Consider the following 482,020-nt stretch of genomic DNA (forward strand, 5'->3'; position numbering starts at 1 on the left):
TACAGAATTCATTCCTCTGTGAGGGAATGAGGTGAATCTGTAAAAAGGAATTTCCAAAGATTTCACACAAAGTGCTGGAATTAGTTCTTCCATTTTTAGTAGCAGTAGTTTGGGGACCTATATGGTGATTTCTCTTAATAAGTCTGTTTCTGCCTATAAGGCAATGTCAAATGTCTTGTAAGATTTGAAATGGCTTTGAAAGGTCTTACTACTTTTTAGTTCTAAGCTCCTTTTTGCTTTAGAAGTATGAATAGATTAGTAAGACCGGAGTTGCTGTTCTCTTGCATGAACAAAAGAATAAAGAACACCAAGGTTTTTGTATTATTAATTCTTTAAATTTTAAAGGCCTCTACATCATAAAACAGGTTAGGATTCTCATGACATTGGGTTTTTTTCCACCTCACAATGGGATTCAGTTGAAGTGGAACAGTTTAAGTGAACTTAAAGAAGTGTTCTGCCCAAGGTGGAATTTCTGGTAATGCAGGGATTGAGATTTCTCCTACATATTCTGGAGAGCTTTTTCTTGTACAATTCTTGTCAGTAGAATCTTTTCTGTAGAATTGTCAGATATGATTTATTTCAGAATCTCAGCCATATTTTTTCCCCCTCCTCCTGTACTTTTCAACTGCTTGTGATCTTTGTCGTGGCCAGCTCTCAAGAGTTTGGGAGTGACTTGTACAGTCTGAAATAAAAGGACAGGTGAGGTCAGTCTACCATGACTTGCAACAATTTCCTTTTATGAAATGATGGTTGCTGGATACACTGTTCTGCTTCTTAATTGGGGGGACCCACACCACAAACCCATAGTTACAAAAAAGAAAACAACTGATAGCCACAAATAACACCTTTCTGGAGGCCCTGTGGCTTTGGGATGGACAGTGCCCTGCACATAAGCTAAAGACCTGCAGAATAAATTCAGACTTTAGTTCTTGAGAGCAACTCATTGTGGTTAAAATTATCACCACAGAATTAGAATTTCTAGGTTTATCAATGTAGTATGAAAACTTTGGTTGTCTTTCTTTTTCTCTTCCCTTTCCAAACAGAATCTTGCTAAAGACACTTCCTTTGCAGATCCAAACATTGGGATTCCATGCTCAAAATACATAGGTGAGAGTGCTCACTAACAACTGCTGCAAAAATTCAGCTTCTTCCTGCATTGGTTACTCTTTGTTGCTTCCTGACCAGAAAAGAATCACCCATGTAATTATTTACTTCTTATGTCCTGAAATATTTCTGTACTTCAGGGTCTGAAATCCTTCCTGTCACTTTTCTGTCTCTACTCAATATATTGTTGTTCGGTTCAAGAGCTCCTTAAATCTGATTTTGTGACTTGAGTCCTTGGTTCTGTCGGATTTATTCCTGTGCAGCTCCAGCCAGGTCTGGAAAGGCAGCTCCACTGTGTGTTCCCTCCTGGTGGGTTCTCTGCTGAGTCAGTTGGACCCAGGCTGTTACACTCCAATTACAAAATGAATGCACAAGATCAGGCACTCATTTTGCTTCCCTCAAATGTAACAGCAGAGTCTGAGACAAGCCCTCCTGCCTGGCATGTTTGTTCCCATCCTGGTGCTGGAGAGAGGGTGTCTGTTTGTCTGTGCCACTTTAATGAAGGCAGTGTTCAGGTGGTTATTGCAAGCCTTGTGCAAAAGGAGCGTTCTGTGGTGGTGGAGCTGGTGAGGAGATGTTTTCTCTGCACTGTTATGTAAAGGTGACCTAGAAATGGTTTCCATGGCAGTAGGATGTGCTCCATGGTGCTGGTCCAGGGCTCAGAGGAGGCCCCAGAACACCAGCACATTGAAAATTTCAGCCCATTCAGGAGCGACTTTCAAATGACTCTCAAAGCCTGGTGACATTTTTGGGTGACTATCAATCCTTTGGTGGATGAGTCATTGGTGTCTGAGCCCTGGGCATGGCAGATGTTTGTTCAGGAGTAATTAGCAGCCAAGCTGCCTCCTCCTGTTGTCCCCAGAGCTGCTCTGTGCTGGTGGGAGCTGCAGTGCCTGACAGGAGATCAAGTTGTGCTGCTGCCTGTGCTGGGCTGGCACTGCCTGTGCAATGGCTTTGATTTCCACAATTCATGTAAAAACAGAACAAAGATCCTCCCATGGGCATTGCATATTCTTTATTTAAAAATAACATTTTTTATCTAAATGGTTTTTTATGATGAATCATCTCACCCTCCATATATTCTCCCTTTTTTTTCCCTAATTTTTGGCAACCTTCAGAGGTAGAAAATCCCTCACAAAAAGCTAGATCTCACCTTTGTCAGACTTTTTTCCACTTGTAATTGTGAAAAAAATCAATGAGAAATAATCAGCAAACACCAAACTATCAAACAATAAAACCTTGAAGTACAGAAATTATGTCAAATTGTAACACAAAGACTCTAATGACCTTTTTGCTCTGCAGTGAGGAAGTGAGTGAAACCACTTGAATACTGATAATTTTTCAATGTCATCCTATAGTCCTTGTTTACTCCTTGACAAAGATAAGTTATAGTTCTTTGAGGCAAGAGTCACAAACCAGTAGTTTATAATGTAATTTGTTTCGTGCTTGCAACAGCACTATTCCTCCAAACCATCCCAGGGAACATGGGAACTCTGAGGGGTCAAAGCCCATCGATTGTCATGCAGGGAAAGCTGCCTGGGGGCAGAGCCTGTGCTGTGACCCCCTGAGATGAGGCTGCAGTAAAGTTACACCCTGAGTAGGAACAGTGCTCAGAGGCTGCAGTGACTGAGCAGGACAGGACTAGTCATTATATTCATAGAATCAGGGAACCACAGGACGGTTTGGTGGGAAGGGACCCTAATGCTCATCCCATTCCACTCCCTGCCATGGGCAGGGAAACCTTCCACTAGCCCAGGTTGCTCCAAGCCCCATCCAACCTGTGGTACTTCCAGGGATGGGGCAGCCACTACTTCCCTGGGCAACCTGTGCCAGAGCCTCCCCACCCTCACAGCCAAGAATCCCTTCCCAATATCCAATCTGATCCTACTCTCTTTCATCTTAAAGCCACGCCTGCTTGTCCTGTCACTCCAGGTCCATGTGCAAAGTCCCTCTCCAGCTCCACTGCAGCAAACCCTAACCCTAATCCTAACCCTAACCCTAACGCTAATCCTAACCCTAACCTTAACCCTAATCCTAACCCTAATGCTAATCCTAATCCTAACTCTAACCCTAATCCTAATTCTAACCCTAATCCTAATCCTAACCCTAACCCTAACCTTAACCCTAACTCTAATCCTAACCCTAACCCTAACCCTTACCCAAACCCTAATCCTAACCCTAACCCTAACCCTAACCCTAACTCTAATCCTAACCCTAACCCTAATCCTAACTCTAGCCCTAATCCTCATTCTAACCATTATCCTAATACTAACCCTAACTCTATTCCTAACCCTAACCCTAACCCTAACCCTAACTCTAACCCTAATCCTAATTCTAATCCTAATCCTCACCATAATGCTAATCCTAACCCTAATCTTAACCCTAACTCTAATCCTACCCCTAACCGTAATCCTAATTCTAACCTTAATCCTAATCCTAACCCTAATGTTAATCCTAACCCTGACCTTTAGGTACTGGAAGGGGCTCCAAGGTCTCCCCAGAGTTTTCTTTTCATGCTGAGTTCACTCTTCTTTATTTCCTAGGCTATTATTTAACTCAAGCAGCTGTCTGTATTCTGTGCTCCAGGTTTTGGCAGATGTGCAAATTTAACCAGACCTTTGCCTACTTTGCTCCCCTTTTGTGAGTTCCATCAGACAAAAATATGGTTGTACTGGCAGGAGGAAAACTGGTCATGAATTTGCTGTCTGGCTGGTGACTAGGTCTGAAATGCCAGACAGGAATTCTAGAGTTTCCTCTGAGGCTTTTCATTCTCTTCTTTTGTTCTACTGTTAATACGGTCTGGAAATAGATGGGGGATTAAGTCTAGGAGCAGGCAGTTCTTCAGACAGGGTCTGAAATAGCTACAGTTTAGAAAAATACAAGCAATTTAGGAAAAAATGCCATTTAAGAAGTGAGTCTCACTTAGGGAAGTTTGTTTCTCAGTGAAGAAGTGAGTGAGCTGCGTAGAACAAGGAGGTTTGGCCTTGCTAAGATGAGCTCTTCTAAGAATCTGAGCTCCTCAGTCCAGCTGTGGTGTCTGATGCTTTCAAGCCTCAAGGAAAAATGGTAATTTGAAAAAGTGGAGGGGACAAAATAAAGGTGAGCTGTTTTGGCATCCTGAGGCAAAAAGAAGAGACAGAAAAGTAAAATAGAATCCAAACAGGAACTCTACAAATCCTGGTATCTTGAAAGTAAGGTATAATTAAGGAAATAAGGATGTTTTAAATTGAATTTCAGACTAAGAAACACACTATCATAGTTTGAAATTGGCCCCCTTGAGAGTTCAGGGGCTCAGAGGTGTTTGGGTGCCAGGGCAGTGTTCCCTGGAGAGCCAGTCACTGTCCATGTCGTTCGCTTCTGCTCAAAATCACATATCACAGCACGGGAAGCTGTTGGCAGGGCAGTCTCGGTTGTTTTGCTGTTCGTGTCTGCTGCCTGTAGGTGGACAAGGCCAGGGGGTGGCTGGGCTCCCTCTCTTCCCCTCCGGGGGGGAGAGGGGAGCCCTGCGACCCCCCAGCTCAGCCTTTGGCTAGAGTTAGAGTCAGCATTTGGAGTGTGTGCTGTGAAGGAAGGGATTCACAGCACCTGAGGTAAGAGGGAGGAGGCCAGGCCTTCTTCCCCCCCCCTGCAGCTGCGGGACACTTGGGACAGTGCAGAACTGAACCGAGCTGCCTGTGGCCAAGGCTAGGGGGCTTTTCCCCCCACTGCATTTAGGTTGGTGGGGGGTGGATTTTGAGGCTCAGCACTTGAGCAGAGCCAAGTGGACGGGCTGATAAATCAGCTCTGTGCTTGGGAGAAGAATCCCAGGAGAAATTGGAGACGGGCCAAGAGAGGCTCGAGAGTTGCTGCTGAAGCTGAGCGGGGGCAGCCAAAAACTGACTCAGAGGAAGGAAGATTCCAGGCCGTGGGCGCTTGATAAGCTGCACTGCAGCAGCCTACGGACCGAGGTGGGACACCGAGAGGGAGATCACCAGCAGCAGGAGAGCAAGGACTCAAAGCTATCTTCTTGGACTTCATGAGGAGGAGAGACTACAACAAACAACTGCTGGACTTGGTGAGGAGGGGAGTGTTCAGGAGCCCAGAACACTCCCACAGCAAAAGACTGTGTTACATGTCAGCCTTAAAGGCTGCTCCTGGACTAAAGTTAAAGGAGGGGCTTGAAAGGACTGACTGATAGCAATGTAATATATATATATATATATATATAGTTGCCTTCAGTTTGTATAGTATTTATTTGTGTAAATAAATGTATATACTTCCCTCTTCCCCTACAGAAGCCTCTGGCCTGAAAGTTTCTCTCCGGTGTTAGGATAAATTGTTGGGAAGGGGTGGGGGAAGCTTGGAAGTTGGATTTTAGATTTTTAATGTGGCTCAAACTGTCACACACACTCTATTGGTTTTATAGTTTGTGGAATCATACATAAAATTCTTAAGAAAATAAGATAATGCAAATACTAAAGGATTCAATTCCTTAAACTCCATGAAATTATAAATCTGAGAGAGACCCTTAGGCTGGTAATGCAAAGTGTCACACACAAGCTGGGAAAGTTTATTGTCACTCGCTCATAGCAAGCAATTCTGTTTTATGGAGCACTGTTTAAGTGTTCCCTTCTTAACCCAAACTGCCTTCCATCACTGCAGTGGGACTCCTGATATATGAAGTTATTCAGTGACTGTCCCATTTATTTCCATTTAATCTGTGCTGAGTGGTCACTGCCAAACACTCCAGAGAGAGCCCCAAAGGAAATATATGGGGTAACTATTGAATAACTTTATAGAACAGGTGGGCTTCAATGTAATAATAGTTAATAGCTCATATAAGGTAAAAAATAATGGGAGGAGGAAACTCCTCTTGAAAAATGTAAAAGGTGTGCAGAGCCTGAGGTTATCCCAGTGGGAAACAGTCAAAGGGGAAATGAGGAGGGCACTGGGAGGGGAGGGAGATGGAGAGTGAAGTCACATCAGAGAGCTTTTGTGGAAACATAGTGGAGACAGTGGAGGAAATGTCCCAGCTTCCTTTTAGGGCCAGTTTGCAGTTTTGATAGAAAACTAATAAATGAAGATGGTAGGAAAGCAAGTTTGACCCCAATTTGTGGGGACCTAGAGCTGAACTGTTAAGGAAATGTAAATTCTGTGAGAATAGACTGCCAGGTTTAGGGGACCTGTATGCAGTCACATCCCCTGAGACCTGGAGGAGTGAAGGTGCTGAAAATACCCCGGGCAGCTCATCGAGGGGAGGACTGGACACCAGCCTTTCAAAACTGGGCAGCCTGAGGGATTTATTGCTCTGGAGGAGAGGACATATAGAAGAGGTGATGAGGAATGACTTTTTGCTGGGGTAAATTCCATTACAGAATCTCCAGCAGACACAACTGGGATGAAACAAACTGTCCTTTCTGTAAGCTGGAATTTTTCTTGAGGAAAAAATCTACTGAAATGAGGAATGAGCATGATGGGGAGGGATAAAATCTCAGTTGTGGTATCATGCCAGAGTTCAGCCGGAGAGGCTCAAAGCCAACATCATTAGGTTGCTTTTGCCCTTTTATAGATGCCCCTTGGCTTTTTAACTGCAAAAGCAGTACAGGACCATTCCAGAGGCAAACCCTGAGGAACCCTTCCAAGCTGCAGCTAGAAAGCAGGTTTACAGCACATGCACTCTCCTTGGGATGGTTTTTTCCTTACTGAGAAGCCAAGATGCAAGAAAGTGGCCGTTTGTTACCATTTGTAAACACACAGTAAACCAAAGTGTTTGCAGAGATTTCAAGCACTGAATTTGTGCTTGTAATTTTTAAAAGGAAGGTTTGCGATTGTGCTTTATCTTTTCAGGTTTTGCCATATAGGGATTTTTTTTTTTTAGCAAATCTGTTCGAACTGGGTAGATGTTCCCTGTACACACAGTACATCACCCTGTGGAAGCCCACCTGCTTTTGAGGTAGGGCTGGAAATTTCTCAGTCCCACTGATTTCAAATCACATATTTATAGAGAGTTGTATGAAATATTTAGCAGCCTCAGCAACACTACTGACAGGCTCAGGGCAAAACATGAAGGTAAGAGATATAAGAAAAAAATCAATTGTAAGGTCTTTCAAGTGCTTTGCATTGCCTCTGACTTACAGCAAGAATTTGGCTGAGGGCTGTTTTTTGATCCATCCTGAAGAAGTGTAAGTCTGATTTGGTCCATATGAATTACTTTTTGGAGTTAAAATAATCAGCTTTTATCACTGAAAAGTTAATCGGCTTATGCTGATGTATCACAAATTATTCTGACACAGGCATTTCTTAAAGAAATAATAGTGTTTACAGGATTTGAAGCTAACTTAGCAAGATAGGATTTTGCTGCTTCTTGCATCAGTGAAATGCTGTTTATTTATTCACAAAAACTTCCTTTTATCTCAACTGCATCTCCCTCAACACCAGCTCAGGTTTGCAGTGACATGTTCTGGTTTCCAGTTCCAGTTTGGGTGCTTGGATAAGTTGGGCAGCACTAACTCAGCCCATCTTGCTGCCCCCCCAGTTTGGCATCAGGGCATTACTTTATTAATTGTCTGGGTTTATAGAAATGCTTTAGAGAGTGAAGTGGGAACTCAGTGGTGAAATGATGCTAAAAAGTGTGCTAAAAGTGTACAGTGAGCACAGCAATCTCAAGGTGTGCATAAGTGTATCTCACACAAATGCTCATGTGTGGAGAGTGGATCCAGGAAATACTGCAAATTCCAGGGTGGAAGGGTCCTGCAGCACAGGAGTATCCACAGCCACTATAATCCTGCTCCTGAGGTGTCTCATCTGTGCACACAGATCCTGCTGATTTCATGATCTCCTGGCATTTTCTCTCTTTGGACTCATATAATATTCCTGGGAAAGCCTGAGACCTGCACAAAACATAAACTGACACTTCTGGTTTTTTAGAAAATGAACCCAAGCAGGGAGTTAACTTCTGCTCATCTCAGTTGTTATCTGCTGCACATTCAGGGGTGGGTTTTGTAGTGTATAATATGAGCATATTCTTTAGTATATACTAAGTAATAGTATATGATGCTCTGGTATTATGTTAGTAATATATTTAGTATTAGTAGACAGTTTCTTACAGGGTGAATATTGCTCTATGTATGTATGTCCTCTCTAATTTATCTTTATGAAAAATGTACATTAACAATATACATCTATTCTTAAATTCTTCCTCTGTTAAACTACAAAAAACCCAAACCACAAACACCCAACCAGGTAAAACCCCAGTGAATAGAGTTTGTTTCATTGTTTGCAAAGCATCTTTTTTTCTCCTGTAAAATGAAAATAATGCAAATTTTTGTTGCCAACAGGGCTCTGATGTATCACAATTTTTAATGGAGTTGTGTGTGAGCTACACAGTGTATTCTGAAGGGAAAGAATAGAAGTCTTCTTATTCCCCAGACTGCATTGTGGACCTTATTCCTGTATAAAACCATTTTCATGGGAGAAAATCATACAGGCACAGTTGAATGGTTTTATTTCCTGGCTGGCATTCTCTCAGGCAAATCATTCTACATTCTTAAATGATCTACAGTGTATCCTTTAATGACATAAATTCAGTGGGATCATTTAGGAACTCTGCTGCTTTAATTTCTGTGTTTGACAGCTGAACGAAACAGCAAAAGCATCTTGAAATCAACCTATTTTTGTACTTTTGTCCCCAGGAATTATTTTATTGCTGGTTAAAACGTTGTGTGGCACTGTGATTAGGCCCAGCTTTTGACACTAATTTTCCTGCATGTGGGGTCTGGCTTTGTGTCTGTTCAGTTGCACTGAGAGAAATTACACTTGAGAAGCAAGTTGTGCCCCGCACATGTCTTTGCCAACACGACAACAACAGCTGTTGCACAGGGAATTTCCCAACCCTTCCTTTCCCTGAGAGCCTGGGAAGAAGATTGCTTTGGACGTTTTTCAAGCAGTTAAATTTGACTTTTTATGTAAAGTCTGACTATTGTCAGGAGAGACTGTTGCAGATTTCTAAGGCACCTCTGCAATTGCAAATACAAAATTCAGCAGAGCAATAACAAATCTGACTTCAGAGTTAAATAATGTGAATAATTGAATCAGAAATACAAAGCCCTTAAAACTTGTGCTACTGGCCCCCACTGCTGTGTGTGTTTGTAACACAGTCACTGTCACTGGTACATTCAGGAAGCTGTTTCCTTGCCAGGGATAACACAGGCTGTCACAGAAGCTAAAAACTGTGCCCAGCTCACAGGGCTGGAAATCTCAGTGGTCAGGTGAGTGTGTCTGGAACAGTTTTATTTGGTGAATCAGGACAGTCCCAGAGCCACCTCCAGGGATGGGGAGGTTCCATGGAGACGGGCACTGAACCCTTACCAAGACAGGGCTGGGAATCAGCCGAGGAACTGCTGCTCTTCCCAGGGGAAGTGCTGCCCTTCCCAGGGCACCACAGCTTGGATGGCAGGGCCAGGTCCCTCAGGTGCTCTTGGGCAGTGTGGGGTGGCTGTGCTGGCCAATGTCCCCCCTCTGTGTGGTGCCCAGGGGGTGCTGGGTTGGGCAGTGTTGCTGGTGCTGCGGCTCAGCACGAGATCACCAGGGTGTTGGACAGGGACTGGGGGCTCTGCCCCTGCTCCACAGGCTCCTGGTGCAGGAGTTCACAGGCTGCCAGCTCCTGCTGAAGGGTATCCAGGACTTCAAATAGGTGAGCTTTGCCTTTCAAGAGAAAATTGCAAACATTACCATTTGAACAAAGACATTTCAAGTCACCTGTGAAGTCATAAAATGTCTAAATTTTGCTACCAAATAATGAATTCCTGTCCATTAAAAAATGAGAGCAAAACTGTGCTTGACTCTTTTCTCTACTAGTTCTCTTGCTTCATACTCTGCCCACTGAGGTCTCATATATGGTGTGAACAAAGACTATTTCATGTCACAATTGAGAGCTGCCATTCCAACTGTCCATTTGGATGGTCAAAGAAAGATGTTTGATTACAAAGACTTAGGAGAGCTGCTTAACTCCTGTCAAGTGCAGAGCCAGACAAGGGAAGCAGAGAGGGTGAGCTGTTCGTGGCAGTGGTGGTGCAGAGTGGGCAGAGAGCCACGCTTGGAGGTTTAGGAGCTGAGCTGTGCTGCTGTTCCAGAGGGGGGAGCTTTGTTTCAGCAGCATCACTTGGAGTCCATGTTCCTGTGCAGGGTAAGGAGCAGGATCTTCTGGACATTGTGTGCTGTGGATACAAACAGTCTCCTCTTCTGTTCTCACCAGGAGAGCATCAGACCTATAGCTCAGTTCCCCTCTGTGTTGGTATCCTGGAGTCCTTTGCCTTCTTTTCTTTGCTTTCTCTGTGCTGGAACAGCCCAACCTGTGCCCTGGATTTCTGGGCAGGAGTAACAACATGGCTTTGAAACTGAAAAACCCAGGAGGGTTTGCTAATCCCTGTAAATAAAATTCTCCAAATCTAACCCCCCAGGCCTTATCTGGTCTTTTATAATCTTGTCTTCAACTCCTGCCTGCCTATTAAAAGCACCTCCAAGCCATGTTCTTGGTACAGGATGTTAATTTCTTGAAGGTAAGTAAAAATGTTCTGCTAACAGGAACAAAGTAATCAAGCCTCCGCCTCGGGGCTGTGATCCCTGTGTGGCTCCTGCAAAGGCAGCTCTGGCACAACAGAGCTCTGTCAAGGGAGAGAGTCTGCAAGTTTAATCTTCATAAGAGGAACACAAAAGGTTATTATTAGAGGAGTGCAGGTTTGATCTGGTTTCTGTACAGAACTGTTCTGATTTGTGTATCTGGTTTGTGTGGCAGCAGAGGAATTCAACACAGTGGGACAGCAAACCCCATAAATAGCTGCCTTACATACTTGGTTATGTTTTCCACTTGCTCATATCAGTGAAGCTCTACAAACATTAGTGGGGTACTGCGTTGCTCTCCTAAGGCAAAATTCTGCCTAAAATTTGTCTAAAAAAGTGCCCTGGATGTTTTTAATGTGTCACAGACTAGAAAGCATCACTTTCTACAGGTACTCTCCTTGCATAGTGCTTCATTCTCCCCAGCCTGTAGCTCAGTATTTGAAATATCTTTTTCTTCTTCATCAGTGTATTATCTGGTATTTTTCCCAAAAGGACCCTTTTGGTCCTCACACATGATTTATTTGCTTACCAGGTTGAGGGGCATGGCAGGATTCCAAAGTGCTCAGCAACATTTTCCCCAGGGCTCTCTTGGAGATGTTCTATAAAAAACCAAAACAATGTTATGGCACAAATATGTCCTACACCAGTTTACATGTATGCAACAAAACCTCTGTGCAGGACATTTGCATCGGAAAAGTGAATCAAAATGAAACTGAGTCCTGAGTAACACAAGACTTGATATTTGCTTTATTTTCAAGCATTTTTATCTTAGACACTGCTCAAATAATAGCAGTTTGTGGAGGGCTGCACTTCATTCATATGGCTGTACAAAAAGAGAAATAACAACTGTTCAGTGGAAAATACAGAATTTTCCAGAGCTGTGTCTAAAGAAATCTAGAAGGCAAGAAATGTAAGCAGGCCTGGGGTGGGATGAGAACGGATGGACCCGGTGGTGTCATTGCAGAAAGGGGCTGCTCAGACCTTGGGAGCCAGGCTGTGTATGTCAGGGGCAGTGCCACCCTGGGATTCAATAAATATTAGCCAAAGTGAGAGCATTGTAAAGACTACTTAGGATTTGGATGGTCTTTTCCAGTGGTAGTTTTACACAAGAAATCTGTTGGGACATTACATCATGTGCCTGGGAAAGCAGACTCTCCTCAGGTGCTGTGGAGACACTGCTGTGTGCTTTCTGGGAGATGGGTTGGCAATCAGCTTCATTAGAGCCTGGATCTGCAGGGACAGGGCGTTCCCGTTCAAACTCCAGGCAGTGGAGATGGATGGGAGCAGTTCTGGGAGAAAGCTGCTGCATGCCCTGCAGCACAGGCAGCGCTGGCCCTGCTCACTGCCACCCGTGCTGTGCCCTCTGCTCGGCTGCCCGGGGAGCTGGGCACACTGCAGGGCACTCTGCGTCGGGCTGGGCTCATACGTGGGCTCTGCAGCACAGGGGGAGCTTCAACAGTCCCACCAGGGCTGTGTGTCCCTCGGGACAGTCAGTGCTTGTGGCACCTCCTGCTCCAAGGGAGGGGCTTGGGATATTCAAAACATGAAGGTGAATGTGGTGGGGAAGTGACACCTAAGCTTTCTTTTGTCTGAAGTACATCCCATCAGGGGCAGGGGATTCTTGTTAACTCCCCTGGGGATGCTGTGAGTGACCATGGTGGCTGCCAGCACCACCCTGTGGGGTGCTGTGGGAGCTGGCAGCACACAGCACCTTGCCAGCAGGGGTGAGCAGTGGGTGCTGCTATCATTGAGATAGGGCACGTTGTGTGATGGGCTGTCCCCTGAGCAGAGATGATTTGTAATATTACAACTGACCAGTGAATGACAAGTTGAAGGCCTGACACAAAAGGTTATTATGCTTGTTGCCAGTCATAGTCTTCACTAGTTTAATCCTTCACTGGATTCTTAGTGACACACGTGTCAGACTTGCAGTATGAAAGTAGAATTTCCATGTCAAGTGCTAAAGAAGTGACAAAATGATGAGGGATTGCACTTGGTCCTTGGATTCATCGGTGGAATATTAATGTACCTCAAAGTAAAGTGATGGTCTGAGGAACCATTCTCACCTCACACAGACTGGGCAGAGCTCTGCTCAAAATTGATTATCCAAGGAATCAGTTTGTGCCAGTGCAGTGCAGCTCCCAACATACTCAGTGTCCTGCAGATTATCCAATTTTCCTCTCTTTGGGTGAGCCTTAGCCATTATCAGTCTCATGCAGGAGATTTAAACTTCTCTTCTAAAGGGCTGAACTGCTGTACTGGCCATGTACTTCTGAGGTGTTATTGCATCAGTTTTGGTAAGTTCATGTTTGGATTATTAATTGGATAAGAAACTTTGTTCAAAAAATACCTTATTGATATATAAAAGGCAGTTTTATCCCTTTAACACTGACTCAGTCTTACATTAGGATGCAGTTAAACAAAGGCCCTGTTCTAGAAGGAAAAATAAATCTGTTAGAATTTGATTCCTCACTTTTTTGTTTTCCTCATTTCCTCTAAATATTTGTATAGAGGGTAACAAGCCTTGAGATTCAGCTTCAAGGAGATATTGGGGCTTCTCTTAGAAAGTCAGCCCTAGCTTTCTGCAATCACCAGGCACTTTCCAGGGCAAACACATGTAAGAACATGTCCTGGCGTAAAGGATTTTGCTCTTAATAGAAGGGATGAACATGCTTTTTAGTTTGGGAAGGACATTATAAAAAGCAGTTCTAAGGACACTATAAATCCCAGTTTTAAGTCTCAGAACTGCTTTCTTGTCATACCAAGTCTCGGAGCTGTTGAAGAAGCTGTAAAACATCCATGAGCTTTTCTTCCACCAGCGACAGCCTCACTCTCTCCGTCTCCAGCATCTGCAGCTCCATCTTCAGCAGCTCGGCCTCCTCCACCTTCTGCTGCAGCTCCCCCAGCAGTGGCCCTGTCACCTGGACAAGGACACAGGCAATTGAAAGCACTGGAGCTTTTCCCTTCTTGCCCAAGAATTGCAAAGCTGAGTTTACCCCTCTGTGTGGTAAGTGCCAGTTCACTCCAGAAGAGTGTCTTGAAAGGAAGGACATTTCTTTAACATCCCCCAGAAATCAGCAGTTGCTGGGAAATGGATACTTTGCTCTTGTGCACAGTGGCAGTTCACTCAACATTGGGTATAGGCAGATCATTCAGGAGTTTTAAATACTACCACTGGTATTTCAGCTTCCTAATCGTTTTCATTCCCCTTGTCCTCCTGTGATGGTTTCAGTCTAGGCCTTCCTGGTCTTGGTCACCTTCCTAGTTCCTTCCTGGTTACAAGCTGGTTTCTAGGAAGGCCTAGACTGAAACCATCACACCTCCATAAAGCACAACCAACTTGTGTGCCACATGGCAGTCACATTCAGTGAAACAAGAAGGTAATTAATTAGCGAATGTCTTTAAAGTATTTTGGTAAAAGAAGAAAAAAAAGTGTCTTAAGGAAAAAAAAAAGATTTTGGCTCTGCTAAACACTGGCAACTCGTGCTTGGCCCAGTGGTAATTTGCAGCTGAGCACAGAGAAGTCCAAATTCGACAAGACTTGGACACTTCAGAAATTCTGGGCAAGAAGAGTCTCCTCAGACCTGGACCTTCCAAAGCTGAACTGACCTGTCAGTTATCTCAGACCTCTCTGTGAAAAAATGTTCAGGTTTGCTTTTTCTTTCAGTGTAAAACCTAAGTGACATATTTTGAACTACAAAGCTGCCACACCACTTGCAACAGTAAATACTTTTGTCTGTCACAGACCCAGGCCTGTTGCAGACACATGGCCAAATTGCTAAAAAGAGCCTGAAAAGCATTACTTGAAAAATATAGCACTTAAATTATTAATTTTAAATCATTGAGAGCACTGAGAGATTTCAGGTTTGTTAATAAAAGTAAACCTACCAATCATTATTGTGCCCAATTCTAAAATCACACCTTTTTTTGTAGTTTCTTGTTGCAAACACAATCTACATATATTTATTAATTTTACACTGAGAAAAAAAATCATGTAGGGTAAATGCCAAGTGTGCCGGCTTTGATAATCCCTTTTTGATGTCATCTTTTATCTTCCTTGTAGGTTTAGAAATAAGGAGAGAGTAGGTTTGTGTGTGTGTACGTTGTATCCTAATGAATTTTAAGAGATGAGAAGGAACTTCAGTTCCCTAAAACACAAGTGTCATCCGAGTGAAAAAGAAAATAATCCCTCATCCACACCAAGCCTTCTAGAAGGTCATTTTAGTCTCTGACAGTGCTGATGGTGTGTGTTAATTGGCACTTATTCCCCCATCAGATGGAGATCAGCCTGTTCCATTAGCTCCCCTGCCCTCTCCATGCCCTGGGAGCACTGGAGCTCCTTGGAGCGATCCAGAGGTTTGGATCCCTTCCTCTGGCCCATCTGCCAAGGGGTGATTTCAGCAGCCCTGTCTGAGCACCCCCTTCAGAGGAGTGAATTAAATGTGTGCTTTCCCTTGTCACAGTGCAGATTGTCTGTGCTCCATAAACACCACCCGGGAAGGGGCTGGAGCACAAACCTCAGGAGGAGCAGCCCAGGGACCTGGGCTGGAGCAAAGGAGGCTCAGGGGAGACCTTACTGCTCTTGACAGATACCTTCTGGAGGTTTTAGTAGGTGGGGGTCAGTCTCTTCTCCCAGGTAACATGGAAATGGCCTCAAGTTGCACCAGGGGAGGTTTAGCTTGGATATTGGGAAAATTTCTTCAAGGAAAGGGCTGTCCAGCCCTGGCACAGCTGTCCAGGGCAGTGTGGAGTCCCCATCCCTGCAGGGATTTAAAAGGTGTGTGGATGTGGCACCTGGGGACACGGGTTACTGGTGGCCTTGGCAGTGCTGGGGGGCGGTTGGACTCGATGGTTTTACAGGGGTTTTCCAACCTAAATGATTCTCTGGTTCTATTCTGTGATTCTACAGCCACAGGAAGCTGTTATGGTCCCCTGTGCAGGCAAGGCAGTGTCATATCAAATAGCAGAGAGGGAAAAAGGACAGCATTTGTTCTTGCTGCTGCTGCCTCTTCTTCCTCTTCGTTTTCACTGCTCCTACAGACCCGTTGTACCTGTGCTTCCTGGGCTGTAGTTCATAAACTGCTTTTCCCAGCAATTACACCTTGGCAGCCACCTGGCCATCTATAAGGCTGCTGATTTCCTGATGCCTGTGTTTCATTAACACACATGGGTATGCAATGTTGGTCTTTAAATGCTTGGAGGAAGTAGCTCAGTGCACTATTAAAACATTCTCCCAACATGTTCTCCCCAGCCAGGTTACATCTAGCACCTGATGTCACCTCAACACTTGTATTAAGATAATGAAAATAATTAAGCAAAACCTGCTTTTAAAACCTGGATCCTGAGGGGATCAGTAGTTAAGACACAGGGCTTAGAGGAATAGGTTTGTTCTTAGCTCTGTCCACGTCCCTCAGCAAAGCCTGGATTGGGATCTGAGCCTTGTTTGTGAAATGCAAATATTGTTTTGCCAAACCCCAGCTTTGAGGAGAAGTCAGCTGCTGGTATCCAACCCTCTTCTAAAAGGGGGGAATGCCACAGGGCAAATCTGAGCTCTGGAGTAGTGTGTACAAAGACGTTTAGGAAAATTAATAGTTAATATGCAAAAATCCCCTAAGGAATGTAAGATAAAATCTTTCTATTGTGCTTTGCACAGAAGTTGAGGAGGCTCTCAATCAGAGCCATTTTTACAAGCAATGAACCTGAGAAACATTTTCAAAATGGGCAGAAAACAGTGGCAGAAGGACAGAATGAAGCACTGAACTGTGCTGTGCAATTTATCTTCTAAATCCTGTCCCCTTCAGAGGACTGGAGAGTAGCAAATGGAGCACCAGTTCTTGGGAGGGTGCAGAGATGGTCTGAGGAACAGCAAATCCCCTCAAATCAGTAAATCTGTCAGGCAAATTAATAGGAATGGAGGAGGCACTTGGTGAATCCACAGAAGGACATAGTGAAGAATCTATTAGATTTCTTTGGAAGGGTTTATGAATATATTTGAATAATGTTAACTCAGTTGATAGGGTGTGTTTCAAACCTGCAAAAAGCTTTGGATAAGATTCATCACCAAATACTAAGAAAAAAGAAATAAAGTATTAATTGTCACAGGGCAGTAGCACAGATCCTGCTAGACTTAGGGCTGGTTAAACAATGGGCAGAGCACAGAGACCAGGACTGAGGGTTCCATGATAATTCTCAGGGTCTCACAAGGAGCTGGGCTAAGACCTGAGCTGTTCAGCATATTCATAAATTAAAAAGGTGAATGTCAAAGTGGTTAAGTTTGCTGTCAATACAATTTTTTGGGGGGCAATCAAAACCAAAGCTGCCTGTAAAGAATTAGAGAAGGAGTTCATGAATATGGAATAGCTCTGGGCAATAAAAGATCAGATGAAATTCAGTGTCAATACTGCAAAGTGAGGCAGGTAGAAAAGGCACACCATGTTATAGGAATGCAGTGATGTTGGGAAGGAGATCCAGAGGGGCTGCAACCTCCTGAACACAGCTCAGCAGCCAGTGCATTGGAATACTAAACACAACTTCTGTTCTCACTCAAAAAAGAGTAATAGAGCTTGGAAAGTACATGGGAGAATCAAATAGAATAACAGAAGTAGGTAAAGGTTTCTCTGCCAAGGCAGACTAGGAATGGGGATAACTGAGGGAGTAGTTCTGGTAGGAGGAGTCTGCAAAACCATGAGGGAAAGACTATTTGCTGGTTCCCAAGTAGAAAACCAAGGTGATGGTGGATGCTCAGACAGCAGATTTAAAGCCAACAAAAACAAATCCTCAAAACCTTGCCCTGAGATACCAAAAGCATAGCCAGCTTTAAGGCAAGGGAGGGTAAATCCATGGTAAAGAGCTCCAACCCTGGCCATTAAACATGGTGCTCCATCCAACACCCAGCTCAGGATGTGTCTGTCCCCAGACCACTCTTGGGAGCATCCTCTGCACTGCTTCTCTTTGCTTTTCTCTGAGCAACTGCAGGTGCATGATGTTGGGATGAACTTTTCATTTGACCCTGTATGGCAGGTCATAAACTAATTGTCTTTTTAATTAAGCTGGAAGTTTGTGTGCAAGCATTTATAGAAATTAATTGGCATTTCTCTGCAACACTATCCTTGGCAGCATATCACTTTATTTTCAGAACTCACTCATGTTTTCTCCATCCATTATCCCCAGGTCAACACCCTGTCTTCAGCAGAAGCTATTTTTAAATGTTGCGTTGTTGGGAAGTAGAACTTTCTAGACAAGACAAATTTCAGAGCTCTTTCATCCTCTGGTTTTACAAGCCTTAGATTGAAGCAATTATTAATCAGCATTTGAGAGTGCTGCCCTTCACTTGCCTGCTGAGCTTATTACTTGTTAGCCTTGTTGTTATTTGTCTAATTCTGAGCCCTGAGCAGGTACAAACAGAAGTATACAGAACAATGTATAAGGTTCGTCAGGTTCAGAGAAAAGTGTTGGTGATCTATTTATTAAGTCAAGATATTTATTTGCAAGGTACTCGATATAGAGCATTTATCAGTCTTCCAATTTGCTTTCTGTTGATTACAGGAACAGTCACCTTTTTGAAAGGAATTATTTATCATTTGTGTGTCTGTTTTGTAGTAACAAACCCCTCCCCTATAACTGTACACAAGTATAAATACTGACTAAATAAAAGTAGAAGGGCTTAAGAATAAATTCCTAACAGGCTCAAAGTGATTAATCCTGCTGATATTTAATTCCTGTTGCAGTGAGTTGGTGCCTCCCTGCTTGTCTTTAAACCAAGAGCAGTAGATTCCCTTTTCCTTCTGGAATTTTGTACCAAAGCACCAATAATGGTGCTTTTTCCAAACAAGGTGCACAGAACTAATATCCATCAGCAGAGATGAAAAAGAGGGCAGTGTGGTACTGCAGAAGAAGATGACTAACTCTGGAAAAACAGATTAAAAATGGCACTACCTACAGGAAGGTTTTTCTATGGGCTGGTGTTAAGAAGCACAGAAGGAAGCTTTGTGTTGCTCTAAGGAATATTGCAGGGGTAAATTGTCACTGACTACTGAAAATTGGGTAGGACACAAGTAGGATTTTATTCTGGTTTTAATTTTTTCCCCTCACAAATAAACTCATTTAGTCAAGGGAGAAAATTATATGAAATACTGATAAAACACAAAGCATGGTGAGATGTAAAGAAGTCGGATATTTTACCCTTACTTTAAATATTTTACTGATTCATAGAATCCTTTCAGAACTACTGAAATCCTTATGCTTTGTTTAAAGATGGAGCATAAAATACTGAACAAGCACTAACTGAACCTTAGGAGAAAGCAGATCAAAGCAATGCATCTGCACTGGTTTTGTTTCACAGAAAGGTTGCTGGTGCGAAATCTGTGTCCATCAGTGGCTGAAGTTTGCAGTATTTAAAGAGTAAGATCACATTGGACTGCTGGGATATGGCACTGAGACTTTTGACTACATGGTTATAAGCTCTGCCGAAGGAAAGCTGGACATGCTGCTAAACCTGAGAACTAATTTTATTTATATTTATAAATATATTGCTCTAGGCCCAAGAAACAGCCAGAGTAAACTGGCTGATTTACTCCAAACGATTCCAAAACACTGAGACCCCGAGTCTCAGTCAGCTGGAGGGATGTATTGCAGAGTTGCTGTGCTCCCAGGGAAGCTGGAGGCCTTAGGATGTGAGGAATTCCATGCACAGCTGAGGAATCCCTGGACGCTGCCTGCAGGGACTTCTTTACGTGTCACCATGCTTTGTGTTTTATCAGTATTTCATATAATTTTCTCCCTTGACTAAATGAGTTTATTTGTGAGGGGAAAAAATTAAAACCAGAATAAAATCCTACTTGTGTCCTACCCAATTTTCAGTAGTCAGTGACAATTTACCCCTGCAATATTCCTTAGAGCAACACAAAGCTTCCTTCTGTGCTGGGGTGCAGCTCTTCTGTCTGCAGGGGAGCAGTCCCAGCCCTCAGGGAACACATCAAAGCAGGTACATCACTGACAGGGTTTGCAGAGCCTGTGTCTGACTGTGCCTGGGGCACATCTTATCCTCCAAAGGCAGCTTCAGGTAGGAACCAAACCACAAATGCAGTGCGAGAGGGAAGTGTGAGAGGTTTGAGCTGATGAACCAGTGGCAAAGTGAGAAACACCAGCAAGAGAGAACAGAATGACCATAATAAATATAGATACACAAAAATTCAGCTACTTAAAGAGACATAAATAACTTTCACACGCATTACCTCTTCCATGTCTGGTTCCAGTTTTTCCCCTCCATGGCCCCTGAGCTCCAGCTGCCCTGGGAGCTGTGGGAGCCTCTCGGGGGGCTCTGCAGGGGCTGTGTCAGTCTCACAGCCAGCAGTTCTGCTGCTCTCCAAGTAAGACATCAGCTTTTTCCAGGTCTTTTCATCACACCTATATATGCATTAAAAATAGAAGGTTAGTGACACCAATGAAGACGGGGAAGGGCCTTGATTTGAAGCCATGTGAGGACACTGAGGGCACTTGGTGTGTTCAGCTGGAGCAGAGGAGACTGAGGGGAGACCTCAGTGCAGTTCCAACTGCCTGGGCAGGGGCAGAGGAGGGGCAGGGACTGAGCTCTGCTCTGGGGGGACCAGGGACAGCAGCCAGGGAATGGCTGGAGCTGTGTCAGGGCAGGCTCAGGTTGGATCTCAGCCAAAGGTTCTTCCCCCTGAGGCTGGTTGGGCACTGCCCAGGCTCCCCAGGGCAGTGGGCACAGCCCCAAGGCTGCCAGAGCTCCAGGAGGGTTTGGCTGATCCTCTGGGGCACAGGGGGTGACTCTTGGGGATGGGCCTGGGCAGGGCCAGGGGTTGGACTGGATGATCCTTGTGGGTCCCTTCCAGCTCAGCATATTCTGGGATACTGTTAAACCTCTCAGTGAAGCTTCATGGCTGTAAAAGCCAGTTTTCCTGCAGAATTTTTGGCAGAACAGATCCCAAATGAGTGTCCAGCTGACACTGGGGAGGGCTCAGTAGGAGCATCCAGGATTGTTGTTCCCCATGAACAACAAAGGAGGGGCAAAAGGCTCTGCTTCACTTTGCCACATAGCAGTGCTGCTTCTGCCTGAAGCCACAGGACTTTCAGGTCACAACATTGTCTTTGCAACGGGTTCAAATAGCACCAATTAATGAATTACACTTACCCACTGCTGCAGCAAGGGAGCTTGGCCAGTGGTTTCTTCCCGTGGCCCAGCTGGGGGGCCTGGTCCCCTGCCCACTTCTCCTCCTCCTCATCAGAGGCAGCCTGGCCCTCCACGGAGCGGAACAGCTGATCCTCTGTGGGACACAACAACCCTGATCCTCTGTGGGACACAACAACCCTGATCCTCTGTGGGACACAACAACCCTCATCCTCTGTGGGACACAACAACCCTCATCCTCTGTGGGACACAACAACCCTGATCCTCTGCGGGACACAACAACCCTCATCCTCTGTGGGACACAACAACCCTGATCCTCTGTGGGACACAACAACCCTCATCCTCTGTGGGACACAACAACCCTCATCCTCTGTGGGACACAACAACCCTCATCCTCTGTGGGACACAACAACGCCTCAGCAACACACCAACCACCCCAACGTGCTGTAGCTGCTTAAACCTGAGACTGAGCCAGAGAGAGGGGAGTTTAAAAACCCCACTGAAACCCCAGGCAGGGCCTTCCAGCATCCATGGAAAGGGGCTTTAAAGGAGTGGCAGGGCAGCTGCAGCAAAGATCCTTATTTTAAGTCTTGAACAATTCAGTGTCCTTTTGCAGGTAATTTGTAGCTATTTCACTTCAACTCTCTTCTTTCTCCATGTAAGTCTAATTTAAGGATAAATGTGAAGGGTTAGTGTGGTGTTGGGGGTAAATTACTGCTCAAGCATACAACTGAATATAGACTTTTGGAGAGGAAAGAGAAAGGATCATGCTAGGTAAGACTGTTCTTGCACAGTCACTGTACCAGCTGAACACATATTCAGAGAGCAGAAATTGGACATCAATGTTCTCTAATTCATTTACTCATTGTGTTTTCTAGGGACAGGAGTTTTATTATATAAATGTAATATTAGACCCATAGCTATCTCACATTTAGTTATACCTTTTTACCCAAAACTAATGTCTCCTCACATGCCAAAAATATTGTAAATGGACTGTCTACACTGTACTTAAAGATACCTGTATTATTATAGTAATATGTCAATGCTTTTTTAGCTGTATCTTATAAAAGCCATTGCATTTAACTCCTTTTTGTTGGAAGATGACATTTACTGGGATTATTATGAGGATTAGGGGATTATTATGATGCCTGTAACTTACTGGGTATTTTTTGGTACATTTAGCACATGAAAAACACTGGTCACATCTTTCTTCTGAACATGTATTTTGAGCTGACATCAGGTTAAACCAATGTCAACGTGATTTTGAATTTTATAATTATTTACCTTAATCACTGTCAAGTTAATTAGAGAGTTTTAATGAATTCTAACGGAGTGATCAAGTCAAATGCTGTTATTTCTTCAAATATTGAAACACATTTGACCTTGGGTAGCATTACAAGTGTTGTGCACATGGAATTTGTTCAGCAGAGGCAGGGGGGGCTCCAGGGGATGGGGGCCCCAGCAGAGACTCTCAGGTGAAGGATGTTCTGCCTCACTCCAAGGACACAGCACCTGCAGCTCCAGCTGGAATATCATGAGAGGGACTGCTGTGTGTCTGCAGGGGCAGGGAACCCTTGGGAGGGCAGTGCAGCTCCACCTGTGCAGGATCCCAAGATCCTGCACAGCTCTGTTCACAGCAACAATGAAAAAATGGCCTGTTTTTTCCCTTATTTTTTAGTTCTGGTTTACACTCAGCATAAGTTAATGCAATTTTCCTTCCAGTGGCATTCAGAGTGCCTTATTTATAGGTTATGGTGTTCAATAATTTATTGCCTGAGCAGGAACAAAGCTTGGTTCCTGCAGTGTTGCTCTTTAATTAGAGGAGGAACGTCTGTGTGTTCCTGGCAATCCTTACACTACATGAACCCAGGGATCAGCAGCACTTGCTCTCTGTGAGGCACAGCCAAAACAAAGGCAGACTTTATTTGCAACCTGTGATACCTTAGGAGGGAACCTTTTTTATCCCTATTTCTTTTCCTGCCATGGGAGTTCCAAGGGGTAACAATCAGAGCTCCCGGCCCGTGTGGCAGCTGTGAGAACTGACCCCACACCGCTGCGGGTTCCTCGGAGCTCCACAAGGTCTAATCCAGTAAATGAACTGCAGCATCTGGCACAGCAGACACTCAGATGAGGCTTTTGAACGTGGAGGAAGAGGCATGTGAATCCCAGCTGGGCTTCAGGCCAAAATAGCCAAGGTCCTTGTAATGCTTTTTGGTTTTCTTCCCCCCACGCAAGGGAATGTCCTCCCCTCCCACTGAACGCAGGCACAAAAGAGAGGAGCTTTGACATCCCCCTTGGAGATTGAGATGGCAGGGCTGGTACCCAGAGAGGAAATGGAAAACTTCTCATGCACCTCTTTTACCAGAAAGCCAGGATTTTACGAAAATTCTTTTACTAAGCTGATATTTAAAAAAAATATTCTGCCAGTAAAATCATAGAGCACTTTATTTTTTGTGATATTTAGGCATTTATCTGTAAACTGCCTAATGCAGAATATCTTAATTCCATTGATGCAAGTGCTCTTCTGCTCTAAGAAATTTATGTTTATTAAAGTGTGTGTATAGAGATATAAAAAATAGAATTCATTCTGCATCTAGATTAATTAATTATTTTATTTATCTAGTATACCTAGGTCTAATTCTGGACGTTCACACAATTGTTTTTTCTTTGTTCAGCTCCCTGAGTTAGTTTTCTTTTCAGCCTAACTAGTCCTTTTTTATTTGATGGAACAGTTTTCTCTGTTTTTAAATCTATAACCCCACAATTTATTTGTATGAAAAGTTTTTGCTAGAAAGCTCTTTGCACTTGAAATATGGGTAGCTTAGTTTAACGTGGAAACTGTCTTTGAGTCGGCAAAGTGCGTGATTTGATAAGAATACTTGTGGAAGCAGGTTTACTTTCTAAGTCTAACCAGATGAAGAACGTGCTGCAACTTTAATTGTATTTACGTCACTATTTTTCATGTTCCCAAGCAGCTGCTTGCCAGCTCTATTCAATCCACACCTAAAGTCCGACTTTTTTATCACTAAAAACAGCTCCAGTCTGCAGGAAAGATGCCTTGTAACTTAGAGTTATTGCTGGGTAAGTACTTTTGTGGTCCTTGAACTTGATGTGTCCAAAACCATAAATAAATAACTGAAGGGAAGCCAAACTGGGCAATGTTATGCCAGTAGTTAGTGCTAAACAGGTTGGGGCTTTCCAGAGTTACTGGAGCAGCCAGGATGTTTCCAAGGAGTGTGGCTGCACAGAATATTAACTGCAAATAGTTTCCTTGGAAATTATTTTAACTGAGGTTGTGAGTTTTTATTTACAAAGAAATGAAAACTTTGTACTTTTAAGCCCGGAAAAAAAGTTTGGGTGAGATGACTCATATGGAAAAAAAGCAGTTTTAAATCATAGCTCTAAGTAATAAGTTCAGCCTTTTATTAAATATAAAATTATGTGGGAGTGAGATATAGAAATCTGGGATACAACCTTTTATCTAGGTCTAAGATTTCAAGATTCACTAGGACCGGTTTGTGGTTTGGGGGTTTAATATATTAGTTTTTCTGCTGCTGTTTTTCCCAGTGGCTGAGGAGGGGCAGCGGTGTGTGCTGGGTGTGCCCAGTGGCTGAGGAGGGGCAGCGGTGTGTGCTGGGTGTGTACCGTGCTCAGCAGTCCCGGCTCCTCCGGCGGGGGATCCGCGGCTCTGCCGCCCCACGGAGGGACAGCGGGTCCCTGCACCCTCCTGCTGCTCCGGGAGGCTCCTCTCCACCCCCGACCTGCAAAAACAGGGCAGAGCAAGGTGGACTGGGAGGAAATCTGGAAAACCAAACAACCAAAGGATTTCAGCTGTTCTTCTGATACTAAGAACGAAAGAGTACTCACAACTTTTAGTTCAATTTACAGAATCCCAGAATATGCTGAGCTGGAAGGGACTCACAAGGATCATCCAGTCCAACCCTCAGCCCTGCACAGAACCATCCCCAAGAGTCCCCCCCTGTGCCCCAGAGGATCATCCAAACCCTCCTGGAGCTCTGGCAGCCTTGGGGCTGTGCCCACTGCCCTGGGGAGCCTGGGCAGTGCCCAACCAGCCTCAGGGGGAAGAACCTTTGGCTGAGATCCAACCTGAGCCTGCCCTGACACAGCTCCAGCCATTCCCTGGCTGCTGTCCCTGGTCCCCCCAGAGCAGAGCTCAGTCCCTGCCCCTCCTCTGCCCCTGCCCAGGCAGTTGGAACTGCAGTGAGGTCTCCCCTCAGTCTCCTCTGCTCCAGCTGAACACACCAAGTGCCCTCAGTGTTCTCAAACGGCTTCAAATCAAGGCCCTTCCTCATCTTCATTGCCTCCTTTGGACGCTCTCCAGTGGCTTCAGATCCCCCTCATATTATTTAAAGACATCTAGAACCTCTGTATGGAACATCTGCCCTGGCCATCACCCCTCCCTACCCCCTGGCAGTGCCGTGGCAGCGGGTGCTCTGTGTTCACCGTGGGCACTCAGCACCCACAAGGGCTGGGGCAGAAATCCTGCACCTGCTCCCTTGGGCTCAGAAATGCCAGGCAGTTTTGACCCAAGTCATCTGAGTACTGGAGGTGAATCAGTGTCAGACTGAGAAGTCAAAAAGAATGATCCAGAAGCAGTGACACACCTGGAGACCAGCGAGGTACAGGTAAGAACCTCTGGGCAGAGCTGGCACCTCCCTGGAAATGGTGTCTGTTACCGAGCGCAATCAGAGGATGTCACATCCAGGTGGTTTACAGGAAATGGCTTTCAAGGGGTGACACACAGATCAAGTAATGGAACTGATGAATTTGAGCCCTTAAACGTGCCAACAAAACCTATTTTGAAAATAGTGATTGAATTCAGAGAAGGACAATGGTTGACCTGACTGAGGAACTTCAGGTTACCCAGCTGGACACCACTGGGGCAGTGCCTTCCAGGAGGTTCAGGGTAACTCCTGTCAGAGGAAAGACTCACAATATATTTACGTGTAGTTGAGTTGACAATGTTCTACCCCAATCCAGAAAAGACCTAAGCATGTAAGAGAGTACAAATCACTGAGTGTAGTGCAATGGAAACTTACTGTGCATGAACCAAAATCTAATAACATAGAAATTTTTTAACAATTTAATAAACTATTTCTTTTGGTGTGAAATGCAAGTCATGGTGAGCCCATTGGAGCTAATACTCTCTTTTTATGAGAGTACATTTGGCTTGGTTCAGTTTGGCTCCCCTACCTAGGGATATACTGAGGGGCAGTACTGATATTTTAGAGGGAATGCAATGGAAGCAAACAATATAGCTGACAAAGAAAATTAATTCTATGACTCCTATTTACATGCTAAATAGTAAATAAAGTCTATGAAATTGAAAGGCAACACATAGTGCTGAATTTATTCTAAAGATTTTGGGTTTTTTTCACACAATATACATAATATGCTCCTTATTTCCATAAAATCTTACTGAAATAAGATCTATGGAGAATTTAAGAAATTAGACTTTTATAATATGGTAAGAACCTAATATTGCCGGTAGGGGCTGTTGTGTAGTTCACAAAGAATCTACTTGCAGAAGAAAACAAATCAAATTCAAGAGCTCTGTATTGAATTAGCTTCCTCCAAATTCTTCCTAAGATTAGTTTTGGTCTGGCAAAATATTGAATATTCCTTCTACTTAACACACTAAGTAGTCATCAAAAATGAGGGTTCAAACATTTAGCAAATTGGTCCTGCTGAAACACGTTGTACAACATGACCTTTTGTACAAATCTTGTAAATCCTTCCTTTAGGTGTTGTAATTTGTAAATTCAGCTGCAGCCAGAAACAGGCCTGAGCTGTGCAACAGAGCAGCTGATGCTGAGCTAGAGATCAGTATTGCAGAGCTTTGGTTTAATCCCACACAGCTGCTCCTGCAGAGCCACACCAATGCTGGTTCCCTTGTTGCCTGTGAAAGTACATGAAGTAAATAAGATCATGAATTTAGCAAAAGAGTCAGTACTTGAAAACATCAGCAGGGACAGAAGCTGAGCTAAGCCCTGCTTAGAAACCAGCACTCACTTGACACCCCCCCCCAGTAGAACTGACTGCATGAAAAACCAGTGACTTACTGCATTTGCAATTTATGGCATTATTCAGCTTAGCAACAACTGGATTTCCTGTAAAGCCAAGGGAAATAGCAATCCCCAGAATGGAGCCTGGACAGTCATTCCAGCTCCATTAGTTCTGGAAAAAGTCATTGTGGAACAGTGCCCAAATGAAATGCACTGTTAAGCTTGGGCATTCACAATGGGGGCTCTGGGAAGCATCAGAGCTCTGGACAGCTACTGGGGGACATTCCTGCCACAAGAATATTACATTTCATTGTTTTGAAATGTGCTGATTTCCTTCATTGTGGAGACAAACATATTTTTGGGTCCGGTACTCAATAAGAATCCTTTATTATTTCTTGAGCACCCTAGCTGGTATTTAGCAGATTGCTCTCTTAGCTTTGAGCTGCAGCATAATTTAGATCTGTTTGGGTTTCAGAGATTCCCAGAGATGACATTTCAGTGAATATTCATTGTAGTTATGGAGCTGGTTAAGATTTCAACCTATAAAATATTAGAATATTCAAGTATCATGAAAATCTTCTCTAGCAAGTGTGGGTAAAGGCTGTGATGTTTAACAGGAGACGTGCTGGTGGTATTGACTTCTGACATCTGGCAGCCTGGTGTCGACTGATGTGCAGTCTGAGGGAAGAAGTTTGGTGGGACAAAAAACCCCCTCCCATATAATTCAGGACTTAGAACAGCAAACTCCCTCTACTTAGATGACATTCAAGGCAAACCTAAATATTAACTGTCACTTCTCTGTTGTCCTTATAAGGGAAGTTGATGAAATACAAAGTAAAAACTTACTATTCTGTAGTAATTCTCTTGAGAGGACTCGTCAGCTCTCTCCTAATGTGGAGAAACTAAGGGAGCCACACAGATGGTGTGTTTTGTTGAGTCTCTGCCCAATATATGGATTAAAGACAGCCTTGTCTGTCTACTCTGGAGATATTCATCTGGGAAACTGGAAAGAAATGTAAGTTTTCAGCCAAGGTTTTCAGCCCCAGGTGGCACAGGCTCTATCCTTCGCATCAAATCACATTGTGCTTTAGTTTCCCAAGAAGAAATACAACAAAGTCAGTGTCCCTTACACCTAACTAAAAAGAGAGATGAAGATACAGCCTTCTTTTCTTGCCCCACACATGGAAATTTTTTCAAGCTGTTCAGGAAAGGGGCAGACTTTAAATGTGTGTGAAGGAACACGTGGCCAGGCAAGCTGGAATTTCAGAGCCAGATAAAAATGAAGGGAAACAAAGCAGCAGCAGCATGAGTAGATGTGGAAACTTCTAAAACCCAAGGGATTTTGTATTTGATCAGCTAAAATACCATGTCAAGGACCCGTTGGAAGCAATAAAACTGGAAATTTGTTGGTTTGGTATGTCTTGCCAGGAGTCCAACATTTATTCACGGCAGTGCCCAGGGAAGGTGGCAGGAAGGGACAGCCCCAACAGCCTGGTGACAGAGGTAAAGGGAGGGGCAGTGTCTGTGCAATAGAGTTCCAAAAGAGGGATCTATAAACACAGGTAATTCTCATTTGCATCACCCAAATCCAGTTTAAGGCATTAATCTGCCAAGTTTGGTGCCAAAGATCAAGAGGCAGAGCTGGAGGTGGTTTTGTCTGTACAGAAATTGAGAGGGGCGAAGGGGCTGCTAATGCTGCTCATGTAGCAAAGGCAAAACTTGGCATTTCTTTAAACTAGAGCTAAAAATTAGATGGATTGAAGAAGATTCTAATCAGAAATATCACACAGTACAAGAACAGCATTAAGGATATTAATGGATCTTTGCTGTCTATTGGAAGAAAGGGGCTGTTTCCATCTTTTAGTTTTGCCATGACATAGGATCCTACATCCACTTTGGAGGATATTTCAAATTTCTGACTGGATTTCCTCTGTTTTTTGGTCTTTAAAGCAGATGAAACCACACAGTACAGAAGGTTTAATTTCTAAGGGCTACTTAGGTGCTGTTGTTGGAGCACACAGGATTTCATCCTCCTTCTCAGGGGAGGTGATGGAGGCGTGGGTGGAGTCATGGTGGTGCTCTTTGGTAGCAGAACAATGAAACATCCCATTTCCCCATTTCTCATCATGTGATTTAACCACTAGGCCATCTTTTTCTATCTGGGAGCTCTTTACTTTCTTTAGTGCCAAATCTGCACTCTTAATTTTCAAGTGACAGAGATTTGGGGATTCAGAGAAGAGCATAACAAGAGGGGCCAAGGCTTTGGCTGTCATGGTAAATGCTGAAGGGAGGAATCCTCACTCAAACACAGGTTTAATTCTTTTCTCATTAGTATTCATACAGCATCCAATGGTTCTTCATAAATGAGGAGAAGAGTGAATAAACAGCACATTTGTTTAGGGCAAAGATCAGAGGGGGGAGCAGGGCTGGAGGTGCCTGGGAAGGGTTTGTGTCAGCGTGGGGAGGCTTCTATGGAGACAGGCAAAGAGCCCCCATTCATCTGAAGCCTTTGTGCTGAGCATAAAGGGCAGCCCAGGGAAGGAACAGTGAAGGGGGGAGAGTTTGCAAAGTACTGGACCTTAAAGTAATGTCCATGACTAATTGGCTTTTAATTGGCTCTCCTGTATTGTTATGGAAACATCCAACTGCAGCAAACCCCACCTGCCTCTGGTGCCAAGCAAATCTTGAACTTAAATAATTCCTGACTAATCATAAAGTAGCTCTAAGGAATTATTAACTTCACCTTCACAGGCCTTTAACTCATCTCTTTTAGAGACTGACTTGCAGCAGACCAAACAGCTGTGTAATAACATTGCCTCGAGTACAGTCATACAAACTAAGCCATGCTTTATTTTCAAAGTGTATGACTTGTGGTTCTTAACCAAAATGAGGTGTGATTTTTATTTTTGTACTATTTTACCCAAACTGTCAGAGTTCAGGGAACTCAAAATGGTTCCATTCTGGTTTATCCCCTCCAGGGAATTACAGAGCTGAGAAGGTGTGCATATTTTCGATTTATTTATGACTTTTCATTTACTGTTGAGATCAAATATGTTTTCACACTGGCGCTAAATGTCTGTGTGGGTTTTCTGAATCCATCTGTCTCTGGTTGGTGCTGTGGGTTGTGAACTCCTCTCCAACAGAAATCACATGAATGAGCTTTCTGTGATCAATCCAGATGCTGAATCTCAGATTTTGAATAACTTGATCTGTAAGCCATTATATATAAATTTGTAAAAGTATGAAGTTATAGTGGCAATAGTAAAGATGGCTCAGTATCCTGGGTTTATATGGGTAGTTATAAAGTGTAGTTATTATTGCAACTATGGCTGTACAATGGTTACAGTTATGGGAGGTTTCCTGTTGTCGGCTGTTGATTTTCATTTTCTTGCCAAAATCACCATCCTCCAGAAAAAAGTCATTTAACTGAGGGCCATGTGTTTTCTTGCAGAACCTTTCCATCTTCCTGCACGTTGGATACAAGCAGGCAAACCCTGGAATGGTGCTGTCACACACAGAGCTGTAGCTTGCTGTCCTTCCTATGATGATTGCAAGCATTTTTGAGGCAGCACAAACCTTTGTGCAGATACAATTAAATTACAGAATGGACAGTGCCTTTCATTGTCCCCACTGTCCCATTCCACGGAGCAACTGCTGTGAACTTGGACTGTTTGGAGGCAACTGTTTTTCAGAAATTGGCTGCTCTTAGCACAGGTCTTTATTGTTCATTTGTCAACTGCCTTCTTGTTACTCTGTTTCTTAAAATCAGAGGTCAGATTAGAAAAATGTATTTCCTGCTGTTCCTGACATTTTTGATCCTCAAAGGTTTAGATGCAAAGATCTTTCATTGCATATTGCTTTTCCATGCCATTTGGGTTGAATGTCTCACAATCCAATATTCCTTGGGATGATCTTTTAGTTTTCAGGTAAGCAAAAACAACAGAAGTAAATGGATTTCTAAAGGTCCTTGTAGGTCCTTAGTCTGTGTTTAAAATATCTCATTCCTCTCTTATTTCTGGAGGGAAGTTTAAAATGTGAGTCAAAGCACAGCCCTAAGAGCCGCATCCTTTGGGGATGCAGAATGCAGAGCTGTGACAGGAGTGAGCAGTTTTCCTGCTGATGGAAACATGGGATTGAGTTACACCCTGGACAGGTACAGTGGTTAGAGTGGGATTGGGAATTGCAGCAACAGCAGATTTCAACACAGAGGAGTAAAAGGACAGAAGATGAAATATGCAGAAAAAAGTGCTTGAGGCCCAAACAAACTCCCTGATAAAACCTGGGATGCTATTCAAGTTCTGGAAGTCTTGCCATCACTCTCCTGTCAGTAAATATTTGGGAAAACCACACACAAATGAGTTTTTGCTCCCTCTCCCAATGCAGGGCCACATGCAGGATGATAATTTACTGGGCTGTCACCTCAGAGCAGGAATCTATGCGGAGAATGTGGGGGATCTGACCCTCTTGGTGGAAAACACAGATGTGATGATGCTGCCTGATACAAATTCTTGTGTTTTATGTGTATTTGGTTGTTTTTTTCTTTTTACGGTTCTTAATTCCCACGATGTCCCTGGAGCACATGCACGACAGTACAGTTGTTATCTGGAACATCCCAGTCTGTTTGTCCTATGTGACCTTTGCCTCAGGTAGGAGATTAATGATTTCTGTGGATGGACAACAGCTGGAGAGAGAAGGAAACTTGTGCCAGGAGGTTCCTTTGTTCCTTTTTCACCTACAAGCAGCAAGTCAGGCGAGACACACGGGAACAGAATGGAGTGTCCCTGCCAAAGCTGCTCAAAGCTCCTTTGGGGAAGGAGATTCCACTCCTGTCTCTGCCAGAGACCATCCACAGTGTCAGGCAAACTACTTCAGTTAGGCTTTCTTGACATAATTACCTTGTTGCACACGTGCAGATAACAATCGAGTCCTGATCATTCTTTTTTTCACGGAATTTGAGACTACAGGGCATGAGAACTGCAGGGAAGGGTGGGATCATGGCAGTTCTCACTTGAGTGCTTTGCTCTGAAATATCAGGTACTGGGAACATTTAGATCAGTCAGAGGGGGAGCCTAAAACTGGCAGAATATTTTGAATGTCCTTTTTCTAGTGTGGTCTATTATACGGGGGTGCAGAGTGTACTAAACCCCTACTCCTTCCTTTGCAATGTGTCAGGTGAGGCCACGCTTACAGTCAAGATAAATATCAGTGCATTAGCAAGGCCATCCGAGTACAAAACAGGAGCCCTTATGCACAGACACACGCATGCATACATACACATTTCTTACAAATAAATGATTAAGGAAGCTGAATTACAGCTGCATGGGCAAGTTTCATCCTGTGACTTACAGAATACTTTCCTTTCAGCTCTGAAAAGCAGCTCAGGATCTCCGAGTCTTGCTGTTTGGTGTTTTCCTTAACCTTTTTTGGCCTTGAAACTTCAGTTTACCATTCTTAATAAGCTATTAGTCACTTGGGCTGCTCCATGGAAGATAACATTTGACAATTAGGCTAAACAGAGGAAGTAATTATAGGGCTTCTGTAAGTCCTGCACCTCACGAGGGATTATATTGCATGGCAATAGTTCTTGAGTGTATCTATGCTGAACCAGGCTGCTCTTTGCTGTGTGGGGTATTTTGTGGTTAATAGTCACTGCACTATCCAGGACAAATGTGCATCACTCTGGAATTATGTCACTCAGATATTCCTGCCCCTTAATGAATTCTTCTCTGACAAAATAAAGGAAATGTTTTGCAGCTGTTGTTCCATGGGAATAAAGAACTCTTTTACCACACCCTGCTAGCCAGAAATTCAGATATTTACACTGGAAGCTTGGATGTACACAACATAGACCTAAATAAAGCTAGACAAATTCAAGTATCACCTGTTCTTGATTAACTATTAGCACAAAAGACATTTGCTAAACCTTGCACAAGATTGAAGTCTGAGCTAAAAACCTGGATTCAATTTTCCTCCTCATCCTGGAATTGAAGGTCATGGATCTGTTGCTTCTCCTTTTCTGTTACACAACTCTACTCTCAAGTTTGCCTTCATTCCATAGTGGAACAATTAATTTAGTTTACCTGAAGTGTGTGTTAAGCTGGCAGTGTCAGAAATACTCCATGAGCTCACGAGATTCTATATGTGGACTTGGGGCTGGTTGTTGAGGTACCTGGGACAGCTGAGGGACCAGAAAGGTTTTATTCACTATTGTACCACCCCTCTGACTAACTGCTGGCTAAACACCACTTCCCTGTCACACCAACACGGGGAAACCCTCTCAGCCGAGAGAGCAAATACCCCTTTTAGGAAGCTGGACCTCCCTAATAGGCCATGTGTGTGTTCGGGGTCCCTGGCTGTGTGCAGGTGAGTTCAGAAGACTTGTGCTGATGTTCCTCCCACTGTGCCATGCCAGCCATCTCAGCTGTATTCCCAAGGGAGGGCTGATCCAGCCTGGATCCGTCCTGCTGGCTGCACTCAGCACTGGGGGCTGTGCCAGGCTGCTTCCCCCAGGATACTTTACACCTCATGGGTGCCCTCCCTCAGGTCAACATCCTCCACTCCACCCTAGGACAGGACAGAGGTCCTTTTGCCTGGAGCTGGCTGAAAATTCTGCACAGGCACTACGTTACAAGTCACTTCAGACAAGCAGTGTGAGCAATCTGCCTCTCCAGGCTTTCAGGAAGCACAGGGTTTGAGTGAGGCTGAAGCTCATGGGAGAATAAATTCTCACCCAAGACCACACTTTTGCCAAGAAAGGGAGGACCAGGTGATCCTTTAGGTTCTTCCAACCTGGTATTCTGTGATTTCCAACCCTCTTTGCTTCTAGTCAGGTGGACAGTCCCCCTGGGAAACCTCTCTCTGACACTCTGAGATCTCCATTTAGCCCAGCCCATAAGGAATAGCAACTGAGGCCTGTGAAAACAAATACAGACACACCCCTGTGAAAGAACTGTCTGGATACATTCTAAATCTATTTGTATAGGAGTTATAGACTTTTGTCTAAACACAAGTCCTGACTTGTGTTTCACAGAAAGATGCTCGAAAGCCTATAATCAAAAATTAATAACTAAATCCTACAGCATTCAAAAGCACTGATAGCTCTGACCAGGACACAGGACATCAAGCATGTAAGCCAGAGAAAGAAGAGCAGCAGAGCTGTGCTTCTGCAGATAATTTCCTTCTGCCACTGCTGTGTAACAGCCACCACCCCCGTGTGTTCCTTCACGTAGCCGTGAGGTGTTTAATCCCCAGGGATCCTCCCGTTATCTCCTGTGTGCTGGAGTGTGTCAGTGAAGATAAAATGTCCAGGGAGCCTTTTCATGTCTCCTAGATCAAGAAAACTGTTCTTCCTAACAGAGTCAGGGAGTAGAGCCTGTGAATTCAACTCTGAAAGCTTAAAACCTGTGACAAAGCTGTTTCTCAGTTCTGTCCTGTGTATGCAAAACTGCCGACAGCAGTGGTGCAAACTCCCAAAGGACCTGTTTACTGACATGTAAATTCCTTCAGGATTTATTTCAGAACTTCCTAGACTTAGAGCCTCATGGATGTGGAGTGACAGAAAAGGCAGATGGCTCATCTAACAGCATCAGTGTGCCTTAAGCTGGCTGCAAGTTGTTCCTGACGGGGTCTTATTCAGGATTTGGGAAAATTTGACATTAATGTGTGAGGGGAGGGGCTTTGCATCTAAGTTGGATATTTTGTAAGCTCTCTGAGGACAGTTGTGCCCTGAGAGAGGCCCTTTGTCCAGCTGCAGGTCCCGGTGCTGCCCAGGTGGTTGTGCTGAGCCCGGGGCAGGAGCTCCGTGGCTGGTGTGTCAGTGCCAGCACTGCCACTGGGAACGTGGGCAAGTCACGGCCCCACGGCCTCAGATCCTGTGGCAGGAAACAAGGACGACAATTCCCTCAGCCTGTCGTGTTTGCTGTTTGTAAAAACATCCTCAGAGCTTCCGAGGGCAGTTTCTCTGTCAGACACTGTCCTGCTGCGTGTTCCTCCACACCTCAGCTCTGGGCCTGCTCTTCTGATGCCTCTCTGAAACAGTTCTGAGTTTCCTGAAAGCAGCCTGTCCTGTCCTTTGCCGTCTTGAAGCCTCTGTTGTCCCGTTTGGTGAAAAATAACTCTGCCTTTGGAGTAATCCCAAAGTTGTCATTTTCCTCTGCAAATATTTATAAGTTATTTGCCAGTTCATGGAGACTACAAAATATCACCTGGTGCTTCTGCATTTATTGGGGTCCTGGATATATTTTGACAGCAAATATAGCAGCTTCTATTTTGACTTTTATTGGTGAGAAGGTTAAATAGGAAACACTATTTGGAGGTCAAAAAGCCAGTGACAGAAGTGTAACCATATGTAGCTACTCCCTGAACGTATGGAACCGATTTCTAACATGATGTTTATCTCGTCTCCCTTCTCCATGGGTGACAAGACTCTGCTTGTCTTATTTCTTCATTTTTATTATTATTTATTATTATTTAATTTATTTATTTTCTTATCCCATTTCCTTATCTTACGAACCTCAGTCCAAGCAGGTTTGTGTTGTATTTATCTCCAAATTCACTTAAACTTCATCTAAGATTAAACTTTGTACAGTACCTTTCCTACTGCAGCAAATATCTAACTAGGTGCATAATTTTAGCCAAGTATGTACTCTCATTGACATAAACCAATTTAATTACAGTTTGGTTTCATTCTATCAGTTGCAATCCTTACATAAATACAGTTCCACACCTCCTTAAACACTTTCCTAAGTAAAGATTTCAGTATTACTATTTTCAAATAATTGACTCAATCCAAGTTCAGGTTATGGTTTATACATGTTCATTTACAGCTTTCCTCAAGCTTTTGCTTTATAGGCCATTTTTCAGTTCCTGTAATATGATTACACTGTATTCATTTCCATGATGATTTAGTAGCACAAAATCATGATTCATGTGGGACTTAGCCAATCTTTATACTCCCCTGGGAAAGACTCTCCTCTCCTCTACCACTTAGAATCCCCTGGAATCTGCGGGGTGGCCCCAGGCAACTGCACTGAACATGTGTAGAAAGTCAAAATAAATTAATACAGATACTTAGTGGAGTTAAAAAAGAGATGCCATAAATATAGGTTACTGTAGGGGTGTACATAAAACCTCCAGGTTTACGGATGATTTCCAGTGGATCAAATATGGTATTTTAAGCTAAAATGATTAAGCAACTAGACTGTGGGAATAAACAGCTATTCAAATACATTTAAGAAATGCAACTTGAGCACACAGAAGGCCGGCAAAGAGAGCCTAAGAATGCAATGGTGGTCATATATAACCAGCATAATGGTTTATTGGCCAGATTTTGATGGTTTCTCATTTGTTGAAATGTTGTTGCACTGTTAAGGCCAGTTTTTGATACCCCTTCACATGCAGGTCTGCTTATGAAATGTGCTTGGAGCACAGGACTGTTGGTGTAGGACATCAGTGATGGAACACCATAAATGTGTCTTGTGTCAGCACAAGGGACTCGTGACAGGTTTGACATCAGAAGTATTACCAGGATGAAAACAAGATCAATAATCTATTAGAGTAAAACCTGGTGGTGGTGTAATCTATTCAGCACTGACGTGGTTCAGCTGGGATAATGTTCTAAAATGGCTTTACAGAGACCCTTCAGAGCCAGCCAGGGGTGTTCTCTGTGAGTCAGCACAAGGTACAATGAAATCCTGACAGGAGCCCTTGGAAAGAACTATGATATAAATGATAATAGGACTTCTTTCTGCAGGACAAAGGAGCAGGTAGATTTTATTAATAACTTAAAATAACTCTCACTCCTGCCCCCTGCCCCACACTCACCCCTGGGTTTTCAGATCAAGCAAAACACTTGATTGCCCTGGAAATTGCATACAGATCTTTTAACAAGGGTATGGAAAACTGAAACAAAGCCACCTTCCATCCTTTAACACTGCCTGGGGCTCAGTTTCTCTTTGGAATGCTCAGCCATGCAGCAGACCTGCAGTCCTGGGGGGGAAATGTCCAGGTTCTGTTGAGCCTGGCACTGTCAAGAAACAGAATGGGACATTTAATTATGCTGAAATATGTTAAGTGACCTTTCTACTTTTGCATTGCATTTTCTACCTCCACAGTCTAGAAAATCCCAGGTCTACAGCAAATCAGAGCAGCCTTAAAGGTGATGCAAACCCCAGTTGTGAGGGTGATTCTGTTTCAGCTGTTGTGTATTTAAGGTATTACAGAATGTACTAACATTGGGTTATTAAAAAGGAACATCAGGTAGGTAAGATCTCTAACCCTACATGGCTCAGTGCTTCTGTTTTACTCCCTCATGTTATGTGGCCATCACAGGCTGCAGTGGTTCCTCTTCAGTAAAAGAGCTAATAAATGAGGAGAAGAAGAGGAATGGACCTTGTTACTAGGAAAATTCCTCATAGGAACGTTGGTAACCAGGATTCATGTTTTCCTAATCAACATGACCTGAAATTATTCTGACAAAAGGCTTTGGCTCTTTGCTTATGTATTTCCCACCCCCCCTCCTTTTTCCCTCTTTTTTTTTTTTTTTTTTTTTTTTTTTTTTTTTGCCAATGCTTCATTGCAGTTTTTTCCCTGTTTATTGGAGTCCCCCCCCCAGCACAGTCTGGCTGTGTGTGAGTGAGTGCAGCTGGTTTGGGGGCTCCCTGTGCCCTCTGTGGGACACAGCCCATCTCACACAGCCCTGCCCTCCACAGGAGCCCCACGGTGGGCAAGGACGGTTCCTCTGCACACTCCACAGGTATTTAGGAACAGATACTTCCTCTTGTTTCCATAGAGTTTCCTCAATAGATTTCCACAGGAAAAGAGTGAAATCTGTATGAAAAACAGGAAGCAGTTCTCAGAAGTTTTCTGTAATGCAGCACTGAGAGGAAGACTTAAAATAAATGTGGGTGTTTGAAGCAGTAGGGGATACCAGTTGTGTTATCTTAATGTCCACACAATGATTCAATTTAACATCATAGGGCTTTAGCAGAGTTAAAAACCTCAGGTATTCATAAAATATATCTAGCTTTTCATTTTAGTTGACAGTAGGTGACTAATATTGAAACTTCTACAATCAGGTATTTTCTATTTATACTTTACTGCCCTGGGCAACTCTTTTGGAAAATTTCCCCTCTGCCTCAGTCTTGGAAGAGATCCCAAACTTTCTAATGCTGATCCATTCCTCTTGCCCCAAATATAGGACTTAATCTTTTCCCTTGGCTTTTTGACATTCTGCAATTCGGTTTCAAATGCTGAGATTTATGCATTAGAAGGAAGACAGGCCAGGATAAAACCTGACAAAATATGACACACAGAAATATTTGTTAATTAAAACCTTCTAGAAATTTTGCACTGACCCTTTGTGATCCAGCTATAAACTTTTCCAGCTTTTACTGCAAGCACTGAAAAGGGAGGGGAAATGTGTAGCTCTCCACCTCAAAAGGAGAGTTGATTTCTGGAACAGCAGTTCCAGTTGATTTCTGGTTGCACTGGGAAGCTCCTTAGCCCATGGAGTCTTAGGTGGGTGAAGGTGGCCCATTAGAAAACAGGGATATAGCATGTGGGATGAGAATTTTTGAGGAAGAAACCCTTAAATTTGTAAATCTTTCAAAGGAAATTTGACCTTAATTTTGCTGTCACTTTCTACATTTCATAAAGCCAAACGGTAGGAAGAAGATTGATTTGGCCTTCATAGTATGTTGTTTGTATTTGAGAACTTGGGGATAATACAGTCTGTGCTCATTTCTAATACAGAAAATGGTAAAAAATGAAAGCAGAGTATGTTCCTGTGTTTTACCACCAGGCTTTAGTAATTAGACACATTATGTTTCAAGAGATATATGAAATAAAAGTTCAAAATCCCTTTTATCCATACTCAGCTGTTTCAATCTAATGCTGCTGTTTCAATTTTTAAAGCTATCCTATCTGCACACCAGAATTTCATGGAAACCTTTCAGACATGGCATATTCTGCTTTTTGAAGTTTCCATCAGAGCAAGTATAGAAGGCTTTGGAGATCTGAAGGAGCCCCTTTGAGGTGAGAGCAGAGACAGGAGTGATGTTCTGCAGAGTTCCTGGGCTTCTTTCAGCCCAGTCCCACAATAAAGCCTCATGTTTTGGTCTGTTGTTTGAGTTATAACTATTGAACAGACTGTTTGTCAAGAGGCTGTTTCATCTGAGATAGACTAAAATCAACCAGAAGCAGGGCTTTGTAGTGAATGCAGATATTTCTTGGTTTTGTTTTCTGTAGATACTTTAAACAACTAAATGGGGAAAAAATCAATACAGTGTGTGCCAAGTGCAACACTTGCAGTGTTAAGCCTGAGATTTATCAGCAGAGTGCCCTTCTCCCTCCAAACATCATTTCTGTTCTTTAAAGTGATCTTGATTGTTGTGAGTCTAAGTGATCAGTACGTCTTTCATTGCCTGAGTGTTTGCTGCTCTGCCTGTGCCACGTTGTTCAGTGACTGAGAGAGGCTCTGGGGGTGAATTTTCACCCTCTGCAGTGATCAGGCTGGCAATAACAGCTAAAGGTAGGATTTCACATGCTCTGCCTGCCTTTTGGATTGTAAATTCCTCTGAACAAGGCATGAGTACACTAAACATCACGTATCTGGAGGGTCATTAAAAAAAGCTGCGGGCAGTGAACTACAGCAGCTGTAGGTTTATGCCCTCAAAGGATTAATGACAGCACCCCCTGAGCTTGCACACCTGGTTTGCATTAGCAAAGGCTCACTGAATTTCATTGATTCTTCCCAGAACTGGGATATTTAGGATAAACACTGTTATTTTCAGGTCCACATCCCACTGGGAACAGAAAGGACCTTAGTGTCAGATGTGAGGGCCACTATTACTGCTGGTTTGGGAAGTGACAGATTTCAGGTTTGATGGAAGGCCTAAGCCAGTAAAAAAACTCCAACCAGTGCATACATTTGATTTTCTAGCAGAAGCATTTGTTTAAAATGCCAGATTGTTCCCAGATCTCCAGTTAAGACCCAAACACTTCATTAGCAGCAGACAGACAGGATATGCCATAGGCAGATGTGCTTCAGATGACTGTTACACCTCCTCATGCCCCACTGCCTCGAGAGCCTCCAGCTCCACACCAGTGATGACAGAGAGCATCTTGTGTGAGATGGCACCTGCTTTAAACACTGTTATTTAAATACACTTACAGAATCACGGGAATTTAGGAATTAGACATAATGCCATGCATACAATTCCCAGTATCCCTTAAGCCCACTGTTTGCTCCAGTTCTCAGAAAGGCCATGAAGGATCAAAGGTTATTTCAGTGTGTATCACTGTTGTTTGGGAAAGGGCTTAGCAAGATCCCAGCCCAGAGCACAACTTCCAGGCCTGCCTTTATTCCAAAGGCAGCCTTTTAATGGGGTCCAGGCAATGGGATTCTGTGGACATGTTTCAGTTGCTGGATTTTCCTACCTACACTGAGCAAGGTTCTAGGAAATACTTTCTTCTGGCCACGTGTGATTTGGCATTGCCAGTCTGCTGCTGTTCAGTGAATGTATATTCTACCTTTCCCTATGGAATTGATGCCTACATGTGGGTCTGAGAGCTGGGCTGGAGCACAAGAGCAGCTTCTTCACTGTGAGTGCTGCTGACTGGGACTAACCTGTTTTTACAGACGGGGACAGTGCAGGATTGTTCCCTGGATCTGCCCTTCCCTGGGAACTCAGCACAGCCCTACTCATCACATTTGAAATTCTGGTGTCTGTAACTCCTGCAGTGAACTGGATTTGTTTTCCAAAGCCAGGGAGGAGAGTCCCCAGTGCCACAGTTGCTCATGAAATGCTGAGGTTGTACTGCTGCTGTGACAGGGTCTCTGTGACTCAGTGGTGCTAAAATCCCTGTGATTCCCTGGATAACTCAGAGGGGGCAACACCACCTCTGGCCTTGGGAAACTGGAATTGAGTTCTGCTGCTGTCTCATTCTTTTGGCTCAAAAGCTGGCAGATCCAGTAGGGTTTTATCTCCATTCTGCTCATGCTACTGCTTCAAAGAAATGGATTGTTCTCCCATCTTTCAGCAGCCTATGTAAAAAGCCAAAACATTTAGACCAAGTTGCAGAAAGAATGAGGATTCCCTGTACAGTGCTAAACCTAGAGACGTGACTGTAGTGTGATGTAACCACTCCCTAAACATTTGAGCATTTGTGAACACACTGACAGCAAATATGTCCCTGTTTACCCACCATCCTGTCCTGTGACAGTTAAATTGGGGATCAAATGTTTACAGAGAACCCCAAACTGATGTGACATTTATCTTGGGCCAGTTTTTAATGCATTGTAAAATAGCAAATACATTTTCCTGAAGGTCTGGGTTGAATTTCAGAAGTGACCTGAAGCAGAGGTTGCTTATAAAGCTGAATGAGGAGCCAATTATTATTGGAATTTTCAGTTGCTCCTGTAATAAAAGTGGCAATCAAATTTCTGTATCTTCTTAAATGGAGATAAGCCCACAAGTTGGAACTTCATCATGTAGAACTCAAATTTGATATCATGAAAGTGATATCAGTGGATTGATTTAAGCTGCTCAGAGCCTGGTTTGAGTATGACTCATGATGTTACATCACCAGTCCATACAAGCTACAGAAATCCAAACAAAATGTAAGGCTTACAAAAATATATTGACCTTTAAATGGATGTAAGAAGAAATTAGGAACAATATGCTTAGAGTTTCATCTTGCCCACTGTCCTGTCTCTGACAGGGAGCTATAGTGGGTGCTTCACAAAAAGAAAGACAGACACAAAACAAGTCTTGAGCAATCTTTTGCCAGGTTCCAATAATCAGTATTTTGATGTTTTCACACACAGACTATAGATAAGGACTTCTGTAGTGTTTTAATTGACATATAAAATCTTATCCTTATAGATATGTAAAAGCTTTTCTGAGTATTTAAACATTTTCCCCATTTCACAAGGCTGTATTATTAATTTTGACAGCATTATTCCTCCCCATGAAGAATGATGTTGCTGTGGTTAAGTTGTGGGGAGTGCCCATTCTTACTCACTGTTGGCTCTCTCTGCACACTGCAGGTCCAGCCTGGGACATTCTGGGGGTCCCCAGCTGTAATTCCTGCTGAGTTCCTGTTGGACAGGCCACCTCCACTCCTGGCTCTGGAATATAACTACACTATACTGAAGTCCAGTGCATCAAAGGGTCCCAGAGGTCTCACAGAAGATTAAAGAAGGAATTGTCTTTACTACTTCCAAGCTCTCATAGTCTCTCGCTATGGTCCACTGAATTGGAAATACTGTATCTAGGCAGACAAAGTTTTACTAATACTGCATCTAGGCAGGCAAAGTTTTACTAATACTGCATCTAGGCAGGCAAAGTTTTGCTTCCAGAACAGCCTTTGTTCTGGGGGTTTTGGTTTCTGTGAAGAAAACTGGATTTTGAATGAGTTCTGCTGGTGCTGCCCTGTTCAGTGCTGCTCTCATGGACTGCTCATGGCACTACATTATTACAGGAGAAAATCTAAGCTGAAAAGTCTTAACACACTCATGAGATGCCAGCTTGAAAGATACTCACTTTCTAGACATTAGAAGCTTTCCAAGGATTCAGTACCTGCAACTTTTTACCATTTATAGATTTATGTTTTTATACTTATTTGCCAGCATAGCACCTATAACAATGGGAGAAAAGTCTCTTAAGTCAAAAGCACAAAGCAGTCCTTACAGGAAAACTTCCCCTGTCCCCTGGTGGGGATTAGACCTGAAACTTCAAAATCTGATTAAGCAGGGTTTATTTTTAAAAACTAAATTTCCTGAAAGGGGAAACTACAGTGCTTAAAATGCTTAAAAAACTGACAAATTCTCCTTGTAGAATAGGATAGTTCTGTTGGAATACACCTACAGCCATCATCTAGTCCAAGTGTAACTCTTCTAAATCATCGTTTCCTTTTTAAATTGTCTGTATTTGATATTCATGATGGAGTTCTCTAGAATTCATAGCACACAGTCTTCTCCAAGACACATACATTGATGTGAATAGATTTTTCAATGAGATTTTTCTTAATAATCTAAACAGGTAATTTCATCATGCTCCTTTATCACATATACATTTATCTAGGACTAAAATATTTAGGATATAGCCTGTATTTTATATCTTTGGTTCTGGCAAGGACAGAGTAACCCCTATAATAACAGACTTCTGAAAACAGATATGAATGTCAGAGTTCAAAACATACATAAGTCCTGGGCCACAGTTGCACAGAACAAAGTAATAAGATCTATTTCACGAAGTTACTTTCTCATCTGACCATTTAAACCATTTAAATTGTTCTGGGGACATGAGTTATTCCAATGGTTGAGATAAGTCTAATGGTGCAGCTGGAGGGTTGTAGGATATGTACTAACAAAAGCCCACTCTGTGGGAGCAGCAGCACTGTTGGAAATCCAGCTCTTTGTATCCCAAAGCAATGCTGCTGGTGTAAGTTTGGGAGGAGGGCTTTGCTCATGTTTGAAGTGAATAATGCAATGCCATGCAGTTAATAACTCGTGCCATGTAATCTGCTTAAGCTTTGTGTTTTACAGCCCAGCTTCCCTGCCTGGTTCTCTTCCACTGGTACAGTCAGGCTGTTCTTATATCCTTGCAGGGCTTTGAAGGGAAAAGAGGATTCCCCACTAATACTTCTTCCCTTTTTTTCAAGGAGATATAATGTTGTGTTTCTATCTCAGGACTACCTGGACTAGAAATGAGAAAAATCCCTCTTTCCAGGGTTCCAGAACACAATTTTCTCTCCCTGACAGGCCCAACAGAGCGTGAGAAACCAAGTTTAACATGCCTTTATGGGCAGATATAGGTGAGGCACTTGCCTCACACATGGGGAATGGTATCACACAGGTATCACACAGCCCTCTGCATTATTGAACAGAATCCTTAATATTCCATATATATGCACATATCAAGCAACTTGAAGTGAGAAAATGTGAACAGACAAATACCAACTGACCTCAACCAGCACGAAGGGCAAATGAATGGAAATATTAAAGTCCATACTTTCTTTCTGATAAACACACAGTATTTTGGAAATGCTCTGCTTGCCCCCAGATCTCAGCTGTGTTGGTAACCACTGGGCCAGCACTCTGACAAATGATCTTTAACAATTATGTGGGGAAATATTTGCTGTGCCAGCATGTCAGAAACACTAAGCCTGCCTTTTCAGATTAAATTTTGCTGTGGGCACAAAGGGATAAAAAGACTCCTTGCAATATTGGCCTGGCTGTCTGTTACACAAAACCTGACATCTCCATTGAATGGCTGTGCTGGTTCCCAGCCCAGCAGGAAAGCCCAGGGGGCTGAATGGGAATGAATGAAGTGGTTGGAGGCTGGACAATGGGATCCCTGGGCAGCGTCTGGGATGGCAAAGCCTGACCTAAAGGCAGGGACTTGTGCAGGCTTTTGTCAGACTAGATTTTGGTTGGACTCTTCAGCTATCTAATCCTGAGGGGTGGGCAAGAAATCCTGAGTGAGGCTGCTGAGAGGGGGGAGTTTTGTCTGGAGCTGAGTTCAGAGTTTGGCTCTCACGCTGGACTGGAGGGTTCAGAGGTTTTCCCAAACTCTGGCTGATGTTTATCTCTGTAGCTCAGAGGTTCTTCTTAGCAGAGTCACAGTTAATCCATTTTAAACCCCTCTAATCTCCAGGTATCAGTGATATTTGTGCATCTAAACGAGGTGGTTGCTGCAAAAGAATTCAACAGCATCTCTAAGCTTGTAAGTCATGTTTTTCTATCTGAAGGGAATTGTAGAATCAGTAAGTAATGTGGGCAACAGCTGCCTACTGCTGTGGTCATGATAATAGTGTTTTAGAAGGGGAAACTGGTGTGAAGGACAAGCATCCTAAGATCTGGTCTGAAGTCTGAGTTAGAGCTGAGCTCAGATCATGGGTCCTCTGCAGTGGCAGATGTGACACAAGCCTGCTTCTCAGAGCAGCAGCCTGGGATTCCTGCAGAGGAAACCACTTCTACAGTCAAACCCTTATTTTGTCATTTTTTGTACATGGAAAGCTCAAAGCCAACACACAGAAGCATTTCCCCTGCTGTTCATGTACCTGGGCATCCCTGGCACTCTGCAGGACTGCAGTCATTCCCATGGGGACTCAGGTGGAGATTCCACCTTTGTATTTCTCACCTGCTAAGAGGTGTTTTTAACTGGTATTTGAGCTGCTCCCTTAAAGCTGTAACCTTTCCTGGAGCCAAGCACCTTGCAGGAAGCTGCTCCATGGCTTGGGGGATCCACTGGGTAAGAGTCACTTTTTTGTCTGCTTTGAACCTGCCTCCTGCTCTCATGTGCTGAGTCAGAGTTCCTACACGAGAGACTGAACAGTTCTTCCCCATCCATCTTCTTCAGGAAAATTCTGCAGATCCGTTTCACCTCTCTCCTCAACTCCCTCTCTTTCACACGTGCACATGCCTTTTTTCACACTTGTTGCCTTTTCTATGCCTCTTCCAGTTTCATTGTTTTAGGTGAAAGGCTCATGATCTCCTTTTTCTGATATAGGTGTTCTGTGAATGTGTGTAATTATTTTCTTTGTATTGTTCTCTGTTCATTTTGTAATAAATGTTAATATTTTATATTTCCTTTCCTCCCTGCAACTTAACTGAACAGATGATACATTCCTAGAGTTACACAGCTCAAAGGTATAATTCTTCAGCAGTTATAAGCTCTGAGTTCATCACTGTGTCTGTTCCACTGAAGCTGGAAGTGCTGTTTGAGATTGGGTTTGGTTTCATTTCCTGCCCTGACCCTAAAATGCATCAGTTCTCATTTATGTGGTCACTCACTGTCCTAAGATTATTCTGCAATTCTTCACAGCTGATCTTGGTTTTTTCACACCTTGACTAATTGAGTAATTTTAAAATTTTTATTTTCAGTTGTATTTTACCTAAAAATCAAATTATAATCGCATTATTGTAGCTTTCCTTACCATGTGATATAAAGCCTATTTCCCCAAATAAAATACAGCCCCAAGAAAATATGTTTCCAGACTACCAGTCATGGTTGGAATTAGGATAAAATCAAAGTTACATATCCAGCTCCTCCTCAGTGGATATTCTGATCTGAATCCAAGCTTTGTGATTCAAATGCATTTTTAGTGGAGACATGAATCAAATTAGTGAGCTGGAACTTTCCTGCTTTTAATTCCAGAGATTAATTCAAACTCACCTCTGAATGATGGTCTCTTCTGCAGTGTGTTTAATGAGACACAAACATCCTGATATATCATGGATTTAAACCGTTTTTTTAAGCACAAATTAATATTTTAAATATAAAATCCATAATACATATATGATGCACATCATCCACCAAGTTCTTTTTCCATTTGTTTAATCAAGGAGGGAGAGAAGGCCCTTTAAATTTAAGGATACACAATCTAAGCCACATAAACTTCTTTACACCTGTTTTATAGCACTGACTTGGCACTTTATAAGTTATATTCTGGGACAGATCATGGGTTTACAGTTTCACTTATAAAGTAATGGAAAAAACGGAAAAAAATTATGCATTTTTGCAAAGCATGGCAAAGCAGCACATGTTCCCAGGGTCCTGGGAGGACTTGTGTTACTGAAGAATTGCTTCATTTTAAGCTTGGTTAAAACACAAACCAAAATTCAAAAGCCTTGGTCTGCTTAACTTCATCAAAAATAAATGCATCAGATCTTAAAGATTTGTGTTGTGAGATAATCCCAAACTGGAAATTCAAACACAGACTGAGATTCTGGGGGGAAGAGGCAAAGAAGGAGAGCAGGAGGATCAGCTGAAAGTGAACTGGGGCCTCTGCAGGTTGAACTCGTGGATGCTCCATAACCCTGCCTTTGGAAGAGCACAGTCCCTGGTGTCTGTCTGTCCTTGGATGCTCCATAACCCTGCCTTTGGAAGAGCACAGTCCCTGGTGTCTGTCTGTCCTTCAGCCCTCCCGGCTCAGCCCGTCCTGCCTTTGGAGATGCCACTCCGCTCCCTCCAGCCCGGAGCCGAGTTCAAACAGCCCCTCCTGGGGCAGCACCGCCGCTGGGTGTGAGCCAGGGCTCTGACCCCGATGAGGACAGCTCGGATCCTCATCCCGAGGGTCCTGTTCCCTGGAGCACCGATGGACATCCAGGCGCTGCCATTGCCTGTTCCAGGCAGGCCCCCCGGGCAGGTCAGAGCTGCCAGAGGAGGGGTCTCTGTGTGCCCGGGGCCCAGGGACGGGCAGGATCCCCAGAGCCGCCCCCTCCCCTCCGCACAGCCCGCTTTGTTCCGCACAGCCTGGGCAGCTCCAGCACTCACCCCTGCTCCACTGAAAGCTCTCCTGCCCGGCCCGCTCAGGGCTGCGAGGCAGGGAGGAGGAAGGAAGGTGATGCTTTGACAGCTCCTTTTTTAGGGTAATGAGCAGAACTGCTCTTTCTTCCCCCTCCTGCTCCCCACGGCCTTTCCTTTCTTCCCCGAGCCCCGGGAAGGGAAGGATGGAGGTTCAGCTCTGCCCTGCAGGCACTCACAGATAAACTGGGGTGTCTTTGTGGGCTCTGCAATGGAGCCACTGCTTTGTTTAGAGCTTGTTTGCTGTTTGCTTCCTATATATAATGACAGGTGAATGCAGATCAATAGAATTAAAGTTTTGACTTGAGCACATGAGGCAGCAAAGCATCAATTACCTGCTGGTGACTTCTGCACTCGTTCACAAAGCAGAGCTCCATGAATTTATCTAGTCCATGGGAGCCTGCCATGGAAAAGCTCACTCTGCTTGGAAGAGGAAGAAATAATTGTTGCCTTTCCAGCATTAATAATTTTCTGTTCTAAAAAGAATATAATTTAATAAAGAGATAATTTAGATTATAAACAACCTATACCCTAACTAGAAGAAAAGCCTTGTTTGATGCAAGACATTGCTGTTTGCAGAAGCAGAGCATTAACTGATAAGGTTGGAGAGCTGCAATTTAAATATAAGTGACTTTTAATACTTCACAGGAAGTGCCAATCCTTAGAGATTGACAGTTCCTCTGAATTATGTGAAGTACAGGTCTAAACACCTCAGAACTCTCAGGATCTTAGATCCTTAATGATGATTTTTCTGATATGAATTCTGAGCTTAGATCATTCATATACTGCATAGTATTTACCTAAAAAGCCTTAAACTTATTTCCTTTTTAAAGATTCCTATTTTTAAATGCATTTGAGGCATCATTTGGAAACTGTAAATCATGATGACTGAAAAAACCCAAACCAAAGAGAGCAAAGCAGGCAGGGAACAATGGGACAGAGGGAAAAGTAGCAAGAGTAAGACAGACAGCACAAGAATAAACCTGGTACGTAGTTCTGAGATTAATCATAACTTTTCTGAAAAATACCAAGCCCTGGCTGCACTGGAAGGTCTTTTGTAGTGCATTTACCCAGGAATATCCTGCCAGGGCTGGGAATATTTCACAGCTGGAAGACTTCTCCTGAAAAACCCATCACATCCCAGCCAGGCCCCAGCACAGCCACATTCTTGCTGACAGTATAAGCTAAGAGCATTCTTACTTTTGGTTTTCTTATTCTTTTTCCTCTGCTGAGGGAATTGTCTCTTGGAAATGTGGATAGTTTTGGAAATTAGGCAAACCCATGTAGATTCATTAATGGAAACACAGATCTTTCAGAATAAGGACCAGCTTCTCTTCTAACTTTCGCTTATAATAGTTCAAATTTTTGTTTAGTTGGTTTTGGGTTTTTGGTTGGTTGGTTGGTTGGGTTTGTTTGGTTGACTTAGAAATCTGAGGAAAAAGTATTTTTCATCTAAGGAAACTGTCTCCTCAACATGGAACCAAAATGAAATATTTCATTGTATTGATTCTGTGTGTCTTAAAGTGATATTTTGAAATCTGATTTATTAATGTCATTCAGATAGAAAAAATCAAAACAATTCATCAAGAAAGCATCGAAATAAAATGCCACCATTTTTCTGCTTTTCCTTTTATTTTTGTCTATGTGAAATCTTGCCTGATGTAACCTAAATAACTATGCAACTAGTTTAAACAGTTCCCAAACTACACTTCTGGAGGATGACCTGAGTACTTTGCCTGGGTCTACATGAAACCAGAGCAGAGCTATAGGTGTGAGCAGCCCCTCTGTTTACCTCATTTATTATCTGTCAGGTCACTGAACCAGAGCACTACAAACAGCCCCTGGATGCACTCTGTCCTGCAGCACAGACTGTTCAGAGCTCTGTGCCTCCCAGGGTGTGCCCGTGCTGTGCAGGGTGAGTTCACCCCAGGGAGGTGTTTGTGCTGTGCCCTCTGGGTGCTCAGAGTGCTGTGCTGGTGCAGGGCCAGACTGGGCTCCCTGGGTGACCCCCCACTGATGCACCCAAAATACAGGGGTACCCCCACCTGCAGGAGTCCTGCTGGAAATGCCACCTTCTCCCGTTTGCTGCCACAAAAGTGGGGACATAACCTCTTTTCCTGCAGTTTTCATAAGCATGGCTCCTATTTCTGTTGTGTAATTTTCTGCTAAGCAGTGCCCCTTAGACCTACCAGCTTCAGGACTGTGACAATACTGTACCTGGAGCTCAGCTTAAACCTGCCAGTGCAGTGCTTTAAACCTGGCTGATCTCCCCATACTTTCATGTTACATAAATGAATGCCAAGGACATGTGATGGGGTCGAGTACAGAGAGCAGAAGCAGAGCAGACGTGCTGTGAATAGCAGAAATTTTAGTGTTATATATCATGAACCTTCCCTGAAACACTCTGCTGTGAACAGAGACTCTTCACCAAACAAAGCACAGGGCCTGATTTTCATTCTGGACATTCACTGAAAGGTTTGGGCGCTTCCCACTGAAATCTGATCCCTAAAACCCTCGGCACCTCTGCTCCTGGAATGGACGATGTGTGCTGTGATGGCAATTAGCACTGGAAGCTCAGACACCCTTCAGAGAATATTTTTCTCCCCAAACAAGGAGGGACTGCAACACCCAGTCAATCACAGCCTCTACACCTCATTTTTCACGTGGTTTTAAGAACGATGCTGTGAAGGCTGAGGTTACTTGTTACGCAGAAGTGAATTTCTAAAGATGTCTTGTGCTCAGAGCTGATATCTGGCACTTATTGACCAACCATTTCTGTTTTATAGAGTACTTTCCAATGTAAAATGGTGAACAGAACACAGGCAGCACCCTGGGATACAGATACCTGCAATAATTGTCAAGCTTCAGCCCATGCTGTTTTCTCTAAAGCTGAGCTGCACCTTTGTGGTCCTTGAAGGGATATTTATTCACTTTTATCAGAATTTGCCAGATTTTCAGATGGGCATTATGAAAAGCTATAAAAATGTATACAGAATTCCTTTTTTCAAAGATAAAAGATGGTCTCTGAACTAAAGCCAGTCTCTTGATGTAATTCACAACTTTCAGGTTGCTTGACTGGAGCACACAGATAGTTTCACATCCGGAACTGTGAAAATATCATAGAATTACAGAGTGGTTTGGGTTGGAAGGGACCTTAAAGACCATGTACTTCCAACCCTGCTGCCAGCTGGATATCTCTTCTCTATAATGGATCTAAGCAAATACTTTGACCAGCTCCTCCCCCTGCCCTCCTTCCCCTCTTCCCCCCAAATCTCAGTCTGTGTTTGAATTTCCAATTGCAAATCCAATTTGGGATTATCTCAGAATGCGAATCTTTAGGATCACATGCATTTAATCAGGTTTACTCATGGTTCAGGGCATTATTTTCCAGCTGTTTCTCTGGTCTGAGGGCAGCATTATCCTTAGGTTGTGACTACAGTTTTCCTTGGGCTGCTTCAGTGGCTGCAGCTCTGGACAGCTGAGATACAGAGTGCCAGGGAAATGCCAGGTATCACAAAGAGAATACCATAAAGCACTCATGAGAGAGGCAAAGACCAATCTGGATTTTAATCAGTCTGCTCAGCAGGGAGATGAGATGCTGATAAAGTTGAAAAAATACACTGGAGAATGAAGGGAAGAGAAAGTACAGTAAACATGGGCAGTGATTGAACAGGAATCCAGACTCTGGGGAGCAGTAAAATGAACAAATATTTGCAGGACTGCTAAATAACCATGTCACTGAAAGTACAGAAATTGCCTTTACTGTATTTCTTCACCCCAGTGACATTTATCAGCTCACCCCCCAACCTGCTCAGAGTCCAGGCAGTTTTAAATACTGCCTGTCTCCCTCAGTTCCTGGCAGTTCCTAAGGAACATGATGGTATTTAAAGTCTTTTGATCTTGGCTGTGCTATCCTGGGGATGGGGTTTAAGAACTTTGCTTGGCTATGGGTTTGTATTATGGCAAGTTCCCAGCAAAGTCATGGAGTCAATTAATTTACTTTCTAAATATTTTCCCAGGTCTCCAGATGATTTAGTGTTTATATTACATAGAGCTGCTCTTTGAGAACAGAAGTTATGATGAAGTAGAATAGTTGCCTGTACATCTGGTATTCCCTTCTCTGGGTGGCCAACTCTATCAGACACCTGTTTGGAGCAAGCTGCTGAGACAGAACATATTACCTGCAAATCAAAGGACAGGTTTGAGTGCACTGGTCCAGATTTCATGATTCCATCCTTTTTTTTCCCCCAGTAAATAAATTTAAAAGGCTTTTTGTTGAATTTGGGTTTTGTTTTGCTTAACATCCACTAATTTTTCTCAAACAAAGGGTGACTTCGCTCATCTTGTTACATCATTGTCTGTTTTGGGATGTATTCAAGAGATAAGGCCTCCTCTCCTGCAGATCATTAATCCTTCCATGTTCTGAGAGCAGACTATTTTAGCAAGACAAATTAGCTTAATCTGTTTGAAAACTTGGGTCGTCAGCATATATCTTACAAACTACCTTGTCTGGTTTGTATTCTGAAGGAAAGTGAGATGAAGAGCAAAAAGTGAATAATCGCTTCCTATTTCTTTAGTAGAACTTCTCATTTTCATGAAGTGATTTTCAAGTTTTATGAAGAAAATAAAAAACTGAATTTCTTCCCTTTTATTCCTCCAGCAGAAAAAAAAGTTTAAAAGAATGCAGAATTCTCTGCCTGTGCCTGAGTGATGATCAGCAGTGCTTGGTTTGCAGAGTCACTTATGTGAAAGGACACAAAAATGACGTGTGCTAAACCCACATGAGATACGAGTGGTTGAGTTGTTTTAATTTTCTCTCTGGAGGAGCTCAGTGGAGTCCTTAACTACTTTATACACTGTGTGTGTTTAAGTGCCTGATTGAAGCACTTGTCACTACTCTGGTCCTCTCAGGATCCTGCCCTGGTGGTTTTACTTTGGATTTTTGTCAATATCTGTGACATCCAGGGAGATAAAACATAAATACCCCACGTTTAAACCACAGGTTACACTTTGAGGTTACATATTACTACTTGGTCTTACATAAAACTGACCTGAAGAAAAAATAAATTTAAAAATGCACCTGGCCCTTCAAAGCCTCTGTTAGGGAGGTCTGGCCAACTTCCATGCAGTAGATTTATTGCCCAGTATGTTCCTGTTACTCCTAGAAGCAAAGGAATGCTGATGGATCCAGCAGCTCTGATCTCAGAGTGTATGAGCAGAGCACAGCTTGGTCACATGGAGTGGGAAAACTGGAGTGCTCTGGGCAAGGCCCCTTCCTGCAGGTGCTCTTGAGCACAGAAGGGGCTACATATGTGTCAGGTTTGCTTAAGAACCAAGGAGAGGACCAGTGTGTGGCTGTGCAGCCAACAGGGAACTGTCCCCAGGGAGGTTTATCCTGAGCTGTGACACTTCGTGTGACAGGAGGCTACAGACTCTTGGCCTAGTGGTGTGTTTTTCTTGGTGATAAATAATTGCTTTAAGCAGCTCTCCTGTACTGCTGGGAGCTGGCTCTGGGTCCAGAGGGATGCATACCCTGGTCTTGTCCAAGCTGGTACCTCCACTGCCACTCTGCTGTGCCTGTATCTCGGTGCAGGGGGCTCTGGAGTGCCAGGGTCTGTCCCAGGGTGGCACGGAGGTTAATGCAGCTCTGAGCTCTCTGCCCTGCTCCAGCAGCAGCACGGGGCACTGGTGGCCTGTCCCCAGCCATGGGACCACCAGGCACAAGGGCCTGGGCAGCAAGTGCCACCCTGCTGGGGCTGGAGGGGAGAGGTGCTGCAAGGCAGAGGGGTGCAGTGAGGGCTGGGGATGGCCCAGACCGTGCCTGCTGCTGGGTCTTGCAGGGACAGGGAGGCAGTGACTGCTGGGGGGGATGTGCTTTCCAAGGGGCCCAGCCTTTGATGGGCAGTCCAGTCCTTGGGTTTGAAAGGGGTGTGGGAGTAACTTTTTTCTTTAAAGTTATGTTTGTGTACGAAATTAATCCTTCTATTTGGCTGGCTAAGTCGAGATAGATAATATGTTGATCACCTAGAAAGTCTGTGCGTATTTTCTTGGGGAAAGACTATCTAAAGCCAGGGCAGCCAGAGCAAGGAGGGAGGTGCACAGCTGTCACTGCGGGGCCATCAAGCTGCTGGCTGAACGTCCAGGCACTAATCCAAGGCTGCAGAAACACTGAATACACACCCTCTGGGGAGAAAATAACCTCTCTGGTACAGGAGGGGTCAGAATGATGCAAATTCTGCACAGAAGGGGGGAGGAGACAGCTTTAACAGGCAGCTGTGCAGGAGAGCACAGAACAACTCCCTGGCTGGGACTGTGCTCTGTCCCTGCAGGGCTGCTCTGAACCTTCACCTCTCCCTCCCCAGGAAGGGTGTGCCAGGGCTGCTGAGGAACAGGGCTGTGGGAGCAGCCTGGACACCGGGAACGGGCAGTGCCCCGCGTGTGGCACTGCCATTGTGCTCCAGTGATTTACTCCCCACACAGCAAATAAGGCCAGGCAGATAAAAGGAGGATTTAGGGAGAAGGCAGGGAAAGCCTCCCAATAATAAACACTGTGTAACTGGCTACACTTCCAACGGCACAGCACACAAGTACAGGCTTCCTTGGGGATAAATGCATTCATTCGAATGGATTTGAAGTAAAGGGTTTGCTGTTATTATGGGAAGCATTGAGAGACTTGCATTTAAAATAAAACTACCCCTTCCATAGAAAGAGATGCTACACATTTTCTTCAATGCCAAGGTAATGTATTTAAATTGCTCTGTACCGTTCTCTCTATCATATGTAACAATATCCTCCGTTATCCCTTTTTGGGAAATCAAACTTTAAAGTGTTTAAAGTTCCTTTAAAGTGTTCCCAATGAGAGTAATCTGATTTGCTTGCTTAGCTTACAATTCTACTATGAGACATGCCAGTAGTCTAAGCTTCAGATGATGATAACATATTCACCTGTTACTATTAACTTCTTTAAAAACTTGAAGTTCTGTGGTTTTTTGGCAGACTTCTATGCAATACATAACTTCTCACAGTCCTAAGTAGAAAACAATAACCTGTACAAGCATAAAATGAGATGACATGAGTTCATCCCAAACAATCTGAGCACTTTTACAGATGAGGTTCTGCAAAGCAACATTTCATTTTACTCTGCATGAGCTCAGTTCCCTGACTGTCCTCATTCCTACTGCCATCAGTCCCTGCTCCCTGCCTGTCACTGCTCTTGGCCAAAGACATATTTATCATCTGCAGGTCTGTCCAGTCTTTTGTGTGATCCAGCACATGAACACCCACTGCCTCCGTTCAAGTTTTGTGCCACCCAAAACAACTTGCCACGTTTCACCTCACAACCAGCAAATAATTGGTATTGATGACAATAGTCAAGCAGAAATAGTCCAGATTTTTTTTATTTACTGTCTAATTTTTAAAATAGAATAGTTCTAGAATGCCTAAGTATAAAGCATGCATTATCATTCCAACTGGAAATAACCTGCTATAGACACCTTCTTTTATGCATTAGTGTTTCCTTCCTAGGGCTTTTCTTTCTTCATTTAATGGAGCTGATTCTGTACCAGTTAGGAATATTTCCATATTCCTCTCCTGTTCTTGGATTATTGATTTGGTCCATCCTGTTATATTTTACAGAATAAATGACAACCTGAGAAACTATTGAAAAGATCAGGGCACTGTCTCCTGAAAGAAAAGTAGAACTATTTCCAAAGTAAGATAACCTAAAGCATAAGTTTCTAAAAAAATTTAACACTGATGAAATAAATAAATGGAGAAAATTATGCCAGAAGCCTCAATCTTGATATTTATAGGAGAATATGAGGGGAGGAAACAAGCCTCTGCATTCCATGCATAAAGGATTCCTACTCATTAACACATATAAATGCTGATGGATAATTAAGTAATTCGGGAGACAGACCATGCATATGGGAAGCATTTCTGGTATTTTATGACCCTTTCCACTGACCTATGTAATTACTCCGCTGTGATTAATGCAGCAACATAAGCCCTCTGTGAACGTCTCTATTATGAAGTGTATTTCAATTCTAAATGACCTTTCTTTTTATTTATTACACTGAGATCAAAAAAAAAAAAGGTTGTTAAATTCTTTTATTCTCTCCAATGCTATTAAAGAGAAAAAGAATCCATAAACTTTATTAAGTGATCAATTTTTAAGCCACCTACAATGTAGTATAGAAAACAGAGCCAACTTATATTTGGGAAGAACAATTCATGTCAAACCAATCTAATTTCCTTTTCTGACAGGGGAAATGGCTGAATGGATAAAAAGAAGGAGTAGATGTGACATTTTAATTGTAGTAACATTGTTATATGTGGCATTCCTATAAACAATACTTATAAGTCATAAGACTACATTAGAATACATGGATGGTGTCCCCTTGAGCTGGAGCAAAACTTAGTGGGAAAAAAAGGGAATTTAGGGAATAGCTGGTAATGATTTGTCCTCAGATAGAGTCTATCAAGGGAAGGCCACCAGAATCTGTCCTGGGACCTCACCAGTGTGTTCATTTGGGCTCCCAGCTTTTGAAGGAGAAATTACAAGTGTGCAATGGACTCCAAACTGGGGGGGAATGAGCAGTTTGGAGGTTAGTCCCAATAGCATCCTGAGACACTGGAGAAATAATCCATAAATGGAACTGCTGAGCTTCAGTAAGAACAATTGAAAAGAACTATACCTGGGAAAATGAAATCAAGTGCCTCAGTACAAAATGAGAATAACTCCCTGGGCATCACTGCATAAGAATGGGACTTGCCTGACTTTCTAAACCCTTCTGTATTCAGACACTGAATTTCCTTTAATAATATGGAACTATAAATAGGAGCAGCATGTAAAGTTCATAGACTGGACTCAAACATGATCCTCTCTATAAGGAATGAGCCTTTAGCTGGAGCAAACCTGTGGCAGAACAAGCCAGTTAAGGTGAATTCTCAGGAGACACCCCTGCAATCTTAAATGCTCTCTACAGGATACTCAAATCCCCATCCCCTTCTCTCCACTGCTACCTCGCAGCACTAGTTCTTGCCAAGCCTAGATCCTGGTCCAGACTCTGTGTGGCACCTGGCAATGGAGAAAGCTCAATGGAGTACCAACTTCAGCACACACTGACTTGGATAACACTGCCATAACACCAGGGACAGTCGGGGGACACAGCAGCTCTCCCTCCATCTCCACACCTCGGCCAACTCAGCAGCTTCCCCTCAGCAGCACTCCCAGCACCTCACCCGGGCTGCACCGCGGGTCTGGATCTCTGCAGACAGGAGGGGACTCCCTGGGAGCAGGAGGAGTTTGTGGGGTGAGCAGCACGAGTGTGAGCAGGGCAAGGGAGTGGGACAAGCCTTGGTGCCAGAGGCTGTGTGGGGCAGGGACAGCTGGTGTCCTTCCCCACAGCAACCCTGAGCTCTGCCCCACCAAAATGAAACACCTCTGTGCCACCCGTGCAATGTGAGGAATGATGGCACTCCAGTTACTGTGGAATATGACCACAGGCATGCAAGCCACAGTCCTCATGAAGTGCCTCTGAAAGTGCTGGATCCAAGAGCTGTATTACATGGATGGGGAGATGGAAGTGCTTTGTGGCCAAAAGGGAATCTGAAAGGGTGGGAACTGGCCTGGTCAATGTACCCCGGGATTAAAAAGGGGTGTAGTTCCCCAGTGGTCAGTCCAGCACCATTCCTGAGCTTTACACTCCCTTTAAATTAGCATGCAATTTAAAAATAAATATTACAAATTAAGGTTATCTGACAAGGAACATGTAATTTACATTTTTAAACTCACAGTGTATGTTTTGATGTAACCCATAAAGTTCCTGCTCTGCAAGTCCCAGCTGACATTCCTTTTTGCCTTCAACTCATTCATCTCTACCTGTCAAAGGGGATTCTTTTATCCTTCATCATACTTGGGAAAAGCAATTCTGCAGGACAAGAAGTCTTTGGTGCTCATGCCAGGGAGAACATGAGACTAGACAAGTAGTGTGATCCTCCCTAACATGAAGAGTTTTCTCATTTATCTAGATATCCCTGACAGTCACCTTGGACATTACGTGCCCTCATAGTGTTTTTTAAATCCTACAGATGTTTAAATAAATGCTTTTATCTTCTACAACCACACAGGTATTAACATGCACAATGCTTAAAGAAAGACACTGGATAAAACGGTTATTTTTAGAATTTCCTCACTTCATAAAACAGTACAATAGCTACGATGCCACAAATAACTCACTATGAACTCTTCTTATAAGCAAACAGAGGAAGTGTAAGTTTAAGAAGAGACAAGGAGTTCAGAATAGACAATGTATTAAAATACTAGCTTTAGTACAGTTAGTAAAAATATATATAAATATTGCCTTTGCTTTGGGTCAGTGAAAATTTAAATTAGATGTTAATCCATAGGTCAATTTGAAACTTGGGCAGAAAAGCCTAACACACTTAATAACCATCAATGAGTCCAAGTTTCGTCTGAGACAAAAAGCAACAAAACCAGTGAACTATTAAATTCATGACCAACTTTCTGACTTTTGGAAACATTTATTTATGTTATTACAAAAGTGGAGTTTAGTTGGATAATGTATTTTTGTTTGAGATTCCCTCTATATTATTTTGTGGATTCAGGAAAGTTTCAGCTTCTCTCTTCTGGAGTATTACCTATTCTGTCAGAGAAGCAGCAGTGAAGACAGCAGAGTTTAAAACCACTGGCCAAAAGTTGGCCCTGTGTGCTTTCCCCCAATTCCTATGACAAGTTGAAGAGCTTTCCCAAGACATGGAGTGTCAGCCATCTGCTTACAGCTGGCTTTGGATGTGACCTAATGAGCAGGAAATAGGGTGAAAGAAAGAAGTGTGTTGGAAATGGTTTCTGAAGGGGTGTCAGCAATTTGTTTTAGGCTTTCTTGAAGCATTATGATGTCCTTTTGAGACACCACTGAGTCCTGTTGCTGTGTGTTTGAGGAGTAACTTCAGCTCTCTGCAGATCAGCACCCTTACTTTGGCCTACCTCCCCCTGAACGCTGCCAGCTCTCTTATGGATGCCTACCAAGAAAATGGACAAGCAGCTTCTAATTTCCCTCTGGCTAGATTTTACAAGATGTACCTGGAGACATTTAATAAGCCCCAACCAGTGATTTTCAAACTAACTTTGTGATTTTATAGGCCCTTTTGATGGACTCGGACTTACCTGTAGTGCTGCAGTTCCGATTCCAGCTGCTGGATGTGTGTTTGCAGACGTGGCACCTCGTTGGCTTTCACTTCCAGCTCCCTCACTTTGCCAAGGCTGTTCAGGACGGCGTGTCTCGCCTCTTCCACCTTCCTCCTCATCTCTGCCTGTTCCCTCTTCAGGTTACGGTTGCAGTCCTCCAGACTGACCAGGGCTTCCTGGGAGCTCCTCAGCTCCCTTTCCAGCTCCTGGTTGAACCTGATCGCTTCTTCGATTTGCCCATCCCTGGAGCTCCGGATGAGCTCCATTTCCTTCAGGACACTTTGGAGGCACTTGCTCTGGGAGTGGTTCTGTGGTAATGGTCTCTTACTCCCCATGGAACAGGTCCCCTCTTCCCTGTGGTTCGCATGGCTCTTCCGCAGTCCCACCTACAACGACCAGGAGCAGAAAGCAGGAGAAATCATTGTGTCCAAAGCAGCTGACATTTTATCAAGACTGAAATCTCTGGATTGTAGTTTCTTAGGTTTTTTTCAATCACATATAGCTGATCAGTAACTAATAAGCTACTTACCTTTGTGAAATAGAGAGACAAGGAAACATTCTCTGGAAAGTAGTTTTTAATATGTATCTGTAAATTTAATTTTCAAACTATTTGTTATTAGGTTATTGCACAAGTGTCTGTATAGCTTTAAAGTCATTACTATCATCTGTCCTCAGAAGGCAAGTAGTGTTCTGAAAGAAATATTTCCAGTTAAGTCAAAGTGTTTGTTGTAGAACTGAGTTCAGTAGAAGCGAGCTGGGGGAGTTCTTGAGCTCTCATCTATGGCCTTCTGATTCTTTCTGGGTTCTCTGACTGATGACTTCGTGTTTGCTTCTAATTTCCTTTCTCTTTTCAGATGAAAATGTAGAAGTGGCTTTGACCTGCCATGCTGGACATTGTGAGGAGGCACAGCCAGCTCAAGGAAATGGCAGTGTCACACGTGGAGCAGAGTTCTGTGAGTGCTGTGTTAGTGGGAAATCTGACGTGATCAGAACAACCAGGGAACTCTGCCCTTCACTGCTTTGCCTGTTCCATGCTATTTCATGCCAGAGTAATTTAACTGCTGCTAAGTATGTATGGCCAGTACAGCAGAACCACCAGGAACCAGCCCCAGAATTAATGGGGCTCTGCAGAGGAGCCAGAGACTATTCATCAGCCTGTCTGCAGAACTGGCTCCAGCTCTGAACTCTCGTGACCACACTCTGAACAAAACACACTTCTAATGTCTCCAAGGCACTTATAACTGAGACACTGCATGTGCTTGTACAGGTAAGAACCCAAAAGTTCTTTCTGACTTTAGGAAAAAGCCCTGTAATGATGCATAACCAGTATATAACTGCCCGTGCATGTGCACTTGAGGAGTGGTATTACACACCTGAAGTCCCCTACACTTTTAGCAGGGTGCTTTTCAGCCTATCCCTTAACCATATACAATGTCACACTGGTGAAAATGCAACATTTGTCCTTAAAACCTCCACATAACCAAACTTTGCTAAAAATTAATGCCGAGGATGAAAGACCAACCTCGGTCTATGCCATACTTCTTTTATCCATTACACTGGGGGCACAGGGCTTATTAGCACTGCATTTCAGAGAGCAGCATCTTTCTTAATAGACTGAACCAGTCACTTGTTCACAAGCGGTACTTGTCAGACTGGATTCTGCGGTGCTGTCGTTTCGCTCGCGTTAAAGAGGAACCAGAGATAAGTTAGTTATGAAGTCAGAAACACACTTGGAGCTCAGGCTCGGCTGGGATCCTTTTCCTGACGGGCAAACGGAGTTGTGCCTGACGCCCCTCCGCGAGGGGAGCGGGAGCGGCCGCACTCACCTGCAGCGCCAGGCAGCGCGCATCGCTGCTCTGCAGGGCGGCCCGCATGTCCTCCACCAGCTCCCGCAGGCTGCCGTTCTCCTCCTCCAGCTTGGCGATGCGGTCCTCGGCCTGCTCCAGCGCCACGATCTCCTCGTAGCACTCCGGGGAGCAGGGCCCCGCCGGCCGCCGCTCCGGGCCCGCCCGCCCGGCCGGGGGGTGCCCGCGGCGGCGGCGGCGGGGGCTGCGCAGCCGGATCTGGGTCTCGATGTGCTCGCTGTCCCGGCCCAGCGGCAGGCGCGGCTCGGCCCCGCCCGCCCGGGTGCTGAAGAGCCCGCAGAGCCGCGCGTGGAACTGCCGGAAGGTGAGCCCGGCCGCCAGCCCGTCCCACAGCCCCGCGCACTCCTCGGGCTCCGCCGCCTCCTCCAGCCCCAGCACCTGGCACAGCGTGCGGAAATCCTCGCCGGGGATGCGGCCGGCCCCGGCGCAGTCCAGGTGGTGGAAGATCTCCTGCAGGTACTGGTCCAGCCCGGTGGCCAGCACCACGATCTCGTTCTCCACGCCGCGGTCCAGCCCGTAGTGGTAGGCGAGGGCGCTCACCAGCCACTGCGTGCGCCGGGCCGGCCGCCCGTAAGGGTCCCAGCCCTCAGCCGGCTCCATCGCACTCCCCGAGCATCCCGAGCCCGGCCGAGCCCGCCCCGCAAAGCCCCGCTCGGCCCCGCCCGGCACCGCACAGCTCCGCCCGGCCCCGCTCAGCCCCGCCCGGCCCCCTCGGCCCCGCTCAGCATCGCTCAGCCCCGCCCGGCCCCGCACAGCTCCGCCCGGCCCCGCTCAGCCCCACCCGGCTCCGCTCAGCCCCGCTCAGCCCCGCACAGCTCCGCGACGGGGCGGGACGGGAGAGGGGCCGGGCTGTTCCCACGCGGAGCTCCGGGCTCGCCCCTCTGCGGGAGCCGCGTTCGGCTTTGTCTGTCAGGAAAAGGGCTTCAGGCGGAGCGGGCAGGTGCGACCCTGCTCCGTTTGTCTGTCGGGAAAAGGATTCCAGCCGAGCCTGAGTTCCAAGTTTGTTTCTAACTTGATAACTAATGTACCTCTGGTTCCTCTTTAACGCGAGCAAAAGCAATAGGATAGCAGAATCCAGTCTGACAAGTAACGGAGTGGTTCCACTAAATTAACAAAACTAACGTGCTTAAAAGACAATCATCTTTCTGTTCACTCAGGCTTCCTCATCTCTGTAGATGTGGTGACTTTATGATATTGGTATGTGTTTTTTAAGTCTTCTGTGATAGAGATGAGTAAGTGTTAGACTGGTTCAGATGGCCGAGCTTTCCAAAGCAGTGATTTCAGTCTCTTCTTGGCTGTGGAGTAGGACCTGTGTTGTTGAGTCCAGCTACGAGCAGGGCTCCTCCACCAGAGTGCCACAGGTGACAGCGGCACCAGCTGTGCCCAAGGTTTGAATACGGTGGCACAGTCGGGGTGGTGCAAACAGACCCCATCAACAGCCCAGACAGGGCACAGTGGTGAACGAGGTCTGGGTCCCATTTTCCTCCTGTTTGAAGAGATGCATAACTTGTAATGTATTTTTTATCAACTTGAGGAGTGATCGGATGCATATATTCCTTATTCACTCTCATAGCCATGTTTACCTATAGAACTTGAGTTTTTCATAGTCTGGTATTGTTGTTAATGCAAGAAATTGCCTTTGGGTCAAAATGTTCCGGTAATGTGGCACCAGAGAGAGGCAGGAAAGACAAAGCTATAAACCTTGAATGTTTCTAGCAGATACTGTGGAAACCCACTCACATCAAACCACTGACCCCAAACACCAGCTAAAGCATCAAGGGCCCAGAGTTTAGGTAATGCAACGATCTAAACTTATTTTGGCCTGACTAGTTTCATTGTAAAAATGTTTACCAAATGGACCTAATTGATTTAAAAGCTGCCAGAATCTTTACAGGCTATAAACCTGTCAGTGTAAATTGTGCTTAGCACCTATGGCTTCCAGTTGGGTGTCTTGGTGGTGTTCCTGGATGGAAGAGCAGCATCACTGGGAATAGTGGGGAACATTTGGGGCTCTGTTGAATTCCTTGTTGTTCATCTGAGGGCTTCTGGTTTGAACAAGCAAAGGGCATAATGGCACGGCAAATCTTTGGCTTTCTGTGTTATCACTGCCACAGGGACATGAGAATGACAGAATGAGATCAGTTCACCTTCACCAAAGTTTCATCTCTGAGAAAAGGCAGATTCTTGATACCAGCAAAATACCCCAAACCTTTGGCCCTTGGATTTTGTTTGATTTTTCAGGAAAAGCTCTGACTGTTATTGGGTCATGCATCATGTTTACTTAAAAAACAACCACCTGCCCCAAGACTTTTAAACACGAGACAAGTGTGAAAGCAGTTGGACCAGAGAAAACTCTGTCACTTCAGCCCCTCTGTGACAAGGGGACTGTGTTTGGTAAAAGAAAACTTTCCTTTCCCTTGGCCTGCTTTTGTTTAAAATTAAGCTGTGAATTGCCCCACACTTTACCTTTTTGTCCATGATTCTGATATCAGAAGTACACAAAAGCCTGTCTGTCACAGTGTAATTGCAATGACTCTTATGTTACTCACAGCTATAGCAAGACAAAGATTTTACTCCTGACCCAGACAAGATTTGCCTGTTCCTTGACTTACTCTCTAAAGCTGCTTAGAGAGACAGGAGCATTTTATCAAGGAATCAAGGACTTTTTCTTTATTAAGTTGTTCCCAGTTCTGAAAGTGCACTTGAGCATGAAACTGTCTTGAAGGAGTCCCAGTTTTAGAAAGAGCTGATGGGAAAGCAGGATCTGAGTGAAATGACTTTCTACAGTGCTGTGGGAATAGGTGGAAATTAGAAGTATATTAAAATGCTGCTTTTTAATATCCACTTAACTGGATATTTTTATTATAAGAGGCTAAAAGGTGCCATGCTCACACTTTAGCTTGTTTGGCAACTTGTTGATGGAATAATGTTTTAAATTGTATTAGGTAGTCATGGGGTTAGTTAAGAGATATAAACTACATTTATAGACTTGAGATTAAGTTAACCGTACTTATATTTTATTCCATGGTTCATAGGTGTCTCATAGGACTGAGGATCAGCACAGTTTGCATTTCTGTCTGGCATTCCAGGGTATCAATAATCTGGTCTCATTTGTGTGGCAAGTTGTTGGTCAGTGCAGAGAGGCAGCCAGAACTGTGGGGCTGTGGAAGATACTCATCTTGCCAGAAAGATCACTTTATTGCAGTAAAAAATATATTTTATTCCTTCCAGACTCTGTCCTACTGTTAAGGAGAAAAGTGAAAATGTAGTGCTAAGTACCTAAAATTTGTTTTCCAAACCCTTTCCAACAAAGCCATACTGTGATGTTATCGATCCTTTAAAAACTGTTGGCTCTGAAATGGTTGCTTTCACGAGGACCTTCAGTGCAGAGTCACAATAACATTAGTGAGCAGTGATGTTCCTGGCGTGTTCTTGAAGTTACTCACAACTCCAGAAATGTTGGGTGTTTTTTGTTTGCTGGGTCTGGTGTACTGCGAGTGCTCTGTGTGTGCGGTGAGACAAAGAAGGGAAAATGAACATCCCAGTGTGCCCTGGAGTCCTGCTCCTGCCTCCAGCATGGCTTCATTTAGTGCTTGCACAGGCAGGATTTCAGGTGTGCATCCAGGAGTGTGGAGGTACTGCTGAGAAACTGTGCCAAAGGCTGGAAAGGTGTTCTATAGCTTAGGGACATGAAGAGCATATTGAGTGGCTACAGGAAAGAGTTTCAGGTGCTTCTAAAGTAAGGAAAATATCTTTGTTAAAACCAGACAAGAACTAGTCTCTGGAACCCTTCTTGCTGTGGAGATGATGGGAAACCAGAGGGGTAAACAAAAGGCCTGACCTAATTGCAACTCGGTTTTTATTCTGAGTGATATTACCTTAGACTGTGGTCTTTGTCTTGGCATAAACTATTTAAAGGGAAGAAATGATGTGTTATGTAGTCTGCAAAGGCAACAGCTGCAGTTCTCAGTAACCAGGTGTTGTATTTGACATTTCTTAGTCATTCAGCATCTGGAACAGTTTAAAGGCTCTCCTACAGTAATTGGAAAAGAAAAATCTACTGCTTTCAAGTTTATTTATTGGTGTCCATAGGGTAAATATTTCTTTTTTATGAACAAATTTTGAAGTAAATGGAGGGGGAAAATTGGAAATTCACAATAGGATAAGTGGGACCAGAATTTGGCTTGTAGTGCTTCAGTCAGTTTTACTCCTGGCATTCTGTTTCTCTAGCTGATGATTTTGGCAGAAGTTCCTGTGCAGGCTGTAAGGAGCAGATGTGATCTGAGCCTCTGCTACAAGGTGTTGACTACTCTTAAGAGTGTGTATCTACATTACTTCAGAAAAGTGTTTTCTTTCTGCAACATTGATGCCACCTTAATTCCTGCTGTAAATTAGATTATAGGTTCTCAGGATAAACACGTATGATATAGGTTTTTCCTTTTTAGAGCACTTTTTCTCCTGGATATCCCTAAATACCAGAGATTAGTAAGTTTGTGTGTACAGGTGAAGGAATGGAGGTGCAGTGACTGTAAAGAGCAGATGCAAGGAAGGTGGTGAAGGCTTCAGTCTTGGTTTTGAGATGCATTTTGTGTTAGTTCCCATGACATCTAAAACCTGAAAACCCTGGATAATCAGAATCAGTTTCCTTGGCAAGTTGGACACCTTAGTGCACAGTCCCCCAAAATGCCATGCTGGGCAGGGCGCTGTGCGGGGTAAGGTGACACCAAGAGTGTGGGTGTCCCCTACTCCTTGTTATTCTGAGGATTGACAGCCCCCAGCCTTTGCCTCAGAGGAGCTGTGAGTGAGGAGCTGATGGTTTCAGTTCTGCCATCGAGCGGGGACTGTGTGTCCTGTTCACTGCTTGCTGAGACTCTTCATGCACTTTTAATAAACCACGGCAGATTTTAAGACTCTTTTTTCCTCTTTAGCTCAGCAAGTCTCAAACTCCTTTCACAGTGGTGGAGGTTCAACAGAAAGAGCAGAAGATGTCCCTGTGCTCTGCCTCATGTCCAGCCCTGGTGGTTCGCCCAGTCTCGCTCCTGGGGTCAGAAGATGCAGGTCCAGCAAGGCCTTGGGGAAGACATAGACACAGGTCTCCTGCCTGCAGGGTGAGCGTGCAGGAAGGTGTGACACACTGCCCACAACCTTTTATTTCCTCACAGCTGTGTTTAAAACAGAAGTGTTGCAGTTTGGATGCAGCCCAGCCTGGTAGGTGTCCAACAGGTATATCTACAACTCCTGTGATCTGAGGGCTGAAGTGGAAGACTGGCTGTTGGGATTTGGGTCCTGAGCTGGTGTAGGTGTGAAAGGAGCACCAAGCTGAATCGTTTCAAGATTTGGATCCTCCTCTGCTTTTATGTGCTTTTCAGATTCCTGTGCAAAATTCAGGAGCTCTCATTGTGTTTGTCTGAAGGAGATTTACCAACCCCATGCCTGAAGGCAACGGTGGATGTGGGCATGGCACACAGGGATCCATGTGTTCTCTTGTTCATGGAATACACCTTGGAATGTTGAAGCTTTTATCCATCAGCAAAGTGTTTCATGACAGTCATATTTTTATTCCACTGGCATTTTAATTTCTGCTGAGCTGTTTTTTTGCAGACAGAGGGGAGACTGTTGTTCTTTTCCTCCTGTTCTTCAGCTATTGCAAATAAAGTTCTTTGAGGAGACTCCGCCAGCACCCAGCTGTACAAAAATGAAAGTAGCAAAGGAATCCAGGGCACGGGAGGAGTCTTCAGCCCTTCCTGTTGAAGGTCTTCAATATGGAAACTGAACCTGGCTTATGGGTAACACATACTATTTGTACAGAAGAACAGATGCCCAAAGCTGTTGGTGGGCCCAAGTCCCTTTCAGTCCTGGCTGGAGGACTAGGTCAGCAGGCTTGGGGGGGGTGGAGGAGGAGGAGGAGGAGGAGGCAGGGGGATGTCAGGCAGGTCCTGCCTCCGTGGCTGGGGAACTGGGGGAGGGCGTGGGGGAGGCACGGAGGGCTGGGGCTCCAGTTTTCTGTGGGGCTGCTGGTGTTGAGCCCCTCTCCGAGACGTGTCCAAATGGACGTTCCTGGGGCTCTCTGGAGGTGAAGGGGAGCGGCGCAGTCCTGGCTGGTGTTTGGGGTGCCTGTGGAGAGAGGAGGTGGCTGAGGCCCAGCTGCAGGGGGCACACAGGGACTCTGCTGCCCAGCAGGGCCCAGAGCTGGCAAGGCTCAGCACCACGGGGGAGCTGCTGGCACACCTTGGCCCCGGTGGACACCTGCCCCTCAAGGCCCCAGAGAGCAGGGGGATGGCTCTGGGCAGGGTCCCTGGGCAGGAGCGGGCGCCAGGGCACGTCTGCCTTCCAAGGACAATCTCCTTCTCCTCCCCACCTTGCTTTGCCTCTGCCCGTCCTGCTGGGGCTGCTCTTGGCCAGGCAGGCTCACTTGGAGCCAGCACTGGCTCCAGTCCCAGCGGGCTCCCCAGGAGGGGCCCAGCAGCTGAGAGGCCAGGACAGCACTGGACAGCAGCAGCACCCTCAGCAGAGTTCTTTGGCCAAGGACTAACTGGCCGCTCCACAGCAGCCAGGCTGGGAATGTTCCGTGGATACGAGGAGATACTATAGGAAGCTGTGAGGGGGAAAATCAACTTACCCTTTGCTGTCAATCCACCACCGGATCCCAACATAGCACAAGATCATGGCCAGAGGCACAGTGAACAGTACCACCACTGTGCCCACCATGCAGTGCTTGCGCACGTCCTGGGGGCACAGAACTCTCCTGACACTCTGGGGATTTTGGTCCTTTGTTCCTGCCTTGCCGACCACATCTGCGGGAGCAATTTGGAGCGTTAGCCCGTCCTGGGCACCCCTGCTAAGCCGACAGCACGTTGGACACAGCCAGGACATTCTCTGTTTCCCTCAGTGCGGGTGCCTGGAGGCTCCAGGCCCTGGGGACAGGCTGTCCCACCAAAGCAAACCCAGAAGGCCGGGAGGAGAGCCCGGGGGGAGCGGAGCTGCTTGAGCAGTCACTCCTTTGAGGAGCCTGTGGAGAGAGGAGGTGGCTGAGGCCCAGCTGCAGGGGGCACACAGGGACTCTACTGCCCAGCAGGGCCCAGAGCTGGCAAGGCTCAGCACCACAGGGGAGCTGCTGGCACACCTTGGCCCCGGTGGACACCTGCCAACCCATCCCTGCAGCAGGCAGTGCCAGCCTCATCCTTCCCTGCCCTGGGACAGCTCCCACAGCCCAAGGGGACGGAGTCAGGCCCTCTCAGGAGACACGTGAGCCCCTGCCCAGGGTGGGAGCCAGGGAGCGCTCCGGCCCTCGCCTCGCCATAGGGATCCCGCTCTGGGCTGCTCTGGTGCCTTGGGCCTCTCGAGACTCAGGGCCAGCTCTGGGAGCAGCTGCAGCGGGAGGGACCTTGGGGCCAGAGTCCTGTTTCCCAGGCACTGCAGAACATGCTCCAGGTGCCTCCAACCCGTCATGCTTTCAGCTTACCCGGCTTGCTAGTGCCTGGCATCGCCTTCCTTCCTTCAGGAGACTCTGGCAAAGAGTCGTTTATTTCTTTTGGAACCACTGCTTTCAGCACAGCCTCTCGGTCCATCTCTGGAGAAAGCAAGAGGGACATCTGGATCAGATGGAGCTGTTCTCCATAAGGGAAGTGGCATCTTCAGGAGGCAATGCTTATAAAAGACATGGGAAAGGTTCAGGAAAACAGCCAGGCTTTTGGGGCTGGGTCAGGGCACTCCCTCCTCCAAACAGCCGCCACACCGCAGCTGCCAGGAGACCAGACCAGGCAATTGCAGGGGATCTCCTGGTCTGCAGGGCCCGTGGTGCATTTGGGGCACAGGGTCAGGGGATGCTCAAGGCCTTCCTGCAGAGGCCGGAGAGAAGCTGCAGCCAGGCCAGGCGGGGAAACAGCCCCTGAAGGCGGGAAAGCAGCAGCGGGGCAGCGAGGCTGCGATGGATCCCTTCCTGCTGTGCAGCCACTGCCTGTCCACACGTGGATCTAAAGCCCCCGGCTGATGGGTCTCACGGCTCAGGCTGAGGGAAAGGACCCACCTCGCCGTTTCTCCAGTTCGCTCAGCATCTTGTCCAGAAGTTCCATTGCCTCCTGGGATTTCTTTTCTCCTGGAGGTTGGTTCTTGCCTGTTGGAGGACCTGAATGGCAAGCAGTTCCATTTGACATGAAAAGATTAGAGAAAACTGGAGCTCAGCCTGTGAGGTCAGCAGGGACAGACTACTCACTCATGCCATATGAGCTGGACCAGCGCGGAGCAACCAGCACAGGAGCTGGAAAAGTCCTCCCTTCAGACACCCCTGTAACTCAACAGGCAGAGACACTTGTGTCATCCCTGGGGCTCTGCACGGGCAGCCCTGAGGCACAGGGGGGGTGAGGGGATCCCGCAGGGACAGGGCACACACGGGCAGCTCTCTGTCCTGGCCCCTGCAGAGGCGCCCGGCTGGCCCAGCTTTGGGCTCTGAGCTGGCAGCTCTCCCAGGGGAAAAAGCCACAACGTACCCACACGACCTTCCGGAGGCTCAACCCTGGGCCCCACTCCGGGTTCCTGATCACCGTCACCCCCAGGCTTGGCCGCAAAAAGGGCAGGACAGAAGAGCTCCCGTGACCCAGTTCCAGACTCTCCCTCAGGCCGGAGGGGCAGGGAGTGCAACTGGGCAACGGGATCCCTGCAGGGCCCTCATCTCTGCCCTCCCCTCAGGAGCAGGGGCAGAGCTCCCACAGGCCAGCAGTGGCCCCTCGCTGGGACCAAAGGAGCCCCACGCAGAGCTGTCAGGGCACCAGGGACTCCCTGGAGCTGCCCCAGCTCCAAACTCAGCCCCAGCGAGGGCCATGGCTTGGCAGCCGCAGCGGGAGCACCTCCGGCTCCGAGGGGCCGGCAAAGGAGCCGCGCCAGGCACAGCCCCCCGGGCACAGCCCTGGGCCCGGCCCCTTCCCTCTCTGCCCTTCTCCGTGTCGACACAGAGGGAGCAACTGGCATTTCCAGGGAAAGAAGATTAAAAGCTCCCCCTGACAGGGATCCTGTGGGATCCCTCTTGGGCCTGAGAACAGAGCAGGCCAAGATTGCCACAATCCAGCAACCTTGAGAGGGTCTTCAGGAAAATGGCACATGAATGAGCTCTTGCCACATTGGCAGGGATTACTTTTTCAAGGAAAGAGTTGTTGAGAACTTACCTCCAGTAGGTCCCAAGATATCCAAACCATAATCCGTCCAAGCTGCGGGGGAATCTTCCTCAGCACCCTCATCTAGAAGCAAACAGAGATGGGAACCGTTTCCATGGCATGCTGGGATCCCCTCCTGCCTCAGAGAACTGTGGCACTGCAGTGGCTCGGGGAGGCCCGTGGGGGCCAGATGTCAATGGACATGGCCAGAGCTGCAGAGGGGCCTGGGCAGCTCTGGGCTGGCTCCTGGCCGCTCTGCACACTCGTTCCAGGCCCTGTGCAACATCCCTGGGGGAGCGGCTGGAACAGCCACGGGCCCCTCGGGGCTCTCTCCGCACCCAGGAAACCCTGGCTAAAGCCCTGGGGAAAACCATCCCAGACGCTTCCCGGGGAGAAGAGCCCGCTGGCCGGGAAAGGTGCCCCAGGCCGCCGGCTGACCTGCTCCCCGCGCTGGCACCGGAGCAGCCTGGGCAGCCCTGGCGTGCAGGGCCACTGCCAGGAGGAGGAGGAGGAAGAGGCGGAGAGCAAGGGCCATGGCCCCTCGCCCTCACACCGGCCGGCAGCTACTGCTGCCGCCGCTGTCCTGACACCCCTGTCCTGACACCCCTGTCCTGACACCGCTGCTGCAACCGCAATCAAGGTCAGGGCCTGAGTTATGTTGTCCTGGCTGGTGTGGAACCACAGGGCCCTGCTGTGACCTCATGGCCAGGGGGTGGTTGTGTGGGGATGGAGCTCAGGGTGAGGATCTACCTTCCTGGGGAGGGAGCACGTCCCAGCAGGCAGCTCTGTCCGAGGACTGCCACACAGTCCCACCCAGGGCTGAGCTCACGGCAGGCTGGGGGATGAAGGGATCAAGTGGTGAGAAGGTGGATCTTCCTGGTGAGAAGGACTCAGGGGTGCTGGTGGATGAGAGGCTGGACGTGCCGTGGCCATATGCCCTCAGTGCCCAGAAAGCCAACCTTACCCTGGATTGAGTCCAAAGGAGTGTGCCCAGCACCCCGAGGGTGGTGATCCTGCCCCGCTGTTCCTCCCTGGTGAGACCCCCCCTGGAGCTCATCCAGCTCTGGGGTCCTCAGCACAGCGAGGACATGGGCCTGCTGGAGCAGGTCCGGAGCAGGTCCAGAGCAGGCACAAAAATGCTCTGAGGGATGGAGCCCCTCTGCTCTGGAGCCAGGCTGGGAGGGCTGGAGGTGTTCACCTGGAGAAGAGAAGGATCTGGGGAGACCTGATTGCGGCTTTTCAGTTCTTAAAGGGGGCTTGTGAGAAAGATGGGGACAGAATTTTTTAGTGGGGCCTGTTGTGACAGGACCAAATGATAATGCTTTTACCTAAAAGAGGGTAGATTCAAATTAAATATAAAAACCTTTTTTTATGCTGTGGGTGGTGAAACCCTGGCATTCCTGGAGACATTCAAGCTCAGGCTCTGAGCAACCTGGTCTAGCTGAAGATGTCCCTGCTCACTTCAGGGTGTTGGACTAGATGGCCTTCAAATGTCCCTTCCAACCCAAACCATTCTATGTTCCTGTGCACCATCAAAGTAGGGCTGAGTTAATTCCTGGGGTAGTGATGCTGACACCTGTATTTCGGTAGTTGTGCCATTAGTGATGGGCTGAGAGAGGCTTGACAGACCAAACAGTGAGGTCTGCAAACCACAGACAGTGTGTTCAAGGAGAAAAAGGAGAGGAACACATTTCAGATGAATGGGAAAATGCCAGCATTTTGCTGTCCATTCTGTGTTAAGACAGAAAGGAATGTCCTGAAGATCCCTTCACGGGTGTGCACTATTGGCTGTCCCAGCACTTGTGTCCTGTAAAAGAGGGAAGTTGTTACAGCTTCTCAATATCCTGTTTATAGCTGGGTAAAACCCAAATACTGCACTTCTCCATCTCTACTTTCTTCCCAATAAAGGCAAATTTTGTCCATTATTGTGTGGAACATATTCAGCTATTCATGTGCAAATTCTTGCCATTCACACAGTGTTGATTTGCTCTAATCTCACTGCAATTAAGGCTGATACATTGTGAGGCAAAGCGTTGAGTGATTACTCCTGGTGTCTGTGACTGTAGAGAGATATTCTGTAATTAAATGACATTTGAAGACAGGTGTAGTATACAATACTTCTGGCACATATATAACTTTACTAAATATCCAGACATTTCTGTACGTTGTGTAAGAGACCTGGAGGTTGGTACATCACTTCTTCTGTGAGTAGTCACTAGAATAGTAATTGGATCAGTTTGTTCAAATAAATAAGCAAAAGTAATGCATTATTTCTTATGTATGCAGTCTTTCATATTTAGGATATGTTATTGACACAGTACCTAGTTAAGTACAGGTAGGATGGGCATTCAGTGCTAGCAAGATATTATTTGTTCATTCCTAGTTTTGTTTTAAATTGCAGCATGATAATCACTACAAAACTTATTTTACTTGGAAACAATATTTTAATTTCTCTGCATGATCTCTCAAAATCCCTCAAAATATTTTATTTTATTTTATTTTATTTTATTTTATTTTAGGCTTATTCAAGCTTGTCCTTGACACAGAGCAACGATTAAGTCTACCTTTTCAAATCAAGGCCATAGTTCCAAGCAGAATTTACCATTTGTGGTGGCAGTTTTGTCTGCTCCGTATGTCAGAATTCCCACTTCACCATCTGTTTTCTCAGTTTCTTTTGAAGTTGAATTATCTGGAGGACAAGCAACTGCTTTCTGCTTCAGAAGTTGGGCCAAATCCAACTGGTTTTGGAATCTGTTTTTTGGAACTATTACAGTTCAGAAAACATTAAAAATATCTGAATCTATTTAAGAAGTATGGAAAACAAAAATATAAAGCCCTGCCATGTTCATGATTGCACAAAACCAATTTCTTTTTTCGAAAGAAAATCAAGTCTGAAGGAGTTCAACTGCCGGAATATGAATGTAAAGGAGGTCAGAATATCAACAGGATGTCAACAGGATACATGATCCTTCTCTTTTGAGTGAGACACCTGAAGAGGTGTGTAAAATAAAACATCTTGTACCACAAAACTTGCTTTGCTTTTTGAGAATTTGACATATTGTTGCAACTTAAAAATGAGTATTTATCAAAAACAGTGAAAAAGGCTGATGAACAGAGATGAGTCTCACTGTGTTTTAAATCTCCTGAATTAAACTGTTTCGTTGTCCCTGTCTTGAGATCGTGCCTGGAGGGTGGGAGCACAGGCCATGACATTCTTTTTCCTGTGAAGAGCCCTAAAGGTTCCTCACAAGGGGGTGACAGAATTGGTGGTAGAGTTTTACAGGCAGCTCGAAGAAACACAATGTATGCCCAAGAAATCTTTACATCAGTCGTCACCAAAACTGGTCTCTGTTTTTTTATAGCTGTGATTTATAATAACAGCAGTTTGAAAATCAAGGCATTTGATGATGTTTTGAGATGTTTTATTCATTTAATAATGAAATAACTCTAATTCAATACATGTAGACAGATGTGTGATGACTATTTTGCACAAATACGATGACATTTATTTTTTTAGGGCTTTAATCTAATGTTGTTACTCATATTGACTACAAGAACTCCACATCATCCAGTCATCTCTGAGTGTCAGCTTCTCACAAGGGTGACTTTGAGGCTTTCTGCTGCTGAATATTGTCTGCAGACGATCATATTCAACCTACAGCATTTCCTCCCAGATTTATTGATATGTGCAACATCTTCCCTTTATTCTTGGCATTAAATCTTTTCTTCTCCTCCTCCTTCTCCTCCTCCTCCTCCTCCTCCTTCTCCTCCTCCTCCTGTTCCCTCCCCCCCAGGAATTTCAGTCTCCAAGGTCTAAACTCTTCAGCTGCTTCACAAACATTGTTTTAATTCACATGGGCATCCATGCAGTGAACAACAAATCAAGGTTGTACCTGTGAAGCTTGAAGCAATGTACATTTATAGCACTAAAAATAATAATCCATTACCCAGGTGAAGCCAAGCATTTCCCAAATAACTCTACCTGTCCTCAGGGATGTTTGCCAAAGGACTGGGAGAGAGAAGGTTGTTTGTGTAGCTTTGCAGCACTAAAGTGATGAACATTAAAAAGTACAGCTTTCTGAGATCTTTGTATTCCTATAAAACAGAGTCAAAATGTTTTATATATGGGACATTAATGAAGAAGTGAATGACAGATTGTGAAAATAGCTGCTTTGGGAACAGAAAGCTAAATAAGAAAAAGTTTACACACTCTGCATCCCCCCTCCCTTTCTATGCAAACATACACAGGCAAGTGCATCCATACCTATCTGTCTGTCTCTTTATCTATTTTTCTAATCTGTGGAAAACTTTCCATGTGTGGTATTTTTTTTGTTCATTTATAAGTTAAGACACATCTGTTCAGAGCTGGAAAAAGATACCACCCCTCTTTGATACAACCAGCTTGGCTTTAGAAGCAGAGATGAACTGTGATTTCTTGCTTTCTTGCTAGAAATATGCTGGCTTGTTTGAATTAACTTTATTTTCATTTTAATATTTTTCTTCTATGATGGTTGGCAAAAACATTTCTTCCTTAAGCTATGTGCTGGCAATATTTGAGATAGAAAATAACATCATACTACACATTTTAGATACTTCATAGTTTTCTTGTGAAATTTTATTGTTGTACCACCTACCTGAAAACCCCTCAAAACTAAATCAGCAGGTCAACTACTGTGCACAACTTGCTAGAAAGCTGCAGTTCCTGCAGCAAAAGAGAAGGTTTGGGGATGGCTGGGGTAATTTTAAGTGCAGGGGGTTAGTTTTCCACTAGAGGGAAGGGAAGCTGCAGGAAGGACTGCTGCACTTCCTAGTATTCCTGGCTATAAAGTCAGAGACAACCTCAGTAACAGCATCTTTAGTGGCTGAGACACTAAATGTGGCCTCAACACAAACTGCTGCTTCTTGGTACATTTCCTTCTGCTAGAACTAGCCAGAAAAGGGATTTTAAATCTAGGAAAACTAATGCATATGATCCGTATGCACAATGTCCCATTTAATTTTTACCATACCAATAAAAAGGGAGTTTGCTTTATTGCCTTTTCAGCCAGAGGTTGGAGAAATTCAGCAACTAATCACTAACTCACAGCTAAATCTGATGCCAGCAACATTCCTACAATATTCTTGTTAGTTTTTTTAAACTGTTAAACTTCTTTATTGCTGCTGACTGCCAGCATATATGAACTGACCTGAACCTCTTCTTAAATAGATGCTTGTACAGTTTTCCCATAATAACATTAACTGCCATAATTTGATTGCAGTAAAGGTTTTGTAAGCTAATAAAACGTTGATGTCTATCTGTAGGCTCCACAAGAGGATGAGGGATATAATTCCTGGGGATCTGCTGCCCTCAGCAGAGATACCACAGTCTTGAGTCATGGATGTGGAGTTCCCTTAGCTGATTTTCTGAGTTTCTCCTCACTCAGAAACCTCCTTTGCTCTCGTTTTCTTTGATCATTATTCAGTACCAGGAAAAGTTAGTGGAGTGAAATGAGGTGTCCTCAGAGCCTCCTCTTCTCCAGGTGAACCCTCCCAGCTCTCCCAGCCTGGCTCCAGAGCAGAGGGCCTCCAGCCCTGGGAGCATCCCTGTGGCCTCCTCTGGATTCGTTCCAACAGCTCCACATCTTCCTTGTGTTGGGAGCTCCAGAGCTGGACAGAGAGCTGCAGGTGGGGTCTCACAGGGCAGAACAGAGGGACTGAATCCCCTCCCTCGCCCTGCTGGTCACATTTCTTTTGATGAAGCCTGGGAGAAGCAAAAGGACTTGTAATTATACAAAAGACTTTTAATTTCTTTTTGGGTTCAGCTCTCATTTTCCTTTTTCTCTTTCTTCTCCATAGCCCCCTCATTGTGCTTTGGTTTGTCATCCAGGCTTGGGATGCTTGTGGGGGGCCACACCAACCGAGCTTGCACGAAAATTGCGTTTTTTTTCTCTTGCTGTGCCAAAGCCTTTGGGCAACCAGAGTGGCACTTATTTCTAACCAAATAAAGTCAGCCCTTGCAGACAGAACTGAGCTGAGCTGAGCTTAAAGGAAATGGTGAAGAATTTTAGAACCTCTTCGCACTAGTTACCGGTGTCCATCCACCTCTTCTGTTTCCTCAGGGAAAACTCATTGCAACTAAACCCTCTCCTGTTAATACAGACATCAAAGAAGGGGTATCCTGCATATTTCCTGGGAGTCTGAATTGGGGTTTTGGAGTGGGTGGCTCAGCTGAGGACTCTAGCCTTCCTGTGCTTTGTGAACAATTTTGAAATCTTTTCTCCTGTATATGTTTTAATACCAAGAGATTTTACCCAACATGTGGAAATCTGTGTTCCTGTCTTGGAGACACTGAAAGAAATTGAATTCCAAAGTATTTCCTTGGTCTGTGGATAAAAGGAGGATTACATGAAGTTAGAAAGGAGACAATCTAATGTAATTATTCCTAGTACTTGTGTTTATAAGATCACAGGGCAGAGAAGAAGGGACATAAAAGAGGAGGGGAATGAGGCAGCACAGGATCAAACACTGACAAGCTGAAAAAGGGGCAGCAGCTGATGTCTGACATCAGAGAACTGAATGGGAATAAATGGGGGACAGTGATGTTCCATGTGGGAGTAGCAGCTGATGAGTACATTGTATTGACTGTGGAATGAGAGAGGGGGAGAGACTGACCTGTGACCCTGAGTGACACCAGGTGTAACCTGGCAAGACCAGGAGCTGTGTGGCATCAGTGCAAGACATGGAGCTGAAACAAGGGAGGAAGGAGCTCCTTCTGCCCAGGCAGGGACCTCACAGGCGTGCCCAGTGTGATACTGGATAATGAGGAGTGATTCTGCACCTGCTGTTCCTGTCACCTGGAAGGTGGGACAGAAGCAGAGAGCTGTTAGGATCTCACTGTGGAGCAGGCTAGCTTTGGGCCACTGCCTCTTGAGCCAGTCTGCTTTTCTTCTCAAGCACAGAGTTTGGCCATCTTCTGTAACACCATCCCTCGGGAAAAAAAGGTTCTTCTTCCAGTTTCCCAAAACACCTCCATACAGTTTCTGCACCTACTCACTCATCCTTTAACTGCACACTTTTAGGTAAATCAGTGAAAGCAAAGGGCTAACAACAGACACTGGGAGTTTATTTGTAGCTTAGGATGGATAATTTTCCCTGAAAAAATCCAACTGGTATTTCGGCAGTGGCTGGTCAGAGGACCAAAAGAAGCTGAGCTCTATTTTGCAGTTGTGATGGTCAGTATTCCTGCCATGCTGCTTCTCTCACCTGCTTCCTCAGTTCACCTGGGCTCTTGGCCCCAAGAGCTTAATACTAATGATGGTATTTTTAGAAGCACCAGGACAGGTCCTGCTTTCTGAAGGCACTGTGCTTTGAGATGACCCTGGAGATGATGTGCAGTTCTCACTGTTCTGGCAGTTCAGAGAGCACTGGGGACAGATAAATAACTGGTTGGGGTTTGGTGGGTCTTTGCTCTCAGCCTCACCTTGCAGAGGAGGGTGTTGACAGGGGATCACATGGACAAGAGGGATGGTCCCAGGTCCCCTGCAAGTTTAGCAGCTCTGTATGAAATACAGGGAAGTGAATTGGACCCTCTACATAAGTGCAGGGAAAGGGGATGGAGAGACGAACGTGAATCCCCTGGAAGGTGTTTCCCAAATGTACTGTGCATGTTGGATTACAGCTCTGCCTGGACGTCAGCAGCTTGCTCACCAAGAGGCTTTTTGTTTTTCTTCATGTGTATCAAACTCAGCAAATTAAAAGGCTGCTTACAGAGAGAGAGTCTTGTGTAGTGTAATCTGGACTTTGGGAAGATGGCAGTTGTTAGATCAATACCCAGCAATCTGGCTAACTTGTTTTCTCTTTTTTTTTTTTTTTTTTTTTTTTTTTTTTGGTGACTGCTCCCTGGTGATTTTGGTCTGGCTTCTTAAAGGGATTCAATTTTAATTTCAAAATGGAGGTAATGCTGTCACAGGACAGATGGAGCTGGGACAAATGGCATATTGATTCTGATCTTAACAAGAAGCCACCTGAGCTCCTCATGACAACAGCCCCACAGACTGGTAATGGATCTGTAAAAATCAACTCATCACAAAGCTTTTAACTTGAAGCTCTGACATATGGAGCCTGTGCAGTTCTGCCACAGAGGGAGAGGGTTTGAATGCAAAGAGGTTTAGCAAGGAGACCTGTGCACAGCACAACTGTCTGTACTCCAGCAAGTGAAGTGTCTTAGGATGTAAGACCTTGGCCATACTTCAGTTTTACCCCTCCATTTACCCAGCTTCTTGGCCTTCCTTTGTCAGTGGTGAAATATGACAGGGAGAGGCAGATCCTTCTTGGCTGCTGCTTCTCTAAAGTTGGCCTTGTTTGCTGACTGTCCTCTGAACAGGTTGGTGACAACCAGCTCCAGTTACCGAGGTCAGACAAAGCTGTCTCACACCAGTGCCGGGGCCAGAGGGGGCTGGATTAAGTCTGCACTGTCCCAGCAGCCTGGAACCTCGTGTTCTCCCAAAAACAGGAACAGGCAAATTGGTATCTCATTATGAAGCAGCACTTTGAGAAGTTTGCCATGTGTTTGATTCTGCCCTGAAGCAACTGAGATTCACTGGAGTATTCACAAGCCCTAAATAATGGATTTATTGTGGTTGCTAGAATCTTTCATATTTTACAGCTTTGCTGTACAAACTCTGGCACTTGCAGAACCCTTGGCTGGTACAGTTCTTCAGTGCTTCTTACAGAGAAGTGCTTTGGGAAGCAAGTCAGGGCTCACATTCACAGGTGGTTTGTGGGGCCCACAGGACAGGGCACTGTCTGTTATTCCAACACCTGTGCCATTTATTCTGGTGGAATCCTTGTGAGAAAGATTTTTAGTCTACTTTTTTAGCTCGAACAGCCCAAACTTGTCCATCTAACTGGTTTCTGTTGCAGGTTTTTCCTTTGCTGTCTGTTGTTGGCCCTGAGAAGATGCTGCTCAGATTCTGCAGACCATAATTGCTGATACCAAGCTGAAACCTCACTGTGCTCCACAGCAGCTGAGTTATCCACAGGTGAGCCAAGAGCCAGGGTTCAGCTCCAGAAACTCCAAGACCTGACAGATGAACCTCTGGCCCTGAGGAAGGCAGGAGCATTCTGAAGGTAAAGGGTAACTGCTTTGGGTCTGACCCTGCACGTCCCTTTGCACGGCAACAGCTGCCCCACGCTGTGTGGGGGGCAGATAACATGTGACACTTAATTTAGCACAACACTTTGGGAAGTGAAAATATTTGTTAAAATTGGTGTTGATAGCACTGGTTGAGTAAACTTACAAAGCTCTTAAAAAAAATCAGTCTGGGCACAAAATGATTTTTTAATGATTATTTTTAGTTCTTTGATGCTCAGAGATAATGGAGGAAGGGGGAGATTTTCTGTTCAGCTCGCCTGTTAGGGTGCAGTGGGTGAGAAAAGAGCAGTTTTTGGCCAGCTGGTTTAGGAGCTCTAAAAGCAGCTGTGGTGTCCCTAATGAAACGTGGGGGTGGGGGCACAGTTACAGACTGGATTGTCCCCCATGTGTTCCCCTCTTCACCACAGAGCTGTGGAGACTCAGCCTGCTGGTGGCAAAATCCCCACACCCCCCAGTTTGCAGCACTAAAGGCTTTGTGCTCATCACTATGGAAAGCTGCATGGGTGGCCTGCACCTAATGTTCTTTTGTTGGCTGGACCCCAGTCAGTGCTGCATCTCAAAGACTGACCCCAGCCCTGAGCTGCTTTTAAGACTGACTTGATCAAAGGGACTGAAGCTCTGTTGACTACAAATTCTCTAGAAAAATAAACACAGGAACTATGAGAATGTTGGTGACAAAAGCAGAGTTAAACCTTTGAGGCCACCTCCCCCCTTTTATTTTTAATTTATTTAATATTCTGAGTGCCAGTCCTTGTATGAAACGGGCCCTCAGCAGCAAGCTAGGCCTCCTTGGTGTGGCCCTTTGTGCTCACTGTTTCTGGTTTGATGTGGCTGTTCACACTATGAAACTTGTCCATCGTGCACTCTTTGCCTGTAATTCCAATTTCCTGTAACTCCAACGCACAGCCCTTTTTGCTGGATGGTGTGTAAATAATCTGATTACTTTATTAGATAACTTACATCTTGCACTCCATGACATTCCAGTTGTGGTAATCAGACTCTGTCACATCCCATTTCTTGAATTTTCAAGCCTTCCAGCTGCAGCCCAGGGGAAGATGTTTCTGTCTTGCCTCAAAATTGGCTACTCTTTTGCAAAGACAGCCTTTTACAAAGGAGTTGTTACGTGCATTGATGTCCAAGGGTCTGCTTTAAAAGACAAAAAAACCTCCACCAAACAAACAGCAAACTAAACAAACAGCATATTAAAAAAAACTTCTGTATTTTCCGTTCTTGCTTTTAATGTTTTTCAAGCTGGCCTCCTTTTCCACTGCAGTGACAGGAAAAGAAAGCAAACATCCTTCCCAGATGATGTGCCTTGACGAAGGAACACAGACCTTAAACACAGGGGATATATTAAACGTGCAGATGATCATGATCATCACGATCATTTGTTTCCTGCCTGTTTTTATGTAAGATTATTTGCAGAGGGCTGAGCACAGTGTCTCAGCCCCCCTGGCTGGTGCCACAGCCCCCCGTTATCTGCTCTTCCTCGTGCTCTTGTGTCTCTGCCCATTTGTCTCTCTTGGGTCGCCGCCTCCTTCACCTCAGTTTTGTTTCTTTAAATCATCTTTGCTGTAGCAGCTCAGAGCTGGTGCCTGAGGGTTTTCCTCCACAAGCAGTGTAATTTTCCTCCCTGTCTTCCTGACTCAGACTCCCAGCTCTCTGATGAAAGGTCCCATCATCCAAGCAGGTCTGGGCACTGCTGGGACTGTTCCTCAGGGGATCCAAGCCCCTTCCCATGGCCCCACTGTCCATCCCAGTACCCTGGGGTCCAACTGTGCATCTCCTTCTGCCCAGCTGATAACTGAGACAATGTCTGCCAAATATTTGTACTGTGGGCAGCCTTGAGGGCTGTATGACATTCCTGTGGACACGTCCAAGCTGGAGCTTTATCTCTGCTGACTGACCTGGCAGTTGGGGTTTTTGGTTGGGTTGGAGTTTGGGTTTGGGGGTTTTTTACACTTAACAGTCAGATCAGTGTGATTTGTATCCTAAAGGTTCTAAAGCACAGACGTTGCACATGAAGGTTGTTTTGGGGTTTGCATTGGTCTCAGATGCTGCAAACCCCTGTGGGTCTGAGCAATGGGGCTTTAGCTGTGTGTGCTTCCAGCCCTGCAGTTCCCTGTGTGGTGAGTGCTCTGGGGCACCTGTGTGTAACAGCACATGAGGGTGCCACAGCTCCCATTGTCTTGTGGTGTTTTGGAGAATCCCTGCATTCAGAAATTAACTCTCCTTGAAGCTCAAGGGTGCCTAAAACTTCCCATATAGACACATGTTCCTCATTTCTGATTTTTTTTAAAGCCTGGCTGGCTGAGCACCTGCCCTTTCCTTGTCCTGCTTTGCCCCAGCCCCACAGTGTTGGACAACCAGCCTGATGACACCAGTTCAGGTGCCCTCCTATGAAGGAGAAAGGGCATCACAGGGGCTTTGCACCAGGTCCTGATGGCGAGCACAGCTTGAGCTGCAGCAAGAAGGTCCCCCCTGGCACCACAGAGAGCATTAAGGAGCCTGGAAACTCCCAAGGTGCAGGTTTCAGATAAGACAACCCAGCTGTCACAGCAAAAGTGACCCCACCTCAGTCCAAGAGGTGCAGTGTGCGCACAGTATAATCATGGAGCACTCGGTTGGGAAATCAAATTCTTAGGGTGTATCTCAAACAAACAAACAGATTCTATCAGACAAGTTGACATTCATGGGAAGTCTCCCTTTCAAGTCCAAACTCCAGCATTAAGGAATTAGTTTTGCCACTGGTAAACGTGGCCCCTGGATTCACTATGTAGCTACATGTCCACAGTGCCAGACTCTGGCAGCCATTTGCCTGGCTGGAGAATGGATGCTACAGCATTCCTAGTCTAAAACAACAGAAATCCAAACACTTGCCTTTCCAGTTTGCCTGCTAGAAATGTGAAGAAGTTTCATGATGTTTGAACTGTCTAAATTAAGCTATCTCAGAGAGATAGTTCACGAACAGGAAACTTGTGGTTACTATCTCCATTACACACAGAACAATGTAAAGTGGTTTAATTGCTTTTTGTACTCTATTGTGGGAGATGAATTCTGGCCTTTATTTTGCTGCTGTGTCATTAAGTTGTCTCAGATACTCCTTTGTGTCATTTAACCACTGGGTTCTTGCAGAAGTACAATCCTTCAGCATCTCACACTGGAGATAAATCATGCAGGACGAGGTCAGACTTTAGCCTTTGGAGTGTCAACATGTGCCAGGATGATCCATTAGCCCACATGTGAACCAGGTGTTTTACCAGGCCAGACACATGACTGTTGTCCATAGCTGGTCTCTGTCTGCAAAATAATGTGGAGCTGCAGCTCTAAGGAACTCAGAGGTTAGGGAGCAAATAGACCAAATCCCTAATTTCTATCAGTTACTTTACAGGAGTATTTGCTACTGATAGATTTTATATTCCTTCCCAGAGCTGGAATAAAAGAATCCCAGCAGTTTGCTATGAAAGCAAGAGAAAGAGACTCTTCTCAACAGGTTCCAGCTCTGTTCCTCATTTGAATTAAAAGCAGAGCAAAACTATTCTGTTGGTCATGTCAAACCCACCTATTTTTGATTACAGTCTGTGAAAGACAAAACAGTATAAAAAATATTTCATTTTGTAATACTTACATTTTTCTATTGAGCCATGGTATAACTATGCCGCCATGAGCTTGATGATGACCCTGGGAAAAGAGTAAAACTGAGCTAAAAACTAGTCAATGGATTTCATTAACAAAGCGAGGCATTTGGTACTGGAGCCCTGCAGGACAGTCCTGACCACGAGACTGGCCACAAATGCTCAGACCAACCTCTGAAGGGAGCAGGGGGGAGGGAGATCAGTGACTTACTCCTTGTTCTCGTACACCTTGCGCGCCACAAAACTGCAGCAGAACAGAAGCAGAGGCACAGTGAGCAGCGTGGCCAGCATGCCAATCATGCAGTGCTTGCGATAGTCCGGGGGGCACAGAACTCTCCTGACGCTCTGGGGATTTTGGTCCTTTGTTCCTGCCTTGCCGACCACATCTGCGGGAGCAATTTGGAGCATTAGCCCGTCCTGGGCTCCCCTGCTAAGCCGACAGCGCGTTGGACACAGCCAGGACATTCTCTGTTTCCCTCAGTGCGGGTGCCTGGAGGCTCCAGGCCCTGGGGACAGGCTGTCCCACCAAAGCAAACCCAGAAGTCCGGGAGGAGAGCCCGGGGGGAGCGGAGCTGCTTGAGCAGTCGCTCCTTTGAGGGACACGCACACAACCCATCCCTGCAGCAGGCAGTGCCAGCCTCATCCTTCCCTGCCCTGGGACAGCTCCCACAGCCCAAGGGGACGGAGTCAGGCCCTCTCAGGAGACACGTGAGCCCCTGCCCAGGGTGGGAGCCAGGGAGCGCTCCGGCCCTCGGCTCGCGGGAGGGATCGTGCTCTGGGCTGCTCTGGTGCCTTGGGCCTCTCGAGACTCAGGGCCAGCTCTGGGAGCAGCTGCAGCGGGAGGGACCTTGGGGCCAGAGTCCCGTTTCCCAGGGGCTGCAGGAAAGGTGCTCCAGATGCCTCAAACCTCTCACACATTCAGCTTACCCTGCTTGCCAGTGCCTGGCATTGCCTTCCTTCCTTCAGGAGACTCTGGCAAAGAGTCACTGCCTCCTTCAGGAGCTGCCGCCTTCCACAGAGCCATCTCTTGGTCCATCTCTGGAGAAAGCAAGAGGCAATCAGATGGAACCATTCTCCATAAGGGAAGTGGCATCTTCAGGAGGCAATGCTTATAAAAGACATGGGAAAGGTCCAGGGAAACAGCCAGGCTTTTGGGGCTGGGTCAGGGCACTCCCTCCTCCAAACAGCCGCCACACCGGAGCTGCTGGGAGACCAGACCAGGCAATTGCAGGGGATCTCCTGGTCTGCAGGGCCCGTGGTGCATTTGGGGCATGGGGTCAGGGGATGCTCAAGGCCTTCCTGCAGAGGCCGGGGAGAAGCTGCAGCCAGGCCAGGTGGGGAAACAGCCCCTGAAGGCGGGAAAGCAGCAGCGGGGCAGCGAGGCTGCGATGGATCCCTTCCCGCTGTGCAGCCACTGCCTGTCCACACGTGGATCTAAGGCTGATGAGTCTCATGGCTCAGGCTGAGGGAAAGAAACCCACTGTGCCCTCCCTGCAGTTCACTCAGCATTTTTCTCATGCCTTCAGATGGGTCCTGAGATTTCTTTTCACTTGGAGGTTGGTTCTTGCCTCTTGGAGGACCTTAAGGAAAAGCAGTTTGATTTCACTTGAAGTGAATACAGAAAACCAGAGCTCAGCCTGTGAGGTCAGCAGGGAGAGACTACTCACCCCTTTGATGTGAGCCAGCTTTGCTTGGAGGAACCAGCCCAGAAGCTGGAAAAGTCTTCCCTGTGGACACCCCTGTAACTAAACATCCAGAGAAGATTCTGTCACCTGGCTCTTGCTACATTTTCATTCATTATTCTTTGAGAGGACATTGAGAACTTACCTGCAGGAATCCCTGAAGGCTCTAAAGAATTTTCTGTCGATGGTGTTGGAGAAGTATTCCCAGTACCCTCACCTAGAAGCAAACACAGATGGGAACCGTTTTCAAGGGGACAAAGTCAGGATCTCTCAGAAGACACTGGAGCCTTGCTCCCCATCTGCCTTTTTTCCAGCATGGGCACCCCTTGCAGCTGCTCCCAGATTTCGGGATATGTCCCTCCCTTAGGGCCACCAGCAGGACTGCTCAGTACCCAAGTCCCCTAAGCCTGCTCAGGATAATTCATTTGTGCTGTGACGGTCTGCTCCGGGCTGGGCCAGCACTGCCAACAGCAGACACGGCAGCTGAAGCCTCAGCACAGCTCAGCCCAGAGGATGCCTGGCATCGCCTCCCTGCCCTCAGCAGAGCCTGGCACGGAGCCACTGCTTCCTTTGGGGAACACTGCCTGCCACAGAGCCCCTTGGTCCTGCTCTGGGGAAAGCAAGAGGGACAACTGGATCAGAGGGAGCTGTTCTCCATAAAGGAAGTGGCATCTTCAGGAAGCAATGCTTATAAAAGACATGGGAAAGGTCCAGGGAAACAGCCAGGCTTTTGGGGCTGGGTCAGGGCACTCCCTCCTCCAAACAGCCGCCACACCGCAGCTGCCGGGAGAGCAGACCAGGCAATTGCAGGGGATCTCCTGGTCTGCAGGGCCCGTGGTGCATTTGGGGCACAGGGTCAGGGGATGCTCAAGGCCTTCCTGCAGAGGCCGGGGAGAAGCTGCAGCCAGGCCAGGCGGGGAAACAGCCCCTGAAGGCGGGAAAGCAGCAGCGGGGCAGCGAGGCTGCGATGGATCCCTTCCCGCTGTGCAGCCACTGCCTGTCCACACGTGGATCTAAAGCCCCCGGCTGATGGGTCTCACGGCTGAGGCTGAGGAAACAGACTGACCTCGCTGTCTCTCCAGTTCGCTCAGCATTTGGTCCAGAAGTTCAAATGGCTCTGGGGAGTTTTTTTCTCCTAGAGGTTGGTTCTTGCCTGTTGGAGGACCTGAATGGGAAGTAGTTGCATTTGACATGAAAAGATTAGAGAAAACCAGAGCTCAGCCTGTGAGGTCAGCAGGGACAGACTATTCACTCATGCCATATGAGCCGGGCTCAGGTGCAGCATCCAGCTCGGGAGCTGGAAAAGTCCTGCCTGCAGACACCCCTGTAACTCAACAGGCAGAGACACTTCACTGCAGGGCCCTCATCTCTGCCCTCCCCTCAGGAGCAGAGGCAGAGCTCCCACAGGCCAGCAGTGGCCCCTCGCTGGGACCAAAGGAGCCCCACGCAGAGCTGTCAGGGCACCAGGGACTCCCTGGAGCTGCCCCAGCTCCAAACTCAGCCCCAGCGAGGGCCATGGCTTGGCAGCCGCAGCGGGAGCACCTCCGGCTCCGAGGGGCCGGCAAAGGAGCCGCGCCAGGCACAGCCCCCCAGGCACAGCCCTGGGCCCGGCCCCTTCCCTCTCTGCCCTTCTCCGTGTCGACACGGATGGAGCAACTGGCATTTCCAGGGAAAGAAGATTAAAAGCTCCCCCTGACAGGGATCCTGTGGGATCCCTCTTGGGCCTGAGAACAGAGCAGGCCAAGATTGCCACAATCCAGCAACCTTGAGAGGGTCTTCAGGAAAATGGCACATGAATGAGCTCTTGCCACGTTGAAAGGGATTATTTTTTCAAGTTGAGAACTTGCCTCCAGGAGGCCAGAAGTACTTCAAAACATCATCGTCCAGATAATCAAAGTCATGATCCCCATCTAGAAGCAAACAGAGAAGGGAACCGTTTCCATGGCATGCTGGGATCCCCTCCTGCCTCAGAGAACTGTGGCACTGCAGGGGCTCAGGGAGCCCCATGGGGGCCAGATGTCAATGGACATGGCCAGAGCTGCAGAGGGGCCTGGGCAGCTCTGGGCTGGCTCCTGGCCGCTCTGCACACTCGTTCCAGGCCCTGTGCAACATCCCTGGGGGAGCGGCTGGAACAGCCAAAGGCCCCTCGGGGCTCTCTCCGCACCCAGGAAACCCTGGCTAAAGCCCTGGGGAAAACCATCCCAGACGCTTCCCGGGGAGAAGAGCCCGCTGGCCGGGAAAGGTGCCCCAGGCCGCCGGCTGACCTGCTCCCCGCGCTGGCACCGGAGCAGCCTGGGCAGCCCTGGCGTGCAGGGCCACTGCCAGGAGGAGGAGGAGGAAGAGGCGGAGAGCAAGGGCCATGGCCCCTCGCCCTCACACCGGCCGGCAGCTACTGCTGCCGCCGCTGTCCTGACACCCCTGTCCTCACACCCCTGTCCTGACACCGCTGCTCTACAATCTCTGTCCAGTAATCACTGTCCAGTAATCACTGTCCAGTAATCACTGTCCAAACGCCACCAAATCTGACACTGCCGCCGCCGCCGCTGCTGCCGCAACAGTTGCAGTCAGGGACTGAGTGGTCGGTCCTTGTGGTGCTGTGGGACCACAGGGCTCTGTGACCTCACAGCCCTGTTGTGACCTCATGGCCGGGATGTGTTCGTGGGGATGGACCCACCCCTGGGAGGGAGCAGGTCCTGCTGGCAGCTCTGTCCCGGGGCTGGGACAGTCCCACCCACGCTGAGCTCACGGCTCTGCCCTGTGTTCCCAGCACCGGCTCACGGGCAGCGAGAGCTCAGCCTCCCTCGGAGCAACAGGCAGCCACAGCCCAGGGGTTCTGCCCTCCTCGGGCACTGTCAGCCACAGCTCCTGAGGCTGAGGAGTGAGGGATTTCTGGCTCCAGGCAGATGCCCTCCTGTAGGCAGCTTCCAGCCTGGAGCCCAGTTTAGCACCGTGGGGGTTCCCAGGGCTAACGAGGCACTTTTGTTTTATGGGAAAGATGGAGCCTTTACCATTTCCTCTTCATGTGAAATTTAAGGGACTGTATCAAGTAACCTGATGGCGTCTCACTGTTAAAAACTCAGGCAAAGAAGGCACGAAGGACCTCAGCCTTTTCCTCCTCTTTGGTGACTGTATGCCCCCTCCCTGTCATGTCCAATAACCAATGAAGGCTTTCCTTGGCTCTCCTTTTGTTATTAATGTATTTATAAAACTACTTTTTATTATCTTTTACACTGGCCTAATTTTCTTTCTAAATGACCTAATGACATCCTCACACACTCCTGAGTTGCCTGCCTCCTTTTCCAAAGCTCATACACCCCTTTTCCCCAGCACGGCGCTGCAGCTCTAAGGAACCCAGAACTGACAGAACACTCTCCTTTGCCAGCTGATTCAGAACTACTGAGGGTGGTACTGAGTTTGCCAGAGCACACATCTGTTGTTCGGTGCAAGAGCACTTTGTGACCTAAATTCCTTATTCCAACCACACTGCTCCCAAGTGGCCTGAGCACCAGGAACGAAGGGACACGGTCACAGGCAGCGATTAAAGGGGTGACCCCACTGACGAGCGCAGCCAGTGATTTTACAGATTGTGGAGTTCAATAAACATCTTTACTTGAAAAATTGCAACTCTGTTTATTAGGGATCTGTAGGTAAAGAGAAACAGCTTAGTCCAGGAGGCCTTTGCCACTCCAGGTTACTCTGCAAGAAACATCTATTTGTCTAAAACAGGGCAATCTGCAAGAGCAGGACACAGCCCCAACCTCACCCAGCAGGGACACCCTCCAGGGTGATGCTGGGCAGTGGCAGCAGTCTGGACAAGCAACTCAGGGAGTACAAACCCAGGGAACAACAGGCAATGTGCACCTGTCACCCCAAATATAATGGCCTTCTGAGGGAAATGTGGCCAGCAAGTACTGGCAAATACTGTTGAAATGTGTCACTGGATAAAACCAACTCTGCAGCGACAGTTCAGAGGTGGCTGAATTCTGTCTGGAGTTAGCAAGAGGGGGCAGGTAGGGGAAAAACTGTGTCTCATAATATTAAAATTAAACCTTTTATATTTCTCATTAAAATCTACTCTCTCATGAGGCTTTTCTGACAACAATGACAGCTTGTATTTAAATAAACCCCCTATTTATTGTTTTCAAAAGCCAAAGCACAGCAAAGGAGTCAGTGTAAGGTGTATGACCAAGGTCAAGAACAGAACACGGAGAAGTTCTGATAAAATTCAAGGTAAAACACAATGAAACCACCCTCAGAGACAAGGGAAAGAGACATATACACACCTAATAAGGCAACCTGAGCTTTAAGCAAAATCTCTTTATTTATCCTCTTGATATGAAGTTGTGTTTATAAGTCTTATTTCATACAGTTACATCTGGTAAACTCATGAAATAACAGTTATTAAGGTACTAAATACTTGAGCTGCAGAAAATTCCCCCCTGATTTACATTCCTCTGTATTTGCTGGCAGGGAGGTGGTCAGAAGGTCCTGTCCAGGGGATGGGAGCAGATGTAGGATCTCTTCTCCAGGATTTGCTTTGCAGCTTTTTTAATGGAATCATCCAGGTTCTCATCTGCATCTGCAGAGAAACAGAAGGAAAGTCAACTAAAGTACCATAAATAGCTGTTCTACGTTTCTTTCAAAAAAGCATTGGAATACAAATGCAATGTATCTGCACCTGAGTGCCAGGAAGGAATTTAACACTCTCCTCTGAAAAAGACTGATTATTGCAGACTGAGTTTCACAGAGCCAGTGCCTGACTGGGTGGGAATTCCCAAACAGACCAAATCCCTAATTTCTATCAGTTCCTTTACAGGAGTATTTGCTAGTGATAGACTTTTTATTCCTCAATAAAAGAATCCCAGCCGTTTGCTTTAGCTGTGGAATGAAGAGACTCTTCTCAACAGGTTCCAGCTCTGTTCCTCGTCTGAACGAAAGGCAGAGCAAAATATTCTGTTGGTCACATCAAACCCACGTTCTTTTGACCACAGCCTGTGAAAGACATAAGAATGTAAAAATTATTTTATAGAACTTACATTTTTCTAATTGAGCCATAGCATAATTATTCTTGAAATACGCTTCTGTGCAGAAGATATTTGTGAGAAGCACCTGGGAAAAGAGGAAAACTGCGTTGAAAACTAGGGAAGGAATTTCACAAACAAAACAATGTAGTAAAAATACAGTACTTTAAACTTCTAAAAGTCATTTTTTCCTTGATAATGGAGCCCTGCAAACCAGTCATGTACAGTCCCTTGGACCCTAGAGCTGCTGAGGGTCAAGGGCAACTCAGAATTGGCTAAAGAGTGATTGGGAATCAAAACACAACAGGGCTCACACACACACAGAGTCTCAAGGTCAAAACCAAATGTTAGTTTGTCCTGTAGCATAACTGTTACCATGAAACTTGAAATGAGCTCCTGTATCATCACTTTACTGTCATTAGATGTATTGACACAAGTGTTGTGATTATGTTTGTATTCGGGATTATATGGAAAGAGTTTGGGAGAACTGCAGGGCATGAGCAGGTTTAAGAGAACGTGCAAATCTGTAGTTAGTTTATAAATGTCTGTGTGTGTGTTAAAGAAGTATTTTAAACACATTGACAGTGTGGAACTCAACATTCAGGGCCCTGAGAGGCAACTGGTTACTGCACCCTGGAACCAACGGGTTTGGCAACACCCTGGGGCACCGTTGGCTTTATGGCAGAGCTTGCAGTGAATCCTTTACAAAAGCAGTGTGTGGTGCTCCAAGGAGCACAGCCAGGGAACGGGAATGGGAATGGCTGCCCCAGGACTCACCTCGTGGTCGTGGTTGCGCAGCCCGATGCTGATGGAGCGGCTGGCCCTGGAGATGGCAGCTGTCATGGCATACAGGTTAATCACGATGTCTGCCACCCTCTTCAGCACCAGCTGCTCCTCCACGATTGTCTAGAAGAGTAAAAATTATTATTAGCTTCACTTAAAGCTTTAACCAAGCGTTATATTGTTCATACTTTGTGTTTAGGTCCATAATTATTTAGCATAAGCAGGTTCTACCCTCAGTTAGAAAGTTTTCGATTAACTATTACCCTTCCTGGCTGCAGCCAAGAGCAGAACTGCTGCGTCCCAGACCACTCTGCTAAATGCCAAAAATCACTGAAATTTAGGTATTAAAGATACTGTTAAAAATATGTGCTGAGTGAAGTGCAGTGTGGCAGAAGCTGGTCAGAATTCCCAGAACACATCAGATTAACTGCCACAACATGGAAAATCCAGGGTATTCCGCATGCAGGCTCTCCTGATGGAACTCCAGCACTGTGCATGGGATTGATTGGTTTGCTGCACAACGAGGATGAACAGCACAAAGTCACAACCTGCTGGGGCAGCTCCTCATTTGGGAATGGGAATTGGGTTCCAGTGTCTGCTCACAGCAAAGGACTTCAAACAGTTGCTGCAGCGGGATTTGGCTTACAGAAGTAGAAGAAAGCAACTAATTCACTGAGATTGCCTGTGCTTTGGTTTTGAAAACATAAATTGTCCATTACACTGAGTACAGAATTTCAGCGTGTTTTCTCACATTCAGTGACAATGTGTGGTGTGAAGGAAGTCCTGGCTCTGGCCACACACTCCAGATGCCAGTGAGGCCTTGAGGATAAACTATTCAGTAACAAACAGACAAAATAATAGTTACCTTGCCAAACCTAGTTAGCAGGCCCCTGACTGTAGTTCCAAAATAATAAATGTTTTCTTCAAGTTTCTTGCCACTCTCCTATAAAATAAAACAGAAAATACAAGCATTTGAGTAGTTCTGTAAGGGAAAAAAGCAGTACACCCTCACCCCCTTTAAGCAGGACAATAGATTTTCTCTTGGTCTTTTTTTAGCAGTCATCCAATTTGCTTCTGAAAGCCAGACAAGGCACTATTCCTCCTCTATAAAACATGCATTAAAATTTGCTAGATTTTACTTCTGGTAACTTTTCAGTTTAGGCTTATACTTACAAAAACAACTAACAGAACATCCCAGGAAAAAAGATACCTTATCTTTTTGCTATTAACAGAATGATCATTTTGGGTCATAAAAATGATTTACTAAGTGATTAAGCAAGTATGTGTATATATAGTTCACAGGAATTCTTACCTGAAACTGTTAAACAGGAAGAAACCCTTGTTTTGTGTCAGACCTTACTATGAAGGGCATACAAACAAACTTCAGTTTATACAAATTACTAAAATGAATATCAGCCTGGGTTTTGTCTAAATCCAGACTGAGAGCAGCCTTCATTCTCCCTGTATCCTATAATAAAACAGCTATAACTGACTTCTCTAGCCTGCAATATTTTACATTGTAAATCCACTGTTCCTGAGCACACAGTTTGTTTTGCCAGGCCAGGAGATGAGGCCGAGAGGAGCAGCAAAGGAAAGCAAAGCTGAGGAGGAGGAGCCCTGGCCCTGCCTCACCTGCAGGCTGGGATGCACCACCCCGGCGTCCCCCACCAGCCCCAGATCCACCTTCCGGCCCATCGAGTCCCGCATCTTGTTCACAAACTCCCCCAGGGCCACGCCCACGTTGCCTTTCTTGATTTCTCTGGAATGTTGGGGAGAACACAGCTGATAAGCAAATTCCAGGAGGTTCAGTCATAACCAGCTGAAACTCTAAATGCTTTAGCAGAACACCTGCAGTTTGTCTGGGAATCACCAAGTGATCCATTTTACTTGGAAGTCTGGAGAGCAATTATGGAGCCTTAAAAGTCACCAGCTCCTCCCCAACGCCCTCACAAGGAATTCCAGGGACCAGCTACTCAATATGCACAATACAGCTGTTGTACAGCTGTTGTACAACACAACTGTGTTCAGATTTAACATTTGCATTACTGGTCTTGGAAGAAAGACTTTTACACCAGCTGTAATTCCAAGATAAGATGCATTAAAGGCCAAGATTCCTAAATCTATGAACCATCCAATTAAAAAGACAAAAAGAGACCCCTGTTAACTACCTTTTACAGGCAATACATTGAAAATACTGAGTTTTTCCTACAGTTTCCCCCTCTTATCTATAAAGTTATCAGATTCTGATTAAAATAATAAAAACTATGAACAATAAATAAGAACATACTTAATTTTGTCAGTTAAGATTTTGCCTGCATGTTGCATACCCGTCAGTGCAATATACAGTCGCAGGATCTCATTTGTTCCCTGTAAAAAACAGGATAGAAAGGGAAGTCAGTACCAAACACAAAGTATTTTTAGTATTTTAAAAACCCCAGATATGCTGTGATCATATTTTCTATACTTTTTCTTCTCCTAAAACTGCTTTCAGTATCTAAATAACTTGTAGTTTGCCATGGAATGTTCTAAAATGCATTTGGGCTTGTAAGATGGAAGATGATCAGCACCTGTAAGGAAAACACACCTGTGCCAGAGGCTGCCCCCCGGTGAGGTTGCCTGGAGCAGAAACAGGAGCTGGGGAGGCAGAACAACAAGCAACAAAGGCTAAACAGTCCATCAATTATTTTTATTAAAGTCTTTGCAGACAGGTTCTGCAGGCAACTATAAAGTTGCTGATATTGAGTGCTTTCCAAGCACCTTTCCACTGTTCCAGTTTTACAAGATGACTCTTCCTCCACCCCTAAGTGTTTGCTGTCTTTTGCTTTACCTCGGTTTTAATTCTGATTTCATGTAGCTGTGCAGAAGTTGAGCCCCTCATTATTAAACATACAAATGCATCATAATGAAAAAGAAACCAGACTAAATGCATTTTGAGTGAAAAAAAGTTGGGCATTGTTCCAGTGAAGGAACATTTAAAAAGTTGTAGAAGAGCTCCAAATGAGCTTGACTGAAGGAATTCCAGTGGTGGAATGGTTTGTTTTTTAAACAAGACTGCCTATAACTATCCAAAAGGTCTTCTCTGCTTCAACCAGTCCAGGACATGCTCCTTATGTGTGGTTTTAGATGTTCCTGTCTGGAATGTCTGCCAGACTCATGGACAGCCAGCCCTGCAGGGAGCAGGACAATGACCTGACAGGCTGGTTGGGTTTGTCCTTCCATCCCCAAACACAGGTATTTATCTGCAGGACCACCTGCCCCTCAGGTGACTGAGGTGACTGCCATGCACTGAGCTCACATGGAGAACGTGCAGGACTTGGCAGTTGAGATCTTTGCTGTCCTGGCACCAGGAGGTAAATGATCATTCCCACACGGCCCACCAAGAGAAATCAGCCTGGCAGTCTGACTCAGATGTGCAGCTGATGATCACGGACAATCCAGCCTGGAAACAGAATAAACTTCACAGCCTTTTTTGTTTTTTAAATAAGTGCCCATCAATAAGTTAATGAAACTTCTAAACTATCTTTTATGAGTTTCCCTGCTTCACTTGTGAGAAGCACACAAGAGGAAAGGTTACTCCAGCCTAGGCACCAACAGAGCAGCTCAGCCACAAAATCCCAAAAAATCCTATTAGAGACACCTTGTACCAAATCCTATTGCTTACACTAGAACAGATGAAGCAGCAAAAAAGCTCCAAAATATGCTTGAGACAAAGCACCCTCCTGAGGCTCCTGCTCAGGCAGTTGCCTGATTTCACTGTGAGTTCCTGTGCAGTTACAGCTATTTACTGACCAGAGACTGAGGAGTTACTCTGGTCAACCAGAAGAGTTTTAGGCTTTTATGTTAATTTAGAATCCTTTAGTGTGTTCAAAGAAACAACCACCCAAGCTGTGAATTGGGATGTTTTCTTCTGATGACAGTGTCTTTAAAGCAGCTGTGTATTTTATTAAATCATCCAGCAAAACTCCAAATATTTAAGAAACTTTAAATACCCTACCAATGTGTTCATATCACTGTATATAAATATACACATACACACACATATATATATATATATATATATAAAAATCACCAGTTTGTTGTTTCCAGGGGCAAAGCTGGTGCCAGTTCCTGCTGTAACTCATACTTGGGGGTTAGTATATAAAAGCCATCATAGCTTATTGTACTAGAGGAAACTACTCTCCATATCTCCAAGAAGAGCAAGGTTAGTTCTGCAGTCTTACTCTACTGCAGATTCTGCAGCTAAAGGAATGATGCCTGGCCAGCCAAGCCCTGGGTTTCTGCTCAGGCTGACAGCTGTGAGTGTGAACTGCAGTTCACAGCAGCACTGGCACTGGGTACTCGCCTCAAAGATGAGCAGTATCCTGGTGTCCCTGAGGTAACGTTCGTAGGGATAATCTTTCATATAGCCAAGGCCTCCCAGGATCTGCAGAGCTTCACTCACACAGGCCCAGGCACCTTCAGAGCTGAACACCTGCCAGGGAACAGGACTTGAACCATCAGGAAATACCGAAATCAGCAGCAATACAGGACACGCTTCTCTGGGGGTGTATTTACATGACACTGCTGTAATATTTTCTACTGCTGTTCCACCAGTCCCGTTAACCTGCCTGAAATAGCAGCCCTGTGGGGTGTAAACTTTGGTTAAACTCAGTGCCCTTGCAATCCACAAGGAAGTCTCTACGAGGACATATTCTGGGGAGAGGGGCAGCCATACACCAGCAGAAGAGCTCCAGGTGGTTGGCTGGAGCCTTTCATGCTGCCCAGGTTCACCAGAACACAGATTTCTGCACTGACCACACTGCAAGGGACCATTGGCAGGGTTGGAAATGAGGGAGGGAGCCCTGGGCAGGGACACACCAGCACACAGGGCCTGGCTCTCCCTCAGGATTGATGCTGCAACCATGGGACAGGAGCACTTGGCCAGGCTGGCAGTGGAACTGTGACCAAGTGTCTCTGTGCTCTTGTGAGGCCTCACCAGAGGCTCAGGAGGGCCATGACATTCCCAACACGTGTCTGCAGCTTGTATTTTGTGTGGTGACAAAAGCCCGAGTCTGAGGTAATTAATGGTATGTGGGCTACAGAGAGAACAGGAAAGTTTATTTGTTCATCTGGCTGAGGTTTTTCTATCACTTGTCTAAATGCAACCCCTGAGCCTCTGAGCACTTTGAGCACATAGACCGAAACCCAGGAGTCCTTCACTGAATCTACCTGATCCTCACCTTGACCATGGCTGCCTCCACGGAGCAGTCTGGGAAGCCTGGCCTGTCCATCATCCCTGCAGTGAGGTAAGCCATACTCTCCATTACATATGCTTTCACAGCCATAAAACAAAACTTCTCCTGTCAAACAGCAATGTGAGGAATCACACAGAAATTCAGGGGCAAAATCCCACAGTCAAGCCTCCAACTTAAAAACACAACTGCAGTTTCCACACGTTTATTATCAAACACTAATCAATAAAAAGTTCTACTGCAAAACAATCATGAACAATAAAAAAATAAATATCTTTATTCATTTATCATTCTAGACATTTAAAAGATCATCTGTGCTACATTTCCATAAATCTAAGACTTCTAGCAAATTCTTTAAACCACTCTGCCAAGATACCCCCAACATAATCTGTGTCCTTACACTCAGTCAATACAAGCAGAGAGGTTTAGGGGTTTCATTTTTTATTACCTGAATTAATCCAAATTGGCTGAGTCTCTTATTGAACTGTTTCCTGGTACAAGCATATTCTGATGTCATTTCTTTAAAAAAAAAAAAAGAAAAAATCCATCTCAGAACAGCAGAACTAGAACTGTGACAGACCATGGTGCCTTTCCCCATCGTGACACCTCAGTCTACACCAGTAACCCCCACTTTGGGAAAAACACCCTCAGTGATGGTGTTGATCCAGTCTGGGACCAGCCTGTCAAAGGCTTCTGAACCTGAGCCTGAGGTGTGAGCCTGTGCTCTTAGAGAAGTAATCAATTTTGGTGCAAATCTGTTGCTATTTTGGCTAATTATTGGCAGTATTATTCCTTATTACTGTGCCTAGCTTTGAGCCAGTTATTCAAGTGGAGGTTCTGTGTGAGATTACACCTTGTGAAAGCAGTAGCATAGAGGCTTTTCTCTTAGGAAGAACATTTTACCTCAGAAAAATTCAACAGAGGCAATAACCTTCCATTGCGTGAACTGACAAAAATCTTCAGTGTAAAGCCTCTGTAAACAGGCTTTTAATAACCACTTAAGATACATATTTTAGTGCTTTAAAGATGTCATGGCTGACAGTGCAGCAGTGCTGTGATCCAGCCTCATGCTCCCACCCTGCATTCTCTCCCTCAGGCAGATGAGTTCCTGCACTGCAGAGCACCCAGCTCACCCACCTATCAACTTTTTAATCATTCCAGCAGATGCACTGCCCATGCTGAATCTTCCACTGTTTAGGATATTCATGGCAACCTGGGAGGAAAATGAACAGGGTTTAGGCAACATTCTCCTTAGATCACAATGGTTCCCTCTATCTTGCTTCATGCTTTAATGCTTCCCTGCATTTCATTCCTCACTGGAACACACTTCCTGGCCTGGGACACCTGCCCTCAGTGAGCCAGCACAGCATTCCAGGGGAAACACTTCAAAACCGGGCTTTTACTGTCACTCACTACATCAAATTTTATATTTGAAATAGTTTTCAGAGACTGATGATCCAGTGACCTGGAAATAATCTCTATTCAAAGTACATGAAGGTAAAATGTAGATAAAAATGTCTTTATCTGCAGCTAGATAAACAACATTCCAACTAGACAGCACTGCTCTGGTTTATAAAAAAATGAAGAAAACCACAATATTGTTTGATTATATTATTTATATTTATAAAATCCCCTGCAGCTGACCTGCAATGGATGATCTCTGCTTCAGACTCCTTCCAGCAACATACCACAGAAGGGAAGAAGAATGAAAGGTGTAGAAATGAAATACAGATCAATAATGGACAAAACCAGATTTTGGAATATAGTGTTAATGTTTCTGAGCAAGAGACACATGGGTGACAGGTCAAAAGACCTAACAAAGAAGTTATTGTTCCTACATTTTAACTTGTGATAACTAGATCTCAAGAGGAAAACAAAAACCTTCTTTTAATCTTTGCTACATTTAAGAAAATTATTTCATTTAACATTTAGGACTGGACTTGGCTGCTAGAGGAAGAGTAAGACACTGAGAAGGACCAGTAAGAGCAAAGGGACTGGTGGTGTCTTTACTGCTGTCCCATTTCCATGATGGCAGGAAGAGCAGCCAGTGCTCGGGCAGCTGGTCAGGCAACTCCTGTTCTTGTTTCCTTGTGCAATAATCCAACCCTGGAAAACCACCTGACAGCCAAGGGACCTTGGACAGGACCTGGGCTTTCCTGGAACCATTGCCTGTTCCACTCATTTCTCACTCTCCCTTTCCACACAGTTCACAGTTGTGGCTGTAGGAAACAGTAGGTGACACTCTCTGACTGAGCTCAGGCTGAAGAAGTCTCTCCCTTTTCTGAAGGGAACATCACACCCCAAAAAGCAATCAAAACCCCACAAAGAGCAGCACCAGCCTCTCTGACTGCACTGGGATACAGAGAGACCTGACATTCCAGGGAAACCGATTTACACAAGCACAGCAGGGAGGAGCAGTCTCTCCTCAGGACCCTTCAGTGTGGCAGTGCTCAAACTGCCCGCAGGGAAACTGCAGTACAGGGGACAAAAACAGTCTCCTTCAGGCTTTTAAAAATCATCAGTAGTTACTGTCCACTGCTTACCTTAAATCCTCCTCCAACTTCTCCAATTACATTTTCTACAGGCACTTTGGTGTTTTCAAAATGTACTTCGCAGGCTGAAACACAAAATTAGCAGCTGTTCAAGTATGACACAAAAATATTTAAAAAACATTCAGGAACATAAGTCAGTATTTGTCACAAGAAATGAAGGTTTCCTAATGCATTGTTTATGACAGAATTATACATGCTTTGCCAGAGAAGTGAGAATTTGGGAAAAGGCTGTTGACATCAATGACTGATGTAAAACATTAAAAATGTAATTACTGTACATTGTGTAAACAGAGAACTACAGTTGTGTCTTTATTTTGTCTCAGTTCTAAGGAACTGATTCAGGAGTCAAGTCCAGGAGACAGATGGTGAAAAGCTGTAATCATTAATAAGCTTAAGAAGAACTGATGAAGTCTTCTAGATTAAAGCTTTTGGCTACTGAATCTCCTGAGTGGTTTCTGTGACTGCCCAGTGAGGAAACCTGCACAATATGGATTTCTTATTTCAGATCCTGCATTAGGAAGGGCTCATAGGAAAAGCCAGGTAAAGAAACATGAAACTTACACTGTTATATGGAATAGATACTGATCTGCCTCTGAATTCAGGTGAACTAAACTAAATAAGCCATTAAAATATTAAACTCATTTCTGTTAGCAACTGTAAGTGATTCTTACTATTGGAGCCTCGAATGCCCAACTTATCCTCAGGCTTCCCATGGGTGACTCCCCCAAAATCCCGCTCCACGATGAAAGCAGTGATTTTGTCTTTCTTCTGCCCATCTTTATCCACAACCTCTGTCCTGGCAAACACTGTGAAAATACTTGCAAGGCCACCGTTGGATATCCAAACCTGTTTTAAGAGAGGAAAGAAGTGTAAGAAATACATTTGTTCTGGTTTTGTGAGCACTGTTCTGAAGGGTTTCATAACAGACCGGGCAGAGAACAGAGTGGTGAAAAATTGCTGCTTCTTCCCTTAAATTCTAATGAGTGTCTGCTACTAGTTTTGCCTCTTGTGCACATGTTTCCAAGGAGAGCTGACCACAGGTGGTAAGTTTAGAGCAGCTATAAACCCAGGTTTAATATCAGTATGAACTGAATTAAAATCCACGGTGCATTTCCCCAAAGCTTGGATGCCCTGCTGCTTGCAGCATGTGAGGGAGACGAGGGAAGGCAGACTGCAGAAATCCTGTGCCCAAAAATTTAACTCTGATGAGAAATTCTCTGATCAGGCCACATTTCTGTACAGCCTCTCCTACAGGGTGGGTCTCTTCACATCACAAACACATCAACAACTACAGGTCAAGTCTGCAATGTATCCCATACTGCTGAAGCCAGTACATCTCTACATTTCTTATTTTCTTATGCTGTATTGCACCATTTTTTCTTTTAGCAGAACTGTTCCAAGCAGCCCCATTTCCAATTAAATGTCAAGTTTTCTTTTACGAACACCTACAAAATCTGGCCTGAAGAATGAAGAGAGAGGAAAACATGAGTTTAGGTTTGTTTGTGCCTATGCTGTCACAGAGGGGGCTAATTAACTAACTACTAACCAACAACTCTGAAGCTGAACCCACAAGCTTGTGATAGAGAAGGAACTTAGGAGTGGGTTTCTACTTTCCTACCAAGAATTTAGTGCAGTTATTCCCTAACAGTGCTTTTCTAGTCTCTTTGGCCCTAAACCAACCCCGGGTGTCTTTTTGACACGGTCAGTCTTCACCAGCTTGGACACCTCCCAGTTCAAGGCAGCTGCCACACCAGCTTCTTCCTCAGCCAGACTGATGGCAAAGCTGCACTGACATTTGCTGTGCACTTGGAACAAAAGCACTGGGTACCTTGGAGCCATTTAACAGGAAGTATTTCCCATCTTCACTGAGGGTTGCTCTGGTCTGGATGGATGCAGCATCACTCCCACTGAAAAACAAACAAGTTATTAATGTTTAAAGAAATAAACACATTTTTAAAAACAAAACTCCCCTCTTCACATCCTTCAACAAGGAGAGTTTACAGGTCTGCTAAATAGCAGTATATAAATATTAGTTTTTAACTAACAATGAAGCTTACCGATTCAACAGCTCCAAAAGTTACCTGAGGGGACATTCCTGCTCGTTACCATGTATGTTATCACACTTAGGACCTGACCAGAGTGTTCACAATGCCACATAAGCAGCTTTTTTTGAGCTGCATGTCGAGCTGTGTGAACACACAGTGAAACTGTCATCCTAAAACACACCAAGTTTAACAAGTCTAAGTCATTCCTCAAAAATTCACACCCTGGTTTTATATCTCATGTGAAAAAAGGCTCAACAGAAATGAAAAATAAATGTGTGACAGTCTCTATCAAAGAGCACTTGGGCACACCAAATACCTTCTACAGGAGCAAAATCAGCAAGCAAATTACAACAATGCAATCAGAAGTTTACACTCTGTGATTAAGTTCACCCTCCCTCTTGCATCACCACCTTACTCCATAACTTAACAAGCAGCTCAGTCTCCCCCTTGAAAGAAGTTTCCTCCTCCACAAATCACAATGTCACAAGGCTCACTTGGGGTGTTCAGCTGCGGACAAGGGTGAAGTTCCCAGAACAGCCAGAGCTCAGCTGGTATTTTAATAGGATTAGATGGCTAAAGTTCAGTTCTAAAGATGATTGGTCTGTGCACTAGAACTGAGATCTCTAAGAAGACTGAAGCTAAAGACCAGAAATCTTTTTAAAGAACACTGGGGAAGGAAAGATGTCAGAAGAATTCCAGAACATGGCTGGCCCTTGTTTTTCTCCTGTGTGTTACTTATGAGTCCCTTCAGTGGATTGCTTGGTTAAAATATCTGTGCTAGTTTAACTTTCACCTACAAGTGGGACAGCTTTTAGAGGGTCACAGCCCAGCTCAGGACCCTTGAATAAAACCATCCCTGAGGTCTGGGAGCAACAAGAAAATCAGCAATTAATCAAACACTGACTGGAGGTCACTTGAGCAGACAGCAGCTCAGGAAAGTTTCAGGCTGCAGTTTGCATGGACAGGCAAGATTCAACTTCAGACACTCAGCTGGTCTCAGTCCTTCCACCAGTTTCCTTTACAGGCTCCCTGTGTGCTTTCCACAAAACTGTCCCTCTTCTGCACTAATACATTTGCAACATTAGTGACAGTCAGTGAGTAACTGTAACAAATACCTTATCACTGAAAAGCTGCTGCTACAAAGATCCCTCTTCTGAACTCTAAGTAACACCCAAAATTCTTCCCATTATTTTTTGTATCTCCTTGAATACAGGTTTTTGTAACTTTGAACAAGAACTGAAAGCATCCTAGAACAGTCACAGCACATTACTTCTGACATAGCATGAAGTATCCTTTCAATTCATATTTAGCAATGCCAGAAATGAAGGAAATGAAATCCTGGGATGGGAACAACAACAGTTAGGGGTTTCATGGAAACTGCCACGAGTAGCACATTGGGGAAGGAGTAATTAAATGGTCTGAAGTGTACCTTTAAAAACTAAAAATAAAAACCTGATTTGCACACTGAAGCCACAGGCCCCCAGTAATAAAGACTTAATGTATTAATGAAGATGACAACCATAACCCCCCCCGGGTGCTGTGTGCAGGTCGGTGGACCCCAGCAGTACCTGCCGGGCTCGGTGAGGCAGAAGGCTGCGATGTGCTCCCCTGAGGCCAGCCTGGGCAGGTACTTGGCCTTCTGCTCCTCAGTGCCAGCAATGAGGATTCCCTGCACAAAGAATCAGCACAAAACTGCTCAGCATCAGCCTGTGGAAAAAGACACGAAGCTGACCAGCTTCACCAAGTTCAGAAAGCTTTACTTGCACATTTTATGGATAACAAGGGACAGTTTAAGAAACAACAGACTTCATTACTTATCAGACAGTAAAGTATTTTAAATTAGCGTTGTCTGCTCAATTCCATGAGGAATTTTTTCATGAACTTACTTCTCTTTCTTCAGACACCATCCACCCACCAGTAAAAGGCTGTATTATACAGCAAACAAAAATTCACATGCTTGCTCTTGGGTGAGTTTTCTCCCCTAAGCTCCCCAGCCTGCAGTCTCATCCAGCTAGACAAAGTTTCACCCTTCTGAACTCTCTGCATGGCTGATACTGGTCTCCATAATGTTACCCTCTGTGATACTTTATTTACTTCAATATTTATTCTAGCTACATTCATCCAGTTTGCTCAATTAAAAAAACCTTGGATATTTAGAGCATTTTTTCTAAGAATTCTTAGCTCTGTGTTTCCTGAACTCGTCATTTTCTTGTGTACTTCTTGTTCAGTCTTTCTGCTGCATGAGAGCCACTGGCAGAGGGTGCTGGGGACACCAACAACCAATGCTCCACCTGATTGATGCTTCACTGGTGATTCTGATTTGTTGTACCCACACTGCACATTTTCCTTGACAGTTGTGCAGAACTCCTGGACCTAAAAGAGCAGCATTACCTTCAGCCCAATAGCCTGATGTGCTGCCAGAGTGACTGCAATGGATCCATCCAGGGAAGTGATCTCTCCCAGCCGGGCGTACATGGTGTTTGACAGGCCCAGGCCACCTGCAACAAGAACAGTTTATTTGAAGGAGATATAACTTGCCCCTTCCCCCCAAAAAATCCCTTCCAAGTACAGAAACATTAGGAATGTAACACTGTTAACTGCAGAGAAACAAAACTGGATAGTTTGTTCCCAAGCAGACTTCTAAACTGGTACTAGACAAGGGTAAAATCTAACACTTCAAAAATGTCTTTAATAAAAAAATGTGAATATACCAAGAAACAAACCTGACACCAACACATGCTTCCTGGAGGAAGCAGGATAAATCAAAGCTGTACGTTTATGAGTCCAATGTTCAGCAATTTTACACTGTCAGGACCAGAAGTCCTGCTCGCTGTCACTTAAGATAATTTTATATATTACTGGTGAATAAAATATTTAATCTAATCAAGATAATAATCTTTTGTCCAGGGTAACAATTTTCTACGTGGGACAGTGGTGTAAGTCAGGGTAACACGTTCCTTACTCCTGCAGATGTCTCGACAGCCCTGCTGGTGTGTGCACGCTGCATAAACGCAGCAACAGTCCCTGATACCATTAACTCACATCACTGCCTCATACACCCTTCCCCTCACACAGACTAAGAACACCCATATATGGATTAACTCTCACACCCCCCCTGTACTCTGTACTCTGACTTCTTTTCCTCTTTCCAAGCAGTGCTGGGCTCAGGATTCAGCCTGGAGAATCCTGATGATGTGCACAGCAGTAACTCCAGTGATGCCCTTGTTAGAGCTGATATTCCATGATCCACATGAGTTTCGTTTTCCCCATTAAATTTCTGTACTTCAGTGCTTCTAGCAAAGAGGCCACTTTTACAAACCATGATGAAAAACACTGTGCAGTGCTTTGACTGAAAGGTTTTAAAATATGACAACGCCAGCACCAAAAATAAATCATGTTTAACCTACAAAAAATGGGGAACAACCTCATCAGAAGTATATCATTTATGGTGCAGACTAGAGGAGCTTGTTTAAGCTGCTTTCCACGTTCTGGTTTGATCCAGCATCTAAGTTTACAACACCACAAGCCTTTGATTTTCCACAAGTGTACTGAGTGGGTTGCAAATTAGCAAACTGGAAGCTGAGAGAATATTATTTCATAAGCATCAAAACAACAAGAACATGTTATTAAATTAAAGTATGACTTCAAAGTTAAATACATTGCCTTTGAGAGTCTTTAAAAAAATAGACTGGGAAACGTATTTTTAGTTAATCAATAGTAAGTTACACTTCCAGTGTCATGGTGGTTCCTAATGCTCTGCTTTGAGCTCCGTCCTTTGTTCCCTGCCTCCAACACCTCCTTTCTATGGACAGGAACCTCCTGCCTTCTTCCAACATATTTCTTAACTCCTAAACACCTCTCTCTTCCCACCTGGGTTAAGGTGCTCTGTCCAGATCCTTCTCCTCCCAAGACACCATCCTGAAGAGCAAACCTTGAAAGAGCTGGCAAGCCTCTTCTCTACCTCACCCTCACACCACCCTGCCTAGTTCTGAACACACATGAAAAACAGTTAATAACATTTTTTATGCATTTCAAAAGCATTAATTAACAATCAGTTAACCAGAGACCACACCATGTTACAGCATATGCCACTTGTCTGATATACTTTAATGAATTTGTATATAGACTTAAATTGAAACCAGTGCAGCACAGCAACACTAGTTATACTGCCTAACATGATAACAAAATGCTACAAAAAATAACAGTATTACTTTAGCAAGAAGTAAATGCTGAAGAATGTCTCCAGCTTTACACAGAATTATTGTAAACACTGAAAAAAATATTTTGTTTCATGCCATTCTGTTCAAAAATGAGGTATTTTCCCCAGTGAAACTGTCTTTCTCTGAGCTTTCTCCTCAACATCCCTTTGCAATATTCTCATTTCTTTATAAATTTCAATGCCAATTTTTAACTTATGAGTAAAAATAGGATCAAAATTTTCTTGAAAACTCCTTTGCAAGTGTAAGGGTTAGTCCAGTGAGGAATTAATGTCTATGATGCCAATTGGCACCACAATGCCCTTTAGGACATGAACTGTTCAGTATTGCACAGGAAGGATTTTATCCAAAAGCCATCCTTTCAGTAAACAGACATTATACTTTTACACTCCCAAGTGCTCCAGCACATTCCTACCTGCCAGTGACAGCTTTGATAGGTCACTTCCATGAGACACTGCACTTTGGACCCAGCACAAGTTTAAGAACCATCAGCAAGAACAAGTCTCCCAGAATGTCAAGTTTCTCTACTGCATCCAAAAAAACAATCAAAAAGGGAAATGCTATGCCAAGAGGAATTTACACCAGCTAAAATTAGTCATGGCACCCAAGGGAAGGGCACACAGAGCTCCTCACACAGCCACCAGGCATTCCTGTATTAACCAGAGAGAAAGCCCCAGCTCCTAATTCAGCCAAGACCACACATGGAACAGCACAGACACATTTTGCAATGCACCACTAAATACAGACTAACTCCTGGGTTATTCCTTTTGTGACCATGGACTCACCATATTCCTCTGGGATCTGCATGCCAAAGAGACCCAAGTCCTTCAGCCCTTTCAAAGTTTCAGGTGGGATTTTTGCATCTTGATCGATCTTCTTTGAGTCCACTGCAAATACAGAAGGTTTTACCATTTCAAACTGTGCTTCTTGGTGACACAAACCTGTGAGACTGCCCAGGTCTGTCAGGGCATGCCCTGAGCCAGCAGCACAGGGATCTCAGACCTGTCATCAGCCTGAGAGCCCACACTTGAAGAACTGAGCCAACTCCCCACATCCTCCCTGCTGGAATTCTTCTCCAATCTTCTGAAGGAACTTCAGAGAAGACACAGTGCTCATGACAGATGGAGACAGACTTCTCATCCCCGGCTCCACCAGAATTCCTCCTTCTAGCTTCAACCTGATCTTACCAACTGTCCTCTTTGCCCTCATAACATATGCAGGAAAAGGACTTGGAAGTGGGAAAAATCTGGGGTTTATTTCATTTTCTCAAACATTTCTATACGTACAGGTTGTATGTGTGCATGTCAGCATATTCCAAGACTGGAATAAGCAAAAGATTCCCAGGGTTTTCTACCTGAACAATGGCTAAGTCATGAGGGAAAAAAAATGAGTTAACTACAAAATCTTGTTCTTAGAAGTTTTTCCAGTTCCTGGGGAATTAAAAGAGCTGTTCTGTACTGTTGCAGTGAAAATAAACAGGAATCATGTTAAGCAGCTCAGGAAGGCTGTAAGCTGCAGAAGAGGGAACACAGCCACCTTTCCAAAAATTACACAAGAAGTAACTCTGCAAAAGCAATGGAGCTTCCTAAAGAAACCTCACATTCACCCCAGTGAAAGGGTGCTGGAACTTCTGTGTGAACATAGCAGGGGGAGGCAACCAGACATTCTGATCTTCTTCTGACAGAAGTTATTCAGAAAGAAAACTCTTCAAACAACATTTTTTGCTCCCCACGCTAATTTTTTAGCTCCATTGCACCAGATCCTTATCTGTGGAGTGTCCTCAGCTGTCCCAGGGAGAGAGTGAGTTGTGGTGTCAGGACATTGTCAGGTTTCCAGTGACTCTGCTGAGATGAGTTTCCTTTCCCAGTGCCAGTCCCACCAAGTTTCTGTTTAGGGCTGCCCTACTGACCTATTTTAACCACACCCCTAAGTTACCCTGAATAACTAAACAGAAGTAGTTGGGAATTCAAAGATGAGCAATTTCTACCTGCAGTTAAGACTCCATAGTTTGGCATTTTTATTCCTCCCTTAAACAGCAGGTTTTTTACTCCATAAATTAATTTCCCCAACAGAGCAAAGAAATAAAAAGTGTAATTTGAATAAATTCTTTATTTACTGTCAGTAAGCAGCAATACAATTTTACAGTTAAAATGACCTGTCCCTCACAAATTGTCATCTGTGACAATCACTAGCTTCTCCAAACTCCTGCAGTGTTTGGAAACCCAGACCTGGCATCTTTGTCAGTGGGAAGTCTGAGACAATAGTGTTTAACTGCCTCAGTATTTGCTGTCTGTAAAAACCAATTCTGTACAGTTGTTCTGGAATTGGCTTATCCATTGCAGCACTAATGGAAGGAACACCCTGCAGCCCTATCTGGAATGCACACGGCTAATAAGACTTTTCCTAAATAGAATCATTAGTCTAATGCTGAAAAAACACAAATACCTTTGATTTTTCCCAATGAGTCATCATTTATTATTATCTCTTCTGAATTTTGCTACAACCAGTCTTAGCAGAGTAAGACATTTAAAAGTTTCAGGACAAAAAAAATCACAATATATGAAGCGGCAAAAAGTACAGTTCTACTGAGCTAAAACCAATTTCAAATCCTACCTCTATCCCAGAATTCTTTTACTTCCTGGGGATTTTTTCTGGTTTGGAGATTTATGTCTTCTAGTCAGCATCCCAATACTCCACAAAAAAAAAAAATCAATGGACATGCTGTAGAACCAGCAGCACTACATGACTAGTAATAAATGCATAAAATGACTTAAGTATTTACAGTGTAATAATAATTATTCAACTGCTCCAGTTAAATTATTTTGAACTCAGTAAATCACTTGCATGAATAAAAAACTAATAATATACCTTCTTCATTGAAAAATTTTTCGACAGGTCCAACAAACTGGTTGATCTCTGCCAGTTCTTCATTGGTGATTTCTGGATAAGGGAAAACTTCTTTCTAAAATAAGAGACAAATATTTTAGATTTTTTTAATACATGAATCACACAATTGATATAAAAATTCAAGAACATATGCCTCTCAAATTCTAGATGAAAAGCTGTGAAAATTAAGAATTGTGGAAAATATTCTGAGCCAGGAACAGCCTTATCTGATAAGGCCCAGAGGGCTCAACTTTAATACATACAAAACCACCTGAAAAACAGGAACATTAGGGAGAAATAAAGAGATTTTTAAGAACTATGAGAACAGCAAACCGTAAACCCTGGATTAACAAATTCTGGTTGATACAGTGTTGTCTGAAATTTGTCTGGTGGCATCTCAAGACACAACAAGAATTCCAACCCTTCCTATAAAAAATGTAGGCAGAAGTTTACATGAAGTCTTGATCCTTCAAGTAAAAAGAGAGCATAAACTGCCATAGTTTTGTGGAATGCCCAGGGTACACACACCTATGTTTCCAAAGGGAATTTCCTAAGCTTGCAAGAACAGGCAACTGTGGTTTAAGGCAGCTCTTCAGGTGCTGGTTGTTGGGAACATTTAGAACTCCACGGTGCATTTTGTGTGCACAGGTGCCAACAGGTCACTGCAGTTAACCCAGCTCCAGTGGGGGGGGCAAGGGAAACCCTGAGAGCAAACAGGCCTGGGCTGCACTGGGGAGCAGTGCAGGAAAGGCAGGTCCTGCCTGACCGACCTGATCTCCCTCTACAACAAGATGAGCAGCTCAGGGGGTGAGGGAAAGGCTTTGGATGTGAACCTGGATGCAGGAAAGCCTTTGACACCCCCAGCATTCTCCTGCAGACACTGGCTGCTCATGGCCTGGATGGGACACTGCTCACTGGGCTCACAACTGGCTGCTGGCCCAGGGAGAGGTGGGCAATGGAGCTCCATCCAGCTGGGAATGGGCACCAGTGGTGGGCAATGGAGCTCCATCCAGCTGGGAATGGGCACCAGTGGTGGGCAATGGAGCTCCATCCCGCTGGGAATGGGCACCAGTGGTGGGCAATGGAGCTCCATCCAGCTGGGAATGGGCACCAGGGGGTTACACAGGGGTCAGTGCTGGGGCCAGTTTTGTTTAATGTCTTTATCAATAACCCTGACAAGGGGATCGAGGGCACCCTTGGTCAGTCTGCAGGTGACACCAAGGTGGTGGAGGGCAGGAAGGTTCTGCAGAGGGATCTGGACAGGCTGAGGTTCATGGACCTCGTCTGAGGTTCAACAAGGCCAAGAGCCAGGTCCTTTCCCTGGATCACAACAAGTCCTGCAGTGCTACAGACTGGGGGTAGAGAGGCTGGGAAGCTGGAGAAGGCCCTGGGGGTGCTGGTGACAGCGGCTGGACGTGATCCCAGGTGAGCCCAGGGGGGCAAGAGGCCAATGGCCCCTGGGCTGTGGCAGCAGGGCCGGGGCACTGCCCGTCCCCAGCGCTGCCGGTCGGTGAAGGGGCACCGCCACCCCGAGCCCCGCCCGGCGGTCCCACCTTGCTGAGGGTGCCCAGGAAGAGCTCCTTGGCGAAGGCGGCCCTGGGCGCGGCCGTGCGCAGGTGGCGGGCGGCGGGACCGGCCCGGGCGGCGCGAAGGGTCCGCAGCAGCAGCGCGGCCATGGCGGGCTCGGCGCTCCCTCACGGCGCGGCCGTGACGGCACCGCTGCGCGCCGGGGCCGCCCTCAGCCCTCCTTCCCTCAGCCCGCCCTCAGCCCTCCTTCCCTCAGCCCTCTTTCCCTCAGCCCGCCCGCGGCCTGGCCGGGCCGCCGCCGCTTTGGGCAGAATTGCCGCAGGAACGGGAACGGAGCCGCCCAGGGGTCCGCCCGCCCCACCTGCCACGGCCCTGCCCGGTCACCCAGCAGCAGCTACAGACGATGAACCGGATAATGTAATAATAATGATAAAATAATAATGAATAATATTTTTTGACACGCATAGGATGTCTTAGAATCGCCTTCCTGAACCCGAAGCATCGGTGTAGGGCGGGGTGGGAACACGCTGACCTGCTGCAGGCGGGGGAGCACCGGGTGGATGTGCTGAACACACTGAGCTGATGGAACGGCCACAAAAGCTCCATCAAAGCCTAATTCCTCCTAATGCGAGTGTCTGGCTCGGGAGGAGGAGGATGGCAGCACCGACAGCCCTCACCCGAGCGGCCCCGCTCGCTCAGTGTCCCACAGCGGCCGAGACACACCCCCAGGACGGTGCCTTGCGGCGAACGCTGCCCTGCACCGAGGATACTTGGATTTGTACTTCTTTGCTCCCCCCTGCCGTGCCTTTGGCAGCAGGTTTTGTCTTTTTTACAAACCCAAGTGCCAAAGCCATGTGAAATTACTGAGCTTGTCACCCGACACTGAAATCTGCTTCAGAAACACTCACCGCTCCCCTCCTGACAGAGGGCACCGCTCAGCTCTGCTGCATCACCACCCACCGTGCTGCTCTCACCTGCTCACCCACACAGAAGGGCCTTCTGAATCATTTGTTTGAAATATTTAAGTGTTTTAAAGGCTGCCTTTACTCTCTTGAAGCTGCCCTCAGTTTGCTTTGGTCTGTGAGGAACTGCACAATGCTCGGGATGTAACAAAATGGCATTTACCAGAAGGGCAAGTACTAAAGGTAAACACAGGCCTAATGAGGTCATTTATCTTGCTTAGTTTACTTGTGACTTGTAAAATGTAAATCCTTTAATCCTGTAATCCAAATCAGTTGCCTTTTTGGTTGCCTCTCAGGGCCTGTATTGCAACTGGGGAACAGGAAGGACTGAGGGTGAGGCAGCTTTGCTCCCTGCTGGGTTTTTGTGTCTGTGTATCTGTCTTCCCACCGCGGGACCCCCAGTCCTGAGCACTGCAGGCATGTCAGGGTGTGCCAGAGCCCTGCACACGCTGGGCAGGTGCTGAGCCAGAGGGGTCACACAGGTGTGTGACACGGAGCCAGAGGGGTCACACAGGTGTGTGACACGGAGCCAGAGGGGTCACACAGGTGTGTGACACGGAGCCAGAGGGGTCACACAGGTGTGTGACACGGAGCCAGAGGGGTCACACAGGTGTGTGACACGGAGCCAGAGGGGTCACACAGGTGTGTGACACGGAGCCAGAGCCGTCACACACGTGTGTAACACTGAGCCAGAGGGGTCACACAGAGTAATCACACACGTGTGTAACACCGAGCCAGAGGTGACACACACGTGTGTAACACCGAGCCAAAGGTGTCACACATGTGTGTAACACCAAGCCAGAGGGATCATACAGGTATGTAAAACCAAGCTAGAGGTACCACACATGTGTGTCACACTGAACCAGAGGGGTCACACACGTGTGTAACACCGAGCCAGAGGGATCATACAGGTGTTTAAAACCGAGCCAGAGGTACCACACACGTGTGTCACACTGCACCTCTGGGAGCAGGTGAGACATGGTACTGGTTTGATGGGAGTCAGCCAGTGTTGAGTCCAAACCTCTGTGGAACTGTGAGGGCACAAAGCATCTCAGCCAGAAGGGTTTTTCTTTTCACAGACTCCTTGATCCCATGAATTGTAACTATTAACTGGGGACAAGATGAAACTGCTGAGTGCTTGTTTTGTGACAGCCTCTTGAAGGGTAATTTTTGACAATCTGTGCCAACTCCCTGTCTCTGTACGAAACATGAGTGCCTTATTTGTGAGAGAAGAGCCAGCCCCCTTGGCCTGCCCTTTGATGAGGGCAATAGATGGGAAAGGCTCCCTGCAGGACCCTGCTTCTCCGTAAGATTCCAATATTGGCACAGTTGTGTGGTTACAGGAATACAGGCATAATGGATCCCGAGCTTTTCATCTCCACATGTTCACTGCTGGTTAAGTAATGTTGTCCTACTTCTAGTTTTGAAGGGTGGAAAAGCAGAAGGTGATATCTAGTCCTATCAGAAAAGAAAGGAATGGGGAGCACTGAGCTGACTCCAGCATTGTGCAATCTGTGGGGTGCACTGATAACATGCCACTGCCTCTTGAGGTGCTGGTATCTGTAGTTGGTTGATGGCATGGACAGTAAGGGCAAAAGCCTGCTCAGGCTCATGACACACGGGGTTAACTGAGCAGAGGCCTCCCCATAGGATGTCACTGAGGGGACCCTGTCTGGCACTGTGGTGAAATGGTGGAGTGCTGAAGACAAGGGATGCCCCACCAGTGCCACATCTCAGTTCTGGACAGACAACACTGTCCGGGGGGTCAGGAGAAGGTGTGAGTTCCACAACTCCTCCCAGACTGAATATGCTAAGGATGAAAGGGCCAAAGCTGAGGCCACCTTTACTGAGACAAGTCTAACTGGTTCTGGTTTGTACAAAGGGGGTGATCTGGCAACTTTGAAAGAAAGGATAAACAGTGCACAGTAAAAGGCTGCTTGAAGAAAATCATCCAGTGAAAACAAGGCTAGGCAGTTGGGAAACAGGGAAAAGATGCCTCATCAGGAAGTTCAAAAGAACTGAAGCAGCAGCCAGCACACTCCACCCCGTGTGAATGGGATTCTGAGCATATCCTAAACAAACACCTGGGTGTTTTTCAATCCCAGTGGATGATATCATACCCATATATGAAACCACAAGCAGACCATCACTTGCACAGAGAGAATACTTTATGTTCCTGCACTGACACAAATGGTGCCACACCACACATTTTGTCCCATCCATGCAGCAATTCCCAGTGTTGTGTGTGAGCAGAGTTGGAAGCACACTCCTGGCAGCTGCAGCTCTCTGCAAGTGTCTGTAACACCGAATCCCACCACCGTGACCTGTAATGTCTTCAAGCTGCACTGCACAGAACCGCACAGTCTGCTAAAATTAAAAAAAGTACTTTTTCCCTTCTGCTTCAGCAACATGTCCAGTCTTTTTCTTTCCCCGCTTTTATTTACAGCTCATCTCTGCTGTCTCTGACACTCAGCTATTCATCCACATGTTCACATCACTCCAGCTTCCCTTCCTGGGCCAGTGAATCTCTCAGCCATTACAGCTCTTCAGAACTCACATTTTGTGATCAACACGACTCCCACAGTGTTTATTTCAGTTTATTCCACACAAAGTGCTTTCTTGAGAAGGAATTAATACAAGGGAGACAGAGATCAGTAAATGAGGATCATACAATCACCCTTCAGTTTTCCTTTTTACTCTTCCATATTTTTCCAGCAGCTGCTTAAAAACTGGTATTCAATAATATAATCACCTGATAACATTTAGCTCCTTGAAACACGGATGCTTTACTTACTGAAAAAGTGCCACTGTAGGTCTAAATTACTTTATAAAAATATTCACCAGTCTTGGCTGCAATTGCAGGAAAACACACACAGCTCCTCCTCTGTCTATGCAATCGTTCGCTCCTTTTCAACAGACAGATGGTATGAAAGTTTTGCACTTGACATTCATAGTTGCCTTTCCCACAGGCATGTGATGATGTGCTCATTGCATCACCCCCCTGTCTCTGAATATTTAAAAAAACCCCTGCCTCACAAATGAAATCCTGGGAAAGGTGAGAGCAGGAACTGGTATTTCCACTCTTGCTCCTGGTTACATGCTGTGGAAGCAAAGTGATGTGTTTGAAACACACATATTAACACTGTCACTGTAGGAATACATCTGTCCAAGCTGTTGTGCATCCAGAATGACTGTACTGTGGCTGTCTTAAAAACCACCTGAAAAAGAAACAAATACAGATTGTCAGTGAAAGAAGTTCCTCACAACATGAGGTGGCACTTCTAGGCAAATTGTCCATTAGCTCTGTCATGTTAGATTAAAGGAAGCATTAAATTATCTCATATTTTACGCATTTTAAAGTAATTTCAAATTATAAATTTATAAATGTGAATTTTTTTTCTTCGCAGCCAAATAAGCTTTAATTTTTCAAGCAAGAAAAAACAGGACAAGCATTGTATTAAAATCAAGTACAATTTTTGCTCTGTGAAGGCAGAGAACCTAAACTCTCAGTCCAGGAAAGCAGCTGTTGCTGTGGGATTCCACAGGGGCACATTTGCAGATAAAGAGCAGCAGAGCAGCCTGGGCAGTGCTGGGTTTATGTCACACAGGTGACAGTGATAAGTGAGAGAACAAGGGGGGCTATAAAAAGACCTTGCAGTAACTGCATAAAGCACCTCTTGGCATTATTAATGAATGCAGAAGGGAGATGGGTCGAGAACCTCTTGGCCAAAATAAATTTTATTACACTCTAATACTGGGCAGAAGGAAGAAGCTCAGTGAGCTAAGGAACATTTTATTAATAATGCTTTAGTTCAATAATTTGCTTCACCCCAGATGAGGCATCTGTTTTCCCCCTTTTCATATATGGGAAGAGAAACAGATGACTCAAAATGCAAGTGTTTTTCTTCCAACTTTTTCTTTAAATTATTTCAAATCCACACAGTTAGGGGAATTGTTTAAGATAAGTCCCCTGTGATTCACTGCTAATATACAGATCTTTTTTGCATGAAGCTATGCTGGCAGTTTGCAAGTATGTTAGCAGGGTCATGAAATACTGCAATAGCTCAGAAAGCTCATAGTAATAGAAAAAATAGAAAGAGTAGAAACAAAGTTTCCTCCACCTTTAGGTATAAAATACACATGCAAACTATTCTGAAAATTTACAGATTGGTATAGCAGAGGGGTTATCACACGATCAAAGACATCTTTAAAAACTGCTGAAACGCTGTGGAAATTCAGGGCTATAAACACTGGGGATGCTTAAAAGCCTAATTAGGACACTCAGCACGTACTTCTCATTGGGCTGAAAAATTGCTGCTCTTCCAAACTCACGTGTGGAAGGACAACAGAGGTACCTCAAACTTGGCAGGGCTGTGTTCAAAGGCACTTCTGCAGCCTGGTGTAAGGGCTGAGGCAGCAGCAGAGACATGGGACTACCAGAAAGATGGCAAGAACAATATATAGGATGAGTCACTAAATAAAAATGTTCTTCTCTGCTGCTGGAGTGGATATAAAGGAATATTAGCCAGTAAAAGGAAAAAATCATCATCCAAGAGCATATGGTGAGCTGATGGAGGAGGAAGATGCTCATGGGGGATCCCGGGATCCTGCACAAAGGGAAGGCTGCCCGTGCTCAGTCCAGCTGGATCCAAAGGTGAGGAAGCTCCTGTCAGATTGTTTCCTCACTAGGAAAAATCCTAATGTCAGTGATTAAATGAATTGATTCCAGCCTTGGATACCACTGCTGAATCACAGACCACCTGAGCCATCCTTGCCTTTGCCATTTCCCTGGACATTTCCCAAAGCCCATTCCCTTGTCAAACCCTCAGGAATGTATTGTTTCGTAGCAGAAATGAGCAGCTGTAGAGAAAAAGCATTTTCCACTTTGCAGGCACAACATTTCAATAGTGTTCGAATGAATTTCCCCCATTCATCTTATTAAAGGCAGAGTAGTTTTTTCTTTGCTCATTACAAAGACCTGTGCCTAAATCTGAAGAAATAAATGAAAGCTCAAGTTGTGTGTGTCATTTCCCAGCAGAGCTGATAAATTGTGTGCTTGGTTTGAGCTGGCTGTGTCTCATGAACCATGATGCTCATTTCACATCTCAGCAACTGCAAAAACACTAAAGAAAGAGGATTTTTTTTATTATTCCTAAAATTATGCTTTTATATACATGGTAAAAATAATTAATAATTTGAAAAAAGTGATGGCTTCAAGTTAACATCACCCACACAACTTTCATTTAAATTTTGTTTAGCTGAGGAAGTACTCCAAGCAGAGATCTTGATTTAGGCATCTCCTGACTTTCATGATCAGCCTCATCCTGCAGTAGATGTAGTTTTGTAGAGTAATACAGGATTTGGCTTTGATTCTTCAAATAAGAGGAAACAAAAAGAAATTCTACTAAAAAATACACCTAAAATAAAGCATTTGTGTGTTTTAGGTATTTCTGTCAGGTTAGCTGTGCTATGTTCTCTTCCAGGAATTTTATGTCAACAAAATATAGCAGCAAAAATCAGTAAGAGGGTCGTAAGTAGGGTAAAAATCCAGGAAGATTCCTTTGGGAAAAGGTGTATTTAATGCAGCTGTAATACCAGTCGAGATTTATTGAGGCATGTTACTCTAAGTACATTGTTCATCTTATGCAAACACATCTGTCAGTACATAAATATGCTGAAATATGATTTAACCACCCAATCCTAACAGCACCATAATTCTGATACCTTTTGACAGTTGTTTCAATGACTGCAGGAAAAAACCCAGAAGTTGGATCAATGTTTCAAGCTCCATCTAAAATGCTGCAGTACCCTACAAAATATTCAAAAGTAATTGGGGCTCCCATATCTCACCTCTGCACAGGGTGTAGCTGATGAATAAGACATTGCACAAGTAATATGTATAGTTCAAAGAAATATATGGTAAAATGTTACTACACCTGTTTTGGTGAAACTTTGAATGAAAATCAACCATTAAGGCCAACTGGAAAAAACAAAGTTTGGTGTCAACAAAAACCTGAAGAGAGATGCAGATAAAACATAGGAAGTTTTTTAGTTGTTTTTCCTGCCATTTTAATGTTGCGTTTCTTTATCCCAACCAAAATAATACAGAAAATACCTGGCAAGGAACCTCCTCTTAAAAAGTTGCTATTTAGAAGAGCTTGAAGTTGTTTATGGCATGACAACTCATCCATGCAATCAGTGTTCTGATACTGCTGCATGCACACAAACACCTAAAATGCACAAACACAGAGTTTAGGAGAACTTCTCAAACATTAGACTTCTGACCTGTAAAAGGTGTGATTTTCAGTTACAACTTATGACAGAGAACCCTGACCTTACCTTGATCAGGGTAAGATACTGAAGGCAATAAAACTTCTTAAATGAAGGCATGTTTCACTAGATACAGACACACAAGCTTCATCAGAGACTTAAAGATATTATAATAAAAAATATCAACAACCATGAGCTATTAACCTGTTACATGTTTAACCTACGCTGAATTTTTTTAAGTTACTTGGCTTACTGCAGCTGGTGCAAATCCACCACACAAACCACATTGTTGATGAGGTTCCTTTGGCTCTTTATTTTATTTCAGTATCACAAGATGGTTTGGGTTGGAAGGGACCTTAATGATCATCTCGTTTCAACCCCTTGCCATGGGCAGGGACATGTCGTGCCAGATCATAAATGCTTTCAACCTAGTCTTAGTTTAGGTAGAAAGCAGCAGAATTTAAATGTATTGTTTAGGTCCTACTTTTTAAATGGATGGGAAATAAACCCCTGGATTTATAACAGCATTTACAGACTCCGAGCTAAATTAGAGACAAAAGACTCTTTGTCTCCTCAAAACGTACTGTACCAAAATTCTTAAAATTGTATTTTCTGAACCACGAATAGAAGTGGTTCACACAGCTCAGAGGGGTGGCACAGTAATGTAGATAGATACATGGATACTTACCTATCCAAGATGTACCTCCTGAAATTACCGCATTCACAAATAGGTGACAGTTGACTATTTCCACAAAATAATTCAAGAATCCCCTAAAATTCATAGAAAACACAAGCAAACACAGTATTTAGTTTAAACTGATAGCTAAGCATTAGCTTTTTTACAGACACACTATAACCCCCTGGAAATGTAGGAAATGCATAAAAGTAAGAACAGTGGAGCATCTCCCAGGTTGTTCTCCACAGTCACTGCAGGGGGTCATGGCAAATCCTGGGATGGCCACGTGGCAAATATGTCCCAGTGACCCTTCCGTGCTGTAAGGTGAGATACAGCACAGCCAGCCAGGACAGGTAGGAAGGGGGTAGCACTTACTCAGTCCCAGCACTGTGAGGGTTCCCTGCCAGTGGGCACAGAGGAGAAGGCACTCCAGGAACTCCAGCCAAGGGGTGTTGATCACACACGGGATCCAAGGAATGTCCCCCTGGGAAGGACAAACTGACACCTCTCCAAGGGCAGACAGTCCCCTGGCCAGGAGCTCCTGAGGCCCTGTGACAGCCAGAGGATTAACGGGCTCAGCTGCAGCTCACGTGTCACAAGGTTCACAATCTCATTCTTGTTCTCCAGCCTCAGAGTGTCCTGGTCAATGGGTGTGTTTTGCTCTTTACTCTCCTTTGAAACTAAATATATTTCCAGCACCACCAAACAAATCAAAGCCTATGGAGAAGGGGTCAGTCTCCATGGGACTGAGCACCATTTCCACCACCTGGTCTTTAATTTTGGATGAAGACTGAACTCTTGGCCCCTCTGGAGCGAGCAGCAGAAATCCCATTGCCTCAGCAGGGCCAGGATACCGTCGGGAGGAATTCCCTCCAGTTCAAATCTGAACAGCTGTAAGTTCTTGGGTTACATGAAATGAGAAACGAGGAGTTTTAAATGATTTATTTGATTTCTCCACATGATCACAGTTATAGTTTTACATCAATAGGGTCTGTTACTACTTACAAACAGAATGCATATTAAAATGAAAGCACTCCTTTCTTCCCCAGAGTTACAAAAGGGGTCTCAAGCCTCCCCAGAACAGAAGCTTCTTGTAAGCGTAATGTTTTTGAAGTCTTTAACAGTCTGCATTCAAGACCTAATTCTAACAGTTTAATACAACTCAAAGCTGATTTAAGTTCCTAGCAGGAGATAGGCAACCTCAAAGTGACTGCAGACTTAGAGTAATGCTAATTTACACACTATGTACAATTTAGAGAATTCTCTATTCCCCCTACTGGTCCCGTTTTCAGCACACCCCCTTCTCTCTTTTCCAAATTGAATCTTGTTATTGGTTCCACTTTTAAATATATACACAAGAATCCATTTTGCAGGCAAGAAGTGTGATGGTATTTTACAAGGGAACAGCAAAATGCATGCTTAACTGCAGAAAACACACAGCTTCATGTGGAACAGCAAGTCAACATCTAGAGATTCAGTGTTTAAATATCTGCTGACTGTCTCTCAGCTCATTTTATCAAGAAACAAGAGGCTTCTGCTGCATGCAGTACATGATGGGAAATCATTCTACACTGTATGTTAGGCTCTTTTTTTTTTTTTAGCAATACAAGACGCACATTATATTAGGATGAACTTTGTTTTTTGTTTTTACATTGTTTTACATTTCATTCTTAACTTAAAAAAATAAAACCCCCAAATATATATTTGATTGTTGTCCCAGAAAAGATTTTTGCTGCCACACCTTCACTCTTAACGTTTCCCTTTCATTTTTTCAAATCAGCATTACTACTTTGCCACATGGTTTATGGGAAGAGACAGCCATGGTCACCCTATGCAGTTCTGTACCAGTTTTTAATTGGCAATGGCATCTGAGAAAAAACCCTCTCAATTCTACTCCTGCCTGCAGGCTGAAAAATTAATTTTCTTAACCCCATGCAGTGTTAAGTAAGATAACTTTCCTATGCTAGGCATGACCCACACTGCTCTAATCAAGGACGGATCAGAGAGGTTTCACTGCAACCCTAAACAAGCAGCAAAGTTCTTAAGACTTATGCTGACACCAAGACACTTTGTTTGGTAAAGTACATACAAACATATAGTCTAAAAACCAAAACAGAACAAAACTAGAAACAAATAAGTCAAGTCCACTGTTTCTCCTCATTGGCTCAAAAGAACAGAGGGTACAAACACAGTACTCCTGTAGGCCCAGCTTTGGTTTTTAAGCCGGGCTCAGAGGATGGGATCTCACCCGTGCAACTGAGCCCCAGGGCAGGCTCAGGCTCCTTCCCCACGTGGACACAAAACCACGGGTCAGTGTTCCTTTGCTTGCACAGTGACATCTCCTCAATATTCTGATTCACAAATACATTGACTGCACATGGAAAATCAGTGGTCAAAGCATTAAAATGTGGCTTGCTGTTTAAGTACAGGATATTTCTATGTAACTCTAATTTAAATGAATGAAAGGGGTCTTTAAACATAAAGCAAATGCAGATCTGGGTGATTTAACATCTGCAGCGTTAATCAACACAGCTGGAGTCAAATTTTCCTCTCCACTGCTACTGCATATTGTGCCTTTATTCCATACACAGACTATCTTACATTATGCCTCTGCATCTGCAACACGTACAGACTCCATCACTCAGTGAAGAGGAGCATTCTTACCTCTATTTTAATTAAAAGATGCAGTTTCTGAAAGATGTTTGTACTTGAATGGTTCTTTATCTTTTCTGGAACAACCTATAAATTACAGTTAGACTCTACTATTGGTACAGATGTATGAAGAAAAGTCTACATATTGAAATATGTTATCACTTTACTTCAACTAATATCAACAGTAACACTGATATATTTTTCAAATATACAATATGTAGAGTGTAGCCTCACACTAATAACATTAGATGACATGCAGACAGGTCTACTTTCCCTTATAAGAACAGTATATATTTTTTAAACTGCAAGGAACAGAGCCTCGGGGGACCCCGAAGTCGCAGAATTTAGAACAGAATGAGTGATACAGAAAAATAATACTTGTTTTCTTTTCATGAAGGTATTTCAGAGGAGAAGGTGCAGAAGGGGAAAACATATTGCACATGTGCAAAACAAACGTGGACAGCTCAAAACAAAAGGCTCAACTCTAGATTGCTGTATTTGCTCTCTGTGGAGTTAACAAAGTGCTCAGTTTGCAGTTTTGCTGGTATTGTGATATCAATGGTATGAAAGGGAAAAAAATACTGAACCTCTCCCCCCTCCCCACACGCCAGAGATGCCATGAGCCAGCCAGCATGGAAAGTCACTCTGTTGTTCTCACGTCCTCAGCACTGCTGACAATCCCGTTACTGTTCAACAGAAACCCCACTGGTTGTTATTAGGATTATTTTACCCATCTCTTACTGGAACTTTTTGCTCATCCTCTTCAAGGTTTGCTTTTAGGCTGGTACAGTTTTGCAGTTGTGATTCTCTGTCTCTACTGTTTAGGTGTAAAGTCCTTGCAGTGGCTCAAAGTGCTGAAACTACAAAGTAGGCGCCATGTATAACTTTGTACAGGATTTCGGGATAAAAACTGTATATAAATTTGCAAATGGTTTGGTTACAACACATAAGCAACAACAGCACAGCCTATTTTTATGTGATGTCTTGCAACTAACTGGACTATGGAAGTGAGGGTTTGAGCATAAACTCAGCCTGCTGAGTGCTGGGTGCTTCAAACTAACAAATGTGATGAGTAAAAATGGTAAAGCCACTTTGTTGCTAGCACATGGCTACATGGAATTACAGATTTTTTAATATATATATATATATATATATAAAAACCCTATACTAAATTCTAAAACAAACCTTCAAGTTTTTAGAGCACTTCCACCTGGAAACACTCTTGACTAGAATTCAGCTTCACTGGGGGTAAAAATGAGAAATTATGGTAAACGGGAAACAAAGTAGCTGAGGAGGATGGAAGTTGGCCATTTTCATGTCTGAGATGAATGTTTTTGCAGTGTGTACATGCACCTGTCGTAACTCTTCCCGGGTGTTCCTTAAATCCATATGCATACAAAAGAAATGTGGATCATGTAAATTCACAGTTATCACAGCCTTTAAAGTGTCTAAGAACTTGTGTGACCAATGCTTGAGGGTGACCACTGGGAAGTGGCCCCCCTACATTGCTACGGTATAATTACTGCATCTTAACGAGCTTGCTTACCTGAAATAGCAGAGCAGTTATAATACTGATTACATATGATATCATCGTGTTAATAAAATAAGGATTTATACAAAGCAGTATTGACTACGACAGTTAAATGCTATGTTACTTGGCACATTTAGTAATGATTGCTTAGAAATCCCAGTGAGTCCGGAGGACTCGCAATGAAAACACTGAAATGTCTGAAATTTGTTTCTAACGTTTAATGTTTTGGTCTACTCTTTCATATGCTATTCATCTACTATACTGTCCTATCAAGTAAGTGGAATTCCTTGTAAAGTCTATATTGCTAGTTTTGTGGACTGAAAAAATTTCTTTCCAAGCACAAATGTTAACTATACAGTATATATATATATATATTTATATGTATATATTTATATTATATAAAGTTTACTTACGTACTTTCATCAACCATATCAGGTCTACTTATTTTTTTTGCCCATTGAGAATAAAAGAGCAAGAATGCAACACTTGATTCTGTCTCACTTTTTTTTTTCCTTTTTTTTTCATAGACTAACGTTTCGTTACACGTGTAAAATTGTCAAGGGATTTGGTGTAAAAGGTAGCTTCAGTCAGATTCAGCAAGCAGCATGTTTTCAAGGCAGTTTGGAAATAAGAACTAACCAGATGGTGGACATCTATCCAGTAGATAAGTAAAACCACTAACTGGCATTATTTTATTTAGTAACAGCAAGCCTTTAAGCTCACCCAGCTCAATTAAACTGTCTAGGTAAAAACTGGCAATATGATGATTTGTTGCTTCCTGTCAGTGCCTTTGTGACTCAGTTTAAAACTCTAGTGAGCGGAGGGTCTCTGTCCTAGACTATTGTGCTGATGCCACTGTGTTTGGGCTTGGTGCTGGCGGAGGTGGAGGGGGGCGGTGGCGGCCCGTGGTGGTGCTGGGGGTGCTGGGGGTGCTGGGGGTGCTGGGCGTGGGTGGCATGGCCGGGGTGTGGTGGGGGGTGTGGCGGGTGGGGGTGCGGGGCGTGGGGGTGCTGCAGGTACGGGGGGTGCTGCCCGTGGGCGTGGGGCACGTGCTGGTGGTACTGGTGGGGGTGCGGGAGGTGCTGGGGAGGGTGGTAGTGGTGGTGGTGGTGGTAGGGCGGCGGGTTCTGCGTCAGGTGGCAGTACTGGGAGTGGTGGGGGTGCACCGGGGGCTGCCCCTCGGGGTGCGGGGCGTGGTGCTGGTGCGGGGCCGCGGCGGGGTGCGCGGGCTGCTGTGATGAGCCGGATGGTGGATGGCCTTGGGAAGGTGGCTTCCCCCTTTTACTACCAAATAAGGACCCTAGGAGTGAGGAGGAGTTGGGCATAGTCTGGTGAGGGCGAGATGGACACTCTCGGGTTGATGTAGCTCTTCGGCGCATGTGAGGACTGCTAATGATGGACCCCTAAAAAGAAATTAATAGAAATAAAAATTAAAAAAATCTTAAAATGTTTAAAAGAAAAAAGTTCACACTGACCCACAAACTCCTCCTTCAGTGTTCACCTGGGTGACTATGTTAAAGAGTTCTAGGAAAAATCTTATTTCCACCTTCTCTAAGTTGCCAATGAGGCACTCGTGCCTTTCTTGGGGTATGTTAAGCATTGAATGTTTTTGTCTCGGTACTTTTGATATTGAAAGATATGACTTTAAATTAAAAAAAATGTCATGGAAGAGTAACATGACATAAGACCTAGAGGTGTCTTTTTAAAGGAAAAATACATTTTAAAATACTGTAAAAAATACCATACTTGCTTTTTAACGACAACAAAAAAAATAAAGCTACATTAAATTCAGCCTAAACAGTTAAATATACAGCAGCAAATATTACAGTTGCAGTTTAGATTTCAAAATAGTATTTAAAACTTTTTTGATAGTTTTCCACTAGGGTATGTCACAGTGCTGCTTCTCTGGCCTACCCCTGCATTATGTGTTAAATGGAACCATTTTTGCCACTAAGATTTCTATGTGATTGTGTTATTGTGACCTGTGGTCCAACATTATTATATAGCCTGGAATTTAGTTTCTGGAAGCTTGGGGTTTGTATTTTAAAGAGTTATGGGACACAACAGTACTTAGGCAAAGTGTGCTAGATTTAAACTGCAATCTACCTAAAGCAAACACAAAAAAAAAACCAAAAAGAGAAAAAAAAAAAAAAAAACAAAAAGAAAAAAATCTGCAAGCTGAATTCAGAGACATGAACAGTATATATAAATGGTTTGAAGATGAATGAAATCTCATGAAATCCACATTGAATTCACCTATCTTAATAATTTTTTTCCTCCCATGCCCTATCTGTGCAATTCCATGGTGTCATGACTGCATACATTTAGCAATTGAACTCGAAAATAAGCAATGGGAATGGTTGAGCATGACAGTCAATAGTTGTAGCTAAATACCAAACAGCAAGAACAGTGTACTTGGTAACAAAGAGCAAGTGGGCTTTTAAGCTGGGACCAGACTGAAATGGTGGCAAAAGGACACATCATATCCATTTAACCATGCTTGCAGGAACAAAGGGAACAAGGTTAGCTCAAACCAAAAATGCCATTGGTCTAAAACAAGCTGTCAGTGCTTTTTAAGCTGGAAGAATACGGAGTGAGTAGCCTAGGCATGCATTTTATTCGTGGCAGGCAGGTTATGTGTTAGAAGAAAAAAGAGCAAAAAAATATGTATATATAAAAGAAAGGTTTGAAATGCACATCATCACATCCAGCTAGACATCAGGAACTTCCTACTTACTTCCATATTGCTGTCTAGCGATCCTGCACTGCTGCGGCGCCCACGCTTGCCTGCCCAGGACATGCAACACCAGAGATTAGAGACCGACACGACACCCGGGGAGAAGAGCTGCTGCCCTGCGTCCTACGGGAGCTCTACACACAGCCAGGGACACACCACGGGCACACACGGGCACAGGGCTGCTGGCAGGGCCCTCTGCACTGACTCACTGCTTGGCTGGCACTCCACTAACACGAGCGGGGGGGTTTAAAGATTTTTTTTTTAGTTTGTACGAGTCTTAAAATACGTGGGTTTAACGTCGGTGTTTAGTGCTGTGGTTGGGACATTGACCAGCAGTGATGCTAAATGGTTTGATTTCCTGGAGTCCAATTGGCTGTGAAGTTTCTTTCTTTAAGCACATTGATATATACTTGTGGGGTGATATTAATTTAAGTGCAAAATTTAATATTGACATAGTCTGAACTTCCCCCAGAGGCTGGTTGGGCACTGCCCAGGCTCCCCACTGGGCACAGCCCCAAGGCTGCCAGAGCTCCAGGAGGGTTTGGATGATCCTCTGGGCACAGGGTGTGAATCTTGGGGATGGGCCTGTGCAGGGCCAGGGGTTGGACTGGATGATCCTTGTGGGTCCCTTCCAACTCAGCACATCCTGTGAGTCTGTGATTCAGTGTGGGGGACTGGTGAGGGGCATTGGTTTCATCATTTCAATTTCAGCTCTGAACCTCAGTGGATTTCATATAATCTTCTTTCATGAGGTTTTAAAAAAACTAAACTTAATTTTTGATCAATAAATCTGGAATCTGTCTTGACATTATGGCTAGGTTTTGTTTGTTTAGCTGTGCAGTGCTTTATCTTTAAGTATGCTGGATTTGTTCTCCAAGAGTCTCAAACTGCAGAGACATTTGCCTAAAACCACACGTGAAACACCAGACTAAAGAGCCAAAAGACCTCGGTGGCTATAAATAGGACACAGGATCCCAGATTTTATTTCTCATTTCACAGGAGAGAAAATAGCATATGGCTGCAGTGGAAATAGAGATTTTTTTAGAAGACAGGTTGCTGAGCATTGCTTTGTGCAGTTTCAGAACACTGTACTGGCAGGGTGCATAAACAAAGCTAACCTTTGAGTGATCAGGTGCTTAAAGCTTCCCTAAAATCTACATGCTTTTAGAAACCAAAGTCTTCTCAGTGTTCTCTCCTTGCTTTCCTACAAGGCCAGATATCAAAGACAATCTCTACCCTGCATTGGTACATTGCTGCCTTCAGAATCTTCTACTCTAAGAGGTGGTTTTGGGGGAGAATGTGAGTATTTCAGCATCACCAAACCAATGAGTGGCATACCCTCATCAGGGACACCTCAAAGCCACTTGGGATCAGAACTAGAGAATTGGGACAAAACAGTGATTCCTGGGAGGTTCACCCTTCTTGACAGACCCTTCCATAGACCAATTTAGATTTGTAATGTGATCAAAAAATACCAGCTGTTGAATTCATAAGCATAACTTTGACCTGGCTGCTCCCAGGATGCTGCCCTGAAACACAAGCTTCTCTAAGAGCTACAGTTCTCTTTAGGCTACTGGAACAATTCCCCCTCTCTCATTATCACAGAGTTGCTCCCCAGGACAAATTCCTCTCCAGTGACATTAAATCGAGGGGATTTGTGGTCAAGGTATTTTGTTCAAATTGGTGGAATTTGGAACAATTCCCCAGACAGGATCTTTGTCAAAAGCTCATTGTTTCCACCTGCTGCAGTTTTAGCCTCAGCCAAACCATAACTGAACTATCTTAGGAACCCCCCAAGAAAAACTGGTTTTGGTAATCCCTTATTTTCACTTCTAGTCAGGCTTTGATATTTTTCTGCTCTGACAATGGGATTAGTACTGATTAACACTCAAATCACTCTTGCTTGCTGATGCAAACACACTGAGAAAGACAGTCACCTCTTAGCAGTCAGTATTGCAAATAAGACTGAGAGCTGACATGGGTCATTCAATGTGGCCAAAAACGAAGGAAAACAGGAAAATCTGATGCCTTTTGCGTGTGGCAGGAGTCACATCTACTGAAATAACCACAGACACAGCATATACGGACAGAGACAGATGGATTTGTGCTCAGAATAACTCCAGGGCAAAGCCAAGAACACACAGAAAAATCCTTTTTAAAGCCTGCAGTTCCCCTCAGATGGGCACTATCACTGTACAGAGCCTTTGTTTGTGTTCCTAAAACCAAACTGAGCCCAATTCTGTCCTGACATACAGTGTGACATGAGAGCTATTAAGTGAATCCCCAGGAGCGTTCCCCCTGCCAAGGTGTGTTTATTCCAGACAGTTCCCTGGTCCTTGGGATGGCATCCCATCTCAAAAATGTTTCCCCAGAACTTCAGCCTTCACATGCATTTCAAGAAAATGGTGACCCTTGACTAGAATTGCATCTCAGCATGTATTGGCAGAATAATTAGCAGCTGTGCTAAAAAGCAGGGTGGTATTTATTAAATCTGAAGACCGGTTTTGCTTAATAAGCAAATACTTCACTCAACATTTTTCAGGCTGCTACTTAGAGTGGTTTATAATTTATTTTCATAAAATTAAATTTCAATTAATTTAACCTTTTCTAATTCATCTCAGTAATTCATTGATGTTAAGATATGAATATTCTTTATGAGAAATATCTTTAACTTATGTAAGTATGATATGTCCTGTATATGCATAGGTATTATCATTATAGTAAGTGGAAGTATTTCTCACTGCTACCCCTGTATTTCTTGAAATTATCTTCTGTGCCAGTGAGATACACTAGCTAAAAAATATATTATCATCTAGCTTTGTATGTCTTGAGAAAAAAAGTGTGGAAAAAAGTTTTAAATTAAAATATGCTCTAGTCATTAATTTAGAGACACCACTTTCCAGAGGGAAAAGATTCTTTGTAACCTCCTCATTTTCACCTTGTTTTCTATGTGAAACAGTGTCTCTTCCATAAGACAGAAAAGTTGGTGATAACAAGGTGTTTAGGGACAGTGTGGGGTGTCTGTAAAATGGTTTGGTATTATCATAAACGTGTCACCAAAGATTTAATTCCTACAAACCAGCTTTATTTAAAACACCCAGTGAATTCTATCATACCCCTTTACTGTTGTTATTCCTTGGAAAAATAGGAAATGTTACAACAGTGACCAGGGAAGAGACAGAAAAAATCTCTCCCTACTTGGAAAGCTCTTCTAGCAAGGGAGTCAAAGATTCCTGGTATCCTCTGCAGCAAAATCCAAGGGAGAGGAAGGGAAAAATGAACCCTGCCTGCATGGGATGAGGAAGGAGCCAAGGACTGCACCATCCCAGCACAGACTGATCCAAGAGATTAAGGGATTCTGTAATTCCATCAACTCAGAGTCTTTTTAAGGGGATTACAATGCTGAGAAGTTCCACAGTCTTTTCCATTACATTTTGGAATACAAGAAATTTTTAAAAAATGCATCATAAAACTGCTAAACGTAAAAAATAAGAGGTTTTTTTTAAGCTAGAAACAAACATTTTAAAAGTTAAAGGTTGACTTTTAAAGAGTTTATAGGCAATATGCAAATAGACCTTTAATTCTGGAACTACTTTATGGTTTTGCTTTGGTTTTTGAGGAGTCTTTAATGCTCTGTGACTGTTTTGAGACAAGCCCAACTTATATGAATAGGAACCATTATCTCACCCTGCATGTGTGCAGATTGCAGCACTACAGGGCTATGCCACCTGTGTATCACTGGGGATAACCATAACATTGGAATTTTTACACCAGTGCAGTGTGTAAATATTATTTCCACTTACAGGTGAGGGAAGCACAAGGTCTGCTTTCCACATTTCCCCACTGTGAACTCAAGGTGAAAGCACTGGGGCCTCCAGCCACTCAAAGTGGCTGGAACTGGGACTGACTTGCCTAAAATCAGTCCAGAAATTTAGGAGAGACACAGAAATGGAAACATAACCATTCTAATCCTCCCTGCTCTGCTTTGGTGACCAAAGCATTCTTCTCGTGGCCTAATGGCCCTGATGGGCCATCACACCTTTCACATCTGTCTGTAAACCTCTCACCACGTAACTGTACAGGGAGTAAGAGGTGAAGTGCCCAGAACACTATCAGAACCGACAAACCCCAGCTTTAGCTGCATTAATATTTGTCTGCCTTCTAATGTTTTTCTGTAAATTAAGAATTTCCAAGTCTGGGACAAATAAATTCAGTTCCTCCCTGACTACAGCTCAAGAATGTGCAATAAAAATGATACATTTCTCTTTTGAGAAAAAAATAAAGCACTAAATACTTTTGGACACAGTCACATCTTGGAGCAGTTGGTTGCCACATTCTGCTCTTTATTCCACAGAAAGAACTGACAATCCCCAGTGAACAATATTGTCTTTCAAACTGAGACCCTCACACAGATCCTTTGCGCAGTTCTGAGCTCAGTTATCACACTGAAGAACAACCATCAGGAAACGACTCCTGACAGAGAAATCCTGCCTTTCTGTCTGATTTCCAGCTTAGGAGTCAGAATCATTCAGGACATCAGCATTTGTTGGATCTAAGCAGCTTAGGAATCACAATCTTTTCCAAGAGGGACATTTCAAGGGACTTTCCACAGCCACCATTTACTGCCGGGATGTCTGGGGGACTATTTCTTAAACAGTTCAGTCACGTACCCTTGCAGTCAAAATGCTGGTCAGTCACATTTCCCCTTCGTTGAATAAATAGTTAAAAATTTGTTTTTTGCAATGTTCACTGGACAATTATCTGCCTTACTGCATAAATATGCAACCAGGCCATTTTCTCATGTTTATTAGATTTATTTTTGATTAAATGTAGAAAGGACCTCTCAAAAAATCCACTTGCATTGTGTCTTTTCCAACAGACGGACACAAGTCCACACACAGCCCCACTACGCTTGTTCCTGCTCCTTGCTGACCCTGTGTTTCATCCAGAAAAAGAATTGAGGCACCTGACTCCATACTGTTTTATAGAAGCAATTTAATATCAAACCATCACTGGGGTGCAGTATCTTCCTAACTGAGGTATCTCTGTTTTGTTATGGATTGACCCTCTCGTATTAAAACATAAAATTAGCCTCTCATGCAAGCTATTCCCTGAGAAAAGGCAGAAAGGACCTGTCCCATGTCACCGAAGTTACTCCACTGACTACCAAAGCAATAACAGGCGTGTCATTTCTCAAGCCAGTTGCACTGCACAAGACCAAACAGAAACTCTCCATAATTCTCAGCTATTGCAAGTTAAAATTAAGTTTAGTTGGGTTTAACAAACTCATTGATAAACCCTGCAGTCTGTGAGTGATTTCTACTTTTTGTTATGGAAAAAAGTTATTTTCAGAAATGAGCATGCCAGTCGTAGGCATGCCCTGTGGAAATGTGGAATGGGTTCATGATTACAAATGCTTGAATAAATGTTGAATAAAACCCATAAAATGAATTTAAATACATGGCAATGTTTGAAAGAGAGGGATGAATAATTCTGATGGAATGAAAAAGTCAATCAGAAATCACATTTAGGGGCACAGATACCCACCGAACTCACATATTGACAATATGGTAGTTCTCATTTCAATGAAATAAAACCAAAATAACAAAAAGGATGATGAAGTATCCTCAAATCTGAGATTTAAGAGTGGTGAAGACCAGGGGCTTGATCTAAAATCTACTGGGGTCAATGAAGCACCAATATTCAGCTTCAGCCTGATTTTGGATCAAGGTCCTATGTCTTTTTTAATGAAGCAAATGGACATATGAGTATGAAAGCCTAAACAGAGAAGAAAAGAATTGAAAGAGCTCACTCTCTACATATTTGTATGCACACACATATACCCACAAAACACAGGCTATAATTTCAGTTTACAATAATTTTATTTATTGCAGCAGAGCTAAAATCTCTTCTTTAGTGAAAAAAAGGGAAAAGGTAAGTGCTGTCTACTACCAAAGATATACAGAATATTGAAATTATGACTATACTGTACATCATCACTACAATTAAAAGAACAAAGCAGAGTATGTAACACAGACTATGAACTAAAACCAGATAATTAAAAAAAATATACAGTTGCTACTATCCCCAGAAGTACTTTCTGAATAGTGGACATGGTGTTCAGATATGAGCTCTTGTAAATGACAAGAATCATTTTTAAAACTGAAAGATTACATGGGTTTGCCAGGTGTGAGGCAAACCATCAAATAAAAACATGCTAAACTTCCCCTGGCTTTCTTTGCCTAAAAAAATCCCACCATCCCTGCTTTGCAGCCTTTAGCTGCATTACTCAGTTAATAAAACTGATCACACGGCAGAGGCTTTGTGGGATATCAGAATTCTCGTCCACTGGGGCTTCTTGTGTTATATTGTTAAGAGAACTTCACAACAACCCCTCCTGCAAGAATTAGGAGCTGTATCTGAGTTACAAACCAATAAAAGAGCATCAGGGACACAGTGTGTTTGAATTACAGAGCTCTGGACAGAATTTAGTAAGGCTTCACTCCATTTCATTCATCAAGGTGGCAGCACAGAACGTTTGAGCACAGAATACACAGAAAGCGGTCATTGCACAGAGACCAGTCTCCTTCCTTTTCTTTCTAAGCCTACTGTATGAAGGGGAAGAAGCAAAGGGGGTAAAAAAAAGAAAGGAAAACTGAGTTACTCCTAGCCCAAGTCACTATTTTTTTTTTAATCAAAAACTTACAATTTTTCCTGTCTTCACTCTCCTTTAAAAGTATCTATAGCAACTGACAGCGGTTTAAATGCTTTCAAACCCTTAACAGAACAAGGGCGAAAAACAAACAGAAATGAAACAGGAACTGGGACAGAGGAGCTATTTAAAATGGTTGAGATTTCAGCACTACTGTTTGTGGAGGTTTTCACTGAGGCATCTTTGCATGCAGAGAGCAAGGGAGGAAATGCAGCGCTTACCTGCTTCGGACAGGTCTCTGAGCGAGCTGCTCAGCGCGCTCCGCTTCAGCCCCTCCCCGCTGGCGTAGCTGTCATCCAGGCAGGCCCTGCTCAGGGTCCCATTCCCAGAGTCCTTCTTCAGGCTGGAGCACTGGGACATGCTGGGACGCACCACCCCCTTCTGCTTCTCCAGCTCAGCTGAAACAGAGACGGTGACTTTGCAATTCGCGTTTATCGATTAAACGCGGGATCGGACAATAGATCATGGAACACCCCGAGCTGGGAGGGACCCTCAGGCATCATCAGTCCATCTCCTGGCCCTGCACAGACATCCCAACAATCCCACCCTGTGCCCCAGAGGATCATCCAAACCTTCCTGGAGCTCTGGCAGCCTTGGGGCTGTGCCCACTGCCCTGGGGAGCCTGGGCAGTGCCCAACCAGCCTCTGGGGGAATTGTTACTTCTGCTCACAAAGGCTGTCATGAGCAACCAGTACACTAAATCCACTGTCATATTTTAAACCAACAGATTATTCAGGATGTTTGAACATCTCCTGTTACTCCTTGATTTATCTTTCATTTTTATATTCGCACCTTCTTTTTCCTTCAAATCTTGCCAAACTCTTAGCAAAATGAAAAATAAGCACAATAAAGACAAAAGTTAGACAAACAAGGAAACTTCATCATTTGAGCTTAAAATGGAAACTGGAAAGAGTCCTCAAGATCTAAATTCCAGTAAGGAGCTTTTCCATGAGTACAGACTTATCATAGAACATGGAAACATCCCAATTTCTGTGTGTGAGCAGGTATTACTGTGAATAAGAGACAGGAGCTTCACTTCTGTACTAACAGATTTATGTTGCAACACACACAGCCTCCTGGAAAAACAGGAGACAAAATTTCGTGTTTAGACACTCATGGAACTTTCAGCAAAATATATCAACTTGTACCACGGCTACCTCATTGAGAAAACAAAAAAATAACAACATGGAAATCAAGAAAAATCCTGTGAAACTTATTTGAAGGGCCATCATTGAGAATTTCAGTGTGATGTAAATTATACCTCAAATTCTTGCTGTAATTTATACTACAATTCACAAATCCACCTCCACCCTGTCCATTGGTATTTACAGTTTGTCCAGGCTAAAATTCCACTCCAGCTACACTGCAGTAAATAGGAGTCAGTGAACTCAGCTGGGCCTTAACATATCATTGGGTTTTTCCTTTCTAGAGTCAGACTTGTGGAAAAAACCCTATTATTTGGAACTTTTAAAGTGTTCTAATGGGTTATACACATACTCAGAATTGCCTTCCTAGGATTAGCCTGACAATGCCCTATTTTATGTACCTTTGTACTTACACTCTATTCTGTGCTTTTCCATTTCCTGAACTTCCGCAATCGACTCCCTCAAATCATCTGTGAACTTCTTCCTGTCCTGAGGGTTCGGGGCATTGAAGTTGATGAGCACTTTGATATCTGCTCCGGGCACGGCTGACGTGAGCCGGATACCGTTGGGATAATCTGGAAGGAAAAGGCAGGGAAAACTAAGCTCTGATTATTCCAATTCCTTTTCTTCTAATAAAAAAAACCTCACCAAAACTCAAGGCTTTTTACTAATATTACCACAGAGGGTACAAAGTCAGAAAAATGAAAGTTTGAAGGCACAGCATCAGAATGAAAATCCCTAAGATACATTGGAACAGCTCAACTGTCAAGATGCTGACTAAATCCTGGAAGATAGTCTTTATCTGTTACCCTTAAGGTACAATGTACAATATAAAAGAAAAATACCAGAAAAGGCAAAAAAATAAGGGGATAATTTTTGTTTCATGGAACAGATCCCATTACCTATCTTACTAAATTGTGGCCGAAGTTTTGCTGAGTAAAAACTACCTGAAGACATCTCAAGTACATCAAACTTGTTCTACTTGTAACATTTGCAGGAAGACAAACACACTAGCAGGGACAGCTTTCAATCTTTCCTATTGAGTTGTGTTCCCTGACAATCCTAGTTTTCTCTTTTTTTAAAGAAAGTTAAAATTCTCTGTGAGATTACATACTGAAGAAGTAAAAGGGTTCGTTTGTTGTTTTTTTCACCCCTCTTTTGACCCATACTATGGGCAACTTCAAAACAAAAGGTAGAGATTTTTTAGCAGACTGTCTTTGCTTCTTTTCTAGCTGCACATCTGAGAATGCAAATTTTAACAGCTGGTCAAAAATATCTCCTGGCTGAGACAGAAGGTTCATTTACAGGAGGATATTTATAAAGAAGATAAATTCTGCTCTGGAAAACAGAACCAGTCTTTGCTTGAAGCACAGACCTGTAGAAATGGGGTGTCAGAAAACCTCAAAATGAGAATTTTAACTCACAGTGTTTTCTTTTCCTCAGCTGCTTTACCTTCTTGGTTTGCTACAGCTCTCAAATATTTACTTAAGTATTGAAGCCGAAGTTCAAGGGCTCCCAGGCACTAAAACTCATTCCCTCAAGAGCCAGCAGATGATGTAAGGCAGCTTCCCTCCCCTCAAAGCCATCAGGTTTCAACAAGATTCAGCTATTGGGAGACAAGTGCAAATGCTGCCCTTTTTTAGAAGAATACTTCCAAATTTTTATTCCAGATTTAATTTTAGAAGAATATCTTCCAAATCAGAGCTGCAACTGAAAGTGAAGCAAGTCCATTCACCATTCTAAGAGGAAAACAGTGCAAGTACCACAAGGCTCAAAGGGTCCAGAGGGAAGGAGGAGTCTGGGGTTCTGTGGGGTCTGCTCTCAGTACCGTGCACAGAAGAAGAGACAAAGGAGGCTGGTGCTGGGCGGGCTCACAGGAGGGGAGCATGGAATCCCTCAGGCAGTGCTGGGAATACTGACATGGATATGCAGCAAACAGCTCTACAGAAATGCACCACTTAAGGGGAAAAACCAAAAATGCTTACGAAACCAAACAAGGAAACGTGAAGTCACGTGGGCTGCCCCACATATGAACCAAGAAGGATTTTCCACATACTAAAGAAACACGTATATTTTATTCCCACAGATACTTCTCCACACTGTATTGATTAAGCATCAGGAGACACATCAGTATTCACTGGTTTCAGACACACTCTCTCTGCAGTGACCTGCTCCCCCTTTATATTTTGTTACTGACTGACCGAAAATGTAAAAGTTTTTCTAGAGATACATGACATTATTCTCCCTTTTGGAGCTCAGGATCCTGACTTCTATCATTAAAAGTCAATTCTTCTATTACCAAAGCCAATCATGTTGTTCAACCTCACCAGCAGCCAAAGCAATATTTTTGTTGCTTCTGCTTTAGCAACACTAATTTTGTTCACTTGAGAGCAGCTGATTCTGACAGCTGCTACACAGGGATTTACTGACTGGTGGCCAAAAGAGCCCAAAGCTTGCTGGGGACAGGGGTAACCAAGAATATGAATTTTACAAAGCAAATGAGAAAAATACTTCTCTTTCCAAACTGGAAAATACTGCATTCCACCTGACAGACACCCATACTAGAAGTACAATCTGTTCACTGAGTCATTGTACTGAGCTCAACTTAGAAGCCCAACTATGTCTATTAAAGTGTCTCAGTTAAAATGCCTCCAGTTCCCCGGGGGAAATCCAACCCTTTGCTTCTTGTTTCACTGTATATGTTTTTAAGTTTATTTGAATAGTGTTTCTACTTAGTATGCTTATGAGATATATCTTTTTCAATATTTTATTTAATTTGACATCAGAGGAGATATATATTCTTCTATTTTCAGTAAATCTAGGATAGATATATTTGCCCTTCCTCCCCAAACTGAATTTTATATTATATAATGTGTGCACAAAAGAGAGAATGAATGTGTAAGCATACTCTGCTCTGCTGTTGGTACTGATGCTGCCTTTTGGCTTAAAAGCAGGACTTTAGCAAACTATTTGGGGTTTTTTGTTGGGTTTTTGTCTGCTAAGACTAAGTTTGAGAAGCATGAAACATAAAAGGAATACTGGATTGATGCAGATTGCAACAGACATAAACAAAAGGTGTCACAAAATACAAGCTTGAATCCAAACTCTCTGCTTTGTATTTATATCTGAGTGAGCATATATTACTTGGGCACAGTTAAAACATAAATCAGGAAAATAAATTAAACAGTGTTTTGAATTGCACACATCACTATAGGAGTAATTATTTATTATCATTCACTTGCAGCTGCCTCAGCAAGAGACGGGTTTGTTTTTTGACAAACATTTTATTCTTTACCAGTATTCACAAACAACACATTTGGGAAGATTTGGCTTCTGACTACAACCAAAAACCAGCAGTCTTGTTGTTTCATATGCTGAGAGCATCTTCTTTTAAACTTTAGGGCTAAGTTAAATTCAAAGCAATTTTATTCCAAAATCCAGAGCCAAGTCCTGTCCACCTCTTTTGCTCAAACATTATTTTATTTTATTTTATTAATTTTTATTTTATTTTTAAGCAAAAGGCTCATTTAAAAAGCCAGGAAATACTTACACTGGTTCTCAAAGAGAAGGACTTGCATTCCATAGAGAGAAAACGACTGTCGAAAACTGTATGTAACCGAGTTCTTCTTCTTCTGAAAAATCTTGGTCACCTGAAAGTTACCAAAGAAACAAAATTAAATACCCCTTTTACCATGTATGCTTGTGGAAAATTATTGTTCTTAGGAATTAGAATAAGAGAAAACACTTCATTCAAAAGAAAGCTATAACCTGTCAGAGAATATGTTAATTGTAATTCTTTTTTTTTTAAATGCAACTGCCGTATTTAAGCTAACTCTGCAGCACCATATCTCTTAAGCAGAAGAGTTAATATTTTATCCAGAAACAAAGCCTTTGTGTCCTCCATTCTCCAGAAATCTGACTTTTTGAAATTCCAAAAAGACAAAACCCTCTACATCCTTACTGTGCACTGCACATGCTATCAAAAAGAAGTTTAAATTATCCTTCAAAAAGCAGCTGCTACCACACTTTCCTTCACCCTTTGTTCTTACATCTGACTCCAGGCAGGACCTCCCCACACCAGGTTAATTCTCAGCCCTCCTCAGCCAGTGATGTCCTGCTTTCCCTCTGCCTTTTACAGCCCCTGACACAGGAAAAGTCCCACCAAGTCTGTGGAAACCTTGACTTTTTGCTACAACAGAAGTAACATTCTACTGCTGACCATCAGTGCTGGGGTTCTCCTAAAGGGTGAGTGCAACTGCTCTTTCTCTTTACAAAGAGGTTTATTTTTACTAGTTCTTTCTAATTTTAACTTTTGGTGATGGCATTTTACTGGAACTGACAAATTTGGTTTGTATTACTCCCCAAACAGTTTGATAAAACAATTGACATCTGAGTAAGTAATAAAAAAAGACAGAAAACTTGCAGCCCAAAGACAGCAATGTTCCATCAGTTCCCACTCAAGCTCACATTTACAACCAGGAGGATCTACTCATAACCAAAAGGATTCATTTCTGTATTTATTTCCTGGATTTAAGGTCTGAAGGTTTGTAAAAATGACACACAATAAAACCATGAGGGTGAAGCCTGTCTTTTTTGTAACAAAATATTAAACACTTAGTTTAGCTCTCAGTTCTCAGGTACGTTCCAAAGAGAGGGCAACAAATTTTCCTATTTTTAAGAGTAAATCAACCAAATAATTTCAAGCTGTCACTAGTTTTGTATGTCTGTTTTTCAGAAGACTAGGTCAAGTTAAAGTCTGCGAGGATAAGTGCACGCTAAAAAGTAAAGTCAACTGTAAAATCTATTTCAGCATTTCCTCTTCCTATTTCAAGGCATAAACAGATCTGTTGACAGAACATCTGGGGAATACAAAGTAGTATGTAATTTTGTTGTTCCACAAACACCTTGAATTCTTAATTCACAGAATAAAGACTGTCTCTGTTTATCCATCAGGGAAATGGGTAACCTGGAGGTGATTTTTTTTTCTCTGTAGTAAAAGCTATTGCATCCAATCCCTCCTTACAAAAGAGCACAGCAATCAGTAAAAGGCTTCAGTTTAAAAGCAAATTATACAGAATTAAGAAAATGAAGATATAAATCTGTTAATCATCCCAAGATTTCTGGAGTGCAGAGTAACAGATAATAGATACTTATTTTTAGGAATGCTCCTGTATTTAACTGGAGATAGGATTTCCAAATACCTCACTCTAAGTCTGCCTGCCTGGAAATACATACCACAAGAAGATCATTAAATAAAAATATTTCTCGCTGGTGCAATCCAAGCTTCTGAGGCTTATTGGGATCTGGAACTTCAAAGAGCCTACAGTAGCAAACAAGCCTCCTGTGGGGTAGGGAGAGCACCTGGGATAACACAAAAGTCCATGGTTAATATAACAACATTTAGCTCTTTCATACACAGAATTTTTTTTTTTTAATACTTCAAATATTTCTACCTCTAAGCCCATTAGATTTTTCCATCAAAGGACCAACAACAGGAACATAAAGATTTATACACATGGCATCCAAACTTCATCAAACTTCTATCAAATACTCTCTATCAGCTTTTATTCCTGCATGTGGATGCCAATGGAAGTTCTATGGGAGAGAGTTTTACTTTGTGAAATGATAAAATCTTAATAATCTTAATACTTTGAGATTAAGTGGGAGCTCAGAGCAAAGGGTTTTGCTTCCACAAGCAGTTTTACACATCTTTGTCGGAAGAAAGGATGCAAAGCAAATTTAGCTTTTGGGAGCTACTTTTTGTCAGCCACTGAGTTAATTCAATTTGGTCGTTCCCCAGTACCAAGGAAATGGTGACCTCAGGACAAAGTAAATGCAGTTTCAGGCTGTTTGATTTTCTCATGCCAGTAAGCAAATCAAGACTGATTTTCCATTTCCTTACTGGAAATATCTGCTGAGGTATCTCCAAAGCTGCTGCTGTCAACCTAGTCAGACTTTATTTCCTTCAAGTGTACATGACGAGATGTCACTAACAATACCAAAAGAAATCCATAAAATGGTGCATTATAAGAGTAGTTTTAGGTTTATTACTGAATATACCTGTAACTTTAATCTGGAATCAGTATTTTCTACATTCAGAAGCAAACCTTAAAATCAACTGGCAGTATCTTTCCAGAGCATCATTCAATTCTCAAATGGACCAGGAAGAATAAACACACCAGGGCCCAGGTGCAAAGGTGAGGTGCAACTGTGATTGTTACCTATTGGTTTATTCTTCACTGTGTGTCTAATTTCTACAGTGATAACAGCATTTGAAATCAATAAAAAGTGTACTAAAAAGGTCTAGAAAACTCTTGGTAATAAATTAAGCAGCCTTTGGGAAATATCTTTGTACTTTGGAGAGTTATTACTACAACACCAGGAAAATTCTGCTTGAAAGAACACTATTGATTTCAAATTTTAAAATGCAAAAGAATGCTTTACTGTCAGTTTAAGAAAATGCTGCCAGTTACAATGATTATAAATTTTGAAGAAGTATGAGAGAAATACCTACACAACCAAGTCCATGGTGCAGAGATCCAATCTACAGTAGAAAGACATATACAAGTTCATTACACTTCAGAGAAACACAGAACTGTATCATAGCAATAAATACATCACGGTCTGACTATGACTAAATGCCTATAAAGTAAAAACAAATGTATCTATCAATAAAGATTGTTGCCTGTTTCCCAAATTTTCTTGCACACAGTTAAAAAGTTTCCCAACAGAAGAATCCTTGAACACAGGACTCCATCCAGGGCATTGTTTTCTTAATCCCATTTAATTTACAAGGTCGGGATCAGTTTTAGGATTTGAATTGCCACATGTCTGAATAAAAAAGGAACCATGGAAAAAAACATCTCCCAAAGAAGCCTATATATAAACCCAAATCCCCAAACAATTACAGAAGAGAAGTTTCATATGAAAGCATAAGTGACTGTCAAATACTGACTTCAGAATATTTATTTCCCTTCTTCTCAAAATCAGTTAAAAGCTTTTATTAAGGAAATTTTGCTTTCTTTTCTCTGCTTCTTCAGAGATCTCCTTAGTATGTCCTTCACTGGGATACAGACCTAAATTAGTTTTTTTGGTGGTCCCTCATTCCCTTCCCCCAACCCTTCTGTTGAGGTTTGTCTGAGAAGAGATTACAATTCAAAGCTCTTTAAAAGTAATAGGGAGACTCTTGAGATCCACGTTCTTTCTCTTAATCACAAATGCCCCAACCCATCAGACCGTGCTGCAGTGAAGTTACCCAGAGCTGATAAAAACGGATGTAGGACTTCAAAAACAGGCAGGTCTGGTCTTCTGGGTTTTTTTTGTTTTGTTTTGTTTGTTTGTTTTTGGTTTTTTGTTTTGTTTTGGTTTTGATTTGTTTGTTTATTTTTGTGTGGTTTTGTTTTGTTTTTTTTGGTTTTTTGCTTTGTTCTGGGCTGCCTTTGTGACTGCTAACATGGGATTTGAACTCAGGAGGGCTGATCATCCACTGGCCCTCTCCACATTAGATACTGGTAAAATATGGGTAAAATATTGGTTTTAATACCTCTGTGTTCACTCAGCTCCTAAACTGAAGGTAAAATGCTGTGGCCTTTCTTTTCTCTCCCTTTTTCCAACAGATGCTTTGAAGATTTTTTTATATAGCAAAGTATTTCAGGATTTTTTTCACAACAAAGAAAGAGGTATCTCTGGATGCTCAAACCCAGCATTAGAATCCCTGGGACCTGATTTCCAGATATGTTCTGAGACAAAATGATTCCATCTCCCCTTACAAATCCCAGGTCATGGGAGCTGTTGAGCTGAGGAAGAGGCTGATGTGAACAGAAGTTCTCTGTTACTCTTGTAAATTATGGAGGCATAAATGACAGTGTAAATTTTGAGATATGATTCTCTACAGCATCACATTAACAAAACACTTCAATTCTCTTGCAATAAACAAGAGAACTGCCTAAAATGCAGATATGTCAGTGTAATTTCAGACTTGTAAAGCTCCACATAAAGAATTTAAGACTCCTTACATCATCACCCATGAATACCAGACTGCGACAAGAAAATCCATGTGCACTGTGAACGCCCCAGAATTTAAGTCAACCTTAGAGCAAATCATTATTTGGACAGTTTGCCACTTAGCAACCAATTTATCTTCTAAGCAACCCCCTCCTGTGCTGTTCTATGCTGTGCACTGCCCTCCATGCCCTTGGATTTGAACTGCCACATGTTGGAATAAGAACAGAACCAGGCTTCCCCCAGAAGCCCAGATATAAACCTAAACCCCCAAAGCAGCTGACCTGCCAGGCACAGGGAACTCACCGGTTTCTTCCCCACGATGAGTTTCTCCACCTTCTGCACCTGGGACACGTGATCCTCGTTGGTTTTCAGCTCCCGCTTGCGGATGCGCTCGTAGATCCCGATGAGCATCTCCCGAGGGATGTCCTCCCCGTCATCCACACCTGCAGGGCCAACACCCCGTCACAGCCCGGCCCTCAGGGCTCACAGACACCGCTCCCAGCAAGGAGAGGCTAAAAACGGGAGCACTTGGCTGTTCCCTGCTCAGTGATGCCACTGCTGCCTGACTGCCCGGGTGTTTTACAGCTCCCAGTGCCTGTTAGCCAACACCTCCTCCGTGTCCTCGTCCTCCCCCACCGAGGCAGCAGAAGTGATGCTACTCATTCTTCAAACACTGATTTTTGTCCAAAAGCATCGAGACATTGATGGAAATTACACAGGCTGGAATTTTTGTTTTAAAATTCAAAGCTAAAACTAAACCATTAAGAGGTTAATTTCTATGCTTTTTTTTTTTCTTTCAAGTTTCCTCTGCTTGGTATCAAAGCTCCAATGAATTAAATTACTCTACAGACGCTAAAACCTCCATATGACCTCCTCCTAGGAATATACCCCACTGGGAGGAAGCAGAAGAACTGTTCCATTTTGCCTCTGTCTCAATATTACTCGGCGCTGTTCAGAAAATAATTTCCTATGTGAGAACCTTATGAACAACCAGTAAAATTAATTTAACCAATATTTCTTGTAAGATTTCCAAAAGAACTAATTTACTCTGGAAAAACAGATCAAGCAAATAGCCCAGATACCAGGTTATTGTTTAGCACTGTGTGGTTATCGCTGGCATGTCATCCTAACAAACGCCACGCAGCCCTGAATGCTCCATCCTGAATTTTTAATAGCAGTGCAAGGAGTCCAATTTCACTAAGTGACTTAAAGCTGCATTTCCCGGGGACAGGGAGATGCATGTCTATTTTGTAAACAGGTTTTAAAGCAATAAACTCTTATCTCCCATTCAGAATATTTTGTCACCCAGCGGAACAACTGCTCACATAAAAAACACTGCGATAAAATACAGTTTCTTTGCAGAAAGAAGGAAGCAAAACCACCTCTGTTTTGTTCCACACCACCAGGCCTCCCACAGACCACCTTTGTGGTGCAGTGATTTAAAGTTACAGGCAGGGGAACCTGTCACAAAAACACCTGCAAGAATAAAAAATTGCTGGTATTCATGCTGGGGATCAGAGAGAATGTACTGAATAAAACACAACTCATGTAACTGCACTGTTATGCCAAGAGATGAATATCAGGCCTTTCTGAATATCTGTGGACTTCATGATAAAATCTCAGCACTGACTTCAACTTTGCTAAGCTGAAACATCTGCTGAGCACAGGCTATTCATTGCTGCCTTGTATAAATCTCAGGGAATAAAAGCACCAAACACGACTTGCATTCTCAAGATCTGAAATTCCAGAACACCACAAGTATTTTGTTTTCACTTGTGCTAAAATGAAAGTGCCACATGCACACATGAATACAAACTGCCCTGCACCTGAGGTGTGCCTATACAGAGATATTCATCTTTATATATGAAGCAACTTGGTTCTTTTTTTCTGCCATTCAGCCCACTTTCAGCTCTACTCAGTGACTCCTTCCTGTTAGAAAGAGCTGAGCTGATACTTCACAAAAAATTCTTTCACCACAAAGAACCAGGATAGAAAGATCTGAGATACAGATTTGAAAAAATACCTGTATTTTTCTGGCAATCTAACTGCAAGCTTAGGTGGGCCATAGCCTGGCAGATGATGTCTTGATCAGAAAATACACCAATGAAGAAATCAAAATGAAATTTCTGGGCTATTTACACCTTTCAGGAAGATCTTGAAGGTGGGATTTTGTTTTTACTTGGTGAGAATTTAAATATCTGATTTATTTCCAAAAGTTCTCATCAGGGCAGAGTGATTTCTGTTCCTCAATACATATATATATATATAAAAAATATATATACATATCTGTATAGACATATGCATACATACACACACACACACACATATATATATATGTATGTGGGAATAAAAGGACCCGACAATACATCCACTCAAAAAAGACATGATAAAAATGACAAAATACTACATAATTAATTCTGTTTTCACTATTCCAGAAATAATTAAAGCCTGTAAAAATGGCAGCAGTTTCAAGTCAGGTCAAATCAGCATCAAGTGCCCTGTATTTTGCCTTTTCCCCAGACAACAGTGGTGTCCCTCCAATGACAGTTACAGGGAAAAGCTTTTCAGACCTTCCCTGTCAGAGTTTTCTCACCCCTCAGGTTCTTGACAAAGTCCTCCAGCTTCATTTTGCGCTCTGGTTTCACGTTTGGGCTGTACATGTCTGTGTTGAGCAGGATGATGGCAAAGGCCAGGATGAAGATGGTGTCGGGATTGCGGAACTGTCTCACCACCCCTGGGTTGCAGATACAGTATCTCTGGCTGGAAAAAAGCACGGAGTGGAAGCTGTCAGAGCCAGGAATTACTTCTCTAATTCCACCAAATAAACCAACTGCTGCATTCCAGAGGCTGAGCAAGCTATTACTGGTGTTCCATACATATATTTAGCTTTCCATCCACAAACTTTCATGAGCCAATTCTTGAATGTGGAAGGCTTTTGTTTTCTACTACCACTGTCATTTCACCTCTTAGTACACATTCTGAGCTACAGTAACTTCAGGATTTCATTTTTCTCAGTGACTAATGCCCTGACAGCAGGTAAGAACACAGCATTGATTCTGGCTTACTGCCACAGGGTGATTTCCATCTTATCCTGCCTGGGATAAAGTACACCTGTGTTAAACACTGACAAGTTACCGCTCTGTTTTCCACTGTTGTTGAAGTGCTTAATGAAAAGTTGGGAGCATATATACTCTAAAATGTAAATGGGCTCATAATTCCACTCATATAAAGTACTATATCCAAACAGATTGTTAGAGACATTCAAAAATCCCTGGATATCTTTTCAACTGGTGCCAGAAAGAACTTCTAATAGAGGAACCTTGTTCTGTTAATAGAGATGCCATTTATGAAGAGCACCAGTAAAGGAAAGCTCCTATTTCACACTTAGCAAAAGCCCCGCAAACAACATTTATTTGAAACTGTTGGTAGCTCAAGAGGACACTGCAAATAAGCAGGGAAATAACTTGGATCTGCTCAACCTGCCCAGTTCTCCAGCTGGCCTGTCAGACAGCAGCAGTTTCTGGTGGCTGAGGGACTGACTCTTACTGACTCTTTCAGTCTCTTACCTGAAAGCTTCAATGAGCCGTTCCACCTTCTGGGCTTCTCCCTGGACACGGATATGAGCCTGAAATTTCCTGAGTGCTTCATCCAGTTCCATGGTTGAGAAGTCCATCTCATCCACCACACAGCTAGGAGAGAAACACATTCCATTGTGCCTCTTCGTTTCTAACAGCACAGACCAAAGGGAAGAGTTCAAAACAAAAAACCTTTCGATTTTCCATCTCACAGAGATTCATGGAATTGCCCTTTAAACTGTCAGCAGCAACGGCAGTAATTGTAGGTAACTGTGAAGGAAGGCTGCAAATAAGGGATCAATGAGAATGTGTGAGCAGAACCTTCTTCTTTTTTAACAGAAGAGCTGCTGGAATGACAAATGTCTGACCAATTTAAGGGATGTACCACTGCCAACAATAATTATTAGTTTCGTACTTCCAGGCCAATCAACCATCACAATGCCTACAACAATAATAAATAGTTTATATCATATCTCAAACAGCCTGCAGCAGGCACAACACTCTGCACCAAATGGCACTGTGTCTGGGAACGTTCTTACATGCAGAGAAAAAAAATAACCCTGTTTGGATACTCTCTTATTATCACTGTAATTCTCATGTCTCCATCATTTGCCATGTCTTTCAGTTAACACTCATGGAGAAATAATTACTTTCTTGCTCAGAAAATACAGTGCTGACAAAAAATAAAAAAAGGAAGTATTTTAATTTAATCAACAATGTGAATTATGTCATTCTAATACTTTGTTTAAAGACTGCTTTAAAATCAGAAGGTTATAAATTTCCTTTCTTTAAACTTACCTTTTAGTCTTTAAATAACCAGACATGAATTACTGTACTGCAGAAACCAGTGAAAGCACAATCCACTTTTAAAAGCTTTTTCTTAAATGTATAGGTTTACAATGACAAATGAGAATAGATCATACTTTTCTTCCAGTAAAACTGTAGCTAACATAAATTAATAACCAAATAATTTATTCCCCTTGCCTGGAATATTTCTCCCTTTATGCAGAAGACTTTAGGCTTTCCAATCCACACCTAACCCCCCTCATCAGTTCTGCAATAATGCCCTCAGTCTTCCCACCTCTTCCAAGTTCTGTAACACCAAAACCCTTTTCTCCTTCAAAGGTGTAAAGCACATGTGCAGCCCAACTGGAGTCAAAATGAACTAATTAATGCAATTAAGGACCTCCAGAAACATGCTGGCCAACAACAGAATGGGAGGGGTCTCAAAAGGTTTTACATGAACTATGGAGACAGCAGATAAATCACTCTTCTGCACCACTAGCAGGCAGCAGCTCCAGCAGGCCCAGAATTCAGCTCTTGGTCAAAAATTTAGGCTGTTCTCATGAATATTTTCTAAGCTCAAGGTATCTAATAGCTAAAATACCCAAATTTGCTGGATCTGGGAAACTTGAACACAAATCAAAGCAAGTGATCTGAAAATAAATTGTGTAACAGAAAAAGGATCATCTTTTAAAGTATCTTTCCTATGTACCCACAGGGAGCTGTATCAGTTTGACAAAATCTACCTTCAATCTGTAAATATGATTTTTAGGATGAAACGCTATTTTATTGTCTTTTTTTAAAGAGAAAATACCCTGTTCCCATTTGCAGGCAAGCTTCAGAGCACTATGCAGAGAACTGCTTACAGGGAGCTCCTCACCCCAAAGCCTGGCTGGAACAGCTCAGAACACATTCATTCCAATAAAAGGATTGCTGGGGGGTTGGAGGCAGGTGATCCTGACCTTGTTCTTAACAATTCACCTCCTCACAGACAGACACACACCTCTGCTTAGGTCTGCCTGAGGTGCTGAGGGCAGGGGATTTGTTCAGGACCACAAAATGCATCGTGGAATCACAGAGCGCTTTGGCTTGGAAGGGACCTTAAAGATCAGCCAAGATTAGAATCCGTCTCGTCCTGAACCTGTACTGTTCCCTTTAACAAAAAATTAAAAATACACACTTCCTGGAGAGTCTTCCCCCTAGTCTGACTCGTAATTGCAAAATGCAGAAGATCACTGTGAGTGGCCAGCAGTGACTCATGCTGAACAGGGACTGCATCCGAGCCAGCCACATTCCATGACTCTGCAGCCTCAGCCTGGCTCCAGGCTTTGCTCTGGAGGTGCTTCCCTTGCTTTCTGCTGGGGCTTGGACTGTAAGAAGGCAGTTTTTAATAAGGCACAGGAAAGAGAGAGAGAAGACCTCTAGAAAAAGTCTCTGCATCTGTAGCCCAAGGCAGATTTCACTACAGCTTTCATTACACTGTCAAATAAAACAGTTATTTAAAAAATGGTGGTGAGCATTTTCTCTAGGCTTCCTTAATGGGAAAGATGTGATTTTTGCTTTAATTCTCAGCAGTTTTGTTAGGCATCTAGCTAAAATTTTATACAATATCTTGAAATAAAAATGGACTAAGATGTATTCATATTTACAGGCCAGTATGTCAGATACAAAAAAAAAAAGCCCCAAAGAACACGTTTTAAATTTATACCCTCCTAAAATAAAGCAACTTTGGTCTACTCTCTATATAAGGTTTAGATATTTATGACCAAGCTGCTAAAAGTCTGATTTTCTGCTTTGCATTTCTTTTGGTTTTTAAAACAGTTTTTGTTAATCTAATCTTTTGGAAAATAACAGTTTGTATAGATCTTGTCAGCACGTGCCTGCACAGGCAGAAATCCCTCCTTATCTAACATCTGAGCCATTTGGCCATAATAACCATTTTCAAGTTCTGCTACTGATTAAGCCTTATGTTGCCTACAATATTATTGTGTTTCATTCACTAAATTATCAGAGTCTGAGGAAGAAAAAAACCTTTGAAATTACACACTCTAAGGCCTATGAAATTAAAACATAAATTTAGAGTAAATGCACGTGGCCTTGTGAGTATCTTGCTGGATCAATAACAAAACCAGTGCCTTAACTGGAAAGCAAAGAAATAAATATTGGCTCACATGCATCTTTTCTTACCCTTTGGAGTGTGGTTTCCCCTCCTTCAGAACAAGACCCAGAGAGAAGCACAAGACACCCCGAGACCATTGCCTGGAGCTTGGTGAAGGCCTGTGCTGACTGCTGAGCACCAGGACACTGCCCCCTCCTCCCCACAAATACTCACTCCAGCACATCCCAGCTGAACATTCCCACCTCCTCCCCACACAAATACTCACTCCAGCACATCCCTGTTGAACATTCCCACCTCCTCCCCACACAAATACTCACTCCAGCACATCCCTGTTGAACATTCCCACCTCCTCCCCACACAAATACTCACTCCAGCACATCCCAGCTGAACATTCCCACCTCCTCCCCACACAAATACTCACTCCAGCTCATCCCAATTGAACATTCCCACCTCCTCTCCACACACATACTCACTCCAGCTCATCCCAATTGAACATTCCCACCTCCTCCCCACACAAATACTCACTCCAGCTCATCCCAATTGAACATTCCCACCTCCTCTCCACACAAATACTCACTCCAGCTCATCCCAATTGAACATTCCCACCTTCTCCCCACACAAATACTCACTCCAGCTCATCCCAATTGAACATTCCCACCTTCTCCCCACACACATACTCACTCCAGCACATCCCAGCTGAACATTCCCACCTTCTCCCCACACAAATACTCACTCCAGCACATCCCAGCTGAACATTCCCACCTTCTCCCCACACACATACTCACTCCAGCACATCCCTGTTGAACATTCCCACCTTCTCCCCACACACATACTCACTCCAGCTCATCCCTGTTGAACATTCCCACCTCCTCCCCACACAAATACTCACTCCAGCTCATCCCAATTGAACATTCCCACCTTCTCCCAACACAAATACTCACTCCAGCACATCCCAGCTGAACATTCCCACCTTCTCCCCACACACATACTCACTCCAGCACATCTCTGTTGAACATTCCCACCTCCTCCCCACACAAATACTCACTCCAGCACATCCCTGTTGAACATTCCCACCTCCTCCCCACACAAATACTCACTCCAGCACATCCCTGTTGAACATTCCCACCTTCTCCCCACAAATACTCACTCCAGCACATCCCTGTTGAACATTCCCACCTTCTCCCCACACACATACTCACTCCAGCACATCCCTGTTGAACATTCCCACCTCCTCCCCACACAAATACTCACTCCAGCACATCCCTGTTGAACATTCCCACCTCCTCCCCACACAAATACTCACTCCAGCACATCCCTGTTGAACATTCCCACCTTCTCCCCACACAAATACTCACTCCAGCACATCCCTGTTGAACATTCCCACCTCCTCCCCACACAAATACTCACTCCAGCACATCCCTGTTGAACTGCTTCTGCCGATTTCCCAGGAATTCCCCGATCATCTGCCTGCTGAGCCCTTTCCTCTGCAGCAGAAAGTGGGCAACACCAACTGGGGTATCTGGCACGAATCCTCGCTCTATGAGGTACTGGACTCCTTTTTCAGGTTTTCTGAGGAGAAAAGGCAACACAAAATTATTAATTTTCTTCCACTGGACCTGAACTCATCTGATTAAAGTTTCAGAATTCTGGCAATCACTTTTAACCAATGTAATGCTATTGCTGGGATAGCTTCAGGATGAATGTAGCCCTCCTGTTGAACACACTGCTCACTGTTAATAGCTGAAAGTATCTTAGAAAGCATCAAATAGCTTTGAAAGCATCCTTGCATGTTATTTCACATTTCCCTGCTCCATAACCCTTCCAAAGAGACGCTTTGTGTTCAAGCAGCTTCACTTGCCAATGCCAAAGACGAGCCCAACACCAGCTACTCAGTGCTCCTGTTGCTGGGAGAGATGGACCTTCCAGAAACTGAACTGAAAAGCTGCTGCTGAAAAACAAGAAACAAAGAACACCCCTGACCTCCCACCTCATTGCTGTCAAAAGTTAAACTGACTGAACAAAACAAGTGGTGTAACTTGCAAGCTGAGAGGACAAAAAATAAAAGGGAAAACTAAAGGCAGTCAAGCAAAAAGAAGCAATTAAAAATGGTGCAGCTCCCATGTAATTTAGATTTTTTTTCTTCCTTCTCCTTTAACACACCCATTGCTCCAGATTTCCCTCCCTCAGACAAACACCTTAGTTGCTGCAGCATTTTAAATCTCTTTACACACCTCCAGATTTAGCTGTAGCCATTTTCCCCCCTCAAAACAAAGCGAGCTGAAGCTACTCATTGTGACTTGTTAAGAAGGGTGTTCTGGGGAGGAGGGTTGGGATGGAGCTGGTTTCTGGCAATAAAACATACAGGTTACAAAGGCAAATGCTGCTTAGATTTTAAAGTGATGCAAAACTGCCCTTCCAGCACAGACTGCACTGTCATCCAGCAGTGCCACACAACAACCAACCATCACTCCTTTTAGAGACATTAAAGAGGAATCTTTACAGAACCAGCAATTCCATCATCAGCTTTATTTTGTTAAAGAATTATAATATAACGTCCACCTGTCTGACCTGAAAGATACTTCCTTTAAGGCAAGTAAAATCAATTTCTAAGGACAAGGTGACCGTACTATTCTCAGACAAAGTTGATCACGCGACCATAACCCTTCCCCAGGGCTTTTAATTGCAAGCAGCATTACTAAATACATCATCATTCAGTTCTCCTACTCTTTTACATTACATTATTATACACTTAAGACCCTACTAAGAATTAGACAGATGAGAGAAATATATATAATTCAATCAAAAGGGAGTTCTCAAATCTCAATTTCTTGCCTCAGCTTTGTGGCTCTTTTCATCCGAAATAAGATTACACACACAGTCATCTTCTGAAATTAATCTCCTTCGTACTAAAGAAGTACCTTTTTTGGTAAATAATGGAATTGCTATGTTCATATGGTTTTGAGCTGTATTTCAGAATTCTTAAGCCTAATTTAAATTCACAGCATCCAACAAAAGCAGGAGTAGTTTTATCCATGCCCCTTGTTAGTGAGCTACATTTGTCCATAACATCCAAAGTGACACAAATCCAGGAGAGTTCCTCTCCAGCAACTGCCAAAACAACACAAAGAACACTCAGGAAACACAGCTTGATCCAAAGATCACCTTTACTTGACGTATAGAAAATGCTGGATCATTACTTACTGTATTAAAAACCAACTGGAATTCCTCCCACCTGCATAAGCCTGAACACTTAAAATCATCACAAAGGTGACACATAATTTACTTTTTTATTTGATTTTATTGCTGTTGTAAGCTCCTTCCCACTCTACCCCACGTGTGACATTATCTTATTCAGGAGGAAAAGTATTTAACAGAAAACAATGACTGTCAGAGTGCCCTGAAGTGCTGTGCAAAAAACCCCAGGTAGCAACAAGGGTTTGGGGAGGGCAGGTTTAAAAAGACACCACAAGCAAACAGAGATCCTCCTGCTGGCAAACCCAGCTGTTTAAAACTGGACAAACTTTCTTTTTTCACCAAGCCCTAATTTTTCCTGAAGTGTATGACTGGATGCAGAAGGGAGTGGGACATGAAAGGGTCATGGATTTAACACGGGATAGGACACCTGGTGTAAGTTTATCCTCATTTCTGTCTGCTCAGAATTGAGCACAGACCGTTTTGTACTTACAACTAAGTCTTTTGTGATTAGGAAAATTCCCAGTGATGCTTCTTAATTACACCTACCAATAACAGGGAAGATGAGAAGTCTATATATAGCAATCGAGGAAGCAGCATAAGCAGAGCAGTTATTTCCAGATTTGAATACATTAACTAATATCAAAATAAACCCTCTAAAGCTACCACCTCACACAGACATATTCAGAGAACTTTTGATATTTACAGGATTGCTTCCAAAATAAAGCTTGAAACTGTCTTCTGTCTCAAAAAACCAAGAAAACAATCAAAACAAAAAAAATGAAAGGAATCTACTATGGAAGAAAAGAAAATCAACTAACATGTGCAAAACCATATTTACACAAAATTCCCACGTGTTACTTGAAGGGATAAGGACCTTGCCAGAAACTGAGTAATAAAAAGACCTTTAGGGTGATTTAATGTGACTTTTAGAGGAAAAACACTGATGGAGGAAATAACGCAAACTTCAAAATAACAGAAGTGCTCAAGACCTGCCCGAGCTTGAGAAAGCAAAAAGTCAGTCAGAAACCCCTCCTGCTTTGAAGAGGGGAAGGATAATCTGGTGACTGACTTCCCAAAGCTTTCAGGACCTGTGCTCACACAGCCCCACAGGCAGTGCAGGATCAGGGGCAAACACACCGATGGCTTTGGGGCCACAAAAAGAAACACAGTCACCAACACACCACCTTCTGCTGCTCCTGGACAATGAAGCACCACCAGTTTCCAAAGGAACTGGTACTTGGGAAATAAGGCTTTGCATTACCTAGACATTCAAAATGTTTTCTTTAAAATGACAGGAAATACTACTTTTTGAAAAACACTGCAGTGATTTTGAAAAGTGAATTTGGTAGAGGGAAAGCTGGATTCTGGATGGTAAGAGAGAGCAGCACAGGCTTAGCTGTGCTGTGACCTACTGGACTCAGAGCCCATCTCACTGCCAGACCAACACTAACCCCGAGTGCTGCAGCTGGGTGAGCACTGGCACCATCCTCTTCCCTCACTCCTACTGCTGCTTTGGGACTTCCTCACAAGCTGAACTAGGACAAAAAGTTGGTTGGGATTTTTTTTTTGGTGGGGTTTTGGTTTGGTTTTTTGATTTCGGTTTGGTTTGGTTTTCATTATTACTTCATTATTATTTTTTTTAATCCAGCCAAGCTCCCCCACAGCTGCACCATCAGTTGTGCCATCCAAGCCACAGTGTGGATAAAGTGCCCATGTCCACAGCAGCCAAGAGAAGAGAATGAATAACAAGCACTACCTCAAAAAGAAACCTTCCACAAAACCACAGTGCACAGGTGGGTAAAACCTTCTCTTATCCCCCACTTGAAAAACGTGGAAAGCTTACAAACACCCAAACCACATGAAATCTTTGTGTTCCCTTTTGGAGCTCAGACAATAATAGAGCTGTAAAACGGAAGCATTCATTAACAAACAAGCACAGAAAGCTGCTTGCCCAGGCCTAGATTTCCAATAGCCAGCAATGCCAAAAGATCATTTCAAGTAAACCAGGGATTTATTAACAGTGTAAATAACCAAAAACATACTGTTCTCCCAGCTGCCTGAGACAGGGGGGATAAAGCCAGCCTGGCTGAAAATGAGAAGCGTGGTGGAACTTCTAGAAATTCAGTATTTCAGTAGGCACATCTCTGCTTTGTGGTTCCTTGCCTATGTTCAGACACACACACAAGACACTGAAAGGACCATAAGCTGAGAGAATCTAAAAAACAAGCAAACCAGAAGTACAAACATTTCTTAGAGGCTGTTAACACTGCAAACAGAAACAGCTGCCAAAGAAATCTTTTCATGTCAGGGGTGGAGAATTTAAAGCAACTATGATGCCAGCCCTCTGTTAAAAAAAAATAATCTCCCTTGCCTTTGATACCAGAGACCTCATTTTGAAAATATATACAATTGTCACAAAACTAAGCATTACCTGAACATTAAAAACTAGGGATGCTTTCTTAAAGCAAGAATCTAAGACTTTTCTTAGAACCATTTAAGCAGTTAAATGTTTTTAAACAACCGAGTTGGCAATAACAAGCTAGTTGAACATTTTCCTTAGTCTGGCAGACAGCTAAATTCTGTTTCTGTATGGCTGTGCTTCTTCCTTCACTTCTGCTGAATAGCCTATTGCTGCTGCAGTGAAGCCAAGAGAATCCCTATGACTATTTTAAACCTTCTGGCTAAAAAGAAAAAAACAAATATCCTTAAAATACTACCAAAAACTAGCAGCAAAACAACTTGTCAGAGTTCACTCAACTGCACAGCAAAGGCAAAAGGGGACTGAAAGGAAGAAAATCAGAGAAACTGAGAGGGAAGCCAGAGCTGTGTGTCTTTCTCAGTTGCACAACTGTGTAATGCAGAGAAAGGAAAACTAGGTGTAAATTGCCTCTTCTGGTAATTACAAGAAAAAGCCCTGGGTCAGGAAAATAAGCCAAGGAACAGCACATTTCTCCCAGTTCCTCTGCATCTCATGGAAACAGGGAGATGGTTATTCCCATGGCTTGGGCAGGAGCCCTCCAGTTTGCCCCAGAGTGGGGATGATTTCTCCTCACATTATGACATGCTAATTTTCCAAAGTTCATTCAAGGCCAACCCAAATACCCACCACCATGGATGTGAAGGTTGCAGCTTACTTTAAATCACACCAAATCACCTGGAGTAACCTCTGTTCAGGGAAAGTCAATTCATACTCACATCACCAATGAAAGAATTCACTAGGAAGTGATCTCAGAGCCCAGTTCTATTTGGTGGGGGAGCAGAATAAAGAGAGGAAACTGCAGATTTCTGTTTTCATAAAACTGGGTAAGTGACCTAAACAGTTCTACCACTCCTTTCTGCCTGACCACCCCATTTCTTTATGCCAGTATCTCCTAGTGAAGTGCTAGGAAATTATACATTAAACATTACTACTGCTACTGAGTGTTTAGGCTGCTCTGAAAACTATTGCCTGAATCAGAGCTGATTATAAAAGGGTAACAAGTGTCTAAAAGGCACGTAAAGAGTCAAAGCAGAAAGTCTGGGTTATTCTAATAAAGGAAGGAAAGTACAGTTCAAAGCAATTTCAGAAGGGATTTTTCTGTGCAAGAAGCAACATCCTTGAGGAACAAAAGCACAGTGAAGACAATCAGAAGGCACACCCCAAGCAGTTGCAGTGCAGTAGCTGGACATGTCCTTGCTGGTAAAAACAATCCTGAGTCATCATGCTATAGCACAATTCCTAGCTCCTCGTTATTCCCTCTCTTGGCAGTGGACAACCTGTTTTTTCTTTTTTTCCCCCCACTCCCTCCTTCCTCACGAGAAAAAAGGAAATATTTTAGTGAGAAAAAAGGAAATATTTTAGTTAAATAAATGTCCCAAAACACTCCACGTGGAGTTTCTCATCTTCAACCCCGCTGCATCTCTGCATTTCTCAAACAGTAGGGAAAGGAGTTTGTAGCTGCCAGCACAGCAAAACACACTCCACTTTGGGACAAACATATGGAAAACCTGCCATTTCTCTGAGCACGGTTTGCCAGGGCTGAGTACTGCTCTCATGTTTATGCAACTGTTGGCAGGAATGAGGCACTAGGATGACTGTGTCCTTTAAATTGAGGAACTCTCCCTGTCTTTATGTCTTGTGCTGTCCCTGCCCTAAATTCTCCTTCCACATCCTCACCCCAGTTCATAACAGAAGCACTTCAGCTTCAATTTCTGTACCTCTGCTGACTGCAAATGGGAAACACTGCCAGCCACACCCCCTTTGAAAGGGACACCTTTGAGATGGGCAATATCAAAATACTGTTTAAAGATCTCTAGATTTACCATTTACAGATCCAGCAACCCCCAATTCAGTACATAGATGTGAACTGTTACACAAGAAGAGGGAGTTGCCATGCCCTTCTCTTCTTAACTCTGGTGTGGCTCTTGGGGATCATCCTGTGCAGGGCCAGGAGCTGGACTCAATGACCCTCATGGGCCTCTTCCAACTGAGCATATTCTGTGATTATTCCAAGGGTTCCTACACAGCCTTCCCAACTCCCTATCAAACTGTCCCCTCTATACCTGCAAAGGCAGCTGCTCACATTTTTCACTCTCCAAATTTGACCACTTGAGATTTTGGGAACGGGGGGAAAGGCATTAAAATTGAGATTTTGGGAACGGGGGGAAAGGCATTAAAACTCTGGCCCCCGGAGTCACATCAGCCGCTTGTCTGGGAGCTGCTCCCACGGCCAAATTCCTCCATCCACGGTGTCATTCCCTAATCCCACTGCATCCTGAGCACTGTGAGGGCCCAGCAGCTCCCATTGCTGGCCCCCAGGCACTGTGAGGGCCCAGCAGCTCCCATTGCTGGCCCAAGCAGGGAGGGAGCCGTGTGCCCGGAATGCTGAAGGGCAGGGATGAGGTAATGGCTCTTGCAGGGATCCAGGGACACTCACTCACAGTCACTGCCGTCCTCCTGCAGCCTTTCCAAACCTACCTCTGCCTTCACAGAGTTTATACCCGCTTTGAATGGCAGTAAAAGGAATCCCTGTGCCCATATTTGAAACCAGCACTTAAACCACTATTACATACACCCTATATATACTATTGGTTGAATCCACAGTTCTACATTTCAGCTGGTTTTCATGGGCAGGACATAATATATGCTAATTAAGGCTCTTATTTTGGAAAAAAAAGGAGGAAAAATGGGTCCTCAGGGAGAAAAGATAAAACACAACAGAACAAAGCAACACACACAGAGCCTTTTTTTTTTCCTTTGGGTGTTCTCACTTAGGGCTAAATGTTTTTAGAAATAATGAGAGTCATACTAAGAACATTCTTCTCTTCTTACTAACTCCTCGGCATGTTAGAGGACAAGTTACATGGAGTGCTTTGATTTTAATTTTTGTTGGAACTGTCTGTGGCTGAATAATCTGCAGTCCAGATGTTGCAATGACAATAAAGTCCCTCTCAGCATACACACGAGGATGGCAAATGGCCCTGTTGTGAAATCCTGAACAGACCTCTTCCCTCCCCTTTCCTCTTTCTACTGAATCTTTCAAAAAATCATGGAAGACATACAATTTGCAAAGACATTAGAGATCAGCTGACAAAATAAAAGAATCGGTTCAAAGGTAAAGAGAACCAACTTAGTTTGATTTACACCTTCTCCCTCCTACTCAATCTGCACTTACAAAGTCTAAAATCATTAGAAATGTTTCCAATTAAGCTTTCAACTTAAATTCTAAGGGGATCAGTAAGAAAGTACATGTTTGCAGACCAGATAGTAGAATGCTCAATGGGTGCCATGGGATCTGACTATAAGCAATTCAGAGAGTATGTTCAGCATCTAAAGTGGAATTCATTAGGAATGTGATCGGTATAAACTGACAACATCAGATCAGGGCACTTCTGACAATAGTTAAAATATGGACTACTTACAAAACTCCTTTTTAAAAACAAAATTAATAACAATTGGCAAGTTTTAAGGATTTCGAATAGAGAAAAATTTGCAGTGCTTTCTGAATCTAAATTACCTTCAATCTCTGCCTACATGTAAATGATGGAAACCTTATACCTCTGTTGAACTACTAAAGCTGCTTTCATGGAAAACGAAAAATGTCCCTTCTCACAAATGTTATTATTGTGTGGCTCAGATTTCCAATTAGAATTTCTCTAGAAATTGTAATTTCCAATTTTGTGTTTGGTGTAATCCCACCAGCACTCAGCAAATTCCTCTCATATCTGCTAAATAAAATAAATAACATCTTAAATTAACATTCCAAGGAATCTAGAAATCTTAAAAAAAGCCTGCTCCTGGAATTAGTATCCAATTCATATCAAGAGTGGTTTTTAAATTTTGAATAAAATCCTCCCCATTGTGCAATAAACGAAGGCAGTGGGGCTTCCAGGGCAAAAGATGATCCATCATTGTATATTCCAAACAGATCCTAGTGCCTTTTTATCTCTGTCAATAAATCCTTTGAGAGAACTTTGGAATAGCAGGAACCTCGATAATGGCCTGTTATAAAGGAAGCTCCAGCAAACCCTTCAGAACAGTATGTTGCAATGCACTGAGGACACTTGGGAACAGTTCTCCATCTGTCACTACTCTTTCCAGAAAGCAAAAGAGGACAAAAAAAGGGAGGTGAGGGGTAAAAGGCATCTGGGGAAAATGACTGTGAAGTTCTTGCTGGCCCAGCCTCTGTTCTAGCACTGGAAAGTGGTGTCGTGTCCAGGACGTACACGGAACATCAGGATGTACGAAAGGAGCCCTCCCCAGAACTCTGCCCCAGCACAGGGCTTGGAGCAGTGTGGTGGAGATGGTCCACAAGCTGCACTTCCCTCTCTTCACCAGCAGTGCCAGAAACTGGCACCAGCACCAGCAGGACTGGCTCCCACGGCAAGAAATGCCATAGGAACACTGCCAGATGAGAGAGCAACTTGGTGCCTTCAATAGCTGATATCCCAAAGGAGCTCCTAAATGGGACTCCAGGCTCTGCCAGTTCAAAAACGAGACTGAGCAATGCAAACTTTCTCTCCCATATTTTATAACATGAGGCACAGGCACATCAAATTTTCAAAACACTCGAATGCTGTCCAAGTGTTGTTGAAAACAGTTTATTAAGACAGCAAGTGCTTGTGCCCCCTGCCCAGAGTGCTGAACACTGACCCCCTGTCCCTGCCGTGGCTCAGCCGGGTGTGGCACTGCAGGAACTGAAGGCACTGCTATCACCAAACACCCCTGGCAGCCACAGACACCTGGGGAGCAGCCAGAGTTGCTGTCACCCTCCTGGTGGCACAAGAGAAGGCTTTAAGGCAATGTATTTCTCCCTCCACATGCACAGCTATGCACAGAATTCCAGCCTGTTCCTGCTGACTGCACAGCTGAGCCAAGGGCAGGACGTGCCTCCTCAGACTGCTGAGGTTAAACCATTCAGTCCTATTTTATCTGTCAGAATCATCAGTGCAGCAGCAGCAGAATGGAACCTGAAAATCCTACCAGATTGGGGTGCAATAACTGGTAAACCTGGTATTTCCAGCCTGCAGTCAAAACAAACAGCAGAATGAAATCACGGCCCTTTTAAATTTTTCTTCTTATTTTTCGTTTTAAAGCAGCAGTCAAAAGGCCTCTTGAAGCCTTGTTTATAAGCAAACCAGTCTCAAAGGCTGGATTTGCATTGGCAGGGTTTGGAGCCTGCAAAATAAACCTTTCTAGGTAGTGTTTTCCTTCTGCCTATAAGGGAGGAATGGTTTCTAGTGTTAATTCTCCCAGACTACATCCCTTTCCAGCTACAGTGAGGAAACTGCCTAATTCAACACAGCTGGGCTGCCCGAGCCTCGCTGGGAGCTGCTGCTCTCCGGGCATGCACCTGCAGCCCTTCCTTTGGGCAGGCAATGAATGGGAGCACACACTGACAGCCCATTGACAGGGGAAATCACCGCGGCCATTCAGCGCCGGCCAGGGCACAGAAGCTGCTCCTCAGCTGCAGCTTCTTTGGCAGAGATCATTCCATTTGGGGAATACTTTATGTTCTGGTATAGTGGCTATTACAAAACATCTTTGGAAAAGTACACTTCTTTACTCAACACCACGGTTCCAAACTGACTGCCAAGTTATAGTCAGAAACAAATTCTATGATCAGGTGATGATCACAGAATCACAGAATGGTTTGGGTTGGAAGGAACCCTAAAGATCATCTAGTTCCAATCCCCCTGCCATGGGCAGGGACACCTTCCACTAGAACTTCAAAAACTCCTAGGAAAATGATTTTCAATCACCTATAGTTTTTTTCTCCAATGTCCTGTGCTCTCCATTCTCCGGGGACCTCTGTGCTACTAATGCTTTGCATATATTAGTGATTAAGCTAACTGGATCACCAGTTGTGCTCAACTTTTACCCCACCCATAACTGCCTATTGCAACAAAGGGTCTCTGGCAAGAAAACTGCACTTTGGCTTCTGAATATTGTTATTGTAACAGGAAAACCAGAAAAAACATAGAAATCATAAACTGAAATTTCGACTGTGAAAATATTGACTTTTCATGCTTTTAAAAACTTCATTCTTTTGGCACTCCTAGTGAACAAAGCAGAAGTATTTACTACAATTCATGCAAGGTTTTGAATTCTTTGCATTTCAGCCAAGCTTCGCGTACCACGAAGGAATGACACGACTATTTATTAATTAAGGTTTGGGATCTTAATTTGCAAGGAAGATTTCAAAGATGCAGTGAAATGAACACAAAATTCTTGTAAAAGACATCCCTAATATTTTCTCTGGTAGGTGCAGGTATTTGGAAAAGCACTTGCCTTCTTGTACTAGGTGAGTTCAAAGCCACTTCTTTCAGCATAATGCTCAGGAAGTTAATTGAAACTAAAGCACCTGTACAGCACAGATCTAAAAAGGATTTTTAATCTTGAAGAAATCATCCCTTGCAAATCCTAGCAAGTGCCTGACCACGATGTCTACCCTTCATTCACCTCCCAAGGTGCAATGTGCAATCCCACCTGACACACTCTGAAGAGACTTTCAAAAGTTATTCCCAGCTCTTTCAAAGAGTTTACAGACTCAGCACCATCACACTCCGTGGTGGTTCAATACCTGACATTGCACATTATTGAAAATGTCACCATCTGCAGGCTTGAAGAGCCACAATCAAACCCAAGATCCATGGGCTGCTCGGGGACTGTCTGAGCTGTCAATAGATCAGAGGGACACAGCACCAGCAATGAGTCTTCACTTCTCTATCCATCCTGGAGATTGATGCAGTGGGGGAATGAAACAATCCCACAGCCCAAGATCACACACAGAGGTGTTGTCTGTGCAGTCCTGCCTCGCAGCACTCACTGCTAAGGAACTGCACATCATTTACAACTAGCCAGCATATAAAATAGGTTTATCCCTGTTCAACTCCATGCAGCAAGATCACTTAGATGTGTTTCAAATAACAGTCTCTATTCTTCTGTACTTCTCTGTTTATTTTTCCCTTTCAGCCTCCTACTGATGTGTCACTGGAAGCATCTGACAACTTACAAAGCTCTCATTCATCGCTGCTTGAGCACTTTTTCCATTCACCTTTTTCCTCACATTGACTCAAAAGACACTGTTATGAAGCCTGTAGCTCACTGATCACTGACTGCTTAAGGTTTAATTGCTGTGCAAAAAACCCAGCAAACACCACCCAAAAGTCTTTTAAATGTCAGCCAACAGCAGCACCACCTTCCTCCTCCTCAACCCTGCCAAGGATGTCATTGTTTTCAAATCTCCTTAAAAAAGCTAATCGGTGTGTCTTCCTACCCAGGCAAGTTCCCGAGCAGAGCTCCCATGACTTGTGTAATTCCAATTGGTTAAAAGCTTCCATAAAGGCCTTTTCTCAAAGATATAAACTCAAAGCTCAGAGTGTTTACAGCCCAGCCTGGCCAGTCCATGTTAGGGCTGTAATGCACAGCTTTGTAGGTTTAGGTACATTACACCCACCCTAGGGCAGGAAACGGGCACACTAAGCAGTGAGGAAAGAGTAGGAATTCTAATGCCAACCCCCCAGCTGTTCTTATCTTCAGGTTATGATAGTTCTAACGACTGTGTAACTCCAATAAGGGGAGTACAGAGTTTAGGGTAGTAATTATTTGCTACCCTCTCCCAAAATATTCCTCCTGCTGCCACATGGGAGCGTCCAAAGGAGAAAGTATTTCAATAAAACAAAGAAATGTGAGAAAGTTATTTATAGAAATTTTAAACAACTCCATACATGGGAAAACTATCAGTCATAGGCAGAAATACAAATTTTGCGATACTTTTATGATAAATAATAAATATTTATTTAGTATAAAAAATATTCAGTGCACTGGGTTTCAGTATCAAAGTTTTGAGGAAATCTACTGAACAAATTCTAGGCCCTGCCAGTGTAATTCAGGAAATTCATCTTACACTGCTTGTTTTTTCGAATTCCCACACGACAACTTTTACACCATCTACATGATTAGGGCAGGAAGAAATCTGAATTTGTTATAACACCAAAAAATGGATCAGGATCAGGCCACCATGTTTCTCCACAAGAAAGGAATCAGGTTAAACTTAAATAGTTCACTACCATTTATGTACACATAATTATATTTTTTCTTTTCCCCCGAAGCTGTTTAACTATGGAGACGTCAACTTGTAAGTACTTGAACACGAAGAGTCACCACAAACAGCTTGTTTATTCACTGAAAGGTCAATATCAGACACCAGGCTTACCTTATCCAATACAAGAAAAATATTGCTGGTTCATTCTCAGAGGAAAAGGGAGGAAAGGCTGTACTCACTTGTTAAAGAGGTTCAGCCCGATCCTATAGTGGCGTTTCCTGATAACATCGTTACTGAAGGCAGGGGAATCCCAGCTGTTGCGAGTCTCTTTGTGGTAGGTTTGTTTGCTCAAGGTTTGCTCCCTTAGGCTGTCTCTAGAAGAAGATTCTGAGCTGCAATTTATTGTGTCATTCGAGTTGGAAGTGCTGTTGATGCTGTCATTGTCTCCGTCGGAATAATCCGACTCGGATTTGCTCTGCCTGTTTGCTGTGCCATTGATGGCTAAATGACTGTCTATAGGCCTGGCCCTGTGTCTTGCCTCCTGCTCCTCCCGGGTGATGATCTTGGCAGGAATACTGTGAGGGATATGTTTTGGGCTTCCCTGTTGACTGGTGATGCCCCGGTCATAGGCATTTTGTCTCTTTAATGAGCCTCTCTCCGAGCGATCGCTCAAGTCCACGGAGCTGTCACTGGGTGGCTCTATAGTTAGCAATGGTAGGTGATCCATCCTCATCCTCTGCTCCTGACATTCCAGGGACGGGGTACTCCTGCAGCTCGTATCAGTGTCTATCTTATCATCTTTGTGGGTCATGGACCAGTATTCTTGGGAAGAGTTCACGGAGCGGAGCCTCAGATCCGACTCCGTGCTGGACGGCCTGTCCACGGACTGGGATAGGGGAAGGGGTGGGGACAACTCCTCCTCGTCGATGTACAACGTGACATCGCTGTATGACGCTGTCATCTCATCCAGCTTCCTGTGATCCACATTGTGGATTGCTGGTTTGGCTGGAGCACAACTGTCCCTCTCCATTTCACGACTTCTGACCTGATCTGCAGCCTGGATTTCGTCAGAGTGCAGGCTACGGCAGTTCAGTGCATCATCGATGGATTCCGCAAGGGATTTCACCTGCCTGGAAAAGGCATCCTCCAGTTCCGTTATAGCATCAGTGAAATCAGTAGATGCTGCTGGAGACTTCATCGTAGCTGTTTCTCCAAGGTCATCGCATTCAGACGGTACCAGGGATCCCAGCTTTGACCCATCGTTTGTAACAGAAACTTGTTTCCCTTCAAAGTAAGAGCTGTGGACTTTCTCAGGTCCTTCAAAGGAAAACTGCATTCTCATATTGGACAGGACAATGCGCCTTGACATGCGATTTTCAGACATAGAACTTCGGAGACGCTCAAAGTTCTTGTTCATCTGATACTGGCGAAAGGCGGTTTGGATGGTGCGAGCAGCATGTCTGGTTATGAGACGGCCCCCATACTTCCGTTCTAGCATCTCCACCTGGGGGGTGAACACAGGGAATCTGTAGCTTAATGCAGGTTAGAACGAGGCTAAAGTGTGAAAAAAGAGAATTCTTAGAACAACTGCAATTTTTCAGACATTTTTCCAAAGAGCATACACCGGTTTTGAAAGTAAAAACTCAAAGCTCAAACAGTGAACTGAATAGTCGTTTGCAAATTCCACCCTAAAATACAAAAATATGACTGTGAACACTGTCATATAAAATTACGGTGTTGGCAATTTGTGTGTTCATTTAAAAGTTGGTTTCCACACATTATCAGTGGTGTGGCCATGTCAAAGCAGAGGGGACAGAGCTCTGCTGCAGCACAATGCTGTCACACTCTCTGTAGGGACAACTGCAGAGAAGTGAATTCCAAGCACAATGCAAATGTCATATTTTGGGAGTAAATTCTCAAAGTGGTCCCCACCTTCCCAGACAGGCACCTGCATGAATAAAACCCCTGGAGCACCGTTTCACCCAGGCCTGATATCAAAGCAAAACTGAGCTTCCCAGAACACACACACTTCCAGAGAGGTGTCTCTTGATACAATATCCACAAACACATTTTTCCTCAAACCAAGAACATATTTCAGAGTTTCTAAATAAAAATTCAAATTTATTTTCAACCTGGTAACTACTCTCAAAATTGCCAGTGTTTCCAATTAACTGAATGAATATGCAAAATAAATATATATAAATGCTATCAATTTAACCCATTGAAAACGATGTGCCAATACTTCTGAAATAGTTATTATATATTTTCAAAGCTTTTCTTCCAAAACGAGAAAAGCATCATAGTGTCCTAGAATGGTTTGGGTTGGAAGGGACCTTAAAGCCCATCCAGTGCCACCCCCTGCCATGGGCAGGGACACCTTCCACCAGCCCAGGTTGCTCCAAGCCCTGTCCAACCTGGCCTTGGACACTTCCAGGGCTGGGGCAGCCACAGCTTCTCTGGGTAACCCTCAGTGCCTCACCCTTTTACTTATTTAAAAAACACTGAACAAGATGAATAACTACATTTCTTTATCCCCCCCTAATATTTAATTTCTGCTCTGATGAGTCTTTTCCAGATTGATACAATTCCCAAACACAAACCAGCTATGACAAATCAATATGTTCAGTGCTTCAGCTTCAAACCCACCATTTTTCTGGTAGTGTTTTTGTGTGAGTCCATGCAATTTTCATAATGCTGTAATGATTCAAAAGTCATTTCTTCTTGCCTGTAAATTCAGGTACCCTTTTTCATGAGACACCATGTTTTTTTTAATCTCATACCCTGGAGATCTCTCCAAGTAATCTCCCACTAACTGTTAAGTTCAGACACTGATGTGCAGAGGGACTTCATCCTCCTTCTATGAAAGGAACTAAATGCTACTAAAAATTATTTTCTAGTCTATTATGTCTATCATTTGGGAGTAGCTGATGTATTTCTTTCAGTGCCATTGCCAGGTTCAGCAGCTCCCATTCCCCTTCCACATTAAAGATGATCTCCCTTTTTGCTCACTAAATCACTGTTTTTTATTTTTTTTTATTAATTATAGAGGCAAAACATATTCTGCACAGTTATTGGCATAGACTGAGGAGGCCAACTTCTCAGGTGGACTCAGATCAGGATTACTGGCAGGAAATTGTTCTTTTGACTGTATCTTTAAACTTGCTTTAACAAAGCTCAAAAAGCTGTTACTGATCTCTGAGCAGCTCCAAATTCCATCTGGATTTACATTTCCAGATGTAAATTTCTGCATAATTTTCTATAGTGTCTCTTTAAGCAATTGTTCAGCCTTTCACTACCAAATGGGGGGGTTTGCCCCCAAATTTGCACGTGCCAAAGAGACTATGAGGTTACTTGTAAAGCATTCTGAAGATTCAAAAAATTATTAAGAACTTAAAAATCTATCACAGCCTTGCCACTGCTGCCACACATTTGCTACTATTTCTATTTGTAGTATACATACATATATATATGTATATATATGTGTGTGTATATCTATATATATCTATCTCACATGTATTTTTATAAATCACAAGAGGTTATTTTGCTGGACTAATCTCAAAACAACCAACCTGTCAATTCAGTTCTCCTCTCAAAATTAAATGTCAAACCTAACGAAAAGTAAACTAGCACAGCTAGAGAGAGAGAATGAAACAAAACCTAATATTCCATAAAATAAATTACCTGGACTTTATTCTTGCAACAAGCTGTTGTCCTTCAGCTTTACACAGAAAATAACATTATCACTGATCATCATAAATTAGGGGAGTTTGGTGGGAATTTAAATTGAGATTATTTTCCAACTTGCCTAGATGAGTTAGACTTGTGATTAGTATTTCTAATAGATTTTAATGCCTATTTCATGCACCTTTTCAATGCATATTTAATGCAGGTTAACTTTAGGTAAAGTCTGGGACATTTTCCTACATCGTTTTTAGTATCTTCAGCTATTTCAAGGAGAGCTTTTCAAGAGCAGTAACCAACTCTGCAGTATCAAGCTTCCTTCATGTATCATTGTCACTTTTATTGTGCAAGACTCCCTGAACAAATACAAAATAACATCTGCGGTCCTCCTCATTCTCCATCAAAGTGGCACAGAAGGCCAGATGGAATTGGGCTCTGTGGAATATCTGCAGTACAGGAGATCTCCTCAGAAAGCCTCACACTCTACATCAATCCCTGGTGAGACATCCAGCAAAAACCACTGCCAAAGGTGGAACAGGAAGGAACAGTTTTGATCTCACAAGCAGGTCCAATTTAGCAGCAGAGCTGGCATCAGGAACCTGGTGTCCTCACAATTTGGTGAGCGTGGAGGCTAAACCAAACTCACATTTGCTATCCCAAATATTGGCTTCAACTTTGAGGCAGAGCTCAAGGTCTGTTCTTCCAGGTCCTTCTGGAACAACATCTGATGATCCCCCAACCTGAAAATGAGATTTAGCCCCTATAAATTTCACTAACTATCAATGTTTGGTCCAAAACCAGGAATAGTTTGCTTCCTGTCTGTGGAATTTTGCCACTTTCACCATATTAACATAGAAGTTGGAGTGACTATGGAATGTACCTCGATGATTCCCAGACTCTTGGGGATGGGCCTGTGCAGGGCCAGGAGTGGGACCTGATGATACTTGTGGGTCCCTTCCAACTCAGCAGGTTCTGTGATTCTGTGATAAGATCTCTAACCAAAAAACCCCCTCCAAACCAGAAAACATTGATCTATTGGCTGTTGTTCATCTACCACTGACATCGGTGCATCCTGCACATTTGCCTACCTTAAACTCTTAGGGCACCATTTTCAAATCATAAATATGAACTTATATGGTGATAAACATCTTTCAAATAGGAATACATTTGAAACAAACCCTAAAAGGAAAGACTGACTGTCTTACAAAAGTGCCTTTTTACGGACAAAGGCTTCGAATATCTACATCCACTTCTTTGTAAAGGATGTGGGAGTTTTGCCTAGTTGAGTAAAGCCAAGAAAAGCCTTGAATTCACCCCACAGATACAAGAAAATATCAGCTGCAATACGTTGTTCCTTTCTTTCAGAAGCAACAAAAATATCCAGGTTTCAAAAACGACTCATTTGCTTAGGAAAATATTTTGCATTATTGTCCCCAGAATAAGTTCCTGGTAGAACCGTCTTTATTATTAAAACTATCAACATATCTTTTACACCTTTCTTCAGGAAGTGGGAAAGGTGTAAGGGACACAGGGGTGACACAATACAGGATAAAAGAGTCAAAAACCTCAGAAATGCTGGCATATGACTATTTGAACTAAGCTGGGCACAGAAAAAAGGCATTTTCAGCATCACAACTGATGTGATGCTAAAAAAGACTCCCCCCAGTTTACAGACACGTTGCCATTGTCTTAAATTAAGTAACAAAGCCCAAATACCTGCTTATCTTGTAGGTCTGAGGAGAGTTCATAGCTCTCGGAAAGCGATCTTGACCTTTTGATAGCTTCTTCCTCGGCCTGTTTGCGCAGGATGGACGTGGAGTGCTGGAGTTTGGGCCTCCGTGCCCGCTGTCCCGGGGAGATGGAGTAGAGCCCGTAGGGAGAGGGGTCGTAGTGGTCTGGGCTGATGGCTGAGCTGTGGGTTATCGGCCCTTGGTGGTACCCAGAGGGGCTGTCCAGGGACGTGCCAGTCTCACTGCTCGGAGCCTCGCCCTCCACACTGCAGGGACGAGAGAGGACACGCTCGGTGAGTGCTGCACCCAACCCTCCTCAGCCACCAGCACGGCCCTGCTGAGCAACACTGCAGGCACCCAGCACGTCTGGCTGAAGTTCAGGTGCAATTGTTACAGGCAGTGTGGCTTTCATGTCAAACACCACAGTTTTTGCTGTACTCTAAACAAGTCTCAGTTTGTCCTGCAGGCATCACCTTTAGATCGTGAGTGGAGCAGGACAATGCAAGTTTCAAGCATTATTTCACTTTATACAGTAATTGTTAATAACATCCTCAGTTCCTTAGGCAACTATAGTGTAAAATGAACGAAAACTTCTAATTTCTTATAATACTGCTCATTTCCAAGTCATTCTACTCAAAGTGACAGATGCTTGTTTGCGTCTTTCCTTGCTTTGACAAATTAAAGCAATATTTTCTTACCCTCATATTACAGTTTGACATAAAAGGATTACTTTCCTGGAGACTACTCAACGAGAGCTGGGATTTAATGGATCTTGAGAGCTACTATATTTCTAAAGACTAAAGTTGGGAAAAAGTAACTACAGGACCTACAGGAGAAATCTCATTTATTTCTCTCTTAGTGAAAGACTGCTCCCATGGGATGCTTTTGGCATCCTTTGGAGTAAAGCATCCCATGGGATGTTGTTTACAGCTAATGAAAGCAACGTGCTTTCAGGTGAAGAAAACACATTAGAAACTATCTAGCAAATAAAACACTTTGTTTTCACATGAATGCTGTTATTGCTAAGGAATAAAGAAAAGGAAAAAACATTTTTGTATTAAAAGGGTGGTACATAATAGGAAACATTTTAAAGCTGAGCCTCAGGCATATCCTGGAGTCCTGATGACACAGCAGTTTGTGTTTGGGTTGTATTTTACAGCAGGGCACTCTCACACTGCAGTAGGATTTACACTTTCACTCTTCCACCTTATCCTATGTTTCACATCAGTATTTCCTGTCTGCCTCACCCTGTGTACACAGAGCATTGACAGCAGAATGAAACTGGACTTTTTTTTAATCCCTCAAATGACTTAGGAAGCACTCCACACATGACCAAATATAAGCATCTGCAGCACTTGCCCTACCTTTTATTTTAGGAAAGGCACAGCCCAACTCCAAAGCAGTAAAATTCCAGGTCCTGTATTTCTTATTTTGCCTTCATTCACATGAAGGGGAACATAAAAAACCAAAGTCCTCCTGTTGTCTCTCAGCAGTCCCTTCAGAAAGTACAGACCAATTTCTGACTGAACCTTCTCCACCAGGAGAGAAGAGGGTTAACACTGGCCAAACCCTCCCAGCTTGAACAGTGGGTACTTTTTAAAGGGAAGGAGAAAAAAAGCCCCTTAGATTTCTTAAAATGCTTCTATAAACACGGAAAACTGAAAGCAAGCACTCTTTCTTTGCCCATCAAAATATGACTCTACCCGAAAGGTATTTTCAAACATACTTAACCCAAGCTGGAAATATTTTCAGTGTGCACATATTACTTTTTCCAAAAAGGAAGCTGACAGGAAACTAATCCCTTTCCCTCGGTGATCCAGCTGGCTTTCAACTTCAAAACGATAAATTAGCCCCAGTTTTGCTAGTGACACTGAAACTGTGTAACCACCCACTGAACACAAATAAATCGGCCTCCCTAAAGCAGCCATTAAAGAAACAGTATCACATTCTCTCTTATAACACTAAAATAGGTTTCTCTGTCCTGCCAACTCTGAGGCCACACTATTCTGTACATCACAGGTTCCTAGAGCAAGTTTTTAAGTACTTTTCATACAAGTATGGAAAATTTGTTTCTAACAGAAAGGCAGGAATTATCACTATTTCCCCCTTCTTAGGCTTGTGACTTTTTTTTGCCAACTTCACCGTTGTGAACTATATAACAACCCTTCCATGTTGACTATAACCTTCTGTTGGCAGTTTAATAATGATACCTTCAATGGATCACTTAACCTGTTCAGCAACAAAAAGTTTCTACCCTAGCAGAAAAAGGTGGAAGGAGGTCTGCCCAGGGCTCTGATTAAAGTTAAGGGCTGCTTCTTAATTTTAGTTTGCCCCTTGTACTTTTTCCAGATACCAATGTGATGCTTGACTGACTACAATGCTTGCTCTCCTTTTGCTCACAGGCCTATTCCCTGCCACCTGACCTGTGAAGTAGGGAATTAATTACCTTTTTACAACAGGCAGCCTCCTGCAAACAACAGCCCTTCAAAGCAAACCCACATACACAGCCACTACTACCTATTTTAGGGCTTTCTCCCATCCAGCTCTTCTGCCTCTTACGAGCAGCTCGAACTCCGTATGAGCTCTTAATTCCAATGAACTCCACTGACAGGGAAAAGCAGCTCGCTTTCTACTTCCTACTACTGGACATATGTTTGGAAAAGAAAAACATTTCAATAAATATGACTTGTGTGAAGCTGTAAGGGTGACAGGTTGGATTGCTCCACTGAGGGGGAACAGCACCCAGAGCTGGTGGAAGTGCTCTCCAGGCCACCTTCCATCTTTTATCACCAGTCCTGGTTAACTGGAGAGGTCCCAGGGGACTGGAGGTCACCAAATGTGATGCCCACCTACAAGAAGGGACAGAAGGATGATCCAGGGAACTCCAGGCCTGTTAGCCTGACCTCAGTGCTGGGGAAGGTCATGGAGCAGATCATCCTGAGTGCCACCACATGGCATGTGCGGGACAACTGGGGGATCAGGCCCAGCCAGTGTGAGTTTGGGAAAGGCAGGTCCTGCCTGACCAACCTGATCTCCCTCTACAACAAGATGAGCAGCTCAGGGGGTGAGGGAAAGGCTTTGGATGTGAACCTGGATGTAGGAAAGCCTTTGACACCCCCAGCATTCTCCTGCAGACACTGGCTGCTCATGGCCTGGATGGGACACTGCTCACTGGGCTCACAACTGGCTGCTGGCCCAGGGAGAGGTGGGCAATGGAGCTCCATCCAGCTGGGAATGGGCACCAGTGGTGGGCAATGGAGCTCCATCCAGCTGGGAATGGGCACCAGTGGTGGGCAATGGAGCTCCATCCAGCTGGGAATGGGCACCAGTGGTGGGCAATGGAGCTCCATCCAGCTGGGAATGGGCACCAGTGGTGGGCAATGGAGCTCCATCCAGCTGGGAATGGGCACCAGTGGTGGGCAATGGAGCTCCATCCAGCTGGGAATGGGCACCAGTGGTGGGCAATGGAGCTCCATCCAGCTGGGAATGGGCACCAGTGGTGGGCAATGGAGCTCCATCCAGCTGGGAATGGGCACCAGTGGTGGGCAATGGAGCTCCATCCAGCTGGGAATGGGCACCAGTGGTGGGCAATGGAGCTCCATCCAGCTGGGAATGGGCACCAGTGGTGGGCAATGGAGCTCCATCCAGCTGGGAATGGGCACCAGTGGTGGGCAATGGAGCTCCATCCAGCTGGGAATGGGCACCAGTGGTGGGCAATGGAGCTCCATCCAGCTGGGAATGGGCACCAGGGGGTTACACAGGGGTCAGTGTTGGGGCCAGTTTTGTTTAATGTCTTTATCAATAACCCTGACAAGGGGATCGAGGGCACCCTTGGTCAGTCTGCAGGTGACACCAAGGTGGGCAGGAGTGTTGATGTGCTGGAGGGCAGGAAGGCTCTGCAGAGGGATCTGGACAGGCTGGATCCATGGATCAAGGCCAATTGTGTGAGGTTCAATAATGTCAAGTGCCAGTTCCTGCCCTTGGATCACAACAAGTCTACAGACTGGGGGCAGAGGGGCTGGGAAGCAGGAAAAGGCCCTGGGGGTGCTGGTGACAATGGCTGGACGTGATCCCAGGTGAGCCCAGGGGGGCAAGAGGCCAATGGCCCCTGGGCTGTGGCAGCAGGGCCGGGGCAGGGATTGTCTCCCTGTGCTGGCCCTGCTGAGGCCACACCTTGAATTCTGGGGGCAGTTCTGGGCCCCTCATGACAAGAAAGACACTGAGGGGCTGGAGCATGTCCAGAGAAGGGAAGGGAGCTGGGGAAGGGTCTGGAGCACCAGGAGGGGCTGAGGGAGCTGGGGGGGCTCAGCCTGGAACAAAGGAGGCTCAGGGAAGACCTGATCAGTCCCTCCAACTCCCTGACAGGAGGAGGGAGCGGGTGGGGGTCTGGCTCTGCTCCCAGGGAACAAGTGATAGAAGAGGACATGAGCCTCAAGTTGCACCAGGGGAGATTTAGGTTGGGTTTTCTTCCTGGAAAGAGTTGTCCAGCCCTGACAGAGCTGCCCAGGGCAGCAGTGGAGTCCCCATTCCTGGAGGGATTTAAAGCCACGTGGATGTGGCACTTGGGGACATGGGTTAGTGGTGGCCTTGGCAGTGCTGGGGGATGGTTGGACTTGATGATCTTAAAGGTCTTCTCCGACCTAACAATTCTATGACTAAAACAGGCTCAGAACACTTATCTATCCACTTATTAGAAATGCCTACACACAAAAATGTCAAGGATTCTGCTCCAGGCTGGCAGCAAGAACTAGAACCCTGTGACTGAGGGAGTAGCTGAGACACCTCTCCAGCACTGCTTCACTTCCAGCAGCCACCCTTCACACACTACTTTTCTCACATGGGTGAGAAATTAAGTACATGAAGCACACCGTAAAAATGGACAATGCAACACTGTTAGTTTATTATTATTTATCCTTATATACTATATATTATAATAAATAAATGTTAATTAAAAGTCCCAACTGGAATTAAAAAAAACCTTCTTAATAAAGGTCTCCAATTTGAGGCATCTGCCACCTATCCTACATGTCCAGTAGAATCAACGTTAAAAAAAAAAAAATCTAGTGGATTAATTTGGTTCATGTCCCTGCAATGTGCAACTGCATATTACTAGTGAGCCCAGCAATCTGTTGAATTAAGTAATATTAGGAGAAAGCAAACCAGTTGAAATTAACTTTTCATTCTTAGAATTCTAATTGTTTTATCACACTCTTGTTTCAGCAGAAAATAGACATTCATTATCTGCCTAGCCAGAAAAAGGGAAAGGTTGTTTAGTAGTATTTTAGAAAGAAGAGGAGAATGGAACAGCTAAAGAATGAAAATGAAATATTTAAAAATAATTAGTACTACTAATATGACTTTTCATGAATAAAAATTTAAACCAGAGCCATTGAAAAACTTTGGACATCTCAATTACTTTTTTTTGAAAGAGTGGCCAGCACTGGCTGAATCAGGATTTAACAGTAATTGACACTGGAAGTTACTTCTTGCATAAAGCTCAACTTAAAATACTGCTAAAAAATCCCAAACCACCACTGTATCAAGGAACAACAGGGAAGAAGAAAGGCTTAGAGAAAGACAGAAACAGGCCACATTTTAATACATTACAATGGATAGGTAAAACTCTGGGTGAAAATCAGATTACTTTCAATGGTTATAAGCCAGTATTCACCAGCTGGATTCAGGCATTTTCTGCCGTTTTTCCTGTGTATGGCTCTGCACTTCCTGCAGGAGCTGAGCCCCATGCTCTGCAAACACTTTTAAATTAAACTACACCACTGAAGTGGCCTGTGCATGGCAGCAGGGCCTGCTGGCTGCTCCAGCCGGGTGGTGGGGAAGGGCCACCCCGTGGTACAGCCCCCTGTCACCCACCCCACAGCACAGCTCCCTGTCACCCACCCCACAGCACAGCTCCTGTCACCCACCCCACAGCACAGCTCCTGTCACCCACCCCACAGCACAGCCCCTGTCACCCACCCCACAGCACAGCTCCCTGTCACCCACCCCACAGCACAGCTCCTGTCACCCACCCCACAGCACAGCTCCTGTCACCCACCCCACAGCACAGCCCCTGTCACCCACCCCACAGCACAGCCCCTGTCACCCACCCCACAGCACAGCCCCTGTCACCCACCCCACAGCACAGACCCTGTCACCCACCCCACAGCACAGACCCTGTCACCCACCCCACAGCACAACTCCCTGTCACCCACCCCACAGAGCAGCTCCTGTCACCCACCCCATAGCACAGCTCCTGTCACCCACCCCACAGAGCAGCCCCCTGTCACCCACCCCACAGCACAGCCCCTGTCACCCACCCCACAGAGCAGCCCCTGTCACCCACCCCACAGAGCAGCCCCTGTCACCCACCCCACAGAGCAGCCCCTGTCACCCACCCCACAGGGCAGCTCCTGTCACCCACCCCACAGCACAGCTCCCTGTCACCCACCCCACAGCACAGCCCCTCTCACCCACCCCACAGCACAGCTCCCTGTCACCCACCCCACAGGGCAGCTCCCTGTCACCCACCCCACAGAGCAGCCCCTGTCACCCACCCCACAGAGCAGCCCCTGTCACCCACCCCACAGCACAGCTCCCTGTCACCCACCCCACAGAGCAGCCCCTGTCACCCACCCCATAGCACAGCCCCTGTCACCCACCCCACAGCACAGACCCTGTCACCCACCCCACAGCACACCTCCCTGTCACCCACCCCACAGAGCAGCCCCTGTCACCCACCCCACAGAGCAGCCCCTGTCACCCACCCCACAGAGCAGCCCCTGTCCCCCACCCCTCCCGCTGTGCCCTCCCTGCACAGCCCCAGAGCTCCTGCCAGCTCCGATGCAGGGCTGACTCCAGGGCACACCCAGGGGCTGCCAGGAGCTGCTCCTGTGCCTCCTTTGCCCAGATGCCAAAGCTGAGGGATGGTGCCTGGCTGGAGCTCTGCACTCAAGCAGCACCAACAAAGCAGGCTGACAAAATGGGAAGGAGATGTTGCTGCTTGGAAAAAGGCTGTGGTTTTCACAGTTATTTCCCACTGCTCAGGGGATGAGTTCATGTCAAGAATTACCTAATAAGAAAAAGCTCTGTCTCCTCTCTCCCTCTGTAGCTGTGTGGTTAGCCATGACCAAAGCACATTATTTCTTCTCCAGGCATTTTAGCAGCAGAAACCTGACAGGTCTTTTCTTCCCTTACTCTCATTTTACACCTTCAATTCAGAGAATCATAGAACATCTTGAGTTGGAAGGGACCCACCAAGACCATCAAGTCCAACTCCTGGCCCTGCACAGACATCCCAACAATCCCACCCTGTCCCTGAGAGTGTTGTCCAAACCCTCCTGGAGCTCTGGCAGCCTTGGGGCTGTGCCCCCTGCCCTGGGGAGCCTGGGCAGTGCCCAACCAGCCTCTGGGGGAATTGTTACTTCTGCTCACAAAGGCTGTCATGAGCAACCAGTACACTAAATCCACTGTCATATTTTAAACCAACACATTATTCAGGATGTTTGAATATCTACTGTTATTCCTTTCATTTTTATATTCACACCTTCCTTTTCCTTCAAATCTTGTCAGACTCTTATCAAAACTAAAAATAAGCACAACAGAGACAAAATTTAGAAAAACTAGAAAACCTCAACATTTGAGCTTAAAATGGAAACTGGAAAGAGTCCTTAAGATCTAAATTCCAGTAAGGAGCAAACTCTAAGCTTTTCCATGAGTACAGACTTATTTGTTCCACTGACTAATGGCAAAATGACCAGAGGAACTACAGTTTTGTATCCAGAGGCACAAGAATTTATCTGTCAGAGAAACTGTACTACGAAAGACAGACATTCGACCAGAAGACCAGAAAGTTCCTTTTTTTCTGAGGTCCAGTACCTTATCTTTAAAAGGACATGCACGTATAAAGGAAGTATATAACAATAATATCAGATGCAAGGAGTGATTCAGTATTGCCACTCACCCCAGAAGCCCCACAGTTTACAAGCAGTCAAGTGTCCCTGTGCATTTTTAGGACTAAAATACAAAGATAGTGGGAACATATGCTCACAGAAATCATCCAAATGTTCAAGCCAGTATGTTGCAGATTTAGTTTGCAACAAAGAAATTCAACATGCTTCTAAATAATGCAAATGCCAAACCAAAACTGCATGCAACATTTTAAAATAGAACCAAAGAGACCCTCCCAGCAAAACAGAGTAAACACTTGAGAAACTGTTTTACCAATGAGCTGTCTCTGAAATCACTGTTGTTTTCATCATTCATTTAGAATGGACTTTCAACAGTGTAATATAAAGACATGTAATTGAAAACAGGCCCAAACAACTGGATGGTACACACATGAGAACCAATCAGCATTATATTAATCCTGTAAAAAATCTGCTTTGGACATAAAGAGAAGTATGACAATATAATAAGTTTGTGCTGTTACATCGTAAAGATTTTCCGTAGCATTTTAGATCCTTACAAGTTCAAAGGTATACAGAATAAATGTCTCTTCTTCTACATTGTGTAAAGAAAGCCCAAGTATTATGAACACAGCAACTAAACCACAGTCAACTTAAAATTCTAGTCAGCACAAGATGATAAAACACTCGGCTTGGCCGTGACAATGCACATGCTCTGTTCTTTAGGAGGCAGTTCCTAAAGCAGGACTGTGGCAGAGCAGCACTTGCCAGGGACAGCAGTCAAAACTGCAGGTAGTCTGCACAGCCTGAATTCAAATGGAACTTAATGAAGGATTGATATGTTTATTTTATTTGTTGCAACAGTGAAACGTCTGCATGAGTAGTTCTTAAAAAAATTGCTCAGTCAAATCCACACCTTCTCTAACTTGCCTGCTTTTCCCTGAATCCATATAATTGATTCCCCTCTTCAGGAAAAACGCATGTAAACCTGGTTCCTTTTAAGTCATATCTACTGATAGGACAATTCAGGAAGCTGATTTTCTTCCTTTGTCCCCAAAACTTTTCTGTCCATAAACATGAACACGATATCCACAGCTGAAGTATCTGGATACCTTATGATTTATGAGATGGATTTAAATGCAAACCAAAGAGTGAAGCTTTTTGTATCAAAATCTCTTTTCATAAACATGATTCCCAGTAAAACTTCAGCCTCACTCAAAAATAAATATTCTGTGTAAACAGGGAGGAAGAATTGCTGTGCATCTGTTCTACACCAACTATCTCCTTTTAAAATCTGCAGCTTCAAACCAGCCAAAGTCTGATCTTAGCTCCTAATTATAGATTCCCACTTGAAATAGATCCAAATTCTCTACCTAGCTCAAGGAATGCAGACCAGAAGTCGCCCATGGAACTAAGTCAGTAACAGAGAGAAGCCCAGGGCAGCTGCTGGAGCAGCTGGGGTGGTCAGACACTTCCACCAGGAAGGCTGGAACACCCCACTGGAATGGCAATAATGCCTGGGTCCAGGGCAGCATTCCACAGAGGAACAAACCTCTCCAAAAGCTCGTTTCTTGCACGTAACTTTGCCTTTACAAGTGCAAGGCAGCCCTGCTTTGCCTGTGACACTGGAAGCGACAGTTCCAGGCAGAGCACTGCTAACCAGGACTGTGCTCCCCACACACAGCACTCCTTTGGCACCAGGGGCCACCCCCCTGCTTCAAAAGCTGGCTTGCACTTCAGTACCTGGGGGGCTTTCTGCTCTCAACTACAAGGTGTGTTTAATTAAAGCTCTCATGTATGCATTGGATTATCTCAAATTACTCTCCACAAAATGTTCTTAGTGTGACTTCTCAAGATGCAAAACCAGCCAGATGTACCTCATTCATTTTTCTCCATGCCTCCCCCCCCCCCCCAATATTCCCCCGTGGAGTGAGAACATTTGAGCAGAAGTATATTATTAGTATGGTTTGCAACAGATTAGAATCCAGTTCTTATTGCCAGGCCTGTTCTGTGCTGTCTAGTAAACAAAAGTCAATTATATTAAGAACTCCTACAAATCCCCAAATTCAATGAATGCAATAACATTAACAAACCAATCTACCTTCAAATATACACTGTCAAGAGTTCAAAGCCATTATGATGGACAACAGCACTCACAAAGGCTTTGATCCAGGAAAGAAATATTGACCGATATGTTTGACTTAGAATGCACTCTCAGTTCAGCTGTTTCTGTTAAAAACAAATGAGACCTTTGAATGCACATCAAAGTAACGTCCCAGGTAATTCATCTTACTGAAGTTAAATATCACTGCGAGAAAAATCCAGACAAAATTTGCATGTGTCTCAGAAGCAAACACTAACAAAGCAGTCACTTCATTCAGGAATATTCTGTGTGGTGAGACTGCCAATAACAACCAGGCTGAGTCAAAACAGTCTGACAGCCGTGGACAGGGAGCAGAGTTCCTCACACAGTACCCTGAGTGCCCTGCAAACCTGCATTTGTTCTCTGGGCCAAGTCCTGGATTTGAAACTACAGAAAAGCCCCAACATGCACTCCTTTGGACACTACCAAGTTTAATTCTCACTAAACAACCCCATAAAAGGCATTAACAAAAATGCTTTTTAAAACAGGCCATTTTGACCCCCAGTCTTAGATGCCATTAATGGTAGCAGAGAGCAGGGAAAAAAAGATGAGAGGTTATTTTCTCCACCCCAAAGCAGAATGTAGGAATGAATGCACTGTCACTACTGAAATGGAGATACATCAGCTAGATGAAAATAGAGTGGAACAAAATCATACCCAAATCCTCTATTTTAGGGAACAACATTTACAACAGAGTTCAGAGCTAAGGCTATGGAAAGCACTCACTTGAGATTATCTTCAGCTTCCAAGGTTAAACACCTCCCAGATCACCTTTGTCCAAGAGTGGCAGCATATCTGCTATCAGACACAATATGTACTGCAAAGGGTCAAACCAACCAACCCTCACCAGTAGCCACTTACTGCCTTATGAGCCTGATCTGCTAAAGGCAAAGCTGCATTTTATTTTCATTATTTAGCAGCTGGAAAGTAACAAAGGAGACTCACAGCACCCATAGAACTTGAGTACAGTTTACAAATGTCAGCTTCTATCTCAGGTCATCCAATTTGTGTTAATTATCACCCAGCATCAATCATATTCCATCCTTCAAACTCTTTAAAAAATGGATATTATTAAAAGATTACTATGGTAGCAATTAGAGGCCTGTGGCTCAAATCAGCCCAGGTTTTAGAATTTTTAGAGAGGTTTTTTTATGGTCAGTTCTTCCTCTTGATGTGTCAGCATAGAACATACTAACATCAGAAAATGTCATGTATGCTTCAAAAAGATGCTTTAGCTTCTTACAGGGACTAAAGCTAACCATTTTTAGGTGTAACTGTGGTACCTGGTATGGATCATGTAACAAAATCAGTGAAGGTCTGCCCCCCACTGCAGACTCTGTCCTGTCCCCCCTCTGCAAACTCTTACACAATGGGATAAGCTTCACAAATCTGGGCAGTTTCTCAATGCAGCTGTGGTAGAATTTGACTTCAACTATCTATCATTTATTCAGATACACCATTCAGCTGGAATCCTCTTATTTAGCATATATGCACTGCCTATGAACCATACTGGAGAGAGCAGGATATTAATACACATTCTCCTGTTTATCCCATGACGTGACCTTTATACAACGCTGATTTTAAAAAGGAAGATCTGGTTTCTGCAGCTGAGAAAAGCCTGGTTTGCCTGCACAGCTGAGGCACCATTTGATAGAACACAGGAATCCTTGGTGTCCCATACCAGCCATCCTATTTCACATCTCCTGGGGCTTCAGCTGTTGTGTCAAGCCCTCCAGAGGAAGGGGTGACACAGAAGGCACTGCTGAGAAATCAGCTTGCTGCCAACCACGTTCTGGAAGAGACTAAATCCTAGTTTCCTCTCCCTGGTCAGGTCTTGGTGGATAATACCCTTCTTTCCCCTCTTAAACCCCATATATCATATGAGCATGAATCAGTTTAAAGATGCTCAATGAAATCCTGCTCACTTTCAGGATTGAAATCTCCTACATAGAAACTATGTTCTCATCTTAGATCAAATATAATTGATAAAACCTATCATTTGACTAATTTTAAGGTTTTGCCCCTTTACTATTTGAAAATATAAGAAGGAGAACAGAGAGCTAGGAACAAACTCTTGAGCAGGCCACCCTTAGAGTATGTCTGAGGGCCTGGGCAGAGCAAAATTAAGAATAATCATTAATCAAAGAGCATGCAGAGGGCCCATGCAGCAGAAATGGCAACAAAATCATCTTTCTGTACTGGACACTGTACCAGGGAAAGTCACAGATCACTACACAGTTGTACTCACTTAGGCCATATTTTAAGTTAAGTAGCAAATGAATGCTGTACAAAAAGACCTACTTTAAATGACCAAGGGATCTCATTTCAAGTGGTTAATAATACATTGTTATTATCTAATGAGCTGTGCTTTCAAACACTGTCACTGATGAACACGAGATACTTTGCTGTCTCTCTAAGATTTAAGAAACAGTTGGCTAAAATTCTCCCACTTTTAAAGTCAGAAAGGAAAGGATTATTCAACTTCTCATGGTTGGTGGACTTCCCTCTGAAGTTACAGACAAACCTCATAAATTTACAGAGCAATTTAACATACTTTAAAAGGCCAATCCAAAGGATGGACTGTTAAAAGTCTGATCAGAAAGCACCCTTAGTGATCTAACTGAACCTGGAAGTGCACAGAATATAAAAATAAACTGAGCAAACCCTGCATTTCGACTGCCAACTTCGTTGTGCCAAGGCTAAAAAAAACAAACCCCAAGGAAATGAAACCCTACCAGTTTTCTCTCTGGGAAAACAATGGCATTTCGAAACGGGCATGGGAAACTCTCAGCAGGTAGGAAAGAAATGGATGAGAACATGGCATTTATTCCTGCTTCCAGCGAAGGGCAGGGGGCTGTACCCATCCCGGGAGAACGGGAGCTGGCCTTGAGCACCGTGCACACACGGAGAGGTGGTGCAACTCACTGGAACAGAACCACTGCTCACCTCATAAAAGGGAGATTTTATCCTCTGCAACACACCCAAGCGTACAGAACATGGTGTTTAAGGAAACAAAATGGAAAGAGACCTTTTGTTTGAAGTAGGAAGTTTAGTGGAGAAGACAATGTTGTAGATGTTGTGAGATTCAAGGCAATGTGCTCAAATACAGAAGATATTTGCAGACAAAGAAAGATATTCTGTGTATTACTACACGGAAATCTTCACTCTTGCAGAAATGAGACCTCAAAAGATTGCTTATAACCTCTAAATCAACTAAAGAGCTGACAGATGCTTTTTCTCATTCACAAACTTCCTTCCTTCTACATTTCCTCTCCATTATGCTGAGTCCATGTTTTTCACAGTTCTTTCTCTGCTAGAGAGGAATTAAGTGTAGGCTTTAAGTAGGATGTCTGACTCACTTCACTGATGACAATAAAAGAGTAACACAGGTAGCAACACCTGTCTTGGCAATGTTTTAGTGCACACACAGGGAAGGAGAGCAGTTGCTGGGCTGTGCTGGAGCTTGGAGAGCTCCCCTTGGATGCAGCACACACTGCCCAGCATGGCCCTGTATCCCTGCCCCAGCACCAGGGACACTGCAGCCCTATCCCAGCACCAGGGACACTCCATCCCTGCCCCAGCACCAGGGACACTGCAGCCCTATCCCAGCACCAGGGACACTGCAGCCCTATCCCAGCACCAGGGACACTCCATCCCTGCCCCAGCACCAGGGACACTGCAGCCCTATCCCAGCACCAGGGACACTGCAGCCCTGCCCCAGCACCAGGGACACTGCAGCCCTGCCCCAGCACCAGGGACACTCCATCCCTGCCCCAGCACCAGGGACACTGCAGCCCTATCCCAGCACCAGGGACACTCCATCCCTGCCCCAGCACCAGGGACACTCTGCATCCCAGCACCAGGGACACTCCATCCCTGCCCCAGAACCAGGGACACTCTGCACTGGCTCCTGCTGGTGCAGCTTGTCTTAGCTGGGGCTGCACGGGAGGCTCAGCAACCACAAAAGAACAGGAGGTCTAAAATACAGAACTCAGATAATCCTTAGTATTTATGGGCTCTTTACCAAGACATAGTTCACAGATCTTTCTGCAGTGGAAAATGGTTTTTTAGGACAAGGGTAGAAGTGTAGTTCCCAAAAACAAGGCTCACCATTTTGTGAACTGAAAGTGAAATACAGGGCAAAGCCAGATTTTGAAAGTCTCAACCAAAGACAGTCAGAAATACTCTTGTGCAATATGCTACACTGTGGTAGGAAAACCTGAAATACTTTTCTTCTGGGCTAACCTAATCAAAAACATCTTAATCATATTTTAATAACAAAGTTTGCCACATGTCACCATTTGGGACAATTTCCATTAAGTCCAGGTAATCCTCTGTTCTCTCCCAATTCACAAGGCATTAATGACTGGTATTAATAGGAAACCATTAGCTGGAAAGGATCATTCTTCCAAATCTAGAAGCATTAAAATCAGCCCCTTCTTGAAACCAGTTTCTACTAAATGCTCCACACCACTGGTATTTTCTAAACTAGATTCACAGAGTAAAATATAAGAAAAGAATATCTAAACAAAAATAATGAACTGTCTCTCTTCCAAGAACCTAAGAGCAGCTGATAATATTATCTAACATTCAACACCCTGTGAAATGTTAACTTTGAAGCACAAGCATCACCCCAGACACCTCTAGAATGGAAATCCCACAGCTGTTCCACAGCATATTACAATAATGCAGAATCAAGTAAGAAATAAAAATAAAGATCATTTTTATTCCCTATTGAGAATGCAGAGTGATTGAGAGAAAAACTATTATTAGGCTGCAGCACAATCAATCAGAAAGTCAGGGTTTTATAGAGGCCTAAGAACCGATAGAGCCCAAGGAACTGCAGCTGGATCGGGAACACTGCTGTCCCTGTCATTTGAAGGATGACTTCCTCAGCACAACCCCCCAGGCAATGAGGGAAACCCTGGCTCTGGTATTATCTTTAAAGGCAGGAGGATTTCCAACTAAATCATCCATTCCTTCCTGCAGATTTACCCCTGGAGTTCTGTGAAGCACTGCCATGGCCTATCCCAACCTGAGCCACGAGAACTGAAAGGATCTCCCCTGGAATCATCACAGCTGTAGCTCCTCTCCAACACTGAACCCAAGTGAAATCCAGCGCAGGGTACAGCTGGCTGAGCTCCAGTGCCCACAGCCACTGCTGGATCTCTCTCCCCGTGGGATCTGAGACTGACATTGGTCCATTCTGCCATAAAGGTGGAGAGTGAACATTAAATTAAAGACAAATTGTGAACTCTCCTGCAGTGCAGAGCCAGGACTGGCTGTAAATGCGCCCTGCAACAGAAAATCCACCAGGTTTGCATCGTTGTTTTCTTTACCCTGTGTAAAGATGGCTGCAAAGGTCATGTATGGATCACCAAACAGAAGGAAGTCAGTTTTCTTTCTCTCTATTCTTACCAAAACATTTAAACTCACGACACATCCATCCTTGTTAATGTGACGAATTTTAGGGGCGACTTAACAATGCAAGTACCCCTCAAAACAAGCTTGGGAATCTTTTTCCATTGCCCTGCCCTGTATTGTAGCCACCAATGTAAAAAAAAGCCAAATCATAACTGCTGCATTTTGTTTGTGCTTGCACAGCATAAGGCAACGGGGAATTGGGTCCTTTGTTTCTAAGCACAAGTTTAACTTGGATGACACTGAACTACTGGAAGAATCTGATTAACAGATATAATACATCAATTTCCTGTATTAAAGGCTATCAAAGCCATCATTCTAATTTTCTGCTTCTCTCACAGAGACAAAAGGGTTTGATTTTTTTTTTTATCATACCAAAGCTTGGCTTTTTTCCTTTATTTTTATTAAAGACATCTCTGCAATAATTTCATGAAAATGATTCTGGCCTTTTGTCTATTGTAAGGAAGCAAAAGGATTTATTTAGCTAAATTTGCAGTCCCCTTTAATGTAATACTAGGGCTTTGTGCTACAGTGGATTAAAGCAGCATCTGTTCTTCTCTGGAAACCTGGAGTGGAATCACAGCAGTGCAGTGAAGTTGCCATCTCTGTCTGTACCCTAAGTAGAATTGTCCCTCCTCTAAATAAAATTCAAATGGATTCCTGAAGGACACAAGAAGGACTGTGTAAGTAAAATATTTTTGATTAATAAGTCTTGCTAAAAAAGCCCATGATCAGTTACTGGTTTTGCATGACAAAAATGTGTGACTTTAGCAAAATCTATATTTACATAATTTTTGACATAAAATTACAATATACAGGATGCTAAAAGTGAACTTCCAAACACAGAGCCTGATCCTGCTCTTGTAACTACACAGTCCCCCAAGGCAACAGAAATAAAGCAGCAAACTCAGGAATATGACTTTGGCTCATACTCTGTTTAAGCACAAATGACACCGAAACAAAGCATGGCTAACAAAAAGTGCACTAATACACTTTCTCCCCTAACTCATCATCCAGCTCTTCGTAATTCCAGCTGCTCTGTGGATCAGGCAATGCCTGAGTTAAGGGCACATCCTCATATATTTAATGTCACAAACAGAGCAATCAGGGCTCCGTCTTGATTACAGTTTCTGAGGTCTCCTGCAGTTCTGTTATTAAATAAACATACAAAGAAATAACTGATTGACAGCTGGTGTGATTAAAATATGCCTGGCTCTGAAATTAATGATAAAATTACCATCAGGTCTGACAGAGAAAGAATGAAGGAAATGCTGAAAGAGCAAAAAAATTGCATCCTGAAAGTCCTTTATGAATTATCCGTGCAGACCCCTGCACTGAAAAGGTACAACAACCCAGCTAGTCTACATCCATGTCTCATACTGCTCAAAGGAACACAGTGGGGTTTCTTCTCCTCAGGCTTTGGTCTATTTTTTTATTTTTTTAAAAAAATACAATGTTCAAAAATACAGTCCCTTGAACCCTCCTTTGCACCTGTCAGAATCACACAGAAACTGGGAGCCTCATGGATTTACAACCAAGAGGGGGCATCAGTTGGGATGCTGAAATTCTGTGAAGGCCTAGTGGATAATTTCCGAGCCATCTTTATGGCATTAATGTTTCCAGAATGCCCTGACAGCAGGCTAAACCCCATTTTACCCACTGAGAGTCACACAGCTGAGCCTACAAAGTTAAGGCAATGCACTGTCTTGAATTTCAATTGGAATATCACACAGTAGGGAAAAGAACACTTGGAAAGCAATACCTCACTCTTGTTTCCCAATGTTCTGCTAGAGACCCCTGAAATCTGAGTGTCAGTGGTGTTAAACACCAAGAAACACAACTGAACCATGGGAGCTGTTAAACACCCACAGGTAACAGGGTGACCCTGCATCACCACCAGAGCAGTGACTGCTTTCAGGCCAGTTTATAACTCACAGCTGAGCCTTATCGGTGTTCAGGGCAAGTACAGTCTGAGGCATCACTCCAGTAATCACCTAAGTGCTCTAATCAGCTACACCATTAGGAGACCTTCCTCTTCAGAGGGTCTGATCCTCCAATTGCCATCTTTATACTTCACAGAAAACATGATCAGCATAAAGATGAACTGTTGTTCCACAGCAGTTGTTCCACCCGAAGTCCTTGCACCTACTCTCGAGACCCTCATGGGCACGAAACAATCCCAGCCTCCAAGTGCTGGCAGAGCATTTTCATGAAGACCCAACACTTGGAGGAATACTTTCTATATCCATACAAATAGAAACACAATTCTCTTGAAAGAGTTTTCATTTTGCAAACATGGTGGTCACAGGGTGAGAAAAAAACCCTGGAAGGCCACGAGGCTGTCTATCCTAGGAAATCACTTCCCAGTTCTCCAGAGGAGCACCCTGAGAACCGCTGGTGAAGACACCTTCTCCAGCAGAGAAGGTCTGCTTGCCCTGCAAGGATCAGGAACCTTCCAATACAAGTCTGTAACAGGAACAACAAATCAGAGTTACTGTTCAACTTGGCATTTGCCCTTTCCAGTGAAAAACTGAATCCCTGGGTTTTCTTACCCGAAAGTTGCCAATTATTCAATGAATCTGAACTGCAAGTTGTTTATTAACTGCCCCAGTCTTCCTAAGGGGAAAAGAAATAACTGAATGCTGTTCATACACTGAGCATGATTGGCACTGCTTAGCTCCAGATCTTGTATTACAGGTAGGGTATTTGATGATAAGGAATCATTTCAGATTAGTACAAATAGGAAAAAAATTGGATGATGGCTGACTTCACACATGAACCCCCAACACTGAGCCTCTCTTTAACCAAAAGAAAAAAACACAGCTGACTCCCATAAACTACTCTCAATATCTGCAATTTAAGGAACTAGAACAGGACACCACAACAAAAGCAAATGTGGTACAAAACCAGAAGGAAAAGGGAAAATGGGTCATTTTACTCAGCACAGCTGAAGTTCCCCCAAAGCACTAGATAGATGTAATGAATTCTGTGTTTATATGAAGGGTATCTGCCACAAGAATAGACATGGTTAAATACAACATCCAAACTAAGTACTCAGCAATTCCTCTTTTAGCACGTCAGGCAGAATAATCAAGTTTAACTGAAAGGAAGTGCACAGCAATGTGTGAATAGAGGAAAAAAGTCTGAAACAATGATGAATAGCAGAATGTAACCGTGTAACAGGCAAATCTGTCACTACAGTAACAGTTATGAATTATGTTTTGTAGCAAGCCATGCAAAGGTAACATCACTTATGCAAACATTGCCAACTCCACACAGGAAACCTACACTAATCTTTTCCTTAAGGGTAAAAATGGGCTTAGGGATCATTAAATGTGTGAATAAACTGTACTATGAAACGCTTTTCTTTATCAAAAAACGTTTTTCCTTTCTTCTCTAGGAAAGAAACTGCTGCATTCATATGTAGTTACACTGAATCCAGTCACTTCCTCCTTTTATGTTTCTCCACACATGCCCACACCCAATTTAAGATGTTTTCTATCTTTAGTTTCAAGTTGAATATTCCTTTAAGAGTCAAACAGCTCAGCATTTCACTGAATTATTCGGTGGGATAAACTTTCACCATGCATCGGAGATAAATTTATTTTGCAAGTGCACTTGCCAGCATAACTATTTTAGTCTGTCATAAATCCACACACAGCACCACACCAGAAAAACTAGTTTGTGCATCGAGTTTTCAGGCGGCTCACGGAACAGAGTTCTGTGTTTCTGCACTTTTGACACACATTATTTTGGTAGTTAACAACATCATAACAACAGAGACTGTGTGTGTTAACACGACAAATCCCACTGCCTGTTTCTCTTGCGTCAGTTATTCAAGTATCAGTACTTTAAAGGCCTTTGAATTGAACTTTTCTTTTCTGGCTGAGGGCACGAGTAGCAAATGATGGTTTCCCCAGGCGGTCCCGCTGAGCGTAACTCGCCGTCCCATGAGAGCAGGCCAAGGGCAGGTCTCTGCTGTCCCGGACAGGGGAACAGCCTGTCCCGAGCTCTGCAGCACAATTCCCACCAGGTTGACACCAGTCATGTGATTCCCTGCCCTGTCCCAAACTCGCCCGAACGCCGTGTTTCCACACCGGTGTGTGAGGGCCCCGCACGCCGCTGGGCTCAGCCCTGCCCCGGCAGCTCCCGAGGGATCGCGGCTCTGCCTGACACCCCTCGGGCACCACAGCGGCGGGGCCGCCTCGGACACCGGGATAAACCACCGCGACTGAAACCCGCGTCCCCACGAACCCACACGGCGCTGCCGCCCGACCCCCGCCCGGTCCAGGGCACAGGTGTGAGCGCAGGGACACGGGGGTGACCCCAGGGACACGGGGGTGACCCAGGGACACGGGGGTGACCCAGGGACACGGGGGTGACCCAGGGACACGGGGGTGACCGCAGGGACACGGGGGTGACCCCAGGGACAAGGGGGTGACCCAGGGACAAGGGGGTGACCCCAGGGACAAGGGGGTGACCCCAGGGACAAGGGGGTGACCCCAGGGATAAAAGGGGTGACCCCAGGGACAAGGGGGTGACCCAGGGACAAGGGGGTGACCCCAGGGACAAGGGGGTGACCCCAGGGACAAGGGGGTGACCCCACTGCCAGCCCTCGGCGCTGCCCCCCCCAGCCCGTCCCGCCCGGCCGAGCCCTTTGTGTGCCGGGGGCCCCCCCGCCCGGCAGCGCTCACCCGCTGTCCAGCTCCAGCTCCAGCTCCAGCAGCGACTGGGTCCGCTCGGAGCTGCAGTGCAGGCACCACATGGCCGGTCCGATGCCGGAGAGCCGGGCCCGGCACCGCCGCCCGCCCCGCCCCGCTCCCGCACACGGGCACGGCGGGGACAGCGCACGCGTCGGGGGCGGGATTCCCGGGAAAAGCGCGGCTCCGAGGGCTTCCCCTCGGGGCAGCCGCGCCTGGGGGCCCCCACAACCGAGCAGCAACACCCTCTCTTAGGCTCCGCATGAATAATATCCTGTAATAACACCAGAGAGCCGCGCCGGCTGATCTCTGTAGTTTGGGGGAGCTCCGAAGTTTAGTGAGAAACTAAAGATGTTGCTGAAATCCGGTACAAGAGCGAGCGTAGTGAAAGGCCCAGCTGTGCCCTCGTGGTGTGTGTAAAACGTACCTCTTATTTAGAGTACATACCATCATAAAAGCGACTTTGCTTAAACCCCGTTAAACTTCTGGCCCGAGCATGTGTTTTGCAGTTTCCTAAGGAGGTGTTAGGCATGGATTCCAATAAGCCCGGGTTTAATTACCTTTCAGTGAAACTCAAATACGTTAAGGAAGGACACACCTACACAGACTGTTTTTAATGTCACTGCAAGTCTCTAACCAGAGACTATTTATACTGCAATGCCTGCTTTCAACATCTAGTGGTTATCCAGACAGTCTCTCCCCTTCAGAAGGTCTGGGATCGACAATTTTTCTGGTCCTGACTCAACGCACTCCCGCATGAAGCATCATCTCCACTTGTAAACAGAGACAAACCCAAAGCAGACACAAGCAGTTCCCGAAAGTCAACTGCTCCTTTGGAAGCCAGTTTCCATTTAGGAACCAAGTGCAGACAGTTTTAGCGTGGGCTGTGAAGGAGGAGACATACTGGAAAGGGCGGCTGAGGAGCTCTGACCTCAAAAGCAGTCACAGAATTTTTTGAAGAATGTGCTTTTCTGAAGCCACTTCAAACACAGTCTTCCTTCGACAGATATGATCATGCTAGATCAGCAAATAACCAAGCAATGCTAACACAAATAACCAAGCAGTGCTAACACATCCCATTCCAAACAATGCGTGGATATTTGTTACATACAGCTTTCCCCCCCATCAATGCAAAAAGCATCCAGAATTCTCAATTTAGTTTTGCCATTCTGCTACAGAACTGTTAAATCACTTCTTGCTTTAATAACTCTTTAAAGTAGAGGTTAAGCGCCAAAATCATCTACATATTTAAGACCTTGCATGTATTCCAACGGGGGAATTAAATACAGAAAAGCAAATTCTTGCTGCACTATGCAGACAACATTGTGGTTTCCGAGTCGAGGCAGACGCAATTACTTTTGGAGGGACTTTTTGTTTAAGTTTCAACATTCCAAAACCATCTTCGTTGAACCATGATCCATACTGCATAACCCAGTTTTCCTCAGGTAACAATAACCATAATCCATACTGCATAATCCATCCTCTCTCAGGTGCTTATTTATCATAGACCTTGACTTTTTAGGACAACCTTCTGGTGGCACATGGATACATTTCTTTGCCATCCTGACGACATCTGTGCTGAACATACAGAGCTGATGTTTCAGGTTCTATAAGACAGAGCAGAAGAGGCTCTGCTAACAACACTGAGCCAACGTGGGCTTCTATTCCACTTTATTTATCTGCACTTTGGGTAGACAACTTTGGCAGAACCAACAGGAAGTACACACTCTGTTGTCCTCCCACTGCTATTCTGACATCTAACTAGCAATAAAGTTGCCACTAAGATATTGTAGAAATATGTAGCACAGGGAAAGGAGGTAGAAAACTAATTTTCCATGTCCTGGTATCCTTATTCCGGGCAATTTCTTGGAGCACAACTAACAGCCCACCACCAAGTTATCTCTGAGCCATTAAAACACAACAAACTTGACTTAAGCAAAAATGAAGGAACTGGGAAATCTCTGTGCAAGAGGAAGTGAACACAGATTTCAAACCATGAACTTATGCTCACCAGATCAACCCAGAAGTTTGAGGAAATAATTCTGAAGGAAGCAGTGGCTGACCCTGGGAAGAGCTGTTTGTGCCCACTCGCTGTAGTTGCTGCTTCATTCACTTTGGGCCGCTGTAGTTTTCAGTCAGGTGCCCAGCAAATGGCACTGCCAAACTTACAAAGGCTGCTCCAGCTTCGTTACCATTCTCATGTTTAACAATGTCTCAGCAGTGAATATACGCTTAGGCTGTTCGACCTTCTTTGCTAAAGCTAACCCTGTTTTATTTCTAATACAGAAACATAATTAAACCTTAGATTAAGCACAACACTGAAATTTTGGTTTATCCAGTGATTTACATAAATCACTGCTATTTAATGTGTTAATGGCTAAAACAAAGTTTATAAACCCCCAGAGTGCAACAAACTCAATTTGTAATTATGAGCATGCAGCAATTTGTACAACATGCCATCTAAATCTACAGTAATTATGACCCTGCTTAAAGGGTAATTCCCAACTTAATCACATTTAATACACCATTATTTCCAAGATCTAAAAGGCTGAAATGGGCATTTATCTTGCATTTTGCTTGAGTAAAAGCAAAGGGTTACAAAGAGAAAAAAACAGAAGGAACTACCAGAGAGTAGTTTTCTTCCTGCAGAGTATAAATACAGCCACGCAGCATTGTACAATAAAATGCATTCACAGGTCAAAATACATGTTATTCCTCTCACAGTAGGACTTGGGGGGATATTAATCCAATTCATCCACTGAAAAGAATATGCTAACCCATATGGATCCTTCACCTTCTCTCTCCCATGGTGAATTCTCTGCTTCTCATGCTTACCTGTACACCTCATGTAAACCAAGTGTTCCTTAAAAAAGATCAGGAGGTATCAGTTTCAAGGATGTACAGCACAATGCCCGTTCACCATATCCTCTTTTGGTGCACAATGAGACTTATCAATGAACAGTAATTGATTCTCTGACTGTATAAATCATCATAATGTTCCCATGTGACCTGGAATTACATAGGAATTCTCAAATATGCCAGGTAATTCTTCAAAAGCTGACACACTGCTGTACTTATCCCAGTTTTGTGTCCCCCCTAAAGTGCATTTCTTATCTTCTCTCATACACATTTCTGCATTTCCTATGACTGTGTACTTGTTCATTTAATTTTTAAATGCCAATACACAAAAATCAGCATAAAACAATAGCTCCAACTTCAGTTTGGCTTTTAAACTGAACTTATAAAGCCTTTAAACAAACACATCTGGGAAAAGGCTTTATGTTGTTGGTTGCTATGGAGTAGGCAAAACAATGAATCTTTGTAGTCTTTTTGCTCTCCTAAGAACAGACCCAAAGCCTATTTAAGGCAAAGGAAATCTTCACTGACTTCAATGGTTTGGAGACTCAAAGTGGTGCTTTGCAACTGTCTGTCTCAAAGCCCCCCGCTCTTACAAAGCATAAACCAGCATTACTGCTGTGAGAAGGATGGGAATAGTGAAGCACAAAGAGTATAAACCAGAGCAGAGGAAAACCAGAATAACTTCTCACAGTCACCTTGCAGATCAGTGGGAGAACTAAAAATAGAACAGATCTCTCTACGTGTTCTGCTTCTTTATCCCCTCCCATAAAACAAGATGCTTTGCTCTGGAGAGGGAGAAAAGATCTGTGTCTGTTGTTGGCCTCTCAAAAGAAACCTCATCTGTGAAAGGCTTTGCTCTGCAGTGAAGTCCCTCCCTATCCCTGGCTACAAGATTTGGATAAGAGCAATGATTTTGGAACAAAAAAGGAAATTCCACATAATACCAGGTTTTCAAAATGCTAAGATACACTGATTTATCCAGGGTGGGAGCATGCAAACCAGGCAACCCTGCAAACTACAGCAAGCTGTGAAGCACATGTACAAAATCTCAGCAACGACAGAAACAATTCCTAAAGAGGCTCAGCTTGCAGTCAAACCATTAGACCAGAGCCAGGATTCCTGACTCAGAACTCCCTGCTGTCACTACTCTGACCTGGTTTTGTCCCTCAGGGTCAGTAGCTGATCCTACGAAGGCTCCCGTGTGCGAGGAGCTATTGTAAAGTGTATCAGTGGTGTGCTGTAACACTGCCTGGCTACTTACATCCCCAGGAACAGCACTGGAAAAGTTACATTAGGCAGAGCTTTTAGAACAGGATTTAGGTGTCTCTCTCAGAGAGCTCAGAAATGCTGATCACGCTGCTCCTCAGCTGATGTGTTCATCCTCTGCTCCCCACAGTGCAGCTCACAGCAAGACACAGTTTTGCTTTTCCACAAAATTAATCAGTTGCCAGAAAACCACATTTCATTATAATACTATCAAGATATTTAAAATTTCTCTTGGTAGATCCACAGGCACGTGGAATATTTTTTTTTTCGTGCAAATGTAACCTCCCTTTGAAGAGAATTTAGCAGAGGGCTTTCAGCAGTTGCTGATGTTGCCCTGACAGTGAAACGATACCTGAGGAGCAGACGCCGCGAGCCAGGTCAGTCAGCACTGAGCCGTGGGGCTTCAAGAGAAAACACCTTCTTCTCACAAATCCATGGACAGAAGGATAGTGGATGCTTGGAAATCCCCCAGAGGCAGTACAGAGGCTGACAAGAAGCCAGAGAGCCCCTTAGAAAGAAATTAATCTGTAAGCCCAGAAGGCCACTCTGTTCACCAGAAATCACAGATCGAGTGAGAGGAAAAGGAAAAGGGAAATCTCTAATCTGCATTCTCAGGGCAATAAAGGCAGGACTCTGGACCAGAAATACAACGTGACTGTAATTACAGCCCTGCTGATACCATTATACATATAAAAGTCTTTTGTCTCTTCAGAGTGAAATATGTACAAGACCAGAGGTGGGATTCCTGACTCTCAATTCCCTGCTGTCCTCCTTCATTTCAAAATTCCCTCCTGGCTCCCTCATTTTTCTCACTTGGAGTGCCACCTTCCCCGATGAATCCAGAGTTCCCACAGCTTAGGACACACCTAAAGCGTCTGCAACCCCAAGTCACTGAGTTCCAGGGCTTCTCTGGCTGTGCATTTGGGGCCACTACTGAGAAAGGGTGGTGGGCACTAAGCTCATGAGGGTCAAGACAGAGAAACTGAGGATGTAAGGAATGTCTCCTGGTGCTCTAAAACAGCAGACCTCACAGAGGGGAAGCTGAAATCATGAGCTCCCCCTTCCAGACTTACTTAGTCATAATAAAAGACCAAAAAAGCAGTTGTCACTGAATAAAATATCTTTCGACAAAGCTGAACAGAAGACACACATTGAGATGCCGCAGGTAGTGCAGGGAGGTAATACACAGTATGTAATGCTTTTCAACACCCCATGTAAACCAACAAAACCCAAACCATCCCTTAAAAATATGCTACACCAGAAGGTCCCCCACAGCCTTCTCTTTTTTTCCTACTTTCATTTCATGGCAGTAATAGTGTGCTGTCTGCAAAAAGCATTTCTTTGGGATTAATGGCAGCTGAGATTAACAATGCTTAGTTGTGCTTCATGTCATCAACATCTCAAAGCTCTTGATCCCCAAGAAAAGCACAGTTATGTTTACTTGGTATTTAATGTTTTGGGGTTTTTTTCCCCTGTTTGCACAATTCATATATTTAGTAAGATGTCTGAGCTTCTGTGTGCACAGTGGGTTTTGTGCACACACTAATGCCAAGTAGAAAAGCACATGACTGGTTTTAACATTTTTTAGTAATATTTTCTGATTCTGAAAAATACAGAATTGTGTTTCTTTGGAGAAATGTGTGAAAAGAATTACAAATCCCATAAATAGTGTCTGAAAGCTTGTGAAAGTAATTACTAGTCAGTCTTAAAGTAAATATCGGAATGTTACTACTTTCTGTTCTGCACAGAACTGCCTTCCCCCCAGCACTTGTGACATCTGGCTCAGTATAATGCCCTATACTGAGAAATCACATGTGCAGTGCCTGCCATGGAGAAGTACATATTTTCCATGACTTGCCTTTCTGCAAGCAGCATTTGAAACCCAGGAATTTTTCTACTTGAAGCTCAGATTGCATTACAGTCGCTTATTTTGATAGCAACCACTAAGTTTAAACTGTTAGTAAAATGGCAAGCATCACTGAAATTCCCATATATAAATAATAATTAAAAAATTGACCAAAATCCAATTTTAAGGTAAAGAAATCACTTTTTTACTAACTGCACATTTAAACACATGGGTAAGAACAAGGTTGTAAGGAAGGTCTTATTATTTACCTAATAAAGTTAGACTTAAGGGCATTTAATGAAAATATTTTCATGGCTTCTGTCTTAGTGCATGGCTGTGCAATGTAACAATTTTTAATTCAGTATTTATGAATTAAAGTATTTCTTTATGTTCCCATACAATGGGAATGTATTTATTTCCATTCTCTTTTTGTCAAATCCACTGGCATGGAGACACACGGTGTGATTTGGGTAAAAGACTTGATTCAAACGCAGACACTGACAGAGGTGACACTTCTTTTTGGCAGCTGCACCTCCTCAGGCTGATCCTGTGCCAGCACTAGTGCCCCATTCCACACAATTCATGAAGGCCTTCTGCTCACAGCTTGGCGTGAGTGCAAAGGTGATCACCAAGGGAAAACAAACCAACAAACCCCTGTTCCCAGCAGTGATCACGATGCAAAAGGAGTTCATAGAATCATAGAATCACAGAATCACAGAATCAGCTGGCTTGGAAGGGACCTCCGAGATCATCAAGTCCAACCCTTGATCCAACCCCGCTGTGGTTCCCAGCCCATGGCACTGATGCCACATCCAGTCTGTCCTTAAACACCTCCAGGGATGGAGAATCCACCCCTTCCCTGGGCAGCCCATTCCAATGCCTGATTACCTCTCTGGAAAGAAATTCTTTCTAATATCCAACCTAAACCTCCCCTGGCACAGCTGCAGACCCAGCCCTCTTGTCTTGCTGAGAGTTGCCTGGGAAAAGAGACCAACCCCCCCCCGGCTCCCCCCTCCTGTCAGGGAGTTGCAGAGAGTGAGGAGGTCTCCCCTGAGCCTCCTCTTCTCCAGGCTGAGCCCCCCCAGCTCCCTCAGCCTCTCCTCACAGCACTTGTGCTCCAGTCCCTTCCCCAGCCTCGTTGCTCTCCTCTGGACCTGCTCCAGGACCTCAATATCCCTCCTGAGCTGAGGGGCCCAGAACTGGACACAGTATTCGAGGAGTGGCCTCACCAGCACTGAGTACAGGGGAAGAATCACTTCCCTGGACCTGTTGGCCACACTGTTCCTGATCCAGGCCAGGATGCCATTGGCCTTCTTGCCCACCTGGGCACACTGCTGGCTCATGTTCAGCCTCCTGTTATGTACTAAGGTCACCCTAGAGACACCTAACCCAGGGAACAGCTGCAGCACCGACACACCACTGTGTGCTAACCAAGGCTGAGCCTCACTAATTGACTTAAGGCCACAAACCAGACTCAGGAACTATAAAAACTCCATCCTGCCTAAAATTATGCAACAAATATTGACTTTTTCCATGGTGATCTTTATAATGGTGTTTTGAGTCAGATGTAAACAAAAACAGGAGAGGAAGCAATACCAACACACCTCAAAGAAATGCCCCACACCAACACAGAATGAAGAGTGGGGGGAAAAAAGGTGTGTTTTTGCTCTGCAGTTTCGTGCCTGGAGCCTGGAGGGCTGCACAGCGTACTTCAGTGACCCCTCCATGGAATGTGAGGAACTCCCAGAAGAAAGGCTGGGCTGCCCAGGCTATTTTCACAGGGAGATAGGACACCTCTGCCTGCCCTCTGAGTGCAAACGTGCCCCTCCTGCCTGGGCAGGGCAGAGCTGAGACAGGGCACTCCAGTCTGTGCCACTGTCCCACTGACAGTTCCAGATCACACACCTGAAAATGCAGCTGCTGCACAAGTCTCTCTAAACCTGAAGAAACAGGCAAGGTGTAAAAGGGCAGGATAACATTACACTACCTTTCTAGGCATTGTTCAACCAGAGGGATGAAGTGATTAGAAAACACCAAATCTAAATGACAGCGCTGCCTTTTGCATGCAGTGCATCTGGGATTTGGAGGCAGGTTATTTATTACTACAGAGTGATAAATTCAAGCCTAAGGAGATTGAAATATTTGTGGTTTGTGGCCAGTTATGCTGAGCACGCCAGCACAGAACGCAGAGATGGGGCTGTTGAGTACAGATGGCAGCACATCTTCACATCACCTTCTTCACAACACTCACCTACACAGGGATGGCAAGGGGAAAAAGGGCCAGGAGAACTCCTCTTTGAAACTCTTCCATGCAGAAAACTAATGTGCTGATATGTTAAATGAAAGAAGAAAAGCATGCCCCCACTGTTAGATCTGCAGAGAACACCCGGAGAGCAGCCCCTGTGACACAGACCTCCACCGAAAGGGCTTCTCTGAGATCTGCCTTAAACCTCCACAAGGCACCATTAGCAAAATAGCAACAGAGGAAACAATTTGCACATGACTGTGCACAGTACGTATTTGTTAGAGACCAACAGGATACATTTTGTTTCCTTTGGGAAAGGCAGAACTCCCGAATTTTATGCCGTGTACAAAGGTTATATTTTGGCACAACTGCACACTGAATACAGAGAGTGTGAAGACACCAAGGTGCTAAGTTTTTGTCTTTTAAAATTACTACTTACTGCAGAGTCCTTGTTTTGAATTTAGATAAAACAGAAAAACAAATTATGTCCCCCCCTGTCCTCTTGCCAAGGGAAAACCAGAGGGGTTTCACTGAATGGCACACACTGCTGAGCACTGGGCAGGGCAGCCTGGCACAGCCCAGCCTCCTCTGAGCAGCCCTCTGAAGGAAAATTTCCACACAACCAACCACCACCTGCCCCACGAGGTGAGTAGCAAGGCACCTATATCATAAACCACAGCATATTTTAATTCACTGCCTTCAAAAGGTAAAAATGGCGAAAGAAATCACATTTCTATCACCCCAAACAAAAAGGTTAATTTGCAGTAAACTACAGCACTGAAAGCACTTTTAGCTTTTGACTGACCTTTTGTCCTGTCTCAGAAACATTTAATAAATTAAGTCTCATCTAAATCTTAGACTAAATTAAGTCTCATCTAAATCTTAGATAATAAGAAAATTAAAATCCATTATGCTAATTAATTACATGGTACAGTTAAGGGTAGGTACCCTTTCAAATGCAAACAGTTAATTTGCAACTAGAACCACCCCAGGTATCTTAGGACAAGCTGCTAACCAGTTGGATATTAAGAATGGGAAGGAATTTGAAATGTGAATTCATTTGCTTTACCACCATAATATGTTCTTTCCCACCTCCTGTCTAGGAGCCCATGCTACAAACTGCAGTATCTTGGGAAATAAAATTACCCTGAGGTGATAAAAGAATGCACTGTAAATGGGTGATCTTTGGCCCCCACCATAACATTCCTCAGTGAATTAGTTTATATCAGTGTTACTTATCTTCATCCACGTGCAGGAAACATACTCTGGACTCAAAGGGAATCCAATCTCTTCTCCTCCTCAGCCCAACACACACAGGACTGCAAGAGCACTGGCAATTTAATCGATTTGTATTCTTTATGTTATCTGACCACAGAGGTTTCCTCCTTCTCTAGGGTAGAATTTACCCTCGTGTGCTCAGAGCTCTGCTTGTCGGGAAGCCAGAAAACTAAATTACAAGAAACACTTTATTTTGTTGATGGGCTTGCCCAGGGGTGGCTGAGGGCAGAGAATGGCCAGTTCCTGGTATCAGCTCCCACCGAGTGGGTGGTGGGGAAGAGGGATGCAGTTCCAGGCACTGTTATTCCATGGAAACCACACCGGAAAGCTCTGGGTCTGATGAGCCTGACAGGTACTGACAGTGGAGCTGAAGATGGAGTAGGCTATTTCATAGAGGGGGAGCCATCTAGAATCCTCAGAAGGTTTCTAGGATGAACAATATTTTATGGACTGCAGATGTGAACTCCTAAATCGAAGTTAAAGCCAAGCTTAAGGAGCAGAACTCGCTACGGAAACCACAGCGGGTGACACCAAAGAGGTGGCACAACCCAACACTTGGTCACCAAAGCTCTTCTCAGATACTGCAGACATTTTGTTCCTGAACAACCCCAAGGAAAAATCCTACTCTTAGTGGAAACCTGAGAGTGAGATGTGGCCTATGTGCAAAATAGCCCAACTCCTCCTGATTGTCCAGCACTGTCTGAGAACATCCCCTAAATGTGAGGTACAGGGAGGAGGCCTCTGCAATCCATCCTACAGTCCTGGAAAGGCACAGAGAATATTGAGATATTATACATATAGTATCAAACCTCCTCATCACCTTCACCATGAGCAGACTATTGCTTTGGGCCCGAAGCCTATAACACAAAATTGAGGTTTGCAACCCTACTGCAAAGAAGAAAATAGGGTGGAACAAGCACTTACATGTTTAATTATCAACTAAACCCCCTGGTATTTAAGTCTAGGAAGAGAATTCTGACGTCCTAGAGACAGAAGAAAAATAAAGGTAACTGTAGCTCAATAAGAAGCATTAGAAACCTTCTCCATTTCCTTGACTGCATCACCAGCTTGGATATTATGCCATCTTTCGTTTAAATTATGAACTGCAAAGTGATTGAAATGTGAAGTATTGCTCAATCAGTTTAAAACTGAACTTCAAGAAATCCAGTCATACTTGATTTAATGTTATTTTTCTTCCTACCAAAATAAACCCCTAAATCAAAGAAATTAAGACTTTTTAATCTTGCGACTCTGCATGTGATACTCTGACAACTCAGTCCTCTAGTTTTTACAGGTAAATGATGTTTTACAAAATGTACAAAAATAATTGCCCAAGCAGTTGAGTCTGTCCAAACGGTATCAGCAGCTTGCTCTGCAGTCATTCCAGAGGTTTTTCTCCCACATCACTCAGCAGTCTTGTTACCCACCACAAGGAATTTCTAACAAGTAACTTAAAACTAGCAGCAATGAAGCACCTATATTTACACGGTTCTCTTTCCACAAAGAATTTACCTGGGCTAAACATCAATGAAATAATTTCTTTTGCTTTGACTCTCTTATAAAGCAGCAGAGCCTGTCCTCATACTCTTCAGTTGGTGATGTTTCCTTACATTTATTTTATATTAAATATCTACTTAGAGCATACTCCAGCTATTAAGGACAAAAGTATTGATAGCAGGAAGGTGTTGTGTGTTTGGGTTTTTTATTCATCAAATCAGCTTTCACCAATAGCAAAATACTCAAAGCATCCCTTTTTCTGCTGTCCCAAAACCTCCCCCATAAACCAGGAGGAATGAAACAGTCCAACAGTCCAAGCCGGAGTTATTTCAAATGGATTCTTCTTGAAATTCACAGGAAACAAGTACATTTGGAACAATGTGGAAAGATCACCTGACAGGCACTACAAAACTCTGATTTATTCCCTCAAATGGAGACTGTGTGAGTGCCAATGGCACCTGCAAGCCTTTCCCAAGACAGTTAAAGTTTGTGCCATTATCCTTCTGTCACAGAGAGCTGGGAGGGTGGGATTTTCTGGTTGGTTAAGTCTGAAGAAAGTTCTTGCTCTGTACTTGGTAGCACTGGGATTGTGGAGAGCAAGTTGTATTTTAGGACAGCTGCAAGGAAGAAGCAGCATTAACACTGAAGAAAGGTGAAGCCTTCCACACTGTGACAGAATGATCAAGGCTGGCCTTCAATGACAACTCACCTAAAACATAATCAAAGGAGCTCTGATAAAAACCTGCCCACAGACCTAGATTTACCCTCCTTACAATGCAAACAAAGATATGTAAAGCAAAAAATAAAATAAAAAAAAATCACATGTTTAAATAAAAAGCTCTGAATTCAAACCCCCCTAGCACAACAGAATTCCATGCAGAAACTGGAATTCAGTGCAAATGTTGCTTCTGTCTGGGTGTTCAGAAATAAGATTTCTCTTTCAGGTAATAATGATGGTACAATTTCCAACCCTGCTCCCAGACTGGCCACAGAACTCACATGCTAATAGGAGAAACATCGGCCATTGTTTCTCCCAAATTTTCAACCATTATTTTACCGTGCAGTAAAATACACCACCCCAGTTCCTTCTCTCCTCCTGTTCCTCCTCCACCCAAACACAAGTTGAACAGTCTGTCACAAATTATTGCCTCCTTTAAGTCAAAGATACACTCTTGAAAAGACATCTGGTGAAAATTCCTGCATATGCTGTACATGGCTTTACATAATTCCATGGTGGTCCTGCAGGGAATTGTAACGGCACATACACTCTCCAATTAATTCACTTCTAAAGATGAAAGATTAATTATTTTAAACCTGCTAAAGTCTAGACATTTCTATAAAGTTTTCCATACAAAATAACTTCTCGTCTGTGCTGAATTTTATTATACCAAAATCACCATGTAAAAATCTCAGGGATACATCCCTTACTCAGACTAATTCCAACTGCCTGCCAGATTTTCTCTGTCCAGAATAGAATTTTCCTGTGCAGTGAGAGGGCTCATTCCTCACACTTTAATTCTACATAAAGCAGATTCTACATATACAACTCCGAGCATGTGACACCAACACAGAGAGGGATGCAATAAGCTTTGGGGGAAAAAAAATCAGGGAGTTTTATTTGGGAGAACTATTTGTGCCCTGCTGCTCTCAAAACATGCTGACTCACACCTACAGCTGCAGGTGACAGAACAGCATCTCCCTGAGGGGAGGCAACTCCCTCCCTGTCCGTGAAGGAAGCAGAGAAGACCTGACTTCATGTGAAAGCAGAAGTGGCAGAATTTGGATGTAACTGCAGTTAACCAGGCCTTCTGGGGGTCTGGTAACCACAGCCTCTGAGCAGCTCTGCTAGTGAGGAAGAGCTTGGCAAATTCCCAAAACGGGGAACAAACGCCTGGAGCAAGTCAGGCTGTGTGAGAGGAAGCATCCGGAAACACACTGAATGTTCGAAGTCTGTATCAATCAAAACATAATTCAATCAATTTACCAAAGCCATTAGAACGTTTCCCTCTGGGGCAAAGACAAAGGCACAAAAAAGCACCTCCTCTTGTCTTGTTTCTGTGAAGTGTGGCCAGACACACTCCAGCCAGGAGGCCAGACCAAAATGGGCATGGTGCTCATTTCAAATGAGGCTTCCCTGATGGCTCCAGTAAGAGAGTTGAAGATGTAATTTTGTATTTTAAGTATACACTGGTGGTTGGTGCATTAGCTACGTTTGGAAAGTTTTCTCTGCCCCATTCTCTCTTTTTGGAGTTCAGTGGGTTTATTAGAACTGAGCCACCCAGACTCTCTCTGCCCTGCTGTCAATACAACAGTTACATAAACCTTCCTCATTGTATTTGTTGTGCTCAAAACCCAGCTACTGCAGACAGTTTTGAAATAATGCTAATATTCCATGGGCTCAAACAACAGGCACATCAGCCCTAGGGAATCAGCTGCTACAGATCACACTGCCTGGCTCCAGTGTGGGGGAGTGAGGATGCAGATCTTTACCATTATTGCTTTATTTACAGCTAAAGCATAACATACATCAGGTATAAACCCCCAAATCTGTATGCAGCTCTTAGCAACTGGTCCTTAAAAGCTGTAAATCTAAAGCTCTGTAAGCAGAGCAATCTCAAAAATGAGAGAAAGTTTGCTGGGGTAAACAACCTCTTCCCTTAGTCTTATGATTCTACTTAAATAGTGCAAATAATATGGATTTTTCAATTAATTATATTAAAATAGATAATGCTTATGATTTTCAATACAAGGCTCAATATAGATGTACATTTTTGGTTTGCAGTATGGAAAGGCTGCTGTATAAATAATCCAAATGACCTTTCAGATTGAACTAAGTGACATAGTGTCATAATTCCTCTGGTAGGATAAAACCAGGACGTAGCTGACAGTAATCAGAATAACCTGAGAGGCTTGAGACAGGTGCTGGAACAAAGACTCTACTGAAATAGCTTCGTATTTATACTCAGTATTTATACCCAGAGTATTCTTATACAAAAAATACTCCAAGAGATAAAACTCAACTACCTTTGCTTGAAGAAAGCAGAAACAATTTAGCTTCGAGAGGCATGTCTGGCTCTTCTGTTCATGTAAATGTGGCATTTCATATTAAAATGCTGCAGTGAAGTAGACTAGTTATTATTTCACCTGACACTGCTAAAGAGCATTTGGGTCAGTCAGCACAAAGAGCCAGATCTTCCCTGGTGCCAGCTCTGAGCAGTGTCCTGCTGCTCTCGGGTGAAGCTGTCATTTCCCCACGGGACGGAATTTAAGGTCAGGTGACATAATATGCATTTTACTTAAGCTGTGCTGTTTTATGACAGTAAAAGTCTATCAATATTTACGTTTTCACTAAATCTTTCAGATGCATCTTGCTAGAACTTACTCCTGCTGGCAAGAGAACACAGTACAATCACTCTCAGAATGATAAAATGAGGCTCCTTCTCGTTCACAGACAAATCTGCATTGAAATCATCCTCCTGCAGTGTGGGGAAACACACACAGCTTTGGGAAAAGCCTTCCCTGAACAAAAGCTTTAAGCATCTTTAGGGACTTTGCCTCATCCTAAGATGAAGAGAGTATTCTGGCTGTACAAATACACACACAGATAAACAGGACTGATTTTCAGGGCAGGAGACACCAAGAAGATTATTATTAGCAGGACTATTCATCTGTGTTTTCCCAATATGGCTTGTTTCAGAGTTGCTCTTGATTTACAGATGGATAATGAAACAAGTGTGATCTTATTGGAGCAAAAGCATATGAAATGAAGGGAAAAACACTGGAAAATGAGACAAAACCACAGTAAACGTATTCGGCGATGTCCAACACTTCCAAAAAACTTTATAGTTCCATTGAAACTGCACTGGCTGCTATCAACCACCATCTGGGAATCCCAGCTGAGGAGACACAGAGCCACCATGTTATTTTGTTCAGGTTTTTTCTAAGCCACAGAAAGAGTGCATTTCATAAGGTTAGTAAACACATCACACTGTAATTACTTTGTTCCCTCTCTGCGTAGTAAAAGCTCATATATTTTTTACTGCATGTTCCAACTCAGATTTTATACTCTTTATATTATGGCACCCTGTAAGAAAATATAAAATCTACATTAATGCCTTATGTGCAAGTATGTTTTGTAGTGGAATTTATAAATATTAACAAGATAAAATTTACAAGCACAAAAGACACCATTTGCAGCTGTAAATGTTTAATTCTGAGGGAACGGGAATAACATTTTCATCTTCATGCAAGTCATGAGCTATATTAAAAGAATACTTGTAAACAAAGTGTTCAAATAGCAGGACAAGCCAATTCTGATCAGAGGTAATTCAGTCTTTTCTGTTACCCTTTCCAGTCTTAGTTCAATATATGACTTTAAGGTCTAAAATATCTACTTGGTATTGGTAGGAATCTGGAAAATGGAAGCCCAGATGATAATCTCAGTTTTATTAATCCAACATACCCTTCCCTGGGTAATCAGTATTACTGCCAATACCAAGAGCTGGGTTTTATATTTATAAAACCCTTTTCCTGAATAGACAATGAAAGTCTGCCAAGGTCCTCCCCCAGTAACCCACTGGATGAAGGGTCTCAATAGTCATCACCACAATACTCATCACACGAGCAATGGACCAACACCTTCAGAAATTAGTTTAAAGCCACAAATTAGGCTTTTGCCTTTAAAAAATTAAATAAAATGGCACAGTCACCTTAGCAACCAAGTTCAGAGCTTCTGGAAAAAAAACCAAAATCTGGATCCAGGATTGAGGGTGGGAATTTCAAGGGCACATTGGAAGAGTCTGGTTCTCATGGGACACCACAGGGCACTGGAAAACCAATCTCTGTTTGTACTCCTGAAAATATGTGCCTATTGCTGACAGCACAGGGCTTTGCTTTGGGAGGTCTCAGCCCTGGTGTCTCTGTTTAGATGATTTTTTTAAAAAGTGAATAGTCACAATAGCTGAACTTTTGCAATTGCCAAAACAAAAATCATCATATTTACAAACTCTTCCCTCCAGAGACCCCCTGGCTGGAGTAGGGGATGAAACTAAAGCATTGCAGTGGCACTTGCATTTTCCCATCCCTGAACCAGGAACTGGAGCTCTCCTGTTCCTTCAAGGCCAATGAAGAGCAAACTCTCTTTTGGGGAGGGTGATCAGGAAATAACCTGACTAGATTAATTTCTCACTTCTAGTATCACCAAAACGTTTGGAAAAAGAATGAGCAGAAAATGGGAACACTCCCAAGGATCAGATTTCTACACAGCTCACAACCTGGACAGCTCTTCCTCCTGCCCACAGTCACTGCCCCCACACTGAGGAATGCAGACATCCTATTTGATTTTATTTACATATGCAGCACCAGAGTTCCCAAATTTTACAGATATACAAGCAGATTAATACACAAAGAGGGCCACAAACATTCAGAATGAGCCATAATGCTTTTGTTGCTTTCACTTCTAAGATTCAACCCAAGATATTAATGGGAAAAAAGAATCGTAACAGGAATAAAGAGTCTGTCAGTTATGAACTTCCCTGTCTGTGCATCATGCAAACCAGAATTCTGCACTATCCTGCCATAGGAGGATGCACAGCGGTGTCAACATCCCAGTGATGGCTTGGGAGAAACATCCCTTTGGTGATGGACAGGGGCAGATGAGGCAGGTTGTCAGGAGGTCACTCCAAGTCAACATTTTAAAAGATATATACAGAAAGGCTGCCATAAAGTACCAAAACCCTAAACTCCTTAGGAAGAACACTTGCAACACTGCAGAGGGATAACTGAAGGACTTTGCAATCACCTGAAAAGGACTATTTATTTCTTCCCTCTGGGCTGGCCTGCAGTGTGGGGATGGTTTTATTCCCTCATATCTGTCACTGCCCATGGGAGTGAAGAACAGCACGGCAAAAAGAACCCTGCAGGACAGAGAGGGGCCCCAGGGCTGTGCCACAAAGCAAGCAGCACAGAGAGCAAAGCCTTCCATCTGAAATGGGACTGAAGAGAAGCCTTCCAGGTAACCAAGCTGCCGTCCTGCCCAGGCCAGCCCCTGCCCCAGCAGCAGCCAGGACCTGCTGAGCCGCAGATCATCGGCAGATCATCGCTGGCACCACCCAAGGGAATGTGTTGATGAAGGTATTTTCCAAACCAGTAAATAAACAACAGCAACCTAATTCTCAGGTATAAACAGGCAGGCAAGGGAAGATGAGCTGCTATTAAACTCTTTAGGTACAATTTACAGCTAATTGCCTTTCACAGCAACCCCCCATCCCTCCCCAACCAGCTCCAGCTTCCCCAAGGTTTAATTGCCTGCTCAGACTGGGATGGGAGGCTGAGGAGAGTCTCCAGCTGTACATCCAACAGGGGCAGCTCAGCAGCCGTGTGGAGTTCTGGTGCTTTTCTTTGCTGCAGGCCAAGAGTTCCAGGAAGGGAAAACCTCGTGTCTTCTGTCTCTCATTAAATGTTGGTGCACCATCGTAATTACAAAATACCATCTGAGAGGCCTTGCAGTCCCTTTCCAGCTCCAAAAGGCATCTTAAAACTTATTTCACAAACAGAAGAATTGAAATAAGGGGAAAGGGTATTTATACTTATAATATATATAATATTATATATTTTATAATATAAAATATTACAATATATTTTAATTATAGATAATTATTATACATAATATTTTATAATATAAAATCATACATTTATATAATTGATGTAATAAGGGGAAAGGTGTTTATATTTAAATTATAAATATTTTTATATAAATATATTTATTATATTCATTGTAGACTACTAAAACTGTACTTATGAGGTGCTGGATTATTCATGCCCAGAATCCAGTTGGCCCTTTTGCTCCAGTCATTTCACTACAACACAAATGCCATAGTAGTTACCCTGGGGTGTAGAAACTGCTGGAGGCACACAGAGTCCTCTTGGCCCTGAACTGTCCATGGTGTTATGCTTGAATCTTTAAAGAGTAAATAACCCTTTATTGATTAAATTGCTTTTAAAACCAGTATTTTAGTCCCTTGATTTTACATGTGTACATGTAATTTTGCAGACACAATATGCTTTTTTTTTTTATCTCTACAGAATGTACTTGCTCTCAAACCCCAGGGGTGAGGCAAATGAGACAGCAGTGCAGGGTAGGATGCAACAGCATTTTTAAATTAGCCAACAACTGACTTGAGAGCAGCATCTGAAACTGTGTCCTTACGACAGCAGAAAGGTCTTCTTAAATGAATTCCAAAGGAAAAACATTTAGTTCTGAATTTTCACTGAAGCAGGTGCCCGAAATGCTGCTGTGCACATTGCAGTCATGTATGTCCTCTGAATGATAATAGAGAGACAGAAATAATTTGTGAGATAACCAAGCTCCACAGTTTGTGTTGTGTATCTTCCTGTTTCAAGCCACACACTGCAGGGGGCTGTTGGGCTATTTTTAGCAATGTTCTTATGCTAACATATCCTACTTTACCCCATGTGTATAGACACAAGTATCTCCCAGCTCTCAACAGCTCTTCACCTGCATCAATTCAGCCTCCACGACTGTCATTACTCCAGGTCATGCTTATCTTCAGGTCAAGTCTCCTACGGTAATAAGTAGGACTTTCTGTAGCAGTTTATATTGCTAATCTGCTTCCATTACCTTCAAAACAAGCTGTAAAAATGCATTTAAAAGTGCTCACCTCAAATTTATTTACACAGTGTGGATATACACTGGAATAAAAACCGGGCAAGTTCTCATCTTCCTTCTGGAAGGAACAATAAAACTGCCCAGTCCCCAGTGTGATATAAAGTTTTCTTTATGATACTCAGTGTATAGGAGGTACTCCTGGTTTTACGGCCCAGCACAGTAAGGACCAGATGGTTTTGGATATGGGCATTGCCTCATGTCAACCTGTCCAGAAAAGAGCCAATTTGAGTAAAACAACTATCTTTTATTCTTTGCCCTGACCCTCCCTCTTTCCTCTATGAGAGAAACTCTGTGGGAGCCAATTCATGATGTAGGGGAAGAAAAGTCACACCTCTGCTTCAACAGCCTTTCCTGGACCTCCTCTCCACTCTACACCAGCTCTGTATTTCACTCTGCCTAAAAGGGGAAGAGGGAGAGCTCAGCCATCCATCAGGAGCTGAGGGTTCAGCCTGGGAGAAGCTTTTCAGCACAGCAGGGACAGTGCCTGGCAGGGTGGGACAGATGCTCAATGCTTGGAGAGAGGCAGGAATTCAGGCTCCTCCACGGGGGAAGCAGCTGCAGAGGCTCATCCCCACCCAGCAGAGCCTGGAGCAACTTCAGGAATCATTGGAACAACTTGAACCCTCTCGGCCTTGGTGTCATGACCCACTCAGACTCACCAGCTGGAAGGTGCAGAGCTCTGGGTGCCCGAAGCCACCCAACCCCACACCAAAGCCACGCTCCCGGCTGAGCCCGGGCTGCTCCCAACGTGCTGCCCCGACACGGGGCTGTGGGAGCAGCTTCCCAGGGCTCTCGAAGAGCCAGGAGGGCTCCCCCGACTCGTTATGCAACAGGCTCACAAATAGTTCACTGAGCACGGGCCTGAGGATTAGTCTGGTTCAGCTGGACACTGGAGCTTAATCCTCGCCAAGCAACAGAGTGTGGCAAAGGCATTCCTCGGATTTGCTGACAGGAGGGATCTGCTGCCAGAAGCCAACCAAATATGTAAGCTTTCAGAACACAGCATTTCCTTAGACACTCAAAATGTCTATTCTCTATTACTCCTCATAGTAATTACATCAGGCAACTTCACATTCAGTTGTCATGAAATGCCAGCTTGCTCTAGGAAAAACATGGGAGGTGGCATTTTAGTCCTATTGCAAATGACAGTTCAGGGTCAGCAGCAGGGCACAGCTGAGGGGAACTTATGGAGGAGAATCTTGCAGTGCTGGCACTAAAAAGGGCTCTGCTGCAAATTTTACTCCCAGTTTTCTCTGAAGTAAAGCAACAGTTAAGCTCTGAGTGAGTAAGAACGGTGTTGTCTTGGCTGCCCCTCCGTAGACACACATTTAATTATTGCAGATCCACAGAAGAACCGATTATGTTCCAAATTAAACTCCCTCTCTTGTTTCTGCCCTTTAATGTGCTGACAAACAAAAGCATGAAATGATTTGTATTCATCATCAGGATGGCTGGGAGAGGTTCAGAGCTTAGAGATGCAGCCAGGCCAGGACAAAACTGTTCCTACTCGCGAGGGAATTTTAATTGCAGATGTTTTGCACAAGGTAACAAGGAATCTCTGTGCTGAGACTGCAAGGAAAAAACAGTCTGAGAATTCTGTTCTGTATTTATAGAATTAAAAAATGGTGACCATTAAATTGGGATTACATCACCACTGAGCCAACACCTCATCTCTCTTGGTGGTGGTGATCTCAACCACAGAACTCACTACTCCACCCTGTTTTGGCAAATAAAAATAAGCAGCTGTTTGGAGCATTTTGTGAATACTGAAAATATATTTCCTCATATTCTGGCTAACCATTTCTCTCTCTTTTTTTTTTTTTTTTTGTGATAAAAATGAATAGAAAAAGAGCTTCAGTTATTAGAAAAATGCATTTCCAGTCCTCTAAGGAAGTTTATGGAACCTTGCAGAGAAGGACCAAACCAGCTTTTGCAAAGTCACAGAATCACAGAATATGTCAAGTTGGAAGGGACCCACGAGGATCATCAAGTCCAACTTCTGGTTCTGCTTCAGAACTGTATAATAAGAAATAAACATGTTATTCCAACCCAAAGTTCCTTCCTCTTAATTTAAAGGTCCATAAATGTGCAGCACTCTGGCAGCCAAACAAAATGGATATTTTCCCACAAAGAAACCCTCCTTGATTGGTACAGGAAGAGTCTTGGCAAGCAAAGCACACGTCAGGAGCTAAAATGGACACTGCACTGAGGGGGAACTGCCCGCTGGCTCCTCCACCCTGACAAGGGAACTGTGTCATTGGGGGTGGAGGGGTGGATTAAAATTGTCTAGTGTAGGAGTCAGCCCTGCAGATGAAGGGAGAAGACGACCCTCAGGCAGAACCCTGTGAAGTCTCTGCTGACCAGGGGCAGCTCCACCACCCCGGGGCAGCTCTCTGTGCTCTGCCAGGCTGTCCCAGGGCTGGGGGAGCACCAGAGCTGCTGTGCTTTGCCAGGACACCACCAAAGGATTTCAGTGTGCAACACAAACGTCTTCCTACAAATAAAGCACCTATTCAACAGCCAACAGCCTTTGTGGTTTCTTCACACAAGCACAGCCAAAAAACCGTGCCCTTATGCAAGGGCTGCCGTGGCTGTGCTGCCTCACAGTGTGCTCACCAACGTCCCACCAGCTGTCTGGGGACAGCAAACCTGCTATTTCGGGATCAGAGAGGCCTGGGCACAGAAGGCATTATATAAAGTACCTCAGCTGGCCAGGCTTGACCTCACCCAGGGTTCGGTGAGGGTTTCTCAAGTTGGGGCCGTCAGAATTCGGCAGATGAAGGTCAGGTTCAGAGGAGGGAGTTAGATACTGCACAGGCATAATTTAGTGTCACAGAAAAGCCTTCCAGAGCCGTGCCACCATTCTTCAGCTAATAGGGTGGTTATTTAAAGAAAGAAGGCTCTTTGCAGTGATCCAATCATTTGGAACAGGACTGCTGTGCGACCAGCTTTGGTCACACATTTTTCTATTCTTTTTTCTATTCTTATTTAGGGAACAGAGACCATCTAGTTATTTCTGCACAACTGAAAAGATCAATTAAAATATTAATTTCCATTAGTTCTGATTCTCTAGAACACTTGCAGACAGAGCACCTGTCAGAATCAGACCAAAGCTGGCAAAATGCTCAGGAAGGGCTTAATAGTTCAACAGTAAGTCTCAAGTATTTTCATTTCACTTCATGCCCACAAGCCTTTATTTCTTTTACATTACCAATACAAGGCAGTCTCTGCTCTGTGCTGTCAGGACAGAGTCACAAATTGGTGTCTCTATCCTTAGGGAAATAGTGCTGTGACAGGTACAATCAGGCAAGGCAGGCTCTCATTAACTGTTCAGGTGCATGAAAACAGTCAGGCATTTTTTCCTCTAAGAACTGAAGGAATGAAAACACACCAATTTTAAGTTGTGAAAGATCACATATGCACATTTAAGAGCTCTAGCTAACTGTGGGAGGTGGCCACAACATTACCTCAGAATTTCACTAACTTTGTTAGTAGTTAGACTGGTCACAAAATAGATTCAGAGGTACAAAGCACAAAATGTCACACAGCCAGTCTGAATTCCCCTTGCTGCAGGAATGATAAGTTTTGCATCTCCTGACAGATCGTATCTGATGGCTTTAGGACTTAGATTAGCTCATCATTTGACCAACTGACCTCTGCAGAGGGACCTACTTCCTCAGACCAAACCCACGCACAGTTCCTCCTCCTCTTTCTAACAGCCCACTTTTGCCACCAAGGTACCAGAAATGTGCCTCAGGAGGGGGGATTCTCTGCACAGAGTGAGCAGACAGAAACCTTTGTACAGCAAGTTCCAGTACCCACCACCCCAGGCAGGCTGAAGTTTGCTGCTCAGCAGTTTGTGTGAGCCATGAATTAAGGTGGCTGGCTGGCTGGCTATCAAAGATCATCAAGAAAAATCCTGTTATATCTTCATATGCTTGAAAAGCATGAGCATTTCTTCACTTTGATACATGTCCCTGTTTTCTGTTCTGCTGTGAGCTGTAAAGTTCAATCACCAGCTTCATATTTCATCTCCCACACCTCAAATTCCATCTGGTTGTGTGAGAAACAAATGTACACTTGGGTATTGTTCTAAACAGAGGTCAGCAGAGACATTTACCCACCATGAGGGTGCTGTAGCTGCCTCTGGGCACACCCAGGGAGCAGTGATGCTTTGCTGAGATATGGGAGGATGAACAACCAGCTCCTCTCTGCAGGTACCTCCCCACAGAAGGAGGGATGATGTTCCAAGCAGTGCCAGCATCCATCACTTCTCACTTGGCTCCCTCACACTCACATCTGTGGTTGCTTGAGCCTGTCCTTGATACCAAAACCACACAGGCAACATCCTCAGGGGAAGGATCAGGCACAGGGAACTCGATTCTGAAAGTCTAAAGTGAGAGAAGTCATGACAAGGTGTGAAGTGACAGCACAAACCCGGGGAGGACAAAGCATCTTTCAGCCCAGGGGCTGATGGACATAAAATTGGGTTTATGTCTCACTGGGGTGTCCATGGAGGCAACTACAGAGGAAACTGCTCCTATAGATGAGCTGCATATTCAAAGATATATTTTCTCTGATGTCCCTCAGTGACCTCATTGTTTCCCCCTGAAAAGGGTAACTGCACATGGTTGCTTTTGCTTGTGTTTTCTTACATGACCCCAATGAATTTTCCTCAGGTGATACCACAGCTCCTGAGAAAGTTCATGGGCTGCTGGAAAACTGAGATCAACAAAGAATCATGGGACCATGAAAATGGCTCATGTGCAGAGGACTCCAACATCATCATACCTCCTATATTTGTATATTTTTAGGAAAAATTCATTGCACGCCAAATATTTTTTTCACCCAATAAATTATATATTTACAGTAAAAAAAGCTTCCTTTTTCAATATTCTGAAGAATAGACTGAAGCACAGACTTTAAAAAAAAGTGTACAGTAAGCGTTAATATTTGATTTTCCACATCTGACCTATTTTACACTTTACCATTTTACATGTTACAATTTGTTACTCCAGGTAACCCAGCTCTAATAGACACGAGCCTATATTTAATCCAAAGCACCCAGACAATCACTACATAGTCCGTGAATTTGAGACAGAATTTACTCAATTCCATTTTAATTTCTATTGTGTGTAAAAGTGTTTAGAGTGTGAGCCTTGCTAAGAGATGACAGAATATCATTATACAGTAATTCAAATGCTTTCAAGGCTGCTAAGAAACCTCCACTACAATGACAGGCCTTGTGAAGCACTTGGAAATGCTGTTTCATCCATTCTAGACAGGCTTAGGATAAGAAAATTCATATAACAAGATCATATATTTACAGAACACAGGCTAACCTTTAAACTTTCTGTAATCATATTATCCTGAATCATACAAGACCTGCAGCATTGGCATCACATGGTCCTTCTGAGTTGAGATTTTTTCAGTTTGTTGTGAGCAGCAGAAAATTTGGGAGGACATTCCTGCAAGATGTGCATCGTTCTTCTTATCCACGGTCCTCCTCTCAAGGGCTCTGAAATTCTTTAGCAAGGCTGAACATCAGCTTCCTTTAAAAACACTGAGCTCAGGAAAGGGAAAACAGCTTGGCTCAGTATTTATGTGCCAAGATAAATAAAAATGTCAGAGGAAGTGAAATTTTAAAAGATTGGGTAAACACCCTGAGAGGGTGGCTCACTTGTATGTTCAAATACCCACACATTTTTTGGTGTTTTTGTTTTTCCCATAGGAAAAGCAACTGGAAATAAAATCTATTCAATAGTACAGTTGCACTGTGCTCACAAGCAAGGGGAAGATGAGTCTAAGATGAGGTTTGGTCAGGTCCCATTTGGCTCCCAGCAGATGTGGTTCCCTTTCATCAGCACTGGGTTTCTGTTCCTGTGACCATGTTCTTACCATGGCATGTGCAGCACCTGCTTTGTGCTCTCCAAAGCATCAGCCCAAAAGTGGGATTTAGCTCCCTTTGAATCAGAAAGCCCAGCTTTGGTTCAGCCAAGGTATTAGTCAATCCAGGTAGCAAACATTATATACAGTTTTATCCACTGAATTCTGAGCAATTGATAAGGGAGACAAAGCAGGACCATAATGATAAATCAAGGAACACAGTTCTCCAGCTTTCATTCAGAGAATGAAAGTCTTCTCACCACAGTTTGTCCTACTCTAATACCAAAGTCTAAGATCCAAACTGGATCTTAGGACATTCACTCAAGGACATCCTTCAGAAATATATCTATCTATCTATCTATATCTATATATCTCAATATTGTGTTAATCTTGGGTTTGAATGCTGCTTTCCCTTTTATAGACAAATAGTTTTCTAACAGAAACAAATAAACTAATAAAAGGCAACTTCTTACATATCTCCACTGTCACACTTCCACTGTAACCTGCAGTTTATACTTTCGGGAGTCACGAGAGCTTCTAAAACAGTTAATAATGCCAGTTTTGGGAACATGGACACCAGTGCACTGGGAAGGCTGGATAAAGGGGTAAACTTGGTTGTTCACAATCTGATTAAAATCTAAAGCTACACAAACAAAAAATTCCACTCATCTGCTGGTTTGGTGCACAAACTGGATTTCTTCAAGATGTCCTGTTTGGCTTCCAGGAACCAGTTTATCGAGGCAGAAGCAGCTGGGATGTTTTGCTGGGCGCTGAAACCGTTTTTCAGTGGGCACAGCAGTTCAGATCTGCTATTGTGAGCAGAAGGATACGCAAAGGGATGATGTAACAGTACCCAGAATGCTGTATGGAAGCTGTAGCATTCAGACAAAAAACTGGAGCCTGCCAGAGCAAAAAGCTTGCACAGCAAACAGAACACTAAGTGCAGGCACAAGGGTTTCAAGCCCTGATAGTGCTCCCGACCTCAAGCACCGGTTCTGTTCTGCTCAGATGGAGCCAGCAAACACTTGTGGTATTGATATGCAAACATGCACACCAGGCATTTGCTTTATTTCAGCCTTCCCAGACCTGACACTGCTGTAGCAAACAGCTTGTAGCAGGATGCAGAAAGCTCAGCAGCAATGTGAATTGCTGGGGTTTTGCTCCTTTTGCATACTAATACTCTGTATTCTCCTCCAGCTGACAGCTCCTTCTTTCACTCCCACTGATGGCTGAGCTCCGGAGCCAAACAGAAGTTGCTCATAAATCTCCTCTGTGGGTTTCCTTATCTGATCCCAAAAAGCGGCTGTGAGGGCTGAACGGAAAGCTGGGGCTGGGCTTTTGCTGGGTCTCCTGCAGGAATGGGGACAGGACAAACCCGGAGCTCTCGGGGCTGTGGAGGCTGCAGGGGGGCAGGGGCCGGGCAGGACGGGTTCCCTGGTCCCTTCAGCACTGCCTGCAAGGTGAGTCTGTGCTCCAGGGCTTGCCAGTCCTGCACAGCCACCCCGGGGAGCTGCACACTCCACAGCAGCTGATCCCACGGGAAGAGCTGGCTCCAGACTGGGAGCCTGCAGCTCTCCTCTGCTCCAGGGCTCCTCTCCCTGGCACACAAAGCCTCCTCATCCTCTCTGGGCAGGTAAGCCATGCTCAGGGCACGTTCCTGGGCCCCTCATCCCCCTGCCCGCCGGTGCAGAGGTTGTGTGGAGCTGGCTGGGAATGCTGTGCTGCTCGGGCAGGGCACAGGGGGCTGGATGGCAGCGGGAGGTTGTGCTGGGCGAGCAGAATCCCAGTTCCTGAAGCGTGGTGCAGGAGAGCAGATTAACAGAGCAGCCAAGCAAGCAGCAGTGGAGAGTATAAAGTTCAGGGTGGGATGAAGTGACAAAACAAATGGCATTACAGAGGAGTCCCATGACAACAGGACTCACAGTAACACACAAACAGGAAGGGAAAAGGAGGGAAGGAGAGCAGAGTGAAATTTAACCCTGCGGTTATTTTCTTTGGCTTGTTTCCTTTCCACCCAGCTTTCCACACTTCCATCAGCAGGCTCATGTTCCCATCACTCCGATCCCCAGCAATGCTTTTGAAATTCATGTGTGCCACTGATTTAAGAGCATAATGGCCCAGATAAGCTCTTCCCTGGGTTACAAATGCCTTCTGCTCAGACACTTCAAACTGGGTGTCGCTCTCCCCTCCCCATTTCCCATCTCACCACTTCTGTTGCTGATTACACAACAGTGTTTTATTTCTCCATCAGTCCATTCATCATCTTAATCAAGAGATACAAAACATCATGGTTATATTAATGTGTCCTACAGATAGTATCCAATAGTAAGGTCTTGGTACCAGTAAATATTTTCCTATGGCCCTTTGCTGGAAAGAAACACATCTGAGGCCAGCCCTCTTTGGCAGCAGTTATCAAACAAGGAAAAAGAGAGCAGTGTCTAAAAGGCTATACACTTTTTTTCTTCTTTTGGAACTGAATCCAAGAATATCCTCTGGATGGAGCCCTGTGGAAGGGGCACACAGCTGAACCAACACCCTTTATTGCTCACTCTGAGTAACATAATAAACGTGGCTGCACAACAGGCCACTTTCTGCAGCACATTCTTTGATCCCTGTGTTCTCCTCCGCTGATTGCTGCCTTCAAAACTCCTTCAATTGATTCAATTCTTGGCTTGAATCTTAGCAAAATACTGTTGGAGTGCACAACATCAGTATGGAACTATCTGCCTCCAGCCCAAAGAGGTCATCACAACCAACCCTTGCCCCACAAGACATTTGGGTTTCTCCCCTTTGCCCTCCAACTGCATCACAGTTGTGCTGCTGATGCTTTCTGCCTCTGCAGGGTGGATTTCAGAAGTGCCTAGCGCTTGGGAAAACTGGAAAAGACTGAGAAAAAGACTTTTCATGAGTATCATTTTCCTGTGTGTCTGTAAATATTAGTTGTTTCCGCTGTTTTGATTGCTGTGCTCATCATGGCAAGTTCAAGGCAGCCCAGCTGTGCTTCCCTGTATTTGAATAACACACAGAAGTAAAAAGCAGGATGCTTTACAAGATACTCTGTAGTGTATAATGTGTGATTACACCCATTTCAGTTGCACTGTCGATTCAGCATTGCCTGCAAGACTCTGAGTGGAACTCACCTGGAGATCTGGTTTCACCCGAAGGAGCTAAAAATGTTTGCCAGCCACCATGTTCTGCAGATGTCACGTACACAGCACCTCCAAACACACCAAATCACACTTGGAAACATTGCTTTCTCTGTCTCACTGATCAAGCACATGGAAGTGATACTGCCTGATGCTCCCAGGCTGCTGGGAGAGCTCAGCACTGCAACGAGGGTTTCTAGAATTTGACTCTGCTCTAAGATCAACTTTCCCCTGCAGCTGAACAAACCACTCTCTGCCTTCCTCTCCCTCAGTCTTTCCATCTGGAAAAATGAAGACATTTGCATCTGTACTGTGGGTGCCTGTGCTGTGCATATAAATCACCAAATGTTTATAAAAATGATTTGAGGAGAAAAAGTTAAGTATTTCTGATTTAATGTGTTTATTTTTATGTTCATGGAACAAAACAAAAAACAACAAACCCCACAAACCCAGGATAATTCATCAAGGATCTGATCCAGAGTCCATGAAATTAATTTTCCTTAAGTTTATGGCCCAGGCACCTCAGGCCTGATATTAAATATGAAGGAGTTCTCATTGCAGCTCCAGATGAACATCTACCAGCTATCACAACAGAAAATATGATAACAACAGCAGCAGGCTCAGCTCTCCTCCCCCGCCAAACCACATCCTAGTCCAGTACCTCAGAATGCTACTACACTGAGTAGTGACTGTCAGCACCCAAATTAGCACCTCCCAGTACAAAAAGCCACTACACCCCTTGGACAGCATCAGCTTGGTTCATGTTCCCACTCCTTAAATTAGGAAACTTCTAACAAAGTGGCTAAAACTCTTCCTAAACTCCATCTGCTCAGTCTTCACATGTACAAGGCCTGTGATTTTTTTTCCAGAGACCTAAAGGAATGAGGAGCCTGGGTTACACTGAATTTCAGGAGGATTTTTCACTTTGGTGACTGTAGCTGTAGGAGGAAGCAGTTTTTTGTAAGAGGTACAGACATACAGTTTTGCCTTGCTGAAAAGCAAGTTTTTTTAAAAAAGTTGAGGTTTTTCCTTTCATCTCCATTCTCATGCTTCAGGAGGTGACTTAGTTTTCCAATGGGCACATCACAGCAGCCTGGTAACCTTCCATGCTTCGACAAATCTGAAGTTTCTGCCCCTGAAGGAGTCCCCTCTTAACAAATGCAGTGGCTTCTGCCTGGGAGAAGTCTCAAAACAAGATCCAACTTGCCTGCAATTTTTTCCTCCTGAATAAAAATTCTCTCCTGGAAAATGTGAGCTTCCTTCTGAAGCTTTTCAGTTCACTGAAGTCTGGGGAAGAAGTAATGTCACAGCACTGGGAGACCAACACTACTACATCTGCATAATGCACCTGTTTAAACTCCAGCTGCCTCCATGTCACCAAAACTTCTGGCTGTCCTTGCTGAGGATGCATTTCTTACTGTGACAGCGTTGCTATTCACCGGGAAGAGTCTTAAAAAATGAGGGCTGTCCATGGAATACCCCCTAGATAACCCCTGCTGCCCACCAGAAATCCCCTGCACAGTCCCAGCCTCACCCCCAGTGTTCCCCAGCGTGAGCCTCTTTTGTTCCAGCAGCACAGGAGCATCAGAGATGCTGAGCATCCTCCTCAGAGCCCTGCCTGCTCATCACTAGTGTTAAACACATTAAAAACAAGTTGAATTTGTTGGTAGAGCAATGCAAAGGTGCCCCAGCCTCAGGCAGCTGCTGATGCACCGTTTGCCCTTCACCCAGACTGTCTCCCACTGGCAGCTGTGTCTGTGCAAATGAGGGTTTATGGCTGTGCTGCTGCTCAGCACGGGGACATTCCCTCTTACTGGAGTCCCTCCGGAATGAGACGTGCCTTGTCTCTCTGCTCTCCACAAAATAATGACTTCACCCAGAAGGACTTAAGTTCCCCAAATCCCCCCTCAATTTGTGTACAGAGTGCCAACCTTTCATGCCCAATGTGCACAATCCTTAATGTCCAGGCTACAGGGAAGCCAAAACCATACCTGGAAAGGCTCTGAATCTTCAGGCATCTGACAACAGATATAACTACAAGCACAAGTACTGCAATTCTAATTATATGCAAATATAAATTCAAAACCTATATTTTTTCTTCAGCTGCAAACCAGTATTTCCTATTCCATTTAACTGAGGTAGAAACCTGTGTGAACTTATTTATTTCAGAAACAAAAAGAATTAGGAAAAAAACCCTCATAGATTACTACTTTCCAATGGTATGATGTTTAAACCTAAATGATAATTTAGTGACAGAAAAAGTCATTTTAATGATATATACAGGAGTATTTTTCTCTTCCTCAAGCACTTAAAAAAGCAGGAAGCAGAGTTTCTCCCTTGGTGGCTGGACCCATGGGTGTTGCACGTGGGTGAGATGGGTGGCCCATTCCTCAGGAGCCCAGCACGGACTGGGCTGGGGAGAAGGAGAGAGCCCCACATTCCTCCTCAGCTGTGCTGGGCCACACACAAGGCCTGGCAGAACGTGGGAGAACAGACGAGTCTGGAGTTGCAGAAGCCAGGCTGAGTGTCTGTGCCTGTGACCTTCTCAAAGTGACAGTGTCTCACCCCCAAACACCCTGTGCTGCACCGCTGCCACACCACTGGCACCTCCCAGTCTGCTTAAAGACACTCTGGATTTAGATGCTGATCTCATTTCACCCCCCAAATCTGTTGACCAGGGGACCTTCACAGTGTACAAAATGTAGGTCCAAATTCACTTTTTCATCCCACCCCTATTCCACAGCACAGAAACACTGCTGACATTCATATCAATGAGCATATGACAAGTCAAGGTATTTCTCATTCTGTTTATAAGAATTCCCATAAAACAGCACTCTGGCTATGAATTTTAACTCAGCTTATGACTTCAGTGTATTTTTCAGCCCTTTACTTCCAGCTATTTGTAGAAATTAAAAGCTCCATAAGCCCACTGTCTCCAAACCAAACAGCTGTGCAAAGCCTAAAAGCATCAACTGTGCTTCTACGACTTTTTGAGAAGCAGCTCATCTGAGACCTTTGGTTTTTACATGGGAATCTTGCAACTTCCTGCCCTGGTGCTGGTGGCAGCTCTGATTTCTGCTTCCCTTGTTCCAACCACTCCACAGCTTTGAGGGAACACGGTCAAACCAAACCCAAAGCGGTTTTGAATAACTGGTACTTGGGAAAACCAGCACCAATTAATACCACATTAAAATAAAAATATATCAATCTACTGTCATTAATCAAATATCTTTTAAACCCAACGACCCTGACAGGTATTAACAAAGTTGTTGTAAAAAATACATTAAGCCCAAGAAATGCCTTACAAATACTAAGAGATATAGAAAACCAAACTCAACCCCCTAACTGCCAGCCAGCCCTTATATAAGCACAGAACACCTCCAGACCCAGGCCAGTGCATGGGCTGTGCTTGGGGAACTCTGCTGAGAATCTATTCACATGTGTGTCCCATGAATCCACACCTTCCTATGGACAACACAGCCAGGAGATTGATTTTTTATAACCCTGGAACACACTCATGGTTTGCATAAACCCCTCCTTTCCCAACTGCATCGATTGCAGCGATGGAACAGAAGGGTTTCGCCTCCCCAAACATTCTGCTCCCTCTGCTGTAGCATTGTTTATTGCTCTGGTGATTTATTTAAAAGCAGATACACAAAGAGGAATAAATACATCCAGCAACAAAATCACCAGAAATTCACCCGAAGGGATTCAGGGTGGGCACGGGCTTGATTGACGAAATGCAAATAAGAAACCTGAACCCACAGCCCGGAATCAATGCGAGCAATCTACATAACACAGCACATCAGCTGCGATGATTAACATCCTTATTTTTCTGCTGAGAACTTGATATGCATTTCTAAGGATGAAACACGACATTCCCTTATTTCCAGCAAGTTAAATGGATAGCTCTGCCTTGAAAAGCCTGGGTTTCTATCATTAGCAGGGAAGCAAAACCTTTGTACATGACTACTTCAGGCAGAACAGAAAGCTGTTTAATTAGAAAATGTCATCTGCTGCACCCACAACGCCTTGTTTTGCCCCCCCCAGCCCAATACGTGCACAAACAGAATTTATTAATATTCCCTCCGCCGTCAGCCCGATACATTAAATCATGATACATTAAATCATCTCCGTAGCGAAGCTCCTGCTGCAGCAACTTCTGCACTGCATCATTCACCTACCTCTGACTTCATTGTTCCGCGGGCCGTGGATAAATAAAATCAAACACGCAGGTGGAGCTGTGGCAGTTCCCTTTGCGGAGGAGGTGCAGCACCACCGGAGCTCCAGCCGGTCGTGCCGGGGCTGCAGCTGGGTCAGTCCTCGCCGGGAAGCGCAGGAGTGACGGAGATTCTGTGCTGCTCAGCACATTTACCTCACCCCGCCGAGATGGGCCGGACCTTGGAGCTCCTGCTCAGCAGCTCCAGAGCTCCCCGAGCCATCCCTGTGCAGTTGTGGCGAGCAAAGCAACCGCACTGCAAGGTCAGGGCCCTCCCCAGCCCTGCCACACGGAGCAGCAGCTCCGGCAGCACACGTGAGGCTCGCAGAGATGATGATGCTACGTGTGCCTTCCCAGAACTGAATCACTTCCTAAATTCGAGACTAATTCTCAGGTAATATTCGTTCAGCCCAAAATGGAGCAGATTAGCAACTTACAACTCAAAATCTGGAACAAAATGATGGAGAAGCATCAAAATGCTGAACCGTAACTTTCATGCCCAAGCAGAAAGTATTTTATCTTCTAATTGGAATTTTATTCATGGTTATGTTTTCTCTGGATTATCCTCCTAAATATGTATCAGTCTTTCCAAGCTGCCACAGTATTCCTTGAGCCCTGCCCATTCCCCTGCCAGACTTTTGCAAGGCACTGGAAGGGCTGAGGTTGTGTAACGAGTTGGCTGGGGCTGACTGGTTGAGGGCATCCATCCTCCTCTCAGACCCCACGAGCTGCAAACTGAGCCATTTTACACTCTGGGAACAGCTCAGCACCTCTGAGTCAAAAATTTATGGGTCAGGCTTCTCCAGCCTTCAGAGGAAACAACCTCCCCTCACCTCTTCCCTTCTGCAGAACAATCTCCTGTGACACTGAACTGCATGGGGTTTGCTGGTACTGGGGCAGTTCAATACATGTGGAAATAAACCCCAAAGCACAGCTTGGATCGCTGATGTTTCTTGGTGTAGGGCAGCCCAAGGTAGTTTAGGTTTTAAAATCAGAGATTACATAAAAAAGCAACACTGTTTACACCCGACTGGTGAAACTTGAGCTAAGCTTTCACTTAACTCCAAGTGCTCTTTAGAGCAGGCTCAGCACAGGCTCTGCCAAGCCAGCCCCAGTGATGCTCACACACTGCCATGGGGCAAACAGCAGCAAATCACAGACATGGAATGAAAACAAGTAAACCAGGATCTGGCCAACCAACTAACAGATCTTTCCCACTGTTTTTCCAGGGGATTTGATATCCCTTGAAAAGGAAAAATTTTGAACAAAAATTTCTCCGCTACTTTTCTGGAGTTTTGCAGACGGATGTGGAGGCAGATCAGGAGCTTTATACTGGGAGTATAACACCCACAAACAGTATCTCAAGTACTCCATGCAGCTCTTCCTGCCTGTCACATCTGTGCAGCACGTGTTCCCATGGGATCCCACTGCATCATCCTACTGACTGCATTTAGCCAGGGGTAAGGAAGTGCCCTAATCCTTTTCCCAAAACTGAGAAGGAGTTTCTGTTTACTGCTTCACTTCTTACTCCCCAGACCCCTCAGATCATAAACCCACCATATTTCATTCAGCTCCATTAGTTTTCTGGGATGACACTACTATGGTTACTTCTGAAGTCTGTTGACTGAGGAGGACTGGAAGCTCTTCCAAGAACTGGGAAGCACTGCAGAAGTGTAATTCAGGAGTGACAGACAAGGTGTTCCCCTTGTGACAAACCACAGAGTAAGTCACCCGAAAGCCAGGCTGTCACCCCAGGCTGTCAACCTCAAACCCCTGCACCAAACCCCGCAGCATCTGTAGGCTGTTCCCCCTCCTTCCCTATCTTTTGTGTTCACTCTCCCCCAGTACCTCCTCACAGATGGGGAATCTTTCTGGTTTGCTGTTCCAGGGATGTGTTCCTTCCAATATCACTCCAACCTCTCAGTTCTCTGCAGGGATGGAGGGAGCAGATGCTTTTTTAGGAGACAGAAACAGCACTTTGTGAGGGCCAGAGCGCTGATGTGCATTTTGGGATAAAGCCCTTGTGCAGCCAAGGGAGCTCCCTGCAGGGAGATGGTTCAGTGTGGTTCAACATGTAAACATGAGCACACAAAACCAGGAGGAAAATAATTCTACTGGGACAGGAAATCCAGAAGGACTAAAAGGATACATGAGCAGGCCTGTGTGTTTGGCTCCTGTCTCACTTTCCTCATCATTCTCAGCTATTCCTTTGGCATAAGTCCAGGCTCTCCAGTGCAACCAGGATCTCTTAACTGCCTCCCTACGTGAGATCCCTCTGTTGGATGACAGTGTGTCCAGACAGACACTTCCCAGCCCGTTCCCCTCTTCATCTTTGCCATGTAATTTGTCACCAAACAACAGAAAGCTCTCTCTTTTCCAGGGTTCAAGGTCAAAACACACACAAACCAAAATCCTAGGCAGAGTTTTCCAGTGGCTGGGGCATCGTGCAGGCTAAGGGGCCTCCTGCACCCAAGGCCTTGTGCCACGGCCTCTGGAATGGCATTCCAGTAGAGAGAGATAAAAGAACAGGAAAAATAACCCTAAACTGAAAAATCTGAGTGTGCTGCCTCTCCAAAATCAGAGAATTGTTAAGGTTGGAAAAGACCTCTAATATAAGCCCCACCAGAGGTCCTTACAAACTTGCTTCAGCTTTCCCTGTGGAAATAATGGAGATGATTTCACTCCCTTCTGTTAAACACTTCTGAGATTCTTCAGTGCAAAGATGCCAGATAAGTGCAAAACATTACTGAAATACATATTGGTAAGAACAATTTATATCACTGTCACAATATTTAAAACAAAAAGAAGACCATCAAGGTTGCACAGTTCCAGACCAGCTGGAGCTGCTGTGAGGTTGTGGAATGAGCTGGCTGGGGCTGACTGGAGGAAGGTATCCATCCTCCTGCTCCCTTAGACCCCATGAGCTGCAGGGCTGGTTCATTTTACACTCTGCCTTAGTTTCTTTGTGTTATTTTTACTGCACTGCTGAAGTTGTTTGGGGAGATGGATTTACTATTTACTTTTCCTTATGTGTTCCACTTCAAACCTCCCAATAGTTCCATGGCCTCAGCCTGTTTGAAAGCAAATCAGTGATGTCACTGTGAGGATTTTGACCTTCAGAGACAGAAAACCTCACACTGTGCATTTCAGACACCTGGGATTAGGTACAGACACATAAGAAAAGCAGCTGGAGCATGAGGAGTCCAAAAGGGCTCTGTAGTCCCAGGAAAAGGCGTGTTTGCAGGAATACTGATAAGTGGTGAGTGAATGACACTGAAGTGGCTGGTTTGCTCTTACACAGTATCATCTGCACCTCTGACACCAGCTAAAAGTCCAGCACCTTCTCAGGGGAGTCTCCCTGAGAGTCAAAGCAGACAAAGCTCAACATGCCGCAATGATCTCACTTTTATTTACCTCTGTAAACTCAGGGAAATACTAATAAGCATTTATCAGAATTATCCTTGTCCTACAGCAGACCTGTAGACGAGAGAAAGAGCCAGGAAGTTCCTCCCTGACTGGCTGCAGGTTGAAAACTGCAGCCAAAAGGGCATCAACCTGAAATGTGCTTCCCTTCTGCACTCAGGCTCGTCCAGCTCACCTGCACAGCTCCCACTCCGTGTGCTGCCACATCCAGGGCTGGCAAAGGTGCCAGAGGGACCATTTTGGGTCTCTTTAGCTCCACTGAACAAGATCCCCAGAGGAGCCCTCCTGACACCAGCTCAGGACGTGAGCACAGACAGAGTGCACGTCACATGTTAGTTTGGATTTTAACACACCCTAAGGAAACAATTCCAAGCTTTTCCCCAAGGAGAACACATCCTGGAACAGCATTGCCTTGTCTCCAAGCGGCCTGGCAAGCCAAGGCACCTGCTGTGCTCTCAGTGACCACTGCTGCCTCTGCACAAAGCAAGAGACCAAACCATTCCAACACCCACGGGTTTGCTTGGGAGAACTTGGGCTTGAGCGCTGGGTCATGGCCACACATTGCCTTGCTTCTCCAGTACAACTGTTGCATTCCAGAGCCAGAATCCTCCAGCCTACCCTGTCAAATTCAGCACTGCACTGCCTGGACTGAAGTTACCCGGATTGGGATGGATTTAACAGCTGGGACGTGAAGGGTGAGGTGTCCTGGCTCCAGTGACTGGCAAGGATGTTTCTCTAGCTCATAAATACAACTGTAAAAGGTCTTGGCACCCTCCTGAATTCAGAAAAATCTTCCCTATATATTCCATAAGCGTATTAATAAAAACAGATAAACTCTAAGTAAATGTTACCTGCTGGGTGCAACAATTATGACCTCTAAGAGTTATAGGGGGAAAACAAATTCACTCTCAAAGAGTAAATTATTTTCACTATCATTTTTTCACCAGAATCTCACATGATTTAATTTTTAAGATAAATTCAAACCAATTTTTTTTTTCTCTTCTGGATTAATGGCTGCCAAAACAGAGCTGAAGGGAACCTGTATGTGCTGTCACACACAGTGTGATTTCAATTACCTTTAGAATAATGCCCAGGCAAGTGGGAAGAAATTATTATATAGAAGGCTGGAAATTAGAGGAGAGACAGAGCGGTTTTAGCTATATTCTTGGCAATAATTTAGCCCCAGCAATGAAGATATGCAAGAACAGCAAGCCAGATAATTTCACTGCTGCTTTCTGTGGAAACAGGAATGAATCCTGTACATTGACACCTTCCAGCTTGTCTGCAAAGAGGAGAAACTGCTGGGAACTGAAACAAAACTCAAACAGTGCTGGGTGATGTGAAACCCAGTATTTTTGGGAAATAGAGAGATATGTGTGCTGTTCCTTCTGTATATTTTACTTTCCATATTGGCCAGTTTAGCTGCATTTTTTGAAGCAATAGCAGGTGACATGTGCTGTGGGGGTGCAGCTCCATGCAGAGGCTGCTGTGCTGCTGAGGGTACCTTTGTACCTTGCTTTCCCCTCCTGGGGTTTGGTGCTGTGCTTCAGTAAAACCTGCTCTGCAGACAAGGACTCTGGTGCTACTGTGGCACCTGAAATGGTCTCAGACATTCCACAGTGCAGAGAACAAGCTGCCAACCACCCCAGCACCCACTGAGGGAGGAGGCAGCAGCCTTTAGCACCGGCTGTGTTTCACAGGTGGGGACACTGAGGCAAAAAAAGAAGTCAGAGGCAAGAATTTGGGTTAAAAATGGAGTATCACTGCACATCCCATTCGTTCATTAAAAATAAACCCCAAACAAGCAGCATGTGTTCAAATGCTGAACAGCCTTAACAGCGACAGGATAATCCTGAGGCTGGGTGGGGTTTGTACCCTGCTGTCAATAACTACATTTGTAGAGACACCTTCTTCCCTGCAGCATATGGGTGATGTGGGGCATTTCCCAGGGAGGACAATGATTCCTACCCCCATTGTTTGGAATGATGTCTGTCTCCAGAAGAGACCAATTTGTCTGTTTATGGGTAAAGCCATTGGGTTCCCTTTACTCAGAGGCTGTCACAGGCTCTTTTAACAACATCATCACTGGCTTTGCAGAGACACTTTTTGTCATTTTGCTGTAGTTTATTTGATGTATGTTTATTCCTTTAGTGATGCAGCCTCAACCCCATTCTCCTTATTTCCCAATTGGAAGTTTAATTGCTGGCAGGGCACACATTGAGGGGAGGATAGAGACAATGAGGACAAGCCTGACTGCAGTCATTGCACACAAGGATCAGAGTAATCACAACCAAACCAGCCCTGGGAGTAACACAACACTGGCATAGTGGTGGAAAATAATATACTTTGAAAGCTAAAGCAGATTCAGATCTTGGCACAATTATATTTAAAGAAATTTTTATATTTAAAAAAATATTTAAAGAAATCCATCAAAGAGTGAGCTGATAACACTCTCAATGCAGTGTAAGTTGGAATCTAATATGAGAAAAGTTGTTTACAACAAGGGTGGTAAAACACTGGCACAGGTTGCCCAGAGCAGCTGTAGCTGTCCCATCCCTGGAAGTGTCCAAGGCCAGGTTGGATGGGACTTGGAGCAACCTGGGCTAGTGGAAGGTGTCCCTGCCCATGGCAGTGGGTGGCACTGGATGGGCTTTAATGTCCCTTCCAACCCAAACCATTCTGGCATTCCATGAATTAGGTACTTATGTCTGGCTTAGTGCAAGCAGGCCTTGTTTCTAAATATCCAAGTCTTTTGCAAGGGTTTAACTAACCTTTGTTATTTGGTTGATTTCTACTTAGTTCTTTCTTACTGAGACTGATTAGTCTCACTAAACCATTCCTCCCTCCTCACTATCCATGCTCCAGTATCCCCCTGAAGAAGGGTAGGTAGTTCCAGGAACTCTCTTTCCACCTCTGAGAGTGTCATATATTTTACAGTCCCTGATGTGATGCTTCCCTTTTGCAGATCCCAGCTCCTCATTTCTCACCTGCCTGTGCTACAGAGCTCATTTACACTGAACCCCCTGGGGATTTTCCACTGTCACTTCACACGGTGCCTTTCCCATTCCTGCTGCTCCCGTCCCCTCTCAGGACCCCTCCCTGTCACACTGCATTTGCTCCCAGCTCCTCGTCTCTTCTCCCCAGGGCTTTTGGAAGGCTCTCATCAACCTTCCTTACAGGTATTGCACCTTAAGTGCTCTCCAAAATTAAAGTTACTCCTGCTGCTCTTGATTTGCTTTGATTTTTCTTTTCACTCAAACAAACCATCTTGGCAACCACGCCTGGAACACACTGATCACGGTTCTGCTTTATTTTTGAACTGGAGGAGGGGCTCTGTTTTAGCTGTAGCATGAGGTGCTTCCAACACAAGGTAATGTCTTGTCTTGCTTAGAGAAACACTCCACTCCCATATTACTCAGGAAAACAAGGTGAATTTGATCCTTTTCCCCAGTTTCCAGCTATGTCATCTGGGTTTCTTTGTTATTTTTTTTTCTTCTACACTTATGGCAACAAAACAGCAAAATCTAGATTTAATTTTTAAGATATCTGCATATATAACTACAGCTTGTTAAGGATTCCCAGCACAGCCTGTTCACTTGTGTCTCCTCAGAACTGGTCCAAAATCCAAGTCACAGAAAATCATCTGTAGAACCTGCAACTCATGAATATACAGTCATGACTGATATGAAATTTTAATACTTGACTGTGACTAAATGAGATAAGCATATTACAAAGAAGAAGGTTCATAATAAAATTCATTTTCCAAGGTCCCTTTTGCAAAAGGCAGCTCATTTCTTTCACACAGAGAAGAGCACTTGGACATGAAAAAAAGGGTTTGATTCTCAATCATTCAGATTTCCTTTCTTCGTTGTTCAGATTTTCAGTCTTCTCTGTTTTTAACTAATTTGTTCAGGAAAAGGAGGCTCAGATGAAGAATAGCCCAAAGAAAAAATGTGCAAGGAAAATAATGCCTTAAGATAAAAAAAAATAAAATAAAGCTCAATGTGAATTTTTAAATGTTCTTACAAACAGCATCACCTCCAGAAACAACTGGAACTGGACTTGGGGCTGGACTCTGCTCTGCTGAGCCCCCCCTGCAGAGCTGCCCCCAGCTCTGGGCTCCAACAGCACAAGGATGTGGAGCTGCTGGAGCAAATCCAGAGGAGGGACATGAAAATGGTCCCAGGGCTGGAGCCCCTCTGGAGCCAGGCTGGGAGAGCTGGGGGGGTTCCCCTGGAGAAGAGAAGGATCCAGGGAGAGCTGAGAGCCCCTGGCAGGGCCTGAAGGGGCTCCAGGAGAGCTGCAGAGGGACTGGGGACAAGGGATGGAGGGACAGGACACAGGGAATGGCTTCCCACTGCCAGAGGGCAGGGACAGATGGGATAATGGGAAGGAATTGTTGGCTGTGAGGTGGGGAGGCCCTGGCCCAGGTTGCCCAGAGAAGCTGTGGCTGCCCCATCCCTGGAAGTGTCCAAGGCCAGGTTGGAGCAACCTGGGCTGGTGGAAGGTGTCCCTGCTCAAGGCAGGGGGTGGGACTGGACGGGATTTAAGGTCCCTTCCAACCCAAACCATTCCATGATTTTATGAGAGAAGGCCCAGCAGTCTGAAGACTGACAAAGTTTGATTACAGCCAAATTAGTCAAACCTCATTATGATTTGGAGACAGAAGTCCAGCCATGGAGGATGAATTACATGTTGTCTGAGAACACCTTTATCTTGGGTGGCTTTTTTATTATGTGCATATTACAAGAAGGACATTTTTGTTTACTAGAGGATAGTTTTAATCCCACCAAGTGATCCATGAAGAAGTGCAGGCCTTATGTCTACTCAAGCTCAAAACTTTGTAGGCAGCTGGACAATTATTTGGATTGTTTGACTTGAGCAGAGTCCTGGATAGTTCAAGGAAACCATATTATCTACAAGATAAATATTTTGAAGAAAATATTTTCAAATATTTTCTCCCCTTTTTCCAGATAAGGCACATGAGATGGGGGGTTAGGGTAACATTGTGACCTGTCTCTGAGCTGCTGCACAATGACATGGATCAGGCAGCTGTTCTGGCTCATCCATCACCACATCTTTCTGGGTTTTAGGGGTTTTTTTTTAGGTTTTTGGTTGGGTTTTTTTGGGGGCTGGGTTTCCAGCTGGATCAGTTCCTCCATCTGGTCCTTGGCCCTGCCCCACACAAAGCTTGTGCAGCTCAGCAAGGACCAAGAGCTGCTGTTTGAGGAGGCAGAGCCCATTGAAATGGGCGTCACATGGTGCCATCAGCTGCCAAAGAGCAATTATGAGCCAGCCCCAGAGCTGGAAATAGAACCCTTGACTTTCAATCCTGGATGTAATAATTATTTTTTATTCACTTTAAATATCCCTTTTTCTCCTCCTCCTCCTCAGTAAAGAAGAGATGGTCTCTTTCCATCTTTAGAAAAAAAGGAAAAGCTGTGAAAATAGAGCTAAAGAAATCCATAGAAAGTATCAATATTGGAAAAATATTTAGAATTCTACTTTCTATCTCTGGACTTGCCCACAGCTGTGTTCCCCCTCCTTTCAGGGACAGACCTTCCCATGTCCAATAACATGCACCAGTTATGATGTGTAAGTTATTTTCAGAAACCCATGAGTTTCAGTGTCTTATAATTAAAAATTATTAGAAAAATCCCCCCAAAAAACCATTTCTATCAATACCAAAATTGCCTCAGGAGAGATTAACCAGGTAGCTAAAGTGCTCCTTAAAACCTCTGTGTTTTCTGGCTGATGGGTTTTTAATGCAGGCTCCTCTTCCCCCTCCCTCCCAAAAGCTGAAGACAACAAGTTGATAAATTTTTCAGTAGTTACATTCCATACAACTCATGGGAATGTGTTAAAGGACTGGATCTGTGAAATCAGAGATCACACAGCAAATGCAATCACATGGGTCTGGAAACAGAGTCTGGGTACAAATACAGAGACAGTGATGGACAAAAAGAGCCAGTTCTGAAACCAGCTCAGCTGGACCTGGCAGGGAAGAGCAACCAAAAAGCCACTGACTTTGGTGGGGTTGTCAGACAAATTAAGTAGTGGCAACTTGACTACAGACCACTTGCCATTTGGTTTTAATCTATTTACAGTGTAAGAAAGCAAATTAGCAGGGCTTATTTCACAGCTGTGACCGGGTGGTCATTCAACTGCAGCTGGAGTTTGACTTTTTGGTATTAGAAGTCACCAAAACCAGCTGTAGAATTATTCCAGCTCTGTGTGCTGTAGAAAAGTTCTGCAGCAGCCTCTATTTTCCAGTCATAGTTTTCCCTTTCAGTTGCTTGTTAATGATCCCAGGATCCCAGACTGGTTTGGGTGGGAAGGGACATTACAGCCCATCTCATTCCACCCCCACTATCCCAGTTTGCCCCAAGCCCGTCCAACCTGGCCTGGCAAAAGATCAAATTTATTTCCAAATTTTTTCAAAACTTCACTTCTGAAAATGTCTCTAAAGTGAAAAAGCAGAATCAGCTCATTCCTGACTGTGTATGTACAGGTACATCCACCACACAGGTCCTGCAGCTCCTGCAGTTCATCAGCAGCTTATTGGAGCTCCCTGGCAGACATCCCACAGCACTGCAAATCTGAGAGAAACACAGAAGGCAGGATAATATCACTGTGGGGATTTTCAGGTGTATCACTTGGCTCCTTTACTGGCAGCAGCAAACCAGGAGTTGTAAAAATTACGTGCCGAGGGGAAGGGTTTGTTTCTTTATTCAGTTTAACTGTCAGTCCAAGATGCAGGGATGTAAGGAAAAGCCTGCAAGTTAGGCATTAAAAACCTAAATATATTAATGTCAGAGTGCCAGAGGGCAGCCTGGCAAGGAACCATTGCACTGGAATCACAGAAGGGACTGCAGGCACTCATCTCATCTGTCAGCTGCCTCCTGTTCTCCAGCAAGATCCTTGCACCAAGTTGGTTCCCTCTGGGAATGTTGGCTGCTCTTGCTGCTGATTTAAACTTAATCACTGTGCCTGCTCTGCAGTGATAGGCTTGTGAAACAGGGCTGAGACCTCAGCAAGAACCACTGCACTGGTCTGGCCTTCCAAATTCAAGGAAAAATACATCCCACTTTTCCCTGGGTGTAACAAGGGCCTCTCTGGCTGACTGGAGAAGTGGAAGCTTCTCTGGCACCTGTGGACCACCAAAGATGGGCTCACTGAGCCCAACAGAGCCCCCCAAAAAGGTAAGAATTGCCTTTTCAATGCCAGCTGCTGGGGTGAGCACATGGGCTAGAAATGACTACTGGCACAAGAAGAGTGGGTGAGTTAGGAGTGAGTTAAGGCAGAAATAAAAATACTTCTAGTTCTGTAAACAGCAAAACGATCAAAAATGACTGAATTATGAGAAAACCCCATCCAACATGCTTGTCTGTAGTGGAAGGGATCAGCACTGATAGCCCAGAAACTCCCATTTCTGCCTTACCTCCCTGTAATTGCTGCTGCTTCCAACATTTATTAATCACCCAGCAGTACCTGTAACTATAATTTACTTCTTACTGGTGTCAGGAAGAGGTTTGGCCTCTGCAAACCTCATCCTTCAGTCTCCTATCAATGGGTGGAAAGGCTGGACAGCAGGCTCAGGGTCTCCATGAGTTTTGCACACCCCTGGATATTGGGCCCCTGCTTTCCCATAAATGCTGTGTCACAGCATCACACTTTGCCCACCCCAAGGGACTTCACCAGGTGTATCTGTGCCCCAGGAAAGACCCAGCATCAACTCTGACAGAGGACAGAGATAGAGCTGTTGCTAAAAAAATTCAATATATTTTGAAATGAAAACAGACACTGATGACTTTCAAGCTGCTCCACTCTTTCCAAAGGAGGAGCTGCTCTTTAGAAATAAATTCCAGTATGATAAATGAGACAGGAAGAGCAACATTTTTCCATTTCCCTCTTGATGAGTGTGCTTTATAATCCCTCAATCCAGCATATATACAGCTCTTCCCAGTTGTTATACTGGTTAAAAAGATCAATTCTTTAGATTGATCTGCTAGAAAACATGTTTTATTGTTTTAGCAGCCCTTTCTTCCTAAAGTGGCTTTTAAGAAACCCAGTGTTACATGTAAATTCAGTAAAGAGAGTAGCTAACTAAAAATAGTTGTAGTTTAGTAGCTACTGAAGAGAGCAGCTAACTCTGCTTTCTCTGTACTACTCATTGTGTGGATTGGTTGTGTGACTGCTCAGAGCTCTGATGAATCAAGTCAAAGAGCTGGATCATGACAAACACTTGAGATACACAGCAAGCAGGAATTTATTCTTTGCTTTGGAATCAGGTCAGCTTTAAAAACCCCTCCTAATAAAATGCCAAACAGTCAGCTGAAGGACAGAAATACAGAAAGAATGGTGTTAATTCCCAGTTCCTAAAGACATATGTATTTTTTGAAGGGTATTTATGTCGAGCTAAAGGTAAGATTGGTCTGGTGTCACCTCCTGATGTCAGCGCACTGCACTTTGCCCCAGACACACATCCAAAACCCCAGAGGGATCCCCTCACCCAGCCTCGTGCAGCCTCTGAAGGACAGAAGTCAAAGCTATTCCAAAAGGCCAGGACTGAATGAGCACTAGGGCAGCTTTTCTATTTTTGTTTCCAAATGGTGCTCTTTCTGTGGCCTGTGGAAATCACTCAGCTCCCAATTAACTCTCCTGACCTGTAACTTCATTTCTTACAGAAGATACGAAGCGTGTCAGGAGAAAACAGAACAAGAGCATCACTGCAAGATGTGCAGAGAAAAGGGAAATGGCTGCATTAAAAACTATTATTGAACATGGTTCTGTGATGAGTTGGCAAAATGTGCAGCCTGTCCCTACCTCTAGCAAATGAATAACATTTATCTTCCCTTCGTGCTCTTCAAAAAGCTTTTTCACTGGTGAAAGAATCGGCAAAACCAGCAACTTGCCAATGTTCCCCCAGGAAGGGCCCTTTTCTGTGGTATGTATAGAGCTTTAACTTCTGGGATGTGAGGAGCAAACTGAATTCCCGACCAAGGACACATCACATATTGTGCATTTTCCATATCTGGTGCTCAGCACTCAGTGTCACCTTGTGCAGACACCAAACTTCTCAGGCCCTCCAAGGGGGGTTGTTCTGTCCTCTTTTCTCAATTGCCCAATGTAAACAATAAAAGTTAGCAATGCTTAAGCTCAGTGTTAAAGCAAAACAATTTGGGTGAAGGTATTCAGAATGAATTATAAGGTATGATAAAGATATTCCCCCCTTTTAGTGATGGGGCCCTATGGCACTGAAAGTCAGGATGGAGGGAGCCCACTGGGGACCATGGCAAGGGAATGGGAGGCTCTAAACCAGCACTCTGCCCTCAGACTGTTCTTTCTTTATCCCAAAATGGGATTAGTTTGTATTTCTGCAAGGCAGGTGCACGCTCTGCACAAATCCCAGCTGTGCACGTTGTGTTATGATGGAGCACAACATGAATTTACACAAATATCCAGAACACACAGAGGTCAAACCCTGGCAGGGCCTGCCCTGCACATCCTCCTCCCGAAGCACAGGGTGATGGGCAGGTCTGGCCTAAAGCAACACAGTCCTGCTGGAAGGTACAAATGCCATGGCACTGGATGGGGAGGTCCTTCACCAAGAGTCAAGGGAGAATTCTTCAGGCATTTGCACATCTTCATTACAGCCAGAAATGCTTTATTTAGCACAGAATATCACAGAATATTCTGAGTTGGAAAGGACCCACAAGGATCATCAAGTCCAACTCTTAAGTGAATGGCCCATGTAGGGATCAAACCCACAACCTTGGTGTTATCAGCACCACGCCCTGACCTATTTCTTTAATTTGCTTAACCCTGGTCTTAGGCAGCAACAAGGGATAGTTTGATTTGTCACTGGAGGAAAACATTAGAAAACAGAAAAATCTCCCTCAAAGCCTCATCCAGGGCTCCTTGTGCAGTTCAAGGTTTCAGTTCTAAGGGTACCACCAGGCCACGGAGTCATTTGTTTCAAGCAGCAGTTGGTGGCATGGAGCTCTCAAACCATGTGTACAGCCTGTCAAATCTGTAATTGCCTCTAAAAAATGACCCCCTTTGTGCAGGGAGTTATTAATGAAACTGTCCAGAGAGAAGAGAAAATAGGAATCTTGTCAGCAATTTGTCCTGATACCTGAAAACACATCCTAGACCCAGCAGTTTCTGAAGTTAGAGGCTCCCAAAATCATTTCAGTTTTTCTAAATGCTGGAAACACTCTGAGCAGATCAGTTCCCTTTGTGTCCTCCAAAGCCCTCTTTGCCTCTTACCAGTTTGCTGACTGCTCAGTGTGACTCCCTGGAGCTTTACAGAACCAATTCCTTGGGACAGATCTCCTACTCTTCCCAGTGTGGGCTCCAACCAGGTTTACAGACACTCAGCTTTACATTCACATGTAATAAAATATGCACATTGTTTGCTTGGGCTCTACTGGCCAAACTATCCCAAAGCTGTCTTTGGCCCTCCATTTGTGTCATCTACAGATTTAGCAATTATTTTCATACCAGAATATTAAAATTTACGTAGTTTGATATCCTTATGATTCCACTTAAACTCAGCTGCTCTGCAAGAATTCCAGTTTACAGCCATGTTTGGAGAACTATCAGAATTGCATCTGCTGAGAGGATTTGGTGTTCTCCTTGCTTAGATCAGTAGTCTCCAAAGGGGTTTGCATTGTGACCCACTGGAGTGTGAGAAGATGGTCTTAGAACTTCAATAGTACATGGACATAATTTCCAAATATACAGATACATTTTTCACTGATAGAGGTTCTCAATCAAAAAGTTTGGAGGCCACTGCCTCGGCCTCCAGGTACCACTGCTGCCTTGCAGGCACTAAAAAGGTCTGGTAGAGACAGAAGTGAAGCCTGTTTCAATTTAAGTCAATAAATACCACCTCTGTTAAAGACAAGGACAGCAGAATTAGTTGCATATTGGCTGTTCTCCAATTCTATCAAAAATCAGGAGCAGGCTCCCACACACTATCAATTGTCTAAATCGTCCCTTTCTTCTCAAACACAGATATTACATGAACTTGCACTGCTCTGGCTTCTACTTTCCTCATCTCCATAAAACATACTGGAGAGAATCAGTTGGCCAAGACTCCTAAAAGCATTTGGATTCAGTTTATCCAGATGTGCTGCTCTTTATCTTGTGGCAACACAGATTAGAAAATATTAGTAAGATGTAGAAAACATTTCCTCCTTTGGCTTCCAAACCAAAATAAATAACCTGAATTCCCTTTTTATTCTGGCTTTACTGACAAATCTTCCAGCTGTAATTAGTAGCATTCAAATTCTTTTTGTTTTAATAATTAAAATATTGCCCCCTAACTGTGGTGGCATAAATTTGCACTTCTTTGGTTATCATTCAGAACAGGTTTTTGGATAATATATTCGGCAGAGTCACCTGCCTCTTCTCCATGTGTTTGCACTCAGATTTGTGTAGGCACTTGCATCACCCTGAGCCACTGAGGTTGGATAACAAACCAGCCCCATGGACAGCACAGGCTTTTCCTTGACCAGGACAGAGCCTCTGCTGCTCAGAAACGAATCATGACCCTTCCCTAGCCCGGGTTCCATCCCAACCAAAGCAACACAGCTCAGAAACCACCCGACTATGACCTCAAACACCCGAACGTGGCACTTCCCAGGTCCGGGAGTGACTTTTGTCAGAGGAAATGAAACACCGAGAAACCAGACACCTTTACATCAAACGAGAAAAAGAATCGGGTGTTACATTTGAAGCAAATATAAACAATAAACGCGGCAAAGTCCGTTCTCCCTGAAGTTGGTCCTGACCTCCATCCCTGCTCAGGAGCAGGGCAGCTGCTGGGAGCCCTGGATGCCGAGGCTTTGCTGGGTCAGTGGCACCACCTTCAGTCCCTCTACCCGGGCTGGATGCTGGGCTTTAGACTGACAAACATTTCTGTTCCCAGAAACATCTCTGCTCTTTCAGTCACCTTTTCACTAGCAAATAGGAACGTCTGCACTGGTCAGATATGACAGATGTTTTACTGTTCAAATTAGCTTCACATTTTTTGCACACGTGCTAAAAATAATGTATTTGTCTTGCACATCCTGAATGCAGCAGTGCAATTTTAATTGTTCTGATTTTAGATATATATCAATGCTAAAGAGAACCTAGTTCAAGAATTAAGCCTATTTTGTAGTACTAAATCTTCAGGTTCTCAAGGTCTCCTGAGTGGGAGTGAGCACAGAACAGAGGGTTTTACATCAGCCTAACAGAGCACTTTAATGGGAGTTTAAAAGCCTGAGTAATTCCCCCAGCCAGGGACACTGGGGGTACGGTGCTGTCTGGAGCAGTGCTGACTGTCTCCTTCAATTATCTGTTGAGCTGTGGCAGTTCACACTTAATATTCCTGCTAAATAAAGAATTTCCCTTCAGATGCTACAGCATCTTCCTTTAATGTCACAGCTGACCCACTCACTGCATTTTTAACTAGGAACAGCCTTAAACCAGCACTCAGCCCTCCTTAAACCAACCAAAGTCCACACCTGGGCATCAGTTTTGGTCCTTAAAATTTTTCAAAGATCCTGCTTTGTCTCCAGAATTTCAGCCTAAGTCTTATCTGAGGGTAAATGTCAAATATCCAGCCCTGAGATCAGGCATGAGACAGGCTTTGCACTTCATCAGCTGGGGAGGGAACTAAAGTATTGAACTGAATAACTTTGATCTCACCTTGAAATAGTAAAACTTCCCTTTGGAATCTTGTATACATTATTTTATATGTAAATACACACATACATATTAATATGTACATATAACACAGAGACACACGGGCACTGTTCTCCCTTACCTGGGGCAGGTAAATTGTTGCACTACAGGTTGCATGCAATATTTAAACTGCAAATACCTTTCAGATACTCATACTTTTTTTGTATGTCCAGAATAAATTCCATTGGACAGATCTGTAACTGCCTAAATACCTATAGATTGGTAATTTTTACCTCTGCAAAGCAATACAATTGCTCGTGGCTCCTGTTGCAGAGATACAACGCTCTGCCATCCGAAAACATGATTGAACTCCAAACCACCAAAATATCTGTTTTATGTGTCACTGCAATGTAGCACAGAGGAAAGATGACCTTTTGAAAAGCAGTATAATTGGCTCAATAACAAAACTGGGGACTTACATATTATATTCCCTTCATTTCCTCAAGAGATTGGAGATCTCCTCAAACACTGCCTCCATTCCAGCTTTCCCTGTTCTTTCCAGAGCCTTCTTCCAAGCTTGCACTGCCTCTCCCAGATGCCTCTACTTGGTTTCCTTTTCTTTTTTTTCAGCCTTTCCATTCAGTATTAAATCACAGGGGAGGAATAATGGCCTGAATCACATGGCTGAAAACAATCTGACCCCCAAATTTACAATCAGCCCCTTCATCTGGTTACCTGAAAATGTTGTGGAACATTTTTAGACAATGTTTTAGAAAACCTGTTTAAAGAAGAAATTGGAGTGAAGAAATAGGTGTATTTCCTGTGCTCTCCAACACGTGCAAGATGCACCCAACACTCCCTACCCTGAGTTCCCCTCAGGAACACGCCTGCTGTGGGGGAAGGGTTTGGCAGAATCACAACCAGACCATAATACACAGGATTTTATGCCCTTTGATACCACAAACATCCCCCATGAACCTCTCCAATGAAACCTGGCACAACAACCCCGAGTTCCCTGCACCTCCTCCCCTGAGGGCTGACAGCACCTGCAGCTGCTCCTAAAGGCTTGGAGAAACCACAGGTCTAAACTCCCTGTTCATCAGCAGAGCTTTCCTTCCCTGCCCCACCATGCAACTTCTCTCGTGTATTGCTCTATCAGATCTACTCTTGCTTTATTTCAGCTGTTAAAAACCACCCCAAACCCAACAGACACCAGCAGTTGAAGTGGTAGAAGCAGAATCCCAAGTTTCCATTTAGTTCAAAACATCTGCAGCTTCATTACATGAAGGTTTTTGAAAGCTTGCTCACCACAATATAAAGAATTTAATAGCCACAGAAATCACATAAGATATACAATTACTGCTTTATTGTTGAGGTATAAACATGACTTTATAGATTCTCCAGTCTCTAGCTGAATTCTGTGCAATGAGATGATCATTTTGAACACACACCGTATCCTTGTAACATCTGTAGCTGTGGGACTAAGGAGCTGCTGTACCACGTGGTTACAGTGCCTGACATTTAAATATTGCCTTGATAGACTTTCCAAACAATTATTTGCACACTCCAGCTGTGCTTGGGAATACTGAAGGAGGAAGGAGGGATACTTTGAAGAGGGAAACAGATATAAAAGCAATGCGAGCTCATGGCAAGGGCTGGGAACAGTAATTATCTCAGTGTCTCAGTTCCAAAGGACCAGGAGTCATTTTTTGAGTGGGAAAGCAGATTTAGGCACTGCGTGGGTTAAAAAGTAACAATATTAAACAGCAGAAGAATTAAAGGCAAGAAAGAAATGCTCTTGCAGCGTTATCTCAAGACACCCTGAGCCAGTCAGTGCAGCCATGGGAGTGCTGCATGAAGGAGCCACAGAGGGAGCTTCAATCCTTTATAACACCACAGCTGAGAGGCAAAGGTTTAGCATCTCTTGCTGTTAAAAATTGATCTAGATTGAGAACACTTTCCATTGAACAGGAGTAATCTTCAGAAAATGTTTGTTCCTTCCTGAATTGCAGAACACCAAATGATGGGAGGCACGTACGTCCCCCTGCCTTCCTGCCCTCTTTGTTCTCCACACCCCTTGCACTGTCTTATTACACAGCTAATCAGATGCTAAAACTGGTTTTAATTGAGCCTGGAAGACAGATTGCTGTGTGCTGAGCACTGAGGGGGAGCAGGGTTTAGCTTATATTAAAATGATGGAGTGGACTCAGCAGCTGCCCAGGCAGCTCGTCAGGCCCCCCTGGTCCTGCAGGCAATCAGAGACTTAAACACATGCACGGCTTTTGTTTTTACAGCCACGTTAAAGAAACCCAACAAACAACCCCCCCAAACCAGGAGGCATCATCTGCAGAGCAGGCAGCTGATCCCATTCAGCAGGACAACATTTGGGAAGGGTATTACCAAAGCACATGGATCTGTTCACCTGGTAACAGGGCTGATCACTGTAAAAGCAACTGAAAATGGGAAATAAATGGAGCTGCTCAGCTTTCAAAAGGGAAAAGAGGGATGGGGGACAGGGAGAAGTGATGGGGGGAGTAAAAGCCAACAAGACTTCCAAAACTCACCCGTTATTCCCTGTAGATCAGCAGAAGCCAAAGTGTTCCTGTGAGAGCTCTTATTTCCATTCTTCTATCGAGTCTTAATACATTCATACTTAAACTTCTTTTTTTTTTTTTTAAATTCTTCCTTCAAAAGCAGTTTTGGGTAAATAATGGAAAAGGCTGTGAGCTGGAGGCTGTGTGACTGCAGACAGGCTCAGACACCAGGATGGAAAGCTCCTTGGAACTGCCTGTCAGCTTTACACCTCACTTGTGAAATTAAGCACGTTAACTATAATTAAAACAGATTATCAGCCACCTGTGCTCTGGGCTTTAGCAAGGTGCTTGGCCAGGGCACCAGTCCCATTACAGCAGATATGGAGCGAGCCCACATCCATAGGATGCTGTGGATGGAGAGGGAACTCAACTGGCAGCATTTGGAAATGCACAGGGGGCCCGATTTTACAAAGCACAGCCTTTGTGAATATACTGGGAGGAGGAATGAAGCACAGTGCTCCTCACCGACACACACAGTTCCTTGGGCTCACTGCTGAACACCTCTCCATGGAAAAACAACTCCAAGATATAACAGAACATTTAGTTTTTGTAGCCTGCCTAGTATAGTAATTTTTTACCCCAACTTTGGATTTACTGGGTGTTAAAACACACTGTTTTTATGACATGTGGAGGTGTTTTCCACGAAATGATGGTTTGCTGAGATCTCTAGAGCAGGACAGGTTCAGTGACTGACAATCTGCTTCAAGGGCCTAAACCTGCTTAGAAAAACTAAGCAATATTGCACAGAATGAGGTCTGTCTCTCCATTCAAGTGTTCAGCTTTGTGGTTTGCTGGGCATTTGGCACATCCCAAATCCTATTGCTTAAGCAGCTTTCTGTGGGAACAGGCCTGCTGCAGTCACTGCTCCTGCCCCTGAGCCACAGACACAGCCAGAGGGCACAGGAGGAGAGAGGGAAAGGCCTTTCCTTGTAACCATCACCCAAAGGATGTTTGTCTGGGTTGGCTGCTGTACACATTTAGCTGAATCTATACTTAGAATGTCTAAAGCTAAAAAAGGCATGGCAAGATCAACAGAAAAGAGACACCACAATGTTGGCCAAATGAGTAGAAATTGTTACCTGCAGACAATAGAGATTTTCTACACATCCTGTTGAGCCAATTGCTTCAGTTTTGGAAAGCAGTTTGTTTCTGGTGGTGCCTTTGCATGTCTGTGCAGTCAGAACAGGCCAGCTCACAAGCTAAAATATTTCACTGCCAGTGGAGTGACTTCCAAAGTCTGCTTTATTTTGAAAAACAAAGGAGGATACAGATAACTGAAAACTCTAAGACAGCAGAATTATTCCAAAAGCCATCAGTTTGAGGTACTAAGAGCAGGCACACTTTATATACTTTTCCAAGTTCATTGGTTCCCTCCTGAGGGCAAAAGTGAAACCCTTGTTGAGTTAGTGGGAGTTTCCCCACTGACCTTCAATGGCACCAAAGCAGTCCCTTATATATTGCATTTTCATTCCTAAGAACCACATTTAAATAACAGATTTATTTGGAGATGGATTCAACAGAAGAGTGATCACAGCGCCTGGCAGGATGAAAATTCCTCCTTGCCCTTAATTCCATATGCAGCACACAAATGTCATGGACAGGCTGTCACAGAGCATCTACAGATGTCCTGGCAGAACCCTCCAACCTTGGGATAAATATTCAAGCCAAGTAAATTTAGGCAGATGTGTCTTCCAGGTTTATGGAAGCTTAAACTTTAAAAGTAGGAGTGAGGCTGCTTGCTTTTTGTTGTTTTTTTCCCCTTCTTCTCTTTTTTGACAGGTTTTTTCAGTGACAAAAGCAGAATACTGTACTTTTCCAACCCAAACCCACAAAAGATCTAAACCAGCATTTCTCCAAAAACATTTAATTAGGTTTCTAGTCTAACTTTGATTTTGAATCCGAAGTTTTGAAGGTATTTTGAACACTAACCAGAGATTGGGAATATCATCAGTTTGACCTCTGTACTTCATGCAGTGGAAAATAAGATTATAGAAGAGCAATCATGCAATACCCAGCTTCTGTTCTGTTCAGACCTTCTTGCCACACTTTCTAGAGTTTAGAATCTGTTTCTGTCTTTCTTACTCCTTATATGTAAATTCCTGAACCACACTGGGAAATCCAGGGAATTTGAACCAAGAGAAACTGTAACCTCCCACCATTCAGTCTTCCAAAACTCAAAAAGGCTCCAAAGACCAGGAATTAGAAACCTAAGTCCTCATCTCCATGAGAAAACTTGCTCTACAATACTGAAGACCTATTTAAAAGCTACACAATTAAATGAACACATCACCAAATGTATTATTATAGAGTCAGAGAATCCCAGAATGGTTTGGGTTGGAGACACCTTAAAGCCCATCCAGTCCCACCCCCTGGCAGGGACACCTTCCACTAGCCCAGGCTGCTCCAAGCCCCGTCCAACCTGGCCTTGGACACTTCCAGGCTGTTTAAAAGTAGCATATAATAAAAAATCAACCCAAAGACAGTGACTGCATTGCTATGTTTTTATATATCTACCAGTGATGATAAACTTTACAGCCAGGCTGTGCTACACCAGTGGTAAACATCAAAACTGCCTGAAATTTTTATTGATTATCCTGTAAAAGCATGCAGGCTTTAACTATCCACAGAAACAGTAAAAGTAAATATAACATTACCCCTCTTTTTCCTCGTGCCTTTTATTCCTGTCCTTTTTTAGGGCACCCTTGGAAACTCAGCTGTAGTTGGAGTAGGAAGGGGCTGCAGCACAAAGTACCTCACAAGCAGCAGAACACGTGCTCTGGGGAAACTTCCCTCCTAGCTCAGGAATTCTTAGTAAAAGTCAATAGAGAAACCATATAAATATTTGATAGGAATATAACAAATTGCCTTAATACTGGAAGGGTCAGGGAAAAGAATAAAAATTCCAGGGGAACATTTGAACGTATCTGGTAGATAAGTTATGTCCCGAGATCAACCAGCTGGGATTTGAACTCTGGACTGACCCTCAGCTGGACAGCATTTGTTGCCATAGCTGGTTAATTAGAAGGATCTCCAGCTTGAAGAGGAGGAAACACTCAAAAAATATTTGCCAGAGAACAATATACCTTCATTTGAGGTTTTTCCAGTGCCTATCTTCTTTTCAAGAACTAACACAGTTATATTTATTTGCATGTGAATTAATTATATTAAGCCTTTTGCAGCCTTTGCGAGGAATTACTTTGTGACACGTAGGTCGAAGGGGGGAAAAAAGCTTCAGCAGCAGCAAATTCCCCAGACACGCCACCAATTCATTCAGCAAAAGTAATTACTTTAGCAAATGTTTGTGTATTTTTGTGCCAAGAGGAGGATTGCAGGTATTTTTATAGCTGGTTAGAGTTTGTCAGTCTGATACCCAGAAACATCTACTCAGTGTGATGTAACACTGACACAGCTCTTATCAAAAAAACGGGATGTTTCTCCGACAGAAGGATTTTAATAAGTGCTAAATTTCATTCTTATTAATGAATTCGGAGCTGATGTCATATGGTCCCTAGATTTCCCCTGGAGATACAGATTTTAGAAGTCCAGAGGGAAATGATAATACCGTGCACTGCTTTGTTGACATATGAGCTCTGAAATTACCATTGGAAAAAAATTCCAAGGTCTGCAAAGATAATTTCACAGCCCAGAGTGCATCCCAGCCCTGTGCTGAGGAGTTTTAAAAGCTTTTTGAAAGGAAAGTTATGAAGAATGAATGAAGAGCACACACTTGGGCCAGATTTTAAGGCAGTTTCTTAAAGCACTGTGCAAAATTCATCTCCCTTTTTAACAATCACCGACTGCTTGGACAAAATATTTCCCTCCCTTCCCTCTGAGCAGAGTTAGACATAGTGAAATTCATCTTTTGTGCTCTGATAGACATGAAAAATTAGAGACAGTGAGGGAAAAGGCTGAGACTTCCTTCTGAGGCCTCTTGTTTTTACCAGTGCATCTGTTTTGGACACATATGGATGTCAGCACCCCAAGGACAACGAGGGCTTTTTTCTGTGTCTTCGATGAAAAATGAGGTGCACAGCTCCTCTTGTTAATAACATCATTAGCCACTGGCTTGGAGGAGGCAAAGAGCACGTACCTGACCTCAGCACTCAGCAAATGAGAGCCAGGAGAGCCCCCTGAGCTAATGGCTGTGAGCAGACACTGGCAGAGAGCAGGTCACCACCTCGCCCAGAAATGTCCCTTGGAAGGTTACACAGGAGGGAAGAAGTTAGCAGTGCTTTGTCATTCCCTTAAAGTATAACAAAGTCATGAGAGGTTCTCTTCTCCTCTTCTGAACTTTATTTTCACTTTAGAAAACTCAGCTTTACGCTGCCCCAGAATTACTACTGCAGAAAACTACAGAGTCCAGGGTACTCCACACCTTCAGCCCCTGATTTCAGATCATTGACAGTCAACAACAATCAGGAGAAAATCTCTACAGAATTATTGTATTAAGGCTTCAAGACTCCCTGTCTTGGGAGCTTTCTTAGTCCTCATCTCCAGGGTTTCCCAACATGACTTACCTGAACTACTGCAGTAACAACCCCCACCACCAAACCCTTCAATGTACTTACAGATACAAACCAACTGTCTCCTCCTCAAAACAGCTTCACAATATTGACCATCCATGGAGCTTTCCCAGGGTGCTCAGAGCTTTCCCACGAGGCTCTTAAGTGCCTCAAATATACTGTCTTGTCTTTAAAGTCAGAGGAAGTGATCAAATATTGATACAAAACACTACAAACCAGTAAAGCCTATTTAACAGTTGAATACATGCTATGAAATATAGACTATCAGATACAGAAATAACTTGCAAAAGGTTCTTTTGTGTATGTGCATGGTTGGGTTTGTTTTTTGCTTTAAAGAAGCAGCTGAATAGTCACATGGCTGCTACTAGTGCTGTTCAGTGTTTGAGTCCTCTCTTAACAGTCCTGGGACTTGTATTAATTAGAATCAGACTGGTCTGGAGTGGAAGGGATCTAAAGATCATCCAGTGCCATGGGCAGGGACACCTTCCACTAGACCAGGTTGCTCCAAGTCTTGTCCAACCTGGCCTTGGACACTGCAACTGTCTGATTTTAATTCTGGGTATCTTTGCATGAACACCCATATCCATCATTGCTTTGAAAGGGCTCACACACTTTAAGGGAGTCTGCTCCCAATTTCTTTAGAAGCCCCACTGGTCCCCTGTTTTGGAGGAAATCACTTTTCCAGCCTGTTTTTGCCCTCGACTCTTTTTGCTCTCTCTCCCCATGTTACACAATGGATTGTTACAGGACAAAACCAACGTGTGGGGACAACAGGATGAGAGGAAGCAGAGCACAAAAGGCACTTAGGAACTGTCATTTACACCCTTTCCAGCATAATTTCTCACTCTCCACCCCATTCTTCTTCCAAGGAACACCAACACTATGGCTGTCCCTGCAAGATGGGCATTAAATGGATTAGTCTCCCAAGGGATGGTCATGAGCTACTGTGCAAGACAAATCCGCTCGAGTGCTCAGAATATGCAGGTGGAATAACCAGTAAAACACAGTGTTTCCAGAGCCTGAAACAGGATAAACAACTTGGGACAAGCTTTTCAAGAGGTTGCCTTTAAGGTTCAGGTTCTTTTCCATGTGTTTGTTTTCAAAGAATTAACACTGGAAAGAAGTCAAGTATTTATCTCCATCTCAATGGCCCTTTTCCTCCACAAGTGTTTGTTCCATTAACTTGAAAATATACAGACAGAGAAATTCTATCATCAGGTCTTTGTATACATGGCCAGAAAACCCCACAGCTGAGCACACTGAGGACACAAGGCTGGAGGGTTACTGTGTGTGGAAAAGTGCTGTGTGCCTAGAACAGCAGGATTAAGCTCTCCTAAACAGTCACAATAAAAAGTGTGCCTAGTTTTCACTCATTCTGAAATATCAAAAGATAATTTCAAACAGATAAACTACTGAATGGATTAATCTGCCCCAATTTCATTGTTTTGGTGCAATAGTTCATTCTTCTTGATTTGAACATGACAGGGAATTAAGCCATACAAACATCTGCTGATAAAAATGCATCTACCTGTGCAGAATTCCTGTGCAGCTGTTACAGACCTGCAGGCCTTTTGTGGACACCCAAGAGTTCTAAGTAAATTGGAACTGAGCTTTAACTCTTAGCTGAGCACACAAGACTAAAAATATGCAATATAAGAAATGTAACTGCTAATTTGGTTCTCAAACTTGTGTTAAATCAGCTTCCATTTCCTTGGGAACATAATAAACCCCAACAATAGCAGCAGTGAGGCTGTTTTGATGGCTTTTATAAAGGCTTTTTTATAACCTTATCTGCCCATGGCTATTGCTTCTGTTCCCTTCTTCCCAAAGGCAAGCAGGGCTTGCTCTCAGATAAGAGGATCCAAGGCAAAGTACAAACGTGCCTTTTATCTTCCTAGAGGCATCAGAAGCTCAGCATGTCCTTCCCACAGCTTCCTCTGAAATTGCCTGGATGCTTTACCCAGTGTGGCCGTGGGGCTGGATGTGCCTCCCAGCTGGACTTGGAGATAACCCTGGAATGATTTCACAGCATCACAGAATGGCCTGGCTTGGAAGGGACCTTAAAGCTCCTCACCTTGCACCCCATGCCCTGGGAAGGGACACCTCCCAGGGGTCCAGGCTGCTCCACAAACACCCTGTGGCTGTGGCAGGACTGACCACAAGCACACACTCCCCTCCAGCCCCCGGGAGAGGAGAGAGAGCCAAGGAGTCATTTAGTGGTCAGAGGTGGAACAAACGTTCAGGAAACATGAGCCAAAGGGATTCTCCTCCGAGGCTTTGGGCAACAAACAGGTGAGGTTGTGACCCCACTGTCCTTTCAGCAGGAACAGAGTTATTGGAACACATTCCAAAGGCTCCCGAAAACAGAAAGGTCACATTTCCCTTGGCAGCAACCCACACTGGCTCTGTGTCCTGCCTGTTTGACAGAGCTACCACAACCTGCCCAGGGTCTTGGAAATCCCTCTTGCTTTAACAGAAAAAAGCATTCAGGCTGCAGGTGGAGTAGCATGACCAGCTCTCTGCCAAAGGTCATGGCCAGCCACTCCTTGTCACGGGATTCTGCAGCTCTGCTCGGTGTGACAGCACACAGGAGGTACCACAGGCACTGCAGGGGCACAGCAGCTCATGCTGCCTCAATTTGGCACTCGAGTGTTTGGATGCTTTCTTAAATCCTAATTTCTTAAACCTTAAATCCTAGGAAACCCGAATTTCCAGGTTCTCCTCTGAAAGACTGCATTTCTTGACACCTGAATAACACCAAGTGATACTCAGGAAGTGAGTATTGACACAACTGTGCCTGTGGACATAGCCCAGTCCTCAAGGAGATGTGGTAAACCACTGTGTCCAAGAGGACTCCCATATTAGAAAACCAATTTATGTGAAAATAAATAGCTTTCAGGAGAGCTGAACCAGAATGCTTCATGTCAGGGTGTAATTTCCCTGTGGAACTCCCAGCCCTGGTGTTCTCCCTGTGCAGAACAAGCCCCATCAGACCATGAAACTGGCCCCCTGATGCTACCAAAGAATATTATTCATTGCTCTGATATCACCAACTAATGAGAAGTCATTAAATGCAAAATGGCATGCACGTTGCTGAGACTTTTCCAGAAGCCCAAGGCAGGTGGGACAATCTGCAGAGTACATTTAATTGTTAATTGATCAGCCTGCAGCTTCCCACCCCAGTGCACTCAGCATGGAAACGCTCCACCAGTGCAGCAGCTCAGGCCATGGCACCTCACCTTCCTCCAGTTCTGCTGAAATTTCATTAACCAGTAAATACAAAAGTGGTGGGCTTTGATTTTATTCTAATGTATTTGTCTGATCCTGCAGTTGTCACGAGACTCTAATTAAGCAGCTCTGCCATCCCCCCCCAGCAGTGGGGAGTACAGGAAACCCCCCCAACCACCTCAGAACACTTCAGATGCCTCAGTCACTTGATACCTGTCAGGCAGTTAATTATACCAGTGAATTACTGCCTCCTGCTACAAGATGACTGAACTCAGGACACTTTGCTTACTGCATGAATTCTTGCTGGTTTTATGATTATTGTCAAAGAAAATGATTAATAGGCAGATACTGCATCGAGAACAGCAAAAACATAGCAAGAATTAGATTTTACACTTGTATGGCAAAATGAATTCCTACTAGAAAAGGAATAAAGCCTTTCCCAGGCATTTAAGCAGACACATTTTTCCTTCAAATCATTTCACGTACCACGTTTTCATACTATGATCAATCCACAGCACAGATGTTAATGACATGATTCATAAGCACTGCATTGAAAAATACTCACCAATTCCTAAAATGTCATCTGACTCCTCCTGGAAAATGCATGATCTTGTTAAAACCAGATAAGCTCAGAGCTTTATGTTCTTTCTACCTAATTTGCTTTACAGTCCACTAGAAGATAATTCTGTTCAAACCGAAGAGCAGGTAACGCTTCCATATAATTTGTTTCTTTGTCTGTATGCTCAGAGCAGAAAGACCCAAGCTGAAAGGCTGCTTTAGGAGTTTGGAAAATATAAAAAATACAAACAATTGAGTAATTTAACAGCAGAAGTGGTATCCTTTCAGAGCAAAGCCTAACTGCCCATTTCTAGGTATGTCTGAGAAGACATCGAGCAGCAGTGGAAGCAGTAAAACCTCAAACAACAGTTCTGTTCTAAATGCTGCCACATACATTTTTACCATATGCCTCACCCCCAGCAAGCATTAAAGTAAGCTCCCTTAAATATAATGGAACTCCTCCACCACTAGACAAACAATTCTCCCAGCTCAGTAACCTGTGGTTCTGCTTCAACAAGCTCTTTTGAAAGGTCTGTGTAAATAAATAATAAAACAGGCTGTTAACTCCTCTAGACTGTCTGGGATTAGGTTTCTGACTTCTAGGGTTTCAGTGCATCTCATTAGAACCTGCACCCTGCAAGGACAGAGCCTGGGCAGAGCCTAAACCCAGGGCTGCTCTCAGCCCGAGCTCAACGTTTGAGCTAAACATCGCTGCGACTGTTTTAAAGCACAGACATTAAAACTCGAAAGCGGGCTAGAAGTTGAATCAATTTTTAGCTAGAAAAGGTCTTTTCATATCAGAACAGCTCAGCAGACTCAGCCTTTAAATAAAACAAAAACCCCTTTGAATATAAACCTGGTGTGAGCAGTGACTAAAGGCAGCCTGCAGACCTCAGGCTGCTGCACCACATCCTCCCAGCATCCCAGAGTGGGGATGGTTAGCAGGGACCACTGCAGGTCATCTAGTCCAACCTCCCTGCTCAAGAATATCTTCTGCAATTATTTGACCTTTCTTACGAAACACACACTGAAGTTCATAAGGTACCTGGACTTTGTGCACAGGTGGCAGTGTCTGTGCACTCCACGGCAGCTGACCCTCACCTGAGGGTTTTCTGCTGAAGAAAGGCTTAATGATGTGCAAATATTGCAAAGTAACACTCGAGCAAGGATTAAACTGCAATCACTTGCTGTCTCTAACAGCCCCTACTTACACATTTTGAGCTTTTATCAGTAATACAGAGTACAAGACAAAAAGAGCACACGAAAGGACTAAGCAGGAGCATTTTAATGAGTGCTTGTAACAGAGAAAAGCAAAAGGAGCTGGTGACGTTCTGGCCCTCTGCTCCAGGAGGTCTGTAAGCTGTAACCAATTTGAGCTCGCTGAACTTAAACCACAAACCACTCATTTACATGAACAATCAGAGTGGAATAATCCAGCCGTGTAAACACCCAGACGCCCTAGCTGAACACAAGCAACATTTAAAGACAGTTAAATGAGTTTTTAAAAATAACAATTCAAAGCAGAACCAAAGGCACGTGTAATTCACCCCTTGAACAAGCTGCTTCAGGCAGAGAGCCTGAGCTCAGAGCAGTTAATGCCACGGTGATTCTCCCTCCAGGACGCACCCACCACAGTGGAGGAAACACGGGACACTCACCCAAATCATATATTTTAATGTGCAAAATGCACAGGACACGCTCACACAGGATTCTAAGGACACCAGCTCCATCCCAGCCTCACCATGGTTTGTTACACTGGCACTGAGAGCTTATTAAGCGCTAATTAAGCACTGTGTGGCTATTGGCACTGTCATGCTGGGCAGATCTTCCACCCCAAAGGAAGACTTGCACGAGGATAATTACAGCTGCACTGGATTAAACACAAGCCTAATGCCTCCAGAAAGCCCTGCACTGTGTGGAGATTAAAGCATCGGGATGACTAACGATGACTTGCATTCGGCTTTGTCTCGTAGCCTCTCAAGTGGACCACTGTGCAGATGACAAAGGAACCCACACAGAAACTGAATATAAAAATATACACACGTTGGAGATAAATATGGAAGTCTCTGTGTTTGGTTTTTTTTGTTGTGTTTTTTTTTCTAAATTTTAGAAGTGAATTTTGAGTGGTTCTCATTAGTGTTTTAAGCCATGAAATAGCTATGGGAAAATCACATTGTTAATGTCTGCTCTTAAGAAAAGGTGCCAACTCTATTGCTTACCATTGAAACAACACAGAACAGATATTCTCCTTGTCCAGGTGATTGTCACAAACATTAACCCTGTGGGTGCCAGGAGGAACAGCTGAGGTGGGTGTTCTAGTTGCCATTTCTGGTGAAAACTGCCTTGCATAAATTAAATATCTGACTCTACACCCCATTATCTTTGGCCATGTGTTAAAGAGCCACAGGAAGGGAACTCTGCTGATATTTGCCCAGGAACTACAGAGCAAACTATTCCCAGCCCTGGCTCTTCAGCCCATACTATTGAATTGATCACATTTAGGTCACATTTAGGGTAGCTGGAGCTTTCATGATGAGGTGGGGATGCTGAGAACATTTATCAACACCTACTCGAGATACACCACACTGCCTTTATGTGCTCCAAGCTTCCACAGCTGTCCCTCCCCTCCCCAGTTCCAGTAGCTCGTGCTGCCCCCAGTGCCACTGAAGCCCAGATGGGAACCTTTCACTGCTCAGGGTGTGGGTTTTGCTTGATGAACTCACAGCACTGTTCTGTCAGTCTTCAGGGGAAAAAAAAAGCCAATGCAGACAACTAAAAATAAAGTATGACTGAACCCAAATGGAAAATGTTTGTAGCAGAAGGAAAATAAGGGAAGAAACTCCCTGACAGCTCAGACTGAGGACTAATTCTTACTTTTTTCCAGATGTGGAGAGCACTAAGAACTAACTATTGACTGCTTTCCTCCATTACTTGCAAGTGGAATTTTAAGATGCAAGCTGAAAACTATGTGTTACATTACTATAAACCCTGTAATTTATTCTCTGTGGGCTGGGGATCTGCTGATTCAGATGGCTCCAGTCTCCAACCACTAACCCCATCCCTGTGCTGGCTGGCACATGGGACACCACCGAGGGACGAGTCCTTCCCCACACAGCTCATCTGCTCCCTGTCCTTCTCTAACATGTTCTCCTCTGCTTCAACACTGCCAGGCTCCTACAAATACCATGGCAAACCTGAATATATTGATAAATAATTTCCTCCTTGTATATTTGCCTCTCCCCCACTCACGATGGGTTATTAAAATGTAACTTTAACAGAAATAAATGACTGCTGATGCTCTCCCCCGGTTCTGCTTTCAGGCTTTGCCAACTCTCTGATCCTGGGAAAGTTTTCCACCTGCAAATACCATCACAAGTGGAGATTCCCCATCAGAGGAAAGCAGTGCTATTTACTGCAATATTCCCTCACAGTGACCTTCAGAGGAGTGGGAAGGACACTGTTCCCCCTCCACACCCAGACTGGGACAGCGATGGGCTCAGTGTGAAGGGTGAGTGACTCGAGCAGAGCTGTGGTGACAGCACAGCCAGTGACACTGTGCCCCTTGCTCAGGAACAGGGCTGGTGACAAACACCATTATTGCCATTTCCAGAAACATCAGAGACATTGCACAGCACTCTGGGAAGGAGCATTAACACCTCCCGTGCAGGCAGGGGCTGCAGCCACCAAGGAGAGCCAAAACCACCGCGCTGTGGCACGAGCCACTGCTCACCAGGGGAAGAGCATCATCATCCTGTATCCCATAAGGTGGAAACACAGTGCAGATAGGATAGGAATGACAACTCTCCCTCCCTGGATCCCTGGGAACGCCAGCTCTGGATGGGCACTGTCCTGGGATGTGGGATCATCCCACTGCTTGTTCCATGCCAGGGGGGTGTATCCAGACCCTGCCTCTCTTGCCCAGAGAAGCTGTGGCTGCCCCTGGATCCCTGGAAGTGTCCAAGGCCATGTTGGACGGGGCTTGGAGCAACCTGGGCTAGTGGAAGGTGTCCCTGCCCATGGCAGGGGGTTGGAACAAGATGGGCTTTAAGGTCTCTTCCAACCCAAACCAGTCTGGGATTCTCTCCTGCTGTGCCTTGGGATACAGCCTGGCAATAGTGAGGCTTCAGCTGGCTCAGAGAAACGAGCTTTGGAAGGACACAAGTTTCATGTTAAGTGCAACAAAATCAGCTTTGGCACAATAGTGAAGAAACCCCTTCATCTTTATAACTTTTGCAGTTGTGCTCTAGAAGTAGGCCCACAGCAGAAAACCCCCTTTATTTAGGCAGTGCAGTGTTTTTCCACACCACACCGTCCTGCTCTCTCCTGAGCTTCCAGCTTTATTCCAAAACTCTCCTATACTAAAAGCAAACTGGTGCCTTTTATTCTACACACATATTTTCCTTTGCAAACAGCCATGACCCTACAGGTTTAGGGTCTAGCCACGTCAACTTACACACACACACACAGATGTAGGTGATCTCTGCCCAGAAGCCAATTAAAACAGACAACAAAGACCCTCAAATATGTTTTTCTAAAGCTGTTGGAGTCCAGTGGAAACAAGACCAACCTCAAAACCTAGTTCATAATAATTTTCCTTTTGGAGTGGGGCTGTTTTCCCAGCAAGGCATAACCCCCCCCATTCAGCCTGTGTGTATGGAAGGGGCTGGGGGACAACTGGCCCAGTGTATTCGGTGCACTCACTGCTGCTTTCACCAGGGCAGGGAAAAACAGACTCACTCTGCTGGTACAGAGCACACTGAGGCTCATTGAAACCTCCAGCAAGGGCTCCATGGGCTTCAGAGTCTTCCAGAAAGGAGAGATGATGCAAGGAGGGAGAAGGACTGGGACAAGCCTCACACTTGACGGATAAAAAATGAGCCAGATTGTTTCTGAAGTCTCCCAAAACACAGGGAGAGCCTCAGGGTCTCTGAAGTAAGTCAGAAAAGCAACCTAAGGTGGTAGAAATCTTTTTCCACAAAGGAAAAATTCTTTTTTTATACTCTTAAACTTATTGGTATCGCTGCCAAAGAAAATAGGATCTGCGAAAACAACCAAAAACATTAATTGAAAATCCCCTCAAGTGCTGTAACACAGGGGCACGTTACTTTGCATTATGCTGGCTGTGAGAACCACCAACAGCTCTATAAATAAGCCCTGCTGTAAGGAATTCAGCTAATTTTCAACCTCCACAGCAGTAAGGTCACCCACGAAATAAAGAAGTGGCTGTTTGCAGGAGATCACAATTTGCATGTTAAACGTCAGAAAATCACCACACCCCAGGCCTCTGAGGAACCTTTAAAGCTTAGTCTTAGCAGGAACATCCACCCTCCAGGCTGAGGGGTTTGCAGAGGACTTTTCTCAGCCAGTTCCAGCAGCACCAAGGTCGGGATGAGCATCTGGGCTGTAAGGACTGCACCGATGTGGTTGGTTTCGGGCTTTCCCTCTGCTCCTGGTTCTAAACACAGATCTTAAATCAAATGACTTTTATTTTAATCAAATCCTCTCTTGGGGATTCTTTCCAGTTTCTATTATATTGACTCACCATCTGCTGGGAACTAAGGGACTTCTTGGCTTTATTTCGGTACCGTGATGATAACCAGCTTTCCACAGTCTCGTTCTGGTTGCAATGAAAGTTCACGCAGGAATTCAGGCTCTATAAACTATGTCCTCAGCACAGAATAATTACCCAGTGTGAAATGCAGTAATTACTGAGATTACATGATTTCTCCAGGGACCTGGTGTGACCAAAGGTACCATTTAACCCCTGTAACCATGTCCCACAAAGAACCCACCGCCTGGAAACAGCCAACTGTTTTTAAATGTATAAAATCGCCGTGAGAGCACACCATCACCAAACATCCTCTTTAATAGCTCCATTCCTGGAATGAGCTCGGCTGGAATCCACAGCAACTGCTCTTGGCAGGGAGCAGGCAGCGTGTCAAACATGACCCACCTCCAGAACGTGCCATGCACAGCACCCACAGCCCCTCCTTGGATTTAAGCCTCCTGTGTTCTCACAGGTAAGGTCATAGCACCACACCAGCTTAGAGACACTGGAGGCTCAACTCAGAGTTTAATCCTGCCCTAAAAGCCACCTTCTTTTCTCCCCCCTCCTCCTTTGTCTGAAGCAAGTGATGCTCGCTGTGTGCTAAGAACAAATGGATTTGGGAGATATAATAAACAGAAAGTTATGACAGGCAAGCATTTAAAGGAAAATAAGAATTCTTGAATTTTCATTCACTAAAATAAGGTTTCTTTCATATTCCTACTTTTTCCTGCTTGTAAATGAGACAGAGGTATTTCCAAGAGCAAATGAGCCAGAAGATTTCCAAAAGATTTCCAAAACTCTGCAATCATGAAAACTCCGCTTTGCTTGAAGATTTTTTTGCAATAACCCTGTATTTTTCTTGTCACAGCTTTAGTATAATGACAAGCAAGAATCCACCCTAATAATCCTCTCAGCCTCCTGAGAGTTAACTCTGCAGGGTGCAGGACAGGCGAGCTCTAACACATGCAGTTTTCAGACTTAGCCCCGAAACCAAGTTTTAGATCTTCTCCCCGTACCTGATGGTCCTGACAGAAATGCAGTATTTCCACATCAGGTTCCACACGGCGCTGCCATCCCCCTTCATGACCTCCCCCGACGTGTCTGCGAAGTGAAAGAGGTTCCAAAGAGCCCAGGGACCGAGTCAGCTCAGCAGCACACGGCACAGTTAGTCCAAGCTCAGGCAGCAGCCAAGCACTGATTCGAGACTTCCAAGTGAGTCCTCCGACCTCCACTCAAATGAACTCCGGGAGAAGGCAGCTTTCCCATCTGAACTCTCGGGTTACTCCTTTCTTCATGATTTATAAGATTCGTTGTTTACATTATTTGCAAGCCAGAAGAGATTATTAGAGGCTGTTCAGAAAGCTCTGTCTAGCACTGCTCCACGTGGTCAAGCAAGAAAACCCTACCTATGCAGCACCTGCACCAAGTTATTCTAATTTATTTCACTTCAAAAAAAACCCCAGCCCAACAACACTGCCCTAGAAAATCCCTTATGAGCACTGTGAATGCTCACCAAATACACACTACATCAAATGGCTTAGGCTGGAGAAACTCTCAGCTGTTTGCAAAATTTTTTGTGTACTGTAATAAACTTTTCAGTGCCAAAAAAAGTAATGAGTCATTTTCCAAAGCTGGATTTGAGCGCAGACGAAGTCATGGCTTTCAATAGCGAATATCAGCTATGACACTCAGCCTGGAAATCACAGCAATATTAAAATGGCAACAGCTGATTAAAAATAAAACCCCCAAACAAACCAAAAAACCCAACAACTTATTGATTATGCATATGGAATCCTTTTGCTGTGCTGGATAAGTTTAAACACACAGCATTTATTGCCAAAAGTTTCACTCGAATTTAAGCCCCAGCACACACTCACTGGCATCAACCTTAGGGAAGTCTTGTTATTGTTGCTGTAGGACGAGCGTTTTAAATCCTGCCCTCGTGCCTCCAAGACCACCCCGAAAGTCAGAGTTGCAGCTCTGACAGATTAAAGCTCCCTAAGCTCTTGCTCAGCCCACTCTCTTCTCTGCAAAGAGGTCAACAGCACCATTAGCAGGGGCTCTTCTGGATCAAAGACATCAGATACATGTTTATATTATAAAACTTAATTAAGCAAGAAACGAAGTTCACGCTGTTTCTTCACAGAATGGAATGATTTTATGATTAACTGTTTTCTGTTGCATAACTCCGTTTTCTATAAGACCATTTTATCCAGGATCTCATGACTGCTCCCACCATTCTGAAATATATTCTGCTTTGGGAGTTTCTGATAATGGTTCCTGGAGCAAGCTCTTGACGGCTCATAAAAAAAAAGTCAGACCAAGCTCCACAGTGGATTTTACATTTTAAATCAATAGGCTTAATGAAGGAAAATTACATTAGAAACTTATACATCTGTTCTTAACCACTGGAATACATTTCAATGCTGGAAAAAGCTACGTCAGTTGAGGCAGAGCAGCTGATCCCTGTCCAGCACCTTCACCCACCAACTGGAGAGATGAAGTGCCTACGAGAGAGACTTCCTGGGGTGTGTACTGAGTGCACTCGAACTATTTCATTTGGCATAAATAAACCCATTATGTAAAGGGTTTAGAACTCGTTGTTTCTTTTGGGTGCAGTACGAAGGTATCAAACAGCACACTCAGTTGTGTCAACTCCATCTCTTTGAGCTCATATCTGAGGCTCCAGGGGAATTGATATATTGAGATTATACACTCCTTGATTCCCCTGCAGTCGCAATATTTTGACAGTACCAACATCTGCAGGAATTGTATTTTTATCTGTCTCTAAAGATAGATTCAGGGGATGAGATGTGCAAGAGAATATTTTAATCACCGTCTTCATCCACATTTCTCAAACCTGTGCACAGCCAGTGCCCAAATGGATGAAAATAACATGAAAGCATCATGGGGCAGAGGTGAGATGCTGCAGGGTGGTTTAGAGGGTGGTGTGTTTTGTGGGGTTTGTGTTGTTTGGGTTTTTTAAATCATTGCTGCAGCATTTCCCATGAAAATGAGAAGATTTATGAAATACTATAGAGACTATTTCAGCCCTTGAGCTGAGTTTGTCCCCTGATTCCCAAAGAGACCTGGCCAAATGAAGGTATCCCTCCTCTAAGCAAGCAGGGAATATTATATTATATTATTATTATTCTGCAGGGAATATATATTATTTAATATCCATCCAGAAAATGCTGCACACTATGCGAATCACATAATGAGCTAATATGACTCGTATTTCAGTTTTATGATCAAATCTCAGCTGTAAATAAATGCTGCTTATTCTGGTGCAAATCTGAAGAAGGGATTGCTGTGAAATGCTCCTTGAGATGATATTTGAGGGCAATGTTGAACCCCCAGGATCCTGCAGAGCCTCAGGAGGGCAGGGGGAAATGTGCCAGGGCGCGGGTGCTGCTGATTCCTGCACACACCCAGATGTGAAGAGCTGGTGATTCATCAAACCTGCTGCTAATTGTCTCCCATGATGGGCTGCCTTCTCTGAAAACAGCTCCTCCAGAATAAGATTACCAAGGAGGCAACAGAATGGATATCAAAGAGAAAATGGACAGATCAGCTATTTTTTACTATTTAGAAAAACCTTATTCAGGACTAGAGGAGCAATAAGACAGTAAATCTCTTTTGTCTCCACTGTTTACTTTGCTCCCCTTTGTTCCCAGTGACATCACTGTGTCACACATTAGCATATCAAATGATTTCACTGTTTTGAAGCCCTGTTTGCTTTCCCTGTGGGACAAGTGGAGTCCCAGCACTGCAGGGGCCATTTGGAGCCGTGTCTGTCTTCAACAGGGATTTTCCATTTTGTACCTCCACCATAACCTACTGTCATGATTCCAGCGACAATCTTCTCCCACACTCAGGTGTGGCCCACAAATCCCAGGCAATGCTGAGCCTGTGGGTTGGTACAGGGCTGTGTGGAGCCATTGCTGCCTGCCTGGGTTATTCCTCCTCTCTGGGTGTGGTGATGAAAACTTCAGTTATCTCTTCCCCTCGCAATAAAACAACAGATTCCATTCCCAGGACATCACTGCCCCCACCCAGCCCCACTGTGCGTGGGCCTGTGCTCAACTCCCCACACACAAATACTTATTTGCTGATTTTTTTCTCCCATTGTACTCCCTGGAAACCTTCACCAGCTACTCCCTGTTTGCAAGCACCTATAGCCACATGTGTCTGGAGCCAGGACAGTGCCCTGCTCGTGGGTCATGTACCACAAACTCTTAGTCCTGCCAAGGTGCAAGGAGAAATTCTGCCTCTTTCCAAACTTGCTTCCCACTTCAGCACACTGGTTTTTCCCAGTTCAGCATCAGTATGTCTCCCCAGGACACCAGGAAGGTGACACTGAGGGTGGGGAGGCCCTGGCACAGGTTGCCCAGAGAAGCTGTGGCTGCCCCAACCCTGGAAGTGCCCAAGGCCAGGTTGGACAGGGCTTGGAGCAACCTGGGCTGGTGGAAGGTGTCCCTGCCCATGGCAGGGGGTGGCACTGGATGGGCTTTAAGGTCCCTTCCAACCCAAACCATTCTGAGATTCTGTGACACTGAGTGGATTTTTATTTTTGTTGGATGCATTAATAGGCTCAGTCATGAGGTGCTGCCCCTGCATCAGAAGGTCACTTTGTCCTGAAGTTTCCCCCGTTTATTTCCACATTTCTACATCAAGTGGACACACCAGATCTTTTGCTCTTGCATTTTACTGCCTGTAAAACAGGGGAAGTGACTCTCAACTTTGCAAAACATTCTGCACCTCTTTTAGGAGGCAATCTTTAATCCAAACAGGCACAATCCCTAATCCAAGGTGGTTGTTACACGGGCAGGCTCCAATTGCTCCCGGGAGCTGAGCACACAGTGGAGGTAGCTGAAGGTGGGTGCCCTCCGAGCTGGCCCTGCCTGAAGTTCAGTAAGCAGAAGGGATTCAGAGCCTGCTCAGCTGCAGGAGAGCTTTGGCTGCAACTGCTTATGCAGGTGAGTTTGTGAGGCTGCACCAAGGCAGCCTGAAATGCCTCACACACACACACACACAGGTTTTGTTCTGCTGGCTGTGCACAGGAGCAGGGAGCAGCTGCAGGGCAGGAAAAACCATTGGAAGAATCAATAGCACAAAAACCCTGGGAAAAATTCAGCAGAAGTTTGTCAGAGCCCTCAACTTGGCCACTGCCAAGCACATACCACCCATTTGAGTAACAACAATAGGATTCTCCCAATGTTTTTGATTGCTAAGAGAACCCAGAGCAACTACACTGATGGAGAGCTTAAAATCCTTAAAAAAAATGTTGGAGGGAAGGCAGGGAGGTAATGGCAGAAAAGAATCATAGAATCACAGAATCATTGAGGTTGGAAAAGCCCTCTGATATCACCAAGTCCAGCACTGCCAAGGCCACCACTAACCCATGCCCCCAAGGTTATCCCACATCCACACGGCTTTTAAATCCCTCCAGGGCTGGTGACCCCACCACTGCCCTGGGCAGCTGTGCCAGGGCTGGACAACCCTTTCAGTGAAGGAATTTTTCCTAATATCCAACCTAAACCTCTCCTGGCACAACTTGAGGCCATTTCTGGAGGAACTGGAGGCTTTTAATCTATTTTCTATTTTTTACACTGGAAACAAAGCTGCTGCAGGCAAAGATATTATGAGGGACATAAATCACTCTGAGTATTTAAAAATGCTACAGCTGAGGTTCCTTTACGAGCTGTAGGTGGTGTGTTACTTTTAAATGATATTAATAGAAAGGCAGCGCTTAATTTGGAGCCTCACACTCTATTACTCTCCCCCCTCTGGAGATTCATTCCTATTTGGCAGCAGAGCCTGCAGGATGATAAGCAGAGGGTTCAGAGAGGAGAGGAGCCCAGAGTGTCACCAGAGGTAGGATGAGGTGGTTCAGAGAAAAGCAGCACCCAGGACACGTTATCTGATTTGGTTTTGGATAAAGCCCCTGCTCTGAATGGTGCTTTACAGTGGCATGTCTGCAGCTAAGATAGCCTGAGTGCTCTAACTGTGCCTTAGGCTCAGCCTAAATCAGGTCAGTGTAACATTCCTGCCATAGGGAAAAGGGCCTGCTGCAGCCTTCAAGGGTGAAGAATAAAATTTGCCTATTTTGCTGAAGTTTTTACCGGGATGAAATGGTCACAAACCAGATTTTAACATAATTTTTGTTCTGATGTACATTATTCTTATAGTCATTTGACAAAAGGAAAATGTGACTGTTGGAGCTTGCCTGCTTTGGGTTGTCACTGCAGTCCCAGACCTATTTTTAACTTAGGTAGCATTCCCCTTATACAATAGCTATTACCAATTAAGGATTGAAAGGAGTCTTACAAATAGATGGAGTTTAAATTTTTAGCTTGAAAAGCATTCTGGCTCTTTGGACAACTTACAGCACCTTTAAACCTTCAACTTGCAACACACCAACATTTTGACTTAGAGAAGGGGTTTAAATAAAATATCTTCACCACGTATTTTTTTCCTCAGCCTTCACTGTATTCTCTTTCCTTCCCTTTTAACTTCCTTTTCTGATTTTTCACGACCAGAATATGCAAACCACGCTGTTTCCTGGGAGTTGACAGCAGTGACAAGCACACACCACTCCTTCTGCTCAACAAACCCAGCCTGAACCTGGCATTTTGATAAAGGGCATCCCCCTCATCCCCAGCATGCTGGAGAGTTTAGGATCCTTCACAGAGGCCCCTCCAGGACCCTTCCAGCTGCAGCTTCTCCTTGGATGTCTCCAGGCCACCACTGTGCTCCCAGACTCCCTTTTCTGTGACTCAGTCTTGGACGACTATCAAAGGAAACTCAGAAAGCTTCCAATTCCCCTCTGCAGGGCACTGAGCCAGAGGCACAATTAAACTGGGACTGCTCCAGGGGCTGCCCATCCACTGCATCTAAATACAGGAGACACTGGAGGGGGAAAGAAGAGCCTGGCAAACCCTCTGTGCTCCAGGGAGGCAGCTAAAGGGCAGGAACCCCCAGCCACAGCCCCAGCACAGGTTCCCAGATCCTCACAAACCCATCAGACTTCAGAGCTGTTTGTGGAAGGTTAAAATCTGTACCAGTGCAGAGAAGGGAGAACCTGAGGGCTCACAGATGGTTCCTGGGTGAGAGGGAAGGGGGGGAGAAAAGGAAAGTTTCAGGAAGCCTGGGGAATGGATGTACTGGAGCCTGCAGGGGAGAGGCAGGGAGAGGCAGGCATACACAAAGAACTGTCTCTGGTGTGGAACCCAGTTTAACCCAGTTCCAGCACTGGTAAGGGGAGAGGCATCAGGCAGCCCCATAGATCTGTGCAGGGTTTGGGCTCAGCCATGCCCCATCCCACAGCACAGCTCAGTTAACCAGGGCATGGAAAGTCAAGAGATCCCATCAGATGGGAGGAGGGGATCCCAGGCTGGGAGGAAGAACAGCCTGGGAAGTTGAGACAAACCAGAACTGTGAATTCAAGGCATTTTGCACAATGCACTTTGAACACCTGCACCAAGACTCTTTTAGATCCAGAGAACAACTAATGACGTTCCAAGGAAGGCTTCCACCAGATTAGCAGGTATTTCATGTATTTTCATTTAAATTTCTCAACTTGGAATCAGTTCCTGAGTGCAGACAAATCCTCTGATGGCTTTTAAGGCATTTTGCTACTTTGTGTATTTATTTGAGGGTTTCCTCTTAATCATTTTTCTGCTGACTGTGGGAATACTGCAATCTGTGCTGTTTGCAGGCTGTGCTTCCAGAGGGCGGGGGATTTGGGAGGTGGGGGAAGCTCTCAGCTGCTCTGCAGTTGCATAAACATTGCCAAGAGGATCCTCTGGAGAGAGATCTGTCCTCCAGGCCATGACTCAGCCCTGCTCTGGATGAAGTCACTGTCAAGTGAAAGCAAACTATTTGTTTCTAACAACATATATGGTGAACTCTCAATGCAAGTTCAAGGCGAAGCTCCAGTAACTTCTCCCACCCACTTTGCTCTTAAGATACTGCAAAGGAGCTCATCCTTAACTGACAGCAAGAAACACAAACCCACTGACATCACTGTCCATAAGTGGCACAAGAAGCTCCCTGTTCTCATAAATGTGAACTTAAGGATTTTCCCCCCCACCACTTGCTGTTACTGAGGTTTGTAACCAGTATACAGCCACTGCCTCCAGGAATATAGGATTATAGTAATGTATAGAACTTTGCCCCCCTTATTAAATCTGTTTTTAAATAAGGAATTAGTTATGTAGGAACGAGCGACCGTTGAGTTCTTTGCAGCTTTTTTAATGCTGCATTTCCCTTAAAATGCAGCACTGCCTGTTATCCACCTCATCTGAACCCACCTCACATAACCCCACAGCAGAGGCCACGCTGTTAACACCAGAAATGAGGAACAAAGACTTTCAAAGCACATTCTTTTTAACAAAGAGTTAACCTAGAGGACAACCCTGACATAGATCATCTAAAGCCCATGTGCTGTCTTTGAAACAGCATCTAAATTAAGGCAGGCAATTCCTTTAATGGTTTCAAATGCTACAAATTTTTCTAGGATAAGAGTGGGAAAGAGGATGAGCTGCAGCTGCCCTGCAGAGTGCAATATCAGAGTGGCTTTAAGTAGCTTCTGACACTCAGATACCCTGTGACATTCCAGTATGGCAGCAATAAGCTGCTCCTACCAAGCCAATTCATCAAAGCATCTTCATTTATAATCAGCACTGAAACATCCTCATGGGAATGAATCATGTACCAAAAGACAGACCTATTTTGCCCAGAGATGGGCTTAAGCACATGATTCAACCTATCCTGAATCACAGTGTTGGAATTGTGAGTCCCAGCTGAAGGGTGGCAGAAACAATTTCAACTAATCCCCGCTTCAAAAAACCAGTCATCTCTCCCTCTGCCTGTTCCATCAGATGCTGGCTGCAATCAGATGCTCATTAGAAATGGCCCTAATTGTTCTGCAAGGGACTTGTGCCTCATTTATACAGGCCAAAAGGAAAACTGCGAGTGAGAAGAAATAATTTGAAAACTGCTGTGCTTGTCAAGCAAAGGATTCCAGCAATAAGGTGGCCTTTGTGAACTTGGCATTTTCTTTATGTTTTTTAAAATACTTTTACTTTAACAAGATGAGAGAAGACATTCGGGGAGGAAAAATCTCCAGATGCCAGCGGCCCTCAGTGCCAGTCACACATTTCCTCACCTTCTGCTTGGTCTTTAATGCAATGCTAATGGTAACAATTTCTTGCTTGGGCTATTACACACCAGCTGGCAGCAGCACAGCACGAAGCTTTACCCCCTGGCTAAGGAAAATCCTCACTTTCACATGCTAAACCTGAAGCCACATGGTTTTATAATAATCCTTGAAGTAAAGCACGAGACATTCATCCTCCCAACCCCACAGAAAGCCGACAGTGATTTGCTCATATCACACTTTAATCTGTCACAGAAGCACATCCCAGCACTTTCAGTGCCTGCATTCAGAGGATACCCAAACCAGCCCTTAAGTGAGGGTTCTACAGCACTGACCAAAATGCCCTCGGGGTTAATGACAACAGAGCTCTGAAACCTCATCTTCATAAAGCAGTGCATTACCAAACATTTTTCAGAGCAGGTTTCTACCCCAGTCCCCCCGGTTTGCTTTATGCAATTTGCTGCAACTTGGATAAATCAGGCTGTTGGTTTCTGTGCACACTCCTGGAGGCATGAGCAGCATCACCTTGCAGTGACTTTGTTTAATGAATATACATGGGACAGGCAAAGTCCTGGCTACTGAAGATGCTGCCAAATTCAAAGAATGGACTAAAAGTGCAGTTGGTGTATTTTGTCCTATTTCCCCCTCTCCCTTGCTGTGCTGAGAGAACAAACTCTAGAGAATCTCTCTCTCTAGGCTGGGTGTCTGCCCTCACCTGGGCTTCTCCTGAGGAATGCCATATGCCCAGCTTGTCACTCTGGGGTTGGATTTTTACCTTGTATACATAAACACATTTGAAAAACTGTCCTGGTTTTACTTTGTCCCATCACCCAGACTCCCTGTTTTCTGGCACTGCAGCTACAGCCAGGGAGAGGGACTGGCTCATTTTCCTTGCCCTCCATCCTGCTCCCAGCTCCACAGCTCTGGGAGCAGGGCCAGCCCACCACCACAGCCCACCTGAGCCTCGCAGTGTAGTCTTGTTCTCAAGGGTTTGAGGAAGAGGCCCCTTTTCTAACTGTGCCAGCCCTATCCCACCACTCCCTGTGTTCAGGGTGGATGTGACATGCAAGAGAAGTTGCAACACCCAGCACACCCTGCACACACTTCTCTTGAAGTCCGTGGATTTCAGTATAGACACACAGTTCCATGGAAGTGTCTCCCAGTGCAAGATAAAAATTATACAAATATAGACATATCCACACAACTCTATAGATGTCCCAGTGCAAAATAAAATTATATATAAATCAGAGCTGTCCAGGTCAAGCAACAGACATAGAATCACTCAGGCTGGAAGAGTCTTCTGAGATTACTGAGTCCAACCATTAACCCAGCACTGCCAAGGCCACCACTAAACTATGTCCCCAAGTGCCACATCTATGTGGGTTTTGAACACTTGAGGCTGTTCCCTCTCCTCCTGTCCCTTGTTCCCTGGGAGCAGAGCCCGACCCCCCCTGGCTCCCCCCTCCTGTCAGGGGGTTGCAGAGCCAGAAGGTTCCCCCTGAGCCTCCTTTTCTCCAGGCTGAGCCCCCCCAGCTCCCTCAGTTCTCCTGCTGCTCCAGCCCCTTCCCAGCTCCGTTCCCTTGTCTGGACATGAACCCACAAGAACTCCCTGAGTAACAAAAGCTGACAAACACAGCTGGATGTCCCAACAAGGAGCAGAATGTCACAGAGCTGCTGAAGCAACAAGAAACACTCACCACAGTTCTGAGCACTGACTGCAACTGAAACTAAAAGTCAGACAGTCCACAAAAGGAAAGAGAACAGTCCCATTTCATGTCACACAGGGCTTGCCAAGCCCTGCCAGGACATTGAGGGCACGAGGGGTGATGAGCAGAGCACTCGTGGCCAACAAGGAGTGTCTGAGTCACCCCATGTGGCTTCAGTGGGAGCTGGGCAGCTATTCCACAGGGTCTGTCTGTCCCTGGGTCTGCTCTGGGGTCTCCTGCAGTCACAGCACCACCTGAACACGGGGGGGGGGCTCAGAGGGTCAGTGCTGGTACCCCACAACTCCTTATTGCCCCTCTTCACCTGCAGCCATGGTTGGTCACCAGGGAATGTCACACAGAGCTGTCTGAAGTTTGCTCCTGCCCACGTTCTCTGACACATCTTCCCCCACCCCATGGAGCTGTAACAGAGTAGTAACTCTCATGATAACACTAAAAATTCATGTGGCAAGACTGACCTAATGGAAATGTTCCTCAAGTCCTGTTTTGGTTATCTCATTTCACACACAAAAATATGAAATATATACACAGGGCACACACAAAACCTCCCCACAGCCCCTGGGCTCTTTTCCAAGAGTGTTTTAAACAATCTACAGTTACTAATAAAAAGTAATTGAGAGTAAGTTTTGTTCTTTCTTTTTCATATGAACTTCCTTGCATTTAAGTTTTGTTATTCTGGAGCACCTGCTTTTCATGCTTGTTTGTCACTGTGCTTTAATTATTTTGTTTCACACATGAGAAAGTCGCAACTTTCCTTCAATTTTCCTTTTTCACAAAAAGATGACTGCAAAGTGCTTCAATATCTGATATTTAAGTGCTTAAGGCCTGTTTTTGCTTCTGTTCATGCAAACACACTGCAGGAGCAGGGCTCAAGTACATCCAGGTTTTGATGGCAAATAAATTAACTATCTGGAAGAAAATAAATGGACAGTGCTGAGCTATTGCAGAAGCTTCCATTAGGAGATGTAGAATAACTCTAGAGTAATTCATTTGCCACAAAGCTGGGATTTTGCCAGGAATCCAAGACATAAAGCTCGGGTTTAGTTGTATTTATTTGTGTCAAAACAGTCTGGCCACATTTCTATTATTTTAGATGGTTTCCCAGCAAGGAAAACATCACAATGGGCTGGGACTAGGTTGGAAATTTTTTGGCTTGGAAATGGAATCTGTGAAAAGCTTCAAGAAGAGGAGAATAAAGCTATCTTTTGAAACTTCACAAGCCAATGGTCACAGATGAGGGTCCTATATTACTCAATGCCAGAAAGTGCAGGGTACCCCTGAAACCTTGAAAAAGATTGGAACAGTTCCCTTTTCCAGCCTTCAGTCACTGCATGAAAAATTCAACTGCAATTAGCATTTAGTACAAAGCACTTTCTGTAGGCTGACAATAGGTAGCCAGAGCAGAAAGTGTACAGAACAAGAACGGAATCCTATTTTAAAGAATCGCACGGGGTTTGTTAACAATGAAGGGATCCCCCACTTTCCCCCCAGAAAATTCAAACCCATCTAATTCCCTCTGCTTAGTAGTGGAAATCAAGAGCAAGAAACCCCAAGTTTAGATTAAAAAGCATCAGAGTAAGTTCAGGGACATGTTAAATGGAATTGCTTATTTTGCTGTTCCATTAAATAGGCAAAGCTCAATGCATCTGACACCCAGACCTATTCTTTCCCATCACCATTCACCATCAATCATCTGAGCTGTGTGTCAGACCTGCCTAAGTGAAGTGCCCATTGCTCTGAGTGACTCTGATGTGCACTTTGTGCCGGGAGGGAGATGAACGATGAACTATTATATTACTAAATATCTCGGGGAAAAAAAGGATCCTCTCTGCATTACATAAATTTCCATGACATTTCAATTAATCTCCCAGTGCTGTTTACAGTCTGTACACTACACATTGCTGTGCCTAAGGATAAAATATCAGGGCAGAGAAAGTACTGAGTCTTAGCTGAGATGATCTAAAGTAGATGTTAAAACCAAACAGCACCTTCACATCTGCATGCACAGAGACAACAGTGGCTGATAATTAATGCAATAAAAAAAGCAGCTTTACAATCTTTGTCACAAGTTCTCGTTAATTCCCTACCACTCCCTTCTCCCCTGCCTTTCAGCAAGGGAGCAGAACAGCAAGGGAAAGCACTGGTGGCATCATGTGCCGAGAAGCATTTCAGAGTTAATGTTTTCTTACCTTTTATAGAAACCATGAAGAGGCTGGAGACATAAAAACTGCCAGTAATCCAAGCAGAAGGCCTTCAACTTCAGCATTTTCAAACCCTTCTGCTGCAGCGCCCGTGCTCTGCAGCGAGGTTTTAGCAACACAAGACTTTTTTGTTACGATTTGAATGACTCAAATCGAGTCCAACACACTCCTCTCCTTATTGCTGAAGTGTGTGTGTGTGGAATCGCCGCCGGTGCCACCAGGCAGCCCCGCACATGGCTCAGCACCTGCAGCTCCCAGTGCCCCCCGCTCATACAAAGAGGCAGCCGCACAAAGGAGACAAATTCATGGGCGCTCTTTGATCCTGCTCGCGGTTTATCTGCCCTCGAGTCCCCAATCCTACCGGGATAACTGCTCTTACACAGAAATCCCACTTCTCCTTTTGGCTATTTTAGGCCATTCTAAGAGCCCTCTGGACAAACAACGTGGATATATTCCAGCTCCGGGCTTTGACGGAGCTTTGGAAAGCATCCTTAGAGCTCCCAGAAGTTCGGCAAACGCAGGCGATCAGCTCGCTGGGCTCTGGCACCGCTGCCCGGTACCCACAGCAGAGCTGTGCTCCCAGCACATGGGGCTGCAAGTCTTTGCCCTTTTCCTTTTTTTCCCCTGTTAATCAGCTCCTCCTGTACCAGCGCATCGGCTCCATTGTCTGCGGCACCTCGGGAACTGGGGGTTTCTTGTAACGAGGAGGGGAAAAAAAACAGAAAAAAAAGGAAAAAAAAAAAAAAAGGAAGACGGGCAGGAGCTCAGACCCTCCCGCTCGCACACCAGATTGTGCTTATCTTGTTCCCAACGCGCTTTTCCAGGGAGCTGAGGGGGAAGGATAAACCAACCCCCGAGTCGCGGGCGCAGGGGGGACCACCGGGGACAGACGGACGGATGGACGGACAGCCAGACAGACAGCGAGGACAGAGGGACAGACGGACGGACAGCCAGCCAGCCGGCGGCAACGGACAGCCCTTCCGGGAGATCCCGGTGGAGCATCCCGGGGGATCCCGGGCAGGCACAGCCCCCCCGCCGCCGGAGCCATCCCCGTGCTGCGGGCTGGGAGCTGCTGGAGGGGGGAGCTGTCAAAATGAGCAGCATCTGCTATTTAAACCTCTGCTAGGCACGATAAAAGGGGGCTGCTTTTGTTCTGAGAAGACACGAGCCCAAATTTTTAAAAATGTCTGTCTTTTATCATGGCCCAATTCTACCACCTCTCCCCCCACCCCCCCTTTATTCTTTCCTCTCCATCCCAACGTGCACATGTACTGTTCAGGAGTGAGAATCAGAGAACAGAATCACAAAGGGCACGTTTAGAGTAGAGATTAGGAAGAAATCCTTCCCTGTGAGGGTGGGGAGGCCCTGGCACAGGTTACCCAGAGAAGCTGTGGCTGCCCCATCCCTGGAAGTGTCCAAGGCCAGGTTGGACAGGGCTTGGAGCAACCTGGGCTGGTGGAAGGTGTCCCTGCCCATGGCAGGGGTGGAATGAGATGAGCTTTAAGGTCCCCTCCAACCCAAACCATCCCATGATTCTATGAATCCCCTGAGCTGGGAGGGACCCACAAGGATCATCCAGTCCAACTCCTGGCCCTGCACAGACACCCCAACAATCCCACCCTGTCCCTGAAAGCGTTGTCCAAACCCTCCTGGAGCTCTGGCAGCCTTGGGGCTGTGCCCACTGCCCTGGGGAACCTGGGCAGTGCCCAACCAACCTCTGGGGGAAGAACCTTTTGCTGAGATCCAACCTGAGCCTGCCCTGACACAGCTCCAGCCATTCCCTGGGTGCTGTCCCTGGTCACACAGAAGAGGTTGGAGCCCATCCCTCCTCTTCTCCAGTCCCACAGTGAATGGCACAGAACTGATGTGTTGCAGGAAACATCACGGGCACAAGAGAACTTCAGTAGCAATTTATCATTTTTAAAAAAGTTTTTTTCCTGGTGTTAAATAAGAAATGGCCTAGTGGGGACTGACCAATGCTTGTGTCCAGTTTGCTGGTAAGTTTGCTTTTCCACAAACTATAATCTGGCTATTTCTTATGCTGTTTAGTTTCTGAAAATCACTAATAGTAAATATTTAGGCTACAGCTTGCAGTAGTGTCAAAGAGTAGAAAGGAACTTGAGTTCAACAGTTACAACAACAATACCAAAAGCAGAATCTGAAGAAATAATTAAAACCCAAAGATTCTGGCACTTAGATGGGTGTTTAAAACAAACCCAACAAACAATAAACCAAAAAAAACAACCAACCAACCAACCAACCAAAACCTAAAACAAAAAATTCAAACAAAAAGCCATAAACCTCCTCCAATCCCCTCCCCCCAAAAAATCCACAAGAATTTTAACACTGTTTAAAAAATATGAAAGGAAAACCGAACCCCTAAACCTTAACCTGAGGCTCTTTTTCACGTACACATATCTAGTTCCCCAAGTGCCTGGATAATAAGCTATATTTAGGGATCTATATAAGCTATATTTAGGGGGTTTCTGGTTTTACTCATTGTCACTGTTCAGTTACAAAAGTGTCTTGCATCTTCTTAGAAAACTGGTTTGTGTAAGTTTAATTGAAATGAAATTATAAATACATTGGAGTAAGAATTGGCAGTTTCTTTCCTGAAGGGAAGAAGTCAGTAAGTTGTGCCCAGACAACATTCAACAATGTTCCCATCACACTTTGTGTGGTATTTCCCTAAAAACACATTGTCCAGGACAGGGAACTAACAGATCATGGGAAAAGCAACTTGTATCAAAAATCTGCCTTTGAAAAATTGCCTTTGGCCTTTTAAAAGATAATTTCTTGTGAAGCTTCTCTTTCAAGTACCCAATTCCCTGTGCTGCCTGCACTTACTCCTGGGATTTCTTTCCGACCAGCACCAGAGCTGGGGATTCCTGAGCAAACATGACTGGTGAGAAGGAAGATCATCCCCCAACAATATTAAATACTGCCCAAGTTCAAGCCTATTTTTCTTCTGGAACTCACATTCCCTTGGGCTACATTAGCTTGGCAATCTTCAAGTGATGCCATCGTGGGAAGGGTATTTATATTTTCTTATCAAAATCTCCCACCCCAGCTTTTCATCTCCTGTTCTCCAGAGTATTTTATCTAAAGAGGAACTGAGGAAAGGCCCTTGAGACCCACTGACTCCTGGTGAGCCCAAACCTCCTGGCACTGCCTCTGCCCTGTGTTTGGCCATTTGTAGTGGTGCCAAGATGAAATCCTTTTCCCTTTGTTTCCAAGAACAAACTGCACCAAAAAAAAAAAAAAAAAAAGTTTTCCCTATCAGAACATTCTTATGTCTCAATGTTTTGATATTCCTTTAAAAAAGGCAGGAAAAAAAGAAAGAGAAAAAGATTATAACCAAGAACAGCTATTCCCAGCTATTCCCAGGATCAAGGAAGAAGGGGAAAGTCAGCCAGAGACAACTAAGCTCAAGGGACACTTGATCCTGAAATGAGACTTTTCAGAAAACTTATCCTTTGTCTGCTCACATTACAAAGCAATTTCTTTCTCACCATCATATCCTTTCCAGAAAAAAAACCCAACTATTTATCACCTTAATTATTTCTTTCTAAACAGTGGGCTTTCAGTGCCCAGAAGCCATGTACCCATGGATTTCCTGACAGCATCCAACCCCGATTATCCCACCCTGCACGCAGAGAAAATGCTAATTAGGACTTTTGCAAATGAAAAGCCCCACGCTCTCCATACGTTCCTCATTTCCCTTGTCTTCCAGAGGAAAACAACAAAGAAAATTAAGCTTCATCTCACGCTCACCCAGGATATAGAACTAGTTCTTTCAGAAAGGCATTTTCCAAAACCTTTGACTCAGAATTCCCAGGCCTGACAGGAGTAGGGATTTTTGGATGTGCTGCAGCTTCAGCACTGGAGCTGTGAGGGCTTTTCAGAGAATTTCTATAATCAGAGTTCAGCTCTGGCACAGCATGTGAAGCCTCTGACAAGGCTTTCAAAACCAGCCACTAAAAAAAGGGCAAAGTGAAAACACTCCAGTCCACCACCCCCTTTTTTAGGGCTGGTTTTCTTGCCAAATCCTGAAGCTCTGAGGCTGAAGGAAAACAATCCACTGAGGAGGGAGAACTTTGTATGAAATAACCCCAGCAGGAAGCCAGTGCTGGAGTTACTGGTGGACTGATTTCAAAAGTTGGGGACAGCAGGTAAATTGACTTGTCTACCTATATAAATCTTTAACCTTCACATATATTGAACTACTTATATTAAATATATATTTTATATATACATATAATATAAATAATTATAAATAAAAATAAATAAAAATAATTAGTAAACATTAATATGTAAAACATATACATAAATTTAAACAAATATTTATAAATATATAAATAAAATGATACAGTAATGACATAATAATACACTATAAATTTATAAATATATGAAATACATATTTAAAATAGATATTAAAAGTACATATCTTAAATACATATATTGAAGTACTGTTATTTATTTACTTACTGAAACCCTCATGGTGATATGCCAGGAACATTCCTGAAAATATTTCACTTGCCCAGAAAAACAGCGTATCCACCTACTTAGGTGGAACACAGGAATTGTAACTTTGCAGTAAGAAAACTGTTTTCAATGAGTCTTTCATGGCTTCAGGGTGAAATATTTCAATGGCTACACACAAAAACTTCATGGTAGCCATTCCTGCATTGTGGAGCTCTGGAATTTCATGGTGCCAAGACAGTGGCTGTACTCATTCCAGGATTCCCTGTGCACACCACATGTAGAAGTGGGATCACACGAGGATTACAGATCAGGTGCACAAAACAAGGTTTTGATGCTAAATTAGTTCCTGGGAGGGTTAAAGGCCTCACTGCTCACAGGATGGAACAGCACCCAAAGCTCCTGGAGACCAGTCCCTGTCCTGATCCTGGAAACCAAGCCATCTCCACATGAAAGTTGGTGGGAAAATTACAGAATCCCAGAATATGCTGAGCTGGAAGGGACCCACAAGGGTCATCCAGTCCAACCCCTGGCCCTGCACAGGCCCATCCCCAAGAGTCACCCCCTGTGCCCCAGAGGATCATCCAAACCCTCCTGGAGCTCTGGCAGCCTTGGGGCTGTGCCCACTGCCCTGGGGAGCCTGGGCAGTGCCCAACCAGCCTCTGGGGGAAGAACCTTTGCCTGAGATCCAACCTGAGCCTGCCCTGACACAGCTCCAGCCATTCCCTGGCTGCTGTCCCTGGTCCCCCCAGAGCAGAGCTCAGTCCCTGCCCCTCCTCTGCCCCTGCCCAGGCAGTTGGAACTGCAGTGAGGTCTCCCCTCAGTCTCCTCTGCTCCAGCTGAACACACCAAGTGCCCTCAGTGTCCTCACACGGCTTCAAATCAAGGCCCTTCCCCATCCTTCTTCCCTCCTTTGGACACTCTCTGATGGCTCAATCCCTTCCTTCCATTGTGCCCCCCCAAACTGCCCCAATGTTGAGGTGAGGCTGCCCCAGGGCAGAGCAGAGCGGGACAATCCCCTCCCTGATGCCCCAGGACAGGGCTGGCCCTCCTGGCTGCCAGGGCACTGCTGGCTCAGGGCCAACTGGCACCACCAGGACCCCCAGGGCCCTTTCCCAGCACTGCTTTCCAGCATCTTCAGTTGCTCAAAGAATAAGGCAAACTCTGATGCAAAAGGCAAACTGATCTCCCCTCCTGTCCCTCTCAGGCACTCCTGGGTACCCCCAGCAAACATCCCTTCCCCATCAGGGAAGAGGGAAGAGCCGTGTTCATAGGGAGCCCTCGGGCTCTGCTGCACCACGGGGACACCCAGGGGTGGTGGTGACATCCAGACAGGCAGGGACAGCAAACCAAGCCCTCTCCCCTCCGTGTTTACTGAAGGGAAGCTCTGCTGCCTAGAAACACTCCATAACTCAAAACAAAGTTATTTGGCTTCAAACATCTCTCAGATTTATGCACTCCCCCACAGATAATATTAATCATCATTCGATACTATCCTTTAGTTTTGGTTATTAAGCCTTTAAGGTGCCAAAGTATCCATGGAGTAGAATAATAAGAAGTTTGCTGTTCTCTTAATGCTGACTGTCCTTTCTGCACATCTGTTCTCTGAACTTACTCAACCGCTGGTTGATCAATTTGCTACAGAGGATGACAAACCTGCCACAAATATCTGCAAAGCTCAAACACTTAAATATCCACATAATTTGAAACAGGTCTGGTAATCCAGCACTCCAGAAGGCCAACATTAAGATTTAGATATTAGGAAACAAAATATTTTCAGATGCCAGCTGAAAGCTGACAGAGGCCAACTCAAAATATCCAGAGTAAATACTGTGCAGGCTATGAAAGAAATTGTGCCAACCAAAATACACATATGTAAAATATGCCAATTTTTACATACTTCCCTCTTTAGAATGGACACAAGCAAATTTTTCACATTAACCCTTGCTCTTTCCAGCACTGAGAACTAGAAGAGTGGTTCTTTGAGAGCAAACTTACCTTGTTGATGGAGACAGGAACTTTGTGAGCAAAATGAAGAAGAGTAGCCTTACTAGGAAATACTAATAGCTTGACAGGACACTGGGTGGGTCCATATGAATTGGTACATCCCATTTTATGGATCATTCAAAGGCCAATTTGCTCAACAGGTTCACGAGAACATTCACTAACAAGAAGAATTCTATTATCTCTCATTTTACTTAAAAATAATAGCCTGAACTCTGTTTAATTACAGCTCCAGAATAGGCTTGTTTGACCTACTGAAGTCGACTACATGTCACATTTTCCTCAATAACTATTTAACACTAAGAAAAACCCACAGGTTTAGCTGACATAATATGAGAATTTCTTTAATGTCTCCTTTATGACTGTTTTACTTTGGACTTTTTAAACTTCAGAAAATTGTTTAATTTGTAGTTAATGAGTCTGAAATCTATTTTTACAGTCAGGGCAACTTAAACTATTCAAAGAATATTCCCTTCTCCTTTTCCCAGCAAATGTTAAAATTCAGCCACTTCCAGCATCTATAAAATTCTTCCCCATCTTCCTCTCTGATACTCTCCCTTGGGAAGAAATCCACTGGAAGAAAAAATGTTGTAAGGAAATCTTTTTCCACAAAGATTTAGCCAGCCTGGAATAAAGGTGGCAGCAATACCTGGTACATCACACAGATACTGATACTGATGGTCTTCCTAAAACAATTTTGCACAAAAGCAGGGCAGGGGCAAGTTGGGATTGTTCCTGCATTGTCCTCCCAGACAAAGACACAGTGTTCTGGTCACACTGGGAGATGGGAACAAAACTACTGCCCAAAACACAGAATGTTGTGCAGTGTTGCTGTGCTGAGGACAAAGAGAATATCACAACATAGGGGGTGGGTGCTTAGGAAATGGTAATAGGGCATATGCTTTACTTTCAGAAGACTTTACACTGGAAAATAATGGAAGATTAATTATAGGCAGCCTTTAATTTGAATAAGGTTAAACAGAACAGTTCCCACTGTTTCGTTCAAGCAAGGTTAAAATGACATAATGTGGGAAAAAGTCACATTCTCAACCCATGACATCTCCAGAGGAAGACTGGTACCAAAACAACTGTCAATTTGAGAGGGAAGGACTCTGCCCCAGCTTAATCAAAGGAAGTCTGTGCCTTTGATGCACTTGCTCAGTGTGCAAGGAGGAGAATAAAGGATGCAAGAACCCATTTGATATGCAGTGTTAACAGGGCTAAGCATTTCTTTCTAAATTGGGCGATCAAAGTGAAATCCCAGTTACTGCAGTGACTCCTGTGACAGTGCTCTCTGAAGTTTATACACGTGCTTTTATCAAAATGCTGAGCAACAAAACCCAGCAGTGACATCTCCCAGCCAGGACTGTTCATGCAGAGCAGCACAGAGCTGCCAGGACAGGGCAGAGGTTCTCAGCAAAAAGGTTATAAAAATCTGCACAAACACACCTTCCCTCCCTCCCCTTCATGCTGCTCTCAGAGCAAACACAGTCTTTGAAGACAGAACTGAATTTCAAGTTGGAAATCCTGGAAAAGAGCAAATTATCCACTCTTAGAAAAACCCAATGCCTTTGTTGGCTGTGCATTGCAAGATAAAGTCATGTGATGTACCCCTGATACAGAATAAAGGTAATTTGTTACTTTAAACCTAAAACTAACTTCTATTATTACTACAGTACCTGAGAGGATCAGTTGAGACGCTGCTTCCTGTTTCCAACGAAGTCCTGAGATGACAGCAAAAGAATAAAATTATAAAGTATTAAAGCATAAACTAAATTAAAAGTATAAACTATTCAAAAATACCTTAAACATCAAGTGCTCAATGACTTTACATTTTCTTCCTTCTTTTTTCAGAACACTTAGCATGCCATTAAACCTGAGTGTAAAACCAAAATACACAAACAAAAACCCAACAACCCTTTCCTAGACTAGAGAGAGGCAAATTAGAGAAACATTTCCCTGAAAAAGTCACAGCATGATTAATTTTCAATATTCTAAAGCACTCTACCCTTCTGTATCTGTTACAGGAGTGACAATGCTTTGTTCTGTGAATGGCTGACACGAGTCCTGCTGTGAGCACCATTATACTGAGCTTTTCCAGAACCTGTCTCCTCCTTTCTGTGTGCACTTGGTAGGAAAATCCCAGCTCCATTCACCTGTGTGGGTGCAGAACCTCAGAATATATTGGTGCCAAAAGGGAACTGGCAGAGCAGCACCAGGACAGGACAGTGCACGGGACCCAAACCATGGGCACAGGAGAGCAGTTCTGTGCAGCTTCCAGGGACACATTCCTGGCCACACTGCTTTCAGCCTCAATTTATCCACTAAGCAAAAATAGCATGGAAAGGGGAAAACCGGGCAAAATCCTTCTGCCAGAGCCTCCTGCAGTTCAACCCTCCTCTCTTGCTCACGCTGGGCACCACATCTCCTCATTTATCTACCAACAGAACAGCCATCCTCACATTCTGTGGCTTTGTGTTCTCTATCCACAAAGGCAAGGACAGAGCTGTCCTGAAGAATTATTGCACCAGAAAGTTCAGTTAAGATACTGTAAGTCCTGAGTAAGTGCTCCAAGCAAGCTGATGTTTGAGCAGCAATGCTTTAATGTGCCTGCTGTTCCTAATTAGACCTGCTCTCCTTGAGCATGACTTCAGGTTTATTAGACATATAATACAGAGTTACATTTTTAGGGTAAAGCCAGTTTTTCCTCAAGCTGTAATAAAACATTAGCCAAAGCCTCATCATGAAAACTCCATCATCATGTTAGAAATTTTTTTTAAATGGTTACTTGCACTTATTCATTTATAATGAACAGCCCTTACACCAACGGCCATAGATCAACCTTTGCTCACACAGCCAGAAACATGTATGGGCTGTGGAGGTTCATAACATTCACCTTAGAATTGCACTAATTATATTTACAGTGGCTATTCATAAATCAGTGGCAAATCTTTACTGTAGCCCCAAGATTACTAATATGTTTACAAAAATAAACAGGGTGGTGTGAAGGGAGGAGGCCACAAACACAGCAAGAATCAGCTGTACAGGAATGGAAACAAACCATATTGTCCAAATAGCTTTTAACTAAAGCACTAAAGCTTCAAAATAGCTTTTGGGAGCTTATTCCACCCTGTAATTTGTTTGCTTGCACAGTTCAAGATTTGTGAATAGCGCTGAATTTTGAGGGGGTGGCTCACATATGTCGGCTTTGTGGCTGCTTGTTGGTTTAACAACTGAAAAGGGGGAACCTAATTTACTTATAATTAAGTTTCCTGCATAACACAGTGTGCTGTGGAAGTGCCAGCCTGGCTCACTCTGTGAGACTTTTTGCCTTGCTTTTAACACGGATTTAAAAAAATCTTCACAGTTTGGCCCTTCCTACTATAAATAAATATTTCTCAGACGCAGTGTCTGTGCAGGGATGATGGGCTGTGCATAGAGATGCTAATGAGCAGTAATTAGCCTCCACCCTGGCACAACCTTGATTGTGGTGTGACTGACACTGAGCACGTGGTGACCTCGGGGACTTCTTACACAGGCCCAAGGAGCAGGATTACAGCTTCATTAAAAATCCTTAGTTTTCCTTCTGAATGCAGACACCCAGGGTGTCCCTAAACCCTGCAGTCAGGAGAGGCATAAATCTGTTTAAAAACACAGGGAAAAGCACAGCTCCCACAGCAAAAATACCCATCATAAATCACCGAATCCTTAAGGTTGGGAAAGACCTCCAAGATCATCAAGTCCAACCATCCACCTGCCACCGCCAGGTCCAGCACTAACCCACGGCACTCAGCACCACATCCACACGTTTTCTGAATATTTCCACGGATGGTGAGTCCACCACTTCCCTGAGCAGCCTTTTCCAGGGCTTGCCAACCCTTTCAGTGAAGAAACTTTTTCCTAATATCCAATCTAAACCTCTGCTGGTGCAACTTGGGGCTGTCCACGCTGAGACACGGCTGAAAGGTTATTTCTACCAAGACAGTTCTCTAGAAACTTCCCTGCTGCAGCTGCAAGCAGTTCAAAGCGTGATTGTTTGTGTCCTTGGTAACTGCAGCTAAAGAGCCCAAAGCACAGGAAGCCACAGATCGAATCGATTTGGGGGCTGGCAGCACAGAGCCACCACAGCTGCCAGCGTGCCCAGAGTCCCACGGGCACCAGGGGCATGGAAGGGCTCCAAAGATTCATCTGCTGTCCGTGGTGGGCACCCATGGGTGGCTGAGGGATGGAGAGACCCCACTGCAGCTTTGGCTGTGTCACCAGGGGCCAGGGAGTCCCTCTAGCAGGACAGAGGCAGATGATGGAGCATCTTACAATAAGTGTCTGTGTTAGAAACTTCCCATCCTTGCACAATTTCTTCCATCAAATACAGGAATGAAAAACGGATTTCATGGAATTTTCTGAGCTGGAAGGGACCTGTGAGGATCACGGAGTCCAACTCCTCCTGAATGGCCCATACAGGGATTGAATCAAAGCAGCCCCCCGGAGAAAGGCTTAGAACTGGTTTTCTTACATGCAGGTCAGACACTGTGCAGTTTACAAAGCAATACCCTCCTAAACACTACCAAATGCAGCAATCTGATGCACTGTCATAAGCTTGTGGCTAATAGAAATCTGGGCACAGCCTTGGCTTTTAAAAGTTGCAAACCAGAGAAAGGAGGGGGCCTAAGGAATGAGAAAATATCAAAAAAGGGAGGACACGGATATTTCATTAAAAATGGACAGAATCCCCCCCCCCCAAAGAGCAGACTACAACAGAAAACCCACAGAGAATGAGTGCATTAATGAAGTGTGTGGATTTCCACAGTGTCAAAGACAGGAAAAGCCACAGGAGCTGAACTGCAGAAACCCCTGGATGAGGGAGAAAGATGGAAAACAAGACCTACACTAAGGAGGGCAAGACACCCAGAAATGCTCTAGCCCAGCCTTTTTACCTGGCAACCCACCCACAGACTCAACCTGTCGCTGTGGGAAACCTCAGGAGTGGTCTGACAACATGCAAATCAAAGTTTACTGGCCAGGAAAAACACCCAGAAGAAATCAAGTTTAAAATCTACTGAAAGATCTGGATTTGGGGTACAGAAAATCAGTTTGCTCTTATTGAATTTACAGAATAATTTTAGTGTAATCATATAATCACTCCCCTTCTTTCTTTCCAGCTCAAGTCCCATTTAAATCTTTTGGTTTCTTTCCAAATTGCTGAAAGATGGAAAGTTAATTTAAAACATAAAAATAACCCATATTCTGAACACAATGCCATTAAGCTACAGCAAACAAAATATCTCATTGTACACAGAGTGACTTCACGAATGTCAGGAAAAATGAAAATATATCTCTTTTAAGTTACTTCAAAACAAGCTTTGTTTTGCTTTGCTTTTCAACAAATTAGCTGGACAGGAAAATAAAATATTGCATTAAAGAAAGTTTTCTAAAGAAGACAAGGAGGAAGATCTGACAATCCTGTTTATTCATAATGGGCACTGACTCAGGACATTTGTAGCCCAGAAAAAAGTACATACACTAGCTAATAATAAAGCTATTAAAAAGATACTATTAAAATGAAATAGACTTGTCTATATATGTACAATTTCCATTGATATTAATAAAGATATTAAGAAACCCCCAAAGTACTATGAACTGTGGAACTGTGCCCAAGGCTTTGAGTGCAAATGAGCTAAGACAGAGCACACACACTGCAGAACTGTTCTGTGTTATCAGGGAGTGCTCTAAACCACCCTGGGAGCTCTTTTGTACCTCCAGTTTGTTTCCATGGAGTTTGCAAGGTCCTTCTAGGAGAGGAGTTGAGGAAATCTGCCCCAGTTTGACTGATGAGTCATTGAATGACATCTCTTGGTCATATGAATTCCTGACGTTTTAGAGGAACCGTGGCATGAACTGTGACTAAACTGGGCACACAGGGCTACACCCAGTGGGATTATTTACTGCTAACGTGGGCAGCATGAAACTTGGAGAATGTGTGTAATTGTTGGTAATAACAACTGCTTTCAAGGCTAAAAGGAGTATACAGAGTAGGGATGCACACAAGTCCTGGATGAGCTTGCCTAGAGCTGCCATCTATGTCCATCAGTCTCACAGGAATCATAACCAGCCCACTTCTGCAGGACAAAATACCAGTATTACCAAGAGATCATTGGTCTAAAATTCAGACACAGTTGCTGGCTTATTCAGTAGGCTTTAGGCATCCACAAACAAAAAGAATAACCACAACTGTAGTCAAGAGTTCTGCCCTGAAGCACAAAACAAGGCCACGGGCTCTAACTCCTGTTATTGGCACTATGTGCTGGGCAAACCCAAGGGTACAGGATTCCCAGCAACAGGGTATCTAAAAAATCTGATTCCACAATGTTTGAGCAGATTCAAGTGAAAGGCACAATTCGCTCTCGTTACCTTGAGCAATGATACAAAGTTCTGGTTTATTTTGCTTTTTTGTGATGAAAGAAATGATTTTTCACAAATACAAAAATCAGTATAATTGAAGATTATTTTGGGAACAGTCTAAGATGCAGTTCCCTACATTGTATGGGCATAGAAGGGGTAGGGAATGAATCCTGTGAACTGACAGTCTCAAATGGGCCTTTGCTTAGCTGTGATAACACCCGAGGAGTGTTATTGATCTGGGAGACAGAGAGACCTGAAACTACTCTGTCTCAGTGTGGAGCAGTGACAGTGGGAATCATTGAGACATTTGGAAGCTGTCAGTGTGACTGCAGCAAGCCCCAGTGTAACAGAACCACACAGAACTATGTTCTTGCTGAGAAGAATAAACAGGAGAAGTAATTTTCTAGTCCAGCGCCGTGTCCACGCTGTAAACCTTTGTTAACTCTTGATGGAGGGCAAAGTTATATGGAGGTTCTTACTGGGCTGAGTGAGAGTCCCCCCACTGTGATGGCTCAGTACAGCTGCCTCCCCTCCTCAGGGTCCCCTGGGCAGCTTCCAGCCCTCCAGGCTCAATTTGAGTGACTAATGCTAAGCTGGGGCAGGAACAGTCCATTCCCATCAGGGCAGATGGCTGCAACTGCTTCATTAGCTGTTAAGCAGAGGATAGAGGAGAGCCCAGCACTACCTATCTACTGCTGGCAGAGGCTACAAATAACCACACAGCACATGCAGACATCGTGCAAGCAGCCAGAAAAATATCCACATTGAGAAAAGCCAAGATATTCTTCTGGCATGAAAATGCACAGTGGTGACAGATGAAATAATTGCAGTTGAAGCAAACCCCCAGCTTGATCCCAAATAAAGACTGCTTAAATATATCGTCTTTTGGCTAAGAACTAAGAGTCACTTGGAGCATCAAAGTATAAAAATATTCTGTCTGCAAACAGCAACTCAGAGTGTGTGTGAAGAGAAAAGGCAGTTCTGAGCTCTGTCAGACCTTTGGTGAGAGCAGCAGCATGGCATTGCATCTTTCTCAGACTGAGGGAAGGAATGCAGAATAATATATTAAATATTTATAGCTCTGTGCTGGGTACTGCTCAGTGAATAATTGCTGCTTGGCACAGTTTCTTCCCATGAACTGGCAGCACACGGAAGAAAGGGAAACCTGTTCAGTGCAGGTTGATGCTGTGATATTCCACATGCCCACATACAAAAGAGGACCAAACTATTTCCTTATATTCCAAAGTGCAGGTTCACCAAATGGAAATATTTACCCTTGCTTGAGGATGGTCTGACTTTGGATGCCAGTCTCAGTGCTCCATTTGGTGGGTAAGCCCAAAGCTTCTAATCCCAACAGGCAAAAAGAAGGTGACAGAAGGATCATACTCAACCAGGACAACCCCCTCCCTCAGAAACAAAACTGGAAATAATATTCCAGCCATTACACTGGCTATCAAAGAAAATTATCCCTTCATATCCCTTGGCAGAGACCTGCCAAGCCATCAGGGAGGCCACATTCCCAAAAGACCCCAGAAGGAACCCAGGGACGGTCAGTTCAGCATTCGTTCTGTCACACAGTCCTGATCTCCCAAACAAATGGCCCTAAGGAAACAAGCTGTGGGAAATTCCAATTTCAATATCATGGACCAGGAACTAATGAAGAGCCTGGTCTCCTCCCAGCAAGCAGGAGGAATCTGATGGAGCTGTGGCTGGAAGCTCTGCTGTAATGTCTGCAGCATCGTTTATCAGCCGGGCAGCCGTGTCCTGCCTTAATTAGTGCAGTCAAGGCATTGTCAGGCCCCAAAGGCAGGGCAGCAGCTCATCATTCCTTTCTCTTACTCCCACAGCCTTGGCACTGCCATGGGACACTGCCAGACCAGGAGCTGGCCCGGAACGCGCCGAATTCCGACCCACTGTCTCCAGCGAGTCACTGCCGTGTCACAGCTCTGCTCTCTGGGCAGGCACTGCCATCCTAAACCAGGTCTGATGCAGAGGCAGGAGCTCCCAGGGAAGCTGCAGCACCTCTGGCAGCTGCACTCACACATCCAGTTCAGAAAACCTGTCTGGCTGTAGATCTAAAAGTAGAACAGCCCAACTCCAGAGCGTTCCACAGAATCGTGGGGGAAGCAGGACACAGTGAAACATCCCTCACTTGATACTAGTCTTTGGGACAAACCCTGAAAACACAGTTCAGGTTCAGCCTTTCTTTTGGATAGACAATTTAATAGCTCAGCTGACAGCACTGGCACTGCTCACCTATGGAAAGGCAGCTTCACAGGGAAGGATCTTAAAGAATACCAAGGAAATTCCTGCTTCTAATTTCCTCTTCTCGCACATTTTGTTCCAAATATTTTAATGAACCATTTAGACAAGAAAGTACCTAAACACATGTTTAATGCTGCTCTTGGAAATAAAAATCTTTCCTTGCCTGGGGCTTGAATGACTTCCATTCCTAATGCTGGGAATGCTCTAGATCCCTTGTTGGGTCTAGAGCACTCCCAACATTGGGAATGGAAACCAGCTCCAAGTTGGAAGCTCATGTTGCCTGTCCTCAGAACACGGCTCCTGTTCCCAGGTTCCTAACACAGAAGGGTGCCAAAACACTCATTTTTACAACATACTTTCTAAATCAAAACATAATCCCAGTATCTCAAAGAGATTTTAAATCTATAAGAAAAGCAGCGTCTAGGAAACAAAGCCAGCCCAACATGATCCTAAAAGCCAGGCTAGCAAGCTCAGCTGGCTTCATTAGTTTCAGAACTGTGCAAAAATAAAATTGAATTTCTGTGCAGAGACAGCAGAATTATATTAAATAAAACCCAGTTTGTGCTTGCAAAGTTGGGGCCTGCATTCCTAGAGGAATTCCTAGAGGCCTGCAGGAGTAACAACAGGGGGACTTGGAGAAGTTTCTTTTTCAAGAAATGATCTAATTTCTGTGAAAATGTTACTAGAAAAAATAATTTAAAAAAACTGCCAGCAACTCGATTATCTCCAGCAGTAACAGCTAAAGGTTCATGGCCCTGCTGTCCAAGAGTTCACTGCTGTGTCACAGACTCTCACCCACCGGGTCTGCCTTGTCCAGCCTTCTGCTGGGTTTTCCAAAGGAGCTGCAAGTCCCCCAGCCCTGAACCCTGAGAAAAATTAGCTTTATCAGGGGATGACAACAAGTAGTTTAGAATTTATTATCTGCTGACCATCTCATCAGCATTGTTTTTCAAGGTGCTGTCTCACCAGAGGAACTGATTTCATGTTCCAGTATTGCAGTGATGTGGTTTTGGCTTTGTTAGAAGTAAAGCCCTTCATTTAAATTTCACTTATTCCCAGAGTTACACAAAGATCAGATGTTTATTAACAAGCTTCACTCCTATTTGCAGCTCAAGTTTAGAACCATGAAAACAAAACCAAGCCGTACATGCGACATGGGAATTGAGGTTTTCCAAAGAAGGAAGAGAAAACCTGATGTGAGAGCAGCAGCCAATTGTATATAACTGAGTTTGGAGACATTAAAGCTTCCAGATCCATGTTTAATCCCCTGTGAGGCCGAGGTCCAGCCGGGCAATGTAATCTCAGAACAGAAGTGTTTGAAAATGTCTTGTTCAACAACATGTTGGACAAACTTACTCTCCCCTAAAAGTTCTCATTTGTGTCCCTGGCCTTTCCCTCTTTTGTTTGTGTTTCATGTGCAAAGAAAGTGATGTGTATGAAAGCCATACATCTGAAAACACGTTCACAATATGGGTAAGGTTCCTTGATTACTGTGAATTAAGCACTTACTGTAACCCAGTTAGGCCAACTGCTGTCTTGGGAGTGACCACTCCCCACAGTGGGAGCAAAATGAATCACTTCCATCACAGCCCAGCAGCCTCAGGACAGACAGAAGAACACTCTGAACAAGCCCCCATACCAGTATCCACCCAGGAACCACACAGACCCCAGTTCTCCAAGGATTCTTGCATGGCATTCGAGATCACCTGACTGAAAAATAACAGCAAACAAGGGCTGTTGAGTAAACCTAAAACAGATGTGTAATTTAAAACGTTTGAATATTGTGTGTCCTTTTGCAGGCTCCAGTGTTACCACTGTCCTCCTGGACCAGCTGGGAGCAGCTCTGTGCAAGTGATGCAGTGGAGAATAAAATCCTCATCAGGCTGGATACGAAAAGGAGCACACACAAAACATTACACCCTAAAAACAGAGACTTATGACTTCATAGTTTAAAACAGGGACTATTTCTGTTGGGTGTACCTGCTGCACGTGTATGTAAGAACATTCTGACAGCTCCCAGCCCGACAGACCTGCTGGCACAGGAGTGCACCTCAGGAGTGGCTTGGGGACAGGCTTCACTTCACTCTTCCTGTTGGTTAACAGGGTCGAGGTTTGGTTCTCACCTTCCCATCAGCAGCCCTTACATCCCCAGTGAGTGCTGAGACAGCCCATGCATTTCCACATGCTGCAGTCTGCATCCTGGGAGTGCACACGGACAGGGAAAACAGGGGCTGGAACAGGAGCCTGATTACCCTGCACAGCTCCAGGGGCTGGAGCAGGAGCCTGACTGCCCTGCACAGCTCCAGGGGCTGGAACAGGAGCCTGACTGCCCTGCACAGCTCCAGGGGCAGCAGGAGCCCCAGGCTGCACTGCCAGGAGCCCATTTATCACGTACCATGACAAAGCCATTCGTTCCTGTAGCTCTCCAGAACCATCAGCATTACAATTTCAGAATCCATCTGACTCTCAGCCTGTTTCAACACATCCCCTTGCAATCAATGACTATTTCCCTGCGTGCTGGGGGTGTTTTTCTGTCATCACCCATCATTTCACAGAAGCAGCAGATTACAGGATACTGTGGATCAATGAGCATCACCCTTTTGTTTTCCAGGAAATGTCCAGAATTACATATGCTGTTAAGTGGATTCAAAGACCTACAATCCATATGCTGTTACCCTATTATTCAGTAAAGCTGCATCTATTACCTTAATTCCATCATTTCTGAAAAGAAAAATTGACAGAGATATTTCAGATAAGCAGATTTAATGATTTAAATTCTAGTGCACTGTATCAGTCTGTCAGAGGTTATGATGCTTCTTTTAAATGCAGAAAATCACCCTTTTATCACCACACATGCACAGTCAATGTTTCAGTGATCCTACTCCTCTGTAGGCTCAAACCTACTGACTGAAAACAGGGTTAGATTTTTTAAAAGCATCATTGTTTTCTGGGAGCAAAGGCTTACAAACCTGAGTTAAATAACATGCTATTAGCAAACTAGCAGAGAATCCAAAAACAAACCCAACTGGAGCTACATCAGCAGGTCTGACAAAACAACAAAAAGTGGGGTTAGTGGTGTGTGTGCTGAGAGCAGGATGGGGAACTACACAGGACTTCCTCAACAGAAAGGAAACAGGATTTTTCAGCTAACTGGCAGTTTACTTTTATCTATTTACTCTAATAATAATTTCCACTCCCCTGCCTTTTCATACTAAAAGGAGCTGAAACCATGAGAAGATGACCACACACTTTACATGACTTCAGAGTTCACAAGTGCTTCCCATATTCACTGTAAGCTCCAAACAGAATTTACAGGAGAACAGTTCAGAGGGCCTTTGTACACAGGGGAACTAGTGCAGCTCCAGTGAAACCCCAGAAATCAGAATAGGCAGTCCCAGAAGCATCTGAGAGGGCCAAAGGTCCTGGCTGCCCTCTGGATGCAGCTGGAGGTGTTTGGAGACCAATCCTACCTGGAAATTGCTGTATGTGTGTGCATACATGTATGTATACACAATGCTGAAATTGTTTGGAAAAGCCCTCAAAACAAAAAGAATATGAAAGGAAAATGTCAAAGTAAGCTTTAAATTAGTCTTCCCCTTCTTCAATTCTACCCAAAGACCATTTCACCATTTAACTCTTCCATACCAGAGAATCAGACTGAACAAACACCAGCAGGAACTTGCCCATCTGGCTGGAGGAGGCACCACTTCATTCCCACTTTGAGCCTCCACAAGCTCCAAATTTTACCACTCCAATTTTGACAGATAAAGCGTGGAGATCTTGCACGGAGATTAACAAAAACTGCCTCCCAAATTTTTCTACTCCTGGCTAAGCTTTCTGCAGGTGGACTGAGTGCTGTGGCTGAGACAAGTGCCTAATGGAACATGAAAGCCAAGCTCAGTGTTCATTTGGCCTCATCTGGAATGAGGTGACGGGCTTCCTGCTGCTCCACTACACACCTAAACCTTTGCCTCCCCTCTTGGCTCTTTGATCATCCATAAGTCTCTGATGAAAAACATCAAATGAGCTGACAGTGCCTATTACTCAGTTGTTTTCTGTTTTAAAAGCAATGGCTCTTCCCTTGCCTTAGCACGGAGCATTTTCTAGCCTTGAAGCACTGAACTAACCTAACCAAGGACTGTCCATGTCTCCCTTGGAATCCAGTATGGATATATTTTCATTGAGCTGCCCAAAATCAACAAGGAAGACAATTTTAGAAGATCCTTCACTAACAAAGCAGAAGACATGTCCTCATGTGCTTCTGAAGAGCTCAGTGTGGAGAGCACCTCAGTTCCATGCTGGAGGCACCAGCAGCACTCTGGTGGCTTCCAGGGGCAGCTGAGAGCTGAGAGCTCCCCCACTAACAAAGAACAAAGCAAAATGGCTTTAATCAGACACCCCGTGACCCACAGCAAACAAACTTGTTTGTCAGAAACATCTGCTCCACCCAGGAGTGGGGGAGCTGCCCGTGCTGCCCCGTGTCAGACACGGCACCTGATTAATAACTCTGCTCCTAGGGTGACAAAGGAAAACTATTTAAGTAACATTTCCTCATGGAGATTAATTATCTTACTACACCGGCCCCTGGCAAAATCTTGTCACAAAATAGCAATTACAACTAATTGAATTCTCCATAAAGATGAATTTAATTGAAGAGAGCAAGATGGATTTCAAGACTATCTCATTTTCAGGTGTGCAATGCTCCAGTGATTGGCTTGGGGGAAAAAAAATTCGGAGCTGAATGAAACGTGACATAATTTCTTTAGGGGAAAAATGCTTATATTAATGGGTCATAAACTGGGTTGATTTTAGGCATTTGTTCTATGAATGCATCAGCCAAAGATCACCAAAGGCCAAAGAGCATACAAATAACATAGGAAAAAAAAAAGCAAAATATCTGAATGGGTAGGGAACAAAAAGGACTTGCTTGAAACACTGGAAATTAGAAAGGGACATATTTTTCATTATATTGTGTACAAATTTTCACTTGAATATGAAAAGTAAACATAAATCAAAGAAATGGCCTTTGGTTATTTGAACTTCCAGCTTCTCAGCTTGTTTAGCAAATATAGATAAATATTTTCAAATTTTCTCAAATCTCACCCCCCAACTCTAAAGGGAAAACAGTAACACCTGTGTTTTACAGAACTGACCCAGGTGACCCATGAAGGGCAGATAAAGGTGTTGGCTGGGCACAAAGGAGGGGCCATACTCATCAGGGGCTTTGAAACTCCCCCCTGGATTAGCATCTTTGTTTCAGAGAAGCTTTAACGAGTACCCCATGTTTGCTATGCACTTACTGTGGAACCCAAAACATGCTGGATTGGGATTGGAGCAACCTGGTCTAGTGGAGGATGGAATTGAGGTTGGAACTAGGGGGTGGAACTGGATGATTTTTAAGGTCCCTTCAACCACAAACCATTCAGTGGTTCTGTATTTCGTTCTGATATCTGCACAGCTCCCCTTTCCTCATGACCCTGTAGCATTCTGTTGCTAAAAACAAACATAACTTGCTCTGAGTCCCTCCCAACCCCACGAAGGTCCCCAAGGTCTCCTCGGAGGGTCAGTGACTGGCTGTCCCCGGGTCACAGGGAGGGAGTGGGATGGCAGCAGGGCTGAGTCACCAAAGGTCGGCCAGTAGCTGAGAGCAGGAGGCTGGGCTGGATCCAGACATAGCCAGAAAAACTCTCCCTGAACTCATTAATGACATTTTTTCTCCTCGTGGATGGGCTCAGTGAAGTTCTGTCTCTCTTTCTCTCTCAATTTTTGTCAGCCCACCAGAGTGAGTGATCCCTGAGCCCAGCGAGGAACGGGACCCTACGAGCACACTGGGGGGACTCTGCCCTCACCAGAGCCCCTCTGCCTTTGCCAGGAGGGCAGAGTGTCCTTCCCAGAGCAGCAGGGGGGGAAGGGGGATACTCCCCCACTGCTGTTCAGCCGAGTCACTCCAGGCTCTGAGTGTGATCAGCCCCTGACAGGTCCAGCCCTGCCCTGAGCAGCTGCTGCAGTTTGTGGAGTCCACAGAAAATGGGAAACCCACCTGAAGCACAGAATCTTTACAGTAGGAAAAGACCTCCCAGATCACCAAGTCCAACCTTTGCCTGAATCCCCCCATGCCCACTAAACCATATCATAAAAAATGAGAGAAAAGGTTCAGAAACCAAACACCTTGTAGACACAGGTGTGATACACTTAACTATTACAAGTGACTTCAGTAGAGGTAGAATAGTAAAACTAGAATTTCTGCTGCTTTGACAGCAGAAACACCTATCCAGCAGTATTGAAATTCATATAATCATAGTTTTGTGCCTTTCAAAAATAGTAATTATCAATTTCTTTATATGAAAACCTACTACACATCACTGATGGATCAGCTTCTTGTCAAAACCTGCTGGAGCCTGGGAGAGGTGTTGCTGTTATGTTTGTCTTGTTCTCATACTCCTTCCTAGACACCCATCAGACAGTGGGATGTAAAACACCCCACGTGGCTTCCATGGATTGTCAAACACACACCTTCCCTGGGACATCTTGTGCTCGAGAAAGGTGGAGGCAGAGCAAACTGCACAGGCAAACAGGGAATAATGATAACATTTCTAAACAACATTTAGGATAATAATTATAGAACACAGAAACACCAGTGACTGCAGGGGATGCTGGCATATATATCCATGTATCCCATCTCCAGTGTCCACAGAGTGCAAAAGCACATCCAGCTGGTTTCCTCCCTCGTGTTCATCTGCAGCTTCCTGGACCGACCCAGGCCATGGACCGGGAGTGATTTCCCGGGAAAGCCCTGGCTCAGGCAGCACTGGAGCTCCCTCTAGCAGCCATGCCGGGACACAGCCCATTCCTGCAGAACCCCAGCAACCCACCACCGCTCACGCAACCCTGGGACACCGCGAACAAAGCAAGAACTGCCCCCGACGCTGGTAGATGTATTTCTGGAGTTATGTTTCCTGACAGTCCCTGCTCCGTTTCAGTACTTGAGGTGAAAAAAGACTTCGTGCTGCACCTTAAAATGGTCAGTTTGGCAAATGAACATCCCATGGGGTGAGTGGCCCCTCAGCAGAGCTGTGGGTGGGGGTTAGAGGGGTCTCAGCCTTTTCAGGCAGTGACTTGGGAGCAGTCAAGTCCCCTCCTCTTGCCAATGACCTCAAATGCAGTGTCTGCTGCTCCATCCCGATGGCACTGCCAGCCCCAGGCACCTGCTCATGGAGGAGCTTCCTCAGCCACAAATTATTATATAATTCAAACTCATGATGAATCTGGAGTTGCTTGGAATGGTGGCAATCCATATTCCACGGCACAGCTGGTGGCTTGGCTAAGGAAACATCTCAAAACCTTGACTGCATTCATGTTTGAGATCTACACCCTTCTACATTTTTCAGGGAGTTATTTCTTCTCCTCACATTACATAATACTTTGTTTCAGCTACTTAAAATCTACTTTGGGAGATGAATCTCTTAATTTATCATAGTTGAATTGGTTTGTTGTTGGTTTGTTTTTTTTTTTTTTGCTCCATCTAGTGGTGCATAAAAATCCAGCCCATTCCAGCCCAAAGTGTCCACACACGCTGCTCTGAGCTGTTTTAATGAGCTCCCACAATGAGTTACAGAGAGGAAATAATACATGTGCAGAAAATAACAGCAAAACTGAAGTCTCACCCACCCATTTTAGGCAAACCCCCCTAAGAGCTGAATGTGTTTGCAAAGGGGAACTCCACATTGCAGAAGAAAACCAGAAAAGCCTGATCCTAAACGGTGCAAGTGCCAAAAGGTGCCAAAGGAGAAATTCCCCAACTGAATTTCCCCAAAGCAGCAGCTTTTCTTCAGTCCTGTGAGTTCATGGAAGAAGAAAATGGGTCCATAAAAATAATAAAATGGCATTTCTACTTCACCTTCCATACCAGGAAGCACAATAAGATAATCTTCACTTTTCACAGCAAAAGTGCAGATTCATTGAGGAATCAGAAGAAAAAGGGAATTTTTCTGCTGGTACCTTTCTCTGTTTTATAATAACATGCAGCATTTAGGTCATTACTTCTAACTCTGGTTAACTAAGAGAGCCCCTACCAGGCTCTACTGCTAAACCCTGAGATCCACAGCATGTTTTATTTAGCCAGACATCATTTATTTAAACAGGAAAATGTTTACTTCTGCATTTCTGACTTCCAGAGCCTCAGAGAAGGTCAGCTGCTCTCTGTGCTCCACCAAGAGTAAATGCCACAATTTAATGATACTATGGCTACAAACTCAAAGTGTTTCAAATGCCAGCAACTCCTAATGACACCATTTACCCTTAATTGGAAAACTACTGGATAGAAAACACCCCCTGGTAGTGTCCTGGAAGAGCCAATAACACTGGTCAGGCTTTGACTTCATTTTCTCCTGAGACACATCATTAACCACAGCCACATTTAGGATAATCAAGTGCTGCCTCTTAGAGGAAAAAGGGCTGGCACCCGGAGTTGGGGGGTTAATCTGCCTGGTTAAACAGCAGTCCTGCTTCTTTGTTTCCCTTTACACACACAGATAATACATAGTTATTGAAAGATTGGACAAATCCTCCCCTTTGGAAGGGAATAATTATAGTGCTCCAGAGTTCAGTACACTGAGGAGAGAGAGTTAATCACTGTTTACATCTGGGAGGAGATAAGCAAGTCAAAATATCAGAAATTCCTACTGTTTCTATCTTTGGGAAGCAACTCAGAGAAACTCCTAATTATAAAGGCCCAAATTGTGAGAAACAGTCAGACATTTCAGTGGTTACCCTGCTTAGTAAACATCAGCTCCCTTCCAGGGATACAGTCAACTCCACTAATTCACTACACAATTTTTTGCATAAATTGTTTTAAAATTTTACAGTGGGAGTGAAAGTTCTTCAGGTACATTGTAATAAAAAGTGATGAAGAAACACGTGAAACTCCAGAATATTCAATAGCAAAGAACAGCAGCAGCCATATAGTGTTTGTGGTCTGCAGTGAGCACAAAGGATGTAGAGAAACCTGCAGAATCATGAAGGCAGATTATCCTTCTGCACGCAAATCCTTCCCAGGCCTGGGACACTGCACAGTCAAAGCCAAGGCAAGCACAAGAAAACATTTCACAGGAAGGATAGAGACAGTAGATCAAATCTAACACAAAAGCAAATAACCTGTATTCTGTTTTTATATGGATTCCTTTGGGGGGACGAAAGCACATTGTACAGAATGGGAGTGAGCCTCAAGCTGCCTTCACAGTTCTTCCCTCCTTGATCCTGATGATTCTCCTTTTATCCAATCCTCAAAGCCACATACACCTACAAATACATACCTGCTTTTCACCCTACATCAAGCCACTCTGCCTTTCCACGAGCTCCAGACAGTGTGGAGCAGTATTTTAACTCATGACAGCCACAAAGACTTCAGAGCCTTTTTTCCCCCTCCCAGCCTTTCTTTCTTGCAATCCTCAGGGTAGGCAATGCCACTGCACAGGAACTGTTCTCTGTGTATGTACTTGGACTGTTTCAGTTTGGAAGATCCAACCAGCAGAAATTCTCCAGTTGTTTTAGAGGATGTGTCTGGAAAGACTGTAATCAACAAAGTGCCTTTTGGGCAGTGGGAGCTTGGCCACCCATGGCCATGCTCTCATTTACCCAGTCAGTCTGCTCAATTCCAAGTTCATTCCTTCAATGACAACCTTGTGCAGAGCTTTGGGAAAAGTATTGTCATTGATTAGGCAACAGAAGTTCATGAGCAATGATCTGGGGCTTTGCTGCTGCTGCACACAAGCCTTGCACAAACACAGGCCAAAGAAATGAGAACACAGAGCTCAGGGTGTGACCAGTCCTGGTGAGAGGATCTGCTGCAACACAGGTGTGCTGGTTCCTCAGAACAATCACAAGGCAAAGAAAGAAGGGTTAATCTCTGTATGGTAACAGCCATAAAATGTCACGTGGTGGTGTTTGCCCAACCTTGAAATGAACTGTTAACACAGCCTAACACAGCTCCTGGGGAACAGCTGCCCTCTCACCCCCCATCCCCAGCCTTTGGGGAGAAGGAATCCCCTTAGTCTGTGCCCTTCACACCACACAGTCACTTACAGACAGGAACAAAACTCACAGTGCACTCCAAGGCTTATGGAACTGTTTATTTTAGTTCAAAATAAACTGTGCATTTCAGGTATTTGTTTACAGCTGGAGTGTGTTCTCAGCACTGGACAGGAGGAAGAGCTGTAGAAAGGCATGGACAGGAGATCAGTGAGGGCACAAACTGTGCCTTCTGCATTACCCAGAGTGACAGGACAGAATCCTATGGCATCCATGCAAGTGCCAGTCCATACACACCAGTAAGAGAGGAGAGGAGAGCTGGGCTATACAGGTGGAGCACTGCCTGCACACTCAGCAGCTTCGCTGTTATCTTGAGGATGGGCTACTAGACCCCGAAGGTGGACAGCAGAACTGGTGCAGAACATTATCTTCCCTGCCAAGGAAGGGAGGGGGCAAGAAAGAAGAGAGACAGAGGAACAGAATCACAGGGAACAGCATTAGGAAAGTTAAGCTTGAGATTTTCCTGGTTTTGTTTTTAAATCCACAAATACTGTCACTTGTTTGTAAGTACCACCCAATTAACCATTTCCATCTGAGGCAGGACTTCCAGCACAGGGAAGAACAGCCCAATGAGCTTGGTCAACTCTGAAGAGTTAACTCTGGGGCAAAAGCTGGTTTGAAAGGGCAATTTCTGCTTTTCCCGTAAGAAGACTCCCATTAAGTTGCCATGTGCACACCCAGCCTGCAGTGGCCATGGCTCCTTTATTTTTAACATGCTTAAAACTTTCCACAGGTATTTTCACTGCCCACATTCCACTGAAAATGCAGAACATTCCCCTTCTGTGGGTGATTTACACACAGAAATATTGATTAATGGCTGAACTTCCCACCTCCCCCCGCCCTCTCCTCGGGTAGAAGGAAGAGCTCTGTCTCCACGAGGGGTTGCCAGCATCATGAATGGTGCTACAAAGCAGGAGCAGTTTGGAATACCTACATCTGTAATGCTATACAGTGCTTTATGGCAGGTGGGGGGAGGGATGCTGGCTTGGCAGGAGGCTGCAGCGAGGCCACTTCTGAACCAGAACAACCACGAGAGGCCATTTCCTTTAAACTAAAGAACAAGCTAAAGGAGGAGGATGGAAAGGAACACAGTGAAGGAGGAAAAACAAGAGAATCCAAAAAAACAAAGAGTAAGTTTCATGCTATTCTGGTAGCTCCTGATTGTGCTCCAACCGCTTGTTGTGCAGGGACACAATTCCCTGTTTGTACATCCCTACATCACGTAGGCATCAAGTGGAAAATTACAAGTATTCCTATAATTATGCCAGCTTTCCTTTGCCATAGGGCGTGAGCACAGATGCCTTATATAATCAGCTGAACCTCACACTGACTTAGGGTGGGATTTGGGCACAGTTTGGCTCTGCTTTGCTCTGTCCATCTGTATTCTGCCTCTCTGTGCTGCTGGTCTGAGTGATGCTGCTCTCACTCCTTTCCTCAGTTTGAAAAAAAATCTTGTCAAGCTTTTAAATCTCTCTATATTCTAAAGAGAGGCTCGAGGGCTTAAATGTGCTGAGTTACACAGCAGGGCAATTGCTATTCACTTAGAAATTAGATTCCTATTCAACTTTTTTTGGTACAGAATATCAATAAATATTTATATCAATAGTACAAAGGATTCTGAAGTGCAGCTACAGCTTCATCTGTGACTAATCATTGGGAAGCTCCCACAGGACCAGGGAGTGGTGTGGGATGTCTCTACAGATGCTTCCATGAAGGACATGTGAAGTACTTCCTTTGTGTCTAAGCCTGGGGAAGGGTCCAGTGCTCATCAGTGGGAAAAAAAATAAAGCGAGGGTTTCAAAGTACCACATTTATCTGTAAGGAGGTATTTTTCATTTCAGGAATCTAAGGAAAAAGTTCTCCCAGTTTTCTCTGGCTATGTCTGGTGTGCAAGAATTCCCACTGTGCTCTTGGGAAGACTTAAAAAACCAAGCTACTCTAATACAAGGTAGAAGCATCTGTCAGCTTGGGATCATTGGAGGATAAGCCTCTCTGTTAACCAGTTATGGTGGCAAAACAACTCCAATGCCTACCAGGGGCTCAGACTAAAAAGAAATAGCACAATCAATCCTTCTATCATTGTCCATACAGTGGTTTGTTGCATGTAAATCAACATTACCTGGTGAAACAAAGATTCCACATTAAAATTTCACACAAGTACAGTATTTTCAGAACGATGGTTTTACCTCCCAGAGGTGCTGATTAAACATTAAGCAGGCAGAGACTGCAAGAAAATGATGGGATTTCTTTGGTACTATAACATCCTTTGCATTATCTTTTTGTTTTCACAGGTATCACTGGGGAAAAAAAAAAAAAGAAAAGAAAAATCTCTAGCTTCGCGATTTTAAAAATGGTCTTTGGACATGATAAGGGCGTCTAATTTAAGATTAGAAGGATGGAAGGTAAAGCAGATGGAGAAAGGAATGAGTGACAGCCAACATTTCATGCAAATCAGAACAAGGAAATCATAGTTACAAATAAACACGAGATGAAAAGATGCTCAGACAGCAGTGGTGAGCAAATCTGTCCATGGTTGGAGTTGCATTTATCACCTATTCCACGTCCATCCACAGAATACAGATGGGAATGACTGTACATCCCCAAGCACGGGCACTTTCCTCCTGCAATCCTGCTGGGTGGGTTCCTGTGGAACAGCCACACCTCAACATCCCACAGCTACAGCACAGTGGGGCTGCAGGGCATGAAAAACCAAACCAACCAAAAACCCCAACCCCCAATTTCAGCAGAGTGGGGACCATCTCCAAGGGTGGGCTGACCTGTCCTGAGACTGGGAATGAGCCCTGCACCCCCAGGAGGGTGTGACCAGCTGAGGAACTGGAAGGTTGAGGTGACACTGCAGCTCTCAGTGCTCTCAGTGCTCTCAGTGTGTGACTGGGATGAGGAACCTCCCACCTGCCCAGACGGGCTGAAGTTCTGCCTGAAGGTTGTTTAAAGATGTGTCTTGAACCACAGACTGGTTTGGGTTGGAAGGGACCTTAAAGCCCATCCAGTGTCACCCCTGCCATGGGCAGGGACACTTTCCACTAGCCCAGGTTGCTCCAACCTGGCCTTGGACACTTCCAGGGATCCAGGGGCAGCCACAGCTTCTCTGGGCAACCTGGAGCCAGGGCCTCCCCACCCTCACAGGGGAGAATTTCTTCCTAATATCCAATCTAAACCTACTCTCAGTCTAAAGCCATAGAAGATGTGTTTAGAAAACGCTGGGAACAGACTGTCCTTCAAACAAGAAGCAGAGGTGATTAAATTCCTGTTATATCTCTGGGCTTTGCTTTGCTCAGATTCCAGCTGTGAGGCCACTGAGATGATAATGAAGTCTGGATCAAGCAACTGAAGTACAGGACTACATGGATTTCTACTTCTGGAAGCCTCTCCAGGGTGTGCCACCATTTCCTTACCAGATGCAAAACCTGTATTCAAATGATCCCAACAAATCCAGAGCAGCTTGTGGAATTTGCAGCCTCAAACTAGAGGACGTTGTTTTTAAGCCTCTGCTTTGGGAGGTAGGAAGGGAAAGGGAGTCAAAGAAGCCAAGTTCCAGCCTTTACTGGTATATTTTTTAATTTGCAAACAAAAATAACCCAAAAAGAGCAAGCAGAGGAGGCATATGGGCTAACTGGAACCCAGACAAATATCTAGCTGGAAGTATGCTCAGGCTTCCCTAGAATTTTCTTGTAACAGGAGAATGCAAGATGACTTGTATTATTTCTATTTTGAACACTGTAAAATGAGCGGGCCAGGGATTACTGCGATAGCTACAGTTATTAAAAATGCATTATTTCCCCGTTAACAATTCAAAACAGATGCCAAAGATCGTCTCGACTAGAAATAAAACTGCTGGAGTGACTAAAATATCCAGCAATTAGCTAACAGCAAATCAGAGATGCTCCAGATTTCACTGTAGTGCATTCATTAATTGCTTCTTTCAGAGCAAATTTAATTTTTAATTCTGGGCTACAAAATTAATCCCTCTGCGTATTTTCTAAATAAAACCTCAAAACTGAAGCTCGACCAAAGCATCCACGTCTGTTGGTTTTGTTTCTAATGATTTCTATTTATAAATTGATAAATGGGAAGAATAAAACCTAAATTTAATACTATTAAGTGTATGTGGAAATGCAAAGCCCAATCTTGTTAGTGCTCTAGGAGCTCATTTTCATTCACAGCAACAGGATCCCCACATACAGGTCCTGTACAAAACCAGGTGCATGATTTGCACTTGCCTCAGAGATTCCAGTTGTGGGGATGTCAGTTTGGACAGAACAGTTTCAGAAATTTAAATTAGTGGTAAACTAAAGCAATTCCTGCCATGTGACAGCCCAGCTTTAATACACCACCACACCTGGGAGCAGGACACTACCTGGGATGGCACTGACATCACTGTAGAATTTGAAAGTAAAGCCTAGAAAATAAACTTGCAGCTGTTTTTTTTTGTCTTCCCAAGAACAGAGTGCTTAAGGATGGTGGATAATTTGTGTTAGAAGGGACTTCTGGAGGTATGTGTGGTGCAGTCCCTGCTCAGAGCAGGGCTAACCACAGCCAGTTGCTCCTGCTGGGCCCGGTGGAACTGAGCATCACTGAAGACACAGATGCCTCTTCCTCTCTTGGCCTCTGATCCGGTGTTTGACCACGATCAGGGTCAAATTCCCCTCTCTCCCTGCCTTGTATCTAACTGGAATTTTCCTTACTGCAGTCTGTTTTGGTTGCCTCTTGCCTCATCCTCTCCTAGAAGAGACTGGCTACACCTTTTCCATATTCTCCTATTCACAGAATCATGGAATGGTTTGGGTTGGAAGGGACCTTCAAGATCATCCAGTCCCACACCCTGCCAAGGGCAGGGACACCTTCCACTAGCCCAGGTTGCTCCAAGCCCCGTCCAACCTGGCCTTGGACACTCCCAGGGATGGGGCAGCCACAGCTTCTCTGGGAAACCTGTGCCAGGGCCTCACCACCCTCACAGGGAACAATTTCTTCCCAATATTCCATCTAAACCTGCTCTCCTTCCATTTGAAGCCATTCCCCCTTGTCAACAGGACAATCCCAATTTAGGAGTTGACTACAGCATCAGCCCTGAGACTTCTCCAGGGAAAAGCCCCTGTTCCCTCAGCTCTCCTCCCTTGTAGGTACTCTGCCCACAGACACCTTGGTGAGCCTTTGCTGGGCTTGCTCCAGTATCCTGATGTCCTTCAAAAAGCCAGCTGCTCCACAGGAGGTTTCACAAGTGATGACAGAAGGAGGCAATCACAGAATCACAGATTCATCAGGGTTGGAAAAGCCCTCTGAGATCAAGTCCAACCATTCCCGCAGCACTGCCAAGCGGACCACTAATCCATGTCCCCAGGTGCCACATCCACACAGCTTTTAAATCCCTGCAGGGTTGGGGACTCCACCACTACCCTGGGCAGCTCTGCCAGGGCTGGACAGCCCTTTCCTTGAAGAAATTTTCCCTAATATCCAACCTAAACCTCGCCCAGTTCATCTTGTCCCATCACTTGTTACCTGGGAGCAGAGCCCGACCCCCACCTGGTCCACCCTCCTGTCAGGGAGTTGTAGAGAGTGAAAAGGTCCCCCTGAACCTAAACTTCCTGGAGAGCAAACAAGGCCAATGATGAGTTCCTTCCCACCCCTCAATCCTGAAACAAGAGCTGAAGATCTTATGGCACCTTTTTGGGCGCTCTAAAAACAGCACGTGCTTTACACACCCAGACACACTCCGGGCACTTCTGTGTTCACTGCACAAGGAGAGAAAGACAAAAAAGCTAGAGAAGTGAAGGATTTTTTAAGCACAAAGTTATGCTGCTTTATAAGCTTTAATCCCAGAAGAAATACTACTGATAAAAATAATAACCTACGTGGAGCAAGACATTGAGATGTTCCAGAAAAAAACAGGTGGTTTTCCCATCAACATCCTTGTAGGAAGATCCTTAAAATTAAAGCACTATAAACTAAGGACAGAGGAAAACGAAAAACCTCATTAAAAAGCAAGCAGGGAATCTAACAGTGTTCAGGCCCCGCTCCTCACCAAAGGAATATTCAGTTGGCTCACAACTCAACTATGGATTCACTACCACCAAATAAACCAAGAGCTCTGATGGGAGGGAAAAAACAGACACACATAAAGAGATGCTGCAACATAAAACACCAGGGTGAATCCAAGCATGCATGGTTAGAGAAAACTAAGGGATGAAATATTCAAACCAGAAATATGTTTATGCATTTACAGATTTAGGATTCATTGTTTGCTTTTGTCTTTCCTTGTCACCAGTGCAAAACAATTTGATTTTTCAGCACCAGGCTTTCAATGTTTTGATATTAATATTATTCATGAGCTGGCAATTATCAGTAAGTTAATCACTAATAGCAAAAGTAAAAATTAAAAGACAATGTTTTTCATGGCATGCACAATTTCTTAACAGTTTTCACATTTCCAGTTACTTAGATTAGCTGCCCTTTGATGCTTCTGTAAGTTGTTAAAATAAACACTGGCACTGCCAAGGAATTGTACTACGAGGTGTAATTGCTGCTCTCCACACTTGATCAAAGAGAACACAGAGGAAAGGCATCAGTGTTAAAGCATTATGAGCTGGAAAACATATTTTTGATATATTCAGGGCAGACTCTGCTTGGCATCAAGGGCCTGTATGTGTTTAAAAAGCCCTTAATTCCCTCAAATGAAAGGGCAGTGCTGAGCCCCGTGCAGGTCCATGCCTTTAACCTTCCCAGTGCCACAACACACAGATTCTGGCAGGAGGTATTCAGGGCTTAAAAAAAAGAGTGTTGCTCAGAACAACACCAATATCCTACACAAGTTACATATAAATATTTCAATATATTTGTTATGTGAGAACTAAACCTACAATAGCTTCTCCCTACCTTTCTGAATCTAGGGGGATGTGCCTCTTTAGGCACATGACACTCCTTTTACTGTATAATTCCAGAGTGCCTGGGAGAAGGAGTCACTACAGTGATAGTTCAATTCAGAACTACCCTACAAGATGTTAAAAGTATTGGGGATTTTTTCAAATATGCCTTTTTTTTTTTCTCTCTTTTTTAAAACTTCCACCACTATTGCCTGTCTCATGTCAAATGGTAACATCAGATCTCTCTCCAAAAATCAGAAGTGGGCGGTCCATGTCTACTCTTACCTGTACTCTGAGTGTGTGGCAGGGACAGCTAGCTGGGAATGGTACAATGGAGCTGGACAGCAAAACTGGTGCAGAGTATTTAAAGACCTACGACACAAGGAAAAACACAAAGTCAAACCACCAAGTGTTTAGAAAGGGGCTCGTGAGGAAAAGGCTGGTGCTAAGAGGTGTATTGGAAACTCATGGTGAGGCTGAATGAAATTTGATGTACAGCTGTCAATTGTGAATGCCAGGAAATCCAGGGGAGTGTTTGCCAGGTTGGAAATGCACACATTGAAGGGACGGGATGAGCTGTCGCAGTGAGGAGCCCGGGTTTGGCTGCAAGACTAAGATCAAATGCCAATTGAAGACTTTGGTTTTGCCTCGCCACGTGGAATGAAGGCAAAAAACCCAGAAACACGGGATAGTCTGGGCTGGAAGGGACCCACAAGGATCATCATGTCCAGCTCTTCAGTGAAAGGCCCATACAGGGATCAAACCCAACACTGAGGGTTGGAATTCCCATGGAAATGAAGCTTCAGACTTCCTTACTCTGCACCAGTCAAGCTGTTCCTCTGTCAATGGAATTACAGACACAGTGCTCTGACATGAGGAGGGAGAATGCAATGGACATGGACACAAGCTTTCTTCAAGCCCAGCAATTACAAACATATTGCAATACACCACTGGAAAATGGGAAAGAATCCAAGTTTCACCCCCTTTTAAACAATATTCTGAACTGTGCAATACAAGTTTAATTGCTGTCATTTGTTCAAAGCATGGAAAAAAATAAAAAGAAGCTTTACAACACAAAGATATTCTGCCCCCCCAGATCATTTAGGTTTGTATTGTTTAATTGAAAACAAAGAAGAGTTGCAAAACAGGACAAGGTATTGCATCTGAAGGAAAGCTCAGAAAATCTTTAAGCAACACACAGCACACATCTCTGCATTTCTGGTGTTTGTGCCAGGAAACTTTAAACAAGGGTTTAGCACAGATAGGCCTCCATGATAAATCCACCTAATCAAATTTCTTAAGACACAGCATTCTTCTAGGAAATCATAAAAAAAGAATCAATATCTCCTTGCTCTTTGAGTGGGGACCTACGGAAGAAGTAGCCATTAAACTGAAAATCCTCATTTAACAACTTGTAAGCATCCAACCTGACTGTTAACAGAGGATGTGTGTATGTGCACAGAAATGCACTTTCCCCCCCCTCATCTTTTGCTTGGTGTCTTGACAGAGGCTCCAGAAGATTGATTTTGATTCTTCTGCATCCCTGAGGCTTAAAGTGAATCCTGTGAGGTCACTTTCTTATAAGATCAAACAGAGTGGTTAAGCAAAAAGAAGCCAGGCTTTGTTCAGGAAGGAGTCAGTTACTAATCCTTTGGAAAAAAAAGACAAGGTCAGCCTGTTCTGATTTCTGTTGCCAACAGTGTGTCAGCAACTGCACGGCCAGGACGAGTTGGATTTTCTGTTTAAAGACAGCAACTGCTGGTAACTCCTGTAAAGTACCTTGGAAATGTACTCCTGTAAAGTAGGTTTTGGAAATGGCAACACAATTCAGTCACGAGGCACCTTCCCATTATGGGACATACAGCTACCAATGGTGGCACCTTCAAACCAGTGGGAAAAATGACCAGAGCAACTCAAAAGAAAGACGGAGAATGTTACTGAAAGCATTGATGGACGATGAGAAAAGCAGCCAGAACACGCAAAAGCTGGATTTTCTGACAGGAAAAAAAAATCACACAGTATCCACAGAAGCTGCTCCATGGAATCCACAGAGCCGAGGGAGAACACTGGGAATGGGCAGAGCACGAGTCTCACACTGGGCAGGGAAACTGGTCACACGGGCAAAGTCGCTGCTTTGTGGCTCCTCATTTTTCCAGTAGAAGCAAAAGTAGGAAATTAGTAGGAGAGTGTCCCAGATTTCCTTCCCACCACTCTTTTTTACCATAAAAATCTCTCTCTTTCTTCAGAGAATAAACCAGTGAATGTATGAAAGAATCTCTCTGGATTCAGTTCTGCTCAACAAAGCTTTTTGAACAGAGCTCGCTCCTGGCTCTTCCAAAAAGAATCTGCCCACAAGGCTCCATAAATCTGTCCTACTCTCACTTTCCTAGGTTCCCAGAAACCCTGAACAATAAAGAGGGAAGCTCTCCCTGTCATCTCAGGCAAGATTTGTACTCACCCATTGCACAGGACTGGGATTAGGAGCTCAACTGCTCTGAGTTTCTGTTCGAAGGTGCAGCAGAAACGCAACAGTCCCGTCACCTTGACAGCAAATGAGAAGTGCCAGAGGTTTGTCAGGTGGCAAACACACTGCCCCTGGTAGTGCCAAGTGCCAGGGCAGGGGTGGGGGAGGTGGAACAGACGGCAAGGTGCAGCTGCAGGCTGGGATCAAGGTACCACGTGTCACTGCTGTGCTCCACCAAGAGCATCTCGGGTGCCAAAGGCGTGCGTTCAACACATCAGCCTGGATTTCAGGTGGTTCTTAGGCTGTTCAAAGACAGGCTCTTTGTCCAACCAGTTAGAGAAGCAAACATGAGGGCTGGACTCTGCTCTGGATTTTAAAATTCAAGGGATATCTTGACTCAGTGTTTGGGTTCTTCTAAATCTCACTGACTGATGTCCTGTCAGCCTGACAAACAACAAGGCCCAGACTTCACAGCCTCTGACTAATGCTAATTTCATCAAAGCATTTGGGTAAATCTGCTGGTGCAGCTTAAGGCTCAAATGTGGCATTTTGTGCCTTCAATCACCTGCTAACGCAGTCCTTGCATTCATTTACAGCTCTGGAACCTACCAGAAAAAGTTCAACATTCCAATGAGGTTTTGTTTGTTTGTTTCGGTTGCTTGGGTTTATTTTTTAATTCTTTTTTAAACTTTATAGCTTGATTTTGCAGTCAGCCTTCTACACAAGTTTGCATTCAAACTAGAATTGATTTCCTAATTTTTAACACCTAAAAACATCAGAAGAAATATATCTCAGTATTTTGGAGGAGAATTAATCACTTCTGTTCACAGTCTCATAGATAATTCGGCCCTATTAAGTTCAGTTTCTGCATCTCTAGTGGACGTTCTTCAAAAGATTTAGGATTATAAATACAGCACAGGTACTTCAGCACCACCACAAGACAAATGACTGAAGAGATGAATGGTTCTTCTGACAATATCAGTTTCTGAACCATTACTGCAACATCCCAGTGCACATGGAAGGGACTTCCCACTTCCAGGCCCAGACAGGCAACCATTTGTCCATTCTTAAAGAAAGTTCTTGTGAGAACAGACTAGAACAGGAAAACCTGAAACAAATCTAACCCAAAACCTTGACTCACATCCCCCTCAGGATGCCAATGTAACTGGAAAAATGCAGCTCCTAAGGAAGCTCCCAGATCCAGAGCAGGTGTGACTGTTCCTCTCACTTCTGTATGAATGCCATCATGTTTGCATTAGAAACCACTCATTTTAACAACTTCCCTAAACATCAGTGAACAGAAATGACCATTCTTTTTAATCTTTCATTTCTAGAGTCTTGCTCAGATGTACAGATAGAAGGAAATTCATTATTGGTCATCACATAAAGCCACAAATGTTTGTGTTGGGTTTTTTTTATTTCCTCTTACAATCCCCAGCACGGCTCCCAAACTCGGCAGGCAATTTTCTCAATATTGGTTTTTAAACAACCTGGGAGAAGAGAACACGAGGCTATTAACCTGGAATTGCTTTGGCTTTAACAGTGACCCTCTGCTTTCCCAATGTCCTCTCAGCTGGCACCTGCTCCTGGCAGGATGGTGCTGGGCCACTGGCCACAGAGAGCACCCCAGAGCAGTGCTGGGAGCCTGGAGGCAGCTTGTCCCCTTCCCTCTGGGCAGCACACCCTGTTTAGCACAGGACAGGGCACCCACCCCTTGTTTAATTTGCTACTGTTGAATTTTAAGCACATGTAAACCTGTGAGTAGGTTGGCAGAATTATTATGGAACTTTTTCCTGCACGATGATCAGCTCCCGAACAGGAGGGACTGAGGCTGTTGTCTCACAGAGCCTTGGTGACACTGCTCCAGGAGCACAGCTGGAAGAAATGTTGTCCTTATAAAGTTTCTGCTGGGGCTGATGACAGGAGCCTGCTCAGTTTGTTCATCTCCACTGCTGCCCTTCCCTACATCCACGTGACTTCATACATTATTCCTCCTCTTTGTCTGGAATAACAATCTGTTCACCTCCATCTGCCAGGATTCTTCCCTTTCTTCTGGTACATTTTTCCATGAGGTGCATGTTCCAAGGAGTATATGGAAAAAGGAGTACCAGCACAGCCTCAGGCCCCTGGATGCCTGTCCCTATCCTTTCCAAAATTAGCTTGGAAAGAGAAGAAGGGGCAGAGAAGTTCATCCCCTGCATAAACCCATTCACTGCAATGTCACCTGAGGTAGCTAAGAATGCTTATTTGATTGGATTCATGCCTACAAGCTAATCAATGGAATACTTCAATTTCTCAGTGTTTTATCCTCATGAAGAATAACATTATTTTACAAGTTGAAAGTTTCTTTCTCATGTCAATCCAGAGTTATGGCTACAGCTGAGATTAGAAAAAGTTATAGTTAAAAGCCAGTAAAGTCTATCTTGTTCTTGTTTAATAAATCTAACCATTTCTTTAATGAGGAACAAAATTTGAATTATAATCAAACAGACCTCCAAAAAGGTGCTGAACAGTAAAACTCCTAATAATACAGACTCACGTTGACTTGCTAATTAACATGGTCATTAACATGCTAGAAGGCCTTTCAGAATCAACACACTGAGCCCACAGGACAACTTGCTTTTTGGAAGGGAGAGAAAACAGCTGAAAGTTCTGACTGGCAACTCCTGTTGTCTCCTCCCAGCCCAGGAGGGACTGTGGCTGCCCTTGGACGTCCACCACCAGGGGATTTAGCACAGGGCCCATTCACATTTGCAAGGACAAATTCCTACTGTTCTGACACCAAAGATCTTTGACTCCTCAGACCTTCCCCCCAAACACACAGGGCAGGATGATTTGGGCTTTTGAAGGAGCACTGAAAACCCTTCCCTTTTCTCCTGTTCATTCCCCAAATATGGCAAAGAAAGGCCGTGGCGGCACAGAGCAAATACCATATTTGTTCACAGTGTTCTTATTAGTTACAGGAATTTCCCGACGTGCTTTTTTGAACAGCAACTGTATAAAATAAATGCCCTTCTTGCTTTTATGGTTGCACATGCAAAAACCTGTAACACACACTGTGGGAGACTCCAGCTCCCGCCTTTATTCCTCTCGTTTCCTTCACACAAGATGGCTCTTTGTACAAAGCTGCTTGGACATCAAATGACAGGAAGGCAATGAAGCAACTCGGGGCAAGTAAACACCAACGTCATTCCCTTGCACTGCAGTCTGAGAGTCAAGACAATCCCCCAGAGATCATAAAACAGCACAACCATGTGTTGGAGACCTGCTGTGGTGGCAGCTCCCTCCCTCCATTTCTGTCTCCCCTTCCATGCAATGGTTATAATCTAGTTTAAAGCATTACAGAACACAATTTTTTCTAAGTAGAAATGAAAGATATTTTCATTAGATACCAAGGATGCTCAATAAAACCCGCAGTTCTAAATGATCAGCACACATAGGCTGGAGCACAGACCACTGAATTTTGCCCCAGAATACACAAAATTTGCTTGTCATCAAAATGATTATATATCATCATTTGTACATGTTGCAGTATAAAGGCAAAGTGAGAGTTCTTGTTTTGAATAATACTCCCCTTTGTGTAATCCCAACTCGAGTGCCCACAGCTGGATTTTTCAATAGAATCATTAGACACACTCACTGACCTCTCCACCATCAAAAGGGCCTGAAAATAATTATCATCTCTTGGGAGAATGAAACCAGTGCAGTCACAGAATACTAACCAAGGAACAGCTGTTATTTTGTCCCATCCTGGAACACAATGCTCATTAACATTAGAGATAATTAGAAATAATTATTATGAAGTTTTTTTGGTTTCATCAGAACACAATAATAGCCTACACAAACAGGCAAGAGGGGATCCTTTTGCATCCTTGCACACTTTGTAGAGATCCTCATTCTGGCTTAGCTGTAACAAGGGTGAATTTAATTAAGACTGTTCATATGTAGATGCTTATAATTAAAAACATTTCTTTCCCTTTTGATTAAGCTTATTACAAACCCCTCTCTGATGAGGGCTGATGTACAATAATTAACAGGACACAAGATGCACTTGTATCAGTTGTGCTCACTGGGCACTTTCAAAATCTGTAGAAAAAACCCACAGACAGTCCAAAAGCAGAAATTAAGAGCACAGAGATATGAAGCTGCTTGTGATAGAAGAAAAAGATCTTTGAGATTAAATCAGAACCATCTTTTCTGTATTCCCCACACCACTGAAATAGGTCCCAGAATTTCTCAAGGAACTACAACTCTCATTACAAACCAGAACACATTTATAATCTCCCCCAGCAGCACCCAGAGTGACCCCAGAGCTGAGGAGTGTCAGTGGTACAGGTTGGGTTTGCAGCTGATGAAAGAGGAAAAGTAGCAAAGCACAAAGACTGAACTGCCCAGAGCCAGCGTGAGGGATTTACAGCAAGGCAAACCCTGGGACTCAAAACAAAGGTTCAGGGACATATGTTCCATTCAGGGCAGCAGCTGAAAAAACCCTTTCACTGATCCCACTGGGGTGACATTGTTGTTCAGCTTTTTTTAGAACAGCAACAATGCAGCTTTTTATGTTTTAAGATGTAAAAAGAGATTTTTATCTTAAAAAAGAGACTCTTTGCAAAAGGCTTTAGCATATATATCACAAGAACATTGGCAGATATATTTAAGTTTTCATCTCAAAACACACTCGTGCAGGAAGAACTGGTGTATTTAACTGTTTAACATACATTTTCAGTGCTCAGCACACATTAGTTTTAGAGAACATGAAGATTTTCTACATATGTGTGTCCTTAAGAGTTAGTTTGTAAAAAACCTCCTCGCTTACATTTTCCTCTTTCCAATGATCAGCATCAACTCTCTTAAACAGGAGTTAAAATACAGAATATAGAAGTCAGAGCCCACATCTTGTTTTCCACAGCAATGTGCTGAGGTAGGTACAAGATACCCCATGTGTAAGCAGTAAAAGAGGAAAATACTGCACAAGATGGTTCTATAAATAAAATTTCAACCTCCTTGTTAAAGAAAGCAATACCCAGGGATTAAATATCCCTTCACACCACATGATAAGCACTATATGAAATTCCATCCCCTGCTGAGAGTTACAGAATCCCCAAATCCCAGAACCCAAATTAAAATGGAGTCTCACACAAACAGATGATATCTCCAGGTGATAACAGCTATTTACAGCTGATCCATGTACACCTGCAAGGCTGCAACCTGTTTGCCAAGTTTACTTTCCTTATTTCAACTTCCCATGGACAGTCCCACATTCATTTTGATTTTAAAGCATTTCCACTTAACCACTCATCCCTTCAGCACAACACAAAAGGTTAAGAAAACTTGAGGGCAGGTTTCAATATTCTTTCTTTATTCTATTTGAGTTTTAGTTGAATGGTTGAATTTACTCAGCCTGTGTGTGGATGGTGCTGCTGAACATGGAGCAGATTCACTCAAATCAGGACCCTCAGACACACTATTAAAATAACTGCAAAAGCTACAGATGCCAATTGCAGCTACTTTAATTGAATTTAAGCAGATCTTTCACGGGGGTTCAGGAATGCAAACAGCAGGTACAGCCATTCCAAGCTCCTGGACTGGGAGGGAGCTGGGAGAGGACAAGTCCACGGCACGTCCTGCTCGGTTCGTTCCCATTTTTTGAGTGAACCACCTGTGTGGTTTCCATCCAAACCCCGGCACTGCCACCACAAACAGGACGTGGCTGAGCTCTGAGCCCTGTGCAAACGTGACAGCTCAGGCAGGAGCTGCTGCACAGCATCAGACCCAGGGAATATTTAACTCCTGCCGACTGGAATCCTTGAGAAACTGCTCAAATAAATAATAATAATAAGCAATTATTGTACCTTTAGGTTTTGATCAAGCATATATAAACCAACAAAAACGCAGCAGTATTTAGCCTCATCAATACTATATTGCTTAAAACTGCATTGCATATCCTACTATTAGTACTTCCGTATTTAAAGGACAGCTTACACTTTAATATGACAAAGCATTCAAACAAAATGGAAGAGAGACCCTTGACTCATCGTAGACAGAATTCCTGGCATCCTGCATTGCTTCTTGGATGCAAAGTGGGGGGTTTTCTCATTTTTTTTTCACTGCTAAACACAGTTCACTCACTTTATTACATTATATTTTTAACTACCCATATGCACAAACACAACCATCATCTAAACATTTCTAATATACAGATCATTCATCTGCCAAAAAAGGTAACACCCTAAAAATGGTTCGTGGAAAGAAACCTACCAAACAATAAACTGATCACTACTCCCACTTCTGGAATCCTCAACACAGATATCAGAGACGTGACGACAGATGAAGAAGGAAAAGGTACTCACAAATAACACCTTCTGCAAGCCATCCTTGGATGGGGGGTGGATTTGGGATTTATATTTTCTTTCACGCAACCTGAGGTAGAAAAGCTCTTTCTTAAGGGACAAAAAAAAAAAAAAGGAAAAAAAAAAGAATCACATTGACAGCTTTTGCAGGTTCATTGAGGATCAGCCACGGCGGAACATCACGGAGAAGTAACTGGTGATGTAACCAGCATCAAACACTGCATCAGATAAACCCAAAGGCTCTACAGGGTTATATTTTGCAAAGCCAAAAGGTTTTTCCCAGAGAGGAGGTTTAGCAAGCACAAACCAGCCACGCTGTTCTCACATTCCTGGTGGGCTCGCTTTCTGCTTCCCGAAAAAGTCCCAAAGCTGTATTTATTATTCAACTTCATCACCGAGAAAAAACAATATGCTTTCTCATTTGATATTTAGCCTGAAATATCAAAGCACCAAATGTTGCATTTTCGAATGCACCATCTCTGCCTGCTCACTGTAGTACAGTCCAAACCAAGAAAAGGCCATTGGTCCTTTTATCTCCATGGAAACAGCAGCATCTGTGAAGACGAACGTATTCCCTCTTCCCTGCAAAGTCAATTTATAGTCACATACTATGACATAAACTGATAAGACAGCAAAGCTAATCAGCAGCTAGGAGAAGCAGGGACCCAAGCACGAGATTAGGCTCCTGCTTGTTGTGTACACAGCATTTCTCATGTGAAAATTGCAAAATTAATAACCAAACCAAGCTGTTCCTGTGAGCTGATCCAGGCTGGGGATTTGTGAACTTCCCAGTTTAGCTAACAAAGAGTGGCTGAAAATTTTATGGAATTAGCTTCTAGTTTAAATCTCCAGTTACATCCTATTAAATGAGGAGAGATTTGAACAGAATTGCTCTTTGCAAAAAATTTACTGAAGAACAATTACCTAAATATTACATTTTCCCTGCAAAAGAGCTGTCATCTTGAATAGCAACAGCAGAGTGAGGAGTTTCACAACTCCACAAGCTACTGCCTCCCCATTTCTCCCCTTTTTAGCACCATCAGTGGTGCAAATGCTTCAGCATCATCCTGCTTGTGCACTGACAGCCCCAGTCTCCTGGGAGATGACCACACAGACAGGCCAGATGAGTCACCTAAAAATGCTTTGATTTTATCCCTGTCCACAGCAGTTCTTTGTAAAAAAGAAAACAAACAAAAAAAAATTGAGAAAAACAACCAACCAAACCCCACACAGTACAAGAATGTGCTGTTTTCCTCCTCTTCCCTGCATCCTGCCCCGCTCCGATGCTCCGCGCTCCGGCCGTTCCCAGCCAGCCAAGCTTCCTCCCTTCCTTCATGAATCAATATAATGACCATCTGCTCACATTATTAAGTTAAATATATACCAGAACACACTGATGAGGGCAGCTCATTTGCCATGGTCAAGTGATCAGTTCAGAGCTGTTCCATGGCCAGTTGTAACATTTCCAGGCTGGGGGAGAGCAGGTGGGCAGCCACGTGCTCCTCACACAGCAGCACCTCTGCAGCTCCCCAGGCAAAGGGAGGGAGGAACTGTCCAAGATGCTGCAAAACAGCAACAAAAAATGGGTGAGGAAGGAGTTCTGATGATGGTCTTTGGTCCAAACTGATTTGCAAATGAATTAGGGTGACCTAATTGTGGCCTTCCAGGACCTGAAGGTTGCCCAGAGAAGCTATGGCTGCCCCATCCCTGGAAGTGTCCCAGGCCAGGTTGGACGGGGCTTGGAGCAACCTGGGCTAGTGGGAGGTGTCCCTGCCCATGGCAGGGGGTGGGACTGGATGGCCTTTAATGTCCCTTCCCACCCAAACCATTCCATCTAGCAGAGGTGCACTTTGGGTTACCCATTCAGCTTAACCATCCCCACAAAAGTCAAATTGATGAGAATTTGTAGAATTGTCACAGCAGCCACAGGCCCAGAGTCACATGTCCATCACCTCCTCTGCCACGTGTCGGTGCTATGGCAGTGCAGGAGGAAACCACAACTGGGAAGGAGGCAAAGGCCCCACTGTTCTCTGTTCCCCCACATAATTGGCCTGCAGTGCTTGGATGTGGCATGGACAGGTACTTCAGCAGGATTCATTTCAGAAAACCACATCTCAATGTACACTTGATGTGGTGCTGCCCCACACAGCAGAGGAGCCCCACAGAATCTGGCCTGATGTGGCAATTCCCAAGTATCTTGGTTCTATAGGTCACAAAACCTTCACTGGGAGCTGTGACTCCAACTCACGTGGGCTCATGGCAGGGATCAGGCACCTGAGCCAAATGTCCCCAAGCCACAATGAAGGCTGATTTGAAGCATCCACACCTTAAAACACAGATATGCAGCACTGTGAGGCATTGACATGATTACAGGGTATCTGTTAACTTTGTAAGTTGATTTATCTTTTCCCCAAATTAAGATAATTCAGAGAAATACAGATTTAGACAAGTGGGTTTTCTATTGAACAGCCTAAAGGTATCTTGCCTTCCAGAGAAGCTTTATTGTGATGTAAATTCTGCCTCATTTTTAGCAGATACCAAACACAGAGCACTGAAAAAGCACAATTTTCAAAGCTGCTTGTGTGTTCTGAACTTGCACATCACAGCCCAAGCCCTTCCACAACCATCAATACATCACATAAATTACAAATTCCTACTAAGAAAATTACACCATTCCATAAAAAGTCCCATAAAACAGCTTTCCAACCTACTGCAAGGTCAAGTAGCTCAATTCACCACTGGTGTATGAGGAAGAGAATATACAGGCTTGTCAGCTTGGTCCCATTCTTCTGGTTTTAATTCCAGTTTCTGCAGGTGTCTGGCAGTGCAGGGCACAGGTTGAATGGAAAGTGAGGAATGAGTTCCACAGGTATTCAGGAAGGTGCTCTCTGGCTGATAATCCAGATCCAGGAGGAGAGGATGACAGTCGTGAAGTTTTTACAGTGCATGGCACTGTTCCTGTGTTTGGTACAAGCTTTCAGTCTGGTTCTAGTTCTTGTTTTGATGTGTCCAGATAACTGAGAAAACAACTAGCTGGCTCTAAACTCATCTGAGCTCTCGCACTTTTAGTCAAGATAACAGAGTAACTTGCATAATTTCTGTTAAACACTGGTTCAGCCAATGTAACTTTAGTTCCTCATCTCCCTCAGCTCTCCCCTGAAACAAAAGGAGTTGGGCTGATGAGTAAGTGTGGGATGAAGTCTGCCCACGTTTGTATCTCAGCAGAATGAATTCAAATGTTTTACAATTGATTGAATACTACAAAGGGAAAAGTTAGTGACTGCACAGGCTATTTAGCCTTTGCTTTTAACTTAGAGAAAGGCTTTCCTTTCCCAGACAAATGCAGTAAGTAGGGCAGAGCTGGGGGCACGGGGCTGAGTCCTCCCAGCACTACAAAGTCAGCCCAGCAAGACACTTGCACAGTGTGTGACTTGATGGCACTGTGTGAAAAGATCCAGACAGAAAATGCCCAAGTCATTATCCTGACAAATCTGCAACCTGAAAGTATTAAATACGAAGACTCTGATCCCACTGCAGCACCTGGGCAGAACTCCCAAGGGCTTCAGCAGGGACAGGCTGTCACAATAAATGTCCAGTTGTACCAAGTCCTCCCAACATTAATAACCTGCCACATCAATGACCTGCACAGCCAGAGGACTGTCAGTTCCCAACACCCACTCTTCTCTGCTCAGATTCCCATTCTGTGTGTTACTGCAAGGAATAAACACATCACCTCGGGGATTTAAACACTCTGGTGCAGCAGAGCTTCTGTGGGATCAAACGTTCTGCAGAATAATAATTTGGGCATTTTATGTCCGGGTCTTTTCACAAAGTGGCATCAAGTGTCTTGCTGAGTTGACTTTGTAGTGCTGGGGACACACACTTGACACAAAGCTGCCCACCTTGCTGTTTGTATCAGCAACTTGTCGCCTGAGGGATCAGACACATTATTTGTACAGGAAAAGTATCCACTGCTGGCTAAAATCCCCCCCATATTCACTCTCCCACCCGAGACTGAACTATGCCTAGTGAAGGTGTCCCTGCCCATGGCAGGGGCTTGGAACTGGATGACCTTTAAGGAACCTTCCAACCTAAACCATTCCATGACCCCATGTGTGAAAGCCTGTGTCTGTGGAGCTTCCATTCAGCTCCAGAGGGGCATTGCTGGGAGCGGGATCCAACCCACGTGTGAGGATGCCATGGATGAGACAGGCACCCATGGGAACAGCCCCACAGCCAAACCCAGCCCTGGGCATGGAGGCTGAGGGACCAACCATGGATCAGTGATGGAGGAGGAGGGGGAGTGAAGGACAGGGGGTGTCAGCCCCCAGCCCCTTCCAGCACCCCCATCCAACACTTTCCCAGGCACGGGGCTCTGGGAGGGGATCCTGGGCAGCCCCTCCTTGGCACAGCCCCCTCAGCCCCCGAGGGAGGCTGGGCCACCACAGCCATGGAGCTCTGCAGTGCTTATTTCACTGGGCACTTGTACTTTTAAATGTGTGCTCAAAGTGACAGTGGGAAACCCCTCGGCTGCCACAGAGATGCTGTGCTTGGGACACGAAGGGAAGGACACAGCTCCATGTTCTCCTGCCTGCAGGCACGTGTGCCCCTCCAGGAAACATCAACTGACTGATGCTGCAGGGCTAAAATATTACAGCTCAAAACAAAAATAAACAGTTGTAAAAGAACTGCCAAAACCATCTTGGGTCAGAGTATTTTCATTTTCAATCACATTCTAAAATCCTTTTCATGAATGTAGTAGCTCTGTTTGAAGCCTCTGAATAATTTTTCCTACTATTTATTTTAGCAAGATGCCCCAAAGCTTTCACTGGAAGACGCTTCTAATTTTCAGCTTGGTTGTTACTGATGAGTTGATGCACATTTGAATTCCCTTTGCAATACTAATTTTATCCCTGTATATTCTGAGCTTTATATAGATGCTGAATGCATTTATCTATTGTGTCTTACTTTCCATTTACCCCTAATATAATTAGAAGTAGTTATTAAATCTACTTCTTCACCAAAAGGAAGCCTCAGTTAAACATCATTTCAGTAGCTGCTGAATAAATTTTACTATATCTCATCATAAAAAACCCTCAAGTATTAAGCAATACTGGCAGCAGAGTAGAGTTGTGGAAAATCTGCATGTTATCACTCACGATAAATCTTTTTTCTACTCGTACCCTGATTTTACTATTAAAATTATCTTTTGTTTTCCACTAAACAATTTATGGCCCAAGTAATAAACTGCTTCCTTTTAAGCTGTACTTAAGAACTCTGCTAAAACAAGGCTCTAAATAACTATTTTTATCTCCTCCCACTATGCAAAACAACTGCTTTTAAAAGGAAGCCTTCAAAAATAAAATCTGTCCCACCCAAATTAAAATAATTTTGCAGCCTTCAGTCAGCCCTAACACAGACTTCAACTGAAAATGTTAAAATGTTTTGTATTAAATTGATCACCTTAACAAAATTCTCTTTTAAGACTTCATGTGACTGCAGACATGTTAGCAGCTCTCAAGACCTTTATTCTCTGGCCTCTTTTTGGAATCTCTGGTTTGGGCCACTTTTATCCTGTTCCTTTTTCACCCAAGCTATTAAAGTTTCTTGCACCACATTTGACTCTGGAAAAAGGATCATGTCTTTAAAGTAACCCAAATTCTCAGTTAATAAATTGGTGCATTTTAAGTATTAAAACCTCAAGTTCTTTAGGCCCTCAGTACGCCCACAAGGGATTACAAACATTTTATCTGTCACTGCCTGCACTGTTTTTCCCTGCTTAGCTTATCCAAGGATTTTGTTTGTTTGCTCATAAAGCAAAGCAGAAGTTTGTGAATGTGCTCAGCCCCCTGATTTTCCCTGTGTGCAGACACACCTTTGGTCCATTTGCTCTGCAGCTGTGGGATTCCATCCCTTCCACTGTGGATAACACAGTTCAATGTCCCAGGCCAGGCTGGACAGGGCTTGGAGCACCCTGGAACAGTGGAAGGTGTCCCTGCCCATGGCAGGGGGGCAATGGATGAGCTTTAAGGTCCTTTCCAACCCAAAGCACTCCGGGCTTCTCTGAAGTGTGGGAGAACTGGTGTCCCAGGGCGGGAGGGGAGTCGGGAATGTTGTCCCCTCAGATCCGACCCTGGCAGAGCAGAAACACCCAAGGCACAGACCTTACCAAGGTGAGAAGGCTTAACTTACTCATTCCATAAGCTCCAGTCTGGCACCTGGAATTCCAGCTCAAGGTGACACAGAAAAGTATCTGCTGAAGAGCAAGAGGAGTCACAGGAACTCCAAAATACTGATTAGCCAGAAAACATTCTGAAAAGGAGCAGTCAGCAGCCTCTGGGCTGCTTCTGCCCACTCCTAACAGACATAACCATGCTGGAACTACAAAGCAGAAGATGTATTAAAAACTACAGAAGCCTAAAACACCTCGATGACGACCTGTGCCACTGAAATAACTCTGTGTCTACATGTTTGTCACCAGAACATTTCACTTTAGAAGTGGAATCTATAGAAATGCCATTACGGTGCTGTTTGCAACAGACCCAATCCATTTGAGAATTGGTTTCCGGGTTTTTATAAAACCCTGTGCTGGCACAAATTGGTGCTGAAGGGATTCAGACATGGATGTGTTGGGCTCAAATCTGTGACCAGGATTGCTTTTCTACCCAAATTAGAGATCTATGTACTGTGAGCACAAGGTACAACTCTCCTGAGTCTTCAGATGAGATATCCTAAGTCAGCTAATTCAGGTACCATCCCTATTTTAAATATGAATTATCCTCTTCTATCAGCTGAAGTGTTTTCAAATACGTACCATGAAACACAAATTCACCCCCAGGACCTCCCACTGCAGCACAGCCCTCTCAGTGATGCCCATTTCAGCCACTAAGTAGCACTGTGGTTTGGGTTCTTCAGCTGGTTTTGGTATCTAAACTTTAACACATCTTTGAACATCATTACCCATTTAATTACCAGGAGCTCCATGGGCTCTGACAGAAAAATCAAAACTTTAGAGTACTGATTTTTAACAGCCAGGGAATACCCCATGGTAAGTATTTATGTGACAAATCAGTGATGAAAAATTATCCTGCAAAATTAAACCACTAAAAGGCCATTAAGGAGCATTTTGATTTGATTACTCCCAGTACACAGAATGTGAGGTTAATGTTGGGTTTACTCAGTTTTATATGCAAAATTATGTGAACAGCCCAGAACTACTCCAGAGCCTTTGGGCCACGGAACAGAACTCAGAGAGCACAGGAGCTGGCTGAGAATTTCAGTGCTGAAGAAATTCAGGGAAGAATTAGAATGGCTTGGTGACATTTTTTTAAATTCAGATTATATAATCCCACAATTTCAGCCACATGGCACTAGTTCTCTTCTGCTTCCCCATCCACCTTTTTGTGTTATGTATGTATTTTTGAAACACATGGCAGGAACTGCACCAACTCAGGGCTTAACTGATTTTTCAGCAGGAACAAATTCTCTTCTAAAAATCAGACTTAAGACTCAACTTGATTGCCCATAATGAGAATTATTACCCCAAGTGAGAATTCTCAGGGCGAGAAGCAACTTGGAGACACAACAGACATTCCCAGTCCTTCCACAGCTGTGTCCCAGCTAAAATTATTGCTTTAAAACTGAAGCAAAGCATTTCTCGGGCAACTTCTGTAGAACTGCCAACGTCAAGATTTTACTTGGAATTAAATTTCTGATTTTGTCTTCTGTCTTCATCATTAAGAAAACATCAGAGCCTGCAAAATGCTGGAATAATTCTCTATAACCATGGAAATACCCAGACCCTTCACTGGACTTAACTGTTCTAAACAGTTTACAACTATACTTAAAAAATATACAGTATATTACAAAATATATTTGGTTTGTCCAATATATTTGATTCCCTGCCTATGGCAGGGGGTTGGAATGAGATGAGCTTTAAGGTCCAGACTAGTCGGTGCTTCTATGAATATGACAAGAATGAAGAACAAATATAGAAGAAAGTCTATAAAGCTGCAGGTTTGAGCATGACTGAGCAACAAAACAGTGAGGAAAAATCCAGGACTGAACTATTTCAGACCCATAAAATCTAAGCAGAATGTAATTAATTTCTGTTATCTTCTGGTCTCGAAGTAAAGCCATATCTGCCCCCAGAAGATGTTTTACAAACATTAGCAAACTAATGGGCAGAGTAATCATTAATCATTTGAGAAGAGATAAGAGGGAGAAGTGCCTGTCTACAGCTCAGGATACCACAGATACTTCAGATGGTTTTATTCTTTAACATGTATTTCTGATCTAACCCAGAATTACAAACTCATTTACCCAACAATTAACTCATCCAGGGCATCTTTGCAGAAAAGTATTCAACTGGGATACAAATAAATAAAGTTCTGAAGTGTTTCCTACATCCTTTGTGCATATTAATCATGCATTTTATTCCTAGCTTTAAACTCTGACTGCAGCTGCTGTTCAATGGGTCTTATATAACACACTGACATTAACATTATTTATTTCCATTTTTCTACATAAAAAGAAGCTGGGATTTCATTATTATTTCTTAGCATTCTTTAACTGTGAAGGAATTTTCAATATATTGTCCTTAATTGTTTTAATAAAAAAACAGCTTAAGTATTTTAATGGAGGTCATTTAATTATTTTGGCAACAGGACCCATGGCAGATTCCACAATAAGGGTCTCAAACTCAATTTTAGTAACAAGACCAGTTAGAATATTTGCCCCAGAATTACTAGCTAGATGTTCAGCAGATCAATTATATTAATTAAACAGGCAAGACTGAAGACAACTGAAGTCAATAAATACATCAATATGTTAATACAGACACCAATGGCACGTCTCTCCCCAGGGTAAACATAAACAAACCCTTGTTGGATATTCCATGGATGCACTGCTGGCTGGAGCAGAGTTATCACAGTTACAACAGCACAGAATTTAAATGCCCTACAAGCTTAGAGGAGAACCCGAGGAGCTGATAAGGAAATCCCAGCTGAGCTCCTGGGTCAGGGGTGGGATGAGCTCCTGGTGCTCTGGAGTGATCTGGGCCAGGCTCTGACACCTGGCTCCTGTGCCCCAAGGACACACTGTCCATGGCATGTCCAAGTCATGCATTGCATAATTTTGTTTTTAAATCGTATTTAAAACTCAGAGGAAGGTCAGCAAAGGCATGTTTTTAAACATTCAGCAGTTTTGAGAACGTGGAAGTGGCACCAGTTTGATGCCGTTTGCTGATGTCGGGTCAGCAACTCAGGAATTTCCAATAAGAACATTTCAGTGAAATGATCACAGAATCCCAGGGTGGTTTGGGTGGGAAGGGACTTTAAAGCTCATCCAGTGCCACCCCCTGCCATGGGCAGGGACACCTTCCACTAGCCCAGGTCCAGCCTGGCCTTGGACACTTCCAGGGCTGGGGCAGCCACAGCTGCTCTGGGCAATCATGGTCGATGGCGAAGAAACAGAGGAAGAGAACAGTTCACAGCAAGCCTGTACTTGAAATTATAACTTCCAGAAGGAGAGCAGTGGGATATCCAGAGGGGATTTCTGGGGAGAAAAGCCCTGTCAATCCATACACAGCTGGCACATGGAACCTGTGGCATGGGCAATAAAACCTGTACAGCAACTGCACCTGAGAAGCACCCACAATATTGTCTTCCTGTGTTATCTGCAGAAAAAGCAAGGGGGGACAGACATTTCAGAAGCTTCACAGCTGAATCTGCAGGATTACGGCAAATTTAAGACAGGAACTTTGTGACAGCTGGAAGTTTAAAACAACCCACATGTACAGCCCAAAACACTCAAAAGCACCAATATTCAACGTATGTTCTTGCTCCCTGTGTTCTCCTGCAGCCAGAGTGCCTTGAGATGAGTCAACATTACCACAAGAATCCAAACAACATGTGCCTCAGCACGTGCTGCTCAGGAGCTTCAAAACAAACCCACAGGCCTGTTTGAAACATCAATCAAAACACCTTCCTCCAAGAGGCAGCCCCACATCCCACAACACCCAACAAGCAGCACGTCCTCCTTTCCCTCCCCACTCAGCAATCGCTTTTCTGTTCCATAGGTACCTGCACTTTGCACAGCAGAGAACCCATTCAGTGCTTCCAAAGGCAGTGGGGAGACAACAAAAGCCAGTGCTTAATGCAGGAGCTCAAGTTGAAAGGCCATCAGGTCCCAGAAGTTTCTTTCCACAAGCATTTCACTAGTGCACACTAATATACTTTTTATTTATTTATTTAAATTCACTAACACCCTTTTGGCCCCAGATTGGGTCACATTACACAGAACTGTGAACAGTGGTAACTGCTTCAGTATTCTGATTTTTCCCACTTGGAGGAGGATTCCTTTTGCCACCTTTCTCGCTTTTCCACAGCTTTTATTCATTTTCATAATGCAAGTTATGATCTGAACAAAGCCATCAGCACTGCCTGAAACACGACTCATTTTTCCACCGCAACTCTTCAGCTTATAATAAGCTTAGTTCTAAAACAAACATGTAGATGAGTGTGCTGGTTCTCTGGAGCTTCTAATATCGAATCATTATGTAGGAAGACCTCCAAGATCAAGTCCAACTTTTCCTCAAGTACCCCCATGGCCACTAAACCATATCACAAAGTGCCACATGGACTCATTTTGAGCATTCCAGGGATGGTGACTGCACCCCTGCCCTGGGCAGCCTGTCCAGTGCTTAACCACTCCTTCAGTGAAGAGATGTTTCCAAATATCCAACCTTAACTCCCACCGGTGCAACTCGAGGCCGTTTCCTCTTGTCCTGTCACTTGTTCCCTGGCACAAGAGACCGACCCCCATCTGGCCACAACCTCCTTTCAGGGAGCTGTAGAGAGCAGTAAATCTCCTTTTCTCCAGATTAAACAATCCCAGAATCTGCCTGACTCAACAGGCAGAGTATTTAGTTTAATGAATTGAGAGTAAATAAAAAATCAGGTCTCCGTCCTCTCAAGACCCTTCTGCAAAAGCCTGAACAAACCGAACCTGGAGCGCACGCAGCTCAGAGCACGGAGCACAACCGACTCCAGTTTGCACACACAAGAGTCTTTGCTCACAAGGGCTACAGAATATGCACTTGTAGACACAAAAAAACCCTCGAGTACCACTTGCCAGCTCTTTTTGCTGGCAGCAGCGCAGGGCCTTGGCCAGGTTCCTCAGTGCAGCAGCGGTGTGGGGCCGGGGAAACAGCTGCTCGTGGCAGTGAACAGCAGCTCCCAGCCAGCTCCTCCTCCTGCAGCCTTTGGAACCCAGCCACCTTCTGAGCACGGAGAGCAGCCACACTAGGGACTCATGACCTTGGGAATACATGGCATTGCAGCTGGGCTCTGCCAGAAGAATCTTAAAAACCTCAACGCGTTGGTTTTTTTAAGACCTAATCTATTGCACCTCTTTCTTATTCACAGCTCTCTTTGGTTATAGATATTAAAAACAGGTATTTAAGCAATTTAAATGACCTTTCAGACCAACACAAACAAATCAGACATGTCCTAGCAAGTGGCAGTTGTTAAATCCACAGAAATGGAACAGCCTCAGCAGACTTCCATGTTTCAAGTTGAAATCTGATAGACTGAGCAGTTCAACCAAGGGCAACATCTTTGAAAGTTTGCAGGTACAGGGTCGAGCTGTGGAACATTTTGTTATCACTATTTTATATGTAAGAAATGGCTTGAAACAATTGCAGAAATTCTGATACTACCACTCAGAAGCAACCCTGGATGTTTATCCCATTGCAATTCTCTTCCACAAACAGCAGCCACCAGCTTGTTTTTATCAGTACAAGTAACATAAGAGCAAGATGCTGCACTCCTTGTAGTTGCTGCTTAGCTAGACCAGATTAAAAAGAGTCATAAAATCACAGAATGGATTGGGTTGGGAAAGACATTAAAGATCACTTAGTTCAAACTCCCAGGGATGCCATCCACTAAATCAGCTTGCTTAAGGCCCTGTCCAACACTTCCAGATACCAAAAGAATGTCCAAAAAATTGGTTTTTTCTCCCTGTTTTATTTTCATTACAGGTAAAATGTCAGTCACACTAAGCTACAGCAGTGAAGCCATATGTTCCCCTCTGTATTTCACTGTATTTCAAAGAAAGGTGCATTTACAGCACTAGTTTAACATTTCCAAAGCAAAGCTTTAGTGAGTCTCCAGGTAGGTGATGTGATGGAGTCCTCTCCAGTGATTTTCACTTGCTGAGGATATTTCTGGCAGACATGTTAAAGGGAAGTGTTTATGCTGGTGTTTTAGCCTGGGGATTAAGGTGACTAGATGAATTCACACTTCGATGTGGCTCCCAGAGCAGTCTGGCAGACAGGGAAGCAGCACTGCAATACAGTTTTCTTGGCACAGACACAACTACAGGAACCAGAGAGCAGGTTTCTCTTCAGTGCTGCCTGTGTTCACTGCAGCAAGAACGATAAACACCAACCTAAAACCCTGCAACCAACTGGTTCTTCAGTTTTCAAAGATACTGGGAGTTATGACTACACAGGCATGATTAATAGGGCATAATTAATAACACAATTAGACTATATTACTGTGATGTTTATTCAGCTCATCATGAAATTCAAAACAAGAACACTTTCAAAGCACTTTTTGGATATAATATGCAATTCTACAGGAGTAGAACACATAGAAATATTATAATGAATTCTAACCACACGCTTCTTGAAGAGAAGTTTGTCTAAAGCAATTAGTCTCTTTCCCATGCAAATAGCTGAAAATGGAACAGCAGATTATGAAATAATTTATTGTCTATTTGTGCAACTACAGAACACCCCTGAGAGAAACCACCCCATGGGCACACACTGCAGGCTGAGGTTTTGAAAAGCCTCACACAAAATATCGGCGTCCAACGTTATTTAAGGAAAAAAAAAATCCACAACAAAACAAAAACCCCCAAGGACTTTAAAAAAACCCAGCCCAACAGTCATGAAAATACAACATTCTTCAACTTTGTTTCTGCTGTCGGAATAGAGGTGATGACAGAACAGTGGCTCCTGAGGAGGTGCCAGGGGTGCTCCACCAGCACACTTGGCAAGGTCTGCGTGGTCCCAACACACAGTCACAGACACCAACACACACTGGCACAGACACCAACACACAGTGCCACAGACACCAACACACAGTGCCACAGACACCAACACACAGTGCCACAGACACCAACACACACTGCCACAGACACCAACACACAGTGCCACAGACACCAACACACACTGGCACAGACACCAACACACACTGCCACAGACACAACACACAGTGCCACAGACACCAACACACACTGCCACAGACACCAACACACACTGCCACAGACACCAACACACACTGCCACAGACACCAACACACACTGACACAGACACCAACACACACTGACACAGACACCAACACACTGCCACAGACACCAACACACAGTGCTACAGAAACCAACACACACAGTGCCACAGACACCAACACACAGTGCCACAGACACCAACACACACTGGCACAGACACCAACACACACTGCCACAGACACCAACACACACTGCCACAGACACCAACACACAGTGCCACAGACACCAACACACACTGGCACAGACACCAACACACACTGGCACAGACACCAACACACAGTGCTACAGACACCAACACACTGGCACAGACACCAACACACAGTGCCACAGACACCAACACACACTGGCACAGACACCAACACACACTGACACAGACACCAACACACACTGGCACAGACACCAACACACACAGTCACAGACACCAACACACACTGGCACAGACACCAACACACACTGGCACAGACACCAACACACACAGTCACAGACACCAACACACACTGGCACAGACACCAACACACACTGGCACAGACACCAACACACACTGACACAGACACCAACACACAGTGCCACAGACACCAACACACACTGCCACAGACACCAACACACAGTGCCACAGACACCAACACACACTGCCACAGACACCAACACACACTGACACAGACACCAACACACACTGCCACAGACACCAACACACAGTGCCACAGACACACAGTGCCACAGACACCAACACACAGTGCCACAGACACAACACACAGTGCCACAGACACCAACACACACTGACACAGACACCAACACACACTGACACAGACACCAACACACTGGCACAGACACAACACACACTGCCACAGACACCAACACACAGTGCCACAGACACCAACACACACTGGCACAGACACCAACACACACTGGCACAGACACCAACACACAGTGCCACAGACACCAACACACACTGGCACAGACACCAACACACACTGGCACAGACACCAACACACACTGCCACAGACACCAACACACAGTCACAGACACCAACACACAGTGCCACAGACACCAACACACAGTGCCACAGACACCAACACACTGCCACAGACACCAACACACACAGTCACAGACACCAACACACACTGCCACAGACACCAACACACTGCCACAGACACCAACACACACTGGCACAGACACCAACACACACAGTCACAGACACCAACACACTGCCACAGACACCAACACACACTGGCACAGACACCAACACACACTGACACAGACACCAACACACACTGACACAGACACCAACACACACACTGGCACAGACACCAACACACACACTGACACAGACACCAACACACACTGGCACAGACACCAACACACACAGTGCCACAGACACCAACACACACTGGCACAGACACCAACACACACACTGCCACAGACACCAACACACACTGACACAGACACCAACAGAGAGGGGCACCAGAAGGAACTGGGTGTGTCCAACCTGGAGGCAGGAGCAGCTTTCCAGTGCCTGGGGGAGATTCCTGAGGATGAGGAAGCTCCTCACTGAAGTGAGACAACTGTCCAGCTGGGACAGGGGATCCATGCCTGACCAAAAGGCACTTTTTCCCTCTGAGGACAGCTGAGCACTTGGACAGAGCCCTGGAGCAGTCATGGAATGTTCAGCCTCGGAGGTGTTCGAGATCTGACCGGACAGACCCTGAGCAGACCAGTCCAGTTGCAGGGTTGATCCCACTCTGAGCACGAGGCTGGAGCAGATGATCTCCAAGGTCACTCACTGAACACTTCTGCAATTCAATCACACCCCAATCCATCTCCAGTTTCCAAAAACTTACAGTTCACTGAGTCTCCAACCACAGGAGCATCTTAGAAGTTAATAAGCCCAGGTAAATTTTTCCTCCATGACTGTGCCTTTTAAATCTGGATGAGCTCACTATCAACCACATTCTGTGCCACAACATTGCAAAGTATTTATCAATATTTCTATTTTCTTAACCAGTTTTTCATGGCAAGTTCAAATTTTCCTTCCTTACAGGAGTAGGATCATTGAAGGACTATTAATAAACATGATGGAAGGAACTTTACCAAGGAACTTTACCAAGCAGGCTATTGGGTTGCAACTTCCAGACATAATTGTCTTGGTTGGTTCTCAGTGCTCCCCTGGCCACACAGAACACCAGTGAGGACCAGGGCAAGATGCCACTGTCACTAGAAAAGGTACAGAACCAAAGGTGCAGTAGGTGAATCTGTTCTGTTTGCTGAATTGTGGAGGCTGTGGGATTTCAGCTGAATTCCAGAAAAACATGCCTATTAATCCCCCACTAGTGCAGGGGGGTTTTGTTCTTTTAAAAATATATTCAAAGACGTTTCAAAGAATAGTTTTATTGCTGGGAAAAAAATGTTAATTGGCTTCCATTTAACTAAATAATAAACTAGGCATTTCCTGTGGCATTTGCTCCAGAAAAATACTAATTTTAGCCTAACTTAAAATGCAATCAAAAATTAAAATCTAGAACTAACTGCACATATGTCAGAACAGCACTAGTTTTCTGACAGTGCTAATATTAATCTGATGGATTATCCAGATATTTCCTAGACATCTGACCCCTCAGCCTCACCAAAGAGCTACTTTATAATGATATTTCTTATTTATGCTCCATCTGATGCCCCCTAAAAACTAACAGGGAAAACAAAAAAAATTGAATTGCTCGTATTTAGGATTCTATTTCAGATAATAAAGTGGCACATTCCTCTGCCTCTGGATGGGCCCAGACTGAGAGCTGACACAGTTCAGTGTCAGAATATTCAACCCCAAGAACTCTTAATGTCTTCAAGATAGTCTAAATTTGTCAGTGCTGAAGAAGATCACAAAGATACAGTGGATTGCTTATATAGGACAAAACCAGCACTTCCTGAGGCTGCTGAGAGAATCCATGGGCAGAACAAGGCCAGCAGCTCCTGAGGCAGCTCAGCAAGGGGAGAAGTCCTACAAAAAGCCCTGTTTAGTGTTCGAACACAGGGACAGTGGCATGAGGGTCATGCCTTCAGAGGGAATGGCAAAAAATGAGAGAGGTTTTTCTTTTACCTCAGCACTGCTTGCCCTTCCTCTGAGGGGTCTGCACGAACCAGGACACAAACTTCAAACACAAAGTAAATGTGGCAAGAAAGTTTCACCAGCCAAGGCTAACGGGGTCAGCTTAGGAATGATAAATACCTTTAAATGTGAAAAACTGCTCAGCTCAGTTTGAAGTTTAATGGACATGGGCAACCAGGGTATTTTATTTTTTGAGCAAACAGCTGGATATCTGTACCTACAGACCCAACACCACACCAGTACCCTTTTGTTGCAGGCAAGAAAAGCTTTCTTGAATGTTTGCTGTACAGTCCAATGTCTCACTGCTCAAATCCTGGCTTAGTATTTGGGGTTAATGGTAAGACTTGATCTTAGAGGTCTTTTCCAGCCTTAATGACTCTGATTTTTCGTGCTCCAGCCAGACTACTTTAGTACCGTATTTCATGGGAAAAGTCTTTCTGGGGTTGGGACTAAATTTCCAACACGCTCTCCCCCAGTCCATCCATCCTGCCTAAGTCCCACCAGGTTTTCCTCTGAGAGATCCAGCAGGTGAGCTGAATGCTGTGTGAAGCACGGGAAGAAGGGGCAACCTGGTCGGTTTGGGGAAGAAAGGCAAGAGGAGGAAGAGAAGCAGTGCCACCAAAGCTGAGGCAGCTGTGAGCCTCATGCCCACTGGAGTTTGGGCAAAAACGCTTTTGGCAAATGAAGGAACTTTAAATGCCAAGAGTGAGTCATCCCTCGTAAGCAGAACACAACAGACTCGCCAGCAGCTCTGAGCTGAGCTCTACTTTCTCAGTGTATGGTGAACTCTTTGTTACCAGTCTGTATGGCTTCTCTAGATGGTATAATTAGAAACAGGGATATAAGAGAGGTTTTTAAAAATAAAACAAGAAAGATGGCAAGTTATTAATGTAGCTGGTTCAGACTTTAGTCTTTAATTTAAACTGAGGGTTAGTGTGTGTTAAATAATAAACCTTGGAACTCCCTAAAGTGCTGTTGCTATTCCATTCCAAAGAAGTGGAAAAACCAGAGGGCTGCCTTTTAATCCAGGGCAATGTGTGTTCCAGTAATGGTCATGTTGCAATAACATATATTCTAAGGTGCATTCAACAGGTGCTGAGTGAGCAGATCTGCACAAAAAAGGCAAAATGAGTCAAAGTGAAAGTGGGCACAGCCCCAAGGCTGCCAGAGCTCCAGGAGGGTTTGGATGATCCTCTGGGGCACAGGGGGTGACTCCTGGGGATGGGCCTGTGCAGGGCTGAGGGTTGGACTGGATGATCCTTGTGGGTCCCTTCCAGCTCAGCACACTCTGGGATTCTGTGCACACCTGAATCACCTCGTTGCTATAACAACCCAAATTGCCTCAGAGGCAAAACTCAACCCCTGGTGGCTCCTCTTGAACTGGTCCTTGCCATGCTCTGTGTCAGGCAACATCAGGGGTATCACAGCCCAGGGACAGCCCAGGTTCCTCCTCTTGGGAGGCTCCATCTCAGCGTTAATTTTTCCCTTGGCAGGTGAAGGAATGCCCTCCTGCCTCGGGGAGGGCCAGATGGCCACGAAACACCGGCTACTCACCCCTGAAAACAAACATCAGCTGATACAGACACGCCAGAGCATCCTTTCCTCTCCAATCCCTGCACTGCCTCTCATCCAGGCTGCTCCCAAACACAGTCCCAAGGAGGTTTGGTGCTGTGGAGCGTAGCCAGGTCTGACATGAGTCACCGCAGTGACTCAGTTCTCACTCGCTGCCTTACTCAGACACTGATACAATATGGCACAAGTCTGCCTGATCCGAGGGGTATTTATAGCTCCCTGAGTCACTGCCTAATGAAAGCTGCCTTTTGGAAATGAAACATTTGTTCTGAAGGCTGTGCATGGAACTGCAACCCAGACACACACCAGAGGCACTACGAGCATCTCACTGATCACAGCGAACCCACATCACCACAGACGACTTATTCAGCACTTCTTATTAATCACATGGATTTTTCCTTCCCCAAGGCCATGTTCTTTGATGTGTATTTAGATGACTTTAGATAAAACTTAAGATTTTCACTATTTTCACCCACACAGAGACCCAGCTATTGCCTAGAAGTTTTATTAGGGGAACGTAATCTATTAAACCAGACCTGCTGCAGGACCAACCTCTGTCCTGATTTCTTGGAGGCAGGAAAGGTACAAAACCAAATGAACAAAATGGGAATTTATAAACAGATATAAAAGAATGAGAGCAAGTTAGACAGGAACTCATCCTTCCTTCCCTGCTTTCTACTCTGAAATATCACAGCCCAGACTGATTTAAAAATCTGATTGTAACACAGTATTTCCCTGCATGGGGTTACAAAGCATTTTGATAAACAAACAAAAAAAAGTGGAACTTGTCATACTTGTTTGGGATCACTTTCTAGATCAAAATGGCACCTGCAAATTGCAAAAATGCAGTTTAAAAATTGCTTCTAAATAAAAATTAATTGCATAACATGCTTGTCTGTCTAAATCTTAAGTGTTCACCTAACTTATTAGACAACTTAAACACAGAATATAGGGCAAGGTTTCAGAGTTTCCAGTGGCAATAACTTAGCTCATGTAAGGAAGGAGCATTGATTCATGATGGACCTTGCTACAAGAGGTAAATGAAAACCTGTGACTCTACTTGGAGAAAGAATTCCTATAAATAAAACTATGAACCAACACAGAGTAAGAGGTGAATGAAATGTCTAGATCTAGAGAAATTCAGTGAGATGAACACTGCAACTGGCCAGGTCCAAAACTACTGCCTTTAGGAAGTGCAGTCCCTGCAGGGTCAAAGTAGAGAGACCTGCAGCAAAGGAATTGTATCTAAAAGATGCAAAGGTGCTGGAGTTCAGCTTCGGGTTTGTTGCTTTCTGTGTTTTTTTTATTTTTTTAATAGCTTAGAGATGCTCAGAACAAAGACTGTCTCACAGTATCCTCAGTGCTGCCTGAATCCAGTAGAACAGAAGTAATGTGGCTATTTTTGGTGGTCTTGAAGTTAGGAATGTGGTTATGAAGGGGTTTTTTGTTCCCCTTGGCTCCCACCTTCCCTTCTCCTGCTGCTTGGAACAGGATCAGTGTGGAAGCATTTTGTTCCAACAGATCCAATTCACGTACTGAAGTGCCTTTGGAGATTTTTATTTTTCACTGCTTTAGAGAGTATGAAAAGGTCACATATTTTCAAATCAGAATAGAGCAACCTGGTGAAATTTCACTTATCAGAGGAAACTTCTATGACTGGTACCTGAGATCCTGAACAAAACAGATGCAGCTCCTCAGGAGAGTTTGGGAACCGCTGAAGTGCCTTTTTCTTTCTTTTCAGTATAAAAAGCTGCTGTTAAAGCAGTTATTTCTTTCAGCTGCTGATTGAAGGCTATTCACCAAGCCCATGTTCTTCAGAAGTTAAACAACCTGGCAGGTTTCAATAATAGATATCTCAGAGAATTATTGTCATCTTTTAAGCACTACTCAAGTATAGCAGGGTTTTTTTTCCCCCCTAGAGAAACAGATCTTAACACAGTCTATATCAAGCATTTCAGTCCACTAGTTAAAGGTCATTCTAAAAAAGAAAGCAAGATATTCAGCAAAACATCCAAATGGGAAGTTTCATACCCCAGCCTGTTTAACTGCAGGGTATTTATAGTGCACATATGCTTCACCATCTTATTAAACTTTTTATAAGTTGACTATTCCCTCACACGAAGCATCTGCTGAAAGAAGGCAGATGAACAGATTGTTTTCTGCTAAAAACAATGTTGCTTGAAGCACCACCACATTATAAATAACCCTTTTGGTGAGTCAGCAGACAGGTCCCTTGTTTGCAGAACTTTTGCTACAAGAACACCTTGAATGAAATGGTTTTGTCACCCCAAAATGTCTTTCTCTCACCAGACACGTTCCGTTCAGTTTTTGTATTTCATCAAAGCTCCCGAGTGACAAAGTCATGCCAGACAAAGGGATCGGGTTTAATTTCCTGAGGCTGACACTCCCCCCGTGCCGGGGCATCACGGTTTCCCATCGTTCGTGCAGGATCCAGAAGAGGGCAATGTCTGGCTTTGGAAAAGATTTCCTGCTCCATTCCCTTCGTGCAGAGCCACAGAAGCCGTGCAAGAGGGAATAAACAGTAGCAGTATCAGGAAAATCACAAGCAATACTCTGATGGGAATCTGGGAGAACATGATTCAGTTAATTTTGCTCCTTTCCAGCCAGCACTGGAGGGATCCAGCATAATGACATTTTAACTTTTAACACATGAGATAAACTGAAAAATTCACCCAGCAAGGAGGTACTTCATCATTTCTTCTGACCAGAGACCATCTACCAAGAGTTTCTAAATCCAAATATTAGTTAACTCGATGCAAAACATTCTGGAAGTCCTGTTATCCCAAGTCACTATCCCAGCATTTCATTGAGCTCTTCTGGCATGGAAAACCACAAGGAAATCATTCTTCCTGTTCCTCAGAGACTAAGAGGGACTGATCAGCAGTATCTGCTTTCAAACTCCCATTTTTAAAGCAGAACAATAAGTTCTGTAAACTCCTCATGGTCTGGTAGAACAGACCCAGAATATCAACACAGAGGAACCAGTTGAATTAAGGACGTTCATTCATCTCTCACCATTTTTCAGGACCAGCTGGGGCCTTCTCCCACTCCCAGAAAAATGTCCAGCATGGCAAAAGTGGGTACAGGAAAACACTTGTGTAAGAAACAGTAAGATCCGACTGAGGCTTTTTTATTAACTATGGTTGGGAAACTTTTAAGACCATTTGGAAACTTGCACTTGAAAATGCCATGAGAAAAAAAACCACTGAGGAAATTAAAGAGACCTACTTGAGTATTTATGAAAACAACTAGAAATTTAGTCTTTTTTGGAGGTTTACAGATCAAACCCCATACAACTACAGAATTCCATCAGTAAACCTAAGACTGAAATTAAGAAAACCAAAAAGCAATGAAAAAAATTCCTCCTTTAGACCAGAGCCAGCAGTGGGAGATCCAAAGGGAACTGCCTAAACTTTTATTAAAACAAATAAGAGCAGCAGACCCAGTTTTGACCCACAACTACTGCTGGATGCCAATAGCTGTAGTGTTGGTCCAAGTCATGATTAAGCTCTGAAAATCAACCCTTTTGCTGTCTTTTCCTTAGGGAAGAACAGTCCATACGTTGATTTTGTCAGCCAGGATGGTTTGTTTGGGGGGGTTTGTTCTGTAGAGGTTTTTTGGTGGTTGTTGGGGTGGTTTTTTTGTTGGTTTGTTTTTTAAAAGCATCAGAAACCAAAATTCTCCAATGTGTGACTGCAATAGAGTGCTGAGAGCTGCCTTGAGACATCCCAATTCCTATAACTGCATTATAAAAATCGATCCCTTTTCACAGCACAATAAACCACCTCTGGGGTGCCTTTGATGCATTTCAAAGCCTGAAAAAAGTGTTGTAAAGAGTGATGAACTTCAACTCCTCAAGGTAATAAGTTGTTGCATGCAGCTACAATGTCCTAAAATGCAGCAAAACTTCATGTTTCAAATATGTCAACTGCACATACATGAAATATCCATCTTCACTCATTTCTTTGTAATGGCATAAAAGATTTCTGTGTTATTCTTAAAAAAGCTCTTTCCCAGGACAGAGGAAAAGCTATTGCAGTGGGAAAGCATCATTTCATTAGAAGAAATAGGTATGAATTGGCAGAGGTAAATAAGGACTGGCTGGAAATGGGACAGTTTGAAGTTCTAAGACAGCCTTGGCACAAGCAACACGCCCTGTGAGCTCCAGCCAAGCTCGTGGAACAGGGGAATGGACTTCCCACTTAATCCTTAGGTGGAGTTAATGGATATGAAACAATCTGAGTGAGCCATACCTTGTTTCCTTTCTTTGGAAAAGGACCCTTAATCCATTATCCATCTCCAGACTGCCTGCAGACACTGTGCAGGTGGAGCAGCAGCCTGACAGGCCAGCACAAAGAACTCACTCACTGACATTTGTGAGGAGCATTCCCTGGGGTTCTGGCAGCAGGACCTGCCAGGTTTCTGCCACGGGAATATGCAGATCACAGTTCAGGTTTTAGCAGTTTCCTGTTATTTTATTGGGCTCGATCAGCATTTCTACACGTGCCAAGGAAAACAAAGGGCTGCTTTCCTGCCCCCTACATTTAACCCACAGGGTTGGAAATCTGAGCAACCTGGGCTGCTGGAAGGTGTCCCTGCCCATGGCAGGGGGTGGAAGGTGATGAGCTTTAAGATCCCTTCCAACCCAAACCATTCTGGGATCCTGGAAGCCCCTGTTAACCTGTGTGCTGCCTCTCCTGTTCCATAAATGTCCCCTGGTACTTGCTGTGCTGACAGTGAGTGAGGGGGAATCTGATCCCATCTCCAGTTCTGGCTTTGACAACGTGTGTACAACTAACCTGTAAAGATTCCAGCACAGGATTTGGAGATAAAGGCAGACTGACAGCCAGCAGCTGGCACTCCCATTCTTCCACCCAGCACACACAAGGCTCTCCACAGCCTGTGAATTCTTAGTTAATATATGGATCCAGTGCTGGATCAGAGCTACACCAGCAGCACTCTGGGGATCACTTTCCTTTTATGTAAGTTCACATAACCTGAAATTTCACAAAGTCAGTCTTTTCTTAACTCCTTACAAGTTCTTAAAACAAAAATAGAACAGAAAGATCACAATTGGATTTGTCATTTATGAATGTGAGTGCACACTTGTGCCTGTGTAGGTGTTTTATCTTGGGTAGCTCTGGATTTGTGTCCAAATCCCACTCTGGAGGTCCCACACACCACGGCTGGGGACTGTGCTTGAGACAGCCCTGCTGGCAGTGCCCATGTGGGAGCACTGAGTTCACAGAATCATGGAATGGTTTGGGTTGGAAGGGACTCTGAAGGCCATCCTGGGCAGGGACACCTTCCACTAGACCAGGTTGTTCCAAGGCCCGTCCAACCTGGCCTTGGACACTTCCAGGGTTGTTCTGGTACGGTCAGTTATGGCCACAGTTCTGAAGATGCCACTTTCCTACCACCTAAATTGAGATTCTCAAGATCACACCTCACATTCAGGGCTTGGACTGGCTCTTTTCCATTTGACTCGTGCAGGTCTGTGCACCCGATTGACCTGGGATATTGAGCTCCAGTGGGATTACTGCACATCCCAGGGGGAAACACCAACACCCAGCAGGACCTGAGGACCTACAATTCTGCACGTAGAACGAGGTCATGGACACAAACTAATGCCCTTTCAATCAAACCTTGGCAGCACTTGGCAAGGTGAGGCAGGTGAAGGTGAGCAGAGGCTGCCCACCAGCAGCAGGTCCATCCAAGGGGCTCTCAGAGGGGCACAGAGGAGTTTGGAGAGGAACTGCTGACCACAAACACCACGGGATGAAGTGCCACCATCCCTGCAGGCAGGCAGACAGGCAGCACAGAACCATGGAATGGGTAGGGTTGGAAGGGACCACAGTGGGTCATCTGGTCCAACCTCCCTGCTCCAGCAGGGTCATCCCAGAGCAGGATTGTGGCCAGACAATTCTGGGATATCTCCAGTTCACAGTTCACTTCAGCTCCTATTTGCACATCTGGAGATTACCAGAAGACACAACATCCAGCGAAAAGGGCACCAAACCAGACATTGCTCAAAGCCTTGAGCCACTGCAAGATGGCTTTATCTCTGGGTGTGGGGCTCCAAACACTGATGGATTGACAAGGAACCCAGAAGGCATCTCTGCCCAGCACACAAAATCCTGCATTGCCCTTGCCCTGCTCATGCTCAAGACCTAAACTGTCATCTAAAAATATAAATAATTTTTGTTTTACTCTATGCACAGCAACTCAGGGCAACCAGCTAAAGCTGATGGATCATCTAAAAGATATCAGTTCCTTTTTACATTAAGGTTTTGCATAAAACACCATTTCTTGAACAATAAATTGCTTTAGTCAGTGCCATCAACTTAAACTCCAGTTCTATAAAATCTCAGTAAAGCTTCTGTGCAACTGAATGTAATTTAGAATCTATCAGTAACTTCAAATATTTAAATCAACTGAGGGAGAGTCATGAAGCCAAAGTGTTTACTGAAATGCCAGTTTAGGCAATATGAATATTCCTTAGCAGGTTTTCTGTGCATGGAGAGAAAAGACTGAGAGCAAACTGAACCAGAACTGACCTACAGTGCATGTAACAGAAAATATCCAACGTGGCTTTGACATGCCTCAAATATGCAGAGCTTCCTGGAGTGCCATTTAGAGGGGCAATAAGGCAAGGGAAAGAATGAGGAATTTAATTTGATAGATATTTTCATCACTGGGTACAGTTGTTGGAAGTTTGGAGTTCTGACTCAGCTCCACATCCATCATAACGAGACACCAAAAGACAAATTACCATCAAAAAGAAATGGACTTTATATCATTTTTTACCAACAGTGCCTCGAAGCCACTCCCAGCCCTCTCAGTCCACCCTGAGCAGTGATTTTACTCCTCTCTAGTAACTCAGAATTTCATCTTAGGGGCTGAGGCACGAGGGAAAAAACAAACACCAGAGGAGATACAATCATTGTTTCTATAGAGCCTTTCAAAAGCAGAGTGAACCCTCCAATAACATGTGTTTCTGCCTATAAATAGGTCTGGTTTATACACAGGATTACAAATTGCTTGGAAAAGATTTGGGAGGTGTGGGATCCCTGACCTTCACGTTTCTACATCCCACACTGCAAAGTGCTGGAGGAAGTGTGGCTGACACCACAAGGTTTTTCTCCAATTTTTTTTCCCCAAACCATGCCCATTATGGCCCACTGGGGGAAAAAACAAGAATTCAAAAATAGGCAAAAGGTCTTTTATTCTGCTTCTTTCCAGCCAATTCCTTTGGAGTGTGGCCACCTCCCTGCACTAAAAACAAAAGCTCCCCTTAGTGCATCCCCAGCTCTCCAGAGGTGCTGCTGGGAGGGGGGATTGACTTGGAATACTGATGCTGCCTCTAGCAAAAATTTCATGGGTAAAAAACGATGTACCTGAGCTTTTAATTACTCATCTCTTGTACTGCCAGTTTGTCAGACTGGTTGGTATAACAATGAATACATATAAATGCTGTGGAATGAGAGAGAATGGCTGTATAAATATGAATTTCTATTTAGCATTAGAAATCAAAAGCCTTCGTGGAGGTTATGACAAGCTCAGCCAAATGAGGCACAAAATAACAAAGCATCATTTTATGTTTTAATTAACAAAGCATCGTTTTATGTTTTAATTATTTACATTATCTTCTTTTCAAGCGTGCTAATTTTTGCTGCCTTCACAAGCGTTTGCAGTGGGTTCAACAGTGGTTATAGCAATGAAACTTTAAGATCCAAACATCTTTTCAAGTTAACTTTTATCTTTATGAAGTCTGGAGGACATCTTTTTTTATGTAGCCAATTGGCATAAAAATTACAGATGTGGAAAATGGGCCATTGAGTGTCACGTTTGCCAAGGGACAACGTGTAAGAAGCATGACAGGGCATCAGGAATCCAGGCCAATCCTTCTGGCTTTATGATTTAAAAGCAGATAAATGAAGAACACTGGAATAAACCCCCCAAGAGCAAAACTCTTGGGGAGGGGAAAGACTGGAAATGGAGAAAATTACAGCAGGAAATGGAGAAAAATTATATAGAGAGGGAAGAGGAAACATTGGCATTTTTTTCCTTCTTAAGATTATTATGAAAAGAAAAATCTTTGGAAATTTGAGCACTTCATGTCTGTGAAATATCAGAGCAAATCTGATAGTGCCAAAGCAGTGGTTTTGACTTTCAAAAGACAGCTCTTTTCATCTATTCCCTGTCTAATGGTTAAAGGAAAGGTCTCGGACACACAGACCCACTCTCTGGGGAGGAAACCCAGGGCACAGAGGAAAATGGGCAGCCCTGGGCTTCCACCTCTTAAGGCAGCACCCACAAACTATACTGTCATTTTTATCCATTCTCAGGGTAACCCAACAATCTCTGAAAACAGATGGGGAAACAGAAATAAAGTGACTTTTCCCCAGGCAACCGTCTTTGCTCAGGCAAAAATCCCTGATGAGACTGACACTTTACATTTGGAAATAACCAAAGCTACCCACAGAGCCAGGGCAGGGAAAGGGGGAAAAAAACAAAAGGCAAACTGAATTGCTTATGAATTGAATTCCCTTTCCTACCTCCTCTCATTTTCATCACCCAGGAACCATTCTTCATGTCTAGCAGGTAGGGAACTAAATTCTTATCAACAGACTCAATCTTAGTCACACAAGCAGACCCATAAATCCCCCAGAATTATTTTATAATGATAAATACAAGCAGTTTACGATTTTTCTGACATTCTGACTACCTATTGCATCCTTGAATATGGAAAGCAATAACTAGAAGATTGTTACTAGAAGAGCAAAGCATCAAACCCTGGACCTGCCAGTTACAAAAGCAGTGCCCTGTGGCTGAGAACAAAGGGCAGAGCCTCAAAGCACAGCCATGGAGTTGCAGTTTTGCTCTAATATGTTTCTAACAAGTTTCACATTCCCAGCCATCAAACTTTTAGAATATTTATTTATTATTTTAATTAAAAGGCCAAATCCAGCAAATAAACGGCCCACATGTTGTTATTCTCTCCCCCATGCCTGATGGAAGCTGCTGTTCTCCAGTGGGATGACTGCTCTCCCTTCCAGGCAGCATCTTTAATGCACCTGTCAAGCACCACCTTTCAGGTTTATCATTCCCTCCTGAGTGTAGCCAAAATTGCATTCTTGGCAGCAATTCCCCCTCAATCTTCATTAAAACTGGAGTTCTTTAATCCTTGCTGACCTGCCTTCATATTCCATTCCCAACCCTACACCTTCTGGTTGCTAAATCCCATTCTCTGCCCATTTTGCTCCCTCCTCCTGTCCCAGCTCCAGCAGTCTGTGTTCCTCCCCTCAGTATATCTGGCTCCCTGCACACCCACACTGTCCTTGGGTGGGGAAGGACAAGCCACCGTTTTGTCTGGGCTGGAACTCTCCTGACTTATCCACAGGCTGCAAAGATATGGCCATTCCTGGGGACACTCCCCACGAGAAAACACCACTGTTTTCCTAAACCAGCCAGCATTACCCGTTCCTTTGATGAGAATGTTGACCTCTGCCACAAAAATAAATCATCTGGCAGCCAGGAACAAAGCAATCTGCAAAACTGAAAGCCCTCCAGCTCTCCGAGAGGGGAAGGGAGCTGTAAAAGCAAAGCACATGCTCCAAGTGTTTAAGGCTTTCACGTGTCAGTGGATTTAAAAACAGTCACACAGAATCACAGACTGGTTGGGGTTGGGACCTTAAAGCCCATCTCGTTCCAAACCTCTGCCATGGGCAGGGACGCCTTCCACTAGACCAGGTCCAACCTGCCCTTGGACACTTCCAGGGATGGAGCAGCCACAGCTTCTCTGGGCAACCTTTGCCAGGGTCTCAGCACCCTCATAGCCAAGAATTCCTTCCCAATATCCCATCTAACCCTGCCCTCTGGCAGTTTGAAGCCATTCCTTGTGTCCTGTCACTGCAGGCCCTTGGAAATAATCTCTCTCCCTCCTTCTTGTTGGCCCCTTCAGGCCCTGCAAGGCCACAGTTAGGTCACCCCAAAGCATCTCTTCTCCAGGCTGGACAATCCCAGCTCTCCCAGCCTTTCCTCCCAGCAGAGCTGCTCCAGCCCTCTGATCCTGTTGGTGCCTCCTCTGGCCTCTCTCCAGCAGCTCCATGTCCTCCCTGTGCTGTTCCCCAGGGCTGGAGCAGCTCTGCAGGGGGGTCTCACCTGAGCAGAGTGAAGGGACAGAATCCCCCCCCTCAACCTGCTGTCCCCAAAAGGGAGGTGCTTGGGAAAGAAACTTCCAGTGAAATTGTTTTTTATACTAAAATTACTAAGCCATCACAAAAACAATGACAACCCTCACATCTGTTTCATCCAAGTCTTCCACTGTCCCCTGCCATGGTGACACCCCTGAGCATGAAACAAAAAGGCATTATCAGCCACCAGGACCATAATTCTGCTATAATGTGATCCCCCCCCCACGTATTTAAGAAAGCATTGAAATTGGTATTTCAGAATCACTAAAGAGTCACAGGTTTACTGATGTGTTCCTTCATTATCCAGACATTTCCTCATGAGACAGGAATCCCCATCACCTGCAGAGGGCTAAGGCAGCACCATTTTATGCTCCGTGCCTCACCACCCATGTGGACCAAGCTCCAGTTGTCTTCCCTGCTTTCTCTGGGTCACTACTCTGACAGCTTGAAAGTGTTAAGCTCTTAATGCTTCTTTTCTTAATCTAAGTGTTCCTGCATTGTTGGGATTTTCAATGACTGTAATTAGCTCACAGAGTGCCACAAATTACACTTTTCTACAGGAATATTACTTATAAATAGGGGGTTTAGTGCCTTCTCTCTGAAATGAGCTAGTTGGATAACAGCTCTCATAACACTTGGACAGCATGTGGGCCTCCTACTTCCCTTTTAGCCCAGTTTTCCTAATCCAAGTATCCTGGGAATCCAGCACTCTTTGGGAGGCGTGGAAGACATGACCTGCCATCAATCTTTTGTCACACCCTTGAGAAGCTGACAGCAATGCTCCAAGGTTACAGCCATCTTTCAAAATCAACACGTGACATACATTTCTCCAGATCCATGCCTTGGCCAACATTGGCATGATCAGGGGCTGGAACTGGAAGTTGTTCATCCACCTGCAGTCAGTGGGACAAGGCACCAACAAAAATATTGTCATGACCACCTTCACATTATTTGCTTCTCTCTCCAGACAAACCCCCCACCCCAGTGTAGGGCAGGGGCCAGTCCCTGTCCTGTGTCACAGAACAGGAGCAGGTGCCTGAGGGGTTTTCTCTGCTGTCAGTGAAGCCCCTCCCTGTTAATGCTCTTAATTAGGTGACTGCTTCAAGTGAAGCGTGGATCTAGTTCATCCAGACAAAAATCTGCTCTGAGCAAATTATCTGAAGGCAGATTTGTTACAGACCAGTGTTTGACTGTTGTACCCCAGCTCATTAGCAGATGCTGATCCCACTAAGTAATTAGCAGGTTTCTTTAGCTCTTAATCCTACCCTGACACACAGCAGAGGGAAGTGTCCATGGGAAAGACACAGCAGTGGTGGGGATGGGGAGCTCTGCAGGAAACCAGATGTGAATTTGAGCAGCCATTAGCTAAGCTGGAAGGAAATTCTTGGATTCTTATGCTGTCAGAACTGGAGACCAACCCTTGGAAATGGACCTGGAAAGGACCTTCCCTTCAGTGGTCAATATTAAGAGGTCTGCAAAGCCAGGAGTTCATTAATGCCTCTGCACTAATGACACCTCAGATCTGACATTGCTGAGTCAGCCCCTTAAGCACTGTACACTTAAAGAACTTTTACAACTAATTTATTACAGATAAGGGCAGCTGTAGAATATAAAAGTCCTGTTAGAAATACAAAATCAACCGAAAACCAAGCAAAGGTTACTCAACTTCTAACTTGAATTGCCAAATTGTAATTGGTGATTGTAATCCAACTTGTAATCCAAACAAGATAACCCCACTCATTGGTTGTGACTTCTGTGATAGTGGTCAAGAGTTCCCTATTATTATTAGGTATTCACTCTAAATGGTCCCAACTTCAGTAATTTATAATAAAATCCGATTATTATGCTCAGCTACAACATTCAGTACTGAACAAGCCTTTAGTAGTTTAAGGGACAATATTCCCCAGCCCCCATTACAGACACCCCACAGCAGAAGGCAGGTTGGAACTGCTCCCATCAGCCCTAAAACAGGTTCCTTTGTTTGCACAGATAACTGTATTTCCTTTTTCTCCTTCTCAAATGATGCTGGTGGGTTGATTCATTTTAATTTTAAAAAAAGTCAACCAGTGGTACTTTAAACCAGTTTCATTCAGGCCAAAAGAGTCCCTATAAATATTAATGCTGTTGATTTTATACTCCATGTAAAACAAAGGTGCTGTTTGCCCTTGAGAAATCAGTTTATTTAATCAATTCTGTTGTAATTGAATAATTTAGCTTCAGTAAACTGTCTCTGAAGTGTACAAAGTAACTTTTCTGAACATAAATCTCACTGCCCCGTCTCCTCTGTGAAAAGAGACTGTAACTCTTTCCTATATATAGGAAACAACAATACCCAGACTGTCTGCTTGTCACCAGTGCTATCAGGTCTCCATGAAGGGGATCTATATCTTCCTCCAGTCAATTTTTTTTTCTCTATAAACTGATCTTTCAACAGCCTTGGAAAATCCTGGAAATGGTACAATAATTCCTTCCATTGTCACAGGCACAGGTGAAACAACCACTGTGATGTTTATGGTGGGGTTACACTGAAAACCAAGTGAAGGGCAGGAGCAGGAAAATCTGAGTTGGGGGGTAATCAATGGAAAGTTCAATCATTGGAAGTTCAATCATTTGTTGTTATCTGTGTCCTGTCAATACTGATAAGGGGAGGCAGGTGAACAAGACCAAAGTGGGGTTTTCCAAAACATGTCCCACTGCTAAATAGTCCTCGAGCAGTTAAAGGTAAAAGCATCTGAGCATCCCTCTCCCCCAGTGCCCACCATTTCCAGTTTAGAGCAATTTTAAATGTTGATAACTTTTCAAAAAATGGCAATCTTACAGTCACTGACAAGTTTTAGATACTTCTGATTTCAGCCTTGATTTGGCACAAGCTGTTTATTAACTCCTCATCTAAAGCATCAACCACACAGCTCAAAAAGCTGCATTCTTGAGGAAAGGAGGAAAAAAATATGAATAACAGTGACCTGACATTATTTATTCATAGATTTGCACTCAAACACACCCATTGTAAGGTCCCACTGGTCTCCAGGGGCAAGTTTAACTGAAGTCATCTTTGCCTAAACCTTATGCAGGGTCAGTGAAACAGTAACATGTCAGTCGGGGTGGAAAAGGGCAGGAAAAGAGCAAAGTGGATGTTTATACCACCTTCAGGAGGGACAAGAATGAAGCCTGGAGATAAAAGAGAAAGGCAGGTCCTGCACAGGGAGAGAAAACTGAGCCAGATAAAAATCCTGTGTGTGTGTCTGTCCATGAACTGGAGAGAGGAAAACAGAACCACCTATTTCTAAGGAGAGGGAAGAAGTCAGAGGTGCTTGTTACAACAGCAGACAGGAAATTGGAAGCACATCATCTTAGTGTAAGGCATAACAAAAGGAAAAAGGAGGAGTCTGAACCCCCCAGAAGGCTTCAGAGGCTAATAGACACCCTCACAAATCTAGAAATATTTTAAAGAGATGGTACAGGTAAGAATGGATTTTGATCTGTCCTTTTTATGAAGGATGTTTTCCAAAAATACTATTTTTTAATCATACCAAATGTATTTTAGAGTATTACAGGAAAATGAAGTTTGCTGTTATGTTCAAGCATATTTGTTCAAGCTTCTGAGAGGCAAAATCACAGCAGTTCTTACCAAGTTTGTCCTCTCTCACCATCCCCATCTGAAACCCAGCACCACAACTGGCTGTTTACTTTCCAGCTTGTGCCCTTGGATCTCTAGGAGGGTGGTGTGGTCAGGACCTGTGTGTCCTTCAGGAAGCAGCCCAGCTCTGAGGAAGGGCTGCAAGGCAGTGCTCAGGGAAAGCAGGGATTTGCCTGGGCCAGCTGACACAGGGGCCGGGGCCCAGCTGCCATCCCTGCTGTGTCACACTGAATTACAGGCACAGGATGCAACCCATACATTCCCTGGTGCCAGACAGGGATTACTCAGCTGATTTGGAAGCTCTGGTTCATCTATTTTGCCAAATCCAGGGCAAGCAAAGCAGGGCTGAGAGGGAAGTCAGGTCACTTGGGACACTCACGCCACTGTTGAGACAGACAGAGCCTCCAGGCTGACCCCAGCAGGGCACAGACTAAAACCAGTCTGCCCAGTTAGACTGTCCACCAGTAATGCAGACTGGGATCAGCATTTTGTGTTGCTTCTCTCCAGGTACAACCAGCCCCTTGGCTTTGGCAGCTGTACATTCAAGTGCCATCAACAGGGAGGTAAAACCCCTCAAAACCCCTCCTGTTTCAATCATTGCATTGGTAACACTAAAGCAAAAGTCACAGTTTACCAGGCCTTTTTTGTTTCTAAATCTTGTACTTGTCACATTATGCACAGTAGGAGAGGCTTCCAGCCTTTCTATATTCTAATGTGATGAATCACACTGTGTTACTGAGATACTCTCAGAAGTAATCTAAGCTTTAGAATGAAATCACTGACTACAGCAGCCTGAAGAAGAGAAAAAAGATCAATAGAAAAGAGTCACTGCAAAACAAGCTTCTATGAATGAGAGGGAAGTAATTTTGTGTCAAGAGGAAATGTCTTCTGTGGCTTTGTAGCAGGTTACCTTAAACTCAGGCCTTTCTAGGAATGCATCAGCAGCAGAGTACACGAACTTCAGTGACCTCATGAAAGGCTGACACAATCCCCCCTCTTAGGGCAGCCTGTCAGCTTCCACAGCAAGTGATGCTCCTGAGGAATCCAGCCTGACCAGACCTCCAGCTGCCGGAAGAGGCAGGAGTGTATCTGGGTCACAACCAGCAGAGCTGTTCTGACCAAGGCTCAGCGATGTGCTGACATCAATATCTCCATCCCCGAGTGCTGAACACACAGGGTGGCTCATCCTGGAGCTGCTGCCAAGAGATGGCAGTGAGAGCTCATCCATCCTCCCCGGGGGACACGGCACAGCCCTCGCCCTCCACACAGGGACAGCTCCCACAGAGCCACAGACCTGGGGACACAGCAGGAACACCACGGGCAGCCCTCGGCCACAGCCAGGGCTGTGTCTGCCCTGCAGAGCAGAATCCTCCCCAGAGGGACCACAGGGCCTGGGGATGCCTGTTCCCAATGCTATACTGAAGTTATCTATCCCAACACCTAAAAAGATGGAGCTCTGTGATGTACCCTTGTGGCCTCAGTGTGGGCACACGTCCCTGGTGCCACACAGGTGAGGAGCAAACCATGCCACACACATGCTGCTCTTTGCTTTGCTGGTAAATGGAAAGGTATCTTTCACCCTTCACAGCTACAAAGGATCACACTCTCCAAATCCCCAGGACACCTGGTTTTGTTTTGTTTCTTAATAGCACACACCCTCTTTGCAACACCTGGCCTTTTAAACACCAACACTGCCACTGTGTGAAAATCAGATTATACTGTCACAATTATTTGTTAGATACTGAAAACCTGAAGAAAAATAAACCAAAATAGCTCTGATCACATGGTTCTGTAGAGCCAAGATCTGATGTGCCTTCTGGGAAGCATCCCTGGATGTCAGGCAGCAATGCAGGTACCACCCCAGGGGCAGCGGACTGGGGAACAGTCCATACAAGAGACAAAAAAGAGAGGGATGATCTTTCAAGGTGAAGGACTCAATTCTCAGACTGAGATATCAGGAAGCACAAACAGTGGTGGTTCAGCACAAAAGAGCAGAATTCAATCCAATGGTTTGAAACATGACTGAAGTGAGAGTGACCCCTCAAAACATCCCAGCAGGAAGGCCAAGCCTCAGGTCCGAGATGTGGTTCAGACCCACCACCTGGTCAGATCTGGATTTGCCAGATTTCTGTTGGTCAAGACTGGAAACTGAGGCCCACTGGCACTGCTCTATCCGAGCAGCTTTTATACTTGGTTTAATTTTCTTTGCATGCAATCAGTGCAACACCCACTTCCTCACTTCCAAGTGCATATGGCCTCAAAGACTGAAGGGATAACAACTCCAGGGCTGTCAACCCCGACAGGTAACAACAAAGAACAGAGACCTAAACTCAAATGTGCTCTACAGAGGTTCATATTATAGTGCCAGACTCTGTTCCCTGCACTGGGATTCCTGGAAGTGCCAATGGGATGGTGGGGTATCACAACTCCTGCTGTCCGTGCAGGCTGCAATCCCTCCTCCCTTCAGGGGAACCCAAGCTGGACAGCCTGTGATAAATACACCTTCTCCAATGCTAATACACGTATTTTAGCAAATGTGTGACAAAATTAAACCTGGGAATATGTTTTCCTGGGATGAACAGACAGCACAAGCACTCGCCCTGGGTGTGCTGTGGCAGTGCCAGCCAGGGCAGGGCTCTCCGTGAGGAGGCTCTGAGGGCACAGCTGGCTTTGGGCACACAGACCAGCCTGGTGCTCCTGTCTAAGGATGGGGTTTGCATTAGAAACAAGGGATGTGACACATTGACACCTCCTGCTCCTCGAGTCCATCTCACTACTGCTAACAGTGAGTAGGTTCCCAAACCAGATTTGTCTTGGATAAGTCTAAACCTCAGAGCTGGAATTCACATAATAGAGCCCATTATTCTCTGAATGGAATAAAGCACAGGCTAACCAGAGAGGGAAAATTAGTCTAATGGCAGGAAAACAGTTTTCATTAGAGAAATGCTTCTAGGAAAGAAAATGGGCTGAAATGAACTGGATTTGAAAGCCTGTTTGGAATGGGTTGAATTTATTCCAGCTTCTTGGATGGCTTATTTTTTGGGGGAATCTCTATCACATAACCAGAACAGAGGGGTTTAATTTTCTTTTTCTTTTTTTCATTTTCTTACATGTTATTGTCTTACTTTTTTTCCTGCCTCACTTTTATGGAATTGGTTCTGTAAGTGAACGTGGCAGGGCACCTTCTCCACTTGGCAATCAGCACAGGACTGGCCCCTGCCCATGTTTTGGAGCCTGGAGAGGTGCAATGTGCCCAGAGATCACCCACAGCCCTTCTCTCCCAGTAACTTCTCCAGAGCTCTGACGCCACAGCTCACTATTGAACTGCAGCCATGCTAATTAATTCTAATTTTAGTTCCACCTCTTTTTGACCACCAATAAATCCATGTTGCTTTGTAATCCAGAACTGGGATATGTTCCAGCATTACAGGATTGGGCATTTTAAAACCATTTCTGTTACACCCAAAATGTCAGTAACCTCAGTAAGTCTGGCAGATGAAAATATCTACCTGTGTGCTTTAGGGTTAGGGAAAGGCTGTGGGATGGCAATTCCACCAGCAATTTCTTCCTGGAACTGCAGGCAAAACAGCACAGCAATCCCATTTGGTATGAAAATGGCCCTTAGCAGAAAGAACCTGATCTGTGTGTCACCCCAACCTGCTGAAGTTCTTCCAAGGAAGCAGCTACTGCAAATGGCAATTCTGCACCAAACCCCCATTCGCTGAAAATCCTTTACTTGCTCCTTATGTGGGTTTTATACCAAGATAAAATTTTAATTCTCATACATAAACACCCTTTCTTTTCTCTTCTTTAGAGCCTTTCAGAGATAAGTAACTACAGCAAGATTGTTTCCTTAGTTTGCAGGCTGCTGTCCAACTATTCCTCAGGCATTTTATAATCTAATTGTATTTCAAAGAGCTGCCAAAAATATGAATTTTACTTAATTCAAGTAACAGATCTACGTATCCAAAACTATGTGCTGCTTCTGTGGTGGCAGCTCTTACCTGCTGCTTTCAGGGAAGGCAGTGCCTACCCAAACCTTGGGTTTATTCCTGAGGAAATGGTCACAGCTGGTGTCACACCAAGCTGTCATGGTTTCAGCACTGTGCCATGTTCCATATCCTCAGGCACATTCAAACTGGAGTCAAGCAGGGAAGAACTGCACTAATTTGAAATACAAAATGATAAATAACTGGGTCTGAGTGGGGGAGCAGGGAGCACAGCCTGCTTAAAACAGCAAGCATTTGTTGTGCTCAACAGGTCTCAAGGCTGCCCAGCTCGGTGTTCCTGCTCCTCAGGAGGGTCCCAGCCTCCCACTATTCCTCTGGTTTAGCTGGAATTCTCCAGTGAGGAGGAAGGATGGTATTTTGGCCTTTTAGAAGCAGAGAAGCCTGATCAATAATACAAAGCACAGTAAAAGTATAATTGTATTAAACACTTAAGACAGACTTAGTGCATGATACTTGTCCCACTTACCCACATTTCCAATCTACCAGCCACTACACTGTAAACAGAATTTTGGTTAATCCCACTGAGGATTCTCTCTGTGTATATTCTGTAGCTCAGTGTGATCTTGCAAGCCAGTGACAAACATTCAGAGGCATCATATTTAGAGAACAGCCTACTTTTTAAGTGTTCAGCCTCATCTATCTGCAGTGGTAAGTGAAAGCCCAAAATACCTGATGCTACAAAACCCTCTGTTTTTGAGATGCACATGCCAGAGCTCACTGTTCAACTTGCCTGCTCACACCTCAGGCCAAAATCTTTCTCCATTTTGTCTCTTCTCCCCAAACATCAGCACATCATGTGACAATGAAGAGGAGTGAAAAATGCTGCTGATAACTGGTACAGGGTTTGCAATAAGGGATTTGGCCTGGAAATGCTCTAGTCCAGCTTCCTACCCCGTGCTGTCCTGAAAAGGCCACATGAATTGGGCAATGTGCACACACTACATCTGGTTACAGCTCTGAGCAGTCACCAGTGTCTTCCTGGAGAGCTGGAAGGTTCCTACTGCTCACCAGTGCACATGGACACAGTAATTGCACAAAGACAAGCTTCACAGGATCCCAGAGTGGGTCAGGTTGGAAGGGACCACAGTGGCTCATCTGGTCCCACCTCCTGCTCCAGCAGGGCCAGCCCAGAGCACACGGCACAGGATTGTGACCAGAGGGTTCTGTGAAGAGACTCCACACCCTCTCTGGTCTCTGTTTAGTGCTGGGTCACTGTCCAGCAAAGAATCACAGAATCAGAGAATCAGAGAATCAGCCGGGTTGGAAAAGACCTCTGAGATCATCAAGTCCAACCCTGGATCCAACCCCGCCGTGCTTCCCAGCCCATGGCACTGATGCCACATCCAGTCCCACCTTAAACACCTCCAGCGATGGTGACTCCACCCCCTCCCTGGGCAGCCCATTCCAATGGCTGAGCACACTCTCTGGAAAGAATTTCTTCCCAGTATTCAACCTAAACCTCCCCTGGCACAGCTGCAGACCCAGCCCTCTTGTCCTGCTGCTGGTTCCTGGGAGCAGAGCCCGACCCCCACCTGACTCTCCCCTCCTGTCAGGGAGTTGTAGAGAGTGAGGAGGTCTCCCCTGAACCTCCTCTTCTCCAGCCTCAACAACCCCAGCTCCCTCAGCCTCTCCTCACACCACTTGTGCTCCACTCCCTTCCCCAGCCTCGCTGCTCTTCTCTGCACCTGTTCTTCCTCATGTCCAGGTGGAAATTCCTGGGCATCAGTTCCTGCCCATTGCTCTTGTGCCATTGCTGCCCCCCTGGTCCATCCTCTGCCCCCTCCCTGCAGGTACTGGTAGCTATGGATCAGATTAACTTATCCAGTCCTTGGATTCCTGGGAACACAGCAAGCAGGAGCAGCCCACGGCTGCAGTGAGAGCTGTCATGTCCAACAGCAAATGCCCAGGGATTTAGCAGAGGGCTCCCAGCACTGCTGTTCAGCACCAGCCTGTTCTCACCACCCTGACACATTCAGTGGCTGCCACTGACTAAGTTCAGTGTCCAAACAAACCCCAAATGTAGAGCTGGGATGTTCCTTGTTCCTTGTTCCACCACCCACATTCCAACCCCCACACAGGGGGCTATCAGTGCCCAACCAGCCATCAACTCTGCTCCTGGAACAGGCACAGCCACAGAAACACAGACTGGGGAGTTACTTCTCAAGGAGAAACAAAACCAGTGAGAACTCACAACTTCCCAGCCAAGGGAGGAACCCCCTCCCAGCTCAGCCTTCCAAACACACCGAGGAACCAGCCACGAAAACCAGACTGTCAGCACATCATGTCCACTGCCTTTTGTATTGATTCAGGCAAAGAAATGATCACACTGGATAACAGAAACTAAAAAAAAAAATAATAAATTATAGACTTTTTTGCAGTTTCAGCTATTTGGGGCAAAGTATAAACTGCTTCTAAGCAAGTTTTCATTCCTCATTAAAACTAGAAGTTGATTCTCCTGTAGAACAGAAGAGCTGAAAAAGAGCTGCAGAAAAAGGAGCAAAGGCAATGAAAATTCTTTCCAGCCAAATTATTTTCCCCAGTAAAAGAGAAAAGTTGGATGGGGCAAAGCAGGTTCTGAGGCAGCTGATGCTTTAAATTATTAGTATTATAATCAGCTGATATACTGAAGCACAACACATTCATCCACTTCCACCCTGTGTATTGAAATATAATGACTCATTTTTAACCAGTTTGTTGCCATTCTCCTTTTTATCCACAGCTCTACTATTAATCTAAATTGCCAGTAAATCTTTTACTGGGCAGTGGGATTTGGTTTGGTTTTGCTTTTACAACCATCAAAACCATCAGAACAAAAATCACTCACCAAAAAGTCCATACAGATATAATGCCAAGGAATATCATCACAAGCAGGACTCAGGGTGGATATTCCCAAAGTGGCACACTTTCCACTCTACACAGGACAGATTATTTTATATTTGAGCAATATATTTGAGAAATGTTATTACTCACAGAATTAATCCCGGATTACTGGGAAACACTGGATTCTGGAAATCTGAGTGTTTGTGTTCACATTTGGAGTGGAACAGTCAGATGAGCAAGATTTTGGTAACTGAAAAGCAGCAAAGCATTTCAGCTCCCAAAAAGCATCACTGTGTTACTCTGTGCAGGTCCCAGAGTCCTGGGGAGATTTTAAAAGGTAAAAGCTCTCCCACACTGCAGAACCCTCTGAGGAGCCCTCTGAGGCTCAGCCATGGGGTTACAACAGGCTCTCAGTTCATCTGGCTGAAGTTTTTTGGCTGAAACTGTCTAGAAGTGTTTACAGGTGCATAGAAACCTTATGATTTTCTGATAGAAAACTATTTCATTTACCTTCTAAAGAAAATCTGATCTGAAGAGTATTGTATTTGTATTTAATACAAACCAACCACAAGGTTCAAAAGCAGAGGTCAAAATATCCACCACATAATTTGAATTATTTTACCTTTTTTTTTTTTTAAATACTGCCACAGAAAACCTGCTGAAATATTTACCTAAATGCAGTGAAATATCCCTACAGAGTCTGTATTTCACTCACCCTGCCCCTGTAGATTATTACCCATTTTATAAAAAGGAATGATATATAAAAAAGTAATACCTCCTTATCATAGCATGATTTAAGCACATATAAGACTATTTATAAGAATATCCTCTAAAACCAAAGCTGCTTACTGAATATATAAACAGAAACAGCTTAAGAAAGGTATTTAACTTCCAGCATTGATACTCAGACACAACTGCTACAAATATTCCTGAAAGGCTTTTCTGCCTGTTAGAACCTACAAAAAGTTGCAGTTTACTTTTTTAAAAAAGAAATTCAATACATAAATTTTTGTTCTATCACTTCCACTTCAAAGCTCAGATTCATGTTGCTTTCTTCTCCTTTCAACATTAGGTTGATGTTCACATGCTTCTGTTCCTCAGCCAGCTGAAAGCCACCATCGTTTCTTTTGCCTCTCATGTATCATCTGCAAGGCTTAAACATGTAAATTTGCTGAATTCTACCTAGAAAAAATGTGATTATCTTCTTTATCCAGGCAGGTACCTGGGAAAACCTCACACAAGCTGCATTCTCCCAGCAGCATAAGGAGGACATTGCCTTTAGGGCTTTAAAGAACACTCTTTGTTTCAAAAGTATAATCGAAATTGAAACATCTGCAAATAGATAAATGCCCTAATTAATATGCATTTCAATCTCTGCATGCTGAGCTGTCATAAACTTTCCACTTAAGGGAGGTTACCCAGGCAGGTCTCAGGAAAGTGGAAATCAAAGCTTCATCTCCAAGCTGCCACCACTGCAACCCCCTCTCTCTGATTGAGCTATTTATGGGATAAAAACCTTCCTGTCCAACACCAGGCAGTACATTTTCTTTGAACTTGTTTGCAGCTTCTCGTAAACTGAAGAAAATCCAATCCCTCATAAGTCTTTTCTGAGAAATAACAGCCGTGAGAGAGATGGAGGTGACCAGGGTTAACAAACACATGGGGGATGGAAGAAAATAAATCAGGGGCGATGTTTTTGTCTCTATCAAAAGAGATCTGATCCTTCTGGAAGGGGCCAACAGCTTTATTTGGAGAAGTCTGTTTCAGACAAAATTTATCTGGCAATGTTCAAAATCTCCTTCTTTCCAAACTTACTTCTGCAAGTAAAAAGTAGTGAAGACAATGCTGGGCCACAGTTTTAAAAGTCTACATTGAGGGAAGTATTTCAATTTATGCTGCTTTTAAGACAAAACTGCAATATATAGTATAGGCTGCAATAGGTGGTGTAACCTGCACTCCTGATTGGGATGTGGAGGAGATGTTCTGTCAAACTGGCACAGGTCTTGGGGGGAAAAATACAGATTGCTGTGGTTTTGAGATCCAATATGGTTTTAGCAAAGGAAACCAGGCAGGAGGAGTCCTGGAGCAAGAGGGTTTCCAGAAGAAGAAAATGCCAAGCACATTTTTCCTGGATTGGAACTTGGGCATCCTGAACTGACACCAGTCTCTGCTTCCCTGTGTGCCAAACAAGGATCCCAGAGGCATTTCCCAGAGATTCCTGTTCCCTGCTAAGAGGAGGGAAACCCACCCAGCGATGGACGCAGTGAGAGGTCCCTCAGTGCTGTGAGCAAAGGACTTCACAGCACAGTGATCATGGCAGGATTATTCTATTTCATTACCTTAAAGAAAGCATTTTTACCAATATTCACTGTTCTCTGGATGGAAACTCTCAAGACAATTTCAGTCCAGTGGATCTGGGTCTCAGCTGAACCCTCTCCAAGGCTTGGTTTAAGCAGTGGACCATGCAGACAGGGAATGTCTTATCCCATGTACTAAATCCCTCCTAGTTCTGGAATTAGCTCCAGCATTTGGACCTCAACCCAGAGTGAGGAATTATGTGTTTGCATGAAATCTTCATGCACCTAATTTTGCAGAAAATTTCATGCACCTAATTTTACCAGTGCTGCTGCAAAGTAAATACTGTGACCATATTGCAAATAATACCAGAGGCTTTAGATTCTTGTTACAGCTGTGAGCTGACCCATTTTCAGAACTTTAAAGCTAAAACTGCTTGGCAAAGGGGCAGAAATATGTGCAGACATATCCTGCATCAAAGAAACAGAGTGACCCTATTAAAAAATATCCCCAAAGAGGAGGGAGCACAGGGTGGGAGCCAGCCCCGATGGCAGGGTGACGAGTGGCCGTGGGTGCAGCAGCACAGGGATTACACCAACAGTTTTAAAGGGATCACCAAGCCCAACACTCCCACCACCCTGTTGGAACAGGCTGCCCAGGGAAGTGGTGAAATCTCTGTCCTTGGAAGTTCAAAAACCTGTAGATGTGGCACTTGGGGACATGGGTTAGTGGTGGCCTTGGCCGTGCTGGGTTAATGGTTGGGCTCCACAATCTGGGAATCATTAATTCTGTTTTACCCATTGCTTGGGTTTTCTTTTTGAACTCTGGCCAAGTGCCCCCTGTTGCACAGTGACATCCCTCAGGCCAGCCCCATCCCTGGCACTGCCACACTTCTCCTTCCCTGCTGAGCAGTGGCAGACACTGAAATCCCAGGAGCTGCAACAATGGATCATTTCTCCTGGATCACATCAAGGTCATTGGCCTTGCAGAAGCACGAGGTTCCAGGGCAAAGGAGCTTCAAAAACACCACACTGTGAACAGAATTCCCTTGTGGATCTGTCCCACTGCTTTGAAGCCAAGATCCAATTTCTGCTGGTTTGTATCCATTGTAGCTCTGACCCTGCAGGCTGTGAGTGACTGTCACTACAAACACACACAACACAAACACTGCTACACCTCTCTCCACCCCCTCACCCTTTCTGTCATCTTTTCTGTCCTCTTTGCTCACCCAGCTCACCTCAAAGGAGGATTCTGCAGCCACATTCAGTACTGCACAAGTAGGAAGGTGTTTTTAGGGGCACAGACAAAATATTAATACCTGGCTTCTGTGATACCTATCAAAAGCAAAATGGCAAATGAGAACCCCCAGGGTCATTACAGATTTTTGGTATCTGCTTCGTAAGAAGCCCTCCCCAAAACTGCAAAGGTAAGATTAGTTGTATGTGAAAAAATTATAAAAAGAGTTAAATCTGCTGCTAGTAGTGATCAGTATGTGCATCACAGGGCTGAAATGAAACAAATATTCCTACATAGAATCCTCCACTTCAGCCCCTGGACTTTTTAATTCATTTTGTTGACCTGAACTCAGTGAAACCAATGCTGTGTCACACCTGACCAGCAGCAGGCAGGGACACAGACAGGGTGACAGTGACACCACCAACAAAGCAGAGGTAGAACTTTTCTATGAATTAGGCTATTTCTTATCTCTCTAGGTCAAATTTTATCATATTAGCAAAGAAACACACACACATATATATACACATATACAAATATATACACATGTATAAACATAGATATTTGTGATGCCCAGTGAAGAACCATCAGTGGTGAGGAGCTGCACGAAGCCCACGTCCCACAGTGCCAGTTCTCAGCTCCCTTTTGGGGATTCTCTCTCTCATCTCTCCTTTGGATTCAGCTCACTGAGCTCTTCCTTCTGTGCACACTTAATCCATTAAGCCTCCCGTGAATACGTGCTTAGAGTCTAATGACTCTTCTTGATCTCGTCTCTCATTACTAAAGCTGGAAATTAATGAACAGAAACCTCTGCCACTGGTACAACGTGCCCTGTGTTCGGAGCTCAGCCCAGCCCAGGGACCATTGGCAGCTTCCCGGGACAACCATCAAATGGAACTTGTTGATGCCTCCCACCTGCCCTGTGCAGAGTTAACACAAACCACTGGAACAGCCCAGACTGACACGTTCTCCTTCCAAACCCTGAAGTTCCCCGGGCAGGAGCTGTGGAGGAAGGGCACAAATCCCTGCACAGGCACCTCCCGAGTGACGCAGGAACGTTTTCCCTGCACAGCTTCAGGGCTCCCCCTGGGCATCTGTGGGTTTGGGCCACATTCCTCCACCCCTCTGTACAAGAACAGGCTGGTCTGGGGGGGAACTGCTTTTCCCAACTATGAATTCAGCACCCTGTTTTATCTTCAGTCATTTTAAAGCCACTCCAAAAAGTGACAACACTTCTCAGGGAACACACAGCAGACAACCAGGAAGAAATGACATTGCAGGGACCTCCTACTACAAATATCATGGAATAGCATTCCTCTGCAACACATTTTAGGAAGCTTTAAGCCTGGGTGATTTAACTGATCCTTCACATAAAGTGCAGCAGAAAAGTTTCCACAACCACAATTTGCACAAGGAGTTGGTACCAAACCCTGCTCTGTGACCAGGGACAGCAGCCAGGGAATGGCTGGAGTTGTGTCAGGGCAGGCTCAGGTTGGATCTCAGCAAAAGGTTCTTCCCCCAGAGGCTGGTTGGGCACTGCCCAGGCTCCCCAGGGCAGTGGGCACAGCCCCAAGGCTGCCAGAGCTCCAGGAGGGTTTGGATGATCCTCTGGGGCACAGGGGGTGACTCTTGGGGATGGGCCTGTGCAGGGCCAGGGTTGGACTGGATGATCCCTGTGTGCCCTTCCAACTCACGATATTCAATGATTCTATAATTTAATTTTCCTCAACTGTTTTTTTTTCCTTAAGCCAAACAGGGAGAAGGGGAAAAAATAAGAAATCAATAACCAGCAGCCGTGCTGGTGCACAGTGTGAGGAGGGGCTGTGCCTCCAGCACAGCTCAGCTCACTGCCCTTGGAACCCACCTGCTCCTCCAGCCTCTTGGGACTTAAACCATCAGGAGCAAGGAAACAGTTTGAAAAGCTTAAAGCTTAGGTATTTGTCAAGACTGAGTGCAAGTTCTGCAGTTTGTAGGCACCCATCATTTTTAAAAACTCCCTACAGCAGCATCTCCACCCACACTCATCCAGCCTAAAAGTGCTGGAAGCTCTTCAAGGAAGGGAATTCCAGGCACTAAATCAGGCCAACTCATCTTTTATTCATATACCATGAATTTCTCTTTTCAAAGCAGCAAATACAGGTTGAAGTGACTGTTGTGTCCCTTCTCCCTGACCCTTTCTCACCCTGATAACGAGCAGGCTGTTGGTGCTGACACTTCCCAGGAGGAATGACTGTTAGCACGTGGAAATGCAACTCACTCTTCCTACTGTCCCATGCAGAGGAGTTCACTGTGTTATTCCACATTTTGTTTTCACACAGCATTCAGTGAGAACATAACCCAAACCCATTCCTGAAGGGGCAGTGACAGCCCTGCCCAGGCCCACAGAAGGATTCCAGGGGTTTAACACCTCCCACTGCCTGGCTCTCTAAATAAATCAATGCCAGGACTTCGCCAAACCTTCAACTGTTGAAAATTTCCACACCATGAAAAAAACAACTTTGCAGTGTGAGCTTTGCCAGGATTTTAGAGCCATCAAGAAAATGCATGAAAAAATTTCAAACCAAGTCATAATCCCATTTCAAAGATCACTGTGGGACAAAAATGGGTAAAATAATCTACCAAATGCCCAGAGTTTGGTTATTTAAGATGAAATAACTTTACAAGCATTTGATATATTTACAAATCACAGAATCACTGAATGGTTTGGGTTGGAAGGGACCTTAAAGATCATCCAGTCCCACCCCCTGCCATGGGCAGGGACACCTTCCACTAGCCCAGGTTGCTCCAAGCCCTGTCCAACCTGGCCTTGGACACTTCCAGGGATGGGGCATCTCCCTAAATTTAGCATTTCCCCTCCCCACCCCCAAAATAACTCAAAGAATCCTACAGTCATATTTATGGTTCACATTAAGCTTGTAACCATGTTTTGGCTGAATAACATGGGGCCCACCTGGCACACAGAGCAAAGAACAGACAGAACAAGAAATGTCTTACAGAAGAAGGGAAAAAATCACTGATGTAAATGGTACTTTGTCAGAAAAAAGTGTATCCAGCACCAGTGTGAGAACAGAGAAACTCCCACCTGAATCTTTCCAAGTAGAAATGTTTAGCAATGGACCAGCTGAAATCAGACCATATCACAGGATCAATTCTCTTTTTTCCCTCTCTTCCTGCTCTCACATCTTTGTCTCTGCCTGTGGTGGAAAGAGGGAAAAAACTTCCTCCAAGGATTTCAGTGAACATTTCTTATCTCTTCAAGTGGTTCCTTAACATTTCTGTAAAACCCTCTGAAGGCAGCTTTACAAAAATCACTATTTTTTAACCTCCCCAAAATAATACTTGGTCTTAAATATGAAAAATCACCACAGAAGGCTGAGCTTGGAGAAAAAACTCCTTAATACCTACAGTGGAATAACCATGGCATGAAATAAACTGCAAGATGGATTTTAATACAGCTACATACATGGATTTGATTTGTTTTTAAAATATGGGACTATTTTTTTTAAACACTGAACCAGTTGAAAGTGCAACATTTTGAATTTTCTGAACTAGAGAATCGGGCAAGTGTTGCCAAGAGGGTTCCCTAAATTCCCAGCTTGGGAAGAGACACTCAAGGCTTGAAGAAGAGGGAGGTGGACAGGGCTCCCCCAGCTCCTCCAAGCATTGCTGCTCCACAGGGGAACAGCTACAGCCCAGGGAAACCAGCCCAGGCTGTTCCCACTCTGCAAGACTAAACATTCCTCATGGGCTTTACTAAGGAAGCAGCTGGCCTCCCTCCCCCAGGAGCCAAGATGTTCCTGTTTGGAGAGGACTGACACTGGAAAACCAAGCTGGGAGGAGACAACTCCCATCAGGAGTTTTTCTCAGAGAGCAGCAGCACTGGAGGGCTCGTGGCACGGGGCCTTCCTGGGGGAATGGAAGGATCCAGGTGGGAAGGGTGGTCACCAGACAGTTCTCTGCCAGCAAAGCAACTCAAACTTCAGTGCATTCCCAGCGTTTATTCACCAGTGGAAAGTGCCAATGAGACACTGAGGAAAGAGGAGCCTGGGAAAGGGGACACAGCTTTTGGGTCTGGTCCAGGCAAAACGCAAGAGCTGCATCTTCCTCTTCCAGCAAAATGGAGTGGGGAGAGTTCAAAGCCTCCCTGACCTGAGGCAGCAGTTTTTAAGGTTCAGCCATCCCATGCCAGCAACACTCCCCCGTGCCCACATCCAACCTCATCTCATCCTGACACAGGAAAGAAAACAGCTGGAAAAGCCCAAAAAGCACCAGTTACCCAGAGCTGCTGGTGCCGTGTCCTGGTGATACTCAGCCTGTCAGAACACCACTGATGGAACTCCCTTTCCATCCTACAGCAACCCTGCATCCCTCATCCCAATTTCACACAGTGACCCTCCCGTCAGGGAGCAGGATGTCAGGAATGCTCTTCCCTACATCCTTTGGCCTGGGAGAGGCAGCCCAGCAGGGAGGAAACATTCCTTTGAAAGAAGATTGCTTTATCTCTTCTGCTTTTCCACCAGTGGTTCATTTGTATCCCTGACTTGCAAATATTTGTTCCAGGCCCTTCCCAAGGTTTTTCTCAGCAGCTTTTCATAAACAGTTCAGGCACCAGCAAGGCTCACTTGTCCTTCAACATAAACCCTTATCACAGTCACTAAATCTCTTCAAGGAGTCAAGGCTCTGATTTTCACAACATCACATGCATTTTCCTTGCAGATCATCCTGGGAATACAGAAGTTCCTTGGAAACCCAGTCCTGCACACGGACAAGCTGGGAGAAGGTCTGAGGCACAGCCTTCCCTGGACCATGACTAATGTTAGCTATTAATACTACTTAGGCAGGGCCTAAACACATCCAGGCCGTGGCTCCCAACAGGATCAGAACACCTGAGTGAGTCTCTCTGAGCTGGCAGCAACCTCAAAATCCCAGTCAGGCAGAGGAGCATCAAGCTGCTGGAATAAACCCTCAGTGTTTAGCACAGGGGCCACATCCTGGTCCTGGGGCTCGGGAATTGCTTCCATGAAAGCAGGAGAACTGTCTAATTCAGCAAAGTCATTCAAGCCCAACACATACCTGTTCAGATATAAATGGCAATGTGTGCAAGTGCACACAGCTGATCCCTACCAGGAGGGGCAAAATTGCAAATGAACACCATCTAATTTAATACAGGGACTCAATGGAACGACTCTCATCCACTGAGGAAAATACTCTGCCCTGTTCCAGGACCATTTCTCCATGGGAATGCTCACACTGCAGCACTACAGAATGCTGAATGCAGAGGGAGGAATGTTTTTGTAGTGCACTGATAGACTATCTCCAAACCCAGGCTCACAGTGCTCAGGTGGCTGTGAGAAAATACCAGATATGAAAGGGACATGAGAAACACAGTTTTTCTCAACAACACCTGGAAATTTCCCACCAGCAAAACTTGAAGTTTACCTCATCTTTTAAGTGTGTGTGAATATGTAACAAAAACATTTATGGGAAAATTTCACTGACTTTTAAAAAATGTTTTCTTTTTTAAATCCATACCTTAGAACAGCAAGAGAAAAAATTAAATATTGATTTTTTTTCCTTTATTTTGCCTCTGGAGAGGGATGGGAGAGAGGGAGATTCCTCCCAACAACATTTCAGGTTACTGGAAAACTAATCCCTGTTCTAAGCAGCAGGTAGATGAGGCTGTGTGTTGCTGGGCAAGAGCTACAGTCGCCCTGCAGAAAAATCCTCGGAGAAATGAAGCATCTCTAACATATTTGCCAGCAGCCAAAAACAGAGTGAAAAATGCTTCTCCTACCCTGCAGGAGTTTGGTATCTAGATGTTTTCCTTCATCCTAAAGTCACCCTACTTGATATTGAGGGGTTTTTGTATAGTGTGATCTAAAGCCATCAGAGTTTAATCTGCTCTTTTTTCAGCTTCAAAATTAATATTTCAATGTATTGTTTGAGCAATGGTGCCCAGAACTAAAGAAAAGTAGTAACACCAAAGGACTCCAGAGCTCCAACCCTGTGTAATCTTAAAACAACTCGTTCCCAGTCCAGAGCTACTTAAAATCTTCAAATTCTTCTACTTCAGAACGCCTGAGCTCGACTCACTAGCGCTGAGCACTGCAGGGGTGTTCTGGGAGGATGGAAGATTTATGACAGTGGGATTTATAACACTTAGCTCCTCAGTATCAGCCCATTTATTCACCATAAGAGAAATTTAGGAGCTGCTGAACACCTGACAGCAGCAGCACAGAACAATTTAAGAGAATTAAAGACAATTTCTATATTTAATTAAGAACCATCCAGGCAGTTGAGAACTGCACAATTGCAAAAGATCAATAGTGAATTTTGGAGCTCATCTTCTGTGAGGAGCAACATGGCATCTTCTAGGAGGGAACAGTTAAATTTAACAAGGAGAGAGAAATACATAGTTTTTCATAATTTCTGCATTCAGTCCCAGGTGTTACCAATTTTATGTAGTTATAGAAATGTTATTTTTATGCATTAAGGTTGAGCCACTGAGAAATGAAATGTTTTTTGTACAGGAGAACCAACAAAAGCCATGTCCTACTGAACCCCCCACATGGCTTCACCCTGTCCACGTGTAAATACCACCAGAATAAAACCTTCACCTTAGTTGCTTTTACAAACAGCTTATTTCAGTCATATCTTTTACATTCTTAGTGCACAACAGCAGCTTCCAGGGCTGTTGGGTTATTCTGCACAGCCAAATTCCACACCTTCCCTGTGGCTGGATGTGAGACTGGGAAATAACTTGGTTGCAAGGTCTTGCTCTTGCTGGAGTTCTGAAGCCCATTAAAGCTGCATCTCAGAGAGGGAGAGCATGTTCTCCCAAGAATGACTTGAAGCTTAGAACAGTTTCCATGTTAAAGTATTAAACTCTGTATTGTAATAAAGGTCAAGCCTCACTCTAATGCCATAAGCACTTGGAAATGTCCCCACAGTGCCTCATACACAGCAGGTCACCTGTTAACACCCCAGCACCACTCAGCCCTGTGCTAACAGGAACAGCCTGAAGCCCTGACTGTGTTGGACACAGCTTTTCAAGGGGCTGGACAGGAAAGATCTCAGGATGCAGTGGTTCATTTAAGAAACAGAATTGCACTGGTACCACCATTCAACATCACTGAGTTAATTTCCTGGGGAATTTTTTTCTTCCTGCTGTAGAAACACAGACCATTTTTCCTTCTAACACGGCTAAATGTAAGAAATAGTGCTGCAGCAGCTGAAATGGTAAGGCATAAATACAGACTGTTTTCCTTAAATATGTACTTAGGTTGTTTTCTAGACAATTGAACTTCTCAGAGGAAAGTATCAGCTGAAGAGAGCAAATATTTGAATGGCATTCAGTGTGAAAAACGATGACTAACAGAACACAATGGTGTAATTTCCAGAGCTGTACTTTATAATCATCATTTTGAGAAGAGCAGGGAACAGAGCTACAAGCCCCGGGGGTACAAACCCAACAGTCGCTGCAATCAGCTCCTGTTTCTTTACAGAAATTCTGTAGCCTCCTAGAGTTGACAAATTTTTAATTCATTCTGCCTGTTTGAAAAAAATACAAAGTTTCTCAGCAGTTCTCTTGCAGGATCCCCAGCCATGAATGCAACACTCACCAGGTGGGGAGGCCCTGGCACAGGTTGCCCAGAGAAGCTGTGGCTGCCCCATCCCTGGAAGTGTCCAAGGCCAGGTTGGACAGGGCTTGGAGCAACCTGGGTGTCCCTGCCCATGGCAGGGGATGGCACTGGATGGACTTTAATGCCCATTCCAACCCAAACCTTTCCATGGCCACTGGACCTCTAATGAGAGATTTGGCATCTTCAGAAACAGGGGAGACAGCCCTGAGCAGGATGGAGAACACCCATGAGAGCTCTGGCTGCAAAGGACAGAGCAGCATGTGAGGAGAGGTCCTGCCCTGCCCTTCCATCCCTGACAGCAGGGCTGGGCTCCCAGTGCTGCAGGGCAGGCTGGCTCACACCCTCTGGGATGGCTCTGCCTCACATGCAAGCCCTACAAGGCTGCTGGAGTTCTGCAGTGTGATGCCAAGGGATGTGATGCCAATGGCTGAGGGCACTTGGTGTGTTCAGCTGGAGCAGAGGAGACTGAGGGGAGACCTCAGTGCAGTTCCAACTGCCTGGGCAGGGGCAGAGGAGGGGCAGGGACTGAGCTCTGCTCTGGGGGGACCAGGGACAGCAGCCAGGGAATGGCTGGAGCTGTGTCAGGGCAGGCTCAGGTTGGATCTCAGCCAAAGGTTCTTCCCCCAGAGGCTGGTTGGGCACTGCCCAGGCTCCCCAGGGCAGTGGGCACAGCCCCAAGGCTGCCAGAGCTCCAGGAGGGTTTGGATGATCCTCTGGGGCACAGGGGGGGACTCTTGGGGATGGGCCTGTGCAGGGCCAGGGTTGGACTGGATGATCCTTGTGGGTCCCTTCCAGCTCAGCATATTCTGGGATTCTGTGATGCCACCCTGAGGCTCTGCCCCTCCCAGAGGTGCACTCACTGTAACAGCCTCGGGCACTGCCAGGAACGAGGAGACACAACAAGGGAACTGTAAAGCTGCAGCTTCATTCCCACTTCTCAGGGGTCTTTATGAGGGTCCTGTCCAAGAGCATCCACCCCGTGGCCACGGGCACTGCCTGCCCAGCCTGAGTGCTGTCAGTGTGCACAGCCCACGTTAATTGGGCACAGCCCACGTTAATTGGGCACAGCCCACGTTAATTGGGCACAGCCCACGTTAATTGGGCACATCCAATGCAATGCCCTGACGGAAGCGGCGAGCGGAGCGGGAGCGGTTTGTGCCTGGCTGCGAACTGCACTGACAGCCTTTACAACTTCCCTTCCAGCCTCACTGGGGGAAAAATCCCTCCCGCTCAGGCAGGCAGCAGACTGCTCATGCATAATTTAAGAGCCTCATTTACTTTCCACCAAGTCAATGACAAATCTCCTGCAAAGCTTAATGTCAACTGAGCTGTGCCACGGGGACCAAGATGCTCCTGGTCGGTGCTGAGCACAGGAGGAACTCTGCAAGGTGAGCTGAGCTACCTGTTTCCCCTCCACTTTGCTCTTCACTCAAATAAATAAAATACGAATTTAAAGCAAAAGCAGCAAAACAAATGTAAACCAAATGATTCTACAGAGTAAACAGAAAAACTACTTCAAAGGACACAAAGCTTTGTGTTTTAAGTCACTGAAGTGCTTTTCACGACATAGCAGGACTTGGGGAGGGAGCAGGGGGTTGTGGCAGGGCAGAGGAGGGATGCTCAGGAATGAGCTGCTGGCACAGGACTGAGCTTCTCCAGGGAATCTGGCAAAAAGATGCTTCTGCCACTCAGGTCACACCAAACACAGCCTCAGCCATCAGGGTTTGCTTGCTTTTTCTGATTAAAAAAACTCATGAAACAAACCAGCAGCAAACCAAAAAAACACAGCAAAAGGCAAACCAAAATCAGAAGCTTTTTTTGTCCCAGTTACAGTATTCATTTTAAGGGGGGGAGGAGGAGGAAGGAGAGCAGAAGCATTTCTTTGCACATATTTGAAGCACCTGCCATACTGTGCAGTCAGGGCCCTTTGGTGGGATGCTAAGAACCCAAATAGTTAAAACCTACACAGACAAAAACACTGGAAAATTGAGAGCAAGGCACAAACTGTCTTCATGGAGCTTAAAATGTTGTGCTGTGATGCACAGAGTATTCAGGTTTTAAAATCCAAAAGAGGCAGCAGGTTATGATAGAATCAATGTCAATAAAAAGCAGAAATAGGGCTCAGTCAGGGCTCACTTCAGCTCGACCCTGGCCCAGAGGACAGTCCCAGTTCCCAGCAGCTGAGCCCGGCAGCACATCTTGGGTAAATCAGCTGGAAGATTCTGTATCAGAAAGTTCCCAGAGTGGGCAATAAGGGATAAATAAGGAATTTTCCTGAACCCAGCAAAACTTAGGGCACGAAGCTTTCTAGTTCAGCTTTTCTGCTTTTTGTCCATGGATCTTAATCAGAAATTCCTTCCCATTTTCACCTCTGTGCTCTCTCCTGCCATCACAAACATGTTACAAAAACCAAATAATATTTTTTAAACATCTTAGTCTGCAGTTCACAGAATCACAGGATGCTCTGGGTTGGAAGGGACCTCGAAACTCGTCCAGTTTCACCCCCTGCCATGGGCAGGGACACCTTCCACTAGCCCAGGTTGCTCCAAGCCCCGTCCAACCTGGCCTGGGACACTTCCAGGGATGAGGAAGTTAATTTTAAGTGTGAGCTCCCTTTTGTTTTAAGCCACTGCAGGATCCTTTGAAGTGGCTATCTTCTGCCAAGCAGGACTCTGCCTTCCCACTGCTCTGCCCAGGCACTCAGTGCTGCCCCTGCACTCTCAGATCCACGGCTTGAACATTAACATTTGCCAGGATTTGGCCAATTTGACAGACCAGGCTCCCTGCAGAGCAGACAGCTTTGAAAACATATTTTTAGAGGCTCAAAAAGGAGACCTAAGCCACTTTTCCTCCTCCTTGCTGGGACACACCAGCCCTGTTTCACTGGGAAGGATTCCTTTGCCTTGCTTTTAACAACCCCTGTCATGTTAGAACTGCTGTAAAAGGACTATCTCAGATACATCTATGGAGTAATCTCAGTGTAAGTCCATACCTGCTTGGGCAAATCAGCCCTAAGAGCCCTCAAATATTTCAATACCATCTTGGATTTGTGTTTTTCAGAAGCCTAAGGAAATCAAATCCTTCAGGAACACTTCAGCTCTGAAGCAGGAGGAGACGCTTGGCCTAATTCCACTTTTCTATCATTCCATCCCACATCTCATTTGCACAAGCTCTCAGCAGTGCTTGAAAAATTCCATCCAAAGAAAAGATATGCAGTATTTCACAGATTAATTTGTGTATTAAAGTGGAAGACTAAACCCTTTTCGCCTCATGGCATTTACAGGCTTGACTGAAAGCAAGTGAAGTTTATACCGTGCTATCAATTAACGACATTAAAACAAGCAACAAGTTTTTCCCACCATCTCTCAGTGTTTGCATAAAGTATTTCAGCCCCGCAAATGCAACTGCAGGCACAGATATCTCATCTAGCTCACTTTTATGATGATACAGTGTTTTTAAAGATAAATGAATTTCAAGTCCATCGGTGTTTCAAGGCTCTTGCACAGCACATTAAAAAAAAAGTGAACTATCAGCCTCACATCTCTGCACCCTCCAAAGGATTCCTCAGGGGAGCAGCCTCCTCCTTGTAGGAGATACCATATCACAGCCAGGACTGAAACAGTTAAATCAGCCCTTTCAAACCCTGTGAGCTCCTCTGTGCTGGAAAGAAGCCCAGCAAATGGTCTCTGGCCACCTCTGCGAGGACTTTGGGGAAAACCTGCAGCCCCATTTGTGTGCAGAATGTCTTACGTGAAAAGCCAGCAGGAAATACTTCATCTTCTGCTGTAAATTCATAACAAAATCACTGCACACCTCGGAATACCTCCGTAAAAACCCGCAGGCAGAGCAGAGCTGGGCCACAAATTCACACTCTGATTCTGCTTTAGCAAAGGGGTTGTTCCCTGGGATTTGATACATCAGTCTGTTAATTCATGTGCATGTTTACATATCACATCCCTTTCTCCTGCTTTATGTAACACCAGGAAGGGCTTAAGACCTGCCCTCACCCAGGATTAACCAAGATTTTAATTGCCTGCCTTGTTCCTCGTCATCTGAGGACAGGAACAAGTGCCACCAGTTTCTTTGTAAGCACCAGACAACTCTCCTTTTGCTCCCCACCACCACTCCCTTGGCTTGAATCTCTGCTCCTTCCACCTTTAGAGTCTCTCCTTAGGAGGAAAATCAATTCACAAGTGGTCTCCAAGGCAACTGGGCACAGACAAGGGGTTTTTTTTTGCATCAGGACTCCTTCCTCCTTTTCAGATGCACTTCATCCCCTGCTCCCAGAATTAGTGATGTAAAGTCCATACATTTGTAAAACCCTACTCATTGGATATTTAAGCTGAGCCAAGCAAATTGGCCCGTGGAAGCATTTCCTCCACACACACTGCTCCAACATCAGAGTCACAGATCAGTGATCCACACACACAAACACTCCGTGGCTCATCTCAGAGACACCAAATCTTCCCTGAAAGACCAAACTCCCCATGGGCTCAGAAAGGGTTGTCCAAGTGCCCTCTGTCAGGTTGGTTTGGTTTTATTGGTTTGGGGTTTTTTTTGGAGGGGGGTTATGGTATTTCTTTTCATTAGTTTGTTTTTTGGTGTTTTGGGTTTTGGTTGTGTGGGGAGGTTTTTGACTTGCAGGATTTATCAAGGAATGACTCCTGCCATGGAAACCTACCCAGGACCAAGAGCAGTCCCTCAGAAACAGTGAACTCAAAATCCAAGGTATAATCTGACTGATGTAAGACTCAGATAAAGAACCTGAACAAAGTAATATCTCTGTATTTGTTGTTTTGGAGCACTGAGGGACAAGGGCCATCTGGTTTGTTTGCCTGTAGCCAACCACTGTTCCACTAAATCTGAAAAAAACTAAATGGGAACATCATTCTGAAAGTTATCTTCCCTTTCCTTCTTTGTTCTTTACTCTTTCCACTATTTCTCCTGCCTTATCTCCATCACAATGGGCTTTTCCTTGCCCCCAACACCCTCCTGAGAGCTCAGCTCTCCAGGACCCCCGTGGCTACCTTGTCCACACTTGGAATTTTAGCCTCCAAATGCATTTACTGTTCAGTGTAAACACAATCCTTTCCCAAACCACAGGCAGCTGCTGTCTAAGGACCACCTGAACTCACCTAAACTGGTAAAAACCAGAAAACAAACACCCTCACTAAGGGCAAGACCGATTTTCTTGTATTTCCTGGAAGGAAAGGGAATTTCAGCAGACAGCAGTCTCTGAGTGTACCTGGAAATTGCATCCACACCAGAAAAAAAAGGACTTTTAAGGTTATTTCTTAAATACATTGAAGGTGTCGGCCGCGTTTTGTACTGTTACACACTATGGAAGGATTCCTGCAAACCATGTCAGAAGCATTTACACTGGAGATCAGTATTTATTGCTTAAAAATATGATTTAAATCAAAAGCTACGCAGAAGATGGAAAGGTTATTGAAGACATCTGACTCCTGAGTATTAGTTTTCTTACACAATTTCTGGCATACTTTCATTTTCTTAATCTAATTTATTGAAACTACAGGAAACACATTTCAGACAATGGCTTTTCCTATGGAATTACAGCTGTTCCTTCACTTCAAAAACAAGATCTCCAGATATGATTTAAAACACTACTAATAGCACTATTTTATTAATAATGAAACTGGTACATTAATATTTACTAGCTGTTCCACTACTGGCTTTTATTCTATTTTCTACAGAAATATTTCTACATTTCATGCACAATGCTCAGCTTCAGTGTCACGAATGTGATTTCTTGGAAAGAAAAACAAAATAAACGGTGCTCCAAAAAAAAAATTCGTAAAGAAAAAAATAACCTGAGACAGATTAGGAAATTTTTACGAGCTGAAATAAACCCCTCACATTATACATGCAGTTCTGTAAGTAATTTAGAACATTCGGCTGCCTAAAGCACCAAAACCATCCGAGCCTCTGACTCAGGACATGGCCCCAGGAACGTTTCCCACCTCTCCTGGCTGCTCATCCCACTTTGCAGCACATGGGCTGGAGCAGTGGGTGAGGCCTGGGGAGCACTTGTACCAAACCACACTCCAAAGCCACTGAACACGTGTCAGCATCGCTCTCGGTGCCTTCCCCCACTCATCCAGCACCTCAAAGCAGCAAATCCTTCTGGTGGTTTTACCCTGCACTTTTGGAAGCAGCAGAGCAGTGTTTTTACAGGCAGGAGCTTGCAGAGCTGTTCCACTGCTGCAGGTGCTTTACCAAGGCAGGAATAAACCCATTTCCCTCCCAAAGCCGGGTCTGACAGGACACCAACCAGCCCCCACTGCACACCAAGAGCTTTGGGATTCTGAGATGAGAACTAATTATCCACAAGCAAGTCCTTGGTAACTAAAACCATTATTACCCACTGACATTGGAGAGCTGGGATTTAATAAGCTGGGATTTAATGAGCAGCATAAGCAGGTCCCCACACCCCCCATGTCCCCACGTGTCCCCTGAGCCATCTCACAGCAGTGCAGAGCCACCTCCCACGGCCCAGTGTGCCCCCAGGGCCACATCCCTGTGCCCACACTCATCCCCGGGGCCACTTCCCCACGTCCCCATGTCCTCCCAGTGCCACCACCCACAGCCTCGTGCACCTCAGGGCCCCCTCCTGGTGTCCCCACAGGTCCCCATGGCCACCCCTGTGTCTGCTTGTCCCCTCAGGGTCACCCCATGTGTCTCTGAGCGTCCCCAGAGCCACAACCTCCCTCCTCGTGTGCCCCAAGGCCCCCTCCCCATGTCCCCTGTGTCCCCTGACTGGGGCACAGCTGCCCACCAGTGCTCCCAGTGCCCCCTCCCTGTGTCCCCCTCCTCGTGTTCCCTCCATTTCCAGACAAAAGGAAATTTACTCTGGGACACCTCAACTCTGGGAGCTGCTTCCAGGACCAAGCCCCCCCAGGTCCTGGCAGCACACACATTCAGGCAGGTTCTCCCAAACCAACCCCAACGAGGTCTGCAAAGGCCCTTCCTCAGCATGGATTTCTCAGTCATTAAAAACCTCTTCATTAAAAATCCTTTACAAAGATCTCAAATGCATCTCTGTGCCCCGAGGAACCTGGGCTAGTGGGAGGTGTCCCTGCCCATGGCAGAGGGGTTGGAATGAGATGAACTTTAAGGTCCCTTCCAACCCAAACCATTTTGGGATTCTATGATTCAGAAAATAGTTCCCCAGCAAGCAATGTTTATTTTATGGTTTCTGATATAACTGGTTAATATTCATTCTAAATCTCCAATATCTCATAATTCCCAGCTTCCAAATGTGTTGTTAGTAATCAGCAACTGCCACAAAAAGCAGGAGAAACGGGGACAGACCCAGTGTTTGGATAACCCCCTTTCCACGGCACAGGGAGCCAGGGTTGTTCCATTATTCATCAGAAGGTGCTGACAGAACACGGGGTGTGTTATTTGATCAAGCAGGAAGCTTCTAAAAATATTTTCAGTTCTATTTATTAGGAACTTGTTTCTATTTTTTCCTTTGCATGGGAAGCTGCAACACAAGCCAGCAGCCATAAATATGCCAACAGATAAGAAAAAGCTGAGAGCAATCATATTTCATTCATTTACGCTGCAGAAATCCCACAAACTTTAACGGGGAAAAAACCTCTTTGTTCAAACAACATATCCCCTAGGGAAAGAATAACATGAAATTCCCTGCCCACAAAACTTTCTGACATTCTCCTTTGCCATGGTTTCTCACACCTTGGAAGGCTCATCCCCAGCAAAAGGAGGCAACCAACATAGGAATTACAGAATATAGAAGTCTATAGAATATAGAATCAAAGAATAACCTGGAAAGGGCCCACAAATATCATCAAGTCCAACTCCTGGCCCTGCACAGGACACCCCAGGAACCCCACCATTAATTAGGACATTGATTCAGCAGCAGGATAAACCCTTAAAGCCACGACTGCCTCTCAGTAGATCAATACAGGCACTTGATAACCTGGGATGAGCCTCTTTTCAAGCAGCATTTGGAAAATGTGAACTGGCAAGCTGAAAGGGACTGCATTAATCTTTGGAGGTATTTTAATATAATTAGGAGTCTAAAGAGTTGCCATTATATGTATTGTGACAGCACTTTGGATGCCAGTCAGTGACCAGGCATCGAAGGCACACAAGATAAATTGCTCCCTCAGCAATTTGACACTGAAGGAATGGGAAAGAGATGGACAAGTCCATTGCTGGACCAGGTCCAGCAATAAGACCAGAAGGGAATTAGGCACTGAAAGGAAAGATCTGCTCTCTTCCATCAGCTCTTACCTCTGAGACAGGTTTCTGAAATCCTCAAAGCAATATTAACACGTTAACTTAAGCCCAGTCAGAGAAGAACAAGTTCTTACACTGTACTCCAGCTCATTTCTCAGAATAAACAAAAACCCCAGCCCAACAGTCCTGATAAATCATCCTGCTGTACCTCCAAAGCACTGCTGCTTCCCAAGAAACCACCCCAGGTAACCACAGTCACTGCCACACACCCAGGGACCATTCACAGGCAGCAGCCAGGACGGTTCTAACAGAGTCCTAAATAGTGAGGTGTGACTAAACCTGATAACAAAGCTCTGTCCCAGGAACAAGCTGGGCTCCTGCCCCACTGCAGCTGCAGGGGTATTTTTGGGTACTTTTAATAACAAACCATCAGGAAAATCAGAGACCATTTCAGACACAGAGAGAACCAGTCACAGCAGATTTTCAGCCTGTCTACCCACATCACATCCACAACTAATCACAGCAACAGGCTCAGACCCAAAAGGGACCATGAGCGTCCTGAAGGGGGGCTGCAAGAGGTATTTTATAAAATGATGTTATAATTCTGTAACAAATAGACATTTATTATATAATAACATACTTCATGTGCACATGTTAAGTATATTTAACCCAGCTAACCCTGTAGAATCCCAGGTATTTATATGATGATTCAAGTGTTTTTTTTTTAGGTCCCTAAGAAAATATCTTCAATTCCCTTCATTTTTAATGCCATATCCCTCTTGTTTGCAGACACCCAGAGCAGAAGGGGCCATCTGAGCCTTCACAGACACTCGGAAGATGCTTAATTTTTACTTATGTCTACATCTAATGAGAAATAAGGAAAAGGAAGAACACAAAGAATAAGGTACTTCAAAGAAATAAATTCTGGCTTATTTTTTAGCCAGTTCCTGAAGTTGTTCTACGCCAGTTTAAGCCACATGAAGAAGTGGCAATGAATGAATTTTTGCTGCTCAGGGCCTTTTTAAGAGTGAAGAACAACCATTATGAACCTATAAAAAGCAGCAATAGCAAACTGTGCTGTGTTTATCTTGTCACTTGACATATCAAAATACCCACTTAGTGTCAGCATAACAGACAAAAGTGTCTACAAAAGCAGAATTTTGCTCTGTGGTTGGAATACTTGCCCTTATTTCAATGACAAGTCTCACTAATAGAAGAAACTCTTAATTGTGAGCTCTTTTTCAGTATTTATTTATTATTCAGTATTCACACTGCAGAGCATCAGTCACGTAACGAGAGGAAAGGTGAGATGTGAACGTGATTTAAGTGCAGTTTAGTAAATATTTGGCGACAGACTGCTTTTATTAGGGAGCAGCGTTGCTGGATGCAGTAAACATCATCAATTCACACCACAGTTCCCCCTGGACTCTTTGGTCAGGCCTGTGCAGGGACACACTTTGGGAAGGAATTCCTAACGAGCGACCACACTGCAGCTTTCACATCACATCTGCTTTCACTGACCTTACACAGGAGATGATTTATTCATTAGAAAGATATTAAAATGCACTAAGCCTTCTCTTATCTCAAGGTGTCTGTCGTTGTTTTGTACAGAAAATGGCACTTAGGAAGCTGTTTGAAGTCGCTGACACTTCTTTTTAATTACTGGTTGCAATTAACTGGCTCCCAGGCAGCTTGTGTGGGAGAGGCTCAGCCGAGGGACTGCGGCTCAGCTGCTGCCTCGTGAGGCCACAGCTCTCCCCAAACAGCTGAAGGTTGGGTCCTGCTCTCCCCAAACAGCTGAAGGTTGGGTCCTGCTTTCCCTCTCCCCTCCCTTGGTTACCTCCAACATCTTCTGTCCAGAGCTGACCCCAGAGCTGCTCCACAAGGTCTTTGTGTTTTCAGCAATCCCAGTAAAAAATTCCTAGTTAACACTTAGCAAACTTAGTTTAAACTAGCTCACAAAACTTCTGAACCACAGACTGGTTTGGCTTGGAAGGGACCTTCAAGATCATCTCATTCCTCCCCTGCCATGGCCAGGGACACCTCCCACTATCCCAGGTTGCTCCAACCTGGCCTTGGACACTTCCAGGGATCCAGGGGCAGGAACAGCTTCTCTGGGCAACCTGTGCCAGGGCCTCCCCACCCTCACAGGGAGGAATTCCCTCCTAATATCTCATGTAAATCTCTCCTCTTTCAGCTTCAAGCCATCCTCCTTGCCCTAAACTTATTCTGTGGTACTCAGTGTGATGGAGTTGATGTGGAAGTTACTTGATGTTCATCTGGCTGGCCCAGAGCTATCAGTGCCAAGTTTATACATTCCTGTAAATTTGATTTTTTCTAAATACTTTTCCATCTTCCACCATGGACACCCTGTACTATTTCATGCTCTACTTATTCCTATAAGTACAGGCATCTTTCATTATTATAGGTATCAAGGCAATAGAATGTTGATATCCTGTGCTATCTTCTTTCCAAATATTAGTCCAGTAAAATACCTTTCCTGGATACACAGTTTTAAAATTATATTCATTTAGTATGAATCCTCCCCCCACTCACCAAAAAAAAAATCAATTTTCACCTTTTTTTCCTAATTCAAAGTATTTTTTATGTTGTCCAATCAGCTTTTCTGCTTACTATGACCTTCATTTAATCAGTTGGTTAAATTATTGATCAATCAAATCTCAGAATCACAGATATTTTCCAGGACAGGACCCTACAACAGGATAGTACCAGTATTCCATGGGAGAAGAAATCTTCAAGTGATTTATTTTGAGATTTTTGGATTCACCTCTGAGTTCAGGGACAGAGAAAAAATAAATTACACAGAATATGGGAATTCTTGCCCTGTTGCTGTTCTAGTGGAGGTGTGGAACAGCTTGTATCCCTGCCCTTCCCACTGCTCTGCCACCTTTTCCTAGTCCTGGATGTGCAGCCCCACACCCTCACACCCACCCAAGCCCAGAGGACATGGAAAACTCTTTTTAGACTCTAGGCAATTCTGGGGCTTTGAAGCAATTACACTTGGGAGGGTGAGGGAGGGAGGGCTCCAATCACCCACTGCTTCAAGAGCAGCATCCTAAAAATCCCCTCCAAGCTCCCCTCACACAGCCAGGTCCTCCCTGATGGCAAAGAGCAATAATCATCTTCGAGATACTTTGGCTTTGACAGCAGGAGATTATCCCAACTACAGCACTAAAGATTATTTTCTAACTAAAAAACACCCCCAAACCAACCCCCAACAACAGCTCAGAGCCCCCTGTGCCCTCCCACCCCTGTGTCCTCCCACAGCCACACAAACACCCCCAGGGGGACAGAGTCCTCCCCTGACGTGGTGCTCTCACCTCCAAGACCAAAGGAGACCCAAGAACTGGTATCCCCAGTGGTTATATTACTGCTTTTTTCCCTTTCCAGTTGTCTCACCTCAAGGTGGTACAAGCCAATTTTAATCCAGACCCACCAATGTGAAACAGCCTATAACACCAAGCAGATAATTCCAACTCCATTACTGGTCCCTCAAGTTCTCCCCTAAGCTTTTTGCAACAATAAAGACACAAGACATTAATTTGTTGTTCCCCCCCCCCCTTCTATTTCTACAGCTTTTAGAATTAATATTTTCTCTCAAGGAAAGATGATGTTAAAAGGGTTGAGTCTTCAGCTGTATCTTCCTATAAGTTGGTTCTCTTCAATAGAGCATTTCTGAGTGTTTGGCTTGTGGTTACTCTCAGTTCTTTTCCCTCTGACTCACAACAAGCACATTTACAAGTGCAAGACAAAGTGAACAAAGTCCAACAGAAAAGTTTTTAACAGAAATTAATGAATAAAGTGGTGCAACACCACCTTAAAGAAATACTCTAAACCTGGAAACCGAAATATATCTTTCCCCTGTTAAAATGCTTAACAATTCAAACCCTCCTGCTTTTATTTCCTGGTGTTCCAAAAAGCAAATCCACATCACACCATCTTTCAACACACCACTTGTCATCTGGATTTCCCTCACCAGTTCATTTAAGAGTCACTTAAGTGCACACGAAGTTTTAATGTGGGGAGGTGCTGGGTGTGCTCCATCTGCTGCACAGCAGCTGAAGGGGAATAGCTGCAATTCCATTTTTTAAGCTAAGATCTCAAGTTCTCTCGCAGCAAATGAACATAAATGACAAGCTGCTGCTTTCTAACAAAGACCATTTCCAGCTGCATGGACTCCACGAGGCTTGGACAGATGCTTGGCTGTGTCCTCCATCATTTGCTACTTCAATGCTCTGGGAAAAAAGAAAGATGCTCCAGCCAGAGATCCCACATCACTTGGAGAATTTATAGAAGGAACAGTGAGTGCTGACTGCCCATTTGCTTAGTTCTTAAATTTAAGAGGAAATTCCCTGCCCATCCGTGCTGTCAGGAGAAAGCAGGACAAAACAAGAGCACAGGGTTTATGTGGTAGGACAGAGAAATTAGAACTCTTCTTTTGCAGGTCTGGTTAAGGGCACTTATTTTCTCCTTGCATCCTGTTTTTCACTAACCCTGCTCACTTGTAGCTGGCACTGAGAACAGACAAGCTGCAGGAATCACAGTGTCCTTTCTGGATAAAGAACCAGTAATTAATTTGCATTAAAGTCTTACTGTACCTCTCCATCCTCCTCCTCTTGTTAATTATCCATTGCCTAATAGCTCCTTATATACTTTCAGGGAGTAGATATCAATTTTGCCACTGGCTTTTATGATTCTCTTCTGACCCTAAACCTCCAGTACTGCCCTATTTTGGCTAAGAAGCAGCAGCAGGCTCTTTGGCCTCCAAATGATAATTAAAAAGCTCATTACTGAACCCCATTAAAGAGCTTCATAAAAGCCTCAGAAGGGGAATGACTGAGCTCAGGCACAAATGGTGAAAGATGGACAGTGTTGGAGAGGATTAAAAGGCCACCTACCACTTGTATTTGTGGGTAGGTGTGGAAGCACTTCCCTATTTCTTTTTGTAATTGAGGAAGCTGCTCCCACCCAACATTAATGGGATGTGGGGTTTGGGGTTTCATTTCACGTTCTACTTTCAGTGGTGTAATGTAATGTAATCAGCTTTTATTACAAGATTAATTCAAATAAAAAGGAAAGAAAAATATGTGTAGTCCCCACTCCTTTTGCCTACACAGTTCCTCCAACATAAACACATATATGTGTCAGCATCTGCTCTGGAGGTGAGACAGGAAATTAAAAGAATATTCTTTTCAGTGTGATTAAGAGACATGGAGTAATATGTATTTAAATGCCTTAAGAATTCTCAAAAACTTCTTGGAGTACTTTAAAAACTTAAGTCATTACACATACTTATTATGGCCATAGAACAGGACTGCTTCTCACAGACTAGTTCAGTCTGCATTCATATATACAAATATATACAAATTCAAATGATATTTTCTTAAATTCAGTTAAAAACCTGACTGTTTAACACTCATATTGACATAGTAAATTTTGTTGTCTCAGAACACCTACAGTATTGGAATGTAGTTCCACAAGACTAGAGAAGGGTTTTGCCTTCAAAGATTAGAAACCATATATTCTACAGTGGAAAAATTAAGGTTATTGTAATTTATTTATGATTTTTTAGGAAAACTTATAGTTATTATCAAGTGCTTCGTAGGAGAGAACGAGCACAGGAGCCATGATCATGCAAATCTCTTAAACTAATGAGGCAGGTGGAGATCCTGAGCAGGCTCAGCCTGGTTTGTGCTGTCAAACAGCTCTGCTCTCCTCTTACACACTCCTGAAAATGTGTCCTGGTTCTTTCTCCCCAGGGCTGCGGGAGAGAGGAACAGATTTCCATGGCACACACGTCCATTAGTGCTGGCTGGGCACTGCAGGGATGAGATCCCAGGCAGGCAGACACATCCAGCACCCTGAGGCACTGAGAGATGACTCAGCTGCTGAGGCTGGAAAGAACCATCTCCCACATGCTCAGTCTTTAGACAGTGGAGTGACAGAAAATAGCGGTGTTCTACAGCAAGGGCAAAGCAGAGACAGAGCAACTGTGAGCAGGATGGGGCTGAGATCCACCCAGGGCACTCATGTCACACCAGGCACTGAGGGAAGAGCAGCTCCCTCCCTGCAGACCCCTCTGCCATCCCCACAGGGCACGGGGACAGCGAGCACTGCAGGGACACACACACTGCAGGGAGAAAATCTTCCAGACACAGTCTGGGCAGAGTGGGAGATGCCAGAGGCTTTAGTAGTAACTCAGTGGCAGATCAGGAAGCAGGACACCACCTCTGTCGTTCCTGAAATGATCCCTCTGCTTTTTGTCTTCTACAATCTAATCCGGAAGAAGTTCTGGGTCTGGAATTACAGCAGCAGCATAACCCCTTCAGACCCACTCAGGCTAATTAGTCCATGAGCACATCCAAGAAAAATTCCTCCAGCTCCACAGGACAAGAACCCTAGAACGGTTTGGGTTGGAAGGGACCTTCAAGACCATCTCATTCCACCCCCTGCCATGGGCAGGGACACCTTCCACTAGCCCAGGTTGCTCCAAGCCCCGTCCAACCTGGCCTAGGACACTTCCAGGGATGGGGCAGCCACAGCTTCTCTGGGCAACCTGTGCCAGGGCCTCCCCACCCTCACATTTCTTCCCAATATCTAATCTAAACCTGCTCTCCCTCAGTTATTACTATCAGGAAGCAATTTAGACAGGTAGTGAAGCCAGAAATTACTGAAACATTCGGTCCCTTAGCCTTGAAATTTGAGAGTCTGATTTAAAGAAAACTTATGCAGAGTATTCCTTGTTTTTCCAAACAGAATGCAAGAGTAATAGAAAAAGTTGGCAACTGGTTCATGGATGACTCAGAGATATTCACAACCTCCATCAATCAACCACGAGCAGCCTTGGTTTGTTCAGCTTCCTCAGATTTTTTTCTCATTAAAATAACTGAGCAGCCACAACCAAAGACCAAGCGGCTCCCAGCTGTTGGTTCATTCAGCAGCTCTGCTTTTGGTTGCAATAATTTCCTTCCATGTGAACAGATCCCTACACTGAGCCCTGGAGAACAATACTGCTCCTTCCTGAGGGTCCAGAAAAACTGCCAGGACAGAGAACAACGATTTCTTAAGAATCCAGATTTGGAAAAGTGACTTTTGCATTGACTTCAAACACAGATGAATGTCACAAAGCAGGCATGGGTTGGTTTAGGCTATAAAGGCAGCTCTATTTGTGCCATCAGTTTGAAGTGCTCTTTGCTCAGTTCCTCTTCAGCATCCAAAGCAATGCACTGCATTTCCCTCAGCGGTGACACCTCTGTCCACATACTCTCCTGTGTTTCTCCAGTCTGTAGGCAAGGCAGTTACATGGTTGTGACCCCCAGATTGGGCAGGATGCTGTGGAAAGCATTCCCCAAGGATGCAGAGGACAGCTGCTGTGTGCAGAGCAGCCAGTTCACTCACACTGACCCGGGGAAGCACAGCTCACTTCAGTGCCCTGTGATGACAAACAGTCACAGCAGACCCGGTTCTTGAGAGCCAAATACTCATTTACAGGAGATAAAATGTACAATCAAAGCAAGGCTCAAACCCCCTCCTAATGTTATCTTGGTGCTGTGTAGTCCTCTGTAGCTGTGCCTCTGAAAGTCTGTTGTCATCTTCGCAGCAGCACGTGTTGGTCAGGAGGTGACTCTCCAGCAGCGCTTTTCAAAGCAGCTCCTTTCAGAACCAAAGGCAGCAGAAATAGATAAGGGCAAAAAAACCCATCCCAGGCAAGCCAGGCTTATCTCAGTGTACTCTGAGCACATAATAAATGACAATGTGGGAGCTGCAATCCTCATCTTCATTGCAGAGTGGAACCTTCCCTCAATTTATGCATCAAAGCAGGGGGTTATGAGAAGGCCGACGGCTGAAATGAATTCTTTCTGCATTTTTGATATTTGCTTGAGCACAAAGGGATATTTTTTACCCAACACAGAGTAATGGTAAGTCATCTTAATTCATGCACATGATGGGTCTGCAGAGTCCAGAAAGGAAGGGCTTGATTGATTTGAGCTCAAGGTTCATTTTAATGAGTGTTATGCTCCAATCTCTACAAATCAGTAGATTTAGATCAAATTCAGTTAGACTGTATAATAAACAAAAACAAGTGAAGAAACTGGAAAACCAAAGATATTCAGAGAACATTTGCTAACTGTGCTCTTGGAACCCTTCAAAACATTGCTCTTGAGTAAATGATTTTCCACTATTGCACCAGATACAAGACAGGTGAGAATTAAACTTGACTAAAACCAGGAGTGAGTCAGCTCATATTTATCTTCTAAATATTTTTCTACCTGTTGTATGGTAAATGTTCATAATATTCAGTGCAGCTCCATTAATTTTAGCTCCAATCTCTATTTTTGTATACAGATACTGCTTCTTGCATTAAAATTCAGGGGAGGAAATCTTATTCCCCTGCTACAGTTAATTATTATAAATAAATTACAGGGGTGTCCCAAGTAACGTGCTTGATTTAATCAACAAAAAGTTAATGAGGCCAAATTGATGCAGGAATTAGGCAAGACTGGCTGACAGGTATTTACAGATCCATCCAGCACCTCAGACTGCACAATCAATATGGGATTTGAGCAGGGAGGGCATCATGGAGAGATGTCACAGTGCTCTGCTTTCTCCTCTTCACCTCCACAGGAGACAGTTAATGATGGGACAAAGCAGGGAGGCACCAAAGGTTACAGCTTCCAGCCAGTAACTTTTACTGAAGAAGCCTTTACAACCCTCACCAGGCTTTAATAACCAAGATTCTGCCTTTTGTTCACCTCTGAGAAGAGGCAAAATCTACAGATTCCCTTCTAAACCAAGTTAGAGCAACATCAGTATAATCTGACGTTGTGCAATACAATATTTGGCTGCTACAATTACAAATATTCCAATTATTAATAATGCACACTTCTGGCTATTCTTCTGTACTGTGATAACCTAAAAGGTTCTTTTTGTCTTTATGTTTCTGTAAACACATTCTGTTCTCAGTTTCCCCAGCACACAGTTTGCCTGCTTCATCTTCCATTTATTGACAACTGCATTTACTGGGACACTTCCAAAAGCATCATTAAAACAGCTCAGATAAGGAACCAGACACCTGAACCATGGTTACCTCCTAATCCAAGGATCATTCTTGAATTACACAGAGGCATAAAACTACCTAGAATACAGATTAAAATAGCAAAAAGGAAACGAGGGCCTTGAAAGTTCTCAGTAGATTTCTACACATCTATTTTTCCTGCATATTTTCCTATAGGATGGAATTAGTCCAACCAGGATGTCCTGCAGAAAACAATGAGATCAGAAAGGAAAACTATGAAAGTTCCCCCATCTATTTGATTTTAAGTTGTCAGTGTGCAGAATGCCACATACAAATTACTTTAGCTTCAAGTCCCATCCATGAAAGTCTCATCTATGAATTCCCTTGAAGGAAACAGAACTTTTTTTTTCACCACAGAGGCAACTCATTAATAGAACTCACTTCTCCTACTCAGTTTGTACATGGATTTCCAATAGCTAGTATGGACTATTTTCATTTTATTACACCTTTTATTCCTGTCCTCGTGGGGCTGTGTGAGTATCATTGCATCTCCATTAAAAAAAATAAAAATAAAAAAAAAAACAGAATAACTGTTTTAAATCCTTAAAAGATAAGCCAACTCCAGACCATACCCTGTCCTCCTCTGGAACTCTGCAACAACTACAGTAGGAATGGAGTTGGCCTATGATCCTTGAGAGCCCCTTCCAGCTCGGGACAGTCCATGGTTCCAAGTGGTTCTGTTGGACTTGCTCTGTCTCAGTTCTGTTCTCTGGGGCTGGGACCCTCACCCAGCTGGAGGGACTGCAGAAGTGAAGGAGTTCCCATCTCTTTCAGCCCAGAACACAGCAGGGAGAGCTCTGTGCCATGAGGGCACACACCTTCCACCTCTCCTCAAAAGCAGGTTTAAAGAGGAGCCAGGAAAGGACTCCAGTTGGTATCGGCTGCATGGCAGGAATCTCATCTCCCTAAAATACCTTTCATTTTAAGGTGACTGTCATTTCCCCACCAAACAGCTACTAAATGTCCTCAATTCTACCCAACTGCCCTCTGCTCCTGCTTGTCTGGGCCAGAGCGAGGGCACAGAAAGAACAACTCACCCAGGAGCTGTTCGACAGGTGCTCCACAACCACCTTCATCCAAAGCCCTTGAAGCACACAGAAGTATGAGACATCCTACCTTTTCCCTTTCTTTACACTCTCATTCTACCCCTGAGACTTATCCAGCTCTCCCTGTGAATTCTAATGGAAAAGAACAAAAGCAACCCAGCCAGGATGGCAGAATAATGAAGGAAATGCAAACTGCTTTATCTACTCCAAAGAGAAATCCTGCAGCACTACGAGCCCTCGGCTCCCTGAATTGAGTTGTGCACACACGTTGCTCATTAAACAGCCTTATCTTACACATAACCAGTGACTGGGAGCGAGAGCAACTCCTGTAAGAACTGGGGATAAAAATGAGCTGCACTGAATTAATGTGGAACCACTCACAAAGCTTTGTCTTCCTGAGATTGCAAATTCAACAACTGCCGGCCTGCCGAGAGAATTCTGTGCAGCACAATCAGCACTCAGATACATAAATTACAGCTATTTCCAGTGGAAATAATTTTAGGCAAAATGCTTGCATATGCTAGTTTCCCCACCTGGATGGTATCCAAGTTTTAGCAAGACTTGATTCTTCTTTTCCGTAGAAAAATCGGAATCGCGGTAATTCAGAAGTCAAACTAAGAATATAACACGTTCCCTGATGCAAAAATTTAATTTACTTGCAAACAGACCTGTGTTTACACAAATCTTGCAAAAAAAAAGTCATCCTTTTTCCCTTTAATTCACCTTTCAGAACAATGCTATTGGACTTCCTCGATAACTGAGTCCAAGGAAACAGCACTAAGGGGGAAAAACAGCTGAGTTCATGCAGAACGTTTTTGTACAGAACACAGGTGGTGTTATGGCTGTGAAACTTGGAATTTGCAGCACCTGAAGCTTAAATCACGAACCAATATGAGATGCCTGAAGATTCTTCAATGTGTTGATAAGAAATCCAGATAAATAAAAACCTACATGGAGCACAAAATCATGGACTTCCCTGAAGACCACCAGGTTAAGGAGGTCCCCACAACCTTCTCCCCCCTGCTCACCAGCACTATCACACAGTTACACATCAGACTTTGAGGCAACAACATGATTTTGGCTGCACTGCCTGAGAACTAGAACTCAGTTAACTCACTTCTTGCCTCAAAATAGCACAGCATTACTCCTTTGTTTTTCTACTTTCAACAGATGATGTGTAAAAATAATAGAAGGCTTCTCCTGTTAACACTGTTAAGCTTCCAAAATCTTACTAGCAAATCATCCAGTACTGTAGCTGCTCAGTGCTAAAATATCCACTGATTAACTATCAAAACTGGCACAGTTCCTTTGAAATATATTAATAATTCTTCTTGGCAGATCAGATATGTCCTTTGAAACATATTGTTGAGGTACACACTCAATCTTTTTTAAAAAGCACAAAGTTTTAAAACATCTCAAATTGGGTATGCAGCACAAAAAAAGAAGGCACTCAGTAACACCAGGAAATATGGAAGTCTAGTTCCATTTACAATCAATTTCTATAATCCCCTTCCCAAAAATCAAGTGCTTAAAACGCCACTGCTGACACTGGCAGGTAATTCTGTTACACGGGAGCAATTACCCCGAGGAAAAGGCTTTGCTGCTGTGAGCTCATCCACTTAGGGCTAAAATGGACACAGAGTGAAAAACCTGTGAAAACTATATTAACAGAGCTCAAATTCTCCCAGAATTACAGAACATGCTGAGTTGGAGGAGGCCCACAAGGATCACTGAGCAGACCCAAGGTCCAATCAAGCTCATAATCAAGCTCTCGTGCAGGATCAGCTGCTGGAGCCAGGGGGTTGTCCCGGTGGTAACTCTGCTGAAACCATCCTGGTTCATCAAACCTTGAACACACCCCCCTTTTGGAAGTCTGATTGACAGATAAGCTGAGAGCTGGCCTGCAAAGGTGTGACTGGCACTCAATCCCTTTATACTATAAAAGTCCAGTCCCCTCTTGTGCAGTTGGGTTCTTCTGACAAAACCCTCCCTGGGAGTGTGTGGAGATCCTCCCTTGGCTGGGGATGTCCCCCAGGGTCACCCCTCGAGGCTGAGAGCAGAGATCTCCCTTGGTCTGGGTGAGTTACATCAGATCTCTACTTAACAATTATTTCTTTTTGCTAGCTTTAATATAACTGCTTCAATAATTGCTTTGTTACAGTGCACTATACTACTTTATATTATACTCTACTAGTAGATTTTTAGTTGTTTATATCGTTTTAGTGTTTATGTTGTGCAGTAAATAGTTCTGATTAAGGTTTTTTGTCTGGTCATTTGTATAAAACAAATTATTCATTTTATATAAATAACTCTCGTTTTGCCATCATTAAAACCTGTGGGACAAAGTGGTTCAAGACCTCTATAATTCCTTCCAATTTAAACCGTTACCACAGTCCGAGGCTAAGATGGGATTCAGCTGCACCTAAAGCCTTCCCTGAGAAGGAGTTTAGAAAGCAAGGGAGTCCTTCCTGCACCTCAAGACTCACCAGCAAGGCTTTGCTTTTTAAAACTTAGTCTTAACCTTCCACTCTGCCATGACACCCTCATGGGACCATCCCCAGAGTCACACCGTGTGCCTGAGAGCTCTGCCCACCCGAGCACACCCATGGCCATGTTCTGCTGGGGAACAATTTAAAGTCTCTGCTGAAAGCAGCTCGGTGTCCCAGGAGGAGCAGGGAGAGGGTGCAGGATGTGGAGTGTCAGATATATCACCCCCAGCTCAGTGTGTCAGATATATCACCCCCAGCTCAGTGTGTCAGATATATCACCCCCAGCTCGGTGTTTCAGATATATCACCCCCAGCTCAGTGTTTCAGGTATATCACCCCCAGCTCAGTGTTTCAGGTATATCACCCCTACCTCACTGTTTCAGACATATCACCCCTACCTCAGTGTTTCAGATATATCACCCCTACCTCAGTGTTTCAGATATATCACCCCTACCTCAGTGTTTCAGGTATATCACTCCCAGCTCAGTGTTTCAGATATATCACCCCCAGCTCACCCAGCCTGCCAAGCAGTGTCACCTCCTCCTCTTCCAACCCAGCAAGAGTCTTCCAAACACCATCTCTAGCCTTGAATCTCTACCCTTCACTACTTCTGTGACTTCATCTAAAGCTAGAACTGAACATTCTAAACACCAGCCCGTTCCCACAGTGCTGTTCAAGCACACAGTTCAATGCAGGGCTGCAGCTCCACTCCCCTGGGCCAGACTTTGGGGCTGAACTCAGGAAATCTGCTCGTTGCTGAGTCACCCACCCTGTGGCTCCAGGACCTCCCATCCCTCCATCCTCCTGGCCCAGTTACCACTGCAGGATGGAGCTCTCCTGCCTGAACAGGATTCCTGGGACTTGGGCCAGGGAACGAGCTGGACACGAGGTGGGGTTGGACTTGATTTTAGAGGTGGTTTCCTGCACTAAGACTTGGTTTCATCACCATCTCCTACTCCTCAAAAGTCATATCTGTTCCAGCCTACTTTTCATGTGATGCCAAGAAGCACAGGATGACACATTTTTAGAAGAAATATAAATATGTACTCCCAATATGATTTCCTTTTTGTTTTGTTCATTTGTTTTCACTCATTCTGTAAAAGCAGATGTTTCTCAGGTTGCCCAGAGAAGCTGTGGCTGCCCCTGGATCCCTGGAAGTGTCCAAGGCCAGGTTGGACAGGGCTTGGAGCAACCTGGGCTAGTGGAAGGTGTCCCTGCCCATGGCAGGGGGTGGAATGAGATGGTCTTGAAGGTCCCTTCCAACCCAAATCATTCCATGATTCTGTGATTCTGTTTCATACCATTTTTGGTGGGGAAGTATTTTCAACATCACAAATGTGTCATCACTACTTAAGATGCCACAGAAACAGTTCTGACAGATTGATGACTGGATCACTGCCCTTTCACTCTGAAATTCAGATTAAAGCTTTGTCATTTTAAAGCCATTGGCAGCTCCAAAGCCACCTCAAGTACTAGAAGTTGTTTCCATATGTTTTATTTCTGTTAGCAGTAATAAAATTAATTTAATCCAGCATCAAGAGACTCATCATATTCCACTCTACTGCACAGGGCCAGCCTGAGGTTTATGTAAAAATCTATTGGAAGAAAATTTGGGGGGGTTTGAAAATTACTAAGTGATGAAATTGCACATTTTAAGGACTGGTTATAAAACTGTAGAAGAATCACTATGGAATGATTAAAATCAGCCAGAAAAGGCCATCTTTACATATAGTCACTGAGTCATTTCCATTGCACAGAAACACACTTAAACTTGAAAATTAGTTTTACAAGTTAGTTTTAAATTAAATTAGTTTTAAAGTCTATCTGCCTTTAATTCCCCAAACCTGTACTTTGCAGGTTCTCAGAGAGGAGGCTGAGTCATACAGTTCAAGTTGAGTTTCCTGGAGTAAAAGAAAGCAGAAAGTTCCCAAAACTTTGCTTCCTGCTCAACTTTGTCTGCAGTTTGTCAGGGTCTGTTTAACAGCCATTCCTCCCACTCCACACAGCACAGAATGAGGGACATTGACATTCTACAACTCTTTCCTGCTCTCAAGTAAACTAGACAATTACTTTTCCACTTAATCTAAGGTATACCTTTACAAGAAATTAGCCTTTCTGCATAATCCTCAACAGACACACAACTTCCCACCTCCTCCACCCATTAAAGACTGAGACTTTTCTTTTAGTTCAGCTAAATAATTTAGCTGGTGTCTTCTCCATAGCTGGTACTTCAGCTGCCCTCTTTTTCCTTCTTTTTAAACTAACTTTCAGGCTCTCCCCTCTTTCTTTGCCTATATCATAAATTAAATAGGTACTCACAGAACACCCCACTTTTTGGCAATAAGGAGCCATGAAAGCCCTCTCCTCCTATGCACTATTACTTACAGCTTCCCACAGTTTGTACCTCATTTCTCTTTTAAAAACAAACAACTGGGAAGGAACAACCAGGAGGGAACCAAAAAACACCAAAGAGGACAGATAAATTCCAAATTTGCCCAGGACAGCTGCTGGGAGAAGGTCAGCAAGGTGCCCTGTGCTGCCAGCTGACCCCAGCACGAGCTGCAGGAAAAGCATCCCAGCAGGAATGTCATGGAGCAGTTGTGGGGAGTAGCTCCAGTCAGCTCAAGTGGAATTCATCTCACTGGCAGAAAGTCAGCACAGGGATACCCAGGGAAATGGTTAATTAGATGTTACATCTTTAAGTCATTTGTACCACTACTAATCTCCTACAAGAGTAGACCTGGGAAAGGAAAGGCAGGGCAGAGGTGTTCTGGGCAGGTTTCAGGGGTGTTCTCCTCAGAGCTGCTCCCTGATCCTGTGAGTGCCTCTGGACCCCACTCCCTGCTCACCCCTCGGCTCTGTGTCCATGGGGCACGCAGGGGCCACAGCAGAGGGCAGAGGAACCTGGAGACAAACTATTGCTGCAACTTTGCTGTGATACACCCCAGACACACATCCTCATCTGGAACTGTCAGGTAACACTACCACATATCAGAGTTGCCTGTAAAACAAATTACATTTTCTACTGGAAACATGTGAACAAAGACAGCTAATTAAAGCAGCCCCTCGCCCCGACAGCTTCACAGCTCACTGTGTGTGTGTTCATTACATTCAGAATGCAAAGTGTTCAAAGCAATTTATCAATTTTAATAGATTTAACAAATACCCGGGCTTGGAAATTACATGGCATTGAGCAAAAGGAAAGCCAGGCGAGTTTATTACAGTGCAACAATGTTATAAGCAGAAAGAATTTTAAGGGCTTGCACAATGGGATAATACATTTTTTTTTGCCACAATGAGAAAGCCAAATAAAAAAGTCAAGATGATTTTTAATTGTTTCAGTATATTATTTGGAATCATATTGCTTTTCTGCATCAACCTTGCCCCTGCACGGTTAGATTTAGTGTTTTCTGCATTTCAAAACATCTTTTGTATGTAAAAATCTAGGGCATCTCTTGGATATTGCATTCCAGTATGCAAACCACCAGCTATTCCAAATCCAATCTCTTGGTCAAGAGTCTGATGACACTTATTCAACTGCAAGAGACCAAACCAAACCAAGGATTCCCATTCCCAGGGTGTGTTTGGTGTCAGACTCCATGGCCCAAACCCTCCTTGTGTCCCAGCCTGGGGGTGGGGAGGAGAGGTGGGAAAGACAGGGACAAAACAAGACAAAAAACTCCACAAGAGACAGGTATTTGCCTCTCCTTTGGAATCCTGTTTTTTTCTATTTACTGAAAATGTCTCAAAATACTCTTCTAGAAGAATTAATAAGTTTAACGAGGATGCCAAAGGTGGAAGTTTGTCAGGATGTAGGCAGGGCAAGGGAAGGCACTGCCTGGTGCAGAGCAGACTCTGTGAGCCAGTGCCCATGGCAGTGCAGCTGATCCAAGAGACTGAGCTGGTCCTCCCTCTGTGTCTGCCAGAAACACGAAGATAAAGGTTAATTACTGTACCTGTGCAGCCTCGAACAGGAGAAACATCTCACTGCCACATGACAAGGCACTAAACTGCCACCGGGGAGAGGTTGGTGGTGACCCAGCAATACCTGCTAAGATGTCACCCACCTGACCTCCAACCCACCTGATCTCCAACCCACCTGACCTCCAACCCATCTGATCTCCAACCCACCTGACCTCCAACCCACCTGACCTCCAACCCATCTGATCTCCAACCCACCTGACCTCCAACCCACCTGATCTCCAACCCACCTGACCTCCAACCCATCTGATCTCCAACCCACCTGACCTCCAACCCACCTGACCTCCAACCCATCTGACCTCCAACCCACCTGACCTCCAACCCACCTGACCTCCAACCCATCTGACCTCCAACCCACCTGACCTCCAACCCACCTGACCTCCAACCCACCTGACCTCCAACCCACCTTCTGGCACAGAGGAGGGCAAAAACAAATGGTTGCATCCCAGTTTATTTGGAGTGACCCTTTACCTTCAGTGTTAATGTCTGAGTTGCTCAATCCCAACCAATGCTTTTGCTTACTGACCACACACATAAGTTGTAATTTCACTCCATGTGGTGTCCAGTTAATGTTGAGACAGAACATTCTATTCCTGGCCTCTCACCTGCTGCAGCTCCTTCCTACACTTGAGTTCATGAACTGAATGGAACCACTTGGGTCAGTACATGGATTTGTTGGTGCTTTGCTGATATCTCTGTGAGCAGGAACAATGACTTCTTCTCTTCTCAGTTTAAGCACCGTTCCCCAGACTGAGCTGCTCATTTCATTTGAGATAATTACATTTCATCTTCATTTGCCAGAAATAAAGGAAAACAGTATGAAGTGAATTAACCACAATGTAAAGACGCTGCCTAGACACTGATAAGGAGCTGAGGGAGCTTTTGCCCAAGACAAGGCAAGAGTTGACCAGGATGATGTGCAACAGAAACATAAAAACACACCCTCAGTGACATTCCACCTCTGAGAAAACGCAGTTTAAGAGGGAGGGTGAAAGAGTTACACTGAAAAAGCATTTCAGGACTATGGCTGTGCCTTGTGCTTGCATTGCCTGCTCCTGCATTAGCCTGTTTTCCATGAGAGCCTAATTTTAGGCTCTCACAGGAGTCTGGAACTGTCTTGGAGTCAGTTGACGCTGAATAACAGAATTAATTCACCGAACAGCCTGAAAGCAGAAGATGAGATCAGCACCCCAAGGCTCTGGTGCCTGCAGGTCTCTGTAGGAACACGTGGTGCTGATTCCCACCACCACAGCCCGAGGCCTGGACACAGCAGGAATGTGCCCCATGGATCCTGCCAGATTCTGTGGAGGCACCAAGTCTGAGCAGACCCTTCCTCCAAGGGGTACAACTGACCTGGCAAGACACACCAACATTATCCCATCAGTCCTTCGGCCTGTCAGTCCAATAACACACACACTGAAATATCCCAGTTGGTTAAGATGGGGAGGGAACAAGGGCTGGAGTTCCATTTGTGGTTAGTTTTTAGGTAGCACCCAAACCAGAGCTGAAGTGAGTGGCCCTCAGCTGTGCCTGTACACAACTTAAACACCTCAGAACATGGTCTCTAACAGATGAACTCAACTCTTACCAGAGTGTACCCACAGCAGTGATGCCACACACCCTCCCAGCCCCACCTGAGCAGCCAATCCCACAGGAGGCTCAGCAGGTCGAAACAAGAATGACCACTACAGGTTGAAACATGACCTCAATCAACCACACTCGTGCAAACCCATGTGCCAGTGGATTTATTTTCAGTTTGCATTAGTCCTTCCACAGCCTGCCAGCACAGTGGCAACTCTGCTGGGAGTTAAAAAGCCAAGGAATAAAGCACAGGCATCTTCCTACAGCTTGTGATTCTCTCCAGTTCAGTTGCTGTGTATTAAACACACTCCCAACTTGCCCTGCACAGCTCAGGTCCACACCCACCCATCTCTGACTTTGTTGTAAGAAAAAAGCATTTCAGAGGATCTTTAACCACTTCCTGCTGACTTCTGGTTTTCTGATATCACACCAACTATTCTGCAACTCACCTGTTTCTGTGCATGGGCTGCACACCTGTGGCTAAGACCTGGATTTTTAACTCTGCAAGGGAAGACCCTGCCTTTCTTTTAGGATTTTACAAGAAATAAAATGCAATGTCTTTAGATGCAAAGTCCTGACAGGCCCCAAAACAAGCTGCAGGGCTTTTATGGTGAACCCACAGCCAATATTATGAGCCTTATTATCAGTGATCAATAGTTCCACCCCTCGAGAATCAAGGCATCTGCTTTATGGCAATGGTCTCATGAATATGGAACACTTTGGATTCAAGTATGGAATTTGAACATTTCAGTCCTGTTGAGAGCACTTTTACAAGCTCTGCAAGTTTGACTCAGCCACATCTGCAGAGAGGTAGGAATAAAAGATACCCTGGAGGTAACAAGTATAAAATAGTAAATGAGTAAGTGAGAAGTAAAGTATCTGATAATTCCATTAAATGCTCCACATTCCCCGAATCTTCCAAGTGTATAATGAGGATTGTAATAATGAGTCAATGAAGGTTCTTGCTGTCAGGCAAAGAAGAGGAGACTACTAAGAAAGCCAGAACAAGCACATGGACTTCTCCCCAACACAGATGCTGCCCCAAAATCTGGCAGGCAGCTTTGTCAATACAAATGACTGTCAAGCTCACATTTTGACTGAAACACCAGAAAGTAACTATAAATCACTTTTTGCAATGATCAAAAATAATACATCAGTCTTAAGCCACACTTGAATAGAAGTATTCAGTAGCTTATCAAGGTCCTTTATTCAAAATGAAATTGCATGCTAAGCAGAACCAACAAACCCCACATTCTAAAAAAACCTATTTCTATTTAATGCTTTTAAATAAAGTATTTTCTTAGACCAAAGACATCAAGACAGAAAGAACATGAGGTACACATACCTGATGCTTCTTGAGCTGTCACCTTCAGACCTGTAAAGTAATACATAAATACTTAGGACATAGTTATTTCCAGCATTTATAATTAAAAAAATCACATACCTTCTTCAGCATTCCCTCTCTTTGTGTTCCAGTGAGTTTCTCTAAGGCTTGTTGTATTTTTTCTGCTAATAAGACATTTAGAAAAGAAACCAGCCTACTTAGGTTTGGAATAAATCTATTAGAAGCTAAACACCAGTTAACATTAAAGTCAATAACTGCAGTATTAAAACACGTGACACCCTCTGAACCCTCAGTAAAGACCTTCTGCAATACCAAAGATTTGTGTTCCAGACTTGCCAGTGAAAAGCACAGGCCTCTGACACTCTTCTAGAAGCAGATTAGTTTGCACCTTTGTTTGTTCTTCATCTTTTTTCACTCTTTAGCTGAAAAGGTCACAGGCAAATAGGTTTAAAAATCTAATCCCCAAGGCTTATCAGGCACTACCCAGAAAGGGCTAAGATTTGCAAATAAAGGTAATTTAAAATATTTAGAACCTCATCTGAATTTCATAGGTGAGGAAATAAAGACATACTAAGTTCCAGAAACTCCTAAAGGGCATGTTTTTTTAAGGTGAGATAATTTCAGCAATCCAACCTGAAACAAAGTTTCTCCTTTTTCCCCAATATTTTTAAAAGAAGGAAATTTAATTCAGGGTCATTGACACTGCCAAGAATCCCAACTCCAAAGAGAAAGGGGAACATAATACTCCACCATTTCATCAACAAACACAAAATCCAGAAGAAAACATGCAAACATTTGCCCAGTTCCTTTCTTTTCTCACTCCCAAGCCATCCAGCCTCAGTGGTACAGAAACCTTTGACAGATCAGCAGGCTCTGCCAAACCAGGAATCAAACACTCAAAGCAAAGCAGGAGATTCCAAAACAAGGCCTCAAAACACCATTTCCATGGCATCATCCAAAATAAAAAGGTGACTTGCAAACTCCAGCAGATCAGTGACCACAAGCCAGCACCAAAGCTGCATCCTCAAATTTAAGGACAAGGGTGTTTCTTTAGGAAATTTCTTTAGGAAAGGCCCTGCCAGAATGACTCAAACACCCTGACACCCATCATCCCACCCACCTTCTAACACAGCCCAGGGGCACGAGGGCAGAGGGGAGGGACTGGCCCAGGGCTAAATTCTGGTGTCAGGTCACAGCTTCATGAGGTCACAGAATCCCAGAACGGTTTGGGTTGGAAGGGACCTTAAAGCCCATCCCATTCCACCCCCTGCCACGGGCAGGGACACCTTCCACCAGCCCAGGTTGCTCCAAGCCCTGTCCAACCTGGCCTTGGACACTTCCAGGGATGGGGCAGCCACAGCTTCTCTGGGCAACCTGTGCCAGGGCCTCCCCATCCTCACAGGGAAGGATTTCCTCCTAATATCCAATCTAAATATCTTCTCTTTTAGTTTAAAACCATTTCCCTTTGTCCTATCACTGTCTGCCCCTGTAAAAAGTCTTTCTCCCTCTTTCACAGAAAATCCCTTCAGGCATTGGAAAGGGCTCCAAGGTCTCTCCAGAGCCTTCTCTGCTCCAGGCTGAACACCCCCATCTCTCTCAAAGCTGACCCAGAGATAATTCCTGAGTGTCTTGTGCTTCCCTTCTCCCTTTCTAAAGCTGCCTGGTCACTTGAAGCTGTCAGGTTTTTAGATACACACACAGGTGCTCTCACAGACACACAGGAACTTCACAGCAGCTTTTTCTACATGAAAGTTCTGTGAACCCAAGGGCTGGCAGAGAGCAGAGCTCACCTCTGCATCCCCAGGAGTCCTGAAAAAATTAATGAATCCAGTGTTTAACTGACACCTTCCCACACTCTGCTTTCAGCAAATTACCTCTGGCAGAACATGGCTGAGAAAGATGTTCCTGTAATTGCTTGTACTTTCAAGTTTTCAAATACAGCCCAGACAACTGCACTGTTAATGCCTTCATTTTCTGCCTTTCCCCTTGATTGGAAGAACAAAACCATCCCAACAGGGAAAATGTCTCCAAGTGCTCAAAGCATCCCAGTGTCACTGGAAGCAATCAGAGATCCCAGACCACCTTTCCATCATCATTAGAACTTAATAAGTATTTTAAATATGGTGAGAGGAGTCCCAAGGTAAAGGCTGGGGCTCAGCAGGGTGCTCTGAGCTATGTCCCAGCACCAAGACTGGAACCAACCACTGTCCCCAGCTGACCCCTTCCAACCCAGCACAGCCAAAACCAAGCAGGGCCACCAGCCCTTCTTCATTTTGAGGAATCCCAAAGGTCAGGAAAGCTGTGAAATTTTGCTACTGCCAAATTTGCATTTTCCAGGCTAGGATTTACTCCAGTCAATTCTGCAGAGTTATTCAGAGCTGGTCAATTCTGCTCAGGGAATGAGTGACTGATGAGCAGGCCTGAATGAACACTTTGCTCAAAGAACCCACTACCTGCAGTTTGAAACAAAGCATTCGATTTCCTTTAAGCATTCTTTAAAAGCCAGGATTTGGGATCAATATTTATGCTCTAAGCATGTGCTGGGCTCTGGATTTGGTTTTTTTCCTTTTCACCCAGACAAAAGATATGAGACTCTCACTGCTGAGACAAGGAGAAAGGTGAAAAGACTTCTGGCAGCATCTTGCATTATTTATTTTAAGGTAGACTTTTAAGGAAAAAAGGCCTACAATATACAGAATATCTTCTGTGCTACAGTACTTTAAACAGAACACTCTCCAGGATTTCTCCTCTCAGCCCTGGTTGGTTCCCAAGATTTCATTTTGAAAACTGAATTTTAACCCACATTCCCATTGAAGTACAAGTTTGTCTTCTTCCCAAGCCCAGGAATTTCATTCTCAGTAGGAAATACAGCAAAGCATATCCTCTTTGAGATTGTTACAGTCAAGAAGAAATTACTTTGCTTCTATCATTAATTACTGTAATTTCACTGCAAGCAGAGGCCAGGAGGAACAGGTACCATCATAACAAACCTTGGGCAAAAACTCAAATGTACAGAACAATAAAAAAACCCCAGTACTTAAGATTTACAGGAGGCTGCAAACCAAAGGGACTGGTAAAATCCTGAAGGACTTTTATTTAGGTTTGTACTGCCACCACCCTCTGTCAGCCCACATCCAAAAGCTGGGGAGTTCAGAAAACCTCTCCATTCACGTTACCAAAATGTCTCTTTTTCTTTGCATACCCGAGTGACAGTCACCACTATCCTCCTATAAATACCCTGGGCAGGAAACCACGAGCCAAGGAGTTGGTTGGCAATTTTTCAACAAACTATTCTTGGTGGGAGGTTTTCAGCTCCTAAAAACTGAAAGCCATTTACAGGAATAACACAGTTTTGAAGAAGACTTTGAGAAATGCACGAGACAGAAAAGCCACTCAAATTGGGAATGTGAGAGGTTCCCTTTCCCAGTCAGCAGGTCTCTTGGTCACTGAGGTGACAGCAGGGCAGGAGCAGCAGAGCTCAGTCAATGGCTGTTCCTCATTCTAAGGATTTTTGCAAATCTCTGGCTCAGCCCAGCAGGAAATGTTCAATTCTTGTCATTATTCCTCCTCTTCGAGTCATAATAAACAAGCTGGAAGTCTTCTGGCATCTGATTTGTTGTTCACACTTTGAGCTGTACTTAGAAGTGGAACAGCTCAATCTAAGGCTGCTTCCCAAAGCAGCTTCAGGACCAGCTTTCCCTCTTGCTCATAAAAGTGATTATTTTCCAAATAAAATACTGTTCAGAACCATTAAGTCTTATTATATAGACTGATATACACAACTACCCCTGCAACCATTTCAAGCTCAGCAGATACTTTATTTGGGCAATGAGCAGAGTTATGGCCATGTCCTATAAAAACAGATTACACAGAAAGTATAAACAACAGTTCTAAACCTCTATTTGTCTAAGATTCATGTTCAAGGGTGCAAAGTGTGGCTTTACATGGCAGGGTAGAAAACCAGCACTGAAATCTTCTTGTAAAACCCCACAAGTGGACAGGACTTCAATATTTTTCCCAGACCTACAGCCACCTCTGTGGTAGCAATTCCAGTCAGATCTCCCTAGAGCTGTCACTTCCATCAGAGTAAAAGGAACTGGGGAAAAGCCAAGGTTTATAACAGCATGTCAAACATCCACACTAAATAATCAGACTCCATCTGAAATACATGTTCTTACAAGCCCCAGGAACTAATGTTATTTTAGGAGACCTCCTACATGTAGAGTGTACAGCAACCATATATTAAAGAGCTTCTAATTCCAATTTTAACAAAAGGAAAAGATTGGACCAAGTCTTTACACAGCAATACAAGGATCAATGCTTTTGATTAAGCCTTGCTTTGAGCACAGAAAGTGCCTTGAGAAACAAACCCACACCTGGTACAGGTTGTTCTTCTGTAGTGTGTGAGTCCTTCAGCATTTGTAATGCAGAGGAACAGATTCCCTTCAAGGAGAAGAGCTTCAGGGAGAATTCACTGATGGCTACACAAATGATCCCCCTTCATCAGGAGGAGGCAACAGTGTGTTTCGGTGTGAGGTTTCTGCAGGTGAATGTTCTAAGCAGCAATTCAAAACAAGGGAGATGTTGCCAGGAAACCTCCAGCCCCGGCTAAAGGCTATTAGAGCTTTCCAGGATTTCTGTTTGAGGCTGCTGTGTCTGAATGATATTCTGTGCCCCTGTGGATCACAACAGATGTGCAACGCTCTGCCAAGGAAAGAAACACCCTCTCCAGGGGGTCTGGGAAGAGCAGCCTCATGTGCTGCACAGATCCTCAGACTGGAGAGCTAAAACCTGCCCAGCTCAGAGACAAGCACTGCCCTGCCTTGTCCTCCTGCTCAGTGGGTCTGGACCAGCATCACAGCACTGCCAGCAGTGTACAGAGATCAAAGATCCCACAATGGCTTGGGTTGGAAGGGGCCTTAAAGCCCATCTCATTCCATTCCCTGCCATGGGCAGGGATGCAGGGACACAGAATCCCAGAATATGCTGAGTTGGAAGGGACCCACAAGGATCATCCAGTCCAACTCCTGGCCCTGCACAGGCCCATCCCCAAGAGTCACAGAGGATCATCCAAACCCTCCTGGAGCTCTGGCAGCCTTGGGGCTGTGCCCACTGCCCTGGGGAGCCTGGGCAGTGCCCAACCAGCCTCTGGGGGAAGAACCTTTTGCTGAGGTCCAACCTGAGCCTGCCCTGACACAGCTCCAGCCATTCCCTGGCTGCTGTCCCTGGTCCCCCCAGAGCAGAGCTCAGTCCCTGCCCCTCCTCTGCCCCTGCCCAGGAGGTTGAAGACCCCCATGAGGTCTCCTTCCACCAGACCAGGCTGCTCCAAGCCCTGTCCCACCTGACCAACACCCAGGAACAGACAGAAGCAATGGAGATTCTCCCTTCCAAATTGTGTTAGTCTGCAAGATTATCTTAAGCAGGGTAAGAAATACTCTACTGGGCTGAAGACTTAAATGAAGTGATAAAGCACTAAGACTAGTAAGGCCTGTCCAGTCAGTGGCATTTCAACAAAAGTTTCAGGATGAGAAAAATTCTGAATTTCACCATTAATTACAGTCCCTCCAGCAAGATTCTGTCACTATGCACAACAGAATGAAGGAATGAGCACTCACTGCAAAAACACGCTCCTGGCCTGCCCACCCCAAAAGTAACAGACAGAACAGATCCAGAAGCACAATTCTTGCATTGCACTTGGATTTAATACTGAGATAAAAACTATATTGCACAATAGGAAAAGCACTATTTTCACGGATTATTTGAAAACAGCAATATCCCAACAACCTCCTTGTTCTTTTCCAAACAATATGAGAAAGTCTAATGGCCACCCTCATTTGATTCAGCACCTCACTGGATGGAATCTTCAACAACTTCCTATTGAACATTCCTTTCAGAAGGTTCCATCTGAGGTTCCCATCTAACATGATGCATGTTAGAGCTGGGAACAGAGAAGATGCTGCTAATAAAGGACAGTCTTTGGAAAGAGGTGTGTGAAGGCAGAATAAATGTAAGCTCAAAGATGTCAAAAGAAAAAACAGTTTAAACTGAGCTTCTCTATTGCAATGGCAATCAAGGGCTTCTCACTACCTCTCAACTAATGTTGCAGATGCCTTTTTTTGTTGTAGATGCCTACACTACTATGTGTAGTCTGTCTGCATGCACTCCTATCTACCTGTGGAGAAGACCTCCATCCTAAGGAATATCCTTCCATTCCAGCTCTGGGAATGCATTGCTCGGGTGGCAGTGACTACCAAAAGCTCCTTAGTCCTTACAAAGGTGTTACACACACAACGTATTAAGAAAAAAATTTTTTTTCCCTTAACCACGTTAAGAAAATTAACTGTGAGTCTGAACAGGAACATTGCAAAGAGCCACTTCCATAGGAAGCAGATGCCATTTTTGTCTTTTAAAGCTAAACTGTTAAACCCAAGCAGAAGTGTCTCTCAATCCACATCAGGCAGCAAATACTTATCTCCCACAGATAACTTACGATATTCCATACTCCAGTCCAGCTATCTGGACCCAATCCTGAGCACTGTGCTCTAGGGACCCCTGCTTGAGCAGGGAGGTTGGACTGGATGACCTCCAGAGGTCCCTTCCAAGCTGACCTATCCTGTGATTCCATGATAAATACCATGGAAATGCAGCTACTGCCATATGGTCTCCATAACAAGCTTGTTATAGCCATTCCTGGACTGCTTACAGCCACTACTGTCCAAGAAATGTCCCTTCCAAGCTCTCAGTAATCTCTGAGGGGAGATTTGTAGAAGATCAGCTTGATTTCACTGCCCAGCCACCACTCCGAGGCATATGCTCCCGAGCTCCAGCCGGCCAGCACTGGCTGGAACACATCCCTCTCCACACTCACCTGGTGCATCCAGGAGGTGTTGTTTAGTAACCCAGGTTCTCTTAATGCCTGAAAATAGTCTGAAGCCCTGGACAGGCTGCAGAGCAGGCAGAGTGCTCTCCATCAAGGTTATTGAGACCATCTGTCCGCTCAGCGAGAGCCGGGAATGCGCCTCCTCCACATGGAAACACGGCCACACCACCACCTGCACAGCCTGGAACAGCCTCCCACACCAGAATATTAAAAGAAACCAGCTAAATACACGTAAAGCTCAGCATACAAATGCCACTAGCACAGGGCTCTCCTGCCTAAGCACAGAGATGCTGTGAATCCTCTGGCACAGCTGCCCTGTTACCTGGGGGAGGGAAGGGAGGAGCAACTGCAACAACCCTCTGTGTGCAGGATAAATGAGCACTGGGATAAACACAAAGCAACTGGGAAATGTTCTGTTTCTGTCCCAAGTGTTTGCTGTCAGCTCTGGAAGGGGGAGCAGTGAAGCTGGAGCAGAAGCCTCACAACAGCATCAGCACTTGTGGCCAGTTCCAGCTCACACAATCCCTTCGTGTTCACTGGAGCAGCACAGGGAATGATCCACGGGGTGCAAACACAGCCAAGCAGAGCACGCAGGAGAAAGCTTTGTTCACCAAAGTTCTCTTATCCTTCCCACAGCAGGCAGCATTAAGGATTCCATGCAATTAATGCCTCCAGAGCAACACAGCCCTGTTCCCCCGGGCTCTGCAGCCTGCCCTGCTCCACACCCAGCCCAGCCCCTGTCTCAGGAGATGAAGCCATCGGGCTCTGCCGTGCAGCCCATGAGCTGAGGAAGAACACTGCCAGAGAGCCATATGGAGGGGAAGGAAATATTTTGCTTTGATAAGCAGGGGGTGATCTTAAAGTCAGCATCAGAATGAAGGCCTGAATCTCAAGAGAGAACTGAGTAAAGTATCTTGGGTTTATGATCTCAAACCAATTTTACCTCTTTCTGCTGCCCCCCCTTCAATCATTCATAATTTGCAATGCTTATAAGAAAACTATTATATTACAAGAACTGCAAGGCTGTCTCCATTCTGTTTGAAAAACATCTCGTTCTTATTACATTTATCATTTCACAGATGAGTCAATTCCTGGTTTTCCCCTGCAGATGGAACCTTCCAAACCAGTTACTATTGCACCTCTCACCTGCAGCCTTGTCTGTCCCTACCTGACGAGGCAAGTGTTCCCTTGCAGTTCAGGAGGAGACCGAGCAGCTGGCAGGGGTGCAGAAGAGCCCTTCCCCTGTACCCCAACGAGAGAGAGACTTTAGCTACCATTCTGAATGTTCTTCTTCTGGATTGATGTGGGAGGGGCCCCAGGGGTGGTAGAAATTGTATTAATACTGTGTATTTATTTGCTTTTTAGTTTCTATAGTTTTTATTCTGTTAGTAATAAATTTTTATATAATTCCCCCATGCTGAGTTGTGCCTGTCTGAAACCTTCTCTCTCACATCGAGACAAATTGTGGGGGGCTTGGAAATTGGATTTTTGAGAGCTTTGAAACCGCTACACATTCCTATCAAGTATTTGTACTGTCTTTAATAAAAATCTCTGTCTGCAGAGGGTTGTTGTCAAAATGTGTTTTAGGCACACGTGGATCACAAAGAGGCCTAGAATCTTCTACAAGAGTGAGATTTTCTGCACATGGAATTTATGTCCTTAATCCTCAGGCTTTAGAGGCCACTGCAGCTCTACACTTATCTTTCATATAAGACAAGACTCGCTCTGTTTGCTCTACAAGGAAAAAGCACAAACAATAACACTTATGGGGTCATGTGGCATAAACCTTCCATCCCAGGAATTCATGCAGTCATTGATCCAACAACAATTACAGAACCCAGCATTGGAATCCTCCCTCTGCAATTTAAACTGAAGTACTTTATGGATTAAATTTTCAGTGTAAACTACACTTGAATCTTATTTCAAGAGGTGTCAGCACGTTAAATTCCACACACAGATTATGAGAAGTTGGAGTGATTTGTCATGAAAATGGCAAAGTTTTCTTTTAGAAAAATTAAATGGTGCTTCTAGAGCACAAACTAGATTGAAAACTAAGATGCAAGGAAAGTATTAAAGCCCCAACATACTTAACCTCTGGATTAACCTCACTGCCTACACTGGCAGCTTTTGGGATGGTGCCAAACACGACGACAACATGAAACGTTTGGAGCAATAAAACTTGCTCTCAGTGGACTTGCTGTGACCTTCACTGGGAAGAGCCACTGCTGGACTTTACAGATCATTTCTGGTAGATTGTAGAATCCCAGAATGGTCTGGGTTGGAAGGGACCTTAAAGCCCACCCAGTCCCACCCCCTGCCATGGGCAGGGTAGCCCAGGTTGCTCCAAGCCCCGTCCAGCCTGGCCTTGGACACTTCCAGGGGTGGGGCAGCCACAGCTTCTCTGAGCAACCTGTGCCAGTGCCACCCTCAGAGCCAAAAATTTCTTCCTAAGTGAGGTTTAAGTCCCAGTCACTCTCTGATAACCAACTTGTTAATCTGCCCCGAGGCCGATCTGATTTCAGTGGCCACATGGACATTCCAAACACCACCTGAGTTCTGTTTCCACTTATAGAACTCTTTTCTGCAATTAAGACTAAATTAGAAAACCTGAAAAGATTAAGACAAAACCAAGTGTGCATCCTTCTATAAATCACTAGACAGAAGGCATAAAGGATGGAATTTATGTCTTAAACTTGTCTTATCTCCTCTCTCAGTTAAATCTTTAGAAGCACTGTAATTTGTAACTATTAAGCCTTTGCATGCAAAGACTACAAAAACACCCTGCTCCAGGAGACAATCCCATAGCCAGGATTCTTGGCTTCCTTAGGATGCCTGGAGGCCTCCCTTTCAATTATAATGGCTGTACTTACAGCTAATGGGTTTCTTGCTATTAGTCAGATTCCATCTGTCCCCCAACCTGCAGTGGTTATTGGCTCAGCCAGCCCCGGCAGAAAACGTCCTTCCTTGGAGAATCTGGAGGTTACAGTTCTCTGAAATTACGTTGGCGCTGGATGGAGCAACAGAGCCCAGTTTTTCCCTCCTAAAAAATGCCTCACAAGGCTGGAGGTGGGTGGTTTTTTTGGGTTTTTTTGGTTGGTTAGTTTGTTGGTTTTTATTTGGTTGGTTGTTTTTTTTGTTTTGTTTTGTTGGGGGTTTTTTGGTTTTGTTTGTCTGTTTGTTTATGGTTTTGGTTTTTTGGGTTTTTTTTTTGTTTTTGTTTTTTAATTTTATTTTTGTTGGATTTTGGGGATTTGTTTTGGCGAGGTTTTTTGATTTTTTGGGGGGGAGAGGCAGTGTTTGACACGGTTTGTGGGGCGGTTTTTTTCCTTTCTTAAAATCAGTCCCCCAAACACAAGCTCCAGTACTATTACAACTTTCAGGGAGAGTTTGAACAACTAATCCAGTCAGCTTTTCAAAGCATTACTTCAAATACTTTCTTTATCCCCCATAAGTGTTACTCAAACACTCCCTGGGAGATCCCTGCACTATCAGCTTTACCTGGTTTCCCCTCAATTCCCAGTTTGGTATTTTCAATTGCCTCTTGACAGTGGCCATTTGTATTTTTGTCCTTTAGGTCACAGCACCCTCCAGCAGCTCACACTGACCCACACACAACCAGTGAGTCTTCAGAGGTTTTGCTGCTGTTGAAGGTAATGGGTTTTTTTCATTGGTCTTTGTTTTTTAAATCCTCAGAGCGTTACTGAAATAAATCCCATTTTGAGTCACTGCTCCCAGTAATATATTTCGGTAGCAAAATTAGCATAAGTGAAAGCAGAGCACATTCACAACTCTGTACCTTCGAGGGGGGTTCTTTCTGCTCAAAAACACTTCATAACCTTTTGCATCCCTCCTCATAAAAAACCCCAACCAGGGACACCAGGATGGCTGCTCCATCCCTGGAAGTGTCCAAGGCCAGGTTGGATGGGGCTTGGAGCAACCTGGGCTAGTGGGGTGGGATGAGATGAGCTTTGGAGTCCCTTCTGACTCCAACCATCCTGGGATTCCGTGGCTTCATTAACCATTATCTTACTGAGTTGATGCCCATGGATATTGGTCCAGCTACTCCACCACAGCTACAACAGGATAACTCAGAGGATCCAAGCCCTGGTTCCCACTGAGAGGGTCACTTGCCTCCTTGTTTGTTCCCCTGGCACAGGGAGCAGAGGGCAGGACTGAGAGGTGAACGTGGACTCAGCTGATGGTTTGTGCAGTAACTTGGCATCTTGTCTACATATTCCTTCGAGAGGTGCAGAAGCCCAGTTCATACAGCAAGTCAGGCTATTCCCACAGTGACCTTCTCAGAATTATTTTTACTGCCAAGACATTTCACTTCAGCATTTGCACTTCTTATAAAAAGCTCTCATTTATTCATTCCAGAGCTCTGCAGCTCCAGGACATTCAACCCTCAGTATCACCCAACTGGAGTTATCACAGCTGATGTCATTTGTCCTCCTCCTTATCTTCCTTCACCTCTTTTTGCCCTTGTGCTGAAATAACGTGAAGGTTTCACTGCTCCCCTCCTGCTGCAAAGTCCAGGTGACCTCTGGACCATTGCTGAACTCTTCCAAGTTCACTGCAAACAGCCTGACTGTGCCTGTGCTCCAGCACGTGCAGCCTCCTTCCTTTTGATTTATGGAGGTGCACTGAAGGAGTCAAGATCTCTGCCCTGTATTTCCAGCCTCAAATATTAACAGTTCCTTTGCTGCCACTTTTTAGTCTCTTTTTGCTCTGCCCCATGAACACAAAACAGGACCTGCTGTCCACGCTGCAAACTAACACCTATATTTAGATAAGAGCAGATTAGGATGAAAAGGTTTTCAATGGAAGCAAAATGGGGGTGGGAGGGAAAAACAGCAGGAAAAGAACCAACCTCAGCCATGTAACAGCATGTTTTAGCCAAATTCAAAGGGAGCACTCACTTGGCTTTGTGCCTCCTGTTCAAAACATGGTAATGTGGGTTTATTTGGCTGTTGTCAAAAAAGTCTATAAACAAATGAATTTATTTTTAGCAGTGCTTGAGCTGCCAGCAAAATCTAAACAACACCCAATGAGTGGTACTGGCACAAGCAAATGCACTGATGGTAACATTTGTCTGGCACTCAATATATTAATTGCTGAAGGAGGCTTTGCCTTCTTGGGGGTCAACACTTAGGGCATGTAAGAAATTTAATGCCTTCAAATTTGTAAACCAACATGAGTTTATATGCAATAGGTGTAGAGTGGGGGCAGAGCATCCTTTTGGGTGCTCATCCATCAAGAGCCGATTTTTATAGTACTCTGACGTTACAAAGGCAATAACATTCCACTCATGGAAACAGCTTAAGCTCCAAGATCAAACATTGATGATACTCCAGAGGCTTCTTTACATAGATATTGAAATTTAAGATTCCTTTCCTTTTACAATAAACCAACTGCCCCCCCTCTGAATAGTCACTTTAGGTTATGAAGTGATTTTGATGGATCACTTCTACCTGGTGCAAGGAGCTCCCAAACAAATCTCATCTCATGGAAGGCAGCTCTTCTGGATAATGATTCCTCGGTATTGTCTCTGCAGAGGTGGTGTTTGATCAGTGGTGAACAGAGGCCAAGGACAGCACAGATATGGCAGGACAAGCACACTGTGCTTGGAAACACATCTGCACATTTGTGAGCTCCACTGAGGTCCTGCTGGACAAAGCCTGTGCTCCACAAAGGGCCAGCTCAGAACATTCTGGGATTCTGTTCAGAGACACCTCCACAGTTCCAGATCAACTCAAGTGCCTTGCAACTAAAATATCCCCAGTACAATTCCTTCCTCAGGTAATCTCCAGCTTTTCAGGGCTTAGCAAAGATTAGCCATCCCTGCACAGAATGGCAGCAAATTCATCTGCAGGAGCAGAGGATGGGGGGATGGCAGGAGATTCCTGTGGATTGCCAGGCTGCCCTGCTCATTCCAAGGATACAGAACTCAGCCCACTATCAAGAGCTGCAACTCCAACACAATTACAGCAATATTAACTTTCACCTAAGAAAGCAGAGCGGAAAGGACATGGTGATTCCCATGGCAACACCAGCACAAAATGTACCAGTTCTGTGGAAAACACTTGGTCTTTCCTGGGGCAAATGAAGCCTTTTCTGCTGCATCTTCATCATCACAATTATTTGGGCTGTAATGAGAGAGAGTCAGGAACATGCCCATTAGTGGTGGGGTTTTTATTTTTAACCTGAAACAGAGAAGTATTATATGAGTTTCTTCAAAAGAATTACAAAAATCCAATTATAGTTAAACTTAAGAGCATAATAAATCCTACAATATGGGATTTAGAGGATATCTGGTCCTTGTTACTTCTGTACAGAAAAGTGCACACTGGACAGATTGATTCCTTATTAGGACCATCTTGCAGCTTGTGAGCACCTTCTGATGGGAGGGCCAAAGGTAGGAAATCCTATTCCTAATCCCTAGTTGGTGGGATTTCACACACCTGGCTGTGAGTGCTGCATCAGACCTAAAATCCCATATTTTCTGTGAATGAGCCCTGAACTGCAGAGAGTTTCTCCTTCCTGCAAACATCCCTTGAGCTTTGTCCCAGTGTGCTCCCAGGAAGGCAGAAGGGACAGAGATCTTGGCTGGGACGTTTGCTCTGCCTCCAGCAATTCCTCCATGGAAGGGGTTGGGCTCCAGGTGGGACCCAGCACTTGGACCATGCTGCCTGAGGAAAACCAGCAGCCCACAGGGCTTGTCAGTGGGCTGTTTCTGTTCCAGGTCTTTGCACCAAACTTCCCAGGGCTGGGCATCCCATGAATTCTGCTCATTTGACTACAAAGTTACACGGATTATTCCCCCCCTCCTTTGCCATAGGGTATTTTATCCACCCTATGTTTTTGGTTTCAATATCCTCGGGGTGAATTCTCAGTTGATGGAACAATGCACCTGCAAATCCTGTGCTGAGCTTGTCCAAAGACAACATTACAGCAACATAAATACAGACCATCCTAACCCACAGTGCTGTGCCCAAAACTTCCCATTCCTTGAACTCTCTAAGAAAACACACACACAAAAAAAAAGAGCAGTTATTACTAAAAGAACAAGATCTTCTCAATCTTTCTGCTCTGAGCATTGGTAGAGCACTAATGTTTAGGAGTCCTTCTCTCAATTTAACATTAGGATTATAAATAAATAAGCATTTCCTAAATAATCATTAGGAAAGCTTGACAGCTATGGGAGCTTTGACATGGGATTATTATATGAACCAGACCAATTGTTTGCTTTATAAGACATGTTTAGCTCAGGCACTACATCACAGCACGAAATACTGACTTCTCTACTTGTCTACAACGTCACACAAGTTTTCTGAATGCAAAATCTGCACAGTACAAACCCTAAAACTCTGTCCTATTTATGTTACCCTGGGCAAAGACACTCCTGGAAGAACTCTAAGCAACCCTGAAATTTTCCGTGACAGCATTAAAATCTTTGGCAGTGACACCAAAGTTAACACTGAAGGTAAATTCCTATAAAAAGCCCTATTTCAGCACCTCCAAGTGAACAGCACCCACCAACCCCAACCAGTCCACGTCCCTCAGCCCTGAACTGCAACAATTTTCCAGACCTTTTTCTTCTTGACGTGGAGACACCACAGTAAATTTAGGGGTTTTTTTTTCCAGCAAGATGAGAGTCTTTCTACTCCCATTATTGCTTTAGTTTACATCAGCAAGTCAACAGCTTTGGACAGCAAATAAGTTTCCTGTCACCACTTAATGTTTCCCAATTGTCACTCTTAATATTTCACATGGAGAGCCAGGAAAGAGCTGAGGGGTGTCTGTGTTACACACTTTCAGCACACAGACTTTGATCATGATGAGTTTTATTTATGAGTGTAATTAAGGTTTGACAAAATTTAATTAGATGGTAGATACTAATTTTGACACAAATTATCTTAGGCATAGCTTATATTTATCTACAGTAGCTCAGCCAATTTGGTTTTTTCCTGTCCACAGATCAAGTGTAACAGGTCCTGTCCTTTCATAGAGCAGATTTAAGTCAAGTCTAGAGCAGAGATAAAATTTTTTGCATTCACTCCTTTTCACTCATTTCAACTGGATTGGATGTATCAGAACCAGAGAACAAGGATGTCACCATTAAACCCCCCAAAATCAACAGTTAAAACAAGTTAAACCCACAGATTTTTGAAGTGGTACCACTTGTGTCACTTACAAGGGATTGTTTACTTTCTGGGATATTATACATGGAAATTTCCATGTTGAACCTGTTCACCTTGTTGCTTGGTAATTAGTGGAAGGTTAAAAGGCAATTAGTGGATGTAATTAGTCCCTGTCCCAGGTTCTAAGGGAATATTGTCTGTAAACTGAAGAAACTGCAACATATTCAACATCATTACAGATAAATTGCATTTCTCAGACCATACCCAGTTTTAGATAAAGCAGATTAAGAGACAAAGAGGAGACTTCACTAAAAATTTCATGAGGTAATATGGTATAAAAATGTCCACAGGCAGAGTGGGAAGATTTGTCTTCACTTTTTCCCAGTCACTTGAAGATGGACAGTGTGGGAGCACTGAGGATTCCCAAGGCAGGCACAGTTAATATGAAGAGTTCTCTGGCAGAGAACAGCCCAGTTACACCACACATGGGGCTCCTTCTGCTTGCACAATAATTGAAATAACAAGCCAGGCAGTTTCTCTTGACCTGTCCTAAGTGTATTTTGGATATTTAAATGACCCTGTGGGGCAGCTGGAGAGTGAGACAGTCCAGCCAACCAACACAGGCAAAGAAAACAATGTACAGGAAAAGCTGGAGAGTCAAGTGCATTTTCCTGCAGGGCAAATCTTTGCTTCTTGGCATACCAGTTATATCTGACAGAAGGAGACACAAAGAATAGAAAACGCTGTTCTCAGTGAGGTTATTCAGCACTTCACCCCATATTTTTGGGAAGTGTGAGTTCCTCCATCAGCATCACCCAGCACCATGTAGGAGCCTTTCAGAAAGGGGCTGTACCACACAGGAGAACACTTAGGACCAAACATTCCAACACAGGCTTGGTTTAACATTTCACTGCATGGAACTCTAAATTGGGAAAATTACACCAACATCACTTTTAACTGCTTGAGAAAATTACCCAAATGCTGGAGCACTGCGATATTTTAATCCTGGTGTCTCAAACGATGGCAGCAACTTGAAAAGCCAAGAAAAATAACACAAACAAACAAGTCCTTTGCCCTTTCTTGTTCTCCATCACCCCTTGGAGGCTGCAGGAGTGACAGTGATGGCACTGAAAACAAGCCATAACCACAACTGAGAGTAGTTATTAATACACAACTGAGATAGTAATTAATATTAATTTACTGGTAATATTTATTACCAATAAAATTGGTTTTAATTCACACACCTGAGATAAACCATCTAAAGGAGTCTTGTTCTTTGCTTCCTGCTGCTTTCCTGAGCAAACTCTAAGACAAGGGCTCGATACAGAAGGATTTGAGGTCTGCCCTGTTCTCCAGGCCCACCAGCAGGTGCCCACCATTCAGTCCCTGGGAGTAAGAGCAGAAGAAACCAGCAAGTATTTACTAGAATTGGGATTTCTAAATGGCCTGATGGAGCCCTGAGGACGTGGTTACCAAGCCTGGGTGATGTTCAGTGACACTCCTCCAGAGGAGCACGGAGATGAGAACATTCAAACAGGTGCTTATGAAAAGATACTGTGGAATTTTCAAGTATATTCCAGTGACTGCAGTACGGATCTTCCATTCCTTAATACCCTTTTACAAAGTTCTAACACTTCAAAAGCAATTCCAAGTCATTCCAACTCAGTTCCAAGAATCTACACCAAGACTTTCTCCACCTGCTTCCACACTCGTTCCAAGTATTCCCAGCAAATAGGAAGGGAAGGATGTGCTGGGTTCCTGGAGGCAGCTGAAAAAGCAGGATGCACATGTTTTGTCACTTCCATGGAATGTGAATAGAGGAGTTTGAGTGCCTGTTTTCTGAGCTCTTTGTGAAAGATGCCTTGTGATACACACCCCCAGTGTTATTAAGTTGGATGATTTCATTCCTGACATTTAAACTTCCCGCTTGGAAAAGACTCCAAACATTTTTGTTTGTTTGTTTGTTTGTGGTGAGTGCATTCAGAGCTGCAGGTGATGGCTGAAAACACATGAAGAGATGGTACTGCTTTCATCTCTTATGAGTAACATTATTCATAGGCAAATATCAATGAAATCCCCCCAGACCATCAGTGACAAGGCATAATTTTGTTAGTCAGCCTTGGCAAGGCTGGAACACGTCATTACATTGATGTTTGCTGATCATTTCTGCTTTCAATTAAACATGCAGAAATGAGTCTCCACAAGTACCAATGGCTTGCTCAATTCTAACATGTATAATAGTGCTTAATTGCCTTTACCCTCCAGAGAAAGCAGCGGGAGGATTGCATTCATCACCATTTGTCAGGTGGTCATAACACCATAGAATTCATTTGGAAGAAAAAGACAAGATGTTCTTAGTGTTGATCTTGAATTTACAGTATTTAAAGGTTCGTTTTTTGCATCTATGCAGCAGTAATACAAAGAAATGGGTACCTAGCTACTGATTTTCATCCTTCTCACACCTTCTTGTGTTTCTCTTCTCTTTGCTCTTCAGTTGCTGCACTAAAACCACTGCAGGCTGCTCAGCAGAAAAGAGAGCCACAAAAAGAACGTTCTAGAGACAGCAGGGCCTGCAGACTTCACTGGGGCTCCGAGTCCAAAGCAGGACTGCAGAGGGTGTGCAAGGGGTTAACTCAGAGTTCTGCCTCTCTGATCTCCAACTTCTAAATAAAAAATCACAAAGTCTGTTATTCTAAAAACATCTGACTGAGTTTGAATGTATTTTCTCTGTGAAAATCAGTGTAATGTCGTCAAGGCAGAGCCAGGATGAGGTGGCTGGATGTGGATCCCAGTTCAGGATCCCATTGCACAGATAACACAGAGAGGGTCACTGACACTGTTCTCTCTAAGGTACTTCCAGGAGATATCAAACCCAAGATGTTTTGTTCCAGATGTTTCCAGAGGTAACTCAGTCATTAGCACTTTTATCCAGATGTATCTGCAAAAGTGAAAAGCTTGCAGATACTTCAGGACCTGGACACTGAACTGTACGGAAGATACAACAATACTTGAGGATAACCCAAATTATGGCATTAGGAAAAATGACAACATTAATAAAGACACTTCCGTAAAAATCCATCACCTAACAAGTGAAAGAGTTTCAATATCTAATTCTTAACTTCCCACTTGTGAATTTTTCCCCAAAATGCAACTGCAGCATTTTCCAATGGAAATCCCCTGTAAACATGGCATGTTCAGAATGCCAGGAATAAGGACAAAGCCCAGCTCTTGGGTCAGGGGAAACAAATCCCAGCTGTTACTGAAGTCCACACGTGCCTCTACCAAGCAAAATTCCAGTTTCCCTGAACTGATCCTTAATTCCTGCTTTGAAGACTAAAGGAAAGCCCTGAAGTGCCCCTGAGCTGCAGGACACACCTCCCAGGTCAGAGCAGCCGGGACTCCAGACACACCATCACCACTGTTCTTTTAGCCCTCCCTCATCCACCTTTTCATTCAGCCAGCAGGACTTTGTTCCAAGCATTACCAGCTCTGGATGGCTCGACCAGCTCCAGGAAAAGGTATTTTCTGACCAGTGTTAGAAGTTCCAACCCATTTCCTTTGAGTGGCTCTGCAGTCCCACTGTCACGAGTGCAAATGCATCAGCTCAGAGAGATCCCCACAAATCCCAGTCCTAAACCAGCTTCTCCCTACAGAGAATGCTCTAAAGCACAATATCAGAATGCTCTTAAAGAAATTAGGGAGTTAATATAGTCACAATGGAAAATCACTATTTATAGCTCTACCAAAAAATCCTAATAGTCAATGTGGATACTTTCCTACCCACACAAGTTCTCAGGAGTCTGGGATAAAATTTGTCAATCCCACGCCCCCAAAAGATGTGCAAGACTAAAAATGCCTGATTTTATTTCTGTGGCAGATTGATTGATATTTTATCATTTGCAATATGTTAATCCATGGATGAATTTGTACTATTACATAAACACCAATTAATAACAGTCATGGACTGATTAAAAATAACCAGGAGTTTATGTCCACAATTATGGGCAGCACTTCCCTACACCTCATTATGGACCTTCTCCAGACAACCCCAAACATCTGCTCAGGATCTCTTGTCCTGCTCTCAGAATTCCACTGCCTGGAAGCAGCACTGAGTCCTGGAAACTGAGACATTTCTCACTCCTTTTTTTTGGCTACTCACAGATCAGTCATGGTGTGCATAGGCCATGGATGCTGTGATTGGCACAATAAAGATCTGAATAAATCCAGAAGGTATTTGGGACAAAAAATCTTTTTTGACCCCACAAAAAAACCCCAAACAAACACAACAACAACAAAACACAAACCCCAAACAAACAAACCACAAAAACCCAACAGACACATGAAAAAGCCCCCGAAACAAAACAACCAAACAAAAAACCACAAACAAACAAAAAACCTAACTAAACCAGGCCAAAAAAACCCAAGACCAAAAAAAAACCCCACTTCAGTTCTGAGAACAGTTCCATGAAGAGGTGTTTGCTCTGTGTTTTTATGTCACAGCACTGCTGTGGCTTCTCTAAGGACAGGGAGAGGTAACTAAAAATCAGTCTTTTCAACTGTAAAGTGTTATTAATAATGGCCAGAAAGTATGTGAAGCCATAGCATGTTTCTAAAGCATATTTAATCCTTGGATCTTTGCCGTGCAGGAATGGTACTGTAACTGGTTTTCCCTCCATGAACTACCCCATTCAATCCTGCAAACTCCTCCCCTACACAGGACCCAACCAAGTTGTTTGGCTCTGCTGTATTTATTGTGCTTTCTCATTTTTTACATCTCCTGTTTATTTGCAGACATGAGAATAAATCTGCTTTTGAACTTCCCAGGCAGTGATTTTACAGGATTTTGAATGATTTTATAGGAGTTACATAAGTTACACAGCAGCAGCACCTTTTCATTCCCTAAAACAAAGACTTTGCTCTCAGGTAACACATTATAACTTACAGAGTTTAATACATTATATAATACATTCTACAGAGTTATAATACATTATATAATACATTCTCTAGAGTTATAACACGTTATATAGATTTATAATACATTATAACTTACACAGCAGCTGAACTGTGTGTAGGTCAATGGACAGCAAAAATCTGCATTTTCCTGTATTTTACAGAAACAACAGCCTCAAACACTGTAGCAAATAAGACCTTTTAAACTCATTTCTGCTCCTCTCTTGCCACGTTTTCTTTTTCCACTCACAGGAATTGTCAATCCAGAATCTTCTGTGCAATTTGGGAACACATTTGGAACCCAGCCAGCTAAATCTCATTCTTTAAATGCTGGTTTGTGCCTAATCTTTGCAGTGTTGACAAACCATCATGACTATCTCATCCCATGGATTTCTGCTCCCACACCTGTTCACATGGCAGCAAACCAGGGCTGCAAACCAGAGGGAAATTATCCCAACTGTTCACTAGAAACCTGACACAAAAGGCTTGAGAAATGCTGCAAAAAAAAAATTCCTGCTCAACACATGCCCCAAGGCAAGTGCCTGCAGGAAAACATGGCAAGTGTCACTGCCACAAATTTGGATTTTCTGTGTATCCTGTGAACAGCTACGGAAACAGTGAACAGACAAAAATACAGCTGGGTGTGCTGAACACCCTCGGGGGTACCTCTGCTCCAGCCCTGCTCCCTGAGACCTCACCCACTGCTCAGCCCTGCCCAAAACGTGGGCTCAAGGGGCATTGACAGGGAGCTTTTGATGGGAAGAGTTATTTACTCAAAGCTCAGGAAAATAATAGGGCAGTAAAATGAATTTAGATCTTCATCAAGTCTTGGTCTACAGAGCAAAACACATCCAGCTGAAATGAAACAAAAATTCAGGGATTTTTGTGTAACAGGACCACCACTTCTGCCAGAATACAGCTGATGAAAGCCTGTCCCTTCAGGAGGAAAGGAAACCTATTCTTCTGGGCACTTAGAGCTAAAATCACCACCTGAAAAAGAACCCAGCATGTATTTGAATATATTACCAGTAGCTTCCTCAAGGAAGCTCATTTTAGAGAGAACATCTCAGATCACAAACTTCTTTTTGATAGTCTCAGAAAAGCTCCTTAATCTTGCAATATTCTTTATCAGAAGCTGCACTGAAAGAAGTCAGGACTCACACTGGACTGTCGTTCTTGCATGAGCCAAAAGCACCAAACCCAACACTCAAACACCCATTTTTAATCCCAAGGAAGGTCAGAGCCTGGGTTTGTTCCAAGTCCACCCCCGACTCGAATGTTCATTGAAAGGGTTCAGAAAAGCCCTCCCCAAACAGCCCTGAAGTTCCCTGGGATGGCTCAGTGCTCCTGCAGCACTGCCAGCCCATCCCGGGGGAGGATCCCAGGACACTCAGGGGCTGGCTCAGGGGAGTCTGATCCCACATGGGAACCCCCCCAGATCCCCCAGGGCAGCAGCTCCCGGGCTCAGCACCTCTGGCACAGAGCACAGTGCTCTCCCTGCCCTCTGCCCTGCATGGAGCAGCCCCAGGCTCCAGAGAACCCAGGGAGTCTGCTGGTCCCACCATCCCAGCAGGATTCCCAGGAATTAGGAGCACAGGGGTTCTGCTCCATCCAGCACTTGGAATGAGAGATCATCAGCTGCAAACCCCCCTCACTCCAGTGCTTTTTCTTGAGCACAGGCATTAGTTTTCCTTTTTCACGGGGAGTTTACAGAAAGCTTTTCCATTTTCGCTGTGCTACTTTTGCCTCTGTGGGACGAGGAGTTTTCTGTGTTCCACAGCTCATTCCCTGAGCAAGTGCCAGAGGCAGCAAACTGACAGATAAAGGCTGGTGAGCAGAAAATAATGAGAAGGTCTCTAAATCCTTGTTGATTCTACTAGCTCTAATTATTTAAATACACTTATTTTAGAATAATTTTATATGGAACTAAGGGATAAAATAATCTTGATATCAAGTGAATATGCAGAAACACCATCTATGACCCACCACACTACACTGATAACAAATTAAGGAAAATATTCATTTAAATATTAATTATAATTAAAATATTAATCAATTCCCCAGAACTTCATGGCATTTTACTTAGCCCTGAGCCCACAGAACCCACAGGACACCTGAGCCAAGTTGGTCAAACGCAACTGAAATTAAGAAGCCAAGACAATTTCACAAACCTGAATACTTACACCCTGGTGGTACTTGCAGGAAGGAAGAACAACTTTCAATTGCCCAAATACACCTTTATGAGGTTATATTTATATCTGTACAACACAGGTATTAAGTGCAGCCAACAGGAAAGTTGTTAATAAAGGTATCATTAGCAAAACAGTGAATTCTGAAGTGAGAGAGAGCCCAGAGGTCCTGCAGTGAACAGTGAACACGTTCATGGCAAGATGCTGCCACTGAAGAGGCAAAAAAACTTCATAACACATCTGCTGAAGCAGTTCAGGACTGCCAGAGTTCCAGAAGGAGCTCCAAATTCCCATGGGATTAGTTCTGCCACGCTTAGAACGAGCTTTGCTGGACTCCACCCGAGGCCCAGAGTGAGCAGAGCCACTGCTCAGACTGGCTTTGTGTCCTGGAACCACAGCTTGGCTTTATGGCCAACAAAGGACATCCCATGTCAGGAACAGGATTTAATACAAGCTGTTCAAAATATTTCAGAGAATCCAAAAGAATTTTCAGCAGTGAGGTTTGTGATCAGTCACAGGCCATCCTTACATTTTTTATTTGCTAAAGCAATCCTTTGCTTTCCCCCTCGTTCCATACTGCTTCTAAAATCAAGAGGAATCTGTTCTGTCTCTTGCCCTCAGTAACTCCTTAAAAATATTCTTTTTATTTGCAACCTCCCAAGAGCCTCTGAGACATCACCTGAGAGGTACACAAATAAAATCTATATTTTGTGCCAATGTCCAATAGAGCTTATTGGTCCCTGCATTTCCACAGGGAAAATCAACCCTCAAGTCTGTCAAACATACTGTGTTTATTGGATTTTTTCACACAGGACTTAAATACTGAAGAGTCTGGTGATGCATAGATAGTTCTTCATAACTGCACAAAGCAGGTATGAGTCAATATATAGTCTATATTCAGAAGGTAATTGCTTTAAGATAATTAACTTGTAGAAAATTAGGTATGTAAAGAAGATTACCCTATGTAGAACAAATTTTCATGTGGCAAATCTTCAGGCAACTTTAACTGAAAGATTAATTTTCCTTTAGTGCACCCTTCCTGAAGAATTCCCAGTGTGCAAAGTAGAATAAAAAGTGGGAAAACAACACACTGTAAATTTTTAATAGATATATTTTTAACAATCATGCTGGGATGTATAAACTCACATGTTGGCTGTGACAAGAGAGCTTTTGGATACTTTGGTCTAACAGTTCCATGCATCACTTACATGGCAAATGTCCCCAGCACTGGGATATTCCACAGCCTCTGGCATTTGCAAAGAGCCTCAAACTCTATTGTTACAATGGAGCAATAATTGTTTGGCCATCGGGGTGCAAAAGGCAGAGTTTATTGTGTTTTTCAGGAGCACTGATATCAAATTCATATCAAAGCCTCAGCTTTTATTACCTACTGATGTCAAATAGTTCTGACATAAGAAAAATTGAGTTGTGTCGCTCACAAAACTGGTGCTGCACCAGGGAGTACCTGAAATACATACATTTAACACTCCCTGCCTGCTCAGTGGGTAAATAATGCAGGAGATGCCACAAGAGTAGATCAGACTGAGGAAAAAAAGCACTTTGAACAGGCTGCATGCTGGAGAAGTCAAATTTAGCACCTGCATTAAGAATATTATATGGATGGTCTATGAACTAAAGATCAGACAATTTAGTTCAGGACTAGAATGAAAAGCAGTGTGTATATATATATATTTACACATACACTTTCAAAATCAGAGGTGCTAATTTGTTATTTTATTTGAATATGTTAAGAATATTCTATGACTGAATTCAGTTCAAGATTAGAGTAAAAGGCAGGATATAGATGATACACACACTTTCAAAATCAGGAGTGCCAATGTGATGTTTGATTTGAACAGGTTAAAAACTCCCTGTGCTACTGAAATAGGTCTCTGAGAAGGGAGTGATGCTGCTCCAGGGCTCAAACACCCCCAGAGTTGTTTAAATTAAGTTCTTCTGCTTCAGCCTAAACTTAACAGTTCTATTTCCACAGTATAAAGAAAATATCTCCTGTTTGCAGCAGATCTCCTTGGAAAACTGAGCCCCTCTCCTCAGTGTGAGCCCCTCAGTTTCTTTTCTAGGGGCTCATTTCCTTCCTTATCTCAGTCTGTGTTTTCCCTCTGAGGCTTAAAAAACTTGCAAGACTCATCACTGCATAGACTAAGGATGGGAAAGAAAAAAAAGGCAAAAAAAAGACCAGTAGTGCTCTTCTGCATCCAGGGGCGTGGGCAGACAAAGCAGTCTCTCTCCACAGATGACACCCAGTTTTTGGAACTTGTTTCTAAAGCCCCAAATGGAGTATTAAAGGCAATGAAATGCTGGTCAGCAGGATGCACCTCATTGTTTCTGACTGACCTGAGTCAGTTTTATAACACTTGAGATTCTGTGAAGGTGAATCCATCTCACTGGAAGGTGGATGGCTGAGCTGTTAACCCTAAAATACACCACTCTTCAAAACAGACCCACCAAAACACAGCTCAGAAGCTTCAACAGAGCTGCCAAACAAGAGATCTTGAACCAAAAAAGGCTTCTTCTTCCAGGAAAGGGAACCCCCAGCCCTGGAACTTAACAGTGCCCAAAACACGAGGACCTTGAGGAACACCTTGTGCTGTGACCTTCAGCTGCCACAAACAGCAAACACTGCTTGATTGCCACCGGGGGCTTTGCTTTTCCACATTAAGAAATGTAATTAAGTCAATCAAACCCACTAAAACACAAGGCTGACAAGAACATTCCCATGAGCTCCCTAGAGCAGCCAGCCCTGGCCCTGGGCAGGAGGGAGCTGTGGAACGTTCCCCTGCTGAAAGAGAAATTAAGGACACTGGAGAAGTTCCCTTCTCCTTCTTTGAGCTCCTGCCATCGTGTTTCCCCAAAAAACACATCAGCCCTTGAGTGTCTCCTCCTCCCTCCTCATCCAGGCTGCCAGGACACGTTGGATCCATGGATGAGTGGATGCTGGCACGGGGATAATCTTTGCTTATCAATAATGCAAAGCTGTCAAACACGTTGCCAGGCAGGTGCTGAGCCAAGGCAGCCCCTCCGTCCCCAGCCACGTGTCCCGACCTCGGGGCCTCCCCTGCAGCACCAGGAGCTCGGGGAGCTGTGCAGACAAGCAATCTGCAGGTGCTCAGTTTCTGCCTCAGTTTTAATCCCATAAAACGTGTCCCAGTGTGCTCCCCTCCCCATAGTGCTGATGGAGAAAGGGAACCACTAAACCCACCCCCCTTTCTGCTGCAGGACTGGTGAGTGCAGGACCCAGAGGGTTTTAGCTGGTATTCAGCAGCAGGTACCAGACTGCCCATTTTCTGTGCAGTAACTGGTGGCTGAGGTGAAAATGCATGTTCAGGTGCCTGATGACTGCTGTGATCAGAACAACAGGGCAGGGAGAAGCCATTCCCTCGGGATATTTAAGAGTGATGCCAGGTGCCACTGCTACAGACCACATTTCCTACTGGCCACAGACAGCCAACACTGCTGCTAAATACAGGCATTTTAAATGCAGTCAGGATCACCCAGAACCACAGAGGATTTTCTGTTGAGTATTTGTACAAATATTTTCAGGCTTCACTTCAATCAGAAAAAGTTCTTACCAAAGGCCAGCCCAGCTCAGCTCAGCTCACAGATATTCAGTTTTAGTATAGTGAAGTTGAACTGAAGTTTGTTACAAATTGCTTCCACTAAAAAAAAAAAAGGGTTCTGAACATCAGAAACTGCCTCCCCCCACACTTACATGGCTTAATGGGACCTTGTTTAGGTCTGTGGGATGAAAAGTGGTGCAGAAAAATTCAAGCCATAATTTATGTGACAGCACTGCCAGAACTTCATCAGTTCATAGAATCACAGAATGGTTTGGGTTGGAAGGGACTTAAAGATCACCTAGTTCTGCCCCCCTTGCCATGGGTACGTCAAATACACAAGTATTTCTCTATTCCATAACAAACATCCACTTCAGTGACAAAATCAAGGCATGATTTTGCAAACTTGCAGAGAAGAAAACACAACCAGAACTCACTGCTCACAGTAATTACATCTTAATCATCAATTTGATACTCAAGGCAGCAAAGAACAGTGTTATCTGCCCTTGCAGGCTTGTTTGAAGGGTGTCTTGCCCTCTGGGCCACCACAGGGTGCTGAGATCCAGCCCTGGGCCAGCCAAGGCCCTTCAGCTGCATGTCCTACAGGACTGAGGTCACAGGCAGATGCTACACCACCCCACTGAATCACATCCTACACATTTTCTCCCACCATCAAAGGAAATTTCCCTCCTAGCTAAGACCAAGGTAATTCCAACCCAGAGAAAACTTCTTGCAGCAGGATTTATGGCAGATCTCAACCTTTCCCAAGGAGAGTCACAAAACACAAGAGCCAAACCTTCCAGTTGCATTGTGTAAGTTCTACACCCTTATTTGTGGGCATTTATGACTGGTTTCACACAAACTGCCATTGCAGTGATATTTTCAGAATGAACTAGACTTCTAAACCTTCAGATATCTGAAAACAAAGTGTATTTGTGTTGGGAATCCCTGTTCCAACAGCACAATGCCCAGAGCTGGTATCTGGGCTAAAGGCAAGTGGCACTTCAGCTGCTCAGCAGGGAAAACTTGCACTTTTCCAGTTAGTAATGGACATGGAACAAAAACTGAGGGCAGAAGGTACCCAAAGGGATGCACAACACTGCTGAAAGTAAGTTATTGCAGTTGGTCTATCAAATTAATCCTAAAACACCAACCAGTACTTTACAACTATGGTAACTCAATTACATAAAATGTTTCCTTCCATGAGAGTTAATGATTAGTGATTTTACTTATGCAATAAAAATAATTTGATTTTAAATAACGTAGATAAGGGACAACTAAGAAAGATAAATAATAATTAAGTCAGGCAGCTTGTAGTAATATATATTCAGTATATTTGTTAATAATCTCACAATCACAGAAGGATTTGGATTGGATGACCTCAAAGATCATCACAGCCCACATGGCATTAAATCAGGAGCACTGATCTGACATTTCAGTGCTGACTGTACCATCTTCAGAGCAGCATAAAACCTCCTTCACTCATAGGAATACCCAGACAGTCAGTGGGGACAGGGATGGAGCTCATTAGGCAGTTATATGATCAAAAACTCACCAACTCCAAATTCACCAACTGCAAATTCACCAACTTCCCACCCCCCCTACAGCAAGGAGAGTTTCTGTCCCTTTTGCAGCTGAGTTTCTTGGGGAAAGGAGCTGCAGGACATTGTCCAGAGCCAGCAGACACATGACAGGGCAGCAGCAAGAAAATAACCCTGTTTTCATCACACCCCTCTAGCCAAGGCACCAATTAAGCAAGAGGAAGATGTCAAGTATGAAAAACTCCCGTGAATTTTTCCTGTCCCAGGAAGAGTCTGGGGCTGGGTTTTTAAATTTTTATTAAAAGCAAGTTTTAGCATAAAATCCATCAAGGATACCTGCTTAGATGACAGAAAATAAAGACAAGTCAACCCATACAGTTAATCTTAAGTCTTGGATGTTGCACCAAGCCAGATGTTCCCTTTAGTCCCACTCTCCAAAACCACCTTGAACATTTTCTGCTGGAGCTTTCCTTAGGAAGGAAGTGTTTCTCTCCACAGCAGTGCAGAAGCAGCATGTACAACATGTTTTGGGTGGCATAAAATTCAATAAATTCTCTTTGAATGTAAAATACTCCAGGCCTGTCCCACTTTACAGGCCTGGAGGGTGAAGGGGGAGGAACATGGCACTGCCACGGCCCCATCTGCTTCACCAGCCCCGGAGGAACGTTGAGTTACAATAATTTAACTGCTAAAAAAGTGAAGTTACAATAATGTAACTGCTAAAAATGTGAAGTTATGATATCTTCCTTCACACCCACGAAGCAGGTCAGCAAAGTCAAGTCTTTGACTGGCAAAACCCAGGAGAGAACCTTCCCATTAGGTCACAGGAGCAAGACTAACATGGTTAAAAATACACTTTCCAACAACCACACACGTCTGGCACTGTAAGACTTTTTTATTTTCAAAGCATGAGCAAGCTATTTTTGACACTGGACATCAGTCAAGACACTAAAGGCAAACAAGAAGCTTTCCTAGTTCCATGCAAAGTAAAAAAACAGAAGCAATTTTCCCCTTTCAAATAGGGAGCAAGAACAGTGTTCCATGTTATGCTGCCCAAATATTTCCCTCCTTCACGATCTCTTTCATTAGAAGGGATTGTCCTTCATGTTCCAGGGATGTTATGAGCTCCAGGGATGTTATGACCCATCCACAGGCCTCACATGCAGACCCAGAAAAGTTTTTCATTCTTTCCAGTTCAGCACAACGTGCAGGGGGGCAGAGCTGACCTGGCACAGGCTGGAGCACATCAGCCCATTTAGGTTTTAATCTCAAGTCAATGCCATCAACTGACACAAGCCAGAGGAACTGCTGGGAAATATTGGAGGGCTTTGGTGGGTTTTTTCCCTCTCAGTTCTGGTCATGCTGCTGGTCAGAGGCAGAGCTAGAAGGGAAGGAGGAGAGGGATGCACCACCTCCCTTGGAGGAGCTGAGCAGGAGGGAACTTCAGTTTTCTCAAGGTTGACTCCCAAGACAATTCAGACTGGTACAAATGCTCAGGTTAAGTTCATCCCTGATCCACAGACAGTGAGAAGCTGGGACAACACAGCTTGAAGCTCAGATTTAACTTACACTACACAAACTTATCTTTCAAGTGGAGACTCCCAGGTTTACCTGCTGGTGGCATCTGATGCAACCTTCAGGCATGTTTGGTTGATGGAAAAATACCAGATATATTGAATAAATGAGTGACAGATGCATTGAACAAGCTGAAGATTATACAGTGAAGTGCATGAAGTTCTAGACAGATGTGTTTAGAACTTGAGAGTCACATTGACAAGGTGAACTTTGATAACTTCCCTCTGTTTTTATTTTACATTCTATTTCTTTCTATTCTACATTTTAAAAGTGCATTTCCTGGAGCAAAGCTGTTACCAAACCTTTAGGGAAATTGTTCTGTTCAGAGCAGGGTCTTACCAGCCACTGAATTCCATCAACCTGTAGCAGGGATACTCTCCTGTTTCTTCTCCGAGGGCTACATGCTTCTGTATCCATGAAATACAAGATCCATATGAATTTAATCATAAATTTGATCTCTCACACCCAACATTTTCAATAGGGGCTGTACCTGAAAGGCACGAGCTAAAGAGATGATCAGTTATATCCCAACATGTATGGTGTGCATGTCCATATACACCCAGAGAGCAACTTCTCATAAACAGAAACAAAATTATACCAAAGAGCAAACAGCAAAATTCTACCTGGAGCTGGAAACAAAATGGTTCCATATCTGACTGCTCAAACCTTGGATTTAATCCCCCACCCACAGTCACTGCAAAGAACACCTCAGAATAAAGTCACTGTGCAGCAGAGCAAGTAAAGCAAATCTGTCAGGAAAAGGTTAAAAAAGTCTTTCACCAGCCATTTTGTCTTATAATCCTCTATCATTCGATGTGGTTAAGAAATAAAATAGAGCACCTTCAGGCTGATTTATTTCCTACCACACCAGCCTGTGCACAGAGTCATTACTTCCAAGGCAGCAGCATCTTTGCATATGATTTTTCACCTGTAATCTGTGTCTCCTGTCGACATAATTCACTCAGCACTTCCAGGGGTCTAGATTTGGAACAATTCGAGGTTGGTGGCTATTTCAGGTAAGTACTTGGGAGAGTTTTGCTACAACTATGAGTAATGTTCTCTCAGTATCTGCAGTAGACTAATTTTCTGGCTTGGTTTATCTCAATACCATAACTAAACCCAGCCATAAAGAAGTGTAGAAGTTATTTATCACAGCACAGAACACTTAAAATAAAGCATCCATTTAGATTTATGCTCACAGTTTAAACAATTTTCATTTGAAATGCCAAAAGGATTTTTTTTTTTTTGAGACAGAAAAAGAGCTAATTTGGTTCTGTTATTTTTTCCATATTTCTTTTCCAGTAGCAGAGAACAGCAAAACAAGTTTTCTCAGCAGAGTACACCAGCAAAAAGGGGAATCTTTAGATGGCAACACAGGAGAGTGACCCATAGCCAAAATATGCTGCACATCCCACTCACCTGACAGGGGATCCCTACAGGAGCTCGACACAAACTGCAAGAGCATTTCATTCCCTTTGCCAAGGTATTTCCTGGCACCACATTCCCAGTGCCTGGATGACTTTTTGCACTTCCCCCTCCCCACATTCTTTCAAACATTCACTTCCAAAGGTGGTGCAGGAGTCACTCTCCCTGGAAGTGTTCAAAAAATGTGTGGATGTGGCACCTGGGATGTGGTTTAGTGGTGAACTGGGTGGTGGTGTTGGGTTGATGGTTGGATTTGATTTTAAAGGTCTTTTCCAAACATGATTCTATGATTTGATGCCTGATGTCTGTGTGAACAAACACCACGTGTTAGGATCAACACAGACATTCTGAAATTAATATGCAAATCCTCTCACTTCCTAAAAATACCTGGAGAGTTCGAAGTGCAATCTGAGTGCACAAAATTCAAGTCTGATTTAGCAACAGTATTCCCACAGTCAGCACATCTACTCAATTAAAAATCCAGCTCAGGCATCTATCAGTGTCAATAGGATCAATGTCCCCCATAACTCGAGCAGTTCATTAATTACCATCACAGAAAATGATCATTACACATAAGGCACAGGCTTATGGTAACCACTGACCCCACCAAGATGTCTCGTTTTGTCCTGACAATTCACATGACAAGAGCAGAACTTGTCCTATGATCAAGTATTAATCACCCTTATGTGTGCAAAAGATTAATTTTCTGTCGAGCAGATTGAGCACTGATGGCAACAAATGGCCTTGTATGGCAGAGCTACAAATGAGTACTTCCAACTGTAGGGGAGTATTCTGATTTTCACCCCAGTTCCACAGTGGGATGGTAAAGGAATATTCTGATTTTCACCCCAGTTCCACAGTGGGATGGTAAAGGAATATTCTGATTTTCACCCCAGTTCCACAGTGGGATGGTAAAGGAATATTCTGATTTTCACCCCAGTTCCACAGTGGGATGGTAAAGGAATATTCTGATTTACACTCCAGTTCCACAGTGGGATTGTAAAGGAATATTCTGATTTATACCCCAGTTCCACAGTGGGATGGTAAAGGAATATTCTGATTTATACCCAAGTTCCACAGTGGGACTGGGTTCTCACTAAACATTGCTGATACAGAATGTTTGCTATGAAACACTAAAAATCGTACCTCAAATCTTTGTGCAGCAAAAGCAAAGACATCCAAGTTGTGATGCTCTCATTCCCCAGCTTTCTGATGTATTCCCAGGGCAGAAAGACTGAGCCTTCCCCCAAGGGGTGCCCTGGCTTCAAATTCATGGGTCCTCACCCAACAAACAGGCAGATAAACCACATTTGGAATAACTTGCTGGCTGCTAAATGAATTGCCAGGAGGAGTAGGTAAATAAATGAATATTGTGATATGTAGCATTCCAGCTGATTGTCAGCTAACACAGCCCAGCAGGGCAGGGATCTCAGGGATCTCAGGGATCTCAGGGATCTCAGGGATCCCGGGGCTGGGGGAGCACCCCCTGTTTGAAGGGGCTCTTCCTGCTGGGGCAGCTCTCCCTGCCAGCATTTGGGATTCACTGCATGCAAGGCAGCAGCTGGGAATGGGAATGTTGCCCTCCTCAGCCAGGCCCAGCCTGGGGTGCTGCCAGGGGGGCAGAGCTGGCACTGCCCGGGAGCTGCTCGGGATCTGCTGCACTCCCTGCTCCTGATTGCACTGAGCCCACGTGTGTGTGACACTGCACTGCCTGCAAGGAAACCAGGCAATCACTGAGCTCAAATCCAACCACCAACCCAGCACTGCCAAAAATCCAGTGGCCCTCAGGAACAGGATGAACAATCCCAAATGCACGTGCAAAAACGCAGCAGTTTTCTGCTGAAAAATCCAACTGATCAACTATTTTTTCCCCAAACAGTTCCCCAATACTTGAAGCTCAGTAACTCTGGAGAGTCCTGCAGAGACATGGAGTTGCTCAGCCCTTGAGCAGCAGCACTAGAAAGAAAAGCATGAGCAGGTGCCCATCCCAGATGGATACCCTGAGCTGGCAGGAGCTCTCCAGGAGCAGAGAAGGGGATGGCAAAGTTAACGAGGAGCAATATCCATCACCACACAAGCAGAAAGCCTGGAGTCCCTGCCCTGTGTGCTGGGAAAACTCTGGATTGAACAGGAACAGCAGCATCATTTTAGATTGAGTTTCTAGAGATGTGTGTTTTGCTTTCCCAGCATAATAACAAATTTTAAAATTCTCATTTGAATTCCTGGAGTTTTTCAAAATATATTTTAATTACTCCAAGTCTCTATTGTCCATTTTAAAATGAGTAAAAAAGCCAAATATTCCTCCACAGCCCAAAGCAGAGTTTCAAAGAGTTACTCCGTTATTTCATCAGAAACCTGTTTTGCTTGGAAGACTGTACAACAAAGCTGTCCTCCTCACTGCTCAGGAAAGGGAGGGGAAAAACATTCCATTATTATTTCCCCATCAATACAGTGAATTAACATGATAAAAAGATATTATTTCAAATGAGCAGTTAATTAATTTCCAGCAGACAGTGAATACTATAATATCTAACCTCAAAATCCACAATCCAGGCTTTCATCTACTTTTTAAACCCTGGAAATGTTTACCTTCAGAGAACAGGCCAGGGCACAAGAGCTGAAGGGGTAAGTCTGCAGAGAGCAGAGTCTGATGTGGTGAGGAAGGATCAGGACATTCCCCAGCCCTTTGCCAAGGACACAGCCCTGGGAACAACAGCAATTTGGAGAAGCAAGGAGGGAGCTTAACATCAAGCTAAGGATGAAAATTGTTCTCCTGCCATGTCAGAAGTGCCACTGAATGGCCATTTTGTGATTTAATTCACCATCCAGAACCTCTGCTCCTAAATTGAGCCATTCAAGACAGCAACAACTGATCATGTATGAGATACATTGAATTAACATCTGTCTGTTCCAAATGTGCCATCTCCTCCCAGGAAAAACTCAAGAGAAATGTATTCCAGGAATGATTTCACAGAAATCTGTTCCAGTTAGGAAATTATTTTGGGAGAATGTGGCACATGGATGAAAAGCATCTGTTACCAAAGAGTTAGGGAATAGACCAAGAAAAAATTTCTACCCAATATTGAACCTGAGAGATGTCAGCATGGGACAAGGAGCCTGTTTCTCTCCCAGATAAAACCATCTCACGTTCCCAAGGGACACTCATTATTTCAGGGTGACTGAGCTGAATTCAAGCTGTAGATGATCAGCTCTGAGACTCCTCACACCTCCATGGGTGAGATGCTGCACTGAAGGAGGGTTTCATGTTCACCCAGCACTGACACACCAATGTCACTGAGTATCTAAAGGGAGGTTTCTCAAAGAAACACTCCTACAAACCTTCCCATGTCCTCACCTCTTACACAGCTAAGGCCACTTTTTCTCCCCTTCTTTTCATCTTTATTGCATTTGTAGCTATGATATTCATACAGAAAAGTACCAGAAGTTCTGTAACAGCCAGTGCATGTTTTTAGCTGGGATTTTCAGCCAAAAATCCAACCACAACCAGCACAGTCACTGTCAGCACTCAGGTATCTGTCCCATGGGAAAGCAGACCATAGTTAAATAAAGATTTAGCTGGCCAAGAGCCCAAGGAGCCTACTTTAGACTGTTTTGGTACTTAAAACCCCCAAACCACATCCTTCTAGCAAACAACATCAGATAAACTCCTTTAAGGATCCCAAGCCAGCTCCAAAAATCCCCAACAGCCCAATTTTCATGTCATGAAAACGCAGAGTTTGGGTCTCTAAAGCACATTGTAGATGTGGTTTGGCAGTTTTAGGAGGGGCTGACACCACTGAACACCCACCTGCTTGGTTTCCAAACCTGGGACACAGACAACAATCTACAAAGAGAGGGATTTGGCTGTCACCTGCAAAACTCCCTAAAAGCCTAAAAAAAAAGCACAGAGGTCTCAAGTCAGACTTTATTATCTCATCTACTTGACATAAAAAAGTATGAAGGACAGAACTGTCCTATGGAAAATACTGGTCACCTCAACACCAAATGAAAGGAAACACCCAAAGCCATCCCAGAGCACCCCCCTGCCAAGGGAACACACCCCTGGACCAGCACAGCCCAGCCCCAGGAAAGGCCAGGAATCTTGGAAAGCACCAGGCACAAGGACCAACTGCAAACTGAAGGACCAGGACAGAACAACCCCAAATCTCTGTGCTCCTAGGGGCACACAGGGGTCTTTTTAACCAACTATTCTCACTTTCTGGCAATCTGTGAGGCTGCTTTCCTTGCTTGGAACACTCCTCTCTAAGACACGGGTGGGGGAATCCTCAGTTCCCACAGAAACAATCCCACATTCCAAAGGGATAATGCTCTTCACAGTTATGGTGGGAGTTGGACTTTATCTGCTCATTCTGAGACTCAGAACAGCTCAAGGCTAAGATGTAGTTCTGTGATCAGCATCATCTGGAGTAGTTTTAGAGGCTTAATTCCCCACTCCATTTGTTTGACCCTTCCCCTCTCAATTCATTCAGGATTCATGGAATTAATGGCCTTCCTTACTGGAGAGAACTTTCTCTGCAGCCTCTTTCACTGAAGCATCTTGAAAAGAACAAAGAAACAAAGATATTCTGGATTCATTTGTTAACTTCATTTTTACTGTGCCAACTAAGAGCTGCTCATAGCACTCAACTAAGTCTTAAAGTCCTTCTTAACATACCTTGGGAGGTCTGTTGTTGCATTGTTTTTTTCACTAATTTTCTAACAGTAACTTGAATTTCCATTACATTTGTTTTTCATACTCTTGACTCTGGAAATCTGTCAGAGACCATTTCCTTCAGTGCTCTCAAACTCACAAACAGTTTAATAGAGATTCACTTCTCAAACCTTCTCCAGTCACACTGAAGAGCATCAAACCCCAGAGCAAATAACACAGGACATACAGAATGAGCAGTTTGATGCTGCAATCCAACAGCTACAGTTTTTGCTGAGTTTGAGACATTTCACAGATATTTGCTAAATTACTCCAGAGATCCTGTTACAGCTCAGTAATAGGACACAAATGCATTAATTTACCAGTCCTCTGAGGTGTGTGTGGGGTGGGGTTTTTGTTTGATTTGTTTTTAATTTGATAGATCTTTACTCATCATAATTAAAACAAGAACAAATAATTCATTCAAGAGTTCAAATACATAAACCTCAAACTGTTGATGCTTAGGCAGGTAAACAAGTGAGGCTGGAGGGAAAAGGCTTTCCAGAAAAAGCCAGGAATCCCATGTCTGTGCTGTGTTTACACAGTCAGACTTCAAACATCTTTTACCAAATCCTAAAGGATAATTCTGTGGAATTATATTTACAGTGTTTCTTATCAGTGTGTTATTAAGCATCTGATTTTTACCAACTGACTTTCATATTAAACTGATATTAATTACACAAACTGTTTCTAATTATACAAATTATTACATAAATTATATAAATTACCACTATAGTATAAATTAATACCAACTCTATAAAGCAGTATTTATCCCCATGTCACTGCCATCAGGTGGGTGCCCCCAGACAGGTGATTCAGGAAGCAACTGGTTATCACTTACTATTTCAGTTTTACCAGCTGTTAAATGAAGTCTCACAAGTTATGACCATGGTTAACACAGACCTATTTTCCTCCTGTTTCACATGCTCTTTAACAGTCCCATCAATAGCTCTGCACTTCCCTTCCTATCTGCTTCCCCCAAATTTACTGTTGTTTTAGTAGCTTTTGTTCATCAGTCTTGATTAATTGCTCAGTATTAATTGGCTACAAACACAGAGGGGACACAGCCCCTGAGCTGCAGAGGTGCTCTACAGAAGGGCACACTTGCCAGCAGCTCAGCAGACACTTCAGAGGTGAAATGGAAGCTCCTCCAGTCCAACTAAGCTGGAAGGACTTCAATCCTACACCCTCTGACCCCTTAGAATGTCCCATCCCTCCTCCTCACAAGGATGCAGCAGCTCCAGATGTGGTGCCCAGGCTGGAAGTGCTGCAGTTGCCCCATTTCAGCAGATTGATGCCCCACACAGACAACATCCCCCCTCCAGCCAGGACAGGGGAAGAGCCAGGAACAGCCACTCAGCTGAGGATCCAAAGGCTGAAGACGTGTGTGGGATCCTGTAGGATCCAGGTAAACCCCAGAACTCGTTTATCTTTCCCCACTCTCACACATTCCAAGTGACTAAAACTGGTATTTGCAGTGTGGGAGAGCTCAGCCTCAGGTGAGCAAATTTCCATTGCAGACACAGTGCAACTGCCAACCTGTCTAAACCCTGGGCAGTTAAAGAGGCCAGGAGCCCCCAGGCAGAGCAGTACTGACAAGGAACTGATGTTATCTTGCTTCTCACCTGTCACTGCCCCCGAGTTTCAGTTACCAACATCCCTCCCGCTGACACACTTCTCAGAGATGGACAAGGACAGATAAAGGGTGGGAAACAGTCAGTGGATGAGTAGGATGAGAACAGCTCCAAGGGAGCCACTTTCCCCTACAGAAACTAAATGTCCTTACACTGACAAGCAACAGCATTTGTTAAAGAACAGCTATTTGGAAAATAAAATTTGGATTTGGAGTGAACAACACGTGCTGCTCGTCAGCAGAAGAACAGTACATAAAACACAGCTTCATCTGAGAACCAATTCCTTCATGGCTTTTAAAAAAAATTACTTTTAAATTAAGTTCCAAGAAGTTTAAATTTTGAAAGTCAAAGGAGGGAACTCTATTTTTAAATAGCAACGCTCAGGTTCTGAAAGCTTTTAGGAGAAAGATACAAAACACAGCAAGTTGATCAACATCCTCCTGAAGGAGACAACACTGAGCAGTCCTTACAAAGGTCCCAAAGCCACATGTGCACAAATGTTGTATATTTAATTCTGCAATTGTTTGTGCTTTATTCAAGGCCAACGTCCATCTCTCCACATCCTATAAAGAGAACATTTCCCTGCATTCCCTAATTTCTGCAGCCCCCTGCAGCACTTGACCACTTGCTCCAAGTTCAATACCCTCTTCAAAAGAATGGGAAGAAGAGTTTAAGCTTCTTCACAATATTGCCAATGCATGACATGCACTCTTTTATTAAAAATTGATACAGTGGATCTCAACCACCAAACCGGGCTAAAAAATTTAAGTATCTTTTAGCTTCGTTTTAAGTCATGAAGCCTTTCAGCTTCAGCCAGGTGGAAAATGTAGCAGGAACCACTTCTGTCTGCAGAATTTCAGGCAAGAAAATTATAACTTTGTGCATAAGACAGACAGAAACACAAACCCTTAGGAGAAACAAACCAGAAAACCTCCATGACTACAGCAAGGGGGTTTCATTGGATTAAATTCACCACGGAAATAAGATTGTTGGCTTAACATATCCATCCATTTATGCTGAGAAGAGAATTCCTCTTCCATTCCCATCACTCTTGACAGCACAGAGGAGATTCAGCTCACTTGGTGCTGACAACCAAATGGTGCTAAAGACAAGACATGTGAGAACTCCAAGTGCTTTAAGCTAAAATTGAGGTGGTAGCACACGCAGTATTTCTGACCGAGGCTTAGACTTCTTTGCTTAAAGGAGTTGCTGCAACAATTCTTGAAGTTGATTTTTATTTTTAGCATTTTTGCTTCTTCACAAATACAAATAGCCAAGAATAAGCAGGGCAAAACGGTGTCCATTTTTTCCACAGTCACTCCATCCACCAAATAAAAACATCACTGAAGAAGCAGCTCAGGTTTACAGGGACTTGCAGCAGCTCTTTCTTCCAGCAGACACCAGGCTGTTTTAACAGCACTCCTCCCAGGTCAGCAGCTCCTCCAAGCCCCACTAACTGGAAACACATTTATGAGCAGATCCTTCTCCCTGATGGCCCTTCCCTTTGCTCTCTGGCAGCAGCTGGAACAGGATCTGCTCTGCAGTAATTGGGTTCTTACCCAGCACAGGCAGAACAAGGACTTTCCAACCCACTAACAGTGACATTTGTTTTATTTTTAAATGTGGAGCCAGCGCTTCCTTTCTCACCACTGCTGAGGAGGGCAGTGGCTGAACTGTTATAAACTGCATTTTTACAAATCAGGACATTATGAGTTACATATAGATGGGAATATCCAGGTTAACTCTGCCCACAAGATTAACTAAACTCCCTGTAAGGACTAAACATGCTTTACACGCTCTTAAACCCCTCTGCTCTTCATCATGTTACTAAAAGCTGTCTTAGGCAGCAATTCCACTTCTGCTCTGATGAGTGAGACTGTCCTTTGAGCCAGCAGTGCCACTGCAGTGGCACATTTATATTTCTGATAGCACACTTAACTCCCACTTTGTTCCTCTACTTTATTTCTCTGTAGCTTTTATAAGTAAAAGCCACAGCTCTAAAGTGTAAATTGCCAGTTAATCACATTCAAGGATTATGGAATAACCTAATAAGAAGCTGTAAACAACATTAGGATAAGAGACTACCTGTGCAAACTACTTACACACCATTGCTACTCTTCTGGCAAGAACAAGAAGCATAAAACTGCTTAAAAAGAGCTCAAGCTTTTATTTCCACAGGCTATCATCAACAGAATTACTGCTGAGAAGTTGTCATATTGTCAGAAAAAGCCAAGTTAGTCTTGCTTTATCACTTGGGAATAAAAGAAGAAAGAGTCAACATGTTGCTTAAAGAAGCTGCTGTAGTAATTTTTAAAATTGGCTTTTATTTTTAGAATTTTTGCTTCTTCGTAGATACAAAAAATCAAGAATAAGCATGGAAAAGTGCTGTCCATTTTTTCCATTTTTAGTGAGATACTACTAGTCCTTCCTACTACATGTCATTAAGACCAGACCTGGAAGAGCCTGCTTAGCTATGGAACATCACCTAATCAATACCAGAGACCACTGAGGAGCAGCTACACAAAAGGCATTATAACAAATGCTGAAGTGGAATAGAAGGACTGAGGAAAAAAAATTAATTCAAGTTACTCATTATCATCCAAATAGTAAAATATTATCATATAACAGTCTGAGTGTAACCTTAGCTGAGGAAAAAAAATATTTAGAAGCAGAAGAATTTCTTGTAGTATTTAATTTCAGTATTATCAGATTGAAAACCTTGTGACTCTGCTATTCAAGGTGCACTGTCCCACTGTGCTCTGTTGGTTGGCAGTTCTCTGCAGGACTCCAGAGGAGGCAGCACAGATGAATTTTCCTCTGCCCTCCCTCTGGAATCCAGGATTCACTGGAGGAACAGCCTATTTTTAGAGGTTTGAAGTTAATCCAGCCCTGAGCTGCTCCAGCAGCGCCGTCTCCTCAGCCCCACGCAGGCATTCCGGCCTCTGCCATTGGGAAAACTATTTGGTGGGATGGAAAACCAAACGAACACTTTTAATATGTGAAAATGCTTAATTGCTGCTGTTCCTACCCAGGAATTCCTGTGCTCAAGGGCCTGGTCACAGGGAGTATTGTACCCCCCCAGGGAAGAGTTTTCAGGTCAGGGTGGTCATTTCATGACATTTTATTACAAGTCTGGCAATTCCTGTCACCCAAAGTCCCCTCTCTGATTGGGAGCCACAGTGGAACACTGATACACATGCACCAAACAAAGCTATCTGGACAAGCAGTGGAAGGGCTGAAAGGCACAAAGACGAGCCTTTCAAAACAGAGTCCGGCAAAGGGGATGGATTGTTTCATGCCTCATCCACTGGGAATTGCTAAATGATCCAGCAGAGCAGAAAGCTGGCACCAGCTGGCAAAGGAAGATTCCTCAAAGAAGAGATGAAGCAAGTTAAATGTTCCTCTGGTTGTAAGGAGAATGAAAAGTACACACTGCAACAGATTGCTCCAAGGGCCAGGGGAAAAGGCAGGATTTTTAGAATTGGCTTTTCCAGTAAAAGCCTTTTCTGAGACAGCCAGTCCAGAGCCATGTGCTGACAGAACAAGGGGAATGGCTTTAAACCGACAGGGAGGAGGGTCAGATGGGATATTAGGAAGGAATTCTTACCTGTGAGGGTGGGGAGGCCCTGGCACAGGTTGCCCAGAGTCTGTGGCTGCCCCTGGATCCCTGGAAGTGTCCAAGGCCAGGCTGGATGGGGCTTGGAGCAACCTGGGCTAGTGGAAGGTGTCCCTGCCTGTGGCAGGGAGTGGGACTGGATGGACTTTAAGGTCGTTCCAAACCATTCCATGATTCTGTGTTACATTCTGTTCCTTCCATGAGCACCAGACCTAAAGCACGAGGGGGAGGGGAGACGAACCCTAAGGTAAAGAATAAAGTTAAACCAGGGTGCTTACATACCCTTTTTGTGTGCCAAACAAGTACACACATATGGTTTTCATGAGTTTCATAACCATAATCCTACATGCCTCTCACTTCCTCCTTCAGGAAAAGACATGGAGCTTCTGGAAGTTCTGCTGCAGGAGAAGGGATGGAACTGCACATCATTCCAGACACCCCACTGGGCACAGCTGTCCTTACCTACCTGGGGCATCCCAGCTGAACACTATGGCATGCAAAACACACCCAGCATCAGAGCCCTTGCTTAGAAATCCAACAGATTAGTCAGGATTGACCCGAAGCTGCAGTTTCAGGTCTGGATTCTGAGGAGGCCCCACCTCTTCCCACAGCTCCACTCCAAGGAGCACCTGGATGAAGGACTGGATGAAGGACTAGCAGGGACAGTTCCAATGGCTCATGCTCTCAAAAGAACCGTGCAAGGGCTGAATTCCCTGTGCAGACTGGGCTTTCCTCAGCCCCCCAGCACCAAAATGGGGGAGAGGGGCTCCCCTGCTTTCCCTGAGAGTGAACCAAAGCCCTGGTGCCACCCAAACACCCGCCTTGGTTTGTGTGGGCACGGTTGCTCCTCTCAGACAAGTTCAGGAGTTTTGCAGTGTAATTTCTGTTTTCTTACTGCAGGCAGAGCTAGGGAAGGATCCGAGGGAAGGCTCCCTCGTGATGCCTAAAAGCCAGAAAATAACTCTCTAAGACTCTGAGTATTAGAAAGCAAAAATCACTCATTTATTATGGCGTGCTGGATGCACAGGAATATTTTCCAAAATGTGCATCCTGAACTACACAGGTGTGACAACCTTATACTGTCATCTAATTACAATATTTGGACATTGCCTCATCTGTTACACCCACTTCCAAAAGTGTCCCTCCCACAGTACCACCTTTGCCCCACCCCTGACATGCCTTCCCAATTTGAGTCGAAGATCTTTTTATCTTGTCTTCCTCTTCCTCAGCTTGTTCCTTCGTCAAGGAACAAGCAGCATGCCTTCTGGAATGGTTTTGAGGCTTCTGAGCAGCTTTGACTACTTATATCAAGTGTTATGTCTCTTTTTCAGTACGTTTTTACAGATAGAAAACTCTTCACCTCATTAAAACCCCTCGTTTGTTGAAATTCTTAACAAAAAACAGTGTTTTTAGAAATCTTGTACAAAGATACTAACAGGCCAAAGGCACTAGCAAGCTGTACCAAAATCTACATCATATAGATTTTGAGGCATCAGTCATGACAGGCAGGTTATCCCCAGGCTGTGGTGCAGGCACAGCTTGAGGCAGGAGCTGCCGGAGCAGCTGAGCCATACCCAAAGCTCTGCACCCAAACACTGACACCAAAGTCCCTGGAGAACAAGGAAAGGGAGCCCCAGAACCAGCGCCTTCTAAACTGACCTCATCTCTGGGTTTGGGCTCCCTTCCCAACTCCTTTTCCCACCCCTCACAGACATTTATCCACGCCCAGTGAAACACAAACAAGTCGAGGTGCTTCTCCCACACAGAAACAGAAACCAAATTGCTGTTAAGTGTCCCTTTCACAAAATATATTCCAAAGGCACTCTGTTCCTATGGTGATGGGATCCCATCCAGATGAGGAAAAGCATCATCTAAGAGAGTAGAGGATGAGGGCTGAAAGGGATAGAAGCATGTTCTGGACCCAAAGCTTTTCCAGTTGTTCATCTTCAATATCTCAGTGAGGTTATTTTTTTTCCCACTACAAAAAACCAAAGGAGTTACAGCACCTGCTGTTATTCCAGGTGCCATTTAAGCTGTACCTGTACTAATAAAATTGGATTATATTAAGAAAATTTAAATTGTTTCCAAAGGCATCCAATTTTCAGTTTAAAAAATCAAATCCCAGTTTATACATTAACTTAGGCTATAATTACACTAGAATATAGAAAAATATCGGTAATTTGTAACACAAAAATAATTTCCTCTTCCCTCTCCTCACTTTAAGAATCCATAGTGATGTTGGTTTTGCTTGGCTGACAAGAAGCTCGGATCTGTTGGGAACAGCAGTGTGTGCTATGGAACAGCTGAAGGAATGAAGCAGGGACACAGCCCTGCTAATCTGGTATTAGCAGGGATTGCTTACAAGGAAAAACAATTTATGGAGGGGTTTAAAGATTAAACAGAATTTCATGTTCAAAGACTGTTTTGGGTTATGTTTGCTTTTTTATTGCAGTAAAGGGGGGAAGATACAACTGTAGAATCATTAAGGTTGGACAAGTAAGATCATGGAGTCCAACCATTCCCCAGCACTGTCCCATGTCCCCCAGTGCCACAGCCACACTCTCTGAACACTTCCATTCATGGGGACTCCTGTGCCAGTGTTTGACAGCCACTTTCCATGAGGAAATTTCCCCTTAATATCCAACTTAACCTCCCCTGGTGCAACTTGAGGCCGTTTCCTCTTGTCCCATCCCTTGTTCCCTGCGGAGAAGAGACTGACCCTCCCCAGCTCCAACCTCCTGGCAGGTAGATCATGGAATGCAGCACACAGGGAAGCACAGCTGTGCTCCAGAGGCAAAGCCAAGGATCCCACAGCACTGCAGAGGCCCCAGGGCCACAGTTCACATCCTCTTTAACTTTGGAGAGGTTACAACTGCAAACACACCCAAAGCCACAGTTTCCCTGAGCTCAGCTCAGAAGCTGACACAGCTCATGTGCAAGCTTAGAAAGGAGAGTCAGGTTTAACAGGGGAAAGCAATTGCCTCTGAAAGTTTGCCAAGATTGCTTTTAGGGTTCCATCTCTTCAGCTTCTTGATTCTCTCACTCCCACCAAAATAAAATATTTTAAAAAGCCAACAAAAAACCCCAAACCAAACCAACCAACCAAACAAACCCCTTAAGTTTTTTTTTAAAATAGGTAAATGTTATGCAGTAGATCAGCTTCTGGAGGGCTCCCAACCCCCACACACTTTCAGGGCTCTAGGGTACATCCAGCCCCAGCTTAAGCACATCCAAAGCCCTTCCCTGGCTCACCCTTCACGTTGTTCATGCAGGAGGTACAAACACAGGTGAGCTGTTTGGTGCAGCAAAGGACATTGAGCCTGATCCTGGGCAAATGAGATCAGTCACACTTCATTTAGACAGAGCCCTGTGACAAAGTGATAGGTAGAGATGTACATACACCTCCCCTCCAAAGTGTAATTACAACAATAGTGCCCAAAGTTCACTATTAACAACAATCAAATCAATTTAAATTGCCCCGGTTTCACTCGAATCAAAGTTATAACAGTGTAATTATTCTCACCTGAAGAGAAGCATTTACTTAAGAGCTTTGCACAAGTTGAAAATTATCTTATTTCAGTAACTTCCCAGTGGTGCCCCGCGAGCTGCTGGTGAGCTCAGAGAGCATCAGAAATGGGTCACACTGTGACATAACACAGGAGCTCGTCACTGCATTGCATCTGGGAGCTCTGAGGAGCAGGGATTGGTGTCACCTGGATAATGCTCAGTTCATAAACTGCTTGGAGATCACCTGAACACCAGGGCACCCCAGGTCTGCTCCAAAGCCTGCTTGGTTTTAACGTGGGCTTTACATCCCAGGGGTGGGGGGAAAGGCTGCTGAGGGAAGAGAGAGGAGGAAAAGAGGCTTCGGGCTGAACATCTGCATCTGATAAAGAACAGCAGCTGAGTATTTAATAAAAATCTATCCCAGCAGATGAAAAAAGGAAATTCAATGCTGTCACATTAAGAACTTACTTGCAACAGCAGCACTTACAGCTGAAATACTTGTGCTGCTGGTAGAGATTTACTGGTTTTTAAAAACTGCCCTAACTCCAACACTTGTGCAGAACAGATCCATTGTGCCCCAATTTAAGAGCACTATCTGTTAAACCTGAGCTTTGCAGGGAGGGAATCAGCAGCTTCTCTACAAATCGATTAAACTGAGCCCCTTCCCTCACACTCCTGCCCTTAAAGGGGTAGGTTTTTGGCAAAGACTTCAGCAAAATATTTTCCTTCCCAAATAAAAATATGGCTCAGTCTCTCACTTCACTGCAAGCCAAACATTTCTCCCCATGGAGTATAAAAAGCCAGTATGTGCCATAGCAAAATGTATCCAAAAAACAGCTTAAAAATATCATCTCTAAATAAAGCTGGAATTCTAAACCATGAGGTGGGAATTCAAGTACTAAATATTGTGAGGTTTGACACAGATTACCATCCCCTCTAAGTAACAGTATGCCTTTACCTCTTTTTACACCACCCCCACCCCCAGTCCTTAAGCTGTACATTGGAAGGTGACTGAATTCTCCAGCTTCCTGTCCCTGGATTGTAGATATGTTTTATTTTAGTTTATTTAATTCTGTGATGTACTGAATTGACAAGTATGGCCAAGAAAAGTCTGAGAGAGCTTTTCCTGGATGCTCCTCACACAATTATTTTAAACCACTTCCCCCCAGCTTCCACCTTCTCCTCCTGACAGCTGGCCCTGGCTCCCTCCTGGCCACAGCCTGGCTCCCTCCACAGCCAGAGGCTGGAGAGGGTCATTCAGAACAGAATGGAGAGATCTGAAACTCTTTACCATTGTTTTATTCGTTTTTTTCCCCCTTCAGTCCTGGAGGGCACCAGGATGCCTCACGTGTGCTGAATGCTCTGCATGGGGAGGATTCAATGGTGCAGAGGAGCAGGGACAGCACTGCCTGGTTATCCCCAGAAAACACACATCCTAGGACAGGGACAGCACCAGCACCACCTGGTTATCCCCAGAAAACACACATCCTAGGACTGGGACAGCACCAGCACTGCCTGGTTATCCCCAGAAAACACACCTCCTAATTCAGCAGAAGCCTTAAATGCTACCAGCAGTCCCACTGATTTCATTAACCACCTGTGTGGAGTTTAAACACTCCTGAAGCATCAGCAAAGCTCAGCCCTGCCCCGCTGAGCTCCAGCTGAATTGGGAAGACAGGAACTGAGCACTCAGAATCACTGTTACAGTAATGCATGGAGGCATTTATTCCTAACAACCCACACTTGAGCTTACAGCTCCTTTACAGCCCAGAGCAGTTCTCTCACAGCTTTAAAACAAATGCACAAGAGTTGTGAGGTCATCCCCATCTTCTGAGCATTTCCCACCACATAAACCCACCTCCAGCAGAGCAGAGCAACCCTCAGTTACCCAGTTCAGTGTAGTACATTTTTCAAACACCATCCCAATTTCAAAGACAGAGTGGGCTCCAAATAATTTCATATGCAAGTGTTAATACTGGATTATCTGCACACATCCATTGTGAGATTCTAGCACAGCTACATTTACTTCCACACCAAAGATAAACTCCTGCTCTGTTAGTAACAAACAACTCTCCACTTCCCATCTGCGGCTCTTCTTGTGACAACAAGAGTAAAATCATGACACTGCTCCTAAAATTCCAAGCAAAAACATGCAGAACACATTATTGCCAGGTTCCACAATGTCCTTATCATGCTTCTGGACCCTCCAAGAACCACCTTCACGCTGCTGACACTCAGAAAATTCAAATAACACCCCACAGTGTGCACTAAATACCTCAGAATCACAGGACATGCTGAGTTGGAAGGGACCCACGGGGATCATCAAGAATCAATTACAAGCCCAATAAAGCCATTTGCAAGGAGTGACAGTCAGAAGCTTGCTGGGACTTGATGTCATTTAGTATTATTAAATTTGAAATCTATGCTCAGTCCATGTTGTGCAAGTTAGAGCACAGCTAAGCTGATTTACCAAGCCGGGTTACACCTCACAGCCCTGGAACACACGGGCTGGAAACAGGAGGATGGGCTATAAAAAGGCACATAAAAGCAGTTCATAATCTACCAGAACACACACACAAGATAAAAAAGAATCATTAATTCAATATCAACACTGTATTTCAAATTTACTGGGGTAAGATAACTGCAATCTCTTCCAAATAAAGCTAAGTCAACATCTACACAAATACAAGCTACTGTGTTTATTTTATACTGTATTTATTCTTTTTATCTGCTATGCCTGGTTTTTATAATATGTTACACCTGTAAGAACACAAACCAAACCTGAGAACCTGCATGAATGCATGATAACCTCAGAACCTTTGATATGGTAACCTTTGAAAACCAAGTTCACATCTAACATTGTCAGAAGAAATTAAATATCAGAGCAAAGTGTCCTGGCTTTCTGTGGTTGGACCAACAGATGTTCTTTGGCCCTGTACTTGTGTCAGAGTAACAGAGTTAATAAAACAAGCCCCTCGTTTCAATGCAGGAAGGTGGGCTCTTCATAACAGATAAAAATAACAAGAACAGCTGCTCGTGTGCCCGAAATGTTGGAGGGAAGGCCTGGCAAAGACAAGAAGGGACACACCCTTGCTTAATTATTGACATTTAGAGCCAGCTTTACTGAGCTGCCCAGTTGAGCTTCGTCCCTTGTTATATCAAAAGCATTTGGAGAAGTGGCTGATTTTATTTGCTCGTATTGCAAAACAAATGCAAGAGGGCTCCATACGTGGAGTTGGAAGAGGAAACTTATGCTGATTCTTATCACTTAGGCAAAGAAGCTTGCAGTGTACACTTTCCAGCTTGTCCCTGTTAATAGCCAGCTAATAATCAGTTAATTCACACATATATACATCATTCACATATATCTGCTTCTTTCTTTTCCAAAGCCATACTTGGCTAAATCCTGTTAATTTGACTGCAATCATTGAAGTACCAAATGAGCACAGATATTGTTTAGAGACAGGTAAACCAGAAGTGTTGGGAAAAGGATTACCCTCTAGAGCAGAAAAATCACGATAAAGATGTGTTAAACCACCAAGCAATGGGGCCAACACTCAGACATGACCCATCCCCAGAAAACAGACAGAGCTCTGCAAGTTGGAACTGGATGATCTTTAAGATCTCCTCCAACCCAAATCCGTGTTGCAAAGAATGGATTAATATACCAGAGAACTACTCTAGTACTCACATGACTTCTTTAGAGTGGGATTGCTTTGCCAGCCCTCCTGTGAGTGGGATGGGGGAAAAAAAAAACCAAACCAACCAAACAAAAAAAAACACAGAAAAAATATATTTAAAGATCCTGAAAAGCTTCTAGTAACTACCCAGCTAGCTCCAGACTCAGCCTGAACGTACCAAAACTTTGTGATCCCATCTGGAAAGCCATCCAAGCTGACTCCAGTGCCAGGCAGGCCTTTATCTTTCCGCCAGAATTTCACCCAGCAAAGGTTGTGCTACACGAAGTGCTGAGTCCAACCCATGGTTACAGAACCTTTTAGCTGAGAAGCTGCATCATCTGCAGCAGGTTTAAATCACCTCCCTCCCTCTGGAATGCTGGAGTTCCAGGCACTGGACACCCCAAACCCATCACCCCCTGAAACACCCCCCTGAGCAAACGATCGGGGGGGACGGAAGGGACGAGAACCATGAGAACCACCCACACCCCAAAGGGTGTTTCCAGACACACTGTTCAGGTTTGCTCCATTCTTCTGCACCCATTTTCCACTACTGAAGGTTTCCATAACACATTCCTACATGGGCTGCTCCTTGCTCTGAAACCTTCCTGTCTCTTGTCACTTTACTGTGATCCCTCACCTTCCCCCCCAGTATTTAAGTACGAGATCTTTTAATTCATTTGGGAAAGAACTCTTCAGTTCTCTCACTAAGTCTACCCTTTCAGTTTATAAGTACTAAACTGGTTTTAATTCTAAGTATTCCTCTTGAGACTCTTCACTTCTACATTATACTGACCAGATTAGCACTCAGGGTCAGCTACTTACCAGCTGACCAGAAAATAAAAGCATCTGTAGTCAAGCTGACCCCACCTCTCTGAAGTTCAGCAAGTTTTTCAACACCCTTCTACTGAGGTGGATACAAACCAAGATGTTCAGCCCTCAGAATCTGCTAAGCTTGGGAGCCTGTTCCTTAAATAACTGCAGGCAGAGCATCTGATCTTCTGATTGTCTCCTTGAAACACTTTTCAGTATTGATGACAGGAACAGAGGAGTAATTTCTGATTCGGGATAAAAATATCAGGGCATGTTTCCTAAGCAAGATGAGACATTTAGTCACAGACACCTTTTAATTGCATTTCATGTGGCATTTGCAGTTGGGTTCTCTAAATTCCTTTTCTGGAGGGAGGGAGGAGAGGAAAGAGGGGGAAGTCTTGTGTTTTCTGGGCTGACTGTTCTGGAAGGATTTTCTTCCCTATTTTACATAAAGAACAAGTTTTTCATTAATGCCAAGGCTCCCACACCAGATGGTGTCAGTGAAAAGCACGAGTGCCAGAAGTAGGTTTTCTACACCCACTTCATGAAACTGGAATTTCACCAACCCTCTCGACATGTGAATGGTAAAATTCCCTCAGAAACTGTGTTCTTTAGACCCTCCCAGCTACACTAACAGGGATTCAGGATTTAACCCCTTGGATCTCACACACACTCACGGATGGTGGGGAGGATGCACAGCACGGAGAGCAGACAGTCAGACAAGCCTGGTGGGTGCCATTTGTGGCTGCTCAGGGATTCTACTGGCAGCTCAAGCAACAAAGAAAATACAGACTCAGCATTTTAATAAATATACTGATGCTTTGTCAGCTACTAAGAGCCCTTAGTAAAGCTGCCCCACTTATGAGTGCTTCGGGTTGATCCATTTACTTAATTATAAACAAGAGATCAGACAGCAATTCATTTTGCTTTGTTGGGGTGTGGGGATTTTTTTATTTATTTATTTTTAATTCCTAAGTCCAAGTAACAGCAAACTGTGCTCTTTTCTACTGAAGTGCTGAGATTTCTTCCTTAGAATAACCTAGTTGTGAGTTTTCATTAAGTTCATCACGTGCTTCAAGTGTTGTAGAGTAGCAAAACACCTCTGAACTAAGACAGTGCTTGAGAGTTACCCACAGCTCCAAGGAGCTTCAACTCAAGGCAGTCTGTCCACTTGTTGGATCCTATCAGATTAAAAAAAAAAAAATATATATATATATATATAAACAAAAAAAGAAAAATAAAAAACATAATTCTAAGAACCCAGACTAGAATGGCTATGTATTTTAAATATTGTATATATTTACAGTATATCTAAATATTATATAAAGTATATATTTGTATATAATATATTTATGTAATATATATTATATAAATATATATTTGTGTAAATATATATTTTTATTCAAATATTGTAAATACCAGTTGTAAAGTGTTCTCCAAGAAAGCAGTGAAAAATCCTGCCTTCAACTTTAAATACTTAAAAGTCCCAAACCAGCAGAAAATCCAGCTGATAAACAGGACTGGAGGACTACTGAAGGCTTTAAGGTGAAACTGTATTTGGAAGTTTCATGTCTTAGTAACACAACCACTGAAAAACCCAAGGTCCAATGGACTGTTTAGTCAAATACACTGTAGATATTGCATCAAAATACATTTTTTTAAACAAAAATGCAAATATCAGCACACAACCTCACTGTAGCTCATTTTCAGTGCCTGCCCTCCCCAGCTGGGCCGTGTCACTGTTGTCTGTGAAGCTGTGACAGTCCATCTCCATGGGGACAATGCCTGTGGGCTCTATTTCCATGGGGACAATGGCTGTGGGCTCTATTTCTGTGGGGACAATGGCTGTGGGCTCTATTTCTGTGGGGACAATGGCTGTGGGCTCTATTTCCATGGGACAATGGCTGTGGGCTCTGTTTCCATGGGACAATGGCTGTGGGCTCTATTTCTGTGGGGACAATGGCCGTGGGCTCTATTTCTGTGTGGACAATGGCCGTGGGCTCTGTTTCCATTGGGACAATGGCCGTGGGCTCTGTTTCCATTGGGACAATGGCCGTGGGCTCTGTTTCCATTGGGACAATGGCCGTGGGCTCTGTTTCCATTGGGACAATGGCTGTGGGCTCTGTTTCCATTGGGACAATGGCTGTGGGCTCTGTTTCCATGGGGACAATGGCCGTGGGCTCTATTTCCATGGGACAATGGCTGTGGGCTCTGTTTCCATGGGACAATGGCTGTGGGCTCTGTTTCCATTGGGACAATGGCTGTGGGCTCTGTTTCCATGGGACAATGGCTGTGGGCTCTATTTCCATGGGACAATGGCTGTGGGCTCTGTTTCCATGGGGGACAATGGCTGTGGGCTCTATTTCCATGGGACAATGGCTGTGGGCTCTGTTTCCGTGGGACAATGGCTGTGGGCTCTGTTTCTGTGTGGACAATGGCTGTGGGCTCTGTTTCCGTGGGGACATCCGTGGGGACAATGGCTGTGGGCTCTATTTCCATGAGGACAATGGCTGTGGGCTCTGTTTCCATGGGACAATGCCTGTGGGCTCTATTTCTGTGTGGACAATGGCTGTGGGCTCTATTTCCATGAGGACAATGGCTGTGGGCTCTGTTTCCATTGGGACAATGGCTGTGGGCTCTATTTCCATGGGACAATGGCTGTGGGCTCTGTTTCCATGGGACAATGGCTGTGGGCTCTGTTTCCATGGGGACAATGGCTGTGGGCTCTGTTTCCATGGGACAATGGCTGTGGGCTCTATTTCTGTGTGGACAATGGCCGTGGGCTCTGTTTCCATTGGGACAATGGCTGTGGGCTCTGTTTCCATGGGGGACAATGGCTGTGGGCTCTATTTCCATGGGGACAATGGCTGTGGGCTCTATTTCCATGGGACAATGGCTGTGGGCTCTGTTTCCATTGGGACAATGGCTGTGGGCTCTATTTCTGTGGGGACAATGGCTGTGGGCTCTATTTCCATGGGACAATGGCTGTGGGCACTATTTCTGTGTGGACAATGGCCGTGGGCTCTGTTTCCATGGGACAATGGCTGTGGGCTCTGTTTCCATTGGGACAATGGCTGTGGGCTCTGTTTCCATGGGGGACAATGGCTGTGGGCTCTATTTCCATGGGGACAATGGCTGTGGGCTCTATTTCCATGAGGACAATGGCTGTGGGCTCTGTTTCCATGGGACAATGGCCGTGGGCACTATTTCTGTGTGGACAATGGCCATGGGCTCTGTCCACCCTGAGCCTGCAGCTTTTTCCCCTTCCTGGTGACAAACAGCAGGAATCACAACAAAGCCGCTCCCAGGCTCATTCTAAAATGCAGCCTAAAGACTTCAAACTCATTGCTCAGCATCACCTTTGCCACCCAACACCTGAAGGAGCTCCTTCCTCACCAGCAGAGAGGTTAAATCAGCACTGAGACCACCGAGGGAGGAGATGGAAAAGCAATGCTTTGGAAAACTGGGAGCAGGGAGAGGTGGTTACGGCAGACACCTTCTTTTCCCCTCCAGTACTATCTGCTGTATTTAGCACATCAAATTGTGCAACAGCCACGGGATATTTTGTTGGATGAGGAAGGACAAAAGGATGTCAGTGGCTGTTTTGCCATGTCTGGTTGATTAAAATAAAATAAAGCACCAGTTTCACAGATTTCACAGAACATTCTGTGTTGGAAGGGACCCAGCAGCATCATCCAACTCTTAAGAGAATGGCCCAGTTGCAAAAGCCACTAGAATGTCAGATTTTTTGTGGGGGTTTTTTTGTTGATTGGTTTGGTTTGGTTGCTTTTTCATTTGGGTTTATTCAGATTTTTTTTAAGAAAAACTAGCAGGGAAAGGAAATTTTCTAAAGTATAAGTTATTGTCCACATTACTTTTACGGAGGGAAATGGGATTTTTTCTTGCTCTCAAAGCAAGTTAACAAGCAGCTAGGTTTTTCAGACTGCCATAAGTAAGACTGCAATGATGTATTCATTCAGCTCAGTCTGCAATAGGAAGAATCACATTATCAGAAGTGTAAAGATAACACAGACACATCAGTAACAGCCTTTTTCCAGAGCTACTGAAGGAGCAAATCCTAAAGCAACTGCTGTACCCAGAAATAATGCAATTAATAGTTAATAAGTTGGTGCTGTGTAGCTGCCTTCTGATGTCTATAATCCTGTTGTACCAACAGGAAACCTTCAACATGGACTTTGATGCTCAACACTGGATTACGGGTCACATGCAAACAAAAACATTTGCAGCTCTGTGGGTAGTGCAGCATCAGAGAATTAGATATTGGTGTTAGGTTTGAAAATAAATCTAAATAACTCACAGCCACATGAAGAACGTGAAAAGAAACAAGTCCAAAATTTTCATGTGTGGCCAAGCTACCAGATGGACCCCAAATATAAACTCCTGGGAGCTTAAGAAACACAACCAGAGGCAGAAAGTTAAATTTGGAGGGATATCTGGAGTGTTTTTGGAGGAGCTAAGCAGAATAAGCACTGCAGGAATCTTCCCAGAACTACACCTAAATGTGGAAAAGTGGCTCTGCTCTGGAATGAGGAAACAAGCCCCAAGAGCACCAGGATTTACAGAAAGAGCCTCTGCCTTCCTATGAGAGAAAGGGATTGGCCAGTAGAAAGGAAAATTCAAATCAAAAATAAAGTCACTTGCTCTCCAAATACTGCAGTCACAGGAGAGATCAGAAATGAAGCAGATAAATAATTTAGTCTTCTACCTGCACTGTTTGGGGATGTATTTTGAGACAGGATTTTTTTTTACACACTGAGGAATAGCAGAACAACATCCCTTTGCTCTGCACAGTCATGCCAAGGATATTCTGCTGACACCTAAACTCTTCCTCCTGTCAGAGTAAGGGCACACGTGGCAGGGCATGACTCCTCAAAAGGCAGCTTGGTGTGTGACTGAATCCATGGAATGCTGGGCTGGAATGCTGGGCACAGACAGTGCTGGACACTGTGATAAACCACAGCAGTACCCCTGATTTCTGTTTAGCTTCCCTCTGCTAACATGTCAGGAACATAAGAACAAGACACACATGTTTGGAGTGTCCTTGGAGTTGCTCTCCATTAGTTTTCCTGCTTGAATAAGTCAACAACAGATATTTATTTCAGCAGAATCAGTGAAACTCTTCAATGTTGCATCTGCTTTGATAATCCTGTACTGGGATCAGAATTTGATCAAAGATACACCTGAGTGATTCTTGTAGTTTAATCCTCTTATTTCATCTCCCTCTCTTCTGCTGTTTCAAACCTGCTCTGTGAGGTGTCCCTGCCCAGAGCTCACCCTGCTGCTGTGCTTCCAAGGGTGACACAAGGATGCTGTTTTTCAGATAGTCTGGCCTAGCAGCCAGAACCTCTGACATTAAACCCCTCCTTGCAAAGATACTTAAGCTTAATTCACTGATCCTCATCCAGAAAATAATCATGGAATGGTTTAGGTTGGAAGGGACCTTAAAGCTCAACTCATTCCACCAGGGACACCTTCCACTGTCCCAGGGTGCTCCAAGCCCCATCCAACCTGGCCTTGGACACTTCCAGGGATGGAGCAGCCACAGCTTCTCTGGGCAACCTGTGCCAGGGCCTCACCACCCTCACAGACAACAATTCCTTCCCAGTATCCCACCTAACCCTGCCCTCTGGCAGTGGAAAGCCATTGCCCTTTTCCTGTCCCTCAGGCCATTGCACAAAGTCCCTCTCCAGCTCTCCTGGAGCCCCTTTAGGCCCTGGAAGGGGCTCTCAGGTCTCCCTGGAGCCTTCCCTTCTCCAGGTGAACCCCCCCAGCTCTCCCAGCCTGGCTCCTTTACAAGCAGCTTTTCAATTCCAAGAACAATTCTCCCATGGGAGGCCTCAAACTGCAGAGCAGCAGCTCGTGTGTTCAGCCCTTGCCTGTTCCCCACATCTCCTCCAGTGCAGGGGGCACAGCAGTGACTCCACACTTCAGATTAAGCTGAATTAGCCAAGAGAGGAAGAGAACAACTTATCTGCTGTGACAGCATCGCAAGCTCCACAATCCTCAGGCACTGCAGTTTATTTTGGCTGTTATCACAACCCAGACATTACTACTTACTGCTACACAGAAGTCTGACTTACTTGAAAGAAAAAGCTAACTGGAGACTGAAGTTTCCCCATCTCCCAGGAAGCTCCCTAATTTATGGAGATCAAGCTCCCCCACCCTGACATCAGTCTTCAGAAATAAAAGCAACCTGCTTAAGTTAAAGAGATCTTTGTAGCTGACAAAGAGTTCTAGTGAAATCACAGTCTGATAAGCTGGCAGACATCACAGGCAGCACACTTGAGTCTGTCACTTTTTCTGCCTTAAAATAAAGGACTTTAATTGGTGAAGATAACATCCTATATTGGATGTTATCAATTAAGACAGACTTCTTGACAGAATCCCATTATTTGGAAAGGAGGAGTCCTGGAATAGTGAAGAGGTCACTCCCAGCAATCATTTCTGCCTGAGCAAGGATCTTGCCCAGTTAACTCTCCACCAGCAGAAACAACTACTCAGCTGAGCACAGGGAGTAACATGAAAATCCTGTGCTTAGCTGGGCTGGTGATGTACAGCTGAGATATTTTGTTGGCATTTTAGCTACCAAGGAACACGATGACTTAAAAATTGGCTATTTGTCTCTAAATGGTCTTTTCAGTTCCTTTCATAGGAGTTTTAAAGGAAAGCTTCAAGGGTTTGGTTCAAAATGCATTGAGTATTAAGCTGGTTCCAGTTCATAACTGTTCCTGGGGGAAAATGGACCAGAACCTCCCCACCAGTTGTGATCACTGGTCACTCTCCTGGGGGCTGGATTCACCCCCCAAATTACGAACGGATCACACCAGTTTTACTTGGCATTTATTATTACAACAGCAGCTGCTAAACAGCCACTTCTCCCAGTGTGTTCACGGAGGCAGAATACAAGAGCATAAATCAACATAATGCAGGAAGACTGACAGAATTACAGACCTGCACAAGCTTTTATAATAAGCAAAGCCCTGGTGACCTTTGCCAGTTACATTTGTAAAGTTACTTATATGTGTGGGTGATGTCAAGGTTCACTGCATAGTTAGCACCAGTGAAGTACATTCTCAATTAAATAGTGTTAACTAAAAGGGACTCTTCATTTAATTTAAAGAGGTTTAATGATTTCCTTCACTCGCAGTGAGATGACTCATAGAACAACTTAAGAGGGTCGTGTCATGTCACACTCACAAAAACCACTTCTGCTCATTTCTTAAAAGTCTGGGAAGCACCTACTTAAAGATGTTCACACAGCAAAGCATCACTTAAAACCAAGGCAGCCTCACAGGAGCAAAGCTAGGAGCCTCAGCCCCTGTCAGCTCCCTCAGCAGGCACCCCAGCCTGGCACCTGATTTACCTGCAGTTTTCTAAAATACTCAGACTGGTTTCTAATCCTGCCCGTGGCCCTTGGAGGTAAATGAGGTCAAGGAAATGAAACATTTTTCATGAGCGACTGGGGGTGAAGATCATGGCTTATGTCAGCAGGTTCTGGCGATGTATCACATTACATAAGAAGGGAAGCTCAGTGCTGGAAAGCATTTTCCTGGAGAAGTTACATAACTCTGCAATGTGTCTAAAAAAATGGTCCTTTCTTGCTTTCAGAGGGAGCAGGTGAGAAGACACACAGCCCTCAGCCCCCTGAGCAGGAGCTCCTCTTGTCAGGTACATTGGACAGAGATCAGATCTCTGCAGGAAGTTATCAGATGGGTGAAAAAATGCAATCACCACCCAGCACGTAAAACCCCACGAGATGAGAGCCCCATATCTATTTTGGGACACCAATATCAGCATCAGTTCCTCAGGGATAAGATCCAAGACAGGCAAATTTCTACCACTTTAAAGTTGTCACTATATTGAAGGAGAGGAGAGAGGGTAGAAAAAAAAACAACCCACCCAAACGTTTTTCCTGCTTTTATAAGGAATGTTGGTCTCCTTTAAGGCTTGAGGTCCTTGAAGATCCTGAACTGTCATTCAGCCCCTGGGACAGCCCTGATCAGATTCCAACACAACACACCCAACCAAGGGAAGTAGGTGTTCACACACATCCAGACTCTCTCTGACTTCATCTGTACAGGGCAAGGCTCAGCTCCCAGAAGACAATATTCCTGCCCCAGGCACAGGTGCAGGCCAAAGGGAGAACCCAGAGTGCTGAGGGACTCACTGTGGAGCACAGCCTGGGAGGGTGAGCTGTGCCCTGGCAGTGCTGAGATTTCATCTGTCCCCAGGGTAATACCAACACAGAGGACTGGACTGCTGGAACCCTTGTGTACAACCAAACCCCCTTTAATCATATTGCTGTGAAGAGATTTCAGCACATCTTTTTAGGATTAAAAGCAACCTGTGCTGCTTAACAGAGAATCCAAATTCAAGTCCAGCTATTCCCTTTCTTAGGCAGCAAAGGGCAGGAAACTCACAGGGTGGGACAGCAACTGGGGAAAGCAGGGGCAGCAATTAATTTCTTTGTGTCCCCTCCTTCAGTTCCCAGCTATCTGCACATCACCTCTGACCAACACTGAACAGCACTGAGGGCTGATCCAGCTACAGCAGGAGCCTGGCACTGGAGCTTGGCACTGGCCTGTCGAGTTTCACCTCACCAGAAACAAATATGAGCAAGAACTATTGGCCTTTGATTCAAGAGGCCTCACACACCTCATGTGAGGTGGATTTCATCACCCCTTTAGAGTTTTCCTGGCAATGCAGGCCAGGAGTAGCTGTTGAATTACATCCAGTCTCAGATCACTCCCTTCAAAGTTTTCTTCCCAAGCCATTTGGGAACAAGTTCAGAGATAAGTTCTCGCACTGCAAACTTTCCTCCCTCCCACCACTGGCACTTACATCTCCAAACACTCGACTGGCACAGCCACTGACCCCCCAGCACAGCCCCCCAGGCAGGGGGAGTGTTCCACTGCAGCACCAACACTGTACCAGCACCAGTGTCACAACCCCAGCAAACTGGAACCACAGGCAGTTTGCTCCTTTTCTGCAAGACCTCCACACTGACAACCTCAAGCACTCAAGAGGTGGTGGACTCAATTAAAAGCTTAAAATAGCATCAAGCCTGAAAGCTGAATATAGATTTTTACCTTATTCAAATCCAGCTGGTTCATTTGCATCAGATCACAGCCTTACCCCCTGCACAGCAATGCCTGGCTCCTCAGGACTCCATCAGGGACATCAGCTCCAGGGAAGGCTGTGTTAAATGAACAGGGAAATCCTCCAGGAAGGAGCAGGAAGGGTCAGACATAACCCTTCTCCTTTCCTGTAAGTGCAGCCTGCCAACCTCTATGGCACTGTACACCTCCTCAAGTCATGTGCGTGAAGCAAGATATGAGATGATACAGGTCATTTTTGCCTTTGAAAAGGCCAAGGCAAACATGAAGTGTTTGGGGTTAGCAGTAAGTTTTACAACCAGTTACACTGCTGGTTTAAGAATCGCCATTCCCAGTCCTGCCTGGGTCAAAGAAAGCCAAGCAGGAAGAACAGACTAAAGCCGATGTTCTTTAAAGTGCACGTACCTTTTCCAACTTGAAAACAAGATCAAATGCTTCTGCCATGGGTCTATATAATACAAGAAAAAAGTCAAAAAACACCTATTCTCCACAACACAGAGCCATTAATCACAACATAGCAAGTAAAACCCCAAAGGGATGTTCCTACAGCTGTGAATTCTTGCTTTACTGTCACCATGAGGACCCTCCACATAAACAGCCTCATCTGCTCACAAACAAAGGACACCACTGCACAACCTTCAGAAACCCAGCCTCAAATGCAGCACACCCCTCTCACACACCTTTGGGGTCCACGGTGCCACTGGGTCCCGGCACTCGAGTCAAGAATTTAAAGTGATGATATATCAAGTTGCTTTGAATTTGAATAACAATGCCCAGATTTCTGGAGGAAACCATTAAGGGAACAAAAGGCTATCAAGCAGAATGTGGTCTGAAGCAGTTCCTACTCTGAATTCAGTGGTGAAAGGAAGATGAAGTGAATGTAGCAAAGTAAGCAGCACGAGTGAGGAAGAATGATGGCTCTGCTCTGCAATCCCTGCACTGCAGCCGCCGTGACCGGAATGGCAAGAGGGGCCTCCGAATTCAGCACAGTCACAACTCCCCACTGCACTGCAGGGTGGGAGGACAATGCCTGGCTGGACACAGGACACAGGGCAGGGGCACATCACCTGGAGCAGCCCCTGCACTGGAGACACAGAGCTTTCCCTGCAGTCCCATGCACAGAGCACAGGGGCACCCACCCAGCTCAGCTGCCAGCTGGGCACCAGGAGGGCACCCCGAGGGCACCCAGGGAGTGCACCCCTGCGTCCCCAGAGCACACATGGACAGCACTGCAACAGCTTCCAGTGCTCAGAAAATTCCTATCAGCCCTTCAGCTTCACTGCCATGTGTCTGTCCTACCAAAAAACCATGTTTAAAGAACACTGCTACCTGTTGCAATACATCAGAACTGGTCTGATTCTCTTTTGGTTTGACAGTTAAAACAAACAAACAAAAAGATCTTCATTCTAGCAAAATATAACTTTCTAAATTCAGAAATCTTACCAAGAGATCAGCATTGCAGACTGATGGGATGTGCTTGGACCTGAACTGGAAGACAGTCATTTGTCTGGAGTGCCTCACATACATCCTTGACATTTTGCTGTGTTTCCAGGACCATTATTAGCACACAGAAGACAAACAAACAGAAGATTTTATATTCCCCAAGCATGAGCAGAGGGCCATCACAGCCCTAGAAAGATAGTGACAAACAAAATGTTCCTGCACTGAACTCTGAAATAGAGGAACTTGGACTAGTCAAGTGAGCAGAGGTCATGCCCACCTCATCATAAATTATCCAACTTCTTAGCTGTAACCAGCCCCAACCAGAGACTGAGGTCTTACTGACCCAAAGGTGTGGATACACTGCCAAAATCTGCCATGCCACAGTATTCCCCTAAGCAGGGGGCAAGGACTCCCTGACAGCTTCTCCCTGTGACAGAGGAGACAGGCTGATGCTCTCCATTTACACCTCCACAAAGCAGTCCCCACCCTGGGGCCTTGTCTCATTAATTCAGAGATAATTAACCCCTGCTCTCCTCATTTAAATGACATCAGAACTTCAAAGAGATTCTTCTTTGGTTACAAAAGCTCCTGGTGGCCTCAGCCTCCTCCTTGTCCCAGGTAACCAGGTCTCCTGTTCCCTTCTGGAGGGGGCCCACATTTTCCCTGCTCTTCCTTTTATCCCTGACATTCCTACAGAAGCTTTTCTTGCTGCCCTTGACATCCCTGGCCAGATTTAATTCTACCAAGGCTTTAGTTTTCCTGACCACCCCTGGCTGCTGGGACGGTCTCTCTGTACCCTCCCAGGCCTCCTGCCCCTGCTCCCACCCTCTGTAGTTTCCTTTTTGCATCCAGGGTTGTCCAGGAGCTCCTTGTTCATCCATCAGGCCTCCTGGGATTTTGCCTGACTTGTTCTTTGTTGGGATTTGTGCTGAGCTCAGAGGAGCTGATCCCTGAATAAGCTGAGGGGCCCAGTGTTCTCTGGCCCCTCTTCCCTCCAATGCCTTATCCCATGGGACTCCACCAAGCAGATCCCTGAGGCCATCTCTGAGTAATCCCAACCTGGGGACACCCCATTGTCACTGGAGCAGCTGCCAAGCTCCAAAACAACTCAGGCTGTTCCACAGGGATCCTCAGAGTGTTCACTTGGGGCTGATGCAATTTGCTTCCTGTGAGTTTTAAAGATTATTTCAACAGTAAATTGACTGAGGCAATAATCTTAAGGACTGGGAAGTCTTCTATAGGAATCCAAGGTGGATTCTTCATCCTACCTCTCCACAGTTTAGAGAGCACACAAGAGCCATCAGAGCCTTTGAGGAAAGGCAGCATGTTGGTCCCCTCAGGTCACCAGCTGATTAAGCAAAAGCAGTACAGTGTTCAACTCTCTTCACTTTGAATCAACCCAGCAACCACAAAACTGTGTCATCTGTAATTAACTTCATGGAACAGCTTTCACACATCCTGGGCCCTACAATGATTCCCACAAGGGAAAAGTACAGAAGAACACTAAAATCTTCCCAGGAGTTGGAATTTGATCAGAGGTCTGAACACAGCAAACAGAAAGATCTATTCTACAGAACTTAAAGAGACTGAAAATTAGAGCAAGTGAACAGAGGGTGACATGAAGAGCCATTTTAGCATCATTCCCAAAAGCAAAAAGCATGTGAAAACCAGCTCAGCCGTTTGCCAGTAATTCAAACTTGTACAAGTCCACAGCTTGGTGCACACTGCTTTGACACTGGCAGCCAGGAGGTTTGGACTGGAGGAAGGGATTGTTCACTATGGAAGTTTTAATTTAGGAGAACTGGCTGATGATCATTAGAAGTGTCCACAGCCAGGTTGGACAGGGCTGGAGCAACCTGGGATAATGGAAGGTGTCCCTGCCCATGGTAGGGGGTGGAATGGGATGAGCTTTGAGGTCCCTTCCCACCCAAACCATCCTGTGATTCTGTGAACTGCTCCACAACCTCACCCACACAGCAAAGACAGGACAGCAAATTCCAAACAGAGGCTGCCAACACCAAAATATGGTATTTCAGAAACTCCAAGTAAGATCCTGAAGTTATTCTTTCAAATCTGAGTGCAAATGCACAGTAGTACAAAGCTCAAGAAGTGGGTCATTGTTCCACCTTGATCAACAGTCGCGTCAGCACACACAGACCTTCTGCTACTGAAGTTTACACCTCAATTTTAGATATAAAAATAGAGCCCAGCTGCAGAAACTAAGCTGCAAGACTAATTCTCCACTGTCACACTAGAGACAAGTGTTGGTCAAGTTTTCTGAAAGCTGTTAAGAAGAAAAACATTAAATGGTCAAGTTGTCTTTTCCTTAAAAACACATTTGTGAAGCCATGTCCACATCCTGCAGGGAAGGGGCTCATCAGCCTCAAGTTTTTCCTAAGTGTTCCAGGCCGAGCCCCTGCAGAGCTCAGGGCCTGTCCCTTCTAGATGGTTATCAAGCACCACTGGACAGTCCAGCTGGGCAGCTCTGAGGGCACAGCTCAGTGTGCAGTTCCTGCAGCTCGGGAGCAGGGAGGTGCTCACTGTTCACAGTCCTGGCTTGGTAACTCAGCTCCAGCCTGTCCACCCTGGAGCTCTGTGTTCCATGCCCAGAAAGAGCCATCAAAAGCTCCTAAGTCACCTGCAGTCATTTTCAGCCAGAAGAAATCCAGCAAAGGTGGAGAAACCCTGACAAACATCAGCTCCCAGCTGCATCCCAAATTCTAAAGGAGGACAGGATTACTGTTTCCTCACCTTCCTTCTGCTGCTTTATTTCCCTCATTATTCAAAGTGCCATTTGCACTTAGTAAATGTGAATTTCTGTGGTGCAGTCAGAGATGTACTACATGTATGTCTTTGTCTCTACTTGTGTTTGTCGGGGAAGTCTGACTAGAAATCTTATTAACATGCAAATAATGTATATTATATTTCAATCAGTTGCTATAGAGAGCTCCTCAGTAGCAGCATTTTTCTTATCTAGCACAGCAGTAAGACTCAGTCTACACAGATACCTTGCAGCAGAGTCATTTCTTTCCTGTGAATATTTTAAAATGGTACTGCTTGAAAAGAAAGTTTAACTCTGCACTTTAAGACAAAACTTAACTCATGAGACCTTGACCTGCATTCATAGTAGCCTTTCTAATGTCTGGAGAGATGCAGAAGTAGTGCAGATGTTGCCATTCCAAAGCAGGTTCTTCGTTACATATGTATTTTTATATATTTCCATAAATAAACACATTGGTACCAAACTGGCGAGCGATTTAGAGCAGAGCCAGCAGAGGGAGCACAGACCCTGAGCCCAAAGTGCTGCTTTGGGATGGGGAGGGACGAGATTCCCTCCAGGATCAGGGTCTGAGAAACAAAAAGACACATTCCCATCCCCGGCTGGAGAAGGATTGAGGTTTTCAGATCATGCTGGGAAAGCTGCTCCTTTCTCCAGAGTTCACCCTGTGGAAATATTTTGGCCACTCTGCAGCAACCTCTGCTCTGGAGCCAGGCTGGGAGAGCTGGGGGGGTTCACCTGGAGAAGAGAAGGCTCCAGGGAGACCTGAGAGCCCCTTCCAGGGCCTGAAGGGGCTCCAGGAGAGCTGGAGAGGGACTGGGAACAAGGGGTGGAGGGACAGGACAAAGGGAATGGCTTCCAACTGCCAGAGGGCAGGGAGAGATGGGATATTGGGAAAGAATTGTTGGCTGTGAGGTGGGGAGGCCCTGGCACAGGTTGCCCAGAGAAGCTGTGGCTGCCCCTGGATCCCTGGAAGTGTCCAAGGCCAGGTTGGATGGGGCTTGGAGCAACCTGGGCTGGTGGAAGGTGTCCCTGCCCATGGCAGGGGTGAGACTGGACGGGCTTTAATGTCCCTTCCTACCCAAACCATTCTGTGATTCATTTTCTGACAATTATTTTGACATTATTAGTTTTTCCTGTCACCAACCATACAAACAACATCATTAAACTCAAACAAGTTGGTTTATAGTCCCAAAGGATAAAAAAACCCCCCAGACTTGCTTGTCTAAAGTGTGATATCAAACACAACCATTTTTCAGCCAAATCTCTGAGCAGCCTATTAAGAGATGATCATTAAGTTGCCCACCTGTAAAAGAGCAATCATTACCAGTGCTCAGCTCTGCCCAGGGCACAGCACAGGTCACACACGGGGCTGCAGAAACACTTCTTGCTCCTGCTGCTGTCCTTAATCACCAGAGCAGGGCAGTGACCACTGACAGGAACAATCCAGTCCAGGTTTCTAGTTACAAACCAGCATTTCTCCCACTGTAGCACAGTAAGAACTTCAAGGAAACACCGTGAAGGCTCTGCAGAGCAGTCCCTTAGGAATGGGGTGGGGAAAAAAAGCAGCCCCCCTCAGGGACAGCTCCCCAAACCCAGCAGAATGGGTTCATATCCATCTCCAAACCACCCTGCTCTGATGCACCACAGCCTGGGGATTGTCTTCATGTCCAATTCAACAATTCTGCTGAGAAAAACACTGCAATTAGGCAAAGATCTGGGCAGAGGGAATTATGACAACCTCACTGTCAGGCTCGCTGAGCTCAGATGAAAGGCAGGAGCTCTGGCAGGTACAGCCTGAAAGTATCTGCAGGCTGCAAAACACACAAAAAAAGTGGAATTAACATAATAGAGAGGGTGTGAGTCGGAATGATGGGATCAAATTAGAATAATGCAAGTGTGGGCTGCACATCAGGAATTACTTCTGACCTGCAAAATCCACTTACCTAAGCAGCTTCCCACACACCTCCTTGGGGAATGGCACGAGGTGACCTCCCTGCACCTGCACGCAGGAGGCAGGAGCCTCACACGGAGAAAAGCTCCAGGTAACAACCACTGAACTCTCCTGGGGGTAGGCTGCCTGCTTTAGGGGCAACTGTCCCCAGATTAGGGACTGTGACCCCAACTGAGCCATAAACTCCAGGGAAATTCAGTGTACTGAGATGCTCTGAGGGTCTGCACAGCTCTGCCACCCAGAGAAACACTAATTAAACCGTGCAAATTCAGTGTACTGAGATGCTCTGAGGGTCTGCACAGCTCTGTCACACAGGGAAACACCAAGTTAAATAGTGTAAATTCAGTGTACTGAGATGCTCTGAGGGTCTGCACAGCTCTATCACACAGGGAAACACCAAGTTAAATAGTGTAAATTCAGTGTACTGAGATGCTCTGAGGGTCTGCACAGCTCTGTCACACAGGGAAACACCAAGTTAAATAGTGTAAATTCAGTGTACTGAGATGCTCTGAGGGTCTGCACAGCTCTGTCACACAGGGAAACACCAAATTAAACACTGTCACAGCTGGAGGTGCAGAGGAAGCAACCAAGGCTGCTCCTCACCAGCCTCACCCCCTTAAGGAAGTCCTGGAGGGCCCCACTCCATGTGGAATCTCAGCACCTAAAGGCCATGGTCTGGCATGAGACACTGAATTCAGCAGTTCAGTTCAGCATCACTGACCAGCACAAGAGGAACAGCCACCTAGTTCTGTTGGGTGGAAAAAATGAAACTAAGCTCTATGAGATGCTACTTGCATGAGGGATTTAAGAATTTACTATTTCCATGTTAATAATTTACTCCTCCATCAGTGTGCTGTAAGAAAACACCTTGAAATGCCTTGTTCTTCCTTTCCTCAGAGCTTCTGTGATCTGCCCTCAAATCAGCTCTTCCTACAGATACTTCTTTGGGTGTGATGCATTTTGCTTTAGATTTTCAAAAGAGCTGTACCTCATTTTTCTCCAGAAGACACTTCCCCTAAGGACTGATGGAGATTTGTCTTCCCAGGCAAACAACCAGGACCAGAAGGCTGCAAGTCAGATTCGGAAACGTGCCCGTCTGTACTTCCCATCCTCCCAAAGGTCTGTCACTTCAGGTGGCCAGGGACAAAGCCCAGCATCCCTCCCTCTCCAGGCAGCTCTGCTCTTCAGGAGCCCTGGTGAAGCACAGCTCTGCTCCTGCTGCCCCAACCCCACATTTGTAGGCAGTTGTTCAGTGCCATCCCTCTAATTCAATTTAAAAACGTAAAAATGGACATTATTGACATGTGGGAGTTACCACATTGACGATTACACTGATTTTTAGGGTTGACCCAAAGGCCTTTGCCCGATGACAACTGTGCAGTCATCCAAACTGAGCAGCTTCTGGGGAGTTAAGGGCAGAGCTGCTCTCTGGGGGCCTTGGTTCACACTCTACTCACTGCTGTGTTTTCTGGTAGCAACCAGCAGACTAAGAGTGCCAGTAAAGAGCAGCCCTTGGATGAGCCAGGGACAAGCAATCATGAGCTACGTGTGTGTGTGCACAGAGCATCCCAGCCAGGCTTGTGTGGAGTGAGGGTTCCTGGGAGAGAGGGAAGGAGACCTTTCAGACACACACTTCACTCAGGGTAATTGCATCAGCTCTCATTTGCTCTCTGAGCACCCAGGATCCACCAATGTTGCCAAACCTTTTCCAAAAGCAGATCTTTGGAAGTGCTTTTCAGTTTCCTCGACAGTGATTTCATAGGGAGGTCCATCAAAGCATTAACAAGCACGAAAATGTACTTTGTTCTTAGAGCTCAGAACACAACTCCTAAGTCAGGAAGCTCAAAAGCTGTGTTCTGTGTCAGCAGAATAAAAGACTTCACCAGAGAAGGATTCCAGATCCACTGAGCCCTGGTAATTCTTTAGGACTGCTCTGCTTTAAATGGGACACATTCACCTCAAGTTTTGAAAGCACCTTTAAACCCACTATGTTATAGGATGGGTTACTTTCTGCTGCACTGGGTTTCCTCTCCCAAAACAGCAGGTGTTTTTGCTGTTATCTTTATGGGTCATGTTTTCTCTCCCTTCTCGGACTTCCCAGGACTTTCTTGATACCAGCACACTATTCTGCCTCACTGTGCCTCCCCCTCACACACAGCCTGTTTCATTGATTGTACAGTACACATCACTTTGCAAACGAATTTGTCTTTGCGTGTTATCATTTAGCCTAACATTTAACAGATATTAAGTGCAAGAATTTGCCAATATTTCAGAGACCCAAAATAATTTAGCTGAGTTTAGTTAGCAAGTTCACATCTTATTACACATCTTCACGCTATTGATTTCCTGCAGCCTGCCAGAACAACAAATGCCTGGTCTAAGAGATGCTCACCCATCTGCTGCTGCACAAATCACACTAATGACACCAAAATGAGTGCTCCAAAAGCCAAAGCACTCCCTTCAGTGTCACACCCTCATTCTCAGCACTCAGCAGTCACACCATTCCAGTTATGGATTGAAAATAAACTGAACAGGGTATTTTAAGTTATTTGGAGATGCAAGTTTCTCCCCAGTGCCAGAACTACCCCATCCCATCCTGCTACAGGGCTAACAGAACACACAGCACCCTGTGGTAGTAACCTGTTCAGTCTGGGTGTGCTTTCCACATAAATATATTCGTCAGGAGCAGAATAAACTGAACAAGTAGAAATGCATCTTCTAGTAATAACTGCCCTTCCACTGCAGAATTCCAGCCACAAATCCCACTTTCCTACGCAGCTGAGGGAGAAACAGGGCCCAACAGCAACACTTCATTTCCATCCCTGCTGCCAAGAAGGCAGAGAAAGCAAAAGCTTGCCCAAACACGAGCCTACTTTAAGAGCTGCTGGATCCCCCCACTTCACTCGAGCAAACAAAAATAAGCTGCTGCTCGAGAGCAGCACAGGCAGCGAAATAGGATTTACGTCATTTGAACAGTCTGTCTCAGCAAAGGACATCTCTGGAGGGAAAAAGGAGGCAGGCTGGTCTCTATACTAATGCAATCTTTGGCTTCCTGCTGAGGCTGTGGCAGGGGCAGCAGCAGTGCCAGCAGCGACATGCAAAGTCACAAGCTCGGTCTATGTAGGGCACAACACAGCCTTCACATGTGACTGTCACCAGAGCAACAACTGCCACTTACTCCACTGCTCCGGGGACACCTCGGCTCAGAGCATCTCCTGAGCACAGGCAGGGTTTCTCACAGCTCCAAATTGTGGCTGTTTCCCCCCAGAGAACAAAACCAGTCCTGGATTCATTTAAAAATAAATCAGTCAGGCCAGGTGCAGAATTTAGACCGAGTTGCAAACAACAGCTCTCTCAGATGGTTCTGTCTCAGCAGACAACTCTTCTCTCCCTCCTGCTCACACTCTTGCCAGGCTCCTTCTCCATGGAAAAGCAGCACAGTTTTTAACTTGATTAGGATAACTAGGGGAGAACTATCCAAGTCAAGGTACAAGCCAATCTCTAAAAGCACTGATTTCTCATGGTCTTTGACTCGGAGAAGCCCAGTTTCCTCTAAAAAGGATTCCAGTCACTTTATTTTGAAGTACTGAGCACTAAGGAAGAGCAATGGTCACTGATGGTGCTTAGACATGAAAGTGCTCCTGGAAGGAGGAGGACTAGGAGGTCTGTGCACAAAGTGGACACATCACTTGTCTCCTAACATCAGGGATCCTCAGCATCACTGGCATCTCATACTGAACTTCAGCAAATAAGGGATCCTTATTCCCCACCAAACATACACAAGGTGCATGTGACATTTAATTCTGGAGAAACTGAAACTGAGCTTCTGAATGGGAAGCTACAGGCACCCAGAACCTGCAGGCTGGGCTGCCAGAAAGCCAAGGTAACTGGTGGGACTGGGAGGAGACTTTAAAACAAAAAGCTTATTCTCTCCAAGTTGGGGACTTCCTCCACCTTTTGTATCCAGCCAGAGAGTAAACTGAGGCTGTGGGTGGCTGCTTGTCCCTGCTCCTGGACAGCCTGGGGCCTCACCAACCACTGTCACAGCCCCTGTCCCACACAGGGATCCAACACCCCACCTGGAGACAAGACCCACTTCACTCCCCACATGGGAGAGGGATGACACGGGACCATCTGCGGGGAGGAGGGGGAACAACAGTGCTCCTCAGATGGAGGTGGCCCTGAAAATGTGGCTCCCCCAGCCCTGCACGTGGGCCAGGGGCCCAGCCAGACGCAGGGAGCTGTCTCCCAGCTTCCCCACTAAGCCCCCAGGCTACACCTCAGAGCAGTACAACTCTGCCATAAATATCCCAGATTAATTCTGATCCCAGCATCAAATCCACTTAAGAGACTTAAAAGCCTCCGAGTCCCCAGAGCTGCCTGCCCAAGGAGGGCTCTGCAAATGAGTCCTGGGCTGCAGAAGAGAAATATTATCAAACAAGGCAAGCCATTTGTACAATTTTTAGTAATGTCATTTGCAAGAGACAAATGGGACAAGATAGCTGAGTTGATGTCTTGTACTGGAAGCACAGGCACAAAAATCCTCCTGTACTGGACCTGGATACACAGGGTAGGATTCGTGTAACTATTCCATGCTTTCTGGAAATAGCCTTCTCCTTGAGGGATTGATTGATTGACTGATAAATGACAGCATGCTCTCCAGTCTATTAAAGGAGCTATTTGCTTAGTTTTCATAGAGACATCTCTATAAAAAAGCCTAAAGTGATTACCCCAACATCATAAAAAAAGCCTTAAGTGTTAACTCTGACAGCAAAAAAAGAGCTGGGGAGAGAGAGCCGCTTCCCTTCCCACTGTGCTCCGGCCAGTGCAAGGCTTGGGAAACAGAAGCAGGCAAGGGGGACACTGTGTGCCCAGCGACCCTTCCAGGGCTCCTGAAACCTCCACGGCGGAGAAAACGCTGCTCCGGAGCAGAACCAGCACGGCAGACTCGCGTACAGCCGGAGCGGCACTGCCAGAGCCAGCGGGAGCTCCCGGGATCGGGGCAGCTCCCCGGGATCGCGCAGGGCATCCCCCCGGCACGGGCTGGGGCTCCACGAGGGAGATGCGGCCGAAGCCACCGGGGGCTGCCCCAGCCCCGGCGGGTCCCGCCCCAGCCCCGGCGGGTCCCCGCAGGGTCGGCCGGACCCACCCAGTGCCTCCCTCCGCGCCCGGCGGGACGGGAATCCCGGGCATCCCGGGCATCCCGGGCATCCCGGTCCCGCGGAACGGGCATCCCGCAGCCCTGGCCCGGGGATGGCGAGGGGTTCGCCCGCCCCGCCAGTCTGAAGCGGGAGGTCCCGTATCCCGCATCCCGGGGTCTGGCGGTCCCGTATCCCGCATCCCGGGGCTGGCGGCGGGCGGGAGCCGCCGTGTCTGTATTTATAAATCTAAGGAATTCGAGCTCAGCGGATCACAAACAGCCCATTGTGCCGTATCAAGCAGCGAAGTGGGCTCGTAATCCGATGCATGCTTTTCCCACTCCGCTCCTGGAAAGCCAAGCCTTAAATACTTTTCCAGAAGTAGAAACGCGCCGGGAAAGCGCCGAGCTCAGTTCCTGCTATTCCCGAATCCCCGCTACTTGAGAACCGCGCAACTAAGCGGCTTTCCCGACGCTGGAAAGACGCAGACGATTAATTACAGATTAGAGAGGCTGGAATAGATGCGGCGGCCGGGAGCGCAGGCGGCCCCGCGCGGGGCGGGCAGGCGCTGGCCGGGGCCAGCCCGGTGGCGAGCGGCCAATGTTTACTGACCCCGGGCCGGGTCACTTTCGATACCGGCGGCAGCCGCTCCTGGGCACTGCCCGGGGGGCGAGCGGCTCCCACGGGGCACCCCCGTCCCCGCGGCGCGTTCGCTGCCGGTCCGAGCGCCGCGGGGAGAAGGGCAGGGCTCGCCCCGCTCCTCCCAGCGCCCCGGTCCCGCTGCCCTGCCCGGGGCATCCCCCGAGCGCGGGGACAGCCGCGGGCACGGGGCAGCCCCGGCCGTGCCGCCGCGGCTCCAGCCCCTCCGGGACCCCGGGACAGAGCACGAGTGACACACGAGTGACACCGGACGGGCTGGGGCTGAGGGGGGACATCCCACCGCCGCGCCCGGGGCTCGCTCCGGGGCATCGCCGCAGGGAATCCCGCCGCTCCCAGCGCCGGTGCGCGGGGCGGCTTTGGGGACCCGAAGGCAGGAGGGGTAAGGGAAGGGAAACCCCGCTACCGAAACACCCTCCGCGGAAAAGGGGCAAAGAAAGGCTGTGAGCGCTTACTTCTCGTGCCTGGCGTTCTCCTGGATGGCGCTCAGCACCCCCGGGGGCGCGGGGGGGACGCCCTGCTGGAGCCGGCATGTGGCCAGGTGCCGGTGATGCTCGTCCTGCAGGCAGGCATTTTCGTGGTACAACTTGGCCACTTGCTGCTCCAGCTCGTCTATCCTCCGCTTCTGCTTCTCCAGCAGCTCCTGCTGCGTCTCGATAATCTTGTTCAGCTCCTTCAGGTACTCGGCCGCCTTGCTGGGGTTCTCGGCGGGGCTCTCCATGGCCGCCCCGCAGCTCGGCGGCGCGGGGAGGGGGCAGGTGCGGGCCGGCCCCGTCCGCCGGCAACTTGAGCGAGAGGGAAGGAATAAATAACCCCCGGGAACCCGGCCCCCCGCGGCCCCGCGAGTCCCCTCCTAGAGCCGCGGCCGGCCGGCCGGGCGGCGGCCCCGCGCCGCCATTGCTGCCGCTCGGCCCCCGCTCGGCGAGGGCAGGGCCGCGGCCCGGGGGAGCCGCCCGGAGCCGCCCGGGCCCCGCCGCGCCGCCGCTCGCCCGCCGCGCCCGCGCCCGGCCCCGCGCCCGTCCCGCCCTGCCCGCGCCGCAGCCCCGCTCCGCCGTCGCCTGGCAGCGCCCGCGCCCCCGCCGCGCTCCGGGCCGGGCATGGGCGCGGGCTGTCCCTGCCGCGGGGCCGCCGCGCCCGCCTCCCCGCCGGGCTCCGCCGCCGGGATGCGCTTAAGTAGCGCCGGCTGCTCCTCCGGGGGGCTGGCGGGGGCTCCGGGAGCGCCCCATCCCTGCATCCCATCCCCGCGCCCCATCTCTGCATCCCATTCCTACATCCCATCCCCGCGCCCCATCCCTGCATCCCATCCCCGCGCCCCATCTCTGCATCCCATTCCTACATCCCATCCCCGCGCCCCATCCCTGCATCCCATCCCCGCGCCCCATCTCTGCATCCCATTCCTACATCCCATCCCCGCGCCCCATCCCTGCATCCCATCCCCGCGCCCCATCTCTGCATCCCATTCCTACATCCCATCCCCGCACCCCATCCCTGCATCCCATCCTTGCGCCCATTCCTAGATCCCATCCCCGCGCCCCATCTCTGCATCCCATTCCTACACCCCATCCCCGCGCTCCATTCCTGTATCCCATCCCTGCCTCCCATCCTTGCGCCCAGTCCTGTATCCCATCCCCGCGCCCCATCTGTGCATCCCATGCCCGCGCCCCATCCCTGCATCCAATTCCTGCATCCCATCCCCGTATCCCATGCCCGCGCCCCATCCCCGCGCGGCTCCGGGCGGTTCCCCCGCGGCCGGGGAGCCCCGGGAGGGGCGCGGGAGCGCTGCGGGGCCCCGGGGCGGTGCGGGCGGTGGAGCGGGGCGGCCCCGGCCCCGCGCCCCGGGAGCAGCGATGTGCGCGGGGGCGGGCGGGGAGCGGGACCCGCGGGACCCGCCGGGAGAGCGGAGCTCTGACCCGGCACAGCTGGGAACGGGCTCGCATTGCCGAGGTGGCAGCGGGGGTTGGCCCCCCGAGCTGGGTCCCCAGCAGAGCCCCCCGCCCCTCCCGTCAGCATCCCTGACATTAAAACCTACGCTGGTGAAACGCCGCTTCCCGCTAAGGCTGCATCGAGCCAAGAAAAGTTGCTGAGGTCTGGGTCCTGTATCATCCCAAGTGTGTGTTGGGAATGCTTGTGAGAACCGGGAGTAGGAAAGGGAAACAGAGGGAGATACTGCAGGAAGAAGATAGGAAGGTGAAGACGTGCTTTTCTCCTCCCTTCCTCTTCATGTCTCCTTAATTTTTTTTCTCATTTTTCTACCTCTTCTCTCCACCTTTCGACTTCTCAAGTTTTCGATTAATAACATTTTCTTAGAGCAATTGTTTTGCTGTCACTGCTTCCCAAACCCTTCGTGGTGGAGTCAGCCCTTTCTCACCTTTGCCAGGATGTGCTGCCTCAGGAGGACGGCTGATGCAGCAGAGCAAGGGGGTGCGGGACCCGCTGCTGGAGGGGCTGCAGGCTCTGTGTTGTCCCCATCTGTGCACGGCCTGGGGGGTGAAGGGTTTGGAGCGGAGCTCCCAAGCAGAGGGTGGATGTCCCAGCTTCTCCCCCTCTGCCTCTGGCTGTCAGCACGGGGAACAGGGGCGTGAAGGGAGGACACAGCCAGAGACTCCTCTGGCAGCTCCCATGGCCGTTCTGGCTTTAGGTAGAAATAAGTTATTGGCAAAACTGTTACTCTTGCTCTGACATATGTGCAGCAAAGGCTGTTGTGACTGTCGAGGTGACTGAAGCATGAAAGACTAATTTCCAGTCCTAGTGGGGATCATGAATTCACAGAAAAGTCTTTAGCTGGTTTTTGAAGAGGCCAAGCTTCTTTCCCAGTAACTTGATCAGTATTTTTCATTAGAATAGTTAAAAATATATTTTTTTTTCAGAGTACTGTTTGTCCAGAATATACTTGCTGAAGCACAGTTTGCTCTGTGTGGAAAGAAATGCTTATCACAATATCTCACTGAGGCAACCTGCATAGCTGTAGGCAGCCAGAATATTTGTCAGGGGTTAAATCAACAAATAAAGTGAGTGAACTTGTTTCTTATATGCAAAATAAAATGCAAAGTAAGACACTCAAAACTCATTAAGGTATCTGGAGACAATAAAAGCTTATTAATCATTTTACAGTGAGGATCTGTTTGAGACACCCCCTTTTAGGCAGAAATGCCTGAGTTCATGGGAGGCACAAGCCAGGTTAAGTGTGATGAATTTCCTGCTTTCTTTTCCAGATTGGAGGAAAATGCCTCCATTCCCAAATGGAAAGTTGTATCTGGTTCAGCTCCCAGCCTTGCTAGAGGAGCTGACTGAGGAGGAGTAGCTCGTGGGGGGACTGGCTGCTTGGTTCTGTCTGTGTGGTTTGGGAGGGTTTTCTGAGAGGATCCCAGGAATGAGATAATGAACTTGACCTCCCAGTCAGCAGCTTGTGCTTTCCACAGAGGACATGGAGAACATCAAACCCAATGGGAACACTCTCCCCAGGAAACCATAAATTAGTCTGAAAAACGCATTAAACCCTGAGAAATGCCCTGGGGTTGGCACCTGGCTCCCTGCACCATGTTCCTGGTGTGTTCTGTGTGTTGCTGCTGCTCAGCACTGAAAGGGGAAGGAGGGCTCTGTGTCTGAGGGGTTGTGTCTGTGCCTCACAAAGCCCGTGTGCTCCATCACACTCCATAAATGAACAAGAAGAGGTAAACCTGGAAGATAAGCATATTCATGGAATCAGTAATATATGCAATCTCTATCTGTGAAGACACAGATTGTAAAAGCAGATCCAGCTTGTTCAGATTTGCTCAGTTAGAAAATTAAGTGACATCAAGCCTAACCTTTTTAAATTTGAAAATCACCAAAATAGCATTTTTATTACGTGCTGACATCATAGCTCAGACCATCCATTTCTGTAAGCCAAGCAGCACATGGTTAATTCTTGCCTGGGAAAGTGCCAAGGAGGATTTAAATATGAAAGGAAATGGTTCTCATTCAGAAAGTGGGATTCTCTTACTGATTCATTACTGGCAAGACATAAATCACAGGGTGGTTGAGATTGGAAGGGACCTCTGGAGGTCATCAAGTCCAACCTCCCTGCTGAAATATCCCACCATGCTTTGGAAGAACCTTAGGAAGGCCTTAACTTAAGTCTTGGCATTTTCTGACAGAGCTCAAGGAGTGTTTGAACAACACTGTCAGGCACAGGGTGGGATTGCTGGGGTGTCCTGGGCAGGGCCAGGGTTGGACTCCATGATCCCTGTGGGTCCTTTCCAGCTCAGGACACTCTGTGATTCTGTGTTCGCCTGTTCAGTTCTGAAATTGAATTGTCAGAGTTAAGTTTATGGTGCTGCATAAAAACTAAGCATAAAATGTCACTGTTTCAAAAGTGGTTTGGTGTGGCTAACACTGCCATGGGTGAGCAAACAGCTGAAATAATTTTTTCAAAGTAAGATAAGACCAGGAAAAAGCCTCTGATACATATTTTTCCATGTAAAATTAATTAGGTCAGCGTAATATAAAAAAACCAAGGCCTCAGAAGTCATGCCGTGATTTGTGCTCAATCTTAACTCTGCCCTCCATCTCTCTCTTTAAAAGTTCTCTTCGAAGCCACTTCCTTCTTGCTTGCATTTCTCTCTTAGTCTCCCCCTCACCCCTCTCCCTCACTTCTTGGTTCTGCTTTGTTGTGTTGAGACATTAAGGAATTTTATCCTGCTAATTGAGTTTTTCCTGTTGTCAGAGTTTATATGTAGGTCCTAAAATCCCAGAATGGTTTGGGTGCGAAAGGACCTTAAAAATCATCTCATCCTGTCCCCTGCCATGGGCAGGGACACCTCCCACCAGCCCAGGTTGCTCCAAGCCCCGTCCAACCTGGCCTTGGACACTTCCAGGGATGGGGCAGCCACAGCTTCTCTGGGCAACCTGTGCCAGGGCCTCACCACCTTCCCAGGGAAGAGTTTCCTCCTCACATCTCATCCAAACCTACTCCTCTAAACCTACCTGGGTTTAGGAACCAAGCTCTTTCACACCATGTACTTAGGACACATGGAAGAGGGAACATACATGGACAAAAAAGAGAAAGCACAGCCAAAGACATGAAATCTTCTAGAAACTGTGATGTTTCGGGCTTGTTCTTTTCCCTCTCCTGCTCACACCTAATTTCAGGACCTGACATCTTATTTCTCTTATCAGTTCATTTGATTTCTACTTACAAGCACCAAACTTCCTTATGCCCTTTCCAACCACAAATCTTTTTCAAGATAATCTCTTGTAAAACATGATCATATTACCATTTAACCTTTTTTCTTAGTTAAATGGAATGTATTTGGACTGATCTACGTACCTCAGCCCTTCTTCCAAACAGGGGGAATATCTGACCAGCTCTCAGTCAATCCTGGAGCTTTCTGGGTTGCACCACCCCATGTGTGGCTCTGATGGCCCTTTTGGACAATTGGGATGTTCTTACCCTGACCAGCTCCTAAACTATTTGAAATATCCCAAGCTAAGCATGATAAAACTACAGCCCATATTTTAAGGCAGCAGCACAAGGCAGTGGAAAGTTCAATTTTAATTTTATGAGTGCTGATCCTGAGTGGTCTGATCATTACTGTTTGTAGAAATTGCCTTTTGATTTACGAAAAAAATGATAAATTGGCTCTTCCAGGTTCTGTAGCTGAATCTGGAAGTTTGCCTGCAGTGTGGTCCAGAGCTAATCCATCTAAGTACCCAACTTTAACCAAGTCTTTCATTCTAATGAGCCTTTCATAAAAGTATTTCCTTTGTGTTTTTGTTGGTTTCTGTGAATTCTCCCAATATATCTTGTTTGAGTAAGTGATACCAGGGAATGTCAGTAGGCAAAAAAATGTGTCCTCCTGTGCAGAGTCCTTGGGAAAGGACTGTGTCTTTGTGTCCTGTACATGAAAAGCACTGCTGATGTAAGGTATCAAACAACTCAATATAAAAGTGATAATATAATAAGGATAAATAATGATGATATAAATATATCCCTAATATATAAGGGAAAAATTAGCAAGGAACACTTTGCTTCTTTGGGGAAAGAGGAAAGTTCAGTGATGGGTTTATAAAGGAATGAATGTGATGTTCAAAGACATGGTTCCCAGTTTTTCTTGGGGACTGGGATGTGGGAAGGTGGCAGTGGCACCAAGACTGGGATGTGTGTGGGACTCTCAGAGTGAAATCAGAGAAAACCAGAAAGAGTTTTGCTGTGAAAGTGGTAATTAATTCTAAAACTGGACTAAATTGAACTTAGAACTGTAGTTTAGCAATAAATATAATGAAATTGGGAGTATGGTTGTAATTGTTCCATCACTAATTAAAGAAGTTATTTTATAAATTGTGCAGAAAAGAATTTCTTGGTGCTTCAGCTGGGATTGAAGCCAAACCAGAGCTGGAATGAAGGACACTTTTCATTAACACATAATATTTTGAGTTGTGGGAAAACCTGGGACTGAAGGAGGAAAATACAAGCTGCAGAAAAGAAAAGTGCCAGACAAAATGCTTCCCATTAGATAAGGATGGACAGCACAGGCTCATTGGCAGGGACAGAACACCCTGAATACTGAAAGGGGAAAGTAAACAAACAAACCCCTCCCAAAATTGCAGCTTCAGAAATTCCCTGAAAACAAAGAGAAAGCAAATGCCAAAATAGCCCTTTCCATGTTTCTCACCATTTCTTGTGATTCCCTGATTTCATTGCAACGTTGCTGCTCTTGGGGGCTTATAAAGCAATAAAATATTATCTACAATATCAAATACCATAATTTCCATATAAAATAAAAGCCCAAACCTAAGTTTTCTTGAAGTCTTTTCTGGATAAAAACTTGGTAAGCAAACTTGCTCATAGAAAACTGTTGGAGATTTTTGTGTATGTTTTTTTTTTTTTTTAACATAAATGAATAATTATCTCAGCTGCAGCTGCCAGAGTTAAATTCGCCTGCTGTTTTCCATTTTAAGATGTTTTATTCCATTTTGATTCCATACATTTCCATTCTAATATTTTCTCTGCTCCACTTGGTCAGTTTTTCCATGTTTGCCATATCCTTTAGACTGAATGAATTATCTTGGCAAATCTCAGCAAACACTGCTTTTCGGAATAAGGTTATGAGGAAACATGAAAATCAGATAATATTCTGTTCTTTTTTAAACTTCCTTGGGAACAGAAATTAGAGAAAGGTCAGAATAAGCAACTGTGATAAAATATGAAGTCCTCAGAAATATGTATTTCTTTTCATGGAATCTCCTGAGCTGGAAGGACCCACAAGGATCATTGAGTCCAGCTCCTGGACCTGCACAGGACACCCCAATAATCCCACCCTGTCCAAATGCTCTTTCCACAGGCATTTTAAATTGGACCCCTCCACTGATGAAAACTAAGGATTTTTACCATCAATTCCTTGTTCTGCAATTGTCATGTTGCTTCCAAGGATGCCATGAACAGAAGCTCAGATGGGCACAGGAATATTTTTTTTTACATTAGGAAAACAGTTCTGCCTTCAAAGAGAAGTTTAAATAGTAATAAAAAAAATTTAAAAGTGGGGAGACATCCTGAAAAATCACTCCCTAATTGTGTGTGCAGTATGTATCCTGTTAATTCTGTCTGAATCCAATGGATAAAATCACAAATCGTTTCAGAGCAGGGCATATCATCCTGTACCTGTCCTTGCCATCAACAAAACCCAGAGGAAAAAACCCTATTTACTCATTTCATAGGAGTTGCAACAACATCTAAATCCTGAAGGCTTGGAATCCCCACCTCTTATGCATTCAGACCACCTTTTAATGGATATATTCCTATGTATATCTGACTGGTTTTAATATTGATATGGAGCATTCCACCTGCTTTTTGGAATTGTATAGCATCCTCAGGCCAGCTGCACTATCTGCTGACAAGATCAACACACAAAAATACCACATTTCTATCTTTAATGCATGAGAATAGGTAGAAAAGGGCAGTGTTAATTCAGGCAGTCATTAACTGAAACAGGTCACGAGCAAATCAAATTATGCTCTGAGAAAAGGGGTAGATTTTTGATCCTGCGGTCATAAAAATATATTTGAACCAGTGCAATTAGTCCATGTTTGCTCTGACTCACCATATTTTCACTCTTGTTGGTCTGCAGTTGTTCAGACTGCTGTTCCATAGACTTCATTTCCAGAGAGGAACTAGTAATATCATTGAGTGTGTGTGTGAAGAGAAGGAGAAATAACCTTTGATTTATAAAAAAGGTGGAAAAAACTCACACCCCAGCTTTATCACCAACAACAGCTGAGGGAAATTTCGGTTCTTTCATTTTATTTGCAGCAATACTTAAAAATAGATCTGCAAATTCAGACTGGAAACTCTTCTATCCTTTTCCAAAGGAAAAAAAAAGAAAAAAAGAAAAAAAAGAAAAGTACCTCACAAAATGGACAAATCAATTCCAATTGCTTCTTGTCCAGAGAAACAGCACTAAACCTCAAGGTGTCTTAGGTAAAGATTCCAACTCGGGAAATGAAAAGCTGAACAAGAAAATGCTGAGGTCAGGCAGGCTCAACCTTTCCTTATCCCTTTTCTTATCCCCTCTCTTTCATGCTGTTGGGAAGCACATGGAAGGGATGAAATGTGTTGCTGCTGAGCTGTATCATTAGGAACAGTCTGTTATTTACAATTTCAGCCTGGGAGCCTCAGCAAGTCCCTTATCCCTTGATCTGCAGACTCAAATAATAACACACAAATAACTGTGTGTGACTCCTCAGCCTCCCCCCACTGAGGAGCAGTTTGTGCTGCCACTGCCCCAGAGTGATGGAGTTCAGCTCTGGTGAACTCAGAGAAGGTTTAAAGATAAGAGAGTTATTTTTGTCAAGGCTTACATGAAAAAATGTCTTTGCTGCCTCATAATTGCCAAATATTGCCTTTTTTTCTAGAGTTGCATAAGCAAGGACTACGAAACCCTGGGAATACTGGGGGAATCCAATCTCAAGGGTATGTTGTCCTTATGGAGTAGGTGGCTTTTGTTGCACATTTCCTGTTACTATTAAAAGCTCACAATTCAAATGCCTCACATGAACATGGTGCAGCCCCAGTCTCTTGGCCATACAAACAGGGCTCTTTGCACCCTGCTTTCACTTGGAGCAGAACCCCTAAAAAGCCCTGATCCTGCTCTTTAGAGATCTGAGAGAAACGCAGTAGCTTTTGGAAGCTTTTCCAGTTGAAATGTTAAGAAAAAGGAAAAGAACCAACAAAAGAGATGTACTTGCTTTTGGAAGCTTTGGGGCTCTCTCAAGAGGAGGCTCCATCACAGCCTGAAAACAGGCTCTTCAGAGGGAACAGTTTTTCTAAAACAAAGGAACTTCCAGAACTCACCCTGTCAGTGAGTAGCTGGAGGCAAAAGGGACTTGATTCACTCTAAAGATGAATTGGAATTCTACTGGAAAGGAAAAGTAAAAAGGGAAAGTGCTGCTGCTACAAAGAAGAGATGGAGCTCTAAATTCTGGAAGTGCAATACAAAAAGAAGTGGTTACATTTTTCATAAGTCTCTTTGTGCATGTTTCTTTGTCAAAGTTTTACCAGGTCATTTATCCAGAGGAGAATAATGATCTGAACCAGCTCTGAGATCTCCAACAAAGTGTTAATCAGCTGTTTAGAGGTTTCCCCTTGGCTTGGCTCTCAGAACACAAGGAGAAACACCATATCAAAATACATCCTTAGTGAAGATGGTAAATGTAGTTTATTCCCAGTCCCTCAACAGGAATTGAGATCTTAGACTTCTTAAAAATATGGAATGGGCTAATTGGGAGCTTGTGACCAACTGCTGTGGGTTCTTCTGAGCTCCAGCTCTCTGAGGTAACTTGCTCCATGAGATTTCCTGAAGAAGAGCAATCCCACACAAAGATGAACTGCTGTGCTCAGGCTCCTCCTGGGTTCTGTGAGGCTTGTGCTTCTTCCTCAGCCTTGGACAGGATTCCTGAGATCCCACACGGTGAGAAATGCAGTGCCTGGGTGTCACTGAGGCTCCTGGAAATTGTCCTTCATCCGAGTCACACAAAAGCTATGAGAAGGTCTGTTTACAAAAATCCAAAGCAGCAGTGGTTTATAAGGCCCCAAATATCAGGAAAGAAGGAAATGGTATCAATCTGTGCCTGTAGCCAGGTCCAAAACCCAGCAAAATCTGTAAGATCTGTGGTACCTTCCTCCCTCCATGTGTGGGGCCCTCACTGTTCATGACACTTCAGGGGTCAACCACAAAGGGAGGCCTTGGGCTGAAGAACTGTGTGTTTGCTTTTTAAACCTCTCCCCCACTCTTTTGGAACGGGCACAGGAGTGGATTCTGTTTTCTTCAGCAGAGTTTTGATCCTCAACTTGCTCAGGACACTTTCCTTTCTCTGTATTGACAAGTGAGTGCATTTCTACCCTTGGCAGTGCTGCCTCCCGAGAGGAGAAGGTGCAGTTTAAATTGTGTGATAAACCTGTTCCATCTCCCCCCTGGAAAAGCTAATCCTGATCTCTGTTTAAAGCCTTTTGTTGTAGTGAGCTTTGTATTGCATAGCCCCATGTAATCAAGAAGTATCCTCTGTATCTGAATTAATTCATGTTCAGCTCTTTACTGAAGCACACAAGTGGCACTAATCAAATACTTTGGGGTGAGTGATCTTGAAACCTGCCTTTGAGGAATACTGTGACAGGGTCCTGTGAACTGTGAACTTTGCTTTGCCTGTCAGTGAACCAGCATTTAAAAGTCCCTTGCTGCATTTACTTGCTGAATTACTACAGGAAAAAGATGCATTATTAATGTTTGGGTCTATCTTTCACCTGAAGAAGATATTTTCCAAAAAGCAGTGTAAAGAAAAGGGCTCATGATTGTGTTTGTACTGCTCAGATCTGTTGAGGAGCATAGTTATTCCTTTACTTTAATGTGTGGCCTGGGAAGACTCTTTCACATTGCAAAAAAATTCACTTTACAGCTACGTTTTTTCAAAAAATGGTTGTCAAAAAGTCGTGGTTGTGCCATGTCTGTGTTTGATGCTCACTACAAGGTGACATTTAAAATAGATCTCCAGGAATTTCTGATGTAGAATGAAATAAATTCAGTCCTAGGGAAAAAAAAGGGCTTTCAAAAAGCTGTAGCTACAACTGTGAGCAGGTTTCAGCCCATTCCTTTTTGGCTTTATTGTCTGTTAGTTTTTTTTCCCCTTTAAACTCCCAGAATTTCTGGCCCTACATGTGCCATACCTGCTGCAAGGGCCAGCATGGAGAATTTACCTGATAGAAACACTCTGCAAAGCAAAGGCAGAGCTCAGGAAATCAGGAGGCCTTTGCCTTGGTGTTCACTCCCATTTCAGAGAACACCTGACAAAAAGGGATGTATTTCCATCATATTCACCCTGGAAAGAGAAGCAGACAAAGCCCCTGTTCTGCTTGCTGCAACCACAGCTGGAACCTGACAAGGGACTTTTTTTCTCCCCTTTTTTATTCTTTTTTCTTCCTTTTCCCCCTCTTCCCTCCCTCCTCCTCCTTTTCCTTCTCCTTCCTTTTCCTCTTCCCCCCTTTTTTTTTTTCATTTTTAATTTCCCTTTTTATTTTGCAACAGAAAGGTGCTGCTGATATTCATCAGCCGGGTTCCACTTCAGGGCAGTGGCAGCACCTTGTGAACTCAAGGTCAGCAAAACTGTAACTCAGACACTCTGCTCTTCATCTTCCTCTGTTTCAGTGCAAAATGAGGAAGAATTCTGCACATGCACAGCATTCCTCCTCAAATGATGCCAGCAAACGTGCTGCTCGGGGAAAGGCTGCCTCTCAGCTCCTACACAATCCAACTGGCAAAGAAAGCAGGCCCTTGTTATGCAAAATCCTTGTTTGTAAACACTGTTCTGCCTTTAAATTGATTTGAATGCTTTGCCTTGGAGAGCTCCTGCTCCGCTTTTCCCAACAGAACCCACCCCAAGTGCCATCTGGTGGCAGCAGCACATTGAGGCTGCACAAAACGTGGCAGGGAATTACGAAGGGGTAAATTTCCAGCAGAATGCGAAGGGATTTAACCGGGCAGTTCCCTTAACATGTGTTATAACACGTGGATCACCCGAGGTTAGAAAAATTCCCGCAAAGACAGGGAACTCAGAGGGAAAATATAACTTGTTCTGTGACTGATTGTCAGACCAAGATAAATGTCAGCACAGATATTAGAATGGAATAATTTTCAATTTCCTATTAAAAACCAAGCTTATTTCCCTTCCTATCCCTGTCTCTATCCCTGTCTCTCTATCCCTATCCTGTTCCCATTCAAGAATTTTTGCTCAATGCTTATTTGTAGGGAGAAACATTTTTTCCTTACTAAAGGGAAAACACTCAGCACTGCTCAGTGCTGTGTATGGGTTCTTTTGGTAATCATGACTTATCACAGATACCCCAGACCTTCAGGTTTTGGAGCCCAGACTTGGATAGGTTTCATACTTGAACTATTATTATTATGACATTTATGAAAAGGTGAAAAATCCTTTGGGAGAACTATTTGAGATTCAGCCTCTCAAGGTAAATTTATGACTTTTTTTTTTCCTTGGGAGGCTTTCCTGGGGTATCTTGGCCTCTGTCTCTGCATATCTGGAATTACAGTTTCCCCCAGGTCTGTGTTTTTCGGGCAGTGTCTCCCAGCTGGATCCCAGACCCAGGTTCCATGTTCTCTCCTTGCACAGGGATGTGTTCAGGCAGGAGCAGCCAGTGCTGTGTGGCAGCGTTTCATCTGTTATGAAATCCTTCCGGGAGGAGAGAACGGAATAATCAGGTGGATTTGCTTTCTCTCCTTGTCTCTGGATGTCGGTTCTTGAGGCAGAGCTGCTGACTAAGGAGCAGTGTTTGGTGCTGGGTTCCAGTTCTCCAAAGGAGCTGGGTGAGTGCCTATGGAAAGCTCAGTTATTCCACAAGCACCCCTACAAATCATCCCTGCAAAGCACGTACCTGCAGGTTGCTAACTTATGTCCCATTAAAAATATAACCTCATCTGGAATCGAAAAAGTCCTATTCTAGCTGGAAGCATTTCACTCAAGAGCCACCATTAAGCATATTTCCTCAAGCAGGCTCTTTTCAGGCAGGGTGGCTGCTGGTGGTCACACCAGGCTGTGTCACCTCCCCTGTGTGTGTCCCCACACGGGATGTGGGTCAGAGCCAAGGGCCTGTTCCTCTCAGGCCATCTGTGTTTGTGGTGCTGACTCAATATGTGCAACTTCAGTCATCCTTCCCCACCCATCTGTCACTGCTGTTCAGCCCCCAGCCCGAGCAGGGAGGTGGGACAGGTGACCCCATGGTGGTCCCTCCCAGCCGTGTCCATTCTGTTGCTGACTGCAACGTGCAGCTTGGACCCCTGTCTCCCAGCTCTGTGGCTGACCCCATCCCTAGGTGTTATCATCTCCTGACTTTCCACACCATGACACAAAGCTCTCTGCAAAAGGGACTCAGGATGTCAAAGGACATCGAAGGACATAGGAGTGACCTCCAGCATTTGGTGGCAAACTGAGGGTGCAACCTATCTCTTAGTCTCATGCTCTTAATGATTCAAACCAACCAAAACAGGATGATGATGGATAAAAAATATATCTATGTGAAGTGTCATCCTAAGTAAAGCTTCTTTCTGTTGCTGAAACAACAGCAGGGGATGAAGTCATCCCTGGAGGCCTCAACGAGGGCCTGTTGTGCTGTTCTGTGAATCACCCCCAGAGCAGCTCCTCACAGAACCTGTAATTTCCACAGGCACAATGTCCAATTTCAATGCAGGGACAAGTGAGAGGGAGGAGAGCACTCTGAGGTGAATCACTCACACGTGTACTTGTCAAGTGAGAAGAACATGAGTCAACCCCCCGGCAGTGCTGGGGCTGAGGAGGGTCTTCTTGTGGGATCCCTGGGGTAGGAAACATCCTTGAGCCTCCTCAGCTCAACTCCCCAGCACTGGGCACCACTGACTTGGCCAAAGGGGGCAAATGTGAGAGGGCAGCCAGGCTGGCACAGTCTGCTCCAAGGCCACCATCGACCTGCTGAACACCCCGGCTGGGGCAGGGAGGGAGAGGGCAGGGGACATGTGGCACTGGAGCACATCCCACTCCAAGTGCTGCACCTACAGAGCTGTGACAGTCTTGGTGCCTGGGTACACTTCACCCACTCAGATCCTCATCTCAGGATCACAGAATCCCTTAGGCTGGAAAAGCCCTCGCAGCCCATGGATCCCCCTGTGCCCGATGCCCACCCTGTCCCCCAGCCCAGAGCACTGAGTGCCACGGCCAGGCCTTCCTGGGACACCTCCAGGGCTGGGCACTCCAAACCTCCCTGGGCAGCCCCTGCCAGTGCCTGACAGCCCTTTCCAGGAAGAAATTCTTCTTGACTTCCAACCCAAACCTCCCCTGGCCCTGGCCCAACTTGAGGTTGTCAAATGCAACCTTTGACCAAACAGCACCATGTCCACTAAACCTACCATGAAGTGCCACATCTAATCCTTTTCTGAGCACTTCCAGGGATAGGGACTTCCCCACTTCCCCGGGCTTCCCATTCCAATGCTTACTCACTCTTTCAGTGAAGAGCTTTTCCTAATATCCAACCTGATGCCATCATTTCTAGAGCCATGAGCTTTCCTGTGTGGGGTGGAGGCTGAGAGAAAGGCCTGGGAGCAGATCTGGGCTTAGTAAAACTGGCTGTGTGCAGCCATAGTGCTGAAACTGGGATCTAGGAGCCAGCAGAGGCACAGGAGCCTTTCCAAGTTGGCCACTGAAAAATGATTCCAAAGAGAAGTGGTGAGGATTTGGAAGAGAAGCATTAAAAAGGTGGAAAAGCACTGACACACATCCTACTGTGGTGGGATGAGGAAGCATCCACAATGACTCCCATCACTATCTGTATCTCTGTGATATGGGCCTGAGTAGAAAAGTCTGTGAGAGGAAAATAATATCATGGAACAGGAAGCTGACAGAGCTTTTCATGGCATAGCTGCATAAATGTCAGAGAAACAAACATGTTTTCCATGGAGGATATCAATAAAATAAAACTACATCAGGAGCATTTAGGAAAATACAAGTTTGGATTAGGAAGTTAAATTAAGAATAAAAAAAAATACAAAACCACTGTAGGGAACAATTAATTCTTCTAGTTCTCCCATTTCTCCAACATTTTGGTTTTCTTTCTTAGTAATAACCCCAGACTCACAGACTTATAGAATACCCTGGGTTGGAAGGGGCCCACAAGGATCACTGAGTCCAACCACATCATGGGTTTGGTCCCTCCCAGTCACGAGTAAAGCCATAGTTTATGTGCAATCTTGTGCTGATTTTCCAGGCATTACAGCTGAGAAAGTAAAATGCTGCAGGAAACAGGAAATACAGTATTTGCACTGGACTGATGAAAACTCCTACAGACAATGAGCACCAGCAATAATATTGAGGGTTAGAGTGGCAAGGGGTGAAATCCCCATGCCAGAAAAAAGAATAAGATATAAGGATTAGGCCAACACAAGGAAATTCCAGCATAGTCCATTGAGGTTTTCTCCAGAAACTTGGAAATTTTCCAAGATTTTCCTAGGTAAGATCAGATCTGAAATCCTATGAGATCACTGAGACATGAACCTCTCCCTCTGGAGGGAGAATTCCCTGGCTGCAACACCGTCATTTCCCATTCCTGATGCCTGAGAGCAGGGAAGGAAGGAGCCTCTCCTTCCAGCACCTGGGTAAAGAGCCCACATGTGCCAGTTTTTCCAGCTCTCCTCCACTATTGGGAGGCCAGCACATCAGTTACTCTGAAGTGGTTCCCTGGGAGCTCTTGGAGCTCCGAGCAGAGCTGCTGATGCCGAGTTCAACAGCCCCAGCTGTCGGGACCTCAGAGCAGCGTTAGCACTGATTAAAGGCTCAGATCCTCTGCTGCCCCTGCTCATCTTCAGGATCTGAGGATCTCCAACCCTCCCAGAACAGCCCCGACCTTTCCTGGGAGGAAACTGCTTGTTTTTAGCATGACGTTGTGCTCGTGTCACATCAGCCCCCGGAGCTGCTGATCCCAAAAAGGGTCGGTGGTCTGGACAGGCAGGAGCTGTTTCCAGACATGTATACATTTCTATCAGTGTTAATACATAAACTGTCAGGCTTTATAAGCTGCCTTTCAACTGAGAGACCAAAGTATAATTCCTCAGTTCTGCTATAAATAGTTTAAAAGCTGCCCTGACCTCCACCCCAACATGTGCTGTGTGAATGAACTGCTACGTCCAGAGCAACTGCGAGGGCTGTGCAAATCAGCTCTTAACTCTGGCACCTTTTTAAAAGCATGAAACCTTGGCTTTCTGCAGAATGATTGCTCTACCTGCTGTAAGTAGGAAGTGTTTTAGGGTGGGAATATGTAATATTTATGTGTATTATTAGGGAAAAATGCAAGATCCTGAAAGTCATTGAATTTTCTATGTATGAAACGTATGAATAATTTGATCTAACTCACCACTGGCATATACAATCACAGCAAAAGAATTTGTTGTATTGTACAGCTGGACACTGTAAGGTAACAAATATTTTCACCTAAGCAGCCTTTCTTAGAATTACAACAAAGCTGTAAATCTTGAGCAATCCATGTTTTTCCAGTTGATGTTTTCAGGGGCTGCACTGGGACAGGAAATGCTAATGTTGTGAATCGAGAGGCACTAACATCATTCATGTAATGTGCTTTTTAAAACCCAATTCAACAGAATGGAAATCTCCTAGAAAGGTAGATATTAATTTAAAAAAACCCTGATCATCCATTTAAATTAAATGCACACCAGTTCATTCCTCCATGCATAATGCAAACTTCTATTTAGAAGACAGATGCCATAATTTACACAGCACGGAGATACTCAGCTAATGTAACACCTCTGTTTCAGGCAGCAGTAAAACTGTCTTAATTAAGGAAATGCCAACAGATTAAAATGTTCTCATGGTTCATAAAATATTTTAGAGGGTGGCTTGGCAGCATTAGTACAAATGTTGTGAAGCCTGGTGCATTTGAAGCTTATGCTCTGCATTTAAATTATAAAAAAAAGATGCTGTGAACCATGGAAAAAGATGAGAATGTCACATTCATCTCCTGATATATGTAGTTATAGAGTAGTTATAGAGTGGCTCCTATATGGCCGTATTTCAGGGTCATCATTGATGTTCCTACTGTGCTTTTCCATCTACAGGTGAGGTGGAAGTTCCGGCCTCTGAAGGAGCACCAGAAAGGATTTATCTACAGGCAAGGATGGAACTGGAAGATAAAAGGAGCTGAGAGACGGCTGGGTGAAAGAAGGAAAACCCAGCTCCTTTTGTTCACCAGTGAAAACAGTGCAAAGGGAATTCCTGGAGCAGTCAGGGGAAGGTGTCCCTGCCCATGGCACATGAGCTTTAAGGCCCTTTCCAACCCAAACCATTCTGGGATTCTAATTATTAAAGGCTTACAGAAGAGGAACACACAGCACCTGACCTGACTGTAAATAACATACATTCATATGGGCCAAACTAATTTCATTTACAGCCACAGCTGGTAGCAAAAAAATCTCCATAACTGGGGGCTGTTCCAATCAGCACTGAAGGTTTGAGTGAGCAAATCAATTAATTATACATTGATTTTCCCAGGCACGTTTGCTCCAGCAATCACAACTGTGAATTTGGCCCCTGAGTCCTGAAGCAGCTGTTGAATATTTACATCCTGCTCCTGAATACAAACTCCCTGGTTCCTTTTTGGCCCAAGGCAGGGACAGGGAAGGGAACAGCTGTTTGCCAAAGGCCACACAATCACGTTGTACCTGCAGAGAACATTGGGTTCCAGCCTGGCCCAAGGGAGAGGAGATGCTTTGTCTGCTTGCAGTTAGACAAGGATCATAATAGATGCATGTATTCATTTAGTAGAACAAAATAAAGAGAAGGGAAAGATGTGCCTCTTCATAAATTAATACCTGGTTTTGCTGAGTAAAGCAGAAAATAATGGAGATAAGTTTTCCTTCTTCTTTCTGATTTTTACAGGAAAAACTTCCCCATGAACTCATACCCAGAGAGAATTCTGTGTTCTATGAATATAGTTCTGTAAGAAAAGTCCCCTTTTGCACTGAATATGTCAAGTCTCATTGATTTTAACAGTTACTGAGGAAATACAGCTCCTTGCCAGGCACAGAATGATTCCTATACCAATCTGGAGAAAGCTTGGGATTGGCATGTGAGTGCAGAGCTGCCTCAATGAGCACCTGAGAAGTTGCTGGAGCTTAGGGAAGTGAATAAAAATATAAACTAATGGGAAGTGGTGATTGAATAGGGATAAAATAGAGAATGGAAAACTGATGTGATGTTTTAAAATGAGATTTCCTAGTTAGGGTTCAGATATCTGTTACATGGAGCTTTAATAAAGTTTATGCCCTCGCAGTGCTGTATAAATCTGGAGCAGAAGACAGATTTAATCCCATTAAATATGTGTCAGGGATTTAATGCAGTAGATAATAAAACTCGCACTATTAGACCTGGCCTTACAATGATCCATTTTTACCAAATCCGCTGCCTGGGGCTGCAAAAGGAGTTTTGCTTGAGGCTCAGGGCCTGGACTTCACGTTTTGTTATTGATCCCAGGCAGGTGCTGGAGCTGCTGTTTGTTCTCAGCTCTTTTATCCATGCACTGTAAAGCCAGTTTTGTTCCCTTTCTCCAGAGATGGCCACTGAAAATGTAACAGGAATATTTCTACAACCTTCCTTTTAACAGAAATGAGGCAATTTGACCTACTGATTCTGTATGGTTTTTCCTATTTAAGGGCAGAATATCCTCAGAGTTAAAAAGCTGCTGCCAAACCCAACTTCCTTTGCTAAGATAGAGACATCCCCTGGTTCTGCAGCCCCTGTCAGTCCAAATGCCCACACTGGGAGTTGAGGGAATGCCTGCCTTCCAGGTTGCTTGTACACTTTATTTTCTTGTGTCACCCCAACTTTTATCCTTGGCTGAACACAAGTAAGAGAAATAAAGAAAGTTTTGAGCTCTGCAAACATGGAAAACTTTTGTTACCTCCAAAAACATGAGGAGGCATTGCTGAATTTCTGCTCATTAGAAAGCCATTTATACATATTCATTTCTACTCTTTGGTTGGTTGGTTGGTGTTTGAGGACTTTTTTGTGCAGTCTGTAGCAACCACCACCACAGAGCAGATGGAAACTGGCTTTTAAGAATACCCTACTGCTCTGTCCTCAAAAAGTTTAAAGATTCTGGGTCATCATAATCATCCCTGTGGCAGCCGAAATGCTGAGAATTCAGATACTTGGTTGTTTGGGGGTTTTTAAATATAGTAGTGTTCTCTTTACTGATTGAAACCAAATTAATTAATTCTCCAGCTTTTATTATTCTCTTGTTTAAAACTTTTATGCTGTCAAACACTTGATGATTGCTGATCCTAAAGAGCACCAATGAATGTACATTCCATGGCTGAAGTGTGGGGCTTCACTGCCATTTATTTGATGACCACGTGTAAAACGAGTATTTCCAACACGGGGCAACTCATAAAACGTTTTTGTTTTTACTTGTTCATAGTAAAAGTTGGTTTGGAGAACTTTTAATGCTGTGTTTTGCAGTCACTCATCAGGTGATGTTTTCTGTATAACAATGGGAGGAAGTGAAATAAAAGATGTGTTATCATAAACTCAAAGTGTTTGGGAAATTCATGCCAGGTTTCATATGAAGATAAATAATATCCAGACTGTCCAAGTCTACATTATCAGCATCCCATGAAACAGTGAAACTACTCCTGCCTGTTAAAAGTAAACTCACATTTTTATGTCCTTTCTCTTCAGTTTTAGGGCTGCATTTCCAGGATTTGCTGTTGTGATATGAACAGGCAAAGTAAAAAACTGACACAGAAAAGCTAATTCCCTCCCCAGCAAGACAAGAAACACATGGTATGAGACAGGGAAGCCCACTTTTCCTGTTTTTTCAAGAAGAAGATGGAATTTTGCTTTCTTCCCTGTCTCTGGCACCACGTTTGAGCTGCAGTATCTGGAGAGGAAGGATGTGCTGAGTCTCAGGGTGCCTGGGGTCAAGTCCCCGTGGCTTCCTGAGTGATGAGTCAATGAATAAAACTGTTATTTCCCTCCTGGAAGGGGGCACTGGGAGCCATGGAAGTTACAGGGATCATCAGGTAGGGTCAGGTCTCCACGATGTCTCCATGGAATGCCAGGCTGTGTCCCGCTCCAGCTGCACGGGGATGAGGTTCCTGGAGAGCTGTCCCTGGGGGCTCCACACAGGAGCTTTTATTACAACTTTTATTACAGGTGTGATTAGAACACCCCAGGTCTGTGGCACTGCACTTGCTCTCCTGGTCTCTGGTTGCTGGGCTGAGATTTTCCCAGAGGTTCCTTAAATTTTTGTACTTCAGCAATTTCTCCTGGAATTTCCTGCTGAGCTGATGGCAAAAGTCCCCCCTATCCTGGCTCCAAATCCATTACTTTTCCTCTTATCCTAAACATTTCCCTTCTTCTTCCCTTCAGCAAGATGAAGCTGAGACTTTATTATTTTTCACGGTGAAAGGGGGCATTCCCAAGGAATTATGTCAAATTTGGTTAATTTTTAAAGCCAAAAGACTCAGCTTTAATTTACACTCTGAGCTGAATCAGGATCTTGCACATGGCCCGAAGTGCAGCATGTTCATGGCTAAATGTAATCTTCTGCTCCAGTGAAAACCGTGGATATTTCATTGCACAGGGAAGGTTTATCTAAATTCTCACAGTCAAAGCCAGATGCTCACTGGAGAACTGGAGATACCTGAGTGACACCTTTCTGAAGCAATAGGTAACTAATAACCAAACAGAGAGAAGGGGGCTGCCATGGAAATGGGGATATGGCACAGCATTGTCATAGAATCAGAGAATCAGACGGGTTGGAAAAGACCTCCGAGATCATCAAGTCCAACCCTGGATCCAACCCCGCCGTGCTTCCCAGCCCATGGCACTGATGCCACATCCAGTCTCACCTTAAACACCTCCAGGGATGGTGACTCCACCCCCTCCCTGCCCAGCCCATTCCAAGGCCTGATTACTCTCTTGGGAAAAAATTTCTTCCCAGTATCCAACCTAAACCTCCCCTGGCACAGCTGAAGACCCAGCCCTCTTGTCCTGCTGCTGGTTCCTGGGAGCAGAGCCCGACCCCCAGCTGGCTCCCCCCTCCTGTCAGGGAGTTGCAGAGAGTCAGGAGGTCTCCCCTGAGCCTCCTTCTCTCCAGCCTCAACACCCCCAGCTCCCTCAGCCTCTCCTCACAGCACTTGGGCTCCAGTCCCTTCCCCAGCCTCGTTGCTCTTCTCTGGACCTGCTCCAGCCCCTCCATGTCCTTCCTGAGCTGAGGGCCCAGAACTGGACACAGCACTCCAGGGGTGGCCTCACCAGTGCTCAGTCCAGCCCAACAATCCCTTCCCTGCTCCTGCTGACACACTCTTCCTGAGCCAGGCCAGGATCCATTGGCCCTCTTGTCCCCCTGGGCACACTCTGGCTCCTGTTCAGCTCCCTGTCCATCCCCACTCCCAGCTCCCTTCCTGCCTGGCTGCTCTCCAGCCCCTCTGGCCCAGCCTGGAGCTGCCGGGGGTTGTTGTGGCCAAAGGGCAGGACCCGGCCCTTGGCCTTGTGGAACCTCATCCCGTTGGAATCAGCCCATGGATCCAGCCTGGCCAGGTCCCTCTGCAGAGCCCTCCTGCCTTCCAGCACATCAACACTCCCCCACAGCTTGGTGTCAGCTGCAAATTTGATGATGGTGAACTCAATCCCCTCATCTAAATCATCAATAAAGATATTAAACAGGACTGGGCCCAGCACTGATCCCTGGGGACACCGCTAGGGACCAGATCCCAGCTGGATGCAGCTCCATTCCCCACCACTCTGGCCCTCCAGCCAGTTCCTGACCCAGCAGGGAGTGCCCCTCTCCAAGCCTTTTCCAGGAGAATGCTGTGGGAGACGGTGTCCAAGGCTTTGCTGAAGTCCAGGCAGACACATCCACACCTTCCCCTCACCCACCAGGTGGGTCACCTGGCCATAAAAGAGATGGGGTTGGTCAGACAGGACCTGCCCTTCCTAAACTACCACTTCACTACAGAGCTTCTCATGGACAGAGACAGGCTGGAATAAGGGGAATTTTCAGTGGATACAATCACTGTTTATAATAATCAACTTAAAAGAAAGGGATTTGGGATTAGTGCCAGTGTCTCCTGGTCCCCAAAGGGGATTCAGCCCCTATGGGAATACAGGCAAATGAGGGGTGTGATCTGTAATTCCCAGGTTGCATTTCAGAACTGAAATGGCCAGGTGTAGCTTTTTCAATCAAAAATTAATGGGTTTAGTGACTTCAATAAAAATTAATTCCTATGAAGAAACTTTTCCCTCTCTCAAGAAGCTGTATGGGATAAACAAGCCATTCCTATTGAAATATCTATTTCCCAAGCTCTGAAATGTCTAAATACTGAAAAAGATGATGAAGAAACATAATTAATACTTCCAGGGGTTATAAAAGGCATAGAAGTAATTTGAATTTCAATCTCACAGTTGAGCAAATGCACTCAAAAAGCCTGGATAGCTGCAAAGGGAAAACTCTTGGATAAAAGGTGACAGGTTCATGCTAAGTATCATTGAACCCAAATGTGTGACAAGTTGGCATGACAAAATAATCCATGGAAACTCAAGTGAAAGAGACATAGATTTTTGTAGATAGCTTAGTACAAGATGTCATAACAGCTCCTTTCTTTTAAAAAAATCTTGAAACTCTGAAAATTCAAGTAAATTTGGAATAGCTGATATGAAACCACTGCTTGTTTACGTGCCTGAAGTGGAATATTAGGAGTAGCTAATATTTTACACCTAGAGCAGCCTCACTCCTCCCAGCAGAGCCCAGGGCAGGGGCAGAACTGTTGGGTCACACTCACATTCTTGCTGAGAATTATAACTTATCCTTGCTGGTAAAAAACAGGGAAACAGTTTAAGCCTAGAGATAAAAATAGGATTTTGTCTACCAAGAAAGACACTATTCAGAAAGAATCAAAGGAAAGACAAAACCATGTATATGATCATAAAAAGGCCTGAAAGCTCCAATTATACCAGATGCATACAAATTAATGCTATTAGTTAGATAAGACATTTTTTAAGAAGGGAGATAATGCTATTAGTGCAATTACTGACTGCCTGGTCTGGCACTGGTAAAGAATTAAATCCATTACACTTCTGGATAAAGCCAAAGTAATTAGGAATTTCAAGTTCTTTCCAACTTAAAGAACTGTCTAGTGACTCTCTCTAAGTGGGTCCAATGAAGCAACTCCATTCTGATATCAGTGCTGATTTAATCCCCAATAATCAGTCAACTCTTGTCCTGGTTGCAAGGCCCAGTCAGGAAATTCTCTGTGGTACCTTTGCCAGTGCTGGACTTGAGGTTTAAGATGTTTTTTCCTGAGACTTTACCTGACCCTAGTGACCAAAGCACCAGGAAGTGGTGCTGCTGCAGCTCTTCATCCCAGCAGGCACAGCATTTTCCTTCGTGTCACAGGCTCCTTCTTCTGCAACCAGGAATTAGAGGCACCTCTGCTGCTTTTCCCACTGCCTTGACACCTGAGTCCTCTCTTTGATGATTGATGAGAAATCCCCTATGGTCATGAAATAAAGGGGTTTGTCTACACAGTGCACTATGAACAGAGCTGTTTCCCTGCATTTAGCCATTCCCATCCCCTGAGCTCAGTATGCTCTTGAGGAATGGAATTCTTAATGAAAATGTATTTTCCGTTTTATAAACTTCCTTCCCACAAACACTTTATCTGCTGTCCATTACTCCTCATTCCATGCAAAGAGAGCACAGCTCTGATGGCCTAAAGTGGTGTATTGACAAACACTGGAAGTATTTCTCCAAACCTCAGCATCAATACCCTCAAGTTGTTTGCATCTGGTCCATTCTGGTTCAGGCTCTCCAGTGCCCTGCATTAGAATAAGCCTGGAATTAATCACTTTTATTGTTGCTGGTTTCAGTTGCTTTCAATCTTCATGAATTAGGTGGGTTCTGGATGTCTCTCAGGTATGAGGTCACATGCAGTGGGGCCACAGTGGCTGTGTTTCCTTCTCTTCCTAACCTGGCACTGATGAAGTGCCCTGTTGGTGGTGACTTACAGCCTGTGCCACGCTGGGCAGGTGCCCCCTTGCTCCACGTGTGATTTGTTAGCAAAGAAAACTGCACATTTGTCCAGGTGACAAGGCTGGTAGAACAAATCTGTCTTCTCTGTTCTGTGCCTTGCTGTGCCTCAGAAGCAGCAATGTTTTGTGGGAAGGCAGAGAGCTGTACAAGGAAGGGGAAGGGATGCAGAGCTCGGGTTTGGAAATGATTGATGCTGGTGGAGCTTCTTTACACATGGTCAGTGCTGCCCCAGCCTGTACCTGCAACAGCACCTGTCACTCCTGTCCCCCCAGCACACCTCCTTCCTCTTCTGGAAACCTTGAAATAACCTTTCAAAGGTGTGTTTGCAGTTAGGAGCAGTGTTTCATAGTCTTCCTAACCTTCCTGCCTTGGAGGATTGATGCTGCCCTGCGTCACCTGTGTGCTGAGCGCGAGCCCACAGGTCTTATCCCGGGATATTGGCAGAGATACAGCATCTGGGCAGTGGCTGCATCTTTATTCAGTTCACACAGCTTCACTCCCAGTTATTTTTCCCTATCCATGTCCTAGGAATCCTCCCTGCAGCCCGCGTTGCCACACACTGTACAGACAGTACAGAAGGAAGACTTTCTGTCCTGGAGAACTGCAATGAGCTCAAAGAAAAGTGAAGAGACAGAGTGATGGCCTCTGGAAAGAAATCTGGCAGAAAACATTCTTGAAACATCAGAAAAACCCACAGTTAAAGAGTATGTAAACGTTGGAGGGGAGGGGGGAGGAAAGTAATTCCAAATCCTTTCTTTTGGGTCAAGTAGCTGCAGACACTGAGGATGCTTTGTGCCAATAAATAATCCTCTTTCTCCTACTCTCCCTGTCGCCTTGTGGAAACACTCGAAATGTTATGTTTTGTATCTCTCTCTCTGTGCTTCTCACGGAAGATTGTGAAAAACTGACAGAAGATTGTGAAAAACTGACAGCTGAGTGTGTTAATGCAGAGAAACAATGAGAGTGTGTTCACTGATCACTGCAACACCACTCACCTGCAAAGGCTTTCAGTGTGCCATCAACCCCCCTTTTTTGCAGTTATCTCCCCAAACGTGGCTCTCAGCACGTGGACACTTATCAGCCTTCTGTTAGAGACATGGAAGGATTATCAACAGGCCCTTAAGAAATCCAATGACACTTTAAAGAACTGGAATACCTTGGAGAAGTAGTAAAGAAGGAACAATTTAATTACTGCTCTATAGAGAATGACTAAAATATGCTTGGATAGTCAAGTGTAATAGTTAAAAGATTATTTTATCAACTTATCAATGTATTTATAATCACCTGCAGCCCCACCCCCAGGTATTACATGTAATAGAGGCTTTGTTTTTGTCACTCAGTGACTGAGACATCTGACACTCTTCATTTCCCTCACTCTGTTTCTCTGGGAAAATGGAAATTCTTTGACAGAAAGTGCTTGACAAAAGCTAAGTATTCCTTCATACAAGTACCCTCAGTTTCCACCACTAGACAGAGTTTGGAAACTTCTCGTTCCTTAAACATAAAGCAGACACCTTCAGATTTTTTACATTGATTTATGAATTATTTAATGAATTATAGAAGGAAAGCAAAAAGAAACTGGCTCAGAATATATTTTTGCCACCAGTTACTTATGTTATACATGTAAAAATGCCAAAGAAATTCTATAGTCAACCAAACCCTTCTCGTACCATGCAAGTTAATCCCCCTGCTTTGGCAGTCAAGCAGAAGCTGATTTAAAAACCAAAGTTTGAGTTGCCCAGTGTGCTTATTTTACTGTACCAATGGTATTATTTTTTTATTCACGATTCCTGACCACTTATGGTGTGTTGTGAGTCCACTATAGTTTGCTCCAGATATTTTGTATTTTAATTCCTCTCTAACAGAATAGGGTGAACAACTAAATTAGGACTTTAAAACAAGCAAGAGCAGAAGTAGATTATCAATGTGCAGCAGTGGATTGAGGGCAGTTGGGTGTAGAACCTGCTGTTATTTTACACTGGCCACAGTTTGCCATCAAACTGGATCAGAGCACAAAAATCATCCCACTCTCAGTGGGCTCAGGAAGGGCAGAGCGAGGCTTCCTGGGGCGAGGTGCACAGTGGGAAATTCTTCACTATTCCTCCCTGTGAGAGGATTTTTATCCTGGATTATGCCATTGGAATGCACAGCCCATCCCAAAGGTAAGAGTGGCACAGCAGCCTTGCTAAAAATGCCCATTGCACTATCTGCAGCTTTTAGGACCAAAACATTAATTCTCCATTCCTTGAGTGCCAAACAGTCCCAGAGCCTTTACCAGAGCTTGGCATCGACAAGAATAGTGGGATATTTTTATCACAAAGGGTAGTAAAGAACAAAGACTGTAACCTTGGTAGATCCCAGCCCAGTGATGGTGCCCCATGGAGAACAGGAAACAGACTGGGACAGACTTTGGTCTAATCAGGATGTGAAGCCCTTTGTTTCTCATGCCATTAACCTTTGCACTTTTTATGGCCTTGGTGGCAAAAGCCTGTTAAATTAAATTTTCATTTAAATTTTTTATTTCCTTACATACCTGAAGTTACTAAATTCAACTCAGTTTAACATAAAGCACCTGACTACAGTCTATCTCAAATCAAATCTGTATTTACTCTGTTGTTCTCCCACCTCGTAAAATAAAATCTCCAAAGAGAGGAGGGACCTTTCCTTTTCCTCTATTTAACAACATCCTGAATTTTAAAATAGTTAAACATTTCTCCATTTCCTATATAATCACTGACTTAAATGAATTTATGCTTATACATCCTGAACACAAACTGATTCCTATCCTCTTGTTCAAATAAAGTTTTTTTTAGTGTCCAATGTCCACCTCGCCACTTTTCTTTTTCCATAATGAGTCAAAACCCAAGAAAAAGGGTTTCTGCCTGTAATTCTCTTTATGCAGCTCCCCTTCCATAGGCTCCACATGCTGCATTGCAATGACACAGCTCCTGCAGCTCCAGGTGCCTCACTGGCATTTCTTGTCAAGGTTCTATTTTTCCCCATCCCTGGGAAAACTCCAAGGGATGACAGTTTCCAGAATTAACTCTGGTCCTAGAGCAAAAAGCCTTTGGTCTAGACCAAAAAAAAAAAAAAAGAGAGAGACTTTAGGCTTAATTTAAATGCATAGTTCCAAGAATATATCCTCAAACTTTGTCTCACTCTGGCAACTGTTCTTTTGCTTTTTGACAGTAACATTCTCTTGAAATTCTGCCTCTCCTGCAGCCCCAGAAACACCTAATTTGACAGGACTGTGCAAGTTTAATGTCTGTTCACTCCCAGAACCTGAGCATTGCATTGCATTATATTCAGCAGCTGGTCAAGCAGCCCTTGAATCAGGGCCCAGAGCCCAAGTGACTGCTCTGATCCCTGCACCAGTGATTCATCAGCCTCTTCCTCAGCATATTGCACTCGAGTGCCTTGTTGGAAGAGTAGCATTTCTAGGAACAGGTGATAGAGCAAAAACCTCAGTTCTTCTTACAACAGACCCTCCGGCCTCTTAGACTGCCTCAAATCAAGTCCCAAGTGTGAGCTTTGTGCCAGTATTACTCACATTATGGTTCATAAGAAACAATCACCTATGAAATGAGTGTCTTTTTTAAATTATGTTTTAATTGACCGTTTTTTTAGTTAGCTTTAGTCCCCACTAACCCAGGAAAAGCAAAACCTATGTCTTGCTTTGGGAGCTGTCAGTGATTTAGTGAAATATTTGACGTTAAGACCAATACAGTTCTAATTCTGTAAAATCATGACAGTTTTGTTCAGTCAATAAGCACTTAATGCACAAGGGGAGAGCAGCTCATGCCATTTTCCTCGCCCTCAGCAAGGCTTTCACCACAGTCACCTCCAGCAGCCTTGTCTCCCAGGTGGGACAACAAGGACTGGGGGGGTGGACAGCTGGCTGGCCAGAGCCCTGTGTGGCTGCTGAGGCTGAGACAGGGGTGACAGGTCATGTTCTGCCTGAGCTCCTCGGGCCCTGTGCCAACAGTGTCCTGCTTAACATCTCTGTGGTGCTAATGACAGAGCCAATGGGGGGTGCAGGTGACACCAAACGGGGAAAATCTGATTATCAAATACAGAACAGATATTCCAGCTGGGAGGGAATGAAGGGAGGCTGGTGGGGAGCTGAAGCACGTCCTGCTGTGATGAGAGGCTGAGGGACTGGGCTTGGCCAGCCTGGAGGGGATGGAACTGGGCAACTTCAGAGCAGCTTCCCAGTACCTGCGAGGAGATTACTGAACAAATGGAGCAGAATTGCCAGCTCTGCCAGGTGGGAAGGTGAGAGGCACCAGGTAAACAGGACAGCTGAGCCTGGACATCAGAAAAAGCTTTCTCCCCACGAGAATAGCCCTGGACTGGATGAGGTGTTCCAGGAAGGTTGTGCTGTCTCTATCTTGGTTAGACACTCTGCTGAAGCTCCTTTCAGCTGGAATTTCCCCATGCATTTCCTATCTGCCCACCTGTGCTATAACCAGGCCTCTCTCTGTTCGAGGGGAGGGTCTGCAAGCCCTGGATGGACACTGAAAATGCTGACACTGTGCCAGGCAGGATTTGCCATCGTTGCCATGTCCTGCTGTTCACCTGGGAGCTCTCCCACTCCCCTGCCATGCACTGAGGCACCGGTGCCCCCGTGCCAGACCTGCTCACCTTCTGGAGCCCAGGAGGGATCTGACAGTGCCTGGATCCATTTGCTGCTCCTAAGGCAGCAATTGGTTGGAGAAGCAACTACCCCTGGCCATGGCAGGGGGCTGGAAACAGGGGATCTTTAAGGTCCCTCCCCACCCAAACCAGTCTGTGACTCTATGATCAGTAAAGCTCTGAAAAACTGTTTCTGCAATTTGACTCTCAACATCCCAAGTCTCTGTCTGCCTTGTCACAACTTCCACAAAGGGCCGCTGTATCTATAAAATGTATATTTTTCTCTATAGTACTTCAATATTTACCTCAAATCCCAGAATGGGTCAGGTTGGAAGGGACCACAGTGGCTCATCTGGTCCTACCTCCTGCTCCAGTGGGGCCAGCCCAGAGCAGACAGCACAGGATTGTGACCAGAGGGTTCTGGAATATCCCCAGGGAGGAGACTCCACCCCCTCTGGTCTCTGTTCAGGGCTGGGTCACTGCCCAGCAAAGAAATTCTTCCTCGTGTTCAGGTGGCGCTTCCTGGGCATCAGTTCCTGCCCATTCCCTCTTGTGCCATTGCTGGGCCCCCCAAGCAGAGCCTGGTCCATCCTCTGCCACCCCCTTTGGATATTTATAAACACTGCTGAGGTCCCCTCACTGTTCTGCACTCCTATCACCCAGGCAGCAGCCCTTTGAAAGCAAAGCACTGTGGTTTTCAGAGAAGCAGCACAAGAAACCAGGGGCAAAGCCTCCAACACTGAAAGATTTCTACTTGGTCCACGGTAATTGGAAGGTACTGACTCATTCTCGTACTTTGAGGGGAGCCAAGGTGGCACGTCTTCAATACAAATTCATTTTGTCACAGGGCACAGGCACATCCACAAGAACATGGGTTTGTTCTCATTTTTGATTTGCTCTTGAACACTCCCTGCCTAAAGAAGAACTTAAGTGTGGTAAACTCATTTTATTAAAACATCTACCAAAAGAGAAACCTCAGCCTAACTGAGGGGCTCAGGGAATGGAGAAGGTTCCACATTGAATGCTCATGGGATTGAGGATTTGGGAACAAATTCACAGTTTGTAAAATGCTTTGGATCTTTTCTACATAAAGCACCACTATTGAAATCTGGCACTCAGATGATTCTGTTTGGAATAATCTCCATAACTCCAGTATTTTTAATATAATATAAAAGATAGCTTAAATTCAGATTAGCACAGTACTTGCAGGGGGAAAAAAAAAACCCACCCCAAACCCCAGAACTGGCACCATTTCAGCTGTGTCTTGGCTCTGCAAAGTGAGGGAGCAGCATGGCCAGCTGCCAGCAGAGAATAACTGATGAAACACTCCCAACTCCTCCTCATTGTGGGCACACTTCTGTCACCACAGCAAAGTTCCCAAACTGCAAATCAAGCGTCACAGCCCCAGACACACAGAGACAATAGGTGTTAAAATCCGGGGCTCTGCTTTGTTCTCATTTGTTCCCACCACAGTCAAGATGCTTTTGGCAAGTGCCTGCTGTTTGCTACTGACTCCTATTGTTCTGAAGCAAATGAGCAGCCCAAGACAAGAACTGTAGTTTGAGAAGACTCAGGGAAGCAGGTGGAATATTTATAGCTTATAGCATCATTTCCACGTGTCCTTGGCCCTTCTGATGCTGACAGGACTGCAGAGCAGGTCAGAGGGCTGCATGCCCTGTTTCCCTGTCACACAACCTCCTCTGGATATCCTCCTTTGTTACAGGAATCTTTGCTTCAACTTGCTCTTGAAGACTCCCTGCCTAAAGAAGAACCTGAGTGTGGGAAACTTATTTTGTTAAAACATCTCCCCAAACTCCCATCTGAGGGCAGAACAGTTGAACACCTTTCTCTGTTTTTCTATTCCATTTGAAAGAATCCTGCCTGTCACCTGGGTGTCACTGCCATGACCCCACACTCACTGCCTGAGCTTTGGGATTGGATATTCCTGGGACAAGGTATTTGAAAAACCTGACCTGTGCCTCAAGGTCCGGGGTGGTGCTTTTGGGAAGTGTGTTCTCCGCTCTTCCACGTTGGAGGGCTGGATTGAAAGCTTCCCTAAATTTAGGAGGGATGCAAGCCAAATATCACGGACATTTCCCAGTACAGTTTGTTAATTAGTGATGATAATTAACATTAAGCTCACTCTGTACATGAAGTCAGTCTGCTATGCAAGAGGCACAGCCTCACTGAAAGAGTTTGAATGAACTAAACTAAGGTTTGCAACCACCACGGATTTTTGGAATACACCTTCTTGCCTTTTCTTCAGGGTACATCTGACTCTCATCTGAGACCCAGTACTCAAACTGACCCTCTCTTTTGGGGGGTTGCCCTACTCCCTACTTCTGCTTCTAAAGTAAAATAAGAATTATGGAATCAAATAAAAAAGCAGTAAGTAAAAGTCTCTGTGGAGCATTTGTGTGGAATTTTAAGCCCAAAATAAATTAAATAGCCAAAAAAATTACAGAGGATCCCTTCTGGCATCCAACATTGATTTATAACAACACCTACTTATAACAAGAGTGGAAGTGAAAAATGTGTACTTGGGTGTCATTGCACTGGGGGGGGATGGCAGGAGAACACCCCGTTGATCTCCAGGTTGCAGCTCCAGACTCCCCACTTTAGATGCTGTCATAATAATGAAAAAAAAAACCAAACAACAAAACGAAACACAAAAAAATCCAGAAACAAGTTGTAACTGATGTTTCTGCAGCATTTTCACAGCCCCAGGCCCTGCTGCCCTGCCCTGCTCCTGTGCTGGTTTCTGCAGCAGGTTGGACACAGACCCACCCGTGAGCTGAGTGTTCCCCATGCCCCCGGCCCTGGGGTGTGCTGGAGAACAGCAGCAGCGAGCCCCTGCAGCCCAGGCACACCCTCTGCCAGCTCCAGCTCTTCCCAGGCAGGGAGAGCCAGCTGGGCAGGGATGAACAGCTGGGGAATTTAATGTCTCAGCTGTCCCAGCTGTCTGCTCCCTGCCTGTGAATCAGCAGTTTTCATTAGGGAGGATTCTCCCGGTGGGAATGGATTTCCCTCCCTCCCAACACTGAGTCTGAGCTGCTGCACCGAGGGGTTGTATTTAAATTCCTCTGGGCTGTTTGTTTCACAGCAGAGCTGTCTGAGGTGCACGAGAGCAGGGCTGTAATTCTTTATGTTCTTGACATTCCCTGATACGCTGCTATCAAGGCAAGCCACACATTTCTAGAGATACAGGGCTG

At 44.6% G+C, this 482,020-nt stretch overlaps 5 protein-coding genes and 4 long non-coding RNA genes across 26 annotated transcripts; 4 read left to right on the top strand and 5 right to left on the bottom strand.

Annotated features, from left to right (window-relative positions):
- Positions 1-8,423: 8,423 nt before the first annotated feature.
- Positions 8,424-60,909, bottom strand: EFCC1 (EF-hand and coiled-coil domain containing 1). 2 transcript variants are annotated; one of them, XM_064668031.1, is made up of 8 exons: positions 60,225-60,901; positions 58,378-58,784; positions 24,497-24,612; positions 20,855-20,987; positions 19,935-20,106; positions 13,464-13,622; positions 11,231-11,300; positions 8,424-9,786 (listed from the first exon to the last, which is right to left on the bottom strand). In XM_064668031.1, the coding sequence occupies exons 1-8, from the start codon at positions 60,861-60,863 to the stop codon at positions 9,653-9,655; spliced, it is 1,830 nt and encodes a 609-aa protein (XP_064524101.1). In that variant the 5' UTR covers positions 60,864-60,901; the 3' UTR covers positions 8,424-9,652. The 2 variants fall into 2 exon arrangements, with proteins under 2 accessions (XP_064524101.1, XP_064524100.1); XM_064668030.1 differs by lacking the exons at positions 20,855-20,987; positions 24,497-24,612 and having other exon boundaries at positions 60,225-60,909.
- Positions 60,910-65,800: 4,891 nt separating this feature from the next.
- Positions 65,801-70,082, bottom strand: LOC135420487 (prophenin and tritrpticin precursor-like). Of its 2 annotated transcripts, XM_064668039.1 has the most exons (7): positions 69,848-70,082; positions 69,422-69,493; positions 68,476-68,547; positions 68,290-68,388; positions 67,726-67,833; positions 66,883-67,057; positions 65,801-66,377 (listed from the first exon to the last, which is right to left on the bottom strand). In XM_064668039.1, the coding sequence occupies exons 1-7, from the start codon at positions 69,942-69,944 to the stop codon at positions 66,131-66,133; spliced, it is 870 nt and encodes a 289-aa protein (XP_064524109.1). In that variant the 5' UTR covers positions 69,945-70,082; the 3' UTR covers positions 65,801-66,130. The 2 variants fall into 2 exon arrangements, with proteins under 2 accessions (XP_064524109.1, XP_064524111.1); XM_064668041.1 differs by lacking the exon at positions 68,476-68,547 and having other exon boundaries at positions 69,848-70,080.
- Positions 70,062-72,438, top strand: LOC135420494 (uncharacterized). The gene is made up of 2 exons (XR_010433551.1): positions 70,062-70,443; positions 71,929-72,438. It is a non-coding gene; the product is annotated as an uncharacterized LOC135420494 (long non-coding RNA).
- Positions 72,439-79,891: 7,453 nt separating this feature from the next.
- On the bottom strand, positions 79,892-86,485 carry LOC135420489 (uncharacterized). Of its 2 annotated transcripts, XM_064668044.1 has the most exons (9): positions 86,124-86,485; positions 84,926-85,769; positions 84,005-84,076; positions 83,845-83,916; positions 83,698-83,757; positions 83,105-83,215; positions 82,389-82,563; positions 82,171-82,223; positions 79,892-81,842 (listed from the first exon to the last, which is right to left on the bottom strand). In XM_064668044.1, the coding sequence occupies exons 2-8, from the start codon at positions 85,050-85,052 to the stop codon at positions 82,196-82,198; spliced, it is 645 nt and encodes a 214-aa protein (XP_064524114.1). In that variant the 5' UTR covers positions 85,053-85,769; positions 86,124-86,485; the 3' UTR covers positions 79,892-81,842; positions 82,171-82,195. The 2 variants fall into 2 exon arrangements, with proteins under 2 accessions (XP_064524114.1, XP_064524115.1); XM_064668045.1 differs by lacking the exon at positions 83,845-83,916.
- Positions 86,486-88,161: 1,676 nt separating this feature from the next.
- Positions 88,162-108,304, bottom strand: ACAD9 (acyl-CoA dehydrogenase family member 9). Its single transcript, XM_064668029.1, has 18 exons — positions 108,148-108,304; positions 106,577-106,670; positions 104,494-104,595; positions 101,883-101,989; positions 101,060-101,160; positions 99,275-99,353; positions 98,118-98,292; positions 97,438-97,511; positions 96,032-96,107; positions 95,343-95,413; positions 94,883-95,002; positions 94,006-94,134; positions 91,951-92,030; positions 91,296-91,422; positions 90,529-90,606; positions 89,658-89,786; positions 88,896-88,968; positions 88,162-88,438 (listed from the first exon to the last, which is right to left on the bottom strand). Exons 1-18 carry the CDS (start codon positions 108,268-108,270, stop codon positions 88,338-88,340), a joined length of 1,839 nt encoding a protein of 612 aa, XP_064524099.1. The 5' UTR covers positions 108,271-108,304; the 3' UTR covers positions 88,162-88,337.
- On the top strand, positions 108,209-112,297 carry LOC135420497 (uncharacterized). Its single transcript, XR_010433554.1, has 3 exons — positions 108,209-109,693; positions 109,745-109,834; positions 109,950-112,297. It is a non-coding gene; the product is annotated as an uncharacterized LOC135420497 (long non-coding RNA).
- A 4,659-nt stretch (positions 112,298-116,956) lies between these two features.
- IQSEC1 (IQ motif and Sec7 domain ArfGEF 1) lies at positions 116,957-451,201 on the bottom strand. Of its 15 annotated transcripts, none has more exons than XM_064668004.1 (17): positions 450,520-451,201; positions 380,726-380,755; positions 294,556-294,642; positions 270,322-270,366; positions 164,406-164,685; positions 159,248-160,512; positions 146,695-146,856; positions 142,377-142,499; positions 141,404-141,570; positions 139,114-139,253; positions 137,321-137,350; positions 136,042-136,167; positions 134,357-134,456; positions 131,220-131,381; positions 129,883-130,059; positions 122,950-122,999; positions 116,957-121,615 (listed from the first exon to the last, which is right to left on the bottom strand). In XM_064668004.1, exons 1-17 carry the CDS (start codon positions 450,783-450,785, stop codon positions 121,046-121,048), a joined length of 3,780 nt encoding a protein of 1,259 aa, XP_064524074.1. In that variant the 5' UTR covers positions 450,786-451,201; the 3' UTR covers positions 116,957-121,045. The 15 variants fall into 15 exon arrangements, with proteins under 15 accessions (XP_064524074.1, XP_064524079.1, XP_064524069.1 ...); XM_064668009.1 differs by having other exon boundaries at positions 116,957-119,541; positions 450,520-450,849; XM_064667999.1 differs by lacking the exon at positions 380,726-380,755 and having other exon boundaries at positions 450,520-450,849.
- Positions 210,648-213,551, top strand: LOC135420495 (uncharacterized). Its single transcript, XR_010433552.1, has 3 exons — positions 210,648-212,672; positions 213,167-213,264; positions 213,353-213,551. It is a non-coding gene; the product is annotated as an uncharacterized LOC135420495 (long non-coding RNA).
- LOC135420496 (uncharacterized) lies at positions 450,656-469,665 on the top strand. Its single transcript, XR_010433553.1, has 3 exons — positions 450,656-450,743; positions 462,716-462,909; positions 467,197-469,665. It is a non-coding gene; the product is annotated as an uncharacterized LOC135420496 (long non-coding RNA).
- The last annotated feature ends 12,355 nt before the right edge of the window (positions 469,666-482,020 follow it).

The sequence above is a fragment of the Pseudopipra pipra genome, chromosome 11 (genome assembly GCF_036250125.1).
Source record: "Pseudopipra pipra isolate bDixPip1 chromosome 11, bDixPip1.hap1, whole genome shotgun sequence".
Taxonomy (NCBI): Eukaryota; Metazoa; Chordata; class Aves; order Passeriformes; family Pipridae; genus Pseudopipra; species Pseudopipra pipra.

Bases quoted from the DNA above. Each gene is read 5' to 3' on its own strand.
- EFCC1 (XM_064668031.1), bottom strand. From the start codon at position 60,863: ATGGAGCCGGCTGAGGGCTGGGACCCTTACGGGCGGCCGGCCCGGCGC. The intron at 20,107-20,854 runs GTAAGTGTAATT...ATGCATATATAG, and splicing joins CTCCCTTGCTGCAGCAGTGG to GTGTGATGAAAAGACCTGGA. The intron at 13,623-19,934 runs GTAATGCGTGTG...GTCCTTGTCCAG, and splicing joins TGGAACCAGACATGGAAGAG to GTGACAGGGCCACTGCTGGG.
- LOC135420487 (XM_064668039.1), bottom strand. From the start codon at position 69,944: ATGGCCCTTGCTCTCCGCCTCTTCCTCCTCCTCCTCCTGGCAGTGGCC. The intron at 69,494-69,847 runs GTCAGCCGGCGG...GTTTGCTTCTAG, and splicing joins GGTGCCAGCGCGGGGAGCAG to ATGAGGGTGCTGAGGAAGAT. The intron at 67,058-67,725 runs GTAAGCTGAAAG...TTGCTCCCGCAG, and splicing joins GCCAGGCACTAGCAAGCCGG to ATGTGGTCGGCAAGGCAGGA.
- LOC135420489 (XM_064668044.1), bottom strand. From the start codon at position 85,052: ATGTCAAATGCAACTACTTCCCATTCAGGTCCTCCAACAGGCAAGAAC. The intron at 83,216-83,697 runs GCATGAGAAAAA...TGCTTTCTCCAG, and splicing joins ATCTCAGGACCCATCTGAAG to AGATGGACCAAGAGATGGCT. The intron at 82,564-83,104 runs GTAAGCTGAATG...TTGCTCCCGCAG, and splicing joins GCCAGGCACTGGCAAGCAGG to ATGTGGTCGGCAAGGCAGGA.
- ACAD9 (XM_064668029.1), bottom strand. From the start codon at position 108,270: ATGGCCGCGCTGCTGCTGCGGACCCTTCGCGCCGCCCGGGCCGGTCCC. The intron at 96,108-97,437 runs GTAAGCAGTGGA...TTTTCCTCCCAG, and splicing joins AAGTTGGAGGAGGATTTAAG to GTTGCCATGAATATCCTAAA. The intron at 94,135-94,882 runs GTGAGGATCAGG...GTTCCCTGGCAG, and splicing joins TGGAGGCAGCCATGGTCAAG to GTGTTCAGCTCTGAAGGTGC.
- IQSEC1 (XM_064668004.1), bottom strand. From the start codon at position 450,785: ATGGAGAGCCCCGCCGAGAACCCCAGCAAGGCGGCCGAGTACCTGAAG. The intron at 164,686-270,321 runs GTACTGTAGTAA...TCGTCCCTGCAG, and splicing joins GTCTCAACTGATCCTCTCAG to TGTGGAGGGCGAGGCTCCGA. The intron at 130,060-131,219 runs GTAAGTACAAAG...TCTCTGTTTCAG, and splicing joins GGAAAAGCACAGAATAGAGT to CTGAGCTGGAGAAGCAGAAG.